Source organism: Callithrix jacchus, chromosome 2 (assembly GCF_049354715.1).
Source record: "Callithrix jacchus isolate 240 chromosome 2, calJac240_pri, whole genome shotgun sequence".
NCBI classification, from domain to species: domain Eukaryota; kingdom Metazoa; phylum Chordata; class Mammalia; order Primates; family Cebidae; genus Callithrix; species Callithrix jacchus.
This window is the reverse complement of record NC_133503.1, coordinates 69,011,878-69,540,035: the sequence shown is the minus strand read 5'-3', so window position 1 is coordinate 69,540,035 and position 528,158 is coordinate 69,011,878. Positions and strand designations below refer to the sequence as shown.

At 47.4% G+C, this 528,158-nt stretch overlaps 5 protein-coding genes, 2 long non-coding RNA genes and 4 pseudogenes across 43 annotated transcripts; 6 read left to right on the top strand and 5 right to left on the bottom strand.

Moving 5' to 3' along the window:
* Nucleotides 1-37,443: 37,443 nt before the first annotated feature.
* Nucleotides 37,444-41,409, top strand: LOC103790508 (uncharacterized). Its single transcript, XR_004735743.3, has 4 exons — nucleotides 37,444-37,759; nucleotides 38,614-38,679; nucleotides 39,568-39,660; nucleotides 40,921-41,409. It is a non-coding gene; the product is annotated as an uncharacterized LOC103790508 (long non-coding RNA).
* Nucleotides 41,410-77,583: 36,174 nt separating this feature from the next.
* Nucleotides 77,584-78,818, top strand: LOC100409684 (non-selective voltage-gated ion channel VDAC1 pseudogene; annotated as a pseudogene).
* A 47,245-nt stretch (nucleotides 78,819-126,063) lies between these two features.
* Nucleotides 126,064-137,692, bottom strand: LOC144581374 (uncharacterized). The gene is made up of 4 exons (XR_013532012.1): nucleotides 137,570-137,692; nucleotides 135,344-135,449; nucleotides 132,298-132,455; nucleotides 126,064-126,500 (listed from the first exon to the last, which is right to left on the bottom strand). It is a non-coding gene; the product is annotated as an uncharacterized LOC144581374 (long non-coding RNA).
* UNC5A (unc-5 netrin receptor A) lies at nucleotides 136,800-201,688 on the top strand. Of its 2 annotated transcripts, XM_003732287.5 has the most exons (16): nucleotides 136,800-137,157; nucleotides 185,283-185,504; nucleotides 191,508-191,651; nucleotides 191,938-192,041; nucleotides 192,161-192,341; nucleotides 192,977-193,144; nucleotides 193,712-193,876; nucleotides 194,870-195,058; nucleotides 195,166-195,468; nucleotides 198,016-198,103; nucleotides 198,362-198,530; nucleotides 198,723-198,956; nucleotides 199,070-199,219; nucleotides 199,299-199,463; nucleotides 200,089-200,267; nucleotides 200,494-201,688. In XM_003732287.5, the coding sequence occupies exons 1-16, from the start codon at nucleotides 137,088-137,090 to the stop codon at nucleotides 200,657-200,659; spliced, it is 2,697 nt and encodes an 898-aa protein (XP_003732335.1). In that variant the 5' UTR covers nucleotides 136,800-137,087; the 3' UTR covers nucleotides 200,660-201,688. The 2 variants fall into 2 exon arrangements, with proteins under 2 accessions (XP_003732335.1, XP_002744551.1); XM_002744505.5 differs by lacking the exon at nucleotides 192,977-193,144.
* HK3 (hexokinase 3) lies at nucleotides 201,655-219,946 on the bottom strand. Its single transcript, XM_008990300.5, has 19 exons — nucleotides 219,857-219,946; nucleotides 216,389-216,510; nucleotides 212,096-212,258; nucleotides 211,746-211,900; nucleotides 211,532-211,651; nucleotides 211,344-211,439; nucleotides 210,377-210,476; nucleotides 210,110-210,293; nucleotides 209,438-209,593; nucleotides 209,061-209,294; nucleotides 208,214-208,509; nucleotides 207,964-208,100; nucleotides 207,766-207,885; nucleotides 204,808-204,903; nucleotides 204,542-204,641; nucleotides 202,734-202,917; nucleotides 202,478-202,633; nucleotides 202,091-202,324; nucleotides 201,655-202,006 (listed from the first exon to the last, which is right to left on the bottom strand). The coding sequence occupies exons 2-19, from the start codon at nucleotides 216,482-216,484 to the stop codon at nucleotides 201,862-201,864; spliced, it is 2,772 nt and encodes a 923-aa protein (XP_008988548.4). The 5' UTR covers nucleotides 216,485-216,510; nucleotides 219,857-219,946; the 3' UTR covers nucleotides 201,655-201,861.
* Nucleotides 219,947-226,903: 6,957 nt separating this feature from the next.
* UIMC1 (ubiquitin interaction motif containing 1) lies at nucleotides 226,904-404,511 on the bottom strand. Of its 16 annotated transcripts, none has more exons than XM_078364667.1 (16): nucleotides 404,229-404,511; nucleotides 363,993-364,144; nucleotides 339,134-339,218; nucleotides 310,873-310,997; nucleotides 309,756-309,861; nucleotides 308,705-309,441; nucleotides 300,976-301,037; nucleotides 298,844-298,920; nucleotides 294,072-294,175; nucleotides 288,109-288,262; nucleotides 277,557-277,619; nucleotides 232,944-233,022; nucleotides 230,707-230,878; nucleotides 228,981-229,044; nucleotides 227,878-227,914; nucleotides 226,904-227,361 (listed from the first exon to the last, which is right to left on the bottom strand). In XM_078364667.1, the coding sequence occupies exons 2-16, from the start codon at nucleotides 364,134-364,136 to the stop codon at nucleotides 227,151-227,153; spliced, it is 2,220 nt and encodes a 739-aa protein (XP_078220793.1). In that variant the 5' UTR covers nucleotides 364,137-364,144; nucleotides 404,229-404,511; the 3' UTR covers nucleotides 226,904-227,150. The 16 variants fall into 16 exon arrangements, with proteins under 16 accessions (XP_078220793.1, XP_078220788.1, XP_078220787.1 ...); XM_078364662.1 differs by lacking the exon at nucleotides 404,229-404,511 and adding an exon at nucleotides 403,989-404,111; XM_078364661.1 differs by lacking the exon at nucleotides 404,229-404,511 and adding an exon at nucleotides 376,417-376,654.
* LOC100408965 (mitochondrial fission 1 protein pseudogene) lies at nucleotides 347,501-348,029 on the top strand (annotated as a pseudogene).
* LOC100414713 (RNA-binding motif protein, X chromosome-like) lies at nucleotides 378,277-379,569 on the bottom strand (annotated as a pseudogene).
* ZNF346 (zinc finger protein 346) lies at nucleotides 404,243-460,961 on the top strand. 18 transcript variants are annotated; one of them, XM_017969641.4, is made up of 9 exons: nucleotides 404,243-404,451; nucleotides 404,718-404,786; nucleotides 420,738-420,743; nucleotides 429,594-429,697; nucleotides 430,237-430,329; nucleotides 433,123-433,267; nucleotides 440,553-440,738; nucleotides 456,871-456,964; nucleotides 459,498-460,961. In XM_017969641.4, the coding sequence occupies exons 1-9, from the start codon at nucleotides 404,277-404,279 to the stop codon at nucleotides 459,583-459,585; spliced, it is 960 nt and encodes a 319-aa protein (XP_017825130.1). In that variant the 5' UTR covers nucleotides 404,243-404,276; the 3' UTR covers nucleotides 459,586-460,961. The 18 variants fall into 18 exon arrangements, 15 of the variants coding, with proteins under 15 accessions (XP_017825130.1, XP_008988518.1, XP_008988517.1 ...); XR_013532011.1 differs by lacking the exons at nucleotides 404,718-404,786; nucleotides 420,738-420,743 and adding an exon at nucleotides 449,357-449,504; XR_013532009.1 differs by lacking the exons at nucleotides 404,718-404,786; nucleotides 420,738-420,743 and adding an exon at nucleotides 449,357-449,504 and having other exon boundaries at nucleotides 440,505-440,738.
* Nucleotides 417,560-418,151, bottom strand: LOC108590534 (large ribosomal subunit protein uL23 pseudogene; annotated as a pseudogene).
* A 21,234-nt stretch (nucleotides 460,962-482,195) lies between the features above and the next one.
* Nucleotides 482,196-493,714, top strand: FGFR4 (fibroblast growth factor receptor 4). 4 transcript variants are annotated; one of them, XM_035290641.3, is made up of 19 exons: nucleotides 482,196-482,270; nucleotides 482,659-482,838; nucleotides 484,466-484,609; nucleotides 485,310-485,573; nucleotides 485,665-485,745; nucleotides 485,852-486,018; nucleotides 486,503-486,626; nucleotides 487,131-487,321; nucleotides 487,450-487,588; nucleotides 487,933-488,126; nucleotides 488,201-488,346; nucleotides 488,450-488,571; nucleotides 491,014-491,124; nucleotides 491,210-491,400; nucleotides 491,749-491,871; nucleotides 491,980-492,050; nucleotides 492,294-492,431; nucleotides 492,787-492,892; nucleotides 493,025-493,714. In XM_035290641.3, exons 3-19 carry the CDS (start codon nucleotides 484,519-484,521, stop codon nucleotides 493,169-493,171), a joined length of 2,406 nt encoding a protein of 801 aa, XP_035146532.1. In that variant the 5' UTR covers nucleotides 482,196-482,270; nucleotides 482,659-482,838; nucleotides 484,466-484,518; the 3' UTR covers nucleotides 493,172-493,714. The 4 variants fall into 4 exon arrangements, with proteins under 4 accessions (XP_035146532.1, XP_035146531.1, XP_035146533.1 ...); XM_035290640.3 differs by having other exon boundaries at nucleotides 482,659-482,876; XM_035290642.3 differs by lacking the exon at nucleotides 482,659-482,838 and having other exon boundaries at nucleotides 487,933-487,972; nucleotides 488,201-488,296.
* Nucleotides 493,715-528,158: the final 34,444 nt, after the last annotated feature.

Below are 528,158 nucleotides of genomic sequence, written 5' to 3'. Positions count from 1 at the left end.
GGTGCCAGCAGGGATGACATCGACCGATGACCCATCTGCCACCTCCCCTGATGTTTATGACGTCACCAATATTTGCTAGGATTCGGGGGGCCAAGAGGTGGGGGAGGGGGACCCTGAATCAACTGAGTTGAAGCTGACAGAGCTGAACTGAACTCATCAAGACTTTTCTGCTACTCAGCAGAAAATGGAGGTTGGAAAGGAAGAATGTAGATAGTGGGAAACTAAGGTGGGAGTTTGGGTACACCTGCGTGAGTGCCTGAATATTCACACTCACACTCCAGGGCTGAATGTGGGACAGTGAACGCAGCCTTTGGCGGGGTGGCTCTTCCTCCCATCCCTGGTCACAAAATAGGCACTGATGTGTACCTGAGCGTGCCCTCCTTACTCTCCCTTCTCAGGGCAGGTGTCAGGGGAACAGAGAGGTCTGGGTGAGTGGTGAGCACAGGCATCTATCTTCTTGCTCCCCGAGTCCCCCTTTGTTGAGGATGCTGCCAGGAGCAGGTGAAAGCTGGAAGGGCACGTGGTGATGACTAGGAAGGAAGGAGGCAGTCCCCGGTGCCAGGTGACATGGTGGCCAGAGGAGAGGGAGAGGTCTGGAAGAGTCTGGGATGGAGGAAGGCTCAGAGGAGGCACTGGATGGGGGTCAGCAGACTTTTTGGGAGCCAGAATCCACTTCCGGTTCCTGGGCATATTCCCTTAGCAAGCCGAGCCTTCGATCCTCACCCCAAACAAGGTTGGCTTCGCATGTCTGCCTGGCCCACATCTTTTTCATTCCTGGTTCTCACTTGGGAAACCTTCATCTCCCAGTAGTTTAGGAAGGGCTGATCCTGGCCTCTGGCTTTAGGCCTGGCCAATGAGATTGTATTCTTGCACCCTTGTTGGAACTGTTGGCAGAGGGAAGCTGGCTCTCTGCCAAGGTGGCTGAGCTGAACAGTGAACATATAGGACCGTGGGCCCCTCCTTGCTGATCTGGGCCCAGGCCCCTGCCAGGCCCTTTGCACCTGCTGTTCACTTCCCCCGAGTGCCTTCTCTGACCTTCACCTTCAGCTCCTCTCATCTGAGGCTCAGCCCAGTGGTCCTACTCAGAGGGGCCAACCCAGCTCCCTTAAAGCAGCCCCAAGTCTTGTCCCAGGGCCCTCCCAGTGTCTGCATTTCTTCCCAGCACTCACCACCATCTGAGATGAACTCCCGAGCTCCTTTTAACTTTTGTATTGACCATCTCCTCCTCTGATATCAGCCCCCAAGAGCAGGAACCCTGTGGCGCTCATTCCCGAGCTAAGACCCAGCACAGAGCAGACATTCCACACAGTCCCTGCCTGGACACCAGATGCTGTTGAGAACTCTGTGCCTGGTGCTGGGCAGAGCCCCCAAGGTCACAAACCCATCTCGGATGTGCAAAATCCCTGCTCAGGTTTTCTAAAGCAAAGCTTAATTTCTATCTTGAGTCCCCATTAAATTCAGGATAAATCTGGTCCATTTTGGGGTGCTCTTGTTCCATTTGTGGTTGTGCTCAGGTGGAGGAGGGACCCACGGAGGTCAAGGCTTTGAGTGGGGCCGAACTTCCCAGGCATCTATGTGACTTCTACACTGCACCCCCAGCCCAGGGGTCTCCGCCTTCCACATTGGCTCCACAGGGTCCTCGATCCTGCCTGGTACAGAATCCATCCCTGCCACATGCCCCTCTTGGACCACTGGGGTCCCCTGTCACCTCCCAGGACCAATCTGGTGACCCCACTGCTTTAAGACATGCATTCTTCGAATGGGGACTCTAAGCTTCCCCTAACCAGCCTATCCAGGCCCCTCCCACAGGAGTTAGGAGGGGCTGTCTTGATGACTGGGGACCTGATGGGTGAGTGTCTCTGTGGGCCGCACTGCTCCCCTCCGAAGATTTCCCTGCCTGAAACCCCCTGACTGCATATAGGGCCAGGCTAGCTCCTCTCCTTGTCACCCTGGGGCTCTCCCAGCTGCCAGGCAGAAGGCTGTCAGCACTAGGAGGGGGTCATATCCGAGGCATCCCGGACTCCACGTGAGTGGAGCAAGGCTAGTCCTGCAAGGGGTCTGGGGATGTGACCGAGTGTGCAGAGGAGGAGGGGCCAGGCTCGGGCTTCATCTTGTTTAAGCCGCGGAGGACCCGGCGGATCCCGGTTTGGACCCCCGCGGCCTGCAGTGCGGCTCTGCTCCGCCGCTTCCCCGAGGCTCAGAGGAAAGGACTGGGGTCCTGCTCCCTGCCCGCCCCGCACCCCGCAGCCTAGCCATCCGCCCGCCGCACTTCACTTCGCCGTCCCCTCTCAGGGTTCGGGTCGCAGCCTCCAGCCTTGCCCCGCACCTCCCGCCTCCCGCTCGTCGCTCAACTCTCGCCTCCGCTGCAATTTATTACTGGAGGCCGCAGAGCCCGCGGGGTGGAGCGCGCCTCCCAGGAGCCGCCGCGGTGGGAGAAAGGCACCCAGCCGCCAGGGCCGGCTCCCCGGCGCGGGGCGGAGTCCCAGGGAGGCGTCTCAGCCGAGCTGCAGGCCGAGGGGCGCGAGCCGGGTTCCAAGGGGGCAGGAATCGGGTCAGGGCCTCGCCCACCCACGGTGGTTCCAGAGCCACAGGGTCTGCGACTCACCCTTGGGAACCGCGAGGGTTGGCCACGGGGGACCCAGCAGCGGAGGGCGCTAGGCAGGACAGCTCCGTGTGGCCCCCAGGGAGGGTGGATTTAAAGAAAACCAGTCACATAAAAAAGCCAGGATTTACGGAAATACCTGGATTGCTGGCTTCTCCTGAAAAACAGTCTGTCGACACCAGGCGGCCTTCCACAAGGTAAACCTGGTGGGTAACACGGTTTAGAAGGCCCGGCCTGCCCTCTTCAGTCACCCAGGGCCCCGCTGGACCCCAGGAGACATTTTGGCTTGAGACTCCTGCTCTGCGTGGGCACATGGGAGACTGTGGCCCAGCTGTTCCACGGGCTTCTGGAGGGCAAGGACTTTCTCTTTTTGTTTTTATCTTGGTATATTACTCTGGTATATAAAGGCTGGCATATAAAGGTGTTGAATAAATAAGTTTTCAATAAACCTAGGAATGAATGAATGAATGTTGATGACTACCCAGAATTATGAGGCTGAATGAGATTCAGCCATTTGAAAAGGTGAAGTCCAGGCCGGGCACGGTGGCTCAAGCCAGTAATCCCAGCACTTTGGGAGGCCGAGGCAGGTGGATCACGAGGTCAAGAGATTGAGACCATCCTGGTCAACATGGTGAAACCCCGTCTCTACTAAAAATACAAAAAATTAGCTGGGTATGGTGGCGCGTGCCTGTAATCCCAGCTACTCAGGAGGCTAAGGCAGGAGAATTGCTTGAACCCAGGAGGCAGAGGTTGTGGTGAGCCAAGATCGCGCCATTGCACTCCAGCCTGGGTAACAAGAGCGAAACTCCATCTCAAAAAAAAAAAAAAAAAGAAAGAAAGAAAAGGTGAAGTCCACATAGCAAGTCAAGGAAGCAGAGGTGCAGAAGCTGGAGGCCCCTGAGGGAGTCCAGGGCACTTTAGGTGGGGTGGGGACCAGGGCAGGGTGGCTGCCCAGAGGAGGCAGGAAGGCCAGGCTGAGGAGCTGGGATTTGAGCCTCCTGGCTGCTTTACTATCCCATCACCTGAGTTTTAAACGCAGCAAGTCTGGGGACACCCTCCAGGCCCAGGGAATCACCCTTCATGAGTGGGTGGGACAATCTGCGCTTTAAAAATATCCTCCTAGGTGATTTTGGAGCCCCAAATGCTGCATGGTGGGGAAGTGATCGTCTGCCATGGGTCTGCTGCTGCATCCATCCCGATTCCTGCCCCACCTCCCAGGTGTCTTTCTAAAGCCATGGGTCACCTTTCTGAGGGGTGGTCAGGCCCTGGGGGTCCATCTTAGCCACTCGCCACATTTTAAGTAAGTTTAGAGGGAAGAAAAAGTGTGAAACGACTGTGTTTGTTTTGCCCAAGCAAATCCATTTATAAAGTGCAGCACTTGTTTAAGAAAAAAGCAACAGCTATTGACAAAATATAAGAAAATAAATTAAAGCAGCAGCTTCTTAAAAGGACCCTGTCCGATAATTTGATTTTTTTCCCCATTCTTCCCTCAAAGGCCAGAAAGACACAATCAATCTTGCTGTTCCACAGGCTGTCTCGTTACAACTTTTTCTTAAGTGGAAAAAAGAAGAAAAAAAGTGGAAAGAAACTGAGTGCCATCTATAGCACCATCACCTCCTGTCCCACAGTGGATCCCACAGGGACCCTCTGTTTCCCCTGCCCCAGCCTTCTAGTCCTGCTGCAGCCCTGCCCTGACCCCCACCCTACGCCAGCTGTGCCCTCCAGATGGGACAAATCAGCTGGTCTCAGATAAGACTGGTCAGCTCAGAGGTCTTCCCGCCAAATCTCATGACCCATAGACTCTGGGGATCCTATCTTAGATCATCAAGTGGGTGGGTGGTCAAATTTCTCATCCTGACAGCCTCATCCAAATAAGTGACATTTTTCATGAGAAAAACACATAGCAGAATGCAGGTGTGCTGAGGGCAGACACATTTTGCACACCCAGGTGAACCCCGTCTGCATGCAGCACTTGGCTCCCACATCCACCTCTTTACAAGAGCTTCTTCCCCAAATGTTGCCTTGTGTAGTTATCATCCATCCACACACACTGGGTGCCTGCCCAGCATTGGTGGCATTCTGTGAGGACAGGTAAGGTTTGCTGGGAATCAAACCAGTTTTAAAGGCAATCCCACCTGCATTTAGTTCCAAGGCCACAGTGTGTCCTTGGCCAGATCACGGCATCCCTTGTGAGTTTCTCCACCCACAGAGTGAGGTCAATAACACCCAGGGGTGGTTGTGAGGGTTGAATGAGCAGCCACATATAATAATCATCATCATATTTTATAATCGAGCACTTGCTCATTGCCTGATTCTGAGTTATCCTTCCTTTCTGACATTATCAGATTAAGTCTTCAGTTCATATTATTTGCCTTACTTTACAAGTTAAAAAACAGACATGCAGAGAGGTTAGGTTAATTGCCTTTTGTCTTGTAACTAGTAAGAGAGAAGGGTTTTTCTTATTGTGGGTTTTTTTTCCTAGAACCCATGCCCCCCTTGCTTGTTAGTCCCCATTTCCCTCTGGAAAGGTCCCCACAAAGTGTGGTCTTCGAGGAGGGCAGTGATGGTGCCACCTCCCACAGTGGACGCTCCAGGGTAGCTTGTCCCGTGTTGTGGGGCCAGACGTAAACTCAGCTGAGACCCTCAACCAGGCCTCAGTCCCTGGTGTTCTCAGACCTGGTCCCCCAGCCTCTGGGGATTCAGATTACCCCAACTATACCTTCCCTTTTTGCTTAATATGAGCAGAGTCTATCTCTGTAACTTGCAATGCCAGGACTCTGCTTGCAACAAAATGAGTAATAATAATAATAATATACGAAAAGTGGCTATTATTTCTTGAGCACTTATTATGTGCTGGGTCCTGAGATAAAGAGCTTTATAGATGTTACGGCGCCTCATCCTTGCCACCCCGTACAACTGTCTCTGTTTTACAGGCAAGGAAACTGAGGAGCATATACATTTGGATTCTTGCCTGGCATCACACAGCTAGACAGAGGGCCAGTGGGCTCAAACTCTAGCTTCCTGGGCATAAGTCTGTGAGCATAAAACCCTGTTGATGTGCCTGACATAAGAAGTGCATACTAAATGATGGCTTTAGCACCATGTATGCATGCATCAGATCTGTTAAAAATTAGTGGGGAGGTTCTAGCTGGAGGTAAGATGAAGTAGACTTGCCCCACTCTGTCTCTCCCACTGAATGCAGCTTCAAACCTGGACAAATTCCATGGATTAGCTCTTTTTTTAAAAAAATTATACTTTATGTTCTGGGGTACACGTGCAGAATGTGCAGGTTTGTTACACAGGTATACATGTGCCATGGTGGTTTGCTGCATCCCTCCCCCATCATCTACATTAGGTATTTCTCCTAATGCTATCCCTCCCCAATCCCTCTACCCCTGTTATCCCTCCTCAGATTAACTCTTTTAAGTCTCTGAAGAAAAACACCATGTATCAGAGTAACACCAAATTGGTGAAAGGTTAATATTTTTCCCCCATTCAATGTCTCCTGAATTGAAACTCCTGAATTTAATGCAGCCCCAAACCTGGAAGCAGATATCAGCATCTACAGAGTAAGCTCCAGGGAAAACCCTCTGATTCTGGCTTGAAGACCAAGAGAGGGGCCTCCCACTGCTCCGGGTGAGTGAAGAAGTTTCCTATTTTTCTTGTTTTCTTTTTCTCTTTTCTATTCTCTCATTAGCAACAGCAGCAGTAGCAGCAGCAGTGAAACCTGGCAGGAACCTAAAACTCTGAGGAAGGGGAATTTTCCTCTCCAACTGAAGGAGCCATGGTCCGTGGAGGTGGGGCAAACCCCTGCTGCTTTGCTATCTCTGGTGCTTGGGCTCAGTGCATGCAGTCACAGGAAATGTATGGCAGAGGAGAAATAGACCCCCAGCTTTCTGGACCGAGAACTGGACAAGTGTGAACCAGAAAGTACAGGACAGAACCTCAGTGAACCAGGAAGTACAAGGGAGCTCTCAGAGCGAGAAGAGCTGGGAAAAGTGATCCCTTCCCCAAATGTACATGATCTATACAGGATCTGACCTTAAACTGCATGCCTAGACTTGAGAACTGAACTACGGGATAGTCCACTGCCCAAATTCCAGATTAGCCATGGGTGGTACATATAGGGCAGGCCCAAATGGCAAAATAGCAAAACCTTAAATAAATCATAAAAATGAAATAATAATAAATGGAAAATAGCAAAAGCTTTGTAAAGTGAACTGACATTGGAACCACAGGCCGCAGGAGGCTGTTTGGGAACTTACAAGATGAACTCAACTGGATCATTTGCCTGCTAACAGAAAAGTACCAAAAATTACTCTATATAGAAAGAACTAGGAGTGGCCTGCACAGTGGCTCGCACCTGTAATCTCAGCACTTTGGGAGGCTGAGGCAGATGGATCACCTGAGGTCAGGGGTTCAAGACCAGCCCAGTCAATGTGGTGAAACCCAGTCTCTACTAAAATATACAAAAATCAGCCAGGTGTGGTGGCATGTGCCTGCAATCCCAGCTATTCCAGAAGCTGTGGCAGTAGAATCACTTGAATCCAAGAGGTGAAGGTTGCAGTGATCTGAGATTGTGCCACTGCACTCCAGCCTAGGTGACAGAGTGAGACTCTATCCCAAAAAGAAAAAAAAAAAAAAAAAACAGGAAATGCTCAACTCTCTTGGGAAAAGATGCCAATGCTGAGACTACCTTGCTGAGATATCAGACTTTATAGCAGCTATTATGAAAATGGTGCAATGTGTAAGGGCAAACACTCTTGAAATGAATGGAAAGACATAAAGTCTCAGCCAAGAAACAAGATATCAAGAAGAACCAAGTGGAAATTTAGAACTGAAAAAGACAATAACAAAAATCTCAGTGGATGGGCTCAATAGCAGAACGGAGATGGCAGAGGAAGAATCCAGTGAACTTGAAGGTAGACAAATAGAAGTCATCCAATCTGAATAACAGACAAAAAAGATTGCCTAAAAAAGGAACAGAACTTCAGGACCCACAGGGAAACACTAAAAGATCTTACATTCTTATCACTGGAATTCTGGAAGGAGAGAAGAGAAAAATAGGGTCTGGAAAAAATATGTGAAGAAATCATGGCAGAAATTTTCCAACTTTGGTGAAAAACATAAACCTACAGATGTAATAAGCCCAGTGAATCCTAAACAGAAGGAACCCAAAGAAATCTATGCCCAGACAAATCATAATCAAATTTCTGAAAATAAAAAATGACAAAATCTTGAAAGTAACCAGGAAAAGAAATGACACATTTCCTATAGGTGAAAAATGATTCAAACGATTCTGGATTCCTCATCAGAAACCACGAAGGCCAGCAAACATGGAAAGACAGTTTTAAGGTGCTGAAACAAAGCAAAAAAGTGCTGAAAGAAAAGAACTGTCAACTCGTAAGTCTTCAGAAGAAACACCTTCTGGATGAAGGTAAAACAAAGACATTTTCAGATGACGAAACGCTAGGAGGATTTGTTGCTGGGAGACTTGCACTAAAAGATTGCTACAAGAAGTTCCTTACACAGACAGAGATAATAGTAGAATAAATGAAGAGCCGCCGAAATGGTAAATATTTGGAAAACTATAATAGGCTATTTTTTTCTCATGTTGAGCTCTTTAAAATATGTCTGATGATTAAAAAAAAACATTCTAAGGTAGGACTTTTAGTGGATGTAGATGTAATATAGAAGACAAATATAACATAAAAGGGAGAGGATAAAGGGACCGACACAGTGGTAAGTTCTTTACACTTCAAATGAAGTAGACTGAGAAAAGTTAGGTATGTCTATTGTAATTTTTAGAACAACCTCTGTAAAAACTATTCAAAGAGATATAGTAAAAAGTTAAATAGATAAATGAAAATGGAATACATTGATAGGAAAATAAGTAACCTTGACTCAAGCCTTGCATTTTGCACAAAAATTAACTCTGTTTTTTCTTTTTTTGGGCAGGGTCTCTTCCTGTCACCTAGGCTGGAGTGCTGTGGTGCAATCACAGCTCACTGCCGCCTCGACCTCCTGGGCTCAGGTGATCCTCCTACCTCAGCCTCCTGAGTAGCTCAGACCACAGGTGCACACTACCATGACTGGCTAATTTTTTTTTTTTTGGTAGAGAATGTGTCTCAGTATGTTGTCCATGCTGGTTGGTCTCAAACGTCCTGGCTCAAGTGATCCTCCTGCCTTGGCCTCCTCAAGTGTTAGGATTACAGGCGTAAGCCACCATGCCAGGCCTCAAAAAATTGACTTTAAATCGATTGTAGATAAAACTTTTAAAACGAAACATAGGAAGGCATCTTTATGACCCACAACTAGAAAAAGAGTTTGTAAACACGATATTAAAAACGCAATCTATAAAAGGATAAATCGAGTTTCATCAAAATTAAAACTTTTGCTTTGAGAAAGAGACAGTTAAGAGAATAAAAAGACAAGCTATAGACTTGGAGAAAATATTTACAAACCATGTATCCAGAAAAAGATTTGTAATCAGAGCATATAAAGAACAGTCAGAACTTCATAGTACTGTCACAGGATCTTTGGGGTATCACTTTTCTGGCCTGAAACCTCTGGCAGAGGTGCCTTTGCCCAAGTTTTGCTCAGGCCCTCTGGGCTTGTTCTGCGCACTCAGCCTGGCAAGCTGCACTTGGCTCACACTACCAGCCTGGATCCCATGCCCGCCAAGGGTGAGTGGGGCGTGGAGTGAGTGTGGGGTCCGGCCACCGTGCAGTCAGAAACACCAGCTGCTGCAGTGGGATGAGCAGCACAGATGCGGGCTCTCTGTGTGGCTGCGGCTGGACTGGGTGCATTATAGGTAGCTTCCCTGGCTGGCACTGGGAAATGCAGTGGTGCCCAGAAGCTTGGAGATTCCAGGCACTGCAGGACCCCAGAGAGGGAGTCACAGCCCTAGCTTAGGGAGGGCTCCCAGGTCTGGGATCTCTGAGGGGGTGTAGCCCTTCTCTTTGCCTGCAACATGGTGAGCAAGGGGCATGTTTCAGCCCTGTTAGTGTTATACCTCTTTTAGGTCCACCATTAGGCAGTCCCGAGTTCTTGTCCGGCAGCCAGAAAGAATGAGGTATGCAAACAAGTGAAGGGTGAGCCTACCCTCCACTTGTTTGCAAGAAGTGCTTTATTGAGCAATAGAACAGTTCACAGGAGACCTACAGGGGTAGCTCCTTTCTGCAGCCAAGGTGTTCCAACGAGTGTTCAGTTTCTAGCAGACAGGAGACCCTGGAGGGGGAAGCTCTTCTCTGCTGCTGGTCATCACATCATCTGCTCAGCTCTGGCTGAGCCCAGGGCTTTTATGGGTCTCAGCGGAGAGGAAGTGTGTGCTGATTGGTCAATGGGTGGCCATGAGCAGGCCGGGAAAAGGCAATGGGGTCAGTGGGACTGGCAGCCTGGCCCCCAGCATTCAGGATCTCCCTGGCCTGAAGATGGGGCCTCACTGTGGCCCATCACCCCCTTCTGCAGAGGAGTTTGTCTGCCTCCTGCTGCAGTTCATGGCACTGGGCTCAGCCCTGACAGCAAGGAGAAGCCAGGCAAGGGGAACGGGCACTTCCAAGCCTGCAAGGGCTGGGGGAGGGGGGGCGCTTTAAGCCCCCATGGGTGCAGAGATACCTGAGTCTGCAGTAGCAGATTTGGGGGGCATGGGGGAAGGGCTCTTGCCTGCTCTTAGAGTGGGAGGCCCTGGTCTGCAGCTCAGTTTGGGCAGTTGCAGCTGCGTCCAGGAGGATAGGACTGGTGGTTGCAGCTGTCTGTTCCTGGCTCCCCAAGAGCACAGGAAGGCTCAGATCTGCAGCCAGGACTTGAGGGGCTGCAACATCACCTGGGGATCTCACATTCCAGCTTGGAAAGGGTGGGACTTCTGTTTGTCCTCACCCTCTGGGAGCTCTGCCTGTGCCTCCCTGCTGCAGCCAGCGTGATGGCAGTGGCAGGCTCTCTGGAGCCACCACATCAGTAAGAAAACAGAAAACCCAATTAAAAACTGGACAAAAGATCTGAACAGATACTTTACCAAAGAGGATATAAAGATGTCCAATAAGCATATGGAAAGGTGTTCAACATCATTAGCCATTAGGGCAGTAAGTTACCACTACACACCCACTAGAATGAATCAAATGAAAGTTCTGACAATACCAAGTGGAATGCTCACACATTGTTGCTGAGAACTCAAAATGGCACCACCAGTCTGGAAATCAGTTTATTGATTTTTCATAAAGTTAAATGTATGCTTACCATGTGACCCAGCAATTCCACTCCTGGGGATTTACTCCAGAGAAATGAAAACTTATGTTCCTATGAAAACTGGTCCACAGCCGGACACGGGAGCTCATGCCTGTAATCCCAGCACTTTGGGAGGATGAGGCAGGAGGATCACTTGAGTCCAGGAGTTTGAGACCAGCCTGGGCAACATAAGGAGACCCTGTCTCTACGAAAAAAAAAAAAAAAAAAATTAGCAGGGTATGGTGGTGCACTCCTGTAGTCCCAGTTATTTGGGAGGCCAAAGCAGGAGGGTTGCTGCAGCCCAGGAGTTCAAGGCTGCAGTGGGCGACGTTGGGACCACTGAACTCCAGCCTGGGAGACTAAGTGGGAACCTGTCTCAATAAATTAAATACATAAATATTACTGTGAGGAAAAACTTTACTGGGAACTTAGTCCCTGCTGGTCTCTGGTAAGTTGTGAGTGTATAAAGCTAAATCCAGTAAGGGGTCCACATTTGTGGGCATCTTGCAAACAAAGCCCGTAACAATGTGACATAAAGGGATAGGAGAAGGGTCAGGTTTCACCTTAATTGCCACCTTCTCAGAGAAGCCTTCCCTGACCCTCTCCACACAAAGTAGCATCCTGGTATTACTTTCCCATTGCTGCTGTAATAAATCACCCCAAGCGTAGATGCTTTAAACAATACACATTTATATCTTACAGTCCTAGAGGACACAAGTCCAAACTGGGTTAACCTCAAGGTGTGGACAGGGCTGTGCTCCTCCTGGAGGCTCTTGGGGGGAAGCTGTTTCCTTGCTTCTTCCAGCTGCCTGAGGCCGCCGGTCCTCCCCATCCTCATGCCCCTCTTTTCCACCTTCAAGGACAGCCATGTTGGGCTGAGTCCCTTCTGCATGGCTCACTCTCTGATTCTCTCCCCCTGCCTCCCTCTTCGATCTTTAAGGTCTCTTGTGATTCTACTGGGCCTATCAGATAATTCAGGACAATGTCCCCAACTCAAGGTCAGCTGATGAGCAACCTACAATGACTTCTGATGCTAACTGCCTGGAATTAGGCCAGACTCCACAGGCTAAGGGCACATTGCTCCACAAGACTGCCCTCACCTCATACACCGACCACAGGAGCAAGGCGCCCCAGGTCACCCCCACTTCTCACCAGCTGCCTACACTTTAAGGGGCTCTCACTGCACCCTCAGGTTTGATAGTTTGTTAGAATGACTCAGAACTCAGGAAAGGGTTATACTTACAATGATAAACAGATACAGTCAAAACCTGCCCAAGGGACAGACCCGTAGAGCAAGGTCTGAGAGGGTCCCAAACATGAAGTGTCCATCATCATCTCCCTGTGGAGTCAGGACACATCCCCCTCCTGGACATCACCTTGTGACAATACAGAGTATTGCTATCCAGGGATGCACACCTTAGCTTTGGTGTTGAGTTTTCACTGTCATTTCATTACATGGGCATGATTGCTTGAATGGGCTGCGTCACTGGCCATGAAGATGAACCCCATCTCCATCCCCATCTCCTCCATGGAGGTCGGGCTGATATCTTGTGTGGCTCACAGCTCCAACCCTCTCATCACAGGGCTGGTCTTTCTGGCATGTCCAGCCCTGATCCTGAGCCACTTCATTGGCAAAAGTTTCAGCTGTTGGCTAAGGGACTGCAAGTGACAAGACACCTATCTGTCACTCAGGAAATTCTAAGGACACAGAAGCTACCTCCCAGGAACTGGGTATGCAGACCAGCCACATTCATTATGATTCCCAACCTTAAGTCCACCTTCAACTTTAACTCCTTGGAGTGTGACCTGACATCATCACAGGTTCCAGGGATTAGGCTGAAGACATCTTTGGGGGGCTATTGTTCTGCCTGGCACAACCTCCCAATGTCTAACAGATCACCCTGTTTTGTTTTTATCACAAAATGATGCCTCTATAAAATGGTCTTATTTTATTGTTTATTTGCTTATTGTCTGTCTCTTCCTCTGCAGTGTCAGCTGTATAAGGGTACCTTGGAGCACCCTGAGCTGACCCAGGCATGCTGTGTGTGCCAATGACAGAGGGAGAAAGAGAAAGAGTTGGAGGCAACATTTGAGCTGGTCCTGGAAGGATGAGCGGAGTGCTGCAGGGTGAGCAGGAGCTCTGGCCAGAGCAACAGGTGCATCGAGCTGGAGGAGGGCTTAGGGACTGGGTGGGTCAGGGAGCCCTGGGAAGATTGTTGTGGCTGGAGCACTGGGGTGTGTTGTGGGAAGGAGGGGGATCATCAAGACAGGCAGCTTAGACACAACTGCACATGGCCAGGCAACAGACCTGAGGACACCTGTGCTATCTGCTCTAATGCCTTCTTGCTCTGACCCAGGTGCCAGGAGGGAAGCACCAGGGTATGACAAATAGGGCATGGACCCTGGAGTCAGCCAGTAGTTGTGGCCATGGGCAAGTCACCTCACTCCCCTGTGGCTGTCACTGAGGCTGGCCCAGTCTCCCGTCCCACTGTCTTCTCTTGCTTTCCTCTATGGCGGAGCCTGGAGAGCTAGCTCAGTTTCCCAATCTCCCTTGCAGCATGTGACCTTGATCTGGCCAATGAGCTAGAGGAAGAGACTTGGTGAAGGGTATTCTGGGAATGGAAGGGGCCTAGTAAAAAGAGGGGCAGACTCAGCTGGATCCGAATTTGGCCTTCTCCTCCGCTTCCATCTTAGAATGCAACATGATGTCAGAAGCAGCAGCAGTGACCTTGTGACCGTGAGGGGCAAGCTAAGAGGAATGCCCTAAGACTGGGCAGGAAGATGGGAAGTTCCCTGGCCTGGGATCAACTGGGCCAGTGCCAGCAATCACCCACCTCTGGGTATTATTAGTTGGGCATTCTATTACTCACACAGTCCTAATATACTCTCTGGGCCCCAGTTTCCTTTACTAACTGGAGCTAATCATGTTTCTCAATATTCATTCCACTCATGTTATACACTAGGAAGTCCTCTAGGTGCTGGTGGTAGAGCAGTGAACAACAGATAGTTTCCCATTCCTTGTTTTTTTCTTTTTTTTGAGACAGAGTCTCACTCTGTCACCCAGTCTGGAGTGCAATGGGGCAATCTCAGCTCACTGCAGTCTCTGCCTCCCAGGTTCAAGCAAACCTCCCACCTCAGCCTCCCAATTACAGGTGTGCACCCTCATGCCTGGCTAATTTTTTTCTTTTCTTTTTTTGTATATTTAGTAAATATGGGGGTTTCACCATGTTGGCCAGGCTGGTCTCAAACTCCTGACCTCAAGTCTGCCTGCCTCGGCCTCCCAAAGTGCTGGGATCACAGTCATTGAGCCATTGCGCCTGACCCTTGTCTTTTTCAGTTACATCTCGGTGGATAAGAGAGACACACAATGAGGCCACAAACAGGGAGCCATCTGAGAGTACACAAAACTTCCTAAAAGTCCTAGGAGGAGAACAAGGAAGGCAATGTGATAGAGACTGGTATGGACATGGCATAGGGGTCTCTGCGATGGGACGGTGAGGAGGTGAGGCTGGAGCTGAGGCCTGAGTGTGAGGAGGACAGGGAGAGTGGGGAACAGCATTCCAGGCAGAGGAAGTGGCATGTGTGCCAAGGCCCTAAGGCAAAGCCCAGCATGGCAAATGGGCAGGCCAGGAGGAAGACCAGGGGCCAGAGGGCAATGAGTGAGGGTGGAGGTGAGACCAGCGGGGTGGGCTGGGCCAGGTGATATGTCTTGGTAAGCATGGTGACATGTCTTGGTAAGCACTGTGACATGTTTTGCATTATTCTAAATGCAAAAGGGAAGCCACCGTGGGCTTTCAGAAGGGTAATGGGACAAAGATTTGAGTATTAGGCACACCCCAGGTGCTTAATAAATGTCTGCAGCCTGGGTAGGGCACCTCCAGCCTGCTCTTCTCAGGCTCAGCCAGTCCCTCTCTTGTCCTGCTTGCCTCACACCCCCATCTCCTGAGCAGGGTACCCCTCAGGCTGACTTTTCCGTCTTCTTGGCCCTGCTTCATCCTCCCCTGGGGCTGTTTGCTCCCTCCAGAGCAAGCGAGCATAATTGCTGCTTTCCACAATGACATAAAAATCTAAGAGGCACAATCAATACTGCACACACACATCATCGTCTTTCATTGCAAACGATAAAAGCGAAAACAGCAGGGGTGGCGGCAGCTCTGGAGGCTGCAACGGGGGCAGGGCGGGCTGCCACCACCTCCCTGCCTGTCACCCTTCTTCTGGAGCACAGGGCCCCTCCAGGTGAGAGCGGGGATGCCTTCCCCACTCTGGGGAGTAGCACCCCTCAGTAAAGCCCACTCGGAGAAGTGGATTTTCCTCTTTTTCCTTCTGGATGCAGCAACCCCGGTTTCTTTAACCCGACTTCAGAAATCCAATTTGTCCTCTGTATTTTAAAAGCTTTTCTCTTGCTTCCTCTGCATCTTTGATGTCTTCCAAAATACAGAGCTGGGGTGGCTTCTGGCAACAGAAAGACTTGTTGGGGTATTGCTTGTCACAAGCCCATGCAGTGACCCCAACCCCATTTTAACCCCAGCTCTTGACAGCCAACCTCCTTTGCTCCAGGTCCAGCCTGCCACCCACAGCTTGCCTTGGAACATGCACAAAGCCATTATAGCCCCAGCTCTCACACACGCCCGGCAACGACTTCCTCAAACTAGTTACTTAATGAACGTCATCCAATTCCGATTCCGTCTTGCTGTAGTCTCATTTGCGAAAGCCAATCTGCTTTACGATTCTAACCTCTGGCTAGAAACTGCTCCCAATTTCATGTCATCCATAAACTTGATGAACGATTAGCTTGCTTCTCTGCAGTCATTCATTTCTTTATTCAACCAGTATTTAGTGAGAGCCTACTGGATGCTGGGTGCTGGATACAGAGTTACAGGTCCTGTGGCCTGAAGAGATGCCTATGGGGAGGTGGAGCCCGTGTGAAAATAGTTCACATTTATGTGATCTGTGCTCAACTGGGGCAGGGGAGAGAGCCGGCTCCTTCAGGGGAGGGCAGTTTACATTTGCCTGAAGATGCTGGAGGGGATTTTGCCAGCTGGAGAAGGAATGCCATTCCAGTTAGAGACTAGAATGTACATAGCCAAATTGCTCTGGGTGCTGATGGGGGAAGAAATCTGTGGATATTTACATGTCCAGGGCTGATGAGCTTCAGCTTGGAGCCGCCTAGAACCACGAGGCCTCCTGTCTGTCTCTTTGCTCTGCTCGTTTCCACATTAGCTTCGTCCAGAGCAAAAGAGTTATACCCTCCCAGGTTCAAATCCAGGAACACAGAACGTCTCCTCCCTTCTCACTGGATCTCACTGGGTCAGATGTCCATCCCTGGCCAATCATGGCAGTTTGGGGAATTTAGGTTCTCCAGCCGGGCCTGAGCCACATGGCAGCCTTGGACCCTGGGGTGAGGTCTGCTGTGTCTGAAGCTCATGGACTGAAAGTGGGGATGGTGGGGATTCCCACAGAGAAACTGGGTGCTGTTAGCACTGAGAAGGGCAAATAGATGTGGGGCTGGAGACACAGATGATGTCCACTCTGTGGTCGCCAGCAGGCTCGTGCTCCCAGGTGGCGGCAGGGGAGCCATTGGTTCCTTTCTGTGCAATGGGTACAAGGACTGAGTCATGAGCCACTCCGAGGATGAGGATGGGACACCTGAGACCACCTTATCACCACATTCTTCTAACTGTGTGAGGATCCGTTGAGAATTTCCTCTTCTTTGCCAGAAGCTGGATTGACACTAGCCAGCAAGTAATTTCCACCCAGTGCCCTTGTCCTGAGCCTTCCCGTTCTTCAAGCTCTTTTTCTGTCCTCAAAAGCCAAAGCTCCAGCCTGTTCCAGAAACCCCGTGGGAGCCACCACCAGCTGAGCTGCATGGGGGGGCTCAGCCGAGCCACGGCCGCCTACCTTATTGGGCGGCTCATTGGCACATCCAGAGTGGTAGCCACCTCCAACCACTGTGGTCTTTCATAAGAACCCACAGAGCAGTGGGCTTATGGGCGGGCCTGGGCCCTGGGGACAGACAGATCTAGGTTCTAGTCTATAGCAACCAGGATTAGATTCAGCTACAAGTGATAGAAGCCACTTGAAAGAAAAAAGCAACACTGTACACAAGATAGAAGTTATTTCTCTCTCCAACAGTCAAGAGCCTGCAGGCAGGAGCTGGGACTAGAAGAGCCATCTCATGGTGACCTCCTCTCTGGAGACCTCCTCCACTTCACCAGCCAAGGTGGCTGCTTAGTTCCAGCCGCTGAGGAGAAAAGGACTGAGGAGGACATGTTCTCCCTTGGAGGACACTTCCCAGAGCTGCATGCTACACTTGTGCTTACAGCATTACAGTCCGGATTTAGTCACGTGCAGGGAGGCTGGAGAGAGTATCGATTCTGGCAGCTGTGAGCCAGAAGGGAGGGGAGAGCAGAGGGAGGGGTGAATAGACACTGGAAGTGGTGGGGGGATAACTAGCAGTCTATGCCCAGACCCCTAAGTGTGCTCACAGCCGTGATCACACCTGCTGCCCTGGGAGAAGGGAATTTTATTCCCCCATTTTACGGATGAGGAGGCTGAGGCAGAGAGATGGAAAGCTTAGTCTCACATGTCCTCTGTTCCCATTCTTGCCTTCCTCTGCTAGCCCTCTTCTTGCTCCTGCCCTGGACCCAGAACATAGTTCTCAGTGGTCCTTGAGTTGTTCTTTTGTGTTTTTAGACAAGGCCTTCCTCTGTTGCCCAGGCTGAAGTACAGTGGCATGATCTTAGCTCACTGCCGCCTCAACCTCCTGGGCTCAAGCAATCCTCCCGCCTTAGCCTCCCAAGTAGGCGGGACCACAGGTGTATGCCATCATGCCCAGCTAATTTTCGTATATTTTGTAGAGATAGGGAACTCTCTATATTGCCCAGGCTGGTCTTGAACTCCTGGGCTCAAGTGATCTTCCCACCTCGGCCTCCCTAAGTTCTGGGATTACAGACATGTGCCACCACACCCTGAGCCTTAAAGTTATACAATAAACCTCAGTATTGAAGCAGGATGGAGCCAGCCTGGTAGGCAACCTGGAGCTCCTTGAGAGAGCAAGAGCAAGCTCTCCCCTAGTCCCCAGGCAGGGATCAGCCGGTCTGTGGTGACTGTTCCCCAACAGAGCCAGGCAGCAAGGTCCCAAACCTGATTTCCATACAAGGCTTACAACTCCTCCCTAACTGTGCCCATTTGTGATTGATGCCGGTTTAGAATCCTGCAAACAGGGGCTCTGTTCCTCAGTGCTCCTGAAAAATGTGCAGACCTTTCTGTTTGCACAACCCATCTGTAAACTAGGGCTAAGCCATGTCCTTCAACTCTCTCAAGGGTTTCTTGATGGATATTGAGTGAAAAATAATGCAGTTAATGTGTTCTGAGAAACTCAGGGAAAGCAGCTGCGAGCCCATCGTGCCACTAAATGATCATTGCCCTGGCCCTGGGAGGGGCCGTTCTGGGGCCGGGATTGGGGAAGGTCAGGGTCAGGGTGGCGGTAGTTCTTCGATTTGGAATGACGCTTGCTGCTCCTGGAGCTGGCGAGAGCTGGGAGGCCCCTAGTGATGCCCAACCATGGGGAGCAAGGATGTTCCCTGGGCAGGTGGTGGGCAGGGACACTTGGCACTGGGGGGAAATCCAGAGGGAACAAGGACTCAGGCAGTGGCCTGGGGTTTGAAGGTCACCTCCAGCCTGGAGGGGCTGGGAAATGGCACCCAAAGGCCAGAGGGCAGGTTTTCAAATGGAAGGATCACCTGCAGAAAACGTGGAGTTGTTCTAATCACCAATGTCGCCCATTTAGATGGCTGGGGAGTCCCAGCTGCCTCTGTAATCCACTCCTGCCTTTGCTCCACCCAGTCTCCACGCAGTAGGCTGAGCGCTGCTCCGTGGTGCTGGGCAAACCTCCCCATCCCCTCTCAAGATTCCCAGTGGCTCTGAACCCACAGACTCTCTCACGCCCTGCAGCAGCCCACCAGCTCCAGCCTCAGCATTCCTTTCTACTTCATCTCCTCCCCCTTCTCCTGGCCCAGCTCCTTCCTACCACGATGCCTTCTATTTGTCCCTAAAACTGACCACACTCACTCCCACCACTCAGCCTTTGCACTGGAGGTTCCCTCTGCCTGGAATCTTCTTCCTGCAGCTCTTTGCACGGCTGACCCTCCCTTGGAGAGATCTGCTCTTCCCCATCTGCCCTCTCTTCCTCTAAAACAAACTTTCCTATCACTGCTGTCATCCAGTTGCATTGTCATCATTGTATTTAAGACCATCTAAGAGGATATGATTTGATTCCTTGTCCACTGCCCGTCCTCCCACATGGGCCGGCCCAGGGCAGAGCCTGCACACCTGTGTCCTTTTCTCTGCCGCCTGGAACACAGCAGGTGCTCAGTCAGGAATTGCAAGGAGGCAGCCTTCGTTTGCATCCGCCTGGAAGCAAACCCTGAGACCAGCTTTCCAGCACAAGTAGTAAGTTTGGGAGGTGGCAGGGGAATGGGAAAGGGAAAGGGGAAGCCAGGAGAGGGAGCGCTCTCAGCAAGTTCCCACTGTGGGCAACCAGAGCTCCATCCTGCAGGCTGGGTCCAGTGTGGACAGCATGCCTCATGGTACCCCACATGAAGCGGGAGGCTTATGTGCATCTAGTTACTGGCCAAAGGCTACTCTCGGGGGGCCTTATTTTCCAGCACTCTGGCCTGTGGCAACAAGGGCAGAGGGGCATCCAGATGCCAGAGAAAGGTCTCAGGCAAAGAAATGTGGATGCTGGTGCTGGCGGCTGGAGGTTGGGCTGGTGTACACTGCAGTGGGCACCTACATTGCCTGCTATAGTGGAAAGCACTAAAATGGGCAGAAGATGGGGCCATGCATCAGAGGAAACAGAGCGGGACTGATTGCACAACCCAAACCCAGCTACCTACATGGGGGTCCAAGATCAGGGCCTGACTCAGCAGCCTTTGCTTTCCCCAGGCTGAGATGCCTTAGGCTGCAGGTGATCAATACAACTCAAAGTGGGTAAAGGCCTTTATTATCTAACATTGTGGGAGGCCTAGAAAAGGGGTACCTCCAGGCACAGGAAACCAGAGGTCCAGGGACCTTGCTCTTCTTCTGCTTCTGCTCTGCCCTGAGCCTGGCACCCCTCATGGTCACAATGTGGCTGCTGCAGCTCCAGGAATTGACAGATGCCATCATAACCAGACATAGAAGCACCTTTCCCTGTGATTCTCTCAAAGAAGCAAAGAAACCTCTGACCTCCCCCAGGTGTGCCTGGACTTCATTCCCACTACCACTAAACAATCAGGGACATGGGAGATGGGACCACCAAGAGTCAACCTGAACAACATTAGGTTAGAAGGCAAGCAACCAAGAGTGTCTGCCAAACACATGTTCCATTCCCTAGCTCAGGAGAGGATGATGGAGAGGCCCAGGGCAGCAGCCTTGGGAGGGAGCTGTGGATTGGACAAGGCAGGGCCTGATAGAGGCAATCTTGAAAGGAGTGGCTTCGCTTTTGATCTGCAGAGACACCTGAGCCCTGGCAGATGGTTTTCTGGCCTCCTCAGGTTTCCACCTCTCCCAGCAGCCTCCGGAGGCAAGGCTGGGGCAGGAGGATTTTGGAGAAACTGGCTGGGGGGAGACCTCTGCTCTTAGGCTGCAGGTTTGCGTTCTCTTTGGCAGCTAATTACTTAGGATGGATGATTCTGACTCAGATGGAAGCCCCCTCCTCCAGCACCCCTCCCTCCAGCTAAGATAGAACAGGTGGTGGAGGGAGCGGAGGGCTCCAGCGTCACTGCCACTGCTGCTTGCAAGGCCATTCATCACTGGGGGTGTTTATACCCCACCTGGGGCCAGAGCCTGAGCAGAACAGGTGGTGCGTTGAGAGGAAGGGAGTAGGGAGGTGATGGGAATTAACTCTTCTGGCACCAGCTTCAAGGGGCCCTGGGACTTGCTGGAGGTGGCTGAAAAATTAGGAACCTCATGCATCAGAGGAAACAGAGCGGGACTGATTGCAGGAGCCATTTCAACTTTTCCCGAATTTGGAAGATTTTGCAGATGAGGGAGACTAACTCAGATTAAGAAGATTGGCTTTTGGTGTTTTGCTAGGGGTGGGGCTGGGTAGAAAAGAGCCCTGACTGGGAGCCTTTGCTGATGGCTGTGGTGTAAATACTCTCACCCTGGTGGATCTCAAGCTACCAACTGTTGAACAACCAAAGTCACGAATCTTGAATATTGAAAAGTTGGTTCCTAGGAGCTGGAAGCCAGCCCAGACCTGTGTGAGGCTGGTGAGATAGAGCCACTAACTTACTTATTCACTGGTTCCCTAAGACATCAGAGGGTACCCTCTGTGTATGAAGCCATGTTTTGGGGACACCAAGCAGACCCTGTCCCAAGCCCACAGAAGCAGGATGAGGTAATCTCAGGGTGGGATGGGGCTACTGTGGCAGTGGCTTTATGGGACAACGTGAGAGCGATGCAGACTTGCGGCCTCTGCACATGTGGACAGTGAGTTTATGGAGATGTGAAGCCGCCTCTGTCCTTATTGGACAGTGAGTTTATGGAGATGTGAAGCCTCCTCTGTCCTTATTGGACAGTGAGTTTATGGAGATGTGAAGCCGCCTATTGGACAGTGAGTTTATGGAGATGTGAAGCCGCCTCTGTCCTTATTGGACAGTGAGTTTATGGAGATGTGAAGCCGCCTCTGTCCTTATTGGGCAGTGAGTTTATGGAGATGTGAAGCCGCCTCCGTCCTTATTGGGCAGTGAGTTTATGGGGATGTGAAGCCGCCTCCGTCCTTATTGGGCAGTGAGTTTATGGAGATGTGAAGCCGCCTCTGTCCTTATTGGACAGTGAGTTTATGGAGATGTGAAGCCGCCTCTGTCCTTATTGGGCAGTGAGTTTATGGAGATGTGAAGCCGCCTCCGTCCTTATTGGGCAGTGAGTTTATGGGGATGTGAAGCCGCCTCCGTCCTTATTGGGCAGTGAGTTTATGGGGATGTGATGTCGCCTCTGTCCTTATTGGGCAGTGAGTTTATGGGGATGTGATGTCGCCTCTGTCCTTATTGGGCAGTGAGTTTATGGGGATGTGATGTCGCCTCTGTCCTTATTGGACAGTGAGTTTATGGAGATGTGAAGCCGCCTCTGTCCTTATTGGGCAGTGAGCTTATGGAGATGTGAAGCCGCCTCTGTCCTTATTGGGCAGTGAGTTTATGGAGATGTGAAGCCGCCTCTGTCCTTATTGGGCAGTGAGTTTATGGGGATGTGATGTCGCCTCTGTCCTTATTGGACAGTGAGTTTATGGAGAAGATGTGAAGCCGCCTCTGTCCCTATTGGGCAGTGAGTTTATGGAGAAGATGTGAAGCCGCCTCTGTCCCTATTGGGCAGTGATTTTATGGGGATGTGATGTCGCCTCTGTCCTTATTGGGCAGTGAGTTTATGGGGAAGATGTGAAGCCGCCTCTGTCCCTATTGGGCAGTGAGCTTATGGAGGAGATGTGAAGCCACCTCTGTCCTTATTGGGCAGTGAGTTTATGGGGATGTGATGTCGCCTCTGTCCTTATTGGGCAGTGAGTTTATGGGGATGTGATGTCGCCTCTGTCCTTATTGGACAGTGAGTTTATGGAGAAGATGTGAAGCCGCCTCTGTCCCTATTGGGCAGTGAGTTTATGGAGAAGATGTGAAGCCGCCTCTGTCCCTATTGGGCAGTGATTTTATGGGGATGTGATGTCGCCTCTGTCCTTATTGGGCAGTGAGTTTATGGGGAAGATGTGAAGCTGCCTCTGTCCTTATTGGGCAGTGAGTTTATGGGGAAGATGTGAAGCCGCCTCTGTCCTTATTGGGCAGTGAGTTTATGGGGAAGATGTGAAGCCACCTCTGTCCTTATTGGGCAGTGAGTTTATGGGGATGTGATGTCGCCTCTGTCCTTATTGGGCAGTGAGTTTATGGAGGAGATGTGAAGCCGCCTCTGTCCTTATTGGGCAGTGAGTTTATGGGGAAGATCTGAAGCCGCCTCTGTCCTTATTGGGCAGTGAGTTTATGGAGAAGATGTGAAGCCGCCTCTGTCCTTATTGGGCAGTGAGTTTATGGAGGAGATGTGATGCTGCCTCTGTCCTTATTGGGCAGTGAGTTTATGGATATGTGAAGCCGTCTCTGTCTTTATTGGGCAGTGAGTTTATGGAGATGTGAAGCCACCTCTGTCCATATTGGACAGTGAACTCATGGAGGAGATGTGAAGCCGCCTCTGTCCTTATTGGGCAGCGAGTTTATGGAGGAGAGGTGAAGCCGCCTCTGTCCTTATTGGGCATTGCGGCCACCCTGTATGCCCACAGTGAACACAGGAGGGTAAACACTTGGGTCTTTTCTGGCTCTGCCATTTTACTGGGTGTCACACATTCCTCATTTATTACTTTTCTGCTGTCCCCCAGCCACCTCAGCACTTGGCCTGGATACCCTGCATGGGCATTGCCAAGGCCCAGGGTCTCCCTGGAGACCTGTTCTGTCTGATTTCTGGAGGCCAGTGTGACAGTGGAGCAGAGCTCAGTGGGAACAAGCAGCTCACAGGCCACCTTTTTCCACAGGCAAAGCTTTCCCTCCTTCACCGTGCACCCGGGCAGTCCCGGGTCCCAGGAACCACCAGTGGTGGGGGAGGCTTCATGCCCAGGATGTAATCTTATCTGGGCCTCTTCCTGCCTGGGGATCAGAGCTCAAACTCCTATGCTTTCCAAACTCTGGGATTTAACTAAGAAAGCAGGGAGGTCCTCTGGGATCCAAAGAGGGCTCTGCGGGTATTTATTTATTTGTTTATTTGAGACAGAGTCTCGCTCTGTTGCCCAGGTTGGAGTGCAGTGGTGCAATCTCAGCTCACTGCAACCTCTGCCTTCTAGGTTCAAGCAATTCTAGTGCCTCAGCCTCTTGTGTATTCGGGATTGCAGGCACAGGCCACCATGCTCAGCTAATTTTTTTTTTTTTTTTTTTTTTTTTGAGATGGAGTCTCACTCTGTCGCAAGGCAGAGTGGCGCAATCTCAGCTCACTGCAACCTCAGCCTCCTAGGTTCAAGAGATTCTTCTGCTTCAGCTTCCCAAGTAGCTGGGACTACAAGCATGCACCATCACACCCAGCTAATTTTTGTGTTTTTTTTTTGTAGAGATGGGGTTTCACCATGTTGGCCAGGATGATCTCCATATCTTGACCTCGTGATCCACCCACCTCGGCCTCCCAAAGTGCTGAGATTACAGGCCCAGATTTACTGCACCCGGCCTTTTTTTTTTTTTTTTTTTTTTTAAGGTACGGGGTAGTCTGGAACTCCTGCCTTGGACTCTCAAAGTGCTGGGATTACCAAGCAGGCGTGAGCCACCATGACCGGTCTCTGCAGGTGTTTTAAACACCAGCGTTGACCTTATCCTGTTGGTCCAGCTGATCTATGCACTTCCCAAGTTTTTACCCAAGAAGGGGCCCGAGTGGCTCTTGTCGCCCCTGGGCAGAGTGGGCGTGGCACCGGCGCCAGCTGCACTCTACTATACAGACATGGCTTCACGCTATTTTCTCTTGCACATGAACCTTTAAATCATCCGCGTCTCTGGACGAGCTCGGGCTGTGGCGGAGGCTGTTAATAACAGGCACAGCGACTGTCTGGTTAGGAATTGTGGAGACAGTAATTAGCATTTTAATTTAGGCCTTTTCTTCACACTCACTTCTGGAGACCTGGGTTCGAATCTGAAATTGGGGTCACCAGTGGAGGTTTGCCTGTGTCCTCCTAATCCCCCCACGGGTGTTTGTCTTTGTCACACAAGCACCCACAGCCCAGGGCCGAGTGTGGCCTGATGGGGGCACTGTCCGTCCAGGCTGCGTTGCGAGGATTTGCAGGGGAGCGGGGAGTGGAGCCGCGCTGGAATGGGGATGGGCGGTGGGACGGGAGGAGGAAGGAGTGCGGAGCAGCTTTGGAGGGAGCAGAGAGCGGGCTTCACGGAGGGAGAGGAGGAGCCGGCAGACTGCGCGGCCCCTATCCAGGGCTGTCAATCTTTCCCTTTTTCACAAGCACTAATTTTCCTGATTTTTCTGCAAGCCCAGATTTACTGCTTACACCCCAGCAGCCCGTGATGTTTGGAGCATTAGGAATAAATGACTTTATGGATTTGCCTTTTTTCTTTTTTCTCTTTCACAACAAAGAAAGTTGTCTCTTATCTCAGTGTCTAAGGGATGGGAGTGAGGCTTTAGGGTCCAGAGAGTCAAGCTCATTCCTGCTTACAGTGTATATGTTGGGGGAATACACTCCATAGCCCCTTTACCAGATCCCCCACATGGTGGGGGGAGTGGGCAGATGTAGGCAGCCCCTTCTGAGACAAATAGCGATGGATCAAGCCCTGCCATCCCAGCCCCACTTCTGACATTCAGGGTTGCCCAAAGATAGCCACACGCATTGAAAAATGATCTACATTCTCCCCTGACACCCGTGCAAATGGGTCTTTGATCCATGAGGCAGGAGTTCTAGACCCTCTGGCCCTTGGGGCCAGCCAGAGACTCAAGGCTGCATCCAGTGGTGAACAGGTCTCCATGAAGTGGGTGCTTGTTTGGCTCTGAAAGCCCCTGGTGGTTGCTGCAAAGTGCGGGAGTCTGGCTGACTCTGAAGCCTCTTGGTGGAGCTCACCAAGACTCCCAGTGCTCTTGGGCCTGCGTTCAGGGCTGGTGCCGAGCTACTTAAGGAGGTGAAAACCAAGGAGGTGAAAACCGGGAAGCCTCCCTTCTCTCTTTTGTCTTCTCTCTGATGTCATTGCTATCACTCAGCAATCTTTGCAATGCAAATGATGGAGGATGAAACTCAAACTGTCCTAAACCAAATAGGGAATGTATTTGCTCCTGTAAGTGAAAAGTCAAGTAGTAGGCAGGTTTCAGGTGCAGCTTGATCCAGCTAAATCCCATCACCCCAGGATCTGAGTTTTCTCTGAATCTCTGCACTGTTTTCCACAGCTCCTTCCAGAGGCTGGTTCCCATCAGAGTCACAGGTTGGTTGCCAAAAGCTCCTTGGACTCTGTGCTTCTTTATTTCTGGTGAGGAAGGGAGGGGCTTTCTGGACCTTATTTTTGGGATGCAGTGTCCCTCGCTGACTTAGATCAAAGGCATCTCTTTGAGTCAATGACGGTGGCTATGGAAAAACAGGGTGTCAGACTGTCTTGAGCCCACTGAGGCCACCCTATTAGCTTGGAACGGGGTCAGTGGAGATGCGTCTGCTCCAAAGGTGGGAAGGTGAATCCCCCAAAGGCAAATGGACTTGAAGGCAGTGAGCAGCCGACACTCACTCCACCCTGTTTGTGAGCACTGCCTCCCTGTAATGGACTCACAGAGCTGCACCCTTTGCCAGGTGACTTTTGTTGTTGTTGTTGTTGTTATTATTTTGCTGTTTATTTAACGTAACGCCTTGTGACTTTGCAGTGACTTCCATTCAAATGGACTGAGGACACGTCCTCACCCCACTGACATTGGGCTCGGCCCCGTAACTCACTTTGACCAACGAATGTTAGCAGACATAATGTGAACAGAGACTTTCAATCTGGGTGTGGGTTTTATTTATTTATTTATTTTTGTTGTTGTCTCGTTTTGTTTCATTTTCCTGTTGTTTGAGATGGAGTCTCGCTCTGCCGCCCAGGCTGGAGTACAGTGGCATGATCTCAGCTGACTGTAACCTCCACCTCCCAGGTTCAGTGATTCTCGTGCCTCAGTCTTCTGAGTAGCTGGGATTACAGGTGCCTAGCTGGGTGTGGTACCCAGCTAATTTTTGTATGTTTAGAGATGGGGTTATTTTTGTAGAGATGGGGCTTCGACATGTGGTACAGGCTGGTCTTGAACTCACGACCTCAGGTGATCCACCTGCCTCAACCTCCCAAAGTGCTGGGATTATAGGCGTGAGCCACCTCACCCAGCCTGGGTGTGTGGTTTTGAGGGGCTTCTTGCATTCTTCCAGCCACCATGAGAAGAGCTCCCCTGGGTAGCTTCTGATTTTGGAATGTGACATGTGAAGCAGAGCTGAGCCTGACCTGTGGCCTGAAGGCTGTGGATGAGGAAAGCAAATGCTCGTGGGTTTCAGTCACTGAGATTCTTGGAGTAGTTTGTGACACAGCTTTATTGCAGTGACAGGTAACTAATGCAAACACAGAGAGGTGCTAGGTTATTTAGAGTTTTGACATTCTGGACATTGGTGGCAGGGTGGTTGGGGGGGCAGTATCAGAGAGAAAATTGGAGGATTTCCCAGAAAAGCCCTGTTTGCCCTCTGGAATGAAAAGAGACGTCTGGCCTCCCTCTGTCAGATGTCTCGTGCCTTTTCTTGCCAAGGACCTGGGAGAAAGAGGTTTCTTTTAGGGGAAAGATGCCAGAACATGGCCTGAAAAACAATAAGCACCCCCTCTCCACTATCTAATCCCATCTCACCCCACTCCCCCACTGGCCCAATACCTGTTCCCCGTGAGGGCTGAAGGCACAGCCAGGAGACAGGGACAGCAAGAGCCCAGGGTAGGCCTGGGGAGTGCGTCCTTGCAGCAAGCTGAGGGGCCACCTCCAGGCCGGCTGTGTTTGGCCCTCGCAGAGCTGCTCGGCTCTAAGCCACTACGTGCAGTTGGCAGATTCCTAGAAAACTGCATTTGAATTAAAGTTTTATAATTTAATCTCTATGTGAAATGCCTTGGAGAGGATCCGTTTGGAGGGTGAGGAAGAAAGGATACTTAGCAGTAAATACCAACTCTCATTCATCTGGTTCCTAGTGGTGGAGTCGCCTGTGCCCAGACATGTTCACATGAACCCTCAACACCCCTAGAGCAGCGAGAAGAGTCATTCCACAATTCCAGTGAGGAGAGCCAGGCTCAGAGAAGGGCCCTGCCCATGCAAACAGCTTGAGATGCTCTTCGACCCCGACCCTAGACAGAGGGTGCCATGCTCCCTCCAGGCTGAGGTCCAAGGGTGTCTTGCAGCCCACCAGGTACACTTGTTCTGGTCAGGTTGCTGGACATTCTCAGTGCCCTCACCAGGTCCTGGGCCTGGTGGGGTTTGGGGAAAGGAAGTGTTGCCTTTCCTTAAACCCTGAGATGGAAGCGTGACCAGGCTGGAGGGTCTCTGCCAGCCCTGCGTGTCCAGGGCCCAGGTGATGTTAGGGCACGAACTTGGACCCTGGGCAGGTGTGCAGATCCAAACTCTACCACTTGGGTGAATAACTGTATTCCTGACGCGCTTTGTTCCCCAGTGTGAAATAACAAAGGTACCTATGTAATGATGTGATTTGGCTGTGTCCCCACCCAATGTCAACTTGAATTTTATCTCCGAGAATTCCCACGTGTTGTGGGAGGGACCCAGGGGGAGGTAATTGAATCATGGGAGCTGGTCTTTCCCATGCTAGTCTTGTGATAGTGAATAAGTCTCATGAGATCCGATGGGTTCATCAAGGATTTCTGCTTTTGCTTCTTCCTCATTTTCTCTTGCTGCCACCATGTAAGAAGTATCTTTCACCTCCCGCCGCAATTCTGAGGCCTCCCCAGCCATTAGAAACTGTAAGTCCAATTAAACCTCGTTTTGTTCCCAGTTTGGGGTATGTCTTTATCAGCAGTGTGAAAATGGACTAATACAGGAAACAAAGTGCCTGCCCACAGTAACCATTCAATATGAAGGAATTACTAGGCTTGCTTGTGTTTAGAATTGCTGGAATGGCAACATGGTTAAGAGCTTGAATTCTGGATTTAGATTCCCTGGGTTCTAATACCGGAATTACCTCGTTAGGTAGGAATTTCCAAAAATTTCATGTAACCTCTCTGAGCCTGAGATTCGTCATCTGTAAAATGGGGCTGATACACCTCCCTTCTGGGGCCAGGTAAGGAGTGAGTTCAGCAATTGGTATAGGCATCAGTTCTGACACACTTTATGTCAGATCTCCATGTGCAAGCCTGGAGCCGGAGCCCAAAAGTCTGAAGTCCTGCTTGCCTCAGCTGATTGTCTCCTACTCCCACCTCCCCCCACCCACCTGCATTCCCCATTGTCCCTAATGGCCCAGCGGAGCTTCCCCGACCAGCCCCTCACCCCGCCCTGCCATCTTAACTGTTATAATGATAATACTCTTATCCCACCAGCCATTCTAACCAACTTATGGTAATGTGTACTCCTTGCCCCACCCCCACCACTGTAACTGATCTTACTCTGTAACTTTCCACGGCCCACCCCAAACCTTTAAAACCAACTCCTATCCCATTGCCCTTTGCTAATGCCCTTTTCGGCCTTAGCCCACCTGCACCCAGGTGAATAAACAGCCATGTTGCTCACACAAAGCCCGTTTGGGGGTCTCTTCATTCAAAGCGTGAGTTTTCAATACATACAGTAAGTGCTCAATACATGTTTGCTGTCGTGCTTCATCTACCACTTCTGCATTTCCTGTTGTACCTCTTCTATCACCCAACACCTGGATGGCAGATGCCTAGGTGACCTCAGCAGGACCTGTGGCCCCAGGTGGGTGTTCCTGGCCACGAAGATAGAAGCAGGCTGGGAAGGAGAGAAGGTATGAGTGAAGGGACAGAGAAGAGTTGTCAGCTAAAGCTGAGGGCAGGTCAGGGTGACCCGAGAGAGTCCTTCCCTGCCCACGGCTGAGACTCTGCAGCCATTGGTCAATACTTCATCGACTTGTGCAATCTCTTCATATCTCCACATCTCTAACTTTAAGGGGGGTCTTTGCTGACAGCCAGGCGTTCCCATGGCAACCTCCTGGCGACACAGAATAGCCATGCCTCCCAAGCAAGCAACCTCTCTCCTGTGTCTCCTAGAGAAGCCACCCAGTGGGGCCCACAGAAAAATCAGCCCCTCAGCACAGCCTAGGACAGTCGCCCCTTTCCAACATGCCTCGTCCTGGAGCCTGGCTGTGGAGGATGGTAGTTTATGTATTTAACATACATTTATGGAGTGCCCGTGAGGTCCAGTGACACAGCGAGTGCTGCCTGGGGACCCAGCAATGGAGAAGACAGACGGAGCCCTGCTCTCAGGGACTAGGCTACGAGTTGGCGTCTCTTCAAGTAAAGGGAAAAGGAACATTAGGCGATTTGGGCCAGCGTTAAGCACATGAAGGGCATGAAACAGCCAGGGGGCTGCAGGAGATGAGGAGGGGGCAAGGGAGCCCTCCCTGGAGCCCTGAGTCCTGAACATGGCAAGGAGCCCAGCCATGCGAGACCCTGGGGGATGAGTCTCCAGGCAGCAGGGGCAGTGAGTGCAAAGGTCTTGGGTGTTTGAAGGACAGGCAGAGGCAACAGGGGCTGGGGTGTGGCAGGCGAGACGGGCAGGGGCGCTGTGAAAGAGGACTTCAGAAGCTGGGGTCAGGAGCAGAGGTGTTACTTTAACTGTAGCGGGCACCATTTGAGGGGCACAGTTAACCAGGGCAGCCAGGGACTGGTACACATTTTTTGGAGATTCTTTGGATTGCCTTGGGGCAAGTTGGACTCATCATCCCTTGTCTGGGATGCCCCATAATTGTTGAGCCAACTGCTTGTTTGGCTGAGAACTAGAACCCCCGCTTCCTGGAGCTGGTCTTGCTTGTACCCCTGTAGGCCTAGGATTGTCTTCACAGGAATGTGGGGGTCTTCTCACCCAACGTCCCCACCCTCCTTGCCGTGACTTTGATATTTCTGGCTGCTGATAGCGAGGCCCCCTCTCCCTGACCCAGTCAATCATATTCTACCCCACCCCCAAAGCCAGTGCAATTTCTCCCTGATGAATGGGCAGCTCTGGACCCATGAATCCTTCAGCCAGCCCAGGCCCGAGTGCCCAATCTCTCATAACTCTGCGTTAAGGATGTGGAGTGACACCCAAGACAGCTGGATAAAGGATGAAATAAGAGGACTGATAAGTGGGATTGATGGCTGTCCTTGCCCAGGATGGGCTGGGGAAGGGCAGAAGACCCAGGGTGAGTTATTGCCTCCTCCAGGGTGTCTGGGGCTCTGAGATCACTCTAGCCCACATAGCAGACAAACTTCCATTGATCCCTGGCCCCTCCAGGAGTCTCAGTTCCAAGGCCCTAGAGCAGCTTCCTGCATTCTGGTGGCCTTAGAATTTGACAAAAACAAAATACTTTTCTAGAGGCTGCAAGGTCCAGACTAGGAGGATGGAGGATTGGTGCTGACATAGGCCACTGTGCGGTGGGATGTCAGGAAATTGGAGCCTCAACTTGAGTCTCATTTGAAGCAGACAGGATTCTTTTTTACACATGACAGAAAACTAAGCCAAACTTTCTAAGTCTAAAGAACTTTACTGGCTCATGTAGCTGAATAGTTTCAGGGTAGATCCTCCTTCAGGTGTGGTCTGATCCAGGACTCAACGATGTGGCCCAGTCCTTCCATTTACTGAATCTGCCCGAGTACAGGCTCCATTCTCAGCAGACTCTCTCCTCATGGTTGCAAGATGGATACCAGAAGCTTCCAAGGCCACTTTCTTATTTGTGTTTAAAGGGAAAGATTTCCAGGATTGAATTAAAGCCCCAGAATGGAGTCTTATCGGCTCTGATTATAACGATGTTATTTATGCACACCTATCACTGTGCAATGGGAGTGTATTAGTCCATTCCCACGCTGCTAATAAAGACATACCTGAGACTGGGTAATTTATAGGGGAAAGAAGTTTAATGGACTCACAGTTCAGCGTGGCTGGGGGCTTCAGGAAACTTACAATCATGGTGGACGGAGAAGCAAACACCTCCTTCCTCACATGGTGGCAGCAAGGAGAAATGCCAAGCAAAAAAGGGAAAAGCCTCTTATAAAAAACCATCAGATATCATGAGAACTCAGATACCAGGAGAACACACTGGGGAAACTGCCCCCATGATTCAGTTATCTCCATCTGGACATGGGGATGGAAAACGCTATCATCTAAGCTAAACTGGGCCCACCCCGAAGCTGCATGTGGGGTCAATTCTACCCAAAATGCATGGCTTGGAAATTTCAGATTCTATGAGGAAGGAGGAGGTGAGGAAATGGATGTTGGGGCAGCAACAAACACACATCCACACCAACGCTCAGTTTATTTCTTACAGTAATACACATTCTCGTCTCTCCCTAATCATCAATTCAGATCCTTCTTGGAAACTCAAGCTCTATCTCTCCTGATGAAATCCTCTGAATCAGTCAGGAATCTTCAGTCGCAAGTGACAGAAACCCAATTAAAATTGGCATGAGCCAAAAGAGAACTGTCTGGCATAACTTTAAAGTGTGGAGATGGTGCTGCCCGACTGGGCCTGGGTGGTTCTGGGGATTCCAAGAGCATCATAGGGGCTTGGTCTCTCTCCATCTCTGGGCTCTTCTGGCCTCTATGTGATGTCATTCTCAGAAGGCCCTCCCCAAGGAGGGGAGGGATGGCTTCAGTAGTTCAGGTGCCCACCCTGCAGTTTAGCAGCCCCTGTGGAAAGAGAAACCTTTGCCCAGGGTTCTGCAAAGGCCCCAGGGTGATGCTGGTCAGCCTACCCTGACCAATCACCATGGAGTAGCCAGGCCCATAGGGCTGAAAGGCCAGGCCTGGTGCTGAGTGTGTCCCTGACCCTGGTGGACGGGGAGCCCACCTGATCCACAGGAACTAAGGGAGGAGGGGAGACTTCCTGATGGATGGATTCTGTTTCAGGAAGAGAAGTCCCATAAGCTGGGCAGACAGAGACCACAGCCCACAGTGACCCTGTCCTCTCTGACTCTGCCAGCACCACGCATGCTCTGCCATGCTCTCCACAGGTGCCTCTTCCCCCATGTGCAGAGCTTGCGCACGGGAATCCTGTCCTCTACTGTTCCCGTGGTCAGGAGGCACATAATAAACCCTGCGGAACAACGCAAAGCATGGCTCTAAGTAGGGTACTGCAATCACAGCCACTGCAGATGGAGGAGCCACCTCCGCCAGCTACTTCAAAAATACTGTGTTCAGGAATTATACTTAACAAGATAGAGACCAGGTGAGGTGGCTCATGCCTGTAATCCCAGAAATTTGGGAGACTGAGGCAGGAGGATCACTTGAGCCCAGGAGTTTGAGACCAGCCTGGGCAACATAGCAAGACCCTGTCTCTACACAAAATACAAAAATTAGCTGGGGGCAGTGGTGCATGCCTGTGGTCCCAGCTACTCAAGAGGCTGAAGTGGGAGGATCGCTTGAGCCTGGCAGGCAAGGGTTGTAGTGAGCCACGATGGCACCACTGCACTCCAGCCTCGGGGACAGAGCAAGACTCTGTCTCAAAAAAAAACAACAAAAAAGCAAGATAGAGGTGAGGAAATGCAGGCCCAGAGATGGGAAGCAATTGCCTAGGCCACACAGCTGGTGAGCGACAGAGCGGGGACCCTCGCCGTGTCTGGCTGGTGTGTTCTGTAACCCCTAGGTTCACTTCTCTGCCGGTACTACCTCCCCTGCCCCCTAAATGTGAGCTCCACGGGCCTGCAAACAGAGTGAAAATGCCAGGCTGGTTCTATTTGATTTGATCTCTTTTCTGACTCTTCCTTGGCACCAGGAGAAACCTCATGCAGGTGAGTAGTTGGGCTTGTTCCAGGGAAGAAGAGACAGTGACTGTGTCACCTCTTCTGAGGCCTGGTTTCCTTGCAGGGGGTAATGGGCCCACTGCTGTCAGGGTCTTCCTACTCACTGTACCCTCTGCTCCTCTCAACATCCAAGTCTCAGGAAAAACATCAGGTCCTCCAGGGCTTTGCCTAGTAGCCCTCCACCCCCAGAAACATCACCCTACGGCCTGGCATCCTCACTGGCATTTTCCCATTTACTAGCCTCATGTTATTATCTCATCCCATTAGAACCGGAAGTTCCAGGGAAGCGGGGACCTGTCTTGTCTTACTCACAGATGGGAGATCCTCAGGGCCTAGAACAGTTCCCAGTGGATAATGGGTACTCAAGAAAGACTTTGAAAATGGGAAGACTGAAAGAGTGGCCTCACAGAGCTCACGACATGCTATTTCAGATTTTTCTTTTCTTTTCATTTTTCTTATTTTGAGACAGGTCTCGCTACATTGCCCAAGCTGGTTTCAGACTCCTGGGCTCAAGTGATCCTCCTGCCTTGGCCTCCCAAGTGCTGGGATTATAGATGTGAGCCACGGAGCCTGACCAGTTCCCAGTTTCTGAGGTCATTAAGCCCTCCTTGCATTTTGTGGCCTACCTTCTGGGCAGGGACCTCTGCTTGGCAGGCTGGCTTGTCTATGCCCCCAGCCGGAGCTGCTGGAATTACAAGCAGGGCAGGAGACTTCTGCAAGGTGGGGTTGACCTGCTCTCCAAGGCAGTGCCCATGGGGTGGGCTTATGAGCTGACTTGCAGAAGAGCTGTCCCAGTGGGGCCCCTGGGACTCATGTGTCTGTCCCCTGGGGCTGCACATCGCTTGAGTGGCCTGTGAGGTGGCTTGGGATGGATTTAGCAGTGGCCACACTGCACTGCTCTGCGCCTCACCATGGCAGCAGGATGGAGCGAGGAGGGAGTGACGAGGGCTCACAGCAGCCTCCAGCAGCCAGACAGCTTGACGGTGGTTCCAGGGCCAGCCCAGCTCTCCATGGGCACCGGGACAATGAGTCTCTCCTTACTTACTCCCAGGCTCCTGCCCCTCCCGCATCCCGACACCATGGCTTGTTTTTCCTGGGCTGGCCCAGCCTTTCCCTAGGGTCCTACCACCTTTGTCCCCTCCACACCCCTTTCTGTGTTTCTAGGAAAAGCGGAGCCTCTCCTACATCCTTCTCCTACTCTCCTAGGCAGGGGGAGAGAAGTGCAGTGAACCCAGCCAGGTACAGGATGGAATCTGAAAACTCTTGAGACGTGGGGCAGGAGTTACAGCTGATCCCTGCCCTCTCCTCAGAAAGAAGGCGAAGATGAGGTCTGAGGTTTCCATGCCACAGCAGGCCACGCCAGCAGGCAGGTGAGAGCAGCAACACCTCTGGAACAGCAACATCCAAATGTCTTTGCAAGGTCTGAGAAGCCCCAGCCAGCTGCCCCAGTGTCACCCACACTGCTCCGGGCTGCAGCTCACTGGGCCCATCGCTTGGCTCTCCCTTAGACGGGCCCCCTGCCTGGCACAGGACCATGCCCTGCTGTGCCCTCTGTCCAGAACACTCCCCTTGGGCTTGTCAAGGCTCACCACTCCCTATCATTCAGGTCCAGCTCCTGCACCATTAAAGTAGCCATCAGATTCCTCGGGAGGACTTGGGACATCCAGATGGCTGGGCAGCAGAACAGCTCTTCAGCTGGCAGGTCTGGGTGGGGCCTGGGAATCTGCATTTCTCACAAGTTCCTGGGCTTGCTTCGGGTTTTGTTTGTGTGCCATTTCCACCACAGCAGATGAAACTCCACCAGGGCCGACCCCGAACTGTTTCCGTTGAGTATTCACAGCCTGGCACACAGTAGGAGCTCAACAAATACTGATTGGATAAACGAACAATTAGACACATCCTCCCATAGATTTGGAGGAGCTTTCCCCATGCGGGGACCTCAAGGGCTCCCTCGTGCTTAGGAGAACTCAGCATGATGTGTGGAGCTGCTGCGTGATGGAAATTCCAGAGCTGAATAAATGCTGTCCCCCACCCCAGGGCACACACCCCACTAATGAGCCAAAGGAGGCTCTTTTAAAGCAGCCAAATGTTGCATTTTTCTGCATTCTGTAACTGTACTGCTGACACTTCCTTAGATAACCTGGGAGATGCAGGTAAAATTGTTATTGTCCTTGCTGTTGTTATCTAATATTTATTACACCCATTGTGTAGGATGAGCCGTTTCACGCCTGGTTTTTAATCACTTTCTGTTCCCGGAAGACAGTCTGGTGAGTAACTCGTTAGAAAACCACAGTGAGCTGGAGTCCTCCAACACACCTGTTGGGAGACCCAGTTCAGGACAGCTTCCAGGCCCTCGGCTGGACAGCGGGGACCCCTGAGGGCCTGGAGACCGAGGGCATCCACAGCCGTTTTGAAAGCTCACATCCAAACTTTGGAATGTGGAAAGACAGAACTCCTTAAGTAAGGGATGTCTGGTCTCTCACTGCTTTACAAGTGCCCCTGCCCTCATTGCCTTCCTTAAAACCCATCACACAGGCCTGTGTATGGATGCAGGACTAGAGAGGCAGGGCCCACAAGTGAGGGCGCTTGTGTGCCCTTTGAGCAGGGGTCTGGGGGCACCCAGGGATAAGGGCGCAGAGGAGGAGCCTGAAGCCACGGTGACTATCTGGCACCCCGGCAGGGCTCAGTGCTTCCTGCCAGTTAGGAGTGGCGCCTGCTCCACCCCCTGCTTCCAGCCAGTTTCCCACCCACCCCCATCCAGGGAGCACTGGGGGATGGCCCTGGGTCTGGGGGGAGCAGCCACGAGAAAGACATATTTCCTGCCTAATGGAGGTGGTTGGGTTGGTAATGAGTGTTCCTGCTAATTTGGAGGAATGATTTAACACCAGGAGGAGCCTGGGAAAACATCTTCTGAATAGAAAGAGTGGAACGACCCCCACCAGGTAGCAGCTCTGAGTGGCGTGTTACTATTTGGGCCTTTAGATCCGTCTACAGAGGGAGCGACTGAGAACTCCCAGAGCTGCACCCTTAGGAAGGAAGTGGGGAGGTAGGTGCCAGCTTAGCGCCTGGAGCTAAAGAAGGGAGGAAACCTTTACATACAGGTCCCCCCTCCCTGCAGTGAGGCGTTGGGGGCAGGGCCTGATACAGCAGCGGAGAGCTGCGTGTGGACTGTGGCCAAAGGGGACAGTGAGGGGTGAGGCAAGCATTGCACATGTTTGTCTGTCCATTCAGCATTGTTTCTGAAGGACTTACTATGTGCCAGGTTCGTTCCTCTGTGCCCCGGGGATCTGGTGGGTATGTCCTCGGAGGTTCCTGCTCATGTTCCAGTGGAGAAGGAAGACGACGATGGGCAGGCCAGCAGATAAATAAACGAGAAAGACAGCATGTGGTCAGCAGCCAGTGGAGCAGGGACCTGGGGCGGGAGAGGGAGGTGGGGAGCTGAGGCCTGAGCTGCTGAGGATACCTGGCCTAGCAGGCCAGCTAAGACACAGCAGTGGAAAAGGCCGGGAGTCAGGGGCAGCCTCGGAGGTTTGGAGGAAGTGACAGAAGCAGACGGAGCAAGCGAGTGGGGGAAATTGTGTGGCCCTGGAAAAGAGTCTGGATTTCCTTCCACTGTAGCCAGAAAGTCACTGGAATCTTCAGCCCAGGAGTTCTGTGATCTGACTTACATTAGAAAATACCACCCAGGATGCTCCTATGGAATGGAGAGACTGGGGAGGAGGTGACAGAAAACTTAGGAGGCTGAAGTGAGAGAGGAGGGGGTTTGGACCAGGGGTGCAGGTGAGGGGCAGCCTCTGGTAATGAGTGGCTGTGGGGGGTGGCTTAGAGAAGAGCAGGAGGAGGTCTGATCTGGAGCCTGAGCCATCCCTGAGCCAGGACTGACCAGCCCCAAAGAGGGGAAGGCCGTGGGAGGGAAAGCAGGAAGCTCTGCTGGACTGTGGATTCCGGGAGGGGCCTGGGAATCTGAATTTTTAATGAGCTGACCCTCCCCTCCCCCCACCCCAGAGATTCTGGTGAAGCCTCAGCTCTCAAATTTCAACTCTGGACTTGGAATTCTATGTGTGTAAAAAACATAGCCTGGGGTTCCATTGCCAAGTAAGGGGTAGAATATAAAAGTTTAAACATAGAAAACCCCTTGTCATTTCACTCATCGCAACTCTCTTTTCCCATGAAACAGGAAAGAGAAGACTCCGGAATCCCCTCCCTCAGCAAGGAAGTGGGTGCACTTTCCTGGGAGTCCGGCAAGGGCCTCTTCTCTTTCACACTCTGAGATTCCAAGGGTAGCAGCCCTCTTCGAGGTGCCTACAGCCTGTCTGTGCATGGAGGAACCGGCAGAAAAGAGGCTAACACCTGCAAACTACCAATGATTCCAAGGGTCTGATGCAAGACCTCAACCACCCTAGAGATGACTCAGTGGTCAAGCTGAGCTGAAGGGTGGCCTCTTCTCCAAAGGGTACCTCTTCTTACACACAAGCCTGGGAGGTTGGCTGTCTAGGGCTCATAGACCAGTGTGGGCAACATAGACCCAGGTTCCTTCTATTTTTCTGTTGCCCCTTCTTAGCAAGTGGCCTCTATCCTAAGGTCTCCTTGTGGCCCAGAAAGACGGCTGGGCTTCCATTCATGATGTCAGGCTGGAAGGGGAAAAGTGGAGGAGCAAAGAGGGTCTAGCTCCTGCTTCTCAAGGAGTCTGCCCAGAAGTCCCACACACATTTGCTTACATCCCAATGGCCAGAATTTAGTGCACTGACCACACCTAGCTGTAAGAGAGGCGAGAAATGTAGGGTGGTTTTTGTTTTGCTTTCTTTTTGTTTTCTTTAAGCTGAGCCCTTTGTCCAAGACTATAGTAAAACATAAAGGAGAAAGAAGTGTGGGAAGGCAATCAGGCACCTCGATCCCAGGACATTAATGGTGAAACCACGTAAATAAGATCAAGGCCTGCCTCTGCTTAACACTCTCCTGTCGCCTGCCACCCCAGCCCTTCACCATGGCCCCACAGCCCTAACTGATCCAGGCCCTGCCCCACCCCTTCCTGACTCATCTCATCCTCCCTCTCCACTCAACATGTGTTGAGCTCATTCCCCACAGCCCAGGGCCTTTGCACTTGCTGCCCCTCTGCCTCCAATACATTGCCCCAAGATATTTGCACAACTCACTTGTCTCATCATGTAGGCCCCAGCTTACATGCCCCTCCCTAGAGGGCCTGCCCCACACTCCCTACCACAGTCACTCTCAGCCCCATTACCTGTTTTCCAGAGCACCCAGAACACTCTGGAATTTGCTCCTGTGTCCTGTGTTTATGCTCTACAGGAGCAGGAAGACTGTCACTTTTGCCCGAAGCTCACTGGCACAGCTGGAGAGGCTGCCTATATGCAGGTGCAGATGGAAGAGAACCCTTCATTTGTGTTTCCTCCTGCACAGTGGTCTGTGGGGGCCGGTATGAGAAGGCTCTTGCCAGAGGCCTAGGTTCAGTGCAGCCATTCATGCTTTTTTGTTTGTTTGCTTGCTTTTAATTGAGTTAGAGTCTTGCTCTGTCATCCAGGCTGGAGTGCAGTGGTGTGATCTTGGCTCACTGCAACCTCTGCTGCCTGGGTGCAGGCTATTCTTGTGCCTCAGTAATCCCAAGTAGCTGGGATTACAAGTGCTCACCACCACGCCTGGCTAATTTTTGTATTTTTAGTAGAGGCAGGGTTTCACCATGTTGGTCAGGCTGGTTTCCAACTCCTGACCTCAGGTGATCCACCCACTTTGGCCTCCCAAAGTGCTGGATTACAGGCATGAGCCACCACGCCCGGCCTGGCCATTTGTGGTAGGAATGTGCAGTACTTTGTTTCTCCTCACTCAGCCTCACTGTGGGACTTGGCAGTAGAAGGGTGGCTCCTTCAACTTCCGCCACGCCTGTCTGTCCACTTCCGAGAGATGGTGTTTACAGATAGGGAGCCCTGCACTGGTGCTTGGCCACAAATGTTCACACCACCTCAAGTCGATGCCTGGGACTCGGTAGATGCCTGGATGGCTTGTCACCATCACCCAGATTCCTGCTCTCTCCCTGTGGTTGGGCTTCCGGTGTCCATGGTCATCTTTTTCTTGCTTTGCTCCCTTGTTATGGAGCACAGCCTCAAGGAGCTTTCTGCGAAGGAAGGGAAGAGGCCCAAGGAAGTCTTTCTTCCTTCTCATTTAAGAAATAGTTTATCTGGGTATAGAATTGAGTTTGGAGATAATTTTTTTTTCAGAATTTTGAAAGCATTACTTCTTGTCTTCTAGTTTCTCCAGAAACTTGCAGAAGCTTCTTTTTGTCGCTAGGCTTTTGAAGTTGGGCAGCAATGTACTTTCGTGTGGGTGTTTTCAACCACTGCGGTGAGTAACTGCAAATGTTTTTAATCCAAAAACTGGTGTCCTTCATGTCTGAGAAATGTTCTTGAGTTATTTCATTTATGAATCATTCCCTCTGCGTTCTCTTCCTTGCCTCCTCTTATTCCTATGTTGAATCTCTTTAACTGATCTTCGATGTTCTTACCTTTTATGTCCTCTTTTTCTTTGCTTTGTCTTTCTGCTCTGTTGTCTAGGAGGCTTCCTCCCTTTTGCCCTCTAATCCATCCTTTCATTTCTTCTTCTTTTTTGAAAATCATTCTTTTGTGCTTTTAATTTCCAAGAACTCTCCTTTAACTCTATCTCTGTTTCCTTTGTTGGCACTTCATGGATATAATATCTCTTCTCTCTCTGAGGTTGTTAATATACTTTGTAAAGGTTTTCTTCAGACATAACCTGATAACCTTGCACTGTCTCTTTTTAACACTGTTGTTCTCTCTCTCTCTCTCTCTCTCTCTCTCTCTCTCTCTTTTTGAGATGGAGTCTTGCTCTGTTGCCCAGGCTGGAGGGCAATGGCACAATCTCGGCTCACTGTAAGCATCCACTTCCTGGGTTCAAGCAATTCTCCTGCCTCAGCCTCCCAAGCAGCCAGGATTACAGATGCCCACCACCATGCCCGGCTAATATTTGTATTTTTGGTAGAGATGGGGTTTCACCATGTTGGCCAGGCTGGTCTCGAACTCCTGACCTCAAGTGATCCACCCACCTTGGCCTCCCAAAGTGTTCGGATTACAGGCTTGAATCACTGTGTGTGGCCTTTTTTTTTTCTTTTGTCTGCTTTGTTTCCTCTATTCCTCAGCTGTCTTCAGATCTGTGACTTATCAGATCATCATTAAGTACCAAAATGCAGATTAGAAGCTCCCAGATCTTGGTGGGTCACTTGACGAATCTAGCAGTGTTTGTAAGTTGAGGTCTTGCATTTGGGCTGGCCGGATCCCTAAGAAAGATTCCACCTCCTCCCTGGTGAAAAGCTCTGGCCAATTGGCTTCTGGAACTGATTAAGGGAAGGAAGCTGGGCGGGGGAGTCCCAGGACTCTGTAGTCCCCGTTTTTAGTACAGCAGCTCTTAGCTGTGGTTTGCCTCTCCCAGTCCAGTGCATAAACCTTGGACTTTTGCTAGGGATTGGGGAGAGGATGGGAGTAGTGATCTAACAGCTTGGAGGGAGGTAGGGGATCCAGAGTCTGCAAGTTTTCAAAAGCTTTTGCTCCACTCTTTCTTGTTTTAACTCCCATTCATCCCCATTTCCAGGTGTTCCTGCAGCTGCAAGTTCCTGAGGCTTTGAGGGCTCAGAGATGTGAATAGACTTGGATCTCTTATAGAGAATCAAATAGCCTAAGGTCCTATCTAACTGAGCCCTCTCTGTCAGGTATCACTCATCCCTCTGTCCCCAACTTCCAGTATTGTGTTGCTGTCATCTCTTCCCGATATCTTTCTTATCAAGTTGATGTCTTTTAAAAAATGATTTGCTGTCCAGATGCAGTGGTTCATGCCTGTAATCCCAACATTTTGGGAGGCTGAGGTGGGAGGATCCCTTGAGACCAAGAGTTTGAGATCAGTCTGGGTGACACAGTGAAATTCCATCTCCACAAAAATAAAACAAGCAGCGGGGCATGATGGTGCACTCCCGGAGTCCCAGCTACTTGGAAGGCTGAGGTGGGAGGATCAATGGAGCCCAGGAGGTGGAGACTGTGGAACTATGACTGCACCTCTAAACGCCAGCCTCAATTACGAAGCAAGGCCCTGTCACTAAAAAATAAAAATAAAATTTAAAAATGTATTCGCTGTAGTTTTAGTGAGTGCTGGGCTGCCATCATATCTCACCCTCCACAGCTTACAAAGGAGGTACTGGGGGTGGTAAGAGTTAGGGCTTCCAATAGAGATGAACAGGTGCAGAACATCTGACCCCCCTCCTGTGTAGGGGCAGTCCTCACTTTATGAGGCTGAGCCCACCACCCCTGTAGAAACTGACAATGCCACATACATACTTTCCTGTCATTACTAGCAGCTAGGCTGGGAGTCTATGCCCAGGCCCAGCTAGTAAGACGCTCCCACCCCGGCCAGGCGCGGCGGCTCATGCCTTTCATCCCAGCACTTTGAGAGGCTGAGGTGGGTGGATTACAAGGTCAGGAGTTCGAGACTAGCCTGGCCAAAATGGTGAAATCCCATCTCTACTAAAAATACAAAAATTAGCCTGGCATGGTGGTGGGCACCTGTAACAGTCCCAGCTACTCAGGAGGCTGAGGCAGGAGAATCGCTTGAACCTGGGAGACAGAGGTTACTGTGAGCTGAGATCACGCCATTGCACTCCAGCCTGGGCAACAAGAGCGAAACTCCATCTCAAAAAAAAAAAAAGACGCTCCCACCCCAGATCTGGTTAGGAGCTAGTGAGCAAAGAAGCAGGAGTCGGGGAGGACCTTTGGGGCAGGGTAGCTGCAGGGACCATGCTGCATGCAAGCTGAGAAGATGGGAACAGGCAGGGTGCTGGCAGCCTTGTTCCCACCAGCTGGGTTCTTCAAAGGCTTTGGACCATGGTCAACGAAGAGCCCTGAGTGATTCACACAACTGGCTAGTGGCAGGCTTGGGGTCAGGGCAGTGCATTTGGGAGCTGCTCAGCCCTTTGGAAGCTGCTCCTGGAACCTCCCCAAAGGAGGCCTCCCCACCTGCAAACTTCTCATGACCTCTGCCCTGCTCTGCCTCTCCAGACAGACCCTCTCCCGCCCTTCCCAATCCTGGGCCCTTAACCTTTTGTCCCTTAACCAGGCAAGCATCTTAGTCCATTTTTGTATCTATAACAAAGAAACCCAACTGGGTAATTGGTAAAGAACAGAAGTTTCTTTCTCACAGCTCTGGAGGTGGGGAAGCCCCCAGTCAAGTCTGCCGAGGGCCTAGTCTTTGCTTCCACCAGACTGCTTGGCTGCTGCATCCTCCACAGGGAATGAACACTGTGTCCTCACATGGCAGAAGAGCAGAAGGGCAAAAAGGGCCTCAGCTACTTCCCTAGAATCCATTCATGGGGTGGCGCCCTCATGACCTAATCCCTCCCCAAGGCACGCAACTCTTAATATCCCCGAAGTAGGGATTCTGTTTCCACATGCATTTTGGAGGGGGCACGCTTCAAGCTGTAGCCAAGGCCCACGCTGTGGATCACAGCATCAGCTTACCCAGTCCACTGGGTTCCAGTTCTCCATCTGCCTTGTCATCTCTGCTCCTCCTCTGTTTCAGCCAGCTCCACGCTCCAACACCTGTAGGATGCCTTTGGCCACCATGCTTATCTCCAGACGATATTTAAATATTTTATAAAACATTTCTTATTTCATACAAATGCCTGTTCTCCTTGCTAGAAGCTTAAGTGCCTCACCCCTTCACTGTGGAGTCCAGGACCAGGCAACTTGCAAACAGTACAGATATACTTTTTGCAAAATGTCCAATAAGTATTTCTTCACTTCCCTGCTCTGTCGAGAAAATAAAGTGTTTATGAACTTAACTATGATTTATAGACACGAATGTTGGTAGTGAAAGGTATTCACCCATATCTGACCTTAGTTTTCAACTAGTTTTATTGTAAAAACAATGTAACATGAAAACTTTTTGGAAAAAATGGGGAAACATCCATAATTCTACCTGGCACGACTATTTTTATTTTTATTTTTGCATGTATATTGCCTTCAAGCCCTTTTCCTAAAATGCCCATAGCTCCAATCCTGGTAGTTACTCCCCATAAAATCTAGCTCACGGGACATGTCCCAGCGCAGCTTTCCTGGACCGTGAGTCACTCCTAGTCTCTCTGCCCATCCTTGACCTTCTCACCCCACGGGTTGTTCCTTGTTTTCATGTCTCTCCAGCCCTGACTGCACCAGGAGCTTCCTGGGGGCAGGAGGGCTCCCACAAGTCTCTTGTATCCCAAGCAGAGCCGGGCGCGTGGTTTGTGCCTCTCGCAGTCACAGTTTGGGATTCTGTGCTGTCACTGTGTGTTAGAACAGACGCCTTTTCCCTTTTTGCTCTGTAGTTTTCATAACGATCATTTTTAACCACTCCAGAATATTTCATCAAGTGGATGTTTCATAATTTAGTTAACCAGTTCCCTACTGGGGAACATTTGGGTTGTTTCCAGTTTTGCTCTATTACAAATAATGCCGCAATGACTGTTCTTGAGCATGATCGTTTATTCTCCTTTTGAGTAAATTTGTGGAATCCTTGGGTCAGGCAGGTCCCTGGCCTTGGGCACAGCGCACAGGGAGGGACACAGTGCCCCCACAGCCCTCTCTTCCCTCAGCGTAAACACGTCCTGTGACAACACAGATCTGTCTCCCTGCTCTTCTGAGCCGTCAGAGATTGCGTTGTCCTCATTCGGCAAATGTTTGTTAAAGTTTTATCTATCTTGGATTCTCCAGAGCCTTGTCTTAGGCCCTCTGGCTGCCGTGGTAAAGCGCCATCAGCTAGGTGGCCTATAAACCATAACAGTTTGTTTCTCACGGTTATGGAGGCTGAGGCTGAGATCAGGGCACCAGCAGGGGTCCCGGTGAGGGCCACTCTTCTGGTTTTGGATGCCAACTTTTCATTGTGTCCTCATGGCAGAAAGAAGGCAAGAGAGAGCTCTCTGGGGTCCTTTTGATAAGGGCACTAATCCATTCATGAGGCTCCACCTTCGTGACCATGGGACTGAGGTTACTTTTTCTTTTTTAAAGAGAGTCTCACTCTGTCACCAAGGCTGGGGTGCAGTGGCGTGATTTTGGTTCATTGCAACCCTGCCTCCTGCGTTCAAGCAATTCTCTTGCCTCAGCCTCCTGGGTAGCTGGGATTAGAGGTGTGCCTCACCACACCTGGCTAATTTTTGTATTTTAGTAGAGAAAGGGTTTCACCATGTTGGTCAGGCTGGTCTTGAACTCCTGACCTCAAATGGTCCACATGCCTCAGTATCCCAAAGTGCTGGGATTATAGGCATGAGCCACCGCACCAGGCAGAGGTTACTTTTGACCATCTTCAAACCATCATGTTGGGGGTTAGGGCTTTGACATAGGAATTTGGGGGGATACAGACATAACCTGTTACAAAACCTGGTGTGTCTGAGACATTTGCGGCCTTGGCCAGATGTGCCTGCCCCACTTCTGTGTCCCATCCTCCAGCCACTGGCTCACTGATTTTCTCCTGAGAAGCCCCCATCCATGCCCATGTGCAGCTTCAGTGGGACTGAGATGACTTTCTATCCCAGAATGGACTTGGGGCATCAGGCCTGGCCAATTGGAGCACTGCATCTCTGCTTTACAGGGATTAGGTCAAGGAATGTCACGTGACTGAGTCAGAGCCAATGATTTGCAACCATGGACACTTAGCAATGCTCTTTCTTCCCCTTAAACTTGGAGCTGTGAGGACGTCCCAGGACTGAAGATGTAATCTCACTGATGTAATATTGACCAGGATGTAATATTGGCTGTGAACTTCGTAGCTGCCTGCAGCCAATTTGCCACTGTGTAGGGAGATGAAGATGGTGCCAACACAAAAAGAGAGCACCAAGGGAGGCAGAGAGAATCTTCCTTCATTTACCCCTCCTGCCTTTATTGATAAGCCCCATTCTGTGCCAAGCCCATTCCTGGCCCTAGGGAAACAGCCATGAACAAGACAAAGTCCCTATTTTCATGGTGCTGACATCTTAGCAGGGAGAATCAGGCCCTAAACCCAATAAGTACACATGTAAACAGGTGAGTAAGTAGGATTGCTCCAGAAAGTGGCAACTGCAATGAGGAAAAACACCTTATAGGGGTGAGATCGAGTAGCTGATGGAGGGTGGCTATTTTGGCCTGGCCTTCAGGGGGCCCCTGAAGAGTTGACATTTGAGCAACTTGAATGATGTAAGGAGATTGCATTCCAATTGGAGGCAGCCACCTAAGGCCTAAGGTGGGACATGGCATTGTGCACGTTTTTTGCTTTGTTTTGTTTTACATTTTTCTTTTCTTTTAAGAAGGAGTCTCATTCTGTCCCCCAGGCTGGAGAGCAGTGGCATGAGCATGCCTCACTGCAGCCTCAAATTCCCCAGGCTCAGATGATCCTCCCACCTCAGCCTCCCACATAGCTGGGATCACAGGCCTATGCCACCACACCCGGCTAATTTTTGTATTTTTTTGTAGAGACGGGCATCTTCCTGTGTTGCCCTGGCTGGTCTCGAACTCCTGGGTTCAAGTGATCTGCTTGCCTTTGCCTCCCAAAGTGCTAGGATTACAGGCTTGAGCCACTGTGTCTGGTCTTTAATTTTTCGATTGTGGTAAAATACACATAACATAAACTACCATTAACTATTTTTTCCTGCACAGTTTAGGATGTGCAGGTTCTGAAGATATTTTTGAACCCCTAGATCCAGCAGTTTCCAAAGCCATCTGCTTCGTGACTTTTCAGGTATGTAAGCCAACAGTTGCCCCAAGTTTGAGCTGGATTTTCTGCCACTGGCTCCTGGAGCCTGAGACAATCAGTATTGTTGGAAATCTCTAGAAACATGCTACTCCCAGCAATGCATCAGTTCCCTGTGTCTCTGCAGCCTCATCAGCTCCGGGTATTATCATCAACAAATGTTAAAGCCTAGAATATGAAATTCAGGTGGAGACAACTGATCCAGGGCGGGCGAGAACTGAAACCAGCCTTGCCTCTCCTGTGAGTTCTCCGCGCTCATCCACATACAACTGGGTTTGGGCTGCTTTGTTCTTTGCTCTGAGCTGTTGTCTTATGGCAGGTTGTGACATTTCCACCTGGAGGTGTCCCGCTCATTGCTCTGGGGACGTTTTTATTTTCATATTTAAAGAGAATTTTTGTGGCAGTCTGTGTCACCAAGGGCTGTCGGGAGCCCCTGGCAATATGATTCTGTCTGAAGAACAAAGAGGCAAATTTGCAGAAGATCAAATGCAGAGGCATCGTGAGGGAAGGAGGGCTGAGAGCTACAGATGAAAACTGTGATGGTTCCAGCCCAGATCTGTGCATTTTGCCGAGATCTGAGAGCCTTCAATAATGGGAGCTCCACACACAACCCAGGGTGTGCAGCAGCTGGGGGCGCGGAGGAGGTGGGATGCCCCCCACCTCGTTGAAGACATGGCTTCATTGTGAAGAAGCAGGGCTGGGCACAAGCCCTCCAGATAGGGCCAGCTCCAGTGAAAAGAGCAGCAAAGAGGAGGGACAGAATTGAGGGGCTCAGGCTGGGCCCGTGCACAGATGAGCATGGGAAGCCCAGATGAGGGAAAAACACCATCTACTCCTAGCTTCCCACAGTGGGGCCCGGTGTCCCTGGGCATTTAGTGGGATGCAGAGTCCACAATGAGCTCTCCTGCTGGACCCTGACTGCACAGGTGCCTTATCTGTCATAATCAGGAAGGAAGGTGCCTGTGCAGCCTTTGGGGGTGCGAGCTCATGTGCTACTTCTGGAAGTCCACCTGTGCCCCCACATCTTCAGCTTGTGTGCCCACTGCCCCTCCTGGGTTCAGGCCCAGGTCCAAGCCCACTCTCCAGGCACAGGCCTTTTCCACTCTTCCCCCAGGCTCCAATCCTGAGCCTCCACCCCTCTTCCAGCTCCTTCGAGCCTCCCCCTACTGCAGAACCAATCCTACCATCCCTGCCGGGTCCTCTTCCTCCCCTTCGGCCCTGGTTCTCCCTCCCTTCTCTTGAAGCTCTCAGGCCTCTGGTTGGCTGCCTCATATCTGTTGCCAGAATCTGACCACCCACTGAGTCCTCCTTCCTCGGTTCACAGACCAGACCATCTCTCTCTGCCCAGCTCTGAGACATCTGGTCCCCCTGCCTTGCCCCTGTGCAGCACTCTCTCTGGGAACATGTCCCTTCCTTCTGGGAATGAACTCTCAGCCTTCTTTCTGGCCACCCAGTACCAGAACCTTCTTCCTAAAAAGGAAGAGCCAGTATCCCTCTGTGTAAACAGAAATGCCAGACATACAATCTGAGCAAACACAATGGTCCGCTATCAGTAACACCTGCCCCAACTAACCAGAGTTACGGAGAGGCAGGAATTCCCAGAATCCATCTCTCTGTGGCAGGCAGTGGCAGCACCAGCTGCAGCATCAACCTCATCTGTCTTCCAGAAGCAGGAGAATGGGACACAGGGCTGGGCAGGTTGGGGTCTCAAAGCCAAGGGCAAGGGCAGCTGTCTCTGGAGCTCCTTCCCGGGTGCTCCGCCTCTCCACATGAGGCTCAGCTTCCCAGAGGGTTTCTGGGGTCCAAATATCCTTTTATAAATGCACTTTCTGTTTACCTGAGCCTGAAAAAAATCCCATCGTTCTGGATTGTATTCTATTCTATTACAGTGAAAGACCCTACCTTTACCTTTTTCATTTTTTTAAACCTTAATCTAGTATCTCTTGAATATAAATTTATTAAGTTTAAAACATAAATTCATGCAAAGAAAAACATTAAGTAAATTAAAAATTCAAATTATAAGTCAAAAATCCAGAAACCAGAAAAGATGTGACAATATCGAAATTGCAAATGCAAATGTGTGTCCTTTAAACCAACAATCCCACCTTTGAAAATGTATCCGACTCCTTTCCTATTCAGCCAGTAGAGCCTGGAGATTAGAGACCTTTCCAAATCAGGGCATAGAAGCCTTCCCCACCTGCCTTTCTCCTCTTCTATTTTTGTTCTTACAGCTACAGAGTATCCCATGGTCCTGATGGGTCCTAGATCATTGAGCCAGCCCCTCGTGGGTGGACACCTGAGTTGTTTTCAGTGTTTTGCCCTTGTAGTGCAGTAAATAGCCTTACACCTATGTCATCCAGTTAGTGCAAAGTGGAGCATGCATGCAATTAATATAGCAAGGGAGAAAACAAGATACAGAACAGTCTATAGGACATACTGGTTTTATACAAGAAAAAGAGAAAATAAGAATATGTTTTCATATTTGTTATACTTCATCAAAAATACTCTAGACTGACAGACAGAAAGCTGGTAAGTATACCTGCCTTTGTGGTAGGGGTGGGTGGGGCAGTGAGTTAGGGGAGAGACTCCCCAGTCACCTTTATTTATTTTTATTTTTTTGAGATGGAGCCTCCCTCTGTCCCCCAGGGTGGAGTGCAGTGGCGCGATCTCGGCTCACCACAACTTCCGCCTCCCAGGTTCAAGTGATTCTTCTGCCTCAGCCTCCTGAGTAGCAGACTACAGGCACAAGCCACCATGGCTGGCTAATTTTTTTGTATTTTTAGCGGAGAAGGGTTTTACATGTTGGTCAGGCTGATCTCAAACTCCTGACCTCAGGTAATCTTGCCTCGGTCTCCCGAAGCGCTGGGATTACAGGCGTCATCCACCGCTCCCAACTCCATTGACCTTTTAAGCTCCCTCTGCTTTTGGAACCATGTGATTGTATTACCTGTTTACAAAACAAAACCATAAATGAAAGTCGAGGTAGAACACAGATGTGACCAAAACCCTGACAGTGGCAGCTAACGGCTGACTGTGGGCAATGGCTCTGTCCTGTGGCCTTAGGTTATGTCTCGTACTCCACCTTCACCTCCAGGAGCCAACAGGGAGCTGGAGAGAGGGTGGGATAGCAGCCAACAGTGCAGGCCCCCCCCAGCTGTGTGCACATGCATGCAGCTGCCTGCAGCTCTAGAGCCACCACTGTCAAGTCCACTGTGTTCTGGAGTGGCGATGAGGGGTCTCTCCCTCAAACCGGACACCTTAAATCCTGCTTCCCTCCACCGAGGGAAGACTCCAGAGGGGCCTGCCTGGGCTGAGGAACTGCCCAGTGACAGCCATTTGGCTCCCTTCCCATACTCATATAGACACAGCCGGGCCCGGAGGTGAGGCTTCCTACCTGTACAGACACTACCTGACCCATGCACGGGAGACCAGCAGAGCAGCCCACACTCTTGTCCCCAGATCCTGGCACCCTGAAGAAGCTGAGCAGAGCACACACAATTAAAATCTTCCCTCTGCAGCCCGAGGAGGCACCTGGACTTTGGGGAGGGCACCAGGAGGGGGCTGGAGGTGGGGGCATGCTCCCTTTTCTTCTCTAGCTGCCTTTGTTAGAAGATAAACACACCTCGGCCTCCTCCCCCGACATGAAAGCCGCTTCTGCTAGTGAGAGAGAAATTGTACACAATCTCTGCTTTGGATGTACAAAAAGTCTGAAATTGCTTGGAGACCAGGCAGGAGGGAGCCGGGTGAGGCTGGGGGATCTGGGCGGGTAATTGTGGGTCATCCATCTGCCTTTGTCGGAGGCGCCGGCTCCGCAGTCTTTGCAGAAAGGACTCCGTGAATTTGCTTCCCCCCCCCACCATCTTGCATTACTTACTCTTTCCTCAGCAGCCATAAAACCTTTTCCTAAAACTGCCCCCAAGCTTAATAAACAGGAGACATTCGGCGCTAGTGAGAAAGACAACCCCAAAATGATGTACTTGGCCATTCTCAGGGTTCCTGAGCCAGACGCACAGCAGGTCCGAGTCTGCTTTGGGGAGCTGGGGGGTTTCCACCAGAACCCAGCGCTGCTGAGGACGCCAATGCTGCAGCATGGGGGCGGGTCTCAGTCTCTCCCTCCTTCAGCCTGCTCGGAGGAGTGGCCCTGGAAGGCCGCCTCTGAAAGGGCCTTGAGGCGTAGAAGCCACCAGAACCGGCTCAGCCCGCCTGGATTCCTCCAGGTAGCCCCCAGTGCCCCCTGAGTTTGGTTCCACCTGGTCTAGAGCCAGTTCTCTTCCTGTCTTGAAGCGAGGGGTGGAGAACAGGGGCCTGGAAAAATGGAATGACCTGCCCAGCTTCCAGGCAGGGTGTAGGACCAAAGCCCTCCTGGACCCGCAGCCCCACAGGGGACTAACAAGACCAGAGCTTCGTTCTCCTTGTGGGGAGGAGCAAGACCTGCTGAGAAGTGGGGAGCCCAGCTCTGGAGCCCTTTGCCTGGGAAACACGGGCCACCATGAGCCCTTAGTGCAGTCTCGTCACCTTACCAGGTCTTGGCTTCCCCATTGAACAGTCTGACCACACTGTGACAACAATCCCAGGGAGTATTTATTGCTCACATGGCATGTGCCACGCATGGCCCAAGCACTTTCTGTGGAGGCTGTCATCTCTCGGCCCAGGTTGGCTGCAGGGTCAGGCTATCCAGTGGTCCGGTGCAGTGGATGTCCTGTCTGTAAATGACAATCATTGCCAGAATATAAAGGCTCCATTAGAGCCAGAGGCTTTCAGAGTCAAAAGGGGCCCTAGAGGCCATGCAGGCCCACCTTCTCCCTAGAGGCCATGCAGGCCCACCTAAACTCAAGCTCGAGGAGGCCGAGGGACCCTCCTGGGGGCATACAGAGGTGGGGCAGACGGGGAGGAGTGTGTGGGTCTCCAGGCCAGCCGGCCAAGCCCTTCCTTTCTTCCCTGGCCCCTGAGGCTGGGAGTAGGGGTGCACAGGCCTCCACCCTTGGTCTATGAGGTGTCAGCAGTGGGAGGAAGCTCCTTTCCTGGGGCTGTCACTGCTCCTGCCCTGCCCTGGGCTTTGGTGAGCTTTGTCCTTGACTTCTCCTGGAGTGGAGGGCTGGGGCAGCCCCTGGAGACTCCCCATTCCCCTTAACGAGGGATTCCAGAACCACTGGTATGCCCGCCTACCCCCCTCACCCTTTCCAGCCTCCTCTGCCCAGGAGGGAGGTGGGAGTGAACCCCAGCCATGGACTTCTCCATGCTGTCCATCACCAGCGACCACAGAGGACGGAGCATCTGGGGGAGCTCACACCACCTGCTGCTGGGGGCGGTTCTGGTCTCAGCCTGCAGGGGTATGAGGGACCCCGGGCCTAGGGCCTGTGAGAGAAGGTGTGTCTATCAGTTCTGGGGGCAGCAGAGGGGCCAAGCCCCTGCCAACAGCCTCACCTTTTCAAGGGTTCTTGGAAACTCTGATTCCCATAGCCAAGTCAGCCAGGTGGGGACAGCCCAGGATGGGCCCTTGGGGCTCCAGCTGACAGAGCACTCGAAAGACAGACCAGTGTGGATGGCTGTGCTGCATTTTGAAGAGGAATTGGAAGTCTGGGCTTTTAAAATAGGGAAAGTCCTGAATTGTAGGCCCTGCTGGTCACACATGACCCATGAGCCTGTCTTGCAGGGGTGCTCCAGGGACCCGGGCACTCTTTGTGGCGGGGCTGTGCTGAGGCTGGTAAGGGAGGCACTTGACTCACTCACACACCAGAGGCTCCCAAGAGGAGGCCCCATGTCCCTAAGGTGGGAGCAGCGGTCTGGAGAGGTGGGGCCATTTGCTGGGACTGCAGGCTGAAGCGGTCCCATGCTCCTCAGAGCCTGTGCTTTCTGGTCCCTTCCCCTGAAGCCACTGCTGCCAGAGGGTGCTACGATGTGCCCTCCTTTGCCTCCTGCATGCTGGGTCCTTTGATGTACCCCCCTCTCTGCCAGTAGCCAGGATGGAGCCCCAGGTGTGGCCAGTCACTCCTGGCGGGCCAGCCTCAGTCCTGTCCAGGCAGGGTTCCTGGCCCATAGGTCTCTGTCGCTCCATCCCGGCTTGGGCACTGAGCCGTTTTGCCTTCTTACCTCTCTCTACCCGACGTCCCCAGGGGAGTACCTTGGGAGGATTCCTGAGGCAGGACACACTTGCCTTCAGGGCCCTGATGGGCCCTAGTTCCTTATCTGAGCCCCCATTTCCCAGCCTGTGAGCCGGGGCTGATAACCCAGCCATCAGAGTCCCAGGACTGCAGAGTGTGCTGTGGGGTCTGGCATCTTCCCTCACAGGGAGAAAAGGGGGCCCTTGCAGGCTGCTGTTTGGGGCCTCAGATTCGGACTGGAGACTCACAGAGATGCTCTGCCGGGAAGGAAGAAAGAATACTGGGCGTCACTCTGCGTAGCTGTGGCCAGGTAGCCTCTGCCTTCTCCTTTGCTCCCGGGGAATCTCTCGGCAACCCTGTGAGCTCCGTCCACAGGATCTGTCCAGAACCCAGCCCCATCTTCTGCCTCCCTTGGGCCCTGTGGGCTGAGGGCCATGTCTCAGCATCTCCTTCCCTGTCCCCAAGCTCCAGCCACCCGGACTCCTGCCAGCGGCTCCCACTGAGGACCTTTGCCTCTGCAGCTCTCTTGATCTGGAAGGTTCTCCCCATAGACAGCCGTGTGCCACTCTACTCTTTCTTGAGTCTCTGTTCATATCATCCTATCAGAGAGGCTTCTTGGAGCCACCCCACAGAAGAGGGAAGCCCCTCCTTCCCTGGCCTCCTGCACCCCAGGCCCTTGACCCAGCCTTGTGTTCTCAGCACTCACTCCCACCTGGCACATTGAATGGCTGCTTAGTGCTGCTTTTTGTTTTGTTTTGTTTTGTTTGAGATGAAGTCTTGCTCTGTTGCTCACGCTGGAGTGCAATGGTGCAATCTTGACTCACTGTAACCTCCACCTCCCAGGTTCAAGTGATTCTCCTGCCTCAGCCTCCTGAGTAGCTGGGATTACAGTTATGGGCTACCATGCCTGCCTAATTTTTGTATTTTTAGTAGAGACAGGGTTTCATCATCTTGGCAGGGCTGGCCCTGAACTCCTGACCTAGGGATCCACTTGCCTCGGCTTCCCAAAGTGCTAGGATTAGAGGCGTGAGCCACTGCACCCGGCCTTGCTTAGCGCGTCTCTATTTCACCTCAAAAGCAACTGGCTATAAAACCAAACCCATGTCTGTTTTGTTCCCTGATGTCTCCCCAGTGCCTGGCCCTTAAGTAGGAGCCCCGGAAACATGTGCTGAATGAATGAGTGAATGAATGAATTGTGAAATGTAAACATTTAAGTTATCTCATAGTTTCTGTAATGCTATGGGGAATTTCTGGCATTTTTACATATGAGGACTCAAAACATAGTGTTTACTGGAGGGTCTCCTTTCTCCAGAGGCTCCCAGCAGGAGCATGGCCATAGGTGGCTGAGTCCAGAGGTCCTGCCAACCCCAGGGAAAGAGGAAGACAGCACAGATGTGCTCAGTGCCAGGGGGCAGGAATGTCCCACCACAGAGAGGAGGCAGCTCAGTCTATGGCCCTGGGGCTCAGAGCAATGTCCTACAGAAGTTCTGGTGCCTAGGAATCCCAACACAAAGCTAACTCTTCACTGTGACACAGAACATGAGGAGAATCTTCAGAAAGGGGTTTTACAGGATGTGTGGGAGCTGTTAAGCTCACTTGAGGAAGGAAGAGCAAGGAAAAGAGAATGGTGCAGACACAAACACACGAGGGTGTGCTCGGTGAATGAGTTTCCTCCTCCTGGGACATCACAGGTTCTGTTGAAGAAAAGGGCAAAAGGAGCTGGGCGTATGGCTTACACCTGTAATCCCAGCTCTTTGGGAGGCTGAGGTGGGTGAATCACTTGAGGCCAAGAGTTCGGGACCCACCTGGCTGCCATGGCACAAAACCCCATCTCTACTAAAAATATAAAAATTAGCTGGGCATGGTGGTGGTATGCCTGTAATCCCAGCTACTTGGGAGGCTGAGGCAGAAGAATTCCTTGAATCAGGGAGGCAGAGGTTGCAGAGATCCAAGGATTGTACCACAGCACTCCAGCCTGGGTGGCAGAGGGAGACTCTGCCTGCAGAAAAATAAAAAGGGGGGCTGGGGGCAGAAGTTTGGCAAACACTGGATTAAACAAAGTCAGACTGAGTTTGTCACTGCAGGACTCGTCAGAGCCTTTAATGGGATATAGTGTGCCCCATTTCCCAAACGGATTTATTTCATGGAGGATGCAGAGGGCTAAGAGGACCATCTAGGTGGTCTAACCTTGGAAATTAGGAATTACTGACATCATAGGGGCACATGGCAGCCAGGGGTGGGGGTGGGAGACAGGAAGGATGCCACTGAAAAATGAAGCTGGGGCCCATTTACAAACTCTGAATGCTGCAAAGGAGTTCAGACTTTATCCTATATGAAGCTGATATTGATGAGGAATTTGCACTTAGTGATTCTAAGACAGAGGATGCAATTGGAATGCTATGGGGACTTCAGTGAAGAAGTCAGTCTGGCACTGAAGCAAACTGTACCCATCTCAGGAGGAAAGGCTGCTGTAAGCAAGCCCTGCACAACTGCAGGGAACACCAACCCCAGAAACTACAACCTGAATGGCGGCTCCTGGAGCTGTGCAGTGCACACTCTGAACATCTGTCCATGGCAGAATGACCAGAGGTGGGCAAGACTCATTTGGCTCCAATGAACTGCTGCCAAGGGGAAGATGTTATAGACTAGTGTCCACCAGTATTGAAACTGGTAAACCTAGTGGTCACAGAGGACTGTACTTCTGAGCCCCTGGGGTGTGAATGGGCCACATGACTGGTTCCAGTCAATGACAAGTGAGCAGAAGTCAGACATATGTCACATGCTGAAACTGTGCAATGTTCCTGCGCTCTTCTCCTGTTTCTTCTTCCCCAGAAGCAGCAACTGACAAGGCCATGTGTCTCAGATGCCACTAAAAGATGGTGGTGCCTCCATCAGCCTGGTTCCCCAAGTGACTGTGTGGAGTGAGCACCCTGGCTACCTGCACTGAAAATGCAGTACATGTAAGAAACAAAGACCTGTGTGGTAAGCTCCTGTGACTTGGAGGTGCTTGTTACCACAGCATAGCTCAGCCTATCCTGACATACACAGAAATAGTGCTAAATGTTGTCCTGACATGTGATTTTGAAAAGAAATCTTGTGGTGTTAAATGTTGGAGACAGGATAAAAATACTACCAATATAGCGCAGGCCAAGCAGAATCCCTCTGCAGGAGAGGCGTGGCCCATGGGCCACTGGTTTGCTGCCCACCCACTATCGCAGGCTCAGCTGTAGGGCCTCAGAGGACCGTACAAAGAACGTGAGCTAACTCATTTTTCTATACTTTCCCATGCAATCTCAGATCTACTTGTGGGCGTATCGGGACAGAATGAGACTCTCTGCTCTATGATTAACTGGAAGAGATTGCCTGGTTACAAACAGAGAAAAAGAAGGCAATTCTATGGCTCTTTTAGAAGCTGCTGAAAAGCAGTATTTGGGCATTTGAACGCCTGTGGACCAGCGGCTATGAGACGAGGGCTGAATCAAACTCCAGGATGCAGGAAGCAGTGATTAGCTACTCACGGTTCAAATTCCAGCTCTGCTATTTGGTCTGTGACCTTGGGCATGTCACTTCACCTCTCTGAGCCCGTTTCCTTGTTGGGAGGTTGGGGATCGTCACAGAAACCACTTCTCAGGGATATTGACAAGAGCAAGAGAGGTGTAAGGCCAGTCAGGTAGTTCCTTCTTCCTTGGGGTGTCCCTTCCTGCACGGAGGAGCTCACCCAAGGAAGGGGGCAGGATGGGCCAGAGACACAGGTTCCCTGGGGCCAGTCAGTTACAGCCTGACTATATTCGTTTCCTATGGCTGCTGTCACAAATTCCCACAAGTGCGGTGACTTTTTTTCCAATTTTAAATATTGTGGTTAAAAAAACCCCATGTAACATGAAATGTACCATGCCAGCCATTTGTAAGTGTGTGGTCTAGTGCTAAGTATCTTCATATTGTGCAACAGATCCCTAGAACTTTTTCATCTTGCAAAGCTGAAACTCTATATCTTGGTGACTTTTTAAACAACACAAATGTATTCTCTTATGGCTCTGGAAGCCAGAAGTCCAAAACCAGTGTCACTCGGCTAAAGTCAAGGTGTTGGTCAGCTGGCTCCTGCTGGTGTTGGAGGGACGATCTATTTCCTGGACTTCTGTGGCCTCCGGGGCTGCCTGCATTCCTTGGCAGAATTCCACCTCCTTACGTCACTCCAGCCTCTTGCTTCTGTTGCCACGGCTCCCACTTCTGGTGTCAAATATCCCTCTGCCTCCTGCTTCTAGGGACACTTGTGATTACATTTAGGGCCCACCCAGATAACCCAGGAAAACCTTCCCTTCTCAAGATCCTCAACTTAATTGCATGTGAGAAGGTCCCTTTGCCAGGCAAGGTAACATATTCATGGGTCCAGGAATTGGGACTTGCATGTCTTTGGGGACTGCTCTTCATCTAGCACCCTGGCTACAGTGGTCTGCTCTGGGCCCAAGGTGCCTTCCCCGGCAGCCAGGACGAAAGATCCCAAGGGCAAATGCCCAGTGGGGGCACATGGAGTGGGAGGACTTGGGGACAGGCTTGGTTCCATCCCCTGATCTGGCTCTCGTGCTCTGGAAGCATGCAGACCCCTTCCTGAGGTCCTTCCTCACCCCCTGCAAGGCAGGCCCCTTCCTTCCACCCCCAGCTTCCTCAGCTGACTGTATCCACCCAGGACCACTCATGAAACTGACAAAGTGCTGGACATACAGAGAAAAACTGCTTCTTTCCTGAAGCTCCCATTATAGTGAGGGAGAGTGAGCAAGCCAGGTACATGGTGAGGGAGGCAGTGAGGCGTGCTAAGGAGAGCAAGCAGGGACAGGGAGCGGAGGGCAGGGCAGGCCTGGGCTGTGAAGATTCAGACCACACACATTTATCAAGCACCTACCAGGCTCTAGGGCCTGGGACACAGCCAAGAATGAGGCCGACCCAGCCCCTGTCCCGGAGGACCGCCTATTTTAGCAGGGGGACGAAGCCAATGAGGAAATGAATGAGACAGGTGCAGAAGGCAGTGAGGCTAGGATGCCCTGGCCTCAGGAGTGATGGGGCTGCTTCCGATGGGGCAGTCAAGGAGGGCCTCTCGGAGGAGGTGATTGGGGACTGAGGGAGATGGTTTCAAGTTGAGGGGATAGAAACTGCAATGTGGGAGGTACAGCATCCCCACAATGTGACTGGGAGGCAGAGGCTCAGAAAAGCATGTTGGTGGCAGTAAGGATGGAGGGGGATTGTCCTGGGACAGGGGCTTCCCTTCCCACCTGCTGTGCTTGGGCTTCTAAGCCCAGCGGTGAAGGCACCCAAGACAAACCCAAGAGAAAGGCCTGCCCACACCTGATGGCCACTCCAGACCGAATGAGGACAGGGCCCAGCACAGGTGGAATGGCCCAGGCCTGGAGGAGCCCCTCTCAAGGAGGAACCCGCCTCGTCCCCCACTCCTGCACGGAGCCCTGTTCCCTCACGCGGGCTGGCTTCTTTAACGAGACCATCTGTCTGGTTTTCCTCACTCGGCTGAGCCTGATGGTGCCATCCATCTCCCCCAGCCCCATCTCCTGTCTGTCTGTCACCGCCCAGCCCCCACCATCCCCACCCAGCTCTGAGGGGGCTGCAGCAGGTCTGGCCTTGTGTTTACTCTTCTCATCTGGCCACATCTGGCCCCCGTGCTGAGTCACCCGCTCCATCTGCCCGTGCTCGCTGTTGGATGGTGGCCGTCTCCTTCCTGGCTCTCTTGGAGGCACGTGGCAGCCCACGCGTGGAGCGGGTGCCAGAGTTGGCACACGCGTGGGGATGTGACTGTGAGTGACTCGGTGCCAGCCTGCACTCCAGGAGGGGCCCCTCAAGGACAGTCCCCACTGGAGGCCTCCCTGTGGCCCTGGAGGGTCTGGTGGTCCATTTGCTGAGTCTCGAAGAGACCAGAGACTCAGAGACAAAGGCCACAGCCAGGCCGAGGCAGACACGGAGATGCCTGATATCGAGGCTGGGCATAAACCCAGTTCTGCTGGATGCCAGAGCCTTTGGATTCTACATCTGAGCATGGAGGTAGGAAGAGGGTGGGCATTTCAGAAGGGTGTGGGGGCAGGAGGCAGCCTGGAAGCAAAGAGCTGCAAGCCTGGGGTCTGAGGCCCAGGACTCAGAGCTCTGGATCTGGGTGGGTTACTTAGCCTTTCCCAGCCTGACTTCCTTTGCATGTTTTGAAACATAAACCAGTTGCACTGAGGTAGTACAATACCGTCACCTACCCCTCAGGCCAGCCTGGGATAGCACCCCTTCCTCTGACAATAGCACCCCAAATATTCCTTAAGCCCCTTCTCAATCCCTATGATTTGGGAAGGCCTGACAGAAGACACGTGACCAAGGATTAGACAATCCAAGCACTGCAAACTCAGCCCCACCCCCACTTCAGTGCTTGGCTTGGGGTCAGGTGGGTGCCAAGCTGGGCCAGTCAGGGCCAATATCTTTGCTGAACTTAGCTCCCCTCCCTTCCCCTCCCCTCCCCTCCCTTCTCTTCCCTCCCCTCCCCTCCCTTCTCTTCCCTTCCCTCCCCTCCCCTCTCCTCCCTTCCCTTCCCTTCTGCTCTTCTCCCTTCCCCTCCCCTCCCCTCTCTTTTCTTTGGAGACAGGGTCTCGCTCTGTTGCTCAGGCTGGAGTGCAGTGGTGTGATCACAGCTCCCTGCAGCCTCAAATTCCTGGGCTCAAGTGATCCTTCTGCCTCAGCCTCCCAAAGTGCGGGGATTACAGGCATTCTCTGCCGTGCCCAGCCTGCTGGAACTTTTCTAAGAAAGGGGTACTCCTTGCCCCTGGGTCTGTGAGTGAGCAGGCTGTGGGCTAGAGCTACTGGTGACTGCCAAGTGGTGAGAGCCTGTCTGTGAGGAAAATCAGAAGAGAGGAGAGCAGAGCCAAAGCACGGAGAATAAGAGCAGTCCTAACAAGCCCCTGGATCCAGCTGGGCCTGAAGCCAGCTCCACTTCTGGACTTTTCAGTAACCGATGCCAATACATTGCCTTTTATAACAGAGCCTGAGTTGGGTTCTGTCATCTGCAACCAAAGAGTTGTATGTGCTATATTCCTGAAAAGGACGAACATGTGCCTGATACACAATAGGTTGTCAGTACATGTTGAAGATAAGGCCTTTGTGAGAACAGCCAGTCTCAAATATTCTGTGATTTCATGGGTATAACACTCTGCAGAATTATAGAGATGGAAAGCAGGCTCGTGGCTGCCAGGAGCTAGGGCTGGTGGAGGGTGGAGGTGGGTGTGACATCTTCACGGGGATGGGACAGGTCTGGATCTTGAGTGCTGTGGTGGCTTCATGATCTCCACATGTGACAAAATGATGTAGAACCAGCCGTATGCATATGCTGTGCCAATGTCAGTTTCCTGGTCCAGTATTGTACTAGAGTTACGTAAGCTAGAACCATTGGGAGAAACCCAGTGAAGGGTACATGACACTTCTCTGTACTATTTTTGCAAGTTCCTGTGGATCTGTAATAATTTCAAAATAAAAAGTTATAAAGAACAAGTTCTTTGTAGGCATACCACACAGAAGCTCTTGGACCCCAAAATGCAAAGCATGGGCATTGAAATCAGATGGACCAGAACTCAAATCTCAGCATGGCTGTTCCCCTGCTAAGTGGTCTCGGGTCAGCCCTGTCCCCTTATCATTCTAATCCATGGAGTGGGGCTCACTGGGGCTCATGGGCCCACCCCGTGGGGTGGTGATGACAGGGCCTGGCTGTGGGAAGCGAAAAACTGCAGCAGCAGAAGCAGCAGGCCATCAAGGCCATGTGCTCGGAGCTAGCCTCCCTGGGCTTGAGTCCTGGCTCTGCTGCTCTCTGCCTGGGTGACCTGGGGCAGGCTACTTGACCTCTCTGGCCCTCACTGTTTCCATCTGTACAATGGAGATAATCATAGTACTTACCTTGTATGCTACTTTTGAGGATCATTTTTTGTAGAGGCAGGTTCTCCCTATTTTGCTCTATGTGGCTGATCTTGAACTCCTGGCCTCAAGTGAGCCTCCCACCTCGGCCTCCCAAAACGCTAGGATTCTGGGTGTGAGCCACGTAACTTGGTCTGCTTTTGAGGATTAAATGAGATAGTGTACCTGAGGACTCCAGGGGATACCCTGACACTTGGCAGGGACTGTAGCTGTCTGGGGTGTGGAGAATGACCACATGGGTGGGAGTGGGGGCAACCTGGCCGTGCAGTGAGGTCTGTTGCAGCATTGCCAGGAAAGCCCTCACTTCGAAGGGATCAGCGCCCCCAGGAGCTTCCCCTTCAAGGTCTGGCAGCCAATGATGGATCCCATTCCAGCCAAGCAGAAAATCTGATCCCAGGCACCTAAGGAGGCAGAGGGACCCCTGCCCAGAGAACTCAGGCTCCAGCCTTCCTTCTCCCGTCCTCCCTGAGGAGGGAGAGCACAAACCCGAAGTGGAATCCGTTCGGAATGGACTTCAAGTTACAGCCTCCGAGAAGAAAGGAAAGGATATAATGTTTGTGGTCGGTGAAAGAAATTCTGGGGACAATGGGGGCTCAGTGGGTTGCCTGAGGGAGGCTGGAGATGTTCATCTGTCTCCAAACATGCATGTTGTGGTTTTAGGATGCCTGAAATTCCATTCTCGCTGAGCTCATCCCTAGGTTAAACATTGCCCACTCCTGCGTTCTGTTCTTTTCAAACTAGAAGAGTAACATATTAAGCCACGAATGTGTGAACTAATTTATGACAGGGTCTGGGGTGAGGCAGGCTCAAAGCAGACTGAGGAAGGGCAGGAGAAGCACAGGAACGGGTGGGGGGTAGGGAATGATGCCTAAGGCAAACTTTGCCTGCTCTGGCTGGCTCTTGGTGATAATCTATTTAAAGGCCTCCCCTGGCTGTACTCGTTGATGTAGATCCATTTGAACAGTTTCAGGGCTGCAGTCTTTATTTAATGCAGCTCCGAGCCTGATGCGCAGGGCCCAGACCTCAGCGGAGGCTGGCTCATGGCAATGCTTAATAGCAAGGTGAGAACACGGAGCTCCTGAGTAGGGGAGGGGCGACGTCAGGCAGCAAGGGCTGGGCCGGCTGTGCTCCACAACCTGCTGCTTGCTGCTGCTGGGAGGATGGAGCAGGCTGGAGGTGGAAATTCCCTCCTTGGAGTCAGCACTTAGGAGAAGAGAATCTCAATGTCAAATGAGCTGGTGATTTGGTGGAATAGGAGAGGCTTTATTGAATAGTGGCTGAGGATAAGCCAGCATGGCTTCAGCAGACAAGCAATATTTTGGCTCGTGGAGCAGTCTAGCTTCAGGTACAGCTGAATCTAGGGCTCCCTGTGAGAACATCTAACAGTTCCTGAGACCACGTGCTTCCCGTTAAACACAGTTGGGAAGCATGTCTGGGGCCAGGCATTCCCTGCAAAAGTCTCAAGGTCCTTTCTGATTGGTCTGGCTTGAGTCCGTTCCCCTTCCCTCAACCAAACGCTGTGGGTGGGAGGATGGGATAGGCTGATTGTCTTGGCCCACTCCAAAGGACTAAGTGAAGTGGGGAGGGGGTTAGTTCCATCCAAGCTTCCCAGAAGGCAGGAGTCCTGGAGCAGAGCCGGCCTAGGAAGCAAGCAGATGTTGGCCCACAGCCACCCTGAGCCTGTGTCCATACACTTCATCCAATGTTCCTCTCTCAGCTGCCTCTGCACATACTTCTTCAGATGAGAGCACTGAAGTACAGGGACTTGCCCGATACCCAGAGGGGGATTCCAGCTAAAACAGAATCTAGATAAAAGATTCGAGTTTATTCTAAGTTCTTTCCAGCCCCTTCTGGTCCAGCTGACACTGATCCCCTGTTCCACGTTCCCTGTCCCTGATATTCCAGAGTACTTGGACTCCTAGGTTTTGCATCTGAAAAGGATCTTAGAGTTTGTTGCCTCCAGTCTCTTTGAGTGATGCACCCAGGGTCACACGGCCCACGAATAGCAGAGTGGGGACTAGAACCCACATCTAACAGGACAGCTTGTCTCTTACCTCGTGTCTGCCTCACTACTTAGGAGTCTGGGGAGTCTGGCCTTAACTGTGTGCCCTGGTCTCCTTGTGCTTCCCAGCCTTAGTGTCCTACCTCCCCACAATGAGAGCTTGAGGGTACCCCCGAGGCCCCCTAGAGCTCCCCAGGCTCGGCCCCTGACTGATGGTCTGCGCTCTCCTGGGTCTTCATGCACCACGGTTTGCATATGTCTTACTCCTCCTTGACATCATTTTCTTTCTAGATAATTGCTTTGTTCTAATTCTTTAGAGGTAATTTTCTTCTGTTACTTTATTTCTGCAGTTAACACCCTCCAATTAATTTCATAGCTCTTGAAAGTTCTCACATAAGTTGCCCTCACAAACCCTTCCAGTTTAACCATCAGGCGCAACAGCAGCGTCTCCGGCAACACAGCCATCTACTCACGCCTACCGCATCCGAGCACATCAGTCGCATAGATCTTCGCAATAACCTTAGGAGAGTAACCTCCTTTTACACAGAGGAGAAATTCAGACTCAAAGAGGTAAAGCAGTCTGCTCCAGAACTGTAGTACAGGCGGAGCTGGGATTTGAACCTCCACCTCCAGCTGCTGGCCTGAGTCAACAGCTGTTCCAGATTCAGGGGGGAGCACACGGTGGCTGGCAGCTCCCAGGTGCACATCTGTCCTACTGAGGTGGCCCCAGAGTGAACTTGGTAGCCCCGCTGGCTCCACCCCTGGCGATTCCCTACAACCTGCCCCTGGATCCTAAACGGAGAAGCTTTCCTGGCAGGCAGGAGGAAATGAAATCCAGGCAAAATACAGGTTCTCAGCATCCGTGCACAAATGGGAAAAAGACAGTAGTGGTTACAGCATCTCCAGGAGAGAGGAGAAAAAACCCAGCACCAACTACATTTACAGAGAAATAAAAAAATAATTCCAAATTCTATTTTCCTCCCTCTCTCAGCACATCTCCTGGTGCTATTTTATCTAGTAAATAGGAGGCCTAGTTGTTATTCTCAATTATGATATTAATTCTCCCAGTGACCCTGGGCAACTTACCTCCCTTCTCTGAGCTGGTTTCTCTATCTATCACCACCCGCTCAAGGACAAAAAGATGTTCTTCAGGAAGGAAGCTCCCTGTGTCTGTAACAGCCTGGGCCCTCATTACCCAGCAGGTGCTGCTGGTACGGGTGGGGGTGGCCTGCAAGGGGTGGACGGGCTTCAGCCCCCGGCGCCTGCCCTCAGCCTCTCTCTCCTTTTTCCTAACCATGGACCTGACCCTCCTGATGGTGTTTGCACTTGCTAGCTTCCCAGATCCTTCTGTCAACCTCCCTGTCCTGTTAGATTCCAGAATTTCCCCTCCTAGAGTTGGGGGAAGGGCTGCAGCAAACCCCAGCTGGGCAACAACTTCCACCACCACGTGCTTGGTTCAATATTGTTTTCCTATTTTCCAGCCATCTCCCTCCTTGGCGGGGAGGTTGCCACAGGCGATCGGCCCAGCCTGTGTTTACCTCCGCACTCCACGCCTCCTCTCCTGCCTCCCACCGGGACTCCCCAACCATCTGGAATGGGGCCCACAGCTCCCCTCTCCCCCACGTGCCAGCCGAGAAGGCCGGTTTGAGCACCACCTGGGAGGCCTGAGCTTCCCACCAACATGGGCAACTGAATTCAGAAAACAGCTCATCAGCAACAAAGAAGGAAAAAACAAAAATAAGAAACTGCAGAGACCCCGGGCTGGGGTTCGGCAAACACCGATGGAAACAAGTCCCCTACGAAAAAGTCTAATGATTTTTGCTCTTGTTCAGAACTGAAGACTAATTCTAAAATATTGGTCGTCAGGAAAGAAAGGTTCTGGGTGGGGCTGTGAGCTGAGTTCCAGCCTGCAGGAGACCCAGGGCTTTGCAGCCCAGGGGACATGTGCAAAGCGTACCTGGAGGACTCGGCACAAACAGTGCCGTGAGGCAGGCAGTATGCATGTACCTTGCTTGCTGCTTTTAACAGAGAAGGAAGCTCAGGCTCAGGGACACGATCCTTTCTGGGCAGATCTACGTCCTCATCTGTGATAGTTCAAGGCTCCCATTGTAGCTTAGGGAGGATTTCAGGTCATATTCATACCAAATCCTTTCCTGAAACCCAGGTCAACAGTTAAAATATTTAACAACTCGAGGTGCCAGGGCACCGAGCCAGTGGGGCTGTGGCCAGACCAGCCATTGGATAGGGCATGTCCCAGAGGCCCTGGAGGCTGGGAGTAGGGGCGGGGTGGCCGGGACAGAGAAGCAGAGGCCTCCGGGGCTAGAGGCAGCAGCTACTCACCACCTGGGATGGAAGGGATTTAATATTTTAGCAGCTGGCTTGCCCCACCACGTGCCCGGGTGGTTGTCAGCACTCTTCCAACCAGCACCTGGCTATGACCCAGCACGCATCTTCCATAGCAGTGAAGACAAACCTGCCTTGCTGTGCAGTTTCCGGGCCTTGTTTCCATAGGCCTGGGGGGCCTCAGGGAAGGTGGGATGCTAGGCTCTGGGGTCATCTCCTGGTGCTCTGTGTGGATAAGAGAGCCTTTGTCCAGTGCTTGGCCTAGAACCTGGCATGAGGCTACTGATAGGAAGGGTTCACTGCACTTACAATTTCCAAACCTGCACTTCTGCCTGCCCCCGCTCCTCTCTTGTGAGAAACATGACCATCAAGTAAACAGGAGAGCATGTGCACATCCAGGCAGAGCACGGTGGCCGTGGCCACAACTGCCATCCCCAGCCCAGGCCTCATTTCAGGAGCAGTCTTGCAGCCAGCTGGTGAAACCCTGCACACAGGACACAGTCCTTTCTTGGGACTACGTCTTATATGAAAAGGCAAAGATGCCTTCACAACCCGGCTCATTCACTTGCTGAGCTCCCCAGCTGGGCTTTGGGGTCCTGGTCACACCTCACACCCACCAAAGATGGGACAGGTGTGACAGAAGAAGGGATCAAGGCTTTTTGAAGGAAGCCCTTCCTTTGCAGAGCCCTGAGCGGCATTGGGGTCAGCACGGCGTCTCCTGAGGAGCCGCCTGCAAGAAGCCTTCTACTTTGAACTCGAGCCTTCTCCACCTGTGCTTTCAGAGATGGCTCTGTTCCTCTGCTGGAGGCTTGCTCCCCACCCCATCTTGGGTCACTGCTGTTGGGGGTTGCATCGCCCTCTGGGTGGTCCCAGCCAGGTACAGAGAAAACAGGGAAGACTTTACCAGATGTCTTTCCTTCCCCCCCCCCATCCCCACCCAGGAAGCTCTGCAGAGGACTTTCAGATTCCATGGACTGACAGCAACCAGGCCTCCCAGCACGGATGAGTCCTGAGGACAGGGAGGGAACTGGGTTGGAGACTGGGGGCAGAGGAAGGAATGGTGATCTTGAAGGGAACGTTACAGTGGTGTCTCCTCTGGTCTCTGGCGACAACCACCTCCTCTCCTGGCGGCAATCTAAGAGTGCGTGTCCCTGCAGTTCCTGCACTAGAGGCACCTGGGCATATGCTTGTTAAACACGCAGACTCCAGGCCCCACGTCTGTCCTGCCAACTGAGCATCGCTGGGGCAGGGCCATGAAAATGACCTTTTGAAAAATGACTGTAGCGATGCTCTTGCTTGGAAACATTTGAGAACCACTCCCTTAGACTGAGATGCCATGGAGGGAGCTGCAAGGTATTCTGGGACCAGAATGTCATGCTTCTTGGGCTGGAATTCCCCTTCACTTCCTCCCCCCACCCCAGACTGTCTGGGCTTGAGTCCTGTTCTGCCACTTAAAGCTCGGGGAGTTTGAGGGTTTCCCATCCATGCCTCAGCTGCCTCATCTGTGAAATGGGAGAGAAGTAGAACCCGCCTTCCCTGTTCAGGTTCCTTTGAGCCCTGCTTCCAAGGGAGCAGAAGGCACCTTGCCTTATGGCTCCCTGAGAGCAGCTCTGATAGAAGCTGTCACAGGTGGGAACCTGTCCCTGCCTCACCTGGTACATGGGGTCATCAGGCACCAGGCAGCGGCCTTGGTTGGGGCGAGAAGGGCTCTAGACCTGTCTTCACCCAATCACACCTGTACTATCCATTCTCAGTGCTGGGACACAGCTCTTCCAGACAAGCAAGGTCCCTGTTTCAAGATGTCAGAACACAGACAACAAACTCACAAACCAGTGAAACAAACTGTGACAGCTGCTGCGAAGGCAATTGAAAGACCCCAATGATGAGTTACCAGCATGGTGTAAATAGTGGCAGTGTCCTGGGCAGAGAGAACAGCAAGTGCAAAGGTCCTGGGGCAGGAATGAGTGCAGAGTGCTAAGGGGACAGAAAGAAGGCTGCTGTCCTGGAGCAGCCCCAGGGAGGAGCAGTGGGGGTGAGAGAGGGGACGAGTCCAGAGGCAGCCAGCCGATCTTGCAGGGCTTATGGAGCTTGTTCTAAGGGTGATGGGCAGCTCCTCCCAGCTGGAAGAATTAAATGGGGTAAACGAAGCACAGTGCTTGCACCGGGTTGGTGCTAGGTGACTGCTCTCTGTGCCCTTATCCCATAACAGATGCACCATGGCTGAGACCTTAGGGTCAGACCGTGACTTGAGCCTCAGGTCAGTAGGGAACTGCCCCGATACAACTTGAGATCGTTGGCTGGGATCGCATTCAAAGACGTCAGGAGGTGTTTATTCACATTACTGGCCTCTCTCTGCACCGCCACCCCCCAGCACAGGGCCACTGTAAAGCATTTCATCTGCTTCCTCAAACCTAAAACGCAGCCTGGGCTTTTCCGGGCTCTAAGGCCCCCGAATGTGATGGGTGTCCCGGAGAAGAGCAGGGCAGGGACGTTGGGGATCTGGCCCTCTCCCGCTTCCAGGTGGGGCTGGTGTGCAGGTTGGGGGCGCCTGCTCTCTACGCCTCGGGGGCGGGGGGGGGGAAGGACTGGCCGAGGGGTGCGGGTGCGCCGAGCCCTCGGGAGGCCTGGCTCTGGTGTGGGCTGCTGGGAGAAGGTGCGGGAAGGAAGGAAGGAGGCGAAGCGGTGCGGGAGGGAGGCGGCCGTTGCCATGGAAGGAGCTGCAAGGTATTCTGGGACCAGAATTCTCGCTGCAGAGGGCCGGGTGGGGGGCGGCCGGCTGGGGAAGGTGAGGGGAGAGCCAGTGCCATTCCTTTGTCCTTGGCGCTTCTCCGCCTCCCTGCAGATAGCCAGCGAGCGGAGCCCCCGCATCCCCGGGGCCTGGCCCCTGGCCTCCAACCCCAGCCCGGCCGGCGGCCCCGCCCCGCCCCGCTGTCCGCCTCGGGTACAGAGGCGGCGAGTGGCCCCTTTCCAGGAGGCCTGTTTACCAGCACGACAACAGCAAATTAGTGCGCTTAAGAGGCATTGAGCGTTTATCGCGGCAAACGTGCTCAGCGCGAAGGGGGCCTGAGAGGCCTGCTCCCCGGATTCTGCTGAAATGGGGTCTGCTGTGCATCTTAATCGACTTCCTTCCACCCACCACATTAAATGCATTTAATCTACTCTTGCAAATGGCTAATTTTGAAAATCCGCTTATCAGAATTAGGTCCTCAGCATCCATATTTATTTACTTTTCATTTTCATAATCTTTTTTCTTCTTCCATGTGTGTGACTGAATTCCGTTTACTATTGTCTGGCTCTATCTCACACGTACCAGGGGGGCCGGGGCAGGGGACAAGGGCCAGGTTAGGAGCAAACTGGAAATGGAAACCTGGCATGGATGAAAGGCATGGGCTGGGGATGGGAGGATTGGGAGGCCCTTCCCGGGTTGCAGCGTCTTCGAGAAATTACCCAGCGCTGAGGCTTGAGCAGAGCAGGTTTAAGGCGATGTGGACGTCTTGCTGAATCCCAGGTGCCCGAGGCCTGCCTGGCAGGAACCAGCAATCGTGTCAGAAATGTGCAAGAAAGTGGTTGGGATCAACTGTCTTCCCCAGCGCCCACAGTGCCAGGCTCTGTGCTAAGCGTTTCACTTGGACCAGCACTCAGGCTCATGCCAGCCCCGCTCAGTGAATGCCAGGCGCGTCTCGCAGACAAGAAGACTCCTGCTGTGGCTCAGACCCACATTCGCATCCAGACGCATGTCCTCCTCTGCAGCATGTTGTCAAGTGTGCAAGGCACGTTTCCCCATTTGAGTGTGTAAGAAGCACAAGTGTGTGTGCATAACTCAGGCCTGTGAGAAACGCAGACTCAAGGGAGAGATGGGCGTTCAGAATCTGGAAGATGGCTCTCCAGGTCACAGCTGTGCAGCCTCAAGCGTGGATTCCACATGTGGCCTTCCTCACCAGGTGTTGGCTCTGCAAGTTTCCTAGCAGTCACTATAGAGATAGGAAAAGCGGCCAGGCCCCTTGGCCTCTGAAGGACTTATTACTCAATGTTAATTTTGCTGTTGCCCGTCGCCTAATGAGCTTATTTGGCACCTATCTAGAGCAAAAACCTGAATTTCACTTCATTTAATTTACTTTCAACATTGGCTGGGCACCTCCTATTGGCCGAGTGATGTTCTGCAGAACACCTGGGTGAATGGATAAATCCCATCTGTTTCTAGCCATGGGATGCTCACATTTAATGGATTTTACAAGAAAGGCTCAGAACAATGAAGTGTTAATACATACATATCAAATAATTTTATTCTTTCAAAGAACTGCTGTTTTGTAACCATCTTAGATTTCCAGATTTAATGGAAATTTCTTTCTTTTTTTTTCTTTTCTGAGATGGAGTCTTGCCCAGGCTGGAGTACAGTGGCATGATCTTGGCTAACTGCAGCCTCCACCTCCCAGGTTCAAGCGTCCTCCTGCCTGAACCTCCCAAGTAGCTGGGATTACAGGTGTCCACGACAACACCTGGCTACTTTTTGTATTTTTAGTGCAGACAGGGTTTCACTATATTGGCCAGGCTTTGTCTTGAACTCCTGACCTTGTGATCCACCTGCCTCAGCTTCCCAAAGTGCTGGGATTACTAGCATGAGGCACCGCTCCCAGCCTAGGGAATTCCTTTTCTTTTCTTTTCTTTTTTTTTAGGGAGAAAGAGAAAGAAAAAGAGGAAAAAAAGAGGGAAAAAGAGAAAAAGAGGGAAAAAGAAATACTACTTCATCCCTAAAATGGGTTTCAATAATGGCCGATCAATACTTTCTGTGTGTTAAAGTGGATAATGTATATTTGTGTGTTTAAAATGGAGAGCTCTATTGAGTGTATTTGTTCTGGTTCTGAGTTCAAGTCCTGGATATCGTTATCAATTTCCTGTCTCGTTGAATCTAAATCTCATTATGGGTCTTATGTATCTGGGTGTTAAGATCTCTTATTATTACATTAATCCTTTTACCCTTGTATCCTTGTAGCTTTGAAATCTATTTTATTAATTGTGAGAATTGCAACTCCTGCTTTTTATTTATTTGTTTTTGCTCTCCATTTGGTTGGTAAGTTTTTTTCCAACCCTTTATTTTGAGTCTTTGTATATCTTTAGATATACCGTTAGATTTTGTCTGTATCTTTTGATTGGGGGATTTAGTCGATTTAGATTTAGGGTTACTGCCATTTGATATTAACTGGCTATTTTATCCTTTCGTTGATGTAAATTCTTCTTTATGTTAATGCTCTTTACTTTTTGGTATATTTTTAGAAAGGCTCATACTGGTTGTTCCTTTCTATGTATAATACTTCTTTTAGGGGAATTCCTAAAGCATAGGGCATTGATTACATCTTGGTCGTTGAGATGAGGGCTGAATTGTCTGCAGACCTGAGCTCAAAGCTGCAGTTCTGCCGCTTTCACTGTACGATCTTGGGCACATTGGACCCTCAGTATCCTCATCTGTGAAATGGGGGTTATATAAATATCTACCCACAGGGTTCTGAAGACTTAAATGAATGCTGTCGGTGGAGCTTTTAGTGAGGTATCTGACAAAGGCATATACCTAACAACTAAATAGGAAGCATTATGATGTGTAATCACTTACTCAATCAAACTCAGCAAATAGAATTCAAAGACAGAAATAAACATAGATCAAGTGTTTTCCAACGTTCTGAGTATGCTTGTGAGGCACTTGGAAAGCTAACAGAGCAGGCAGTGGGTCTTCAGGACCTGCCGCCAGGTGCTGGCTGAATGCCAAGGTGGACCGACCATTTACTGGGACCCCTCCCTCGTTTCTCTGGTCCCCACCTTTTCCCCTTTCGACTTCCTGCCTCTCTCTAGAATTATACACTATACCAAAGTAAATTCCTTCAGACTTGCAAATAGCCTATACTTAATCCCCCCACCCCGCCCACCTGAGGATAAAAACTCCTTGCAGAAGACAAAATTTCCTCCCCTCCCATGTTAGGGATGTGTGGGCGCATGTCTGCAGGAAGGGGAAGCCGTGGGAGTGTGTGTGTGTGTGTGTGTGTGTGTGTGTGTGTGTTGATGCAGGAAGGAAGCGGGCGGGTGTGCGCGCAGGGAGACACCTGTGGGTGTGGGCGTGGGGATTTGTGAATGAACGAACCCATGTGCGTGCAGGGACTGGGTGTGTGGAAGGGGCGGCGGCCCAGAGAAAACCCAGTTCCTCTAGCAGTCACTCTGGATCAGAACTCGTTCCATTTGAGTAACGCAGGTGGAGCGGGCTCCTGGGACAGCTCATGCTCTCTAAAGCAAGGTCAGAGAGAGAGACTGCAGGACCAGATGGGCAAGAGCGTGGAAGGTCGGCCACCAAGCCATATGGGGTGTTCTGGGTGGATTTGAGTGTGTGTTTCCCAGGTGGTGGATGTGGACTGACTTCGGAGATTGGCAAGTTGGCAGGTGAGGGGGCAGAGCTGAGACAATACCAGAGAGGATGACCCACTCAGGGCATTCTGCCAGCAGCGTCTGCGGCTGCAGGCACAGGGATTCCAACGGAGCAGCGCAGGTGGACAGAGGCCACAGAGGGAAGGGAAAACAGTCCCACAGAGAGAGTGGGCTCTGTTTTCAGACTGAGGAGGCGGGAAAGGGAAAGGCGGGGAGGGCCGGGGCGCTGCAGTGACAGAGCCGGCAGGAACACCAGGTCTTCACAGTATTGTTTGTTGATTTTGAAAGCTGAGTTGCATTTGAAAGATGAGGTTATGTGCCAATGGAAAGAAGCAGTTCCCGTATTAGTAGAAGACACCAAAAAGGAAGGTCTGCCAGTGACAGTGAGCAGCCAGAGCAGGAGGCTCTGCCTGAGACCCCCTGACTTTCACATCTCCCTTGAGCAAGTCTTCAGTTCCTGTCCCTACGACCACAGGAGTATCCCAAGATACAGCGTCTTGCTCCAGGCTCTGGCTCCAGCAGAATGAAAACCTCCTTCTCTAGGTTCCTTTAGCAGAGTAGGGCCAAATTTTTTTATTTTTATTTTATGTATTTGTTTATTTTTTTGAGAGAGTTTTGCTCTGTTGCCCAGGCTGGAGTGCAGTGGTGTGATCTTCGTGTGTGTGTGTGTGTGTGTGTGTGTGTGTGTGGTGTGGGGTGTGTGTGTGTGTGTGTGGGGTGTGTGTGTGTGTGTGTGGTGTGTGGTGTGTGTGTGTGTGTGTGTGGTGTGGGGTGTGTGTGTGTGTGTGTGTGTGTGTGGATGCAGGAAGGAAGATGGCTCACTGCAACCTCCGCCTCCCGGGTTCAAGCGATTCTCCTTCCTCAGCCTTCTGAGTAGCTGAGATTACAGGTGCGTGCCGCCACGCCCAACTAATTTTCATATTTTTAGTAGTGACAAGGTTTTACCATGTGGACCAGGCTGGTCTTGAACTCCTGACCTCAGGTGATCCACCCACCTCAGCCTCTCAAAGTGCTAGGATTACAGATATGAGCTACCACACCCAGCCCCCAATTTTTAAAAAATTGTTTTGTGCCTATGCATGTGCAGACACAGATACTCCTGCCTCTCGTTTGACCCTTCGCCTTTGGGAGCCCTAAAAGCTTCTTTCCTTCTTCCATTCCATCCCACTGTATTTCTTGGCCAAGTCATTTTTTGGTCACAAATGACAGAAAACTCAAAAGGCTTATGCAAAAAAGGAAATGTGTTGGCTTCTGTAATTAAAAAACCCCATGGTGGTCTTCAGGGATCGTGCAGGATCCAGGACTCAAATGGGGTCTTTAGGACCCAGTTTCTCCTTCTCTTTGGGGGTGTTGGGCCAGCTTCAGTCTCAGGCTCTGCATGGGGAACCTTAGAAGCTCTGCGCTCCCCACTGTGGCAGCAAGATGACTGCTGTACCTCACTCTCCCATTCTGCTGGGGCCAACTTTGAAGGGAAGACCAGAAGCTGATGGGGAATGTCTTGACGAGAACTGGACCAGGCACCCCTTTGCAGGCCTGTCACTCTGCCAGGGGTATGGAATGATGATCGTCTGGGGCCCCTGCCCACTCCCAGAGCCCAAAGTGGAATATGAGAGCGGGTGGACGATGGTGGATGGCCACACCCCAGATGCCACTGCAGCCACGGAGGACGCGCTTGGAATGCCAGGCATGGAGGGGGCCACCACCCAGGATGGCAGCCTCTCTCGTCACACTCCTCTTCTCTCCCAGGCAGCTGGTGAGGCAGTGGGGCCTCTGACCGGAAACCCACCTTGTTTGTTACAACTCACATGTGCTGAAGGGAAAAAGGAAAGACGAGAAGAAAATACAAGAGGCAGGAAAGTGCTCCTGTGGGTGATGGTGGCCATTGGTCATTTTCTGGCTGCTCAGAATCCACGCTTTTCATGGGTATCACCCCAAATATCCCTCTGGATCTCATAACCCAGTCACTCACCTCCCAGGACAGAAGCAAAGGCACCAGGCTCCCCCTCTGCACCCCAGATGCAGCCAGGGTGGAAGCGTGCAGCCTGAGCTCTCCCATCTGATGCCTGCTCCCAGGACACTGACTCTGGGGCGAGCATCTCAGGGCCCACAGGGACAGCAAGAGGGCCTGCCCCACCTCTCCCTGCTCTGGCCATTGCAATGCCCTGACAGGGATATTCTGGCTCCCGTTCCTCCCTGCCCATCTCCAGGCCTGTTTCTCAGCTTCCTCCTGATTTAGGGAGGCCCTGACAAGCACCCAAGGGTGCCCTTTTCTTTCACTCGCCTCACAGCCTCCTCTTGACACTCACAAAACTCAGCCAGGTTTCTGTCCGGCCAGGGCCAACTCACTGCCAGGGCACCAGCCCTGTCCACTCCAGGCCTGTCTAAGAGGAAGCTACACCCAGCCCCAGAGGTGAAAGCATTTCACCACCCCTTGCCCAAGGACTCACTTCTAGCCCTCCCAGGACCCCCATGGAGGTGGCCACTCTCAGACACAGTGACACCCTCACGGCCAAGGTCAGAGAGCCTCTTTCAAGGATCTTCCCCTCTCTGGACCTTCCCGACAGTCCTAGTTTCTAGTCCGAGTGACAGAATCATTCCTGACTCATGGTGGGACCCTGGCAAGTTGCTCAGCGAATGAGCTCACTCACGTTGACGTTTCAATCAGCGTGTTTATCTCCCACCCACCCACCCCGCACTAACCACATTTCTTCTCCTGCCCTGAGGGTGTCTTTCCTTTCCCAGCCTCCACACCACGCATGAGTCACTTGCTGCAGAATCAGGCATCCAGGCTGCAGAGGCTCAGCATCAAGGCTCAAAAGCCTCTGGAAGGAGATGCCAATGGATGTAGGGGGCGGAGGCTCGTGTTCTCAGACAACATGCTCATCAGGGGCTGGGGCAGACAGCAGGTGGAAGGGCTGGGAAAGTCGTGTGCCCCATTTCACCCCAGCACCCCCTTCCTCTTTTCTCCTCCAGGATCACCACCAGGTAGTCATCTGGAAGCGGAGTCTCTGAGTGGCCTCTGTAGTCACCAGTGGTCACAAGCAGCCAAGGGTCACTCATTTCCCATTCAGTGTCCTGAATCGTAGCCTCACCTGACTCAGGCCATTCTCGGGGGTGGGACGTGTAGAAGGTGACAGGGCATAAGGACAAGGAAAAAGCCTTGTCCTGCCCCAGGCCATGTGGGAACCACTGTGAAATTGCCCACAGGACATAGCACCTGGACACAAAGTCAGAGTCAGCCCTACTCATCTAGGGAAACAGTGGGCTCCCTTTGGGACCAACACCCCTTTCCTGACTCTGGGAGTTGCCCAGTAGAGGATCCCACAGGAGAGGGTGGTGAACTCACGGTGCACCAGATTCACACTCACCTTGCTCAAGGCCCCTGACCCTGGAGTGAGGCTGTGCCTGTTTATCAGTGGATGGGCGGGAGCTGCAGTGAGTGCCGGGGGCCAGGTTGCTCTCTAGAGGAAAGGAAGGTTCTGGAAAGGACAGCATGGACACTGAGCCACTGTGGTCCAGGAAGCTTTTCCTGGAAACTCCCAGGTCAGAGATGTTCAAGTCTGCCCTCTAAACACCTCGAAGATGTGCCAGAGTTTCCAAGAATCATACCAATTTGTCCACCAGATGTGAGCTCCCTGTGGGTGGTTTATCTCACCGCTGGCAGCCCAGGGCCCGGCAGAGAACTGCTACTCAGTAGGTCTTCGATGATATTTGCTGAACAAACAAGTCTGCCCCCAAACAGACAGGTGGCAAGTTAGTTACTATCTGGCTTGGAGATTATGTAAGAGTTGATTGGTCACATCAAAAGTCAGAATTAAATCGATCCAGATGCCCCAGTTATAAGGACCCAATGATGTATTGGTCTGGTGATTTCCTTTATGAAAACAGCTCTAAAGCACTATTTTTCTCTCAGAGCTCACTTTAAATGTGTTCCATTTTGGATATAATTTATTTTAGGGCTCCCACTGTATCTCTGCTCTCTGAGACTTGCGATGGCTCTGGGCTAAAAGCAATATCAACTTCAGAAGGGGAAGGAGAAAGGCGCAGTGCTGCAGACCGCAGCCTCCAAAAGGGGAAAGTTTTCCAGAGACCTCAGGTGGCAGCTGCGGCAAAGTTGCCTTCCTTCTGGGGGCCATCTCAGGCCACCTTTCATCCAAGGAAGAAAACATTTTTGCACAAAAACAACCACAACCACAAAGCCAGAAGTTGCTGAGTGCGTGGATCAGTCAGACTGCCCTGGCAATAATAAGTAACATTTGAATAATGCTTGAGGAAAGTTTCCCAGCGGCTGAGTGGAGGCCCTGGGTTCCCTGTGCATTTGCAGGCCATTGGTCCTGGCCCCAGGGCTGCTCATGGAAGATGGAGGAGCATGCAAATGGCCTTTAAGTGATCATTGCTGTTCGCTTGTGTTCCTCTGTATCAGAAAAAATATTCTAGCACAGTAAACCTGTGATTTCACCAACATTATTTTTCAGGATGAAGATAATGGAGAAACTGGCTATTTGAATGAGCTGAAACAAGTAAGTAAATAATAGTACCTGTGGTACCGGGGTATGGCGAAAATCCTGAGTGTATCATGTGAATGACTGAAGTTTGGGAGGTGTGGCTTTTTGTCACATTGCCCTGGTCCTCAGCATGAAGCACACACGCTCTGAGCTCCCCACTCCTGCCTTCTGTGATCAATGTTTCTGAAGCCGTGGGCAGCCAGAAATCAGAGTAAATAAATATTTAGGATGGAATGTGGAGGGAGGGTGTGGTGAGGATGGTTTTTGGTCTCAATAACACATTTTTCTTTGGTCTCATCTATAAAGTAGAAGGTCACTAATCCATGAATTACAGATCAAAAGGAAACTTTGACACCATGTGGTGAAATCAAGCCCTCTCACCCTATTTCACAGACGAGGAAACTGAGTCCCAAAGGAGAAAGGGACTTGCCTAAAATTATACACCAAGTGAGAACTGGCCCTAGAAAGCAATTTTCACGTCAAAGACAACAGCCTAAATTCCTGGACATGTAACACATGCCTACAAATCAGGAAAGACCCAGTCCAAAAACGGGCTAGGGATTTCAGAAAAAATACAAACATCATTTAAATATCAGAAAAGATGCTCAACTCCAGGCATAATAGACATGCACATTGAAACTATATTAACACATCTGCTTCTAACTATGATGGACTAGCCTGCATTAATCACCCTGCTGGGAACAATTTGGAAGGCTGGATGAAACACTACAAAAACAGCTGCTTGAAAATACTGGAGAGGTACCAAGGCTCCAGGATCCCAGAGAGGAGGGAAGCTCACAGAGGGGAGCCTACCGTTCAGCAGAGCTCTATCCCCTGCAGCATTTGCCACTTCTGAGCAGTGCCTGAGAGGCTGAGAAGCACTTTAGCCATCTCATGGGGCTGGGGAGACAAAATTGGAGTCCAGGGCCTCTTAAAAAAATAAGGACCCTATCTACATCCCAATGTTCAGAACAGTTAGCTTAATGGCAGAAGCAACCCAAGCGCCCATCAACAGATGAAAGGATAAAAAAAATGTGGCATGTGCACCCAGTGGAACATTACTCAGCTTTAAAAAGGAAGGAAATTCTGACACATGGTACAATGTGGATGCACCTAGACAACATTATGCTAAGTGAAGTAAGCCACTTGCATGAAGACAAATACGGTGTGATTCCACTTATGTGGGATACTCGGAGTAATCAACTTCATAGAGACAGAAAGTGGAATGGTGGTTGCCGGGGGCTTGGAGGAGGTGGAATTAGGAGTTGGTGTTGAATAGGTGGAGTTTCAACTGGGGACAATGGTAAGAGTTCTGGAGACGGATGGTGCTGATGGCTGTGTAATAATGGGAATATACTTAATGCACTGAGATGCACACTTAAACAGGGGTAAGACAGTAAATCTCATGTGAAGTGTATTTCAAAACCGTTTTTCAAAAAGCAAGAACATTGGTAAATAGCAAAGGGCTATACAGGGACTGAAGGCCTGTTTCAAATCATCTTAATTTCTGATTGGATGAATGCAATTTAAGATTGATGGTGCCCCTAGCTTAGCAGAAGTTAAAGTAAATCCTCCCTGGAGGAAGATGACAGCATCCAGAGCCTCAAATTACACATTCCATATTCATTTATTATGTCTGATAGTCAATGAAAAACGGAAATGCAGAAATACAAGAACGGGATGAAAATCAAGAGAAAAATAACACATTACAAAGATATCCACGTGGTTTCAGATATTCGAGGTACCAGAGCTGGCCTTTGAAATAACTGTAATTAATATATTCAAGAAGCTAGATGACAAGGAGAGGCCGGGCGTGGTGGCTGACACCTATAATCCCAGCACTTTGGGAGGCCAAGGCGGGTGGATCACCAGGTCAAGAGATCGAGACCATACTGATCAACATGGTGAAACCCCGTCTCTACTAAAAATACAAAAAATTAGCTGGGCATGGTGGCGTGCGCCTGTAATTCCAGCTACTTGGGAGGCTGAGGCACGAGAATTGCTCGAACCCAGGAGGCGGAGGTTGCGGTGAGCAGAGATCGCGCCATTGCACTCCAGCCTGGGTAACAAGAGCGAAACTCAGTCTCAGAAAACAAAAAAACAAAACAAAACCAAAAAAAGACAAGGAGAATTCCAGCAGAGAACTGGAAACTATTGAAAAAAAAAGAAAGAATCGGCTCCGCTCCCTGCCTCCGTGCCGCAGCCCCCGCCGCCGCCACCGAGCCCGGCGCCACCGCCTCGGAGCAGAAGATGGCTGTGCCACCCACGTATGCCCATCTCGGCAAATCTGCCAGGGATGTCTTCACCAGGGGCTATGGATTTGGCTTAATGAAGCTTGATTTGAAAACAAAATCTGAGAATGGATCGGAATTTATAAGCTCAGGCTCATCCAACACTGAGACCACCAAAGTGACAGGTAGCCTGGAAACCAAGTACAGATGGACTGAGTACGGCCTGACGTTTACAGAGAAATGGAACATCGACAATACACCAGGCACCAGGCACCAGGCACCGAGATTACCTTGGAAGATTAGCTTGCACGTGGACTGAAGCCTGACTTTCCATTCATCCTTCTCACCTAATACTGGGGGGAAAAAATGCTAAAATCAAGACAGGGTACAAGCAGGAGCACATTAACCTGGGCTGTGACATGGATTTCGACATTGCTGGGCTTTCCATCTGGGGTGCTCTGGTGCTGGGTTATGAGGGCTGCCTGGCTGGCTACCAGATGAATTTTGAGACTGCAAAGTCTGGAGTGACCCAGAGCAACTTTGCGGTTGGCTACAAGACTGATGAATTCCAGCTTCATACTAATGTGAATGACGGGACAGAGTTTGGCGACTCCATTTACCAGAAGGTGAGCAAGAAGTTGGAGACCACTGTCAGTCTCACCTGGACAGCAGGAATCAGTAACAGGTGCTTCGGAATAGCAAGCAAGTATCAGATTGACCCTGACGCCTGCCTCTCGGCTAAAGTGAACAACTCCAGCCTGACAGGTTTAGGATACACTCAGACTCTAAAGCCAGGTATCAAACTGACACTGTCAGCTCTTCTGGATGGCAAGAACGTCAATGCTGGTGGCCACAAGCTTGGTCCAGGACTGGAATTTCAAGCATAAATGAATACTGTGCAATTGTTTAATTTTAAACTATTTTGCAGCATAGCTACCTTCAGAATTTAGTGTATCTTTTAATGTTGTATGTCTGGGATGCAAGTATCGCTAAATATGTTAGACCTCCAGGTTAAAGATGATTCAGCTTTAAGATGTTACCCTTTCGGAGGTACAGAAGAAACCCATTTCCGAAAAAGTCCTTTCAGTGGTAGACTTGGGGGGAACTTGGGAGCCCCTTTGAGATGCCAGGTTTCTTTTTTATCTAGAAATGGCTGCAAGTGGAAGCTGATAATATGTAGGCACTTTGTAAATTCATATTGAGTAAATGAATGAAATTGTGATTTCCTGAGAATCGGACCTTGGTTTCCCAACCCCAGTGTATGAGAGGCTCGCTGCTTGGTGGTGTGTACAAACTCACTTGAATGGGACTTTTTAAGATAGCTCTTCATGACCTTCCCACCCCAGTTCAGCGTCACCTCTTTTACACCAAAAGGTCTGTAGGGTGTGGTCACTGTTTCTTTTGTGCCATTTTGGGGTGGAGAGGGTGGATGTGATGAAGCCAATAATTCAGGACTTATTCCTTCTTGTGTTGTTTTTTTGCCCTTGCACCAGAGTATGAAATAGCTTCCAGGAGCTCCAGCTATAAGCTCGGAAGAGTCTGTGTGATTGTAATCACATGGTGACAACACTCAGACTCTAAATTGGACTTCTGTTGTATTCTCACCACTCAATTTGATTTTTTTAGCAGTTCAATGGGTACATTTTAGAGTCTTCCATTTTGTGTGGAATTAGATCCTCCCCTTCAAATGCTGTAATGAACATCCCTTAAATGAAACTTGAAAAAAACATTGAAACCTCAAAAAAAAAAAAAAAAAAAAACAAATGGAAATTCTAAAAATAAAAAAGGGGGTGATAAATTTGACAGAAGATGTGTAAGATCTGCATAGGTAAAACTCAAAACATTGCTGAGAGAAATTAAAGGAAATATAAATAGAGAAATACATTGCATTCATGAATTGGAAGATTCAATGTGGTTAAGATGTTGATTCTCCCCAAACTGCTCTATAAATTCAAGGCAAGACTTTTTTTTGTCGGGGGTAGAGATTCACAAGCTCGTTCTAAACTCTCTATGGAACAATCTAGAATAGTCAAACATTTTGAAAAGAAAAGAATAAGGTGGAGAATTTACACTGCCTTATTTCAAGACATTAATAAAGCTGCAATAGTCAAGACAGTATGGCATTGGTATAAACATCTACATCAATAAACAGAAGAATGATTCAAGAAACTGACCACAGCTGTTGATTTTTGGAAAAGGTATCAAGGCAATGAATGAAGAAAGGATATTCTTTCAGCAACTGATGCCAGAACGCTTGGTTAAACACATGCAAAAATCAAAATAAAAATTAAAAGAAATATTGACCTTATCTCACACCATATACAAACTTAAATGGTCTACGATCCTTGAAGCTAGGATTTATGATCCTTATAAAATAGACCTAAGAAATTAGGTGTATGGTCCTTGAAATGCATCACAGACCAAAATGTAAAAGTAAAACTATAAAATTTCAAGAAGAAAATCTTAGCAATCTTGGGTTTGGTAAAGATTTCTTAAATACGACAAAAACAATGACCTATACAAGAAAAATAATAAATTGTACTTCACTAAGCTTAAAATATTTACCCTTTAAAAGACACTATTCTGTTCAGCAGTTTCTTAAATATATACTTGTTATATGACTTAGCAATTCTCCTAGAAGGAAAGATGTGTTCACACGAAGACTTATGTGTGATTGCCAGTGACAGCATTAATTATAATAGTCAAAAATGAAACAATTCAAGAGTCCATCAAATGGTAAATTCAGAAGCAAAATATGGTATATCCACACAATGGAATACTACTCAACAATGAATTGAGTTATTGATAGATGCGACAAGATATAGATGAATCTCAGAAACATTATGCAAAGTGAAAGAAGCCAGACACAAAAGGATATATATCTTTTTAGAGACAAGGTCTCACTCTGTTGCCCAGGCTGAAGTGCAATAGCTCACAATAACCTTGAACTCCTGGGCTTAAGTGATCCTCCCATCTCGGCTTCCCAAATAGCTAGGACTACAGGCATGCCCCACCATGCCCGGCTAATTTTTCAAATTTTTTGTAAAGACAAAAATCTCACTATGTTGCCCAGGCTGGTCTCAAACTCCTGCCTCAAGTGATCCTCTTGCTTTGGCCTCCTGAGTCCCTGAAATGACAGGTGTGAGCCACCACACTTGGCCTGTATGTTTATATATATATGAAGTTTCTAGAAAAGGCAAAACTATAGATCTAATAAGAGTATCAGTGAGTGCCTGGGGCCCATGTTGAGAGTGAGGAATGACTATAAACAGGCACAGAGGAACTTTTGGAGGTGGGGAAATTGTTCTAAAATGGGATTGTAGTAATAAGTGAACAACCAAATTATTTACTAAAAATCATTGACCTGCACACTTACAATGGGTGATTCGTATGATGTGTAAATTAGACTTCAGTAAAATAGTTAAAAGTGGGAGGAAAAGACAGTGTTAAAAAATTAAAAGGCAAACCACAAACGTTTTGCAAAATGTTTATCCAACAAAGAACTTGTGTCTAGAATGGATTAAAACTATTACAGCTCAATAAGAAGAAAACAACCCAATTTGTTAAATGGGCAAAATATTTGTTCAGACACTTCACCATAGAAGATAAATCGTCAGATAAATGCATGAAAGGGCATCCAACAACATTCATCATTAGAGAAATGCCAATTAAATAACCACAATGAGATTCTACCACCTATCCACTAGAATGACTAATACTAAAAACATTGATTATATCAAGTGTTGGTGAGGATGTGGAGCAACTAGAATTCTCACACAAAAGTCATCCATGAGAGTTCATAATAACGTCATTGTTAGAGCTGACATCTGTGAAAATCCAGAGGCTCAACATCATCAGGCAGTGATAAGATTGCAGCATGCCATGCAAGAGAATACAACTCAGCAACAAAAAGGAAGGAACTGTTGATATAACAGCATGGGTGATGCATACTGATGCAACATATGGGTGAATCTCAAAATGATTATGCTGAGCTAAAAACAAGCCAGACCAAAAATAAATACCTACTGTATGATTCCATTTATATAAAATTCTAGAGAATGCAAATGAATGTATAGTGATAAAAAGTAGATCAGTTGTTGTCTAGGGAGAGAGGACAGGGAGGGACAAATTAAGGACATGAAGAAACTTATTCATTATGGCAGTGGTTTCACAGGTGAATGCATATGTCAAATCTCATCAAAGTGCATACTTTAAATATGTGCAGTTTTTGTCCATCAATTATGATTTAATAAAGCTGTATAAAATGGAAAACATAACATTAAACACAATAACTAGGTGTTATTATGTTTAATAACATTAAAAGTTTTAATGTTTAATGTTTTAATACACTAAAGTTTTAACATTTAATGTTTTAATAATCTTAAAAGTAAGAACTAGGCTAGGTGCAGTGGCTCACTCCTGTAATCCTAGCACTTTGGGAGGCCAAGGCAGGTGGATCACGAGGTCAAGAGATTGAGACCATCCTGGCCAACATGGTGAAACCCCATCTCTACTAAAACTACAAAAATTAGCTGGGCATGGTAGCACATGCCTGTAGTCCCAGCTACTCAAGAGGCTGAGGTAGGAGAATTGCTTGAACCTGGGAGGTGGAGGTTGCACTGCACTCTAGCCTGGCGATAGATCGAGACTCCATCTCAAAAACACAGTAAGAACTAAATAATGGGTTTAGAAACCATGAAGTTCCCTTGTAGGACAGATCAGAAAGAAATATCTTAGATTGCATCAGAAAATACAGAATGGAAAATACATAAAATAATTAGAAATAGGCCAGGCATAGTGGTTCATGCCTGTAACCCCAGTGCTTTGGGAGGCCCAGGTGGGAGGATCACTTGAGGCAAGGAGTTCAAGACCAACCAGCATGAGCAACATAGTGAGACCTCATCTCTACAAAAAGTCAAAAACTTGGCCAGGTACATGGTGTTGTGTACCTACAATCCCAGCTACTAGGAGGCTGAGGTGGAAGGATCCCTCAAGCCCAGAAGTTCGAGGCTGCATTGAGCTCTAATTGTGACATTGCATTCCAGCCTAGGTGACAGAGTGACATCCTGCCCTCCTCCCCCAGAAAAAGAAGAAGAACAATGAGTCTGGTAAAAGGGCTAACATGATATGTAATTGGAATCCAGGAAGGGAAGGAAAGAGAAGACAGGAGAGGAAGAGAAGACATGATAAAAATATTAGAAAAGTCAGGGGCTAAGAATTTTCCTAAAAGCATATATAAGATAACATGTGTCAGGCACAGTGGCTCACACCTGTAATCCTAGCCCTTTGAGAGGCCAAGGTGAGCTGATTGCCTGAGCTCAGGAGTTCAAGACTAGCCTAGGCAACATGGCAGAACGTCGTCTCTACTAAAATAAAATACAAAAAATTAGCCAGGTGTGGTGGTGCACACCTGTAATCCCAGCTACTCTAGAGGCTGAGGCACGAGAATCACTTGAACCAGGGAGGTGAAGGTTGCAGTGAGCTAAGATTGTGCCACTGCACTCCAGCCTGAGCAAAAGAGCAAGACTCTTGTCTCAAAAAATAAGAAGATAACATGCCACAAATTCAAGCAGAGCTAGAAAACCACACCTAGACGTGTCAATTTAAAACTACTGAAAATCAAAGACAAAGGGAAAATCTAAAAGCAACCAGAGATAAAATGCCAATTGCTTCCAAAAGACAGCAATAAAACTGATAATTGATTTCTCAACAGAAGTAATGAGATCAAGAAAACATTGGACTAGATAGCTTGAAAACACTGGAAGAATAGAACTTCCAAACTTAAATTTTACTGAAAATATTCTTCAAATAATAAAAAGATACTTCCAGCAAGCAGAACCCGAGATCATTTATTACTAACAGATGCATACTGAAACCAATACAAGGAGGACTTTTTCAGGCAGAAAGAAAATAACCTCAGTTGGAAATATCAAGTTGCAAGAAGGAAAGAAAAAAAACAAAAATGTTAATATCAGGATAAATAAAATTATTATTGACTATATAAAAAAATAAAAATGTATTTTAGGGTTTAAAATGCAATGAAAATACAAAATGACAACAGCATAAAGAGTGGGAGATGAATAAATAAAATGAAGTGTTCTAAGGTTCTCATGACTCTGGGAAGTTATACAATTATTAATTTACACTCAACTTGAGTAAGTCAAATGAAATTTTAGACTGATTGCCAAAGCTAATAAGCTAACAGGCAAAGAAAACGGAATAAAATATGTATTTGATTGATACAAAAGAAGGCAAGGGATAGATGGGACAAATAGAAACCAGCCATAAGGTGGTAGATTTAGACACAAATATAGAGGGAATTACACTAAATGTAAATGAACTAGATATTCCAATTAAAGAACAGGTATTGTTAAATTTGATTTTTAAAATTCTATATGTTTTTTACAAGAAATAAACTTCAAATATAAAAAGGTGAACATAAAAAGGATTTACTGAGAAACTATTAAAAACAGCAAAAAGTTGAGGTAGTAACATTATGATCAGATAAAGTGGGCTTCAAAGCAAAATACTTAGATGTAATGAGAGACATCTCTTAATAATAAAGGTTAAGGCCAATAGGAAAATATAATAATGCTTTGTATATTTTATATTTCTAATAACAAAACCTCAACATATATAAATAACTGAATAGAAGTAAATGGAGAAATAGAGGAATATCTTCCCTGGATTTTAATGTAGCCCTCTCAATAAATGTTTAGAACAGACCAAAAAATCAGTGAGGATATACAATATTTGAACAATACATATAACAAATTTGACGTAACTGACATATACAATACACTGAGCCCCACAACTTCCAATATACATTTTTTGTATGTGTGCACATGGAACATTTATTAAAATGAATCATATCTTGGCCTTAAAGTAAGTTTCAACAAGTTTTGTGAGATTGAAATTCTTGACCATACAGGCATTAGGCTAAAAATCAATTTTTAAAAAACTTTAAAACCCAAATGTTTGGAAATGATAAAATATCCTTCTAAATAGCCTCAGCTCAATAATAATAATCATGGAAACTGTAAAGCATTCCTCAAGAGCTAAAAGCAGAACTACCATTCGACCCAGCGATCCTATTACTGGGTATACACATTGTAGCACTGTTCACAATAGCAAAGACATAGAATAAACCTAAATGCCCATTAATGACAGACTGGATAAAGAAAATGTGGTACATACACACCATGGAATATTATGCAGCTATAAAAAAGAACAAGATCATGTCTTTTGGAGGAACATGGATAGAGCTGGAGGCTATCATCCTTAGCAAACTATACAGGAACAGAAAACCAAATACCGCATGTTCTCACTTATAAGTGGGAGCTAAATGATAAGAACTTACCAACACAAAGAAGGAAGCAACAGACAACTGGGGTCTATTTGAGCAGGAAGGGTGGCAGGAGGAAGAGGAGGAGAAGAGATAACTATTGGGTACTAAGCTTAATACTGGGGTAATGTAATAGTGTGTACAGCAAACCCGTGGGACACATGTTTATCTATGTAACAAACCTTCAATGTAACCCAAACCTAAAATAAAAATTAAAAGGAAAGAAAAGAAAATTAGAAACCATTTTAAGCAGAATGATAATGAAAACACAAGATATTAAAACCTGTGTGGATATAGCTACAGTCATGCTTAGGGGAAAATAGGTAGCATTTAAAAAGGAAGAAGACTGAAAACAGTAAGATTTAAACAATATAGCATATTTATATTTTAAAGAAATTTAGAAGAACTACAGTCCTACATCATCCCATGCAGCTAATTTTAAAATTTTTTATAGAGATAAGGTCTTGCTATGTTGCCCAGGCTAGTGTCGAACTTCTGGCCTTAGGCAGTCCTCCTGCCTCAGTCTCCTAAAGTGTTAGGATTACAGATGTGAGCCACCACGCCTAGCAAGACTGATTTTTAAGAGACAACAAGATAAGGCACAAATAGCTAATATCAGAAATGAGAAGAAGAATATCATTACAGATCCTACATATTTAAAAATAAGAGAATATGAATAACTGTGTGCTGGAAAATTTGAAATTTTAGACAAAATAGAAGAATTGCTAAACACAACTTACCAAAACTGATAGAAGAACCAATAGAAAATCTGAAAATGCTTATATCCATTAAATAAATGATATTTGTAGCTAAAACCCTTCCCACAAAGACAGCTCCTGTACCGGTGTGGCTTCACTGAATAATGCTTCCAAACAGGTAAGGAAGAAATATCACCAATCTTGCATATAGTTCACCAGAGAATAGAAGAAACAATTTCCAATTATTTTATATAAAGCCAGCTTAGCCTTCATATCCAAACTTGCTTATGAAAAGTGTAAGAAAAGAAAATCTCTCTTATGAACACACCAATCTCTTTGATAGACATATACAGCTAAATAAATTATTAGTAAACTGAATCCAAAAACACAGAATAATACATCACCACCAACTTGGGTTTATTCAAGGAATGCAAGGCTGGCTTAAAAAAAAAATGGGTGTAATTTCCCACGCTAACAGAATAAAGGCTAAAATTGTGTAATTATCTCAACAAATACAGAAAAAGTGACTGATAAAAATCAACACCCATTTACTATTTTAAAAAGCTCTTGGCAAACTAGGGACATACAGAAACTTATTTAATATAATCAAGGTTATGTATGAGACATGTATAGCATATATCATGTTTGACAATGAATATTAAAAGTTTTCTGCCTGCAATTATTGATGAGTCAAGGATGTCTATTTTCTCCGCTTCTTTTAAATTCTTATCCACTGTACTGGAGGTCCTGGTCAGTGCAGTGAGGCAAGTAAACAAAATGGAAAGGAAAAAATAAATCTGTCATTATTCGTAGATAACATGATTGTATATGTAGAAAATCCACAGGAATGTATAAGAATAAAACTTCTATGCTGAAATCCACTAAACATTATTGAGAGAAATTAAAGAAGAACTAAGTAAATGGAGAGATACAATGTTTGTGGTCTGAAAGATTCATTATTATCAAGGTGTCAATTCCCCAGAATTGACCTGTAGATTCCATGAAATCCCAGTTAAAATCAGTAGTGTGTGTGTGTGTGTGTAAATTGACAGGCTAATTTTAAATTTATATAGAAACATAAAATGTGAAAAATAGCCAAGACAATCATGAAGACAAAACTACGTGGGAGGTCTTATACCATCAGACATCAAAACTTAGTATAAAGTTACAATCATTGAAAAGTATAATATTGGCACCAGGGTAAACAATGGGGCAGAATAAAGTTCAGAAACAGATACACACATACACCTGAGGATTTGAGTTTTTTACAAAGTTGCTATGAGAGTGGTGGGAAAGGATGAGCTCATCCTTTAATAAATAATAAAGATCTTCAATAAATGGCACAGTGTCGGCTGGATATTCATATGAACAAAATCAGTCTTAGCTCTTATATTACACTATATGAAAAGTAAAATAATAAACCTGGAAAATAACATTGGTGAATATTTTTGTGACATTGGGCAGGGCAAAGTCTTATATAGAATATAACGGCACTAGCTTCAAGAAGAGTATTGATAAATTAGACTGCATTAAAATCAAGTACTTCTAGCCATCGAAAGACACTGTTAATACATGGTCAGGCATGATGGCTCACACTTGTAATCCCAGCACTTTGGGAGGCCAGGGAGGGTGGATAACTCAAGGTCAGGAGCTGGAGACCAACCTGGCTAACATGGTGAAACTTAGTCTCTACTAAAATACAAAAGTTAGCCAAGTGTGGTAGTGTGAGACTCTGTCTCAAAAAAAAAAAAAAAAAAAAAAGACACTATTAATACAATGGGAAGTCAAGCCCCAGAAAGTGAAATATCTCTTCTGTATGTATTACTTGCCAAGCAAGACAGAAAGTCTTGCTCTGTAGCCCAGGCCAGAGTGCAATGGCACTATCTCAGCTCACTGCAACCTCCACCTCCCAGGTTCAAGCAAGTTTCCTGTCTCAGCCTCCCAAGTAGCTGGGATTACAGACAGGCACAGCTAATTTTTTACATTTTTAGTAGAGACAGGGTTTCACCATGCTGGTCAGCCTGGTCTTGAACTGCTTACCTCAAGTGATCCACCCTCCTGGGCCTCCCAAAGTGCTAGGATTACAGGCGTGAGGCACCACACCAAGTCACTTATAAAAGACTTTTATCTAGTATAGACAAAGAACTCCCACAGTGTAAGTAAAGGAAGACTCAACAGAGAACTGAGTAAAAGATTTGAACAGGCATTTCATTAGAAAGACTATCTGCACACATATGAAAGGACGCTAACCTTTAGTCATCTGGGAAACGCAAATTAAAACCACTTTGAGATAGCTACTCCAAAAGTTAAAAAGAATGGCATTTTCAAGTGTTTATGAGAATATAGATCTCATGGAATTCTTATTACAGCAAGATCGTAAATCAAAAAACTACTTTAGAAACCTGTGTATCGTTATCTACTAAAGCTGAACACATGCATGTCCTGTGATCCAGCAATTCTACTTCTAGAAGTTTATGCAACAGTCACGAGTACATATTGGAGCAGATGACAAGTACAAGAATGTTTACTGCATCACTATTTGCTCCAAAAAGGAAACAGCCCAAATGACCATCCATAGTAGGATGGATAAATTGTAGCATAGTCCTTTAGTGGAATACTCTGCACCAATGAAAATGAATGAACTGCAACTACACAAGAATGAATCTCATGGATGTTACATTGAATGAAAGATGCCTGGCACAGGGTATGGACTGTATGATTCCACTTATATAAAAGTCAAGTGAGGCAAAACTAATCTATGGTGTTAGAAGTCAGGTTAAATGTTACCTTGGGGAGGGAAGATAGTGACTAGAAGCAGGTGAGGAGGCTTCTGGACTCCCGGATAATGTTTTTTTTTTTTTTTTTTTTTTTTTTTTTTTACTGACAGGCAATCAAATGTGCTTCATTTTTTTTTATATCTAAAGAGCTATAATATATATCACCATAATCTTCCAATGACCTTACAAGAGGTTCTACTCAAGTCATTTTCAATTTTTCCATGTTTTCCTGTAAAGCCAAGCAAAACAGAAAATCTTTTATATCTTACTGGCATGATACATTTAGAATATGTATGCCCATGGATGTTTCAAAGGAAGATATATTCCTAAAGAAAAAAATTTTTTTTTTTAAAAAGAGAAAAAGAAGGGGAAAAAAAGAAAAAGAGGGAAAAAGGAATATTACTTGATTCCTAAAATGGGTTTCAATAATGGCTGATCAATATTTTGAGTGTTTAAAGTGGTTAATGCATATTTTATGTGTTTGAAATGGAGACCTCTATTGTGTTTATTTGTTCTGGCTCTGAGTTCAAGTCCTGGATATCATTATCAATTTGTTGTCTCGTTGAATCTAAATCTCATTATGTGTCTTATGTATCTGGGTGTTAATATCTCTTATTGTTACATTAATCCTTTTACCCTTGCATCCTTGTAGCTTTGAAATCTATTTTATTAGGTGTGAGAATTGCAACTCCTGCTTTTTATTTATTTATTTTTGCTCTCCATTTGGTTGGTGAGTTTTCCTCCATCCCCTTGTTTTGAGTCTTTGTATATCTTCAGATATATCGTTAGATTTTGTGGATAATGTATATTTTGTGTGTTTAAAATGGAGAGCTCTATTGAGTTTATTTGTTCTGGATCTTAGTTTCAGTCCTGGATATCGTTATCAATTTTCTGTCTCGTTGAATCTAAATCTCATTATGGGTCTTATGTATCTGGGTGTTAAGATCTCTTATTATTACATTAACCCTTTTACCCTTGTATCCTTGTAGCTTTGAAATCTATTTTGTCAAATGTGAAAATTGCAACTCCTGCTTTTTATTTATTTATTTTTGCTCTCCATTTGGTTGGTACTTTTTTTTTTTTCCAACCCTTTATTTTGAGTCTATGTATATCTTTGGATATACCGTTAGATTTTGTCTGTATCTTTTGATTGGGAGATTTGGTCGATTTAAATTTAGAGTTGCTACCATTTGATATTAACTGGCTATTTTGTCCTTTCGTTGATAAAAATTCTTCTTTATGTTAATGCTCTTTACTTTTTGGTGTATTTTTAGAAAGGGTCATACTGGTTGTTCCTTTCTGCATATAATGCTTCTTTTAGAAGTTCCTGTAAAGCAGGCCTGGTGGTAATAAAATCTCTGAGTACTTGCTTGTTCCTAAAAGATTTTATTTTTCCTTCAAATGTAAAGCTTAAATTGGCAGGATATGAAATTCTGGGCTGAAAGTTCTGTTGATTAAGTATATTGAATATTGGCCCCCACTCTCTTCTAGCTTGTAGGGTTTCCGTTGAGAGATCTGCTGTAAGCCTAATAGGCTTACCTTTATGGGTAACTTGATCTTTCTCTCTGGCTGCCCTTAATATTTTCTCCTTCGTTTCGATCTTGGTGAATCTAACGATTATGTGCCTTGGGGTTGGTCTTCTTGAGGAATATCTTTGTGGTGTTCTCTGTATTGCCTGGGGTTGAATAGTGTCCTGCTTTGCTAAATTAGGAAAATTTTCCTGGATAATGTCCTGGAGAGTATTTTCCAGCTTGAATTCATTCTCTCCGTCACATTCAGGTACACCAATCAAGCGTATATTAGGTCTTTTCACATAGTCCCATATTGCTTGGAGACTTTGCTCATTCCTTTTTATCCTTTTTTCTCTATTCTTGTCTTGTCGTTTTGTTTCATTAAGTTGGTCTTCGACCTCTGATACCCTTTCTTCTGCTTGATCCATTCGGCTGTTTAAGCTTGTACATATTTCACTAAGTTCTCGTGTTGTATTTTTCAACTCCATAAGTTCATTTGTATTCCTCTCTATATTGTCTATTCTTTTCAACATTTCATCTAACCTTTTTTCCAAGTTCTTAGTTTCTTTACATTGGGTTAGAACAAGTTCCTTTAACTCCCAGAAGTTTCTTATCATCCACCTTTTAAAGCCTACTTCAGATAATGGAACACAGTCCTTTTCCATCAGGGCTTGTTCCATTACTGATGATTCCTTTTCCATCAGGGCTTGTTCCATTGCTGATGGGTTCTGATTTTGAGTATACTCGGCCTTCTTAGGCTGTTTTTTTCCCTTCATTATAGATGAACCGCCTTTCTAATTAGGTTTCTGAGTCGACGTCCGACTTATTGATTCCCAGTGCTGGGATCCGAGCAACCCACTGTGGCAGCCTAAATAGCAGCGATAAGACTGATGGTGCTCTTCTGCCCGGGAATCTCTGGTCTGGCTTCCCTCTTGAGTCCGCAACAAGCGGCTCTGACTTCCCGGAGCTCCAAACTCCGGTCAGTAGGGGAAGCAGTCCCGTTGGCTCTGCATGAAGAGCTGCTGCGCCGAGACCCCGGCAAAACTGCTGCGGCGGCCACAAGAGTCGTGCTGGTGACCCATGGGGCTCCTCCACTGGGAATTGGGTAATCGGTGAGTGATGAAAATTCATCTAAAGATGTGGTGTTGTCTCGTTCTCTGAGCTTTCACTGGGAGCTACAATCCTGAGCTGTTAGTGGTCGGCCATCTTGGATTGATCTCTCCTCCCGGATAATGTTCTATATCTTGATCGTGGCTCTGTCTACCATATATGTTCACTTTATGAAAATTTATCAAACTGTACACTTAGTATTTGTGCTCTTTTCTGTAAGTATGTCAGACTTAGATGCAAACTTTGTTCATAAAAAGTTATGCCAAGACACCAAAAACTGGCAAAGAGCTGGATGGTGGGTGAACGGGCCCTGTCATGCATTGCAGGCACACAACCTCTGCAGAGGGAGATTTGAGAATCTACCCAGTTACAAATGCACATCCCTTTAAAAAAAAAAAAAAGTAATAGACTATTTTTTGAGAGCAGTTTTAGGTTCACGGCAAAAAGTGATCAAGTACAGAGGATCCCCACGCTTCCCCCAACACTACACATCCCTACCGTGCATCTATCTGTGAATCAGCACTGACGCATCACTATTAACTAAAGTCCATGGTTTACCTTAGGGCTCACTTTTTGAGTTGTAGATTCCATGTTTTTAAAATTAATAACCTTTTTTAGAGCAGGTTTATATTCACAACAAAATTGAGCAGAGGAGAGCTCCCATAGAGTGCCTTCTGCTCCTGCTTCATCCCCTTACCCACACAGCCTCCCCAGCTACCAACATCCTGCACAAGGGTGGTACATTTGCTACAATCGATGGACCTCCATGGATGCATCGTTATCACCCAAAGTCCATAGTTTCCGTGGGAGCTCAGTCTTGGTGTTCTCCAGTCTATGGGCTTGAACAAATATAGAAGGACGTATCTGCCACTATGGCACCATATACAACAGTCTCGCTGCCTAAAATCCCCTGTGCTCACCATCCTGGTCAACATGGTGAAACCCCATCTCTACTAAAAATACAAAAATTAGCTGGGCATGGTGGCGCTTGCCTGTAATCCCAGCTACTCGGGAGGCTGAGGCAGGAGAATTGCCTGAACCCAGGAGGCGGAGGTTGTGGTGAGCCGAGATCGCGCCATTGCACTCCAGCCTGGGTAACAAGACCGAAACTCCGTCTCAAAAAAAAAAAAAAAAAAAAAATCCCCTGTGCTCCACCAGTCCATACTCCCACTGTCTCAAATTCCTGGCAAACACTTATCTTTTTTTTTTTTTAATTGTGGTAAAACACACACAGAATTTACCTTCTTCATAGTTTTTAAGTGTATCACTCAGTGGCATTAAGGGCATTCACACTGACATGCAATCATCATCACTATCCATCTTCAGGACTCGTCATCTTGCAAGTCTGAAACTCTATACCCATTAAATAACAACTTCTGTTATGCCTTCCCCCAAGCGCCTGGCAACAACCATTCTACTTTCTGTTTCTGTGAGTTGGACTGCTCTAGATAACTCACGTAAGTGAAATCATACAGTATTCGTCCTTTTGTGCCTTATTTCACTTAGCAAAGTGTCCTCAAGATTCATTTATATTGTTGCACGTGTCCGAACTTTATGGCTGAGTATTATTCCATGCCTGTATAGACCACATTTTGCGTCTATTGATGGACACTTGGGTTGCTTCCACTCCTTGGCTATTGTGAATAATGCTGCTATGAACATGAGTATGCAGATATCTCAAGTACTTGCTTTCAATACTTTTGGGCAAATACCCAGAACTGAAAATTACTGGATCATGTGGAAATTCTACTAATTTTCTGAGGAACCACTGCACTGTACTTCATAGTAGCTGTGTCTTTTACATTCCCACCAACAGTGCACAAGAGTTCTAACGTCTCCACATCCTTACCAACACCTATTATTTTCTGAGTTTTTTTTTTAAAGCTTTATTTTCTAAAGACAAGTTTCTGGGTTACAACAAATTTGAAAGGACTGCCAACCACTGATGATTTTACTGTCTCCATAGTGTTGAGTTTTCCCAAAGTCATCTGGATGGGAGTCAGATTGGCTTCTTTCACTTAGCAGTGTACATTCCAAATTCCTTAATGTTTTATAGTGGCTTAATAGCTCATTTCTTTCAGTGCTGAATAATATTCCATTGTTTAGGTACTTTATACAATCATTTACTAAAGGACATCAATTCATGGATGCTGCTGAGTCTTCACAATTATGAATAAAACTGCTATACCCTAATGTTTGAAATGGTTATTGATATAGTTGGATTAATAGCTACCACATTTGCTAGTCTTCTATTCATTGCCCTTGTCCTCTGTTTCCATTCTTGTCTTCCACTATTTTTCTGGCTTTTGTGGTTTTAACAGAGCAGTTGATATGATTCTATAATCTCTCCTTTCTTAATACATCAATTATACTTACAAATTTTTTTTGGCAGTTACCTAGAATTTGTGATATACACCTACAAAAAATCCAAGTTCACTTTCAAATGACACTGTACTGATGAATGCATACTGCAGGTAACTTATAATAACAAAACATTCCTAATTCCTCCATCCTTCGCTCCTATCATTCAGCAATTTATTTTGCTTACCTACAGGCTATAGTCACCAAATACATTGTTGCTACTATTATCTTGTAATAATAATAAACTTTTATTTGTTAGATCAACAAACTTATTTGTTAGATCAATCAAGAATTAAAAATAAAAGTGTTTATTTACCTTAACTTCTTCCTTCTCTAACACTCTTTCTTTCTTTATGTAAATCTGAGTTTCTGACCCGTATCATTCTCCTTCTCTCTGAAGAGCTTCTTTTAACATTTCTTGCAAAGCAGGTTTAATAGTGGTAAATTCCCTCAATTTTTATTTGCCTGAGAAACCCTTTATTTCTCCTTCACTTCTGAAAGATAACTTTGCTGAATACATATTTGTAGGTTGGTAAGTGCTTTTCCTTGAACACTTTATATATTTCACTCCACTCTCTTCTTGCTTTCACAATTTCTGAAGACAAATCTGATGTAATTTTTGTCCTTATTCTCTATAGGTAAGAGATTTTCTCCTCTGACTTCTTTCAACATTTTTTTCTTTGTCTCTGAATTTCTACAAGTTGAATATGAAATGCCCAGATATAACTTTTTGGGTATTTATCCTGCTTGGTGTTCTCTGAGCTTCCTGGATGTGCAGTTTGGTATCTGAGGTTAACCTTGAGAAATTCTCAGTCATTATTATTGCTTCATATATTTCTTCTGTTCTCTCTCTTTCTTCTCTTTCTGGTATTCCCACTATGCATATGTTACATCTTTTGCAATTACCTTAAAAATTCTTGGATATTTTGTTCCATCTTTCTCCCTCAGTCTTATTTTCTCTTTGCATTTCAGTATGTCAGCTCCTACTGACATATCTTCAAGCTCACTGATCATTTTTTCAGCTGTGTCCAGTCTATTGATAAACCCATCAGAGACAGTCTTTGTTTCTGTTAGCGTGTTATTCATTTCTAACACTCCTATTTGATTCTTTCTCAGAATTTCCATTTCTCTACTTACATTACCCATCTGCTTTTGCATGTCTACTTTTTGCATTAGTGCCCTTAGCATATTAACCATGGTTATTTTAAATTTTTCATCTGATAATTCCAACATCCCTGTCACGTCTGAATCTAGTCTGATGTTTGTTTTGTCTGTCCAAAGTATGTTTCTGCCATTTAGGATGTCACGTAATTTTTTTGTTGAAAGCCAGACTTGGTGTACTAAGTAAAAGAAACTGATAAGGTCTTTAGTGAGTAGTGGTAAGGTGCGGAAGGTAGAGAAGGGTTCTGTAGTCCTATGATCCAGTCTCAGTCTTTTGCTGAGCCTGTGCCCCTGGGCTGTGATCCTCACAATGCCTCTCAGCTATTCCCACCTTTCCCCCTTGGGTGGGACTAGAAGGATAGATTTGGCTGCAGTTGAGAATGTCCTTCCCCCCACACCAAAAACTGGGGAAGGGGGCTAGAGTTGGGTATTTTCCTTCCCCCAGGTCAGTTCAGCTCTGGTAAAATAGATTCTCTTGAGTGCAGGCTTTGGTTAAGAACAGAATGTTCTGGCATATTTCAAAATGGCTACTTTTCTCCCCCATCTACCGGAAGCACAAGGGGATTTTTTCTTTGATCTTCACTTTGAAACTGGTAGCACTTCTGGAGGTAACACTCACATAAGTGGGGTGGGGTAGGGTGACCTCCCCTAGGACTGGACCCCTTGGAGTTTTTTAACTCTCAAACTTGTCTACAGGGAGCCTCCAGCAATCAATCAATTACAGTCTAGGCTTTCCTGTCACAGAATTGTTCTACCAGTGGTTCTGCTCTGGTAGGTTGTGATTCTCTGTATCCATCTGCCAATTTTGGGGCGGGAGTTTGCCCTGTGACCTCAGATCTCCAAGGAATCTAAGAAAAATTGTTGGTTTTCAGTTTGTTCAGCTTCTTTCTTGTATGGATGAAGGGGATGAGTTTCAAGCTCCTTACTGGAACATATAGGACAGGACATCCCATTTCTTTTCACAGTTTTTTTTAAAATTGTGGATATTTTCAAATATAAAGAGTAGAAAGAATTATATAATGAAGTCCCATGTAACCATCAGCATCAACTTTTACAAATATTCTATGGTTCTTCTTGTATCCATTTCCTCTTCCCTAGACACAGTTTTTATTTTTAACAAATGTGTTTTATTCTCTTTGATCAACACGTTCACCCTTAGGAATTTACCTTAGAGGGATATATGCATATGAAAAAAATACTTTGTCTAAGGTTATTTATTGCAGAACTGTTTGAAGCAACAAGAGATTGGAAACAATATGAATGTCCATTAGCAGGGGACTAGTTAGATATGCCATGAAACATCCATGCAATAGACAACTATCCAGGTGTGGAAATGGCTGAGGAACTAGGTTATGCACCAATACAAAATGTTTTCCAAAACATATTGCGGAAGAAAAAACAAGGGCCAAATGATGCATCTAGCACATTGCCATTTGTGAAACAAAAAGAGGAGGAGTGATGCAAACATATTTTTTCATAGATACATGAAATATGTCTGGAAGGATAAGCAAGACACAGATAATACTAGCTATCTTTGCACAGGGGAGCTGGTGCGGTGGGGCAGTGGCTCGAGTAAGATTTTTGCCGTAGGGCTTTTCTACCTTTTGATTCTTGAATCATGGGAATGCACTACCTAGTAAATGAATGAGTGAATACATTAATGAATGAATGAGTGAACAAATGAATATATTTTAAAAGAAAGGAAGGAAACTCCTTCTACAGCCTGGAGTGGGTGGATGGGTGGACTCAGGACTTTATTGAATACTGACGCCCCTGGACTAACCTCATTGTCATATAATCCCTCCAATCCTTGTAAAGTCCTGATTTATATCCATTTCACAGAAGAGGAAGCTGGGGCTCAGAGAGGGACGCAGGAGATGAAAACTGCCGCCAGTAAATGGCAGAACCAACTTGGAACCTGGGCTCACTCGGACCAATTCAGCTCATTTCCCAGGGGGATTAGACAAGGTAGCTTGATGTCCTGTGTTTCAGGGACAAGCACAGATTGGAATTGTTGGGTCCCTGGCATGGACTTAAGTTACTCCCTGGGGAGCCAAGTCCACTGTGACAGCCAGAGCAGCCAAACCTTCAAGTTCATCCACTCTCAGGACAGAATCACCACGTTCCCTCCCCAGGGATTTTTAGCTACTGGATTAATCTTAGTATTTAATTTCCTCCATTTCTGAAAACACAATCCAATTTTAATTTAGGTAGAAAAAACTACACAAAAGCCATAACACTCAGTTTATCCCTTGAAATGCAATCAGGCTGAAGGAAAGAATTAATTTTTAATTCCATCTTAATTACTCAGAGAAATAATCTATTGGCAGATACTGGCCCTGGGACGCCCCTGCCTGATCTCTACCTGCTGCCAACAGCACCTGAGGCTCACTCCAGGCGCTGGCCAGAGTCGGGGAGAGGCAGGAGGTGGGGGCCAGATATTCTTTGCTGAAGGGAAATGTGAACTGAAGAAATTAACACGTTATCTCACATGTTATTTTTCCTTCAGAATGGTCTCAGATTTCCTTAATAAAGCCATAAGCTGTACTGCCCAGAGATGCACAATGCAGGGTGTACAGGGCACACCACATCATTTGTGACCCTGGGCTGAGAGGACGGGCTAGTTCTTCTTTTTTTTTTTTTTGCATTTGTTAAACAGGTTGGACCAGGCATGGTGGTTCACACCTATAATCCTAGCACTTTGGGAGGCAGAGGAGGGCACATCACCTGAGGTCAGGAGTTCGAGACCAGCCTGACCTACGTGGTAAAGCCCCATCTCTACTAAAAAAAATGAATTAGCTGGAGTGGTGGTGGAAGCCTGTAATTCCAGCTACTTGGCAGGCTGAGGCAGGAGAATTTCTTGAACCCAGGAGGCAGAGGTTGCTGTGAGCTGAGATTGAGCCATTGCACTCCAGCCTGGGTGACAAGAACGAAACTTTGTCTCAAAGACAGAAAAAAAAGGTTTGTGCAAAAGTGATGGCTATTTCTTATTACTTTCAATGGCAATTACTTTTGCACCAACCTATATCAACTGAGCACCTGCTATGTGCCAGGCACTCTTCGGGGAGCCAGAGATCCAGCAGACCAGGTCCCTGCCCTCGTGCAGCTGATGTTCTGGTGGAGGGAGATAGACAGTAAACTAGTAGGCAAATAAGTACAGTAATTATGTAGTGAATAAAATAGGACAGTGGAGTGGAGAGTGATGGGCAAGTGTTTGTCAGCAGGAGACAGGGAGTCAGGGGCCATCTCTCCAGAAATGGGATATTTGGGGCTAAGGCCTGGGAAGAGCATGCCAAGAGGGGGCACAGCAAGTGAAAAGGCCCTGAGGCAGGGCCTAGGCAGTGCATTGAAGGAGCAGAAAGCTCAGCAGAGCTGGTATGGATGAGCCGGGGAGAGGGAGGGACCTGATCACTTTGCATTTCACTCTGGTATAAGAGGAAGTCACGGTATGCCCATGCATACACATTGAGCAGTAGGTGCTCAATGAGTGCTTGCCAAAGAAACAGCACCCTCTGAACTGATGCACTTGGGAATCTGTGTGTTGCCATTTTGTCCCTTCCTTGCTGCCAGGGACATTCAGACAACTGCTAATGTCCAGGAAGCCACCCTCTGCCAGCCCTCACCAACGTTGTTTTGATGTGCTAACAACGCTTAATGAGGATCCTAATGAGTCACTAAAAATGGCATCATTAGGTTGAGAACAGAGCAGTCTACACAAGCAAATGTCCAAAACAACCAGGCAACTAGCCAGGGAGCAGCCACTGTCCCCTCCAGCCAGCGCCGGACAGACCTCCCCACCTGTCCAATTGAGTGGAGAACCCATTTTTCTGTTTGTATCTCCTCCCCAGGCTCTGAATCCCCATCCCAGGACACTGCCTTGGCCACTTTGTTACTACCACATGAAGCTGTTAGTTTAAGAATTGAGAAAAATTGAGAAAATGAATAAATAAGGGTTTGCTTGGATATGAAAGCAGAGGTGAAGACACAGCTCAAGGCTGGCTCGCAACTTAAAGCACTAATGCATTAGGAAGCAGGTTTGAAAACGAGGCGAAATCTGACCAGAGTGCATTTTATTTGGCCTACACAGCAGTTCAAAATGATTTAAATCTGTTTCCTACACTAAATTATTGGAAGGGTTTACGTTAAAATTTGGATGTTAAGCTTCTCCTGAAAAACCAGAAGCTCTGGCATCCGTGGGCACATATTCCAGGGTGGACGTCCCTTAGACGGGGCATGTGCTGTCCTCTTTCTTTGTCACAGTCCCCACCACTCCTCAACCTCTCCCCACCCTGAGCCCAGTGTCAGGGTTTTCCAGATCCTTTCCTTTTGGTGATTTAAGAAGAAAGAAGTATATTTCTCCAAGCCCCCCTCTCTCAAAAGTGAACAAATAAAGCCCAGGTGAGAGAGAGAAAAGAGAGGAGAGAAACTGTTTCTTAAGGAAGCAGAGACAACTCCGACACATTGAATGTGCGAGCAAAAGGCTGTCTGTCCTCAAAGAACCCAGCCTGGGTTGCATGGGAAACAAGTCACAGCCCACTCTGCCCCCAATGGCTGGTGAGACACCTTTGGCCTCTGCCTGAGGGGTTGTTGTTTCTACATTGGAAGCTGTTTCTATCGCATGGACAGCACTAAAAAAGATGTTCTCATGATGCAGAATGTAAGTGTGTAACCTGCTTTGAGTACGCTGCAATATTGTGACTTTCTTGAGTCAAACACTTAGTGAATCAGAAAGTTACCACTTTTCATTTGAATATGGATTGAAACCCCCATAAGCATGTTCTTCTCTGAGTCCAGCTGCAAAACATGTTTAGGACCAGCCCCGCCCTAGGGAGCTGGACACTCCTATTAGGGACGCTCAGAAGGGCAGCCAGCTTGTAGTCAAATGATGTATATAGAAGGCCTTTTAAGGTGCTTGAAAAGTTGACCAGCTGCATTACTGCTGACTGTTTGAGGTTTGTGAAAACAGGTAATAGATGTTTATGGGAAGGAAGCGGAACACTGCAGAAAGGTTACCACGAAAAACAAGTTTCCTGCTCACCAGACCCTCTGGACTGTTGTCTTCCTTCCCGGAGGGCTCTTCACTCTCATGGAGCTGGGATCAGAAGATGAGACCATGTCCTAATCCCTGGAACCTGTGAATATTACCTTATTTGAAAAAAAGTCTTTGCAAATGTAACTACGTCAGAATCCTAAGATGACGAAATTATCCTTGCTTATCTGAGTGAGCCCTAAGTCCGCTGACTGTCATACCCTTATGAAATAGACACACAAAGAAGGGGAAGAGGCAATGTGGCCACAGAAGCAGAGCTTGGAGTGATGTGTCCACAAGCTGAGGGATGCCACCAGTCAATGGAAGCTGGAAGAGGCAGCGAACAGACTCTCCCTGCATTGATCAGAGTTCTCCAGAGAAACAGAGAACTCTACATTATAAACACATGCATATGAATTGGCTCATGGGATCACAGAGTTGAGTAAACTCCCCAAATCTGCAAGATGAATCAGCAGGCTGGAGACCCAGGAGAGCTGATGGTTTAGTTCCTGTTTAAGGGTCAGTAAACTCAGCACCCAGGAGTTTCAGGTCAAGTTTGAAGGCAGAAAAAAGTAAGCTGACGTTCCAGTTTGGAGTAGACAGAAATGGGGAATCCTCTCACTTACGGGGGAAAGGGTCTGCCTTTTAGTTCTGTGAGGCCTTCAACAAGCAGATGGGGCCTGCCCACGTTAGGGAGAGTCTGCTCTATCCAGTCAGCCAATTCCACTGTTTCTTTCCTCCCATCACCCCCACAGAAACACCCAGAAGAAAGTGTAACCAAGTGCCTGGGCACTCTGTGGCCCAGTCAAGTTGACACATGACACCTCTCCTTGGCTGGGTGTGGTGGGTCATGCCTGTAATTCCAGCATTTTGGGAGGCTGAGGTGGGTGGATGACCTAAGGTCAGAAGTTCAAAACCAGCCTGGCCAACATGGTGAAACCCCATCTCTACTAAAAATGCAAAAAAAAAAAAAAAAATAGCCTGGCATGGTGGTGAGTGCCTGTAATCCCAGCTACCCAGGAGGCTGAGACAGAAGAATCTCTTCAACTCAGGAGGTAGAAGTTGCAGTGAGCTGAGATCACGCCTTTGCACTCCAGCCTGGGCAACAGAGAAAGACTCTGTCTCAGAAAAGAAAGAAAGAAAGAAAGAAAGAAAGGGAAGGAAGGAAGGAAGGAAGGAACGAAGGAAGGAAGGAAGGAAGGAAGGAAGGAAGGAAGGAAGGAAGGAAGGAAGGAAGGAAGGAAGGAAGGAAGGAAGGGAGATCCTCCAGAGGGTACATGGCCCGGCTGACACTGATTTTAGAGTTCTGACCTCCAGAACCATGAGAGGACACATCTGTGTTGTCTGAAGCCACCAAGTGCATGGTCATTTGTTGTGGCAGCTGCAAGAAACACAGGCAGAGCTCCTGCCCATCTCTGGACAGCCGTCCTCCTGGCTTTCTGCATATATGGAGCAGGCTGTGCCCAAGAAAGGAGGCCTTCCTCTTGCATTTTTTGTGGAACAGTGTTGCTTGGAAATCTTTCCCACAGGCAGTGGCCATGGTCTTTTGGATGCTTGCATAGTATTCCAGCCTATGGGGTATCCTGTTCACTGGCCCCGAACGCCTCACTGGTGATGCTGGGGTCGCTTCTAGTCATCTGCTTCCACAGACAGTGCTGCAAAGGGCATCTTCCCCACACAGGTGTGTGTGGGCCTGTGCAAACATGCTGGCGAGGCCAATTCCTGCAAGTGGAATTGGCACATCAGAGTGTGCGCATTTCACAGTTTTAAAGGCATCGCCAAATTGCCCTCTGAGGAGGTTATACCACAGACTTGTCTTTAAAAGTACATTGTTTTCCTCATTATAAAAGTAATCTTTTAGTAGAATTCTGAAGTGTGACTTGATTACACCCAGTAACTGAAATCTTCTCTAGCAGAATGCAGTCAATGGGAAAATAACACCAATTACCTGGAATTTTCCTGCCAGCCTGGCTGGCTTGCCCCTCTCCTGTTAAAAAGGGATTCTTGTGTTAGGCGCCTGTTTTTCCTCTTGGTGGTCCGTCTCTGGGCTCTGAGGCAGGGTGCAAGGACAGGGCTCTCTGGGGCTGGCCGGCCCCCCTCTCATCAATGACTAATCCCAACCTCCCCCGTGTTCCCTCTGTGAGGAAAACAGGAAGGGAAACAGAAAGTCATTTCACCCATCTGGATAGTACTATATTTAATGTGGAATGTCCAATGTGTCCTTGTTCTTCCTTTTCCTGACCAGCCTTTGGCTTAGATGAACGTTCCCTGCTGCTCTAAGGTGGAAAGAAGGGTCATCTGGCCCCCTGAGGTGTCAACCCCCACCCCCGCCATGGGCAGAGGAGGCTTCTCTTCTCCACTCTGGGCCTGGATCAGCTGCCAGGACAGACAGCCTCCTGTGTAGCGTGCCCACTCCTGGTCAGGACCCCACAGTGGCTTTAGAGCTGCAGGGGCCCCTGAAGGCCAGCTTGTGCAGCCCCTGGTTTTATGGATTGACAAATCACGGCGAAGCAAATGAATTCATTTGTCCAAGGCCACATCCCCAAAGGCCCCCAATCACCTGCTGTGAAAGGGGCTGAGCTCTTTCCATGAGATAAAGGCCAGGATGTAGGCTCTGTCCTCCTCCCAGCCCATCTCCTGTTACTCCCTGCCTCACCTGAATGGCTGGGACAGCTCAAGGAAACTTGACCTTGGCTGGCAGCTGTTCCTGCCTTCCCATGCCTCAACTCCAGCAGACACTCACGCCAACCTCACTCCTTCTCAGTTTGAGGGTCAGCTCCTTCTCATTCATTATAACTCAGCGAAGACGCCCTGTCCTCCAAGAAGCCTGTCCTGGTTTCCTCGAGCCAGGTTTTGTGCCCCTTCTTGGTGCCTGAGCACATCTCTGTTACTCTTGCCACATTCCTCGTGGTTTGTTTGAGGCCCATCTTCCCACCAACACCACACAGAGCTTTTTAAGGGCTGATAATAAACCCAAGTCATCTATGTCTCTCCAGGAACACGTGTTTACTGAATGAATGAATGAATGAATGGATGAATGAACCAAAAGCTACATGACAGTCACTGCCATGGAGAAGAAAGAAAGAATCCTGGGTTAGGGATCAGGACACCTGGATCTCTGCTATTTATTATTTGTAAATCACAGGGCAAGGCTCTTGCCTTCTAAGGCCTCAGTTTCCTCATCTGTAAAATGGTGCAATTTGACTGTGTGTCAGTCAGCTGTTGCTATGTGGCAAACAACCACAAACCCTCAGTGGCAGACAGCAATAGACATTGTAGATCTGCCTGACATACAATGGAGTCACATCCTGATAAGCCCATAGTAAGTTAGAAATCTTGTACATGGAAGATGCACTTGATCCCCCTACCCTGGTGAACATCATAGCTTAGGCTGGTCTGACTTAAATGTGCTCAGAAGGTTTCTATCAGCCTAAGTTGGGCAACATTATCTAACAGAAAGCCGATTTAAAAATAATGTGTCAAATATTTCATGTGATTTATTGAACACTGTACCAAATGTGAAAACCAGGGGCTGGGTGCGGTGGCTCACGCCTGTAATCTCAGTGCAGATCACCTGAGGTCAGGAGTTCAAGACCAGTCTAACCAACATGGAGAAACCCCATCTCTACCAAAAATACAAAATTAGCCAGGTGTGGTAGCGCAGGCTTGTAATCCCAGCTACTCAGGAGGTTGAGGCAGGAGAATCCCTTGAACCCAGGAGGTGAAAGTTTCAGTGAGCCGAGATCATGCCATTGCACTCCAACCTGGGCAACAAGGGCAAAACTCCATCCCACCCCCCACACAAAAAAAAGAGAAAGAGGAAAAAGAAAACCAGAATGGTTGTATGGGTTGCCCAAGTCCAGTTTCTACTGAGCACGCATGGCTTTATACCATTGTAAAGCTGAAAACTCCTAAGTCAGGGACCAGGTGTATGTGGCTCCCACGTGTGCAGGCTGCCTGGGTGTTGGCAGCCTAGGCTGGGCTGCCCTGGGAGAGTGGTTTGGTCTGGCTCTGCTCCATGTGTTTCTCATTTTTCTTGGATCAGTGAGGTACCAGGTCGTGTCTTATGGTTACACCCAAAGTTAAAGGTCAGGGGGAACACTTAGCTTCTCGGGGAAGAAACTGCAAAGGGTATGTATGGATACAGAGAGGGGTAAAAAATTGAGACCAATAAATCAAGCTACCCCTGACTCTGTGTCACTGAGGTGGTCCAATCAGCGCCTCCCCCTCCTCTGTGGCTGCCCTGAGTCCTCCTGTCTGGGGAACTTCCCTAACCCCCATCTTCTTCCCAGTCAACCTGGGCCCAGGTCTCTCCCCATGGAAATTCTGGGAGCACAATTTTGTCTCTTCTCCCCCAGCTCAGTCTGCAGTTTCCACTCTGTACCAAACGTCCACTACAATGTGCTCGCTCCTTCAACAAAAGCACAACTGCAGCCAGGTGTGGTGGCTCACGCCTGTAATCCCAGCACTTTGGGAGGCCGAGGCAGGTGGATCACTTGAAGTCAGGAGTTCGAGACCAGCCTGGCCAACATGGTGAAACGCTGTCTCTACTAAAAATGCAAAAATTAGCTGTGCATGGTGGCAGGTGCCTGTAATCCCAGCTACTTGTGAGGCTGAGGCAGGAGAATCACTTAAACCCAGGAAGCAAAGGTTGCCGTGAGCCAAGATCTAGCCACTGCACTTCAGCCTGGGCAACAGAGTGAGACTCTGTCTCAAACAAACAAACAATTTTTTAAAAAAGCACAACTGCCCACCTGTTCTCTCAAGCCTGAGAGCTGGGCATTTGCCTTCCTCTCCCCATGTCCAAGATCGCACCAAGCCTGCGGCTCTTCTTGGTCCCTCCTGACCCTGAGGTTTCCTGTTACTGCTTGTCACAGGAAAAAAGCTATTCTTGTCAGGCACAGGCCCGTCAGATAAGTAGTTGCTGATCTTTTACAGGGCTTTGGGAAGAATGGACACCTAACTGCCCGGGGCCCCCCAGGACACCTAACCCCATGCTCCTGGGGCCAGACCCTGCCCCATCCACATATGTTCTCTGTGCTGTCACCTGCAAAATCTTTGTGACAGGCAGATCTGACTGTGCTGGGGACACTTGGCTGGGTCCTCACTGCTAATGGTGAGAGCCAGGCAGGAAATATAAGGCAGTGAAGGGACAGGGTGAGTGTGACAGGTTGACCTTGTCTCCTCCAAAAAGGTAAGCTAGAGTTCTAACCCCCAGAACCTCAGAATGTGACCTTATTGGGAGATAGGGTCCTTCCAGAGGTAATCGAGTTAAAGCGAGGTCATTAGAGTGGCCCCTGATACAACATGACTGGTATCTGTGAAAACAGGGAGTTTGGACAAGACAGACAAGCACAGGGGCAGACCGTGTCAGGCCCCAGGGAGAACACTATCTACAACAATGCCTGAGGCTCCCAGAATCAAGAGGAGAGGTGTGGAATAGACTCCCCCTCACAGCCTTCAGAAGGAAGCAGCCCTGCTGTCTTGATCTTGAACTTCACATTTGTCTCTTAGTCCCCTAGTTTGTGGTACATTGTTACTAGGCAGCCTTCGGAAATGAATGCCGTGAGGGGCGGGGAGGACACCAAGCGAAATATTAGCACAGCAGGGGGAATTGTATCTGAGAAGCAATAGGGAGTGGTGGGGACTCTGGCAAACTGAAGAGCCCATAGCCCAGTGAAAGCCGGCTCCAGCTGGTTGTTGCTGTGTGGGATTGCAAGCCTGAGCTTCAGATTCTCCAAGGAACCTGGAAATCTAGATTTGTATGTGAAATCATGAAATAACTTCATCTTTTCATGTTGGCTAAAAATACAAAAGAAAACAAAAATCTGTGGGACAAAATTGGCTGGAAGGCTGCCAGTTTGTGACTTTGGGCTTAGGATCAGCAAACTACGGCCCACAGCCCAAATCTGGCTTACCACCTGTTTTTACAAATAAAGTTTTATTGGAACACAGCCATGCTCACTTACTTACATACTGACTACACCTGCCCTCCACAATGGCAGTGAGAATGTGCAGTGAGACTGCAAAGCCTGAAATATTTACTATCCTGTCCTTTACAGAAGATGTTTGTCAGGCCGGGCATGGTGGCTCATGCCTGTAATCCTGGCACTTGGGGAGGCCGAGGTGGGTGGATCATCTGAGGTGGGAGTTCGAGACCAGCCTGACCAACATGGAGAAACCCTGTCTCTACTAAAAACACAAAATTAGCCAGGCATAGTGGCTCATGCCTGTAATCCCAGCTACTTGGGAGGCCGAGGCAGGAGAATCAGTCAAACCTTGGAGGCAGAGGTTGCAGTGGGCCGAGATCATGCCACTACACTCCAGCCTGGGCAGCAAAAGCGAAACTCCATCTCAAAAAAAAAAAAAAAGATGTTTAACAGCCCCTGACTTAGTTAAGATATCCAGACCCTTCATCTTGCAGGAAACAACCTTGGCGATAAGGCTTCCTTATCCATCACACACTCTCGCCACTACCTCCACTCTTCCCCAGACACACACACACACACACACACACACACACACACACACGTGTTACTCTCCAGCAGTACTGAACTACTTTAGTTCCCAGAGCAGTCCATGCACACATGGGCCGTGTGGTTGTCTATGCCATCTACACTGACCCCTGGAAGGTTCCCATCTCCATTTTTCTGCCTGGCAAACCCTGACTTATTCTTCAAGCCTCAGCTCCAATGCTGCTTCTTTCATGTAGTCCTCCTGGGTTGCTCCTCCCACACTCCTTTCATAGACTCTCCTAAAGGACCCATTTTGTTCTTGCTTGTGGAGCCTTGTGTCCTTGGGAGACCCATAAGCATCTTGACAGCATGGCAGGGTCTTCTCAACTCTGCCTCAGTGGCAGCCTGAAGTATTGTGGGCCCAGTTCCATAGTCAGGAAGTCAGGGAGCAGAGACTTCTGAAGGAGGGAGTGAAAGAGTGGAGGTAGCAGAGATGGTATTGGTGCCCATTCAACTGCAGGAGCTGCACCCTCCCAGGCACTCCGCAGCGCTCCAGATGCTCCCTAGAAGAGAGGCAAGCTCCTGGCCTGTTTTCCCTCAGAGCTGCGAGCTGTTTCCTGGTGTGCAGGAGGAGACACAGTGTCAGGGTATTCGTGTTCTGCCAGCTATAACCTCCAGTGGAGAACCAGAGCAACAGTGTGGAGCCCATTTCCACCACAGTAGGAGACACTCTGAGCCTGGCTGAGTATGTTCTACCAGTAAGAACTCATTCATTCATTCACTTATACATTTCCATGCACAACTCAGTAAAAAGCCATGTTTTGGTACAGCACTGAAAAAAAATACAATTAAGATGCGGCCCCTAGAGTGGACTGAATTGTGCCCCCCACTTGGCACTCCCTGCATTCATTCTTGCCACAACCTTGGGGAAGGTAGATTACACTTTGGACTTGGCCATGGAACTTGCTTTCAGTCAGTGGCAGATGAGGGGACGTGACAGCTCAGATGCAAACTTCAGGAGGTACCATTTCACAAAGGTGTATCCTCTCACCTTTGCTGTACACCTTTGTCGTTGCCTGGGAAGATCCCACCAGCTGGCCCACTGGTCCAAGGAAGATGAGAAACTCAAGACCCACAGTGAGACACACAGATGCCCAGCAGCCCAGCCCTAGTCAGCTAAGCACGAGCTGATCCACAGATGCTCGTGTGATGAGCAGTAAGTGTTGCTTCAAGCTGCTGAGACCTCGGGGTGCATCGTTACCCAGAAATAGGCCACCCAAACAGTTCCTGTCCTCAAGAAGCCTCCAGAGTAGGAGAACTAACCCAGATCCCAGCACATAAGGCAGGTGGGCCCACTGTTCTCTGTGTGGTACCTGTGACAGGTAGAATAACGCCCCTTCAAGTCCACATCCTAATTCCTGGAACCTGTGGATATGTTGGCTACATGGAAAGGGCGGATTCAGGTTGCAGATGGAATTAAGGTTGTTAATCAGTTTACCTTAAACTAAGATAACGCTGGATCATCTGGGTGGACCCAAAGTATCATAGAGTCCTTAGATGGGGAAGAGGGAGGCAGAGAAGAGTCAGCACCACAGAGTTGGTGTCGCAGGACTCAGCTGGCCATGGCTGGCTTTAAAGAGGGGAAGTAAGTGGCCACGAGCCAGGGAAAGCAGGCAGCCTTCAGAGGCAGGAAGAGGTAAGGAAACAGATCCTCTCTCAGAGCCTCTAGAAAGAGTGCAGGCCTGCTGACACCCTGGTGGTGGCCCAGTGAGATGCATTTTGGACTTCTGGTCCCCAAAACTGTAGGGTAATAAACGTGTGCTTTTCTAAGCCACCGAGTTTGTGGTATTACAGCAGCAAGTGGACACAAATACAGCACCCTCTCCACTCGGTGCCCCCCAGCCCTTCCCTGTCTGGCTCTGAGCCTGGAAGGTTGACCTTCCTTGTCTGCAAACCAGGCTCCCTGGTGCTGTGGCTTATAGTTTCGGCCAGCCAATGGGCGGCTCCCACGGAAACTGGAAGGTGGAACAGGGGCTGGGGCATTTCTTCCCTGCTCTGTCCCCACCTGGGTGTTAGTTCTAACAGTAGCTGTGTCGTCTGAGTGCTCTTCTTCTTCTAGCCAAGGTCACAGCAGCGTTTTGGGTGGCTTGTCCCTGGTGCTTCCACACTTCTGTGGTTTCTCTTATAATCCTGCCTGCACCTATGTAATTAGACCCTTCATTAAGTTCCCCTCAAATCCCAGCTGAGCAGCCTTCCATCTCCTGCCAGAAACCTGCCTGATACATGGGGTGTGATCATAAAAAAAGCTGCTCATCAGCTTCTATAGGGAGGCACAGGCATGCTTCAGGACAGAGGCCTCTGTGCGTGGCGTCCACAGTGTCTCCACGAGCAGGAAGGGGAACAGGGATCCTGGAGCTGGGAAGGGGTGTGGGCTTGGAGCCAGACACAGGGGTTTGGACTCTTGACCATCTTCCTATTATTATGTGACCTTGGGCGACTCGCCTGACCTCCCTGAGAGCTTGTTTGCCTGTTCCTAGAATAGGCAGGGATGGGCACATCTCCCAGGCGACACGAGGAGTGACATGGCCAGCACGTGTTAGGAGACAGATGAATGGTGGCTGTTGGCCACGGGGGCATTCCAGGGTACAGAGCAGCATGAGCTCGAGAGGCAATTGTCAGACGTGCTTAGGGAGCCGCGAGCAGCCGAGTGCCTGGAATAGTAAGGCCAGCTCCAGAAAACGATGCAGGGAGCATGGAGCCCAGAAAGCATTTCGATCTGGACAGAAATTCTGGATTCGGTTCACTTGGCACTGGGTTGCCATCGAGGGTCTTAGAGCCTAAGTGATGCAGGATGGAGAGAGAGAGAATGAAAGAATGAGCGAGGCGGGTGGGTGGGTGGGGGAAGCGGGGAATGTAGAAGGTTAAGGATCTTTGGCAATTTCCCTTGGAGAAATTTTCAAGCCATCTGTCTCTTGTTTCCTTTGTGTGGAAAGGGGAAATAGAAGGAAACAGAACTCTAGAATCAATTTATCCACAACTTGGGCCCCGGCAGTAATTCTTGTGTTGGGTAGCAGGTCTTCCAGCTGGAAGTCTTTGTTAACCTGGTGTTCTGGAGTGGGCTGGTAACAGGCAGGGTGCCGTGTTAAATGCTCGGTGGGAGGACCTTCCCATCATGGCATAAGGGATGGCGCTCCCTGGAGTGGAGTAGGATGCAGCCTGGGCGCTGTACCTGGAGACCTCAGGAGCAGGAACGATGGCTTGGGAGCCTGATGCATGGCCCCTGCTCTGCCGGAAGCCCCCACTGCCTTCTTCTCTGGGCATGGTGGTGGGATGGATGGCAGGTCAGCCTCCCAGATCCCACTAACTGAAGGTTCCCCCTGTTTTTCCCTCTGACAGGAAAGGGAGGGGAAACCTGAGCCAGTCAACAGAGTCAAACACAGCCACCTGCAAATGTGGCTGGAAGCCATCCCAGCACCTTAGCTACGACGTGTACCAAAGAGGCAAGGTGAGAACACCATCCTGTTTCCCAAGCTTCTCAGAGTCTGGCCTGCACAGAGGGGCCCATCTTCTCTCATAGTCTGTTACATCCTGTTTTTAAAATCTTGTGTACTCTAACAGTCATAAACGACTTTGGCATCCTGTAAAATGTCATCATTTTTTAAAAATGACTAATTTCAAATCCTTTCCTATATTAGTACTTTTTTGTTTGCAAGAGTCAAAAACCCAACTCAAATCGGCTCAAGAAAACAGGCAACTGGGAAATTTAAGGGTATGAACCGCAGCTTGGGGCACACTGGGGCTCTGCTCCATTTCCCATGCATGGACTTCATTATTTGACAGGCTCTTTCGCCATGGAGGTTCCCAGCTGCTCCAGGTTTACATCTTACAGGTCAAGCAACCCCACAGGGAAGATAGGGCCTCATCCTTCACAGATAGGATCAATGTCCAAGAATGGAGGGACGGGCGTTCCCACAGACACCACTGTGTCAGGGATGGCATGCTCTGGGTGGCCAAGCCTCAGCCAGGTGTCTGTCCCAGTCTGTGAACTTTTCCCAGAGAAAAAGTACCCCAGAGGAGGAGGGCAGATGCTGAGGCCACCACAGGGCAGGGACCACCATATACTCGTTCCTCATTTCCCTTTTCATTTCCTTTTTCTTTTTTTGAGACAAGATTTCACTCTGTTGCCCAGGCTGGAGTGCAGCGGTGCAAGCTCCTTGCCATCTTGAACTCCTGGGCTTAAGCCATTCTCCCACCTCAGCCTCTGAGTAGCTGAGACTACAGGCACATACCACTATACCCAACTAATTTTTTAATTTTTATTTTTATTTTTTTTAATTTTTTTATTTTTTTTTTTTGAGACGGAGTTTCGCTCTTGTTACCCAGGCTGGAGTGCAATGGCGCAATCTCGGCTCACCGCAACCTCCGCCCCCTGGGTTCAGGCAATTCTCCTGCCTCAGCCTCCTGAGTAGCTGGGATTATAGGCACGCGCCACCGTGCCCAGCTAACTTTTTGTAATTTTTTTTAGTAGAGACAGGGTCCCACCCTGTTGCCCAGGCTGGTCTCAAACTCCTGGGCTCAAGCCATCCTACTGTTGGGACTTCCAAATTGTTGGGACTACAGGTGCCCAGTTCTTTTCATTTTCAGTAGCCCGATGCGCCGTGTAATATTGGAATGTATGTGCAAACAACATTCACCACTGAAAACACAAAACTGTACACCTGACTCGATTGGCTCAATTCCTGCTCACTTTCTTGGGAGCCAGTGTCTGGGGAAAAGTCATGATATGGACCTTCAGAGGCCTGGCCTGGGTGATTTGGACCCTTCTGCTTAATGCAATATCCCCAGAGCAATAGACAGCAGTGTTTGAACACCGCAAAAAGATCCAGCCCTTTGCTTATAGAGGGAGTCAATTACGAGAGCCAAGAGACTCAGGCCCAGGCAAGTTCTGGGCCTCCTTAGAGGGAAGGAACTGGGGAGAGGCCATTACCCTGTGTGCTTGGTCCCTAAACAGGAGATCTGGCCACATTAGAACCTTTTCGTTGAGAGGGACAGAAACTAAACTCAGACTGGATGAGGCAAAATAGAAATACTGAAATAATTATTATAATCACAAAAATAATAGCACCAGGCACAGTGGCTCACACCTGTAATCCCAGCACTCTGGGAGGCCAAGGCAGGTAGAATGCTTGAGCTCAAGGAGTTTGGACCAGACTGGGCAACATAGCAAAACCCCATCTTTACCAAAAAAAATCCAAATATTAGCTGGACACGGTGGTGTCCATGTAAAGTCCCATCTACTAGGAAGGCTGAGGTGGGAGGATCCCCTGAGCCTGGGAAGCCAAGGCTACAGTGAGCTGAGATCAAACCACTGCACTCCAGCCTGGGAGACAGAGAGAGTCCCTACCTCAAAATAAATAAATAAATAAATATTCTTGGCCAATGACTTCAGGCATGGCTGGATCCAAGTGTCCAGCAAGTCATCCGGAAGCTGAAGGCCCATCTGAGGTCTGCCCTCCTCTGAGTCAACTGCATTTTCTAGTCTTTGGCAACATCAGGTTCACCGCCCCCAGCTTGGCAATACCAGCAGAAGGCTAGGGCCCTCTTCCTACAATACCAGGATTTGCCTTGATTTGACTTTGCCTGAACAGTTTCAAAGCACTCTTGGTAACCAGGGTGATTGATGGGATCCACGGATTGGCTAGGCATAGGGTATGTGCCCACCCATCTGAGTGAGCGAGCAGCTTCTTCCAAAGCTCAGGGACTGAGCAAGGCGGAGTGGGGGGGGGTCCCACTGAGCAGGACGATGCCTGCAGGAAAAAACAACAGCTGTCCCCCACTTGGGGAGGGGGTTGAGGGGGCTGGAAGCACAAAAGGCAGTGAGTGCCAAGCTGAGAGGAAGGCTGCTGCTGGGGGAGGAGTCCCAGGGAGGCGTCCCAGGGAGGTGTGGGGGATGGGGGTGGAGGAGACTGGCTGAGCTTGGGCCTGGGGAACAGGTTATGGGTTGCAGAGGGCAGGGGTCCTCCCCTGCAGAGCCAATGGGCAGCCCTGCAGGCAGGCAGAGGAAGAAGCTGGCGTACACGGACTGAAGCTCAGTTTGTTGCAGCTCAGAAGACAAAGCCCTGTCTGGGACCCCGAGCGACAGACCCCTCAACCTCGGTGCCCCTCCAGGCTCAGAGTCTGATACCTGCCCCTCTGGCAGATGCCATCTCCACTATGCTGAGAAGCTACTGCCGGCTTCTGTATCTTCCTGGGGTTTCCCCAGATGGCCAGGGGGTGAACAGGACACTCACTCTCTCATAGGGGATTCAGGGCTGCTGCTCCAAAGCCCCCTAAACTGGCTTCATGAGAGTCAATGATTGCCCAAGGGCCCACCTGTGAGTCTGGCCCTGCTCGGGGACCAAGACATAGCATGCAGGGGGCAGAGACTGTCCCAGCTCCCAGAGGCTCACCTCGAATGAGGCCAAGGCTAGGTGCTTTTTCTTCTCTCTTGGGCTCCACACTGGCTGACCCTCAGGAAATGTAGGTGGGGAGGGCAGCAATTCGGGAGGAAAATGGACCCCACTGCCCTGTGGGAGAGGTGCTGCTTTCAGTACAGTCCTGCCTCCATCTTGCCGGGTGACCTTCACTTAGTCACAAACCTTCTCTGGGCTGCCAGGTTCCTCCTCTGTCAAATGGAGGCTGGAGCAGCTGGGCCCCAAGGTGCCGTTGGTTCTAGCATCCTCTGTCTCCCTGACCAGGCATCCCCACCGAAGGTACCTGGGCTCTGGCAGCCAGACCTGGCTCCCATCCCTTCCCCCAAGGAGCCCTGGCTCCCACGTGTGGGTCCCCCTTGGTGCCCTGTGAGGAGCCAGGCTGGGCCAGGGCAGTGGGAAGAGGCATTCAAGGCGCTGTAATTATTGTAAAGAGGAGAGTTTAAGTGTTTAGTTTTATGAGGCAGCCGGCCCTCTCTGTCAGCAGAAAGCCGCGTGGCTCCCTGGGTGCGAGTTAATTTCCTCCGTGGCTCGTTTCCTCGGCCGCCGTCATTTTTCCTCAGCTGCTTTATGGCTTTCGGAGCAGTGTGTGGTGGCAGCAACTTTGCCCACTGGATCAGGAAGCCCCTCAGTCCTCCATGCCAGAGCCGGAAGGGCAGCTGGGCCTGCAGGGGGAAGTGGGGGCAGTGGGGCCACTGAATCCCGCAACAGAGTTGGCAGGCTGGGTGGGAGAAGCAATGAGGCTGGGCCGGGTGTCCCTGTGCAGGCCTCTGCCCCTGGCACCTCCCTAAGGAGTTACCAAGGAACAGGTCTAAATTAAATGACGGTCAGGCCGGTCAGGCCAGCCTTGCTGCTGCCCGGAGCGTCCCATCACACAGCCAGACGCTTTGCTCTCCGGCTCACGGTGAGCACAGTACAGGAAAATGTAACAGGTTTGGCCTTAGACAGACCTGGATTCAAATCTCAACCTCATCAATATACCGTGCCACTGGACCAAGTGACTTACCCTTGGGCTGCCATTTCCTCTTACCCAATGTCCGCAGCACCTGCTTGGTGGTGCTGAGGGGCTGGAGCATGGTAATATATGCAAAACGCCTGGCACACAGACTCCCCAAATGTCAGCTCGCTTTTCTGAGCCATGCTGTCACTCTAAATGATTCACCCATGTCCTCTGTGGGCTGTGAGGAAATCATCCCCAAGCTAAGAAGGAGTGGGGTTCCTTAGTGTGCAACCAGATGACCTCTAAGAGACACATGGTCCACATTTGGGGAGGAAAGTCTCCGTGCCAGGTGCTATGCATGATCATGCTCCAGCCCCACTGAGCAGGTGCTGTGGACACCCCCATTCTGCAGACAAGAAAATGGCAGCCCAGAGGGAAGTCACTTGGTCCAGGTGACACGGTCATGGTGAGGCTGGGATTTGAATCCAGGTGGCTAAACAGCCACCTCTCTCCTACATCAGACCTGACCATGCAGACCATGCCCGTTATGTTATCCAAACAAGGACCCATGGGAATCCTCAAATAGCTTTGCAAGATAAGGACTGTTGGTCCCCTTTAGGTGAGAGACCAGAAGCTCTGAGAGGTGAGACAGCAAACAGATCGTCAAACTGATCAGAAGCCAAGCCTGTCAGCCCTGGTTGGACATTTTTAGAGGCACAACAAAAATGGACTCCCTTTTAGAAACTGTTTTCTCATGCTCAGGCTGTGCTTTGAGAATGTTGAACAGTGTTTCCTGATTCCACATCATTGAGTGGCTCTAAGGAATAATGGAGATAAAACTGACAGAGACACCTGGATTTGAATCCACTATGCCTGTGAGCCTGAGCAAATCACAGATTCTCTTTAGTCTCAATTTTCCCATCTGCACATTGGAGATGGCAGCTCCTACATCACATGAAGAAGACTGAATTACACAAGATGAGGTTTTTGAGCACCCTGCACACAAGGAGAGCATTGGCGTTGATAGCCCCTGGACATACCGGGGCAGGGAGTTGGAGAATCCAAGCTGTCTTCTGGATTCTGCTAGCAGCTCTTTGTTCAACCTTGAGCAAGCACCTCTTGGTGAACCTTTTAGCTGGAGACCCCTTTGAGACTTCATTAAGTTGTTGGTCCTCTGCCCAGAAAAGTATATAGAGGACCCCACAAATTTGGCAAGTGATTTGGAAGGTTCCTGCACCTCCTGCAATCTACCCACCGTCCTTCTTAAGCTCCTGGCTGAGGATTGCTGGGTCCTTCCAGTCCTAACCTTCTCTGTCTCCATGGTGGGGAGCTGAGCTGAGGACACTTGGCTCACCCTTGTCCTTTTCAGACCCAGTAGCACCTGGATTCTCAGAGTGGTCCCAGGCTGTCATCCCACCTGACTGTACCCTGGGGAAAAAGACAAACTATTACAAAATTCTAGTCCCACAATAGCTAGCTTTCTTTACTCACCTGCGAAGCCACCGGGACATGTATGTTTGCCTCCAGCACCCATCCCCTCTTCCTTCTGGAACCATTCACCTGCATTCCCCTCAGGGCTCTTCTTCATTCTCACACCGTGATTGGTGAGTTTACTCCACACCCACCTTCAGGAGCAGGCCCTGATTGGCCGTTCAGCGTATTCCCTCCTCCTGGCTGTGGCTATTAGTTAAGAGATAGACAAGTAACCCAATCAGCACATAAGATGTGTTTCTGGGAGAGCAAGGTTTCTTCTGTCTTCCATGGAAGCTGTTGGGAGCGACCTTCATTGAAGGATGTGGTATAAAATTGGAATTTTACTACCAGGAAGGGATAGCCTGGAACTGCTCAAAGTGGGAGGAGGGAAGACTCTGCAAAGAGCCTGAGGATGAGAGTTACAACATAGAGGTCAGACAGGAGAGATGGGAAGGAATAAGGTCCTTGAGACATCTTTGGAGCCGCCTGCTGGACCAAGCCTCACCCGATGCTAACATTACCACTACACTATAAACTCCCCAGGATGTAACCAATTAGACTTGGGTTTCCTTGCCATTTGCAGCACAAAGCATTCTCATGGAAACTCCCTGAGGCCTAAACTAGAGAATGGGTCAGGCAGGAGAGCTCAGGAATTGGGAAGACAAAATTCTTTCAAAGGGTGTGGGAATTGAGAAATACCCATCTGTCCATCTGGTGCTGGGAAGACTTCAGAAAAAAAGTCACTAAGGCTGAGAGCATAGATGAATTTTTTGGTTATATTTGTCTGGACAGGAGGAAATGTTGGCTATGAAGAAGACTGAATTACACAAGATGAGGTGTTTGAGCACCTGCACACAAGGAGAGCATTAGCATTGATAGCCCCTGGACATACCGGGGCAGGGAGTTTGATTAATCATCAATTCCATTCATGTCCTTGAATGTTTCTTGAAAGCCTGTCACATGCAGGACACTCTGCTGCATGGTGGAAGACACACATATGAGCAAGACAGCCCCTGCAGCCAGAAGCTGCTTCCAGGTCAGGAAGACAGGCTCAGACAAAACTGACCAGAACTTGAGCAAGACTGGAGTAAGAGCTGAGGCTGAGACTTGGATCTGTAGGCCTTGAGAGCCTGGCAGGAAAGCAAGACCCTGGGGACAGAGCACCTTTCTCTGCCCACACAGGCACTGTCCGGTTGCCCAGCCCTGTTGCTTGGGGCCACCCCTCGACCCCCAGAAAGAGGTCTTTCTCCAATTTGCACAAAGGCACCTTAGGGGCTAGCAGTGCCAGGTGCATTTGTGGAGCAGTTCCTCCAGGTCTAGCCCCACAAATCTTTCCAGATTCCGTGTTCCCCAAAGCATAGGGTGAGACCCATGGTGCCGGGGATGATCTGTGGAGGTACTGGGGATGGAGTTAAGTCACATTGCCTCACTTGCATGCTGAGAAAGTGACTCCTTCAGCTCTAAGAGCCTCTATCAAGGTCGAAGTCTGGGTTTGGTGTGAGCCTGTCTTCAACAGCTCTCAGGACTCTTTGCCCTCCCTTGTTGAGCACAGAGGGAGAGCTGGCCCCAGCCTTCTTGCCTTCCACCGGCAACCAGCTCTTGCTCAGATTTCATCACATTGTTTTGTTTTTGTGGCATTTATTTTAACAGTTGTCTTCTATTTATGGCAAGTGATATTGGCTTTCCATTTATGGCAGTTATAAAAAAGCTTCCTCTTACATTTCATTTCTTTAAGTTTTTTAAAGGGGGTTGATGGAAAGAAAAATATTAAATAGCACAAGTGAGGCACTGTTAGGACCAAAATTGTGAAGGTGGGATGTGAATGATGGGTGATGGGGAAATAGTCACCGCACAAACATGGGGTGCCTGTGGTGTGGCAGCCACGGCACTGGGGGTGGGGGCAGCAGGGAACCCAGTGGGCAAAGTCCTGCCTTTATGGAGCTTACAGTCCAGCAGGGGCTGGGTAGGGGGAGATGTAACCAAAATAAATCAAATGCACGGTATGATCAATGGTGGCGAGTGATTTGAAGGATGGGGAGGCAGAGAAGGGAGGGCAGCGGCTGTCATGGGCACTGCTTCGCAAACACTGGCTCATGCTCTGAAAGCATGGCTGTGAGAACAGGCTGGGAGGAGGCGAGGCTGTGGCTTCACAGCTATCCTGGCACCATGCAAAAGGATCCAGTGGTGTCACCATCCCTCCTGGTTGAGGCTGGCTTTGGAGACTCCCGCTGGTCAAGATTACACGCTGCAGGAAACCCCACATCAAGGCACTAGCCTTCTTTCTTCCAGACAAAAAAGCAGAGGATGGTCTGCGGAGAGAAGCGCTGCAGCCTGGAAAGCAGCCCCCAGGGCGCAGCACGGGGTCACGCAGCTTTGTTGGCACCCCACACTGTGCTCAGGTGTGGCCCCGCTCCGTGAGATCCGGACTCAGCAGCAACAGTGCCCCTCGGGGCTCTGAAATCATCACCTTCTGAGTCATCAAAGTGGCATTGACTTACAGTCAACAGTGCATGGTGCTAAGTGCACTTTATTATTCCAATTCTTTGAAAATTGGTCATCTCTCTGTGGTCCATCTACGGCCTGGTGGGGTAGCAAAGCCAGGAATCTGAATCGTGGCTCCCTGCTTTCAAGCTGCCTCATTCTGGGCAGGTTCTTATTCTTTTGAGTTTTCATTTTCTTGTAACTAAAATGGGGGTAGCCCATTGAATGTGCTCCTGGCAGCCAGTCAATAAATGTTGTCCTGTTTATCTAGATACCTAACTATGAGTTACCCAGAACCCCATCTTTCTTCCACAAATGGGAGCTGTCAGGAGGAGATAAACAGGAAACTTGGAAAACGCATTCATTCATTCATTCATTCATTCAAGGAGAATGTATGACTCCACCCCAGGCACTATTCTAGTCACTGAGCGGTACAGCAGAGAGCAAAGACAGATAAGGTCTCCGATCTTATGGGAAGATGTCATGAAAGCAGGGCATGAGATTTTAGCCATCGACAGGGTCTAAAATGAATGTTTAGGGAAGCCAGCTCAGATTGGGGATCCAAGAAGGCCTTGCAGATTAGGTAGCATTAGAAGAGAAAGGGCAAGCTTTGTGAAGGTTTGAGGGTGGGGAGAACATTCCAGGCAGAGGGAAGAGCAAAGCAAAGTCCTCAAGGCATCTGAGAGCCAGAAAGAAAGCCAGCTCCCCTGGAGGACATGGGTGCTAGTGGGTGAGGAGTCAGACCCTGTGGGACTCAGGAAGGGGAGAGGCCTGGTTGGCTCTGTGGAGTGGGCTGTGTGGCCAGGCCTGCAGTTCTTGTTCTGTGCCGGGGGCCTTTCAACAGCATCTTTAGAAACCCTCGCATCCTCCAAACCCTTGCTTCCCACCCTCTAGGCCAGGCCCTCCCTGCTGGCCCACACTGCCTCCTGGGGCAGCCAGTTCTTCGATCAGGCCCATGGGGCACCCACTTGCTGGCTGAATTTCTTTCCCTGCATCCCAGTTCTCCTCCAAATTGGAAGACGTCTTTGTGGTTTGGATGAAGGAAGGGATGAGGAGGAGGGGGACAGAGCAAAGTGTGTTTGCTGGCACCAGAATCACAGCAGAAGCCAGTGCTGGAAACCTTCCCAAGTATTTAGAAATTAAAATAATAAAAGAAAACTGAGCATATGGAGTTTGTAAAGTGCTGTCCATCTTCAAGAAGGGATATAGCTTACTCAGAATGCATGGGAGAGCAGGTCTGGGTGAATGTGTCTGTGGGGTAGGGGGGAACACTCAGGCTCTCGGGTGGGATGAGGGGCCCCGGGCTAGGCTAGCCCAAGAGGCAGGAGGAGTGTGGGAATTCCCTTTAAGCTATAATTTTAAAGGAGAAGGAAGATATTCCCTATACCCCCTCCCTTACTTCATGGGAGTCCCCAGTCCTTCCCAGCCCAGGGAATGCCAATTCCCCAGCTCAACCCTGAACCAATCTTCAGTTCTCTTCATATCCAAATTCTCAGCCCAAATGCCACCTCTTCAGAGAAGCCCTCTCTGGCCACCCCATCTGGAAGTCCACCTCTCCAGGTACTTTTTCATCACTGTGTATTTCTGCACGTACCTATCACTATCTAAAATGACCACGGCCCGGTGCGGTGGCTCACGCCTGTAATCCCACCACTTTGGGAGGCTGAGGCGGAGGGATCACCTGAGGTCAGGAGTTCCAGACCAGCCTGGGCAACATGGTGAAACACTGTCTCTACTAAAATGCAAAAATAGGCTGGGCGTTGTGGCAAAAGCCTGTGATTCCAGTTACTCGGGAGGCTGAGGCAGGAGAATTGCTTGAACCCAGGAGGTTGCAGTGAGCCAAAATCATACCACTACATTCCAGCCTGGGCAACAGAGCAAGACTCCAACTCAAAATAAAATAAAATAAAAAAAAACATAAAATAACCTTGTCCCTCCACCATGTAAGCTTCATGAGCCTGGACCTTTCCTGTCCTCTTTCCTGTATGTCTTTTATAGCTGGAACAGGGCTTGGCCCAGGCTAGACCTTTCACAGACATCTACCAAGCTGGGACCAAGTGAATGCCAAAACCACACAGTTCATTTGGGTGTTCAGGTAGCACCATGCACAGGCTTGCGATTGCTGAGCGGCAAACAGCACCTCACTCATGGGCAGCATTCATGGGCTGTGGCAGATCTTATGACGTGGTCATGACTTGGGGCACTGCTGAGCAAAGCAGCCCCTAGCCAAGTCACCAGGCACCGCAGTGTGTGTCGGGGGCTGCCCATCCTGACAGAGCTGCCGGGCAAGAAACTTCAACCTGCTACTCCTGGATTGGGAGCCCACCTGGGAGCTCCAGGTGCTTCTTCCACCCCAGGTGTTCAAGTGTTCCCTATGCCAGGAAACTCACCTGGCACAAGCTGGAGAGAAGGCTGGCTAGATGGCAAGGGCAGCAGGGCAAAAGGGGAAGGCAGGTGGTCCCTGGGCCTTCCCAAGTAGGAGACCTGGCTGGCCCAAGGTCCCTGAGGGTCCTGGAGGTCTCTTGACCCCCCAGGTCAAGAGATGGCTCCGTGGGCATACAGTGACATGTGTTGGGGGAAGCCAGGAGGAGCTGCCCTGGGAATGGCCAAGCCTGGGGACAACAGGGTCCCCTCCCTGCAGCTCTTCCCCTCCTTTCCTTCTGTACCCCCCTCTGTCTGGCTGCTCCTCTCCCGCTCTGCTGTACACTGGCCTCCGCAAGATGGATTTTCCTGGCTGTGCCAATCTTGCTGCCACCTGTTCGTGCTGTGCTGGAGCCAGCAAAGTGGCTCAGCTTCAAACCCAGAGCAGCTGGGAGAACGGTGGCCAAGCCTGGTCGCCCCCCTCGCTCCCTTCCTTTGTTGCAGTGGCAGCAGCTAGGCAGAGCCATCCTGTCACATGCTGTCAGCTGGGCAGCCCCTGCTCTAGCCCACCATGCCTCCTGCAGACCCCTCAAGCCCTCAGCAGGCCTAGCCCCTCGTGGCCAGGCTGCAAGCAGTGGCTTCACGGGGCCCTCAGCACCCCACCCTCTGTCCCTGGCCCAGACTAAATCCTCTTCCCTCTTCCCTACTTCCCAAGGATTCCCCCACTTACTGGAGCCTTCCCCAGGAAATTTAGATGGAAAGTTGAGGAACCAGAGGGCTAAGAAAGCCAGGAGGTTACCAGCTCAGCCTGCTGGGTCTGCAACAGGGAAGGGTGATGTGGGACATCTCCAGGTAGTACAACCTCCAAATCTCCTGGATAGGGAAGGCTCTGGAAACTCCCTGCACCAGCAACCCAACCCATGCCCAAGGCTGGAGTTCAGCCCTGCCCCTCGGACACGTTGGCTCCACCTCAGTTTCCTCAGCTGCCAATGGGCTAAGTCTGTGCTTGTGTACCCCACAATGTCACTGTGAACAAACAGAGGGTTAGTGCCTTAAATTCCTCCAAGAACAAGGCAAGGATATAATTAAACACGTGCGTGGGATAGAGAAATGCAAACTGTAAAGTGCTGTACAGCTGAGGAGCTGTTTTTGCTTTTTCTCAGAGGCACCGAGGCCCCGGGGGCCAAAGGATGTTCATGCCCACCCTCAGGGAGAAAGATGCGGGTTTGTGCCTGTCTTCAGCAATACTGGCTCCAGCTGAGGGGGCATCTGACAGCGAAGAGACAGGCACATCAGAAGATAGAGCGAGACACAGGCAGACAGACAAATAAACAGATAAAATAGCCTGTGAGGCCGATGGCTCTCCTGATGGAAGTAGACAGGCGTCGAGGTGGCGGCAGGGTTCCCGTAGCCTGAGGCTTTTCTCTCCTCCACCAGGATCCTTCCCTTCCTCCTGCCCTCAGTCATCTGCTCCGGCTTGCAAGCCCTTGGGCACACAGGCACGGTGTCCACTCCCGCTCCCAGGCCGCCTCTTGCAGCCGAAGAGGGGGCTGGGGATTGGGGGTTGAACCCTCCAAATTCCAGAGGCACCAAGGAGGGACCTGATCCCTGGCATTAGGGGAAAAGATCTTCCCTGGGGCAATTCCCTTGGAATCTGAGGAATTATGCCTTTGTGGATGATAGTAATGGGAAATGGGAGGCCATTTCCATGGGGTGCTAATCCCCCGGCTGAATTTGTCAAGCTGCATCCTTCCCCAGGTGCCCAGAGCTGAACACAGGGGTCTGCAGATGAAAAGAGAGCTCCAGGCTCAACAGGGTCTGATTAGGAGGGCTGGAATGGGCTGGCACGCCCTGCTTCCTCTGTCCCCATCACGTATCCTCCCACAGCCACCAGACCACTCTTTCTTAATGGAGCATTGTAACTGTCCCTCCCCTGTTTACCAACCCCCACAGTCCCCGCCCCGCCCGAGGCTTCCCACTGCATGTATAATAAGGCCCAAATGTATAAATGTACCCAGGGCTGTCCCTGCTGACCCCTCCCTGCCTCCTGGCCCTCCTTCCCCACCAGCCTTGTTCCTCCAGCCCAGTCCCCCACAGGGCCTTTGCACGGCTGTGCTCTCTGCCTGGAAACTCAGTGGCCAGTTGTTGCCTTGGGCGCCTTCTCATCACTCAGGGCTCAGAAGAGAGGCCTTCAGTCATCTCACTTAGCACCCTCTCCCTCCTCTGGTCACGTTCACATCTCCTGAGTTTCGTCTGTTTGTTTTTATGCATAGTAGGTAACCCTGCCTGAAAATACCTCCTTCATGTGTTTTTCATCTGTCTCCACCCCCAGAATGCAAGTGCTGATCCCGTTCATTGCCGTGTCCCCATGTGCTGGAGCACAGCCGGCCACACAATAGGCACTTAATAGACAGGAGGGTCTGGCTTCCAAGAACGCCAGGCTGAAGGGATAGCAGCCAGGAAAAAGGAGCCAGACAGGCCTAGGCTTCAGTGGGCAAAGAGAGGGGCACAGAGGCCTGGCTTATGACTGAAGAGAAGTTCCCTGGGGGAGCTCCTGTGTTCGGTGACTGGTCTCCAGGAGGAGAATGACTGAAGGAAGGCTGGGGTCCCAGTCCTCGCCCTGCTTCTGACAACTCCATCTTCCAGCCTCACTGTCCTCCTCTGTGGAATGGGGAGGACATTTGCCTACTTCTGGCCGGGTGTGGTGGCTCATGCCTGTAATCCTAGCACTTTGGGAGGCCGAGGCAGGCTGATCACCTTAGGTCAGGAGTTTGAACCGAACCTGACCAATATGGAGAAACCCCGTCTCTACTAAAAATACAAAAGAAATAGCCAGCAGGGTGGTGCACGCCTGTAATTCCAGCTACTCAAGAGGCTGAGGCAGGAGAATTGGTTGAACTCAGGAGGCAGAGGTTGCAGTGAGCTGAGATGGAGCCACTGGGCTCCAGCCTAGGTGACAGAGTAAGACTCCATCTAAAAAAAAAAAAAAAAAAGTGTCTCCCAGAGTTGCTGTAAGAACTGAATCAAGCCCTGTGTGTGTCTCTTTATAAACCTTTAAGGGTTGTACAAACGTGTATTGGTAAGGATCCAATTGGGCTGCAAGGGTCAGAAATCCATCTCAAACTAGCACAAACTCAAAGGGGAATTAATGGGCTCTTGTCATTGAAAGGTCCCTAGGGTGACAGAAGTTTGACTTCAGGTATGGCCAGATCAGGGTGCTCCAACAGAATAAGTCTCTCTCTCCTTGTCTCCTTGTCAGCTCTCCTCCCTGCCTGGGGAGGCTTTTACCAGTTGGTGGCCATCAACCCTCTAGGCCCCTACCCTGCCATGTGGCCCATCCCACCTGAAAGGCTATGTAAGCCAGGCTTCGGCCTCAGAATTGGCTCTCATTGGTGCAAAGGGAGTACTCAACTTGAACCAACCTCTGTGGAAGCCAGGATGTTGGGAAACTGATTGGCCAACCCTAGAGTCAGGGCTAGAGTGGCTTCATCTGAGCCACAGAGACTGTGTGTGGAGGTGGAGGTGTTGGTTCAGGTTCTCTAGGGGAAAATGGGAGCACCACTACCCAGAGAGGGGCTCTGGGATCTGGCTGGCAGACAACGGATGTTCACCACCAGACAAATGGCATTATCAGCCTTCCGGCTGGCCCTGAAAACAGAGTACTCAAAGGCCCCAAGTCCGTGGAGGCTCCACTCTGGGGCTGCCCTGCAGGTGCTCAGAGGAGTCCACTTCCCTGGGAAAGTATTGAAAGAAGCCTCTGTGAGAATGAAACAGAATTGTTCACGAATGTGATTTGTAAACGTTGAAAACACCCTTCACATGTTAGAGATTATCCTCAGTGTTGTTGTGGAACAGGAAAGGGGCGAGGCACTACAGGATTTTGGAACTGAAATGGGCTTAGAAATCATTGGCTGCCACTCCAGCCCCGCCCCCCCGCCCCCCCACCACCACCACTTTTTACCCAGTCAACTACGTGGCAGCCAGAAGAATGTATTTTGGATGCAGATCACATCATGTCACTCCCTGCTGAACTCTCCGCCAGCTTCACTTTGCTCTTGGAATATTCTAGATTCTCCTTGCTCCAGGGCTCTGGGGATCGGGTCCCTGCCCACCTCTCGGACTCCATCCCCCACTTATGTTCTCCTGCCACACCCTGTCGCTCCAGCTGCACTGCCTGTCCTTGGGGTCTGCAAACACATCCAGCTCATTTTCCCCCAGGATGCTTTGCACTTGTTGATCCCTCTGTCCACAACACGTTTCTTCCAGGTCTTCCCCACGGCTGCTGCCACTGTCTTCAATCAGGTGTCTAGGGAAATGGCTCCTCCTCAGAGACCCTCCCTAGCCACACATCCATAGAGATGCCCCCCACTCCTCCTCTCTGCCCTTTTTCTCACTTTACCCATTTTATATTCTGCAGCCTCTGGAATGATCTTGTTGTTCGGTTTGTTTGCTTACTTATTGTCAGTCTTTCTCCCACCTGCTACCCCCACTGGAGTACTTAGCTCCAGAAACACAAGGTCTTCCACATAGCTCAAGGCCTGACATAGAGCAGGAGAGCAGGGGGGTCACTAAATACCTGTTGAATAAATGAATATCTGATGGACAGATGGGTGGGTGGGGTGAGCAGACGAAGCTCAGATGCAGATGTGACCTGCCCAAGGCCACATAGCTGGCACCAGCAGCCAGGTGGGCTGAGCCCTTGCCCAGTCCAGTCCTGCCTTCACTCTCTAATCTATTTCATGCCCCTTTAAAAAATAATAATAAACACATGTCCAGTTATTCCCTTTAGGCTGGGAACTGGCGTGGAGCTCTAGTGGCTAAAGACCCTCCAGACTCCACGTCCCACCAGCTCACACCCTGTGGCCTCGGGGCCACCTGCTCTAGCTGTTGGATACACCCAACTTCAAAGCCCATTAAGCGGATCATTACAAGGTTAATAAAATCTGTTCCCCTATACCCGCACACGTCTGCCCTAGCCTGCAGCCTGCTGCCCATCAGCTGGGTCTGCTCTCACTGCTGCCAGGAGCTGAGAGAGAGCAGGGCGGCGTGCAGGTGAGCAGCCTCCAGGGAGCAGCTGTCACTCAGACCCTGTCCCTCCAGACTGTTCTTTGAGGTGGGAAGTGGGAGGTGGCCTGTCTCTTTGAAGACCCTGCACCTGAGCCAGACCCTGTTGGGGGTCCTGTGAGGCTGGCAGGAGGCAGCCACTACAGCAGGTCTGAGCCAGCCTCGCACACATAGACCCATCCTCTGTGAACTGCAGTAGTCTCTGCGATGGAGGAGGGAAGGGGCCTGCTGTCACCCTGTCTCACTCCAGGCACAGGGGGAAATAGGGGCTGGGGGAGTGTTCAGCAGCTGGTGACAAGCCCTGGCTGGGGCAGGGTGGACCCCTGGGGCTGAGGGTCCACATTCAGAGGGTGCTCTGATACAGGTTCCAGGATGTTCCTAGCATGGGGTCCTGAGGGTAGGGGAGGCTCCTCTCCTCATTCAGAAAATTCCATCTCAATGAAATGTAACTGAAGAAAACATCAGCTCTTCGTGTCGTTAGTGAGGGGAAAGGGCACACGGCTGAAGGAAGCATACAGTAAGATACCATAAAGTAAAGCATCTAAATTGGAGCAAAAGTCGGTCTAGTGGGTGATGACAACATATAGACCTGCAGCCACAGAGAGAAAGCCCGGGAGACCGCGCAGCAGACGCCGCCAGCGGCTTTCTTCCTGGAAAATCCGAGGATGTGAGGCTGGGTGATGTACAATCTCTTTTTAAAACACAAAATAATGTATTCATGTTTTATATGTAAGATTAAAAATTAATTTTTAAAGATATTCACCAAGGATATAATTTAGAGTTCGAGGGTCAGAGCTCACCCTTGAAGGAAGTGGCATGGAGAGTTGGAAAAGACAGGAGAGGGTCCCGGCCATAAGGGAGACCCCGGGGGTGCTGAGCCAATGCCCTGGGCCTGGCGCCTGGTGAACAAACCCGTGGTGCCGCCAGTCACCGCGGCGTCTTCTCTGGGACTGGACACCCCCAGCTATCTCCCAGGCTTGACCTTCCTTGAAGCTTCCTCCAAGATCCCACCCTGAAGTGGCTGAGCTGCACCCAGGAATTGGATCCAGGACTGAGGGAGCGGCTCAGGGCAGGAGCCAGGCCCACAGGGAGCAGGGAGCGTTCTGCCTGGCTGATCCACGATGCCAGGGCTGTGGCATCTCCACTTCCACCCAGAGATTGACAGCGTCCGCAAGCTCATGTGAGGCGGGTTATTTTGTTAACCAAATAGATTAAGCATCTCTCCTTCTAATTACCGGTTTAATTAACCTTGGCACACAGTATGTACCAGCCCCAAGGGACTGAGTCAGAATGGCTGCTCTGGGTGAACATCACCCATCTGCTCTGTGCTAGCTCCAGTGGGCCCTCGAGCTAGCGGATTTTGAGGGCCAGGGGTCTGGTGGCACCAGGGAGAGCAGGGGAAAATGTGGGCAGGGGTTGTTGGGAACCTCACAAGGGAGTCTTGCCATGGGCGCCAGATTCCAACAAGGCTGCCTCTTCAGTAGCCCTCCTGCAACGACCTGAGCAAGGCTGACCCGACCTCAGAGAATGCAGCCTGGGCCACCCTGCTTGGGTCTCCCAAGTGTCCATAGGGTAGCCAGTGTGCCCTGTGCAAGCCTAGGAGGTAGAGGACGTGGATGGAGATGGTTCAGGTGCTGCTTCAAATTCTCCAAGCTTCAGTCTCCTCATCTGTAAAATGAGCAGGATGATATCTAAGTCACTGGCCAATTTATGAGGTATAATGAAGAGAACAGAAATTGAGGTGCTTTGTGAATTACATTCATTTGTTCAGTACATATTCCTGGAGCATGCATTGTGTTGGCAAAAGTAAAGAATACGATGATGAACAGGAAGAATTTAGAGATTGAGTGCTCTGGGAATTGATAGTGTCTACCTAAGGACCCCAGAGTCGTGGCACGTGTGCACACGCACATGAGCACACACACACAAGTACACAAATACACACAAGCACACACAGATACACATGACTGCACACACACGAATGCACACATACAAGCACACACACGAGCACATACAATGTACACACAAGCACACATACACACTAGAGCACACACACAAGCACACATACACGGCACACACAAGCACACACACAAGGACACATACATACACGTTAGCACACACAAACACATGAGCACACATACATGAGTGCACACACACAAGGATACACACAAGCACACACACGAGCACACACAAGTACGCATACACACATACACATGGCACACACACAAGTGCACACACACAGACACATACACACAAGCACACAAGCATACAGAGATACACGTGAGTGCACACACACATGAGTGCACATGCACAAGCACACATACACACACTAGAGCACAAACACACAGATGAGTGCGCATGCACACACACATGCATACACATTGCTTCCTGCTTCCTGACCTGTTGCCCATGACACTCACACTCAGCACACACTTAGAAGACCCTTGCACACACATGCCTGCAAGGAAACACGTGTCTCCTTCACAGCCATGAACAGCAAATACACTCATCTCAAAAACACCTCTACACTCACCCACATGCATGGGTGGCCATGTGTGAAGATGGCTGTGTGGCTCCTCTGTTCTCAAGAAGCGTTAATGCCAAGATGTCATAGTAATAAGAAACATGGTGTTCTGGTAAGGTATATTTATTTATTTAAGGGCTTATTAAAATCTTAACCTAGTCTCCTCTTCACTAATACAGTGTTACTGGAGTCTCCTGATGTCTGTGTGGGAGGGTGAAGAAGAGAGTCTGTGTGTTTGCATATGTGTGAGAGAGACTTTCTGTTCATTTGTGTGTGGGGTGTGCTAGTGTGTGGGTTGTGTCCAGATGTGGCCTGTGTGCTTGTGCGTGCCCAGGGAGCATGTGTATCCCTGGGTGGGTGGGTACACGTCCAGGTGTGTGTGTGTGTGTGTGTGTGTATGACCCGGGGTGTGTTTGTATGTGTGTGTGTGTGCCCAGATGTACATTGTGTGTGTGTATGACCCTGGGTGTGTTTGTACGTTGTGTGGGTGTGTGTGCCCAGATGTACATTGTGTGTGTGTGTATGACCCTGGGTGTGTTTGTATGTTGTGTGGGTGTGTGTGCCCAGATGTACATTGTGTGTGCATGTATGTATTCAGTCTCGTGTGGGGGTGTGTTTATATGTGTGTGTGCATGTCTAGGTGTGGGATGTGAGTGTGTGACTGTGTGAATGCTTGGGTGTAAGTTGTTTGTGCATGTGTGTGTTCAGTCTGGATGTGGGGTATGTATATATGTGTCTACATGTCCAAGTGTGGGCTGCATGTATGTGTGTGTATTGGCTGTGTTTCTGTGGGTGTGTGTTGGCTGTGTTTGTGTGTGTGTGTGCACGTCCAGGTGTGGAGTACTCGTGCTCTTGTGCTTCTTGGGCCTTTGAGTGGTGAGAGGTGTTTCTTAACCTGTTTTTCACCACTGGCCCCATAAGGAGCCTTTGAGGACTTTTCATCCCTAGTAGCCCCCCTGAAATGTTAAGACCACAGATACACTGTATATCCATTTAGGCACTGTATGTGTATATGTGTGTGTATATCTGTGCTTTATCTGCCCTCAAATAAACAGCTTCCACTCTGCTCCTGGAGCAAGGAGACTCTTCCACACAGACTGCTGAGGGTCCCTGCTGTGGAGCAAGGTTTCTTTAACTGGCTTCGGGGTGTGACCACTCTCCTGCCACTCCTGGCCCATGTTGTGTGCGGTGGTTCCCAGTCTCTAGAGCCCAGCTGGAAATCTCTTAAAACACAGCTGTCTGGGCCCCAGATCCTGTCAGTGGACCTGAAGAGGGGTCCAGCATTGGGGTTTCAGCAAGCTTCAAGGGGTTTCTGATGCCCTGCCTGAAGTGGGGGTCAGGGTTGAAGAGGGCTTCGAATCACCGAAAGACTGTCTAGTCTGAGGGAAGAGGGTCTGCCTGGGGCCCTGACCTGGTCCTAGAGAACTCGAGACCCAGCTAGCCAGGCCTCCCTATGCCAGCATTGCCCCAGGGCTGCCCAAAGGAGGCTTAGGGAAGGCTGGTGGCTGGACCGGAACCCCGCCCTCTGGCTTAGGGCTTGGAGGCTGCAGTATGAGGGTGTGTTCCCAGGACCACAATCATGCAGTGGGAGTCTGGAACAAACACTGCCCGGGATGTCTGGAGTCCCATTTTCCACTTGTTTGATAAAGCCACGGAGGCCCCCCCACTCAGACTTGGGTCTCCCTTCTGGGGATCCTAACCTCCCCAAATGGACTGGAGCTCCCATACCAATTCTGGAGTGGATCTGGTAGGCAAGGCAGAAGTAAGCTTCTGCCTCCTCTCCCAGTGCTCAGTTCACGAAGTCAAAGCTTACCTCTGTCCTGCCTACCCAGACCGACCCTGGGATTGGCATGGGAGCTCCAATCCCCACTGAAACCCCATCTGGAAGTTGCCAGAGACCTAGTGACAAAGTCAGTAAAAACCAGAGAACCCCTACCTGGCCCAGCTTTCTTTGGGTGCCAAAGAAAGCTGTATCTCTTTGGAGGGCTGGGCCAGTGCCAGGTCCCAGCGTTGGGTGTCTGAGTGATCAGAACGCAGGGGACAAATTGATGCGGTGTGGCTAGAGCTACAGCACGAGGCCGCAGGGCAGATGGGAGCCTGGAAGAGGGAGGGAAGGGCTGTGTGGTGGGGTGGGGGTAGAAGTAGCTGTAAGAGCATGAGGGCTCGAGAGAAGAACAGACAAGGGTGTATGAGCGATGGAGATGGGGACAGAGACAGAAGAGAGTGGGGATGGGGGATGTTGTGGTCTGGTGGAGAAACAAGAAAGGCAGCCTTCTCCTTCTCTTAAGCTTTTAAAGGCATCAGAGCATCTTGCTAATTGTTCATCTTCCAGAGATGCTAATGAAATTAACTGCAAAATACTCATCAGGTCATCTGCAAAGGGCATGGTGCCAGGCTTCCTCGGTCCAATCCAGTCCTCCTTCTCCTCTGCTCCTCCTGCCCCTGCCTGACAATTCTCCACCACTCTTTTCACATAGGCCCCTCAGCGGGGAACCGCTCACCTCCCAACCTGCTAGGTTGCCCAGCAGGAAAACTAGAAAGGGGGACTGTGTAGCCAGGGAGATCTCAGAAACTGAGATGTCACAGAGCTCACAGAGCTGGGAAAGGTTGTCTTTGAGTATGTGTACATGTGCGTGTGTGTATGTGTGCATGTGTCTGTGTGTGTGTGTGATAACACATGCATCATAGGAGCATGTGTCTCTAATAAAACCATTTAGACTGAGCATTCTTTCAATCACTCAGCAACCATTTCTGGAGCAGCTTCTAGGTTTAAATCCTTGTTCCATCTCTTACCAGCTGAGTGGCTTTTAGCAAGTTACATCCTCTCTCTGTGCCACAGTTTTTGTATCTACATAATGGGTACAATAATCACATCTACTTTATAGGGGTTGTGAGAATCAAAGGAGATAAACCAGGTAGGGAGCTTGATCCTTTTCTGGGCACATGGAAAGTTTTCAAGAAATGCTGGGAGCTGTCCTTGGTCCTGGAGGCTTCAAGGCAGTAACATCCCAGTTCTAGAGCCGAGGCACTGCCAAAAGCCAGCCTCAAGACCCAGGCGTGAAGTGCTCAGTAGAATGGGGCAGCATGGAGGGTGTGTGTGTGAACAGTTTGTGCTGGAATCGAGTGGGGAAATAGAAGTGTTTGTACATGGATGTAACTGTGCGGGGAACATGAGTACCTGTGCTGTTTGTCATCAGTTACCTGGTAGGCACATGTGTGAGCTGGGTGTGGGAAGTGCATTTGTGTTGTGTTCGTTGTGGAGATTGAGCAGGTGCTGGCTTGGTGTGTGTGTGTGTGTGTGTGTGTGTGTGTGTTGGATTCAGAGCACAGGTGAGTGTTGGGGTTTATGTGCAGAGGGAACAGGTCTAGATGTTGCTAGGGGTCCTTTGAAGGGGCTTATTTCTAGTTCTATCAGCTAGTTCTCTTATCCCTCACAAAGTACTCATTTCTTTTATGATGCAGCTCTCATTCCACCCTAACTTACAACTGGGAGGTCATCTGTGTCTTTCCCAACATGCTGCAGGTTCCCCTGGTGGGTAGCATGGAGCCTTACAAAAACAGTAGTCAGTCATACATGCTCACCCTGTAGATTTTTTACAGGGTAAATTCTGTATTATTTTTCTTTTTTCTTTCCTTCTTTTTCAGAGACAAGGGTCTTGTTCTGTCACCCAGGCTGGTGTGCCGTGGCCCTATCATAGCTCATTGCAGTCTCAAACTCTGTAGCTCAAGCAATCCTCCCCACTCAGACTTCCAGGTAGCTAGACAACAACCACATACCACCATGCCTAACTCATTTTTAAAATTGTTTTAATACACAGGGTCTTTCTATGTTGCCCAGGTTGGCCTCAAACTCAGGACTGTCATATATATATATATATATATATATATATATATATATATATATTTTTTTTTTTTTTTTTTTTTTTTTGAGATGGAGTTTCGCTCTTGTTGCCCAGTCTCGAGTGCAATGGCGCAATCTTGGCTCACCGCAACCTCTGCCTCCTGGGTTCAGGCAATTCTCCTACCTCAGCCTCCTGAGTAGCTGGGATTATAGGCATGCGCTACCATGCCCAGCCAATATTTTTTGCACTTTTAGTAGAGACGGGGTTTCACCATGTTGACCAGGATGGTCTCGATCTCTTGACCTCATGATCCACCCGCCTTGGCCTCCCAAAGCACTGGATTACAGGTGTGAGCCACCGCGCCCGGCGTATTATATTTTCAAATACAAATGACAGAAACCCTAAATGGGCTTCAACAGCTCAAAAGGGAATGCATTGGCCGATCTAAATGAAAAATCCAGGGGTTTCAGCAGCCTCAGAAGCAGTTGAATCCTAGGGTTTGAACAATGAACTAGGATTCTGCAACCCTCTCTTCCCCAGGCTCTGCTCCTCTCCACCCCAGCTTCAATCTCAGCCATGCACTTCTCTTGTGGCAGTGCTGCCAAGATCAGGTCATTTCTTTCCAGCTTCAAGTACAGTGAGAAAAGAAATTCTTTCTCTCAGTTTCAACAAAAGTCCCAGAAATCAACTTCAATGGCCTGGCTTGGGTCATATGCCCATCCCTGAACCAATCACTGTGTTTCTAGGAATAGTGGATGCCGATTGGCCAGGCCTGGGCATGTGCTGTCTTTTGGAACTGGAGTGGGATAGTCTGATCTGAATCTTGTGCACTGATGGTGGGAAGGGAAGATCCCTCCAAGGAAAGACAGGAAGCTGCTTCCAGAAGACAGAAGCTGGATGCTGAGCATTGGGTAGATATGAACACTTGGACCACAGCAGGGACCATAAAGAGTCAATGTCTTGGCCAGGCATGGTGGCTCATGCCTGTAATACCAACACTTTGGGAGGCCAAGGCAGGCAGATGGCTTGCGTTCAGGAATTTAAGACCAGCCTGGGCAACATGGCAAAACCCCATCTCTACCAAAAAAAGAAAAATTACCTGGGCATCATGACATATGTCTGTAGTTCCAGCTGCTTGGGAAACTGAGGTGGAGGATCGCTTGAGCCTGGGAGGCAGAGGTTGCTGGGAGGCAGAGGTTGCCATGAGCCGAGATAATGCCACTGCACTCCAGCCTGGGTGACAGAGCCAGACCCTGTCTCAAAAAATAAAGGAAGAAAGAAAGAAAAGAAAAGCCAGTGTCTTTCTCAAGGGTCTCCAAGAGCTGAACTAATTTCCTGTTCAATTGGGTTATTTGTCTGGTAGATTGAGGCAAAGCTGGAAGCTCGTGATTCTGGGGCTCTGCAAAATCTTCCCATTTTTTTTTTGTGGGTGCAGCAGTGAGATGTGAGCTAAATGATGGTGTGGTCAGAGGCTTCCTGATTGGATGAGGAAGCAGCTGGTTTATTGCCCTAGTGCAACATGCAAGTTGGTCCTGAATGGGGAGCCTCTATGCCCTGTCTTTGGTCCTGCCTGCAGCAACCTGTTTAGTAAGGACTTGGTTAAAAGTATATGTGACTTCCTAATGTCATCTGGGAATGACAGGAAGTGGAAGAAAATAGCTAGTACCTTGCCTGACAGCACCCACATCCTGAAAGGGCTCCATATGGGAAAGAGGGATTAGATGTAATATGACAGAATATAATTGGGATGAATTTAATTGCAGAAAACCAGAAACCCAAGGATAGGTGAGGAACACCCAGTTGTTGATAGCACCTATGGCAAAGACCTAGGACAATGTCCCTCAAAGACCTGCCAGTGGTTAGTCTTCAGACCATTGGCAGCAGCAGAAACATCTGGCAGGTATTATAGGGCTCAGTAAAAGCAGATTCCTAGACCCTTCCCCAGACATACTGGATCAAAATCAGGATAGGCAGAACATGAAAATTTACACTTTAGGCAACCTCCACAGGAGCTTCGGTGCACGTCCAAGTCAATGACGGCCTCAGCACAGGGTCTGCGCTCCCCAGGTCCAGGGGATATTAGCAGTGTGATGTCACTGACCAACAGCTGATGAGGACTCCTCTTGTGCATCAGGCCATTATGGCAGGACACCTGCCAACCCCTTCAGGAGATGCCCTTAGTGAGCAGCCTCACCACAGAGCACCTGCAGGGAGAAGGCACGGAGTGTCTGGGTGGCAAGGACAGGGGCCCTGAGCCCTGCTGCCATGCCAACATCTGAACAGAACTGTTTGGCCTGAAAATTCAGGATAGACCAAGACTTAGTCTTCTGAAGAAAAATTTGTCTGAATAACAGAAGTGAAGGAGGCTGGAGCTCTCAGGAGTCTTCTCGCATCTGGCCATCCTACCTTAGGGTCCCAGACAAACCCTTTCTTGGCAGCCCTTCGCCCTGGATTCTGAAGAAGAGTTCTGGTGAGACACCTACTCCCCTTCTCTGTAGGGGCACTCCTCCTCCTTCTCCTGACATGACTCTGAGCGCCACTTGGAAGGGAACAGTTCAGCTGAGGCCTGGGTGACTAAAAGGAACCAGCCACGTGAAGATATGGGGACAGAGTGTTCTAGGAAGAAAGGCAAATGGGGAGGCCTGGAAGTGGGATGAGCTTAGATGCTGAAGAAACAAAGTGAGAGGTTGCCGGGGGCGGGGCTTATGACCAGGGCCTAGGCAGAGTTGCAGAGGAAGGCAGGGGCCAGATCCTGCTGGGACTGTAGGCTGTGCAGGCACTCATGCTACTCTCCATCCATTTCAGCTCTGCCTTCCAGGCATGAGGTAGGATTACACTACCTAGCCCTCTTGGGTGGGACTGTGGGGCCAGTTCTGGCCAATGGATTGTGAGGGTGACCTGGAGTAGTAGACCCATGATGGACAAATGAGAAACAAACCTTTGTTGATTTCAGCCACTGAGATTTGAGCAGTATTTGTTATGACATCCCCTAATCTATCCTGACTCTTATACAGACCATTCCATTCCCGCTGAAGAGAGAGGGATAAGAAGAGAAGTGAACAAAGCAGTCAAAATGAGAAGAGAAGACCGTTCCTTTCATGTATCCCAAACCTCATTACCCAAATTCAAATCCCAGAGTAGAAACTGCAGCAGGAGGAAAGGTGAAGACATGGACATTGAAATCAAACCTCCCAAGGACCTATGTTAGCTACCCCTGTAGTCTACTGAGTAAGGTTGGCCCTGAGCAATCAGGCACTTCCTCTCCCTATGCCTCACTGTATAATGGGGGTAACAATGTTTCTTTAACAGGACTGCATGTGAGGATCAAGCCAAATTATAAATGTAAGCAAGGACATAGTGATGTTCAGCATACACTATATATATGTATATGTGTGTGTGTGTGTGTGTGTGTATATATATATATATATTTTTTTTTTTTTTTTTTTTGAGATGAAGTCTTGCTCTGTTACCCAGGTTGGAGTGCAGTGGCACTACAACCTTGGCCTCCTAGGTTCAAGGAATTCTCCCTGGCTCAGTCTCCTGAGTATCTGAGATTATAGGCACCCACCACCATCTCCTGCTTTTTTTTTTTTTTTTTTTTTTGTATTTTTAGTAGAGATGGATTTTTTGCCATCTTGGCCAGGCTGATCTCAAACCCCTGATCTCAAGTGATCCAGCCACCTCAGCCTCCCAAAGTACTGGGATTACAGGTGTGACCCACCGTGCCCAGCCATCCCTTTAGACAGAGCATACATACACTATTATTATGTCATCTTATACCCCAGCCCTCAATCCTGCTCCTTCATCCTCAGTCACCAGCCTCCAGTGCCCAATCCCCAGTTCCTAATCAACTCCCCTATACCACGGGCCCCAAGGGCAGATCCCGCTGCTGACTCACCTCTCCCACCCACCTCTTTCCTGCAGAGGCTGAAGAGGGGTGTTCTGGTGCCAACGGCAGCAGCCTGGGCACATACTGTTCCTACACACACACACACACACACACACACACACACACAGAGGCATGTGAGCAGATCAGGCCCCAACACCGTGCACATTCAAACAGGCCCCAAAGCAGAGTTCTCAAACCCGAAGGTGGTAGACATTTTCCCCTGGGCTCACATGAAGTTTAAAAAATTATTTCTTACTAGATAAAAATGTTAAATCAGAATATTTCACATATGACGGCTTCTGCTGAAAATGTGGAAGAGGCGGCTATACTGTGCCCCGGTCCCCTCCCCCGACAACCGGCACCTGGAGCAGAAGAGACAGCTGTCACTTGAGATGGGATCCTTGTGCCCTGTCTCCAGCGCTGCCCCTTGCCTCCCTGGCGATGGAGCCCAGCGTCTGTTTGGTCGCCTCTGGAGCTTTAGCAGGTGTTTTTTATAGTAGACTTAAGAGGAAAGCAAAACATTTTTCATAACCCTTCTCTATCAAAAGTGGGAAACAAAAGACAGACCGAGAGAGGGCCTCGTGTCTCAAGAAATATAGAAGAGCTCATATCTCTTTGTGGAAGCAAGACCATTCCTTATATCGCCTAGCCTGCAGCGCCAATTTATATTATCGACCAGCCCCGTAGGCATTTGAGTTGGCGACCCTGCCCTCACCCTTCTCATTCCCCTCCCGACCCAGACTAGGACCCTCTCTTTTTCTAATAACCCGCCCCAGGTACTCGGCGCGCGGCTGTCATTTCCTTTCTCCTTCAAGGCAGCCCTCTGTTTATTTTAACCCGATTAAGGAATGGGGGTGGGGCACAGGAGACTCCAGCAGCGGTCACTGCTGAAGGCTCCTGGAGACGACGTGACTTGCCCAAGGTCACAGAGCTAGAAGGTGAAGTCGCCTAGACCCTACCCCCGGTCTCCCTAGCAGCCAAAGCCCAGCTCGTTCCTTCACGCTCACGTCGCGGAGGCCGTGCGCTCTTGGGGCTTAAACACCGCGCGCCCAGTCGGGTATGCTGCGCCCGAAGGTTGTTTTCCTTCGGCGAAAGACGCCGAGGGGTTAGGGAAACCTTGGGTCACGGTGTGAGGCGCGCCCCTGGGGTCCACCAGGCTGCGAGATTGGAACTGCGTGTGTCCCCGAGTCTGGCCTGGCAGGCTCTGGTGGCCAGGGCATCTCTGCGCTCGGGCCAGGGACCCTGCGCTCTCCCGCAGTCCCCTAACCAAGCCGCGGGCTGGCAGCGTACCGCCGCGCCCGGACGGCCCCGGAGCGCGGCCGCGAGGCATGGGCACGGGAGAGGACTGCAGCGGAACCTGCTCGGGGCACCCCTGCCCTGGGCAGCTCTCCGCAGGCTGGCGCCGCGCCGGGGTCGCCGCAGCCCTGGGCCCCTCCCGGGCCACCTGTGCGCAGACTGGCGGGCCCGCGAGAGCCCGGATCCTGAGCACCGATCCACTCCGGGTTTCAGACTCCTGCCCCGTCCCCGGAGACCGCGCGGGGCGGTGGGAGGCCTCCACGCCCACCACCCCAAGCCCCTCCCTGAGGGAGCCTCAGGCATCGCCCGGAGGGATTCCCGGTGCTGGGGGTAGCCCGCGCGCGCGGCGCGGGGCGGCCCGGCCCCTCCTTCCCTCCCCCCCGCCCCGCCCCGCCGCCGCCCCACTCCGTGGCTCCAGTCCGGGTTTTGCTGCGCCCACCGGCCGGTTCTCCGGCTGCGGGCTCCGCGGCGCGGCTGGCTCGGTGCGCGGCGCGGCTGGCGCTGCGCTCCGCCCCGGCTGCAGTGCTGCGCTCCCGTGCCCAGGGGAGCCACGCGCCGCGTGCGCCCCGCAGCCGGCCGCCGGGAGGCAGCGCAGTCCGCTGGCATGGGCCGCGGGGGTGCCCCGAGCTGGGGCTCCGGGCTGAGGCGCTGAAAGCAGCCCTCCCGCCTGCGGGGCCCCGCGCCCGGCCCGCCCGCCCGCGGCCATGGCCGTCCGGCCCGGCCTGTGGCCAGCGCTCCTGGGCATAGTCCTCTCAGCCTGGCTCCGCGGCTCGGGTGAGTCACGCTGCGCGCGCTCTGGGGAAGCTTGCGGGGGACCGTGCGCGCGAACGCTCGCTGCTCTGGGGGGTCTTTGAACCGCGCTGCTAGACTCGGCTGGGAGCCCCCCGAGGCCAAACTTTGCGAGGCGGGACGCGGGGGCCTCTTCTGGTGCTGCGCAGCGTCCCCGCGCGCTCTCCCGGAAACCTGGGTTCTGCCAAGTCCGGGAGCAGCTGTCAGCGCGCGGGGCTGGCGAGTGTAGACACCCCACGCCTCCGGGTGGGGGAAGTTTGCTGGTTGCCTGGGCCCGGAGCAGGGCTGGGGGTTTGGATCAACCCGGGGGAGCCTGACTTTGAGGATTCGAAGATTAGAGGGTTTTGATCCTATCCCAGTGCCCAGGAAATGGGGGTGCGGGGAGCGATTAAGATACCTTTTCCCGGTAGCATCTGCCCTAAACAGCCACTCACAGTCTCCCAGCTTGGCACCTGGCCTCTGCCCACGTCCAGAACACAGTGTCCTCCTCTGTCCCCGCCACACACGCTCGCACACGCACACACTCAGGCGTGGAGGCGCATACACCAGCCCCCAGTCATTGCAGCCGGCACTGTCAAAGCGCCGCGGTTCCGGTGGCCGGGGCTGTGGCTCCTGGCCTCCCTTAAGCGGGAGGCCAGAGTTGTGTGCGGTTGGTCCGCCAGCTTCCCCTTCTTCCTTAAACTCCACAATCTTTCTTGGTCCCTGCATACCCCGTTGGTCACCCTAACCCGCTGCTAACTCAGCCCTCAGCCCACCTCATTCCCTTGGGAAGGGGCTTGAGGGGAGGAAGTTCCCCTCCATCCTTTGTCTGTTCTCCCTGAGCCTCCACCTAGGCTGAGCTGTGGGGGCCTTCTGGTCTCTGTCCCCCATGCACTTAGCTGAGCTGAGCTTATGTGTCTGTGGTGGTGGTGATATGTGTGTGGGGGATTGCCATTTGTGTGATCAAGGGGGCTTGAGGTTTACCCTGGCAATTCTCGATTCTTGCTGCCGCTAGAACCTGGTTGGTTACTCCCCAGCCTGGCCAGGCTGCTGCTTATAACAGGGGTATTGGAAGGGAGCATTGGGGTTTCTGAGCTGCCAAGCCAGACTGATTGGAGATCAATGAGTGAGAGGTCAGGGACCAGCCTGATGATTGAGGCTAATGGCTGTTTCTTTAAAGGGTGTCTCTGCCCAGCAAATCCTGCACCCACCACTGCTTGACTGCCCGCCCCACCCTGCCTCCTTAGTACCCCTCTCTACTCCATCCCACCCACTCTATGTCCCTTCTCCATCAGCACCCCCTTCTTCCCCAGGGCCTCTTCTTCTAATCCTGGCCAAGCTGACAGGCTGAACTGCTGTTGGGTGTGTGTCTGTGTCCCACACATGTGTGTGTTAGGGGCATGTGTGCAGCCCCCCCAGATGTGCACTCGGGGTACAGGTTGCAATGTCGTCCATGATGAGGTGAAGGTACTAGTGTCCCGCATACAGATGAGGTGTTGCCCGACACCCAGTAGGTGCCTAGGAAATATTTTCTGAGTTGATGCGTGTGAGGGCTGTGTGGTCATAGCTGCATGTCGCCCATTTGAGTACGTGTGAAGGCTGTGGGTTGACATGTGTGCCTGGGTGACAAGGGGCACACATTGGTGTGTGTGTGGCCTGATGGATGTGTGTGATGGCTGGCACACCACACGTGTGTGATTGCTGTGTGCAGTTGCACAGGTGAGCATGTACAGATAAGAGGGCACAGGTACTGGTGAATCAGGGTGCCGCAGCCTGGAGCGGAGGGTTGCCACATGGACTCCTCAGGAGGCTGTGGGGTGGGGGAACTGCATCCCTGGTTGGCAGGGCATCTGTTGAGGCCTGGCCCAAGATTGCCCAGAGAGTTGGCAGGTGGGCACAGGTGCTGCAGGGTCTGAAGCAGAGCCTGCCCCCAGGCATCAGCTCTGCCCCTGGGCCTGCGGAAGGAGTTGCTGAAGGCCATGGGGCGGGTACGGGCCCTACTTCTTTGGGACTCCCTTCCCCCTGTGCCCCACAGGCACTGGGTACATGTGGATGCCCAGGCAGGCTGGCCCTGCGGTGACCCCGGCTCCTCCCACGCTGCCTTTTGCCTCCGCAGCAACAGCCTACGGTGAAAAATGTGTCTGAGCCGCTGAGGGAGGGATGGCCAGCAAGCAGCAGGGGGCGCCGGGGGCCAGCGAGACCAACTGCAGCCGCCTGCTCCCCAGGCCACGCGCCCACCCTCTGTCTCTGGACATCACACAAAAGCTTGTCCCTTCAGCATGCGTGAACCTGCAGGCCCTCTCTGTACCCATGTACGCAAGTACCCATCTGTTTCACAGGATTTTCCTTCCCAAACCCTGTCATACGCAGCTGGCATGCACGCCCCCACCCTGCCCCTGTGGTCTCCCTGTCACCCACACCTCTGCAGTCCTGAGCAAGGATCTGGTTCCCTTGAAGATGGGGCTGAGGGGTGCCGTGCTCTGGCATTGTTGCACTGCCCAACCTGACCCCAATCATCTAGTCTTCCTCCTCCTTCTCAGACCCCTATCCCCATCCTTAGGGCTGACCTAGGACCCCTCTGTCCACCCCACCTGGGAGAATGCTGCTGGCTGAGGGGGTCTTAATCCTCCAGGCCTAGGAGATACACCCTGTTTCTGTTCACCCTGCCTTTTGGGTGGGGTGGCCTAGGCTTTGGGTCCTCTAGGTACCCCCAGGGGAGAGCAGGTCCTCTTGCTGCCTGCCTGCTCACTGCTTGCCTGTGTTGGGAGAACACAGGCCTGTGTTGCCTGTGTTGCCTCTCAGGAACCAGGGATAGGCATTGACCCAGGTACCAAGTCCCCAGCCAAAAGGCACAGCCCTGGTTCCCAGGAGCAGCCAATTTTGGCCTCCACCAGGGACCAGAAAGCCCCTGTCCTCACAACTCTTCTTCCTGCCTAGTGCTGCTCTGGGTCCAGACCTGCAGGCTGGAGCCTCAGAAGGCAGGAGACTGCCCTGAGTTTGGGGGGGGGGCCTGCTCTAGGTGAAGGCCCCAGTGCTAGGCCTAACTGCCACCTGGGACCTGTGTGTCCACTCACATGCATGCAGGGCCTCCTGTTCTAGGCCATCCCTCTCCCCATGCCCCCTCCTCCTATTCCCACAGCCTGGGGCCAGAAGCCTTAGTCTCCCTTGCTTCTCCCTTCTCCTTCTAATCTGTCACCAAGTCCTCCAGCTCAGGCCTACTTGTGACTTTGCTCATGTCCCTTGACTTCTTTGTCTCTCTCCATCCCCCACACTTTTCTCCCTAGCCTGGACCACCACTGCAGCAGCCACCACCGCCCACCCACTTCTGGCCTCCTCCACTCACACTAAGACATGCCACGGCTTCCAGGCTGGAAACCTGCTAGAAAGCTTTCAGTGACTCCCAGTGCCTGCGGGTCAGTCCAAATCTTGAGCCCCCTCAGGCCCTTAGGAAAACACCTGCCTCCCTCTTCATCACCCCACATCAACACTGGGCTGGTCTATCTGGAGGTTGGGTGCCCTACCTGGCTCTGACTGCTGTTGGGATGGGCACCCCCAGCCAAGCTCCGGCTTCCAGACTCCCTTGCCTTGCAAAACCTAGTGCCACTGACCCCGCCAGCATGCTCCCCACTCAACACCCCAACATTGGCTCTGTCCAGACCTGGGACACACCCCTTTGCTGCTGCCAATCCCTGCACTGTGACGCCTGTAACTTCAGTCCAGCCCCTCCCAAAGGCCTCCCACCTCCTCCCCTGCAGAGGGCCCTGGCATACTGATGTGCTTTGGGTAGGCTAAAGAAAGACTGAGGTCCTGAGTCCTCAGCCCTGGGGCAGCTGCCAGAAGCCTCTGGCCTGAGCCTCCTCCTCCTCTAGTGCCTCCCTCAGGTATTGCCACTGCCGATGGCACAGTTCTCCACCCTGTTCTCCACCCCAGCATGCTCCGAGTCACTGGCAGCCAGGTGCTGTTTCTCTTCATTTCCTTGTTTTGAGTTTGGGTTCTCTGTCCAGACAGGGAGGACTGTATTACTGGGGACAGGGAGAGATGTTTGCTCTGCTCCTGTCAGCAACGAGCCCATCCCTGTCCCTGAATACAGACTGCCATGCTCCAGGGAGGCTGAAAATGGCCTCCAGTCCAGGGTGGGGACCAGGGAAACTGGGCCCCTTCATGGGGTGGGGGGTGCCGTACCCCCACCACACGTATGGACAGCAAACCAGCTCATTGTACACGATACATTGGTGTGTGCTTGTGCACCACTCACGCAAGCTGTATATACCCACATCTGTTGAGTAGGAACCTCCATCCCCACCCTGGCATGGATTTTCCCAGAGTGAATATTTTCTCAAGCAAATAGTGTCATTCACAGAGTCACATCAAGATTTGGGCCCCTCTGCACAGCTCCTACGTGGGGTGGGACTTCTGCTTCCTGAGGCTGAGCCCCAGGGCCCAACCACGCTCAGACCGGAGCTCAGCTTCCTGCAGTCAGATCCACCAGCCCACCTCTTCGTTCCTCATCTGCTCCTGTGGGAGTGGCATTGAAGGGTCCTCCTGCCTTCTGGGGAGTCTCACTCTGTATTCCTGCCAGGTGGAGTAGAAAGGACGGGGGCTTAGGAGGCAGCCAGGGCCAACTTCCAACCTGAGCCTCATGTCCTTGGACAAGCAACTTTCAGTCCCCAGCCTGTTTCCACATTGATAGAACGGTCATGCTTGCTTTCTGGGGTTATAGTAACAGATTGATGGGCAATGTGGAGAGGGCACTCAGGGTGAACCCTGACACCCAGTATGTGCCATAGCTTGTCTGTCTCCTTCCTCTGTGTCCCCTGGCATTTGTGGGGGGTGGCATGCGTTAGGACAGAGGTGGGGACTTAATCCACATCAGGGCCCAAGCCCAGACATGGGAGAAAAATGTGTCTCAGCATCAGCTGCTTCATTTCCCACTGCCCCAGGCCCAGGCAGGGGCCTCTTCTGGTTAGAAGCAGCCCCCTTTCCAACTGCACGTCCACCACCCACTGCAGGAACTTGGGCCCGATTCAGACATCCGTTCTTTCAGTGTGCTAGGGGCAGTTGTTTGGGGGTTCTGAAGATGAAGATTTGAGTTCAGCTCATCATGCAACTGTGTGTTGATGATCGTCTCTGACTCACAGGACATGGCACAGAGTGGGGCAGAAGCCCTGGACAGAACGAAATTCTAGTCCTCGCTCTGCTTTTTGATAGCTGTGTAATCTTAGACAAATCATTTAACCTCTCTGGGTTGTTCACTTCTCTGTATACTAAAGGGTGTAGTATACCCAATGATGCCTCTATTGGAGCCTGGGTTGGACTCCACACTCAGCAGCAGGCTCCCCCAGGAACTGCTCACACCTTCCCAGCACCTGCCACAGACATCAGCTCTCCTGGCAGGGGCTGCCTGCATGGCTGGAGAGCCAGGTGGCTTCTGGGGCAGAGCCAAAAGTGGTTGTGAGGCAGAGCTGGGGACTGTGAGTCCCAACCCCTAGGCCAGGAAGTAAGGGCCTAGACAAATAGCTTCCACTGGCAAATACCTCCTATGTCAGAAACAGGCCTTCTCAGGGTGCCCAAAAGGTCAGGGTGCCAGGCTTGAGGGCCACCCCCTTCCTGGGCACTGATGTCAGGTGCCACAGGCACCTTCAGACCCCAGGGGCCCAGAACCCCAGGCACGTGGAGTAGTGGAATGGGTGAGTTGGCAAATCTGTGGCTGGGTTTGGACCAGGACTAGGGTTAGGCTGGGCAGGTGCACAAAGGTAGGGGCAGCCCCTGAGAGAGCCCCTCCTGGCCCGGCATCCAGCTCCTCCCTGCACACCTTCAGTTTTCTTGTCTGTACGATGGACTCATAAAAGAACCCACCTCCTAGTGTTTTGTGCAGATTTGGTGGGCTGATGCATATCAGTGCTGGCACATAGTGGGCACTCGATACATGTTAGCAATGGATGAGGACATGGCAGAGGGCATTGTTCAGTCCTCTCCTTCGGGAAGTGGGGGAGTCCTTGGCTGTCTTTGTGGAAGACATGGGGCTGGGGAACCAGGTGGGAGGGAAAAGGCCCCGGGGTGAGCTTCCCATTCTGGACTGGAGGACAGGCCTGGCTTCCTTTCTGTTCCTTCGAGGGCAGGGCATATAGAAGTTCCTGCCTCTCTCCAGGTCGTCCTTGACTGGCCCTCCCAGCCCCGTTTGAGGTGGAGAAGGGGAGCTGCATGAGCTCTGGGAGGCCTGAGTGGCAGCTTTTCAGCCCCAGAGTAACTAGGGAAGGGGAAGTTTTAGGTACCATTTTGATGGGGGAGGAGCCCTGAAGCCCCTGCTTCTGTTCTGTGATGGGAGCACCAAGGGCCAGCTGTCACCCTGACTGGTGGGGCCCCCGAGTCGGCCCTCCCACGCTGGGATATCAGAGCTGTGTCCGTCTGGAAGGCTCAGGGTCACCTTGAGCTCCAGGCAAATATGTAGCTGAGATGGGGAGGGGGTTGGAGGGAGGCCAGGGGAGTCTGTCTAGATTGACCGCACCAGAGGGGCTTTGGGGAGGGCGCTCCGGACCTGGCATCCCACCTCTCCCCTACGCGTCCCCAACCAGGGAGGCAGATGGAACTCCAGTGCCGCAGGCCAGCAGGTCCAGTGAAGAGGCTGCGGGGGGCGTGGGGGAGGAGACTGGGGAAGTACATTCTGAATTAGACTCTACCCCTCCTAATCGAGGCAGGGACCCAATAAAGCTGAGGGACCAGTGGTTTTTCCCAGGTCTGCATCTTTCCAGCACCGCCCACCATGCCCCCCCCAAAAAATGTGCCTGGCATTGGCAGATAACAGCACCCCCTCAGCGCGTGCCCTGGGCCTCAGCCCCCGCCCCGCTGTCTAGGTAGCATGGCGCGCGCGGGCCCTCAGGCCGGCGGATCTGCGGGGCACGTGAGCGGCCGTGGGGTGCTGGTACCTGAGCCCACGGCAGCCGGAGCCAAGGGGCTTCTCCATTTCGCCGCGGCTCCCGTCGGGCGGGGCTGCGGGAGGGGCGCGCCGGGGGGCGTCCAGGCCTAGGGTGGAGGCAGCGGGGCTACCAGGCGCGAGGTAATTAACGCGCAGCAAACTCGGGCGGCCAAGACGGGAAGGGGCGGGATCCCTCCGCCCGCCAGCCCGCCTGCGGCCGCCCGCCGGATTAGCGGCTCTTTGTTCGGGGCCTGTTAACAAGTTCCTGGCTGAGTGCTCGGCTGCCGCCCGGAGAGCAGGCGTCCAGCCTCCGGGCACTGCCGCCGCGCGGCCGCCTCCGCCCAGCCCCCGTGCTGCCGCCCAGCTGCAGCCCCCGCCCCTGCCCGCCCTTTCCAGGCTCCCTGAGAAGTGAGTGGGCGCGGGGCTCCTCGAGCGATCTTGTGCGTGCGGCTTGCAAAGACCCCGGGCTTATCTCGCTGTGTAAGGGAGGAGAACGTTCCCATAACCCGAGCACCTCCTGCAGGCCGGGGCTTCGGATGCACCTGTGTAGACATTGCCATTTTACAGATGAGGCCCAGCACCGACTTGCCCCGGGTCCCGGCTGTCCTCGGCAGGCTGGGGCTCCACTTTAACCCCTAATGCCTTCTCCTTCAGCTAAGAAGAGAGACTTTGTGGCGGAAAAAGGAGGAGCCCCTGGGGGCTGGAGACTGTTACGGTTTTTATTCTTGATTAACTTGGCGATGGTAGTAATCGTGCAGTGCTGGGCTCCACCTACCTCATCTGATCAAAACCTCAGGACAATCCACAGGTGGGTGAGGTTAGCCCCATGCCTCAAATGAGGACACTATCAGAGGAGGTCACACTGCAGGAAGTGGCAGAGCTGAGACCTTACTGGGCAGTTACTGCTGCGCCCCACCTCCCCCACCACACACTACACCCACCCTGCAGGCTCTCCCCATTTGGCTATTTACTGCCAGGGCCCTCTCTGTGCCTATGGACTTGATGGGAAAAAGTCTGGAGACCCTGATTCTCTGTGAACTCCCTCACAGCCCGGAGCCCATTCCTCATCCCCGTCCTGCCTCCTGACCCCACATAGTGTGTGCATCCAGGCCATCAGAGGCTTTCCTCACCCGTAGCCCCAAGCTTTAGGATGTGCCCGGGCCACACATCTTCAGGCAACTGGGACTGTTCAAAACCACTTTCTTATAATGAGGGGGACTCTTTCCCATTAAGCTTCCCAAATGGTTCTGGGTCCTTCCTTCTGGGGCCACACAGGATGGGTTAGCCCTTTAAGACAGTTATTTAAGACAGGGGTCCCACCTGGCCACATCTACCCCTTTCCTGGCCAGCCCTCCCCAGCCCTCTCATCTGCTCCTCATGAGAATGGTTCCCAGCCCGAATCCCAACCCCCACATCCTTGTTACCTGCCTCTGGATAGCGGCCCAATTGTCACACCTCCTCAGCCCTGGGAGCTCACCACACTGCACCACGATACCCCTGTACCACGATGCCCCAGCATGAAGTGGCGTAGGACACTAAGTATATCTGTTGCAAATATTGGAACCCAACTTACACTGGCTTAAGAAAAAATAAATTGAAAAGAGGGAGAATATTAGGGCACATGGAACTGAACTCTGGGGGTAGCTGTGGCTTCAGGCATAGTGGGATCCAGGGAGAACATCATGGCCAAGATCCTTCCCTCATCTCTGCTCTTCGGGATTTGGCGCCACTCTCCAACAGCTTCTTCCCTCTGTCCCAAGGTGACCGCCAGGAGCTCCGAGGGCTACATCCTTACAGGCCCAGGCCCGGCAGGGGGTGGGGGAGAAGAGCACATCTCTTCCCTCCACCATCCAACAGATGTCCAAGTCTTCCATCATTGGTCCACCCCCAATGCCCTGCCCACTGTATGAGCCAATCACCACAGCCAGGGGTTATGGTTGTGCAGATTAGGTTGGGCTGGAGCCACCGAGGCCATTGTCCTGTTGTTACCCAGGCTATTTGCTGCTCCTCTCAGCTTCTTGTCCATTAAGAAGGGTGGGCACAATCATCCTCAGATTTAACCAGTATGTCATCAACACATTTTGCCAGGTAATAAATAAGCATGCTGAATAACACCAAGCACACAGCCTGTGACTCAGAAGTAAAGCAGGGTCTGGATCAACGCTATTTTTTTTTTTTTTTGAGACAGAGTCTTGCTCTGTCACTAGGCTGGAGGGCAGTGGCATCATCTCAGCTCACTGCAACCTCTGCCTCCCAGGTTCAAGTGATTCTCCTGCTCAAACCTCCCAAGTAGCTGGGACTACAGGCAGATACCACCATGCCTGGCTAATGTTTTTTGTATTTTTAGTAGAGACAGGATTTCACCATGTTAGCCAGGATGGTCTCAGTCTCCTGACCTCAGGATCCACCCGCCTTAGCCTCCCAAAGTGCTAGGATTACAGGCATGGGCCACCACGCCCGGCTGAATCAAGGCTATTTTATCCACAGCATTAAAAAACAAGGCTGGCCATTCAACAGGTTTTGCCTTCCCTTCACTGTGCTGTCATCAGCTTATATGTCTGCATTTGGCCATCTAAGATATTTATTTTATCAGGCACCTGGCTGGAATCCAGACATGCTGTGTTTCCAGTCTGTCCTTCATCTACTGTGGGAAAGTAACCCCATAATAAGGGAAGCTGGTCTGGCGTGACTGGTGCATGGGGATCCCAGCAGGCCTCTCACAGTCCCTCCTTCCTTTGGTCATCTGCAGCGGATTGAGAAGCTCTTCTAGAACTGTGCCTGGAGTTGGCATAAGGCTCACTAGGGTATGGCTACTCCAGTGGATGTTTGTTAGGTTTTCTATCTGGTCCAGCTTCCATTTCCATCTTAATGGGGTGTTTGGGGGATCCCTTCATCCCAGCAGCAGGGCCCAGGTGAGCTAGGTAAGTATTTCTCTTGGCCTGGTTCTTTCCAGTGCAGAGCCTGCTCTTTAAGCCTCTGTTCCTTCTCTCAACAACCCAGTCTTCTGCCACTACTGTTCTTCCTAAGTTTGTGAGAATTGTTTTTTTCTTGCTTGCCTTCAAAGAACCCTACGTGATACATTCACCAAATCAAACTTTCTTCCTTATGATGACTAGACTACAGCTCCTGACCACAGCCACCCCCATGCCACTTTCTCAGAGGTCAGCAGTGGGGTTCAGCTCTTCTGGGCTCCCTCCTCCAAGCCCCACTACTGCCCTGTTTCTCTGGCATCGCCCAAAGCCTCATGCCGCCAACCCTGTGCTCTGCTTCTGAGCGTGCTTCCTCCATCCATGCCTTTTACCTGTGGCTTCTCCTTGGTTTCCGGCAATCTTTCCATCCTGGGCGTGTCTGCTCAGAGCCTGAGCCTACCTGGATTCCTGCAGTTGCGCTGACACTTTTCTAGGGACCTTCCTCCTCCAGTTCCTTCAGGATCACACAGTCAGAGGTCCATTTTTGAGAACGACCTGGTCTTCTCAAGACCTCTTTCCTTTCCTTTCAGACCCCTGGCTCCACTGGGCGCCTGTTTTTGGTGTGAATTCCTGAAGCCCACCACGCAAATGCCAGGATGCCTTCTAAGAGTGGTCAGCATTCTTCCTCCCCGCCCCAACAGCGTGGTGTCCAGGCGAATGGTTACAATTGGCTCTCTAGGCAGGCTGGAGGACTGATTTGTCAATTTCCATGGTGTAAATACTCCCACCATGGCCTATTTCAAGCTATCAATGTGATGTCAACTGGCTTGCAGAATTCTAGAAATTGTAGTGATTGGCCGTCCCAAGCCAGGATGAGCTGGCTCCATATATCACTGCTCCTGACCAAGGTCACTCCCAGCCCTCTTAAGTGACCACGGGCAGGGAGTGGACAAAGGCTTCTTAGGCCTTCCCCTGCAGGACGCATTGACTTCCCAGGCTGGGAAGGGCAGCTTCCCTCCTGGACACTAGTCTCTGGTGGGTCAAGAGGTAGAGCGTTGGCTAGGACCTGGGAGGACTGTGCTTAAGAGCCAGGGCTCTGGTGTGGATTAGAATCCTAAAGCAGGTGAACTTGGGTAGGTTATTTAAGCTCTCTGTGCCTCAGTCTCCTCACCTGGAAAATGCAGACAATGAAAGGTTCCTACCTCATAGGGCTGCAAGGATTAAACGAGTCATCCCATGTAGTGCATGCAGCCCGATGCCAGCTCACATCACAGTAAATGCTCTGCAGGTGTGAGCTGTGTGGCCCACAGGGTGAATGCTCACTTTGGGCCCCCCTCTGTAACACGACCTTGGAGTGTTTTGTGTTGGGGGTTAGGGAGCAGGATCTTCAGTTGATAAAACGGGCAGCAGCGGGCGTCAAGGGCAGGGCCTGCAGGTCTGGAATCTTGGGAGGGTGCTCGTTCTTGGGTAATGATCATTCACAATGGGGCCTGAGAAGGAAGGCTGGTGTAGTGAAGGGTGAGTCACCAGAGTGACTTGGCTGGGTAGGACTCCTGATAACTGAAAGCCAGAGTGGGTCCCTGGGACATGCAGAACAGAGAGGTGGCAGAGGCCACAGCAACATTAGAAAGCCCAGACAGACCCAGCAAGGATAGCCCACCTGCTGGCCTCTGGCCGACCTGTGACTTCAGAGCTGGTCCCTGGGCACCCCCTGTCTCTGCCCCAGAGTCCTGGGGGCACTGAGGCTAGAACAGGAGAGGGACTCAGGCGAGGACCTTGGCATGTGGTGGAATTTGGCCAGACAGCGAGGGGAGGAGGAGGAGTGGCTGGGCAATCCCAGTGACAGCATGTGTACAGGGCAGCCAGGAGGTGGGCAGCCCCAATGGAGCAGACAGTGTCTGTGGGGGGCCAGCAAGCAACAGGGCTGAGACCACATCTCTGAGCTGGGGAGTGACAGGCAGTGATCGGTGTTTAAGGAAGATTAATCTGGCAGCCCATGGAGGATGGATGGGAGCAGGGAGAGGCTGGAGGCAAGGAGACCAGCCCAGAGGCTGCAGCGGTCATCCAGGCAAGAAATGATGAGGCGTCCCTCCCTGGTGGTGGGCAAGCAGCAGGGATGGAGTAAAAGAGATGGATGTGGGAGACGCTGCAAAGGAGGAGATGTTGCATCTGGATGCTGCATGTGGGGGGCGAGGGAGGGGGAGGAGGCAAACATGATTCAGAGCTCTCGAGCCTGGGGAAGTGATGTCAGAAACAGAAAATAGATGGGGAGCTGGGTTGGGGGAGAAGCTGAAAGAGCAAGAGGCTCTGCCCAGGGAGCTCCACTCTGCTAGGCTGTGTCGAGAGTGTGGACAGGGTGCCTGGGTCACAAGCAGCAGAAACTGGCTCTGGCCACGTGAAGCCAAGGGATCGGAACAGCATTGTTGGGGTCAGGCAGGCACTGGGGGCAAAGGGCAGACTTAAAGCCAGTTGTGGCCCAGGAGAGATGTCCAGCAGGTCCTGGTGGCACTGGGCATCCTGTTTCCTTTAGGGCACTGAAAGCCGTCCAGGGAAATGTGGATTTACTCAGTTCTGTGAAGCCCTCCAGGGTAGGTTGGGACCAGCAGAGCGAGTCACAGGGAGGCCGAGGGACACCCTCCCAGCAAGCAGAGGCACGGAGGTCTGGGCGTGATGAGAGCCTCCGCAGGGGCTGCTGCTGGAAACAGGCTCTGTGGGATAATCAGGGAGTCTGTGTACAGGGGCAAGTGACCTCCGTGAGGCTCGGTGGGAAAGGAGAAAGGACGGTTTGGCGCTGACTTGGATTCCACTCAGCAGCACCCCACTTACTCTTGGGAATTTTCTTACCCTTTGGGAACTGGGCTTTCTGGAGGGATGGCTTCATCTCATGGGGTTTGGTAGTTTCTCCACTGCCCATTGTTTTGACTGCTGAAATACTTTCTCAGGGCACAGCACCTCCACCTTCCTTTGATGACCTCTGCCATGGAGCCCTGGTGGGACTGACAGTTATGGGGACCCAGCCTCCCCCTGGGGAAAGCACCTGTCCTAGCTGGCGAATGGTCCCAGAGATCCTGGGCACATGATTGGACCAGGCTGGCCACGTGGCCTGGGTTGAGCCAGTCAGGATCCTTCCCAGACCTTCTCCTGCCTGGAAGCAGAGGTGCGACCCTGCTGCCTGCCTGGTTGGCAACAGTGATGATGCAGGTTCCGAAGCTGGCCCAGGACCACTTCGCCCTTGTATGGAAATCGACCATGGGGCAGGCGCAGGTGAGGCCAGCGCACAGGGAGATCAGGGACAAGGGACAAATAGAAGGGGGAGGCTGTCCCGGTGGCTCCAAGGCCCGGAGGCTCTGGTCCCTGCTCCCTCCAGCTTTTCTCAGTCTATTGAGCTGACCCTGACAGCCTTCCTGGCCCTAGATCCAAGAACTTCCTGCTTTAACACACGTGTGAGTTGGGTTTCTGTGCCCTGCACCTGACAGGAGCCTAGCCCAGGACCTTAGCAGGAAAATGATCATGTGGATAAAACACCCACCCAGAGGTAGCCAGGTGGCGGCATGCAGGGCGTTGAGCCCCCACGAGGCAGATATAACATTCTTAAAAAAGAGAATTCACATACAAATCCAAAATGTCAGGCTTCTCTTGAAAAAACAAAAGATCTGGGCTGGGCCCAGCAGGCCCATTTTCCTGGGTGGGCTGGGGCTGGAGCCTGGATGCCACTTTGGCAGATGTGTACCCCCCTGCTAGGTGCCCCCATGCCCTTGCACCCCCAGTGCCTGTACACTCCCTGCCCTGTACACTCTACCACCTGTGTACTGCCTGCCCTGTGCACCCCACCATTTATACAGTTCAATGCCCATGCAGCCCCACCAACCATGCACCAACCTGCCCTACCCTGTGTACCCCTGCCTTGTGTACCCTCTGTCCTGGGCACTCTCACCACTCCGTGTCCCCTGTCCCATGCATCCCCACTACCCTGTGCACCCCCAGTGCCCCACGCTCCCACGTGCACCAAGGCCGCATCCCCCACCCTTGGTGAGTGCTGGGACTGAGGCCATGGGTGGGGCCGTTCCTCTCCTTCCCTGCCTTCCAGCCCTCGGAGCCCGAGTTTGGGGCCTGAGATTTCACCTGTTCAGTTTGAAGTGCAAGAGGATAATCAGGTGGAAACATCTAAAAGATAATTGGAAACTGGGACTGGCACTTTGAGATGCAGTCAGGGTGGGAAGTGGAGATGAGAGACCCTTTCATAAGGAACTGATCACAGACACGTGCGAGCTCAAATCCCATTCTAAGAGGATGATTAGGGAATGGCGAGACAGCTGGGATGGAAAGGAGGCTTCCGGGGACAATTTTGAGGAAGCCAAAAGGAGGCCAGGGAGAGAGCAGTGGGGGCCCAGGAGTGTGTGTGAGGTTTTGAGAAGGGGAGGCAGCCTTGAGGAAGGCTTTGGAGAAGGCCCCGCTGATGAAGCCTGGAGAACACACTGGGAGGAGGCAGGGAGAGCAGTTGGAGGAGGCTGTGCTCAAAAGCAGCAGGGGTGAGCTGGGACAGTGTGGACAGGCAGGACACAGAGGCCCTTTGGGATTTGCAGAGCATGGAAGGATACATGGTAGAAAAGGCACGGGATGCAGGGAGAAACTTGGGAAAGTGGGGTGAGGGCAGGACGAGCATACTTGCTGAGCACTGGCAGTGTACTTGCACGGCAGCTCTCGGTGGGTAGTTCAGAGGCTTGACTTGCCCACATCCCACGGCTGCCACAGCAGAGCCAGGTGCCAGCCCCAGCTCCATGGCAGGCAAAATGGGCAGAGGGCCCAGAGCTCAGCAGCAGGCTTTTAAGAGAAGCAGAGAGGATGGGCTAAGGGACAGAGCTAGGTGACGATGGCACGTGGACCATTAAATAAGCATTTACTGAGCACCTGCTGGGGCCAGACCCAGTGTCAGGTGAGCTTGAGGGTCATGTGACCACAAGGGAGCTGGAAGCAGGGGCATGCTGGGTAGCCAGTGAGACAGGACAGTCCCGGAAGCCCTCTCTGAAGAGGTGACACTTGAACTGAGACCTGAATGATGGAAGGAGCCAGCTGCGGGTACAGCAAAGGGCCTGCTCTGGTCTGCGCACCGGGAATGTAGAGCTAAGCGAGAAGTGTGATGACTTGTGTTTGTGTCCATTTACACATGCATAGAAGCCACCTCCACTTCCAGAGCCGCACAGTGGGAGGGGCCGAGGGTACATTTGCTAGGGTTAGCTGACCGGAGGACTTTAAAGGGCCTGAGTCCCACATCTACTCTGCTGCTACAGCATAAGCCCCAGGCCAGACACACTCCTCTGCCCCATCTATGAAATGGGAGGAATGACCAGGCCTGAGCTGTCATGGAGCTGATCCTGAGGCCTGGGTCAGGGGTTAGGATAGAGGCCGTGGGAGGGTTCAGCGAGGAGGCCAGGCCAGCCACTTCCGCCCTTTACAGGCCTCAGCATCCCCCAGGATCAAACAGTAACTGGTAAAATGAGCTTAGTCCAATGGAGTTAGACTTTGATGCATATATATTTTTTCTTTTTATTTTTTGAATTCTTCTTTGCCATGTAATATATTTTTTAATCAAGATGAAATTCACGTAACATAAAATTAACCATTTTAAGTTCACGATTCATTGACATTGAGTACATTCACATGTTATGCAACCATCATTTCTATCTAGTTTCAAAACAATTTCATCAGACCAAAGGAGACCTCATTAAGTAGTCACTCCCCATTCTCCCCTTTCCCCAGCCCCTGGCAAACACCAGCTTGCTTTCTGTCTCTACGGACTTGTCTATTACAATATTTCATGTAAATGGAATCATATAATTTGTGGTCCTCTGCGCCTGGCTTCTTTCACTTAGCATAAAATGCTCAAGGGTCATGCATGTTGCAGCATGCATCAGTGCTTCATTCTTTTTTTGTTTGTTTTTGAGATGGAGCCTCGCCCTGTCACCCAGGCTGGAGTGCAGTGGTGTGATCTCAGCTCACTGCAACCTCTGCTTCCCAGGTTCAAGTGATTCTCCTGCCTCAACCTCCCAAGTAGGTGGGATTACATGTACCACCACGCCTGGGTAATTTTTGTATTTTTAGTAGAGACGGGGTTTCACCCTTGCCAGGCTGGTCTCGAACTCCTGACCTCAAGAGATCCACCTGCCTCAGCCTCCCAAAGTGCTGGGATTGCAGGCATGAACCAACATGCCTGGGTTTCATTTTTTTTTTGTGGTTAAATAATATTTCATTGTATGGATGGACCACATTTGGTTTATCCATTCACCCAGATAGACTTTTGGGTCGTTTCTACCTTTTGGTGACTGAATAATGCTGTTTTGAACATTTGGGTACAAGTATCTGTTTAAAGACCTGTTTTCAGTTCTCTTGAGTGTAGACCTAGGAGTAAATTGCTGGGTCAGTAACTCTATGTTGAACTTCTTGAGGAACTGCCAAACTATTTTCCTTAACAACAACACCATTTTACGTTTTCACCAGCAATGATGAGGGTTCCAGTTTCTCCACATCCTGATTCTTATTTTTGCCATGTTAAATTTTTGCAAAAATTTTTCTCAACTCTAGATGCTCCTGCTTTGCTGGTACCTGAATCTGTGTGTGGCCACCAGGCCAGCCTGGTGCAGGTCTCAGGGTTCAAGATTGGCAACAGAGGGCCAGAGAGGGGACCAGGGAACTGGGAGCTTCCAGAGATATGGGAGCAGTAGGGTGAGAGTGGGCCTGGGCCCCTCTCAGCCCTCTTGGACCCCTGTTTCCCTCTGCAAACCGCCTTTTGTCCTCCTTCCCCCTCCTCCACATACACTCCCAGCCAGGAGCTGCCCTCTCCACCCCTCTGCGCTGCCGTTTTGTGTGTGTGTCTCGTCACTAGGATAAATGTAGCTACAAACAATGCGGCGGGCTGGGTGCTAATTTGTCAGACGCAGTGCGTGGCTGTGATTCCGAATACATTAACATTTTCACATGAAATCATTTCAATTTTTAGTGATTAAGAGGTATTTGTTTTAAAGCATCAGGGTGATTTGCTGCAGACCTGGAGGGCAGTGGGGGTGAGAGAGCCCCAGGTATGATGTCATTCGTGGCACCAGTGCAGGCAGTCACTACTCCACACCCACCTCTGCCCACCCTGTGTTTCCTGGGCATGGGGCTGGAGGTGGCAGGACCAGGGAGTGGGAATCATGGGACCCAAGAGTCCCTTGAAAGTACTGAGGCTCAGAAGCCTCAGCCCCCATCTTCCCCTGGCATCCCTGGGTTATTTGGCCTCACTCAAATATTACCTCCTCAGGGAGGTTCCCCCGGACCTCCAACCTCAAGTAGCAGCCTGTAACTCTCTGCTTTAGCTTCTTCATGGGATTTATTAACATTGGAGATGACTTTCTCGACTTGCTTACTTGTTTATATTCTGTGCCATCCCCAATTAAAACACAGGATTCTCGAGGGCAGGGACTATGGCCTGCTCATGCTCACTGCTCATGCATGCATGCATGCATGGATGGATGGGTGGGTATATGAAAGATGGATGGATGGATGAGTGTATGAAGGATGGATAGATGGATAGATGGGTAGATGGATGGGTGGTTGTATGAAGGATGGATGGATGGATGGATGGATGGGTAAGTGGGTGGATAGGTGGATGGATGAGTGGGTGGATGGGTGGGAGATAGATGGATGGGTGGGTGGATCCATGCCAGGGAAGGTGGATGATTGTTCAGGGTGCACAGAAGACTCCCTCACCATATCAGGCATCCTATCATCCCTGAGGTCCTTCCTGGGCAGGCCACCTTGGGTGCGCCAGGCTTCTCTATACCTGAGAAGTACAAGTTTATTACCATAGCACTGGTGCTCACCGGCCTCCTCCGTATCACCACTATGCTTTTTTTTTTTTTTTTTTTTTTGAAATAGAGTCTTGCTGTGTCTCACATGCTGGAGTGCAGTGGCACAGTCTCAGCTCACTGCAACCTCCACCTCTCAGGTTCAAGTGATTCTCCTGCCTCAGCCTCCTGAGTAGCTGGGATTACAAGTATGCACCACCACACCCAGCTAATTTTTGTATTTTTAGTAGAGATGGGGTTTCGCTGTGTTGGACAGGCTTGTCATGAAACCTTTACTCTTTAGAGCCTGTCTGTGTTACCTCCTTCTCTGGCTGTCATGAGAGCCTCTATAAGGGGCTCCCTAGGCCTTCAGACAGACCTGCTCCACCAGGTCTCAGCTGTTGCCAGTATTCTTGGCTGGGAACCCTCTACTCCCTTCATCGGGGCTCCCAAGGAGGGTGGCCCCCTCCAGAGCAGATCACAGTGCACTAAAGCCTGGGCTAGAAAACGTGCCTCCATGGTGCATGGGTGCGGAGTGTGCCTGCTTGTGTGCTGGGGTGTGTGTGTATGTGTGTGTGTGCATGTGTGTGTCAGGAGGTGATCAGACCTTTGCCCAGTAAGAGTCAGTTCCTGCATCCGCGCTCTCTGGTGACCACACAGAAACCCCTTCCTCATCCTTCTGCGCCTACCAAATTTCTGCTGCCCCGCACCCCATCTCCATGCCCCAGATCAGACCTCTCCCTCACCTACTCCAGTGAAAGGAAAATAACTAGAAGCTTTTATCGTTCAGCAGAAGTAACATCAGAAAACAATTATTGTTTTAATTACCTGCTGTCGCCATACAAGACAGGGAGGTTGTAAAGTGTGATAAAATCTTTCATGTTAATGGACTGCCAGCCTGGGCCAGGCTCGATTTATGGGGTTGCAGCTGGTAACTCCAGGCAGCTGTGTGGAGCCCCTAGGACCCTTCTCCCTGTCCCTGGGGCCAGGGCTCCAATGCCAAGGGCCTGGCACCCCTTTTGTTCATCACATTTTACCCAACATAGCAGAGTCGCTGGCCTTCTCTGTGCAGGAATGCTCAAGGCCAGCATGAATCCAGGTGTGACCTGGGGGCTCTATTCCTTGGCAGGGTGGTGAGGGACGAGGTTGGGCTGGCCTCTCTTCTGCTCCATGGAAGGGTGCTAGCCTTGAGCTGGACTGGCTTTTGCTAACAGGCCCATTGGCCACCACTCAGCTCTGCTGCACATCACCTTGGACCCTCCTGCACTGCCCAGAGCTGGACTTCCCCATAAGCCCAGTGGCTTCATACCTGTCTCCTCATCTCCTGCCCATCTCCACCTCCCAGAGCTGACCCCTGACCGCTGCTTCCTGGCTGAAGTCCTTGTCTGTCCTGCCTTCAACCCACTCAACTCCGCAGCTGTACCCACCATCTTCCCAAAGCCCACTCTGGCTGGTCCCTGCTCATTACCAACCTTGTTTTCTCCTAAGCACTTTCACAGATTTCTCTCTTTTTTTTTTCTTGAGATGGAGTCTCCCTCTGTCACCCAGGCTAGAGTACAGTGGTGCAATCTCAGCTTGCTGCAACCTCCACCTCCCTGGCTCAAGCGATTCTCCTGCCTCAGCCTCCTGAGTAGCTGGGATTACAGGCACCTGCCACCATGCCTGGCTACTTTTTGTATTTTTAGTAGAGATGGGGTTTTACCATGTTGGCCAGTCTGTTCTCAAACTCCTGATCTCAGGTCATCCACCTGCCTCAGCCTCCCAAAGGGCTGGAATTACAGGTGTGAGCCACCATTCCTGGCCTCATGCACTTTCTCACTGAAGCCTCGACGCAGAGTTTGGAAGAGGTGCCGTTATTTTATGCTCCCATTTTATAGAAGCAGTCAATGAGCTGTGGAGCAGTCAGGTGTTTGGCTGACAGTCTGATTTCAAAGGGCTGGCATGAGGACTCAATGGGGTGACAGTTGTGAAATGCTTAGGACAATGCCAGGAACAAAGTCCATGCCTGATCCAAGTTAGCTCTTGTAATAATTCTTTTTGCTTCTATTGCTGTTCACCCTGGAGCAAGTCACATCTGCTTGAATCATGCCTCGCTGTCCTCATCTGTTGGGGACAGCAGTCACCTAGCCTCTAGGATGAGAGGTTCAGATAAGGCCTGTGCGGTGTGTGGTGAGAACCCAGGACCCCTCAGCTGCTGCTGCTGCTGCTATGACCATGTAATGGTGGGGGAAGCTCAGGCTGGGAAGCTAAGTCGGGTCCGCCTTATATAAGACCCTTCCTGGCACGCTGAGGAGTGTTGAGCCATTCTGGGGATGGTGGGGAGCTGCTGAAGATTTTCAATCAGGAAAGCAGAGGACTCAGATCTGGGTTCTGGAAGGATGGCAGTGGCAAGCGGAAGCTGGTTGGGCAAGAGGGAGCCATGGGTACCGGAGTGATCAAGGTGAGGACTGACAAGACTGTGACAGGCAGAGGTGGAGGCAGGGACAGAGCTAGATGGCAGGGCTGGGCCACCCTTAGGCAGAGGAGGAACAACAGGAGGCTCGTGCCTTCTTAAATCCTAGTTCCCTACCCAGTGCCACACACAGGACTGGCACGTATGGTAGCCACTCTCAAACCCAGGATGCAGGTAGCTGGCCATGGCCAGGAAACAGCAAGGCCCTCTCAGGTGAGGCCAAGTTGGAGTCGAGAGGAACCCAACTCAGAATCTTTTTTTTCCTTCCAACTTTTACTTCAGGTTCAAGGTGGTACATGTGCAGGGTTGTTTCATGGGTGCATTGCATGCTGCTGGGGTTTGGTGTACAAGTGATTCAGTCGCCTAGGTAGTGAGCACAGTACCCAATGGGTAGTTTTTCCATCCTCACCATCCTCCCACCCTCCACCCAAGTGAGCCTGGTATCTGTTGTGCCCCTCTTTGTGTCCATGTATACTCAATATTTAGCTCCCACTTAAGTAAGAACTTGGTTTTCTCTTCTTGCATCAATTCACTTAGGATAATGGCCTCCAGCTGCACACATGTTGCTGCAAAGGACATGGTTTCATTATTTTTTATGGCTGTGTAGTATTCCGTGGTGTATATGTACCACATGTTCTTCATCCAGTCCACCCTAGCTCAGAATCTTTAGGCCATGGCCTGGGACTCAGGTGGAGCCTCCCCCGACACCCGCAGAGCCCTGGCTCCCTCTCCCTGACAGGCTCAAGCGTAGCCCGTGAGCCTGCCCTTCGTGGTTGCACTCATTAGTTCAGTCACATGGCCTCTTATTCTGTCATTCATCAACTCATGTCTTCAGCAAATGTTTGTGGAGCGCCATGTCTGTGCCCGGCTCTAAGCTGGCACTGGGGAGATAAAGCACCGTGGAGCTGTGTGTGTGCCCTTGTGCAGCTGATACTCTAGTGGAGGAGATTTGGCACACCAGCAAACAAATGAAGAAATTAAATAATTTACACACTTCCGGGAGTATGGAAGAGAACAAAGAAGGAGCTGAGACTGGGCCCCCCACCCATCCTTATCCTGTCTGCACAGGAGAAGTGGCTCCCAGCTCCCCAGCCCTGACGAGATGCATGGCTGGCATTAGCTGCCCAACCAACCCCATACGTCTCCCTGTCTTCCTGGGATTACTTCCCCCATTTTGGCTATCACTTCTGAACTCTAATTTATTCCGCAGGGCCCGGGAGGGGCCATTCATTTAAAGAGCTTTCTATGGAGTCTTCTCCTCTGAGGACCCTAAGGGGAAGAAAAGTGCCAGGAAAGGACAAAAAAGAGAACATGAGGGATCTGGTTTCAGAACTCCCAGGCAGCAGGACAGATGCGAAAGGAGCAGAGCCCTGTTTGCTGAGAGACGTATTTACCTAGCAGCACAAGTGCCCTCCCACCTCCCTCCGCTCTCTGCAGGCTCCCGTTTCTCTCTCTCTCTCTCTCTCTCTCTCTCTCTCTCTCTCTCTCTCTCTCTCTCTCTCTCTCTCTCTCTCTCTCTCTCTCTCCCCGTTGTGTCGCTGCAGGAGTACAGGAGTCTGAGCCTGCCCCACCCTCCCATGGAGAAGCTGTCTCCAGCTGGGAGATGGTGTCCCTGACTACAATTCAATCTGCTACTGTCCCTCTCCCTTCCCTCCTCGTTCTTAGAGGGGATGTTTGCACTGTCCGGGCTCCTGCAGGGATCAGCCTCACCCTTCTCATCCCCTGTAGCTGGGCCAGAGTAGCTGGCAGGCTGGGCTCACCCTGTGCCAGGTGGCTAGGGGAGACCCATGCCTGCGTGCAGCCACAAGCCCCATGAAAGTATGCAGAAATTCCTGGCACTGTGGGCAACCCCTGCACTCTGCAGGCAGCATAACCAGGAAGAGAGGTGGTCTCAGGGTGGCTTCTTGAGGTGCCAGGTGTTCTCATGCATCCCATGAGCCTGGGAATGGGGCCTCCACCAGGGACTGGCTTGTACACCTGGAGGTGAACATTGGCACTGCTGTGACTGAGGAAGTATGTGCCCATGGGTGAAGGTGACCTTGCTACAGACTCAGAAAGCAGGCCCTGGGGGTTCAGGGCCACCTGCCAGGCCTGCCTCTGTCTAAGTCTGAACAGAGGCCACCTGCCCAGTCCAATGTTTGTGTCTCCCAGGAATGCTCTGGGCGGGGGGTGGGGGGGTTCCTGCCTGTGGCTGGAAGAAGTCTCCATTCAGGATTCTGTAACCATCCTGTCCAAATTTCAGGAAATTCCCTGATTTCTTCCCAGCAGTTCCAGATGCTCTAGAGCCTCCGACTCATTGCTCCCTGTGCTGGCATTTCCCTGCCTGGCTCTGGCCCCTTCCCGCCTGTCAAACACATGAAGCCAATGGGCCCTTCAAAGGGCAGTTCCAAATTGCTCCCCAGCGTGCAGGTGTCCCAGTGAGGAAAGAGTGTGGGCATGGGTGTGAATTCTTCTGCACCTGAACATGAGTGTAGAGGTACCAGTGTCTGTGTAAATGGATACTTTTGATAAAGGGTGTGTGTGTGTGTGTCCTGCAATTGTGTGCATGTCCTAAGTGTTCTGGGGTGTGGGTCCCCTGTGTAAGTGTCTTAATGGATTCATCTGGAATCTGAAGCACTTGTTTTCTCATTGATAAGGAGCTGACAAAGAAAGGAAACAAAAGGTCTGGATGAATAAACAGTCTTCTGGATAAAGAAGTGGAAGATGTGAGCTCAAGCAAGAATTGGAGCTAATCTTTTTTTAACATTTAAATAAAAGATCTGGAAGAGGATGTGTATAGTGAAATCACCAAGTTTGCAGTTAAATCTAAACTCTCCTGGGTGGTAGTAAAATGCCAAACTGGTGAGGGATGAGCTTTAGGAAGATCTTATCTTGAAAGGCAATGAGCTGGACAGAGAATGGCCAGCAGGCTTTAGTGTGGGGAGAACAATGTGGATGGTGTCTGGGGGAAGGCAACTTTCCTAAGGCAGGGCCCAGGAGGGTAACAGCAGGCTGGGCATGATGGGGAGGGGAGGATGCACCAAGCCACAGATGTTCCCTTCTCCCAACATATGAGTGAGGGATACCTGCACCCAACAATCTGGAGCGCTTGTGGTCATGCCTTAGGCCGTGACCCAGCCCAAGATGGAGCAGAACCAGATTCTGCTACAGACTTACATGATCTCCATAATTCATTGCTCTCAATTTGCACATCTGTGAAATGGAAGTAGTGATCCTGGGGGCCTGCTCCACAGGGGAGCGGTGGCAGCTGAGATCTCACAGAGACGACAGTGTATAGGCACCTGTAAAGTTCAGAGCCACAGTGGGTGGTTATGGAGAGAGTTGTGATGAGAAGGGAGCTGCCTTAGAAACTCAGACTGGCCCACCTGGGACAGCCTCAATCAGCCAGAGGCCGAGAGGGAGTGTGGCAGAGATCTAGGAAATCAGAAAGGGCTCAGAGAAGGGAGCTTGGGTTCCTTCACTATGCTCCAGCCTGACAGAGTGAGGCCCTCTCCCACCCCCAGCAAAGCTCATAAGAGGGACGTTTAAAACCAATCACAGGAAATCCTGCTGCACTCAGCAGGGAATAAACTTTGAAAATCATTTCCTCTAGAGGTGATACAGGCTGGAAATATAAATTGCTTCCAGAAGGGTTTAGATAAGTTCATGGATGGCAGAGCCAAAGTAGTTCTTGGGCAAAATTAGAATGTTAGGAGGCCTCTGCCTCCTAGAACGTTAAGAGGCATCTTCCTCTCTGATGTCAGAGGAAGTCCCCACCAGAGCCAGCACCCAGGCCAGACAGAATAACCTGATATCCCTGTCTCTGTGTATGTCTGAGGCTGCATTTAGGAACAACTTGTCCCTGTCAGACGAGGATGCCTTCCCTCTCACCAGCCCCACTGTGCTGTGAAACTGCCTTTCCTCCCTCCCCAGTCTCTGACCCCCACTGCTGCTCCCATAGCCCCATAAACTCCATACCGTGGGGTTCCCCAGCGCCACTCCCAGACCTCAGTCTCACAGTGCCAACTTCTGTCTCCAGCTTGCCATCTAACCTGCCCCCCTCCCTCTGCGTACTGTCTTCTAGCACAGGCACCTTGCCTGGCAGTGCCCAGGAGCTGGTGAGGACAGGAGCCTCTTGCCAGGCTCTCCAGTGAATGCTGCTGGCTTGCAGCCTCTCTCTCCGGCTGACTGCCCAGAGCCCATCTCTGGCTGCTTCTCCCAGGGTCCCTAGCAGAGGCTGGTTGAATAGGGGCTGACGTACGAGCCCTTTAGGGACCCACACCCTGGAGAACTTGGGTGTCCAAGGCCAAACTGATATCCACACTAGAAACAGGGTCATCAACAGGAAACAGGCACGCTTGGGTGTGTGCCAGGTTATCTGACTCGTGCAGAAGGTCTTCAGGGAATGGGATTAGCAAGGGAGGCAAGGTTACAGAGTATGCTTTCCTGCTGCTGTTCCTAAGATGCCCTGGGCCCTTTCCAAGCTGCCACGGATGGGCTGTGTAGCTAGCTCGGAGCTCTGTTTTAGCACCACAGATAGCGGTCCTGGACGTGGCGCACTTTCAGCACCGTGGACAGCCCCACGCGCTCCACAGAGGCTGAGCCCCTCCCAGCTCTGCTTCCTAATCTCTGCTAGCTCCTGGTGGAGGTCCCCACCACCACCTCTGGAGACATCTAGAGAATTCATTTGTCCATCAGAGCACACTACTGAAGGAATAGTAAAAAACTTGCCCTTTGGAGCTTCCATTCTTTGTAGTGGGGTCTCCCACCCCATAGACTTCCGTTGAAATTCCCGGAACTCGTTCCAGGCAAAGAGGCTCTACAGGCCCATGAAGTGTGAACAACTTATTATTTCTTGCAAACCTGATTCTGCTGCTTAACTCTGGGGGGAAGGAGCTGGAGAGGTGGAAAGTAGGGATTGGTGAGGCCTAATACAGGTGGTATTTTAGGACTTTAGGAAGCCACTCCTCTGCTAAAAAGCCTGTAATGGTTCCCCAATGCCTATAGAAATAAATAGTGGTTCCCCAACCTGCCATTCAAGTCTCGCGGTAAGATGTTCCTGATCTATCTTGCCAGTCTTGTCTTCTTACCTCTCTCCTCATGTTTCCTTCACTCCAGCCAAACTGGATTCTCAGTTAAGAATCTTTTGGTTGCAGTATGAAAGAAAACTCCACTCACACAGACTTAAACACATTTACTAAGTGGATGTTATTGACTTGCAACTGAAAATCTCAAAGGTACAGCTGACTTCGGGCAAAGCCTGATGCGCTGGCTCAGACAACCCCACTCTGGAACTACCCTGCTTGTTGTTGTGCTCTGTCTTCCCTGATGCTGGCCGTGTCCTTGGCTTTCCCAGGGCATCCCCTGACATCTCCACACTCTCCCTGCCTTGGTACTGGGATGACTGCAGCAGCACAATCCTCATGTCCTCACCCCACACCTTTCAGAGGAAAGATGCCTCCTCTCTTGAAATTCCCTGGGGAATGTCTCCTGGGACCTCAATGGCTGCCCATCTCAAACCAATCCCCAGTGCCAGGGCAGGAGATAGCATTGGTTTAAGCCAATCAAGGTCCATCCCTGAAGGTGGTAGAGATCGTTTCCACCCAAACCACTTAGCTGAGTATGGAACAGGAGTGGATCCCCAAAGAAAACAGGGCTGTTACTTTGGGGAAAGGGGAGCTAGAGCTGGGAAGGCAGTTGGCAGGTGTCCAGTCATGAAGGGTGTTATTTGCTTTCTGCCTCTGTGCTTCTGTACCTGCAGGTCTCTGCCTGACATGCCCTCTCCTGTCATCCCACCTACTGATGCCCTGTGCCACTTTCAAAGGCAACTGCCTCCCTGACCCCACTCCTGTCACTCCCATCACATCCACCTTCTCTGACCCCTCACAGCACCTAGCACATGCTCTTTGTCCCAAGGAAATACTGAAGGGGATAAGTGGATGAGCTGGGGAGTAGGGGGGGGCGGGCAAGGCCACTTAGGCACGAGCACATTGGAAGAGGATGAACTGGAAGCCAGGAAACTCAGAGCTCTGTGGCAGCAAGGCCCCTGATCCGCAGGCAGTGAGGAGAGTGGACATGCCTCCCAGGGCCCATGTGCAGGAGCCTGGTGATGGATGGCTGCTGTCACGCTGGCTCAGTGGAGTGGGATAACAGCATTGCCAAGCCCAGGCCAGCCAGGAGGGCCGCTGTCTGGACAGTCCCAGGGCTGTCCCTGGTGCCCAGGTCACGTGGCCTAGGCTGTCTCCTGCCCTCACCCCTAGTAAAGGCTTGGATTTCCCTGGTTTGTGGGCAGCATCCTTGCCCCTGAAACTGCCTTGGCAGGGCCCAAGGAGTGGGTGACCTAGCCACTGTGGCTTCACCATCAACCTCCCTTTTTTCTTCTTTTTTTTGAGACAGAGTCTCATTCTCGCCAGGCTGGGGTGCAATGGCAAGATCTCAGCTCACTGCAGCCTCCACCTTTTGGGTTCAGCAATTCTCCTGCCTCAGCCTCCTGAGTAGCTGGGACTACAGGCGCGTGCCATCACACCCAGCTAATTTTTGTATTTTTAGTAGAGACGAGGTTTCACCATGTTGGCCAGGCTGGTCTTGAACTTCTGGACTCAAGTAGTCAGCACACGTGGCCTCTGAAAGTGCTGGGATTACAGGCATGAGCCACCCTGCCCAGCCTGTTCCTCCTTAAAGGGTGAACTTTCTTCAGGCCTCGCTGGTGTTGGCCCAGGTTGTGGGGACTGGGATGTGGTCGGGGGAGACCAGGGACTTACTAGGAACCCACTGGGCCTGAGGGAGAGGAGACTAGCGTGGAGTGTCAGAGAGAGGAGGGAAGGAACTTGGAGGCATGGGGGCTGCTGTGAGGGTACAGGGACAGGCTGGGCTGTGAGTCAGGGGAGGGGCTGGGTGCCAGAGCCATTATTCATTCCCACCAGCCCGCAGCTTCCTAAATGAGATAACATTTGCATCAGCACTTTTCTCTTTTGGGCTCCTGTTATAACAACAAGTTGGGCTCCGCAACGGGGTGACCACATCTCTTTATCTCTTTTTCCTTTTGAGGGAACCCTCACTGTGTCTAGGAGCCTTGGTCCAGAGTGGAGCTCAGGGTGGCAGAGGGCTCATATGAGGGCTAGGGACCCTCCATCGTGGATGCACTTCCCAGAGGGAGCAAGCAGGCAGGACAAAAGGGGGCCTCTCCCCAACCTGGCCCAGGCATCCCCAATGCCCATCTTCTTTTTTTTTTTTTGAGACAGAGTTTCGCTCTTGTTACCCAGGCTGGAGTACAATGGCACGATCTCGGCTCACCGCAACCTCCGCCTCCTGGGTTCAAGCAATTCTCCTGCCTCAGACTCCCGAGTAGCTGGGACTACAGGCACGCACCACCATGCCCAGCTAATTTTTGTATTTTTAGTAGAGACGGTGTTTCACCTTGTTGACCAGGATGGTCTCGATCTCTTGACCTCGTGATCCACCCGCCTTGGCCTCCCAAAGTGCTGGGATTATAGGCGTGAGCCACCGCCCCCGGCCCCCCCAATGCCCATCTTCTAACTCAACAACCAAGGGGGCTTACAAAGTCCAGGCCAGCTTCAGAGAAGCCTCATTCTGCAGTGGGACAAACGGGACCAGACCTGCCCCCATGAGTCCACGCTGACAGCCCTGGAAAGGGCTCTGTGCCACCCTGTTCTGCCTTTCTTATGGGTGCCCCACAACCCTTAAGCTGCTGGCAACCAGGTGGCCTGGCTGGGGCTTCCATCTGATCCCAAAACTCTGGGTGTCTGGGCAAGGGTTTCCCCATTTCCACCTCCTTCACCCAGGAAGGGGGATGAACCACTCAGTGCTGAATGGAAGCAGCATGACTTAGTCATGCATCAAAAGCTGTGGCAGGCAATGGGAGTGTCAGAAACTGTTCTCATCTCTTCAGCTAAACTTGTAAGGTCAGGGGGTCAGGACCACATGGTAATGATCAAGAGCTAAAGTTGCAGGGGGCACCAGATGTCTGTTCTGATTTATTTCCTTTGAGCCACAGAGCTGCTTGGTGACATGGGTGATTTCGGGTGCCATTTGCAGACAGAGCATGCCAGAGTGAACTGGCCAGAGGTGGAGCAGGGACTCAGACTCAGCTCCCAGCTTCCAGATCAGAGTTGTGCCCACCACCCCAGAGCCTCAACCAGGGCTGAGCCTATAGGAGCTGCCAGCGACAGCATAGCCGGGGGCTTGGGGCACAGACTCTGGAGCTGGGCTGTCTGGCTGTCCCATGTACAGCAGTGTGGCTGTGGGCATGTTATTGATTGAACCTCTCTGAGCCTCAGTTTGTCACCTGTAAAATGGGAATCTTGGTAGCACCTAATTCATAACGTTGCTGTGAGGCTGAAGTGAGAAGTTCTCTATAAACGTACATAGCACAAACCACAAAGACAAAAGTTCCCATCAAATTAAACATGTGCTTACTGTATGCCCAAGCCGTCCCTCTCTAGAGAAGGCCCACTCCTAAGAGAAGTAAAGATATGTGTCCACCAAAGACCTGTCTATGAAAGCTCTTAGCAGATTTACTGAAAATCATCAAAATCTCAGTTCTCAAAAGAAGACACACAAGTGGCCAACGAGCGTATGAAAAAATGCTCGACATCGCAAATGATCAGGGAACTGCAGATCAAAACCACGGTGTGATACGACCTCATTCCTGCAAAAATGGCCTTCATCAAGAAAATCAAGAAACAGTAGCTGTCGGGGTGGATGTGGTGATCAACACTTCTACACTTTTGGTGGGAATGTCAACTAGTGCAGCCACTATGGAAAACCGTGTGGGATTCCTTAAAGAACCACCCTTCAATCCAGCAATCCCACTACCGATTGTCTATGCAGAGGAAGTCATTATACAGAAAACATACTCACACACACATGTTTATAGCAGCACAATTCATAATTGCAAAGTCATGGAACCAATTCCAATGCCCATCAATCAATGAGCAGATAAAGAAACTATGATACGTGTATATATGATGGAATATGACTCAGCCATAAAAAAGAATGAATTAATAGCATTCACAGTTACCTGGATGAGATTGGAGACTATTATTCTAAGTGAAGTAACTCAAGAATGGAAAACCAAACATCATATGTTCTCACTGATATGTGGGAGCTAAGCTATGAGGAGGCAAAGGCATAAGAATGATACAGTGGATTTTGGGGACTTGGGGGGAAGACTGAGGGAGGATGAGGGATGGAAAACTACAAATAGGGTGCAGTGTATACTGCTTGGGTGATGGGTGCACCAAAATCTTACAAATCACCACTAAAGTACTTATCCATGTAGCCAAATGCCACCTGTACCCCAATAACTTAAGGAAAAATAAAAAAAATTTTAAAGGGCCGGGCACTGTGGCTCATGCCTGTAATCCTAGCACTTTGGGAGGCCAAGGCAGGTGGATCACCTGAGGTCAGGAGTTCAAGACCAGCCTGGCCAGCATGGCAAACCCCATTTCTACTAAAAGTATAAAAGTTAGCTGGGCATAGTGGTGGGCGCCTGTAATCCCAGCTACTCGGGAGGCTGAGGCAAGAGAATTGTTTGAACCCAGGAGGTGGAAGTTGCAGTGAGCCAAGATGACATCTTTGCACTCCAGCCTGGGCAACAAGAAAAACTACATCTCAAAAAGAAAGAAAGAAAGAAAAAGAAAATCATCAAAATTTAGCAACAGCCCAGGTGAGGGGATGGATGCTGTGGTGCGTCCACACAGTGGGATGCTGCCCAGCAAAGGAAGGACACAGCCTCGGGTTCAAGCCACACAGATGAACTCTAAAGCACTGTGCTCTATGAAAGAAGCCAGACATGAGAGACTCCATTCTGCATGATTCCATTGCAGTGACATTCTAGAAACTCTAGCGACAAAAAGCAGAGGAGGTTGCTAGGGGTTGGGAGAAGGGATTGATGCAAAGGGGCTGGCAGGAACTTTAGGGGATCAAGACACTCTTCTGTGTCTTGATGCTGGTGGTGGATACATTTGTCCAAATTCATCAGGCTGTAGATTTTTTTCTTCTTTCTTTTTTTTTTTTAGAGAAAAAGAAGGGGAAAAAAGAAAAAGAGGGAAAAAGGAATATTACTTCATTCCTAAAATGGGTTTCAATAACGGCCGATCAATATTTTGAGTGTTTAAAGTGGTTAATGCATATTCTATTGTGTTTATTTGTTCTGGCTCTGAGTTCAAGTCCTGGATATCGTTATCAATTTGTTGTCTCGTTGAATCTAAATCTCATTATGTGTCTTATGTATCTGGGTGTTACAGGCTGTAGATTTAATGGGGATCAATTTTATTTGATACTTTTTAAAAACCCATATTTTTGAAAACCGGAGCCCGGGTATAGTAAGTATGTAAGTGCTCGCTGCTCTTATTATTATCACTGTAACCGTTATTATTATTCGAGGAAGAGTCTCTGGACTTGTCGCTTATTGCTTGCATCCATGACCCACAGGGCTGTGCCCTAAAGCCCCCTCTGCTCAGGCTGGCCGAGGAGGGTGCCTCTCCGCCCACATGGCAGCTGGGTGCAGCCGTGCCTCGAGGCTCCCCAGTGTCCTGTCCTGACGGACATGCCACATGAGTGCCCAGGGAGGGCTCTCAGCTGCTTCCCGGAGTCTGGTTTCCTCCCGCTGATCCTGTGAGGTGCTCAGCGACACGTTAGCAAGAAAGATGCCACAAGAAATAAAGTTTGTTATGAATTATTCTACTTGGGGCTAGTTACAGGCACAGAGGAGAGGATTATTTACAGAGACAGGAGGCAGGGGAGGGGGAGTGGGAGTGGGAGGAGGAGGGGCCCTGAGACATGGAAGGGAGTGGAGGGCTGGAGAGAGTTCAGCAAATGGGGCTTTTTGAATAAAAGCTGTGACTAAACTCAGGTCCATGCTGATTGAAGCTTCTCAGGGGACAGATCAGAGGCCCCAGGCTTTGCGTGATCCTCAGAACAGAGCTGGAGAGGACGCTGGATCCTGGGATCCCATAGACCACCAGGGTTCTCTTGATGGGGTGTGGCACAGCCAGGGAGGCCCCTCTGATGGAGTCCCAGGGTGAGGTGGCCCAGACCTGTGCAGGGCCCAGCCTCGCTCTGTTCTCCTGGGCCCTCCTTGTGCCAGGGAATGAGAGGCCAGGGGAGGTTTATGTCCACCCATAGTGTCCCGGCTGGGTGAGAAGGGACACAGGATGATAGGAGCTGACTGTGGGCACCCACTGCGTACAGCAGGTTGGTGAGGGAAGGTCCGAACTGTGCCATACCCGAAATGCATAGTCCCCACCGTGGCTGGGGGGAGCCTGGGCTGATGTGACCCTGGCTTCCTATTCTTCAACAGGAGGTGAAAAACCAGTGTTTCTGTGCAACTTCCTAGCCTTTAAACACTGCCTTAAACCTCCTGCCTCACACTTAGGGGCCTGCAGACCACAGTTCACAGCCTCCAAAAGCCAGTCTGTCCTCTGATTGTTCCACTTGGAACAGAGGCCGAGCAGGGCTGTGGTCCAGCCACTCACCCCGAGACCCCTCTGCAACCCCAGCATTGCCGGCAATGGGTCGTGGCAGTCGGTCCTCGGTACCAGCCACAGACTCCCTGCCCAGTGCTCGAGACCAAGGGCAGCAGTTCCACACTTGGGTCTGCAGCAGGGTGGGTTGCTGGCGCTCAGCTTGCCGGGAGAGCCCCACCTTATCAGAGGTCAGTGGTCTTGCCCTCCCCTGAGAGTGAGCAGTAGGCCAAGGCTTCTCCAGTTATTTCTGCCCGACTGCACTGCCATCCACTCACGCAAGCAGGCAGGAAATGACAGAGGCATCTTCTGCTCCTGCCCCGCCTTCCTCCCCGCCAGGAGAGTCACCCTCCATGCCCTGCCCCAGGGGTGTTTTTCACGTCCATTCTCCCCACTCTCCAGCAGCTGGTTCCAGGTCAGGCAGCCCCTGTCCTCCTGTAACGATAGCCTCCCCCACCCTCGCAACAGCCCTCACCCCAGAGCTCTCTGATCCCCTCGGCCCTGCTCCAGTCTTCTGCCACCCCTGCTTCCCCACGCTCAGTGTCCTGGCGCAGATCCAAAGCCTGTCTAATCCAGCCCATGTTGCCACCAGATAGGTCCTGCCTCATATGCTTTGCTCATGCTGCTCGTCAGCCTGGAATGCCCTTCCCTACCATCTCCTCTCGGCCATTGCCTGTTCCCTGAGGCCCTGAGGCAGAGCGTGTGCACTGTACCTGTGCCTGCTGGCTTCCCCTGTTAGCCGGTGAGTGCCCCGCAGACCCTCTGCAGCCCAGGGTTTGGGGCCTGGCGCAGAGCAGGCCTTCCAGAAATGTTTGCATTCCCCAAATTCCAAAATCCTTACCTCAGAGAGCCAGGCCCTGGTCCAGGTGGAGAGACAGACAGGCCCTCTGCTCCTGGAGCTTCCCCTCCAGTTCCAGGCTGACGGACAATGAAGAGACAACTACAGCGGGAAGCCACCAGAGGGACTGGGCACTATTTAGATGGGGAGACAGAGAGGGCCTCCTCGGGAGGTGCCATGAGCTGAGATCCAGGCAATGAGGAGTGGGAGCAGCATTCTGGGCAGAGGGAACAGCAGATGCAAAGACCCTGAGGCAGGACTGAGCTTGGAGTGCTGGGAGAGCCAATGAAGGGCTAGGTGCTGCATTGTGAGTTAAAGGGACAGTGGCCTGTGACGTCTGAAGTGACAGGAGCAAAGGAGGACTGGCCACATTCAGCAGGCTTCTGGCCAGATTGGTGGCCATGCTGTCTGCACAGAGAGCTGGTCATTAGGAGTAGCCACACAGGATGGCCAAGGCAAAACGTTCTGTGGTGGTGAGCCTGGAGATCCTGATGAGGATGGGGGCACTTTCTGCCCTGAGGTCCTCACTGGAGCCTGGCACTCTCCAGTAGAGGGGGGAGAGCAGAACAGACACAGAGGAGGGACGAGCCCTGGAGGCTGGGCCAAAAGGAGCACTGGAACTGGAGACAGAGGGGCCTTTTGGCAAATGGCTAGGCGGAGGTGGGAGCCAGATGGTAGGAGGTGGAGCCAGGAATGGGATTAAGGTGGGCCGGGGGAGCTGAGCAGGGAGGGGAAAAGAGGAAAGGGACCCAGACCAGCAGGGACAAGAGAGCAAAGAATGATTTTCTTGTCCATGATGGGGGACAGGTGAGCATCCTTGGAGACCACAGGGCTGTTAGAGGCATCTTATACATCTCGGTAACATCTCCTCCAGGAAGCCCTCCTGGATGCTCCAGATCAAGACCTCCAGTTATGTGCTCATGCCACCAGTGCTACTCTGACTAGACTCTGATTTTGGGTGGTAACCGTGGACTTACCACTTGGATGTTCTCACCAGTGTCTGTCTCCTACAAGTGGGCAGGCTCCAGAGAGGGGCCAGGCCTGGTTTTGTGCTGCTTGGTGAATCTAAGCTGCTGCCCAGGACCTGGCCCACAGCAGGTGGTAGGAAAGGCTGAGGTCAGCAGGGAGAGCAGGCACAGTCCTAGCTCGGAGGCTCAGAGGGAGCCGGGGCTGCTGGGTGGTGAATTGGCCCAGAAGGAGGTCATGCTGACCTTGAAGCCAGCCAGCATGTGGGCTGCTCTGAGCGGCTGGAGCGCATCTCAGCAGGGGTGGACGTGCTTGGGAGCAGGATGGACGCAGAGCCACACACATGCTTTGCCCTCCCAGAACTTCCACAGGGAGTGCCCCCACCAAGCCTCGAAGGAGAGAACCGCACAGCCCCTTGCCACCCTCTCATTCTATTTGTGCCACTCAGATGGGTGCCCCACTCCAGTGTGGGGGCAGATGAAGGGCTGCCTCACCACCCCCACACCCCAGCCTCATTCATTGGAGTCAGGCTCTGGCTGTAGCTAGGCCCTGGTGGTCCTCGATGATGAAAGGATGCTTGGATGAAAATGCCCCATTCCCACCCAGCTCATGACTCAGGGATGGGCATTTGGGGAGAGAGACAGAGCTGGCCTCAGGGACTGATGGGACAGCCGGGCTTGGCATTGTGCACACGTGTTTGGCCTGGCTGGCTGACCCGTCCCTCTACCAGGTCCTCCCTTCTGTGGGGACCTCTCCTGGGAACAGGCTGTTGAGGTGGGGAGCCCTCAGCATCCTCTGGCTTCCCTCAATTCATTAAGACCTGTAAATTTTCTCATTAATATACTTAAAGTTCGTTTTAAGGGGAACAAGCACAGAGATAATTGATAATAAACCCTCAGTTAATGCCCTTGGTTTACTGTATGTAATTTATATCCGCTGATAGCGTCTCTCACTCCCAATTACCCATTTAGCTGCAGCGATAACAGCAGTTCAATCAGACCAATCCCAACTTTTATATATTCCACCCCAATAGCCATAAATACTCACACACAGAGACTTGCTGGGCCCACGGTATTTTTTTTATTAAGATTTAAATATTCATGCAATTATTAGTGATTTATTAAGAGCTAATGACCCCTTCAAGAGACTCTAAATCTTCACCCAAAGAGGCCCTAGCCATCCCCTCCCCCCTTACCCTCCCCCACCAAAACCAGAGAAATGGGCTGCCCTTCCACCACCCAGATGACATGGCAGCAGCACCTGCGTTTCCATGGTAACAGCAGGCAGGTGAGGCGGAGGCCCAGGATGGAGGTCAGGCCCAGGGAGAGGCTGGGCTTCTTGAGGGTGGAGGCTCCTGCTGTCTCCCCCCACCAGACCTGGGGGATAAGAGGAAGAGGAGTCACCCAGCAGCCCCGCCAGGCCCCTACTGACCAGCTAACCAGCAGCCTCCACGCTGCGGCCTCCTCCAGGCTGGTTTCCTAGAGCACCCCTCCCTGCCTCATTTTGGCATTAGCACTACCCCACCCCCACCCAGATCCCTCCGCCGCTCAGCTTGATCTGATATCCTTTAGGGGCTCTTGGGTACCCCAGCTTCTCTCTCTCCTGCTACCCGAAAACACAAGAGGTTGTGCAGGGATCTGAGGCACTGGGACTCGGGGCCCAGACAGGGCAGTGGCTCATCTGAGGCTATACAGGGATGCTGGGGCCACCCCTCTCTTGCCTCCATGTTCCTCCAAGACCTCGGAGCCCATTAAAGGGGCAGGAAAGATAATGAACAAATGAGGAAAACATGAAATCAATACCAGGAGAAAAAAGTATGACTGCCGTTAAGTGAAGTAAACAAGCTGGTAATTATTTGGACAGTGGGTAATTAAAAAGGGGTGAGGGCTCATTACTGTCTCATCAGGGGTGTGATGGGAGCGGCCAGACACCCTATTCCCAGACGGAAGGTCTCAGCGGGGCCCAGGTTCCTTCCCACCCAAATTTGGAGCAGAAAGGCGGGGGTCTCAGAGGTCTCCTCTCTGGAGTCCCCCACCTGGACCTGCCTGTGCTACTGGCTGCAGGAGGCTTCAGCTGGCTCCAGGGGCAGGAGCTGAGGCCCAGACCATGGGCACACAAGGCGGGCAGCTGCAGCCTGGGTCCCGCCCTTCTCGAATTGCAGCTGCTGCCTGCCTAGCCTCTGAAGGGACAGTGCCCTCAGGCCTCAGCTGAGAGGACACCTGGTGCTGACAGGTATATCCTGGCCACCCGAAGTGATGGACAGCTAACCGCTCTGCCTCTGCCCAGGCCCAGGGGCCTTCCTTCGGGGGCTGTGATGAGGAGGGTTCCCAGGAATGATGGGGTGCTGGCGAGGGCAGGAAGTTGGGGGCAGAGACTGGGAGGGCAGAGCAGGGACAGGACTGGAGTGTGGGGACAGAGGGGCTCCCCTTGCCCTGCTGTGATCCTGACTGGTAAAGTTGAAAGAGGCCTTGGGCACTGTCCAGTCTGGCTTTGCCCTGCTGACTTGTTTGGCCCACAGAGTGTTTAAATTAGTTGTCAACATTTTAAACTGGGAGGCTTCACATAAAAATGGATCTCCAGCTTCCCTTGAAAGAAAAAAAAAATCAGTGCAGGCTGGGCATGGTGGTTCACACCGGTAATCCCAGCACTTCAGGAGGCCAAGTCAGGTTGGTCACCTGTGGTCAGGAGTTCAAGACCAGCCTGGGCAACATGGTGAAACCCCATCTCTACTAAAAATATAAACAATAGCTGGGCGTAGTGGCATGTACCTGTAATCCCTGCTACTTTGGAGGCTGAGGCCAGAGAATCGCTTGAACCTGGGAGGTGGAGGTTGCAGTGAGCCAAGATTGCACAATTGCTCTCCAGCCTGGGCAATGAGCGAAAGTGTGTCTCAAAAACCAAAAAAAAAGAAACGGTATACCTCTTGTCTGGCCTGCCCCCTTGGATGGTCACCGTCACTGTCCACTTTTCCTGGCCCCACCCAGCCCCTGAAGGCACTGAGCTTGCCACTCTCACTCAGTCCCACATCTCCTGAGCAAGTACATGCCCTGGGCCAGTTGCCAGCAGGGACAGAGATGACACCCTACTGCCCACTCAGAGTTTGTGGCAAGTGGGGGAGACATTTCAACTCCGCCGCCATCACTGGCCCCTGTCTTGCCAGCCCTTGAGCTGGACACTGCTGAGAAGAGTTGGCTCCGACCTGCTGTGTGCGCTGGAGGGGGCACGGGCTTACAGCGAAGGCACGTGCCGGCACAGCCAGCCCTGCGTTAGCAGGATCATGGGAGGCTGAAGAGCTAGCCATGCAGCCCCATGTCCCCCAGTACACCGGCCCAGAGGAGGCGACATCTTTAATTTTGAATGAGCAGGGCTGAGTGCTTTCGTAGCAGGCAGGGTGCCTTGCAGATTTAGGAGGAAATGGGGGTGTGAACCCTAACTTCAGTATGTGCACCTGACTGAGCTGGCCGCAGGGTGTGGATTGGTGACCAGGGATGGGACTCCTGTGTCAGTTGTGTGGGGGCATCGGGAGGGCCACCTTTCCCTGCAGCCACTGTGAACTATTGCAGGGGTTTGAAGTGTGGGATCGGATTCTCTTTCTAGAAATAGTGAAGTTGAGGATGGCACTGAGCCAAGGGAAGGCACACTTCAAGTGGTGGGGCCAGGAGTGGGGGCTGGATGAGTTAGGTGGCCATGAGGCAGGAGAGGAGGGAGGCTCCCTGGGAGGCAGGGGACCTGCTGACTGCGACAGGCAGAGGAAGAGTCGGGATGGAGCAGGCAGTGAGGGTGGGTGGGGAGCCTAGCCGGGGAGCTCAGGGCAGGAGCTGGTGGGGGCCACAGAAGCGGGGCCTCAGGAGAGCCAAGCCTGAAGGACCGTTTACAACTCCAGGGAGCGGCTGCGCATACGGGCCTCTGCCATTGCCAGGTGCTGGCGGGACCCATGAGTGGGAGCTGGGTCTGTCCCTTGGTGAGTGGGTTTTCCTGTGGGCCCTTGTATGAGGAAGGGTCCAGGCAGGCTCATCTGCTGAGAATGGGAATAAAAGATAGGCTGGTGGCCTGTGGCCGCAGTCACTGTCCTGGTGTGGGCAGTGGTGTATGTGTCCATGAATGCTAACAGACCAGGCCACAACCGGTATGATTATGGAGGCTGTGCACCCAGGACTTCACAGCGGGGTTGGGGGTCCCTGGGCCTCCCATGGGGGCATATGGACATGGGTCCCTCTTGGGCTGCATTGGCCAGTGCCAGCACACATTGCCAGATGAATGCTCCTGGTTGAGAGGCCGGGGCACTGTAGCCAGCCTGCTGGACAGGAATCCATCGCTCTTGACTTACTGTGCCTCTCTGTGCCTCAGTTTGTTCATTGGTAGTTCAAACTAGTTCCTTGCCTCTTAGAATTGTTATGAGGATTCAATGAGAAGATCCTGTCAAATCCACCCTGTTTGTCATTGCCATGACTGTGCGGGTTCTATGACGCTGAGGTTGTGGGCAGTGTCTCCCACCAGCCAAGGGCAGGTAAGTGTGTGACCTCCCGAGTGCCCCTGGGCTCTGGTCCCCACCTTGCACAACCCAAGCTGCTGCCACTCCTGGACCACCCTGGCCCCAGCTCTGGCTGGGCACACATTAAACCAGTGAGATATGAAATGCCGCCATATCTGGGACAGGGTCTTTAATTAAATTAATTGCCGGCAACATTGTAAAAATGCTGATGGGGTCATAAACCGTGTAGGCAACGCTGTTCATCATCCCTGTGCCGGGGCCACACCTGGGCTGGGGGCGGGGCTGGCCATGGTGGGCTGCAGCCTCTGAAGGAGCTCTGTGCACCCCGCTCAGGTGGGCCCAGGAGAGGGGAGGGTAGCATGGGGGCAGGAGGCAGGGGAGATGTGCTCTCGGGAGGGGCTGCACAGTGGCACTCCTAGTTGGGCAGCTCCTGACTTTCTACTTGGCCTGTCTTGAGGGGCATCTGCAGAACGGGCGCCCTGTCCTAACTCAGCCTGCCTGTGTGCCTGGGGAAGGACCCGGGTGGAATGAGGAAAGTGGCTCCAGAGCTGGTGGGGGCGTCCTCCAGCCTCCTGGCCACTTAGAGTTACCTCCATCCATGGGCAGTCTGGCAATCTGACTCGGCTCTGCCACGGCCGCTGTGGTTCCTTGAGCAAGTCCTTCCCCTCTCTGAGCTCATTTCCTTGTTAGGAAGACAGGCAGACCCTACCCGCCTGCCTGCCTCTGTCACATTCCCAGCGCTCTGCCAGCCACCCTCCCTTGGCCTCTGGCCTTTTGGGAAGCTGTGACAGGAATTCCTAATGTCTCTCTCAGCCAGGGCTGCCACAGGCCTTGGCAGGGCTCATAGCCTGCCTGCAGCCCCTACTGTTTGTGAGGCAGCTGGGCCGGCCACCTGCCTCTGCCGGGTGAGAGGTCGGGGAGGCTCACACACACTTGTACACAACACACACAGAAACATTACACATAGAAACTCACACACACACCACACAGAAACACACACCACAGACACAGAAACACCACATACCACATACAGAAACACACCACACACAGAAATACACACCCCACACAGAAACACACACCTCACACACAGAAGCACACACACCACACACAGAAACACACACACAGAAATACACACACTCCACACACAGAAACACATACCACACACAGAAACACACACCCCACACACAGAAGCACACCCACAGAAACACACACCACACACAGAAACACACACACACACAGCAAAGCACAGGCATGGCCACAGATCCCAAGGCAGGGAAACGCCTTCCTTTCCCAGTTTTCCCTGGGCCGTGTGACCACATAATTATCCTGGATTCCATTCTATTTAATTGCAGCTTATTAAATTCTAACCAGCCAATTATCAGCCACAATTACAGCTTAATTTGGGGACACAATAGCTATTTTATCGTTTGTTAATCAAATGCTTATTTAGACCTCAGCTTTATTAACTATTTCTCTTGCCTGAGGCGAGGCCCCTCAGCAGGAAGGGGCCCCTCAGTGGGGCCCCAACAGCCCATTCCCCCATCACAGCACTCCCCCTGGGAGCTTCTGAGTCACCTTTGCTAGTGGGTTCAGGGACTTAGAGATGGCAACAGCGTCACACTAAGTGTTGGAAGGCCCAAGCTGATTGGCTGTGCTTTTGGGATGTCTTGGTTCAGCTCCTGCCCAGTGCTCTGCCCTGCGCCTGGTGCTGCGACTGGTGGCAAAACAGATGAGGTCTCTGCTGCCATGACATGTAACCAAGTACACAGACAAGATGACTTCAGATGGTGGCAGATGTGAGAGAAAACAGACTGGGAGAAGGGAGGGGGAGGAGGAGTTCCTTCGCGCTGTTCAGGTCCTCAGGGATGTTGATGCCGGAGCAGAGGCGGTAGGGGTTAGAGCAGCAGCTGTGGGAAGACTGGGGCAGTGTGGGCAGGCAGGGCAAGTGCAAAGGTCCTGCGGTGGGATCAGTGCAGAGGGCCTGAGATCAGATGCAGGAGCCCTGCCCCACTTCTTGCCCCGGCCATTTGGCTAAAGTCCTTGGTGGGTTGTATGACCTTAGGCAAGGCCTCACGTTCCTCATCTTTACAACCAGAGGCAGGAAGAAGGAGCCTGCGTGTGGCGGCCAGAGCGCAGGACAGGCCTGGTGTGCAGTAGCTGCTGGGCAATGGGCCAGCCATGCACCCTGCTCAACGCAGTCGTCCTCTGAGCTGGGAGCACAGCTGCCCCTGCCCTGCCCCACTTTGTTCTGTGCAGTTCAGCCTGCCTGCATGTCCTCCTTGTGATGCCTGTGTCTGTCCTTGTGACCAGGCCCCTGGAGCCCACTGGGAAAGAGGGTGACTTTCCTGCGATCTCGGGGAGGTGGCTGCCGCTTCAGTGACACCTTCATGCGCACGTTACTATGGAAACCAGAGTGCTGAGCATGCCTGTGTGTGAGCACAGGTCGGGGGAGCAGCTCTCCCTTCCAAGGAGCACTGAGAGGGGCTGTTACCCCCATCCAGTCACCTCCACATCTGCATGCTCCTAGACAGCAGATGCTGCCCTCTCCCCACCTTCATGCATTCACCACACACTGGGCGTGGGCTGGGAGCCAGGGCTCAGACCTGTCCCTGACCCCCAGGGAGTCCTGTGCTATTGGAGGTGACTGTCCGGGAGACAGAGGATGGACTGGATGGAGGGACAGACCAAGGGGACTGGAAGGGGAAGAAGAGAAGCAAGTCTGGGGCTGGACTGCGTTCCCGACCCACCTCATCCACTATTTGCCCATTTCACAAATGAGGCTGATGAGGCTGTAGAAATAGGCTGTTCGCACAAGGGGCCTCAGTGGGGTCAAATAAGGCTTGGGAAGCAGCTGACGGGCCATGCAGAGATTTTTTACGTTTTGCCTTTGAAAGAATTCTGGGGCGTGCACCCCAGCTTGCTGCTGGCTACGCGGCACCCCATCATTACCTCCAGGCAGGTTCATACTTGTGTTTCCGCCAGGACCCTCATGGCTCTTACTGTGCCACCCAGATCTGTAGTCTCCGGTAGGGACATGGGACCTCCTACTCCCCATCTTGTGCTCCTCACCACAGGTGCCGTCTCTCTCTCTCTCTCTCTCCCTCCTTTCTTAACAGCAAGTGTGAAATGTGTCTCTGTGTATCAGAGCCTCCTAGTGAAGCTCCCTCTTTACAGAATTGCGTATGTTTAAAAAATAATAACTCATGCCGCCATCTCAGGCCGTCAGGATGCAGGTGACAAGCAGTGCACCACCCGTTCCCTTGAGTGTCTGCAAGCCCTGCAGAGCCACATGGACCTCCTGTGCCCCTGCTGCTGTGCCAGTGGCTCCCTGACCCCTCTGCTTCCCAGGGTCCAGCACTAGCATTTGAAGAACTGGTTCCCTTCCCATTGAATTGGTGGAGTCATTGGTTGATTGGAAGGTGAGCAGAGCTGGCTCCCGGCCAGATTTGAGTTTGTCCTCCACGTCTAGCCCTTCATTCCTGGGCTCCTGTCCCATTGCTGGGATTGATGTTCAACATTCATGCCACAAAAACTCTCTGGTTGTGTGTCAGGCCCCGGCTAGGCTGTGAGGATGGGTGGTCCCAGCCCTCAAGGCCCTGACATTTTATATGGAAAGATACACACATAAATGGTGACAATATGATATTCGAGGCGCTGGGGTGACTTCAGTCAGGGACTGTGGGAGCGCAGACTGGGGTCAGGGCAGGCTTCCTGGAGGAGAGGGTATTTGAGCGGGCCTTGAAGGATGAGTAGTGCTCACCCAGGCAGATGGCAAATGGGCGGTGGACCAATGAGATGGAAAGGTCCTGACTCCAACTGGCTTCATCCGAAAAAGAATGTATTGGCTCATGCTCTGGGGATCCAGAGCTAACTCTGCCTGCAGGCCTATGGAACCCCAGGCCTCTGATGCCAGCAGGAGGAGTGGCCTCTCCCTTGCACTGGTTGTCTCCACTCTTCAAGCTCTTGCTTCAGACCCACGAACAGCCTCCCTTTGCACTCAGCCCCACCAAGTCCTACAATGCCTGCAGGACTGGCCCTTCCCCGCTCGGGCCCCTGGCAGCTCCAGGGCTCCATGTCCACAGCTCCAGGCTCAGCACAGGGAGAGGGTCTCCCTTCCCAACAGCCCAGCCAAGATGCTGGAATCTGGTCGGTTGGGATCGGGTGGCCTGCAGGTCCTTCTGGGAACCATTGGTGGGTATGGGGGAGGGAGAGGGTGCCCACCTCTGGGGCCAGAGATGGGGTCAGCCCCCTGGACCACATGGCCTGTGTGGTGGGAGGAGTTAAGGGGAAGGCATTCTTTAAAGAAACTCAGGCCCCATGAGCCAGAAAGTGGGAGGGAGGCAGAAGCTGGGACAGAGGTGCTGAGACCTGCATATGGTGAAGATGCTGCCGGGTGTGGAGGGGTCCCCAGAGGCGAGACCAGCAGGGCCTCAAATGCCAGCCAGAGGCATGAGTGGCATGTCACCCTGTAGCACTCCCCATGCCCGGACATTTGTGAGCCTGTAAAGTGGGGACTCCAGGCCCCGCTGGACCTACTGGGGGCAAACCTCTGTAGGGAGGCTGCCCAGGGGCTCCCCAAGGCTGGCTGGGTGCCAGCGCCCGGGGCTCAGGGTTGCAATGCCAGACTGCTGTGCCCCAGTCTCCTCCTCCACCCTGTTTCACATCCAGAGTAGCTCTCAGGGAAGCAGAGGAAGGGGACTGCCGCCCTGCCCCCTCGCTGTGCTCCTCAACCGCACCGTGTGGGCTACGGGGCAGACAGCACCCACCACCAGGCTGCTGGGAGGATGGAAGAAGTAACAGTGGCCGCCCTAGGGAAACAGCACCCACCTCTCCCAGCTGTGAGTGACGCCCTGCCCTGTCCCACCCTGCCACCAGGGGCAGAGGCCTTGTTCAGTATATATGCCTTCATTAATAGCTTGATTAATCACACCTCATATTTTCTGCTGCTTTTAAAAATAAAACATTTGAAAGCACTTTCACACCCACCTTGGGCCTCAGAGTTCCAGGCGAGTCTTATCTCCCAGACTGTGGGTGAGGAAAGGGGCTCAGCCTCCAAGAGCAGCGCATGCAAGGGGGTGGCTGGAGCAGCCTGGAGCGAGGGGCTTCTCCCTGCCCACCACTCTGCCTGTGGGCTGCTCTGCCCGTGGGCTGCTCTGCCCTCTCTCTGGGTCTCACCACAGACCAGGAGTGAAGGGGCCACACTGGGCAGATCTGAAATTCTAGGGGGGAAAACTGGTGGTCATTCAGTCACTCAACAAACACTCCATCAGCATCCTGGTCAGACCTGGTCTCCTGCCCCAAGGGAGTTTATGGTCTAACAAGGGAGGCCACAGACAGACTCACCTGGTCCTAAATGTGGATTAACCCAGATGGAGGCTCAGGGGATGGAGCGGGTATTTGGGTGAGTGACAAAGAGTGTGGATCCAGGAAGGTCTCTAGGAGGAGGCAACAACTTTGCTGACATTTCCTTGGTGGACCAGGTGAAGCAGATCCACCACAATCCAGCCACTGGATGCCCTCAGCAGCCTCCCCACCTCCCCTCTGCTCAGTGCCACCCCTCCCCCCATTCCTCATTCGGAGACCACACCCCTGCACACCACCCCAAAGGCTTCCTGTGGCCCTTGCAATACTCCTGGCTTGACCCTAAAGGGCCGTGGGGTCTGGCCCCTGCTTCCTCTCTGACCAAATGAGTCTCACCCTCACTCCCTCCGCCCAGGCCACACCGGCCTCCCTGCTGTCCTCAAGCCCAGGTGCCTCCTGCCTTAGGGCCTCCCCTGTTCTCTTTTCCAGGCACACGCTGCAGCCTGGCTTTGGCGTTCAGGGCGCTGCTCAGATGGCACCTACCTGAGCCCTGCCCCCTCTAGAGCCCTCTCATCGCCCCTTTCTGAGTCTGCCCCTTCTACCTGCTTCATAACCTCATCCACATCTGCAGCACTTGGGCTTTGTTTTGCTTTGTTTCCCCAACTTGAAGGCAAGCTTCAGAGAGGGTGCCTATGTTGCCTTGCTTGCTCTGGATCAAGGTTTCTGGAACAGTTCCTGGCACATGGCAGGCACTCAATAAGTATTTGTCAAATGAATGAATATGTTTCAGGTCATGGGAGAAGGTGGTTTCTACCCCAGGCTCGGCTCGGTCCAAGGCTCCTTGCCCAGGGATCTCTTGCATCCCGTTGCCACCGGCCCTGGGGCCTCATCTGCTTCCCTTCCTTTTTGTAGCTGCCACCCCTGTTGGCCCCCAGCTTCCCTACACACACACGCGTGCACGCACACACACGTGCGCACACAGTCATATGCATGCCTCGCCCCTCTTCCTGAGAAGATGCAGGGTGTGGGGGTTGCCTGGGTTGCTGCTCCCACCCTTGCTAAGCAGGGGCACCAGCTCCAGCTGACATTGGCAGCCAGTGCCCTCCTGAGAGAGGCAGGGCCAGCCGGTGGACCCTGGGGCTCACTGGAAATGGTCTTCCTACTTCAGGGCTTGAGCCATCCACCCAGCCCTGTCTGACCAAGTCCCATAGTTCCTGGTGACCAAGCACCCATCAGGAATCTGCTAGTCAGTGATGAGGTCTTCTAACTGAATTCCAAGCTGGCAGCCAGGCCAGGTCACATCCTGTGCCAGTGGGAAAGCTTTGGCATGGTGGAAGCAGCCTCTGGGAGACTAGGGGTGAGTGGGGTGAAGCTGATGTCCCCATACCTGCCTGCTTCCCTGCAGGCCCATGAGCCACTGCAACCAAGGCATGTCCGCCCTGGCAGTATTCTTGCACGCCCATCCCTCAGCTGCCCTGGAGGCAGCAGTGATAGACACCCCACCTGAGTTGCTAACACCCGAATTAAGCAGCCTTGTACTAAGGATGCACAGCCTGGGGGTGGGGACAAAGCCTGGGCCACATGCCTGCTTCTCCTGTGACAATAGCTCCAGCACCAGTGAGGACGGGCCCTAGAGAGGGTGAGCCAGCATGTGTGGTTTCCTAGGAGAGTTGAGGTCAGGGAGCCCTCTTTTCAGAGGAGGTGACACTGGAGCTGAGCCCTGGAGAGAAGGTAGGAAAGTGCTGGCCAAGGAGGAAGGAAGGGAGTTTCAGACAGAGACCTGGAGGTGGGAAGCTCCTGCCTTGGAGGGATTAGTGGGTGTCTCTGCAGAGCAGGGCTGGAGTGCTGGTTGGGGCCAGAACATAAGGCTCAGTGACATCAGCCAAAGGCACCTGGCCCCATTCTGAAACACCCATGGGAGCCAGATGGACAATGGAAATGGGAGAAACAGACCCAGGGTGAGGCAACAGGGAGTGGTAGAGACTGTGGCAAACTAGTCAGCTCTTGTGCCCTGTTGAAAGGATCCTAGGTCCTTTGGACTGAGCAAGCACTGCCTGGCGTCGTCTTTGATAGACAAGTACATCAAAAGGGAAAGAAAGCTCATGCTAGTAGCCCGGGATGTACAGTAGGGGAGGCCAGAGGCTCAGCTGTGCCTTCGTTCAGGTGAGAGGCCTGACTGGGACACCAAGCGGTGACTGACAGAGCTCAGATATTGATGGCAAAGATAGAGGTCACACGGTGGGCTTTGGGGCCAGAGGAAGGGAAAGCCAACCCTGACTGCCCAGACAGCACCAGAATTTACCCCACCCATGGCCTTAGAGTGTCCTTGCTAGAGGGCAGAGCTACAGCCTGGAGGGTGCCCCCGGATCCACCGGATAAGTGCCCCCGGGGCCAGTGTGGCATGGCGGAGGCCCTGGAGAAGTGAGCTATGTCCCTTATTGGTCACAGTACATTTATTTTTCATTAGCAGTTAAATGCAGACATGAGGGATTGTGCCGGGTTCACCGGGCAGCTGACTTGAGCAGTGCTTGGCGTGCTGATCGATAGGGAAGCTGGAGGGCTGTGCACCCCCTCCCTGCCCCAACACGCCCAGCCAGGGACCCCTGCCCACCCAGCTCTGCCACCAAGAGGCAGGCACAAGCCATCGAATTGTCGGCCTGTTAAGGGACATGGCGCAGGTGGGCCTGGAGCCTGCCACTGGGGGTCTTGGTAACACCTGCCCACCCCCCAACACCTGCAAGGCCTTGCTCTGGCATCAAGCATGGCCTGTCCTTTGCATATCCTGGGGTCCTCCCAAATGCTGTGGTTTGCCTGGGTGCATGTCTAGAGCAGCCCTCAGGCCGGCAGCACCCACCCCACATCCCCACTCCATGGCTCACACTCCCCAGCCTCCCAAGACCACCTCCTTCCATTCATTCTCCAGGCTGTGGGAGGCCCATGTGGGACCCCAACTCAGCCCTGCTCTCCCTGACCCCACCCCGGTCAGGGCTGGCCAGTGGCTACTGCATGACCATGGCAAGCCCGGGGTGACTGGACACTGGATGACCCCAGTGTCTGAGCTGGAGGCTCTGGGATGAGGGACCCCTCTTGGGCCTCAGGTTCCCCAACTATAAGATGTCTAGATCCCATCCCCCGGAACTTCTTGCATTCCCCCACTTCCCAAGCCTACAATAGACCCCAACAGAGGTGGTTTAGGGTGGGGTGGGTCTGGGTGATCTTAATTTTCACCAAGTGTGAACTGTCAAGTGTGAATTATGAATGAGGGCTTGTCGTCCACGATGGAGCTGTGGGAACATGCAGGGGCGGCGCCGGTGGGAGGGCACACAAGGAAGAAAGCCAAGCTGGGGAGAGGCTGGAGTCTGGCAGCAAGCAGGGAGGCCAGAGGGTGAGAGAAAAGGCAGGCGCCAGGGAGCACTGGTGACCCCAAAGCAAACTGCCCGGCTGTGTCCCAAATGCCCTCTGCACCCATTTGCCCTGAGCTCAGAAAGACACAGCTGTTGCGCCCCTCAGCTCAGCCAACCTCCCTCTGTCATCCCTAAGGCAAGGCACCTGCCTCAGTTTCCTATTGGCTCTCACCCCCGATGAGATTGCTGCGAAGTTGGCCGAGCGGAGTGGGTACAGCCCTTTGCTGTGGAACGAACAGAACCTCGGGCACTGACAGCAGCCAGTGTCCCCTGAGCCCTGTGCTGAGTACCTCGCCCTGTTTCATTCTATCCGAAAAACAACCTTAAGAACTGGGCGCTGTGCTCCATTTTGACGTAACAGGTTCAGGGCAGGGCGGACCTGCCTGAAGTCACAGAGGTCCCTCAGCGCCTCGGCCCGAGCCCCCCTCCAGGGCACCTACAGGAGGCAGTGCACACACCTCCACCCCGTGAAACCGGGGTCCTGGTGGAGGGCAGACTCCCACCATCGGGGGAGGCTCCCTTGCCAGCAGGAGTGAAAGGCGCCAGGTGTATGTGCCCCTCAGCAGGTAGAGTCTGAAGCCTTGGCGGGTTTTGGAACACCCGTGGGGAGGGTAGAGGAGCCCAGAGGCCAACCATGTGAGGGGCCTGCAGACTCCTCCACAGGCAGATGCCATCTCCATTTCACAGAGGCAAAGCCGCTGGCTCCCCAGGGTGACCACTTAGAGGGGCAGCATAGCTGGTCTGGAAACCCAGGGGTTCCCTCTTTATGCCCAGGGACTGCTATTGTGAGTGCGCATTGGTGGGGAATCACCACAGCCCCAGGGAGGCCAGGCTGGCCGAGGGCCTGTTGGAAGGGCAGCTGGGGGTGTGGGAGTTGAGGGTGAACCCCGCCCCACCCTCTCAGGGGCCTGCTGGTTGGGCAGGGGTGAGACTATTCTAGGGTTTTACCACTGCCAATGCCTCAGAGCCGATTACCTCTGTATTTAGCAACAAATGACTTATGGGATGCTTGTAGTTTTCAGTTAAAATTAGAAGGAAACCCATATTTAGGTCTCCTTGAAGGGGCAGGAGGTGGCCCAGGTATCTCAGACTCCCAGACACACTCCCGGGGCTCTCGCCCTGCCCATGCCCGCCCCGAATGTAATTTCTGAGCACAGGTCGGGGATGGGACCAGCCAGGAAGCAAGGCCCTGGAGGCGGCCACCAGCCAGGGCTCCTCCCTCCCACCTGCCTGGCCAGATCCCTGGACTTCTAGGAAGGCAGTAACCAGCCTCAGCAGCTTCCAGGCCTCCTCAGTGCTGGGACTCTGCCTGTGTCTCATTTCACCTCACCGTGGTCATCAGAAGGGCATGAGCTGCCCTTCCCCCATTTTACAGAGGAGAACATGGAGACCCGGGTTTGGGACATTCAGTGGCCTGAGATTGCCCAGCTGGGCCATAGCAGAACCTGGACTCACTCTCCTCCCATCCCCCACAACCCACAGCAGTGTCGTTTGATGAGGAACTGCCTCTGCCCTGCCCAGCCTGCCCTGTGGCTGGGCCCAGCTCACCTTCCCCCTCTGCCCTGCTGCAGGTGCCCAGCAGAGTGCCACTGTGGCCAATCCAGTGCCTGGTGCCAACCCAGACCTGCTTCCTCACTTCCTGGTGGAGCCCGAGGATGTGTACATCGTCAAGAACAAGCCGGTGCTGCTGGTGTGCAAAGCCGTGCCCGCCACACAGATCTTCTTCAAGTGCAACGGGGAGTGGGTGCGCCAGGTGGACCACGTGATCGAGCGCAGCACGGACGGGAGCAGCGGTGAGAGGCCGGGCACCAGGCAGGGCCAATCCAGGGGGAAGGGAGTCTTGGCTGGCCCAGAGGGGCCTGCAGCTGCCCCAGGATTCCCCACCTGGGACCCAGGAGGCCTTCCCTAGAGGCCACGCTCCTCAGCAGTCTGGGGAGACATAGGGTGAGAGAATAGGTCCCTGATGATCAAGGAGCTCCTAGACCTCACCTTCAGTGATTTTCTTTGTTCATTTGATCATTCATGCATTCACTCACACCTTCCATGAGCACCTCCTCCCATGGTGGGGACACAGCCCCCCACCCTTGGAGCCCAAACCCCTACAGAGAGGCAGACAGTGGGTAACCTCTCAGCAGGAGGAGAAGCCCCTCAGGGGAGGCCATGTGTAAACCGAGAGAGGCATTAGAACTGGTTAGGGAGAGGAGAGGGGTTACAGCGTCCCAGGCAGGGAACACAGCCCAGGGAAGCCTGGAGGCAGATGCTGGCATGCCAGTGGGGTTGGCAGTGAGGGTGTGCAGGGGACCACAGTGATGCTGCTGTCCTCTGGGATCTCAAGCTGCAGAGTGACATGGCCAGAGCTATATGTGACTCAGGGGCCAGGGTGGGGGCTGATGGGAGGGGCAGGCCCAGAGACACTGAGCAGAGGGAGCCAGCCTGACTCAGCTGGGGGTGCAGGGAGAGGGGTTCTAAGGGCAGCAAGCAGACCCAGGAAGTACCTCTTCCTTGAGTCACCACATTCCCCACCCCCAGCCCTGGCCTTAAGTGGGCACTGGGGACATGGGCAGACAGCCCTTGTCTCGGTTCCACCAGTCCCCTAGATAGGCCCAGCAGACAGAGAGGCAGGAGCTGACAACAGCTTCTCCTCCTCCTCCTCCTCCTCCCCCTCCTCCCCCCCCTCCCCCTCCCCCTCCCTCTCCTCCTCCCTCTCCTCCTCCCTCTCCTTCTCTCCCTTCTTTCCCTCCTCCTCCCTCTCCTTCCTCCTCTCCTCCTCTCTCTCCTCCTCCCCCTCCTCCTCACCCTCCTCCTCCCTCTCCTCCTACCCCTCCTCCTCTCCCTCCTCCTCCCTCTCCTCCTCTCTCCTCCTCCCCCTCCTCCTCCCCCTCCTCCTCCCCCTCCTCCTACCCCTCCTCCTCTCCCTCCTCCTTCCTCTCCTCCTCCCCCTCCTCCTCCCCGTCTCTCTCCTCCCTCTCCACCTCCCCTTTCCTCCTCCCTCTCCCTCCTCCTCCCTCTCCTCTCCCTCCGCCTCCCTCTCCTCTCCTTCCTCCTCCCTCTCCTCTCCCTCCTCCTCCCTCTCCTCCTCCCCCTCCTCCCTCTCCACCTCCCCTCTCCTCCTCCCTCTCCTCCTCCCCCTCCTCCCTCTCCACCTCCCCTCTCCTCCTCCCTCTCCTCCTACCCCTCCTCCTCTCCCTCCTCCTTCCTCTCCTCCTCCCCTCCTCCTCCCTCTCCTCCTCCCCGTCTCCCTCCTCCCTCTCCACCTCCCCTTTCCTCCTCCCTCTCCTCCTACCCCTCCTCCTCTCCCTCCTGCTCCCTTTCCTCCTCTCCCTCCTCCTCCCTCTCCTCCTCCCCTTCCTCCCTCTCCACCTCCCCTTTCCTCCTCCCTCTCCTCCTACCCCTCCTCTCCCTCCTCCCTCTCCTCCTCTCCCTCCTCCTCCCTCTCCCTCCTCCTCCCTCTCCCTCCTCCTCCCTCTCCTCCTCCACCTCTCTCCCTACTCCCTCTCCACCTCCCCTTTCCTCCTCCCTCTCCTTCTACCCCTCTTACCCTCCCTCCTCTTCCCTCTCCTCCTCTCCCTCCTCCTCTCTCTCATCCTCTCTCTCCTCCTCTCCCTCCTCCTCTCCCTCCTCCCCCCTCCTCCTCTCCCTTCTCCTCCCTCTCTTCTCCATCCTCCTCCCCCTACCCCCTCCTCCTCCCTCTCCTCCTCCCCCTCTCTCCCTCCTCCCCCTCCTCCTCCCTCTCCTCCTTCTCCTCCTCCTCCTCCTCATTAGAGCCCTGTTTCAGTTTCCTCTCCCTTGGGGCTTTGTAGACTACCCCATGCATAATGACACCTGGTGGGTGGTCCTGAGTCCCCTCCCACCAAGGCCTCAGCCATCCTGAGACACACAGCACACACACCCTGCTGGGGTACAGCCTGAGTGCGACACACAGGCCACTGCCCTGAGGCTCAAGCCACAGTGCAGCTGGGACAGGCAAGTGTCACCCAGGACTCACACTGATGCCAAAGGCAGGCCGGGGACCTTGGGCCTAGAGAGGTGGCCCAGGAAGGGCCTCCTCCCACAGGAGGAGGAACATCCAAGCTCGGGTCCCAAAACCGCCTGGAAAGAACATCTCCCAGGCCCATGGAATGGAAGGTTCGGAGGCACAGAACAGCCTTGGGTAGCTCGGGTATGGGGCAAGGCCAAGACCTGGGGCAGGCAGGGGTGGCCAGGAGACTGCGCTAAGGGGCCCCTGGAGGCTGAGACACCCGAGCGGCTGCAGTGGGACTTGCACTGTAGGAAGTCCGTGCTGGGCACAGGGAGACTGGAGGAGGGTGAGGCCCTGCCAGGGAGATCAGTTTAGAAGCTCTGTCAGTGATCTGATGTGAGCTGAAGAGCCCTGGATTTAGGCAGCTTCATTTAGCCCCAGAACCAGCTTGTCATTTTAGTTTCAACTGAGGTCTCGGCTCTTACTCGTCCAGAGCCACGCTGCGGCTCCAACCAGGCCTTTGTGTCTGCAGCAGTCACACCCCACCCTCCCTGTGAGGGTCGATGGGGGCTGCCCCTTCCCCTAAGTGTCATCTCCGTGCCCTGGCCTGACTGCAGCTTTTCACCTTCGGTCTCAGGTGTTCACTGAACACCTGCTGTGTGCCAGACCTTGGGCTTGACCCAGCTTTGCCTCCTACCCTCAGAAGGGAGATGGAGAGGGTTGCCAGCCAATGTAGCCCAACAGAACTCTGGACACCAGCACCTCCCAGGACCAGAGCCTCTCCCAGCCCAGCAGTAGGGCCCACCTTGTCTTGGTGGGAGGGTCTGCAGGAGAACCGCAGGCAAGTCCCTCCCCTCCCTGGGCTAAGTTTCCTCATCTGTAAAATGGGGATGAGGAGACCCCGCCCCCCTACCCCTTGCAGACTGGTTGGGGGAAGCCATGAGATCTCACATGCCCAGTCAGGACCCAGCACGGGGCCTTTCCTTTCTCCCCACCCGACACCAGGGCCCAGCGTCCCTTTCAGCATAAGTTCTCCCACTGCTGTGGCAGGTCCCCCAGGGAAGGCACAACCAGAGAGCTATTCTGATGAAGCCTGGGGGCTCCAATCCAGTGCCCACTGCTGCTCCCAGCACCCCCTTCTGCGCTCCCCAGCACATCCCTCTGTATGAAACGCCCCTGCCATCATGAGGGCTTGGGTCCTTGTTTTGGCAGGAACCTAGGCCCTTGCCTGAATGAGCAGTCATAGGCCCAGGCCAGCACCCACACCAGGAGTCCCCAACCCAGACTCCCCAGCAGGCTCCTGTGGCCCTGTTCTGTTCCTGCCGGGTAGAGAAGCAGAGCCTGGACATGTCCCACCCATAACAGCCAGTGTCCTCTTCTGCCCTGAGTGTCCAACCTCAGGCCCCCCCATGGCCGGAACATCTGAATGTTCATTGATCTCATCGATTTCTCAGCCCGAAGTCCTCGAGTGCTTTGAGGTAAAGAGAAAGACTTTCCTTACCCACAGACAGATACCACGATGGTGGCGACACAGACCAATGACCCCAAACCGGACAGGTATGGCAGGGGTCGGAGGTCCACCCAGATCTGCAGCCCACTGATTTGTGTATGGGGCTGGGTGTGGCCAGGAGGACACCCAGGAGAGCACAGACTTCCCTCTCATTTGCCCTCATTCCTCATCCAGAAGGCCGGGGGCAGGGACCAAGGCCTGAAGTGCTGACATTAGAAAAGCCTGTAATTTGCAAAACCAAGCATAGGAATCCGGTCTGGGAGTATAATTTATTTTGTGTTAAACAAACTGATTGGTTATTAGATTGCTTAGTAGCAGATTACTGAGAAGATGAGAACTGACATGCCAGCTTGGCTTCAGAGCCCCAGCCAGAAACCCGGGACAGCCCAGGTTCACATACACACCTGCCCAGGCCCACTGGCCCGGGGTCCCTCCCCGAGGCTGGCACCTGCTCACACTTACCAGGCAGGTGCAGACACAGCTGTACCCAGACACTGCTCCCAGAAACCAGGCTGTCTGGTGAGACTCAGGAGGGGAGCGCACAGGCACTGCAGCCCCTGCCTCAGGCACTGCCCTCCAGGAGCTTGTGAGGCTGAAGGGCACCCCTCACCAAGGCACTGCCTAGAGCTGGCACACAAGGACAACTTGGCCCTCACTCTTGCAAGCAAGAGGAAGGAAAGGAGGTGGCAGGATAGAAGGTGGGGGAAGACAGCGGAGGCAAGGGAGGGCTTCAGTGTAGTACTGTTCTTCCCAGCTGAGCCACCTGGGCCACCGGTGAGGCTTCTGCAGGAGGCCGGCCTCCCTGCAGCACCACAAGGGTTGGAGGGACCATTAACAGACTTGTCCACCCAGGGGAAAAAGCACCCAGTTCAGAATGTTCTGGAGGTCTCCCACCCCTAACCCCTGAGGCAGAGAGGAGGAAGGCGGTGGAGGACCTATCCCTAAATCTCCTTATCAGATGCCCTAAGTCATCTTGAAAGACAGCTGCTGCCCAAGGCCCCTCTCCTACATGAGGACCCTGTGAGCCACACCCTGGTTCTCAGCCTGCCCACCCCACCCCCTGAGAGTGTCTTAGAGAACGGGGCAGGCAGTGCCCAGAACAGAGGGAGGCGGCCCAGCTACCATGATCGCACCAGAGGTGACAGCCTGGCCATCTCCTGTGCTAGCTGGTGGGGACAGGAACAAGTGGTAGAAAAATCTGGACACCCAGTGTGAGAACCCAGAGCCTTATGAGAAGGGGTCTGGGAAGCGGTCAGAGGAAGACACGTTAGAGAAATTAAGAGGGAAACAGCCTCCCAGCCACGGCTCAGCTGGGCGGCCCCTCTTCCCGCAATGCAGCCCTAATTGAATTTCGCTGTTAACAATGGAAACACATTGGCTGCCGGCCTCTCTCTCCCTTTCTGATAAGCCAATGACCCAAGGGAAATTAGGGTCAGGAGGAGGAGAAATTGGAAAGAAACAGTTTTTTCTCACTGCTGGGGACTCTGCTTTTGGCTGCAGACAGGGCAGGAGGAGGGTTGCTGCCCCCGATCCTGAGTTGTCAAAGGGTCCCGCCTGCCTTAGGTCCAGGTATGGCAGAAGATGGGCAGGGCGGGGGGCTGAGTCCAGCCTGGAGAGGAGTCCCTCCAGCGCACCCTAGTTAGGCGGAGCAGGTTCTGGATCCCCAGCTCCCCTTCTGCTGGCTGCCCTCTCACCCTCTTCCAAAGTTTTTCCCTAGCGAATAGGCACCCCAGCTCACCCTTCAGATGAGGCCTGGATCCCCACGCCAAGTCACTTCCCTCTGTGCCTCTGTCCAAAGGAGTGGATGGAGACGACATTCCCATCCCAGCATGTGGGGAAACCCTAAGTCCCAGGCTCCAGCATCAAACTATATCATCACTGCAATTATATTGTTAATGACTGTTATTACAGTATCACATGTCAGGATCTATCTGCTAGCCCCTGAGGGAGGGGGCCAGATCCTTCCTCACCTCTTATGCACAGAGGCACAGAGCTCAGCCTGTCTGCCCCAGCGCTTCTGCATAGAGTCTTTGGAGGCCAGACCCTCTGGCCCAAAGCTCCCCTTTGGGGACATTTCTGTAAGTGACTCCAGGGAGTCAGGCCTCAGGTAATGAAGTATAATGAATGGGAGGTCTACCCAGCTTGCTCCTGGCCTTCAGGAGATAGCAAGCGGCCCTCAGGTCCCCCGGAGTGTCCTCCAGGCTGGGGGTTGCCTTCAAAGTCCACTCCCTTGCCGGGCAGTGAGAGTGGCTGAGGGTGGCGCAGGGACCCACATGTGGAGGCTTGGGGTGTCCCTGGGGCGTTGACTACCTGCCCTCCTGCCTCCAGGGCTGCCCACCATGGAGGTCCGAATTAACGTCTCAAGGCAGCAGGTGGAGAAGGTGTTCGGTCTGGAGGAATACTGGTGCCAGTGCGTGGCGTGGAGCTCCTCAGGCACCACCAAGAGTCAGAAGGCCTACATCCGCATAGCCTGTGAGTCTAGGGCTGGGTCCTGGGGGAGGGCCCATGGCTGGAGGGTGTCACCAGGAGAGGGGACAACAGGCTTTCTGGAAGAGGGGTCCAGTCAGAAAACCTCACAGCCCTGCCTGGATGGGTGGAGAAAGTGCCTGTGGACATGGCCCAGTCACCCCATGTTCCCCGGGCACCTGGCACTTCCTCTGCGATGCACCATGGCCCCTGCAGGACAAGGGACGCAGCCAGCCAGGCTGAGCCTGTGTGAGGCCCTTGGACAGGGAGACACTCTCAATTCCTCTTCCAGATTTGCGAAAGAACTTCGAGCAGGAACCGCTGGCCAAGGAGGTGTCCCTGGAGCAGGGCATTGTGCTGCCCTGCCGCCCACCAGAGGGTATCCCTCCAGCCGAGGTGAGGGGTCTTCGAGTGCCCACTTCTAGACCGTGGGTCCTGCCTGGTCACTCTGGCAGGGGCCACTCTGGGCAGGGCCAGCATGGGCTGGAAGTACATGGCAGGGCTCCCTCCCTCAGGTGGAGTGGCTCCGGAATGAGGACCTGGTGGACCCGTCCTTGGACCCCAATGTATACATCACACGGGAGCACAGCCTGGTGGTGCGACAGGCCCGCCTTGCTGACACCGCCAACTACACCTGTGTGGCCAAGAACATTGTGGCACGTCGCCGAAGCGCCTCTGCTGCTGTCATCGTCTACGGTGGGCCCCGGGGCTCCCCCGTCACAGGGAGAGGCACGGAGGTGCCCCTGGGCAGTGATATGTGGCTGGAGGGGTGAAGAGAGGCCAGGAGGCCAAGGCCAGGCAGACCAGATAGCAGCCTGACCAGGAAGGCTAAGCAAAGGGCTCGCTGTGGCTGCTGGGGAGCCCAGGGGCATGTCTGGGCAAAGGAGTGGGACCAGTTGGAGGTCCTCTGTGGGCAGCAGGCATTGTGCAGAAGGAGATGAGGGACAGGAAAGGTGGCAGGCCGTCCCTGCTCCTGAGTCTCCAGGGTGGGAATCAGAAGCCGCGCAGTCCGGGCACCCCCAGGAGCAGGCAGAGGGAGGGCTCGGGAGTCACCCCAGGAGAGGCTGGGGTCTGGGCTGCAGGAGTGTGTGAGCCACGGTTCAGCCTGGCTGCCCCGAGTGCCCACTGGGAGAAGGGAAGACTGAAGCGAGGGCTGCAGGGCCCAGGGACCAGCAGCACACACATGGGCTCCCCCAGACCTTCTCTCTCAGCTCAACCACAACCCACCCATGTCCAGCTCACAGCCCCTCTGCCCTCACACCCTGTCCCCTGGGCCAGTGTATCTGAGGACGCCCCCGCTCCCTGACCCCAGTCCTTCTCTGTCCGGCCAGTGAACGGTGGGTGGTCGACGTGGACCGAGTGGTCCGTCTGCAGTGCCAGCTGTGGGCGCGGCTGGCAGAAACGGAGCCGGAGCTGCACCAACCCGGCGCCTCTCAACGGGGGCGCTTTCTGTGAGGGACAGAATGTCCAGAAAACAGCCTGCGCCACCCTGTGCCCAGGTACCAGCGGCCACTGCCTCCCGCATCGTTTCTCACCACGCCATCTCTGTGCCCTGGCTCCATCGCGCCCACCAGCCTGCCCCCCCATGGCTCCATCCCACCCGCCCGCCATGCAGGGCCAGGCTCAGTCTGAGGCGGGGATTGGGGTGCAGTGACTGGTTGGAGTCAGGGCTCAACATAGGATGTAAGTCACAGGGTGTGAGGTACAGTCTGAGGACAGGGTAGGGCTCAGCCTGGGGCTGCAGAGTCCACCTGTGCCTGGGTTCAGAAGGCTCAGTGTATGACGAGAGCCCTCGCTGTCCCAGGGCCAGGACAGCCTCCCTGGTGTGGAGAGAGCCAAGCAGCCCCTGGCGTCATCTGCGCCTCCCTGTCATTAGCATGCGTCATCAAGGCCAGCTGGACACTAGGGGACGTGCGTCACGGGCCTGGCCCTGGCTTTGCACCCATATCCAGGCTGCCTTTCCCTGCCTGGTCTGGATGCCCAGAAGGGCCACACTGGCAGACTGCCTGGGTGGGCTCCCAGGCTGACCACAGCATCTCCTCTCTGCCTGTCTGTCTCTTGTCTAGTGGATGGCAGCTGGAGCCCGTGGAGCAAGTGGTCGGCCTGTGGGCTGGACTGCACCCACTGGCGGAGCCGTGAGTGCTCTGACCCAGCGCCCCGCAATGGAGGCGAGGAGTGCCAGGGCGCTGACCTGGACAGCCGCAACTGTACCAGCGACCTCTGCGTACACAGTGAGTCCTCTGCCCTGGGGTCCTCTTCTGTTTGTTTCTGGGGAGGTCGGGGATGAGGGAGCTAGTCTGCCAAAGGCTGCAGCCTCTCCAGGCTCAGGACCCTCTGGGATCTCCCACATCCCTAGTATACCTGCACACGCCCAGGCACGCCCCACACCTCACATGCCTCCTGAGACATGCACAGATTTGAACCTTGACTCATGCACACCCATCTGCCCACACTCACCCAAACAGCACAGCTTCACATCCGCCTCATCCCCCAAGTACACACACAGGTCCTGTGGGGACGCCGGGCTTGTGAGGGCTGTTAATTACAAGGCCATAACTAACAATTAAGGATCTCTGTTGGATTTTTGTCCTCTAGAACATACCCTCCCCCATTCTTTCAATTAAAAACCTAATTATCTGTGTCAATTCCTTTCTGATGGACATTTCTTCCATTTATGCAAAACCCTTCTAAAATCAATATAGCTTCCTCCAAGCAGTCAATCACCCCCTCCCCAGACCTGCCGCAGGCCGTGGGGAGGCAGACAGAGAGAAGGGCCCCCAAGCCCTGCTCCTGGTCTAGGCACTGACCTGGAACCATGCAGCAGGCAGATCCCCTGCTCTGGGGAGCCCAGGAGTTCACCCCCAGCCCAAGCTGCCCTTGTCCCAGAAGAGCAGGCAGCAGGTTCAGCCTAGCTGCCAGGCACCAGATCACCTGCCCCGGGAAAGTAGCTCTTCCCCTCCTCCATCCTCCGGGCGGCAGATTCAGCTGAGATCTCAAGCCCCTGAGGGATGTGATTTGCTCAGAGTGACATAGTCCAGTAATGGCAAATACAGAGCTGGGATGCACACACAGAGACTCCATGCTCCCTGTCTCAGGCATCTTCTGCCTAGTTAGTGCAGATGCCTCGGGGTGAAGACCTCATCCTCCTGGGGTGCAGAATGCTGACCTCTCCTCCCCAGCCTCCTATACCCCTGCCCCCACCAAGGCCGCGCTGTCTCCCACAGCTGCTTCTGGCCCTGAGGATGTGGCCCTCTATGTGGGCCTCATTGCTGTGGCCGTCTGCCTCGTCCTGCTGCTGCTGGTCCTCATCCTCGTGTATTGCCGGAAGAAGGAGGGGCTGGACTCGGATGTGGCTGACTCGTCCATTCTCACCTCAGGCTTCCAGCCCGTCAGCATCAAGCCCAGCAAAGCAGGTGAGAAATCCCCTGCCCCCAGCACTCCTGTCCCAGTTCCCACGCCAAGGGCTCCTGTGACAGGGATGCCCTCAGGACCACTGCCTGAGTCTGTCTTTATCCTGCAGACAACCCCCATCTGCTCACCATCCAGCCAGACCTCAGCACCACCACCACCACCTACCAGGGCAGTCTGTGTCCCCGGCAGGATGGTCCTAGCCCCAAGTTCCAGCTCACCAATGGGCACCTGCTCAGCCCTCTGGGTAGTGGCCGCCACACACTGCACCACAGCTCTCCCACCTCTGAGGCCGAAGAGTTCGTCTCCCGCCTCTCCACCCAGACCTACTTTCGCTCCCTACCCCGAGGCACCAGCAACATGACCTATGGTACCTTCAACTTCCTTGGGGGCCGGCTGATCATCCCTAATACAGGTAAGAAGCACCCTAGGGTGCCCTGAGAGCTCCACTTCCCTCCTGGAGGAGGACAGGACAGGTAGATGTTCCTCCTGTGCCCTTCAGGGTCCTGCAACAGATCAGCAATGAAAGCGGGTGGAGTTTTGGGGAGAACCCAGTCTTGGCTGGCACCGAGGCCAAAGCCAGAGCTGTCTTCCTCCTGTTGCCTGTGGCCACAAGAGAACTGTCCATTCACTTACACAGCCAGCCAGCCTACTTGAGCTGGTCTCCATGGGGGTCTGGAGCCCAGAGGTGGGGCAAGCCCCAGACCCAAGGAACTTGCAGCTGAGCAGGGAGACAACCAAGGGGAAACAGATCAGCACAGGCCTGGGCAGAGGGCATCTTGGAGTCCCCACTGCGTCCTGGCTTCCCTGAGCCCCCGAACAGAAACTTCCCTGATGAACCCTTTCCATGGCTGCCTTGCTGGAAGTAGCTACAGCCTCTGGCAGAGCTGGCCACTCCCACCTGAAACTCTCAAGTCCCTCAGCTTAGATGACCCCATGTGCTCCTGGTTTCCTTGTCCCACTCCCAGCTGCCTGTTCTCTAAATGTAGGTGTGCCTGAGCTCCCTCCCGGTGCCCACTCCATGGCTTTAATCGCCGAGTCTGTGTAGATAACTCCCACTCCTCCATCCCCAGCCCGCAGTTCTCCTGGGCGACAGAACTGTATACCCAGCTGCCTCCTGGGCAGCTCCATCTGGAAGTCTCACAGCACCTCAGACTCTTGGTGCCTGTCTCCCACCCTCCCCCAGTTCACAGATCTTCTAGTTGTTCAAGCCAAAAACTTGGGGTCACCTTGACCCCTGCTCTTCCTCACCCGCTCCCCACCAGCTTTAGTCCCTTGTCAGTCCCTCCTCAATAGCTCCTGCCTCCTCCTGCTCTCGTCCTCCCTTGCTGCCTCTCCTGACACAGGCCACCGAACCCCTTACCTGCTTCCTCACTCTAAACCTTCACCAAATGAAGCCAGAGTTGATCATGACCCTCTCATGCTCGAACCCCGTCTAGGCTCCCCTCTGCCCCCTGCAAAGCCCCCATGACATGGCAGAGAAATCCTGTCCCCTGCAGGCCAATTGCTTCAGCCTCTTCCCTCACACACATCTTTCCACACACAGCAGCCTCCATGGACTTTCAGCCTCCCGGATGCACGGTGCTGCCCTTTGCATGCACTGACCGCCTGCCCCTCCCAGCAGCTCAGCTGCGACTTCTCTTTTGGGTCCTGGCCTGACAGCTCTTGCCGTCTGTGCCTCACGTCCACACAGATGATAAACCCCTCGTGGGGCTGTTAGGATGACAAGGTGAGACGGCATCTGTCAGCTCTTACAGAGACGCAGGCAAACAGTGCGGCCCCACACCCCTTGCCCTTTGCTCCCCAGGCAGGGTGGGCGGGCCGATGCTTCTTCCTCATCCAGTGCTGTGGTTGACTTGTCCTTCTCCCTGCTGGGCTGAGAGCTTCATGAGAGAGGGGTCTGTCATTTTTCTTCACTGTCCTGAGGACCCAGCATTAGGATTTGATGAATGAGTATGCAAGTGTGTGTACCTTCCCCATGGAGAGCATTCCGGAGAGGATATCTGGGATTGTCACCAATACCACAACCAGTACTGAGGGGCAGTTGGGGGCAGTGAAGGGAGCAGTGGCTGTGAATCTGCGATTTCCCGTGAAACAGTTATATCCAGCCCAGTCCCACTCTGAGCTGCCCATGGGGGAGTGTGCATTAGCTTTTGGACTTGGTGGGTAAAGTTATGGAATTCCTCTCCCTCCCCCTGTCCTGAGCCGGGATGTAAGGGCTCCCTGCCTGGGGTAGTCCCTGCTTACCACCTCTGGAGTGACTCTCTGGTCCCTGTCTTTGCGAGATCCTGCCCCACCGCCTCCCGTTGAACCCCTGGCCTGTCGGCACACACTGATACTGCTCCTCCAAGATGCTGAAGCAGAGGCGAGTCAGCTGGGAGGGCATGCAGCCCAGGAGATAGGTTGTTCAAGACCCACCCCACCTGCCAGGACCATGGCGTGGCAGAGAGTAGCAGGGGCAGTGGAGAGGGGGAGCTAGAGGAGGACATGAGGGCAGTGGGGACTCAGGCAGTGGTTCCAGAACCACCAAGTATGTAGCACTGCCTGGGTTAGAGACGCAGTGGGGGCCAGAGGCAAAGGGCCTTAAATGCCAGGCCAGGGAGCTGGACTTTACCCCAGAGGCAGGGACGGTTTTAAGCAAGGAATATCCTGGTCCCACCCAGTGCCTTTCAGGTGACAAGGGAGGTGGGTACAACATACCTTCTGTCCCCGAGTTTTCTGTGCCTGAGCTAGTGAGCCATGCTTTCCCCACCCGTGTTCCCTCAGTTGCTCTTGGGGTGCCCCTGACTCAGTTTCATGCCTGTGGGGGTGGCTGGTCAGCATGGCAGTCTTGAGGCCCCTCTGTCTCCAGGCCAGGCTGGTACCAGTCAGTCCTCCCAGGGAGGCTCCTGGAGGGGCTGTGTGGTGGGGTGTTGGGTACTTTGGCAGTGGGTGAGCCCTGGCCCTCTTCCTGCCGTTCCAGGAATAAGCCTCCTCATCCCCCCAGATGCCATACCCCGAGGGAAGATCTATGAGATCTACCTCACGCTGCACAAGCCGGAAGACGTGAGGTGTGGCCGTGGGCCCTGTGGCTGGGGGTGGGAGGGACCTGCCTGCTGCCTTCAGTCCCCGGAAAGGCCCCTGCCCACCCACTGTTGTGCCTGGCCTGAAGGGAGGGGGAAGAGCTGCCTGTGGCGGGGAAGAGCTGTGCCTAAGCCCCATCTGGCTCTGCAGCCCAAGCCTCTGGCCCCTGGGATGCTCTGCCCTGCCCTTGGCCTGGTGTGGGTCACTGACACCTTTCCCTCCCCACCTGTATTTCCCCACTTGAGGTTGCCCCTAGCCGGCTGTCAGACCCTGCTGAGTCCCATCGTTAGCTGCGGACCCCCCGGCGTCCTGCTCACCCGGCCGGTCATCCTGGCTATGGACCACTGTGGGGAGCCCAGCCCTGACAGCTGGAGCCTGCGCCTCAAAAAGCAGTCATGCGAGGGCAGCTGGGAGGTGAGCGGGGAACCTACCCATGCTCCAGAAGGGAACATGGACTAACTGCATGCTCAGCCTGGCCCTCTGCCGCTCTGGGTTGCCTTGAGCTGTGCCCCCACCTGTGCCCAGTCTCCGGCCACTTCTTGCAGCCACGGCTGGCTCCAGGGCTCTGAGGCTGGGCAGAACTGACCCACTGACCCCTGCCCGCAGGATGTGCTGCACCTGGGCGAGGATGCGCCCTCCCACCTCTACTACTGCCAGCTGGAGGCCAGCGCTTGCTACGTCTTCACTGAACAGCTGGGCCGCTTTGCCCTGGTGGGAGAGGCCCTCAGCGTGGCTGCCGCCAAGCGCCTCAAGCTGCTTCTGTTTGCGCCAGTGGCCTGCACCTCCCTCGAGTACAACATCCGGGTCTACTGCCTGCATGACACCCATGACGCACTCAAGGTATTGCCCACCCCTCTCCCCTGCCCCTGGGAGGCCTAGCTGTGCCTAGCCCTGTGGCCTGACTGCCTGGGGGCAGTGGGGAGGGGCCTGAGCTGACCACCTGGGCACTGCAGGAGGTGGTGCAGCTGGAAAAGCAGCTGGGAGGACAGCTGATCCAGGAGCCTCGGGTCCTGCACTTCAAGGACAGTTACCACAACCTGCGCCTGTCCATCCACGATGTGCCCAGCTCCCTGTGGAAGAGCAAGCTTCTCGTCAGCTACCAGGTGAGGGCCAGGGCCATGGCCAGAGCACAAGGGGTCTGGAGTTTGGGCTCACCTGACACCTCCTCTGCACCCCTATCAGGAGATCCCCTTTTATCACATCTGGAACGGCACGCAGCAGTACCTGCACTGCACCTTCACCCTGGAGCGTGTCAGCCCCAGCACTAGCGACCTGGCCTGCAAGCTGTGGGTGTGGCAGGTGGAGGGCGATGGGCAGAGTTTCAACATCAACTTCAGCATCACCAAGGTGGATGGGAGGGGTTGCAGCCCTGCCGTGATGTGCTCCCACTACCAACTCCCCACCCGCCCCAAAACACTCCCGCCCTGCCCCTCACTATCCCTCCCACCTGTCCCCAAGCCCCATTCCTCCTAGAAACCCCTTGGCAGCTTCCAAGGCACAGGTGCAAATGGGACTTGGGGAGGGGAGTGAAGGGGACATGGGAGCAGCAGGAGGGGAAACCCTGCAGGTCTTCCCTGAAGAGGTGCTTTGTCCTGGGCCCCAAAGAATGAGCCAGTTTGGCTGCAGCATTAAGGGGAAGAGCATTTCTGGCAGTGGGAGCTGGGCAGGGCTGGGAGGAGAGCTGTGTGTGAGTATCAGCAGAGGCTGAGGAGGGTGACGTGGAGGGGAGAAGGGCGGAGAGGGAGGGGGGCCACAGAGGGCTCTTCTGCTCACTGACTATGTGGCTTTGGGCAGGTCACCACACCTCTGAGCCCCAGTAAGCAGAGCCTTGGCACATGAGAGGTCCCCAGGAAGTGCCAGTGCTCATGCTGCCCCATGCTCTGGGGGCCTTGGGAGCTCCACAGCAGGAGGTGGCAGTGGCCCCAGCCTTGGGGAAACTTCTAACAGGTACCTCTGTCCCTCCCACCCCCAGGACACAAGGTTTGCTGAGCTGCTAGCTCTGGAGAGTGAAGGGGGGGTCCCAGCCCTGGTGGGCCCCAGTGCCTTCAAGATCCCCTTCCTCATTCGGCAGAAGATCATTTCCAGCCTGGACCCACCCTGTAGCCGGGGTGCCGACTGGCGGACTCTGGCCCAGAAACTCCACCTGGACAGGTGGGCAGGAGGGGGGCAGAGAGGGCCTGCGCAGGCCACCGACAGTGCTGCCCAGGTTGGGGCTGGGTGGACAGGAGGCCCTGTGGGGCCTGTGCGGTATCTACTAGTGGCTGGGGCAGTCAGTGTGTTTGACTTGGGGGAGGCCCTGCCCTGGGGTGGGCCTGGGGGGCAGGAGGTATCAGCTGGGGCCAGGCCAGGCTGCTGACAGCCCCCTTCCTCTCCACAGCCATCTCAGCTTCTTTGCCTCCAAGCCCAGCCCCACAGCCATGATCCTCAACCTGTGGGAGGCGCGGCACTTCCCCAATGGCAACCTCAGCCAGCTGGCTGCAGCGGTGGCTGGACTGGGCCAGCCAGACGCTGGCCTTTTCACAGTGTCGGAGGCCGAGTGCTGAGGCCGGCCAGGCCCAACGCCTACACTCTCACCAGCTTTGGCACCCACCGGGGACAGGCAGAAGCCGGACAGGGGCCCTTCCTCACACCAGGGAGAGCTGCTTGGACAGGCCCCCTCCCGGCCAAAGTTGTCCCTTAACGCTGGTCCTTCAGACCCTGCCTGAATTCCCACCTCTCCATGGCCTGCCTGGCCAGGCTGGCACTGCCACCTGCTCACATTCAGCCTCCGGGCCCAGGGTGGGCAGTGCCTAGAGCCTGGGCCAGGCCCAGCCCATCTATGTGTGTGTGTGTGTGTGTATGTGCGTGTGATGCTACCTCTCCTCCCGTCCCTCTCCAGGGGCCCTGCATACACACAGCCATGTACGCACACACTGGGCCTGAGCCAGGGCCCCAGAGCTCCTGCCTAAGCCAGACCTTATGCAAACATTTCTGTGCCTGCTGGGCAGGGGCACATCTGAGGGGCCCGGCTCCAAGCCTCCAGGACCAAGGGCCACAGTTGGACAGGGGGTAGCCCCTGGATTCAGGCACACGACCACCACACGAGCACGTGCCACGCATGCCTCGTGTGCTCATCTCACACGCACCCCCTCCTGGGTCATGCAGACACCCCCCCACCACACACATCTCATGCTGTACACCTGAGGCTGCTCACATCTCACGCCCGGTGTCGGTGCACATTTGCCTCTCACGTGCTGCCCTCTCCACCCACCCAGGGACACCCCACGGCTCCTCCCTGCCCCTGCCCCTGCCCCTCCCCCAGCCTCAAGGTACCCTGCCCGGCGGGGCCTGTGAATATGCAATGGGAGTCCCGGGCTGTACAATGGCGAGTGTGTGTGGTGTGGCGTGCCCGTCCATAGGGCTGGCTGGTGCCCCACGTGGGCCCTGTCATGCGAAGCTCGTGTCCTGACTTTGTCTTAAGTGCATTCACGCACTTACACTTGGCCTTATGTACACAGCCTTGCCCGGCCGCCGGGGCGCATAGGGATTTTATCGGATGTGAATGTAAATAAATTATATATATATATTGCTAACCTGAGTGCTACTTCTCTCGGGGAAAGCCAGGGAGCAAGGCCAAATGGCCACAGAGGGGTCACACGTGGGATGTCCCAGGAGTCTGGGTGGCTGGGCCTGGCTGGGAGACAGGCGGATTCCAGCCCGGGTCCAGCAAGGCTGGAGCTGAGACCTCCTCAGCCTGGAGACTTCCTCAGATATGAGTCGACTGTGCTAGGCGGCAGGCAACAGCAGTGACCAAAGCCGCACCTTTGCCAGACCCATCCTCTGACTGCAGGAACGTGACTGCACAGCGAGGGGCCAGCTCCCGCACCGTGGCCGCAACCAGGCTGGAGAAGCTGTGAGGGAAGAGCTGAGGTGAGCCCAGGCCACCAGCCCCACCTGGTCACACCTCCCTCCCCAGCCCTCGCACCCAGACTCACTGTGGGTGCAGCTTGTAGAGTGTTCCATCCACCCCCACGGACACTGCCAGCTCTTCCAGGCCCCGGTTCTCCCGGATTTTCTCCACCACAGCAGCTACACCCGCCCCGCAGAGCTGGGCAGCCCGCTGGGACACGGCCTGGCAGACCTCTAGCACCATCAGGGCATCGTCTGAGGTCAGGGGCAGCCCCAGGTCCTCTAGGATGGCTCGGACCTGCCGCAGGGCCAGGCTGTCGCTGGGGACCAGGAAGAAAGAGAGCAGAGAGGCAGGTCATGACTCTTCCCACTTCATCCTCCAGAGCGGACCTCGACACCACCCAGGCCAGCAGTCCCCAACAGTGGACAGAAAGACTCCCTGGAGTAGGGGAGGCAACATAGGCCTCAGGCACCTTTCGATCTCAGAGAGGAACTTGGTCTTGAAGATGTCCCTGGTCTGAAGGCACTGGGTCTGCTGGCCCCGGAAAAGAACGCCAAGGCTGGTTAAATGTAAAAGGATATGGCGGACGATCTCCCCCAGGTACATGCCGCTGATCATCTTTTCAAACCTGCGTGAACATGTGTGTGCACACATGGCAAAAGGCCCCACTGGCCACTGACCCCAGCACTGGTCACAGCCAGCCACCACCATCTGGGCCCAGCCCACACCTCTGCTTGCCAGGGTTGATGGACGCCTGGTCCACACTTGTGTCAAAGCAGGTGCTGAGCGTGTCCAGAGAGCCATCATCCCCAAAGGCACCCCACTCCATGTTGATGCACATGTGGCCTGAGTCCCCAGGCACTCCTGCCACATTCCGGAGCTCCTCCATGTAGCAAGCATTGGTGCCAGTTCCTGCAGAGAGGCCAGACAACGCGGAAGCCATTTGTGGATGTGGACAAGGACCCTCTGAGTACTTCCCATACCAAGATGGAAAATCCGGGCTCATTCTCTACCTCTCCATCTCCTCATGCTCACAGCCTGTCCCTAGACCTGGTCCACCTTCCTTCCCCACATCCCTCGTGCAGACCCTGCTAGCTCCAAGCTCTGGGGACCTTCACTTCCTTTCCCACCAACGTCACCATCAGTGCAGCCACCATACCATCCCCAACTGCTCCTACAATGCCCAGCTGTCTTGTCATTCCCCTGGGAGACATGTGATGTCCCCTCCCCTTACCCCTATCTCTCTTCAGATGAGAGGTCAAAGCTCCCGGGCCAGTCCCTTAATCCAACTAAGAAGTGCTAGGCCAGGAGCGGGAGACACAGAAAAATCAAAGATAAGGAGCCCCGCTGTCTGGCCAGAGATCAGGCAATGAACAGCCAGCTCTGATGGAGCCTCTGTCCCCCCGTAGAAGCACCAAGGAGAGCATCATGGGAGCCCAGACCAATGGGCGAGTCTCCACTAACACGGTCAGGAAAGCTACAGAGAGGAAGTGACTGAAGCCAGGAAGCACAGAAAGGAAAAGGCATTCAGGCAGAGGGCACACCCCGGATAAGGGCATCTCCTTCTACCGACACAGCTTCAGCTCCAGGCAGGTGGGCTCCTTGCTGGCCACACCTGAAGTTCCTCTGTCCAGCTGTGTATGCACACAGCAACCTGGGCATACCTCTCCCAAGTGCCTAAAAGTGCCAGTCCTGGAGTTCAAAAAGCTCCCCACCAGGAGAGGCCGCCACATGGCTCGTGTTGAGAGACCAGTGCCCAAGGAGCTGTGGGATCCCTCCTCCCCCACAGAACCAAATCCTTTCTTTCAGGGTTTTCTTTTCAAATTCCACTCATCCTGGGACCCATTCCTTTCTGATCTTGGCCTTGCTGCTGCCCCCATATAAAATCAAGTCACTCTCTGACTGCCACGTGTTGTTCCGGGCTTAACCCTTACTGAATGGTCAGTTCTGAGAAGGCAGAGATTTCCTCTTGTTTAATGTGTCTGTGGCTACAGTGTAGGTGCTTGATAAGGACAGAATCTTGGACTGTCTGAAGGACCCTCATTGCTCATTGGTACCCTGCCCCCACCCAGCTCCAAACACCAGGTGTATACCGTGAACCAGGAACCATGCTAAACTTTGTCCCCTCCCATTTCATCTTCACAATGCCTTGAGACAGGCATTGCTATTCTTATCTCTAAGAGATGCAGAAACTGAGGCTCTGATGACTTGCCCAAGGTCATACAGGTAGAAACACACAAAGCTAGTATTTCCCCCAAATCTGTACAACTCAAGATGATCTGTACAAAGCTCAGATTCATTTATTAGATGGGAAAACTGAAGTCCAAAGAGCTTAAACAACCATGAGTTAGTCACTGAGCTAGACTCAACACCCAAGCTCCAGACTGCCAGCCCAAGAGATTGTTCTAGAGCCCCATTGGGTCAGACAGGAGCAATCCCACATCCCCAATGCCAAGGAAACATCTAACGAGAGGTATCAACAGAAGGCAGCAAATTGCCAAGCAGTAGGCGCATGAAAGGGCAGGGCCCTCCTCACCGACAATGAGGCCTATCTCGCAATGGGGGTCCTCATAGCCACAGGACATCATGGTCCCCACCGTGTCATTGACAATAGCAACCACATTCAGCTCCACTGCCTGCACACAAAAGGATGCTGCTAGTTGCTGGGCAACACGGTTGTCACAGCAACAAGAACTGGACCAAGAGGTCTCTACTGCAGAGGGCTCCCCCCTCAAAGTAGGAGACTCTGCTCCCCTCAAGGTCTGCCACACCCCACAAAGCACTCCTAGAACAGGCTTCTACCTGTCTGCGCATGATGGCTTCCCGCAACAGACTCACAACATCTTGGCCCTCACAGTCTGATGCGTTGAAACCCTTGGTCCAGTTCAGGAGGATGCCCTGGGGTGGGACAGAGAGGAAGTGGTAGGAAGCTGGAGGCCCTTTCAGGCTCACTCTGCCTCCCCAAACCCTGCATCCATCACAAGCATATGACTTCCACCCTCCCCAAGTACGATTCCTTGCCTACTTTGCTGTATGGTTGAAGGCCTTGCCCTCTGCCTGCTCCCTACTCCCCAGGAGCCTTTTGGTGTGAAAAAACCTATTAATAACCATCTAACCTACATTTTCCATTATTAGTTCCAGAATGCCCAGACGGTCAGAGAGTCTGGCCATTTTAAGACATTTGCCCAGAAGGAATAGCCCTTTGTAATTGTGTTAGGAATGAACAGAGCTGGTAAAGGGAGTGTTGTGTGTGAGACAGGGGAGGAGAGAGAAGGCTCAGAGGCCCAGATGGCAGCAGACCCCGCCTTTCAGAAAGAACGCCAAGTTACTCGAGAGGAAAGAATTCTCGGCTTCAGGGATAGAGCCCTGTCAATGGGTGAGTCACTCTTGTGTTCCAAATACAGGTGGAGGAGGAATGGAGAAGTCAGAACCCAGGCCCCTGGGCAGGACAGAGGTGGAGTGCCTGTATTGTGAGAAAATGGACATAGAACTTAGTGGCATAGGCTTGACCATACCTGGAAAGGAGTGCCCTGTTTTCAGTGTGTGTCCTGTGAGGGAGGGGGCAGGGGAGCAGGAATTTGTCTACAGCTGTTGGAAGAAAATTACTGCTCTGCTCAGAGGAGAAGCACAGACGGTAGGTCTGGAAATCTTTGGGACAGAAGATTTAGAAATAGTAAACAATGGCCAGATGCAGAGGCTCTCGCCTGTAATCCCAGCACTTTGGGACGCCGAGGCAGGAGAATCACAAGGTCAGAAATTCAAGACCAGCCTTGCCAACATGGTGAAACCCTGCCTCTACTAAAAATACAAAAATTAGCCAGGTGTGTTGGCGGGTGCTTGTAATCCCAGCTACTCAGGAAGCTGAGGCAGGAGAATTGCTTGAACCCATGAGGCAGAGGTTGCAGTGAGCCAAGATCATACTTCTGCACTCCACCCCGGGCGACAGTGTGAGACTCTGTCTCAAAAAAAAAAAGAAGAAATAGTAACCAACATTTCCCTCCAATAATAGGTCCTTTTATCGCCCCCCCCCTTTTTTTTCATTGTTCCAGGCTCATTGTCTCAAAAACAGAAAGCAGAGAAAGTGATAGAAAGAGAGAAAGAACCCATTTGAGAGAGACCGGATGATGAGTAATAGCCCCTGTGTGGGCTGTTCTTCCTAGTATGGGGAAGGGGAGGTGAAAGGGGAAGTCAGACCCAGGTTGTTGATGGCTTCCTGAGACAGGTGTCCTGTGCCCTCCCCTCTGGGCTAAATCCCTATTCAGAAGAGATCTGAGAACAGAGGAGGCCTCTGCCCTCCTTCCCCAGGTAATGCCCAGGAAGGTGTCAAGACTCAAAAGACAAAGTGGCAGAGGGAAGTACCCAGAGAGCAGGGGCTGGGGCATCTCCCTGAGTTCCCCACACATCTGCAAATTCTGCACAGCAAAGGCTGCTGCAGAGCCAAGGGGGCCCCTGGGGAAGGCAATCCCCACACTGGTTAAGTTTTCACCCCTGCAAAGAATGTGGACCTAACACAGATAATTAAGTTCAGTTACAGAAAAGTAATAAGACTATGTTTCTTGCCCCCTCTGGATTTGCACACCGAATCACACCTGCCTCTCACACCTTACAAGGAATAATCAAAAGGACTGAGCAGGCTTAGCCTGGAGCAGAGGAGGCCAGCAGCCAGAATGTGGTCCACTGCACCATCCAAAGGACCACCATGTAAGAGAGCAGAGAGAGTTGCATATCAGGCTGGGCACAGTGGCTCACACCTGTTATCCTAGCACTTTGGGAGGCTGAGGTGAGCAGATCACCTGGGGTCAGGATTTCAAGATCAGCCTGGCCAACATGGTGAAACCCCATCTCTACTAAAAATACAAAAACTAGCCAGGCATGGTGGCATGTGTCTGTATTCCCAGCTACTTGGGAGGCTGAGGCAGGAGGATTGCTTGAATCTGGGAGGTGGAGGCTGCAGTGAGTGAGCCAAGATCACACTGCTGCACTCCAGCATGGGCAACAGAGCAAGACTCCATCTCAAAAAGGAAAACCAAGAAGAAGAGTTGCATATCAGAGAGAGGTCAGAGCAGGAGTAGGGGGTGAAAATCACATGGATGCTGGCTGGAGTAGGTGAGATGAAGCTTTTCAGTGGCCACTGGTATCTAAGAATGCAACCGTTGCCTTCAGGGTCAGTGAGCTCTTCGGCAAGAGGCTTTCAAGCAGAAGTTGGGTATGTTGAGAGGGACATTCCTGAGGGTTTGGACAAGAGGCCTGGGAGGTATTGTTTCTGTGAGGTTTCAGGTGTGTGCATTGAGAAGTCCCTCATCCTTGTGTAAGGACAAGCTAAAGTGTGTGCTGAGTAGGGATGCGTGTCTTGGCCTGTGCCTGGCATTTTGCCACCCCAGTCAGGCACCCAACACCAAGCCAGGCACTGAGAAGGAAACAAACAAAGGAGGAGAGATGCCAAAAAACTCCCAAGCAACCTCAAGCCCCTGCTAGACAGGAACAAACGCTGTTCCCGCAGCACCCTGAGACCCATATACCAGTGCTACGGCTAAAATGGACAATCTGTCCTCTGATCAGCCCCAATCTAGGCCAGACCTGCTCACAAATGCCTCAGGCCCTAACACTGGCCATACCACGTCTGGGGAAACTGAGGCTGTGTGCAGGCCCAGCCCAACAGTACTGCCCCCAACCTGGCCTTTTCCCCTGCCTCCTGTCAACTCCATGAAGGGTATGTGGATAGGACACCCTTGGCGATCACTTCTCTTGGTCCGCCCTCACCTGATCCAGGCCAAGCTGCCTACATGGGAAGGAGAAGGTAAAACCCAGGGGTAGGCTCTGCCCACTGAGGCCCTGCTTCTGCTGGAAGTCCACGATGCAGTCCACAATGTGGTCAAAGAGCTGTGGAGAAGGACAAGTCAGGGGTAGGCACTGCTCAGCCCTCCCCACCTCTGACAACAAGGCTCAGGCTGTGGGTACCTGCTGCCCAGAGCCCTGGGCCACACTCTCAGGGATGGAGTAGATCTGACTGGTGATCTGCACACATGTGGTCACACGTACCAGGAGGACACGGAAGTTTGTGCCCCCGAGGTCCAGAGCCAGGAAATCCCCTCGTTCTGTGAAACAGACCCTCAGTGCTAGGACAGGCCTTGTGGCTCCAGCCCCAGCACACACTGTGACCCCCAGGAGCCCATGTTTCTGTCCCACACTATTCAGGCCAGGTCCTTACCGCTGCCATCAGGTGTGGCCCTGACGTAAGTGGGCAGCATGCGGAGGGAGGATGCCTCCCCTCGGAGCCCCTTGGCCATGGCCTCCCGCATCTGTGCCTGAACTGCCGCCAGTTGATCGTGGTTCAACCGGAATGGGGCCAGGGTCTCTTCCAGCAGGCGCCAGTGGGCGGCCAGTCGAGCAGCCACAGCAGTCACCATTGCTACTCCCCGGCCACCCCCATCCGCAGAGGGGATGAAGGAGACATCGCACTCTGGGGCCAGGAGCATCACTGTCCCCTGCAGAATGCTGCAAAACCTACAGATACACACAGGTGTACCTGGCTTGGCCCTAGACCCCCAGATACACACAGTTGCACCCAGCTTGGCCCGGGACCCATGGGGCCTGCTAAAGCCCAAGGCCCATCACTTTTTTTTTTTAAATCTTTTTAGATACCAGGTCTTGCTCCATCACCCAGGCTAGAGTGCCACAGTGTGAACATGGCTCACTGCAACCTCAAACTCCCAGGCTCAAATGATCCTCCCACCTCAGCCTCCCAAAATGTTGGAATTACAGGCATGTACCACCATGACCAGCCTCCCTGATCACTTCACTTCAATTCTAAATCTGTTCTGTGCACCAACCATATGCCCCAATGTCCCCTTGACCTCCACCCTTACACATACAAAGGGAAGCATCTTTTCTCTCCTTGAATATCTTCTGGCCTCCCATAGCTCAGCCTGGCCCTCTCTCTCCCTGAGTGCCCTTCATGTCCACTGGCTTACACACGTGATCCCAGAGTGCCCTCTGGGTGTGTATCACACATGTGTTCATGCCACCTGCTCATACAGACCATGTTTCCACAATACCTGGGGTGCCGCTCACACACTCGGCCTCCAGTGGCCACAGTGACCTGGAGTGTTTGTTGCTCACGGCTGTGCTGGAGGCGGGAAAGAACAGCGGCAAGGGCAGCAGCACAGAGCTGGGCAGCCCGCATGCACACAGCTGCACACACGCGCTGCACGAGCTCAACATCCGAAGCCTCAGGGCTCAGGCCCAAGTCCTGCAGGATAGCATGGACACGGGCTGCCCCAGCAGAGGGGCTGGAGAGGACAGGGAGCTGGTTTAGGGCTCAGCCCAGAAGCTCTCCATCCCACTAAAGCCCCATGGCTACCTTGGGGACAGAGAATACTCCTCTTCCCCCAAGCCAAGAATACACCACTAAGCCGTTGGCTCCCCCACTCACTCCTCCATCTCAGCCACGTGCTCCAGGAGGATGCTGCCTTGGCTCAGCAGGGCAGGGGAGGGGCAGCCACGGAAGAGGACCCCACGTCGGGTCAAGTGAGCCAGCACCAGCCGCACCAGCTCACCCAGGTACAGGCCCCCAATCATCTTCTCAAACCTGCAGGTGGGAAGGGCGGCTAAACGAAGCCTTTTCTAAGCACTCAGTCTAACTGGCTCTACCTCTAAGAGTTCCCAAAGGAGGATTATTTTCTTGGAAGCCCCCCAAACTAGAGACTCCAGAAGCAACAAATGGTCTCCCAGAGGACAGGTGGGTATAAGCCGGATGCCACTGCCCCCTCTGATGTAGGTTACATTCAGAAGCCTCCTGGAGAGGAAGCAGGACCCAAAGGAAGGCAGAGAGCACTTTGCTCAGCCACCTCCAACCCTCGACCCACAACCTGTCAGGGCAGGCCAAAGTCAGGAATGCAGAGGGCCAAGGGCTGACAATTCTGGGTTTTAGAATTTTGTGCCCTTCCTTCTTTGTATCTGGCCAGGGCCCCAAGGCTGCTCCCTGGAGACCCTCAGAGTAACAGGGAGGGGCCTAAGGGCCTGAGAACAGGGACAGAAGGGGTTGGGAGCAGAGCAGTCATAGACAGGGCCTGGAACCAAAGGTCAGGGCCCCCTGCCAGGGCACCTCTGAGCACCAGGATTCAGGGACTCATGGTCCAGGGTGTGGTCGAAGGTGGTTAGCACTGGCCCCAGTGCCCCATCATCGCTGAAGGAGCCCCATTCGACGCTGACGCAGACGCGGCCCCGGTCTTCATCCAGCACTGCCACGTGCCGCGCCTCCTCCATGTAACACACGTTGGTGCCTGTGTCTGGCAGGGACAACCCTGTCAGGGCCTGCCCAACAGGCAGCACACCCCCCTCCACCCATCATCACAAATGGTCTGTGGCTCACCTACAACAAGCCCAACCTCACACGGCCTGGCCCCCAGCTCACAGCCCATCATGGTACCCACTGTGTCGTTCACCACGGCAACCACGTCGATGTTGTAGGCCTGGATGATGGAGAGGGCAGAGGTCAAGGCTGGCCTGAGTAGCCAGAGCAGAGAGCCCGGGGGATGGGCAGGGCTGGGACCCTGGCTTTGAAGGAGACACATAGAGTCCATGAAACATATGTCTGAATGCCCCACACACTTGTGCCACAGATGCTCTGGGCTCCCACCTTATAGGAGCTTTTCCTTCAATCCCACCCTCAGTCTCTGTAACCCACACCTCGGGCCCCAGGTCACAGTGATGTCCACCTCAGCAGCTCCCAGGACCAGGATGAGTTTCCTGAGGCTGCACCTTGCCAGCCTCACCTCCTTGAAGGCTGCACCTTGCCAGCCTCAGCGTCATCCTGCCTGGCTCCCCAAGCCCATTCTTCCCAGCACTGGCTTCTCGCCACAGGGGCTTAGTTCAGACTGATCAGCCTTTCTCCAGCACTCAGACTCCTGTGTGTGGCCTTCTCTGAGACTAGATCTTCCGCCCCAGTCCCAGCCTAAGCACCAGGCAAACTCCTCCTTCAAGTCCCTGATCAAGCAGCCGGTGCTTCCTCCTTAGTGCTCCCAGAGCTGTCCATGCACACTTCCTCCACACGAACAATCTTTTATTAGAATGCTTCCCCCTCTAGACTGTGAAAACCTTGAGGAGAAGATCAGTCTATTCATGTTTGTTTGCCGAGGGTCCTGAGCATTTATTTGACCTTTCTTAGCCTCAGTGTTTTTTAACCTATATGGGAATGGGCGTGTCATGTATCAGGTTAAACTGGATGAAGGATGTGAAGAGGAAAGGAAACCAGCTCTCCCAGAAGCCCAGACCCAACACATGTGTGCCAGGCCCAGGCCAACATGGGCAGCCCTCCTGTCACCCCTCCCTTTACTCACCCCCTGCCTCTGAATGGCATCTCTCAGCAGCTGGACCACATCCTGGCCTTCCACACCACTGCACCTAAAACCTTTGGTCCAGGAAATGAGGGTGCTCTGGAGGCAGAGAAGCTGGGTTACTCCTCTGATGGCTTTCATGGGGCTACAGCCACCCTCCATCCATGGTCCCCATACCCACTTCACCTCACCCTGTCCAAGCCTGTCTGGTGACAAGGGAAAGAGAAGCTGAAGCCAAGCTGCAGACATTGTTTGCTCACAGGCTGAGCATCCAGGAACTCAGACAGGCAGTGGGCAGCAAAGTCAAAGAGCTGTAAGACAGGTGAGGGGCTCAGCCTTGTCCATGTGAGCCCCAGCCACCCAGCCAGGCCCCCAGACCGCAGAGGCTGGGCAGTGAGTGCTCACCTGCTGGCCGGCACCCAGCATCACGTCTTGGGGGATCACAAACTCCTGGCTCCTGGGCTCCACCCTATGCCCCTCAATGCCGGTTAGAGTCACCCATAAAACACGCAGTGAGGCCCCTGTGGCCCCCAACTCCAGCACCACGAAGTCTCCTTGCTCTGGAGAGCAAGCAGGTCACAGAAAGGCATGCAGCTGGCAAGACCAGAGCCCTCTGCCCACTCCCCAAATTCCTAAAGCCTGCAAAGTCTGGTCAAGGGGCCACAGAGATGGGGAACAGGGATAAGAAACATTTCCCTCTTTAGATCAGTACCCTCTTCCAGGCCTGGCCATGCATCTCAGTCTGTGCTACCCACCAGTGCCATGTGGGGTGGACCCCACATATGTAGGCAGCATCCGGACCACAGGGAAAGGGCTGGCCTGTCCCCTCAGTGCCTGCTCCATGGAACCCAAGAGGCTGGCTTGGATCTGCTGCAGCTGTGCCACTGTTACCTTGAACTGCTGCAGGCAGTCCTGCACCTGGGGAGAAACAGGCCAACATCTGGGAGGAGCACTGCTGGGCCAGCGCTGCTGGGCCAGACTCCCCAGCTCCAACCAAGGCAGAAGCCTGCCCTGCCCAGCCCACTCCTTAGCTCTTCATACACCCTGGCTGTCTTGCTGACAGCCTGCATCCAGCTCTGGCATCCTCAGAAGGCTCTGTCCTGGAAAGAAAACCCACATTCTTCCTCCTGCCCCATAAACTCATGGCTCCTTCTCAACTCCCTACATCCTCTACCCCACCCCTTTACTTTGAATTCAGGGTTCAGCAAGACCTTCTTCCTGCTGTACTATGAATGATTGCTCTCTGGTTCCCCAGGACCCACAGCAAGAGTCTCTCAATGACTTTTTGAGTCAACAAGAGAATAAACAAATGCACAAACAAACCTCAAGTGTTTCCCTCTCCTAACCCACTCTGCAGAGGATGGTCCTTTCTTCAGTTGATCATCCTTCCTGAAATACTGCTCAGGCCCTCACTCCACACTCAGCTCTATTCTAAGCACCGTACACACTTAACCAACCAAGTCCTGCTGAGATTCCAGGGTGGAAGACAGAAGTTAAGCACAGGAGCATACAATTTGGTTCCAGAAGTGATGGTGCTATTAAAGGGGGGGAATAGGTAGGAAATTAGAGAGTGACCAGGGTAGAAAGAGGTATTTTTAGACTCGAAGAGGGTTTCTCTGACGAGGTGACCTAAATGTAGAAAGGGAACAAGTCATTTGAAGATCCAAGGGAAGAGCAAGGGGATGGATTTGGGGAAGACAGATCTGGGAGTGGATTAGAGTCTGAAGTGGCAGGGGAGAAGGCATGGAAGACAGAGGCTGGGACACTCCAGGTTCTCCACCAGAAGCCCAGTAGCTTGAGAGCCCCAGGGACCTCACTCCTATGTGCCAAAAACCTCCCCTAGACGACCCTCTCGCCCATCCTTCAAAGAAGCCCCAACAGCCTCCCTGGATTCATTAGAGGGTCACAGCCCAGCAACTCCATCCTCCTCAGGCTCAGACTTTCCAAAGCCCCCATCTCCTATCACACAGGAGTTCCATTTCAATGACTTAATGGCTCCAACTGGACCTTTATCTGTGAAATAATAAGTCAGGCACCTGGATCATGAGGCCCCTCCAGGGAGGAGAGGCTGGGAGGAGAGTCTGCCAGTTGAGGGAGATAAGGACAACTCAGTCCCATCTCCTGCTTTAGGAAAAGAATGGGAAACAGATTCCTAAGGAGGCAAATAATCCTAACTGGGGTGTCAGATGTCCAGTTACATGTTCACCTTACAGCACACGCTTCCAGCAGCCATGCATGCTAGGAGTGCCCATGCCAACTCTACTCACCCTGAGACTACCTGGTGACAAGGGAAAGATAAGCTGAAGCCAAGCTTCAGACGTTTGCTCACAGCCTGCACATCCGGGGACTCAGGCAGTGGGCAGCAAAGACAAAGAGCCGCAGGACAGGCGGAGTCTCAGCCTTGCCCCTCTGAGCGCCAGCCACCCAAATGTTAGAAACGTGGAGATGGAGGCTCAGAGAGGGCAGGTCGTCTGCCTGGCCAAGCAGCTCTGAAGGGGTAGGGCAGAATTTGAACCCAGATCTGTCTGACTGCAGAGATGTTTCCACATCAGTGTGAAGCTTTATACAAACTAGCAAGTTCCCTTGAAGAGAACCCAAGACTGATGAAAGTTGCTGGAAAGAAACCCCAGACGATCTAGCTTACAAAAACTTGCACCTGAACCCTCACACTCCCGTTTTCTGGTTCTGCGGTCCCAGGAAAGTCATATCTCTCCCTGAGGCTCAGTCACCTCTTTGTGGAAAACTGAGAAAATAATAGTACTTGGAAGTCCCCCAGTGCCAGGGACTATGTCTTGCTCAAGGCTATATCTCAGGGCCAAGAGGAGCACTAGCTGGAAGCAGGATTTGTTGATTGGATGGTTGTGGTGGCATAAGAATTAAAGGCTATAATGTATATGAAAGTGTAAAGTGCCGTTAGGATGGGAGGGGCGTTTTAGTATTGCTTAATAAAAATAGTAGAGTCATGGACAAGTCAATGGCTTGGGTAAACTGTTTTTCTTCCTTTTCCTCTTGGGCACATTGAGATGTTCAGGAGGAGAGACTAGGAGATAGTAGAACTGCAGGAAAGATAGAAGGACCTCCCTGGCAGATCCTGGTGAGGCGCACATAAGCCAGGAGAAGCTATTGAAGCCGCTCCTGACATCCCAGGAAGAGCTGGGAGAGACCTCAGCCAGAAGAGCAACGAGAAAGGCGTTAGAGAGCGTGGGAAGTCCAATGTGGTTTCAACACTGGCTCTTGTCACCAACTTGCTGGCCTAGGCCCATCACCTCATCTCTCTGAGCAAGTGACCCCTCTATCTAGCAAGAACAATAGTACCCACATCTCAGAGATGACATGAGGGCTGAGAAGGCAGCAACCCTGAAATGGAGGAACAGTGTTACAAGTAGGAGATGCTCAGTGAAACACAGTTTCCCTTTCCTCAGAGCGCAAAGCACAACCAGCCTGAGGAGCCTGACTCCATACCCTCTCTGATGACAAAGAGAAACCTGGGGGAAGGCGTTGGGAAGGGCCTCTGAGATGGGGCTGGGAACAGACCACACATGGTTAACTAACCTTTTCTCAACCTAAGGCTGTGGTAAGGGGAGAACTGGGTAAGGCCTGTGGTGCTGAGTGGGGAGCCCAGGACTGAGAAAAGTTTGGTGTCCCTGTGAAGTCCCCCAAAGCCAAAGGGAATTCTTTCAACTGCATGTATATGTGACGGACCCAGCAGGGCAGATGTGGGCCTGCACAGGAGTGTCCTCAGGGAGGGGCAAGAAGTGAAGGAGGAGATGGCGGCAGGCCCTAGAGCAAGTACTCGCCACACAGGCACTATGGTGCCGTCACTGCTCACTTCTGAGGCTTGGCTGTGGCTGTCGGTTGGACATAGGATAACTGTCTGCAGCAGGGTCTGGGGTACAGGCTGGACTAGGGGGAAGGGGGAGCATGAAATGCAGCAAGGGGTAATGCCACCATAATCTGGGCAACAAGCCTAGTCAAGTGGATGACAGAACATGCCAGAAAACTAAAGAAACTGCAGAGAATGACTCAAAAACACTTCAGTGGGCACCTCCTCTATGCTAGTTCTTTTTTTTTTTTTTTTTTGAAATGGAGTTTCGGTCTTGTTGCCCAGGCTGGAGTACAGTGGCACAATCTCGGCTCACTGCAACTCCTGGGTTCAAGTGATTCTCCTGCCTCAGCCTCCTGAGCAGTTGAGATTACAGGCACCTGCCACCACATCTGGGTAATTTTTGTATTTTTAGTAGATACAGGGTTTCACCATGTTGGCCAGGCTGGTCTTGAACTCCTGACCTCAGGTGATGCATCTGCCTTGGCCTCCCAAAGTGCTGGGATTACAGGTGTGTGCCACTGCACCCAGCCACATGAAAAGTCCTTTATCTCCATTAGCCTTCGTGGGAGAGGAGTGTTAGACTTTATTTTCCTCCATTTTACTGATTAGGAAACAGAGACTAAGAGATATGAAATGGCTTACACAAGGGTTTCCTGCAAAAGGGTGTGGTATGTGACAGCTTCTAAATTTTGGTCAAGATGACAGGAAAAGGAGAAACTCACATCTGAGCAAGCCTTAGGCATGAGTTTGGCACTAAAATCATCTGTGTGCCTGACTGTAGTGGCTACATTGAGGAAGACATGCAGGAGGAACTGAAGTGGGAAAGAAAAGGTCTCAAGAACACAGGTTTTGACCAGATAACCCTGGGAAGGTCCACTCTAGACTGTGTCAACCCACTTGGGGCAGGAGTGGCACCTGTGTGTCAAGGTGGCAAAAGTGATATGTTTGGAGCTGAAACACCTCAGCTCAAGCTCCTGTCATGTCTTAAACCCAAGTCATATCACTTCTTTCTGCCCCTTTTCATCACTATTAGTAACATGATTATCTCAACCTTGCAGTTGTTTAGAGCCTGAAAGGAGACTATTACTATCTCAGATATGAAAAGTTTTGTAAAGTGGAAAGGGGCTGCATGGGCGAGAGCCCAGGGCCCTGTGGCAGCTGCAGTCACGCTGCTCTTGACAGCCTTGAACAAGCATGAAACAGGGACCAGTGCTGAACTTACCAGCTCTGAGCTGTCTGAGGGCCGGGGCAAGCCCTCCTCAGGGCAACTCAGGGCTTCTTCACCCTGCTGCAACCCTTCAGACCCAATGGAGTCCATGAACTTCCACAGTGGAGGCTGGCCACCTATGGGAGAAAAGGGACAACCTGGGTCAACCACTTACTCTATAGGTCCTAGGAGTCTGTAACCCAGACCAATTTCCCTTCTTCTGAAGGGGACCAGGGAGGAAGTTGGGGGCAGAATTCAGAACCTCCGACCATCAAAGATCCTGTAGCAGTCAACCAGAAGACCCTTGTTTTTCAGAAGCACGCATAACGAAAAAGCACCGGAAAGGCTGATTTCAGTCCAAATGCCATTCATTAATTCTCTCAATTCATTCACATTCACTAGTTTCTGATGCCTGCTATGCTGGATGTTGCGATACAGATGAAGCAGACCTAGGCCCAGCCCTCAGGGACCTCATAGTCTCATCAACAATCACAGTATGATTAGCACAGGCAGTGGGAGAGATGGCCACAGGCAATAGATGGACATGCTGCTGTGGTTGGGCAGGCAGGGACATGCTAGCGGCTTGGAACAAAGAAAGAACCAAAGATCTGACAGAGAAGCAGGCAGGCTGGATAGGAACAGCCATTATCCCAGTCTAAGGCACATGAATTTTCATCCTGAAGGCAACAGGAGTAATGGACAGGGGTGGGGTTTCCACTAGTGACATGACCTTGGGCAGGTGATTTATGACTTCTTTGAATTTCAGCTTCCATCTGTAAAACAGGCAGAAATAATATCTACCCTCACAAGGTTGTTGTGAGCACTAAATAGAGTAACACCTGGGGAAGTGCTTTATGAAATGTGATGTACAACATAAACATCAGGTGGGTGTTGATGGTGCAGTGATGCAGAGCAGAAAGAGGCTGGTGCTCAGAGGTGGGGACCCAGCTCTTCACAAGGCAGCTGGACCACAACTCTCAACCTCGAGGTTTAATCTTCATCTGCGAAATGGAACCAACATATATCAAAGGGCTTTGCGGTGCATATGAGATAATGAAAGCAAAAGAATTTGGCCGGGCACTGTGGCTCATGCCTGTAATTCCATTACTTTGGGAGGCAGAGACGGTGGATCACCTGAGGTCAGGAGTTCCAGACCAGCCTGGCCAACATGACAAAACCCCATCTCTACTAAAAATATAAAAATTAGTCAGGTGTGGTGGTGGGCACCTGTAATCCTAGCTCCTTAGGAGGCTGAGACAGGAGACTCACTTGAACCCAGGAGGCGGAGGTTGCAGTGAGTAGAGATAGGGAGCCACTACACTCCAGCCTGGGTGACAGAGCAAGACTCCATCTCAAAAAAAAAAAACTTGCTTAGATGTGCATTCAGATTTACATAGCTGAATGTGAACCGAAACTCTATGAGTCTCAATTTTCTCTTCTAATATGGCAAGCTAAGTTCTTGTGAGGATTAAAGGAGTTAATGGTCCTTTGCACACTGTAAAGAACTGTAGGAATGTCAGATATTTTGCTCATCTGAGCAGGAAGTGGTATTGCTGTTCAGTAGTCCCAAGGGAGCCCTCCGTGATTCAGGTGCTCTTTAGGGGTGGAGGAAAAGGGAAACACAGCGGAGGGCCCAATATGGGAAGAGACATCTGTCCACAGAATCGCTTCATCTCTCTTCCTTCCAACAGCAAAACTTCTGGAAATATAGTACCTTCCCACCCCAGCAATCCCCTCCTCGGCTTCTCCCATTACGCTCACTAATTTGCCCTCCACTAGACTCCTAACTGCCCAATCCCAAGCCTTTTCCTCAGTTCCCACCTTTACTACCCTCCCTCAGATATGCAAATCCACTAGTCATTCTCTTTGCTGCAAAATTCTCCCTGTCCTTAGCTTTCACAGCCAGTCTCTCCTAGGTCTCCTTCCTGAGTCTCTCATAGTCTTCATCAGTAACTTATCTTCCTTTAGGCAAAGGAGTTTCCAAGTTTCTGGTCATGCCCTCCCTCTATACTCCCTTTATCTCACCCATTCCCAAGGTTTCATTAATAGCTATGTTAGGGCTTCCAAATCTACCTTTGACTTGAGCCAAATCCTAAATCCCAATGGTCTGTTAGACATCACTAAATGGATGGTGGAGAAACTCCTCAAATTCAACAAAGCCACCTTCATTTTTTCCATCAGTTTTCCCCCACAAAGCTCTTTTGTTCTCCACCTTGACTGGAGGCATCACAGTGTGCTCACTCACATAGCCATTCAGGTTGCCTGTGCACATCCTGACCCTCAACTCCTCTATGCAATTGGATCTCAGGCTAAGAGTTCTCCTTCGTGTCCCCTCCTCCCCATTCCCACAGCCACTGAACCAGATCGTCCGGCTTGATTATTACAACAACTTCCTGATACCTCTGCTTCTAGTTTCTTCACCTCCTTACCCCACTTAAACTGATCACCTCTGCACTCATGGCCAGTACAGTCTGGCATATGTGCTAAGGTACCTTTCTAAAACTGGAAGCAAGGGGAGTGGGGAGTTTTCTCTTATTTAATAAAGCAACAAATCAGCTTCTGATAAATCTCCCCCAAACCACACATACCTATGCTCTTTCCAAATCCATCAGACAGGGATGGGAAATGCTTGTTCTATGCTACAGGTCTATTTCAAGGATAGAATGAGGTAACTGGGGCAATTACCTTTGAAAAGAAAGAAGGGCTACACACGTGGCCTTCTCCTTTCAAGGCCTAGGTAGCTCATTCATTCATTCCCTCATCCACTGGATATTTATTCAGCATTTTGACATGACAGAATCTGTGAAGTAACCCCCAAGTAGCCTTAATATGTATATGGTAGGTACATACATTCAGCTCTGTCTCTTCCAACTGGGATTCCTTGTGGGGAGGGATGTGTCTCCTTCACTGCAGTATCCCCAGAGCCCAACCTAGGGTCTGCACATGTTTGACTAAGGGACCTTTGGCTTTCCTTAGCTGATGGGCTACCTGAAGTGAGTTTTCCTTCTGAAAAGTACCCCCGGGGACCTCTGCTGATGTTGGGAGCTGACATCAAGAATCAGCTGGCAAGCTGGGTGCGGTGGTTCACACCTGTAATCCCAGCACTTTGGGAGGCTGAGGTAGGCAGATTACTTGAGCCCAGGAATTTGAGATTAGCCTGGGCAACATGACAAAACCCCATCTCTACAAAAAAAAAATAAAAAAATTAGCTGGGTGTGGTGGTGTATGCCTGTAGTCTCAGCTACTGGGAGACTGAGACAGGAGGATCACTTGAGCCCAGGAGGTTGAGGCTACAGTGAGCCCTGACTGTGCCACTGCACTCCAGTCTGGGTGACAGAGAGAGATTCCGTCTCAAAAACAAATTAAGAGAACCAGCTGGCTTAATCTTTCCAGTGTCCATTTCCCCTAGTGTGAGCCAAACAGGAGGGATGAGGACAAGACAGCTGCAGAAGGAGCAGGCAGTAATTAGACAGAGGCACTTACCTGGAACACACAGAAGCTGGTCACTCTCCTCAGGTCTGAGCTCTTCTCTGGCAATGTGAGGCACCCCAATGTACCCAAAAGTGACACTGTACCAAAAAGTGACACTCAGGTGACCCGAGTTATCCTCAAACCCCACCCTTTTCCTCCACCACTTACCAAACATCAGTTAATTCAGGAAGCTGTACTTCCTTCCAAGCCTGCCCTAAGAGTAGCCAGGCTAGGCAAGGCTGTGGTGAAAACTTGCAAGATGACCACAGCAAAGTCAAGCCTTGGTCTGAGTCTAAGATTGTGGGACGTTCCTTCTACAATGCTGAGGGCTCTCAGCATTTTGTAAATAAAATGAGTTTTGAGGTGGTGGCTCACCCCTGGAAGGAGCTGGAGGTGCCTAGCCCAGGAAAGTTATGGTAAGTATTTCTGAGCAAGAGGCAATGTGGAAGCAAAACAGAAAGCAGCTGACTCTGCCCAAGAGTGGACAGGGCTAGCTGAGGAAGCTGAGCCTTGAAGAAAGAATGGCAGTATGCTGACAGAAGTGGTCCTTGACAAAGTGGAGAGCACATATAAAACCATGAATCACACACACACAGGTGCCTTCATGGAATGAGGTGCAGCTCCAGGTGCCTGAAGAGGATACATGAAGGTGGGGATACTTGGTGGAAGAGGTGACAGATGAGGTGACAGACTGTGGAGTCTAGCCTTTCATCTGTAGGCCAAGCAGGGAGAGTAGGTTCACATGGCAGGTCTTCTCTACAGAAGGAGAAGGGGAATCTTAGGCTGTTATGGAGCTATTGGCCAAGCTCTTTTTCTGCAGAAATTTCTCCTCAAAGTCACAGAACCTTGGAGCACCAATATAGGATACCAGACAGCCTGCAACAATCTTTGCTGAAGGCAAATTGGTGGATACACACTTTAAAGCTTCAGGCTGCCTCATCAGCAGTAACCTTATCATTATCCCCAGATAGTACAAGGCCTCCACATCAGGATGGAGACAAGGGACAGTAGCTCCTCCATCAGTTGTGGCATGAGGAAACATGCCAAACATCGGTCCTGCTGTGCTGTTTACTGGGTACCAACCAGGCACACAGGCTGTGAAAGACAGGGAAGTGGGGGATGGGCGGTGGAGGGTAGAATGCCTGTCACCCACAACATAGCATCCTGCCTAGCCTGGGATCCCAGTCCCTCTCAACTTTGTTCAGTTGGGAGAGGAGAATTTGGAACTGAATATGAAAGGCCCAGCTGTGATTCATGCTGACAACCTGCAATTTCTTGAGCCAGGGTGAGGATATGCCCCTAACAAGCATTGCCAGGGCTCCAGAAATCTGTTTCTGGAAGGTCTGTATCCAGACCCCAGAAGCAGGGGTCCTGGTTCCTTAGTCATAATGCCAGGGAAAGTCTGGGTCAAGGTCAGTGGAGGGAGGACGGCTGAGCTTGAGTTCTGTGAGCAGCTGGGACAGCCTGGCTGTAGCAGAGACACTGCAGCTGCCAGTGGTTCTCTTCAGAAACCAGATGGCCACTGACCATCAAAGGGAAGGACAAGTACTGACAAAGTTCCCTCATAGCCCCTTAGTGCCAATCTTCAACTGTACAGATGGAGCTAAGGAATGAGGAAAGGCAGTTCACTGGGGGAGAGCTGGGCACAACCAGAGCACTGCCGATGGGCTGGGAGGTCAGGCCTTCCCTCTGAGCTTGCTCACAGGCTTGCTTCTCACCACCCACAGTGCCCACAGCCAGGCACACAGATCCTCAATAAGCTCCCCCACAATTTGCTCCACACCTTTTATACCATGGATGTGCCTTGCAGCTCTGCTACACACATCAAGCTACTTCTAACTATCGTGTCTTTGTGGTGATGTGTCTGGAATGGCCCTTGCTTTGGCCTCTCCCACCTTTTCACCTAATTTTTCCTCATCCCTTAAATTATAGTCAAGGGGGAGCCCTCCCTGAAAAGCTTCTCCTGGCCCTGACCCCATTTGAGTGTGGTCTGCTTATTGATTCTGTATTATCTTGGATGTTCTTGTATCACTGCATTTATATCTGTTTATTAAAGGCATCTGCTATGTGTCCATCTTCCCCATTGTACTGTGGGCTCCCAGAGAAGGTTTCTTATTCACCTGTGCAGCCTCAGAGCGCAGTTCTATATCTGGTAAGGAACAAATCTCAGTTAATTTTTGTTAAATTGAAGAGCCTTCCCAAAACTTCAACAGTCCAGGGCTGGCTGAGTGTGGTGGCTCAATCCTGTAATCTCAGCACTCTGGGAGGCCGAGGCAGGTGGATCACTTGAGGTCAGGAGTTCAAGACCAGCCTGGGCAACATGGTGAAACCCCATCTCTTCTAAAAATACAAAAATTAGCTAGGTGTGGTGGTGTGCACCTGTAATCCCAGCTACTTGGGAGGCTGAGGCAGGAGAATCGCTTGAATCTGAGAGGCAGGGGTGGCAGTGAGCCAAGATCACGCCACTGCACTCCAGCCTGGGTTACAAGAGCAAGACTCTCAAAAAAACACTCCAGGGCTTTTGAAATGGAGAGGAAATAAGTACTATCTTCCTGGTGCACATGGTTTCAGCAGTCTTTCACTCATCCATCTTTCCACTGACAACTACCAACCCTGTCATCCACTTACTACCTGCCTTCCCCTCCCCAAATTCCCATCTGTTAACAACTTTAGGCCACAGCTACCCTGCCTCACAGGCAAAACTGAGCTGATCCAAACCTGAAATTTCTCTTGAGTCATTAGTTTTGTGACCGAAATGGAAAGTAGGAAGTAGTGTGGTATAGTACAGAGAGCTTCAGCTGTGGGGCCGGGCAGACCTGGGTTCAAAATCTCATTCCATTACCAACTGAATGATCTTAGGAAAATCTCTTCACTTCTCTGAGCCTCGGTTTTCCTTGTATAAAACATGGAGACTAATTTCTTCATAGGATTTGCTTTACATTACATCCCCCCAGAAGCAGACCTAATTCGAATGCAAATAACTTTATTCAGGAAGTGATCCAAGACAGGGCCAGGATTAGGGCAATGCAAGTGACATGCCTAGGGTACAGAAAGTAAAGAGACCCTCTCAGGTTCACACAGGTGCCAGCCTTGCACTTAGATGAACCCAAGAAAAAGGCTCCTCACCCTAGTTCCCAGTCCTGATCCAGAAAACACGGAAGAGGAGCTGGAAGTCAGGTAGGAAGAGAAAGAAGTCAACAAAGTATAGGTAACGTTACTAGGAGCTTAAAGAGGTTCACTCCCACAGGGAACACTGACAGGTAGAATGTGCCTTAGAGTTGTCTCTCATTCAGTGAGGAAGCTGGGGTATTTATCTTACCACTTCCACTGGCTGAGAGCTGCCCCAGGGGCACTAATTCTCTGGCACTCCCAGCTTGTATCAACACAAACCAAGAGTCAGGCGAAGAGTCTCAGGTTCTTGCAACAGGATTCTGTGGGTATATAGCAGAATGGTGAGTGCTTGGGGAGAAATGGGCCAGGCGCAACCTCTGCTGGGGCTGCTATAAGGACTGAATAAAAAACACAACTATTCTGTTGGTTGCCAATTCACTCTAATGACTGTTTCTTTTGCCGTGCAGAAGCTGTGGAGTTTGATTAGGTCCCATTTGTCTATTTTGGCTTTTGTTGCCTATGCTTTTGGTGTTTGGTCATGAAGTCCTTGCCTATTTCTATGTCCTGAATGGTTTTGCCTAGATTTTCTTCTAGGGTTTTTATGGTGTTAGGTCTTACGTTTAAATCTTTTTCTTTTTTTGAGATGGAGTTTTGCTCTTGTTACCCAGGCTAGAGTGCAATGGCGCGATCTTGGCTCACTGCAACCTCTGCCTCCTGGGTTCAGGCAATTCTCCTGCCTCAGCCTCCTGAGTAGCTGGGATTACAGGCACGCGCCACCATGCCCAGCTAATTTTTTGTATTTTTAGTAGAGACGGGTTTCACCATGTTGACCAGGATGGTCTTAATCTCTTGACCTCGTGATCCACCCGCTAGGCTTTCCAAAGTGCTGGAATTACAGGTGTGAGCCACCGCGCCCGGCCATGTTTAAGTCTTTAATCCATCTGGAGTTAATTTTAGTGTAAGGTGTCAGGAAGGGGTCTAGTTTCTGCTTTCTGCACATAGCTAGCCAGTTTTCCCAACACCATTTATTAAACAGGGAATCCTTTCCCCATTCCAGAACGGGAAAAAATTTTTGCAGTTTACCCGACAAAGGGCTGATGATATCCAGAATTTACAAAGAACTAAAACAGATTTACAAGAAAAAAACAAGCCCATTTAAAAGTGGGCAAAGGATATAAACAGACACTTTACAAAAGAGGACATACGTGATGCCAACAAACATGAAAAAATGCTCATCATCACTGGTCATTAGAGAAATGCAAATCAAAACTACATTGAGATACCATCTCACGCCAGTTAGAATGGCGATCATTAAAAAATCTGGAGACAACAGATGCTGGAGAGGATGTGGAGAAATAGGAACACTTTTATACTGCTGATGGGAGTGTAAATTAGATCAACCATTGTGGAAGACAGTGTGGCGATTCCTCAAGGACCTAGAAATAGAAATTCCATTTGACCCAGCAATCCCATTACTGGGTATATATCCAAAGGACTATAAATCGTTCTACTATAAGGACACATGCACACGAATGTTCATTGCAGCACTATTTACAATAGCAAAGACCTGAACCCAAATGCCCATCGATGATAGACTGGACAGGGAAAATGTGGCACATACACACCATGGAATATTATGCAGCCATCAAAAACGATGAGTTCGTGTGTACCTATGCAACTATCTTGCATGTTCTTCACATGTACCCCAAAACCTAAAATGCAATGAAAAAAAAAAAGAAAAGAAAAACACAACTATAGTGCCTTACAAAGAGAAGTCCTCCTCTATCTCTTCTAATTTATGGCAATAGCTCGTGAAGTTCATGGAGCTTCCCAGCTCTCCATGAGTTGGCAGCACCAGCAGAACAGCTGTTTGTCAACTTTCAGAAGTAAAAGAAATCCAGGGGCCCTAGGAGAGCCTAGATGCCCAGGACCCAAGTTTCCTGTGGAAGCCTGAAGGTTGGTGGAGCCAGAGTAGTCCCTCCTGAGTACGCACTCCTCTGAAAACTATCTCCTCTTGCATCGGCACCCCCGCCCCCATTCTGTCACCCCTAGTGCAACATCATTTGTGACACAGACTAACATCACATTAATAACTGCTGCTGCCACTAATTCATTCTTCTAGGTGAAGACACTGTGCTAGAATCTTTATGCACATTATGGTAATCCTTAGAACCCTGTTAGTATGCTTTTACCAGATCTCAAAGAGGCTGACTTTTTATCAGAAGCAGGGTGCGGATGTAGGCTGATCTCCCACATTTTCCACTTTGTCTCTTCACTCTTTCACTAATGCTCCTCTCACAGGATCACAGCACGGGGAGAATAAAATTGTAGGCAAATAAGACTTATGGGGAGGTGACAGGGGCAGCGGGTGGCTGTTCTTCCCTTGACTCCCCATTAGCTAATAATTAAGCCTATGGTTCCTGGTCTGGCTGATCCATACCCTCCTGCCGTTGACTCATGTTTTAGGGACACTGCTCAATTTTAAGCTAAATAATTCACTTTTCAGAAGTAGCCCTTTCCCTTTTCTTATCTTCAGGCAAACAGAAACACACACTATCCCATTTACAGAGCTCTACCTCCAATAAATTGCCATTTAATGAGACAGAAAACAAGCGAGAGTTAAGCTTATGAGACATAACTGATCAACTACTTTTCACTAGAAGGAAAACAGGAAAATAATACTGGAGTCAAAATATAGCATTTTCTTTAGGAACGAAGAGTAGGGGCACTGTGGTCTTACTGCCGTGGACAAAAGGTGGCTTATTTGTTCCTCTAAGCCTTTGTTTCCACATCTGGAAACTGAGATAATACCTACCCCAGAGGGCTGCTATGAGGATTAAATGAAGGCCGTATACATTGCCTGGAGCATAGTAGTTGCTCAAAGAATAATAGCTATTTCATATGTGATGCTAGCCACAAGGTCAGTGCCATCCAACACAAAGACATTATCTATGAAAGGAAAAGACAGTGACACTGCCATCTTGCCTTCTTCTAACTCAAAAGCTTGTGCGCAAAGGGACCTCTAAACAGAAACAAGGCCTTAATGTTTGTGCTATCTTCCATCCCAGCCATGTGTAAACTCCCCAGTCTAATACAGACTTCATTTTCATGTTAAAAGAAAACTTTGGACATAATCAGAAGTTAGGAGAGCCTTTTTGAGTGTGCCTGTTTATCCTGTCCCAAGATGCTTTCCTGGTCAACAGCCACCTCCCCCGGTTTTTCATTAGATCTTCAAATCAGCTTTGGCCAAAGCTAGCGTTCTTCACATCCTTGTTTGGTCATCTCCCTCAGGTAGCTGCTTCTGCCAAATGACATCCTCTCATCCTTGGAGTCTGTGCATGCACTGAGAACAGACCACATCTCTGTTCTGCACTGGAAGCTCCTAGGCAACATAGTAAGCAATGTGTACCATGTTAGTAATGTTACCGAAATAGAAGCTATTTCCTGTTGCTGCTAACCTTTGGCATCAAGAGAACCAATCTTGATTTGAACAGATGAATATGCCTGGAATCCTCACTGGTTAATCTATTTAGAAAACATAATTGCATAGGGACCTAATAACCGAGTGTTCACTTACACATTCCTGGGAAGAATGGTAGGACACATCCCTCAAAGGTTCTATGCTTAGGCTGAGAATTCCACTGTGAGTACAAGATGAAGGGACAGGTTACTGAATGATAGGGATAGCAAAATAGATAGTGGGAGTCAATGCCCCTGGCACCTCCCAGAATTATATCAGAAACAGTCAAGGAAGTAACCGCACAGTGTTCAGAATTGTGCAGTACACATCAAGTAAATATATACATGGTATGTCAAGGATCAATAATGGAATTCATTCAGCATGTGATTTATGAGTCTAATAAACTACCTCTAAGATGAAAATATCCCCACCCCAAACCCTGAAATATGAAGGAAAAAAAATTAAAATTTCCATCTACTGAAATAAGATTTCATACAAACATAAATATATTTAAATTTTCTTTTAACTGTAAGTAAATTTAAACAAACTGTTATAAAACAGAACACTATACACAGTTATCTGCATAGATCATAAAAAACATAAAAACCAGAATGCTGAGTGGGTGCTGGTGGTGAAAACTGCAGGGCTAAAACTTGCTGAACAATGAACCAGAACACGGCCCACCCCTCCTACTAATTTCTAGGGTCCAAAGGTTAGACCTTTGGACCCTAGAATTCAGAATTTTCTCCTCCTTCCTCTGCCAGCTTTGGTCCGTGTCCGACTACCTGGCTGGATAGTAACTTGCTTTTTAAAGTCCACTAAGCAATCTGTGGCTTCTGAAATGGAAACAAAAGACTTGATTGGAGATTCATTTAAGTCATGATGTGTGAAGGAACTCTGCATCTCTCTGCTGCAGCCTGCCTCTTCCATCCCTGGTGAGGGCATCCTAGAGAGAAGGAAAAAATTCAGATTCAATATAAACCTATTCAGCATCAAGGATATGCTATACACTGTATCAGGAGATTTTACATATCAGGGGATTATTAGTAAAAATATTCTTTGTAATAATCCCACCACATATCATCACTGTTTTCAACTGGGTAAATCATATACTTAAAGTTGGTCATCGAGAGAATCAGAAGACAGATCCAAATTCCCAAACTGCTTGAGAATCCAGGCCAGAAAACTAGGGTTGGATTCTCAACCCTAGGGTATAGAGAGGTAGAGAAGAATAAGACGTAACTTTTGCTCTGCTTGTTTTAACATAATGCATGAATTGAGCTATCCAATCCTTAGCTCAAACAAATGCAAAGCACAGAGTCATACTGACAAGAGGTCATAATACTTCCACAGTGATTTCTACTGCAACAGTCTGAGTATCACACTATACACAAAACACAGGACCAGGTCTGCACTTCTCAGAACTGAGGACAGCCACAATTCAGTGCACAACCCAATTCACCTGAAGGCTCCTCTTTCTGAAGACTTGATCTCTCCATCTGTGATATGAAAGAAAAAATAGTAATGTTGGTAGTAGTGTTAGTAATCATATCACTTCTCACTGATCTTTTGCTTCCTGTGTTCTAGGCACTGCTACTCATCAGGCCTATCCAGGCAGCTCAGATACCCAATCCCCTAAACCCACAGATGTGAGCATTACTGTCTAACAGACTCAGCTGCAGGAGCACTCAGATGAACACTTTTGAATGAACAACCTCTGAATAAATCTACTTCAATTCTGGACTTGAGGAACAAGGAGTTGCCAAGTGAAATCTGCCACCTGCAGATTTCTAGATCACAAACTGGTGATCTAGAGACAGCAGAATATGAGGTTGGGAGAGGCTGCCTTTTTATTGTCATCAGAAGGCACAACAGATTTGCTCGGTGGGAATGACTATTAGAAGTAGATGGTAAGCAAATCTCACTAGGCTTAAGCAAAAGCTCCTCTTCCATCTGCATCTGGTGAATTTTAACAATAGCAACTAATAACAAAAGTAATAATAATAGTTAACATTTATCAAGAGCCTACTTATGCCAGCGAATATGTTTAGAGCTTTACCAGATATAATTCTCGCAATCTATGAGGTTTGGTATCACTAACTCCCTGCAATGGTCTTAACCAATACATTCTACCACTCCTTAAATACTAGGCACAAACCCTCAAGATCGCAGGTTGGGACACTAAGCTAAAGGTAACATATGAATGATGCACAAAACAATAGGAGGAAGCAATAATGTCTCCATATCTAGTTTTCTGTGCCTGTTCCTTTAGAAGGTATACTTGGGGCTTGTTGTATTCCCCTGTGTTTTGATAGTGTTTTTTTCCGAATTCAACAAGCAGTCCTGATCTAAGGCTTTGTAAAGCCTGAAATGAAACTAAGGATGAAAAAGATACCATATTGTCCCATCTTCCTTAGAGAGAGATGACCTAGATTGTGTCTCAAAGGCTGGCTGATTGGGTCACGTGTGTACCCAGATAACCCCAGCAAATAGGGGGTTGGGGATGGCTATCTTCACTGAAAGGCCTTAGGCAGAAGCCCCAAAAACTGGTCCTGGGGTCCTCACCTGAAGTCTTGCGCTCAGACTGTTCCAAGAAACTAAGAAGTCGGCCTTCACTGTGGCCTTTTTTCTGTAACAGAGAAAAACAGACAAAACTTCATGGCAGATAGTCTAAAATACAACTTCCATGGACCAGATCACATGTGTTTATAGAAGAGAAAAGATGTGGGGCCACAGCTCTAGGGAAGTCTTTTTTTTTTTTTTCTTTTTTTTTTTGAGATGAAGTCTTGCTCTGTCACCAGGCTGGAGTGCAGTGGCACAATCTCAGCTCACTGCAACCTCCACATCCCGGGTTCAAGTGATTCTCCTGCCTCAACATCCCGAGTACCTGGAACTACAGGCATGCACCACCACGCCCAGATAATTTTTTGTATTTTAGTAGAGATGGGGTTTCACCATGTTGGCCAGGATGGTCTCGATCTCCTGACCTCATGATCTGCCCACCTCGGCCTCCCAAAGTGCTGGGATTATAGGCGTAAGCCACTGTGCCCAGCCTTGTTTTCTAATAAATGAGGGTATACAAGTTTAAAAACAAACTGTAATGAAGAGAATACATTGCTATGGCAAGATTACCATGGATTTAAAAGAGAAAATAAATGTTAAGGTGGCGTTTATAGGCAGTGATGCCAGAAGAATAAACTGGCTGTATAAGTGTTTACCTAATAAACCATAACTCCAAATCTCCACCTCAAAATCACCCCATCAATAGAGTGGTCTCTTTCTTCTGGCATGACAGACAATAGCTTCCTCATTTTAGTATGTATAGTGATTCCTTTGTTGGTAACCCTAGAATATGGAGCTGCTGCTTTATCTTTCATATCTAAGCCAAAACTTGGTCTTCCTGAATTACAAGGCCCAGAAAATAAGTACATCCATCCTTCCCAGTGACCAGGGCCTAGACCTGGCAGCTTTCTAAGGCAGGGTACACAAGGAGTTCAACAGAGTTGATCTCTCATATATTCTTGGCAGTGGGATTATGAATTGGATATCCTTTCTGGAAAGCAATTTGGCAGGTTTCAACAAACTTTAAAATGTGTACATCCATTGACCTAATAGTTCCATGTCAGGAAATGTATTCTAAGGAAATAGTCAGTAGTACAAAGACTGATTAATATTTTAAATACAATCTTATAATACCGAAGAACTGAAATGTCCAATAATAGGTGAACGGTTAAATGACCATCTGTGTAATATATACATTAATTTTTAAAAATAAAACCCAAAATGATGTTTATGCTACACCTTAAGTTTTCATAAACAGAAAACTATATATCGAGTACTATATAGAATATAGTATACATATAATACTTGATATATAGTATGTAGTGTGTGTGTGTGTGTGTGTGTGTGTGCGCTTATTGTATACATATTGAGAGAGAAAAGGGGGGAGAGGGAGAATAGTGTCAATTACATTAACAATGCATAGAAAAAAAAGACCAGAAGAAAATAGGCCAATATATTAAAAGTTATCATCTTTGAGTAGCTAAATTATGGGTGATGATTTCCCCCAATTATTTATATTTTTTGAACTTTCCATATTTTCTACAATGAACATGTATTACTTTTTAAATTAAAACGAAAAATAATTTTAAAAAGCACAAATACTGTTTCAAGATAAATAGAGGGAAGAGGGGAAGGAGACAAGGGAAAAAGCCAGAACAGAACTGTGGCCTCTAACAACTGATAAGCAGGAGGGTTAGCTAGCCTTTTCCAAAACACTCTATGCATATACCTTTGGGTTCCTCAGCCGCTGCTGCCGCTTCCCCCCCAGAGTTGAACATGCTCTTTCACTCCCTTCAGGCTCATCTCCTTGGTCAGCCTTCGCAAGCTGGAGACAGGAGTCCACATGACACTGATACTCTCTAAATGGGACCAGGGATTTACAGAGATAACACTTCTCACTCCTAGCCAATAAGAAAAAAGGAAGAAAACACACTTTTAAGATGTGCTTTTGCATCTGGGCCCCTGGATATGTCTCAAATGGTGTTTTTGCGTCCCAAAGTTATTCTGTGAAGGAGACATATCAACCAATGCAGATTTACTCAGCAGGATCACCAATAAAACTAACCCAACGCCAATCAAAAGGACTGGGTGATTAGCAGTTTTCCCTGGCTGTTTCTCTGTACCCTGCTGTTGCAGCAGTGGGATGATAATGGAATCAGCTCTTCAAACTATCTCAAACAATGCTGATTGCTCTTCAGACATAAAATATTCTGTCAAACTCTTCTGAAATTAAGTGTAATAGTTTTTTCCAAAGGGAATTAAAATTTCAACAGATAAGGGAGCAACGAGAGCACTAAATTAAGTTGACATTTTTATCAGGGTGGATGAACTTGTCTGATTAGTAAATCAAGTCTGTCTATATGCTGACTTCCTTAATTCTACAATCTGCAACATCAACTAAGAAATTACTAAAAACCATGTGGTTCTGCCAGAGGCTTTAGCATAATTTTATATACATAACTATTTTTATCTTTTTAAAAGAGTACAGTTTGGGGAAAGAGAGGAAAAGTAGGTCCTTGAGGTAAAATTTACTGGGCATCAGTAAAAATGGAATCATTGGGGTAAAAGAAAAAAATGAATATTTATTAAGTATTTTCTCTGTGGTGAGAATCTGGGCAAGGCCTTTTAAACGCAATTCTCAATTAATTATTCAGCCCCATTAAGAAGGAGCTAGTCTCACTATGGTCTTATGGCTAATCATTTTCAGACACTAGATCTGCCTGACTCATAAGATCACCTTGGTTTTAAGAATTTAAAGAAAATTTTCCAAAGAATGCTACCTTGGACATCTCCTTCTGGCCATTTTTATTCAGTAACTACAGCAAGGGAGACTTCGATTAGCTATAAGGAAGACTTTTTCTAAAAATAGGAGAAATAAGTCTCTCAAATACTTAATTACCCAGAAGAATGCAAGCAAAATGCTGCCTTCTAAGAAAAGCTAGACTAGTATACCTTTCAAGTTGTATCAATTAATGCAAAAAGCATTTATTAATTTACTACTACATGAGAGATAGAAGCACCACCTAAGAGGCAGGAGTTTTAGAATCAGACAGACTTTGTCACTTCTAGCTGCAGTGAGCTTAACCAGTTACATATAATTTCTCACTGGCTTCCTTATTTAAAAAAAGAAGGAAAAACTACCTTAAGTCCACTACACTGAGAGTTACAAAGCACCTAGTACAATGTTTGGCACATAATATTAGGCACTAAACAAACAGTTCTTATTGTTATTGCTGTCTCAGACACATTTTATTAGAAGCTAGGGATATAAACATCAATGAAAGCAAGTATCTGTCTTCAAAAAACTTGGACTAGCCAGGAAAACAGAAATGTTCTTTAAAAAAAAAAAAAAAAATTACTACAATACAATGTGAGGAATTCCTAGAGGAATGTCTACATTACAGTAAGATTCCAAAGGATCAGCTCTGCTCAACTAAATTAGGGAAGACAGATCAGGGTCTAAGATCTGTGTTTCAAAGATAAAAGTTTCTGCTTAGAAACTGCTCTAATCTACTGTTGGTACCGACTTTACTTTCAGGAGGCAGCACCTACCCTGACCCCTTCCTCAGAATGAGCTTTCTTAGTCAAGCTGCAACATACAACCAAAAAGAGTCTTCTGTATCGCCCAACCTTCTGCAATTCAACTTCTGTACTATTACATAATAAAATGCTCAATGCTTCCCAAAGGGCACCAAACATCAATATGCAAATTTAAAAAAAACAGAAACCTAAGAGCAATGTGGAAGTGGAGTGGGTGGCAGGATTGTTTTTAGTGTATTAAAAAGGGATACAAAAGCCACCTACACTGACAGAGACTAGGAATAATAAAAATAAATTCAGGAATCCAAGCAATGAAGTGATTGGCAGGCCAAAGAAACACAGGGTAATATAGAAACTGATCTTTTTAGTCAGTCCAAACAATGGCATGTTATACAAGAGCTCTGTGAACAGACCATATCTACTTACTTGTCAATGTCTAGAGAAGTCTGGGCAGCTGTCCCACTGTCACTCTTGGTCTTGGCCTCTTTTTGCCTCCGAGTCAATACTTTTAATAAAAACACACACACACACACACACACACGTTAGTTGGCAGTAGACACTGAATATGAAAGGCAAAATGTATATGAAGAAGCAAAGTTTAAAACCTTATCCCACTGGGAGAAGTACACTGTTTGGGAAGTCTCAATCTTTCTAGCATTAAGAATAGCAATTGTAACATTTGCACCAAGACAAATGTTTTGACAACATTCTGTCTGCGCCAAGATATTCTGCTATTTGCTAAGCCATGAGATCTAAAGATCTACTCCACACCAACAAAGGTTTCTGTGTACTATCCCAGCTTGCAGCACTCAAGGGAGGGATTTATACTTTTCCAAGCAAAACTCTATCTGGTATAACACTCCAGTGAGGTCCTCTATGAAACACAGTAATGATAGGCACATCTGAGTGCCTACATAAGCTCCAATCTTCACAAAACTCTGCAAAGTTCTGCAGTGAGAAAACTGCGGCTCAGAACAGTTAATACAATCAGTCTTTTCTCACTACACTAGTACCACCTCCCAATTCTAGTGGGTAAACGACTTTAGCCCAAATGATATACAAATACACCGTCTCTCATACCAAAAGACATCTGTCTATAAAATCAGTCTCTTAAAGGATCTTGGAGGTTACTTAATCAAGTGTTTTCCAGTTCAATCCTTGCAATAACAAGAAAAACTATGACAATTTCACTTAAAACTCTGAGTTCTTTCCTCCTAACACCTGAAAACCCCACAACAGGTAATTTAGAAAGGTTACAAGTAACTTAGGTTGTGAAGCATTTATCTAGTCCAGGGGTCAGCAAACTTTATCTGTGGGAACAGAGAGTAAATATTTTAGGCTTGGCAGGCCATATAGTCTCTGTCACAACTACTCAACTTTGCACTGTAGCAGGAAAACAGTCACAAACTATACATAAACAAATGAGTACATTCCAATAAAATTTTATCTACAGTAACAGGTATCTGGCTAGATTTGGCCCATGGCTGGCCACCATTTGCCTAACCTTCTTAGATCAACCTCCTACTCATACAAAAATGCCTTCTATAAACATCTCTGACAAGTAATCGTATGGTCTTGACTGTATCTTTTTTTCTTTTTTTTTGAGATGGAGTCTCACTCTTGTTACTCAGACTAGAGTACAATGGTAGGTACAATCTCAGCTCACTGCAACCTCTGCCTCCCAAGTTCAAGAGATTCTCCTGTTTCAGCCTCCCAAGTAGCTGGGATTACAGGCACCTGCCACCACACCCAGCTAATTCTTTGTATTTTTAGTAGAGATTGGGTTTCACCATGTTGGCCAGGCTGGTTTCAAACTCCTGACCTCAGGTCCCACCCACCTTGGCCTCCCAAAGTGCTGGATTGCAGGCATGAGCAACCACGCCCAGCTAACTTGACTGTATCTTTTCAATGAGGGAAATTCACTTCCTCCTAGGGAAACCCATTCCATTTGCAATCTGGCTCAATCTGCATTTACTGGGGACCATATGAATACATTTACCCACCTTTCCAGAGGTCAGCTCTTTGAACACTTAACAAGCTGCATTATAAAATCCTGAATTTACTTTTCTGGCCACTAAAATGCAACCATCATCAAAGGAAGAACTGAACCTAGTTACTAAAGCTATTCTATTAAGATTTGGATTACCAAACCTTTGAGTGCCTAGTTTTCCTCTAATCCTTATGATGACCCTCCAGATTGGTATTACTTTTCCATTTTAATGGTACGGAAATAAACTGAGAGGAATGGACTGCATCTCGCTATCAAAACTACTAAATCGTAAAACCCAGGATGGAATCTAGATCTGATTCCTATATTTATGTTTTACCTTCCTAATTAACCTCTTTTAGATATTATACAATCCAATTTGTCAGTTTTCCTTAATATTCGTAGCACCCCAAACAGAACCCAATATTCAACAAACAATCCAACTAGTAAAGAAAACAGAAGAGCCACGGGCTACCCATGTAGACTCATATTCTACTGATTCAGTCAAGGCTGTATTTGCTTTATTGACAATCCTGGTATATTACTGGCTTAAACTGAACTTAAAGGAAATTAAGATCCATCCCCTACCTTGCCAAATTATCTTCAAATAAAATGTTATCACTGTGCGTAGTGGCTCATGCCTGTAATCCCAACACTTTAAGGAGGCTGAGGTGGGTGGATCACATGAGACCAGGAGTTCCAGACCAGCCTGGGAAATAGGGTAAAACCTCAAACTCTACACAAAAAATACAATAGCTTACATGGGGGTGCATGCCTGTAGTCCCAGCTACTCAGGAGGCTGAGGAGGGAGGATCGCTTGAGCCAGGGGGGAGGGTTGAGGCTGCCATGAGCTCTGATTGCACCACTGCACTCCAGCGTGGGTGACAGAGCTAGAGCATCTAAAAAAAAAAAAATCTACACTACACTATACTACACTACACTACAATACAATGTTAACCAAGACAAGTCTTCTAATTCTGTACTTGGATAACTAAGTTGCTGGGTATTTTTTTTCTCTCCTTAGAAACAGGATTTTGTATTTGTCCCTGATCTTTTCAGCTGAATATTCCTGTCTATTGAGATCATCTGCAGTCTTGACTCTGTCACCTGATGTTATTAACTATCTTTCTCAGCTGTGGGTCATCCACATATATGACAACCATGCTTTCTATATCTTCATCCAAGTCACTAGGGAAAAATGGTTACAAAGGATATGGTCAAGGACAAAACTGTGGCATGTTACCAAAGAAGCCTGTCTTCTCCCTGGTCCAACTTTCCCTTAAATAATTAATAAATAATTAATCAAGCAAACATTCATTGACAATCTTCAATGTGCAAGTAATGGGGAGATATGGGAAATTATGAGGCAATGTCCTTGCTCTTAAGGAGAGTACAGTTTACTAATGGAGACAGCATACACATTCAAATAACTACAATGCAACGTGTAAAGAGATACGTATAATAAAACAAGATCATACACACAAGCAATTAATAACAGTGTTTGCCTCTGGGGAGGATGACAAGGATACCTGAAGACTGGAAGAGGAAGAAGGCATACCTTCCGCTGTCTACTTTCCTGTAAGTCGAATTAAAAATTAGAAGGGGGGGAATCAGATTATATATAGTCAGGCACAGATTAAATGAACTAAGGTTTCTTCCAACCCAGATATTTTATAAGTAAAATTAAAGTACTCCAGTAGAAAAAACATCCAGGACAGAACCAGCTTCAAATCCACCTCCAATTCTATCAACCAGCCCATCCTTCTCTATCTTACATACAAGCACTTCATGAGAGATTTTATCAAGTGCCTTGCTGAAATCCTTAAAAGGCACCTCAAAGATTACAGAATCCTTTAGGAGTTGTATTTTTTATTTTTCTTTCTCTGTATGTCCCCCATCTTGACTATTATGTATTTTTCCAATAAAAATACTTAGAAACCACTCCACAGAGAGGGTTGGAAAAAGAATTGTTTCTAGCACAGTATATATACCACTATTGTATTTAGCATATTTCTGTTTCTATTCATTTATATGTCAGTCTCCCTTCCATATCATGCAACTTTCTGAATTCAGAGACTCTGGGTTTTATTTCGTTTCTTTTTTTCTCTTCAGCATCCTCAGCAGAGTCTAGTACAGATTAAATGCTGATAAATATTTGCTGAATCAAACTGTATCAAAAGATTCTAGAGGAAAAAAGAGCTCTTGTTTTATGAGGACCTACTTTGTGCCAGATACTTTATAAACAGAATTTCTATCTTTACAACAACCCTATGAAGAATATATCATTATTTCTATTTTATAGTAAATGAAATATTAAGTAACCTGATCAAGGTCACAAAGCCAAAAAAAAAAAACTGCACAAGAAATGCAATACAAATCTGACTTTACAGAAGCATATGTTCTACAAGAGCAGGCTGCCTCTCCTGGGAGATAAGAAGCTAAAGAATGGGAATAGAAGAGGTGGTTAAGTAGTAAATGACTGGGCAGGTAGAAGAGAATCTGAGGGGAGTAAGTTATAGTTAGGACTATATGGTAATTTTATTAAATGTTATGATCACAACAGACTGGACTGGGGCTTGCCACTGTTTTTCCTTTGAAACCTACTGCCCCTACAAAAGAGCAGAGAAGTGTAGGTTGCTCTGAAGGAGCACTTGTGGTTTCTGAGGGTTGAGATGGCTATTTAAACTAGCTGCAGGCAGAGAATTCACTGGGAAACATATATCCAAAAACCAAACTGCTGATGACAGCAGCCACAGATTTCAAAAGGGAACAATGGTGTCTGAGTACAACTATCAGGGAAAGGCAGAAGAGGACAGGTATCACTGAAAGCTGAAAGAGATGACAATAAACATATGACCACTACCTCAGCTGCTTATATTCCATTGTATGTGAAATGCTCTAAGGGGCTGCACTTAAAAATGTGGCTTGGCACTGTTAAGATACAAATAATCAGTACTGCCTTGTTGTGAAGGGCACTTGGCACTCGCTGGCTTTAGAGTTGGACAGGAAGTGTCTAAAAGTTGGGCCTCTATTAGCTGTGTGGCCTTAGACAATTTCCCTAAACTGAGTAACAATTTCCTTACCTGTTGAATGAGATAATTGGATTTAACTAATGAGTTTTGGTAATAATCATATCAAATACCGTAAGAGTATCCAGCCCACAGAAAACACTCAGTGAACATTAGTTTCATTTATTTACTAAGTGTCTATATAAATTTTCATTTTTCTTCTTCCAGATTTATTTCTTAGCCTTATCTAAAGACATAAACTCATCCATGGAACCAGTGACCACTAGCCAGCCTACAATTTGGGTTAGATCTTAGTCTTGAACAGTTTCTATACTAAATTTTACAAACAAAATGGACAAGTAAATAGCCTAGGCATTACAGAACAATTATCAATACTATACAAACATCAACACAATTGTTTCCAAAATTCAAAGAAGACAAGCTATAAAATATAAAAAACATATGACCTAGTACTGTAAATAGTAAAGACAATAGTTCCTTGAGGACAGTGGAAATTATATATACAAAGAAGGGAGTTTTGACAGAATAACAAGTGGTTAAAGTCTTCTGTTTGTTTCCCTCAGCCTCAAAACCACCTCAGAATAATATAATGGGAACTCAGAGTTGTGTCTCTTCCTGCTAAGACCACCCCTCTTTCAGCCTAGCACTTCTTCAGTGGGATATAAGAAAAACAAGGGAAGGTGAGCTCTACCTGCACACAGTGCGGCAGCCATGCTGTCTGCCTCCCTACAATCAATGACCTCAGAGTCTCAATCAAAGGTTATTATTAGAACAAATTATTGGCTAGGTGTGGTGGCTCATGCCTGTAATCCCAGCACTTTGGGAGGCCAGGGCAGGTGATCACTTGAGGTCAGGAGTTCAAGACAAGCCTGGCCAACACGACAAATCCCTGTCTCTACTGAAAGTAGAAAATTTAGCTGGGCATGGTGGCGAGGGCCTGTTAATCCCAGCTACTTGAGAGGCTGAGACAGGAGAACTGCTTGCACCTGGGAGGTGGAGATTGCAGTGAACAGAGACTGCACCACTGCACTCCAGCGTGGGCGACAGAGTGAGACTGTGTCAAAAAAAAAAAAAAATTATCTATGACTCTCTAACACATGTGGCTATTTAAATTTAAATCTTCATTAGAATTAAATATAATTTAAAATTGGGCCAGGCACAGTGGCTCACCCCTGTAATCTCAGCACTTTGGGAGGCTAAGGCAGGTGGATCAATTGAAGTCAGGAGTTCAAGGCCAGCATGGCCAACACGGTGAAATGTTGTCTCTTCTAAAAATACAAAATTAGCTGGGCATGGTGGCGCATGCCTGTAATCTCAGCTACTTGGGAGGCTGAGGCAGGAGAATCACTTGAACCTGAAAGGTGGAGGTTGTAGGTTGTAGCAAGCCGAGATCACGTCACTGCACTTCAGTCTGGGCAACAAGAGCAAAACTCCATCTCAAAAAATAATAATTAAAAAATTGAATTCCTTAGTCCTATGAGCCACATTTCAAACACTCAATAGCCACATGTGGCTACCACATTTGGTGGCACAAATATAGAACATTTCTGTCATTGCACAAGGTCCCACTGGATAGTGCTGTTCCTTCAAGAGCTAACCAGGACCAATCTTATTATGCCTTAATTCTCTTTATCTTGGGTACCAAAAGAAATCCAAGCCTACTCTGGCACACCTCTTCACCTGGATTCTCATCCACATATGACTCTGTCATCTGGGGGACTTTTCTAATCCAACTCAATCTCCCATTCCCACCCTTGAAATATTAGTAACTTTGCCCTCTAGAATTCGTGTCAGTGATCAGCAAAATCCCTGGTCTCAACCTCCTGTGAAAGTTCCCTCTTCTTGCTCTAACTGAAAGAAGGCTTTCATGAGGATACTGCTTCTCATTGTACTTTCTCAAGTATCAAATGTTTCTTCTTCTATAGACCACAATACTACCAGACCTGGGGCAAGTATCCTTCCATCGCTGCTTCCAGATTATTGGAAAAACCCAGTTTGAAGCACAAACTATTGCACCACTCCCTTACTTCAACCTAAGGTAGTTAATCTACTATCATCCTAGTCACCCCTTCCCCACAACAATGCCTGGGCACTGAGTGAAAGTTTTTGTTGTTGTTGTTCTTGTTTTTGAGACAGAATCTCGCTCTGCAACCCAGGCTGGAGTGCAATGGTGCAATCTTGGCTTACTGCAACCTCCGCCTCCTGGGTTCAAGCAATTCTCCTGCCTCAGCCTCTCAAGTAGCTAGGAATACAGGCACCTGCCACCATGCCCAGCTAATTTTTGTATCTTTAGCAGAGATGGGATTTCACCATGTTGGTCAGGCTGGTCTCAAACTCCTGACTTCATGATCTGCATGCCTCAGCCTCCCAAAGTGCTGGGATTACAGGGGTGAGCCACTTCGCCCCACCCGCTGAGTGAAAGTTTTATCACTTACTGTCTTTCTCTTCACCACTCTTGCCACCATTCTTGGTGATTTCAATATCTACATATTAGACTGAACCATATGAAGCTGCAGTTTTTATAAGTTCAACCCAAGATATGATCCATCTAGTACTCTGACCTCTCAGTTCCCTGACCTCTTGTTTATTAACTCCCATGGCTCCTATCATCTCAGCCTTTCTCCAGTGGGGTTCCAAGAGAGGATTAAGCCTAATGCCCTAAGATATACACCAGATGTTATGAATCAATTTCTGTCCCCTGCATCTAAAATGGTACCAGCTATGTATCATACTTACATAGGGAGAAGTATGCGGTCAATTCATCTTCTGACTTTTTTTTTTTGAGACAGAGTTTTGCTCTTGCTGCCCAGGCTGGAGTACAATGGCAAGCTCTTGGCTCACCGCAACCTTTGCCTTCCAGGTTCAAGTGTTTCCCCTGCCTCATCCTCCCAAGTAGTTGGGAGTATAGGCATGTGCCACCATGCCCAGCTAACTTTTTTTTTTTTTTTTTTGTATTTTTAGTAGAGATGGGGTTTCTCCATGTTGGTCAGGCTGGTCTCGAACTCTAGACCTCAGGTGACCCACCTGCCTCAGCCTCCCAAAGTGCTGGGATTATAGGTGTGAGCCACCATACCCTGCCTCATCTTCCTACTTCTATGGTTCCAATGAAGAACTCTAGCTGAGCCTATCATTAATGATGAGTTCAATTTCAGGTGTCCATTCTCTGATCACCATCACCTAACTTGTCCAACTCATCCTCTTTAATGTTCTTATGCCAATCACCCTTGAGCCCCACTAGGACATCTGATCCTATACTACTATCATCTTTTCACTGTCTATTACCCTGTCATATCCTTGCATTCCTTCTTACCTTAGTGTGCATAGGTATCATATAACAATTCCCTTGAATATTCTCTCAATTTCTTTCTATAGTACTTCCTTGCAAAATCCAACTTTGGTTAAATATAGCCCTCTACTTATTAAATATCCTATCTGCTGAATGTGACAGGAACAACAACACATATAACAGTGCTGACTGGGCTCACTGTTTATTTAAGATCAAAATCTTAAGTGGTCTCTTAGTACTTCCTAGCAATCCTAATATATTTTCCTAGTCGGTTCATTCTTCCAACCTCCCAGATACTACTTCATATCCACTCTGCTATTCTCAAACCTCTAATATCCATTCTGATTCCTATATTACCACTTTTTTATTTAAATATAATTTTATTGAGATACATTCATGTATCACATAATGCACCCATTTAAAGTCTATGATTCAATGATTTTTGGTATATTCACAAACTTGTACAACATCACCAGAATCAATTTTAGAACATTTTCATCACCCCAAAAGGAAACCTGTTCTGATTAGCAGTCGTTCTCCAGTTTCTCCCAAGCTCTCAGCCCTAGGCACCCACTAATTTGCTTTGTGTCTCCGCGGATTTGCCAGTTCTGGGCACGCCACAAATGGAATCAGACAGTATGCAGGCTTTCATGTCTGACTTCTTTCACTTAACATATATTTTCAAGGTGTATCCATGTTGCAGCATGGATGTACTTCATTCCTCTCTTTCCATAGTGGCCACACCATTTTATGTTCCTACCATTTTAGGGTTCCAGTTTCTCCACATTCTTATCAATGCATATTTTCCTTCTTTTTTTAATTTTTTTTAAACAGTGATCTTAGTGGTTATAAAGTGGTATCTCATTATGGTTTTGACTTGCATTTTCTGACGACTAATGATGTTGAATATCTTTTTATGTGCTTGTTGGCTATTTGTTATCTTCTTTGGACAAATGTCTATTCAAGTCCTCTGCCCATGTTTTAATTGGGCTGTTTGTCTTTTTGATGTTGAGTGGTAAGCTTTCTTTACAGAGTGGGCGTGGTGGCTCACACCTGTAATCCCAGCACCTTGGAAGGCCATGGCAGGTGGATCACTTGAGCCTAGGTGTTCGAGACCAGGGGGGAACATGGTGAAACCCCATGTCTACAAAAAATACAAAAATTAGCTGGGTGTGGTGACACGTGCCTGTAGTCCCAGCTACTTGGGAGGCTGAGGTGGGAGGATCGCTTGAGCTAGGGAGGCAGAGGTTGCATTGAGCAAAGATTGTACCACTGCACTCCAGCCCGGGCGACAGAGTTCTTTATATATTCTGGATACTAAACCCTTAACATACATATGATTTGCAAGTATTTCTCCTAGTGTAGGTTGTCTTTTCACTTTTTTCATAGTGTCCTTCAATGCACAGAAGTTTTAAATTTTGATAAAGTTCAATTTATCTTTTTCCTTTTGTTGCTTGTGCTTGTGGTATTACATCTAGGAATCCACTGCCAAACCTAAGGTTGTGAAGTTTTACCCCTAAGACACTTCCCCTGACTCGCTGAGACAAGGTCTCAACTATGTTGCCCAGGTTGGACTCAAACAATTCTCCTGACTTAGCCTCCCGAGTAGATGGGACTTAAACTTACCGGCGTGTACCACTATAGCTGCCTATAAAATCTTTACGACTTACATTTAGGTCTTTGATCTATTTTCATATGTAATATAAAGAAGTGGTCCAAATTCATTGTTTTGCATGTGGATATTCAGTTGTCCCAGTACTACATATTGAAAAGACTGGATTGTTTTCCCCACTAAATTGTCTTGACATCCTTCTCAAAAATCAATTGCCCGTAAATGTATGGTTTTACTTCTGGACCCTCAATTCTATTCCACTGAACTATAATGACTACCTTTATGCCAGAACAACATTGTCTTAATTAGTAAGTCATAAAATTGCAAAGTATAAACCCTTAACTTCATTCTTTTTCAAGACTGTTCTATTCTGTGTCCCTTATATTTTGGTATGAATTTTGGGACCAACTTGTCAATTTATATTAAAAAGTTAGCTGGCATTTTGAAAGGGATTTGAAATCTGTAGATCAACTTGGTGAATACTGACATCTTAACAAGATTAAGTATTCTAAACCATGAACATGAAATATCATTACATTTATTTAGGTCTTGTTTAATTTCTTTCAGCAATGTTTTATAGTTCTCAGAGAAGTTTTTTATTTCTTTTGTCAAATGTATTCCTAAATATTTTATTATTTTTGATACTATATTAAATGTAACTTTTCTTAAATTCATTTTCAGATTGTTCACTGATAATGTACAAAAATACAACTGATTTTCTATATTGACCTTGTATCCTGCAAACTTGCTGAATTCATTTATTAGTTCTAAAGGCTTGTTTTATTTCAATGAATTCTCTAGGATTTTCTAAATAAAAAATGTCATCTAATAGAGTAGTTTACTTCTTCCTTTCCAACCTGAATGGTTTTTATTTCATTTCGTTCCTAGCTGTCCTGGCTAGAACCTCCTTTACCATGTTGAATGGAAGTGGTAAGAATGAACACCCTTGTCTTGTTTTTGATTTGGGGGAAAGCTTTCAGTCTTTCACCATTAAGTGTGATATTAGCTATGAGTTTTTCACAGATGCCCCCTATCAGGCTAGGAAGTTCTTGTCTGCTTTTAGTTTGTTGAATATTTTATTGTCATGAAGGAGTATTGAATTTAGTCAAATGCTTTTTCTGTGTCCATGTAGGTATCGTGTGGTTTTGTCCTTTGTTCTATGATACAGTGCATTATATTAACTGATTTTCTAATGTTAAATCAACCTTCCAGACACTTTTTATGAGAAAAAAAAAACTAGTATTTGAGAGACCTTCTACACTGTTCCACCACCAAAAGTAATAGACTACCTGCAAATGTACCCATATCCTCTGCCTTCCCTCCTATTGCACAGAATGAATTGCCCACAGATATCTAAGGCTAACTTTTCCACTTGACCCTGAATCCAAACATCTCTTGCTTAATTAAGGTTTCCCCACCTGCCATCATCTCTCCTAAAACATCAATTTTCCCTCTTTTTTAGATCATTCCATCAGCATACGAACAGTAATATTTCCCATAGGTTATTTCTAGACTTGTATATCCTACTGTGTGCTCAACATTTTCATTTGACTATTCACCGGACATCTTAAAATTATTTACAAAACTAAATTCTTAGTTTCTTCCTTCAAACCTGCTCTTGCCCCAGTGTTCTTGTTCACAAAAAATGAAGTCATCATTAACCCAGTTGCCTGGGGCAAAACTTTGATTTCACTTTAGTCTTTCTCTTTCTCTCACGCTCCAACAAATCCTGTAGGTTCAACCTTCAAAATATTCCCAAATCTGACAACTTATTTACCTCACAGCTATATCTATGGTCAAAGCAAACAACAGATCTTGCCTGGAATAATGCAACAGCCAATCCCCTCCATTCCTGCTTAGTCTCAATTCCATTTTTGCTCCTGTCCCTCTATAGACTATTTCCCACATAGTAGCCAGAGTTAGATTACATCATTTCCTCATTCTCAATCCCACTATGGCTTTTCTTAATATTTAGAATGAAGTACAGAAACTTTACCTCACATGATCTGACCACTGTTTATTTCTTCTCTCCTTTCCCCCATCGCTCACTCTCAGTCATTATGTCTTTCCTGCAGCATTAAGAAACATGCCAAACACACTCTTGCTTTATATTTCCTGACCCAGAATGACTCTATTCAAGTATCACCTCAAGAAGTCTCCCTTGATCTTTCCCTTTAATAGAGCTCCCTTTTCCCTCTGTTCTAGTCATTCTCCGTCTCTTCTTCTTGTCTTGATTTTCTTAAATTGTATGCATTATCTGTTTCCCTCACAGAAAGGTAAGCTTTATGAGAATACTGACTCCTCTTGTGTAGTACTCTACCCTCAGCTTGCAGAGCAGTATGAGTTATAGCTGCTGCTAAGTAAATACCGGCTAGGTTGTCAGTAAAGAAGTACAAATAATACAGTTAAATACAACACAGTTATCTTCTAAATTACTCAGAAAGGCTTTCTAAGTTGAGTATCCTACAACTGGCTTACCCAGAAGCCTGAGATAAGGTTACCTTCTCTCATCTTTACCAGTCACAAGGTTTGTTTATCTCACCAAAAGATCTTCAAGTCTGTCTACTTCAACTAACACTGCTTTATTGTCTGTCTCTCTGCTTTTAGTCTCAATCCTCCAATCAATCTTCCACATTGCTCGATGAATAACCTGGGTCCAGCATTACCAACAGCCGTACTCAGGAAGCCTTCCCTGCCCCAAGAAGGCCCCAATCTCTATACTCACACAGGACCCTGTGTGTTTATTTATCATAGCATCTCTCACATGATATATTAATTATTGCTTTACCTGTTTATCTCTCCCCAGCAGACTGTCTCTTAATCACTTCAATATTTCACATTCTGGGCATAAAATTGATACTCAGTATAAATGTAATCAATCAATTTGGCAAAGTCATTTCTTATAAGTTGGATGGAATATTTTCTTGGTTTTAAGAGTGATAGAATATTTTTATAACTTAGATTAAAATGTTTTTAGAGCCCAATCTGAAATAACTCTTGAAACAGAAAGGCCCTATCTGACTCATTCCATTCAATAAATAAATTCTTGTTGTTCTTTCAGGTACTAGACTTGATAAACTTACTCTAACAGACATAGCTGCTAACTTAAACATCTTATGTGGTTATGCTGATAGTTCCTAAATAGAAATCTTTACAAGCCTAAAAAAATAAGCATTGCTGGGTCCATTTACAGATGAGCAAACAAAGGCTCAGGGGTTTCAAGCCTATAAATACCTGCTCGGAGATAGGATTCAAAGGCTATTAGACTCCAAAGATAGTACTGCAATGCCAAACTGCCTTCTTTGCTGCAAAAAAAGCCACAGAGGGACCCATCTCTACTCAAATTGCAGCGATTTTCTTTCAAGCTTAGAGATAAGCCTGCTTTCTTAAGAGGTGCACTTTCACTGATCTACTTCCTACCACTTGTCTATAATATTTATAACTTAATCTTTTTAACAGCTGAAATTTTTATTTAAGCAATTTGATAATATATATGTAGAACTTAAAAGTAATTCATATCTTCTGACCCATGAATTAAAATTTAAAAATCTACTCTAAAAAAATCTGAATTTAAATGAAATTATATAAACAAAGATAACTTAACCCAATGGTCAAAAACAAGATGAAGTACTACATAAGGATTCAAAATAAAGACTGAAAGAAAATAGAGTATACTGAAATATTAACCATAATTTGGAGGAGCAGAAATTGGGTGTTTTCTTCTTTATACTTATTTATATTGCTTGATTGTTTTCAATGAGCACGGACCACTATTATAATTTAAAACAACTGTTTAAATATCAAGAGACATCTCTAATAAAATAAGGAATGTAGGCAATGAGCATAGATGAACAGTAGGTAAATGCTGGTAGAAAACTTTCTAATGGATGGATCAAGCTGACCCCACAGAATAATCTTAAACTCATAAAAAAGAAAGATACTATCTACCTCCCAATCTGATGCAATATAAAGTATACCATGTACCTATGAAGCACCCTGCTCAAGCCTCTGGCTGATTTGAGAACCATTCACGCACTAGACGGATTCTAGTTAAAGATGAAAGAACCAAACTGAGAGATCCAAACTGCCTCCCCAAACAAAGGTTCACAGTTTGAATGCAACCCAGTTAACTGTCTGATAAAACCAGCAAGCAAACAAAAATACTCTTCAGAAGAATAAAACAGACTCTAGAATGCAATAGAACATTCACAATGTCCAGAATATAATCCAAAATAACATTCAAAGAGACTGGGAAATGTGACCTGTTTCCAAAGATTTCTTATCAGAAATTATGGAGGACAGATACGGGTGAAACAAAATCTTTAAAGTTAGGAAAAGAAAAAGGAAAATGGAAAGGAAGAAAAGAGAGAAGGAGGAGGAGGAGGGAGAAGGAAAGAGGAGAAGAGAGGGAGGAGGAGGGGAGAGAGAGGAAGAGAGAAGGGGGAGGAGAGGGAAGGAAGAAGAGGAAGAAGGAAGGGAGGGAGGGAGGCAACTCAAAATTCTACAGTGAAAATATCATTCAAGAATAAATCAAGACATTTTCAAATAATAAAAATCCTAAGGAAGTTTGTTACCAGTAAACCTATACTACAAGAAATGCTAAGGCAATTCTCCAAGCTGAAGGAAGAACACACTATATGGACACTCACATCATCATGAGAAAATGGTAAATACCTAGTAAATATGAAAGACTATTATCCTCCTGATTTCTTTGAAATACACAGGAATAACCAGGGATGGTGGCTTATGCCTGTAAACTCAGAACTTGAGGAGGCTGAGACAGGAGCATTGCTTGGGCCCAGGAGTTTGAGACCATCCTGAGCAACACAGCAAGTCCTTGTCTCTTCAAGAAATACAAAAATTAACCAGGCATGGTTAATTTTTAATTGTAGTGCCAGCTATTCAGGAGGCTGAGGTGTGAGGACAGCTTGAGCCCAGGAGTTTGAGGCTGCAGTGAACCATAATCATGCCACTGTGCTCCAGACTGAGAGAGAGAGAGAGTGAGACCCTGTCTCAAAAATAAATAAAATAAATACACAGACTGTTTAAAGCAAAATCTGTAACACTGTTTTCTGGTATTCATAATATATGTATGTGTGTGTGCACGTGTGTGTGTGTGTCATGACAACTATAGCATAAAAGAAAGATGGAAAGAGTAAATGGACCTTTACAGTTACAAGGCTGTTACACGTTTTGTGAAATAGTATTAATTCTAAGTAGACTGTGAAAATACTTTTCCTAGAGCAACCACTTAAAAAAAAGAGATATTGCTTAGAAAAATAAATTAAAATAAAATTATACAATATATTTAAATAACGATAACAACAAAAAGACAAAAAAGAAAAACTGGGGAAAAAAGAGACATACCTAAATCCAACCACTTCAATAATTATGTTAGATGTTAATTAAATTTTCCAATTAAAAATGAGAGATTGTCAGAATGGATAAAAATCGTGACCCAATGATAGTATGCTGTCTACAGGAAACACACTTTAAAAATAAAAACACAGATCGTTAAAGGTAAATAAATGGAAAAAGACATATCAGGGAAACCGTAGGAATAAGACTAAAATGACTAAACTATTTCTAGTTGTTCTATCAGACAAAATACCCTCCAAGAAATAATAAGCTGGGTGTGGTGGCAAATGCCTGTAATCCCAGCCACTCAGAAGGCTGAGGCACAAGAATCCCTTGAAACTGGGAGGTAGAGGTTGCAGTGAGCTGAGACAGCACCACTGCACTCCAGCCTGGGCAACACAGTGAGACTCTGTCTCAAAAACAACAACAAAAAAAAGAAGGTCAGGCACAGTGGCTCACACCTGTAATCCCAGCACTTTGGGAGGCCAAGGTGGGTGGATCGCTTTGAGGTCAGGAGTCTGAGACCAGCCTGGCTAACGTGGTGAAACCCCATCTATACTAAAATATGAAAATTAGCTGGGTGTGGTGGCAAGCACCTGTAATCCCAGCTACTCAGGGCTGAGGTAGAGGAATGGCTTGAAGCTGGGAGATGAAGATTGCAGTGAGCTGAGAGCGCACCATTGCATTCCAGCCTGGGCAACAGAGTAAGACTCCGTCATAAAAAAAAAAAAAAAGAAAGAAAAGAAAGAAAAAGTAAGAGAAGAGAGAAAAAAAAAGAATACTATCAGAGATAAAACTGGAAATTACATAGTATATTCACATATTGGCTCAATAATTTATATGAAAATGTGAAAGACTAGAATATCTACCACAATCTTGAAAAAGAACAAATTAGAACTGATGCTACTTGACTTTAAAATTCGCTATGAAGAGACCGGAGAAGATGGCGCAGTAGGACCAGCTCAGGATTGGAGCTCCCAGTGAAAGTGCAGAGGGTGAGTGGATGCCGCATCTCCAGACGGATCTTTATTGCCCAGAGACCAGGAGATTCCCAGGTGGAGGAGCCCCACAGGTTGCCACCGCAGCTGTTGTAGCCAGCGCGGCTATTTCGGCTGGTGTGGCTGTTTCGACTGGTGCTGTAGCACAGCGGCTTTCTGTACAAAATACACTGGTCTGGTTGCCCTGTTAAACTGGCAATTAGAGATCCGGGAAGGCAGATTAGCACATTCATCTGATTAAACAGGACAGAAACATAAAGCCAGGCCAGGAGATTCCCGGGCAGCGACGTTGTTTCAGCCGGCACAGTGGGTCACCGCACGGGAAATCACACAGATCCCGGCACCCTTTCAGCAGGTGACTGGAACCCCTGGGAGAGAGTCAACTGTTCAACTTATTAAAAAAAAGGGCTCTGAGGCAGGGAGCCAGGTGATCAGGCTTGGCAGGTCCCACCCCCACAAAAACAAACAAACAAACAAAAACTGCAATTGGAAACACTCCGGGTTGAGAGTTTCACAGCAAGCACAGCTGAACCCAGGACAGTGCAGCTCGGTGGGGGAGGGGTGTCCACCATTACCTACGGAAGTAGTCTGCCATTGCTGACGCAGCCTACCATTGCCGAGGCAACCCGCCATTACAGAGAGAGTCCGCCATTACACAGGTGGGCCACCATTGCCACTGCAGTTCTAATCACACCCACATAAACAGGACTGCAGGGAAATACACACAGCAGCAGAGCGGAGCTCATGGCAGCAGGGTGGAGCGCAAGGCAGCAGGGTGGACCCCAGAGCAGCTCAGCAAAGCCTCTGCAGGCAGGCAGTGACAAAGCTGCCTCCTTGCTGGGCAGGACAGTGCAACGGATACTCATAAATAAAGCCCTAACTCCCCCGGACAGAGCACCTGGGAGAAAAAGAGGGGTTTTAAGAGTTCCGCTGCAGCAGACTTAAATGTACCTAGCCTAGCAGCTCTGAATGAACAACGGAGCTCACAGCTCAACACTTGAGCTCCTATAAAGTACAGACTGTCTCCTCAAGCCGCTCCCTGAACCCCGTATATCCAAAGAGTCATCTCACAAAGGACTGATCAGAAAGGATATCAGAGGTCAAAGATCAACTTAATGAAATAAAATGAGAAGGCAAGATTAGAGAAAAAAGCGCAAAAAGGAATGAACAAAGTCTCCAAGAAATGTGGGACTATGTGAAGAGACCTAATCTACATTTGATAGGTGTACCTGAATGTGACGAAGAGAATGAATCCAAGCTTGAAAATACTCTTCAGGATATTATCCAGGAAAACTTCCTCAACATAGCAAGGCAGGCCAATATTCAAGTCCAGGAAATACAGAGAACACCATAAAGATATTCCTCAATAAGAGCAACCCCAAGGCACATAATCCTCAGATTCCCCAGGTTTGAAATGAAGGAGAAAATGCTAAGGGCAGCCAGAGAGAAAGGTTGGGTCACCCACAAAGGGAAGCCCATCAGACTCACAGCAGATCTCTCGGCAGAAACACTACAAGCCAGAAGAGAGTGGGGGCCAATATTCAACATCCTTAAAGAAAAGAACTTTCAACCCAGAATTTCATATTCAGCCAAACTGAGCTTCATAAGTGAAGGAAAAATAAAATCCTCTGCGAACAAGCAAGTACTCAGAGATTTTGTCACCACCAGGCCTGCTTTACAAGAGCTCCTGAAAGAGGCACTACACATAGAAAGGAACAACCAGTACCAGCCACTCCAAAAACATACCAAATGGTAAAGAGCATCAACAAAATGAAGAGTCTGCATCAACTGATGGGCAAAACAGCCAGCTAGCATCAAAATGGCAGTACCAAATTCACACATAACAATATTAACCCTAAATGTAAATGGGCTAAATGCACCAATCAAAAGACACAGACTGGAAAATTGAATAAAAAGCCAAAACCCATCAGTGTGCTGTATCCAGGAAACCCATCTCACATGCAAGGATACACAAAGGCTCAAAATAAAGGGATGGAGGAAGATTTACCAAGTAAATGGAGAGCAAAAAAAAAAAAAAAAAAAAAAACAGAAGTTGCAATTCTCGTCTCTGAAAAAATAGACTTTAAAGCAACAAAGAAGGACATTACATAATGGAAAAAGGATGGATACAACAAGAAGAGCTAATGATCCTAAATATATATGGACCCAATACAGGAGCACCCAGATATATAAGGCAAGTTCTTAATGACTTACAAAGAGAGTTAGACTCCGACACAATAATACTGGGAGACTTTAACACTCCACTGTCAATATTAGACAGATCAACCAGACAGAAAATTAACAAGGAATACTCGAGGTGAGAATTAAGTTTTAAATAAACTATAATATTTTATCTGAAAAAAAAAAAAAAAAAAAAAAGAAAATTAACAAGGATATACAGGACTTGAACTCAGACCTCGAACAAGCAAACCTGGTAGACATTTACAGAACTCCCTACACCAAATCCACAGAATATACATTCTTCTCAGAACCACATCACACCTACTCGAAAACTGACCACATAATTGGAAGTAAATCACTCCTTGGCAAATGCAAAAGAACGAAAATCATAACAAACAGTCTCTCAGACCATAGTGCAATCAAGTTAGAACTCAGAATTCAGAAACTAACTCAGTACCACACAGCTTCATGGAAACTGAACAACAGGATCTTGAATGTTGACTGGATAAACAATGAAATGAAGGCAGGAATAAAGAAGTTCTTTGAAACCAACGAGAACGAAGACACAACATACCAGAATCTCTGGGACACATTTAAAGCAGTCTCTAGAGGAAAATATATAGCAGTAAGTGCCCACATGAGAAGAGTGGAGAGATCCAAAATTGACACCCTATCGTCAAAATTGAAAGAGCTAGAGGAGCAACATCAAAAAAACTCAAAACCTAGCAGAAGACAAGAAATAACTAACATCAGAGCAGAACTGAAGGAGATTGAGACACAAAAAACCCTTCAAAAAAATCAATAAATCCAGGAGCTGGTTTTTTGAAAAGATCAACAAAATAGACAGCCCACTAGCCAGATTAATAAAAAAGAAAGAGAATAACCAAATAGATGCAATAAAAAATGATAAAGGGGAAATCACCACAGATTCCACAGAAATTCAAACCATCATCAGAGAATATGACAAACAACTCTATGCACATAAACTAGTAAACCTGGAAGAAATGGATAAATTCCTGGACACTTGTGTCCTCCCAAGCCTAAACCAGGAAGAAGTCGAAACCATGAATAGACCAATAACAAGGTCTGAAGTTGAGGCAGCAATTAAGAGCCTACCATACAACAAAAGCCCAGGTCCAGATGGGTTCACAGCTGAATTCTACCAGACACACAAAGAGGAACTGTTACCATTCCTTCTGAAACTATTCCAAATAAACCAAAAACAGGGAATCCTTCCCAAATCATTTTATGAGACCAACATCATCCTGATACCAAAACCCGGCAGAGACTCAAGAAGAATATCCATGATGAACATAGACGCAAAAAATCTTCAATAAAATACTGGCAAGCTGATTGCAACAGCACATCAAAAAGCTTATCCACCATGATCAAGTAGGATTTATCCTGAGGATGCAAGGCTGGTTCAACATACGCAAGTCTATAAATGTAATTCACCACATAAACAGAACCAAAAACAAAAACCACATGATTATCTCAATTGATGTAGAGAAGGCCTTTGACAAAATTCAACAGCCCTTTATGCTAAAAACCCTCAATAAACTCGGTATCGATGGAATGTATCTCAAAATAATAAAAGCTATTTACGACAAACCAACAGCCAGTATCATACTGAATGGGCAACAACTGGAAGCATTCCCTTTGAAATCCAGCACTAGACAAGGATGCCCTCTCTCACCACTCCTATTCAATATAGTACTGGAAGTTCTAGCCAGAGCAATCAGGCAAGAAAAAGAAATAAAGGGTATTCAAATAGGAAAGGAGGAAGTCAAATTGTCTCTATTTGCAGACGACATGATAGTATATCTAGAAGACCCCATCGTCTCAGCCCGAAAACTCCTGAAGCTGATAAGCAACTTCAGCAAAGTCTCAGGATACAAAATCAATGTGCAAAAATCACAAGCATTCCTATACACCAATAACAGACTTAAAGAGAGCCAAATCAAGAAAGAACTGCCATTCACAATTGCTACAAAGAGAATAAAATACCTAGGAATACAACTAACAAGGAACGTAAAGAACCTCTTCAAGGAGAACTACAAAACACTGCTCAATGAAATAAGAGAGGACACAAACAGTTGGCGAAACATTCCATGTTCATGGTTAAGAAGAATCATTATCGTGAAAATGGCCATATTGCCCAAACTAATTTACAGATTCAATGCTATCCCCATCAAGCTACCAATGACCTTCTTCACAGAACTGGAAAAAACCACCTTAAACTTCACATAGAACCAAAAGAGAGCCCGCATAGCCAAGTCAATTCTAAGTAAAAAGAACACAGCAGGAGTCATCACACTACCAGACTTCAAACTATACTACAAGGCTTCAGTAATCAAAACAGCATGGTACTGGTACCAAAACAGAGATATAGACCAACAGAACAGAACAGAGGCATCGCAGGCAGCACAACATATCTGCAACCATACAATCATGGATAAACCTGACAAAAACAAGCAATGGGAAAAGGATTCCCTGTTTAATCAATGGTGTTGGGAAAACTGGCTAGCCATGTGCAGAAAGCAGAAACTGGACCCCTTCCTGACACCTTACACTAAAATTAACTACAGATGGATTAAAGACTTAAACATAAGACCTAACACCATGAAAACCCTAGAAGAAAATCTAGGCAAAACCATTCAGGACATAGGAGGAGGCAAGGACTTCATGACCAAAACACCAAAGGCATTGGCAACAAAAGCCAAAATAGACAAATGGGACCTAATCAAACTCCACAGCTTCTGCATGGCAAAAGAAACAGTCACTAGAGTGAATCGGCAACCAACAGAATGGGAAAAAATTTTTGCAGTTTACCCATCTGACAAAGGGCTGATATCCAGAATTTACAAAGAGCTAAAACAGATTTACAAGAAAAAACAAACAAGCCCATTCAAAAATGGGCAAAGGGGAGGAGGACTCAAGATGGCGCTGTGAGAACAACCCAGGATTGGAGCTCGCATTGAATCCGCAAACGGTGAGTCTGAGCTGCATTTCCAGACTGATTTTTGTTGCCCACAGAACGGGGAAACTCCCAAGTATAAAAAAGACACGGGACGCCAGGCAGTAGGTCTGCCTGGCGAAGCCGGCAGCTGGGGCGGCAGCGGCCGGCCCTACCCAGCAATCCCCACAGGGCGCGCTTCTCCGGGTGCCTTGTTGAACTGGCAACCTGAGACTTGAGAGGGCTGGACTTGAGACTGAACGAGACTTGGACAGTAGCCCAGCCCAGGGGATTGTAGGGACAGATCGTTTGGGATACCCAGTGGGACGAACAAAACCGCGATTTCAAACTATCCCGAGCAGACAGCCGGAGACGCTCTGTGGGGGAGGGGCGTCCACCACTACCGAGGCAACCTGCCCCAACTGAGATACACGCCCACTGCTGACGCAGCCAGCCGTTGCCGAGGCAACCCGCCCCAACTGAGATACACGCCCACTGCTGACGCAGCCAGCCGTTGCCGAGGCAACCCGCCCCAACTGAGATACACACCCACTGCTGACGCAGCCAGCCGTTGCCGAGGCAACCCGTCCCTACTGAGATACACGCCCACTGCTGACGCAGCCTGCCGTTGCTGAGGCAACACGCTGCAACAAAGAGACTCCGCCGCAGGGCGTGGCGGAGACCACAGCAGAGCCTGCAGGAACAGGGCGAATCACACAACAGCAGGGCGGAGCCTCGGCAGCCAAACAGTGGCTAGTCTGTCTCCTAGCTGGGCAGGACACCTCATCGAACATCCAAAAATAAAGCCCAAACCCCTCAACACAGAGCATTTGAGGAAAAAAAAAAAAAGGGTTTTTCAATGAGCTCTGTTGCAGCAGAATCAAACATAGCAGCCTAACAGCCCTGAAGGAACAACAGAGCGCACAGCTCAGCAATTAAACCCCTATAAAGTACAAACTGTCTCCTCAAGCAGCTCCCTGACCCCTCTATATCCAAAAGACTGACATTAGGCAGGCATCATCCTGGGACAAAGATAGCAGAAAAAGAAACTGGTAGCATCCCTCGCTGTGCCACAGCTGCTAGAGGTGCACCCCAGACAAGCAGGGTCTGGAGCGGACCTCAGCAGTCGTACAGCAAAGGGGCTAGACTGGTAGAAGGAAAATCAAGCAACAGAAATACTTCATCATCAACATTCTGGGTGTCCACTCAGAGACCCAATCGAAAAGTCAGCAACTACGCAGACGACCAGCGGAAAAATCCACAAAGATGGGAAGAAACCAGCGCAAAAAGGAGGAAAACACCCGAAACCAGAACACCTCGCCTCCTAGAAAGGACCAAAACTCCTCACCAGCAAGGGAACAAAGCTGGACGGAGAATGACTGTGATGAAATGACGGAATTAGACTTCAGAAGATGGATAATGAGAAACTTTTGTGAGCTAAAAGATCATGTATTAAATCAATGCAAAGAAAATAAGAACCTTGAAAAAATATTTGAAAAAAGATTCGAGGAAATGATAACAAGAATGGATAACTTAGAGAGGAATATGAATGAATTAAAGGAGCTGAAAAACACAATACGAGAACTTCGCGAAGCAAACACAAGTTTCAATAGCCGAATTGACCAAGCAGAAGAAAGAATATCTGAAGTCGAAGACCAACTCAATGAAATAAAACGAGAAACCAAGATCAGAGAAAAAAGCGCAAAAAGGAATGAACAAAGTCTCCAAGAAATGTGGGACTATGTGAAAAGACCTAACCTGCGTTTGATAGGTGTACCAGAAGGGGACAAAGAGAATGAATCCAAGCTGGAAAATACTCTTCAGGACATCATCCAGGAAAATTTCCCCCACCTAGCAAGACAGGCCAACACTCAATTGCAGGAAATACAGAGAACACCACAAACATATTCCGCAAGAAGAGCAACCTCAAGGCACATAATCGTCAGATTCAACAGGGTTGAAATAAAGGAGAGAATACTAAGGGCAGCCAGAGAGAAAGGTCGGGTCACCCACAAAGGGAAGCCCATCAGACTCACAGCAGATCTCTCGGCAGAAACACTACAAGCCAGAAGAGAGTGGGGGCCAATATTCAACAACCTTAAAGAAAAGAACTTTCAACCCAGAATTTCATATCCAGCCAAACTGAGCTTCAGAAGTGAAGGAAAAATAAAATCCTTTGCGAACAAGCAAGTACTCAGAGATTTTGTCACCACCAGGCCTGCTTTACAAGAGCTCCTAAAAGAGGCACTACACATAGAAAGGATCAACCAGTACCAGCCATTCCAAAATCACACTGAATGCTAAAGAGCTTCAACATAATGAAGAATCTACAACAACTAACAGGCAAAACAGCCACTTAGCATCAAAATGGCAGTATCAAATTCACACATAACAATATTAACCCTAAATGTAAATGGACTAAATGCACCAATCAAAAGACACAGACTGGCAAATTGGATAAAAATCCAAAACCCATCAGTGTGCTGTATCCAGGAAACCCATCTCACGTGCAAGGATACACAAAGGCTCAAAATAAAGGGATGGAGGAATATTTACCAAGCTAATGGAGAGCAAAAAAAAGCAGGAGTTGCAATTCTCATCTCTGATAAAATAGACTTTAAAGCAACAAAGATCAAAAGAGACAAAGAAGGCCATTACATAATGGTAAAAGGATCAATACAACAAGAAGAGTTAACGATCCTAAACATATATGGACCCAATGCAGGAGCACCCAGATACATAAGGCAAGTTCTTAATGACTTACAAAGAGACTTAGACTCCCACACAATAATAGTGGGAGACTTTAACACTCCACTGTCAATACTAGACAGATCAACCAGACAGAAAATCAACAAGGATATCCAGGGCTTGAACTCAGACCTGGAGCAAGCAAACCTGATAGACATTTACAGAACTCTCCACCCCAAATCCACAGAATACACATTCTTCTCAGCACCACATCACACCTACTCTAAAACTGACCACATAATTGGAAGTAAAGCACTGCTCAACAAATGCAAAACAACTGAAATCATAACAAACAGCCTCTCAGACCATAGTGCAATCAAGTTAGAACTCAGAATTCAGAAACCGACCCAGAACCGCACAGCTTCATGGAAACTGAACAACTGGCTCTTGAATGTTGACTGGGTAAACAACGAAATGAAGGCAGAAATAAAGAAGTTCTTCGAAACCAATGAGAATGAAGACACAACGTGCCAGAACCTCTGGGACACATTTAAAGCAGTCTCTAGAGGAAAGTATATAGCAATAAGAGCCCATATGAGGAGAATGGAGAGATCCAAAATTGACACCCTATCATCAAAATTGAAAGAGCTAGAGGAGCAAGATCAAAAAAACTCAAAACCCAGCAGAAGACAAGAAATAACTAAGATCAGAGCTGAGCTGAAGGAGATTGAGACATGAAAAACCCTTCAAAAAATCAATAAATCCAAGAGCTGGTTTTTTGAAAAGATTAACAAAATAGACAGACCACTAGCCAGATTGATTAAAAATAAAAGAGAGAACAACCAAATAGATGCAATAAAAAATGATAAAGGGGAAATCACCACAGATTCCACAGAAATTCAAACCATCATCAGAGAATATTACAAACAACTCTATGCACATAAACTAGTAAACCTGGAAGAAATGGATAAATTCCTGGACTCCTGTGTCCTCCCAAGCCTAAACCAGGAGGAAGCTGAAACTATGAATAGACCAATAACAAGGTCTGAAGTCGAGGCAGCAATTAAGAGCCAGCACTAGACAAGGATGCCCTCTCTCACCACTCCTATTCAATATAGTACTGGAAGTTCTAGCCAGAGCAATCAGGCAAGAAAAAGAAATAAAGGGTATTCAAATAGGAAAGGAGGAAGTCAAATTGTCTCTATTTGCAGACGACATGATAGTATATCTAGAAGACCCCATCGTCTCAGCCCGAAAACTCCTGAAGCTGATAAGCAACTTCAGCAAAGTCTCAGGATACAAAATCAATGTGCAAAAATCACAAGCATTCCTATACACCAATAACAGACTTAAAGAGAGCCAAATCAAGAAAGAACTGCCATTCACAATTGCTACAAAGAGAATAAAATACCTAGGAATACAACTAACAAGGAACGTAAAGAACCTCTTCAAGGAGAACTACAAAACACTGCTCAATGAAATAAGAGAGGACACAAACAGTTGGCGAAACATTCCATGTTCATGGTTAGGAAGAATTAATATCGTGAAAATGGCTATACTGCCCAAAGTAATTTACAGAATCAACGCTATCCCCATCAAGCTACCATTGTCTTTCTTCACAGAACTGGAAAAAACCACCATGAACTTCATATGGAACCAAAAGAGAGCCCGCATAGCCAAGTCAATTCTAAGCAAAAAGAACACAGCGGGGGGCATCACACTACCGGATTTCAAACTATACTACAAGGCTACAGTAATCAAAACAGCATGGTACTGGTACCAAAACAGAGATATAGACCAATGGAACAAAACAGAGGCACTGGAGGCAACACAACATACATACAACTATACAATCTTTGATAAACCTGACAAAAACAAGCAATGGGGAAAGGATTCCATGTTTAACAAATGGTGTTGGGAAAACTGGCTAGCCATGTGCAGAAAGCAGAAACTGGACCCCTTCCTGACACCTTACACTAAAATTAACTCCAGATGGATTAAAGACTTAAACATAAGACCTGGCACCATAAAAACCCTAGAAGGAAATCTAGGCAAAACCATCCAGGACATAGGAGTAGGCAAGGACTTCATGAACAAAACACCAAAAGCATTGGCAACAAAAGACAAAATAGACAAATGGGACCTAATGAAACTCCACAGCTTCTGCACGGCAAAAGAAACAGTCACTAGAGTGGATCGGCAACCAACAGAATGGGAAAAAATTTTCGCAGTCTACCCATCTGACAAAGGGCTGATATCCAGAATTTACAAAGAACTCAAACAGATTTATAGGAAAAAAACAAACAAGCCCATTCAAAAGTGGGCAAAGGATATGAACAGATACTTTACGAAAGAAGACATATATGAGGCCAACAATCATATGAAAAAATGCTCATCGTCACTGGTCATCAGAGAGATGCAAATCAAAACCACATTGAGATATCATCTCACGCCAGTTAGAATGGCGATCATTAAAAAATCTGGAGACAACAGATGCTGGAGAGGATGTGGAGAAAAAGGAACACTTTTACACTGTTGGTGGGAGTGTAAATTAGTTCAACCATTGTGGAAGACAGTGTGGCGATTCCTCAAGGCCTTAGAAATAGAAATTCCATTTGACCCAGCAATCCCATTACTGGGTATATATCCAAAAGACTATAAATCGTTCTACTATAAGGACACATGTACACGAATGTTCATTGCAGCACTGTTTACAATAGCAAAGACCTGGAATCAACCCAAATGCCCAATGATAATAGACTGGATTGGAAAAATGTGGCACATATACACCATGGAATATTATGCAGCAATCAGAAATGATGAGTTTGTGTCATTTGTAGGGACATGGATGAATCTGGAGAACGTTATCCTCAGCAAACTGACACAAGAACAGAAAATGAAACACCGCATATTCTCACTCATAGGTGGGTGATGAAAAATGAGAACACATGGATACAGAAAGGGGAGTACTAAACACTGGGGTCTATTGGGGGGAAAAGGGGAGGGCCAGTGGGGGGGGTGGGGAGGGATAGCCTGGGGAGAAATGCCAAATGTGGGTGAAGGGGAGAAGAAAAGCAAAGCACACTGCCATGTGTGTACCTACGCAACTGTCTTGCATGCTCTGCTCATGTACCCCAAAACCTAAAATCCAATAAAAAATTAAAAAAAAAAAATGGGCAAAGGATATGAACAGACACTTTACAAAAGAAGACATACATGAGGCCAACAAACATATGAAAAAATGTTCATCATCACTGGTCATCAGATAAATGTAAATCAAAACTACATTGAGATACCATCTCAGGCCAGTTAGAATGGTGATTATTAAAAAATCTGGAGACAAAAGATGCTGGAGAGGATGTGGAGAAATAGAAACACTTTTACACTGCTGGTGGGAGTGTAAATTAGTTCAACCATTGTGGCAGACAGTGTGGCGATTCCTGAAGGACCTAGAAATAGAAATTCCATTTGACCCAGCAATCCCATTACTGGGTATATATTCAAAGGACTATAAATTGTTCTAGTATAAGGACATATGCACACTAATGTTCACTGCAGCACTGTTTACAATAGCAAAGACCTGGAACCAACCCAAATGCCCATCGATGATAGAATGGACTAGGAAAATGTGGCACATATACACCATGGAATATTATGCAGCCATCAAAAACGATGAGTTTGTGTCCTTTGTAGGGACATGGATGAACCTGGAGAACATCATTCTCAGCAAACTGACACAAGAACAGAAAATCAAATACCATATGTTCTCACTCATAGGAGGGTGATGAACAATGAGAACACATGGACACAGGGAGGGGAACATCACACACTGGGTTCTGTGGGGGGAATAGGGGAGGGACAGCAGAGGGTGGGGTAGTTGGGGAGAGATAGCATGGGGAGAAATGCCAGATATAGGTGAAGGGGAGGAAGGCAGCAAATCACACTGCCACATATGTACCTATGCAACTATCTTGCATGTTCTTCACATGTACCCCAAAACCTAAAATGCAATTAAAAAAAAAAAGTTCTCTATGAAGTTACTATAATCAAGATACTTATACTGGCATAATGACAACAGATCAATTAAATAAAAAAGAGAACCCAGACATAAATTCTCACTTATACAGTCAGTTGATTTTCAAAGGCACCAAAGCAATCCATTGAGAAAAGGTCTTTTCAATGAATTGAGCTAGAATAACTAGATATCCATTTAGAAGAAATAAACCTCATTCCCTAACTCACACCATACACAAAAATCAATTCAAGATGTACCATAAACCTAAACAGAAAATAAGAGCCATAAAGGAAAAAACTGAAAATTAGAGCATCTTAAATCTTCTACACATCAAGACACCATTAAGAAAATGAACAGGCAAGTACACACTAGAAGAAAATATTTGTATAACACATATTTGACAAACAATTGGTATTCAGGACATATAAAGGAATCCTGTCTCAATAATAAAAAGCCACACAATCCAATTTTAAAATGGTTAAAACATTTGAACACTTTACAGAAGATACAAAATTAGACAACAATCATGTGAAAAACATCATTAGCCATCAGGGAATGCAATTAGAATCATTACATGATTACCAGAATGACTAAATTAAGGGGGTAAAACAGAATATGAAATGGTAGCAAAAATGTAAAACAACTAGAATGCTCATAAACTGCTAGTGAGAATTAAAATACTACACCTACTTTGAAAAACGGTTTGGCAGTTTCTTTATAACCTAGCAATTCCATTCTTAGCTATTTATTCAAAAGATGTGAAATTCTGTGTTCACTATACAACCTGTACAAGAATGTTCACAGCAGCTTTCTTTACGATAGTGAAAAATTCACCAAGAAGAATTCTGTGAAGAAACTGGTATATTGATATGCTAGAATACTACTCTGTAATAAAAAGGAATACAATATAGATCAATCTCAAAAACATTATGCTGAGTGAAAGATTACACAAAAGCATACTGGAATGATTCTACTATCAAATTCTAGAACATCATATTAGAATTTCACAGAAATAAACAGTGGTTGCCTTTAGTGGGAGGGGTCAAGAAGAGATATGAGGGAATCTTCTGGGGTGATATTAATGCTCCATGTGTTAATAGGTATATGCATTTGCCCAAAATTCAGAAAATCTACACTTAATATCTGTGCATTTCACACAAATATTGGAACTTAGTTCATTATTTGAATGCTTAAGTATTTCAGGGGAAATGAACCAATATTTGCAACTTACTTTGCAAAGCATCAAAAAAATAACATGGATTAAAGGACGACTAGAGATATAAATAGACAGATTTGTAATAAAACATAGTAAGATATTAATGGAATCTGAGTAGTAAGATTCTTCTAACTTTGCTGTATATTCATAATTTTCATAATAAAATACCAGAGGGGAAAAGACTGGGGGAATCCCCTAAAATAAAAATTAATAAAAAGATTAATTAAATGCAATGTATGATACTTAATTGGATCCCTGACCCAAAAAAGAAATACAAAGGATACTATTGGGACAACTGAGGAAATATGAATGCGAACTGTATACGAAATAATAGTATTGGCATTAATGTTAAATTTCTTGAGTTTAATAATGGTGTTACAATTTTCTAGGAATATGATCTTGTTTTTAAGAGACACACATTGATCGCGCTCAGTGGCTCAATTCCAACACTTGAGGAGGCCAAGAGAGGAGGATTTCTTCAGGCCAAGAGTTTGAGACCAGCTTGGGCAACACAGCGAGACCCCATCACTACAAAATTTAAATTTAAATTAGCTGGGTGTGGTGATGAGTGCCTGTAGTCCTTCCTAGCTACTTGGGAGCCTGAGATGGGAGGACTGCTGGAGCCCAAGAGTTCAAGGTTATAGTGAGCTATGATCATGCCACTGCACTTTAGCCTGGGTGACAAAGCAAAACTGTCTTAAAAAAAAAAAAAGATGCAGGCCGGGAGCAGTGGCTCAAGCCTGTAATCCCAGCACTTTGGAAGGCCGAGGCAGGTGGATCACGAGGTCAAGAGATCGAGACCATCCTGGTCAACATGGTGAAACCCTGTCTCTACTAAAAACACAAAACATTAGCTGGGCACGGTAGCGCGTGCCTGTAATCCCAACTACTCAGGAGGCTGAGGCAGGAGAATTGCCTGAACCCAGGAGGCGGAGGTTGCGGTGAGCCGAGATCGCGCCATTGCACTCCAGCCTGGATAACAAGAGCGAAACTCCGTCTCCAAAAAAAAAAAAAACAGTAGTGTGTCACAGACCCATGAATTTCTTTTTTCTTTTCTTTCTTTCTTTCTTTTTCTTTCTTTCTTTCTTTCTTTCTTTCTTTTTTTTTTTTTTTTTTTTTAAGGAGATGGAGTCTCACTCTGTTGGCCAGGCTGGAGTGCAGTGACGCAATCTCAGCTAACTACAACCTCCGTCTCCCGGGTTCAAGCAATTCTTCTGCCTCAGCCTCCCAAGTAGCTGAGATTACAGGCGTGTGCTACCATGCCCAGCTAATTTTTGTATTTTTAGTAGAAACAGGGTTTCACCATGTTGGCCAGGCTTGTCTTGAACTCCTGACCTCAAGTGATTCACCCACCTCAATCTCCCAAAGTGCTGGGATTACAGGTCTGAGCCACCATGCCCAGCCAAATTTCAATTTTAAAAAATAAGAATCCTGTTTTTAAATAAAATTTTATATGAAACCCAGTATATAAAATAAATAAATGTAGAGATCTTGAGGTGGGTAGTAGGGTGTTACCAGTACTCATTCTGCCCTTCCCAAACCTTTACAGAACCCTAGCAAACTACAGAAGACATTCTGAAAAATTGGTTCTCAGCTGGGTGTGGCCTATTTAAAAAAAAAAAAAAAGAAAGAAAAAGAAAAACCAGTTCTCTAGAACAGGGATGAGCAAATTTTTTTTTTTTTTTTTTTTTTTAAGACAGAGTTTTGCTCCTGTCGCCCAGGCTGGAGTGCAATGGTGGGATCTTGCTCGGCTCACTGCAACCTCTTCCTCCCAGGTTCACACGATTCTGTCTCAGCCTCCTAGTAGCTGGGATTACAGGCAGGCACCACTATACCTGGCTAATTTGTGTATTTTTAGTAGAGACGGGGTTCCATGTTGGCCATGGTCTTCAACTCTTGACCTCAAGTGATAAGCCTGCCTTGGTCTCCCAAAGTGCTAGGATTACAGGCCTGAGTCACTGTGCCCAGTCCAGCTTTTTTATAAACTTTTATTGGAACACAGCCACCTGACTCATTTACAAATTGTCTATGGCTGCTTTAGTGCTTTAACAACAGAGTTGAGTAGCAGTAATAAAGACTTGGGTAGTTGTGACAGAGACCATATGGCCTGCAAAGCCTAAAATATTTACTACCTCTTCCTTTCAGAAAAAGTTTGCTAGACTTTGCTTTTAAGAGTACATTTTCTGAGGGCCTACCTGCACAGTACTATCTTAGATACTACGGAGGGAATAAAAAGGCCTATGACACAGTTACTGTTAACAATATTAAGCTTGGCTGGGCGCAGTGACTCACGCCTGTAATCACAGCGCTTTGGGAGGCCAAGGTAGATGAATCACCTGAGGTTGGAAGTTCAAGACCAGCTTGACCAACATGGAGAAACCCGGTCTCTACTAAAAATAAAAAATTAGCCAGGCATGGTGACATTCCTGGCAGGAGGCTGAGGCAGAAAAAGTGCTTGAACCCAGGAGGCAGAGGATGCAGTTAGCCAAGATCTCCAGCCTGGGCAACAAGAGTGAAAACTCCATCTCAAAAAAAAAAAAAAGAAAAAAAACAGTATTAAGCTTATGTGTAATTCATGAATGATTAAGTCTTTAAAAAGAATTTCTTGGGGTTTGATTCTTCTGTAAATTAAGAGAGCCTAAAATATTAGCAACAAAAACTTTTTGCAATATGTAAAACTTGTTTGGATCCTGTTTTCAACAAACCAACTGTAAAAAAAAAAAAAATTATGGGACTTAAGGAGTGTTGAACAGACCAGATATTTGGTGGTATTAAAAATTATAATTCTTTAGGTATAGTGACAGCATCATGGTTAGGATTTTTTACTAACAAAAAGAGATCCTTTAGCAATTCACAGTAAAATTATGAAATGACATCTGGGATATAATGTAAAATAATCCAGGAGGGGGTTTACAGATAGCATACATATGAAACAACAGTGGCCATGAGTTGATAAATGACTCAGTAGAATATGGGGGTTCAGTGTACTACTACCCTCTCAATTTTTATGTTTGAAATTTTTGGCAATTAAAACACACACACACACACACAGTCCTTTTGCAAAACAAATATCAAAAATAAACTAGCCACTGTCTTCTGAAGAAACTAGTATGAAAATCAGGTAACAAAGATAAGGATCTAGGAAAATACTCCAAGAGCCCTCCATTTAAAGAATCATCAATGGCAGTCAAATCACACTGGATACTGTCATCAGAGCCTAAATAAAGATAAGTTTCTTATAGAGAAAAGACTCTGAATTTATCTGAATTTTACTAATAAATGTTTACCAAGGGTCCTCTGAAAACATAATGGATGACAGTGGTGCATAACAGAAACATACAATTCTTTAAAAGGTTTTATAATGTAGCATGTATAACAGAATATATATGTGAACCCATTCCCCAACTTACGAACTAGAATATTGCCAAAATGAATTAGCCAACTGTATGTTTCTTCCAGATTCCATCTCTCTGCCTCCACACCATCCACCACCCCAGAGGTGTGGCCTTTATCCTCAAAATTATATTACCTTTACTTTCTTTTTATCATACAGTTTTACTACAAATTCTTTTTTTTTTTTTTTTTTTTAAGATGGAGTCTCACTCTGTTGCCCAGGCTGGAGTGCAGTTGTGTGATCTCAACTTACTGCAGCTTCTGCCTCCTGGTTTGAACAATTCTCCTGCCTCAGCCTCCCCAGTAGCTAGGATTACAGGCACATGCCACCACACCTGGCTTTTTGTATGTTTAGTAGAGATGGAGTTTGGCTAGGTTGGTTGGTCTCAAACTCATGACTAGGTGATCTATCTACCCCAGCCTCCCAAAGTGCTAGAATGACAGGCGTGAGCCACCACACCTGGCCCCACAAATTCTTAAACAATATATTGACCATCATATTGGATTTAGTACTCTGAAACTTACTTTAAAAAAAAATATCTGAACATTCATGGAAGATTCTATGGAGCACAGACTACTAGCTTTTGAGTTAAACTTGGTGTATCCCAGTTCTTGCCACTTTCTAGGTATATGATCTTGGGGAAATTATTTCCCCGTTTTAGTTTCCTCTTTTATAAGTGAAATAATACCTGCCTCAAAAGACTTATGAGGATTAAAACTATATACAAAAAGCACATATATTCCTGGTATATAGCAGGTGCTCATAAATGGTAGCTAAAGTTGGTTACTGTTAAGCATGGCTTATAAAGAGTTGGCAAATTAAATCCTTTTACTTAACAGAAAACATTATATTGTTATCAAGCATTTCCTTTCTATTAGGCCATTAGAAAACTCCTTAGTAACAGATCAGTCTGTGCATGGTCAATCTCCACAGCTAACACCAGAAAGAAGCAATCAATGTTCATCTGAGACTGTGATTTCCATGGTTTTGCAGAGGTAACTATGTCACATGGATTCTGTTCACCAGGAAAAGAGTCTAATCCATCAAACCATTTATTCTAGGTAATTGAAAAGCTGACAAGGTCAATTCTGATGAAATGAGAATTCATGTTTGCACTCAGAGTCAGAAAGGAGGCCTCCAATTCTTAGCCTTGTACACTCCTGATGGAAGGGAGGGAAGAGAGAGAAAATACCAAGAAGTTGAAATCAGCGGTCAGGCAACTTGCAGACACCACTGACCAGGCCATAATAAGGTCTAGGAACTGGGAAGATAACTCCCTTTTTGGTTCCCAGTGTCTATGCTATCTAGAAACCTATGAAGTGTTGCGAAATGTTATCTCTACTGGCCAAAGCCTGGTGCTGGGTCACGTCCTTCACGTTTACATGATCCAGATCCCCTCCTGGAAATACCTCTGCCAACTAATGATTCACTGCCTTTGTCTTGTCTCTGTAAGCCCCATCCTCTGACCATTCCTGCGCATGCCGCATATGAACTAGCAAAGCAATGAAGCCAAAGAATGTGAGGTCAATTGTCCAGCCACTGGAAAATAACACAGTTTCTCCTTTAGAGTTGTAAGCCTATAAAAAGGGAAGAAGCTGCTTTTCGGGAAGCTCGGTACTTGGGAGATAAGCCCACCGAGACTCCACGGCCGATTAAAAGTCTCTTCCTTCCTCACTCGGGTGTCTAAGTGGCTTTGTTCACGGGTTGCTACATTTCCGGTTCCCTCACCGGGAAGTGAAAACTGCTTTGGCAGACAACCGGAAGCCTATAAGGAGGTATTGGCATGCCCTGCGGAGCATCCCTGAGGTGGGCTCTGGTTAGCTCAGTAGATACGGGTCCTAAAGGCGTCTCTGAGAGAGCATTTTTCGCTTTCTCAGTGGACTGCCTTGCTGAGGTGAGACCTGGCCGACCCCGCAGCAATCGGCACAGTGGCTAAACACCGGGAAGGAACTGACACTAGGACAACTGAAACACGTAGGGTCAACCCTGAAAGCTTGCCTGAAACTTTGCCCACTCCCTCTGAGTGGAAGTGTGGCCTGATCACCCCTGGCATGCTGATTTTGATACTTTGGTTCTTTTTCGATTTTCTTTCTTTGTAAGCCAGTTCTGGCAACTTAAGTTTGTTTCTGTTTTTAATTTGGTTGGTGGGAAGAGTGTGCAAGTGCGAGATTGAGACAGGCATCGAGTGGGGAGCTCCAACTCCCCCTCACAGTCCGAAGCCAGAGTGCACCTTGAGCCACGGTTCCATAGGACGCCTCATACGACTAAGTGGCAGACTGTGTTGGCACTTTGTACCAACCTGCCTTAAGCCAAGAGGGTCCAACTCTCCAGCGAGGGGGATGGCTGGCAACAGGCAGAGCAAGTGTGTAACCTCATTCCCTTTTCCCTTCTTGTGACATGAGTGGTGTTTTGTCGAGGGAGGGAGATGAGAAACGTGCAAGGGAAACCAACCCCGTTGGGAACCACGTTGAAAAATTTCAAGAAAGGGTATAATAGAGATTATGGGGTCTTTATGACACCAGGGAAATTGTCTACTCTGTGCGAAATAGATTGGCTAGCCTTAGAAGTAGGATGGCCAGCAGAGGGCAGCGTAGACAAATCTTTGGTTTCCAAAGTATGGCATCAGGTTACAGGCGAGCAGGGACACCCAGACCACTTTCCCTATATACATAGCTAGCTTCAACTAGTGCTGAACTCCCTGCAGTGATTAAGAGGACAGGCTACAGCAGTGCTTCTAGCAAAGGGACAGTTAGGGAAAGGAGAGTCATGCTCCACTTGCCAAAAGCAGCAGAAGCCCAAGGTTTTAGTAGACCCAGAATTAGAGAATAATTGGCTGGAAGGAGCAACACATGTCCCTAGGGTGCCTCCAGCCCCCCTTCCCGCTGCCCTAGAACCTCCCTCTTATAAGGAAGAGGGGCTAGAGATCACAGCACCAGAACAACCGCTGAGTCTCAGAACCCCTAGGCAGCCCAAAAGGGAGGAGAAAGGTAGTTCCCCAACAGAAGAAACCCTTCCAATGGTGGCCCACCTACGGCCAAAACGTGAAGTAAAGATGCCCTTGAGAGAGCAGCGTTACAGGAGTGGACAAGGAGGGGCACATGAGGGAGAGAGAGTCGTACGTGTACCAGCTCTTTACCACTACTGATCTGTTTAATTGGAAACAGAACACTCCCACATATACAGAGAGGCCACAAGCCATACTCGATTTAATGCAAACTATTATCCAAACACATAATCCCACTTGGGCTGATTGTCATCAACTGCTTATGAACCTCTTCAACACAGATGACAGGCACAGGCTGCTCGAGGCAGCCACCAAGTGGCTGGAGAATGCCCCAAGCGATTTTCGGAATCCTCAGGAATATGCTAAGATACCTTTGCCCGCCACAGACCCCCATTGGGACCCCAATGAGTGTGAGGGTATGGAGAACATACTCCAACATGGGAAGGTCCTCATGGAGGGACCAAAGAGAGGGGCTCAAAAGACAACCAACCTTTACAAAGTGTCAGAAGCCAAGCAGGAAAAGGATGAGAGCCCTGGGCGATTGTATGAAAGGCTATATGAAGCTTTTTGGATGTACACCCCATTTGACCCAGAGAGCCCTGAACACCAGACAATGGTCAGTATGACCCTAGTTATGCAAAGTGCTGAGGATATTAGGAAAAACCTCCAGAAACAGGTTGGGTTGGCAACTGTAAGTACTGCTCAGATGCTGGAATTAGCACATCAGGTTTTAACTAACCAAGATGTAATAAACCACAGAGAGGCTCACAGAGGATGACTGGCAGGCCAAGCGGAATGCTAACCTGCTAGCAGCAGCAAATGCTGATGTAATAGCTGCAGGCATAGGGAAAACCCCCTCAAAGGGTGGGGAAAGGGGGTCCAAATAAACAGAAGACCCAGTCTGGAAGTCAGCCCCTACTGAGGAACCAATGTGCCTACTGAAAGGAAATGGGGCACTGGAAAAACAAATGCCCCACAGTTAAAGATGAGACTGGAAAGTGAGGGGTCAGAATGAACCCTATTCAACCTAGCCAAAGGGATACTGGACTGTAGTGGGGGTACTGTGCTTGTCCACCCCCAGAGAGCCTATGGTCAGGATGACGGTGAGGGGCAGAAACATTAATTTCCTAGTCAACACCAGGGCAGAACACTCAGTGGTGACCCAACCCATAGCCCCTTTGTCCAGTAAAACAACAGACATAACTGGAGCAACTGGAGTTTTGGAGAAACAGGCTTTTTGCCTACCATGGACCTGTTTGGTGGAAGGCCATGAGATTATAATCAGTTCTTGTACATGCTGGACTGCCTCCTACCCCTCTTGGGGAAAGATTTGTTAAGCAAACTAAGAGCTACTATCACATTCACTAATAAGGGCTCTCTACAGTTCAAATTGTCTCAAGCAGGGATTATCATGGCTCTCACGGTCCCAAAGGAGAAGGAGTGGAGACTCTTCCTAACTAAGCCAAGCCAAGAATGGCCATCAGCCATAGCCAAGTGATGGCCATCAGTCTTGGCAGAGGACAACCCCCGCAGGGATGGCAATAAACCAGGCTCCAGTGGTTACTGAAGTAAAGCCAGGGGCACCATCAGTCAGACAAAGACAATACCCAATCCTGACAAAGGTGTTGGAGGGAATCCAAATCCACCTAAAATGGCTGAAGGCCTTTAAATCATAGTCCCCTGCCAGTCTCCTTGGAACACGCCTCTCCTGCCTGTCCCCAAGCCAGGAGCTAAGGACTACTGACCAGTGCAGGACTTGCACTTAGTCAATCAAGCAACTGTGGCTTTGCACCCCATGGTGCCCAATCCTTGTATGTTGTTAGGTCTACTACCAGCTGAGGTCAGCTGTTCACCTACTTAGACTTAAAAGATGCTTTCTTCAGTATCTGGTTAGCCCCTGAGGGCCAGATACTGTTTGCCTTCCAGTAGGAAAACCTAGAGTCAGGCATAACAACACAATACACCTGGATTTGGCTTCCACAGGGGTTTAAGAACTCCCCAACCATCTTTGGAGAGGCACTGGCCCAGGACCTCCAGAGGTTTCCCACCAAGGACCTAGGTTGTGTGCTGCTTTAGTACATGGATAATATTTTGCTGGGACACCTGCTAGCGGCTGGATGTGCCCTGGGAACTGACTCGGTACCCAGACACTTGGAGACCTGTGAATACAAGGTCTCTAAGAAAAAGGCCCAGATTTGCCAATGACAGGTGCACTATCTGCGATTTACTACCTAGCAGGGCAGCAAAGCCTAGGAATAGAGAGGAAACAGGTTATCAGTAACCTGCCAGTGCTGAAAACTCAGAGGCAAGTACGAGAGTTCTTAGGGGCTGTGGGATTCTGCAGGCTGTGGATTCCTAAGTTTGCGGTCCTGGCTAAACCTCTGTATGAAGCCACGAAGGGGGCAGATGGAGAACCGTTCTAATGGGACTCAAAGCGCAGGGGGCCTTCTCACAGCTGAAAGAAAAACTGATGTCTGCCCCCGGCTCTGGGGTTGCCAGACTTGACAAGACTCTTTACACTCTATGTGACTAAGAGAGAAAATGGCAGTGGGGGTCCTAACTCAAACTGTGGGCCCATGGCCTCAATCTGTGGCGTATTTGTCCAAACAGTTGGACGGATGGCCCCCATGTCTATGAGCCTTAGCAGCCACTGCCCTACTGGTACAAGAGGCAGACAAGCTAACTTTGGGACAGAATCTAAAGATAAAAGCCCTTCACGTGTGGTTACCTTAATGAATATGAAGGGCCATCTCTGGCTCACCAAAGCCCGCTTAACTAAGTACCAGAGCTTGCTGTGTGAGAATCTGCACATAACCATAGAAGTCTGCAACACCCTAAAGTCAGCCAACTTACTCCCATTGTCAGAGGACCTGGTGACAGATGATTGCCTGGAGGTACTGGACTCAGTTTACTCCAGTCAGCTGAATCTGCAGGACCAGTCATGGTCTCAGGCTGACTGGAAACTGTACATGGATGGAAGCAGCTTTGTCAACACTCTAGGGAAGAGGTGCACTGGGTATGCGGTGGTTACTCTGGACTCAACCCTAGAAGCCAAAGCACTACCTCAAGTCACTTCAGCACAGAGAGCCAAGTTAATAGCCCTAACTAGTGCCTTAGAATTAAGTGAGGGAAAAACTGTTAACATCTTTACTGACTCTTGGTATGCATTCCTCATTCTCAAAGTACATGGGGCACTGCACAGGAAGAAGGGCCTACTTAACTCTGGGGGCAAGAAAATAAAGTACCAATAGGAAATTTTGCAGCTACTGGAAGCAGTATGGAAGCCCCAAAAGGTGGCAGTTGTGTACTGCTGAGGACATCAGCGAACCTCCACCACAGTAGCCCAGGGAAATGCCTGTGCAGATGCGGAGGCCCGGAGGGCCACATCCATCCCATATCAGGCATTGGTCATGGTCCCCCTACTGCCCCAGGTTTCGGATATGGTACCGGTTTAATCAGAGGAAGAAAGAGGCTTCCTCCAAACTAGAGGCAGAAAGGAGGTGGAGGGAGGATGGATACGCCTGCCAGATGGATGGGTAGCAGTGCCACAACTGCTAGGACCTGCAGCAGTATTGGCTGTCCACAAGACTTCCCACCTTGGTCAAGAATCCCTTGAAAAATTGTTGGGCCAATATTTTTACACCTCTCATTTATCTGCACTAGCCAAAACAGTGATGCAGCAGTAAACATGCAAACAGCACAATGACAGACAAGGACCTATACTCCCACCAGGAATCCAGGCTTATGGAAGTGCTCCCTTTGAAAACTTGCAAGTGGACTTCACTGAGATGCCCAAATGCGAAGGTAATTGGTATCTACTGGTTCTGGTACGTACTTACTCCGGGTGGGTAGAAGCCTACCTGACACGGACTAAAAAGGCCCAGTGACTTGTGTTATCTTAAGGGACATCATCCCTAGATTTGGACTACCTCTGCGAGTGGGCTCAGACAATGGGCCTGCATTTGTAGCTGACTTGGTACAAAGCACAGTGAGTGCTAGGAATCAGCTGGAAGTTACATGCTGTATACCAGCCTCAGAGTTCAGGCAAAGTGGAGCGAATGAACCAGACTATTAACAACAGTTTAGGAAAAGTATGTCAGGAGATAGGGTTAAAATGGGTACAGGCCCTTCCTATGGTTTTAAGATTAAATGTACACCTTCTAAGAAAACTGAGTATTCCCCATATGAAATCCTGTATCACAGGCCTCCCCCCATTCTTTGGGGACTCCCAGGAATTCCCCGGGAATTAGGGGAGACTGAACTGTACCAACAGTTACAAGCTTTGGAAAAGGTGGCAAAGAAGGTGTCTGTAGTATGGGTTAATAAAAGGTGCCCTGTTAGCTTATTCTCCCCAGTTCACCCATTTTCACCAGGTAACCAAGTCTGGATTAAGGACTGGAATGTGGCTCCCCTATGACCGAGGTGGAAAGGATCACAGACTGTCTGTCATCTTGACCACTCCAACCACCATGAAGGTTGTGGGAGTTCCCATGTGAATCCATCACAGCCATGTAAAACCTGCAGCACCAGACACCTGGGAAGTAAAAACAGACCCCCATAACCCTTCCAAGATCACCTTAAGGAAAGCTAAAACAACAAGCCCTGCTCCAGCACACCCCGGAAGCTAACTAGTCTACACACAGCTAAAGCATGAGAGCTGCCCCCATGGGACAGTTAATCCTTTTCTTTGGACTATGGATTTGCATCCTAATTGCCCTAACAAATGTAAATCCACAGCTTAAGGGCTGTTACCAGTGTGTACATCAAGTCACCAGGGCAGAGCAAAAAATTACTACAGTCTTGCTATTTTATAGTTACTATGAGTGTAAAAAAAACCCTTAAGGGAACATGTATATATAATGCTACCCAGTATAAGGTATGCAGCCCAAAAAACGGGTAACCTGATGTTTGTTATAATCCCTCTAAACCTCCTAAGTTCACTATAAAGGCAGGAAAGCACCTGGGAGGATTTAATAATAACTGGGACTGGGAGAAAGGACACCTGCTGGCTAGTGTAAAGACCTATAAAAAGCCCCACGAAATCTCCCTCAGCTTTAATGCATGCACAGCCATTAAGGCCAAAACTGGGAGAGGAGGTCCCCGCAGTGAATGTGATTGACTTGAATGGTAAAGAGCCTACTGACAAAAAGTATCTCTGTACCTTTAGTTACCATTGTGAAGATTCACTTGACCTCTAAACATGTGTCAAGTGGGCTACCTGGTCTCCAGCATGCCGACCAGGGACCTCAAAGCCTAAGGTATGCTTAGTCAAGGGAACCGGGCCAGCAAACTGTTCCTTTGGCAACTGTAATCCCATAACCCTCCTCATAAGAAACCCAGGAGATCCTATGTGGAATCAGGAAATAACTATGTCACTGGGAATCAACAGAAAAGACATGGGCCCCTGGGGCATCACAGTAATAACCATAGGAGTAACGGGAAAATTAGTACTCCACTTAGCCCAGCCACTGTACCAAACCTTCTACGATGAGCTCGAACAATCCATTCCCTCAATTTCCAAAAGTACTAAGAACCTGTTCTTCCAGTTCGCTGAACATGTAGCTAAGTCCCTAAATGTGACCTCTTGCTATGTATGTGGGGGAACTACTATCGGGGATCACTGGCTTTGGGAAGCACAAAAACTCATGCCCACCAATCCCATCCCCAAGATAACCTTTGGGCAAAGAGCTCAAAGTGGCAACTTTTGGGCCCTAAAAACTTCAATTATCGGACAGTTCTGCTTCGCCAGGATAGGAAAGGGCATAACGGTCCTGGTGGGCAAACCAGACTGCTTGGGACAGAAACTGTACAATGGAACTAGTGAAACAACCACTTGGTAGAGTCTGAACTGGACCGAGATCAACCCTTTCCAAAGATTTCCTAACTTATGGGCCGCTCAGTCTCATCCAGAGCTCCACTGGGACTGGGTGGCACCTCCTGGCTTATACTGGATATGTGGGCACAGAGCCTATACCAAATAACCAAGTCAGTTGACAAATAGCTGTGTCATTGGTACTGTTAAGCTTGTTTCTTCCTGCTGCCCATAAAAACTGGGGAATTACTGGGATTTCCTATTTATACTTCTTAGAATAAGCATGACCTGGTCATAGGCAACTGGAAGGATGATGAATGGCCCCCCCAAGAGAATAATCCATTATTATGGACCTGCCACATGGGCAAAGAATGTCTCATGGTGATATCTACCCTTATCTATACACTTAATTGGATTATCTGGTTACAAGCTGTCTTGGAAATACTAACTAATAAGACTGGCCAGGCACTAACTTTCCTAGCCCAACAGGAAACTCAAATAAGAAATGCCATCTATCAGAATAGACTGGCTTTAAATTACTTATTGGCAGCTAAAAGAGGTGTATGTGGAAAATTCAACTTAACCAACTGCTGCCTACAAATAAATAACCAGGGTCAGGTGGTTAAGAACATTGTAAGGGATATGACAAAACTAGCACATGTACCCATGCAGGTCTGGCATGCGTTCTCCCTGGGTCAATATTCCTGCGATAGGGGAACTCAAAACCATTGTCATAGGTGTACTATTAATAATAGGGGCCTGCATACTGCTTCCTTGTTTGATGCCCTTGTTTCTTCAGGTGGTAAGAGGGTTTCTTATCACCATGGTTCAGGAACTTTCCGAAGAACCACTACCAATCAGTCTCACCAGAAAACCCCAACAGTGAGGCTGAAGGTGAGAGTAAGAACTCTCACTAAGAATCGTGAGAGTCTCAAAGAGGTGGGGTGAGAAAGAAGGCCCCATTTCTCAGCCTTGCACCCTCCTGGTGGAAGGGAGGGAAGAGAGATGAAATACCAAGAAGTTGGAATCAGCAGTCAGGCAACTTGCTGACACCACTGACCAGGCCATAGTAAGGCCCAGGAACTGGGAAGATAACTTCCTTTTTGGTTCCCAGCATCTATGCTATCTAGAAACCTTGAAAGTGCTGCAGAAAATGTTACCTCTACTGGCCACAGCCCGGTGGTTGGTCACGTCCTCCATGTTTACTACTGGAAATACCTCTGCCAACTAATAATTTACTGCCTTTGTCTTGTCTCTGTAAGCCCCATCCCCTGACCATTCCCGTGCACGCTGAATATGAACTAGCAAATCAATGAAGCCAAAGAGGTCAATTGTCCAGCCAATGGACAATAACACAGTTTCACCTCAGTTTCTCCTTAGAGTTGTATGCCTATAAAAAAGGGAAAGAAGTTACTTTCGGGGGATTCAGTACTTGCAATGTAAGCCCACCGAGACTCCACAGCCGATTAAAGGTCTTTTCCTTCCTCACTCCAGTGTCTAAGTGGCTTTGTTCACGAGTTGTCCTGCTACAAGAGGTAAAAGACTATAGCATTCTGCTTTCCTGAAACTAACTGAGGCTTCCATGATCTCCTCAAACATTCCCCTGTGTGTCCCAGCTCTACACATGGAAGGCAGAAAGAACAAAGTAATGAAGAATGCTAGCTCTGGGGCCTGGCTCTGCTGCTTACTTATGCCGGACAATGCAAGTACTAAAGCTCTCTAATATTAGTTTCATCATCAGTAAAATGGAGATAACAAAAACTTATCCTTATATTAATAGATAATTATAGGCCTGACTGTGGCTCTAAGACAGTTGTAATGGAGATCAATGACCTAATACTAATTCTTTGAATTTTTATCTTTCTCAAAATGCTCTAGATGCCTGAAATTAAAAGTGTGACTAGGGCATGAAGTGAAGAACTTCTCTAAAATGGCTTTTGCTGTTGATATTCCTTTAACACATAATGCTTTGGGTATTAATTCAGGTGTTAAAAAGAGTTATTTTATTTTTCAAGGAAGGAATAAGCACATCTGGCAGAAGAAAACTGCTAAGAGAACTCCTAAGGCGGGGCTCTTTAACATCAAGGTACAACGAATAGGGATAACAAAGTGAAGGCAAAGTCAATGTTAAGAGAGACACAAGATGGGAAGAGTAAAGGCACTGTGAATTCACGCAGACCTACACTGCAGTCAGGCTGCCATTTCATATGCCACATCATACAGCAACTTTATTAATGTAGCACAGTGAGGCTGATATGAGGAAACGTTCCACAGAAAAGTTGAACAGAAGTTGTTAGAAGACAACTGAGACCATGGGGGTTGTGGGGAGGAGCTCTATGTTATTAATCCAAGAGGAGTAACATGCAGTGTAACATAAATCTGGGGTGTAAATACTGGTCTACAAGTTCATCCAGTGGCTAAGAGTACATATATGTCAGTACTGTGGGCATTCAAATAAGATGGCCCCTCCAAAACACACTGAACAGGTCTAGAGTGAAGCCCATTAAAGAAGAATCTACTTTAAAGCTAATAAGATCTAGTGGCCAGGCTCTGTTCCAAAACATCCTTTTCTTAAATGTCTTTGCATTTTGTTTTATAAGCTGCTCATGTCACTTTGGTTTCCTCTGTCAAAAAATATTTCCACAACAAGGGAAAAATAATTAAGTACATTTTGTATTATTTGTGAAAGTCAAAAACTATAAGCAATGTCATGAATATAAATAATTTTTAACAGCATGTCAGATAATGCTTATAATACTGGGTGGGTGGACAAATATAAAAACAGGAGACAGGGACAGAGAGAGAGAGAGAGAGAGAGAGAGAGAGAGAGAGAGAGAGACAGGTAGAGATAGATAGAGATAGACAGATAGATAGATAGCAGCAGAATCCCAATATTAGGAGGGAAAGTGTTTGCTCCTGCAACCTACCACAAAGAATAAATATAGCAAAATATATGTATTTCACTAGTTGGTTTTATTTCTATTACTTTTATATTCAGTGGAAGAAGGTATGTTTTAAAATTCCCAGTTGTTCTAGCAATACATCCCAGTTCCTTTAAATGTAACACTTTGGGCATCCAACCCTGCTGAACCCTGGAGACCAGAGAGGCCCCACCTCCTCTTCCTTCTACCTCTTTAGCTTCTTCATCCAGTTAGCAATAGCAATGAATTCTTTTTTCTTTTTTAACAGAAACGGAACAGCATGAAGGCAATGAATTCTTTATCCTTTCTTCTTGCTGCCCACCCACTCTCTTAATTCTACATGGATTTGAATACTCTTTTCCCTACATCAGTGCCACTTCTGTTCACACTGATTAGATCTTTCTGCAGAATCAGCACTGCTTCTACTTCAAGAAATAAAAGCTTTGGCAGTGTTCACACAAGAAGGGGGCTGCTGTCCCAAGCTGCATACATCTGGAAATTTTGTGAGAACTGATGGGTGAGTGAAACAAACCCTGGAAAGCACCTTTGAGGCAAAAAGTAAATCATTTATAAAGAACTTACATAAACTGGTAAGAACCACACTGAGATCCCAAGAGATGCTGAGGCAAACTTCAGAGAATAATTCTTCAAAAAAGAAATACAAATTGACTTTTTAAAAAACAAAAAAGTCAACTTCACTACTAATCAAAGAAATACAAAGTACAATGAAATGCCATTGGTTACTATTACTATATATTTTTAAAATATTTTTTTAAAGAATATCCATATTTTTTTAAAGTATTTGGAGGCAAAAGGAATGCTCTCATAAGCTACTGATAACTTTATACACATAATCTAGTAATTCCACTTTAAGTAATCCAGATTAAAGAACTACATTACAAGTCTTGTTGCTAGTTTATATATGTATTATATATATTTTTTTCTTTTTTGAGACAGGGTCTTGCTCAGTCACTCAAGCTGGAGTGCAGTGGTGCCATCGTAGTTCACTGCAGCCTCCAACTCCTGGGCTTAAGCGGTCCTCCCACCTCAGCCTCCCAAGTAGCTGGGTCTACAGGCATGTACCACCACCACACAAAGCCATCTTTTTATTTTTTACAGACATGGTGTCTCCCTATGTTGCTTAGGCTGGTCTTGAACTCCTGGCTTTTACTGATCCTCCCAGCTTGGCATCCCAATATGCTTGGATTACAGGCATGAGCTACCATGACTGGCCCTAGATGCTTATCTTTAATAGAAAAAAAATAGGTTAAAAAAAAGCCATGTCCAATATTAGGGGAACAATTAAGTAAGAAGCCCTCCCTTATTCCACCAATCATAATTCATACCTTCCTTTGTGGGTGGTTAGTGCCTCTATTTTATCACTTCGACTGAGTTGTATTATACATAGTCATACCCAAGTCTGTTTCCCTTGCTGGACTATAAACTCTCTGAGTACAGATCTGATGTCCTATTCAGCTCTATATCATATCCCTTACCATCTTTTGGGTCTTTTGGGCCCCTCCTCCTTACCCTCAGCATCTAACACATTATTTCACTAACAGCAGGATATGAAAAAATCTTAAGCTGAACCACTATAAAAAGCAATTAATCAGTGACTTCAGAGATAAAATAATTTTATACACCAAAAGACATAAACACATAAAAGTATGAACAAACACTAAATTTAGAACTGCCTTAATTCAACCATAATTTAAAGTAAGCTCAAATTCCATGAGAATGCAGGAATGAGTATTAGATCAAGGGAGTCAGAATCAGCAGTCATGTCCCTTTACCCTTATCTCCATCTTCCTGCCTCAAACATACATGTGAAGCCTAGACATGTAATGGTAATCTTGAAATGGTGAATCAAGCCACAAGTTTATGACTGTAGTATCAAAGGCAAAAGCCTGATCCTCAATTATATCAATGAGCCACTGCCTCACCGTAGATCTGTGATGTGAGAAAAAAAGAAATACCACATGTTAAACCCGCTATTAATGATGTTTTGCTGTTGTGACTGACAGAATTTTCTGACAGATACTAATAGAATTTCTCATAGTTAGTAAAAGAGTTCTCATTTACTTGTTCTGACTTGTAAATAATATATACCCATCACCCAGGCATGATGAGTCATGCCTGTAATCCCAGCACTTTGGGAGGCCAAGGCAGACGGATCACGAGGTCAAAAGATCGAGACCATCCTGGCCAACACGGCAAAACACTATCTCTACTAAAAATACAAAAATTAGCTGGGCATGGTGGCACACACCTGTGATCTCAGCTACTTGGAACGTGGAGGCAGGAGAATCGCTTGAACCCGGGAGGCAGAGGTTGCAGTGAGCCAAGATCACACCACTGCACTCCAACCTGGCAACAGAGTGAGACTCAGTCTCAAAATAATACTAATAATAATAATAATAATAATAATACATATATACTCATCTACATGGTTATAGTGACCACATCGTAAGTGGACACCTGAATCTTCCTCTAGAGTAACCTATGGTCTTCAGGAAAAAAAAAATACTTTCTTTCCATTAAAAGCTATAGCTGCTGTCAGCCATTTTGCTTGTCCCTTATAAAGAGCCCATCTGTTGAATGGAGACCACTGGATTCAAAAATGGAGAGACACACTATCTGAGCTACCAGATCCAGCTTAGCCTAACCCCTAACCAGACTTACCAATTATTATACAAATTAACTTGCTTTTTTTGCTTAAGGTTACTGAAATTATATTTCTAATGCCTGCATTCAAAAGAGTCCTATATACTACAATGGGGGTAAACACACAAATAATTATTTTAGTAACACCAATAATTATTTTAGAGTTGAAAAAAATGCTGCTACATGTTAACCCACATAATTCATATAAATGTTAACCCACATAATTCAAGTTACATTTGTCATTCTCCAATTGCCTATCATTTCCTTTCATAATACCCATACTATAATCACATTGAATTGTTTGTTCTTTCCTATACACTCTTCATATTTTTCTATTTATGTGATTTTAGCCTACTGTTCTCTGACATTAATACCCTTCCCTCTCAATGTCTAACTGTATTTCTTCTGAAACACTACAGTTTTTTAATGTGTATGTCCCTTAGTTCTGACCTTGCATTACAGTTATGCAATGTGCATGTCTTATCTATCTAACTGAATTGTAATGTCAGTAAGATCAGGGCCCATATTTGATTTGTATATATCCCCACAGGTCAGTCTGTTCCCAAAATCCATATTACTTCTATAAAACCCAGGCTATTTCACAATTGTCAATACCTCAGTAGCTAGGTGCCAGTGGCAATATAGCAATATACTTAATCTAATCATCCTGGGTACCACAAAGGACACATTAATATAACTGAGAAGACTGGACAGGGTACAAATTACATTTAGGTAGGCATATAGAGAACAGAAAAAGTCCAACTTTGTCTAATTTAAGAAATAATTTTTACTTAGAGATACTGAGGTCTTACACATTTTTGCTAGTCACCTAAGTCAAGCCTATTTTAGGCCTTGGTCCTTCTCTGTTAGCTTTCAGGCATATCTATAATAAGAATTCCTACCTCCTCCTACCTACCCGGCCATCCAGGGTACATTATTTTTCCAGGAGACATCCCTGAAAAGAAAGTCCACTTCTTGAAGTTTCCTGACTCTAAGCCGCACTCTCTATCTAGGCCCAAAGTGTACATAGTTAATGCTTTCAGCTTCCCTAACTCTCCTACAATCTATTTCTCCTTAACTTATCCTCACCCCTTTGACTCTTATGCCTTACCTGTCTTCTTTCCCTTTGTTCTATCCAACTAGTGGCTTATCCTTCGTCTCGTCAGCACACACAAACACAGACCTCAGAAATACTACAGAGACAGGACAGCACAGTCAATAGTAATAGCAGCCACCATTTATTACATACCTATTACATGCTAGTCACAATGCCTGGTACTTTACAAAGTGTCTATGATTCTCATGACAATCCTGATACTCATTTTACAAATGAGGACTCTGATCCTGAAAGAGATAACTTGTCAAATAATAGCCAATTAGGAAATATTAAAGCTGAGCTCCTAGTTCTAAAACCTACATTTCTTCTACTTTATCACAGTGCCAAAAATGAAATGCTGACTATTCCCAGGTGGAAGGTGGGAAAATAGAGCCTAATATCCCACAGCCCAATAATCTACTATCCACATAGTAGCAGCCAGAGTGGAGTGATCTTTTGCTTAAATATTGATTAATTCTTTGCTCAAGGTCCTCCAACAGTTCCTCCCTTGCTCAGGGAAAAGCTTAAGTCCTTATTATGGCCTAAGAACCCTATGATCTGTCCATCTGTACCCCTCCCCCATTACCTCTCTGGTTTCACTGTTTATCTCTCCCTCACTTACTCTAATCCAGCCACACTCAACCTGTTCACACCTCAGCGTTTTTGCATTAATTGTTCCTTCTGTCTACCTAAATGTAATGCCTAACGTTTTTGCATTTATTGTTCCTTCTGTCTATCTAAATGTAATGCCTATCTCTAGCACTCTCCCCACCTCACAATCTTCTTAGTTTATTTCCTCACTCTAGGTCCCTGTTCAAATGTCATCATCTCAAGGAGACCTTCCCTGACCACCTATTTTGTATTGCTACCTTCTGACCTCAATCTTCCCTATTTCCCTCTCCCTCTGCTTTACTTTGTTCTCTAAAATACTTATCACCACTTGAAATGTTGTATATTTATTGTTTTCTTGTTTGCCTCCCACTACTAGAATATAAGCTCCATGAGAACAGGGACTTATATTCTGTTAACTGTATATTCTGCTCACTGTATCTGTTGTATAGTAGATACATAATAAATATGTATTAAATGAGTAAATGGGGGGTTTTATTCTCCCTAGCTGTTTAAAACAATAACGGCCTCAGATACATTTTCCAGAAGCAATGTGCATTTGATCTAGTCCAGATCAACTTAGTCAATCTCCCCTCAGACAGTGCCTTAGAGAGCATTCCCTCTAATTTTTCATAGTTCTGAACAGACAACAATGTTATTGAGCAAAAAACTGAGTAGATTAAGCCAACTTAAACAGTGTGTAATATTATAAGCAAACAAAACTTACAGCAAAGTTAGTCAGACATATATTTAATGATATGCATAAGTGTTATTGTGCCACAAGGTAAGTAGGCATAAATAGTAGACACTTTATATAAATGACTTTAATTGCTATTTCATTTACACAGCCAAACCAAGCCCATCTAGGATACCCTTCAGGGGGAGACAGGAAGGAGTGAAAAGCTAGATACTTAATACTGGGAGGGTAAATCCTCTCTTATTCTGCCCGTAGGCATTGGGCCAATGATCTCCCAGCCTGGTTTATGTGTCTTCAAGAAAAGTAACCTGCCAGGCACGGTGGCTCAGGCCTATAATCCCAGCACTTTGGGAAGCCAATGCAGGAGGATCACTTGAACCCAGGAGTTCAAGACCAGCCTAGACAGCACAGAAAGACTCCATCTCTACAAAAAAAAAAAAATCAGCCAGGCATGGTGGCATGCACCTGTGTTTCCAGCTACTTGGGAAGCTGAGGCAGAAGGATCACTTGAACCTGGGAGGTCGAGGGTGCAGCGAGCCATGATTGCACCACTGCACTCCAGCCTAGGCTACAGAGTAAGACCCTGTCTCAAAAAAAAAAAAAGGTAGGGGAGAAGATTTACTCCTTTCCTTTCACAGTTAAAAAAAAAAAAAAAAAGCCTTCCTTTGACAAAAGATTTAAAAACCAGATTGGAAGCCTGGTCTCTGTCTCCAGCCATATAAAGCTAAGAGGAACCAGAACAATCACTAACTTCTGTCTCTGGTAAGAAAGACAGGGCAGGCAAGCTGATGTGGGGAAACCAAGTAAAGAGACCAAACATACTGAGTACCTATTGTACACCAAGTATGCTAGCAGGTACTTTGCATAATTCCTCTAATTCCCCAACCCACCTACACCCCAAACTGTTCATAGGAAGGTAGAGGAATATGCAGAGAGTGGAAAGGTTCCAGTGAGGGCTCCCTGCTCCCTCTCATAGGGCCTGAAAAATCAACATTTAGGAACATTAAGAGGAAGCTATTGTTTAGTAGCCCTTTCCCTTGCTTCTTATCTTATCTAAACCCATGGGAGAGGAAAGGGCCCTCTACTTTGCTATGGGTTTATCCAGACCTAACTAACCAGCCTGCAAAGGCACGGCTAAGCCTACTCTTTCTGGGATCTCATCCTTATTCACTGCAGCTCTCCTCTCTCCCACTGGCAGGGACATTTACTTGGATACACAATTATTCACTTGTGCCATCTTATAATTAATTTCTTGGGGAAATGCTTATTTCACCACTGATAATGCAAGCTCCTTGATGGCAGAAATCTTAAAACTTCTTTAGTAAGCTTCAAAAGACCTAGCACCACAAAAAAAGAGAAAAGAAAAGTCCAAGGCCAGGCAAGGTGGCTCATGCCTGTAATCCCAGCACTTTAGGAAGCCAATGCAGGATGCCTGTTTGAGCCCAGGAGTTCAAGATCACCCAGGGCAACATGGTGAGACCCCATCTCTACAAAAAAAGACACAAAAAACTAACCAGGCTGGTGGTGTGCACCTGTAGTCTCAGCTACTAATGAGGCTGAGGTGGGAGAATCACTGGAGCCCAGGAGGCAGAGGTTGCAGTGAGCCGTAATTGTACCACTATAATCCAGCCTGGGTGACAGAGTGAGACCCTGTCTCCAAAAAAAAAAAAAAAAGCCCCATAATCTCTAGATGAATTAAAGATAAATATGAAGTAATAGGTGATAGAAAAGAATCAAACTTCTGGCTCTAGGTAGACACACTGGCATTGAAAAGAAGGATGTAGTTCAGTCATGCACCACAAAAAGACATTTCAGCCAACCTATAGGATGGTGGTGCCATAAAATTATATCATATTTTTACTGTACCATTTCTGCGTTTAGATGTTTAGATAAACAAATACCATTGTGTTACAAGTGACTATAGTGTTCAGTACAGTCACATACTGTACAGGTTTGTAGCCCAAGAGCAAATAGGCTATGCCTTATAGCCTAGGTATATAGTAGGCTATACCACTGAGGTTTGTGTAAGTACACTCATTCTGTGGTATTTGCACAACAAAAATCACTAATGACATATTTCTCAGAACACATCCCTATCACTGAGCCTGACTATATTCTAGATGTGTCTTCCAAATTAGTTTTTATAAAAAATTTCCCTATGAAAAAGAAAGTGTGACTGTCATTCAGGATATAGCAGACATCTTCAAATGGAGGTCTGGGATGTTTGTGTGAAAGCTATAAAGACATATTATGCCAAAAATATAGGGACTTTCTATTATGTCAAAAAACACATTTACATCTATCATGTCTGAAAGTCTGTGAGACCAGAGTGTAAATCCAATTGAACAGCATTAGACAGGGTCACTGATCTTGTATACAACAGGACAAGAAGAACCTGAAATGTCCTCCCTGAATGGATTGATGATGATAATAAGACTCAGTCTACTTTGTCCACCTAAATGGCCTGGTTCTAGTGGCATAAATCTGAAAATTGGTTTGAGAAAATTCAAGAGCAAGCCTGAATCAATTTCAACCAAAAAAATTTGGGGATGTGAGTCTGAGTTCTCTTACCACACTCCAGTAAGGAAGAACAGGCTTAACAACAAATATGTAGTTAAAAGATATCTGACAGTTATGAATGCCAAAGCTTCCTGTTTTAGCACAAACTAGTGGAATTCAGTATGGGAGATGTCAGTAGAAGCTATCCTATACCACCCCTTACCTGATCATTCTGACCTGAAGGAGGTCATTTATTCCTAGAGCTCCAAGGGACATTTAGTTTCTCAAACTCATTTATTTCTGGACCTTGATGTTGTGTTGAATAAGTCATTGACTCAGATACCCAATACCAGCTGTGTAAGTGTATTTGCTAAGTAAGACAGACGAGATAGTCTCTTCCCTTCCAAATGCTCAGCCCCAGAATTCTTCTAGTCACTGGAACACTCAGCTAAAAAAAATCAGACTAAAGAGCTTTGTCGAATTAAAACTGCATCTAAATTCCAGTCCTTCAGTGCTCTCCCACTAAAAGTGGTTGATGAGGACCTAAATCTGGCCATCAATCACACTTTCATTGTTTTTAAAAAACTACAATGCTATGCATACAGACCTTTAAAAAAAAACATCTCTGACACAGTAATTTCACTACTGGGAACACATTAACAACAGCTAATAGTCCTATGTACTTAATATGTGCTAGGTACTATGTTAAGCACTTTCCTTAAAATATCTCATTTAACCTCACAAAAACTGAACAGGGTTATTACTATTATTTCACAGTTGCATAAAGGGAAGCTTGAAAATTAGCACAAGGTCACACACTAGAAAGTGAGTAACAGAGGTGGGACTCAAGCTCAAACTGACTGGCCCTCCAGGGCCTATCTTTTCTTACTACCACCCTATATCGGAACATATTCTTGGGAAATAATTCCAAAATTCAGTGACAACTTTAGGCTAAGAGGCTCAGTACTGTGTGATTATAACACAGTAACTTGAAGCATTTCAAATATGTAATAATTAAGCAAATGAAAGCAATCCAGGTTACCAAATATTATGTAAGCATTAAAAATATTTTTATAAGTAACTTTGTAACATGTGAAATATTTATGCTATAAATAGAAAAAGCAGAATATAAAATTTTATAAACAGTCAAACCTCAACTATGCCAAAAATTTATCTGTACATGGAAAGATCTAAATTTATTGCTAAATAAAAAGGACAAGTTGCAGAATAATATATACAGAGAGAGCTATATATAGCACGGCCCCAGTTGTGTAAATAATGTCTAATTTTAAGTACTCAATAAATGTAAGCCACTGTTATTACAATGAACATGTACCACTTTTCAATCAGAAAAATCAACAAATTTATTAAACTGCTTATGTACTTCCTTATTTAAGAACTAAAAAGTATATTACTTTAAGAAGAGTAAACAACAGCCGGGCACAGTGGCTCATGCCTGTAATCCCAGCACTTTGGGAGGCCAAGGCAGGTGGATCATGAGGTCAGGAGTTCAAGACCAGCCTGGCCATCATGGTGAAACCCCATCTTACTAAAAATACAAAAATTAGCCGGGCATGGTGGCAGGCACGTGTAATCCCAGCTACTCGAGAAGCTAAGGCAGGAGAATTGCTTGGACCCAGGAGGTGGAGGTTGCAGTGAGCTGAGACTGTGCCACTGCACTCCAACCTGGGTGACAAGAACAAGACTCTGTCTCAAAAAAAAATAAATAAAAGTAAACAACATGTGCCTTGCCTCTCTGGCAATCTTAATTTAAAAAACACTTCATAATTATACAATGTCATATTTAAATACACCTAAGTTACAGGAATCAAGTAGCACTGAGAAGAACACTGTAACACTTCTAATTACCTAGGTTTACATTCAGCATCTTAGACTATAGAAAGCTGTGCTGACATGATCATATTTAGAGTTTAAAATCATAAACAGAAAGGCCAAATCAGAGGTGGTATTTCAAGGGCTATGATTAAGATTTTCTTAATCAATGTCTCCTCATCCTGTCCAAAAACTAGAGACGTTGATATACTCTTTTTTTTTTACAATGAAGTTTCACTCTTGTTGCCCAGGCTGGAGTACAACGGAGAGATCTTGGCTCATTGCAACCTCCACCTCCCGGGTTCAAGACATTCTCCTGCCTCAGCCTCCTGAGTAGCTGGGATTACAGGAGCCCGCCACCACACCCGGCTAATTTTTTGTATTTTTAGTAGAAACAGGGTTTCAGCATGTTGGCAAGGCTGGTCTCAAACTCCTGACCTTGTGATCCACCCATCTCAGCCTCCCAAAGTGCTGGGATTACAGGCATAAGCCACCGCACCTGGCCTTTGGTATATTCTTAAAGAGATAAATCAACAGCTCCTGGGTAACTCAACAGAGATATGTAGAACACGAATGTAAATTAGGGATATTTTTCAGCTGCTATAGAATTTCTTTCTTTTTTTTTTTTTTTGTGATGGAGTTTCGCTCTTGTTACCCAGGCTGGAGTGCAATGGCGCGATCTCGGCTCACTGCAACCTCCGCCTCCTGGGTTCAGGCAATTCTCCTGCCTCAGCCTCCTGAGTAGCTGGGATTACAGGCACACGCCACCATTCCCAGCTAATTTTTTGTATTTTTTAGTAGAGACGGGGTTTCACCATGTTGACCAGGACGGTCTCGATCTCTGGATCTCATGATCCACCCGCCTCGGCCTCCCAAAGTGCTGGGATTACAAGCTTGACCCACTACGCCCGGCCCAGAATTTCTATTAAAACAAACTACAGAAAGAGAACAAAAGCCTACAAGGGATTTATTTTGAATGAAAAATGGGCAACTCTAGAACATAGTTCCTCAAGTTCCACAGGAATCTCAATATTTGAATACATAAGATGAAATCCAAGGTCCATAGTAATACACTGATTTTTAGCCTATCTCTGTAAAACAGTAAGTTAAAACATTAAAAGATAGGCCGGGTGCAGTGGCTCACACCTGTAATCACAGTACTTTGAAAGGCCAAGGCAGGAGGATCACGGATTACTTGAGATCACAAATTCGAGACTAGGCTGGCCAATATGGCGAAACCCCATCTCTACTGGAAAAAAAATACAAAAAAAAATTAGCCAGGTGTGGTGGCACACGCATGTAATCCCAGCTACTTCGGAAGCTGAAGCAGGAGAATCACTTGAACCCAGGAGGCGGAGGTTTCAGAGAGCCAAGATCACGCCACTGTACTCCAGTCTGGGCAACAGAGAAACTCCGTTTAAAAACAAAACAAAACAAAAAAAACATTCTCAGGTGATAGACAGAAAAAAGAAAAACAAACAAACAAACCAAAAAATGAAAAGATGAAAGACTTTTCCCTTCCCCTTCTCCTGAGGTATGTGTAACAAGACAATATACCTCCTAAAAGTAAAGATGAACATAAAACTACTAGAAAAATAATAAGATAGAAAAAAACCAAAACCAACAACTTTAACTTTGAAGAATAGCTGTCTGTTTTTTCCCTGCAATGCACTGTATAGGATTATAAAACCACCACACAAAAAAGTAAGAGTCTGGCTGTCCTTATGGGTCTTTACCTGTATCTTCCCCCATCAGACCACTGCAGTACATGGCATGTCGTTCAATCTTTGTGGGTGTAAAGCTTTGGTCACATAGTGGGCAGGATACCTGAGTACTGGATGACAAGGTAGAAATAGCTATTTCCTTCTTAGCATCTTCCTTGTTACCAACCTGAAGAACATGACAAACAGCAATTATAATAGTTTTAGTTAATATCCTTCCCCCCAGAGAACTGCAAGAGACTCCACCCTATATTTCACTAACTTTCAAGGAGACAACAACAGCTTATCAAATTCAGGAGTAAAGATTGAGAGACACTACTGATAGAGTTAATACTTACTCAGTGCTTGCCAACTATGTATTAAACATTCTATATGTATTACTTGTTTAATCCTTATAATCTTAGGAAAGTATTAGCATACTCTTTTATTGTTACACATGAGAAAAGGACTCATATAAAACAGTAAAGCAACTTGCAGAGTCACAGAACAAGTAAGTGCAAGAGTTGAAATTCAAACCAAGGACTACTATCTGGCTCTGAAACTTGAGGGCACTGATCTCTACCATATTGTAAGGTACAATCCTCACTGCATCAGTGTGCTGTGTGTGCTGGGTTTCACATTTTGTATATGAACAGCACCTTAAGGACACATTTTCAATCTTACCAAAGGACCATTATTATTGTAAGTGACTTTAAGATATGAGGAGTTAGAAAACAAAAGAGCTCTAAGCCAAAAATAGCACAACTAGGATTTAAGTTAAGAACATAAGTCTGTGCCTAGACCTATAAGACCTAAGACCTAAGACCTGTGTTTGTGACTTTTGGGAAAAAAGAAACTAAGATCCATATACTTAAGAAGCACCAAAGAAGTCATTAGTTAAAACAATCAATTCTGCCAAAGCCACTCTTAAACCTTATCTCTCTTATTCCTCTCTGTTTTGTAGTCAACATTTCTCCTACAGTTGCTGGTGTCTCTTAGAGGCAGTTTTATTTTACCTGTGCAGGTTGATCAGAGCCAAGAACTCTGCAGTGATTAATTCAACAGTGTGCGTGAGCACTGCACCACTACTGCCTAACACTTGCTTCAAAGGACAGTATGTCCTATCCAATCAATGTGAAAATGTCCTGCATAGCTACTGCTTACATTTAAAGCAAGGAATACCTGGGCTGTCATTACACTTTACTACGTGGGGAAGACAAATAAAATACCTTCTGATACAATAACAAAACATGACCAAACTTCAATGCATAGATAATTTGACCTCTGAGTCAGTCAAGTCTTTTGAGGTCAGAGGTTGGGGCTATCTCTAAAACCTATTGCTTGCAATGTGATACAGCAGAGAGGAAAACAAGCCATCTAAATACCCAGTCAAACTGCCAGCAAATGTCCTGTTTTCAACACACCTGCCTTTTATTAAAAGACATACTCTAAAGGGGTAAAACTTAAAAGATGAGAAAGGAACTAACACTGGTTGAGTTCTTATACTACACAGGCTTCACCAGTCATTTTTCCATATCCATCCCTCCCAACAACCAACTGGACAGAGGTTATCACTAGCTCTGGTATTACAGAAGGGAAAACTGAGCCTTGGAAAAGCCAAGTAGCCTACTGGTCACAAAGTTGGTAAGTGGACAATCCAGGCTCAAACCCAGGACCATCTGGCATCAAAACCTTCAGTAATTCTACTCTATCATGTGATGGCAGAAACAAAAAGCCTCCCTCCCATTCCACCTTGTTTCTCAAAGTGGATCCTGCCAGGTATTAAGAAACTATCAGGTTCTATTTACTATTCTTCTCTAGAAGATGGGGAAAGTCAAGTGGGTCTAGAAGTTCTAGGTACTATGTTTTCCAAATTTCATCACTAATCTTCTCACAAATCCAGGTTCCTCTATTCATAAATCTTAAAATCAAAAGTTGTAAAGCTTGAAAAACTGAACTGGCCAGATATGGTGGCTCGCACCTTTAATCCCAGCACTTTGGAGGCCAAGGTGGGCGGATCACATGAGGCCAGGAGTTCAAGACCAGCATGGCCAACATGGTAAAACCCTATCTCTACTGAAAATATAAAAATTAGCCAGGCATGGTGGTGCATGCTGGTGGCCCAGCTACTTGGGAAGCTGAGGCAGAAGAATCGCTTGAACCTGGGAGGCAGAGACTGCAGTGAGCCGAGACTGCGCCACTGCACTCCAGCCCAGGTAACAGAGCAAAAGTCTGTCTCAATAAAAGAAAAAAGAAAATCACCAGGCGTGGTGGGTGACGCTTGTAATCCCAGCACTTTGGAAGGCCAAGATGAGTGAATCACTTGAGATCAAGAGTTCAAGACCAGTCTGGCCAACATGGTGAACCCTGTCTCTACTAAAAACACAAGAATTAGCCAGGGATGGATGGGCATGCCTGTAGTCCCAGTTACTTGGGTGGCTGAGGCAGGAGAATCACTTGTACCCAGGAGGCAGAGGTTACAGTGAGCCGAGATCATATCACTGCACTCCAGTCTGGGTGACAGAGGGAGACTCTGTCTCAAAAAAAAAGAAAAGAAAAGAAAAGAAAAGAAAAGAAAAATAGCAAAGCTACTTGAGCAGAAGGATGGTGGCGGGGGGAGGGGGAATCAATGTACCCTAAAATTTGCAAGTAGTCTTGAATTACTGAAAGTTAGTGGTAAATGAGCAGTTACTTGGCATTCTAAAGTTCACTAAGCACAGAAGTGCTATATGACACAAACATGTCACTGGTGCTCACATTCAGCACTATACTCCTTTGTATTCATCACAGCTCTATACAACGCAGAGAATGTACCTTTAACTATTAATGTATTCAAGAAGGAGTAGTCTGTCCTTTATCTTATTGTGAATATGAGACCACTTCAAACTACCGTTCATAGGCAACTCTGAAGATTTCTCAACATTTTGATGTTAAAATAAATTATTTTTCCCAGCATCATTTAAAAAATCTATTTAACTATTAACTACTATGGACGAACCTCAAGTGGGAAAAAGGCAAGCAAAGTAGCTTTTATTAGGACCACGCAGTCAGGGATTTTGTCTTTGCAGAGTTGCTTCTATTTCTTTTAAAATATTATACAACTATTTTTCAAAAGAGGTACTTGGATACTGAGTCTTGCCATCTTACAGGTTGTTGGTCCCTAACTTAAGACTTCAAAATATATATATATCTCACTTCAAGAAATGAACTCAATGAAAACAAAAGCATGTCCTGCAAATCACCAAACTCTCCATCCCTTCCCAACCTAATTATGTGTAGCTTAGAAACCTCCTTATTTTGGATCTTCCCCTTCTTACCACATGACTCTTAACACAGTTTACTTAAAAACTTACTGACTCAACTAGCTCTGGAGGACTCTGAATAACTTCTATTAGCTCTTCTGAGAATAGAATATTTATCTGAGACTCCAACTAAGGGAAACTCTCAGGCAAGATATTCAGAAAATACTATTTCTGAAGAAAGCTGACTACTGTCAGAAATCAAGAGAAGACTACATACAGTTCTGCCATGGGTATTTCCAAATACCTCAAATACTATTGAGCGATTCTCTGTCATTAGTAAACTAATATAACTAAACAGCCACAATATATTACGAAGCAGTAAAATAATATGACTTTCCACATGACACTTCTACTTGTGACAAATCTCTGCTATGTGTTTTATATTCTTTTTCTAATTTCATCTGCAGAGCAACCGAGTCAAACAGATATTTCTGCCTCCATTTTACATATGAAGAACTGAAATTCAGAAAAGCCTTTCTCTTCTGTGCTTCCCTAATGACCTGGGAATCTATCATTACCTTTGTCAGACCATTATAATTACAATTATCTGTTTATATGTCTGTCTCCTCCCTTACGAGAACCATCTGAGTGCAGGAACTGTTTTTCTTATTTATCTTTGTATCCCAAGAGTCTAAAAGAACCACTGGCACAAAGTATACAAACTATAAATAGCTGCCTAGTGAATGAATAAAACGATTAATTTGCCCAACATTCAAAACATAGTAGAGCTGGAATTTAAAGCCATGTCTTCTAATTTCAATGCTCAAGCTCCTTGTAATACACCATACCACCTTCCAGTAAAGAAGAGATTTTAGGACAGATGACCTATATAGATTCCAATGGCAAGAGTCCACACCCTTTATACTATCTTTGTGCAGGTAAAATGTTCCATTCTGTCTAATAAGTGACTTGTAACTAGTAAGTGATTATTCAATGATTTGAAAACTACAGTACCTCTAACTTCTTTTAATGGAAACTTCTAAGACTATTTAGAGACATGTACAGATATCAGTAAACAGCAACACCAAAAAGAGAACATTCAATGTGAGAAAGGCTGTATGAGTCCATCTATTTGATGTGTAGTAGCATAGACATGTACACTATAAATTCTAAACCGGGTTCACGCTCTTTGGCCCAAACAAAGAATGGTCTCTTTTGCAGTTGTGGATGGGTATGAAATCACTTAACGAAGGGCTTCTTCTGTATGTTAGGATGACTATGGTAATAATACTCTGTTCCCTATTCCCATTTAGAAAATTCTGTTTCCTTCTGGGAAAACAATACAGAGGCCATTATGACATTATGGAGCAGAATCTGTTCTCAGTCGTTCTGCAGCAGGGAGTGTCATCGTCTTTCCTACCACCACTAGCATCAGGGAATCTCAGTCTGTCAGTTGTGACAGATCAGGTTCCAGAGAACCAGGCAGTGTGCATGATTCATGAAGGCAGAATTTTTACCCAAGTTACCTGCAGTGCAAAGACCAGGGAGAGAATCTAACTTCAATTGTAAAAACTGTTTTTTAAAAATCTCAGGCCTGGCACAGTGGCTCATGCCTATAATCCCAGCACTTTGTGAGGCGCCAAGGCAGGCAGATCATGAGGTCAGGAGTTTGAAACCAGCCTAACCGACATGGTGAAACCCTGTCTCTACTAAAATACAAAAACTAGCCAGGCATGGTGGTGGATGCCTGTAATCCTAGCTACTCAAGAGGTGGAGGCACGACAATCACTTGAACCTGGAGGTGGAGGCTGCAGTGAGCTAAGATCGTGCCACTGCACTCTAGCCTGGGAGACAGAGCAAGACTTTGTCTCCAAAAAAAAAAAAAAAAAAATCCCAGAGTATGAAAAGGCACCTTTCTTTTTTTTTGAGACAAAGTCTGGCTCTGGTTCCAACTTTCAGGAGTTCAATGTCAGCCTGGCTAAGATAGTGAAACTCTGTCTCTACTAAAAATACAAAAATTAGCCAGGTGTGGTGGTGCATGCCTGTAATCCCAGCTACTCAGGAGGCTGAGGCAGAAGAACCACTTGAACCTGGGAGGCAGAGGCTACAGTGAGCCGAGATCGTGCCACTGTACTACAGCCTGGGCAACAGAGTGAAACTCCAACCCCACCCAAGAAAAAGAAAAATATATACACTGAGAATCTTAATCAGAAGTATGAACATGCAATCAGCTTTATGTTTACTGCCAGATATATAAAGTTAGGGAAGGTAATGATGCAAACAGAGATTTGTTTTATCATGCAGCTATCTTAACTTTGCATTTCTGATCACATACAGAAATTAGGGCTGAAAGTTATATATACATCATAACATAAATATGGTATTTTTTTCCAAGACTGTCTCTGTTACTTATTGGTACATAATAAAAAATGCCCTAGAACTTCAGATTCAAACCCATGTTCTATTTCTACCATTATTAGCAGCATGGCTTAGAGCAAATTAAACATCCTAAGCCTCTGTTTCCCCATCTGTAATAGAAATAATGCATACAAAAGTACTCCAGAAATGGTAACTATTGCTATTTTTAGAAACAGTGCTGAACCAATCTTAACTATAAAAATCTCTCCCTGACATAAGTGCCCCCAAAACTAAAACCCCCCTGCCACCTAAATCTTTCAGGCCAATGTCAATGTTGCATCAGAGAGGACTGCCAGCAGAAAGAAACCACTGAGAAAAAATATAAAGGAAAATATTCACCTCCTTATCTGCCACTATTATTCTTACTCCATCCGAGATATCTCTGCTACCTGGAGAGACTTCTCTTTCAAGGTCAAAAGTTTCAGAAGAACTTAGCTGTGTCTCTGTAATTTAAAAAAATTAAAATCCCATTAATTTTCATTTTGTGTTTTCACAGTTAAAAAAACAAACATGCCGATTCTCCCTAAAGTTTAGGATATTATAATATGATGGTGGTAATATATTAATAGATCTAATTTGTTTCTTCTTAAAGCTTTACTGAGGCATAAGTTACAAATAACAGAATTCACAAATTTTCAGCATACAGTTTAATGTGTTTTGACAAATATAAACCATTTATACACTGTAGCATTTATGCCATGTAACCACTACCATAATCAAGATATAAAACATTTCCAACACCCCCAAAAAGTTCTTTGTACCCTTCTGCAGTCAATCTTCTACCACTTTGGTCACTCCAATGGACTCTTTACAATGACCAGTTTACTTTATGGTCCTTTAATTCTGTCTTTTCTAGAATGTTATATAAATAGAACCACATGTCTTTCATGTCCAGCTTCTTCCACTTAGTATAATGTGTCTAAGATGGACCATGTTGTCATATAATATCAACAGTTCATACTTTTTATTGCTGAGTAGCATTCCATTGTACAGACACATCACAATTTGTATATTCATTGACCAACTGGCTTATTGCCACTGTAATTCTAGTTTTAAAGTATATTGATTTGACAGAAAACAAGAACCTGTCAATGTTAGTGCTGAGGTAAAAGAGAGGATTAGCAAAAACAGAAATTGGGACCAGAAACAGAATATACATTCTAGACAAATATATGCCTTTCTTTAATATATTCTTAAGCAGCATCTATTAATTTAACAAATATTAATTGAACATCAAGTCCCCAAGCATTGTACTAGCAGCCAGTAATATGAAAACGTAAGCTGGGGTCCAGCTGCCTATTTTTCTAAGTAAGGTTTTATTGGAACACAGCCATGCTCATTCATCTAAGTACTGTCTATGGCTGTTTTTGCACTAAAATGGCAGAACCAAATAGTCTCAACAGACTATATGGCCCACAGGTCCTAAAATATTTATTACATAGTCTTTTCTTTTTAAAAAGTTTTGTTGGGCACAGTGGCTTATGCCTGCAATTCCAATGCTTTGGAAAGATGAAGCAGGAGAATCACTTGAGACCAGGAGTTCAAGGCTGCAATAAGCTATGATCACACTACTGCACTCCAGCCTGAGTTATAGAGTAAGACCTGGTCTCAAAAAAAAAAAAAAAAAAAAACAGTTTGCCAACCTCTGCTGTAGACACATATCACTTAATATAACAACCAAAAAAAAAATAGTGATTATCTTTAAAAACCACCAATATATCTGGAAAAGAAACATTACAGACTGAACGTTTGTGTACTTCCCAAACTTCGTATGTTGAGATCCCAACCCTAATGTGATAATATTAGGAAATGGGACCTTTGGAAGGTAATTAGGTCATCAGCATAGAGTCCTCCCTCAAAAGACTGGGATTAGTGCTCTTTTATAAGGGACCCCAGAGAGCTCTCTCACCCTCTTTTCATGTAAGGACACAGTGGGAAGTGCCATCTATGGCTCTCACCAGACACCAAATCTGCCAACCTATTAATCTTGGACTCTCCAGCCCCCAGAATTGTGGGAAATAAATTTATATTGCTTATAAGCCACTCAGTCTAGAGTATTTTGTTATAGGAACCCAAACTAAGATGCAGAATGCAAATCCAGTAAGTTATCTGTTATCTGACACTACACCTACTGTACCTTTAACTGGCACTTTTGTGCTTCACAAATACAATAAATGGCCAATGTTAGGCAAATAGAGCATCTTGCAAGTTTATAATGTGTCTTCTGAATTGTTAAGGAAGAATTAAATACATTTCCAGAATTAACTGTATTTTAATAAATCCAAAATTTTTTGAAAACTGGACATACACACACATACCACCTTGTTGGAAAAAGGCTTACAGTACATAAACTTAAAAATCCTCTCTGTTAACTTACCCTGAAAGGTATATTCAAAAAGACCTTCAGTAAATAAAAATAAGAACCATTCACTGCTTAGATGACTGCAATAATAAAAAGTCTTCAACTAAGCTTTCCGTGAATAGCTAAAATGTCCAAATAAGAGGGCATTAGCTTCTCAGAAATAAGCAATGCTAGAAGCATGCAAAATGTGGGCATAGGCTATAATTTTGTGTCTTCAACTAAGTAACACTAAAAAGATACTGGAATCTTAAATATTAGACCCCTGAACTGTCAGAAATATGAAACAAAAGGAAATAGGTAACAGACTACACTAAATGTGTGTTTCATCCATTTGGAACAAATTTTTTCAGACAATTTATATATATAATTTCTAAATTATATACTTAAAAAGAAACCCAGGAGTTTGGCTTCATGGTGAAATAGTTATACTTTCTTAGCAAAAGGAACATTAATGTAGCGAATACCTTTTACAATCTCATTTGGAAGTGGTTTATGTCAGCAAACAGTTGTACTTAATTAGTAGGCTAAGGACAACAAGTCATGATCATATAAGCTATCTAACCTCAGTATGAAGGGCTTGCTTTTCCCTCTCATTAACTAGCCCTTTCAAGATCAATATATTTGCAGGTTCCTCCTGCAAGATCCCATGATATCACACACCATCATCCTAAACAGACTGAGTGATTTCCTTTGAGGAAGTCAGTAGTCCTAGACAGAGAGGGGGAAAAGCTTTCTTTCACAAAGGTAGCACAGCATTCTTGAGTGCTCCTGCCAAAATCTGAGTACTTGGTAGTGTATGTAGTCTCTTAGCGGGGATTGTTAGGCAGTAATCCAAATACATTTCAAATAAATTAAGGTGCCACTTTCAATAAAAACCAACATAGGCTGAGCATAATGGTTCATGCCTATAATCCCCAGCACTTTAGGAAGCTAAAGTGGGAGGATCACTTGAGCCCAGGCATTTAAGGCCAGCCTAGGAAACACAGCAAGACCTTGTCTTTACTTAAAAAAATAAAGAAAAAAGTCTTAGTTTTAAAAATTAGGTGCGGTGGCACATGCCTGTAGTCCTAGCTACTCAGGCTGAGGTGGGAGGATCATTTAAGACAAGGAGTTTGAGGTTACAGTCAGTGAGCTATTGCAATCCAGCCTGGGCAAGACTGCCAAATCAAAAAAAAAAAAAAAACCTGTCAACATAGTTCAATTTTTAAAATAAATGAAGACCTTTATGATAGACTACCAGATGTTTAAAAATATTTATAAAACTTTCCTAGATTACATGCAAACTAAGTTTGAGTGTCTGTGGAAAAACACTGAAGAAACCAAAATAAGAAAACTGTGAGTATCTCTAACCCTTACAGGCTATATGAGACTTGAGGGAAAACCAGATGTGACTTATGGTAACATCTGTATACTTGCTGTTCAAAGTTAAACATCAGCAGGAAGTCCCTCAATCTCACATGAATGAGGCTAATGATAACTACAGTGGGCTATACTTACTTTTCAGAAGTCAGAAAGGAAAAAAAAGTCTAAAATTCTGATAAATACAGTGGGTTATACTTTTCAGAAGTCAGAAAGGAAAAAAAAGTCTAAAATTCCTTACAAAGTAGTAGTTCATACCACAAAATAATGCTTCATATTACACAATGATTCAGGAGTTTCCTTAGATGGTATGTACCTTAGTTCATTTTAAATTATTTTGTATATCTAAATCTATCCATGTGCAACACTGAATGAGCATCTCTTCTGCCTAAAGTACGTATCTTTTAATTTTTATAATTAACAAAAAGCAAACTAAAGTACTTAACCAGGTTAAGCATCTTGTCTAAGATGAAAAATAACAGTGATGGCTGGGTGCGGTGGATCACACCTGTAATCCCAGCACTTCAGGAGGCCGAAGTGGGCGTATCATGAGGTCAGGAGTTTGAGACCAGCCTGGCCAACATAGTGAAACCCTGTCTCTACTAAAAATACAAAAAATTAGCTGGGCATGGTGATGGGCACCTGTAATCCCAGCTACTCGGGAGGCTGAGGCAGGAGAATCACTTGAACCCAGGAAGCGGAGTTTACAGTGAGCCAAGATTGTGCCATTGCACTCCCGCCTGAGCAACAAGAGTGAAACTCTCTCCAAAAAAAAAAAAAAAAAAAACAATGACAGACATGCGCAAAACTCAAACTCTGGACCTCCTATGCAATAAGACCCCAACAAATGGCAATATAAAAACTAACTACTAAAAGGCTCTTAAGTCCAGGCACAATGGCTTGGCTCACATCTATAATCCTAGCACTTCTGGAGGCCAAGGAGGGAGAATCACTTAAGCCCAGAAGTTCAAGGCTGCAGTGAGCTATGATCACAGTAACACCAGGCTGGGTGACAAAGTGAGACCCTGTCACTAAAGTAATTTAAACAAATTAAATAACAAAAGGCTCTGAATGTACAGTTAAGTAAGTGCTATTTCTGATGCTTTGCTGCCATCTCTGACGAGGCTGGTAAACAATCAAGGAGACAAAAAAGTAATGTTAATTTCAAAACTAAATTACCCCTAAGGAGAGAAAAGATTGAGAATAAAAGCCAATGTCCATTAAAAACATCTATATGTGTATATGTATATGTGTGTGGAGATATGTACAAACATGTATCGATTACATATAAACCTCCGGAGAGTGGGTTTGAAGAGTTAGTGGAAACTTAATAAGCATGAAAAGGTAGACAGGTATCAGAAATTCAGTAAAATCACAGTGGGGTACTTACCAGGACAAACAATGATTTCTTCTGCAGAACTCTCTGGCAGAAGGACTGAGCTTCTCTTATTGGTCAAAGCAGCAACACTAAAAGAACCAAATCCCAAATGAATTCCCAGCAAAATAAATCAAAACATAGGGCCAAAAGCAATGGTGAGTCACTCACAAAGCCACAGGTAATCTGATACTTGCTGCCTAATACCACAAAAGCACAACAGGAAAGCAAGGAATCAGTACTGAAAACTCTAGGCCAGAAATATGGAAAATAAACACACTTACAACTTCAGTTCCAGTGAAATCACTGAATGAAAACAAATTCCCTTTTGGAGTTCTTACAAAAGAAGGTCAAAGGGTAAGAACTGTCTGTCTGTGAATATCACAGAAGGCAAAAACTCCACTCCAATTTAAGGATGTCAGAGGTGATAACCTCCATCTCAGTCTTCTGAAGGCTGGAGATGTGTAAACTAACAAGAGAAGACACAGAGATTTTTCTGACAACAAACTAACTTTCTCCTCATTTTGCAGTTAAATTCCCTCTTTATCTCAAGATGTAGCTTTCCAAGCAACAAAAATAAAATACAGTTCCAAACTGCCCTGCAGCAAAAATCTGCCCACATAAATTGAATCTCTCTTCTAAGAAAAACTTAATTATGAATAGCTTCCCTCATCCAGCCTTCTGGTTTTCCCTGCCTGCTCATGCAGTACAATCTCTTCCTGACATAGGAACACATGACTGAAGATCTGAGTATTTGAGCTAGCCCCCTCATGCTTCACAGAACTTTACGATTGGTTTGATCAAGTATGCAAGAGGATGCTTAAAAACAGAAATCCTCACATCAACCAAGAACCACAGAGAAGAGAGAATAGCTACGACTGAACTCATGATAAATAACTAAATCCTGAAAGAAAACCACAAGTGATTTCTCTCTCTAAATAAAACATCCCATACCATTTGTTATAAACCCAAGCCAGACATAGTTTACTCTGCATGTAATATTAGTGCTCTATTCAAAGGGTCCATCACAAAACAATTTTCTGACATTTATAAAATGGGCTAATCAATTTGAAGTCAAACCACATTGCCTGCGATTCCAACTCTCTCCTGGTGACAAAGCGTATAATCATTTATTGAAGGCTACATCTGCTCTGCACAAGGCTCACCACAATAAAGCAGAGGCCTACAGGGAGTAGAAGCCTTCTCTGTTAAAACCATTTCCAAAACTGTCTTAACAGCAGGCAAATCAAACCAAAGCCATATTCTTTAGCCCAGGAAGGAATACCAAGTACTATCAGAAGTAACCAGAAGCCTAAGAAAGACTATCACCCTGACTACAGCAAATGGCAACTGGGCTTCAACTCCCACATGGGAGAACACAGTCATGCAGTTCAAAATTAAGTTCTTGAGAAGTTCTCAAAATTCAACTACCAGATAAAAAGGGCAAGTGAAAGTAACTGGAAGCATGATCCAGTTAGTAGTGCAGTTTATAATCAATCAACTGCTATCTATTATTAAAGAAAGAAGACTTAGAAGATAAGCCCATCAATCAATCAGCAACAACAGTGGAGGAGGCAATGCAAAAACAACCCTTTACAGGACAGAGGAGGCACAAACAGATTAAAAGTAGCACAGGACAGACAGTGAGAGTGACATAGGTCCTGTGTAGCCTGAGTAATATGAAGACTTTAAAGAGGATGTAAGTCTCAAGAGTAAATTTAAAAGATGTATAAAGTTTAGATATACAGACAAAATAAGCATAAGTAGAGTTTGGGAAAGGGGTAAGAATAGAAGGACTATAAGAAATCAGTCTAGAGCCTTCGAATTGGCATAGAAAACTGGGGTAATTAGTTAAGAGAACAGTAGGGTGTGACCACTTTTCAGGAATAATGTAAATGAGATTTATGCCAAGATAGCTGGCCTGGACAAGATGATCTCTAGGATCTCTTCCAGCTCTAATATTCTGGGCTTTTATGAGATACACATCTGAGAGCTTGCAGATAATAATAAAATTTCTCCTAGTCTTCACTTACAAAAGAGCTTAAAGTTCTCTGGCCAGCTGTTCATGTACAGTCTCATTCACGTGGTTCATCTCCCTTACACTAGCACCATCAGAGGAGAATTCATAGCAACACATAATCTCTCACCTTTGTGAAGCAGGTACAGAGTTTCCCTTTTCAGAAGTTTCTTCAACAATCCCTTGGGAGGACTGCAAAGAAATACATAATATCTTAAATATACAGGCACAGGTGAACTGCCTTCTCTTCCTTAAAAAAAAAAATTTAATCGTTCCACGTTATCTCTCAACAATTAGCAATAAGAAGAAAATATTTTCCAAAAGCCAGTAAGTTTCAGTAAAACAAGCACATCCTCTAAAGTCAGAAGACTGGCATTTAAAGCAGAACTAAATCACCTACTAACTTTGTGATTGGGTAAACGGCATCTGAATCTCTTTCCTCATTTTAAAATGGGTATTAACAATTGCCTCACAGAGTGTTATTATGAAAATCAAACAAGATAATGTATGCAATGCACTTAATAAAATACAAGACCTATATCAACATTAATTGGTAAGTTAAATGAATTTGGATTTCAGAAAAACAATCATGAAGTTTATGTAGGGGGAAAGGAAAACAGAGAGAAAATTCCAATTTTCAAAGGAAACACTGAGTTGAGATGAACACTGCAATCTATGATCTCTCTGAGAAACACCAGGCCATAGCGTAGGACATCCAAAAGGAAGGTCATAAAGATCCTCTTAGCTACAAATCTGCCACTGTGATTTTTATATCTGGCTACAGAATTATCTTTTCAGAAATGAATAAGGACTACGTAAGGAAATATTATTTTCATTGATTCAAAAATTATTTTCATTGATTAATGGCAGAGTTGGTACAAATACCAACTCATTAAACATACACACACAGAAGATCACAGAAAAAGCAGCTATGAAAAGGTAGCTACTGCTGCCTTAGGCAGACTTCTGAGGAAATGCCTGGGTTGTGAGGCTTCTTCCACTAGATGTAAAGCTACTAGCTGAAGTTTTCAAGGTTTCCTAATGGGATATAAATAACCTAAACAAGTTAGGCATCTGTCTAGGAATCTCGCCACCATTCAGTTAAATGATGAAATACACTTAAAAATTAGGAATAGCTGAGTTTTCAGTCAAAAGGAAAGCTGTGCAATAATAGGGAATGTAGTCATTATGAAAAATAAGACTTAACGAAACTACCAGAGGACTAAAGTACAACAGCAATAAATACTTAACCTGTCTCTTCTTTTGAACTCAGGGGTGACAAGGTTTTTATTGAAATCTCAAAAAAGAAGAGAGAGAGATGAAAGAGGAGAGAGAGAGAGAGAAAGGAAAAAGAGAGAGAATGAAAGAGAGAGACAGAGACAGAGACAGAGACAGAGACAGAGAATGAGAATGAATGCTGACACCTAGTGTCCATTTAACAGAATTTTATCTTATAATAAACTAGCCTTGGTCTTAAGACGTAATCAAGGCACTAGTAAAGTTAGTTATAAGGCACCTCCATCTCTGCCTTAGGCTAAAGCATATCTCAAACCTTCTCAGTGTAATTGTTTAAAAAAATTATTGTGCTTCTATTCAATGCCAGGCCTGTGCTAATCACTTTACATTCACTATCTCCTTTAATTCTCACAAGAAACTTAAGAAACAAAAACCACTAAATTATTTTTAAAATAAGTGAAACTTCAAGAGGTTAAATAATTTGCCCCAAGTCATACAGTTGGTCAAAATCGTAGAACGGAGACTTGCCTGACTCTAAAATCCATGCACTAAAAATTACTATTATATTGTTTACTCAAATGATCCTCTTCCTTATCATTTCAATGTAGAATCCCAAGAATGTCTTCATTTCAATATATTATTTTCATTTCTAAATTTACACCTCAAAGGCAGTAATCTGAACATAAAGTGAGGTTCTTCCAGATTATGAACATAGGATAGCAAAATCAGCAAATAAAATTTAGAGTACCAAATCTAATCAAGGTGAACAGAACGACATGGCAGAAACAAAAATTTAAGGAAGCTATAGCCTAATCAAAACATTCTTCTTCCTGAAGAAATAATATGTTAATAAGGAAGGAATGGTTTACAATGAATCTTTAAAAAAATTTGAAGATCCATTATCAAAGGATATTTTAACACTTAAAAGTGAAAATGGGGCCAGGCACAGTGGCCATGTCTGTAATCCCAGAATTTTGGGAGGCCAAGGTGGGCAGATGACTTTAGGCCAGGAGTTCGAGACCAACCTGGCTAACATAGTGAAACCCTGTCTCTACAAACAATACAAAAATTAGCCGGGTATGGTGGTGTGTGCCTGTGATTCCCAGCTACTTGGGAGGCTGAGGCAGGAGAATCGCTTGAACCCAGGAGGTGGAGGATTCAGTGAGCCAAGATCATGTCACTTGTACTTCAAACTGGGTGACAGAATGAAACTCCATCTTTAGGAAAAAAAAAAGTAAAAATGAATAGACGCATCATCTGGTCATCACAGAAATGTCCTCTATTGTGTGACAGTGGTAGTTTATTAGGTTTTTCCATAGACGAATTGAACCATCCCTTAAAATTTCCATTTTTTTATTATATTTCAACCCTCCAGATAACTTCATTCTAGAATACAGAAGATAGCAGATCTGAATATTCTGGTCATTGAAAATGTCTCTATTCCATAATAAATTAATAAACTGTCATTTTGTATACATACATCAGCTTGAAGTTTGGCAAATCAAAGTCATTTCTCACAACCCCACACAATCTGGTCATTTCTGAGAAAAAAAATCCAATATCCAGACTGAAAAATTAAGAATCAGATTCTGAAAAGCAGTATATCACATACTGCTTTTATACCACATCAATGTACTACCACTTCCAACTCCTTGAAATGATGCTTTCAAGGTGATCTGTAGGCCTTCATTAGCAACTTTATCTTGTATCAGTGATGACAAAAACCAGTTATCATCTGATTCTAAAGCTTTAATAACCTTAATATAAACTAAGTCATGTGCCCCAAAGTGAAAGTTCTTCTGAGTCCCTATTTCTGAAACTCTTGCTATCTCTATCAACCAAGAGGTCTCAAACACAGGCAGCTCCAGCAAAGCTGTGTTCCATAGAGTATGTTTAACAAATTCTTTCTTACCTACATTTCCTGAAAGTAAAAGATCAAGAGGTAAAATTACAATCATAAGGCTTTCAATATTTGCCTGTAAAATTAGTAAGTTTATTTTTTAAAGATACAATTCTTTGTTGGCAAGGCTGCAGTGAACTAGATATTCTCATATTGCCAAATGGAGAGAATACCAATGTTAACAGCCTTTCTGACAAGCAACTTGGCAATAAATACCAAGTCTCTATGTTCATAACCCTTTAACCCATCATTTTTATGGCTCTTATGCTTAAGTGCACTGATCAGGAATAATGAAAACTTTCATGTAGAAAGATATCACAAGTGAAATATCCAGCAATAGAAAAATGTTTAAAATATTATGGTAAATTCATAAGCTAGAATATAATACAGCCATTAAAAGTGAAATATGGCTGGGCACAGTGGCTCACACCTATAATCCCAGCACTTTGGGAAGCCAAGGTGGGCAGATCACCTGAGGTCGGGAGTTTGAGAGCAGCCTGACCAACATGGAGAAACCTCGTCTCTACAAAAAATATTTTAAAAATTAGCCTACTTAGGAGGCTGAGGCAGGAGAAGAGCTTGAACGTAGGAGGCGGAGGTTGTGTTGAGCTGAAATCATGCCATTGCACTCCGGCCAGGACAAAAAGAACAAAACTCCATCACTAAATAAAGTAAAAGATATAGATAATTTTAACATCATGAGAAAATGTTTACATAATGTTAAGATAAAGATACAAAAAATATATTATCTGAACCATACAAAAAATAGGTAAAGATAAAAAGATGAAGGAATACATCACTGGATGGTATATGCTTTTAATTTGACTCTAAACTTTTCAGCATTTTTTAACATCTCCAAGTGATTTCTAAAATTAAAGTTAATGCCTATGCTGGATACTTACTAGGTTGTCTGCCTTGTCTCCTTTTACTGAGGACTATCCCTCACCCCTCCCATCCCATTAGCAGTGGGCTCACAGCCAATCTGACAAGTAACCTCCTTCAGGCCACAGTTGACTGGGCTACTGATACCAAATGGGCCATAAATCCTTTCCTGAAAATTTAAAATTGGAATTGGGAGAGAGTAAGTCTCCTGTAACCTGTAATAAGTTTGAGGGCTATAAGATCAGTGTCTTCAAGCTATACCTGAAAAACAAAAGCAAAGAATGCAAGTCTGCAGGGAGATAAATTAAGGAGACACAACATAACCATAAGATACAGAAAAATTACAGATGCCAAGTACCTTCTTTGGGCCTGGTTGTAGTCTTATTTTATTTTATTTTTTGAGACAAAATTTCCCTCTTGCTGCCCAGGCTAAAGTGCAATGGCATGATCTCAGCTCACCACAACCTCTGCCTCCTGGGTTCAAGTGATTCTCCTGTCTCAGCCTCCCAAGTAGCTGGGATTATAGGCTTGCAGGGTTTCTGTGTGTTGGTCAGGCTGATCTTGCACTCCCAACCTCAGGTGATTTGCCCACCTCGGCTCCCAAAGTGCTGGGATTACAGACATGAGCCACTGTGCCTGGCCATTATAGTGCTATTTTAAAATTTGAGACACCTGGTTTCCTTATGAAAAAGTCCTCTTTTTACTTTATTTATTTATTCATTTTAGTAGAGATGAGGTCTCACTATATTGCCGAGGTTGGTCTCAAACTCCCAGGCTCAAATGAATTTCCTGCCTCGGTCTCCCAAAGTGCTGGGACTATAGGCATTAGCCATCATGCCCAGCCAATTCCTCTTTTTAATTAAGCTAACTTAATTTAGTTTACTGTAGCAAACAGGATCAACTGATAGTATTTGGCGGCCAGCTCCTGAAGTTAAGAGTCAAAGAACTTCAATCTAATTAAGACCAACCACTAGATTTTGACTACTTCCAGGCTACTGCAAAGGCGCTGCTTTCAAACTTAACACTAGTCTATGATCTAGAGCTCTGGCCCCTGGATCTTTCAAGCTAACAACCTGAATTACAATAAATCATTAAGTGTCGATCTTTGGGCTTAATTTATTACTTTAAGCAGCAGCATCTCTGAATTGGAAAGAACAAACAGAATATTTATCATAAGCATTATCTAACTTTCCTTTGGAAAAGAAGCCAGTCACTATAAGAACTGTTTCTTAAAAACGTCTCTTTGCTGATAAACCTTCAGAAAAAAAAAAATTTTTTTTAATTAAAATGTCTTCGCTTTCTTTCCAGAATGTGAACAAAGATGGTTACTAGGAAATAATGATTCCTAGAGGCATGCCCCCAACAGATAACCTTTGATCCCTTAGAGAAAACTACCAGTTGTTCAGTTCCTATAAACTCCTAAGTATTATAGTAGACATTTTACACAAATTCACTTTAATCACTAAAGTAACTGTAGAAAGATAGGAATTGTCATTCCAATTTTATAAATGTAAACTGAGATTCAAAGAGGTTAAGTGACTTGGTCAAAAAAACACACAATTATTAAAACACAAAAGTCAAAATTCATGTTCTCTATTCTATGAAGTTCCTCAAAGCTAACATTTCTTGAACCTTTATCATAACATAAGACCGACAGTATAAAATGAATAAAGTAACAGTAAAACAAAACCAAAAATCAAAGCCTGGTAACAGAAATAGCAAGAAAAAACAGTATAGTCATGAAACAGAATGGTCTTTAAAATTGTAATCTATATATAGTTTATAATTATATTATTGCTTTTATAATGTTCGGAGGGAAAAAATAAGATATAAGCTTTCATATACAATATAATCTAGCTATGTCAGAAAAATCAAACTAAATTATCAAAAAGATGGTTTCAATAAATTATACAAAACCACTACAAGTAAAGTAAGAAATATACACCATTATGTAGTGGGAAAAAATAACTGGGAAACTATCCATACTTTATATCACAAAGGACTACTTTCTCTATTATATAAAAGGTATCCACAAACCACTAATAAAACAGATTATCAAAAATTGATCATAAGATCTAACAGACAGAAAAGGAAATACAAATGAGTCTTAGACGTGAGAAAAAAGTTCAGCCTCAGAAATAGTAAGAGATATGCAAAAAAGACTACACTGAGACGCCATTTTTCATCTCTCAGATTGGCAAAGATCAAGAAGTCTGACAGTACTACACTACTGTGGGCCTGCAGAAACTAGTATTCATACACTGCCAGTGGGAATGTAAATGTATATGACCTCTATGGAGGGCAATGTGGCAACAGCTAATGAAATAATAAATACATGTATCTTTTGGTCCATCAATTACAGCTACACAAAATTATCATATAATACAAATATATTCCATTTGGATGAAATGTCCTCTGGACATTTTAACTATTTGTAATAGTAAATATTGGAAACAACCTAAATGTGCAACATATGGTACTGGATAAAATAAACTGACTAATCCACACACGGTATTTTTCATATCCAAAAAAAAAAAAATTAAGATATTCTATACATTGTTATGTAATAATTTCGTTAGGATATTAAATGAAAAAAAGTAGAGAATAATGTGTAAATCATTTCTGCAAAAGAACGTAGGGAAAAGAATATGTACACTGCTTGTATCAGATAAAAGTACCTTGGAAAGATACACTAGAACTAGTAATACAAATTGAGTCCAGAGAGGGGAACTGGTTGACTGGGTGATAGGGAGAGAAGTTAGACTTTTTACTTACATATTTTTGAATTTTGAGCTGTGTGAATATTATTACTATTCAAAAATTTAATTTTAGAAATAATAAAAAATTTTAGGCCAGGTGTGTTGGCTCATGCCTATAATGCCGGCATGGAAGACCAAGGCAGGTGAATGGCTTGAGTTCAGGAGTTCAAGACCAGCCTGAGCAACAAGGTGAAACCCCATCTCTACAAAAAATATAAAAATTGGCTCAGCATGGTAGTGTGCACCAGTGGTCCCAGCTATTGCGGGGGGCTAGGATGGGGTATCGCTTGAGCCCAGAGGTATAGGCTACAGGGAGCCAACATGGCATCACTGCACACTAGCCTGGGTGACAGAGCGAGACCCTGTCTCGGAAAAAAAAAAAAAAAAGATTTTAAACAAAAATAAATTATGGTATACCTGTGGTGGAATATATCATATATTTACTGTTCTCAGGTATACTTAATACATAAGAAATGATGTCAGATAAACTATAAAGTAGGGGAAAGAACAAAACTTACACTGAAGAGTAGTCATTTTGTTCCAAAAAATTTTTAATGTATTTTTGTATGCATAGAAATGATGATGATTGGCCAGACAGAGTGGCTCACAACTGCAATCCTAGCGCTTTGGGAGGTCAACGTGGGCAGATTACCTGAGGTCAAGAGTTCAAGACCAGCCTGGCCAACACAGTGAAACCCCCGTCTCTACCAAAAAATACAACAATTAGCCAGGCATATGGTGGGTGCCTATAAGCCCAGCTACTTAGGAGGCTGAGACAGGAGAATCGCTTGAACCCAGGAGATGGTGGTTGTAGTGAGCCGAGATGGCGCCACTGCACTCCAGGCTGGGTGGCTGAGTGAGACTCCATCTCAAGAAAGAAACAATGATGATTACTTCTTGGTGCTGGGCTTATAGGTAGTCTTTTTCTTCTTTATATTCTCCTGTACTTTCCTAATTTTTTATAGTGAACATGTATTACTTTAATAATCAAGGTGGGGGAGACCACAAAAATAACAGCTAAAATAATCCTTATTTTAATCTGTGAATAAATCATCCTTAATTACAGCATCACTGACCCTTACCTGACCATGACTGGCTGTTGGTTCTTCCTCCAACAAAAGTTTCTCTTTCAAGCTTTTAATAGGGCTTTCTTGGAAATCCTTGGTTTTTGAGTGCCAGTCAGATGCCCTAGACTCCTGCCTCTCCTCTTTGTCTTCATCTCCCATATCTTCTGAGATGCCTTCATTTTTTTCACTAGCCTGCTCTCCTTGGCCACATTCATTCTGGATCAGAGAAGGAGGTCTAGGTAACACTGGTTCCCCAAAACCTTTTTTTTTCAAGAGCTGCCTCTGAGCCATTTTCAGGCTCTTTTGATAAACCTCCAACTGGCAGAGAATGACCTTGGTATACTGGTTAGGGTCTAATCCATTAGGGCAGAATGGAATACCCCAGAAGTAGTGCACAGTGCCCCCAATGTCCTGGAGGCCTTTGGCATCTGCTAGGGTAGGCAGACAGTGCCTAGATGTGTCCCCCCTACCCTGGGCAGCTTTGAGAAAAGTACAACCCGTCCCAGTACTTTCCTGTGGCTTCCCACACTGTGTGTGCTCAGCCAAATGGCCAGTACATCTGTCAAAAGATTTAATGTTCACATTCTCAAACACTGGCTGGCTTGACTGGTCCCAACTTCCTGAGCTGCCAGAGACCGGCTCCTCTTCAGTTTTTTCAGTGTGGTCCCAAGGCTCCTCTCTTTCCTCAGCCTCGTTTCCCTGACTGATATGTGAGCCTTTAAACAGTGGTGGAGGTACCAGCTGCCATATGCCTGTAGGTATTTGAGAAAAAGTAGGGCTAAGGACAAACTTTTCTTTAAAAGAGCTTTATAAGCTATCACTTACCAAGAATTACATAATATGGGTTAAAAAAAAAAAGGCTTTTCTTTGGGCTTAACCAAATGTTGCTTTTTCCTTGGAGATAAAAGTATGCTGGATATTCTTATGATCTCAACTACTTCCTGATTTAACTTCTTTATTATCACCAAAAAAATCTGGGGTATTTCCATATATCTACTCTCAGCATGAGATCCCTGTGGTACAGTTATACTTGATGAATGGAAGGAGTCAGAACAGGGAGACATGCCTTCAGTGATCCCAGAGTCTGCGGTTTCCTCTTGGTGTGACTGGGAAGACGGTCCAGTGGTCAGAGGTCGAGATCTGGTAGCAGAAGCATCAGAAGGCCGGCAACTCTGAAACAAGTGATCCCACACCAGCCTAGGTTTATTATTTAAAGAACTATACATGAAGGGTCACAGGAAGGACAAAATGGGAGGTCACTGTTCCTAAGAGTTTCTATTCTCCAAAATGCAGATGTTCAATTTAATTTCACAGCATATACTGAATACACATTCAGCATATTCAAAGTGCAGTGCAAAGTGTTGTACTAGATCACTATACTGAACACTTTATTAAAATAGTGAGGCAAATGGCATAAAGATGGTTCAGGATCTGCCACTGGCAAGTATCCTTCACATTTCAAATATTTCAGGCCAGGTGCGGTGGCTAATGCTTATAATCCCAACACTTTGGGAGGCCAAGGCAGGCAGATCACCTGAGGTCGGGAGTTCCAGACCAGCCTCGCCAACATGGTGAAACTCTCTACTGAAAATACAAAAATTAGCTGGGCATGGTAGCACATGCCTATAATCCCAGCTACTTGGGAGGCTGAGGCAGGAGAATTGCTCGAACCTGGGAGGCGGAGGTTGCAGTGAGCCAAGATTGCATTCCAGCCTGGGCAACAGAGTAAGACTCTGTCTCAAAAAAAAAAAAAACACATTTCAGTTGTGCATATTCAAATGACAATTTAACATTATTTGATTATTTTTAAAAACTGCCTCTTTCTTCCCATTACCCACCTCTAGTTCTCATTCCCTTTGCTCTCAAATACAAGAAATTAGCATCTTATCTTGCTGCCTTTTGGGTTCTTGGTATTCAGTAAGTCTTTTCAGAAGCTATCAACTTATAATTCTCTTCAACCATGAACTGAAAAATCCATGGGGTAGAAGAAAACTTTCATAGAGAATTAACAAAACACTTCAAATTGGATTAACCAACAATTCAACACAGACTTTAAAAAAATTATTATGGAAATTTTTGTTTGGTGAAAACCCTATAAATGAATACATCTAGTTACTAACGTAACTACAACACCACAGAAGTCAAAAATATTGTTGACAACTCTCCATAAACTTTTGCATTACATTCAGGCTTTCAGCAATGGCTTTCCTCAAGAGCTCCTCTTCTTCCTCCTCCTGGCTGTTCACCTCCCTAGCTTCCTGCTCACTCATTTTGAGAGCTAGAGCAAACTGTTCTTCTTCTGTCATCTCTGTGAGAGGATAGGGAAAAGAGAGGGAGGGAAACCACAAACAATGAATAAGCATAGAGGCAAGAAAGAGAATTATTAAACTTTTCAACTGAAACACTACAAGACGACATAATACAATTTTACAATCTTATAAATGAGGAAAGCCCCCAAGGTAAGCTGTTGACCAAGATAATTAGCAGCAGTTAACAACAAGAATCCTAGGTTAACTAGACTATAAGCTCCCAAGAAAGCAGAGTTTTTACCTATACAGTTCACTGTTATATCTCCAGCACATAAAGTATCGGGCACATGGTATGTAATAAATATTTGATAAATGAATAGAAAAATTAATTCCCATTCTAGAGCTTTTTGCTAAATACCACAATGCTTTATGCTCAACATTTAACCAGAATAATTTTACTCTTCAGAATTCTCTGATTTACCCAGTAGAAAAGAACATCCCTAATAACAAGAATGTGGTCTTCAAACACCATTCTCCATTAGAAGGAACTGTGGTACATTGAAGAAATGGCTGGTCCCAAGTCCAGAGCATGAAATGAACAAGATATGCTAGAGTATTTGTCACAGATGTAAGCAAGAAATCTATTAGATACTACTAGAGTCATATCAAAAGAACTTAGGAGCCAATTAAATAAAGTCCTCACTGGCCAAAAATGGAACTGGAGCATCAATAAGGATAATAAATGCAGTGAATTAAACCACATAAAATATATTTAAATCTGTAAGTTCAGGCCAGGCGTGGTGGCTCATGCCTGTAATCCCAGCACTTTGGGAGGCCAAGGTGGGCAGATCATATGAGGTCAGGAGTTCAAGACCATCTTGGACAACATGGTGAAACCTCATCTCTACTAAAAATATAAAAATCAGCCAGGTGTGGTGGTGGGCGCCTGTGGTCCCAGCTACTTGGGAGGATGAGGCAGGAGAATCGTTTGAACCCAGCAGGCAGAGGTTGCAGTAAGCTGAGATCAAACCACTGCACTCCAGCCTGGTGACAGAACAAGATTCTGTCTTGAAAAAAAAGAAGTTAGCCAGACATGGTGGTGTTCACTTGTAGTTCCAGCTACTCTGGAGACTGAGGCAGGATAATCCCTTGAACCCAGGAGGCAAGGCAAGATCACGCTACTGCACTCCAACCTGAGTGACAGAGAAAGACTCTGGTCTCACCAGAAAAAAAAAAAGGGAAAAAGAAAGATAAACCAGAGCCAGGCATGGTGGCACATGCCTGTAGTCCCAGCTACTCGGGAGGCTGAGGTGGGAGGATCGCTTGAGCCCAGGAGTTCTGGGCTGTAGTGAGCTATGCCAATCGGGTGTCCTCACTAAGTTCGGCATCAATATGGTGACCTCCCGGTAGCGTGGAGCCACCAGGTTGCCTAAGGAGGGGTGAACCAGCTCAGGTCAGAAATAGAGCAGGTCAAACTCTCATGCTGATCAGTAATGGGATCGCACCTGTGAACAGCAACTGCACTCCAGCCTGGGCAACATAGTGAGACCCTATCTCTAAATAAATAAATAAATAAATAAGGAAAAAGAGAAAGATAAACCAGGAACTAATGCAAATGATTACCTACAGGTGGTTGAGAACACAGTGAAAAGGACACGGGAGGAAAATGACACTTCTTTGACTATAGCTTTTTGTATAACTTTGACTTTCGGAATGATGTAAATTTAAAACATTTTTTAATAATATGAAATCAGTAAGTACGAAGGATACCTAAAATTGAATCCAAACATAAAAAAATGCACCCAGATGGACTCAAGATGGCGCGGTGAGAACAACTCAGGATTGAAGCTCTCGGTGAACGCACGGAGGGTGAGTCAGGGCCGCATTTCCAGACAGATCTTTGTTGCCCACAGAACGGGGAAATTCCCAGGTATAAAAGAGACACGGGGCACCAGCGCTGCAGGCAGCAGCTGGCGCTGCAGTGCAGCTGCGCTCCACAGCGCTCCGCACAAAGCAAACGGGTCCGGGTGCCCTGTTGAACCGGCAATCTGAGACTTGAGAGGGCAGATTGGCATATCCATCTGATTGAACAGGACTTGGACAGTGAGCCAGGCCAGGAGATTCCAGGGAAATGGCGTTTCGGCCAGCGCAGTGGGACAAACAAAACGGCGATTCCAAACGCTCCAGGTGGAGAGTTTCACTGCGGGCAAAGCTGAACCCAGGACGGTACACCTCGGTGGGGGAGGGGCGTCTGCCATTACCGAGGCAATACGACCCTACTGAGGTAAACTCCCATTGCTGACGCAGCCTGCTGTTGCCGAGGCAACCCACCACAACAGAGAGACTCCGCCGCAGGGCGTAGCCCGTGGCAGCAGGGTGGAGACCACAGCAGCAGGGCAGAGCCTGCAGCAACAGGGTGGACCTCACACCAGCAGGGCGGAGCCTCGGCAGGCAAATAGTGACTGGACTGCCTCCTAGCTGGGCAGGACAGCGCAACGGACACTGATAATGAAAGCCCCAACCCCCCCGAGACAGAGCATCTGAGGAAAAAAAGGAATTTTTTTTTAATGAGTTCTGCTGCAGCAGAATTAAACGTAGCAGCCTAACAGTCCTGAATGAACAACAGAGCTCACAGCTCAGCACTTGAGCTCCTATAAAGTACAGACTGTCTCCTCAAGCAGCTCCCTGACCCCTCTATATCCAGAAGACTGACATTTGGCAGGCATCATTCTGGGACAAAGATAGCAGTAAAAGAAACTGGTAGCATCCCTCACTATTCCGCAGCTGCTATAGGTGCACCCCAGACTAGCAGGGCCTGGAATGGACCTCAGCAGTCGTACAGTGGAGGGGCTAGACTGGTAGAAGGAAAACCAAGTAACAGAAATACTTCATCATCAACAATCTGGGCGTCCACTCAGAGACCCAATCAAAAAATCAGCAACTACTCAGACGACAGGTGGATAAATCCACAAAGATGGGAAGAAACCAGCACAAATAGGAGGAAAACACCCAAAACCAGAACACCGAGACTCCTACAAAAGACCAAAACTCCTCACCAGCAAGGGAACAAAGCTGGACGAAGAATGCCTGTGATGAAATGACGGAATTAGACTTGAGAAGGTGGATAATGAGAAACTTTTGTGAGCTAAAAGAACACGTTTTAAATCAATGCAAAGAAACTCAGAACCTTGAAAAATGATTTGAAAAAAGATTCGAGGAAATGATAACAAGAATGGATAACTTAGAGAGGAAAATGAATGAATTGAAGGAGATGAAAAACACAATACGAGAACTTCGCGAAGCATGCACAAGTTTCAACAGCCAAATTGACCAAGCAGAAAAAAGAATATCAGAAGTCGAAGATCAACTCAATGAAATAAAATGAGAAACCAAGAATAGAGAAAAAAGCACAAAAAGGAATGAACAAAGTCTCCAAGAAATGTGGGACTATGTGAAGAGACCTAACCTACGTTTGATAGGTGTACCAGAATGTGACGAAGAGAATGAATCCTAGCTGGAAAATACTCTTCAGGACATTATCCAGGAAAATTGCCCCCACCTAGCAAGACAGGCCAACACTCAAATGCAGGAAATACAGAGAACACCACAAAGATATTTCGCAAGAAGAGCAACCCCAAGGCACATAATCGTCAGATTCACCAGGGTTGAAATAAAAGAGAAAATACTAAGGGCAGCCAGAGAGAAAGGTCGGGTCACCCACAAAGGGAAGCCCATCAGACTCACAGCAGATCTCTCGGCAGAAACTCTGCAAGCCAGAAGAGAGTGGGGGCCAATATTCAACATCCTTAAAGAAAAGAACTTTCAACCCAGAATTTCATATCCAGCCAAACTGAGCTTCATAGGTGAAGGAAAAATAAAATCCTTTGCGAACAAGCAAGTACTCAGAGATTTTCTCACCACCAGGCCTGCTTTACAAGAGCTCCAGAAACAGGCACTACACATAGAAAGGAACAACCAGTACCAGCCATTCCAAAATCACACTAAATGCTAAAGAGCATCAACATAATGAAGACTCTACATCAACTAACAAGCAAAACAACCAGCTAGCATCAAAATGGCAGTATCAAATTGACACATAACAATATTGACCCTAAATGTAAATGGACTAAATGCACCAATCAAAAGACACAGACTGGCAAATTGGATAAAAAGCCAAAACCCATTAGTGTGCTGTATCCAGGAAACCCATCTCACATGCAAGGATACACGAAGGCTCAAAATAAAGGGATGAAGGAAGATTTACCAAGCAAATGGAGAGCAAAAAAAAGCAAGAGTTGCAATTCTCATCTCTGATAAAATAGACTTTAAAGCAACAAAGATCAAAAGAGACAAAGAAGGCCATTATATAATAGTAGAAGGATCGATACAACAAGAAGAGCTAATGATTCTAAACATATACGGACCCAATACAGGAGCACCCAGATACATAAGGCAAGTTCTTAATGACTTACAAAGAGACTTAGACTCCCACACAATAATAGTAAGAGACTTTAACACTCCACTGTCAATATTAGACAGATCAAGCAGACAAAAAATTAACAAGGATATCCAGCGCTTGAACTCAGACCTGGAACTAGCAAACCTGATAGACATCTACAGAACTCTCCACCCCAAATCCACAGAATATACATTCTTCTCAGCACCACATCACACCTACTCTAAAATTGACCACATAATTGGAAGTAAAGCACTCCTCAGCAAATGCAAAACAACTGAAAACATAACAAACAGTCTCTCAGACCGTAGTGCAATCAAGTTAGAACTCACAATTCAGAAACAAACCCAGAACCGCAGAGCTTCATGGAAACTGAACACCTGGCTCTTGAATGCTGACTGGGTAAACAATGAAATGAAGGGAGAAATAAAGAGTTCTTCGAAACCAATGAGAACAAAGACACAACATGCCAGAATCTCTGGGACACATTTAAAGCAGTCTCTAGAGGAAAACATATAGCAATAAGTGCCCATATGAGAAGAATGGGTAGATCCAAAATTGACACCCTATCGTCAAAATTGAAAGAGCTAGAGGAGCAACATCAAAAAAACTCAAAACCTAGCAGAAGACAAGAAATAACTAAGATCAGAGCAGAACTGAAGGAGATAGAGACACAAAAAAACCCTTCAAAAAATCAATAAATCCAAGAGGTGGTTTTTTGAAAAGATCAACAAAATAGACAAACCACTAGCTAGATTGATAAAAAAGAAAAGAGAGAACAACCAAATAGATGCAATAAAAAATGATAAAGGGGAAATCACCACAGATTTCACAGAAATTCAAACCATCATCAGAGAATATTACGAACAACTCTATGCACATAAACAAGTAAACCTGGAAGAAATGGATAAATTCCTGGACTCCTGTGTCCTCCCAAGCCTAAACCAGGAGGAAGCTGAAACTATGAATAGACCAATAACAAGGTCTGAAGTCGAGGCAGCAATTAAGAGCCTACCACACAAAAAAAGCCCAGGTCCAGAAGGGTTCACCGCCGAATTCTACCAGACACACAAAGAGGAGCTGGTACCATTCCTTCTGAAACTATTCCAAATAAACCAAAAACAGGGAATCCTTCCCAAATCATTTTATGAGACCAACATCATCCTGATACCAAAACCCAGCAGAGACCCAACAAGAAAAGAAAACTTCAGGCCAATAACCATGATGAACATAGATGCAAAAATCTTCAATAAAATATTGGCAAGCCGATTGCAACAGCAAATCAAAAAACTTATCCACCATGATCAAGTAGGATTCATCCCACGAATGCAAGGCTGGTTCAACATACGCAAGTCTATAAACGTAATTCACCACATAAACAGAACCAAAAACAAAAACCACATGATTATCTCAATTGATGCAGAGAAGGCCTTTGACAAAATTCAACAGCCCTTTATGCTAAAAACCCTCAATAAACTCGGTATCGATGGAACGTATCTCAAAATAATAAAAGCTATTTATGACAAACCAACAGCCAGTATCATACTGAATGGGCAACAACTGGAAGCATTCCCTTTGAAATCCGGCACTAGACAAGGATGCCCTCTCTCACCACTCCTATTCAATATATTACTGGAAGTTCTAGCCAGAGCAATCAGGCAAGAAAAAGAAATAAAGGGTATTCAAATAGGAAAGGAGGAAGCCAAATTGTCTCTATTTGCAGACGACATGATAGTATACCTAGAAGACCCCATCGTCTCAGCCCAAAAACTCCTGAAGCTGATAAGCAACTTCGGCAAAGTCTCAGGATACAAAATCAATGTGCAAAAATCACAAGCATTCCTATACACCAATAACAGACTTAAAGAGAGCCAAATCAAGAACGAACTGCCATTCACAATTGCTACAAAGAGAATAAAATACCTAGGAATACAACTCACAAGGAACGTAAGGGACCTCTTCAAGGAAAACTACAAACCACTGCTCAACAAAATCAGAGAGGACACAAACAGATGGAGAAACATTCCATGTTCGTGGTTAGAAAGAATTAATATCGTGAAAATGGCTATACTGCCCAAAGTAATTTACAGAATCAACGCTATCCCCATCAAGCTACCATTGACTTTCTTCACAGAACTGGAAAAAACCACCATGAACTTCATATGGAACCAAAAGAGAGCCCGCATAGCCAAGTCAATTCTAAGCAAAAAGAACACAGTGGGGGGCATCACACTACCAGATTTCAAACTATACTACAAGGCTACAGTAATCAAAACAGCATGGTACTGGTACCAAAACAGAGATATAGACCAATGGAACAAAATAGAGTCATCGGAGGCAAACACAACATATCTACAACCATACAATCTTTGATAAACCTGACAAAAACAAGCAATGGGGAAAGGACTCTCTGTTTAATAAATGGTGTTGGGAAAACTGGCTAGCCATGTGCAGAAAGCAGAAACTGGACCCCTTCCTGACACCTTACACTAAAATTAACTCCAGATGGATTAAAGACTTAAACATAAGACCTGGCACCATAAAAACTCTAGAAGAAAATCTAGGCAAAACCATCCAGGACATAGGAGTAGGCAAGGACTTCATGAACGAAACACCAAAAGCATTGGCAACAAAAGCCAAAATAGACAAATGGGACCTAATCAAACTCCACAGCTTCTGCACAGCAAAAGAAACAGTCACTAGAGTGAATCAGCAACCAACAGAATGGGAAAAGATTTTTGCAGTTTACCCATCTGACAAAGGACTGATATCCAGAATTTACAAAGAACTAAAACAGATTTACAGGAAAAAAACAAACAAGCCCATTCAAAAATGGGCAAAGGATACGAACAGACACTTTACAAAAGAAGACATGTATGAGGCCAACAATCATATGAAAAAATGCTCATCGTCACTGGTCATTAGAGAGATGCAAATCAAAACCACATTGAGATACCATCTCATGCCAGTTAGAATGGCTATCATTAAAAAATCTGGAGACAACAGATGCTGGAGAGGATGTGGAGAAATAGGACACTTTTACACTGTTGGTGGGAGCGTAAATAAGTTCAAACATTGTGGAAGACAGTGTGGCGATTCCTCAAGGCCTTAGAAATAGAAATTCCATTTGACCCAGCAATCCCATTACTGGGTATATATCCAAAGGACTATAAATCATTCTACTATAAGGACACATGCACACGAATGTTCACTGCAGCACTGTTTACAATAGCAAAGACCTGGAACCAACCCAAATTCCCACTGACGATAGACTGGATTGGGAAAATGTGGCACATATACACCATGGAATATTATGCAGCAATCAGAAATGATGAGTTCGTGTCGTTTGTAGGGACATGGATGAATCTGGAGAACATCATTCTCAGCAAACTGACACAAGAACAGAAAATGAAATACCGCATATTCTCACTCATAGGCCGGTGATGAAAAATGAGAACACATGGACACAGGGAGGGGAGTACTAAACACTGGGGTCTACTGGGGGGGGAAAGGGGAGGGCCAGTGGGGGGTGGGGGAGCTGGAGAGGGATAGCCCGGGGAGAAATGCCAAATGTGGGTGAAGGGGAGAAAGGAAGCAAAACACACTGCCATGTGTGTACCTATGCAACTGTCTTGCATGTTCTGCACATGTATCCCAAAACCTAAAATGCAATAAAAAATATTTTTTAAAAATGTACCCAATTGAATTTGAAATAACCTTAATGAAAATGTAACATATCAGAATTTCTAGGATGCAACTAAAGCCACATTTACAGGGAAATTTATAGTTTTACATGCTCATATGAGAAAAGCAAAAGTTTAAAATCAGTAATCCAAGTTTCTCACCTTAAGAAGCTAGAATATAAAGAGTAAAATTAACCCAAGTAAGTAGAAACAAAAAAATATAAAGACCAGAAATAAATGAATAAAGTAAAAGATGGGCATACAACAGAGAAAAAATTAAACAAAAAATTAGTTCCATGAAAAGGTCAATAAAATGCATAAACCTCGGCCAGGGATGGTGGCTCACACCTATAATCCCAGCACTTTGGGAGGCCGAGCTGGGCAGATCACCTGAGGTCAGGAGTTTGAAACTGGCCTGGCCAACATGGTGAAACATCATCTCTACTAAAAATACAAAAATTAGCCGGGCATGGTGGCAGGCGCCTACAATCCCAGCTACTCAGGAGGCTAAGGCAGGAGAATCACTTGAACTCGGGAGTTGGAGGTTGCAGTAAGCCAAGACTGTGCCACTGCACTCCAGCCTGGACGACAGAGCGAGACTCCATCTCAAAAAATTTAAAGAGTTGGCTGGCACGGTGGCTCACACCTGTAATCCTAGCACTTTGTGAGGCCAAGATGGGCAGATCATGAGGTCAGGAGCTTGAGACCAGCCTGGCCAACATGGCAAAACCCCGTCTCTACTAAAAATACAAAACCACAGGAGAATAACTGAAAAGCGGGGCTGGGTGCAGTGGATCATGCCTACAACAGCTTGAGTCCAGGTGGTTGAGGCTGCAGTGAGCCAAGATCACACCAATGCATTCCAGCTTGGGTGACAGAGCAAGACCCTGTCAAAAAAAAAAAGAAAAGAAAAGAAGAAAAGAAATTTAAAAAAAATAGCTGGGTATGGTGGTGCACACCTATAGTCCCAGCTACTCAGGAGGCAGAGGTGGGAGGATCACTTGAGCCCAGGAGTTCAGGACCAGCCTGGGCAACATAGTGAGATCTTGTCTCTACAAATAATAAAAAACTAGCTGGGCATGGTGGTGCACACCTGTGGTCCCAGCTACTTGGGAGGCTGAGGGCGGATGATCGCTTGAGCCCAGGAGGCAGAGGTTGTAATGAGCCACTGCATTCCAGCCTGGGCAATGGAGGGAGACCCTGTCTCAAACAAAAAAAAGGAAAAAAAATTAGCTAGGTATGGTGATACACATCTGTAGTCTCAGCTACTCAGGAGGCTTAGGCTGGAGGATCACTTGAGCCTAGGAGGTTGAGGCTACAGTATGTTGGGCTCACACCACTATATTCCAGCCCGGGCAACAGAGTGAGACCCTGCCTCGAAAAATAATAATAATAATAAATAAATAATAAAATAAAATTTATATAGGAATGCAAAGGACCCAGACTAGTCAAAAACAATTTTAAAAATAAAGTTGGAAGAATTATACTGCCTAATTTCAAGACATTTATGCAGCCAACAAACATATGAAAAAATGCTCTTCATCACTGGTCATTAGAGAAATGCAAATCAAAACCACATTGAGATACCATCTCATGCCAGTTAGAATGGCGATCATTAAAAAATCTGGAGACAACAGATGCTGGAGAGGATGTGGAGAAATAGGAATGCTTTTACACTGTTAGTGGGAGTGTTGAACCATTAGTTCAACCATTGTGAAAGACAGTGTGGTGATCCCTCAAGGATCTAGAAATAGAAATACCATTTGACCCAGCAATCCCATTACTGGGTATATACCCAAAGGATTATAAATTGTTCTGTTATAAAGACACATGCACATGTATGTTCATTGCAGCATGTTTACAATAGCAAAGACTTGGAACCAACCAAAATGCCCATCAGTGATAGACTGGATAAAGAAAATGTGGGCTGGGCATGGTGGCTCATGCCTGTAATCCCAGTACTTTGGGAGGCCAATGCAGGCAATCACCTGAGGTCAGGAGTTCAAAACCAGCCTGACCAACATGGAGAAACCCTGTCTCTACTAAAAATATAAAATTAGCCAGGCATGGTGGCACATGCCTATAATCCCAGCTACTCAGGAGGCTGAGGCAGGAGAATCACTTGAACCAGGGAGGCAGAGGCTGCAGTGAGCCGAGATGGCAGCATTCCACTCCAGCCTGGGCAACAAGAGCAAAACTCCACCTCAAAAAAAAAAAAAAGAAAGAAAACGAGGCACATATACACCATGGAATACTATGCAGACATAAAAAAAGGATGAGTTCATGTCCTTTGCAGGGACATGGATGAATCTAGAAACCATCATTCTCAGCAAACTGACACAAGAACAGAAAACCAAACACTGCATGTTCTCACTCATAAGTGGGTGTTGAACGATGAGAACACATGGATGCAGAAAGGGGAATATCACACACTGGAGTCTGTTGCAGGGGTGGAAGGCTAAGGGAGGGATAGCAGCGGGTGGGGAGATTAGGGAGGGATGACATTAGGAGAAATATCTAATGTAGGTGACAGGGGAATAGAAACAGCAAACCACCACGGCATGTGTGTACTTATGTAACAATCCTGCAAGATCAGCACATGTACTCCAGACCTTAAAGTAAAATAGAAAATAAAAAAATACAGGAAACTGAAAAAAGTTCTTGTTCCAATCCTTACAACAGCAGCAACAAAAACTGATAAACTCACAATTTTTCCTGAATCTATCAGATAGCTAAGAATGCAAGATAATCAACTAGCCCAAAATGTAAGAAAAGATAGGGTTCTTCAAGAAGAGACATGACATGAGCACTTGCTTAGGTGAAGCAGACATCAGGCCTCATATAAGCCAGTAAGAAAAAAAAAGTGAACTAAAACTGTTAACAAACGGCTACAGGCTACACCTGAGCTACTGAGACTATAGAACACGTGGAAGTCACCAACACAAGGAGAATTTGTACCTACTCACCAGCATTTCTCCCAAATTTTACCACATGCTCATAAGAAATACTGAGGGGAGGGTGGGAGACCTGAGAAAGCCTCCCTCATAGTACAGACCTACAGAAGCCAGTGGAAGAGTCGTGAAAACCTCCAATAAACCTCATCTCCTTTATTGAAGAAAAACCTTCAAATGCTAGAATGAAGAGCAGTAAAACCCGTTATCCTCAGGCCACAGGTAGAGTGCTGCAGCTAGGGAATGAAAACAGAAAAATAATTCTGTAACTCTGGGAATGGGACAGGAAAATATGGTGGGCTTAAGCCATTAGAGATCCCCTACCAATGGAGAAGAGAAAAAAAAAAATCAATGTGAAGTCCCTGACCCCTAACTCAATGAAGGCTGAATCAGAACCACAAATAAGTCCTGTCCCTCCACCACCCCCAAAATAGACTAGCAAGTTTCAAATAAAAAATAATAGCAGGTTGGTCCAAGTATATTGACGTTTACAACTAACTGATCAACACTAGTTACAGATTTCTTTGTTCCCTCTCCACTCCCACTGCTTCACTTGTCTAGCCTTATAAAAATTAAAATTAAAAATAAAAAACGTTAATAGCAATCTACTGCTGAGGAACAGGCAAAGCACCTAATGAGATCACTCCCTGAAGTGTGGGTCCAAAGGAAAGACCTAAAGTTGAGGGGAATAGACACAAAAAAACCAAAGGAATAGGAAGCCTGTAAAGCACTCGGGTAACTTCAGAAAAATACAAAATCTAAACACATTAACTGTTAACTAGACTCAACCCCCTGCCCCACAAAACACACCTGCACACAAACATTAAAGCCTAGCAAAGGAAAAGGTATATCCATTTCCACACATAAATACTATTTACCTCAATCTCTACTGTTCTACTCAAAATGTTCACTTCTGGGTAATATATATTTTTATTAAATATACACTGAAAGAAGAAGAAAAAAAAGGGTCAAGAGACAAAGCAATCAATAGAACCAGACTCAGATTTGACTCAGATTTTGGACAATTAGCCAAAGAATTTAAAACAACTATAATATGTTAACAGCTCTGCGAAAAAGGTGAATTATATGCATGAACAAATGAAAACTTTCAACAAAAAGATGAAAACCATAAAAAATAAAATGGAAATGCTAAAAATGAAAAATATGATAATAAAGATAATTACTTAAATGAACTCAGAAGTAGATTCAACACAGAACAAAGCATCTAACAGCTATAAGCTACAGCAAAATAGTCTATATATAATTGAAACTCCAGGTGAAGAAGAAAGAAAATAGGGCAAAAAAAGAAATCTAAAAATAAAGTGGTCGAGAATTTTCTAGTTAATAGAAGACCCTATATCACAGATCCAAAAAGAGTATCAAGAAAAATTTATTCCATTAACCTTATAAAAAAATTCACAAGTAGGCACATCATATTCAAACTGATAAAGATATAGACAACATTGAAGGAAGCCAGAAGAAAAAAGACATGTTACATAAACAAAGATAAAAATTAAAACAGACTTACCATCAGAAACTCTGCAGGGAGGAAATAATGAAGTGATATCTTCAAAATGATAAAAGAAAACACTGTCCTACTCAGGAGGCTGAGGTGGGAGAATTACTTGAGCCAAAGTAAGCTGAGGCTGCAGTGAGTCATAATTGTGCCACTGCACTCCAGCCTGAGGCAACAGAGCGAGACTCTGTCTCAAAACTATATAAAATAACTGAAAAAACTGTCAACTCATAATTCTTTCTTTCTTTCTTTCTTTCTTTCTTTCTTTCTTTCTTTTTTTTTTTTTTTTTTTGAGACAGGGTCTCACCTAGACTGGAGTGCAGTGGGCACGATCATGGCTCACTACAACCCCCACTTCCCAGGCTCAAGTGATTCTCCTACCTCAGCCTCCCGAGTAGCTGGAACTACTGTATACACCACCATGCCCAGCTAATCTTTGTTAGAGATGGTGTTTCGCCATGTCACCCAGACTGGTCTCAAACTCCTGGGCTCAAGTGATCCACTAGCCTCCCAACTCAGAATTCTATAACCAAAAATAATCTTTCAAAGATGAAGAAGAGTCCATACACCACTTTCAAAAATAAGGAGAGTTAGGCTGGGCACAGTGGCTCATGCCTGTAATCCCAACACTTTGGGAGGCCAACGTGGGCAGATCACCTGAGGTCAGGAGTTCGAGACTAGCCTGTCCAACATGGTGAAACCTCATCTCTACTGAAAATACAAAAATTAGCCGGGTATGGTGGTACATGTCTGTAGTCCCAGCTATTTGGGAGGCTGAGGCAGAAGAATCACTTGAACCCAGAAGGCAGAGGTAATTCGTGCCATGTAGGGAGCAGTGGCCATCTTGAGCGTCATGATAGCCGTCTTGTGATCTTGTTGCTCAAGCTTCTGCTTCCCTTATCTAAGTTTCACGTTCTTCTTAGTCACGAGGCCAGCCTGCAGCCTCATCTCCATGATTACTTTCTGACGTCAGAACTCAGAGCTTCCCGCCTTTGCTTGCTTATAAGCAGCTGCTTTGTACCTAATAAACGAGACTTGATCAGATCTTTGACTTGTCTCCATTCTTCGCGTCTCCTGTCTCTCTCTTAATCCCCACTCCCTCCCTAGGGTCTGCGTTGCTCGTCCCGCGGGTCGGGACAAACTGGCGCCCAACGTGGGGCTCGAGTACGAGGGGTACAGTGAGGGACGCCGTCGAGGTCGGCCGGCACAGAAGGATTAAGAAACCCGGAGGAAAGAGCGTCGTGGTAACCTGCCAGGGACTCGCGCTCCGGTAAGCGGATGGTGAATATGGGACAGGAAATCAGCCAGCAGGAGTTGTTTATAGAGAGTTTAAGTAAGGCTTTAAAGGCGCGAGGAGTAAAGGTGAAAATAAAACAATTGTGTAAATATTTTAACTATATCCAGGATGTCTGCCCTTGGTTTCCCCAGGAAGGAACCATAGACCAAAAACGGTGGAAAAGGGTAGGAGATGCTTTGAAAGATTATTACAGTACTTTCGGACCCGAAAAGGTCCCAGTCACAGCTTTTTCTTATTGGAACTTGATAGATGAAATTTTAACTCAGAGACGCCACGATCCCCTCATTGCCAATGTAATCTCCCAGGGAGAGTCTCTCCTAAAAGGGGAACTCGATAAGAGCAACTTCGGCAGTGCTAAGAGTCCAGATGACTCCAAGCAATTGTCTGTAAATGAAGAGGCGCAGTCACCACAGGTTAATAAGGATGAGGATCTGATGTCTTTTGATACTGACTCCGAGAAGGGAGTGCCCAGAGGGTCACAGAAACCCTCCGAGAGCCAAAGTCTGCCTTTAGAAAAAACCAAAAGAGGATCTAAAGGGCATACCCAAGGATCCGACAGACCTAAAGTTAAATCTTTAAACCAGAAAAAGAGATCCACTTGGTTAACGAAAAGGGCAAAAAATTCAGAAGACGAGGGCATAGATGAAGGAATAGACCAGGGTGACCTGGAGGATGAGGCAGCCCGGTATAAAAACCAGGACTGGTCCGCCTATGGACCGCGACCTCCGCCTTACAGAGCGGGACCCTCGGCACCCCCAATAGCATGTCCCATTGTTGATCCCCAAAAAGAATTACAAGAGAAAATCAATTCCCTAAAAGAACAGATAAGGCTTGAGGTAGAACACCAAGAGCTCATTAAACAGCTTGAAAAAATAAAGATAGGTAAAGCCAGAAATGAGGCTAAGACCCAAAACACCCAAAACATTATTCCTCCCCGACGAGGAGCAGCACTAAAGCAACCTTCCCAGACCAACCCTCTGCTGGACCTTAATGAACCAAGTGCATTTCCCGTATCAGAAACCACTGATCAACAAGGAACCGCTTGGAGACATCATACCGGTTTCTATTTTAAATCATTAAAGAATTAAAGACTGCGGTGGCACAATACGGGGCCACTGCTCCGTACACCACTGCAATTTTAGAATCTGTGGCCGAAAATTGGCTCACCCCAGGGGATTGGCAGACATTAGCCCGAGCCACCCTTTCAGCGGGTGATTATTTGTTGTGGAAATCTGAGTTTTATGAATGCTGTAAGGAAACTGCCCGCCGCAACGCACAGGCTAATAATAATTGGAATTTCGACATGCTAGCTGGTGAAGGCAATTATGCTACCAGTGACGCACAAATGCGATATGATGCGGGTTTATATGCCCAAATTCAAACTGCGGGTACGAAAGCCTGGCGGAAGCTGCCCACAAAAGGGAATGTTAGTACCTCCCTTACCAGCATAAAGCAAGGGACAGATGAACCTTTTTCAGAGTTTGTACATCGCCTTATTACAGCGGCGGGCAGAATTTTTGGCAATGCAGATGCGGGCACAGATTTTGTTAAACAACTAGCATTTGAGAATGCCAATGCTGCCTGCCAAGCGGCTATCCGCCCTTATAAGAAGAAAACAGACCTCTCAGGGTATACAGGTCTGTGTTCAGACATAGGTTCAGCTTATCAACAAGGACTAGCTATGGCTGCAGCCCTACAGGGCTATACTGTGAGACAGTTCTTATCTAATCAGTCAAAAAATAGGTGCTTTCAATGTGGCGCCAGTGGCACTATGCTAAGGATTGTAATGTTGATAAGAAACTCTCCCTTAATACTAAAGTCCCTGGCTTGTGTCCCTGATGCAAGAGAGGGAAACATTGGACCAATGAATGTAAGTCGAAAAGAGATGCCCAAGGGCAACCACTTTCCCCACATCAGGGAAACGGGATGAGCGGCCAGCCCCAGGCCCCCAAGCAAAAACAAATCTATGGGGCAGTCAGCTTTGTTCCTCCAACCAACAATCCGTTTCAAGCCTCTGCCGAGCCACAACAGGAAGTGCAGCATTGGACCTCTGTTCCACCTCCCACACAGTACTAACACCTGAAATGGGGGTTCAGGCATTGCCTACAGGCATCTTTGGGCCCCTGCCTGAAGGTTCTTTTGGACTTATTCTAGGGCGAAGTGGCCTCACTCTACAAGGCCTGCAAGTCCTCCCCGGAGTAATAGATAATGATTACACAGGAGAGATCAAAGTTATGGCAACCTCTCCTAAGGTCATAAGTACTGTCTCCCCTGGACAGAGATTTGCACAGCTCTTGCTTTTACCTCTTTGTAAAACCAGTAATAGAATTGTAAAAAGGGGCAGAGGTAACTTAGGCTTTGGTTCCTCTGACATCTATTGGGCAGAAGCGATATCTCCTAACAAGCCCATGATGACATTATGGCTAGATGGAAAGGAGTTTACTGGGCTAGTGGATACCGGAGCAGATGTGACTATAATTAGCAAAACCCAGTGGCCTGTCACATGGCCAATAAGTGCTACTATTACTCATCTCACTGGTATTGGGCAGAGTAAGAATCCCGAGAAAAGTACAAAAATGCTAAAATGGGAAGATAAGAAAGGAAGTCAAGGCCAAATCCAACCCTATATTGTTGCAGGCCTACCCTTCAACCTTTGGGGAAGGGATTTGCTAGCTCAGATAGGTATGGTCATAGGTAGCCCTAATGAGATCATTGCCACCCAGATGCTTAAACACGGATATGTGCCCGGTACTGGGTTAGGAAAGAACCAAACTGGAATCTTAAGCCCTATAGAAACTAAATCAAAAACAGATAGGACAGGAATAGGACATTTTCAATAGGGGCCGCGGTCTGTCCTGTAGCCCATGCAGACAAAATTACTTGGTTGTCAGACAACCCCATGTGGGTTGACCAATGGCCCCTCTCCTTAGAAAAATTAGCTGCCGCACAACAACTGGTACAGGAACAGTTGCAAGCGGGGCATATAGAACCTAGCAATTCTCCTTGGAACACACCAATTTTCATTATAAGGAAAAAGTCAGGAAAATGGCGATTGCTACAAGATCTCAGAGAAGTTAATAAATCCATGGTCCTCATGGGGGCCCTACAACCCGGGCTCCCTTCTCCCATCGCCATACCCTTAAATTACTATAAGATTGTTATTGATTTAAAAGACTGTTTCTTTACCATTCCATTACATCCAGATGATCAAAAACGTTTTGCTTTCAGTGTGCCCTCTACCAATTTTAAGGAACCTATGAAAAGATATCACTGGAAAGTGTTACCTCAAGGCATGGCCAATAGTCCAACCTTGTGCCAATCCTTTATTGCCTTAGCCATTCAACCTGTTAGAGACACCTGGAAAGAGATCTATATTATCCATTATATGGATGATATTCTTTTAGCAGGAAAAGTTGGACAGGATGTTTTGTCTTGTTTTAAAGCTTTGCAAACATCTCTTACTCAACATGGTCTGTTAATAGCTCCTGAAAAGGTGCAACTCACAGATCCCTATACATATTTAGGCTTCCAGCTAAAAGGAAGCCAAATTACTACGCGAAAGGTACAACTCAGGCTAGATAAACTGAAGACACTCAATGACTTTCAGAAGTTATTGGGAGATATTAATTGGCTGCTACCTCATTTGAAACTATGCAAAGCAGATCTCAAACTGCTTTATGATATTCTAAATGGGGACCCAAACCCCACATCACCTCGCGAGTTAACCTCTGAAGGCATACAGGCTATTCAAACTGTAGAACATGCCATTAATCATCAAACCATCACCTTCGTAGATTATAGCAAGCCACTCTAATGTATTATTTGCCAAACCTCATTATCCCCTACCGCTGTATTTTGGCAAACCGCTCCACTCATGTGGGTACACCTCCCTAACACGCCAAAAAAAGGTCCTTGAACCATACTACCTTATGGTAGCTAATCGAATTATCCAAGGCCGAATAATGGGCAAGGAATATTTTAGTTATGAACCTTCCTTAATTATCCAGCCATACAGTAAAGAACAAGTTCAGTGGCTCATGCAAACTACCGAAGCTTGGCCTATAGCATTGGCTTCCTTTTCAAGACAATTGGACAATCATTATCCCCCTCATAAGTTGATTGCTTTTGCCAATAGACATGAATTTATCTTTCCAAAAGTCACAAAATCTGAGCCCATTTCCAATGGACTCATAGTGTTCACTGATGGTTCATCTACAGGTATAGCTGCCTATGTTAGTCAAGGCCATACCGTGCAGTTTCAAACTCAATCATCCTCAGCTCAACTTACTGAGTTACAAGCAGTTATAGCAGTATTCTCTGCTTTCCCTAATCAACCCTTAAACGTTTACACTGACAGGGCATACATTGCTCAATCCATACCTAATTTAGAGACAGCTCCCATCATCAAACATACCTCTTCAGCTGCAAAATTATTCAAACAATTACAACAGTTCATCATCAGCAGAACCCATCCTTTTTTTATTGGACACTTGCAGGCCCACTCAGGATTGCCTGGACCACTGTCACAAGGCAATCAACAAGCCGACCTAGCCACCCGCATTTTTCACGCATATGCCATAGGAATTAAAAATCCATTATCTCAAGCTCAACATACACACAACCTACACCACCTTAATGCTCACTCCCTTAGATTATTACATCATATTACCAGGGAACAAGCTAGACAAATAGTTAAGGAATGCACATGATGTGCCACCCATTTACCTGTGCCCCATCTAGGGGTCAACCCTAGGGGCCTAGTCCCTAATGCACTCTGGCAGATGGATGTAACTCATGTTTCAGAATTTGGCAATCTTAAATATGTTCATGTGTGCATTGATACCTGTAGTGGATATGTGTTTGCCACACTCCAAACAGGAGAAGCCACTAAACATGTCATTGGACACCTGCTGTCTGCTTTTGCCACCCTTGGCTGTCCACGAAAAATTAAGACCGATAACGGACCAGGGTATACCAGCACAGCCTTTGCCCAATTCTGCTCTCAATTAAACATACAGCATATAACTGGCATTCCCCTATAATCCTCAAGGCCAAGGAATAGTTGAGAGAACTCCTCACCTTAAAACTTACCCTTCAGAAAATAATAAAGGGGGAATGGTACCCCATCAAGGGGTCCCCCAGAAACCTCATAGCACATTCACCATTTATACTCAATTTTTTAACTTTAGACAAAAATGGACACTCCGCTGCAGAATGCCATTGGCAATCAGAAACTCAAACGAAATTTGCATCCGTGATGTGGAAGGATCCTATGACAGGCTCCTGGCACAGTCCTGACACCGTATTGATTTGGGGTAGAGGATCAGTCTGTGTATATGCAAAGGAAGCAGACTCTGCCAGATGGTTGCCAGAAAGATTAGTAAACAAATAGACAGTAAGGGAACATCAGGGTGTGAGGATAATAACCCCTCCCAGGGAATATCTTAAGCCCTGAGGATTATACCCTGTTCCCCTTCCCAGTTTTGATGTTATAGCAGGTAGAAACAAGAGGGCGATCCAGTTCATTCCTCTACTAGCTACCCTCGGAGTCACTGCTGCCTTTATCACAGGAACTGCAGGTTTAGGTTATTCCTTACACTCTTACCATCAACTTTCCCTTCAACTAATTCATGATGTTGATTTACTCTCATCCACCATACAAATCATTCAAGACCAGCTTGATTCCCTAGCTGAAGTGGTCCTGCAAAACCGCCAAGGCCTAGATCTGCTTACCGCCGAAAAAGGAGGGCTGTGCCTTGCATTAGACGAAAAATGCTGCTTCTACGCCAACCGTTCTGGTGTTGTCAGAGATAAAATAAAAACCCTGCAAGAAGACTTGGCTGAAAGAAGAAAGGCACTCTACGATAATCCGCTGTTGGGGGGGGGGGTTGAATGGGTTCCTCCCCTATCTCCTCCCCCTCCTCGGCCCTTTTGTCGGGTTCCTCCTACTCCTCACTGTTGGACCTCTTATCTTAAACAAGGTCATGGCTTTTGTTAAACAACAAATTGACGCCATAAAAATGCAACCTCTACAGGTCCATTACCATAAGTTGGAAATGGCCGACCGGGAAAATAGAGATGAATCAAGGTTATGGTAGAAGCTCAATGAGCACTGCCAACCATCTCTGACATTGCCTGGTAAGATGGACCAGTTAGCCAATGACGGGCAACCTGAGAGCCTGGCAGTAAGATGCTCCCGCCTAAGACAGGAGACCGGGATACAAATCCCGCTCGCCCTATGACGGGTAAGGGGAAAAGCATCACTGCAGGTGTGTCTCCTGACCTAAGACAGGCATGGTCCCCACAGGCAGCCAGCCAAATGAAATAAAACAAAAAAGGGGGACCTGTAGGGAGCAGTGGCCATCTTGAGCATCATGATAGCCGTCTTGTGATCTTATTGCTCAAGCTTCTGCTTCCCTTATCTAAGTTTCACGTTCTTCTTAGTCATGAGGCCAGCCTGCAGCCTCGTCTCCATGATTACTTTCTGACGTCAGAACTCAGAGCTTCCCGCCTTTGCTTGCTTATAAGCAGCTGCTTTGTACCTAATAAACGAGACTTGATCAGATCTTTGACTTGTCTCCATTCTTCGCATCTCCTGTCTCTCTCTTAATCCCCACTCCCTCCCTAGGGTCTGCGTTGCTCGTCCCGGACAGTGCCGCTGCACTCCCACCTGGGCAACAGAGTGAGATTCTGTCTCAACAGTAATAACAGGGAAAAGGAAACCTAAGACAGGACAAGGAAATACAAGACTTATACAACACTATAAACCAACTAGGTAAGACAGACACTCTCCTCAAGTGCACACAATATTCTCCAGTATAGACCATTTGATGGCAATAAACAAAATGATAATCATCATACAAAGTAGGTTTTTCAACCATGTAAAATTAGAAATAAATAACAAAAAGAAATTGGGAAATACAAAAATAAAGGCACACCTTCACTTTATTGTGCTTCACAGATAATGCATTTTTTACAAAGTAAAGGTCTGCGGCAACCCTGCACTAAATAAATCTATTGGCCCCATTTTTCTAACAACATGTTCATTTCATATCTCTGTGTCACATTTTGTTAAGTTTTGCAGTATTTCAAATGTTTTCATTATTACTGTATCTGTTAACTTGTAATCAGTAACCTTTGACTTATTAATAGTTTTGAAGTGTCAGAAACTGCCCACTCTGCCTGGGCTCTATAAATGGAACAACAAAGCCTAGATCATAGCAAATCTATTTATAGCATGGTTAAGTGAATATTTTAAGCCCACTGTTGAGACCTATTGCTCAAAAGGTCTTTAAAAAGATTCTTTTCAAAATATTACTGCTCACCATACAATGTACCTAATCATCAAAAGTGCTAATGAAAATGTACAAGGAGATTACAGTTGTTTTCATGCCTATTATCACAATTCTATTCTGCAGCCCATGGACCAAGGAATCATTTTGACTTTCAAGTCTTATTTAAGAAATACATTTCATAAGACTATAGCTGCCATGGAGAGTGATTTCTCTGATAGTTATGGATAAAGTACACTGAAAACCTTCTGAAAATAATTGACCATTCTAGAAGTCCTTAAAAACATACATGGGCCGGGCACAGTGGCTCAGAAGATCGAGACTATCCTGGCTAACATGGTGAAACCCCCCCTAAAAACACAAAAAATTAAAAAATTAGCCAGGTATGGTGGCATGCGCCTGTAGTCCCAGCTACTCGGGAGGCTGAGGCAGGACAATCGCTTGAACCCAAGAGATGGAGGTTACAGTGAGCCACACCATTGCACTCCTGCCTGGATGACAGAGAGCCACCCTCTGTTTTGAAAAAAAATAAAAAAAATACATGTATACAGGGAAAAAAAATACATGATTCATGGAAGAAGGTCAAAATAGCAACATTCATACAAGTCTGGCAGAAATTTATTCCAACTCTTATGGATAACTTTTGGAGGTTTAAGAATTCACTGGAGGAAGTAACTGCAGATGTGGTGAAAACAGTAAGAAAACTAGAACTGAAAGTGAGGCCTGAAGATATGACTGAATTGCTACAATCTCATGATCAAACCTGAATGGATGAGTTCTTTCTTATGGAAGAGCAAAGTAAGTGGTTTCTTGAGATGAGATCTCTTCCTGGTGAAGATGCTGTGAACATTGTTGTAATGACAACAAAGGATTTAGAATACTGCATAAACTTAGTTGATAAAGCAATGACAAGGTTTGAAAGGATTGACTCTGTTCTGTTGTAGGTAAAATGCTATCAAACAGCATCCCACGCTACAGAGAAATATTTCATGAAAGGTTAATCAATGTAGCAAACGTCATTGTGGTTTTATTTTAAGAAGCTACCACAGCCACCCCAACCTTTAGCAACCACCACCCTGATGAGTCAGTCAACAGCCATCAACATCATGGCAAGATTCTCCACAAGCAAAAAACATTACCACTCACTAATGGCTCAAATGATTATTAGCATATTTTAGCAATAAAGTATTTTGTAATTAATTACACTGATTTTTTTTAAACATAATGCTATTGCACATTTAACAGACTACAGTATAGTGTAAACATAACTTTTATATGCACTGGGAAACCAAAAAATCCTTGACTCACTTTACTGCAATATTCACTTTACCACCGTGGTTTTGAACTGAGCCCACAGTACCTCTGAGGTATACCTGCACATGGAAATTAAATAAAACCTTCCTAAATAACCATGAGTCAAAGAAATCACAAAGAAAATTAGAAAATACTCTGAGATTAATGAAAATGAAGAGAGTTATCTTCAAAATGTGTGGGATAACACTAAAAGAGTAATTACAAGAAAATTTAAAGGTGTATAATGTCTATATTTTAAAAAAGGCCAGGCATGGTGGCTCATGCCTGTAACCCCAGTACTTTGGAAGGCCAAGGCAGGTGGATCACTTGAGCCCAGAAGTTCCAGACCAGCCTAAGCAACACAGTGAAACTCGATCTCTGTGATGGAAGCAGCAAACCACCATGGCACATGTATACCTATGTAACAAACCTGCATGTTCTGCACATGTACCCCAGAACTTAAAGTATAAAATAGATAGATAGATAGATAGATATAGACAGATAGATAGATACACATTAAAAAAAAAAAAAAAAAACTTAACAAATGAAAAAAAAAAAAACTTCCAGGCACGGTAGCTCACATCTGTAATCCCAGCACTTTGGGAGGCTGAGGTGAGGTCAGGAGTTCGAGACCATCATGGTCAATATGGTGAAACCCCATCCCTACTAAAAAATACAAAAATTAGCCAGGCGCAGTGGCACACAGCTATTGTCCCAGCTACTTGGGAGGCTGAGGGAGGAGAATCACTGAAACATGGGAGGCGGAGGTTACAGTGAGCTGAGATCGCACCACTGCACTCCACCAACAAAGCAAGACTCCATCTCAAAAAAAAAAAAAAATTAGCCAGGCCTGGTGGCATGTATCTGTACTCCCTACCATTTGGGAGGCTGACGCAGGAGGATCACCTGAGCCAGGGGAGCTTAAGGTTGCAGTGAGCTGTGATCATGCCACTGCACTCCACACTCCAGCCTGCGCAACAGGGTGAGACCCTGTTTGGAAAAAGGAAGAAAAATCTCAAATCAATAATCTAACCATCCACCTTAAAACACAGGAAAAAAAAAAAAAAAACAAGTTAAACCTAAAGAAAGAAGAAAGGAAAAAATAAAGATTGCAGGGGAAATTGATAGAGAATAGAAAAATAAAAGAAAAAATTCTTTCAAAATTTCAAAAAATTGACAGACATTAATTGAGGGCTCAGTAGGGCATGTCTGTAGTCTTAGCTACTTGAAAGGCTAAGTCCAGAAGATTGCTGGAGCCCAGGAATTCAAGGTCAGCCTGGGCTACACAGTGAGACCCCATCTTAAAAGAAAAAAAAAAATGTTAGATTGAACAGGAAAAGAGAGAAGATGCAAGGAACAAAATCAGAAATGAAAGTGGACCTGTTACCACCAAGCTTACAGAAATAAGGTTGTACATAAGGAACACTATGAACAATTATATGCCAACAAGTTAGATAACTTAGATGAAGTAGAAAAATCCTAGAAAGACACAAACTATCAAAACTGACTCAAGAAAAAAATAGAAAATCTGAAAAGAACTATAGCAAGTAAGAGATCAAATTAGTTATCAAAAACCTACCCATAAAGAAAGGGACCAGGACCAGATGGATTCCCTAGCAAATTCTGCCAGAGTTAAAGAAAAATTAATACTAATTCTTCAAAAACTCTTCCAAAAAATACAAGAGTACACTGCCCAACTCATTCTATAAGGCTGATACCAAAACCAAACAAAGACATCTCAAGAGAACTACAGTATCTCTCATACATATACTAAAATCTGCAACATATTAGCAAGCCAAATCCAGCAACATATAAAAAGTATTAAACACTATAACAAAGCAAGATTTACCCCAGGAATGCAAGGTTGATTTAACTTATATACCAAATAAACCAGGGGTCCCCAACCCCTAGGCCATGGGCCTAGGGTCTGTGGCCTGTTAGGAGGTTAAGTGGTAGGCTAGCAACTGAAGCTTCATCTGTATTTATAAGCCACTCACCATCACTCACATTACTGCCTGAACTGTGCCTCCTGTTTGATCAGCAGTGACATTAGATTCTCATAGAAGTGTGAACTCCATTGTGAACTGCACATGTTGAAGGATCTAGGTTGCATGATCCTTACGAAAATCTAACGCTTAATGATCTGTCACTTTCTCCCATCACCCCCAGATGGGACTGACTAGTTGAAGGAAAACAAGGTTAGGGCTCCCAGTGATTCTACATTATGGTGAGTTGTATAATTATTTCATTATATATTATAATGTAATAACAATCAAAATAAAATACACCTCCTCTTATCCAGTCCATGGAAACACTGGCAAGGGTCCCTGGTGCCAAAAATGTTGGGGACCATTGAAATAAACAATATACAGGACAAAACCCAGATAATCATCAACACAGAAAATGCATTTGACAAAATTCAACACTTTCTCATAAAAACATTTTCAAATGTTAAAATGATGCATTTTATGTTATGGGTATTTTATCACCTTTTTTAAAAACTTCTTTGTAAGGGGCAAAGGAAGTGAACAAATATTTCTGCAAAGAAGATATACAAATGGCTAATAAACACATGAAAAGATGCTCAACATTATTAGCCATTAGAGAAAAAAATGCAAATCAAAACCACAGTAAGAGACCACTTTATACTCACTAGGATAACTCTAATTTTTAAAAATGAAAGTAAGGAGTTGGTGAGGATATGGAGAAATGGGAACCCTCAAACACTGCTGGTAGAAATGCCTGGTAATTCCACAAATGATTAAGTATAATTACCATATGATCCAGAAATTCTACTCCTAGTTATAGATCCTACAGAAAACATGTCCACACAAAAATTTATACATGCATGTTTACAGCAACATCAGTCATAATAGCGAAAAAGTAGAAACACAAATGTCTACCAAATGATAAATACTATGGTATATCAATATAATGAAATATTGTTTAGCAGTAAAGGAATGAAGTACTGATGCATACTAAATCATGGATTAACCTGGATTAACATGGATTAACAAGAGCAAAACTCTGCCTCAAAAATAAAATAAAATGGAATCATAAAATAATACTTAACAAATAATACTTAACAAATACTTAGCAAAAAAAATAGACAAAAAAAGAAACAGGCAGGGCACGGTGGCTCACACCTGTAATCCTAGCACTTTGGTAGGCTGAGGCAGGTGCATCACCTGAGGTCAGGAGTTCAAGACCAGCCTGGCCAACGTGGAAACACTCCATCTCTACTAAAAATACAAAAATTAGCTGGGTGTGGTGACGTGCACCTGTAATCCCAACTACTCGGGAGGCTGACACAGGAGAACTGAATCCAGTTCTCCTTGAATCCAAGAGGCGGAGGTTGCAGTGAACTGAGATCACGCCACTGTACTCTAGCCCGGGCAATAGAGCAAGACCCTGTCTTGAAAACAAACAAAAAAAAGAAACAAAAAACAACTGACACAAATAAACATCTTCCAAAATGGTAAATTTTAATCCAACTATATCAGTAATTGTGTTATATGTAAATGGACTAAAAACACCAATTAAAAGTCAGATTGTCACACTGGATTTTAAAAAAAAGCATGATCCAACTTAAAAAAGGCTGGATGCAGTGGCTCGTGCCTATAATCCAAGAACTTTGGGAGGCCAAGGCAGGAGGATTACTTGAGGCCAGCAGTTCAAGACCAGCCTAGCCAATATGACAAAACCCTGTCTCTACTAAAAATACAAAAATTAGCCGGGAGTGTTAGTGCACACTTATAAATCCAGCTACTCAGGAGCCTGAGGCATAAGAATCACTTGAACTGAGAGACAGAGGCTGCAGTGAGGCAAGATTACACCACTGCACTCCACACTCTAGCCTGGGTGGAGTGAGACTCTGTCTCAAAAAAACAAAAAAAAGTAAAGCTCTGACTATAAAGAGCCACAATGATCGAGTAGACAATTATTAACAGTCTACCAATAGTGACAAAAGCTTAACCATTAAGATTATTGCATTTCAAATAGATTGCATTTCAAAAAGATTACTGCATTTCAAATCTACTACCCATAATTCTCAAGACTGATAATAACTTGAGTACATTAAATAGATCTAACCATAGAGACACGTATTTAGACATAATGCAATCATTTAATAACAAAGAGTTGTTTATGGTTAATTATACAAGTCTGAGAATTTTATCTTAAAGTTACTACGATTTAAGTTTACACTGAAAAAAGCCTTGTTTATCTTGACTAAATCATTATTTGCTTTTTTTTTTGAGACGGAGTTTCACTCGTTACCCAGGCTGGAGTGCAATGGCGCAATCTTGGCTCACTGCAACCTCCGCCTCCTGGGTTCAGGCAATTCTCCTGCCTCAGCCTCCTGAGTAGCTGAGATTACAGGCATGCACCACCATGCCCAGCTAATTTTGTGTACTTTTAGTAGAGACAGGGTTTCACCATGTTGACCAGGATGGCCTCGATCTCTTGACCTCGTGATCCACCCACCTCGGCCTCCCAAAGTGCTGGGATTACAGGCATGAGCCACCGTGCCCAGCCTTGATTAAATTATTATAATTTCAACTAGTAAAACTGAAAAGTTAACTGAAATAACATTTCATTTCTCATTAAAATGCAAAAGTATAGGCCAGGCACAGTGGCTCACACCTGTAATCCCAGCACTTTGGGGGGCTGAAGTGGGAGGATCACCAGAGGTCAGGAGTTCAAGACTAGCCTGGCCATGATGGTGAAACTCCATCTCTACTAAAAATACAAAAATTAGGCATGGTAGCGTGCACCTGTAATCCCAGCTACTCAGAAGGCTGAGGCAGGAGAATTGCTCGAACCGGGGAGGCAGAGGTTGCAGTGAGCCAGTATCGTGCCACTGCACTCTAGCCTGGGCAACAGAGTGAGACTCTGTCTCAAAAAAGAGCAAAAGTATGGTAACAATTATTACCTTCAAAATTTAGTAATGAAGACAGAAGAGAATGCAAAACCTCAAACAAAAAATTCTAATGGCAAAAATAGTAATAGGTATGATTATTTGAGCCTCTATTAAATGACTTTCTAAGTAACTGTTATTATCTGCATTTTATTGATGAGGAAACAGAGGTAAGCTAAAAGCAGTGACTTGCCTAAGATCCACACAGTAAGGGGTTAAAGCAAGAACTCAAACCCAAGTGTACCTAACTCTGAAAGCCACATCTTTTATTTCAACACTCTGCCTCTAATAAGTCAACTGTATAAGCTATGGGTAACTGTATAGGCAATTCCTGAAAAAAATAAATTTTTGGGGGTGGGGGGACAGAGCCTCACTCTGTCTTCCAGGCTAGAGTGCAGTGGCACGATCTCAGCTCACTGCAACCTTCTCCTCCCAGAGAATAAAGCAATTCTGATGCCTCAGCCTCCTGAGTAGCTGGGACTACAGATGTGCACCACCACACCCAGCTATTTTGTATTTTTAGTAGAGACAGGGTTTCACCATGTTGACCAGGTTGGTCTTGAACTCCTGACCTCAAGTGATCCACCCACTTCAGCCTCCCAAAGTGCTGGGATTACAGGCGTGCATGACCGTGCCTGCTAACTCCTAAAAATTTTAATGACATCCAGTATAAACAGAAAACACATACAGTCTCATTCAAAGAATTCTTCTTTTCCTAAGGAAGAAACTAGTATCAGTTCTGTGACCGTTACAATTCCCAAACCATTCTAAACAAAAATGAAAACATACGCGCAATTTTTCTTTTGGCCAAATACTTTGTTCTATTTGACTGTTTTGTCTTCATTTTCTGCAATTCATTCTCCTCCTTTGGTTCCTGTTGCAAAACAAGAAATATGATCAGTGTGGCTGCCATTAAAAGCAGTAATTTCTCTCTCTTCTACCTCCTTTATGGCTAAATAAAGGTCTCTGAGGAATCGGTGACTGTTATAAATATGCACATAAAACATTAGAAGATCATTTTCAATATAAAAAGGAAAACATAAGATCTAGAACCAATAAAAGCCATAAAAACAAAAATGTGTCATATATTGGCATTAATATCTGTCATATAAACAGTCACAGAAAAACTAGTCTATCTCTGAAATACCAGTAAGCATCACCTAAGATCAGAGGAGCTTGACTGAAGATGTTAAAAATAATAATGTTTAAACTTAGTGTGTATTCATTTATTTTAAATCACTCTTTGGACACTCGTTAGTAAAGAAAAAGAAAAAGAGGAAAAATGAAAAAATCTTATAGAAACAAAAAACAACCAAATACGCCAACCCTACACCCCACCTTAAAATTTAATAAGAAACACAAAATAATCAAGAAAACAAAACATAAAATAGAGAAAGAAATAAAAGGCCAGTTACGGTGGCTCATGCCTGTAATCCCAGCACTTTCGAAGGCTAAAGTGGGAGAATTGCTTGAGGCCAGTTCAAAACCAGCCTGGGCAATGTAGAGAGACCCTGTCCTTACCAAAAACAATAACTTTTTTTAATTAAAAAAATATTTTTTTAAATTAGCCAGGCATGGTCCTAGCAACTCAGGAGGCTGGAGCAGGATCACTTGAGCCCAGGACTTCAAGGCTGCAGTAAGCTATGATCACACCACTGTACTCCAGCCTGGGAGACAAAGCAACATCCCATCTCTAAAAATAAATAAATAAAATTAAAATTAAAATAAGCAGAGGATTTGAACAGAATTTCTCTGAAGAAGAACATGATACAGAAATGTCCAAGAAGTATATGAAAAGACACCCAACATCATTAGTTAGCAGGGAAATACAAGTCAAAACCACAATAAGGTATCACTTCACACCCACTAGGAGAATTAACATAATTTTTGTTGGAGGAAGATCCAAGATGGCCCTTTAGGAGCAACTCAGGATTGCAGCTCCCAGTGAAAGCACAGAGGGTGAGTGGACACCGCATTTCCAGATGGATCCTTATTGCCCACAGACCAGGAGATCCCCAGGCGGAGGAGCCCCATGGGTCGGCAGCAGCTGTTTTGGCCGGCGTGGCTGTTTTGCCAGCGCCCCAGTGCAGCGCCTCTCCGTACAAAATACACTGGTCTGGTTGCTCTTTTAAGCTGGCAATTGGAGCTCTGAGAAGGCAGATTCGCCCATTCATCTGATTAAACAGGGGTCTGAAACAGGGAGCCAGGCCAGGAGATTCCCGGGCAGCACCGTTCTTTCAGCTGGTGCAGTGGGTTGCCGCACGGGAAATCACACAGATCCCAGCGCCCTTTCAGCAGGCGACTGGAACACCTGGGAAAGAGTCAACCGTTCAACTTAAAAAAAAAAAAGGCTCTGAGGCAGGAAGCCAGGTGATCAGGCTCAGCGGGTCCCACCCCCACAAAAACAAACAAACAAAAAAACAGCAATTGGAAACACTCGGGATTGAGAGTTTAACGGCAAGCATAGCTGAACCCGGGAAGGTCCAGCTCTGTGGGGGAGGGACATCCGCCATTACCAAGGCACTCCACCCCTATGGAGGTAGTCCACCATTCCTGAGGCAGCCTGCCATTGCCGAGGCAACCCACCATAGCAGAGAGAGTCCGCCATTAAAAGGTGGGCCACCGTTGCCCAGGCAGTTCTAACCACACCCATATAAACAGGACTGCAGGGAAGTTCACATAGCAGCAGGGCAGAGCCCATAGCAGCTCAGCAAGCCTGTGCAGGCAGACAATGACTAGGCTGCCTCCTTGCTGGGCAGGGCAGCCCTGAAAAAAAAAGGCAGCAGCACAACAGATACTCACAAATAAAGCCCTTATTCCCCGGGACAGAGCACCTGAAAAAAAAGGGGGGTTTATGAGTTCTGCTGCAGCAGACTTAAATGTACCTGACTAGCAGCTCTGAATGAACAACAGAGCTCACAGCTCAGCACTTGAGCTCCTATAAAGAACAGACTGTCTCCTCAAGGAGCTCCCCGACCCCCATATATCCAAAGAGTCACCTCAAAAAGGACTAATCAGACTGACATTTGGCGGGCATCATTCTGGGACAAAGATAGCAGAAGAAGAAACTAGTAGCAACCCTTACTATTCTGCAGCTGCTACAGGTGATCCCCAGGCAAGCAGAGCTTGGAGTGGACCTCAGCAGTCCTACAGCAGAGGGGCCTGACTGGTAGAAGAAAAACTAAAAAACAGAAATAACTTCATCATCAACAATCTGGACGTCCACTCAGAGACCCAATCGAATAATCAGTAACTACACAGATGACAGGTGGATAAATCCACAAAGATGGGAAGAAACCAGTGCGAAAAGGAGGAAAATACCCGAAACCAGAACACCTCTCCTCCTACAAGAGATCACAACTCCTCACCAGCAAGGGAACAAAGCTGGATGGAGAATGAGTGTGATGAAATGACGGAATCAGACTTCAGAAGGTAGGTAATGAGAAACTTCTGTGGGCTAAAAGAACATGTTCTAACTCAATGCAAAGAAACTAAGAACCTTGAAAAAAGATTTGACGAAATGATAACAAGAATGGACAACTTAGAGAGGAATATGAGTGAATTGATGGAGCTGAAAAACACAACAGGAGAACTTCCCAAAACATGCACAAGTTTCAACAGCCAAATTGACCAAGCAGAAGAAAGGATATCAGAGATCAAAGATCAACTCAATGAAATAAAACGAGAAGGCAAGATTAGATAAAAAAGCGCAACAAGGAATGAACAAAGTCTCCAAGAAATGTGGGACTATGTGAAGAGACCTAATCTACATTTGATAGGTGTACCAGAATGTGACGAAGAGAATGAATCCAAGCTGGAAAATACTCTTCAGGATATTATCCAGGAAAACGTCCCCAACATAGCAAGGCAGGCCAATATTCAAGTCCAGCAAATACAGAGAACACCACAAAGATAGTCCTCAAGAAGAGCAACCCCAAAACACATTATCGTCAGATTCACCAGGGTTGAAATGAAGTCCAGAAAATGCTAAAGACAGCCAGAGAGAAAGGTTGGGTCACCCACAAAGGGAAGCCCAACAGACTCACAGCAGATCTCTCGGCAGAAACCCTACAAGCCAGAAGAGAGTGGGGGCCAATATTCAACAACCTTAAAGAAAAGAACTTCCACCCCAGAATTTCATATCCAGCCAAACTAAGCTTCATAAGTGAAGGAAAAATAAAATCCTTTGTGAACAAGCAAGTACTCAGAGATTTTGTCACCACCAGGCCTGCTTTACAAGAGCTCTTGAAAGAGGCACTACACATAGAAATTTTGGAGTGGCAGTACCAGCCACTCCAAAAACATACCAAATAGTAAAGAGCATCAACAAAATGAAGAATCTGCATCAACTAACGGGCAAAACAGCCAGCTAGCATCAAAATGACAGGATCAAATTCACACATAACAATATTAACCCTAAATGTAAATGGGGCTAAATGCACCAATCAAAAGATGCAGGCTGGCAAATTCGATAAAAAGCCAAAACCCATTGGTGTGCTGTATCCAGGAAACCCATCTCACATGCAAGGATACATGAAGCCTCAAAATAAAGGGATGGAGTAAGACTTACCAAGCAAATGGAGAGAAAAAAAAAAAAACAGGAGTTGCAATTCTTGTCTCTGATAAAATAGACTTTAAAGCAACAAAGATCAAAAGAGAAAAAGAAGGACATTACATAGTAGTAAAAAAATCAATACAACAAGAAGAGCTAACGATCCTAAATATAAACAAACCCAATACAGGAGCAGCCAGATACATAAAGCAAGTTCTTAATGACTTACAAAGAGACTTAGACTCCCACACAATAATAGTGGGAGACACACTCCACTGTCAATATTAGACAGATCAACCAGACAGAAAATTAACAAGAATATCCAGGACTTGAACTCAGACCTGGAACAAGCAAACCCGACAGACATTTACAGAACTCTCCACCCCAAATCCACAGAATATACATTCTTCTCAGCACATCACACCTACTCAAAAATTGATGACATAATTGGAAGTAAATCACTCCTCAGCAAATGCAAAAGAATGGAAATCATAACAGTCTCTCAGACCACAGTGCAATCAAGTTAGAACTCAGAATTCAGAAACTAACTCAGAACCGCACAGCTTCATGGAAACTGAACAACAGGATCTTGAATGTTGACTGGATAAACAATGAAATGAAGACAGAAATAAAGAAGTTCTTCGAAACCAACGAGAACGAAGACACAATATACCAGAATCTCTGGGACATATTTAAAGCAGTGTCTAGAGGAAAATATGTAGCAATAAATGCCCACATGAGAAGACAGGAGAGATCCAAAATTGACACCCTATCGTCAAAATTGAAAGAGCTAGAGGAGCAACATCAAAAAAACTCAAAACCTAACAGAAGACAAGAAATAACTAAGATCAGAGCTGAACTGAAGGAGATAGAGACACGAAAAACCCTTCAAAAAATCAATAAATCCGGGAGCTGGTTTTTCAAAAAGATCAACAAAATAGACAGCCCACTAGCCAGATTAATAAAAAAGAAAAGAGAGTACAACCAAATAGATGCAATAAAAAACAATAAAGGGGAAATCACCACAGATTCCACAGAAATTCAAACCATCATCAGAGAATATTACAAACAACTCTATGCACAAAAACTAGTAAACCTGGAAGAAATGGATAAATTCCTGGACACTTGCGTCCTCCCAAGCCTAAACCAGGAAGAAGTTGAAACCATGAATAGACTAATAACAAGATCTGAAGTTGAGGCAGCAATTAAGAGCCTACCACACACAAAAAAGTCCAGGTCCAGAAGGGTTCACAGCCGAATTCTACCAGACACACACAGAGGAACTGTTACCATTCCTTCTGAAACTATTCCAAATAAACCAAAAACAGGGAATCCTTCCCAAATCATTTTATGAGACCAACATCATCCTGATACCAAAACCTGGCAGAGACTCAACTAGAAAAGAAAACTTCAGGCCAATATCCATGATGAACATAGATGCAAAAATCTTCAATAAAATACTGGCAAGCTGATTGCAACAGCACATCAAAAAGCTTTTCCACCATGATCAAGTAGGATTCATCCCGGGAATGCAAAGCTGGTTCAACATACGCAAGTCTATAAATGTAATTCACCATATAAACAGAACCAAAAACAAAAACCACATGATTATCTCAATTGATCCAAAGAAGGCCTTTGACAAAATTCAACAGCCCTTTATGCTAAAAACTCTCAATAAACTCGGTATCAATGGAACGTATCTCAAAATAATAAAAGCTATTTACGACAAACCAACAGCCAGTATCATACTGAATGGGCAACAACTGGAAGCACTCCCTTTGAAATCCGGCACTAGACAAGGATGCCCTCTCTCACCACTCCCATTCAATATAGTACTGGAAGTTCTAGCCAGAGCAATCAGGCAAGAAAAAGAAATAAAGGGTATTCAAACAGGAAAGGAGGAAGTCAAACTGTCTCTATTTGCAGACGACATGATAGTAAATCTAGAAGACCCCATCGTCTCAGCCCAAAAACTCCTGAAGCTGATAAGCAACTTCAGCAAAGTCTCAGGGTACAAAATCAATGTGCAAAAATCACAAGCATTCCTATACACCAATAACAGACTTAAAGAGAGCCAAATCAAGAACGAACTGCCATTCACAATTGCTACAAAGAGAATAAAATACCTAGGAATACAACTCACAAGGAACGTAAAGAACCTCTTCAAGGAGAACTACAAACCACTGCTCAATGAAATAAGAGAGGACACAAACAGATGGAGAAACATTCCATGTTCATGGTTAGGAAGAATCAATATCGTGAAAATGGCCATATTGCCCAAACTAATTTACAGATTCAATGCTATCCCCATCAAGCTACCAATGACCTTCTTCACAGAACTGGAAAAAACCACCTTAAACTTCATATGGAACCAAAAGAGAGCCTGCAAAGCCACGTCAATTCTAAGTAAAAAGAACACAGCAGGAGGCATCACACTACCAGGCTTCAAACTATACTACAAGGCTACAGTAGTCAAAACAGCAATGGTACTGATAACAAAACAGAGATAGAGACCAATGGAACAGAACAGAGGCAGCGGAGGCAACACAACATATCTACAACCATATGATCTTTGATAAACCTGACAAAAACAAGCAATGGGGAAAGGATTCCCCATTGGTGTTGGGAAAACTGGCTAGCTATGTGCAGAAAGCAGAAACTGGACCCCTTCCTGACACCTTACACTAAAATTAACTCCAGAGGGATTAACGACTTAAACATAAGACCTAACACCATAAAAACCCTAGAAGAAAATCTAGGCAAAACCATTCAGGACATAGGAGTAGGCAAGGACTGCATGACCAAAACACCAAAAGCATTGGCAACAAAAGCCAAAATAGACAAATGGGACCTAATCAAACTCCACAGCTTCTGCACGGCAAAAGAAACAGTTACTAGAGTGAATCAGCAACCAACAGAATGGGAAAAATTTTTTGCAGTTTACCCACCTGACAAAGAACTGATATCCAGAATTTACAAAGAACTAAAACAGATTTACAAGAAAAAAACAAACAAGCCCATTCAAAAGTGGGCAAAGGATATGAATAGACACTTTACAAAAGAAGACATACATGAGGCCAACAAACATATGAAAAAATGCTCATCATCACTGGTCATAAGAGAAATGCAAATCAAAACTACATTGAGATACCATCTCACGCCAGTTAGAATGGCGATCATTAAAAAATCTGGAGACAACAGATGCTGGAGAGGATGTGGAGAAATAGGAACACTTTTACACTGCTGGTGGGAGTGTAAATTAGTTCAACCATTGTGGAAGACAGTGTGGCGATTCCTCAAGGACCTAGAAATAGAAAATCCATTTGACCCAGCAATCCCATTGCTGGGTATATATCAAAGGACTATAAATCGTTCTACTATAAGGACACATGCACACAAATGTTCATTGCAGCACTATTTACAATAGCAAAGACCTGGAATCAATCCAAATGCCCATCGATGATAGACTGAACAGGGAAAATGCGGCACATATACACCATGGAATATTATGCAGCAATCAAAAACGATGAGTTCATGTCCTTTGGAGGGACAGAGATGAACCTGGAGAACATCATTCTCAGCAAACTGACACAAGAACAGAAAATGGCCAGGCGCAGTGGCTCACGCCTGTAATTCCAGCACTTTGGGAGGCCAAGGCGGGTGGATCACAAGGTCAAGAGATCAAGACCATCCTGGTCAACATAGTGAAACCCCGTCTCTAATAAAAATACAAAAAATTAGTTGGGCATGGTGGTGCGTGCCTATAATCCCAGCTACTCAGGAGGCTGAGGCAGGAGAATTGCCTGAACCCAGGAGGCGGAGGTTGCGGTCAGCCAATATCGCACCATTGCACTCCAGCCTGGATAATAAGAATGAAACTCTGTCTCAAAAAAGAAAAAAAAAAAAAAGAACAGAAAATGAAATACCGCATATTCTCACTCATAGGTGGGTGTTGAACAATGAGAACACATGGACACAGGGAGGGGAGTACTACACACTGGGGTCTGTTAGGGGGAATGGGGAGGGACAGCGGCGGGGTGGGGAGTTGGGGAGAGACAGCATGGGGAGAAATGCCAGATATAGGTGAAGGGGAGGAAGGCAGCAAATCCCACTGCCACGTGTGTACCTATGCAACTATCTTGCATGTTCTTCACATGTACCTCAAAACCTAAAACGCAATAAAAATATATATACATATATTTATATATATAAATAAAACCAGATTTATTCCCTCCCCCCTAAAAATAATAATTTTTGTTTCAAATCAGAAAATAAGCACTGGCACAGATTAGAAAAAATAGAAACCTAGTACACTGTTGGTGGGAATATAAAACAGTGCCGCCACTGTGGAAAAAAAAAGATGAGGTACTGATACACACTACAAAATGAATGCACCTTGAAAATATATAATTGAAAAAACCCAGGCAAAAGGCCACATATACTATATGATTACATTTATAAGACATGCCCAAAATGGGCACATCCATACAGAAAGTAGATTAGTGGTTGTCAAGGGCTAGAGGTTTGGGGGGAAATGGAGAGAAACTGCTAATGTAAATGGGTTTCTTCTGAGGGTAATGAAAATGTTCTAGACCCCTGCTACTGGGCCATGGAGACTGTAGCACAGTATAGTGTGGGGTGAGGCTCTCAGGAGCAGTGGCCATGGACGTTGTGCTGAACAAGTTGGTATCTGTGGATGACCTACTAAAGTCTGAAACGAAATTTCAGTCTGAGAAGGCAGCAGGCTCGGTGTCCAAGAGCACGCAGTCTGAGTACACCTGATGCTGACCAACTATAATGACGACATCTGTAAAGGCATCAAGCTGCTTGAGGAGCTGCTGCCCAAAGGGAACAAAGAAGAGAAGCAGGATTATGTCTTCTACCTGACTGTGGGGAACTACCAACTCAAGAAATATGAAAAGGCCCTAAAGTATATTCAAGAACTGCTACAGACAGAGCCCCAGAACACCAAGGCCAAGGAACTAGAACCGTTTCACAGGCAAGGTCATGAAGAAAGATAAACTAGTGGGCATGGCCATCATTAGAGGCATGGCCATCATTGGAGGCATGGCCCTGGGCGTGGCAGGACTGGCTGGATTAATCAGACTCGCAGTTTCCAAATCCAAATCATGAAAGAGATACAGGAGCCCATGAAGGATATTCCAAGAGGGGCCTAACCATCCTCACTGTTCCTTCCCTATTCTCCCCATACCCTTGTCACTGTCCTCTGTGGCCTTCAACTGCCACTCTCTTAAGACCTGTCCTTCAGCACCAAATCATGTACTCTGAGATGAGTGTAAATAAAACCGGGCTGTGGCTTGGGGATGGGGGATGGAAAATGTTCTAAAATTAACTGTGGGTCGGGCATGGTGGCTCACTCCTGTAATCCCAGCACTTTGGGAGGCCCAGGCAGGTGGATCACCTGAGGTCAGGAGTTCAAGACCAGCCTGGCCAACATGGTGAAACCCCAACTCTACTAAAAATACAAAAATTACCCAGGTATGGTGGCTCATGCCTGTAATCCCAGCTACTTGGGAGGTTGAAGCATAAGAATCACTTGAACCCAGGAGGCAGAGGTTGCAGTAAGCCAAGATCGTGTCACTGTACCATAACCTGGGCAACAGAGCAAGACTGTGTCTCTCTCAAAAAAAAAAAAGAAATGCAGACAAATCTACAACTATGGTCAAAGACTTCAATAACCTCCTCAATCAACTATTTGCAGAATAGACAGAAAATCAATAAATATAAAGTAGATTTGGGCCAGGAACGGTGGCTCATGCCTGTAATTCCAGCACTTTGGGAGGCTGACGTGGGCAGATCACAAGGTCAGGAGATCAAGACCATCCTGGCCAACATGGTGAAACCTCGTCTCTACTAAAAATACAAACAACTTAGCTGGGCGTGGTGGCAAATGCCTATAGTTCCAGCTACTCGGGAGGCAGAGGCAGGAGAATCGCTTGAACCCAGCAAGGTGGAGATTGCAGTAAGCCGAGATTGAGCCACTGACCTACAGTGAAAGACTTAGTCTCAAAATATATATATACATAGATAGATAGATACAATACTATCATCAAACTTCATCAGATTGACATTTACAGAAATCAGTATCCAAAATGTACATTCTTCTCAAGTACACATAGAATATTCTGGGCCATAAAACAAGTTTCACTCAATTTAAAAATGATTCAAATCATATAAAATACATATGATTAATGGAATTACATTAGAAATCAGTAATAATTGATGGGTGCAGTGGCTCATGCCTATAATCCTAGCATTCTGGGAGCCCGAGACGGGCGGATCACCTGAGGTCAGGAGCTCGAGACCAGCCTGGTTAACATGGTAAATCCCTGTTTCTGTTTTTTTTTTTGAGACGGAGTTTCACTCTTGTTGCCCAGGCTGGAGTGCAATGGCGCGATCTTGGTTCACCGCAACCTCCGCCTCCTGGGTTCAGGCAATTCTCCTGCCTCAGCCTTCTGAGTAGCTGGGATTACAGGCATGCACCACCATGCCCAGCTAATTTTTTGTATTTTTAGTAGAGACGGGGTTTCACCACGTTGACCAGGATGGTCTCGATCTCTTGACCTAGTGATCCACCCACCTTGGCCTCCCAAAGTGCTGGGATTACAGGCTTGAGCCACCGTGCCCGGCCGTAAATCCCTATTTCTACTAAAAATACAATAAATTAGCCAGACACGGTGGCTCATGCCTGTAATCCCAGCTACTCAGGGGGCTGAGGCAGGAGAATCACTTGAACCCAGGAGGTGGAGGTTGCAGTGAGCCGAGATCACACCATTGCCCTCCAGCTTGGATAAGAGAAAGGAAGGAAGGTAGGAAGGGAGGGAGGGAGGGAGGGGGGAAAGACAGAAAGAGAGAAAGAGAGAGAGAGAGAGAGATGAAAGGAAAGGAAAGGAAAGGAAAGGAAAGGAAAGGAAAGGAAAGGAAAGGAAAGGAAAGGAAAGGAAAGGAAAACGGAAAAAGGAAGAAAGAAATCAGGAATAATTGAATTAAAATGAAAACAATATATAAGAATTTGTCCAGCCTGGGCAACATGGCACAACCCTGTCTCTAAAAATACAAAAATCAGCCAGGCATAGTGGCACAGACCTGTAATCCCAACTACTCAAGAGGCTAAGGCACAACAATCACTTGAAATTGGGAGGCAAAGTTTGCAGTGGGCCGAGATTGTTCCACTGCACTCCAGCCTGGGCAACAGAGTGAGACTGTCTCAAAAAAAATTTTTTTTATTTTATTTTAAAAAGAAAATGCTAAAGGAGGTTCTTCAAGCTAAAAGAAAACCAAAAGTTGGGTCTGTATAAAGATCCATAAAATTGATAAACCTCTAGCCATAATGACAACAGAAAAGAGTAATACCAGGAATGAAACAAAATAATAACAACAGACTCTCAGATAATAAGGAAATACCTCAAAAACTCTATGTACATAAATTTTTTTTTTAAGGCAGAGTCTCGCTCTGTTGCCCAGGCTGCAGTGCAGTGGTGCAATCTCAGCTCACTATAACCTCCACTTCCTGGGTTCAAGGGATTCTACTGCCTCAGCCTTCTGAATAGCTGGGATTACAGGCATGTACCACCACACCTGGCTAATTTTTGTATATTTGGTAGAGATGGGGTTTCATGTGTTGGCCAGGATGGTCTCTAACTCCTGAACTCAGGCAATCCACCAGCCTGGGCCTCCCGAAGTGCTAGGATTACAGGTGTGAGCCACCATGACCAGCCTCTATATACATAAATTTAAGACCTGAGAAATGAGAAAATTTCTTGAAAGACAAACTACTAGCATTACTTACGGAGAAATAGATAATCAGAATAGTCCCTGTATCTGTTAAAGACATTTCATCCGTGCTTTAAAACCTCCAAAACCATGAGTTACACACTCCAGAGTTTAACTGTAATGCTATCTCTAACATAATAACAAGAACTTTGTAGGAAAAGTCATCATTTTAAAAAATCACACCTACTTTCTAGTCTCAGTAGATACCAAATACACAAACACTGTTATAGAACACAGGTGACAATGTCTTCTAAAAACAAGTCAATTCGCTGGGTGTGGTGGTACATGCCTGCCATTCCTAGCTACTAGGGAGGCTGAGGCAAGAGGACTGTTGGAGCCCTGGAGTTTGAGGCTGCAGTGAGCTATAAGTGCACTACTGCACTCCAGCCTAGGTAACAGAGTGAGAGCCGCATCAATCAATCAATCAAACAAATCGAGACATAGTCTAACACAAAAGACTTCTGTATGCTATTAGAGAACAAAAGTCTTGGAATAGTTTAAATGATGAAATAGTAAAACTTCTAGATTATTTCTATGGTTACAGAGACCAAGAGATAGAACAATTAGAGTTGAGGTTGTTCAACAATTCTAGAACAATTTGTTTAACCAGTTGAAGCAAGTTTAAAAAAAAAAAATCTTGGCCAGGGATAATGGTTCATGCTTGTAATCCCAGAACTTTGGGAGGATCACTTGAAGCCAGGAATTCAAGACAGCCTGGGCAACATGGTGAGACCCTGTTGAAAGAAAAAAGAGAGAAAAAGAGGGAGGAAGGGGAGGAAGGGAAGTGACAGAGGGGAGGGAAGGGAGGAGAGAAGGGGAGGAGAGGGGAAGCGAGGAGAGGGGAGGGGAGGGGCGGGAGGGGCAGGAGGGCAGGAGGGGAGGGGCAGGAGGGCAGGAGGGGAGGAGGGGAGAAAGGAAAGAGGGGAGTAAAGGGAAGGAGGGGAAAAAGGGAGGGAGGGAGAGATGAGGAGGGGAGGTAGTAAGAGGGGAGGGAGAGAAAGGGAAGGAGGGGAAGAGTGGAGGGAAAGAGGGCAGGCAGGTGGGCAGGCAGACGGGCTGTGCCTAAGCAAAAACTGAGGGAAAATATGCTTCTAGGTCTATAGGTGATTTTAATTTTAAGAGCAAATAGTGATATCTAAGCTATCTTTCATAAAGGGGTGGGCAGATAATGAAAACAAAACAAATATTGGGAGGTTCAGGAAACGATTCTCTAGAAAACAGAGATAAAATGGCAGAAAACAATAATTCTAGCCAGAAAAGTAATGACTTTTACTCCACCAAAATACTTCAAAGTAACAACTGAGAATCCTGAAAAGGAAAAAATAAAGACTGAAAAAGACAAGAATAAATAAATCCAATTAACAAATTGGTCCCACGGACTGTTTTAGTACTGACTGAACTCAACTGGTTGCTGACCCTTGCAGGCATTTTCTTTCAGGAAATGAGACAGCTGTCCCAACTATTTTGTTGATATGGCATACTTAAATGTAGTGGCTACCAGCTTTTGAGATGAATGGTTTGAAAGAGTGAATTTCTATTTTTTACTAATACGCTATTACTGGAAACACTGTATAAATTTTAAAAGATTAGCTTGAATTTATAGCCGACTACATTTTTATCATAAAGAAGCTTTCTAAAATAAGAGTAATAACAGTTATCATACATTGCATACTATGTTCCAGGCACGTTATATACATTCCCTAATTCCTTTCAAAAACCTTATGAGAATTAATATCAATAACCCCATTTCTTTTTTTTATTGTTTGGAGACAGGGTCTGACTCTGTAGCCCAGGATGGAGGACAGTGGTATAATCACAACACACCGCATCCTCCACCTCTCCTACTCAAGCAATCCTCCCATCTAGCCTCACCAGTAGCTGGGACTACAGGCATGTACCACCATCTTTTTTATTTTTTGTACAGACAGGGTCTTGTTATGTTACCCAGGTTTATCTCAAACTCTTGGGCTCAAGCAATCTTCCTGCCTTGACTTCCCAAAGGGCTGGGATTACAGGTGTGAGCCACTAGCACCCAGCCAACCTCACTTGATAGATGAGAAAAGTGAGGCCCAAGTAGTATAAGGTCAGAAACAAAACCAGCTCTGACCAACTATAAGCTCCAGAGGTTCCTTTCTTTCCCTCTGGATTTTCTATTGTTGTTGTTTTATTTTGTTTGTTGTAACATGGAAAAATGTCAGAGAAGACAAGAGTTATTACCCACTGTTGGGAAAAGCAGCAAAGGGGAAAGGACTTACAGAGTACCTACATAAATTGGTTACGAGTAACATATAAACTGGGAACAACAAACCACGGCAAACTGCAGGAGGCCTCGGAGGGAGGCAAACTTCTCCATACCTCATGTTCCGGTACAGGGTGACCTAGGCTCTATTACCATAAATATTGTGCTCAAGCATGTAACACCCCTTTGTAGCACTATGACGTAGCCAGATTTGTAAGCTCCTTGTAAGGCCCAAGTTCCATCAGCTGCACATAGATAACAGGCTAAAGATAACCACATATTCTTGCTTTGTGAAATTCCCAAACCGCCACTGTTATCAATCTTTAATGACACACCAGTTCCAGCTTACTGATTCAGTTCTAGCTCACTGATTCACTCCACCATCACATCACCCTCTCCCCACCATCACTCCACCCTTACCCTATAGATCAAAGTGATTATAACCAATAAATAGTGTGGAGGATCAGAGCTTGGGGCCTTCTTTTCACTGTCTGCCTTCAAAGTAATAAGTGATGGCCCCCGGTCCCACTTTATCTCTTAATCTATCTTTTTCTCATTCCTTTGTTACCACCGAACTCAGGGTACCCACAAATGTGATGTGGGGCTGGTTGCCCACAATCCACATAGATCAGTTGGCTTTATTGCTTCCCAGACTCAAGACTATATTCTGAACATGTAGAATGACATCAGTTATCACATATTGAAGTAGCACTCTAAGAAATTTTACTTATATTATTCTAGGCCAGGCACAGTGGCTCATGCCTATAACCAGAGCACTTTGGGAGGCCTAGGTGGGTGGATCACTTAAAGTCAGAAGTTTGAGACCAGCCTGGCCAACATGACAAAACCCTGTCTCTACTAAAAATACAAAATTAGCCAGACATAGGGGTGCATGCCTGTAGTCCCAGCTACTTGGGAGGCTGAGACAGGAGAATCACTTGAACCTGGGAGGCAAAGGTTGTAGTGAACCAAGATAGTGACACTGTACTCCAGCCTGGGTGGCAGAGCAAAACTCTGTCTCAAAAAAGAAAGAAATTGTACTTATATTACTCTTAAGCCTTACAATAGTCCTCCAGAGTAAGCATTAGTGTTATCAATTAGAATGAAAAGTTCATAAAGGTCACAAGTAAACAGCAATTCCAATACAACAGCAGGGTTTACAAAAGCTCATGTTTGCTCTCCTAGGGACAAGGTGAGAATAAAAGAATGGGAGGATGAATCAACCCAAGTAACATTACTCAGCAGAAAAAAGTTAGGACGAATGAAGCCTTAACAATGTCAGGTTCATGCCATTACCTTTAGATTTTAAAAAAAGAAATAAAAAACAAAAACATGTTTTCCTGTCTGTAATGCTGGGCTGATGTGGGGAAAAAAAAGACATTTCCTGGCTTCTCCTACACCAGAAAACTAGAACATTTTCTTTAACAAATATTCAAATAAAATAATACCAAAGAGAAAAACCTAATGTGGGTTTTTTTTTTTTAAGATAGGATCTCATTATGTTGCCCAGGGTGGCCTTGAACTCCTGAGCTCAAGCAATCACCTGCCTCCAGGGTAAATGGGAATATAGGTGTGCCCAGCAAATGCAGATATTTTGAGAGTGCCCACTAGTACAGGCCAAGCATTATTGTTAGGTGTTCAAGATATAAAATTCCTGCCATCCAGGAAATAATGGTCCAATGATGAAAGCAGAAAAAAATATAGTGGCAATTGCAAAACAGTGTGACAACTAATACTACAGAAGAAAGAATGGGTTCTATGAAAGCACAAGAAATGGCCAAGTGGCCTAGTCTTAGAAGATCTACAAGGATACCCAGAGGAACTGACATCTAAGCTGAAGAATAAATTGGAAAACATTATAAGCAGTGCAAGGATCAGAAGACATATCAAATAATTCATTTGTTTTTCAACTCAGAAGGCCAAAAACAATGTATTCATGGCTAGGCACAGTGGCTCATGCCTATAATCCCAGCACTTTGGGAGGCTGAGGTGGTAGGATCACTTGAGGCCAAGAATTTGTGACCAGCCTGGGCAACATATCAAAACCTGTCTTTACAAAAAAAAAAAAAAAAATTGACTGGGCATGGTGGTGCACACCTATAGTCTCAGTTACTTGGGAGGCTGAGGCAGGAGGATCCAGGAGTTTGAGGCTGCAGTAAGCTATAAGCATACCACAACATTCCAGCCTGGGAAGGAGCAAAACCTGCACGATCTGCACATGTACCCCAGAATTTAGTGTATTATTAAAAAATAAAACTAAATAAAAAATTAAAAGAGAAAAACTCTGTCTCTAAAAAACAAAACAAAGGCCAGGCACGATGGCTCACACCTGTAATCCCAGTACTTTGGGAGGCCAAGGTGGGCAGATCACCGGAGGTCAGGAATTCAAGACCACCCTGGCCAACATGGCGAAAAACCCCTCCCTACTAAAAATACAAAAATTAGCCAGGAATGGTGGCAGGCACCTGTAATCTCAGCTACTCTGGAGGCTGAGGCAGGAAGAATCACTTGAACCCAGGAGGCGGAGGTTGCAGTGAGCTAAGAACACGCCATTACATTACAGTTTGGGCAACAAAGCGAGACTCCATCTCAAAAAAATAAAATAATAATAAATAACAAAACAAAAAACAAACAAATATGTTCCTAAGATGATCCAACTACTTTTTTCTATTCTAAAGCAAAAAAAAAGTCTTTTTAAAAAATATACGAAAGTACCAAGATACTACAAGAATATGAAATACATATTAAAAATCAATTGGTAGCCCAGTTTTATGGGAGATTTTTAGCAAACCTTATAAAACAAGTAACTCCTATGTTATTTAAATTGTGGTAGGACATAGCAAAAACTGGTGAGCTTTCCTTTTCTTTTATACCATAACCCCAATACCAATATCTGATCAAGGCCATAATACCCCCAAAAAAACTTTATAAAACCAATGGCACTAGGGGTACAGATGCAAAACTCCTAAATGATATATTAAGAAAATAAATTCAGTATTATTTTAATGTAACACATCATGACCAAGTATGATTTATTCCAGCAATGCAAAGATGTTCCAAGATTAGAAAATACTAACACAATATATTAGTTGATTAAAGGAAAAAAACTACTCCATCATCTTGTTAAAGGGCACTTGATTAAACATACTTCCTAAAACTACTACTAGTAAATAAGCAATTAAAAGATAGTTCCTTAACATAAAAACAGAAGTATGAAACAAATAGCAAAACACCAGAAGTAAAAGATGTGCTCTATCACTAGTATCAACCAACATTATTCTGGAAGCTACAGCCAACGCAATGAAAATGAAACAAAAAAAGGTGTAAGTGCTAGAAAGAGAAAAACATGACTGTTATTAGCAAAGATAAATGTCTACTCAAAATACCCAAGACCATCAACCGAACAATTATAAAAATGTGATAGATTAATGGAAGAAAAAATCCAGAAACACACCCATTTAAAAAAATTTTTTTATTATACTTTAAGTTCTGGGGTACATGTGCAGATCATGCAAGATTCTTACAAAGGTAAACACGTACCACGGCAGTTTGCTACATCCACCCCCCTCCATCATCTACATTAGGTATTTCTTCTAACATTATCCCTCCCCAATTCCTCCTGCTATCCCTCCCCTAGCTCCCCCACCCCGCAACAGGCCCTGGTGTGTGATGTTCCCCTCCCTGTGTCTATGTGTTCTCATTGTTCAACACCCACTTATGAGTGAGAACACGCAGTGTTTGGTTTTCTGTTCTTGGAAACACCCATTTATAAACAAGATTTTAATTTATGATGAAGGTAAAATTTCAAATATCTGGAGAATGAAGAGATTACTAAAAAATGTCGGTAGACATGTCTAATCGGCAATACTTAGTTTTTCAAAATATATGGACACTGTTTAGGGATACATGTTCATGTGGTAAAACTGTAAGGTGAAACATGGGAAGCCAAAATAAATAGTGGTTACCTTTAGAAAGGTGGAAAAGAGCTGGGCGCAGTGGCTTACACATGTAATCCCAGAACTTTGAAAGGCTGAGGCAGGCAGATTATCTGAGGTCAGGAGTTTGAGACCAGCGTGGACAACATAGTGAAACCCCATCTCTACTAAAAATACAAAAATTAGCTGGGCATGGTGGCGGGTGCCGGTAATCCCAGTTACTCGGGAAACTGAGGCAGAAGAATCACTTGAACCTGGGAGGAGGGGGCTGTAGTGAGATGAGATCGCACCGTTGCACTCCAGCCTGGGCAACAGAGCAAGACTGCATCTCAAAAAAAAAAAAAAAGAAAGAAAAGAATGCAAATTGGGGAGGGACACATTAAGAGAAAAGGGATTCTCAGGTCATAAGTGCAAGTGTTCACACTAATTTTTAAAACTATGCATTTATATTTTAGGCACATTCCTGCATGTATAACATATATGACATATGATAGATGTGCTGCTATAGAAAGGTCTCCATGAAATACTTTAATGGTTAATTTTAGGTATCGGTTTGACTGGAGTAAGAAATACCCAGAGAACTAGTAAGTATTATTTTCTGGTGTGTCTGTGCGGGTGTTTGCAGAAGACACTGGAGTGTAAGTCTGAGTGACTAAGTGGGGAAGATCAGCTCTCAATCTGGGTGAACACCATCCAATTAACTGGGGGGCTAGATAGAATAAAAACATAGGAGGCAAATTTGTCTCTCTCCTGGAGCTGGGACACATTATTCTTCTCCTACCCTTGGACATCAGAAATCCAGGTTCTCCAGGCCTTGGATTTCAGGTCTTACACTCAGCACCCCTATCCCCTTGTTCTCAGGCCTTTAGACTTGCACTGAGCCATACTACTGGCATCTCAGGGTATCCAGCTTGCAAACAGCCTATTGCGGGACTTCTCAACCTCCAAAATTACATGAGCCAATACACCTAATAAATCCCATCTGTCCAGTTCATCCTTCCATCCATCCATCCATCCATCCATCCATCCATCCATCCATCCTTCCATCCATCCTTCCATCCATCTGACCATCCATCCACCCACCCACACACCCACCTATCCTATTGGTTCTATGTCTCTGGAGGACCTAACAGACATTAAGTGAAAAAAAACAGAACAGTTTGCACAGCATGATTCCTTTCCATAAAAATTTCTACTGATGATGTATGCATAAAAATTTTTTTCCTAGGATACAGAAAAAATTACTGCCTTCAGATGACATTAAGAAATTACTTTAAAAATGAAAAAAATTATTGCTTATGGTTAAATGTCTGCAGTGTACATTTTCATTTCATACCTTTCTAAACTGTTTTGTCTTGATTTAGGGTTTTGGGGGTTTTTGTTTGTTTTTCTGTTTTTTGAGACAGAGTTTCACTCTTGTTGCCCAGGCTGGAGTGCAATGGCTCGATCTGGCTCACCACAACCTTCGCCTCCTGAGTTCAAGTGATTCTCCTACCTCAGCCTCCTGAGTAGCTGGGATTACAGGCATGGGCCACCTGTAATCCATTTTGTATTTTAAGTAGAGACAGAATTTCTCTGTGTTGGTAAGGCTGGTCTCAAACTTCCGACCTCAGGTGATCCACCTGCCTCGGCCTCCCAAAATGCTGGGATTACAGCTGTGAGCCACCACACCTGGCTGGTTTGGGTTTTTTTTTTTTTTTTTTTAACATATATGTATACAACTTTTTTTTTAACATATCCATATGTATTTGTGTATTTAATATTTTTATTCTTGTTAATATTAAGATGATATCCAAGTAGTACAATTGTTTTCTTTCCTTTTTTTTAAAGAGCGAGGGTCTCACTCTATTGCCCAGGATCAAGTGCAATGGTAAGATCATAGCTCACTGCAGCCTCAAATTCCTGGAACTCCTAGGCTCAAGCAATTCTCCCACCTGCCTCAGCCTCCCAAGTATCTGAGACTATAGGTGCACACCACCATGACCAGCTAAGTTTTATATTTTTTATAGAGACAGGGTCTTCTTATATTGCTCAGACTGTTTGTTCTCAAACTCCTGGCCACAAGCAATCCTCCTGTCTCAGCTTCCCAAAGCATTGGGTTATAGGCGTGAGTCACCAGGGATGTGCCTAGTCCTTATTTTCTTCTCCATATTTTTATGCCTTTAAAATGAACTATGTAGACAAAAATCCTAATTAGAAACTGAACTATAAAGAAACTGAACTTTATTTAAAACTGAACTATAAAGTAACTGAACTTTATTTAAAAACCAATAAAGATGTAAAGAAATGCTCAATCTCGCTAACCAAAAATATAATATGTAATTTTTTGCCCAGGTACAGTGGCTCCCTTCAGAAGGCCGAGGCAGGACTGCTTGAGGCTGGGAGTTCAATACCATCCTGGGCAACATGGTGAAACCCTGTCTCTACAAAAAAAAAAAATACAAAAATTAGCCAACTGTAGTGGCTTGCACCTGCAGTCCTGGCTACTTGGTAGGCCAAGGTGGGACCAGGAGACAGAAGTTACAATGAGCTAACATTCCTACACTCCAGCCTAGGTCACAGAGGGAGACCCTGACTCTAGAAGAAGAAAAAAAAAAGAAAGTATAAAAGAAAGAAAAAAATCTGAAGGAAAAAACAAAGACTTAATTCACAGCCTATGAGATGAGACCTACAAGCAGGTAAAAAACTCCAATAAACAAATGGAAATACAAGACAAAGGAGAAAGGTTATGATCTTTATTCTGGAGAATAAAGCTTTCTATAATGATAAAAATGTCATTTTTATCATGATCCGCCCGCCTCAGCCTCCCAAAGTGCTGGGATTATAGGAGTGAGCCACTGCACCAGGCTCATATATATAAATACAAGTGTTTATCTCTTTATAGCTACAGATAGTTCACTTGTTATTTTAATTGCTACTTTAATACTTTAGTATCAATATCATGACAACAATTATCAAGTACAACTAATTAGAATAACAGGCATTTCCGATTCTTCTGCCTTAGCCTCCCTCCTGGGTGGTTTTTGAGGTGAAAGGTTTTTTGTTCTTTGGGGATTTTTTTAGGCAAGACCTAAAAATAATCTCTGAATTCTGAGTGTTTTCAAAGGCCCCTTCTCCCTTGTATAAATACTTCCATGGACAGTTTTTTATTATTTAAAATTAACTTTATTTAAGTATAGTTTTGTATAATAAAATGCACTCGTTTTAAATGTATAGGTTTTTTTGAGACAGGGTCTCACTTTATACTGTCTGATGAGGCTTAGCAAATGGAATTATCTCAGTACCCACTCCCACTATCAAGATATAGAACTTTCTGCTGGGTACACTGGCTCATGCCCAACTTTGAGAGGTTGATGGGAAAATTGCTTGAGGCCAGGAGTTCCAGGTCAGCATGGGCAACATAAGAGATACCTGGCTACAAATTTTTTAAAAAATTAGTCAGACATGATAGCATGCACTTGTAGTCCCTCCCAGCTTCTCAGGAGGCTGACACAGGAGGATCACTTGAGCCAGGAGTTGGAGGCAGCAGTGGGCTATAACCGCAATACTGCACTCCAGCCTGGGCGACAGATTAAGACGCTGTCAAAAAAACTAATAATAAAAATTAAAAATAAAAATGAAGAGCAGATGGGATGGCTCACACCTGTACTCCCAACACTTTGAAAAGCCAAGGTGGGAGCACTGCTTGACCCCAGGAGTTCCAGACCAGCCTGGGCAATACAGTGATACATCATCTCTAAAAAGAATATTTAAAAATTTAGCCAAGCATGTTGGCAAAGGCCTGTAGTCCCAGCAACCTGGGAGGCTGAGATAGAAGGATCACTTAGGCCCACATCAGGAAGGCTGTAGTGACTTGAGGCAGCACCACTGCACTCAAGCCTGAGTAACACAATGAGACCCTGTCTCAAAACAAAAACAAAGGCTGGACACAGTGGCTCATGCCTGTAATCCCAGCACTTTGGGACGCCAAGGCCAGCGGATCATCTGACGTCAGGAGTTCGAGACTAGCCTGATAAACATGGAGGAACCCCACGTCTACTAAAAATATAAAATTAGCCAGGCATGGTGGCGCATGCCTGTAATCCCAGTTATTTGGGAGGTTGAGGTAGGAGTATTGCTTGAACCTGGGAGGCAGAAGTTGCAGTGAGCCAAGATTGTGCCACTACACTCCAGCATGGGCACATGCTGATTGAAGTACTCATGAAACTTGTTCTGTATTCTGTTACTAAAAACTGTCCTTGGGATCAAGATACTGAAACATGTAGGAAATGGATGAATCTCAAAAACATGCTGTGTAGAAGAAGCCAGACACAAAGGAGAATCCCCTATAATTCTGTCGATGTGAAATTCTGGAAACACCAAATCTAATCCATAGTGACAGTGAGCAGATCAGTGGTTGCCCGGATCAGGGGTAGAAGACGGATTGACTGGGAGGGGTCAGAGGGACTCCCTGGAGTAATGAGAAAGTGTTTTTTTTTTTTTGAGGCAGGGTCTCGCTTTGTTGCCAGGCACCAGGCACCAGGCTGGAGTGCATTGGCATTTTAGTAGAGACAGGGTTTCACCATGTTGGCCAGGATGGTCTCGATTTCTTGACCTTGTGATCCACCCGCCTCGGCCTCTCAAAGTGCTGGGATTACAGGCGTGAGCCACTGTGCCTGGCCTTTTTTCTTTCTTTTTGAGATGAAGTTTCACTTTTGTTGTCCAGGCTAGAGGGCAATGGTGCAATCTCTACTCACTGTAACCCCCACATCCTGGGTTCAAGTGATTCTCCTGCTTCAGACTCCTGATTAACTGGGATTGCAGGCATGCACCACCATCCCCGGCTAATTTTTGTATTTTTAGTAGAGACGGGATTTCACCATGTTGGCTGGGCTGGTCTCAAACTCCTGACCTCAGGTGATCCACTCACCTCGGCCTCCCAAAGTGCTGGGATTACAGGTGTGAGCCACAGTGCCCGGGCTCTATTCCTTGTCTCCCAGAAATTCCCTTTCTCCCGCTACATTCTTAAGCTCAGTATCAGGTTTCCATAAGCTAAAAAAAAAAAAAAAGGCAGGCCAAGGAGCTCAAAACCTAACATATGAAAAGGGAAATTTTAAACAGGATGAACGAGGGACACATAATGTATCTGGATATAAATTTGTATCTATAGCCTGGGCAGCATAGCAAGATCCTATCTCTACAAAAAAATACAAAAACTAGCCAGGAGTCCTGGTGCACACCTATGGTCCCAGCTACTTAAGAGACTGAGATACAAGAATCTTGAGCCCAGACAGGCTGCAGTGAGCCGAGGTCACACCACTGTACTCCAGCCGGGGTAACAGAGTGAGACCTTATCTCTAAATAAGTATATTATCATGTGTTCCACTAACCTTCTCACATCTCCCTGATCAATCTTTGAAATTCAGTATAATCTGAAATTACCACTGAGCAGGTATGGTGACTCACACCTATAATCCCAGCACTTTGGGAGGCTGAGGTGGGCAGATCACCTGAGCTCAGGAATTCGAGACCAGCCTGGGCAACACGGTGAAATCCCGTTTCGCCTAAAAAAAAGATATAAAAAATTAGCAGGGTGTGGCAGCATGTATCTGTAGTCCCAGCTACTTGGGAGGCTGAAGCAGGAGAATCACTTGAACCCAGGAGGTGGAGGTTGCAGTGAGCTTGGATCGTGCCACTGGACTCCAGCCCAGGTGACAGAGCAAGACTCCTGCTCAAAAAAAAACAAAAAGGCCAGGGATGGTGGCTCATGCCTGTAATCCTAGCACTTTGGGAGGCCCTGCCTTTCCTGACAGTGTCTCACTCTGTCACCCAGGCTGGAGTGCAACGGTGCAATCTCAGCTCACTGCGACCTCTGCCTTCCAGGTCCAAGCAATTCCCGGGCCTCAGCCTCCCAAGTAGTTGGGAATGTAGGCGTGCGCTACCACACCCAGCTAATTTTTATATTTTTAGTAGAGACGGGGTTTTGCCATGTTGGCCAAGCTGGTCTCAAACTCCTGACCTCAGGTGATCCACCCACCTTGGCCTCCCAAAGTGCTGGGACTGCAGGCATCAGCCACTGTGCCTGGCCCTAGAAATAAAAAAAGAAAAGAAAAAAAGTTCAAAACTTCCCAATTTCCTGAATTGTGATTTTTTTTGTCCTCTTTTTTTATTTTGTTTCCTCTGAAGTGAACTCTTAAAGGTTAAAAAGCCTCTGGGCTTTTTTTGGGCTATGCAGTGGCTCATGCTTATAATCCTAGCACTTTGGGAGGCTGAGGAGGGAGGATCACCTGAGGTCGGGAGTTTGATACCAGCCTGATCAACACAGAGAAACTGTCTCTACTAAAAAAAAAAAAAATTAGCCAGGCATGGTGGCACATGCCTGTAATCCCAGCTACTAGGGAGGCTGAGGCAGGAGAATTGCTGGAATCCAGGAGGCAGAGGTTACGGTGAGCCGAGATGGAGCCACTGCACTCTAGCCTGGGCAACGAAAGCGAAACTCCATCTCAAAACAAAAAAAAGTTCACATTTTCCAGACACATGAAAACTAAGATTTACAATTGAATTCGATTATTTAAATAGTTCTAAAATACCACTTTGGATTACTATATTACAAAACTGAAGAACTATGATCCATCCTCCACTAAGCAACAGGATTACTTCCTTAAGTAATTCTTAATTCCACTTACAAATTAAAACAAAGCTGAGTAAAAACTTCATGGTTGGCCGGGCGCAGTGGCTCATGCCTGTAATCCCAGCACTTTGGGAGGCTGAGGTGGGTGGATCACGAGGTCAAGAGATCGAGACCATCCTGGTCAACATGGTGAAACCACGTCTCTACTAAAAATACAAAAAATTGGCTGGGCATGGTGGCGCATGCCTGTAATCCCAGCTTCTCAGGAGGCTGAGGCAGGAGAATTGCCTGAACCCAGGAGGAGGAGGTTGCGGTGAGCCGAGATCGCGCCATTGCACTCCAGCCTGGGTAACAAGAGTGAGACTCCATCTCAAAAAAAAAAAAAAACCAAACACACAAAACTTCGTGGTCTTGGTGAGCTGACATTGAGGTTAAGTCCATCACGAAACAACCTCCCTATAGGTAAAGAAGCATAGTTTGAGAGCTACAGCTCTACTTTTCAGCTCTACTTTACTAACCTCTCCATCACTATCGGATATCACGATGAATACATCCTCAAGTCTACGCTTCCTCTTCACACTGACAGAACTGGTAGTTTCCACATCCTTCTCCGGGTTCCGAGATTCAGAAACTTCTTTAACTTTTTTCTTTCTCCGTACCATTCTTTTGTCTAGAATAAACAGAAAATAATTTTGTTTAGAATAAAAAGATAATAATTTACTTAAAGTATAAGTTTTCTAGAAGCTATTCAATTTAGGCTTTTTTCTTTTCTTTTTTTTTTTTTTTTTTGAGATGGAGCTTCACTCGTTGCCCAGGCTGGAGTACAATGGTGCAATTTTGGCTCACCACAAACTGCCTCCCAGATTCAGGAGATTCTCCTGCCTCAGCCTCCTGAATAGCTGGGATTACAGGCATATACCACCACCACACCTCAGAAATTTTTTGTATTTTTAGTAAAGACGGGGTTTCTCCATGTTAGTCAGGCTGTCTCAAACCCCAGATCTCAGGTGATCTGCCTGCTTTGGCTTCTTCCCAAAGTGCTGGGATTACAGGTGTAAGCCACCAGCCTAAGGAGGTGGAGGCTACATTGAGCCATGATGGCACCACTGCACTCTAGCCCAGGCAACAGAGTGAGACCTCATCTCAGAGAGGATCCAAGATGGCCAATCGATAACAGCTCGGGATTGCAACTCTCAGTCAAAGCACAGAGAACTAGAGGACGCCACACTTTCAGACAAATTCTGGTCACTCACGGAGCAGAAGATCCCCAGTGGAGGAACCACACGGGTCGCCGTGCAACTCTTGTGGCCGGCGCAGCGGCTTTACCAGCACCTCGGCGCAGCAGCTCTTGGAGCAGAGTAAACAGGGCCGGCTCCCATTCTGACCGAGGTTTGGAGGACCCACACGGGTCCCCAGCACGATTCCTAAGACCGGCGCAGCGGCTGTGACGGCACCTCAGCGCGGCAGCTCTAGGCGCAGAGTAAACGAGACTGGTTCCCCTTCTGACCGAGGTTTGGAGCCCGGGGAAGGAAGAGTCGTCCACTACAGACACAAGAAGGAAGCCAGACAGGAGAATCCTGGGCAGAAAAGCACCATCAGTCTTAACGCCGCAGTTCTGGCCCTGGGAACTAACAACTTAGATGTCCAATCAAGAGACCTAATCTGAAAGGTGGTAATTTCAAAGACGACAGGATTTACAATTTACAATGATGGGAAGAAACCAGCGTAAAAAGGCTGAGAATACTCAAAATCAGAACGCCTCTCCCTCTAAAGATGATCACAGTTCCACATCCACAATGGAACAAGGCTTGACGGAGAACCAGCGCATCCCAATGACAGAATCACTCTTCAAGGAATGGATAATAAGAAACTTCTGTGAGTTAAAAGAACATGTTGCAGCCCAACGTAAAGAAACTAGGAATTTTGAAAAAAGGTTTGACGAAATCCTATTGAGAATAGACAACTTAGAGAGGAATATAAGTGAATTAATGGAACTGAAGAATACAATACAGGTTTAAACACTCGAATTGTTCAAGCAGAAGGATAACAGAGGTCAAAGTCCAACTTAATGAAAGAAAACAAGAAGACAAGATTAGAGATAAAAGGATAAAAAGGAATGAGCAAAGTCTCCAAGAAATGTGGGACTATGTGAAAAGACCAAATTTACGTTTGATAGGTGTACCTGAATGCGATGGAGAGAATGAATCCAAGATGGAAAATACCCTTCAGGATATTACTCAGGAAAATTTTCCTAAACTAGCAAAGCAGATCAATATTCAACCCCAGGTAATACAGAGAACACCACAAAGATATTCCTCAAGAAGAGCAACCCCAAAGAACATAATCGTTAGATTCACCAGGGTTGAAACGAAGGAGAAAATACTAAGGGCAGCCAGAGAGAAAGGTCAGGTTACCCACAAAGGCAAGCCTATCAAACTTACAGCAGATCTCTCAGCAGAAACTCTACAAGCCAGAAGAGAGTGGGGGCCAATATTCAACATCCTCAAAGAACAGAACCTTCAGCCCAGAATTTCATATCCAGCCAAACTAAGCTTCACAACTGAAGGAAAAATAAAATCTTTTATGAACCAGCAAGTACTCAGAGATTTTATTACCACCAGGCCTGCTTTACAAGAGCTTCTGAAAGAGGCATTACACACAGAAAGAAACAACCAGTATTAGCCTTACTAAAAATATACCAAAAAGTAAAGAGCACCAACATAAAGAAGAATTTTCATCAACAAATGGATCAAACAGCCAGTTAACATCAAATGGCAGTAACCCTAAATTTAAATCGACTAAATCCCCCAATCAAAAGACACAGCCAAAACCCAACGACATGTTACATCCAGACCTGATACACAAAGACTCAAAACAAAGGGTTGGAGAAAGATTTACCAACCAAATGGACAGCAAAAATAAATAAATAAATAAATAAAAAGCAGGAGTTGTAATTCTCGTAGCGGATAAAATAGATTTTAAAGCAACAAAGATATAGTGGTAAAAGGATCAATGCAACAACAAGAGCTAACGATCCTAACACCCAGATACATAGAGACTTAGACACAATGAGACAGAAAATTAATAAGGATATCAAGGACTCTAACTCAGATCCGGAACAAGTAAACTTAATAAATATTTATAGAGCTCTCCGCTTCAAATACACAAAATAAACATTCCAGTCAATATCACATCACACGTACTCATAGGTTTAAATGAAACATTGATTGGCCATTATTAATACCCATTTTTTTTAAGAATAAAGCAATATTTCCACTTACTCTCCCTCTTTCTCTTCCTCTTTCTTCCTCTCCTTTACTCATTTTTTTTTTTTCTTTCCTTCTCTCAAAAAAAGAAATCAACTTGTAAACCTCTAGATCCAGGTCGGCAATGTCTCTCTCATTGCTTGAATTTCTTCCTTCCCTTCCCTCCCTCCCTCCCTCCACCCCCTTCCCCCCTTCCTTCCTTCATCCCTTCCTTCCTGCCTCCCTTCCTCCTTCCCTCCCTTCCTGCCTTCCCTCCCTAAAAAAAAAAAAAAAAAATGATAAAGGGGAAATCACCACTGATCCCACAGAAATACAAACTACCTTCAGAGATTACTACTAACACCTCTATGCAAATAAACCAGCAAATCCAGCAGAAATGGATAAATTCCTGGACACTTACACACTCCCAAGACTAAACCAGGAAGAAACTGAATGCCTGAATAGACCAATAACAAGGTCTGAAATAGAGACAGCTATTAATAGCCTACCAACCAAAAAAAGTCTGGGACCAGATGGGTCCACAGCCAAATTCTATCAGAGGTATAAAGAGGAGCTGGTCCCATTCCTTCTGAAACTATTCCAAACAAAACAAAGTACAAAGAGAGCTGGTACCATTCCTTTTGAAACTATTCCAAACAATACAAAAAGAGGGAATCCTCCCTAACTCATTTTATGAGACCAACATCATCCTGATACCAAAACCTTGCAGAAACACAACTAAAAAGAAAATTTCAGGTCAATATCCATGATGAATATTGATGTGAAAATCCTCAATAAAATACTGGCAAACCAAATCCAACAGCACATCAAAAAGCTTATCCATCACGATGAAGTTGGCTTCATCCCTGGGATACAAGGCTGGTTTAACATACATAAATCTATAAACAGAACCAAAGACAAAAACCACATGATTATCTCAATAGATGCAGAGGCCTTCGACAAAATTCAACAGCCTTTTATGCTAAAAACTCTCAATAAACTAGGTTATCAATGGAACATATCTCAAAATAATGAGAGCTATTTATGACAAACCCACAGCCAGTATCATACTGAATGGGCAACAACTGGAAGCATCCCTTTTAAAGCAGGCACAAGACAAGGATGCCCTCTGTCACCACTCCTATTCAACATAATACTGGAAGTTGTGGCCAGGGCAATCAGGCAAGAAAAAGAAATAAAGGGTATTCAAATAGGAAAAGAGAAAGTCAAACTGTCTCTATTTGCAGACTACATGATTGTATTAGAAGACCGCATCGTCTCAGCCCAAAATCTCCTTAAGCCGACAAGCTTCAGCAAATCAATGTGCAAAAATCACAAGTATTGCTAAACACCAATAACAGAGAGCCAAAATCATGAGTGAACTCCCATTCACAATTGCTACAAAGAGAATAAAATACCTAGGAATATAACTAATAAGGAATGTAAAGGACCTCATCAAGGAGAACTACAAACCACTGCTCAAGGAAATAAGAGAGGACACAAACAGTTGGAAAAACATTCCATGCTCATGGTTAGGAAGAATCAAGATTGTGAAAATGGCCATACTGCCCAAAGTAATTTATAGATTCAATGCTATCTGCCCCCCGCATCGAGCTACCACTGACTTTCTTCACAGAATTGGAAAAAAACACCTTAAACTTCCTATAGAACCAAAACAAACAAACAAACAAACAAACAAAAAACCCACATAACCAAGACAGCCTAAGCAAAAAAAAAGAAAAACAAAGTTGGAAGGATCACACTACCTGACTTCAAACTATACTACAAAGCTACAGTAATGAAAATAGCATGGTACTGGTACCAAAACAGAGATATGGACCAATGCAACAGAACAGAGGCCTCAGAAATAATGCCACACATCTACAACCATCTGATTTTTTACAAACCTGACAAAAATAAGCAATGGAGAAAGGATTCCCTATTTAATAAATGGTGTTGGGAAAACTGGCTAGCCATATGCAGAAAGCTGAAACTGGATTCTTTCCTTACACCTTATACAAAAATTAACTCCAGATGGATTAAAGATTTAAACATAAGACCTAACACCATAAAAACCCTAGAAGAAAACCTAGGCAATACCATTCAGGACACATGGGCAAGGACTTCATGACTAAAACACCAAAAGCAATGGCAACAAAAGCCAAAATAGACAATGGTATCTAATTAAACTTAAAAGCTTCTGCACAGCAAAAAAAAAAAGCTATTAGAGTGAACCAACAACCAACAGAATGTGAAAAAATTTTTGCAATCTACCCATCTGACAAAGAGCTAATATCCAGAATCTACAAAGAACTTAAACAAATTTACAAGAAAAAAACAACCACATCAAAAAGTGGATGAAGGATATGAACAGACATTTCTCAAAAGAAGACATTTATGCAGCCAACAAACATGAAAAAAAGCTCATCAACACTGGTCATTAGAGAAATGCAAATCAAAACCAAATTGTGATACCATCTTGAGGGACTGTGTTCACTTCTCTTCTCAAGCCCACAAGGGGTGTGGTTTCAAAGGCAGAAATTTCCCAGCAACATGCCCCACTTGCCTTCATTCATGTCCCCATATACAGCTCAGGTGAGTTTCCTTTGTTTAGAAAGCCCGCCAAAAGCCTTGGAAGGAGGAGCTCTATTGCAAGCCAGGCAGCCAATCCAGCATCAGAGTCAAAGTTCAATCACTACAGAGGAAGTTTGGAAAAACTCCTTTAATTGGACGAGAACTTGAAGGGGGCAGGAGTAACTCCAGGGTTAAATTCCCCCTACTCCCTTACCTATGCGGATTTCCCTCTCTGGGATCCCCTACCATGGCAGCGTGGGAACTCTCAAACTCTCTCTCCCTCCCTCTTGCTCTTGCTCTCTCTCTCTCTCTCTTTCTCTCTCTCTCTCTCTCTCTCTCCCCTCCCCCACCTCCATCCCCATGCAGACTCCATCTCTGGATCCCCTCCCACAACAGCATGGGAGCTCTCTTGAGCAAGCTCACTGTGCCACCAGGATTCTCTCCCCATTCTTGGGTGAGTGAGGCTCAATGACCTGGGAAAACACATCCAATCAGGGAACAGTGAGCATCTTTGGAATGCCCCTGTAACCTGCTCCTGCCCCCCGTTACAATCTCACACCAGTTAGAATGGTGATCATTAAAAAATCAGAAGACAACAGATGTTGGAGAGGATGTGGCAAATAGGAACGCTTTTACACTGTTGGTGGGAGTGTAAACAGTTCAACCATTGTGGATGTCACCGTGGCAATTCCTCAAGAGTCTAGAAATAGAAATGCCATTTGACCCAGCAATCCCGTTACTGGGTATATACCCAAAGGATTATAACTCATTCTATTATAAAGATACATGCACACATTATGTTTATTGTGGCATTTTTCACAATAGCAAAGACTTGGAACCAACCCAAATGCCCATCAATGATAGAATGTATAAAGAAAATGTGGCACATAATACACCATGGAATGCTATACAGCCATAGAAAAGGATGAGCTCACGTTCTTTGCAGGGACATGGGCAAAACTGGAAATCATCATTCTCAGCAAACTGACACAAGAACAGAAAAACCAAACACTGCATGTTCTCACCCATAAGTGGATGCTGAACAATGAGAACACATGGACATAGGGAGGGGAACATAACACACCAGGGCCTGTTGCTAGGTGGGGGGCTAGGGAGGAATAGCAGAGGGGCAGGTAGAGGGATAAAGGAGGGATAGCCTTAGGAGAAATAGCTAATATAGATGACAGGATGATGGCTACAGCAAACCACCACAGCACGTGTAAACCTATGAAATAAACCTGCACGTTCTGCACATGTACCCCAGAACTTAGAATATAATGAATAAATAAATGAAAAGTGGTCCTTGTGGTATTAGAACTATTTGCTACTCAATTTCTTGACTGACGTGTGTACATGAACTTATAGAAGTAATAAAACTGTATAGAAATTAATACACACACAAAAATGAGTACAAGTAAAACAGGGGAAATCTAAACACAACCAGTGGATTATATCAATGTCAGTATTCTGATTGTGAGACAATGACTCCATCTTAATCACAAACTTAGATTACACTTCCAAAGAACTCCAAGGTAGGGAATTGAAGACCAGCCTGACCAACATGAAGAAACTCTGTCTCTACTAAAAATAGAACAACAACAAGCCCAACTAATTGCCAACAAGCCCAGCTAATTTTGTTTTGTTTTGTTTTGTTTTGTTTTTTGTAGAGATGGGGTTTCACCATATTCCCAAGCTGGTCTTGAACTCCTGGGCGCAAGCAATTACCCACCTCAGGCTCCCAAAGTGCTGGGATTAGATGTATCAAGTAACCCATATGCTCAAATTTGATAGCAAATAAAGCTATACCACAAAATGTATGTAATTTCTAAAAGGGATGTAAATAAATAAAAACCCAGCATAGAACCACTGCAGGCTCAAGTGGGTTTTCAAAGAATCACAGCAGATGAAAGATCAATAAGAAGCATTAAGCAGAGGCTCCCCACAGACACCAATTCCAAAATTCCAGTGCTTCATGAGATTTAGCCACACTAAATTACTGTTTTCCACAATAATTCTAAAAACATAAATAAGAAAGGTCGCTGATTAGTCCATTTAAGCAAGCCAGCCAGCACATAGTTCAACTACTTTTTAGATTACTACCCTTCGAGATGAAGAACTCACTAAAATAATGGCCTATCTTCACTTATAGAACTGAGGCTAAAATAAATTACCACTAACTGCCTATGAAGGAATAAGTCTGGATGCCAACAGCAGCTTCTTTTTTTCTTTTTCTTTTTGAAAGCGGGGGGGATGGAGTTTCACTCTTGTTGCCCAGGCTGGAGTGCAACAGCACCATCTCAGCTCACCGCAACCTCTGCCTCCTGGGTTCAATCCATTCTCCTGTCTCAGCCTCCCAAGTAGCTGGGATTACAGGCATGTGCCATCATGCCCAGCTAATTTTGTATTTTTAGTAGAGACAGGTTTCTCCATGTTGGTCAGGCTGGTCTCAAACTCCCGACCTCAGGTGATTGCCGGCCTCGGCCTCCGAAAGTGCTGGGATTACAGGTGTGAGCCACTGTGCCTGGCCTAGCAGCTTCTTAATTATGACAATTAAGGAACGAAATGTCTCTAGAAAGATGCAGGAGCAGGACAGGTGCCCCAATAATGAGACTTGTTTTATTTCACAGGTAGCATTTTGGGCACTGTCCTTGAAAATGCTCAATTTCAGGTATTATTTGTCATTTTCTTTCAGCACATCCATCGTCTTTATCTATTCGAAGAAAAATCACTCACAAGGTAATTTTAAATCTTGACAGTCTACGCACCAAACTTGTCAAAATTGCTTTGAAAGCTTGGGGGCATAGGGACGTTAAGAACAATCCTTTATAAATGATTGACTCTTACTCCTGAATAGGTACCTAGCATTTTCTTTTTTTGAAGACAAGGTCCACTCTGTCACTCAGGCTGTAGTACAGTAGAGAAATGAGCCTCGACCTCCAAAGGTTAAGCAATTCTCCCACCTCAGTTTCCCGAGTAGCTAGGAACCACAGGCACGCACCACCACTCCCAGCTAATTTTTATTTTGAGGGTTTTAAGAGACAGGGTCTCACTCTCCTGCCCATGCTGGAGGGCTGTAGCATGATCATAGCTCACCGCACCCTCCACCTCTGGGCTCAAGGGATCCTCCTGCCTCAGCCACCCAAGTAGCTAGGACTATAGGCAGGTGCCACCATACTCTGACAATTTTTTTATTTTATTTTATTTTTTTTGAGGAAGGGAGGGATGAAGGAAGGGAGGAAGGGGGGAGGGAGGGAGGGAGGGAGGGAGGGAGGGAGGGAGGGAGGGAAGAGAAGGAAGGAATTCAAGCAACGAGAGAGACATTACTGACCTGGATCTAGAGGTTTACAAGTTGATTTCTTTTTTTTTTTTTTGAGTGAAGGAAAGAAGAAAAAAATGAGTAAAGGAGAGGAAGAAAGAGGAAGAGAAAGAGGGAGAGTAAGTGGAAATATTGCTTTATTCTTAAAAAAAAATGGGTATTAATAATGGCCAATCAATGTTTCATTTAAACCTATGAGTACGTGTGATGTGGTATTGCCTGGAATGTTTATTTTGTGTATTTGAAGCGGAGAGCTCTATAAATATTTATTAAGTTTACTTGTTCCGGATCTGAGTTAGAGTCCTTGATATCCTTATTAATTTTCTGTCTCATTGTGTCTAAGTCTCTATGTATCTGGGTGTTAGGATCCTTAGCTCTTGTTGTTGCATTGATCCTTTTACCACTATATCTTTGTTGCTTTAAAATCTATTTTATCCGCTACGAGAATTGCAACTCCTGCTTTTTATTTATTTATTTATTTATTTTTGCTGTCCATTTGGTTGGTAAATCTTTCTCCAACCCTTTGTTTTGAGTCTTTGTGTATCCTTGCCTGTGAAACAGGTCTGGATGTAACATGCCATTGGGTTTTGGCTGTGTCTTTTGACTGAGGGATTTAGTCGATTTAAATTTAGGGTTACTGCCATTTGATGTTAACTGGCTGTTGGATCCATTCGTTGGTGTAAATTCTTTTTTATGTTGGTGCTCTTTACTTTTTGGTATATTTTTAGAAGGGCTGATACTGGTTGTTTCTTTCTGTGATGTTAACTGGCTGTTTGATCCATTCGTTGGTGTAAATTCTTTTTTATGTTGGTGCTCTTTACTTTTTGGTATATTTTTAGAAGGGCTGATACTGGTTGTTTCTTTCTGTGTGTAATGCTTCTTTCAGAAGCTCTTGTAAAGCAGGCCTGGTGGTAATAAAATCTCTGAGTACTTGCTGGTTCATAAAAGATTTTATTTTTCCTTCAGTTGTGAAGCTTAGTTTGGCTGGATATGAAATTCTGGGCTGAAGGTTCTGTTCTTTGAGGATGTTGAATATTGGCCCCTACTCTCTTCTGGCTTGTAGAGTTTCTGCTGAGAGATCTGCTGTAAGTTTGATAGGCTTGCCTTTGTGGGTAACCTGACCTTTCTCTCTGGCTGCCCTTAGTATTTTCTCCTTCGTTTCAGCCCTAGTGAATCTAACGATTATGTGCCTCGGGGTTGCTCTTCTTGAGGAATATCTTTGTGGTGTTCTCTGTATTACCTGGGGTGGAATATTGACCTGCTTTGCTAGTTTAGGAAAATTTTCCTGAAGGGTATTTTCCATCTTGGATTCATTCTCTCCATCGCATTCAGGTACACCTATCAAACGTAGATTTGGTCTTTTCACATAGTCCCACATTTCTTGGAGACTTTGCTCATTCCTTTTTATCCTTTTTTCTCTAATATTTTCTTCGTGTTTTATTTCATTAAGTTGGACTTTGACCTCTGATATCCTTTCTTCTGCTTGAACAATTCGAGTGTTTAAACCTGTGCAAACTTCTCAGAGTTCCTGTATTGTATTCTTCAGTTCCATTATTTCACTCATACTCCTATCTAAGTTGCCTATTCTCAATAGGATTTCATCAAACCTTTTTTCAAAGTTCGTAGTTTCTTTACGTTGGGCTACAACATGTTCTTTTAACTCACCGAAGTTTGTTATTATACATTCCCTGAAGTGATATTCTAGCATTGGGATGCGCTCCTTCTCCGTCAAGCCTTGTTCCATTGTTGATGTGGAACTGTGATCATCTTTAGAGGGAGAGGCGTTCTGACTTTGAGTATTCTCAGCTTTTTCACGTATTCTCAGCTTTTTCACGCTGGTTTCTTCCTGTCATTGTAAGTTTATCCTCCTGCGGTCTTTGAATTTACCAACTTTCAGATTAGGTCTCTTGAGTGGGCGTCCAGGTTGTTAGTTCCCAGGGCCAGAGCAGCGGCGTTAAAACTGATGGTGCTTTTCTGCCCAGGATTCTCCTGTCTGGCTTCCTTCTTGTGTCTGTAGTGGGCCACTCTGCCTTCCCGGGGCTCCAAACCTTGGTCAGAAGGGGAGCCAGTCCCGTTTACTCTGCGCCGAGCGCTGCTGCGCCATCACAGCCGCTGCACCGGGCTCTGGTGTTGTGCTGGGGGCTCTTGTGGGTCCTCCGAACCTGTTTACTCTGCTCTGAGAGCTGCCGCGCCCCGAGGCGCCGGCGGAACTGCTGCGCCAGCCACGAAAGTCACGCTGGCGACCCCTCTGATTCCTCCACTGGGGATCTTCTGCTCCGTGAGCAGGATTTGTCTGAAAGTGTGGCGTCGTCTAGTTCTCCGCGCCTTCACTGAGAGCTGCAGTCCCGAGATGTTAGCGATCGGCCATCTTGGATCGGTCCAATTTTTTTTTTTTTTTTTTAGACAGGGTCTTGATACTCCTGGTCTCAAGTGATCCTATCACTTGAAAAGGATGAGCTCATGTTCTTTGCAGCGACATGGATAAAGCTGGAAATCATCATTCTCAGCCTCTCAAAGTGCTGGGATTATAGGAGTGAGCCACGGACCAAGCACTTTAATAACTGAATACAATGAGCTTACTTCTGTAATTTTTTTTAAAAAAATGTAAATGCATACCTACACAGTCATACATCCCTGATACTTTATTTTCCATTTCCCACTTTATACTTGGCCTCAGTTTAGGACAAGTGTGTAACAATAGAATCCAAACACAACTTTAGTATCTAGTATCCTAACAACTCTATGTAGTAGGTATTCACATCACGATTTTCCACGAGAGGAAATCTACTCAAACAGCTGATAAGCTGGTAAAGGGCTATGAGAATTGAAGCTCAATGTATCTGATATCAAAAACATACTTTCTTTTCATTCAACTACAAGGCACTGCCTCCCTTGACAGGAAACAATAAAGACAGAACCAGAAACTTCACTTTTTCCGGGTGTCACTTCTATATCTCAATGCGTTGCAGTGATTAAATGAAAGAACACCGGAGTTCGGCTGCCAGGATTCAAATCCAGCTTCACTACTGACAGGGACGTGCGTCCCCTGCAAACTGAGCGGCAGGGCACCAGCCCGCCGACTGTGGCGCTGGTGAAGTCTGCGGAGCTGCCTGAGAGCACCGGGAAACCCGCTGGCCCTGCGGGGACGAAAGCGTTAGAACGAGAAGGATCTCCAAGAAGAGCGTTGGGGGGTTTTTTTCGGGGCAAAGAACTAGAGAAAACGAGGATCACACAACAAAATACTAACTCGGCTCAGGAAGGAGCGCAGCCCCGGCGCCCCGAGGCGCGAGGCTGCGCGGACCACGACATAGGGAGCTCGGCGCTAGCCCGACGCCAGGGAGGATGAGGGCCGCCCCACAGGTGTGAAAGCAACCTGCTCGGCAACCGAGGATGCAAAGCCCAACCCGCCGTTCCAACGGGCCCTGCGTGGCGTCAGGAAGGACCCAACCTGCGTCCCGAACCCACCTCAACCTCGGGAAGGACCCACCCCGCGACCCGAGCCCACCTCAACGTCAGGAGGGACCCACCCGGCGACCCGAGCCCACCTCAACGTCAGGAGGGACCCAGCCCCGGCATCTGAAGAAGCCCGAAGCCCAGCCCGGCACCAGGAACGGCCAGTCCCGGCGTCCGGAGGTCGCCGGGGAATCGGGAGGGTTCAAACTCTACACCCCAAGCCCACTCCTGCGTAGGTAAAGAACCACCCCCGATTTCTGCAAGACCCGCCCCGGCGTCCAGAGCCCACCCCCGCGTCGCGAGGGACCCACCCCGGCATCAAGAAGGACCGCCCCGGCGTCGGGAGAGGCCTACCTCGGCGTCGGGAGGCGCCCCTCCGGGAGAGGAACGGGGTGGGGACCCGCTGAGGAAGAGGAGGCGGCGGGGAGGGGCGAGCGGAGCTGTGCGGAGACTGTAGGTACTCAGTAGCCGGCCCGGGCCGCTCTGCCGACCTTCTCCGGGATGCCGGGGGTCCAGAGCAGCTGCAAGTTAGAAGCGCGGGAGCGGGGAGGGGGGCGCGCGCCCTGCGGTGTCAGAGACGCGCTCTCGGGGCGGACGCAGGCGCGGCGCGTGGAGACGGAACCAACCCCCGCCGCGGGGGAGCCACCCGGGACGTACCAACTGCGCGGGAGGCACTGGCCGCCCGGGACCACGCTTTCGCCTTGCGCTGTCTCAGTTGCTTGCGCTTTGAGGGAAAGCAAGGAGTAACAGACTCAGAGATGGCTGTAGGGTAAAATGTACAGAACGGCCACTTTTGAGGACAAATTCGGTGTGGTGAAATTTAAAATGTGCATTTATGACCCAGCAATTTCATGTCTAGAAAAATACGGAAATGCCAGGCGCGATGGCTCACGACTGTAATCCCAGCACTTTAAAGAGGCTGAGGCGGGCGGATCACCTGAGGTCAAGAGTTCGAAAGCAGCCTGGTCAACACAGTGAACCCTAGTCTGTAGTAAAATACAAAAATTACCCGGGCGTGGTGGCGCGTGCCTGTACAGCCACTCCGGAGGCTGAAGCAGGAGAAACGCTTTAATCCGGGAGGCAGAGGTTGCAGTGAGCCCAGATCAGGCCACTGCACTCGGGCCTGGGCCACCGAGCAAGACTGTCTCAAAAAAAAAAAAAAAACAACGAAAAAACGTGTAGGGCTGAGGGCCCCACGGGGTCGTGGGGTGAGCCTTATGCTGTGCTGAGGCTCAGGATCCGAGAAATAAAGAGACAGGACACAGAAGTACAAGAAAAACGCAGCTGGGCTCGGGGGGACCACGCCACCTATAAGCGGAGTCAGGCGAGGCCCCGAATGTCCAGAAGCATGAGTATTTATTGTGTATAGTTTAGGGGGCAGGGCAGTGAGTGAAATCATCTTTAAGGATAGTGATAGGGTCGTGAGCAATAAAACATGGGGTCAACTGCCATTAGGTCACCTAGGCCAGGAGGTGGACAGTGCGCAGCAAGGGGCCCATTCCCATGAAGGCAAGGGCCGTGTACAGTAAGGGGTCTACCCCCATTAGGTCACCGAGGCTTGAAGATGGGCCGTGCACAGTGAAGAGGGTGCAGTGTGCAATACTACTATGGGCAAACTACTTCTAAGAAGATTTTTTGTTGTTGTTGTTGTTGTTGTTGTTGTTTTGGCCAAACTTTTTATATAGTATTCTAGTATAGTAGTTGTTTAACACACACTTAAATGGTCTTATTGGGGGAAGCGAAAGGGGAGGTTCTTGCAGATTCCCAAGGAAATGTCAGAAAGGCAAAATGGCCAGCATTATCCATTTGCATTTTTGTGTTTACTGGGTGATTATTTCCTTACATAGGCATCTGATTTCATGTTTTTCATACTGAGATCATGGAGGTTTTAGTTGGAAGACACCCTGAAATCTTATGAGTAGCATACCCCAACCACCCTCTAACAGCTAGTTTGTTTGTATAGGCAGAATGATTCATCTCTCCATTTTAGATAGCTAGATGTTTTGTGGAAGATCTTAGAACTGCTTGCCTCACTTACTGGGAAAAATCATATAGGAAGTGGCCTTTAGGGACACTTTAACTTGTAAAGTTACAACACTAGTACAAGTCTTAACACATTTAACATTTGCTCGTTGAAAAGCAATGTCATAAAGTCAAATACTATTAAACATGTTTTAACTTTTTTCCTCACAAAAATATAAAAATTATGAAGGGGAACTTACCAGGGAATTTTAAAAAGGTAACACAATTTTTCTTTTTAGTAGTTCTTGGGTAGTTATGACAGAATAGTTTCCACTTTTTGTTTCTTTGAACTGGGATTTTGGTCCAAAGTTTTGTTTGTCTCTAGTATCTGCTTCTGCCTCCCCCCATCAGATCGGCTTCCTCCACAGCCACCACCTCTTGGTGCTCTGCGGCTTGAACTGCTGTAGGAATCACGTGGAGGAGGGTACCCACTTTCCATAGAAGGGGGAAGCCCTCTTTCCTGTCTACCAACCCAATCACGACCATGTGAGTAGAGATCACTTCGGCTGCTTGAGTAACTGTCTCGACTTCCACCATATCCATCACGTGAGCTGCTGTAATCATCATAGCAACTGCTTCCACCATAAGATGGCAGGGGTCCTCGTGTAGGTGGAGTATTACGTGAGTTACCATAACTCTCATATGAATCTCTGTAGGAACCTCCACTTGGATGATCTGAATAGTGACGATCACAACCATATCCCTCTCCATCACTATAGCCTCTTGGTGGATAGTCATCACGTGAACTGGAGTGACCATAGTCATGGTAAGTATAATCTCGTGGTGGTGGTGCATAATCTCTTGTATCACGAGAACTTGGGTAATCTCTGCTGGAATAGCTGTCTTTAGTAGAATACCCATCATCTCTTGGGGACAAATAAACATCTCTATGAGAAGGCAGCGGATCTCTTAGAGGTGGACCTCCGTAACTATCTCTTCCACGTGATACAGGAGCTCTTCCTCCCATTCCACTGCTGTTGGGAAGGTGCTGAAGGTGCAGATATCTTAGGAGGAGGACCCCCACTTCTTGGTGGTCCTGTTTTTACTGGGAGTGGTCCCCTGGAAGAACTCATGTTAAAATTCATGGAATATCCACCATCATCCATGTGTCCTCCCCATGAGGGAGGTCCCCTGGTTCCTCCACTTCCTCCTCTTTCACCTCTAAGACCTCTTGGAGGGCCTCTACTTCTTGGAGGTGGAGGTGGCCCACATCTACCACTTTCAAATGATGGTTTGGTGGCTTGTTCCACTTTGATGGCTTTTCCATCTAATGACTTTCTATTCATGTCTCTGGCTGTATCCTTAGCATCTGCTGGGCTTTCAAAGGCGACAAAAGTAAATCCTCTTGATTTGTTGGTTTTATGGTCTTTCATCAAGAGAACTTCCACTATTCGTCCAGTCCATATTTGCCAAATACTGCTTTAAGAGCTTTCTCATTTGTTTCTGTATTAAGCCCACCAATGAAGAGCTTTCCTGGGCGATCTGCCTTTTTTTTTTTTTTTTTTTTTTTGCTGGTGAGTCAGAGGGGTGACAATGGGTTCAAGCTCCAACGAGCTGGCCAAGAGGGGCTTCCTAGCAGCTTAGCAGCAAAAGCGACTGCCAGGTCCGAGGACCAAAACAGCGAAACCGCTAGCACTACTGCTCAATGAGGATGAACAAAGGAGACAGCAAACTTTATACTGCCCGGGAACGAGGCTGAAGGACCCTAAGAAGATTTATAGGAGGATGCTTTAAGTCACATAGCAGTGACAGAGCTGTCAAGGTTACTGCCACCTTCTGGCAGCTTCCAATGGGTTCTATGGGAAGATGCTTTTCAAGCAGCACAGTAGCAAGAGCTGATAAAGTTCACAGTCACCAAGGTGGATCACCATTCTGAGGGCAGCCTTCCACAAGAACTGGAGCAAGGTCCTGCAACTCCTTTATCAGGAGGAGTGGCTCTTGCCCCAAGCCTGCCATACAGCGGGTATCATGCCACTGCACATACCACCTGGCAGCATGAGACTCCATCTCAAAAAAAAAAAAAAAAAGAATAAACTATAAGCTGGGCACAGTGATACATACCAGTAATCCCAGCTACTCAGGAGACCGAGGTGAGAGGATTACTTGAGCTCAGGAGTTCAAGGATGTAGTGCACTATAATCATGCCTATGAATAGTCACTGTACTCCCGCCCAGGCAACATAGTAAGACTCCATCTCTACAAAAACATTTAAAAATTAGCTGGGTATGGTGGTGTGTACCCATAATCCCAGCTCCTCAGGAGGTTAAAATGGGAGGATTCCTTGAGCCCAGGAGTTCGTTTTTTAAAGACAGGGTCTTTCTGTGTTTCCTAGAGCAAGGCCTTGTCTTTAAAAAGTAATAATAGTTTAAAAAAATAAAACTTTGGCCGGGCACGGTGGCTCAAGCCTGTAATCCCAGCACTTTGGGAGGCCGAGGCGGGTGGATCACAAGGTCAAGTGATCGAGACCATCCTGGTCAACATGGTGAAACCCCGTCTCTACTCAAAATATAAAAAATTAGCTGGGCATGGTGGCGCGTGCCTGTAGTCCCAGCTACTCCAGAGGCTGAGGCAGGAGAATTGCCTGAACTCAGGAGGCGGAGGTTGCAGTGAGCCGAGATCACGCCATTGCACTCCAGCCTGGGTAACAAGAGCGAAACTCCGTCTCTAAATAAATAAATAAATAAATAAAACTTTTAGAAGAAAACAAAATGGAAAATCTTCATGACCTTAGATCTGGCAATAATATCTTGAATATGACATCAAAAGCACAGGCAACATGATGAAAAGGGTTCTGGAGATGAATGGTGGTGATAACTACACAACATTATGAATGTATTTAATACTATTGAACTGGGCACTTAAAATGGTTACAGTGACAGTAAGTTTTATGTTATATGTATTTTGCCATAACAAAAAAAAAAACAGGGAAAAAAACATAGGCAACAAAAGAAAAAATAAATGGACTCCATCAAAATTAAAAACATTCACACGTCAAAGGACATCATCAAGAGAGTAAAAAATAACCCACAGAAGGGGATAAAATATTTGCAAATCATATATTTATTAATATCTAGAAAATATTGCTTAAAACTCCTTCATCTCAACAACAAAAAAGAAAACAACCCAATTCAAAAATGAGCAAGTCTTTTTCTTTTTTGGAGACATGGTTTTGCTGTCACTCAAGCTGGAGTACAGTGGCACAATCATAGCTCACTACAGCCTCAAACTCCCTTGCTCAAAGAATCCTCCCACCTTAGCCTCCCAAGTAGCTGAGACTATAGGTACACACCACCATGCCTAGCTAATGTTTTTCATTTTTTGTAGAGATAGGGGGTCTTACTATATTGCCCAAGCTGGTCTTGAACCCCTGGGCTCAAGTGATCCTCTTGCCTCAACCTCTTAAAGTTCTGGGATTACAAGCGAGAGCCACCACACCTCGCCACAAAGGTCTTAAATGGACATCTCTCCAATTAACGTATACAGCTCACACCTGTAATTCCAGCACGTTGGGAGGCCAAGGTGGGCAAATCATGAGGTCAGGAGTTTGAGACCAGTCTGGCCAACATGGTGAAATTCTATCTCTACTAAAAATACAAAAAATTAGCTGGGTGTGGTGGCAGGGGCCTGTAATCTCAGTTACTTGGGAGGCTGAGGCAGGAGAATCACTTGAACCTGGGAGGCAGAGGTTACAGTGAACCAAGATTGTGCCACTGCACTCCAACCTGGGAGGCAATGCGAGACTCCGCCTCAAAAAAAAAAAAAAGACTGGGCGCGATGGCTCACGCCTGTAATCCCAGCACTTTGGGAGGCCAAGGCAGGTGGATCACGAGGTCAAGAGATAGAGACCATCCTGGTCAATATGGTGAAACCCCGTCTCTACTAAAAATACAAAAAATTAGCTGGGCATGGTGGCGCGTGCCTGTAATCCCAACTACTCAGGAGGCTGAGGCAGGAGAATTGCCTGAACCCAGGAGGCGGAGGTTGCGGTGAGCCGAGATTGCACCATTGCACTCCAGCCTGGATAACAAGAGCAAAACTCTGTCTCAAGAAAAAAAAAAAAAAAAGAAAGAACATATACAAATGTCCAATAACTACATAAAAAGATGCTCAATATCATTAGTCATATCAAAACTACAATGAGCTCTTTCTCCCTTTCTCCTCCATCATGGTGTATGAGGTTGATTCTAAACCTTGCTATTCTTTTCACAAGATTTTCAGGATCAAGCAATTCCTGGCCAATAAACAAAAGCAAAATTTGTGCATTCCCCAGTGGATTCAGATGAAAACTGGTAATAAAATCATTTACAACTCCAAGAAGAGACACTGGAGAAGAACCAAGCTAGATCTATGAGGAAATGCACATGAGATGTCACATTTATGATGCTACATCAGGGTCACTAGCTTCTTACTATATCAAGCTGAAAATGTCACCACTATCTGGACAGTGGGACATGTTTTGTTGGGAAAATGATTTTTCTCTTTGTTTATATGCCTTGCACAAGGAAGTCGATTCAGTAATAAATATCTGAGACCTTGTGTTTGAACAAAACACATACAATGAGATACTACTTCACACTCATAATGGTTATCAAAAAAAAGGAAAATACAAGTGTTGATAAGGATATGGAGAAATTGGAACCTTTGTGCATTGCTAGTGGGAATATGAAATGATGCAACCACTGGGGAAAACAGTTTAGTGGTTCCTTAAAAAAATTAACATAGAATTACCATATGATGTAGTTTGGCTAGATCAAACTAGATCATATTGCCTAGATCTCTGTTGCCCAGGCTGGACTGCAGTGGCACAGCCAGGGCTCACTGCAATCTCGACTTCCCAGGCACAAGTGATCCTTCCACCTCAGCCTCCCTAGTAGCTGGGATTACAGGTGCGTGCCACCACACCCAGCTAATTTTTGTTTCTGTAGACAGAATTTTGCCAGGTTTCCCAGGCTGGTCTTGAACTCCTGGGCTCAAGTGATATGTCCACCTTGACCTCCCAAAATGCTAGATTACGATTATGAGCCACCATGTGCAGCCTCACAGATTTATTTTTTTCTGAATGTTAGAAGTTCGAAATCAATTTCACCAGACTGAAGTCAAGGTAAGATAAGGATATGGATTTTCCCCGGAGAGCCTCCAGAGCTGCTACTTTCTGGAGGCTCTCCGGGGAAAATCCATTACCTTATCTTTTTCATCTTCTGATGGGTACCTTCATTCCCTGCTTTATAGCCCCTTCCTCCATCTTGAAAGTACAATAATCCAATTTTTGTTTCCATCATTACACCCCTTTTCTTTCTAACTGACTCCTCCTGCATCCCTCTTACAAGGACTGTCACGATTACATCTGGCCTACACAGGTAATAAAGGATAATCTCCCCATCTCAAGATCCTTAACTTAATTACATCTACAGAGTGCCTTCTGCCAAAGTAATATCCAGGTTCTGGGGATTAGGACTCGGACATCTTGGGGAGCCATTATTCCAGCTACTCTTATTCTTCCTATGGTTGAGTTACATGAGCCAGTAAATTTTCTTTTTCCTTTTTTTTTTTTTTTTTTTTTTTTTTTTTTGCTTAAGCTAGTTCAAGTTAGGTTTCTGTCATTTGTGACTGAGACTATTAAGTTTAAAATAGATCTTCTCTTGGTTAGGCACTGCCAAGCCAAGTGAAGTGCTCACCACTGTAATCCCAGCACTTTGGGGGAGAGAGGCAGGAGGATCACTTAAGCCCAGGAGTTTGAGATTAGTCTGGGCAATATAATGAGACCCTTCTCAAAAAAGAAAAGAAAAAAGAAGTTTGTGTAATTGAAGCAGGAGTGGCAAGGAACAAACCTCTTGAACACCACACTGAGGAAGGGAGTGGCTTTTTATTCAGCCGGAGCTGTATGGGGCTACAGGTTCATTCACCGAGCTCCCTAAGCTGCAGCTTCTCTCCCCTTTTATAGGCTTACAGTGCTACAGGGGAAACTGAGATGGAACTACGTCATTGTCCATTTACTGGACATTCACCTTACAAACTTTGGGCTTCGTTGATTTGCTAATTCACATGCATTTTGAGCAGGGACCAGCAGGGGAGGGGGCTTACAGAGATAAGACAAAAGCAACAAGCTGTTTATTGGCAGAGGTGTTTCCAGGAGGGAGCCTGGTCCATGGAGATGTGGGGGCATGAACCAGTGCTGGGCTCCAGCCGGTAGGGATAACATTTATTTGCAGCTCTTTCAAAGTTAACAGATAGGAGAGATCCAAGATGGCTGATTAGGAACAGCTCAGGATTGCAGCTCCCAGTGAAAGCAGGGAGAGTGAGTGGATGCCGCATTTCCAGATGGATTTTTATTGCCCACAGACCAGGAGATTCCCGGGCGGAGGAGCCCCATGGGTCGTGAGCACAGCTGTTTCAGCCGGTGCAGCTGTTTTGGCCGGCGCCCCGGCGTGGCAGTTCTCCATACAAAATACATGGGTCTGGGCACCGTTTTAGCTGGCAATTGGAGCTTGGGGAAGACAGAGTCGCCCATTCAACTGATAGAAAAGGGGACTGAAACAGAGAGCCAGGCCAGGAGATTCCCAGGCAAAAAAGCTCCACAAATCTCAGCACAGCTGTTTCAGCCAGAGCAGTGGGTCGCCACACAGGAAATCACACAGATCCCAGTGCCTTTTCAACAGGCGAATGGAACACCTGGGAGACAAAAAAAAAAAAAAAGGCTCTGAGGCAAGGAGCCAGGTGATCAGGCTCGGCTGGTCCCACCACCACAAAAAAAAACAGCAATCTGAAACACTCTGGATTCAGAGCTTCACAGCAAGCACAGCTGAACCCGGGACAGTCCAGCTCTGTAGGGGAGGTGTGCCCACCATTACCAAGGCAGTCCACCACTACAGAGGTAGTCCACCATTGCTGAGGCAGCCCGCCATTACAGAGAGTGTCCACCATTACAGAGATGGGCCGCCATTGCCGCGGCAGTTCTTTTTTTTTTTTGAGACGGAGTTTCACTGTTATTAACCCAGGCTGGAGTGAAATGGCACAATCTCGGCTCACTGCAACCTCCGCCTCTTGGGTTCAGGCAATTCTCCTGCCTCAGCCTCCTGAGTAGCTGGGATTACAGGCATGCACCACCGTGCCCAGCTAATTTTTTGTATTTTTAGTAGAGACGGGATTTCACCATGTTGACCAGGATGGTGTCGATCTCTTGACCTTGTGATCCACCTGCCTTGGCCTCCCAAAGTGCTGGGATTACAGGCGTGAGCCACCGCGCCCAGCTGCCAAGGCAGTTCTAACTACACCTATATAAACAGGACTGCAGGGAAGTTCACACGGCAGCTAGGCAGAGCCCACAGCAGCTCAGCAAAGCCTCTGCAGGCAGATACTGACTACGCTGCCTCCTTGCTGGACAGGGCAACCCTGAAAAAAGCCAGCAGCACAACAGAAACTCATAAATAAAGCCCTAACTCCCCGGGACAAAGCACCTGGGGAAAAAAGGGGGGGGGGTGTTATGAGTTCAGCTGCAGCAAACTTAAACATACCTGCCCAGCAACTCTGAATGAAGAATGGAGCTAACAGCTCAGCACTTGAGCTCCTGTAAAGGACAGACTGTCTCCTCAAGCAGCTCCCTGACCCCCGTATATCCAAAGAGTCACCTCATAAAGGAGAGCTTAGACTGACATCAGGCAGGTATCCTTCAGGGACAAAGATAGCAGAAGAAACTGGCACCTGCTGTTTCTTCTGCAGAACCTTACTGTTCTGCAGCTGCTGCAGGTGATCCCCAGGCAAGCAGGGCCTGGAGTGGACCTCAGCAGTCCTAAAGCAGAGGGGCCTGACTGGTAGAAGGAAAACTATGAAAGAGAAAGAAATAACTTCATCATCAACAAACTGGACGTCAACTCAGAGACCCAATCTGAAAGTCAACAACTACAAAGATGACAGGTGGATAAATACACAAAGATGGGAAGAAACCAGCGCAAAAAGGATGAAAACACCCGAAATCAGAACACCTCTCCTCCTACAAGAGATCACAACTCCTCACCAGCAAGGGAACAAGGCTGGATGGAGAATGAGTGTGATGAATTGACAGAATCAGGCTTCAGAAGGTAGGTAATAAGAAACTTCTGTGAGCTAAAAGAACATGTTCTAACCCAATGCAAAGAAACTAAGAACCTTGAAAAAAGATTTGATGAAATGCTAACAAGAATAAACACCTTAGAGAGGAATATAAGTGAACAGATGGAGCTGAAAAACACAACATGAGAACTTCACAAAGCATACACAAGTTTCAACAGCCAAATTGACCAAACAGAAGAAAGGATATCAGAGGTCGAAGATCAACTCAATGAAATAAAACGAGAAGGCAAGATTACAGAAAAAAGGGTAAAAAGGAATGAACAAAGTCTCCAAGAAATATGGGACTATATGAAAAGACCTAATCTACATTTGATAGGTGTACCTGAATGTGACAGAGAGAATCAATCCAACCTGGAAAATACTCTTCAGGACATTATCCAGGAAAACTTCCCCAACATAGCAAGGCAGGCCAATGTTCAAGTCCAGGAAATACAGAGAACACCGCCACAATATTCCTCAAGAAGAGCAACCCCAAGGCACATAATCCTCAGAGTCACCAGGGTTGAAATGAAGGAGAAAATTCTAAGGGCAACCAGAGAGAAAGGTCAGATTACCCACAAAGGGAAGCCTATCAGACTCACAGCAGAGCTCTCAGCAGAAACTCTACAAGCCAGAAGAGAGTGGGGGCCAATATTCAACATCCTTAAAGAAAAGAACTTTCAACCCAGAATTTCATATCCAGTCAAACTAAGCTTCATGAGTGAAGGAAAAATAAAATCCTTTATGAACAAGCAAGTACTCAGAGATTTCATCACCACTAGGCCTGCTTTACAAGAGTTCCTAAAAGAGGCACTAAACATAGAAAGGAACAACCAGTACCAGCCACTCCAAAAACATACCAAATGGTAAAGGGCATCAATACAATGAAGAAACTGCATCAACTAATGGGCAAAAGAGCCAGCTAGCTTCAAAATGGCAGGATCAAATTCACACATAATATTAACCCTAAATGTAAATGGGCTAAATGCCCCAATCAAAAGACACAGACTGGAAAATTGGATAAAAAGACAAAACCAATCAGTGTGCTGTATCCAGGAAACCCATCTCACAAACAAGGATACACAAAGGCTCAAAATAAAGGGATGGAGGAAGACTTACCAAGCAAATGGAGAGCAAAAAAAAGCAGGAGTTGCAATTCTCATCTCAGATAAAATAGACTTTAAAGCAACAAAGATCAAAAGAGACAAAGAAGGACATTACATAATGGTAAAAGGATCAATGCAACAAGAAGAGCTAACAATCCTAAATATATACACACTCAATACAGGAGCACCCAGATACATAAAGCAAGTTCTTAATGACTTACAAAGAGACTTAGACTCCCATACAATAATAGTGGGAGACTTTAACATCCCATTGTCCATATTAGACAGATCAACCAGACAGAAAATTAACAAGGATATACGGGACTTGAACTCAGACCTAGACCAAGCAACCCTAACAGACATTTATAGAACTCTCCACCCCAAATCCACAGAATATACATTCTTCTCAGAACCACATCACATCTACTCTAAAACTGACCACAATAGTAGGAAGTAAATCACTCCTCAGCAAATGCAAAAGAACGGAAATCATAACAAACAGTCTCTCAGACCACAGTGCAATCAAGTTAGAACTCAGAATTCAGAAACTAACTCAGAACCACACAGTTTCATGGAAACTGAACAACAGGATCTTGAATGTTGACTGGATAAACAATGAAATGAAGACAGAAATAAAGATGTTCTTCGAAACCAACAAGAATGAAGACACAACATACCAGAATCTCTGGGACACATTTAAAGCAGTGTCTAGAGGAAAATATATAGCAATAAATGCCCACATGAGAAGAAAGGAAAGATCTAAAATCGCCACCCTATCATCAAAATTGAAAGAGCTAGAGGAGCAAGATAAAAAAAACTCAAAACCTAGCAGAAGACAAGAAATAACTAAGATCAAAGCAGAACTGAAGGAGACAGAGACACAAAAAAACCCTCAAAAAATCAATAAATCCAGGAGCTGGTTTTTCAAAAAGATCAACAAAATAGACCACTAGCCAGATTAATAAGAAAGAAAAAAGAGAATAATCAAATAGATGCAATAAAAAACAATAAAGGGGATATCACCACAGATTCCACAGAAATACAAACCATCATCAGAGATTACTACAAACATCTCTATGCACATAAACCAGTAAACCTGGAAGAAATGGATAAATTCCTGGAAACTTGCATCCTCCCAAGCCTAAACCAGGAAGAAGTCGAAACCCTGAATAGGCCAATAACAAAGTCTGAAGTTGAGGCAGCAATTAAGAGCCTACCACACACAAAAAAAACCCAGGTCCAGATGGGTTCACAGCCGAATTCTATCAGACATACAAAGAGGAGCTGGTACCATTCCTTCTGAAACTATTCCAAACAATCAAAAAAGAGGGAATCCTTCCCAAATCATTTTATGAGACCAACATCCTGATACCAAAACCTGGCAGAGACTCAACAAGAAAACAAAACTTCAGGCCAATAACCATGATGAACATAGATGCAAAAATCTTCAATAAAATACTGGCAAATCGATTGCAACAGCACATCAAAAAACTTATCCATGGTGGCATGATCAAGTAGGCTTCATCACGGGATGCAAGGCTGGTTCAACATACGCAAGTCTATAAACGTAATTCACCACATAAACAGATCCAAAGACAAAAACCACGTGATTATCTCAATTGATGCAGAGAAGGCCTTTGACAAAATTCAACAGCGCTTTATGCTAAAAACCCTCAATAAACTCGGTATCGATGGAACATATCTCAAAATAATAAAAGCTATTTACGACAAACCAACATCCAATATCATACTGAATGGGGAAAAACTGGAAGCATTCCCTTTGAAATCCAGCACTAGATAAGGATGCCCTCTTTCACCACTCCTATTCAATATAGTACTGGAAGTTCTAGCCAGAGCAATCAGGCAAGAAAAAGAAATAAAGGGTATTCAAATAGGAAAGGAGGAAGTCAAATTGTCTCTATTTGAAGACAACATGATTGTATATCTAGAAGACCTCATTGTCTCAGCCCAAAATCTCCTGAAACTGATAAGCAACTTCGGCCTCGGGATACAAAATCAATGTGCAAAAATCACAAGCATTCCTATACACCAATAACAGACTTAAAGAGAGCCAAATCAAGAAAGAACTGCCATTCACAATTGCTACAAAGAGAATAAAATACCTAGGAATACAACTAACAAGGAACATAAAGAACCTCTTCAAGGAGAACTACAAACCACTGCTCAACGAAATAAGAGAGGACACAAACAGATGGAGAAACATTCCATGTTCACGGTTAGGAAGAATCAATATCGTGAAAATGGCCATAATGCCCAAACTAATTTACAGATTCAATGCTATCCCCATCAAGCTACCAATGACCTTCTTCACAGAACTGGAAAAAACCACCTTGAACTTCACATGGAACCAAAAGAGCACCTGCGTAGCCAAGTCAATTCTAAGCAAAAAGAACACAGCAGGAGGCATCACACTACCGGGCTTCAAACTATACTACAAGGCTACAGTAATCAAAACAGCAATGGTACTGGTAACAAAACAGAGATAGAGACCAATGGAACAGAACAGAGGCAGCGGAGGCAACACAACATATCTACAACCATATGATCTTTGATAAACCTGACAAAAACAAGCAATGGGGAAAGGATTCCCCATTGGTGTTGGAAAAACTGGCTAGCTATGTGCAGAAAGCAGAAACTGGACCCCTTCCTGACACCTTACACTAAAATTAACTCCAGAGGGATTAACGACTTAAACATAAGACCTAACACCATAAAAACCCTAGAAGAAAATCTAGGCAAAACCATTCAGGACATAGGAGTAGGCAAGGACCTCATGACCAAAACACCAAAAGCATTGGCAACAAAAGCCAAAATAGACAAATGGGACCTAATCAAACTCCACAGCTTCTGCACAGTCATTAGAGTGAATTGGCAACCACCTTAAACTTCATATGGAACCAAAAGAGCACCAAAATGGGAAAAAAATTTTGCAGTTTACCCATCTGACAAAGGGTTGATATCCAGAATCTACAAAGAACTAAAACAGATTTACAAGAAAAAAACAAACAAGCCCATTCAAAAGTGGGCAAAGGATATGAATAGACACCTTACAAAAGAAGACATACATGAGGCCAACAAACATATGAAAAAATGCTCATCACTGGTCATAAGAGAAATGCAAATCAAAACTACATTGAGATACCATCTCACGCCAGTTAGAATGGCGATCATTAAAAAATCTGGAGACAACAGATGCTGGAGAGGATGTGGAGAAATAGGAACACTTTTACACTGCTGGTGGGAGTGTAAATTAGTTCAACCATTGTGGAAGACAGTGTGGCGATTCCTCAAGGACCTAGAAATAGAAATTCCATCTGACCCAGCAATCCCATTACTGGTATATATCCAAAGGACTATAAATCGTTCTACTATAAGGACACATGCACATGAATGTTCATTGCAGCACTGTTTACAATAGCAAAGACCTGGAACCAACCCAAATACCCATCAATGATAAACTGGACAGGGAAAATGTGGCACATATACACCATGGAATACTATACAGCCATCAAAAATGATGAGTTCGTGTCCTTTGTAGGGACATGGATGAAGCTGGAAACACATCATTCTCAGCAAACTGACACAAGAACAGAAAATCAAACACTGCATGGTCTCACTCATAGGTGGGTGTTGAACAATGAGAACACATGGACACAGGGAGGGGAGCATTATACACTGGGGTCTGTAGGGGGGAAATGGGGAGGGACAGCAGGGGGTGGGGAGTTGGGGAGAGATAGCATGAGGAGAAATGCCAGATATAAGTGATGGGGAGGAAGGCAGCAGATCACACTGCCATGTGTGTACCTATGCAACAATCTTGCACATTCTTCACATGTACCCCCAAACCTAAAATGCAATAAAAAAAATAGAGATGGTCGGGCACAGTGGCTCAAGCCTGTAATCCCAGCACTTTGGGAGGCCGAGGCTGGTGGATCACGAGGTCAAGTGATCAAGACCATCTTGGTCAATATGGTGAAACCCCGTCTCTACTAAAAATACAAAAAAATTAGCTGGGCATGGTGGTGTGTGCCTGTAATCCCAGCTACTCAGGAGGCTGAGGCAGGAGAATTGTCTGAACCCAGGAGGCGGAGGTTGCGGTGAGCCAAGATCGCGCCATTGCACTCCAGCCTGAGTAACAAGAGCAAAACTCCGTCTCAAAAAAAAAAAAAAAAATAGAGAAAAAAATGTTAACAGATAGCAGAGATGCTGGGAATTAAAAAGGGAGTCATTTCCCAGCTCTTTGGTGTTTTATTTCATTTTTTTTCCTTCTTCACCCTCCTTCCCATCTGGAAGTGGGGGAGGAAAGAGGTGAAACTGAAGGAGGCAAGGGGGGTCTCCCCTCTCTTAATAAACAAAGCATTCTTTGGAACTAAGCGTTCACATCACATGTTCTCTAAATTTATCCATATCCTATCTTTTTTTTTTTTTTTTTTTTTTTTTGCATAGGGCAACCCAAAAGCCCAAGAGACAAAAGCAGCAGACAACTGTCACTTCACTCATGTCCTCCAACCTCCTGAAGCTAATCACACTTATTTTCCAAAACATCAGGAAATGACTGAGGGTTCAAACTAGCTGGTCACAGTGATTTCAGGCCAATAACTGCAGGTCTGGGATTCCCAGTGCCCCATTTAGGGATATTTTCTATATCCTGGTGACTGGCATCCAAATCTGTTTTTCCTATCCTGATTCCTAGCATCATATCTTAATTGCCTACCTGACTTTTCTACCCATATGTCCCAAACGGAGTTAAAACTCAGAACATTCACAACCAAATTTATTATCTTTCCCTCGAAATCTGTATATTTAGCACAGTATTTGTTTCTCTAATGGCATTACTATCCACTCTTTCCCTCAAGCCTCCTAGACTACCACCACAAAGCCCCTCTCCCCCACAGATTCAGTGGGTCATGGAGTCTTACTGACTTCAAAACTGACTTCAGGGCCAGGTGCAGTGACATACACCTATAATCCCAGCACTTTGGGAGGCTGGGTGGATCACTTGAGGCCAGGAGTTTGTGATCAGCCAGGCCAACATGAAGAAACGTCATCTCTATCGAAAATACGAAAATTAGCCAGGCATGATGGCGGGCACCTGTAATCCCAGCTACTCGGGAGGCTGAGGCAGGAGAATCGCTTGAACTCCAGAGTCAGAGGTTGCAGTGAGCCAAGATCATGCCACTGCACTCCAGCCTGGGCAATAGCTAGACCCTGTATATGAAAAAAAAAATCCCAAAAAACAAAAAGAAACCACGCGGAATCAATTTTTAAAAATCAATTATTCCGTAACGCTATTTGAAAAAGTAAAAACTCATTTGTGCCCAAAGTAGATGTTTAAATAAGCTCTTACCTTAAAAAGTGGTAAGGCAGGGCCAGGCACAGTGGCTCATGCCCGTAATCCCAGCAAACTCCAGCCCAACCTGACCAACATGGAGAAGCCCCATCTCTACTGAAAATACAAAATTAGTTGGACATGGTGGCACATGCCTATAATCATAGCTACTTAGGAGGCTGAGGGAGGAGAACTGCTTGAACCTAGGAGGTGGAGGTTGCAGTAAGCTGTAATGAGATTGCATCATTACACTCCAGCCTGGGCAACAAGAGCAAAACTCCATCTCAAAATAAATAAATAAATAAATAAATAAATAAATTGTAAGGCAGGAGGATTACTTGTGGCCAGGAGTTCCAGACCAGTATGGGCAACATAGTGAGACCCTCATCTCTACAAAAAATTAATAATAAAGTTAGCCAGGCTTAGTAGTATGTGCCTATAGTCCTAGCTACTCGGGAGGCTCAGGCAGAAGGATTGCTTGAGCCCTGGAGTTTAAGGGTGCAGTGAGCTATGATCTTACTACTGCACTCCAGCCTGGGTGACAGAGGGAGACTTTGTAGAGGAAATAAGAATAAATAAAAGATTCCTCTTCAAAGCTTTCCTCTTAGTTCATTATGAATAAATAATAGTTTCTTCAAAGGTTAATTTATTTTAAAGCTTTTGCTAATAACCTTAAAGTAGCTGTTAGTCATAATGAAGAAATAAGTGTATCGAGTTCTTAGTTCTTACACTTTAACCTAGATATTTGCCCTGACATGCCTGGACAAGCCCAGGCAAGTTTTAGATTATACCTTATTCCTCTTCCTTATTTGGAAGTAGTTTTGCCTCTCTAAGCATTCCTCAAGTTACTTCCTCTTTTCCTTTGGTCTCCTCTGCCTTTACCTCTTTAGGAAGTTTTAAGTTGTTAGCCAACTGGGTACAGCCTAGACTGTGAAGTCCAGTTCCAGCAGATGGAACCAGGATACAGCAGTAGGGCAGATGCATTAGATATAAATGGCCCTGCCTCCTTTGTTCAGTGTCCTCTCGTGGCAAGATGGCTAACAGGAGCACCCTTTCTGCAGAAAGTAAAATTGTCTTGCTGAGAAAAATTAAATTTATATTCCAGTGCTACTTCTTTTGCAGCACCATAAATTTACATATAACACCTTATATCAGAAAAAAAAAAAAAGGCTGGGCACAGTGGCTCATGCCTGTAATCCCAGCACTTTGGGAGGGTTGGTGGATCAGCTGAGGTCGAAAGTTTGAGACCAGCCTGGCCAAAATGACTCTACTAAAAATACAAAAATTAGCCAGGCTTGGTGGTGCATGCCTGTAATCCCAGCTACTTGGGAGGCTGAGGCAGGAGAATCACTTGAACCCCAGAAGGCAGAGGTTGCAGTGAGCTGTGATCACACCACAGCACTCCAACCTGGGCGACACAGTGAGACTGCACTCTAGCGTGGGCAACAGAGTGGGACTCCATCTCAAAAAATAAAAATAAAGCACAAAGATACCTTCTAATCAAAAGAGAGGAAACTTATTTACATAATGGAAGGTTTAAACTACTGTTATCCTAATCCAGTGGTCAATTTAGCTTCACTTGGGGAATTAATTATATATGAAGTTATTATGCTTTTCAGAAGCTACGCAACATGAATCACCCAACATCTCCAAAGATGTATTCTTAAATAAACATCTTAAAGATGTTTAACTTAAAGATGTTTAACCAAGTGTTTAGATATAACTTCCAGTTAAAGGAAATACAGCCAATAGAGATTCAAGCTAAAAACCACAAGGAAAAAAAACCAACCAATGCTTCTCAAACTACAGCACTTACACTATGATTTATTACAGCCAAAGGATACAAAGCAAAATCAGCACATGGGATGAAGCCCAAAGGGAAATGGGCACAAGTTTCAGAGTACCTTCCCAGTGGAGTCACTTAATTCCTCCAGCATCTAACTGTGACACTTGTGAGGTGGTTATCTACCAGGGAGGCTTGCCTGAGCCTAGGAATCCAGGACTTTATCAGGGGTCAGTTACCCCGACCCCTGCCTAGTGCATACCAAATTTCACACTCCCAGAAGGAAAGTACATGTTCAGCACAAACTATGTTGTTTGCATCAACAATTTACACTTAGTGAGTCACTTTTACAGGGATTTGGAAACACTTCTGAAATCCAAGTTTCCAGCCAAAGGCCAAACTTGAGAGCAGAACTTTCAAAGGTCTAATATAGCCTTAGACTGGCTATATTAACTCTTTTTTTTTTTTTTTTTTTTGATACAGAGTCTTGCTCTGTCATCAGGCTGGAGTGCAGTGGCATGATCTTGGCTCACTGCAACCTCCACTTCCCAGGTTCAAGCTAGTCTCCTGCCTCAGTCTCCCAAGTAGCTGGGATTACAGGTGTGCACCACCAAGCCCGGCTAATTTTTGTATTTTTAGTAGAGAAGAGGTTTCACCGTGTTGGTTAGGATAGTCTCAATCTCTTGACCTTGTGATCTGCTCACCTCGGCCTCCTAAAGTACAGGGATTACAGGCATGAGTCACCGTGCCCAGCCTATGTTAAATCTTTTCTGCACAATTAATGCTGTAGCTGAAACTTGGGGTGAAAGTTGAACGAGTTTGTCAAATGGACAGCAGAAGATGGTAGAAGGACATTAAAGGCAATGTCAGGAGGCTGAGGCAGGAGAATGGCTTGAACCTGGGTCGGGGGGAGGAGGCGGCGGGGGAAGGTTACAGTGAGCCGAAATGGCACCACTTCACTCCAGCCTGGGTGAAAGAACAAAATGCCATCTCAATAAATAAATAAGTAAATAAAGACAATGGGAATAGAATGAATAAAGACGAAGTGGTGTGAAAGGATGCCCCAGTCAGAGAAGCAACCACAGTGCTAAAGTTCATTCACTGGGGCTTGGTGCTTGAGAGAGTATTGGAAGTGGGTGAAAAAGAAAGTAGTCAGGATATTTCTGGCCTCTTACACCAGGTGACATTTGAACTTTGTCCTATAAGCAACAGGAAGCCACTGAAGTACTGCAGGCAAGAAAGGAGTATAGGACAGGTGCAGTGGCTCATGCCTGTAAGCCCAGCACTTTGGGAGGCCAAGGAGGGCAGATCACCTGAGGTCAGGAGTTTGAGACCAGACTGACAAACATGGTGAAACCTCGTCTCTACTAAAAATACAAAAAATTAGCTGGGCATGGTGGCACGTGCCTGTAATCCCAGCTACTCAGGAGGCTGAGGCAGGAGAATTGCCTGAACCCAGGAGGCGGAGGTTGCAGTGAGCCGAGATCGCGCCATTGCACTCCAGCCTGGGTGACAAGAGCGAAACTCCATCTCAAAAAAAAAAAACAAAAATTAGCCAGGTATAGTTGTGCATGCCTATAATCCCAGCTACTTGGGAGGCTAAGGCAGGAGAATCTCTTGAAACTGGGAGGCAGAGGTTGCAGGGAGGCAGAGGTTGCAGCAAGCCAAGATTGCAGCATTGCACTCCAGCCCAGGTGACAAGAGTGAAATTACTTCTCAAAAGAAAAAGAAAAAGAAAGTAGTACAATTGAGTGCCTGGCACATTGTAGGCCTTAAATAAAACCTGTTGATTTGATGTGACTCAAACTATTTACAAGTTCAAGGTCTATGCAGGTTGCCTGGCAATACTCTATAGGTGTCAGAGTGTGGTTGGATCATCTTCGGCCAGTCTACATCTTCTTGGATGCATTAAACTGAACTGAATTCCCCTGATCTGTAATCAAATGCACAAACTATTGATTGAAACTGGTTCCAGAAATTATGGAGAAGAATGGGACTTATTTATTTAAAGAGACAGGTTCTTGCTCTGGTCACCCAGGTTGGACTGCAGTCGCACAATCATGGCTCACTGCAGCCTCAACCTCCCAGGCTCAAGTGATCTTCACTGCTCAACCTCCCAAGTAGCTGGGACTACAGACGTGCACCACTATGCCCAGCTAATTTTTTTATTTTTTGTAGAGATGGGGTTTTTGTCATGTTACCCAGGCTGGTCTCGAACTCCTGGGCTCAAGCAATCCTCCCATCTCAACCTCTCAAAGTGCTGGGATTATACGTGTGAGCCACTGTGTCCAGCCAAAGAGTGGGATTTAGCTGATAGTATTCACCAAGATGGGAACTAGAACTTAACATCAGTATGTTAAATTATCAGAAAAATATAGCTTTTGGAATAAACTACATAGTAAGCTACCATTTACTATGTGCTAAGCAATGTGCTAAGTAGTTTATGAAGATTATATTAGATAATTCCCAACAACCATTTGAGGTGGTTATCATCTCCTCATTTTAGAGTTGGAGAAGCAGCCTCACAAATGTTAAGGAATTTACCTAAGATCACATAAGTCACGCGTGCAGAATGGAGCAATAGATGTCAAGCTAAGTACCACACAGCCTTAACTGCTCAGTTTTCAGAGATTTGTGGTTAATCCTCAGTCAGGGTTCAAGATATAATGGCTATCTGTTGCACATGGACTCTCTTCCTGACATGGCTCTGGACATACATCCCTTGAGCTCCAAGCATGGCCAATGGAACACAGAGTGGCTGGAATCCCCAAACTGTCACTGCAGTGATGAGGAGCAACCTTACCTGTTTAGTCTAACATGCTATACATATATGCTCATTTTCTATGTAGACGATAATGGAGAAAAGGCTGGAAAGCATTACTTGACTCTAACCCAATACTTCTCCTTCCCCTCCTTCTCAAAATCCTCTGTAAATCCCAGTCTATGATCAACTAACTCCCTTATGCCCTCAATCTGTCCTTAGAAAATCTCTAAATTAAAATCTGGCATCCCCTGAAGACACTGCTTCCCTATAGCCCTAAAGATACTATAAAATTGGGCCAGGCGCAGAGGCTCATGCTTGTAATCCCAGCACTTTGGGAGGCTAAGACAGGCAGATCACTTGAGATCAGGAGTTCGAGACCAGCTTGGCCAACATAGTAAAACGCTGTCTCTACCCAAAATACAAAAATTAGCCAGACAAGGTGATGCACATCTGTAATCCCCCTACTCAGGTGGTTGAGACAGAATCACTTGAACCTAGGAGGCGGAGGTTGCGGTAAGCCGAGATTGCACTACTGCACTCCAGCCTGGGCTACAAAGCAAGACTCCCATCTCAAAAAAAAAAAAAGAGGCTGGATGTGGTGGCTCACATCTGTAATCTCAGTACTTTGGGAGGCCAAGGTGGGTGGATCACTTGAGGTCAGGAATTCAAGACCAGCCTGACCAACATGGTGAAATCCATCTCTACTAAAAATAATGAAAATTAGCCAGATGTGGTGGCTGGTGCCTGTAATCGCAGCTACTCAGGTGGCTGAGACAGGGGAATCACTTGAACCCAGGAGGTGGGGGTTGCAGTAAACCGAGATTGAGCCATTGCACTCCAGCCTGTGTGACAGAGCGAGACTCCATCTCAAAAAAACAAAACTAAACTAAACAAAATAAAGATACTATAAAATTATCCAGGCTGGGCGCAGTGGCTCACACCTACAATCCAACACTTTGGGAGTCTGAGATGGGCAGACCACAAGGTCAAGAGATCGAGACCCTCCTGGCCAACATGGTGAAACCCCATCTCTAAAAATACAAAAAAATTAGCTGGGCATGGTGGCATGCCCAGTAGTCCCAGTTACTTAGGAGGCTGAGGCAGGAGAATCGCTTGAACTCAGGAGGCAAAGGTTGCAGTGAGCCAAGATTGTGCCACCGCACTCCAGCCTGAAGACAGAGCAAGACTTAATCTCAAAAAAAAAAAAAAAATCCAGCAGTCTGGGCGAGGGAGCTCACACCTGTAATCTCGGTGAGAGGGGAGACCCCCTTATGTCCTTCTATTTCACCTCCTCCCTCCCCTGATTCCAGATGGGAAGGAGGGTGAAGAAGGAAAAAAAATAAAATAAAATAAGATACCAAAGAGCTGGGAAAATGACTCCCTTTTTAGTTCCCAGCGTCTCTGCTATCTGTTAACTTTGAAAGAGCTGCAAGTGAATGTTATCCCTGCCAGCTGGAGCCTGGCACTGGTTCACGCCCCCAGGCCTCCATGGACCAGGTTCCCTCCTGGAAACACCCCTGTCAACAAACAGCTTGTTGGTTTTGTCTTGTCTCTGTAAGCCCCCTTCCCTGCTGGTCCCCACTCACGCTGCATATGAATTAGCAAATCAATGCAGCCCAAAGATTGTAAGGTTGGATGTCCAGCAAATGGACAATGACATAGTTCTGCCTCAGTTTCCCCTTTAGTGTTATAAGCCTATAGAAGGGGAGAGAAGCTGCAGCCTGGGGAGCTTGGTAAATGAGGCTGTAGCCTCCCCACCCCGAAGCTCCTGGCCAAATAAAAAGCCACTTCCTTCCTCAGTTCAGTGTTCCAGAGGTTTGTTCCTCACCGCTCCTGCTTCACCGGTACTTTGGGAGGCCGAGGCAGGTGGATCACCTGAGGTCAGGGGTTCAAGGCCTTGTTTTAACCAATGTGAAGAAAAAAATCAAAACAAAAAAAAAAGGAGTTCAAGACCATCCTGGCCAACATGGTGAAACGCTGTCTCTACTAAAAATATAAAAAATAGCCAGGCATGGTGGTGGGTGCCTGAAATCCCAGCTACTCAGGAGGCTGAGGCAGGAGAATCACTGAACCCAGGAAGCAGTGCAGTGAGATTGCACCATTTCACTCCAGCCTGGACAAGAAGAGTGAAACTCTGTCTCAAAAAATTAACTAATTAATTAGAATAAAATTATCCAGACTGAGAAGTAGACTAGAACTGCATCAAAGATGTGACCCTGGGCCCCTCCTGGGCTTGATTTTCCACAGTTCTCCTCAAGAGCACCCCTGCTTTTCTGGACCAATCTCAGGTTCTGATTCAAACAATACTTCTTTACATCCTCTAAGTAAAAACTAATCTGTGGCCACCTCTAACAGTTTGAGATATGTTCTTAGAGATGAGAACTAAAAAGACTTTTAGGAAGTAACCCAGATACCATTCTGATCCCCACATGGTGGATTCATTGTCCCACGCCATCCACACTAGCCCACTTGGCTGTCATCTCTCTATTTTTTTTTTTTTTTGAGACAGAGTCTTGCTCTTGTTGCCCAGGCTGGAGTACAGTGGTGCGATCTCGGTTCACTGCAACCTCCGTCTCCCAGCTTCAAACAATTCTCCTGCCTCAGCCTCCTGAGTAGCTGGGATTATAGGTGTCCCTGCCACCATGCCTGGCTAATTTTTGTATTTTTTTTTAGTACAGATGGGGTTTTGCCATGTTGGCCAGACTGGTCTTGAACTCCAGTCTTCAGGTGATCCACCCACCTCAGCCTCTCAGAGTGCTGGGATTACAGGCGTGAGCTACTGTGCCTGCCTTTTTTTTTTTTTTTTTTTTTTTTTTTGAGACAGGGTCTTGCTGTGTCACCCAGGCAGTGGTCCAGTGGTGAAACAGCTCACTGCAGTCTCAAGTGATCCTCTCACCTCAGCCTCCTGAGTAGTTGGGACCAAAGTCACACACCACCGTGCCCAGCTAATTTTTAAAATTTTGTAGAGATAGGATCTTGCCATGTTGCCCAGGCTGGTCTTGAACTCCTGGGGTCAAGCAATCCTCCTGCCTCAGCCTCCCAAAGTGCTGGGATTACAGGCATGAGTCACTGTGCCCAACCTGGTCATCATCTCCGTAATAGCAGTTAAAACATACGCTCTGATATTACATACTCAGTAGATACTTTTATGTCTATCACTAGATTAGACATACTAGAGTCGGAACAACTAGAGTTTGAGGCCAGGTGCTGTGGCTCACACCAGTAATCCTAGCACTTTGGGAAGCCAAAGTGGGCAGATAACACGAGGTGAGGAGTTCGAGATCAGCCTGGCCAACATGGTAAAACCCTGTCTCTAATAAAAATTTAAAAATTAGCTGGGCTTGGTGGTGCATGCCTGTAGTCCCAGCTACTTGGGAGGCTGAGGCAGGAGAATCACTTGAACCTGGGAAGCAGAGGTTGCAGTGAGCTGAGATCACACCATTGCACTCCAGCCTGGGTGACAGAGTGAGACTCTATCTCAAAAAAAAAAAAAAAGAAAGAAAGAAAGAAAAACTAGAGTTTAATCTCCCTGAGAGCAAGAACTATATCTCAAGCACTGTAGTTTAGTTTTAGTTTGCACACGTGCATGCATACACACACACACACACACAGAGTCAGTATTTAAGCAACTGAAATGTATGCTGAACTGTAGCCAGTTCCTGTCCCTTAGCAAAGCCATTTCCCTGGGATCCTTCATCACCCATGGCAACAATACACAGTAGGATATGTTAGAAAACGGTTCTCATTTTCCACAAGGAGGAAATAAAAATTAGCTGGGTTTGGTGGTGCAAAGCACTGCCCTGGGCTGGGTGTACTGGCTCACATCAGGAATCTCAGCACTTTGGGAGGCTGAGGCAGGAGGACTGCTTGAGCTCAGGAGTTTGAGACAGCCCAGGACAATATAGGGAAACCCTGACACTATAAAACAAAACAAAACAAAACAAAACAAAATTTATTAGCTGGGCATGCTGGTGTGCACCTGTAGTCCTAACTACTCAAGAGGCTGAGGCAGGAGGATCACTTGAGTGCAAGAATTCGAAGTTACAGTGAGCTATGATCATACCACTGCACTAGTGAGACCCTGTCTTAAAAAAAAAAAAAACACTGTAGGCTGGGCACCGTGGCTCATGCCTGTAATCCCAGCACTTTGGGAGGCCCAGGTGGGTGGATCACCTGAGGCCAGGAGTTCAAGACCAGCCTGGCCATCAAGGTGAAACCCCATCTCTACTAAAAATACAAAAAACAACCAGGTGTGGTAGTGGGTGCCCATAATCCCAGCTACTCAGGAAGCTAAGGCAGGAGAATTGCTTGAAACAGGGAGGTGGAGGTTGCAATGAGCAGAGATTGAGCCACTGCACTCCAGCCTGTGTGACAGAGACTTCATCTCAAAAAAAAAAAAAAAGATTAAAAAAATTGTAGGCCAGGCACAGTGGTTCAGGCCTGTAATCCCAACACTTTGGGAGGCCAAGGCAGGTGGATCCACAAGGTCAGGAGTTCAAGACCAGCCTGACCAACATGGTGAAACCCCCGTCTCTACTAAAAATACAAAAATTACCCAGATGTGGTGGCGCTCACCTGTAATCCCAGCTACTCAGGAGGCTGAGGCAGGAGAATCACTTGAACCCAGAAGGCGGAGGTTGCAGTGAGCTGAGATTGGGCCACTGCACTCCAGTCTGGGCAACAGAGTGACACCGTCTCAAAAAAAAAAATTGTAAAGCACTGCCCAAACATCAGTCACCTACTGTATTGGAAGCTCTGGGGCCTGAGACCTGACAGAGAGCTGGTGCTCAATATTTGTAGTTTAAATAGGGAAATACTTGTAGTATAAATGAATGATGAGCTGTGGTGATCTCAAGCAAGAATAATTATTGCCTATTTCTCTTTGGCCTCCTCTGATACTACTTTCCTTCCTTATTCACTGGGCTCCAGCCATGCTGTACTTTTTCCTGTTCCTCTAACACATCAAGCTCTCTTCTTCCTAAGGGCCTTTGCACCTGCTGTTCTCTCTTCCTGGAACACTCTTGCCCAGCTCTTTGCATGGCTATCCCTTCTCATTAATCAGGTCTTAGTTCAAATGTCATTTTTTTCAGAGGCTTCCCCTGATACTACCCTGACTAATGTTCCTAACTTCCTTTTTTTTGAGACGAAGTTTTGCTCTTGTTGCCCAGGCTGGAGTGTAATGGCAGGAGCTTGGCTCACCGAAACCTCCACCTCCCAAGTTCAAGTCATTCTCCTGCCTCAGCCTCCCAAGTAACTAGGTTACAGGCGCACGCCACCACACCCAGCTAATTTTTTATATTTTAGAAGAGACAGGGTTTCTCCATGTTGTTCAGGCTGGTCTTGAACTCCCGACTTCAAGTGATCGGCCCACCTCAGCCTCCCAAAGTGCTGGGATCACAGGTGTGAATCACCATGCCTGGCCTACTGTTAACTTTATTATTGTACTCCCCTCCACTACAATAAAAAATACTCTACTAGAGCTTCCCTGTCTTGGTCACCAGTATATCTCCATGCTCAAAATATCTAGTTCATAGTAAATCCTCCATAAGTATTTGAACAAATGAAGTTGAAATAAGCTAGTAATATTAAAAGCTTCATTCATTAAACAAATATTGTATATGTACCTAGGAGGGTCCAGGTTCTATTTCAAGGTGCTGGAGATTCAGGTGCGATGAAAATAGACAAAAGGCCGGGTGCGGTGGCTCATGCCTGTAATCCCAGCCCTTTGGGAGGCTGAGGCAGGCAGATCATGAGGTGTTTGAGACCAGCCTGGCTAACATAGTGAAATGCCATCTTTACCAAAAATACAAAAATTAGCTGGGCGTGGTGGCATGTGCCCGTCATCCCACCTACTCAGGAGGCTGAGGCAGGAGAATCGCTTGAATCTGGGAGGCAGAGGTTGCAGTGAGCCGAGATCACACCACTGCACTCCAGCCTGAGCGACAGAGGGAGACTCCATCGAAAATAAAAGAAAATAGACAAAAATCCCTGCTTTCCTGGGGCTTGTCTTCTAGTAGGGAGACAATAAACAAAATAAAATATATACAAAATAAAGCAGGAAAGAAGGACATGAGTGTGTGTGGAGGAGTAAAATTTTAGATGGGATAGCCAGAGAAGATAATTTAGATAGAGTAGCCAGAGAAGAAAATGGGAGACCAAGCCATAAAGATATATAGAAGAAATGCACACAAGGAGGCCTGTGTAACTGGGACAGGAATTAAGGAGTTGGAGACTGAGTAACACACGAGGAAATGAGGTCAAGGAGATTAAGGGAATTCAGAATGTACAGGACCTTGTTGGTCAATGTAAGAACTTTGGCTTTTACTAAGTGTGAGATGGGAAGCTGCTGGAGGATTTGAGAACCAAAGCGTCGTGATCTGATTTGTCATGAGAGGATCCCTGGGGCTGCTGTGCGGGGAATACCAGTGAGAATGTTACGACCGTAACCTAGGCAAGAGATAGTGGCTCCCAAAGACACGAGAAGGTGCAGCTCGGGGGTTGGAAGATAAAATATGGGGTCTGACAGTTACATTGGAAAGCCTATTAGCCATTCTAGTGGAACTGTGAAATAGGCAACTGGATGTATGTAACAGGTCCGGAGTCGCGGGGAAAATCAGAGCTGGGCTGGCATTTAGAAGTCAACAAATAGTACCCATTATTAGCAGTAATACGGAACCTCAGCTGTACTACCACTTACTAGCAGCGAACTCTTGAGTTAACCATTTCTAGGCTCTGGGTGTTTCCCTGTAAATGAAACGGCGAAAACACTCCCACTTAAAGGGACCTTGAGAACGAAATGAAGTGTTAAAGACTGACCGTGAGCAAAGTGAGAGCCCTGAGTCAAAACCGCACGAGTCCCTCCGGGAGGGAAGTCACTGCTGTGGAATCAGCGACGGGTTTCCGAATCTACAGCACACGCTCCGGAGTCCCAGAGGTAGCAAAGAAAAATAAGCGCCAGGTCCCGCACGGCGGCGCTGGTGCAGCGCCCAAACCTCGCGAGATTTGTTAGCCGAGCCAAGTTTCCACCCCCTCCACCCCGCCCCCATCTCGCGATACCTAGGCGCCTGAGCGGCTTTTGGCCAACGGTTAGGGCTCGCGAGGAAGATGGAGTATCCCGCACCGGGCACCGTGGAGGCCGCAGACGGCGGAGGGGCCGGGCCTTATAACAGCTCCAAGGAGCTGGAGCGCCAGGAGCCGGATGGGGTGCGCTTCGACCGCGAGAGGGCGCGCCGCCTGTGGGAAGCAGTGTCCGTTGCCCAGCCAGTGGGGAGGGAGGAAGGTGAGTCGGAGGCAGGAAGCCCCTCACGCGCCCACGCGGCTCGCCGGGAGCGGCGGAAGCGCGGGTGGCACCGTGAGCCGGCCTCCGGGTGTGCGGTCACACCCCCTGGCCCGCCTCCTTCCGTGCTGCGCCCCGGGACTCCCAGACTTGTGCTCCCCATCCGGGCGCTGGCACCCCAAGAATCGGGCCCCCAGCGCGTTGAGGATGAAGGACCGCTCACGCTCAGGCCCTGGATTTTTCCCCTCCTCAGTCATCATTCATCACAGCGCAGTTTTTCCCAAACTCGAGGACTGTCATCCCTATACTTGACCTTTCGGAGACCCACAGCCTTTGCTGTGGCACTCCCCGTAAGCCGAGCCAAGTGTCCCTCACCACTCTTTGACTCCTCATCGTCCCAATCTCCAGATTTCCCCCCGAGGGTCTCTTGCCTCCCTCCTCTCAAGCCCCACACTTCGAGGGCTCTGGAAGGCCTTCTCCTTACCCCCTGAGTTCCTCCTGTTCTTGGTGACTGAACCCTGACTTACTCCTGTTTCTAGCTCTCTGGCCTCTACTTGCTGGGTCCCTTATTCTAAGGTGGGGACCAGGAGCCCGAGAAACTGGTCTGGGTGTGCTTTGGCTCCAGCTTCTTTATGTCCTACACTTGACCCAGAGTTGCTGAGAACAGCGTAAGCAACGCCACGGCAGGGGTCACTTCTGGGCCGAAGCGTCCCAACTTGGTCTGCACTTGACCTAAGACTGGGTAAGATGGGAGATAGAAAGAGAAGGATGGAAAAGAGCTGTCCTGACCTGCTTTTGTGACCCCTTTCACCGTCCTTTGTAGAGCCGGCTGCTTAATGCTAACCCAAATGTACAAGAACTTTATCTGAGCTTCTATGCTAACCCTGTCAGGTATATGCAGGGAAATCAGATTTCTCCAGTGATTTGTTTGCTTGCTGAGCAGACTGTCTTGGAAAGTTTAATATGCTGTTTGTGAACTAACTGCCCTGGATAAAATTGAATTTTTGGCCATATCTAAGGAAGATATGTTTAAATTAGGGGTGGTACACAGACCTATACCTTGGTATATACTTCACCAATTTAAAAACAAGTCTAGCCTGTCTCCTAAGTTAATGTATTTTATATATATACACACACATATATATCTGAAAGAGACAGGGCCCCAGAAATGGTGTGTGTATATATATGTTTTATACACACACACCCCATCACCCCATTTCTGGGGCCCTCTCTCCTTTTATATATACAAAAAATAAGGCCCTCTCTCTTTTTTTTTTTTTTGTGAGTGGGTCTCATTCTGTCACCCAGGCTGAAGTGCAGTGGCACAATCTCACTGCAACCTCCGCTCCTGGGTTCAAACAATTCTACTGCCTCAGCCTCCCCAATTAATTGGGATTACAAGCAGCCACTATCATGCCCGGCTAATTTTTGTGTTTTTAGTAGAGATGGAGTTTCACTATGTCGTCCAGGCTGTTCTCAAACTCCTGATCTTAAGTTATCCGCCTGCCTCGACCTGCCAAAGTGCTGGGATTACAGGCGTGAGCCACTGCGCCCAGCTCTACTTTCAAACTTGTTTGGTAATTTCCTCCCCCAACCCCAATTTTCCTTTCATTAATTTGATAAACATTCACTGATGCCTGCTCTGGACCCAGAACTGGTTGGGCTTCAGAGCTACAGCTTATCGGAGGAAGATACTGCCCTTGCCCTGGGGAGGTTTGCAATCTAGTCCAGGAAGCAAACACCAAAACAGTTCCAGTGTAATGTAAGGGATGCAGTGATGAATGTTTTAAGAGTTGGGGGTGAACAAAAAGAAAGTGATGTTTGCCCTGGATCTTGAAGCAGAAAACACAGAGACTGTGCTTTGAAAAGTGAACTGTCTGCTTATGTGTGTATGAGTACAGTGGCACTGTTATGATCCAGTTCATTTCCCTGTTCTCCTCACTTCTTCCACATACATGAAATCTAGGTAGATACCTGCAACACTAAGTTCTACTTACCCTTTTTTTTCTTCTAGCCCTTTCATTGAGTTATAATTTATATACCACACAACTCACCCATTATATCTCCAATGATTGTTAGCAAATGTACAGAGTTGTATAGCCATTACCACAATCCAGTTTTAGAACATTTCCATCAACCCGGTTAGTTCCTTTGAGCTCATTTATATTAAATCCCCACTCCCACCTCCTGCCCTAGGCAACCGGTGATCTGTTTTCTGTCTAGGGTAGTCTTTGGAGTTTGGCTTCTCAGCATGTTTTTGAAGTTCAGCCAAGTTATGGTGTGTATTAGTACTTCATTACTTTTTGTTGATAAATAGAATTCCACTGTATGACTATAACACATTCTATTAATCCATTCATTAGTTCTAGACATTTGGATTGTTTCCTGTTTGGAGTTTTTGTGAATAATGCTGCTATGAACATTCATGCATAAGTTTTTGTGTGAACATACGTTTCTTTTCTTGAGTATATCCCTAAGAATGGAATTGCTGGCAGAGCACGGTGGCTCACGCCTGTAATCCCAGCACTTTGCAAGGCAGAGGTGGGCAGATCACCTGAGGTCAGGAGTTTGAGACCAGCCTGGCCAACATGGTGAAACTCCATCTCTTAAAAAAAAAAAAAAGAATGGAATTGCTGGGTCATATCATAACTCTAAAATATCTTTTTAATTTTTATTTTTTATATTTTTATCAAAATGATCTTGTCGCAGTAACTCTAATATTTTGAAGAACTACCAAACTGTTTTCCAAAATGGTTTCACCTTTTATATTTCTGCCATCAGTGTGTGAGGGTTTCAATTTTTCTATAACCTTGACAGCACTTGTGTTTTTTCATTATAGTCATTCTAGTGGGTATGTGGTGATACCTCATTGTGGTTTCCCACAGACTGATGATAGTGAGCACTTTTCATGGGCTTACTACCCATTTGTAGATCTTTGGTGAAATAATCTAGTCACATCATTTGCCTATTTTGTAATTGGGCTGTTTGTCTTCTACTGAGTTGTAGGAGTTGTCTTCGTATTCTAGGTATAAATCTTTTATAATAGATATGATTTCCAAATATTTCCCCCTGACTGTGATTTGTCTTTTCATTTTCTAAACAGTGCCTTTTGAAGCACAAAAGTTTTAAGTTTTGATGAAATTAAATTTTTCAATTTTTTTCTACTGTGTATTGTGCTTTTAGTGTCATGTCTAAGAACTCTTTATCCTAACCCAAGATTTCAGAAATTTTCTCTTACAGATTTTCCTTTTCTTACAGTTTTAGCTCTTTACCTTTAGGTCTATGAATTATTACTATTGCAGAAAATTAAATAAAAGGTTCCTCTTCAAAGCTTTTCTTTTAGTTCATTACAAATAATAGTTTCTTCAAAGGTTAATTTACTTTAAAGCTTCTGCTAATTATCTTAAAGTAGCTGTTAGTCATAAAAAAGAAATAAGTGCATCCCATGTTTTTAGTTCTTATACTTTAACCTAGATATTTGCCTTGACATATCTGGACAAGCCCAGGCAAGTCTTAGGTCAAAGCTTATTCCCCTTCCTTATTTGAAAATGTTATCGCTTCTCTAAGCATTCCTCAAGTTACTTCCTCTTTTCCTTTGTTCTCCTCTGCCTTTGTTTCTTTAGAAAATTTTCAAGTTTTTAACCAATCAGGTCAGGCATAGAATGTGAGGTCCCATTCTGGCCAATGGAAACCGGACACAGCAGTAGGACGATTGCGTTAGGTTATGAAAGTTATAAATGTCCCCGTCTCCTTGTTCAGGTGTGCTCTCATGGCAAGACTGCCAGCGAGGTGCACCCTTCCTGCAGGAAGTAAACAAGCCTTGCTGACTGATCCATTGTCTCGCTGTGGATTTTTCCTGACGTTATAAACCCGTTTCAAACAACTATTATTATTTTTCAGACAGGGTCTCACTCTGTTGCCCAGGCTGTAGTGCAGTGGCATGATCATGGCTCGCTGCAGCCTTGACCTCCTGGGTTCAGGTGATTCTAGCACCTCAACCTCCTGAGTAACTGGGACTATAGGTGTGTGCCACCACCACACCCAGTTAATTTTTTTTTTTTTGTAGAGACAGGCTTTCACCATGTTGCTTAGGAGGTCTATAAATTATTTTGAGTTAATTTTTTAAGTATAGTATGAGGTAAGAGTCAACATTTTTCTTTTTGCATTGTGTTATATGATTATCCTAGCACTACTGGTTACAAAGACTATCCTTTCACTGTTGAATTGTTTTGACACTTGTGTTGGAAACCATTGGACAATAGGCCTAACGGTTTATTTCTGGACTCTCAATTCTGTTCCACTGATCTATATGCCTATTCTTGAGCTAGTACCACACTGTCCTGATTATTGTGACTTTAGATCAAGTTTTAAAATCTGGCAGTGTAAGTCCTCCAATTATGTTATTTTTCCAAATTGTTTTAGCCATCCTCTTATGTCCTTTGCATTTTCACATAAATTTTATTTTTATCCTATTTTTTTTTTTTTTTTTTGAGATGCAGTCTCACCCCATCACCCAGGCTGGAGTGCAGTGGCGTGATCTCAGCTCACTGCAACCTCCGCCTCTTTGGTTCAAGCGATTCTTCTGCCTCAGCCTCCCAAGTAGCTAGAATTACGAGCACATACCACCTCAGCCTCCCAAAGTGCTGGCATTACAGGCATCAGCTACCACGCCCAGCCCCTTCCTCATCTTGTTTCTGAAAGAGTTTGTGAATTTGTGAAGGATGGATTGGTAATTTTTTTTTTTTTGAGACAGAATCCCACTCTGTTGCCCAGGCTAGAGTGCAGTGGGGTGATCTCTGCTCACTGCAGCCTCCCTGTCCCAGGTTCAAGCGATTCTCTCGCTTCAGCCTCCTGAGAAGCTGGGATTACAGGTGCACACCACCACCCCTAGGAGGCCCCCATGCCCAGCTTCCCTATCTAGGTGTCTTTTCTCCAGCAAGGAGTCAGCATGCCCCACTCAGGGTCTCAAGCTCCCTCACTGCCACTGGAGGCTGTGTGGCCCCCGAATCTTCCCATCTACCTCTACCCTTAACCTGGTTCTGAGCCACAGAGGAGACAGAGAGGAAGGAGCACAACAGTGCTACCTGTTGGGCCTCATACATGCACCTGCAGCCCACAGGGGAGGGGATGAGGAAGTGGAGCCACCCTCCCTCATCAGGGCAAGTGGGACTTGGGACCATCTCGCACCACCAGCATGGAGAAGCGGACACTAAAGCATTCACCAGGCTGCAGCCTCAGACACTGGCAGGGGCTGGCGCGGCCCCGCTCCCCTCCCACTCCCCCATTTCTGCCTACCCTGTTTTGACCAACCCCGTTTTAAACATGTTTCAACAGAAAAAAAAAAAAAAAAGACAGATTTTCACCATGTTGGCCAGGCTGGTTTTGACCTCCTGATCTCAGGTGATCCACCTGCCTCGGCCTCCCAAAGTGCTGGGATTACAGGCATGAGCCACCACACCCAGCAGGCAATATTTCTTTTCACAGTATTTTATAGAAGTGTCAACCTACAAGGAAGAGGCTAACACACAAAATACGATTTAAAGAATTGATTTTTAAAGGCAAAGAAATGTGGACAACCATTCTATGTAGTCAGGGATGTTAATTCAAAAAATAAAAAATGTGAACAGAGAGTTGGACTGATAAAAAGTTGTTTGTTAAGAATTCTCATTGATTTACAGAAATAACATTGATTAGTGATTGGCTATACATTGTTATGCTATAGGATGCAGGATATATCAGGTGGGGCATTATTAGGTTAATTCTTAACTACCTGTGGCGATAGCAAGCAGGGGTGTTTTTTTTGTTTTTTTTTTTAAGACAGAGTTTCACTCTTGTTTACTGGGCTGGAGTGCAATGAATAGCACAATCTCAGCTCACTGCAACCTCCATCTCCCGGGTTTAAGCGATTCTCCTACCTCAGCCCCCCAAGTAGGTGGCATCACAGGCGTGCGCCACCATGCCCAGCTAATTTTTGTATTTTCAGTAGAGACCATGTTGGCGAGACTGGTCTCCAACTCCTGACCTCAGGTGATCCAACTGCCTCAGCCTCCCAGAGTGCTGGGATTACAGGAGTGTGCCACCATGCCTGGCCTAGCAAACAGTTTTGATTGATGAATCATAGCTCAAAAAGGGGGAGTAGGAAGTGATTGCTGTCTCATTTTACTATCTCTCTGGGCCTGATTATTTAACAGGACTTGTATTCTTTAGATGAAAGTTATTTTCTTTGCTTTTAGCTGTTACTGGACATTTAAAAAAAAAAAAAAGAAAGAAAGAGAAAACAAAAAAACAACAATGAAAAAAGAAAGTTATTTTCTGACCAGCCTGGGCAACATGGAGAAATCCGGTCTCTACTAAAAATACAAAAATTAGCCGGGTGTGATGGCACACACCTGTAATCCCAGCTACTCAGGTGGCTGAGGCACGAGAATCGCTTGAACCCAGGAGGTCAAGGTTGCAGCGAGCTAAGATTGTGCCACTTCACTCCAGTCTGGACAACACAGTTGAGACTCTGTCTCAAAAAAGAAAAACAAACTTATTACCAGTGAAGCTACTTGGGTCTAGGCTTTTCTTTTCTTTTTTTAAAAAAGATTCTCTATTTATTTATTTATTTATTTATAGACAGGGTTTCTGTCACCCAGGCTAGAGTGCAGTGGCACAGTCATAGCTCACTGCAGCCTCAAATTCCCTCAAACTCAAAGCTAGGACTACAAGGGCATACCACCATGCTCAGCTAATTTTGTGTGTTTCTTAATAGAGTCTCTTGCTCTATTAAAGACCCAGGCTGGTCTGGAACTCCTGGCCTCAAGTGCCTCCTGCGTCAGCCTCTCAAATGGTTGGGATTATATGCATAAGCCATGGTACCCAGCTGGTTTGGGCTTTTGTTTGTGGAAAGATTTAATTATTCAATTTATTTACTTTTTTCTTTTCCTCAGTCTCGCTCTGTTGCCCAGGCTGGAGTGCAATGGCTTGATCTCAGCTCATTTTAGCCTCCAACTCCCAGGTTCAAGCAATTTTCTGACTTGCCTCCCTAGTAGCTGGTATTACAGGCACATACCACCACACCTGGCTAATTTTTGTATTTTTAGTAGAGATGGGGTTTCACCATCTTGGCCCAACTGGTCTTGAACTCCTGACCTCATGATCTACCCGCCTTGGCCTCCCAGAGTGCTGGGATTACAGGCATGAGTCACTGCACTTGCCTCGACCTCCCAGAGTGCTAGGATTACAGGCATGAGCCACTTGACCTGGTCTCTTTACCTAAGTGTACTCAGATTTTTTTTGTTTCTCCTTATGTCAGGTTTTTTTTTTTTTTGAGACAGGGTCTTGCCAGGCTGGAGTGCAGTGATGCTCACTGCAGCCTCTGCCTCCCAGGTTTGAGCAATTCTTCTGCCTAGCCTCCAGAGTAGCTGGAATTACAGGCATGTGCCACCATGCCTAGCTAATTTTTTTCTATTTTTTAGTAGAGATGAGATTTCGCTGTGTTGGCCAGCCTGGTCTCCTGGCCTTAAGTCATCCATCCACCTCTGCTTCCCCAAGTACTGGGATTACAGGCATGAGGCCCCTGATTATTTCCTTGGTTAGTCTAGCTAAATATTTGTCAGTTTTCTTGATCTTTTCTAGTTTCTAAGGTGAGATCTTATGTTGCCGATTTGAGACCATTCTTTTCTGATATAGATGTTTAAAATTATAAATTTATCTCTCAAGCACTTGTGACATTATAAGATATATATATATATGTATATATTCCTCCACGGTTCCTGGCTCATCACATCTTCTATAACGCTTGTAATTTCCTCAGTGACTAGAGTGGTTAAGATTGTCTTCTGTTAAAACATTTGACCTTTTTGTCCTTAGTTCCTGAGACACCTCTGGAACTGCTCCAGAGCAAGAACGGTGAAAGACAGGCTTTTGTTATTTATAACAAGCTCCTTTCAACCACACCTGGGTACATTTTAATAGGGTGATTTTTGGAAAGTCTCTGAATTACCACATTCTGGTTGTCTGGTTGCCATGGGAACCAACCTTGTGCTCAGAGGGTTGAAAGTTACAGCCCCCCATGGGGGAGAAAGAAGTGGAAGGTCGAGTTGATCATGGACACACAATGATTCAATCAACCATCCCTACATAATGAAGTAGGAAAAAAAAAAGTTATTACCAGTGAAGCTCTAGATTACCACAATCTGGTTGGCTGGTTGCCGTGGGAACCAACCATGTGCTCAAAGGGTTGGAAGTTACAGCTCCCTCCCTGATAGGGGAGAAAGAAGCTGAAGGTTGAGTTGATATGGATAGCTGATGATTTAATCAACCATCCCTACGTAATGAAGCCTTCATAAAAACCCAAAGGACTGAGTTTGGGGGCTTCCAGGAATGTGAACAAGAACACATTCAGGTGCTGGAAGCGTGGCATACCCCAGTTCCATGGGATGGAAGCTCCTACACATGAGACCCTTATAGAGCTGGCCCTATATATCTCTTTATTTGTATCTTTTAACATATCTATGAGGTTGGTCTGACACAGTGGCTCCTGCCAGTAATTCCAAAACCTTTGGAGGCCGAGGTGGGAGTGTTAGTGGCCGTTAATCTCAATTTCTGCCTCCTCAGAAGAAAGAATTTGACCAAAGGGGTACAAGGCAGAGTGAGAAACCAAGGCAACTCTTAGAGCAGGAGTGAAAGTTTATTAAAAAGTTTTAGGGGCCAGGTGTGGCGGCTCACGTTCATAATCCCAGCACTTTGGGAGACCGAGGCAGGTGGATCACGAGGTCAGGAGTTCAAGACAAGCCTGACCAACATGGTGAAACTCCGCCTCTACTGAAAATACAAAAATTAGCTGGGTGCGGTGGTGTGCGCCTGTAGTCCCAGCTACTCAGGAGGCTGAGGCAGGAGAATGGAGTGAGCTGAGATCGTGCCACAGCACTCCAGCCTGGGCAACAGAAAAGACTCCTTCTCAAAAATAAAAAATAAAAATTTTTAAAGAGACCAGGTACGGTGGCTCACGCCTGTAATCCCAGCACTTTGGGAGGCTGAGGCGGGCAGATCACAAGGTCAGGAGGTCGAGACCATCCTGGCTAACACAGTGAAACTCTGTCTCTACTAAAAATACAAAAAATTAGCCGGACATGGTGGCACGCGCCGTAGTCCCAGCTATTCGGGAGGCTGCAGTGAGCTGAGATCGGGCCACTGCACTCCAGCCTGGGCGACAGAGTGCTTCTCAAAAAAAAAAAAAAGTGAAAAAAATCAATTAAAAAATATTTTTAAAACTTTAGGGCAGGAATGAAAAGAAGTAAAGTGTACCTGGAATGGGGCCAAGAGGGCGACTTGAAAGAGAGGAGTGCATTGTTTGACTTTTGACTTACAAGCTGGCATGCTTCCGGGGTCCTGCGTGTTACTTCTGCCCTGGTTTTTCCCTTGGGCGTGCGCTGTCTGCATTCACAGCGGCCTGCCAGTACTTGGGAGGGGCTGGAGGCGCAGTGTGTTTACTGACGTTGTGCACATGCTTATTTGAAGTGTTTTTCCCTTTCCAATAGAGTGTTACCAGTTCAATGCTGCCGTTTTACTTTTTATTGCGCATGCTTGAGCCCTCTCGCCTAACTCCTGAGATCTTATCCGGAAGCTGCTGATCACCAGTTTGAGGTGCTTTTTTGTTTTGAGACGGTCTCACTCTTTCGCGCAGGCTGGAGTGCAGTGGCACGAGCTCAGCTAACTGCAAGCAATTTTCCTGCTTCAGCCTCCCGAGTAGCGGGGATTACAGGCATGCCCCACGATGCCAGGCTACTTTCTTTTTTTTTTTTTTTTTTTTTTTGAGATCGAGTCTCGCTCTGTCGCCCAGTCTGGAGTGCAGTGGTGCCATCTCAGCTCACTGCAACCTCCGCCTCCCGGGTTCTTGCAGTTCTCTTGCCTTAGCCTCTAGAGGAGCTGGGACTATAGGCACAAACCGCCACGCCCGGCTAAGTTTTGTATTTTAGTAGAAACGGGATTTCACCGTGTTGCCCAGGCTGGTCTCGAACTCCTGAGCTCAGGCAGTCCGCTCACCTCGGCCTCCCAAAGTGCTGGGATTACAGGCATGAGCCTCCGCTCTCGGCCGATTTTGTATTTTTAGTAGAGACGGAGTTTCTCCGTGTTGCTCAGGCTGGTCTCAAATTCCTGAGCTCAGGTGTTCCACCCGCCTCAGCCTCCCAGAGTGCTGGGATTATAGTTGTGAGCCAGTGCACCTGGCCTCAGGTGTTTCTATCCATGAGGAGACTGCCTTTCCCTGACGTCTCCTGTGACTAATCATTATTTTAGAGACAGTTTAATAATTGCCTGACCATCACCTGATGGTTGCCTGATATTCGTGGTTGTAGGGGACCCTTTTTCCTTCTCTGTTCATGTCTGCCTAGCTAGCTACTGTAACAGGAAGATCGCTTGAACTCAGGAATTAGAGACCAGCCTGGGCAACATAGGAAGACACCATCTGTACCAAAAAAAAAATTGAAAAGCTGGGTGTGGTGGTACGTGCCTGTCTTCCCAGCTAGTCAGGAAGTTGAGACAGGAGGATCACTAGAGTCCAGGAAGTCAGTGAGCTGTGACCACCCTACTGCGCTCCAACCTGGGAAACAGAGTGAGATCCTGTCCCAAAATATATTAAATAAATGTATAGTTTAGATTAATAACTGTATGTATTTTCTTGAGTTCTAAGCTGCTCTAGCAAATTAGATGAAAACATGGAACCTGCAATTGTCATCAGAAGTAGGGCTCAGTCTTGTAGGAATAAGCCCTCAACCTGTAGGATCTGAAGCTATCTTCAGGTAGATAGTGTCAGAATTGATTTGAACTAGACACCTGACTGGTGTCTACTGCAGAATTCGGTGCCTGGTTTCTGGGAGGAAAAAACCCACACATATGGTCACAGAAGCATTCTGTGTTGTAAAAGTAAAGTAGGATAAACTGAGTTTTTTTTCTCCAGAGCACTTGTTTAGTTGTAATTCACACATTTTTTAATGCTTTATTTTCATTTAAGTCAGTTCAAAATAATTTCTAATTTCCCTTGTAATTTTTTTCTTTGATCCATGTTATTCAATTTCCAAATATTTGAGAATTTCCCAGATTTCTTCCTATTGTTGACTTCTGATTAAATTCCATTGGATTCAAAGAATATATTTATTAGTTCAGTCCTTTTAAATGGAGTGAAACTGGGCTGGGCGCAGTGGCTCATGCCAGTAATCCCAGCACTGGGAGGCCAAGGCTGGCGGATCATTTGACGTCAGGAGTTCAAGACCAGTCTGGCCAACATTGTGGAACCCCATCTCTACTAAAATACAGAAATTAGCCTGGCATGGTGGCAGGCACCTGTAATCACAGCTACTTGGGAGGCTGAGGCAGGAGAATCGCTTGAACCTGGGAGGCACAGGTTGCAATGAGCCAAGATCGTGCCACACTACACTTCAGCCTGGACGACAGAGTAAGCCTCCCTCTCAAAAAGAAAAAAGGGCCGGGCATGGTGGCTCACACCCATAATACCATCACTTTGGGAGGACGAGGTGGGTGGATCATGAGGTCAGGAGATTGAGACCAGCCTGGCCAATATGGTGAAACCCCGTCTCTGCCAAAAATACAAAAATTAGCCAGGCATGGTGGCGTGTGCCTGTAGTTCCAGCTACTCAGGAGGCTGAAGCAGAAGAATCACTTGAACCCGGGAGGCAGAGGTTGCAGTTAGCCAAGATTGCACCAGGGCACTATAGCCTAGGCAACAGAACAAGACTCTGTCTCAAAAAAAAAAAAAAACTCCAAGGCCAGGCGTGGTGGCTCACGCCTGTAATCCCAGCACTTTTGGAGGCAAGGCGGGTGGATCACAAGGTCAAGGGATCGAGACCATCATGGTCAACATGGTGAAACCCCATCTCTACTAAAAATACAAAAATTAGCTGGGCATGGTGGCGCATGCCTGTAATCCCAGCTACTCAGGAGGCTGAGGCAGGAGAATTGCCTGAACCCAGGAGGCAGAGGTTGCGGTGAGCCGAGATCATGCCATTGCACTCCAGCCTGGGTAACAAGAGCGAAACTCTCAAAAAAACAACAACAACAACAGCATCAAAAAAAAAACCTCCAAAAGAAAGTTTGATTAATGAGGCATGTCTAGCCTGTTGTCCTGTCATGGCCAGGAACACAGTTTTTTAGGTTTCTTTGGAGTTGCCTTGGTCAAGAGGGGTTCTGTGCAGTTGGTGGGGGAACTTAGGATTTTTTTAGTTTACGTATTGAAATTTCCAATTATTACTAGTTTCTGTTTTTAAAATTGTCGATTTTTTCTTGATGCATTTTGAGGCTCTGTTGTCAGGTTCATATATACGTATAATTTTTATATTGTCTTGATGTATTGACCCTTTATTATGTCAAGTCCTTTTTTACCTCATATTTTTTATACTAAAGTCTCTTGTCAGATAGTAACAGAACCATTCTAGCTCTTTTATGATTATTTTTGCATAATATATTTTTTCTATTCTTTTATCTCAACCTCTTTGTATCTTTGAACCTAAGGTATATCGCTCATAGATAGCATATAGTGGGAGCTTGCTTTTTATCCAGTCTGATAGTCTCTGCCTTTTGAGTGTACTGTTTAATCATATTTTATTGATATGAAAATTACATTTTCCATTTTGCTGTATTTTCTTTCTATTTTATGCTTCTCTTCCTCCTTTACTGTCTTTTTTTGTGTTAAGTATTTTTAGTGTACCATTTTAATTCCTCTTGATTTTTTTTTTTTCCCTCTGAAGTCCTTGTCCTTTATTGGGCAATGGGTGAGGGAAGCAGACAGACCGGTTGGACATAGTAGATGGGTGTGTGAGGACAAAATGCTACTCGAAAACCAGCCACCCCACACTCCCCTGAAACGGATGCTAACGTGCTTCAAACTCTGGGCACTGGTTTCACACACAGCCTCTTTGAGGGATGAAAGGGGTTCTTGTAAAGCTTTTTGTTACCCTCAACCATGAAGGCAAGCTCTGAGTTCTGGTTTTCCTAGGACAGTAATGCTAGTCACAAAGATCTCTGGAATGATCAAGGATGGAGGAGTGAGTGGCAGGGTGAGTTTCAAAAGGTTAAGCAAAACAGGAGTCTTGCCCAAGCAGTGGGCAAGTTACAACAACAGTTCCTGTGTATGGCCTCCCACCCAACCAGAAATTGCCAGAGAGGCATGTATATGGTGAAAAGATATACATATATATAGAATTAGCCAGCTGGACTCAGTTTAGATGATCCCAATTTTGTTGGCAACATCCAAAGCATCGTAATCGGGAGCCAGTCAAACAAATGCCTTCTTCTCTCCATGAGGCCGAATCAGGGTGTTGACCTTGGCCACATCAATGTCATAGAACTTCTTCACAGCCTGTTTGATCTGGTGCTTGTTGGCTTTAACATCCACAATGAACACAAGTGTGTTGTTGTCTTCTGTCTTCTTCATGGCAGACTCAGTGGTCAGTGGAAACTTGATGATAGCATAGTGGTCAAGTTTGTTTCTCCTGGGGGCGCTCTTCCGAGGATATTTGGGCTGCCTCCGGAGTCACAGTGTTTTGGGCCACCGGAAGGTGGGTGATGTTTGGATCTTCTTTTTTTTGTGGCTGTGGACACCTTTCAACACTGCCTTCTTGGCCTTTAAAGCCTTCACTTTGGCTTCGGCTTTAAGAGGGGCAGGAGCTTCCTTCTTCGCTTTCAGCGCCATCTTGTGAAAAGGCCCTCTTGATTTTTTTTTTTTTTTAAGTTTCTTATTGGTGCTCTAGGGTTTACAGTATGCATGGTAACTCATCATAGTCTATTTCAAATTAATACTAACTTAATTCTGGTAAAATATAAAAATATTTAATATAGCTCTATGCCCCCTTCTTTGTCCTATTTTTGTCATGTATATTACATCTATATATGTTATAAACCTAATGACTCAGTGTCATAATTATTGCTTTATATAGTATTATGTCCTCTAAAGAAGTTAAGAGAATAAATGAAAAAATATATATTTATAGAGTATTTCATATCAACCCACATATTTACCATTTCTGGTGTTCTTTATTTCTTCTTCTGGATTCAAACTACCATCTGGTGTCACTTCCTTTCAGTCTGAAGGGCTTCTTTTAGTATTTCTTACAAAACAGACCAGTCAGCCGTGAATTTTCTTAATCTTTTTCTGAAAATGTCTATGTTTTGCCTTCATTCTTGAATAACAGTTGTGTTGTATTATTTTATTTTTGAATAACAGCTGTATTGACATAAATTTCACATTCCATAAAATTCAGCTGTCTAAAATGTACAATTCTGTGTTTTTTAGTATATTCACAAAGTTGTCCAACCATCACCACTGTCTAATTTCAGAACATTTCATCACCCAGTAAAGAAACCCTGTGCCCAGGAGCAATCATCCCTAGCAATGACTTCTCTCCTCTCTTTATAGATTGATGCCCATTCTGGACATTTTGTGTAAATAGAATTGTATAAATATGTGGCCTTTTTGTGACTGGCTTCTTTCACTGAGTGTAGTGTTCAAAGGATCATTTGGCTGGATATAGAATGCTTAGTTGACATTTTTATTCTTTTCAACACTTTGAATATGTCATTCCACTGCCAAATAAGAAGTTGTCATTAATTGAATTATTCCACTGTACCTGATGAGTCATTTTTCTCTCTCACTGCTTTCAGAATTTTCTGTCTTTGCCTCTCAACAGTTTGACTGTGATGTCTCTAGGTGCAGCTCTCTTCATATTTTTCCTTCTTTGGGTTCCTTGATATTTTAGAATGTATAGATTAATGTTTTTCATCAAATATGGGAGGTTTGGGGACATTTTTTTCAAATATTCTTTTTTTTTTTTAAGCTGGAGTCTCACTCTGTTGCCCAGGCTGGAGTGCAGTGACACTATCTCGGCTTACTGTACCCTCTGCTTCCAGGGTTCAAGCAATTCTCCTGCCTCAGCCTCCCAAGCAGCTGAGACTACAGGTACATGCCACCATGCCCAGCTAATTTTTTGTATTTTTAGTAGAGACAGGGCTTCACCATATTGGCCAGGCTGGTCTCTAACTCCCGACCTTGTGATCCACCCGCCTCGGCTCCCAAAGTGCTGAGATTACAGGCATGAGCCACTGCGTCCAACTCAAATATTTTTTTCTATTCTTTCTTTCTCTTCTCTCTTCTTCTGAGGTTCTCCTTATACATATATTGTATGCTTAAAGTTATTCCGTAATCTGTGAAGCTTTGTTTGTTATTTTTCAATGTTATTTCTCTTTGTTCTTCAGATCAGCTGTATCTTTAAGTTCACTGATTCCTCTACAATTTTGAACTTGCTATTAAGCTCCTCCAACAAATTTATTTTATTTTATTGAGATGGAGTCTCACTCTGTCACCCAGGCTGGAGTACAGTGGTGGCAATCTCGGCTCTCTGCAACCTCCGCCTCCTGGGTTCAAGTGATTCTCCTGCCTCAGTCTCCTGAGTAGATGCGTGCCACCACCCCCAGATAGTTTTTTGTATTTTAATAGAGACAGGGTTTCACCATATTGGTCAGCCTGGTCTCGAACTCCTGACCTCGTAATCTGCCTGCCTTGGCCTCCCAAAGTGCTGGGTTTACAGGCATGAGCCCACCACGCCTGGCCTTATTTTATTTATTATAATTTCAACTCCAGAATTTCCATTTGTTTCTGTTTATTAGCAGCACGTCATCAGTACCCTTACATTTACTTTATTGCTTTCTTTCTTTATGCCTCCCGAGCGGCTGGGATTATAGGTGCGCACCACCATGCCCAGCTAATTTTTGTGTTTTTTAGTAGAGATGGGGTTTCACCATGTTGGCCAGGCTGGTCTCAAACTCCTGACCTCAGGTGACCCACCTGCCTTGGCCTCCCAAAGTGCTGGGATTACAGGAGGGAGCCACCATGCCCAGCCTCTTCATGCCCTTTTCATTGGATAAAAATTTGAGCTTTTTTTTTTTTGAGATGGAGTTCCGCTCTTGTTACCCAGGCTGGAGTGCAATGGCGCGATCTCGGCTCACTGAAACCTCCGCCTCCTGGGTTCAGGCAATTCTCCTGCCTCAGCCTCCTGAGTAGCTGGGATTACAGGCATGTGCCACCATGCTGAGCTAATTTTTGTATTTTTAGTAGAGACGGGGTTTCACCATGTTGACCAGGATGGTCTCGATCCCTTGACCTCGTGATCCACCCGCCTTGGCCTCCCAAAGTGCTGGGATTACAGGTGTGAGCCACCGCACCCAGCCCAGAATTTGAGCTTCTTTAGACTATCAGCAGTATGGATTTGGCTAGGCATGGTGGCCCACGCCTATAGTCCCAGGTGCTTGAGAGGCTGATGCAGAAGGATCGCTTGAGGCCAGGAGTTCGAATTCAGCCTAGGCAACATAATAAGACTCGGACTCTAAAAAACTAAATTTAAAACAAAAACAGGCCGAGTGCAGTGGCTCTTGCCTGTAATCCCAGCACTTTGGGAGGCCAAGGCAGGTGGATCACAAGGTCAGGAGATCGAGACCATCCTGACCAACATGATGAAACCCCGTCTCTACTAAAAATACAAAAATTAGCTGGGCATGGTGATGCGTGCCTATAGTCCCAGCTACTTGGGAGGCTGAGGCAGGAGAATTGCTTGAACCGGGATCCGGGAGGCGGAGGTTTCAGTGAGCCAAGATTGTGCCGTTGCACTCCAGCCTGGTGACAGAGCAACACTCCGTCTCAAAAAAAAAAAGCAAAAAAATAGTATGGACTGCTAAGTAGACTTAATAGGACCATCTTATTCATTCTTGTAGGTCAAACTGCCCATTAAAATACTTCATTGCCAGCCGGGCACGGTGGCTCATGCCTGTAATCCCAGCACTTTGGGAGGCCGAGGCTGGCAGATCACAAGGTCAAGAGATCTGGACCATCCTGGCCAACATGGGGAAACCCCGCTTTACTAAAAAAAATTAGCTGGGCATGGTGGCTCGCGCCTGTGATCCCAGCTCGCGCCTCGGGAGGCTGAGGCGAAGAATCGCTTGAACCCAGGAGGTGGAGGTTGCAGTGAGCCGAGGTTGCGCCACTACACACCAGTCTGGTAACACAGCAAGACTCTGTCTCAAAAAAAAAAAAAAAAAACTACATTGCCTAACCATTCTTACCCATGGGTAGATTATACCCAACCTCCCTTTCCTACAATCGTTTGAGGGTTTTTTTTTTTTTTTTTGCTTTTGAGACAGGGAGTCTTTCTGTGTCACCCAGCAGAAGTGCAGTGGCAAAATTATGGCTCACTGTAGCCTAGAACTGCTAGACTCAGGTGATCCCCCCATGTCAGCTTCCCCAGGAATCAGGAGCAGAAGCGTGTGCCACCACACCTGGATACTTTTTAAAAGTTTTTTGTAAAGATGAGGTCTTACTTTGCTGCCTAGGTTGGTCTCAAACTCCTGGCCTCAAGCAGTCCTCTAGCCCCAGCCTCCCACAGTGTCGGGATTATAGGCATGGGCCACTGACCCAGCCCTAGGATCTTTTATTTTCTGCTTCCTAACTATAGCTGTACCTAAAAACTCTCTACCTCCTAATAAGCTGGGCAGTAAAAAGGTTTCATCTTTCTAAGGACCATCTTCAGTCAGTTGATGAATTTATATAGAATTCAATTGTAGATTCTAAAGTCACATGTAGGCCTCAGGAATAGCAAGTCATTTTTGAGATGTGTTCTCACTCCATACCAAGGCTGGAGTGCAGCAGTGCAATCCTAGCTCACTGCAGCCTCGACCTCCCAAACTCAGGTGATCCTCCCACCTCAGCCATCTGAGTAGCTAAGATAACAAGGTTGCACCACCACACCCAGCTAATTTTTTGTAGTTTTTTATAGAGATGGGGTTTCACCATGTTGCCCAGGCTGGTCTTGAACTCCTGGGTTCAAACGATCCTCCCACCTCAGTCTCCTGAATAGCTGGGACTATCGGTGCATGCATGCTACCACACCTGGCTTAAATTTACTTTGTTTCCTTTTTTTTTTTTTTTTTTTTTTAAATTTTGGGACAGGGTCCTGCTCTGTTACCCAAGATGGAGACTGGAGTGCAGTGGTATGATCACAGCTCACTTCACTGCAGCCTTGACCTCCTGGGCTCAAGTTCAAATGATCCTCCCATCTCAGCCTACCAAGTAGCTGGGACTACAGATGTGCACCACTACACTGAGCTAATCTTTTTTATTTTTTTTAAAGACAGGGTCCCACTATGTTGCCCAGTCTGGTTCTTGAATTCCTGGGCTCAAGTGATCCTCCCATCTCAGCCTCCCAAAGTGCTGGAATTATAGACATGAACCATCACACCCAACCCTTAAATGTGTTAAGTTTATTAATTATCTTGCTGTCCCACAGAAATTCTCTGTGTCCCTACTTCATCAACCCTGTGAAAAGCAGCCCTGTGCTTCATACTCTAGATTGCATCTCTCAACCTCTGCCCCATACATCTTCTACTTGGCTATCATGTGGATATAAATTAAATCCTGCGAATATTTAACACCTTATAAGATGTAGAATGCAGAAATGTAGTAAAGACCATATTTCTGTGCCACTTGGCTATGGTTGCTGCTAAGAAAGGGCATGGAACTGTGAGATCTTCCTACATCAGTTTTCCTTCATCCATTGTCCAGCTTCATAAGTTGAGAGAGAAGTTGTTACAGTCAAAGTATCTTGCTTCCAGCAAAGCTGTGAAGGAAGCATCAGAGACTGTATGTCACCTATTGGAACATATATGTATTATTCCTGAAGATGTTTCTGGATGCCCAACCTGGTACCATATTTTCAGCCTCTTCAGTGATTTTCTTTTCTTTTTTTTTTTTTTTTTTTGAGATGGAATCTCACTCTGTTGCCCAGGCTGAAATGTAGTGGCACAATCTTGGCTCACTGCAACCTCTACCTCCTGAGTTCAAGTGATCCTCATGCCTCAGCCTCCCAAGTAGCTGGCATTACAGGTGCACACCACCATGCCTTCCTAAATTTTTGTATTTTTGGTAGAGACAGGGTTTTGCCATGTTGGCAAGGCTGGTCGTGAACTCCTGGCCTCAAGCAATTCACCTGCCTTGGTCTCCCCAAGTATTAGGATTACAGACTGAGCCACCACACCCAGCATCTCCAGTGAATGAATGAAAAGTACCTCATTTTCCATATCAAATCTTTCAAATATTTTGCATCCTGGAGAAATAGTTGGCAGTTAAAGTTGTGTGCAAATATCATGGCAAAAAGGATGTGTAGTCATGCTGCCATCTCAGAATTTTGATCTTTTTTTTTTTTTTTTGAGATGGAGTTTCACTGTTGTTAACCAGACTGGAGTGCAATGGCGTGATCTCAGCTCACCGCAACCTCCGCCTTCTGGGTTCAAGCAATTCTCCTGCCTCAGCCTCCCGAGTAGCTGGGACTACAGGCGCGCACCACCATGCCCAGCTAATTTTTGTATTTTTAGTAGAGACGGGGTTTCACCTCGTTGACCAGGATGGTCCCGATCTCTTGACCTCGTGATCCACCCACCTCGGCCTCCCAAAGTGCTGGGATTATAGGCATGAGCCACCGCACCCGACCTATTTTTAGTTTTTGAGACGGAGTTTCATTCTTGTTACCCAGGCTGGAGTATAATGGCGCAATCCTGGTCACTGCAACCTCTGCCTACTGGGTTCAAGTGATTGTACTGTCTCAGCTCCTGAGTAACTGGGATTACAGGCACCTGCACCACACTCGGCTAATTGAGGTTTCTTTTTTTTTTTTTTTTTTTTGAGACAGTCTTGCTGTGTCTCCCAGGCTGGAGTGCAGTGGCACAATCTCGGCTCACTGCAACCTCCACCTCCTGGGTTCAGGTGATTCTTCTGCCTCAGCCTCCCAACTAGCTGAGACTACAGCCACTTGCTACTACGCCCAGCTATTTTTTGTATTTTTAGTAGAGACAGGGTTTCACTATGTTGGACAGGCTGGTCTTGAACTTCTGACCTTGTGATCTGCCCACCTAGGCCTTCCAAAGTGCTCATATTACAGGCATGAGCCACCACGCCTAGGCTAATTGACAATTTTACCTAAGGTTTTTTTTTCCCCTCTGTGGACCTTAGCTTTCTCCAGCCGTATAAACCCCTCAGTTTTTGTGGATCGGGAATTTGGGAAAGGCTTGGTTAGATTGTTCTGATTCAGGATCTCTTACGCAGTTGCAGTCAGATGGTGGCTCAAGTTGAAATAGCAGGGGAATGGAGCTTCTGGGGGCTAGAGCTGAAACCACAGCAGGGTGGAGCTTCTGGAGGCTGGCAAGACATCTGTCTCTTTTCATGTAGTGTCAGGAACTCTCCCTGTGGTCTTGATGCCTGAAATAGTCTGGGCTTCCTCACAGCTTGGTGGCCGCAGAGCAGACTGCTTACATGGTGGCCAAAGACTTTAAAAGCCAACATTCCCAATTTGGTTCCTTTTTACGATTTATATCGGCCGGACACAGTGGCTCAAGCCTGTAATCCCAGCACTTTGGGAGGCCGAGGCAGGCGGATCACCAGGTCAAGAGATCAAGACCATCTTGGCCAACATGGTGAAACCCCATCTCTACTAAAAATACAAAAATTAGCTGGGCATGGTGATGCGTGCCTATAGTCCCAGCTGCTTGGGAGGCTGAGGCAGGAGAATTGCTTGAAGCCGGGAGGCGGAGGTTACAGTGAGCCGAGATTGTGCCACTGCACTCCAGCCTGGCGCCTGACAACAGAGCCAGACTCTGTCTCAAAAAAAAAAAAAAAAAATTATTTCTTAGTGTGTTTATGTTGCTTAGCGGTCAGATCAACTAGTGATTCAACAGGATCTTGTTCCTAAACACCTGGAGCCTATAAGGCCTTGGTCTTATACTCTTGGATCTGTGTGTTGCTAGGGAAGCATATTCAAAATTCAAGTCATTTTGAGATCTACCCTGGCTTTTACTTCCCACGAGGTCCTTTTGCATCTCTTACATGTGTGTATGCAGTCTCAAGGTGGGCCATGAATATGTGGCTAACTTGGGCCCTCTCAGGTCTACACTGTCACACAGTGGCAGCCAGGAACACACCTCCAGCCTTTGGCTCTTCCTGCTTACTGCCTTGGAGATCATCACTTCTATCAACAATATTGCTGCATACAAAGGAAGTTAAGTGATTTCCTTCCTTCTGTGTGGAAGCTATTTGTTTTCACAGCCAACACCTTCTTGCCAGAGTTTCTACACCAACTGTGTGTGGGAGGGGCTGAGAGCAGCCTCACCTGAGCCTGGAAAGTTGAGGCTACAGTGAGCTAACATTATGTCACTGCATTCCAGTGTGGGCACTGTAGCCTGGGCAACCCTACGTTTTTTGTTTTTTTTTTCCCCATCTGGAAAAAAAGAAGCTACTGATTCTACTGTTTTTTCCACGGAGGGGGAAAAAACCTGAAGTCCAGCAGTTTTACAAGCATAAAAGTTGCTCAGATTGTTAAGTCCCATTGGTTAACTTCCAGAGTGCTAAAGTGGCTGGTTTTGTCAGTTTTGTCCTCTTTTATTGTTGCTTTTGCAGGAGAGGATCTCCTCACTCTTCCTTGGCGAGAAGTTCCACCCTGTACTCACCTCATTTTATATTCAACTCGCTTCCTCTACCTGACTTCAAAATTGGGAAGGTCCCAAGGCTCAGTCTCTGAACCTCTTTCCTTCTTCATCTACACTAGGCATTTTCTTCCAGCCCCACAGCGTTAAATATGACTGATATACCAGTGATTCCTCATTTATATTTCCAGCTCTTACCTTCCCCCTTGAGCTTCAAGTGACTGACAGATCTGAATCTCCAACTCATCTCCACCTATGTATCTGATAGACCACTCACACAAACATAACAAAAAGTCTTTAATTTTTCCTCCAAGGCTATCTTCCCCCAATTCTAGTCTATTCACTTGTTCAAGTTCAAAACCTAGGAGTTATCCTTGACTTCTTTCCTTCCTTCACTCCTACCCCCACATCCAGTCTAAGAAATCAGATGTCAAATCTACTGCCGGAACATAATTCCAAATTTCATTGATTTTTCTCCGTCTCCACTGACAACCTGCCTAGTTGAAGCTTCCATCATCTATTCTCTGAAGATTACAACAGCCTCCTTTGTTCTTTCTGCTTCCATTCTTGTCCCCATATAGTCTGTTGACACAATTGTCAGAGTAATCTTTTCAAGGGCAGACCAGATCTCGTCACCTGCCATTACACCAACAATAAAATCCGTAGTTCATACTGTGGCTTATGGAGCCTTGTATTCATTCAACGTGATCTACTAGGCCTCATGCTGACTCTCCAACTTAATTTCCTACCATTCTTCTCTCATTCGCCATATTCCAGGTATACTGGCCTTCTCTCTATTCCTTGAACATGGGATATGCCAAACTCATTCCTGCCTCATAGACGTAATACTATTTCAGGCTGGAAAATGCCTTTCCTGTAAGCCTTCTTGTGGCTGACACTTCTCCATGATGATCTTTTTTTTTTTTTTTTTTTTTTTAGTTTTCAGAGTCAAGGTCTTTCTCTGTTGCCTAGGTGCACTAGCACAATCATGGCTTACTGCAGCTTCAAATTTCTAGGTTCAAGGGATTCTCCCACCTCAGCCTCCTGAGTAGTTAGGACTACAAGCATGCACCACCATGCCCAACTACATTTTTTTAAATCTTTATAGAGATGTGGGTCTCCCTGTGTGTCCCAGGCTAGTCTCAAACTTGTGGGATAAAGCAATCCTCTTGCCTCAGCCTCTCAAGTTGCTAGGATTATAGGTGTGAGTCACCACAACCAGCCCTGTGATGGGCTTTACTAACTCTCCTGCCCCATCATTCTCTATCACGTACTTTGCTTGTTTTCATAGCATGTCTAATTCTCTGTCATTATCTTACTTATTTTTTACTTTATACCCCATCTTATTTGTTGGTATGGCCCCCAGTACTAAGTGCAGTGTTGCCACAAAGCAGGTACTATAAATACATGTTTGTGGACTATGTGAGTGCACTCTCTGAGGCCAAAGAGTGTGTTCCAGCAGAGAGATAGATTTATTTAACAGGTACTTACCTCCTCCTGCTGTGGGTACAGTAATATACTAGATAATGGGATACAAAGTCGCAAATGACTTAGTCCTTGCCCTGTTTAGTCTTTGGGAGTCTGATTCTGAATATGCTTGAAACCCCATCTCTTGAAAAGAACAAAATCCACAATCTCCATGTGTGGAAGTGATGATTGAACACTGATACCTGGGTATTACCTTCCCCATGTGGGTTTCTCATTCTGAGAAGCCTCTGACCCTCTTTTCTTTGTGAGGTGGGGGGAGACAGAGTTTCACTCTTGTTGCCCAGGCTGGAGTGCAATGGCACAATCTCAGCTCACTGCAACCTCCACTGCCTCCCAAATTCAAGTGATTCTCCTGCCTCAGCCTTCCAAGTAGCTGGGATTACAGGCATGCACGACCACACCTGGCTAATTTTGTATTTTCAGTAGAGATGAGGTTTTACCATGTTGGCCAGGCTGGTCTTGAACTCTTGACCTCAGGTGATCCACCCACCTTGGCCTCCCAGAGTGCTGGGATTACAGGTATAAGCCACTGCATTTGGTTGCCTCTGACACTCTTTTATAAGCTCTAGGCCAACTCTGTTTATAGAGTCACTTCTCTTGGTTTTTTTGAGCATAGATAAGGCAGGCAAAGTCTGTCACAAAAGCTTACCATTGTATGAGAAAAATGCAGAAATAAAAAGAGATCTTTAGGGACAGAAATACAGCCCTTCTGCCTAAAAGGGCTGACATAGGTAAATTTTAGATTTTGTGGATTAGGGAGAGGCATCTTAAAAGCTCCCCACCAAGAACCTCCTTCCAGGGCATTGACCTTATTTTTTTTTTGAGATGGGGGCTTGCTCTGTTACCCAGGCTGGAGTACAATGACACTAACATGGCTCACCATAGCCTCGGCCTCCTGGACTCAAGCAATCCTTTTGTCTCTGTCTCAGCCTCCCATGAAGCTGGGATCACAGACATGTGCCACTGCCCCCAGCTAGTTTTTGGTTTGTTGGTTTCTATATAGAGACAGAGCCTCAACATCTTTCCCAGGCTGGTCTCAAACTCCTGGACTCAATCCGTCCTCCCACCTCAGCTTCCCAAAATGCTGGGATTACAGGCGTGAGCCATCATGCCTGGCCTTGATCAATTTTTGGACAAGACCAGGAGATTAAAATATGGGCTTGCCCTGCTCTCCCTCCCAATTTTAGACTCCGCCTCTGCCACATATTGCCAGTGGCATGATAGAACTAATGCCTTGGGAGAGATTTTTACCTCTCCTCAAAAAGGTAAAACTGTTCTCCAGGTCCAATAATTAGCGCAGGTTAATACCATGTTTCCTACAGTGTGGCACTTATGTAATATGTCGTGTGATTTTATTTTATTTATTTATTTTGAGATGGAGTCTAGCTCTGTCACCCAAGTTGGAGTTAGTGGCATGACCTCAGCTCACTGCAGCCTCCGCTTCCCAGGTTCAAACACTTCTCCTGCCTCAGTCTCCCAAGTAGCACTGGATTACAGGTGTGCATCACCACACCTGGCTAATTTTTGTGTTTTTAGTAGAGGCGTGTTGGCCTGGATGGTCTCGAACTCCTGACCTCGAGTGATCTGCCCACCTCAGCCTTCCAAAGTGCTGGCATTACAGGCTTGAGCCACCACACCCAGCCCTGTTATGTAATTTTAAATGTTTCAAAGTCAGATCAAGAACGATGAGAAAGCATTCCCTTTTCGAGTCTTTCAGTCCTCCTGATTCTATCTGGGAAGAAGTTTCAGTTGGGTACTACCATGTCTTAAAACTTCTCAGCACAGTTTCTGAGACAGTTCTGAAACTTAAGACAGTTTCATTCCCTGGGGAATGCTCCAAGCCTCGTTTTTATAATATTTATTTTTATTGGTATCTACTTAAGTTTATGATCTAAAGATTCCTTTTTAAAAGAAGTTCCTAAGTAAAGAAAGTTGGCATACATAAAATTATAATATAAGTAATAGTGTAGGTGGTGTGAGAACATAGCATGAGTCATGGCAGCAGTCGGAGAGGGTGGCTGAGGTCTGCCAGTGTCCTAGTATGGCATCCATTATTCATTGCCTGTGTTTGAGATAGAGTTCAAACACAGTGCTGTTGAGGTAGTGTTTGTCAACTCACTGATTTCTTATTTTCCCCTTTGTAGTGGAACACATGATTGAGAAGAACCAGTGTCTCTTCACCAACACCCAGTGTAAGGTTTGCTGCGCCTTGCTTATTTCTGAGTCCCAGAAGCTGGCACATTACCAGGTATGTCATCATACTTTTAGAACCGCGTTTCTTTTCAGATCCAGTGCTAAGCCCCTCATTCTCCCTGGCTTGCATGGTGAAGTGTAATTGCTTAACCACCCAGATGTTGCCTTCATGCATGTTGGCTTGTGCCTTGAAGATTGACTTAATTTCTCTGAGTCTTATCTCTCCTATCCAAATCAGGATCATTATATGTATATCTTCCCTTGCAGCTTGGCATAGCGTAAAATATGAGCTTTGGCTTTAAATAGATCTGAGTTTGAATCAAAACTCTGCTACTCATCTTGGGCAAGAAACTTCATCATTTTTAGACTTAGCTTCCTCATTAGATGGTCATAATTTTCTCATAGATTGTTTGTGAAGATTAAATTTGATAGCTGTAAATTGCCTTACACAGAGTAGGAACTCAAACTTCCCTCACCTCCTTCTCAAAACTTTTTGTGAGGATGAGTCAGATGAAAATCTAGTAAGTGTTTTTGAGTGCCTTCAGTATGAAGTGGCATTTGGCTATCTTTGATCTTTTTCCTGGGTTCTTGCAGAGCAAAAAACATGCCAACAAAGTGAAGAGATACCTAGCAGTCCATGGAATGGAGACATTAAAGGGGGAAACGAAGAAGCTAGACTCAGATCAGGTAATGCAGCTGCCATATTGAGCCTGCTTGTTTCCTGATGAAGCTAGCCAGCAGGTTGGTGCGATGAACAAGTCAGACTGTCTCGGCTTCAGATCCCAGCCCTGTTGTGTGACTTGGGCAAATCTGTTACTTCATCAAGTCTCAATTTCTTCCTCTATAAAAATGAGGATGGTAACATCAACTACCTTTCAAGATTTTTCCAAATTAAAATGAGGGCAGGTTTATAAAAAGCACCTAATTCAGAGCCTGGCACATAGTAGGGACTAAGTAATGGAGCTGATGTTACATATTACCACCTAGTGGTTTACTGGAGCAAGACAAGAGAAAGTGGAAAGAAGCCAGGCTGCTTACTTTCTTGAGAGCCAGGGAAAAGACCTAAGTTCAGCACTTGGATGTTTTGAATAAATTAGCAGAAGGAACACCTTTCCAAATGCCTGCTCTGATTGAGGGGTGATCACGTGTGCTTTTTGGCTCAGAAATACTATGAGCATTATGCTGAAGCAACCCCCAATCCCTCGGGAGTATCATCTCATTGTGGGAAGGGAAGTTGAGCAGACTAGGGCTCCAAGCTGGCTCTGTGTCTTACTGGTCGGGTAACTTTGACCAAGTCACTTAACCTCTGTGAACTTCACTCATAAAGTAGAGATAATTCCTACTTTGTAAGAGTATTGTGAGGTAAAGTTTCAATTCCTAGTAGATGCTCAATAAATAAGGGTTTACTCTGTAAACTGCTACCTCCTATTATGGTGGCCACAAGTTGGGAAGGGACTTTTTTATCTCTTCTCAAAATTCACTGGACCGCTCCCCTGGTTTCCCTTATTATTATTTATTTTATTTATTTATCCCTGGTTTCCCTCCTTTCTATCTATTTCTCTTAACTGTCTATTCGTTTTTGAGACAGGATCTGCCTCTGTCACCCAGGCTAGAGTGCAGTGGTGCAATCATGGCTCACTGCAGCTTCAACCTCCCAAGCTTAAGTGAATCCTCCCACTTCAGCCTCCCAGGTAGCTAGGACTACAGGCACACATCACCACATCTGGCTAACTGGAGTGCAATGACACAATCTCAGCTCACTACAACCTCCGCCTTCTGGATTCAAGCAATTCCTATGCCTCAGCCTCCCAAGTAGCTGTGACTACAGGCGTGCGTCACCACGCCCAGCTGATTTTTGGATTTTTAGGAGAGATAGGGTTTCACCATGTTAGCCAGGCTGGTCTCAAATCCCTGACCTCAAGTGATTTGCCTGCCTCAGCCTCCCAAAGTCTTAGGATTACAAGTGTGAGCCACTTTGCCCAGCCACCTGGCTAATTTTTAAAACATTTTTTTATAGAGATAGGGTCATGCTTTGTCTTGAATTCTTGGGCCCAAGCAATCCTCCCACCTCAGCCTCCCAAAGTACGAGGATTACAGGTGTGAGCCAATGCATCTGGCCCTATTATAATTTATAATTCAGAAAGGCAAGATCAACTTTATGACCCTGGGCAAGTCATTTTACATCTTTGCACCTTGGTTCCTTTAACTTCAGGATGGGTGGCTTGATGGTTCAAATGAAACTGCAGCATCTGGGTTGGGCGCGGTGGTTCATGCCTGTAATCCCAGCACTTTGGGAGGCTGAGGCGGGTGGATCACCTGAGGTCAGGAGTTTAAGACCAGCCTGACCAACATGAAGAAATCCCGTCTCTATAAAAAAGAAAAAAACAAACAACAACAAAAAAAAGTTGCAGCATCTGCCCACCTCCTACCCCCTACACCACCAGCAGAGAATTACCAAGCCCAAAATATCAGTAGTGCCAAGGTTGACAAATACCTAGTAAATACCCTATTCAGATATCAGGCTTTCTCAGAGAGATGTTAATGCAGTCTTGAAATACATGGTTTTCTAGCCTAATCATGATCAACAAGTAGAACCCAGTGGGAGGCCAGATGCAGTGGCTCATGCCTGTAATCCTAGCACTTTAGGTGGCTGAGGTGGATAGATTGCTTGAGCTGGGCAACGTGGTGAAATCCCATCTTTACAAAAATTAGCCGGGTGTGGTGGCATGCACCTGTAATTCAGCTACTTGCAGGGGTGAGGTGGGAGAATTACTTGAGCCCCAGAGGTGAAGATTGCAGCGAGCCGAGATCACACCACTGCACTCTAGCCTGGTTGACAGAGTGAGACCCTGTCTCAAAAAAATACCACAAAACCCAGTGGTCCATTTGTTCAGCAAACCCTGAGCATCTACTGTGTGCCAGACTCCAGCTGGGTGTGAAGGATAGGAAACAAAGATGAGTCAAATAGTCCCTGTCCCAGTGTCACACTTGAGTTCACAGAAAAGTCTCCTATGCTAAGGCACTGTCAGTTTATGGTGGCAAGTGTATGACAGAGGTCTATTTAATGTACTCTGGGAGTACAGAAGAGGAGCAGGGTTAATTCTTTCTGGAATACACAGACAAAAGGACTTGATAGTTGTTTATTGAATTACTTTTTTTTTTTTTTGGAGTGAAAGTTCCCCAGAAGAAGAGCTGATATTTAAATTGGGTTTTGAAGTCTAAGCAGACACACTGCTAGGCAGGAAAGGAAGAAAAAGCATTTTAGACAGTAGGAATGGCCCAAGCAAAGCAAGGAAGCTTCAGAGAATAAAGAGGGGGACGATGAATAGAGGCTGGGATGAAGTAGCTGGAGAAGAATCTAGAAAATAGGTTGGGGTTAATGTGTGTTAATCCCTATTCTCTTAGGGGCAGTGGGAAACCATTGAAGGTTTTCTGGTGGGGCAAGGGTGTGATCAGACCTCTGTTCTTTCCTCCAACCAGAAGAGCAGCAGAAGCAAAGACAAGAACCAGTGCTGCCCCATCTGTAACATGACCTTTTCCTCCCCTGTCGTGGCCCAGTCGCACTACCTGGGGAAGACCCATGCAAAGAACTTAAAGCTGAAGCAGCAATCCACTAAGATGGAAGGTACTGGTTTTCCTGAGTAGTGCTATATTCCTCCTGTTCTCAGGGTACCATCACCAGGGGCTCACAGAAATGCTCACTGGGGCCACAGACTTGAAGAGGTTAAATTGCTTTTGAGAGCCCTTAAAAATCTCCAGGTTGGCCAGGCGCAGTGGCTCACACCTGTAATCCTAGCACTTTGGGAGGCCGAGGTGGGCAGATCACCTGAGGTCAGGAGTTCAAGACCATCCTGACCAACATGGTGAAACCTGGTCTCTACTAAAAATACAAAAAATTAGCTGGGCATGGTAGTGTGCGCCTGTAATCCTAGCTACTCAGGAGGCTGAGGCAGGAGGATCACTTGAACCCAGGAGGTGGGAGTTGTAGTGAGCTGAGATTGTGCCATTGCATTCCAGCTTGGGCAACAAGAGCGAAACTTTGTCTCAAAAACAAAACAAAACAAAACTCCAAGTAGACCCAGCTTCATTGGAATGCAGCCTCAGAATTGTGCTCACCTAGCCTCCCTTTCTTTGGTTACATGTTTTTCTCTATAGCCTGAGCTTTCGTCCTAATAATTATAACTCAGGATTGCCAGAGTCCTCCAGGCCACACATACCATGAGAGGATTCTATCTCCTACCTCTCCCACTTAGATTTTTCCATCCCAGTATCCACCTGCCCTTATTACTACATGTTCCAAGTTGAAAGCTAAATTCTTGTCTTTTTCACATGCTCAGGTTATGGCCTACTCACTTTAATCCTCAAAAGCTGCCTGTTCTCAAAACGGGGACTTGCCTTTCAAAGCTGAATACTTCACTGCCGCTACTACTGCCCAGCAATCTGTAGCTGCCATGAATTCATTCCTAGTACAGGGACTTCTGAAATAGCCCTCTTTAACTTGGTACTACTAGGGCTCAGCCCTTACTTTCATCTCATTAACTTCTGACTTTCTGGGGTTTCAACCTCTGCTAACTGCAATTAATTAGTCAAGAGTAAAAGTTCTTTGATGTTCATTTCATTGTTTTCTTGGTAATTTTTGCTTCTCTATTTTGGACCAAGAAGTAGACTACACTATTAGTAATACTATTATCCTTTTTTTGTTTACTGACAACAGTGTTTTGGAAGACTTTGAAGGTAGAGTGGAAAAAAATCATAATTTTTTTTTTTAATAGAGATGTCTTCTCACTATGTTGCTCAGGCTGGTCTTGAACTCCTGGCCTTAAGTGATCCTCCCATCTTGGCCTCCCATAGTGCTGGGATTACAGACATGAGCCACACCTGACCACTCATAATTATACATCTGTATCACACCTACATCTAGTTATCAATGGTATGAAACAGCAGAATGCAGACTCTGAAGTCACAGAGTCCCAGGTTTAAAGCCTGGCACTGTTACTTATTATTTGTATATGACTTTTTTTCTGTCTGAATTGCCTAACCTATAAAATGATAATAATACCATCTACTTCATTGGTTTTGAGGATATGATAATATGTATTAAAAACATAGGACATCCCTGGTAGTCTAGTGGTTAGGAAAAAAGAAAAAATAGGACATAGGCTGGACATGGTGGCTCATGCCTGTAATCTCAGAACTTTGAGAGGCCAAGGTGGGTGGATCACTTGAGGTCAGAAGTTCAAGACCAGCCTGGCCAACACAGTGAAACCTCGTCTCTACTAAAAATATGAAAATTAGCTGAGTGTGGTGGCTCGAGCCTGTAGTCTCAGCTACTCGGGAGGCTGAGACAGATCGCGACACTGCACTCCAGCTTGGGTGACACAGCAAGAGTGTGTCTCAAAAAAAAAAAAATTTATAAGGTCACAGACTAATCTTTCCACAAATGGGAAAATTGTCTGCATTATGCCTCGTCCCTAAAACTTCATACTCAGGAGATTATTTTCCATATTCACTTTCAGCTTTTGCCACATACTGATTTGTTTTTATATAGTTGTGATCATAATTTCATGTACCGTTTATATCCTACTTTTAGTTTTCATTTAATTTTACAATGTAAGCACATTTCCATCTTATTACACGAGTTTATAACTATGTTTCTGAAATTAAACAATTTTTAATGTAAAAGTAATGCAAGCATATGGTAGGAGATCTAGAAAATATAGGTAAATGGAAAGAAAAGTTACCCATAATTTTACCATTCACAGATAATCACTGTTAACATTTGGAGTACTGTTTCTCCTATAATCTTTTGTTATGTGTGTGTATATATTTGCTTTATGCATAGGTTAACTCCATGTATATGTGCATACAAACATAAACTACTTTAAATAACCTTAATGTTTTTATAAAAACAATGCATATTCATTATGAATAATTCCAGTTTAAACAATTACAGGCTGGGCATGGTGGCTCACACCTGTAATCCCAGTACTTTGGGAGGCTGAGGTGGGCAGATCACAAGGTTAGGGTTCAAGACCAGCCTGGCCAATACAGTGAAACCCCGTCTCTACTAAAAATACAAAAATTAGCTGGGCATGCTGGCACGAGGCTACTCAGGAGGCTGAGGCAAGAGAATAGCTTGAACCTGGGAGGTGGAGGTTGCCGTGAGTTGAGATCGTGCCATTGCACTCCAGCCTGGGTAACAGAGTGAGACTTTGTCCCCCACCCAAAAAAAGAAAAAAACAGTTGCAAAAGTAAAACATCACCCAAATCCTACCACCAAGAGAGAAACACTATTAATATGTTGGCGATGTTTCAAAATACCCATATGGAGTACACATGTGGGTTTTTTTGTTTTGTTTTTGTTTTTTTAAAACGAAGTCTCAAGGCCGGGCACGGTGGCTCACACCTATAATCCCAGCACTTTGGGAGGCCGAGGCGGGTGGATCACGAGGTCAAGAGATCGAAACCATCCTGGTCAACGAGGTGAAACCCCATCTCTACTAAAAATACAAAAATTAGCTGGGCATGGTGGTGCATGCCTGTAGTCCCAGCTACTCGGGAGGCTGGGGCAGGAGAATTGCTTGAACCCAGAAGGCAGAGGTTGCGGTGAGCCGAGATTGTGCCATTGCCCTCCAGTCTGGGTAACAGCAGTGAAACTCCGTCTCAAAAAAAAAAAAAAAAAAAGTCTCACTCTGTCACCCAGGCTGTAATGCAGTGGCACTATCTGGGCTTACTGCAACCTCTGCCTCCCGGCTTTAAGCAATTCTTCTGCCTCAGCCTCCCAAATAGCTGGGATTATAGGCACATGCCACCATACCCGGCTAATTTTGATATTCTTTAGTGAAGTCAGGGTTTCACTATTTTAGCCAGGCTGGTCTTGAACTCCTGGCCTCAAACAATGATCTTACCATGTGGGGTGTGTACAGTTGCCTTTTTTTTTTTTTTTTTTGAGACGGAGTCTCCCTGTTTTGCCCAGGCTTGAGTGAATTGGTGTGATCTTGGCTCACTGCAACCTCTGCCCCTAGATTCAAGCAATTCTGTCTCAGCCTCCCGAGTAGCTGGGATTATAGGCACACACCACCACACCCGGCTAGTTTCGTATTTTTAGTAGAGATGAGGTTTCACCATGTTGGTCAGGCTGGTCTCAAACTCCTGACCTCAGGTAATCCACCCGCCTCGGCCTCCCAAATTGCTGGGATTACATGCATGCGACACCCTGCTTGGACTAATCTTTGTATTTTTAGTAGAGATGGGGTTTCATCATGTTGCCCAGGCTGGTCTCTAACTCCTGATCTCAGGTGATTCACCTGCCTCTGCCTCCCAAAGTGGTAGGATTACAGGCGTGAGCCACCACGCCTGACCATACAATTGCCTTCTATACATTTTATATTTAATATGACATTTTTATTTCCCTATATTGCTAAAAACTTCTTTATAAGCATTTTTGGTGACTGCATCATACCACATTTAACATTCCTCTAATGCTGAATATTTAATCTCCCCACTTTTTTGGTGTTAAAAATAATGCTACAGTGAACATCTCTGTAGAACACTTTATCATATTTCAGGTTATTTTCTGAGAAAGAACTCTATTGCTCTCATTTTATTGAATGTGCATTAAATAGTTCTTCCAGACTTTCTTAACCCTTTCACCTCTGATGCTTCTCTTCAGTATCTTAAAGAATGACCTTTTTCTCTTAACTCTTTTCTGATGTTAAAAATCTACATTCAACCTGAATCTTTCTTCTCCCATCCTGAAAAAAAAAAAGAAAAAAAAAATCTACATTCATTTTAGAAGAGTTGGAAAATAGTAGGCTGGGTTTGGTGGCTCATGCCTGTAATCCCAGAACTTTGGGAGGCCAAGGGGGTGGATCACCTGAGGTCAGGAGTTCATGACCAGCCTGACCAACATGGTGAAACCCCATCTCTACTAAAAATACAGAATTAGCCAGGCGTGGTGGTGCATGCCTGTAATCCCAGCTACTTGGGAGGCTGAGGCAGGAAAGTCATTGAACCCGGGAGGCAGAGGTTGCAGGGAGGCAAGGGTTATAGTGAGCTGAGATCACACCATTGCACTCCAGTCTGGGCAACAAGAGTAAAACACCATCTCAAAAAAAAAAAGGAAAAGTTGGAAAATAGTGAAACACACTCTACTCTCTATGCTTTTGATCTTTTTTTCCATGCAATCACCTATGTGTTTTTTTGTTGTTGTTCTATAAAATTGAGGACATAGGCTGGGCACGGTGTCTCATGCCTGTAATCCCAGCACTTTGGGAGGCCAGGGCAGTTAATCAGACCAGGCTCTGCTTAATTGAATTCATTGACCAGAATCAGGGATATTTTCTTAAGGTGAAAATATCACTTGAGGCCAGGAGTTCCAGACCAGCCTGGCCAACATGGTGAAACCTGGTCTCTACTAAAAAATATAAAAATTAGCTGGGTGTAGTGGTGCGCACCTATAGTCCTAGGTACTTGGGAGGCTGAGGCAGGAGAATCACTTGAACCCGGGAGGCGGAGGTTGCAGTGAGCCAAGATTGCACCACTGTACTCCAGCCTGGCAACAGAGTGAGACTGTCTCAAACAAAAAAAAAATTGAGTATATAAGAAGTAGATTGATATGTAACTTGAGTTTTTTTTGTTGTTTTTGAGATGGAGTCTTGTTCTTTTTGCCCAGGCTTGAGTGTAATGGCACAATCTCAGCTCACTGCAACCTCTGCCTCCCGGGTTCAAGTGATTCTCCTGCCTCAGCTTCCTGAGAAGCTGGGATTACAGGAATTCGCCATCACACCCCACTAATTTTGTATTTTTTTAGTAGAGACCAGGTTTTACCATGTTGGCCAGGCTGGTCTCAAACTCCTGACCTCAGATGATCTGCCCTCCTCAATTTTCCAAAGTGCTGGGATTCTAGGCACGAGCCACCACACCTGGTCTATAATATGCTTTTTTCACACTTAACACCACAAACAGAATATTTTCTCATGTTATAAAATATTCTACAACATGTACATTACTTTTTTAATGACTTACTGAAACAAAATCAACAGGCAGAGAAATTAAGATTTCCTATACTGAAAAACCATTGTGGGAAAGGCCAGCAAATTTCTTCTGTCTTGCCCAAAATCCTCAAAACTTCCCCAGTTGAAGTGGTATGGATATGGAAGAGCATCTGAGCTATTTCATCTGAGAGTCCTGCTGAGTCCCATCCCTCCTCCACCACTGGTGGGGGCTTCTGGTCCCCACACTTTTTTTTTTTTTTGAGATTGAGTCTCGTCTGTCACCAGGCTGGAGTGCAGTGGTGTGATCTCAGCTCACTGCAACCTCCTCCTCTTAGGTTCAAGTGATTCTTCTGCCTTGGCTTCCCAAGTAGCTGGGACTAAAGGTGCATGCCATGTATTTTTAGTAGAGATAGGATTTCACTATATTGGCCAGGCTGGTCTCAAAGTCCTGACCTCATGATCTGCCTGCCTCAGCCTCCCAAAGTGCTGGGATTACAGGCATGAGCCACTGCGCCTAGCCTGGGCCCCACATTTTTAAAGCAATAATTGCTAGGTTGACACTATTCCAGCCACATGGACTTATTAGTGAGTCGTGGCATCCACTTTATGAGGCAGCAGTGCAGCCCACAGTCAGCATCAAGACGTACAAGATTGATGCACAAGAGGCTTACATGTATGCCCACACCAGGGTCTGATTAACTGAATTCATTGACCAGAATCAGGGATATTTTCTGAAGGTGAAAATATGAGAAGACCTCCTTTAGGTCTTCTTGCCACACTCTGGCAGCCTAGCATAGCAAAGAGAGCATAGGCTTTAGGCTCACAGACCTGGCTTCACTCGCTAACTAGGTCACCTTGGGCAAATCACTTCACTCATCTGAGTCTTGGTTTTTCTGAATAATGTGGCAAAGTGATACCTATCTCACTGGGGTAGTTCTGAGAACCAAAGGAGAAAATGTATGTGCAAAACACATAACTAAATGTTAACAGTCCTTCTCTCCCTACTCAGCCTATAGTGCAATGTAGCCTAAAAGGCATCCCTAGTATGGTTACCTTTTCTTTTCTTTTTTTTTATTTGAAACAGAGTCTCACTCTGTTGGCCAGGCTAGAGTGCAGTGGGACCATCTTGGCTCACTGTAACCTCCGCCTCTCGGGTTCAAGCAATTCTCCTGCCTCAGCCTCCCAAGTAACTGGGATTACAAGTGTGTGCCACCACACCCAGCTACTTTTTTTATATTTTTTTAGTAGAGATGGGGTTTTACCATGTTGGCCAGGCTGATTTCAAACTCCTGACCTCAGGAGATCCTCCCGCTTCAGCCTCCCAGTGTGCTGGGATTACAGGCGTAAGCTACCATGCCTGGCCACATGGTTACCTTTTCTAAATGACCCTGTATGAGCTCCAGGAACTCAAACCTCAATTTCTTTATGTATGCATTGGTTCCCATTTCTGCAACTGTGTTACTTAGAGGATGAGAATTAAACTCCCAAACTTGTTGTCCCACTTGTTATGAAGTTCTGAGAAATGCTGAAGTATCCCTGCAAGAGTACAAGTAGCATCTAGTCTACTGTAATTTGGCAACTTGACAGGAGAAGTTCAGAGTCTCCTAAGAATATGAGAAAATCAGGATTTGTGTGCTTATTAAAGTAGTTAAAGTTGCTGAATGAAGCAGCCAGTCTTTGGATTCCCTCAAATCTTCCCAGTTTTCCCAATTAGAGAATTCATTCACTGTGCCATTCACATAGACAGCGCCACATCTGCAAGTGGGATTAACAGGTGACACAGCCTCTTCTTTCTGTTCAGCATACTCAAAAGTCTGGTGCCTTCTGGGTTTTTTCATTGTTTCTGTTTGAACTCTCTCACCGCAGCTCTGTCGAAACGCCTTACAAATCCTTTCCTTATGGCCTCCACCTTAGCCTTGCACCAGAATAGAGAGCTGATAGACCCAGACAAGTTCTGCAGCCTCTGCCATGCGACTTTCAACAACCCTGTCATGGCTCAACAACATTATGTGGGCAAGAAACACAGAAAACAGGAGACCAAGCTCAAACTAATGGCGCGCTATGGGCGGATGGCGGACCCTGCTGTCACTGACTTTCCAGGTGAGGGGGCCTAACTCACATCCAGAGCTGGACCAGGGCTTGGCCACTGGGACTCTCTGGACCAGCTGACGTTGTAGTTTTCCTCCCTAGGTCTTGTAAGTAGGGTTTGCAAATTCAGATGCTGACAGAAGCCAGACAAGAAATTTAAATGAGTGAGAGCCAGGAAGGGGATATGGACAGCTGAAGAGTGCTTGCCACTCCTAGTCAGTTGTAGATGGTTGTTGCCATATCTTTCAGGTTTTCAAAAGACTCTGGAAAGCCAGATTTATATAGAAATCCCTCTGATTTTTAAATGTGTAACTAAAAATTTTTAAGCCCAGGCAGGCGTGGTGGCTTATGCTGTAATCCAAACACTTTGAGAGGCCAAGGTAGGAGGATCACTTGACCCCAGGAGTTCGAGACCAACCTGGGCAACATAGCGAGACCCCATCTCTATTAAAACTTTTAAAAAATTAGCTGGGTGTAGTGTCACATGTCTGTAGTTCCAGCACCTTGGGAAGGCTGAGGTGGGAGGATAACTTGAGCCTGGGAGGTCAAGGTTGAAGTGAGCTATGTTTGTGCCACTGCATTTCAGCCTGAGCAAGAGCCAGACCGTGTTTCAAAAAAAAATTTTTTTTTTTTTGAGATAGAGTCTCACTCTGTCTCCCAGGCTGGGTGCAGTGGTGCAATCTTACTTCACTGCAACCTCTGCCTCCTGGGTTCAAGCGATTCTCGTGCCTCAGCCTCCTGAGTAGCTAGGATTACAGGCATGTGCCACCCTGCCTGGTTAATTTCTGGCTAATTGTTTTTGTATTTTTAGTAGAGACAGGGTTTCCACCATGTTGACCAAGTTGGTCTTTTTTTTTTTTTTTTTTTTTTTTTTTTTTTTTTTTTTTTCCCCGAGACGGAGTTTCGCTCTTGTTACACAGGCTGGAGTGCAATGGTGCGATCTCGGCTCACTGCAACCTCCGCCTCCTGGGTTCAGACAATTCTCCTGCCTCGGCCTCCTGAGAGCTGGGATTACAGGCATGCGCCACCATGCCCAGCTAATTTTTTGTATTTTTAATAGAGACGGGGTTTCACCATGTTGACCAGGATGGTCTCAATCTCTTGACCTCGTGATCCACCCGCCTTGGCCTTCCAAAGTGCTGGGATTACAGGCGTGAGCCACTGCGCCTGGCCTGACCAAGTTGGTCTTGAACTCCTGACCTCAAGCGATCCACCCACCTTGGCCTCCCAAAGTTCTGAGATTTACAGGTGTGAAGTTCTGATCTAATCCTCCTGTAATTCCAGCTACTTGGGAGGCTGAGGCAGGAGAATCACTTAAACCCAGGAGGCAGAGATTGCAGTGAGCTGAGATCATGCCACTGCACTCCAGCATGGGAGACAAAGCGAGACTCTGTCTAAGCCACCTACGCCCGGCCAAAGAAAAAAAATATATTTTTATTTATTTATTTGTTTGTTTGTTTGTTTGTTTTTTAAAAAGTCAGGGTTTCACCATGTTGGTCAGGCTGGTCTTGAACTCCCAACCTCAGGTGATCCGCCCGCCTTGGTCTCCTTAAGTGCTTGGATTAGAGGCGTGAGCCACCACGCCCAGCCAAAAAAATTATTTTTAAACCTTATGTAAGTCAAACCTGTCTACAAGCCAGATTTGGGCCAAGGACCCTCAGCGGATTGGATCAGAACCTCATGTTCTGATAGTTCTTTCTTTATACCTCTGCATAGGTGAAACCCTGAGAGAGAAAAGGTTGCTTCCTATCAGCAGAATTTAGACCCCTACATTAAAACTTTGCCTCCCCCATTCTCTGGTTGTGGTTATATTAAAGAGATACTGGTATCAAGAAAAACTACTAAAACTGTGCATACACATGGTCCCCAACTTCCTATGGTCCAACTTCATGATTTCCAACTTTATGAAGGTATGAAAGCTATAGATGTTCAGTAGAAACTGTACTTCTCTTGCACTGCTAGGCAACAATTTGTAATAGATTTATCCCGATGTAACCCCATTGTAAGTCAAGGAACATTTGTAGAGAAAGAGAGAAAGCATGGAAATCTCTTGACTTGCAGGATCCATTCACCATTCATTGGTAAAGGATGAATTCCCTGCTTTTATCTTTTTTTTTAAGAGACAGGGTCTCTCTATGTTGCTTAAGCTGGTCATGAACTCTTGGGCTCAAGTGATCCTCCTACCTTGGCCTCCTAAAATGCTGTGATTACAGGCATGAGCCACTACACCTAGCCTACTTTTATTAAGCATGCATTTAAGTCTTGCTCAACGTATTTTTATATTTTGGTACTTTTAATGCTGTTTTAAAATGAACATTCCTGGGCCAGGCGTGGTGGCTCATGCCTGTAGTCCCAGCACTTTGGGAGGCCAAGGCAGGTAAGGTAGATCACAAGGTCAGGAGTTTAAGACCAGCCTGCCCAAGATGGTAAAACCCCATCTCTACTAAAAATACAAAAATTAGCTGGGCATGGTGGCGGGCGCCTGTAACTACTTGGCTGGCTGAGGCAGGGAATAGCTTGAACCTGGGAGGCAGAGGTTATAATGAGCCAAGATCACGCCATGCACTCCAGCCTGGGCGACAGATAGAGCAAGACTCTGTCTCAAAATCTAAATAAAATAAACATTCCTTAAAGTTGACTGGAAAGGTGGTCTTCCTTATTTTGAGACTGAGTCTCACTCTGTCACCCAAGATGGAGTGCAGTGGCGTGATATTGGCTGACTGCAACATCCGCCTCCCAGATTCAAATGATTCTCCTGCCTCAGCCTCCCGAGTAGCTGAGACTACAGGCATGTGCCACCCCACCTGGCTAATTTTTGTATTTTTTAATAGAGATGGGGTTTCACCATGTTCACCAGGCTGGTCTCAAACTCCTGACCTTGGGTGATCCGCTCACCTCGGCCTCCCAGAGTGCTGGGATTACAGGCGTGAGCCACCATGCCCCACCGGTCTTCCTAATTTTTTAACATTTAACTTTAAATATATTGTAACTCATCAGGATTTTTTTTATAAAATCACCAACATAACATTTAGGGGAAAAATTAAAATGTAGGGACCATTTCTAATACATTAAGGGTAGTTTTAAAAGACCTGGAAGAAATTCGGTCTTCATGAATATTACACTGTTAAGAGAGGAAAAACAATGGGGCATGGTGGCTCACACCTGTAATTCCAGCACTTTGGGAGGCCAAGGTGGGTGGATCACATGGTCAGGAGTTCAAGACCAGCATGACCAATATGGTGAAACCTTGTCCCTATTAAAAATACAAAAATTAGCCGGGCGTGGTGGCACATGCCTGTAATCCCAGCTACTTCGGAGGCTGAGGCAGGAGAATCGCTTGAACCCAGGAGGCGGAGGTTACAGTGAGCTAAGATCATGCCACTGCACTCCAGCTGGGAGACAAAGTGAGACTCTGTCTTAAAAAAAAAAAAATTCACCTTGATGATAGTTTTGCTTACATGTGTTCTTTTTTACTGTGAATTCATTGGGAGAAAATACTGCCTTTTTACTGTACATTCCAATTGTATTTATAAAACATTTCAAAATCTATGTGTATTTTAACATTTTGTGACACACTAACACATTTTTAGAATATACTAGTCCCCACCTAATCCATAGAAGATATGTTCCAAAACCCCCCGTGGATGCCTGAAATGGCAGATAATACAAAACCGTCTATATATACTATGTTTTCCTATCTGAGAACGAAGTTGGCTAAGGGACTAATGAGAAGATAGCATATACAGTGTGGTGAACAAAGGGATGATTCGCATCCTGAACAGGGTAGAATGGGCTAGCCTGAGATTTCATCACTCTACTCAGAATGGCCAGCACTTTAAAAAACTTGTGAATTGTGGCCTGGAGCAGTGGCTCACGCCTGTAATCCCAGCACTTTGGGAGGCTGAGGCGAGTGAATCACCAGAGGTTGGAAGTTTGAGACCAGCCTGATGAAGATGGAGAAACCCCATCTCTACTAAAAATACATGATGGTGCATGCCTGTAATCCCAGCTACTCAGGAGGCTGAGGCAGGAGAATTGCTTGAACCCGGGAGGCAGAGGTTGTGGTGAGCCGAGACCATGCCATGGTACTTCAGCCTGGGCAACAGGAGCAAAACTGTCTCAAAAAACAAACAAAACGAAACTTGTGAATTGTTTATTTCTGGAATTTTTAATTTTTTTTTTTTAATTTATTTTTGAGTTAGGGTCTTGTTCTGTCACCTAGGCTGGAGTACAGTGGCTGGCACAGCTATGGCTCACTGAAGTCTCAGCCTCTTAGGCTCAAGCATCCCTTCTACCTCAGCCTCCCAAATTGCTTAACTACAGGTGTGCGCCACCACATCTGGCTACTTCTTTATTTTTTGTAGAGCCAGTGTCTTGCCATGTTGCCCAGGCTGGTCTCAAACTCCTGGGCTCAAGCGATCCATCCATGTTGGCCTCCCAAAGTGCTGGGATTACAGACATGAGACACCATGCCCAGCCTTGCTTTTTTTTCTTCTCTCTCTCTCGAGATGGAGTCTTGCTCTGTCGCCCAGGCTATAGTGCAGTGGTATAATCTAGGCTTACTGCAACCTCTGCCTCCCGGGTTTAAGCAATTCTCCTGTCTCAGCCTCCCAAGTAGCTGGAACTACAGGCTTGTGCAACCATGCCCGGCTAATTATTTTATATTTTTAGTAGAGACGGGGTTTCACCGTGTTAGCCAGGATGGTCTCAATCTCTTGACTTCATGATTCATCCGCATCGGACTCCCAAAGTGCTGGGATTACAGGCGTGAACCACTATGCTCGGCCACAATTTTTTTTGAGACATGGTTTTGCTCTTGTTGCCTGGGCTGGAGTGCAGTGGTGTGATCTTGGCTCACTGCAACCTCTGTCTTCTGGTTTCAAGTGATTCTTCTACCTCAACCTCCCAAGTAGCTGGGATTATAGGTGCCCACTACCATACCCAGCTAATTTTTGTATTTTTAGTAGAGTTGGGGTTTCACCATGTTGGCCAGGCTGGTCTCAAACTTTTGACCTCATGATCTGCCTACCTTGGCCTCCCAAAGCGCTGGGATTACAGGCATGAGCCACTGTGCCTGGCAGCATTATTTCATATTTTTGGACTGCAGTTGACCACAGATAACTGAAACCCTAGAAGGCAAATCTGCAGATGGTGAGTGGTGTGTGCTGGCAGTGCTACTGTAATAATTGCATAGTATAATCTATTACTCCAGAACAGAAAGACCTCAAGTGAAGTTAACTAATTCATTTTACTTAGATTTCTGAGTAAAAACTGGTTCTATAAATTAAGAAATAGAGTAACTTCTTAATGGTAAAGATACCTTTCTGAAAAGTAAACAGTTGTATTGAAATTATACTAATATGTAGATTTTGCTACATATTACTATTACATATAATGTTTACTAATACATAAATTTTTTTTTTTTTTTTTGAGACTGAGTCTCGTTCTGTTGCCCAGGCTGGAGTACAGTGGTACCATCTTGATTCACTGCAACCTCCACCTTCTGGGTTCAAGTGATTCTCCTGTTGAAGCCTTTGAGTATCTGGGATTACAGATGCCCGCTACCACGCCTGGCTACTTTTTGTATTTTTAGTAGAGATGGGGTTTCATCGTGTTGGCCAGACTGTTCTCGAACACCTGACCTTGGGTGATCCACCCACCTCATTCTCACAAACTGCTGGGATTACAGGCATGAGCAATTGTACCCAGCGCTAATACATAGATTTTTGTGGGACTTCATATAGCTATCCCTGAAATTTGGGGCACTAAGAGAACTTGAGAAAGTTACTTCATAAATGTGTGGAAACTGGAAATTGATTGTATATATTTGGTAATAAAAAGGTAATGTCAGTGTTTTCAACAGAAAATATTGACCCTGAGTCACAAAATAAAGAATCTGGTCCCAAAGTCCCATACCGTAATAATAATTATAAACATCCTGGTGTCCGGTCTAGAAAGACTTGGTAGGGTAAAAATATTACCTTGCTTTTCCAAAGGTTCTGTTTTTGTTTTCTTGACATAAATTTGGCCCTGTTGAGTCCTTTTTAATTTGAACAAGCAACGTATCTCCCCCTGCCTCAGGAATAACTTACTGATTAAAATAAAAAACTAGGGCCGGGCGCAGTTGCTCATGCCTGTAATCCCAGCATTTTTTGATGCCAAGGTAGGCAGATCACTTGAGGTCAGGAGTTCAAGCCCAGCCTGAACTGGTGAAACCCCGTCTCCATTAAAAAAAAAAAAAAAAAAAAAAACACCTGGGCGCGGCGGCTCAAGCCTGTAATCCCAGCACTTTGGGAGGCTGAGGCGGGTGGATCACGAGGTCAAGAGATCGAGACCATCCTGGTCAACATGGTGAAACCCCGCCTCTACTAAAAATACAAAAAATGAGCTGGGCGTGGTGGCGCCTGCCTGTAATCCCAGCTACTCAGGAGGCTGAGGCAGGAGAATTGCCTGAACCCAGGAGGTGGAGGTTGTGGTGAGCCGAGATCGCACCATTGCACTCCAGCCTGGATAACAAGAGCGAAACTCCATCTCAAAAAAAAAAAAACAACAACAACAACAGAAATTTGGCTGGTTGCAGTGGTTCACACCTGTAATCCCAGCACTCTGGGAGGCTGAGGCAGGTGGATCACTGAGACCAGCCTCACCAACATCGTGAAATCCTGTCTCTACTAAAAATACAAAAATTAGCCAGGTGTGGTGGCACACACCATTACTCAGCTACTCCAGAAGCTGAGGCACAAGAATTACTTGGATAGGAGGTTGCAGTGAGCTGAGATCTCACCACTGCAGTCCTGCCTGGGCAAAAAAGCTAGACTCTGTCTCAAAAACAAATTAGCTGGATGTGGTGGCATGCACTTGTAGTCCCAGCTACTCTAGAGGCTAAGTCAGGAGAATCACTTGAACCTGGTTGCAGTGAGCCAAGATCACACCACTACACTCTAACCTGGGTGACAGAGCAAGACTTAGTCTCAAAAAAATAAAAAATTAGTACTGAATGGAATGTTCATTTTATGCTAAGTATTTCAAGTTTTTAAATACATAGAGGAAAGTATTATAGAAAGACCTCTGTCTCTGGTTGGGCGTGGTGACTCCCGCCTGTAATCTCAGCACTTTGGGAGGCTGAGGCGGGTAGATCACCTGAGATCAGGAGTTCGAGATCAGCCTGGCCAACCTGGTTAAACCCTGTCTCTACTAAAAATACAAAAAATTAGCTGGGCATGGTGACAGATGCCTGTAACCTCAGTTACTCTGGAGGTTGAGGCAGGAAAATCACTCGAACCCAAGAGGCAGAGGCTGCAGTGAGCCAAGATTGCGCCATTGTACCCAGCCTGGGCAACAAGAGTGAAACTCTGTCTCAAAAAAAAAAATAAAAAAAAGAAAAAGAAAGAAAGACCTCCATCTCTTTCTCTTTTAAGTTTCATTTTTTTTTCTCTTTTTTTGGTTCTTACGTAGAACAAATAAAGACTCTAAAACTAATTTGTATATTATCAACTTGAAATGCAGTTAGCAATCAAGCCAAATAACATGACTTTAAAATCGGGTGTTCTTGGCCAGGTGCAGTGGTTCACACCTGTAATCCCAGCAGTTTGGGAGGCTGAAGTAACTGCATCATTTGAGGTCAGGAATTCACGACCAGCCTGGCCAACATGCTGAAACCCTGTCTGTACTAAAAGTACAAAAAAATAAGCCAGGCATGTTGGTGTGCACCTGTAATCTCAGCTACTCAGTAGGCTGAGGCAGGAGAATCAGTTGAGCTTGGGAGATCACACCACTGCATTCCAGTCTGGGCAACAGGGTAAGACCCTGTCTGGAAAAAAAAAAAAGAAAGAAAGAAAAATCAGGTGTTCTACGCCTTCCCTTTGGGGTCATAGATTTTCAAGAGGACTTGGTTTTGAAGAAAATCAAAAAAACTAGGCTGAGGGGCAGGGGTATTATATACCCTTTTGATCTCCACACATCCCTATAAATAGATATGATTTCTAATCACTGCACAAAGAAAGAGGTTGTGACTCAGAGTGACTGATTCAAGTTCATACAGCTGATAAGACCTGGATGTTGATAAATGTTGACATCAGTATGGGTCTTTAGCTCTGTGTGGCTCCAAACCTTACACTCCTTCCTCCTGCCTCCAGCTCTGAGCATACTTGGCAGGAGGCTTTCCAAGTATAGGATGTCTAACAGATGCACTGAGCCTCGCCCTGTTCCCCTTTTTACTCACAGAGGTGGGCTGTTGACCTAGAATATGCAGGCAGTGACTTCAGCTGACAAGGATTCTATCTTAGCAAAGAATTTAGGTGTTCTTGTTTTACTTTTAGTAGAGACAGGGTTTTACTGTGTTGGCCAGTCTTGTCTGGAACTCCTGGCCTCAAGTGATCTACCTGCCTCAGCCTCCCAAAGTGCTGGGATTACAGGCAGGAGCCACCGAGCCCAGCCTATTTACATTTGTTAACAGCTTGACTTCTCCCTGCTGGCTTTGTTCAAAGCCATTCATTCATTTAGTCAAGTCATCTAACACTTACTGATAAGTATTATAGTCCAGGGCTTAGGCTAGGTGCTCTCCCATTTAATTACTTGATTTAATCCTGACATTAACTCTGTTGAGCAACTTTGATTACCCCATTTTACAGATGAGGATTTTAAAACCAGAAAAATGAAGTGATTTTCCCAGGATCACACACTGAAGAGTGGCAGAGCCAGAACCCACATTGAAACCTGGTCTAGTTCTGTGTTGGATCCAGAGAATAGTTCCAGAGAGTCCCTGACAAGTGTCTCATGGCAAGTATGGATCCATTATAAGATTACCCAGGGTGTCCAAATGCCACTAGGGGCAAATGCATCATCTACCAAGCAAATCAAATAAGCTTTAGAGTGGTTTTATACTCCAGGCTTGCATTTCTCTCATATTTACCCAAGAAGGCCAGAACTAAAACCTACATATCATTCAGGCAAATCCTTCTTGCCCCCAGAGTGTTGAATGTCCCCTCCAGGTTACTGAACTCCTTCTCTGTTTCACCCCATCACTTTCTATCCCTAATTAGGGTCTTATCTCCCACTCAGTAGAGCTGCTTTCTGAGCCCCATGCTGATCTCCCGGCTTCTTCAGCCCTTATATACAGGGCAAGTGTTCAACTCTTACTAAATTCATATATAGTCAGTAAGTATTTGTTGGACTTTTACCTAACATGTGCCAGACACTGTGGTTTATATGTAGCAAACAAGACAGGTATTGTCTATGTTCTTATGGAGCTTATAGTCTAGCACAAAACACAGGCATTGAGCAAATAGTTACAACTGTGATAGGCTTTAGAAAGAGTCAAATGCAAGACTATGGGCACATAAAATGAGGGGAGATAACTTAGATGGGGGAGCAGGGATCAAGAAAGACCCTCCCGAGGGCAAGGCGGTTAGTGTGGATACATAGTGATGCAGAGGAGATGAGCAGGCATCCACTTGGGACTTTGTGGATCATGTTAGGGAGGTGGGCTTTTACCCTAAGAGCACTGGGAAGCTGTTGCCAGTTTGAGCGTTATGGGCAGACCATTCTGGTTCCAAGGTGAAGAGGTTTGGAGCCTGGGCAACACGGCAAAACCCCATCTCTACAGAAAAATTATCCGGGTGTGGTGGTGCACGCCTGTGGTTCCAGCTACTCTGGAATCTGAGGTGAGGGGATTGCTTGAGCCTGGGAGGTTAAGGCTGCAGTGAGCTATATTCACACCACTGCACTCTGACCTGGCAACAGAGCGATACCCTGTCTCCAAAAAAAAAAAAAAAAAAAGTTTGGAACGGTTTGGAATAGGGTGAAAGGATAGTGGAGGAAGACCAGCTATGAGGCTATAGGAGTAGTTCATAGTAGAAAAGTTTGGACTAATGTGACAGTAGAGAGGATAGACAGACATAAAGGGATTCAAGAAGTATGCAGGAAGTAGAATTGTCAGGACTTGGCCATCAAAGGTGGAAGATGGCCGGGCCCGGTGGCTCAAGCCTGTAATCCCAGCACTTTGGGAGGCAGAGGCGGGTGGATCATGAGGTCCAGAGATTGAGACCATCCAGGTCAACATGGTGAAACCCCGTCTCTACTAAAAATATAAAAAATTAGCTGGGCATGGTGGCGCGTGCCTGTAATCCCAGCTACTCAGGAGGCTGAGGCAGGAGAATTGCCTGAACCCAGGAGGCGGAGGTTGCGGTCAGCCGAGGTCGCGCCATTGCACTCCAGCCTGGGTAACTCCGTCTCAAAAAAAAAAAAAGGTGGAAGATGAAAGAAAGGAAGAAGTCAGGGATGATGCCCAGATTTAATCTTAAGCAAATAGGTTTCATTAGCTAGAGTTATAAGGTGCCCGTGAAACATCAAGAGATGTTAAAGAGGCAGTTGGATATACAGGTCTAGAGCTCAAAGGAGAGATCTGGAGTAGAGAAATTTATGTTTTTATTATATTAGGTGGATCCATATGAAATTAGCATTTTTATAGGTTAGAAACTTTGACTTGGCTGTGCACCATGTGATCCCAGCACTTTGGGAAGCCAAGGCAGGCAGATCACAAGGTCAGGAGTTCAAGACCAGCCTAGCCAACATGGCAAAACCCCATCTCTACTAAAAATACAAAACTGAGCCGGGCATGGTGGTACAAGCCTGTAATCCCAGCTGCTCAGGAGGCTGAGGCAGGAGAATTGCTTGAACCTGGGAGGTGGAGATTTCAGTGACCCAAGATCACACCACTGCACTCCAGCCTGGGTGACAGAGCAAGACTCCGTCTTGAAAGAAAAAAGAAAATAAAAGTGTTGACTATTGATAATTTTATTTGTTTTAACCTAATAGGTGGTAATTAAGTCATTTGCAGTGAGCCAAATGAATGCGATACCTTGGACAGTTTAGAAAGAAAAGAACAGAGGGTCTAAGATAGAACCCTGTAGACATTCTGCCACATGCTGCAACATGGATGGACCTTGAGGACATTGTGCTAAGTGAAATAAGCCAGTTACAGAAGGACAAATATCGCATGACTTCACATAAATGAAGTACCTAGAGTAGTCAAACTCAGAAAGTAGAATGGTGCTTGCCAGCGGCAGTGGGAAATGGGGAGTTGTTTAATGGATACAGAGTTTCAGTTTTGCAAGATGAAAAAGCTCTAGAGATTGCTTATACAACAGTGTGAATATACTTAACACTAATGACCTATACGTTTAAAAATGGCTTAAGTAATAAATTGTGTATTTTACCACAATTTAAAATAACCCGCTGGGTGCGGTGGCTCACATCTGTAATCCCAGCACTTTGGGCGGCTTAGGTAGTCGGATCACTTGAAGTCAGGAGTTCAGTCAGCCTAGCCGACATGGTGAAACCCCATTTCTACTAAAAATACAAAAAAATTAGCTGGGCATGCTGATGCACGCCTGTAATCCCAGCTACTCGGGAGGCTGAGGGAGGCTTGATAATTGCTTCAACCAGAGAGACAAAGGTTGCAGTGAGCCAAGATCATTCTACTGCACTCTAGCCTGGGTGACAGAGCAAGACTCCGCCTCAGAAAAAAAAAAATAATCATAATAAAACAAAACTAAAAAGTGAAAGAATGTAGCATGCTGAAAGCCAAGGGCTGGGAGAGTTTGAAGAAGGCAGGAGGCACCAGTTCTGTCATATATTCTTTGAGAGGTCAAATATGAGGAGGCCTAATGAACATCCATTTTGTCCATTAAATTTATTTTATTTTATTTTATTTTTTTGAGACTGAGTCTCACTGTATTGCCCAGACTGGAGTACAGTGGTACAATCTCATCTTGCTGCATTCTCAGCCTCCCGAGTAGCTGGGATTACAGGCATACACCACCACACCCAGCTAATTTTTGTGTTTTTAGTAGACAGGATTTTGCCATGTTGGTCAGGCTGGTCTTGAACTCCTGACCTCAAGCAGTCTGCCCACCTCAGCCTCCGAAAGCTCTGGGATTACAGGCATGAGCTATCACGCCTGGCCTGTCCATTAAATTTAAATGCATGAAAGCCACCATTGGCCTGGGAAAGTGTGTGTGCCTGTGTAATGGGGTAGGTTACAAAGGGATTGAGAAGCAGGGAAATGCAGAAGAAAGTGTAGATAGCTCTTTCAAGAGGTGAGGCAGCAAAAGGGAGGAGAGAAGAAAGGCAGTACCTAGAAAGGGAAATGGGATGAAAGACCAGACAGCTTGAGACAAGTGGCATTCTTCTGCTATTGGTGCTTTTCTAAATAAGCCACTTTTAAAAAGCAGCAGAAGTGACTTCATAAAATCACATAGGCAAAACAGAATACCAGACATCTAAAAACAAGCAGATGGAAATTTATTACTCTGTAAACAGGACAAATCTATTTTTTTAGAAGCACCAATATTTCTCCAGTTGCCCCCCAAGTAATTATTTGAATCCATCTTACAGATAAGCAAATAGTGTGCTGAGATCTTGTACCTCGAAGGGGGCATAGCAGCATCCGGAGACCTGCAGTGTAGAAGGAGAAACAGGGGCTTCACAATCAGATCAGAGGGCAAGTCCCAGTTCTGATGCCAGGAAAAACCACTGTATCTCTCTCAGCCTGATTCTTGCTCTGAAAAATGGTGATATCTACCTCACTGGCAGGGTGGTTGTAAAAATCCTACGACATACAGAGTTCTGGCATGGTGTCTAGTGCTTAATAGATAGTGAGTGAGCTTGGTAATCTGGGCATCAGTGACTCTTTTTTTTTTTTTTTTGAGACGGAGTTTCAGTATTGTTACCCAGACTAGAGTGCAATGGCACGATCTCAGCTCACTGCAACCTCGGCCTCCTGGGTTCAAGCAATTCTCCTACCTCAGCCCCCAAGTAGCTGGGACTACAGGCGTGCACCACCATGCCAGCTAATTTTTGTATTTTTAGTAGAGACGGGGTCTCACCTTGTTGACCAGGATGGTCTCAATCTCTTGACCTCGTGATCCACCTGCCTCAGCCTCCCAAAGTGCTGAGATTATAGGCGTGAGCCACCGCGCCCGGCCTATCAGTGACTTTTAACCATTAGTGGTTGTCATGCCCATACCAGCCCCAAGTACCACTCCTGACCTTGGGAGGAGAGTGGTTCTACTAGTTCATTATATTTTTTCCCTGGTAGTGTTAAAACATGATACTGACCTTTGATGTCTATAAAGGACCTTGCAGCTGAGCGTGGTGGTGCATGCCTGTAGTCCCAGCTACTTGACTTCGGAGGCAAAGGTGGGAGGATCCCTTGAGCCCAGGAATTTGAGGCCCGCTGGAACAACATAGTGAGACCTGGTCTCAAATTTATAAAAGTAACATTTCTTTAAAAAGGGTTTAAAGCCGGGCACGGCGGCTCAAGCCTGTAATCCCAGCACTCTGGGAGGTCGAGGCGGGTGGATCACGAGGTCAAGAGATCGAGACCATCCTGGTCAACGTGGTGAAACCCCATCTCTACTAAAAATACAAAAAATTAGCTGGGCATGGTGGCACGTGCCTGTAATCCCAGCTACTCAGGAGGCTGAGGCAGGAGAATTGCCTGAACCCAGGAGGTGGAGGTTGCGGTGAGTCGAGATCGCACCATTGCACTCCAGCCTGGGTAACAAGAGTGAAACTCCGTCTCAAAAAAAAAAAAAAGGGTTTAAAGAATTTACTGAATTGTGATTGCAGTAATTTCCCCTTAAATGTTTTAAAGGGATGTGCCTTCCAGGAAATACCTGAAGACACAAAGGAAATAAACATAACTAGGAACATAGGTAACTTGAGTAGAGGGTTTGTTGGTGTTCTCAATAGCAGCTGCCGTGGAAGGTGGTTTAAAAGATACCCTAGGCTGGGCACAGTGGCTCATGCCTGTAATCCCCAGCACTTTGGGAGGCCGACACGGGTGGATCACGACGTCAGGAGTTCAAGACCAGCCTGGCCAACATGGTGAAACCCCATCTCTACTAAAAATACAAAAAATTAGCTGAGCGTGATGGTGCACACCTGTAATCCCAGCTGCTCAGGAGGCTGAGGCAGGAGAATCACTTGAACCTGTGAGACAGAGGTTACAATGAGCTGAGACTGTGCCACTGCATACCAGCCTGGGCAACAGAGCAAGACTTTGACTCAAAAAACAAAAAAGATACCCTACACTGCTCCCTCTTTGCCAACATGACTATGGAGCCCATAAGAGTGAAACCATGATAGTGATACAAGTGCACATTTTCAGGCTCTTACTGTATGCCAGGTTTTTTTGAGATGGAATCTCTCTTTGTCACCCAGGCTGTGGTACAGTGGTGCGATCTCAGCTCACTGCAGCCTCTGCCTCCTGGGTTCAAGCAGTCCTCTGCCTCACCCTCCGGAATGGATGGGATTACAGGCGCCTGTCACCACACCCAGCTAACTTTTGTATTTTTAGTAGAGACAGGGTTTCACCATTTTGGCCAGGCTGGTCTTGAACTCCTGACCTCATGATCCACCCGCCTCGGCCTCCCAAAGTGCTGGGATTACAGGCATGAGCCACTGCACCCGACTGCTTTTGTTTAAATCATTACAATAACCTTATGAGGTTGATGCTAATATCAACCACATTTTATAGGTGAGGAACCTGAGTCTCAAAGAAGCCCACTTTTACAAATGAGGAAGCCAAACCTCAGAAACATTAAGTATCTGGCCTGTGGTTCCACAGTTAAGAAATGGTAGGACTGAGATTTGAACCTAGGTGATCTCATTCAAAAGCTGTGAGACTTTAGGGTGGCAAATGGTTCAAAAAAAGTGTCAGAGCCAGAAGGGCCCTTGAAATCACGTGTGCAGCTCCTTGTCTTGCACAGCTAGCATCTGGCATATTAGGAGTACAGCATTTGTAGTCAGCCAAACTGAAGTTTGCCACTTACTAGCTCTGTGTTCTTGGACATCTGATTGTCTTTTATTTTCCTCATCTATAAAATGATTTTCACAGGATCATTATGAGGCACAAACAAAATTATATGAAGTACATGATTTTTTTTTTACTATCTCCAGTAATGGGTATAAGCAAGAAGTACATGATTTATCAGGCATTTGGTAAATAGCAGCTGTGTTTGTAATAAGTACTATGATTATAAGTTGTGGTGCCAGGCGCGGTGGCTCACACCTGTAATCCCAGCACTTCATGAGGAGACCGAGGTGGGCAGATCACCTGAGATCAGGAGTTCAAGACCAGCCTGGCCAACACAGTGAAACCCCATCTGTACTAAAAATACAAAAATTAACTGGGCACGGTGGCACGCACCTGTAGTCCCAGCTACTCGGGAGGCTGAGACAGGAGAATTGCTTAAACCCGGGAGGTGGAGGTTATGGTGAGCCAAGATCACGCCATTGCACTCCAGCCTGGGCAACAAGAGCAAAACTCCATCTCAAAAAAATAAATAAATTATGGTATAATTGGTTTGAGGTTAAGAAAAACTTAGGATAAGAGGCCAGGCGTGGTGGCTCACACCTGCAATCCTAGCACTTTGGGAGGCCGAGGTGGGTGGATCACCTGAGGTCAGGAGTTCAAAACCAGCCTGGCCATCATGGTGAATCCCCATCTTTTAAAAAAAATAAAAATGAAAATGAAATAAAATAAGAAAAACTTAGGATAAGAAAGGAAGGGATCTAGCCATGGTCACACGAAAGCAGAAGGAGGAGTTTAGTTCCCTATCCTGGCTCTTCACTGACTACTAGTCCATGTGGGAAAAGCCACTTTGTCATTGGAGTAGAGTGAGAGAGTGTTCTGTGAATTCCAAGGTAGAAAGACAGATTGATTTTCATAACCAGCGTTCTCATTAATTACTGTTATTGCAAGCCCTAGGAGAGTGGCACCTTCCCAGAGATCACTCAGTGAAGGGCATCCTTAATGAGGCCACTTAGCACGGTCAAGGTAGAAAAGACAGTTACACCAAATGTCACCTCTTTGTTCTGTCATTCTTTTATCACTCAGCAGATAGCTAGTCTGGGCTAGGCTCTATGCTGGGACTCGGAACACAGGAATTAGGATGTTCCCAACCCCAGGAAGCGCATAGGCACACAGTCTGTGCCTCCTGAGCCCTCTGACCTCTGGGTTCTCATCAGGGCCAGCAACCTCACCTCGCCTCACCTGTCAGTCCTCAGAAGGGCAATTGTACAGTCTTCAGGTTCCTTCTTACTGGATAACTAAGATCTTGATTTTGATGTGTTTCAGCTGGAAAGGGCTACCCCTGCAAAACGTGTAAGATAGTGCTGAACTCCATAGAACAGTACCAAGCTCATGTCAGTGGCTTCAAACACAAGAACCAGTAAGTAACCATTTTTTGAAATTCTAGGATCTATAGTAGGAGCTCAGGACTTCTGTGTCAGAACAAAGCCAGGTAGTTCTTGGCTGAAACGGAATCCTAGCAGCCTTTTCTCAGTGAACAGAAGATGAATCATCTAACAGGAACAAGTTTCTCCTCTATACATATTTCTCCACCAGCTTCTGCCCAGCCTTTGGACCTGCTGGGCTCAAGGTTTTAATAGAGAAGCATACATGATTTCTTTGATAGAACCTTAAGAACATCTGGCTTTCCTGGTCTGTAGCACTCTGACTGAGGAAGTGTTTTTCCACTAGCCTGGAGAGCCTACCCTTTGCTGGCAAGAGTTCCCTCTATAGGTCATTATCAGATATGATCAGGCCCTCTCATTCATTAATCACGTATTTGTTGAGCATCTTCTGAATGGTGGTCTAGACAGACCCAGACTGCTCTCATAACCTTACAACCTGATGGGAGGCTATACAAGTAAACAACCAGTAACTGCAGCTTGTGATAAGGGTTTTGAAGGAACCAGGTAAACAGGTTCATGGTAATCTTGAAAATGACTAACAGTCATTGTGCCCCTCTTCTATTGCAGGCTGTACATCCAGCAGATTTTCTCAGGTAATCCTTCCAACCCTGAGAGGAACAGATAATTATTCCAATTTTATACATAGAAACAACCAGCATTGTAAGTGGTGATGTGAAGCAGGGTCATGATTCAAATTGAAGCCTGTCTGGCTCACAGCATGCTCCTCCCAAGGTGTCAGGCTCAGAAGTAGGTTATGGCACCATTGATATGAAGAGGATAGGACCTGGCCTGGAGGGTCTACATGGTTCTGTCCCTTCCTCTCTGAAGGGAAATATGTGTTATGAGCAATGTGCCACAACATAACCTTGGTTTTTGTTTTTGTTTTTTTTATAGGGAAGGGGTTTCACCATCTTGGCCAGGCTGGTCTCAAACTTGACCTCAAGTGATCTGCCTGCCTCAGCCTCCCAAAGTGCTGGGATTACAGGTGTGAGCCACTGCAGCTGGCCCCAGCATAACCTTCTAAGATGGGTAGCAGAATCCCCATTTTACAAACAAGGAAACTGAGTTTCAGGCGGGCAGGTCTGCTGAAATAATTGCTTTGACTTTGGTCATTTGTTTTGCTTTGCTCATTGAGCTGAATGATTTTAAAGGTGATGGAAATGCAGGGTGTTGGTATAAGAAAATGTCCTTAGTTCTCTCTACTCTGCCTGGAGTCTCCTTTCTCACACTGTAGATCATCCTCTTTACCTGTGGATATTTTTTTTACTTTGGGGAACTCTTGAAGGATAGCCTTGAGACAAGCCCCAGCAACTCAGCCTGGAGCTCACGCAGTGTTTCAGCATGCATACCTCCCTTGCAGTTTGGTTGATAGCAGTTACAATAGACAAACTGGAGCCAACCCAGAGCCCTGCCCTGGGGCTATCCATACCTGAAAGTGCTAGTGTTGTTCACTCTTCTCTTGCTAAACTTTCCAGCTCTATGACCTTGGGCAAGTCAATAAGCCTCTAATTCTCCCAGCATGGGCAATGTAGTGACACCCTGTCTACAAAAAATAAAGTTAGCCAGGTGTGGCAACATACACCTGTAGTCCTGACTACTTGAAAGGGTGAAGTGGGAGAAGAGCTTGAGCCCAGAAATTTGAGGCGATAGTGAGCTACAATGGCACCACTGTACTCCAGCCTGGGTGACTGAGTGAGATCCTGTCTCAAAATTTTTAAAAGTCTCTAATTCTTCTGTAAAGATAAAGCTATGGTTTGTTGAACACCTGAGTCAGTCTCATGAAATTCTCACCAAGAGGTCTGAAATTAGGATACCCCCTCCCAACCCCACCTTTTACAACCAAAGAAACCCTAAGTATCAGATAGGTTAATTAACTTGCCCAAGGTCACTTAGTTACTTGGAGTTAGACCTAGGATTCAAGCCTGTTTTACTCTGAAGCCCATTCATTTTATTCTGCCACTACCAAATGGAATGAGTTTATACAAACTCATTCACTCATACACCCTGTAGGCAGTGGTTTGGTATAGTGAAAAGGCATGGGCTACAGTCCTAAATCTACCGCTTAAAAACATACTTTGGGCCGGGTGTGGTGGCTCATGCCCGTAATCCCAGCTACTCAGGAGACTGAGGCAGGAGAATCACTTGAACCTGGGAGGCAGAGGTTGTGGTGAGCCAAGATCATGCCATTGCACTCCAGCCTGGGCAACGAGTGAAATCCATCTAAAACAAAACAAAACAAATCATACTTTGGGCTAGCCACTTCAACTTTCTGAACTTTAATTTCCTTGTATGTAAGATGAAGGTGTTGTTCTCACCTTGCAGAATTGCCATGAGGATGGAATGACTGAAGCTAAGCATCCGGCATTCTGCCAGCCCACAGTGGACCTCAGTGAAGGAAAGCTGCCTTGTCTATTACTCCAAGACCCTAGAAAGGCACTGCTATCATTGCAATAAGCCAGTACAGCTGCCACACACTGACCCTGTTCCTTTGTTCTTTCTCAAATACAGGTTACCAAAAACAGTGGCATCATCCCTGGGCCAGATTCCAATGCAAAGGCAACCCATTCAGAAAGACTCAACCACCTTGGAAGACTAGAGGTGTTTCTGCCCAGTGTCCCATGTTGGGCCAGCCATGAGCCAGCTTCCTGTGACTACTCAGCCCTTGGCTCCCTCTCACTCCTTGTTCTCACCAGGAAAATACACAGGCCTGAGGCAGGATTGGGCCACAAACAACCTCTGATTGGTCCAGGCTAATTCACTCCTGTTGCTCCCCTTTGGCAGGGGTCCTGTAGGTCATGATAGGGGAGTCAGGGGTATTGAGAAACTTGTGGTCTCACCGGGTGGTAGTTTGGAGGATGGCTTTCCCTCTTCCCCAACCCCTCTGGGCCATAGGTGCTGAGGCCCTAGCCACCTGTCTTTCCTCTGAAGGTCAGTTTTGGGCCAGTTCCTGCAACTAAAGAACAGAGATCTCCCTGGGCCCTAGACATTTCCAGTGAAACCTGGAACTTTTATACCAAACCTGGGCCAGGGCAGGAAACAGAGGAAATCACTTCTACATGGGAGCTTGGAGCTAATACAACACTCCGCCTTCCCCCACAAAGTGAAGGCTTTCCTGAGCCTTAGACAAGATATGGCCAGTTGTGCAGGTTTCTGCCAACTGTAAAGTGTCCTCCTGGAGCAATGACACAGTCTTGGTGGAGCATTGCTACTCCTCCTGCCCTGCTCCACAGTTCCTGAATGGTGCTAAGGATCTATAGCACCTGGCAACAAGCTGGGGCTGGGGGAGGCCTCTATGTCCACTGGGATCATGGGACACTCCAATGGGGATGGGACCTTTCCCCTCCTCCATCAGAGGTGCTCTGACCCAACATCACATGGGAAAGCGACCCACATGCAAGTCTCCCTGAGGGTTCTGCTCCTAAAGGCAAACTGCCTCATGCCAGCCAGCCATGAGGTTCATTGCTACCCTTGGCCCTATTAACCCTTTGTTTCCCCTTGTGCAGCAGACCACCTTGCCCAGGTTGCTGTGGTGCTAGCCTTCCCCATCATCCACCAGGTGATTTTTGGTTTCCAGAGAAAGAAATGGAGAGCTGATGCAGGTTTCTACAGTGAGGAACAGATAGATGTTCCCCAGGCCCCACACCCAGATTTATCTATCTTTGCTGTGTTTTATGGCCTGGGACTGACTCCACAGAGATAGATTTTTCCTTGTAGCTTTGAAGCAAGAATTCTGAGGAGTGTCACCATCAGAGGCTTCTCTTCACTGTGTCAAAGAAGCCCCTAGCTGCTCTCGTGGCCTCCTTCCCCCACTCCCTATCCCTTTACCTGTGAAATGCCTTTGCTTTGCATATTGTGTGTGGATGTGTGTGTGTGTGGATGTGTGTGGATGTGTGTGCTTAATGCTCTGTCTCTTGATCACTGAAGCGTCCAAATAAAGAATTACTCCCATGAGTCAGACTGCAACTTAACAAATCTAGGGTTTTGAGCTGTATTACTGTTAGATCTAGTATGTCTGTCTTGACCCCTAACCCCTACCCGACTCAGACCCCCAGGTCCTCAGTAGTCATTTTAGGAGTTGGGACAGAGTCAGGCACCCTGTGAAAGTCTCCAAGGTGCCCTGAACTCAATATAGCCTCATCTCATCCACCTTTTCCTGCCTCTCCTGTCACATAGGGCCTCACGAGAAGGTCTTTAACAGGTTTAAGCTGGGGATCTGCTTTGTGTTTGAGCGAATTATTCTGACTGTTATGTAAGAGAATACAGTGGGGTCAGGAAAGGAGACCGGGAGGCCAGTATGGAAACTGTGTCCAGTATGGCTTTCCAGGCTCATCACTCAGGGCAGAGACCCAGCCTTATTTATCTCTACTTTCTGATGTCCATAGTGGTGTGTCATGAAGTTTTATTGAATGAATGAGTTGTATGAGGAGAGATGTTTTTTTCCCCGCTCAGATCTTACGCAGTGATAGGTTTGTTTCATGGGACTTATCATAGGCCTGGTGATTCTTGAAAGAGCATTTTCCACGACCCAAAAATGAGCTGAGAAGGAATGTTATGGCCAGTTGTGGTGGCATGCACCTATAGTCCCAACTGCTCAGGAGGCTAAGGCAGAAAGACCATTCAAATCCAAGAGTTCCAGCCTGTAGTATGCTAGGATCATGCCTGTGAATAACCACCTCACTCCAGCCAGGGCAACATAACAAGAGTCCATCTCAAAAAAAAAAAAAGTGGCCAGGCATGGTGGCTCACGCCTGTAATCCAAGCATTTTGGAGGCCAAGGCAGGTGGATCACCTGAGGTCAAGAGTTTAAGACCAGCCTGACCAACATGGTGAAACCCCGTCTTAAAAAAAAAAAAAGTATAGCTGGGCGCGTGACTCACACCTGTAATCCCAGCACTTTGGGAGGCCGAGGTGGGTGGATCATGAGGTCAGTAGTTTGAGACCAGCATGACCAACATGGTGAAATCCCATCTCTACTAAACATACAAAAATTAGCTGGGCATGGTGGCATACACCTGTAATCCCAGCTACTCAGGAGGCTGAGGGAGAATCACTTTAATCTGGGAGGCAGAGGTTACAGTAAGCCAAGATCACACCACTAAACTGTAGCCTGGGTGACAAAGGGAGACTCTGTCTCAAAAAAAAAAAAGTATAAAAATAAATTTTAAAAGAAGATAGCTGGGTGTGGTGGTGCATTCCCGTAGTCCTAGCTACCTAAAAGGGTGAGGCAGGAGGATTGCTTGAACCCAGGAATTCAAGGCTGCAGTGAACTATGATTATGCCAGTGTACTCTAATCTGGGCAACAGAGCAAGACTCCATCTCTAAAAATAATAATTTTTAAAATTTAAAAAGAAGAATGTTATGGCCTCAGGAGCTCTTTGTCCCATCCTTTGCAGCCAAGTTTGAGGAAAGGGCCCAGGCAGCCTCAGCTCCCATTCAGCACCACTCAGCCCCTGCTTCTGGTCAGTTGTGAAAGTCTCTACCCAGCTCCAGGGGAGGTTCGCAGCATTCAGCTTCCCAAGATCAGACTGCCTCAGCAATTTCCCCCAGAGTTCTTCTAAGCCACCCAGTATGCCAAATTCAGCCCCATCTACTAAGCAAGGGAATGAAGGATAGGGGGGTGAGTCCCTACCAGTTGTGTGGCCAGCCTTGTTGGTAAGGGGTCCTAGAGATGAAAATTTTCTTGCCCTCGGGGGTTCACACATGGTTAAAGATCATTATGACAATGATAATGCCCAGGATGCACGAGCTGATTCAGCCAAGGGTGTAAAAAAGCTGGAGAGATTGGGAAACTAGTATTTGATCTGTATAACAACCTTTGAGCTAAGAGTTGATACTCCATATATAGGAGGCCAGGTGGGGTAGCTCACACCTGTAATCCCAGGACTGGGAGGCCGAGGCAGGTGGATCACAAGACGCTAGGAGTTCAAGACCATCCTGGTCAACATGGTGAAATCCCATCTCTACAAATAAATAAAAGTCATAGAAGGAACAAGGCTAAAAGAGGTGTCATGATTTGCCCAAGGTCCTGCCTCTAAGAAGTGACAGAATGGAGAATAGAATCTGGTTCTCTAGACTTGCTCTTAGAACCCTTTACAAGTGAGGACCAGAGTCAAGGCCCCTGCAGCCTGCCTCACCAGTCTCCTGCTAGTGCCGTGGTCTTACAGGGTGAGCAGCCACAAAACAGATGGATCAAGGCTCAGTGTTCATATTCCAAGTCCCTCCTTTTTTCTCATAATTTTGTCTCATTCCCAGTGTATTAGACTCTCATCATTAAACTGTTGGAAACCCAAATCCAAGCAGTTAGCTAAAAAAGTGAATATATTGATTCACTTAATGAAAAATTCAAATACAGTGATAGCTGGACCCAGACTCAGAGATGGGTTCATCAGGAAGAATTTTCTGTCCCTCTGCTTTCCTCCTCAGGCAGGTTCTCTAATAGGTGGCAAAGTGGCCACTGGCAGCCCCAGTCTTCTCTCCTGATACATTAGTAATAACAGTGGAAAGAACACCTTTTTCCATTAGTTCCAGCAAAAATTCTGGGATTGCCTCAGCCAGTTTAGTCCTGTTCTCATCCCTGAAGTAATCATTGTGGCTAGGGAAATGGCACTCTGATTTGGGGCCTGGGTCATGTGCCTACAGCCGAGTCAGCTCCACCTAAAACACTGAGAAAGGGAGTAGGGGCCAGGTGCAGTGGTTCATGCCTGTAATCCCAGCACTTTGGGAGGCCAAGGCGGGCAGATCACGAGGTCAGGAGTTTGAGACCAGCCTGACCAACATGGTGAAAGCCCATCTCTACTAAAAATACAAAAAAATTAGCTGGTAGTGGTGGCATGTGCCTGATATCCCAGCTACTCAGGAGGCTGAGGCAGAAGAATCGCTTGAACCTGGGAGGTAGAGGTTGCAGTGAGCCGAGATCACACCACTGCACTTCAGCCTGGGCAACAGAGTGAGACTCTGTCTCAAAAAAAAAAAGGAGTGATGCAACCCCAAAAGAAAGTTGGAGGGCTTTCTGGATTAAGGGGGAATGGATGCATGGGGAGGCAGGAACAGAAACAATGTCTACCGTACCTAGAAATTGTTTAACTATTTCCTTTTTTTCCCTAACTTTTTAAATCATCATTCAGTAATGTGCGTCAATTTTAGACTTCAATTTGTTGAATCCTCAACATGTATACATTGGGGCTGTTACCCTGCAGATCTAGATACAGAACATTGCCAGGTCCCCAGAATGTTCCCTCATTTCCCCTCCTAGTCAGTATCCCCTAGAAGTAACCACTACTTTTTTTTTTTGAGACGGAGTTTTGCTCTTGTTACCAGGGCTGGAGTGCGATGGCGCGATCTCAGCTCACCACAACCTCCGCCTCCTGGGTTCAAGCAATTCTCCTGCCTCAGCCTCCTGAGTAGCTGGGATTACAGGCATGCGCCACCATGCCCAGCTAATTTTTTGTATTTTTAGTAGAGACGGGGTTTCACCATGTTGACCAGGATGATCTCTTGACCTCGTGATCCACCCGCCTTGGCCTCCCAAAGTGCTGGGATTACAGGCTTGAGCCACCGCGCCCGGCCATCCACTGTTTTGACCACTACAGATTAGTTTGGCTTGCTCTTGAGTTTTATAAAAAGGGAAGTATACATACATTTTGTACAATATTATGTTTGTGGAATTCATCCATGTTACTGTATGTCTCAGAAGTTCAATTTTTCAACCAGGTGCAGTGGCTCATGCCTGTAATCCTAGTACTTTGGGAGGCCAAGGCGGGTGGATCAGTTGAGGTCAGGAGTTCAAGACCAGCCTAGCCAACATGGTGAAACCCTGTCTCTACTAAAAATACAAAAATTAGCCTGTCATGGTGGCAGATGCCTATAATCCCAGTTAGGAGGCTGAGGCAGGAGAATTGCTTGGACCTGGGAGGTGGAGGTTACAAGTGAGCTGAGATTACATCACTGCACTCCAGCCTGGGTGATGTGAGACTCCGTCTCAAAAAGAAAAAAAAAACAAAACAGTTTTTTCGTGCTGTGTAGTGGTCCTTTATTTGAATATAGCACGATTTGGCCATCCTTCTTTTTTGTTTTGTTGTTTTTGTTCTTGAGGCGTTTTCACCCTGTCACCCAGGCTGGAGTGCAGTGATGTAATCTCGGCTCACTTGTAACCTCCACCTCAAGGCTTACTGCAGCCTTGACCTCCTTGGGTCAAGTGATCCTACCACCTCAACCTCCCAGGTAACTGGGACCACAGGCATATGCCACCATGCCAGCTAATTTTTTTGTAGAAATGGGGTCTCTGTTGCCCAGGCCGGTCTTGAACTCCTGGGCTCAAGGGATCCACCCACCTCAGCCTCCCAAAGTGCTGGGATTACAAGCATGAGCCACTGCACCTGGCCCAGTCATCCTATTGAGGGACAATTGGGTTGTTTCTAGTTTGGGGTATTATAAATAAAAGTGCTGTGAAGAATTTTGTGCATGTTGCTTGGTACACATGTTCACTCACATACTCAGGCATGGAATCATAGAGTAGGCATATGTTTAGCTTGTCTAGACACTGCCAAACAGTTTTCCAAAGTGGCTCTACTGAATCCATCCTCACTGGCTGTGTGTGGGGGCTCCAGCAGCTCCACATCTTGGTCAGCACTTGGCGGTGTCAGTTTTCTTTAATAACTGGCCATTCTGGTGGAACCCAGGAATTTGAAATCCATAGTTCCTGACTTGAAATCAAGGCCCCTCTTACTCTTAACATCCTCAAGACAGGTTTAAATTTTGTAGCCTGTAGTCTCAGAAGTCAGTGCCCAGGACCTGTAATACAGCAGGCAAGCATGAGAGGGAGCCCCTGCTCATGGCTCCAGTGCCTTGGGAGGGTCTCAGGGAGGCATCAGCTCTGGAGAGGCAGTCTAGTGTAGTGCCAAAAACTCAGGTTCTGGGAAGCAAGCAGCCAAGTTTCACTTCCCAGTTCTGCCATCGCAGAACTGCCTCAGGGTGGAACATTAGTACCTATCTCATAGGGTTACTGTGAAAATTAAAAGAATAGATAGATATGAAATAAATAGTGTCTTACACATGTTAAATGCTGTATAAATTATAGCTGCTGCTCTTTCTATGTTGGCCTGAAGTAAGCCCTGAGTCCCCCTGGAGCAGGGGTAAGGCCATAGGCAGATGGCATCTGGCGTAGCCCCATGTAATAAGATTCAGTGATTTATGAAATGCCAGAATCCTGATTGGATCTGACTGAGGAGGGGGGAAAGCATAGTGGCTATAAGTGATTCTTTCCTAGGGTCCAGCAAAAAGACCTTCCACTGCTGGAGAGCCCCTGCTCTTTGGCCAGTGACACTCCTCAGGTGTCACTACCTGAGGGGAAGAAATGGAATCATGCATGAAATGGAATCAAGAGGAAGTGGAATCATGCTCTTAGCCCAGAGCTAGATCCAAAACAACTGTTTGAATATGACAGCCCACCAGTGCAGACACAGATCTATACATGTACTCATAAAGCAGCTAATGAGGGGTGGCATGAGGGACACTGGCCTGGAATTCAGGGTCCTTGAATGTTGATCTGAGCACTCCCACCAGCTATGTGTGGCCTGAGGCCTTGATACTGTCTTGTGAAGTGAAAGCTGGAAGAAACCACAGTTCCCAGCTCAAATCCTAAAGAAGTAGCAATAAGCAGGTAGAGGTTCCTCCCAAAGCCCTAAGCCAGGTGTGGTGGCACGAGCCTGTAATCCCAGCTACTATCCTGGGATCCTACTCGGAGGCTGAAGCAGGAGGATCACTTGAGCTCAGGAGTTCAAGTCCATCTTGGGTAATATAGAGGAACTTCAAAAAAAAAAAAAAAAAAAGAAGAAGAAGAAGAAACCTCTTTCCTCACAGCAGTCCCTGACAGATGAGCTGTCCCTACCCCAAAACCAGACACTCTGATGAGCTGTCACTAGTGTAAAATACAATAGGAAGAACACTCCTGACCATCCACCTAATCTCACCTCTCTTCCCTGTGAAAAGCCCACATTACAGAGACAGGGCAGACCCATCCCTGGCCTGGCTCTCCCAAGCTTACTGTTCATATATGCTGCTTCATCTGTCTAGGGATGTCAAAACTCAGAAGAAACCTTGACGTTCTGTAAACTGTCAATTCTACAGTGCAATGACCCCAATAGCCACTAGGTGGAGTCCACTCCTTTTTTGCTGGCAAGGTAGACCAGACCCGAGACCTTAGAACAGAAGGACTTCACGAGCCCCTGTATTTGCTATTTCAGTTAACCCTCAAGACAATGGAAAAGACTTGATTTCACAGGAGAAAGTCAGGGACAAAGTTTTGCAGAGCTTACACAACCAAGAAGCATCCTTGGAGAGAGATTTGATCTTAGCATTATCTGCTCATTCCTGAGGCCGATTTGCCCTTCCCTTAGGACATTTCCCTCAGGAGGCCCTCTCTATTCGAGGGCTGTAACTTAGTCACCTGCCTAGGAGTACCCCTGATATCAGGCCTGCTCCACACCCCTTTTCCTTTTCTCCTTTGGGTTACAAACCTGCTCCATTCTCAGACCCTGTGGTTCAGAGGGACTGACCCTGCTCCCTGATTCCGGGAGGGAGCCTGTGACCCCAGTGAGTAGTCAGTCATAGTCTTCAGCTGTTAGTGTCCAGCACATAAGGACAGCCTGCTTCAGAACTAAGTCTACACAGAGGAGGCTGGGCTCAGTGGCTTACACCTGTAATCCCAGCACTTTGGGAGGCCAAGGGGGCAGATCACTTGAAGCCAGGAATCCAAGACCAGCCTGGCCAACATGGTGAAACCCCATCTCTACTAAAAATACAAAAATTAGGCATGGTGGTGCATGTCTGTAATCCCAGCTACTCAGGAGGCTGAGGCAGGAGAATCGCTTGAAACCAGGAGGAGGAGATTGCAGTGAGCTGAGATGGTGCCACTGCACTCCAGATGAGGAGAGACTGATTTCTGATGAGAACCTGGATCTAACTCTGTCTGAAGCAAATATCCCCCGGGACTTTTTTTTTTTTGAGGCAGAGACTGGCTCTGTCGCCCAGGCTGGAGTGTAGTGGTGTGCATGTTAGCATAGCCCTTAATATGCTGTGTTATGATCTAGTTCCCTGTCTCTTCTTTTAGACTAGAAGCTGTTTGAGGGCAGGAATTGGGTCTTATGACACTGTGTCCCTGGTCCCTAGCATAGATAGGACTGTGATTGTTTTAATAACTATTTGGTGATTGAATATGTTAATTAATAAATGAATAAAAATGGGTGTGGTCTGATAGGGACCATTGCTGGGATTTCACAGAAAGACATTTGTGTTGTTTGTTTTTTGAAACAGAGTCTCACTGTGTTGCAGAAGCTGGAGTGCAGTGGTACAAACACAGCTCATTACAACCTCAACTTCCCTGGCTCAAGCAGTCCTCCCACCTCAGCCTCCCGAGTAGCTGGGACTACAGGTGCGCACCACCATCCCCAGCTAATTATTTTTTGTAGACAGAGGGTCCAACTGTGTTGCCCAGGCTGGTCTTTGAACCCCAGAGCTCAAATGATTCTCCCACCTGAGCCTCCCAGAGTGACGGGATTACAGACGTGAGCCACCGCACCTGGCCTGAAAGACTTACTGAGGGAGATGATCCTCTAGTGGACATGAAGTTCAAAGGAGCCAGGTTACTGGGGTGGGAAGAGGTTGGTGAAAGGAACTAGAAGTAGGTGAGTGTGGAGCACAGTTGATTACTTCAACAATGGCCTCCCATGAATAATCTTTGCCTCCCTGTGCCTGTATCCTTTTGCAATGTGACTTTATCATTGCTCCCATCAAGATGTGGGAGCCTGCCAAACGCAGTAGCTCACACCTGTAATCCCAGCACTTTAGGAGGCTAAGGCAGGTGGATCACGAGGTCAGGAGTTCAAGACCAGCTTGTCCAAGATGGTGAAACCCCATCTCTACTAAAAATACAAAAATTAGCCAGGCATGGTGGCGGGCACCTGTAATCCCAGATACTCAGGAGGCTGAGGCAGGGAATTGCTTGAACCCAGGAGGCGGAGGTTGCAGTGAGCTGAGATCGTGCTACTATACTCTAGCCTGGGCCACAGAGTAAGACTCTGTCTCAAAAAAAAAAATGGGGGGTGGTCCATTTCCAGTCTCTTGAATCTGAACTGGCCTTGTGAGTTGCTTTGATCAGAGAATTCGGTGATGTGACTCCATGACTTCCAAGGTTAGGACTTAAGTGCCCATGTAGCTTCCGTTCCTGACACTGTGAAAGGAATTTTGGGCTAAATCGTGTGTCGACCACAGACCAGGTGGAGAGAGAGGCCAACAGCCAGCTCCATACATGTGAGGGAGGACATCCTAGACCCTCTAGCATAGTCAAGCCACAGTATAAGCAGAACTGCCAAGCTGAGCCCAGCTAATCACAGAATTGTGAGAAATAATACACTGTTTTAAATCATTAAATTTGGGAACAGTTTATGCAGTGAAGACTCAAGGAATCACTAGGTGTAATAATCACAAGCCTCCTAGTGTCTATTTACCCTTCCTATAATAAGTTTTTCTTTGAAGAACCCCACCCTCAGTTTACGTAGTCCAGGTGGGGAAGATCTCTACCCTCCTGGCTTTCACCAGAACAACTGAGAAGTGCTAAGTGGGAATGTCTTGACGCCAGAGCTGTTAGCAACCTTCTTTGTCACTTTTTGGGGAGCACCTGCCATAGAGAAGAAGACAAAAGAAAGAATGAGTTTTGACCATACTATTGGGAATCAGAATCAAGCTGTTCCCAAAGTCTGATTCACACCAGGACTTATGCTCCTATAGTCCCAGCTACTCAGGAGACTGAGGCAGAAAGATCTCTTAGGCCCAAGAGTTCGAATCCAGCCTGGACAACACAATAAGACCTCATCTCTTTAAAAAAAAAAAAAAAGTGCATGAGCCAGTACATTCACTATTTTGTGTAAGATTTGATTTTGAGTATCTGTTTCTTGCAACTGAATGAAAATGTTCCCTGAGAGTCAGAAAAATTTATAGGGGCTGAGCATCTCCAGGGCAGAGGGCAGTTAGGGTCAGACAGAGGAGGGGTCCCTGGAGAGTGTGGGAAAGATAATTGATTTTTCCTCAGCCCCAAGTATATGCCAGGACCCTGGAATGAGACCGAGAGGACTCCAGAGTAAGAATGACCTGTGGCAGTTGTAATAAATTGCTGCGAAGGAAAATACCAGTTCAGCCAGGGTGTATAGCAGGAGGCCAAAGCCCAGGCTGGGGGTGGCCAAGGAAGGTCTCCCTGAGGATGTGACATTTAAACTGAGCAATCTGCCTGTGTGTGGGTGGTGGGTGGGAAGGTGGGGGATGAGGAATGTTCCAGGCAGAGGGAACAGCAAGTGCCAGAGCTCTGGGGAGGAAGATACCTGTCACCTCGAAGGAAGGAGAATGTGCTACAAAATGAGAGAGACTGGCAGGGCCAGGGTCCTCAAGACGTATCAGCCAATTTTCAGCAGTAAGCAACAGAAACAAGCTAGCTAGTCAAGTTCATGGAACTACCAGAAGCATTAAAGGAGCTGGCTTAATACTTACAGATGGTTTTTTGATACTTAATTCTTATAGATGGGCTAGGCGCAGTGGCTCACACCTGTAATCCCAGCACTTTGGGAGGCTGAAGACGGTGGATCATCTGAGGTCCGGAGTTTGAGACTAGTCTGGTGGACATGGTGTAACTCTATCTCTACTAAAAATACAAAAATTAGCTGGGCATGGTGGCACAAACCTATAATCCCAGCTACTCAGGAGGCTGAGGCAGGAGAATTGCTTGAATCCAGGAGGTAGAGAATGAAGTGAGCTGAGATCGTGCCATTGCACTCCAACCTGGGCAACAGAGCAAGACTCCGTCTATTAAAAAAAAAACTTGTTGCCAGGTGTGGTGGCTCACGCCTGTAATCCCAGCACTTTGGGAGGCCAAGGCAGGCAGATCACGAGGTGAAGAGTTCGAGACCAGCCAGGCCAGCTTCGTGAAACCCCGTCTCTACTAAAAAATAGAAAAATTAGGTGTGGTGGTGCACACTTTTAGTCCCAGCTACTTGGGAGGCTGAGGCAGGAGAATTGCTTGAGCCGAGGTTGCAGTTAGCCAAGATCACACCACTGCACTGCAACCTGAGCGACACAGGGAGACTCTGCTTAAAAAAAAAAAAAAAAAAAAACTTATCTGTGGAGGTGGAGCCCAGTGGCTCATGCCTATAATCTTAGCACTTTGGGAGGCTGAGGTGGGCGGATCACCTGAGATCAGGGGTTCGAAACCAGCCTGGTCAACATGGCGAAACCCCGTCTCTACTAAAAATACAAAAATGAGCCAGGCGTGCTGGCACAGGCCTGTAATCCCAGCTACTCAGGAGGCTGAGGCAGGAGAATCGCTTGAACCCAGGAGGCAGAGGTTGTAATGAGCCGAGATCACGCCACTGCACTACAGCCTGGGCAACAGAGCAAGAGTCCATCTCAAAAAAAAAAAAAAAAAACTTATAGAGGGAAAAAAAAATTTAAAGATTTTTAAGAAGCAAAAAGTATATATATAAGTGAGCTCAGGCGACAAGATCAGGATCCTGCTCACATCACACCACAACGTAAAGTGTAAGGACACCATTGTCTCCACCAACGCTAAGCTGGACACTGCTGCCTGTGCCCTTAGCCCGGTCAGCGCAGACATGGCATGAAGGTACCCAGTACCACTGCCCTGTGCCCCAGGAGCTCATTCTTTTCTTTTTTTTTTTTTTTGAGATAGAGTCTCACTCTGTTGCCCCAGCTGAAGTGCAGTGGCATGATCTCGGCTCGCTACAACCTCCACTTCCCAGGTTCAAGCAATCCTCCTGGCTCAGCTCCCCTAGTAGCTAGGATTACAGGCACACCATGCCCAGCTAATTTGTGTATTTTTATTTTTATTTTTAATTTTTTTTTCTTTTGAGATGGAGTCTTGCTCTGTTGCCCAGGCTGGAGTGCAGTGGTACAATCTCAGCTCACTGCAACCTCTGCCTCCCGGGTTCAAGTGACTCTCCAGCTTCAGCTTCCCGAGTAGCTGGAACTACAGGTGCCTGCTACCATGCCGGCTAATTTTTGTATTTTTAGTAGAGGTGGGGTGTCACCATGTTGGCCAGGCTGGTCTTGAACTCCTGACCTCAGGTGATCCCCCTGCCTCGGCCTCCCAAAGTGCTGAGATTACAGGCATGAGCCACTGTGCCCGGCCCCAGGAGCTCATTCTTGCTACTGCAGCCCCCACCAGGGAACATTTCTCCTAGGCCTCAAAGGCCCACTCCTGGGCATCACTGGCTTTCTGGAGTGGATGCTGTGAATTAGCAGAACCTAGGCTTTAGCTGCAAGAAAACCACTGTAGTAGTTAGCATTTTCAGTTTCTGCCATGAGAAATGAGCTCTGCCACACAGAGTACTCCTCAAAACTAGAAACTAAAGGTTCAGATGATAAACATCCTCTCTACAGGATGTTATATGTCTTATGGCAGTTCTAAAAGATGTCAACAAAAACTGGGCACAGTGGTGTGCACCCTACTTACGAGGCAGAAGCAGGGAGATCACTTAGACCCAGGAGTTCAAGTCTAACCTGGGCACATAGCAAGACCCTGTCTCTTAAAAAATAAAAATAAGACCCAGTACAATGGCTTATACCTGTAACCCCAGCACTTTGGGGTGGCCAAGATGGGAGAATCGCTTGAGGCCACAAGTTCAAGACCAGCCCAGGCAATATTGTGAAACCTCCATCTCTACTAAAAATTTTTTTAAAAATTGGTCAGGCAAAGGCCAGGCACAGTGGCTCACTCGTGTAATCCCAGCACTTCGGGAGGCCAAGGCGGGCAGATCCCGTGAGGTTGGGAGTTCGAGACTAGCCTGACCAACATGGAGAAACCCAGTCTCTACTTAAAACACAAGATTAGCTGGATGTGGTGTTGCATGCCTGTAATCTCAGCTACTCGGGAGGCTGAGGCAGGATAATCACTTGAACCCAGGAGGTGGAGGTTGCCATGAGCCTGAGATCATGCCATTGCACTCCAGCGTGGGCAACAAGAACAAAATTCTGTCTCAAAAAAAAAAAACAGTTGGGCATGCTGATGCATGCTTAGGTGGTCCTAGCTACCTGGAAGTCAAGAAGATTGCTTAAGCCCAGAAGTCAAGGCTGCAGGAAGCTATGGCTGTGCCACTGCACTCCAGCTTGGGCAACAGAGTAACACACTGTCTCAAATAATTTTTTTAAATAAAAATAAAATATATCTACATTTAAAAATATTCCTCCCTTCAAGAGGTCAAGTTTAATTTCTACCCTACATCCCTTAGTATGGGCTGTAAGTAGCAACTCACTTTATTTGCTTACTGATTGATTGATTCAAGGTCTTGCTCTGTCGCCCAGGCTGGAGTGCATGTCACAATCCTAGGTCACTGCAGCCTCGATCTCCTGGGCTCAAGTGCCTGTGAATAGCCACTGCACTCCAGCCTGGGCAACATAGCGAGACCCCGTCTCTATATATTAAAAAAAAATTTTTTTAAGAAAAGGAAAAGAAATGATATTGGAGCTTCAGTATTTCTCTTGTGGATCACCAGCTCTGAGGGAAACCAGCTAATGTGTTGTGGGAACACTGAAGCAGCCCTATCAAGAGGCTCTTGTTGAGAGAAGCATAGGTCTTCTACCAATGACAAAGATTCTTTGGTTGGCCGAATTTTAGTCAGGCTTCTGAGCCTTCTACTAGGTCCCTCTGTGCACTTCCTTGTAAAATCCAGTTTTAGCAAAGAAACTGCTAAGTCCAGTTTAGCAAGAATTGCTGCCCATTCTTGATATCTGATTGGGTTCCTCCTCCACCATCCCCCAGGTGATGGCTGATGGACCTGTCAGCAAGAATCCTGTCTGGGTCAGTTTAGCCAGAATCCCCTTACCCCTCGATGTTTCCTCTTAGTCATTTTCCATTCACTGCTCTCCATCCTGCTCCTTGGCTCAGAATTCCCACTCGCCCATGCTGTATTCAGAATGAAGCCCAATCTCCCTCCGCCTCTGCAAGATCCCATTGCAGTGGTTCCTGTGACTATCTCAATGGTCCTAAATAAAGTCTTTACTGTGCTTTAACAAGTGTCGTTGAGCCGAATATGGTGGCTCACTCCTGTAATCCCAGCACTTTGGGAGGCTGAGGCAGATGGATCATTTGAGGTCAGGAGTTCGAGATCAGCCCAGCCAACATGGTGAAACCCCATCTCTACTAAAAATAAAAAACTTAGCTGGGCATGGTGGCAGGCACTTGTAATCCCAGCTACTTGGGAGGCTGAGGCTGGAGAATTGCTTGAACCCAGGAGGTAGAGGTTGCGGTGAGCTGAGATCACGCTACTGCACTCCAGCTTCGGCGACAGAGCGGGACTCCATCTCAAGAAAAATACATAAATAAAAATAAAAACAAGTATCTTTGAATAATTTTTTTCTTTAACACCAATAGTCAGCCAAATATTTGTTACATAAAGCCATTAAGTTTCAAAGTAATGTGTTATGCAGCAATGGATAACTAATACGCATCTTTTTCCTAAAAGCTGTGGGAATTTATTAAAAGGTTTTAAACAATTAGCAGTGAAAACAGGATGAATTTGCCACCATGTAAACAGATAAGTACTACGGCCAAAGATGGTACACTGTTTCATTTAAGCCCTGGTCATTTAGGTTTTCTGTTATTCACACCCCAAAAAAACCCTACATGGTCCAGGAGGGCACTGGGCAAAGTGGAGAAGGGCACGAGTTTGTTTCCTGCTTCCCTTGAGACCACGAACTCTCACCCTTCCAGCCCAGCCTCTGCCACTTCCAGCTGACGGCCCTCCTCCTAACAAATGTGCATGCCAGCACCCAATGGGTGGGAGGCTTGTAAGCCCAAGTCTAGAGAGAGCTGAGTCCAGCAAACCCCGAAAGCCCCTGTCCTAGCAAGCCAGGCCACAGGTCTATAGTATCTGGGATCAGTGGATAAGGGGCTGGGGGTGCTGCTGAGACTCTGGGAAGCCCCAGGACTAGCCCAGGTTAGTTAGATCCGAGGGAGGTTAGCCAGGACTATAGCCAGGACTAACCTCACTCAGATCCCTCCTCTCTGGTTCCCCTCCATCCACCTTGGTCTGGAGGCCTCCCCAGAGCTCTCCCAGGCTGTCATCAGCTCTAAACTCTTTGCCTCCACAAAAATGCCCCAGGCAACCTGCAGCTCACAGCCTTGCTGTTTTCAGAATATAAATTGGATGGCTTCTCGGACTTTTGGCTAAGATCAAGTGCAGAATATAAATTGGAGACAGATGTGTCCAGAATTGAGGACAGGTGGGAAATGAGAACTGAGGGCTGAAGAGGGGTTATTCTCACAGTTCCTCCCTCTCGGTCACAAGAGTGTGTTGTCCATGCTTTCGGGTGGGTCCCAGGCCCATAGCTGCAAATATTCATGTTGGCTATTGTTCAGGGAGCATGGGTTATGAGCCAGGCATTGCCATTGTTCTTGACATGCATTATCACGCTGAGTCCTCGTGGAAGAAGGATTGTTCCCATTTCACAGAAAATGAAACTGAGGCTTGAGGTTAAGTGATTTGTCCATGACCACAAAGACAGTTTTCGGGACTCAAATCCAGATCTGTCAAGGTGGCTCACGACTGTAATCCCAGAACTTTGGGAGACTGAGGTCAGCAGATCTCTTGTGGCCAGGAGTTCAAGACAACTCTGGCCAACACGGCAAAACCCTTTCTCTACTAAAAATACAAAAATTAGCTGGGCATGGTGGCACATGCCTGTAGTCCCAGCTACTTGGGTGGCTGAGCCAGGAGAATTGCTAGAATCCAGGAAGTGGAGGTTGCAGTGAGCCTAGATCGTGCCACCGCATTCCAGCCTGAGCAACAGAGCGAGACTCTGTCTCTAAAGAAGCCCAGCTCTGTCTGACTCTGACACCCAACCTTTAATCACTCTCTTGCTATCAATGTCACCTCCGTTTTGACCAGCCAAGCTAGACCTCCCTGGAGCCTGTAGAGAAGCCAAGGTAGAAAAGTGTTGGAAAAGAATGGTAATGTGGGCTGGGCGCAGTGGCTCACGCCTGTAATCCCAGCACTTTAGGAGGCCAAGCTGGGCAAATCACGAGGTCAGGAGTTCAAGACCAGCCTGGCCAATATAGTGAAACCACATCTCTTCTAAAAATACAAAAAGTTAGCCGGGTGTGGTAGTGGGTGCCTGTCGTCCTAGTTACTCAGGAGGCTGAAGCAGGAGAATTGCTTGAACCTGGGAGGCGGAGGTTGCAGTGAGCTGAGATCGTGCCACTGTACTCCAGCCTGGGTGACAGAGAGAAACTCTGAATGGTAAAGTGGGTTGGGCACAGTGGCTCACGCCTATAATCCCAACACTTTGGAGGCTGAGACAAGCAGATTGCTTGAGCCCAGGAGTTCAACACCAGCCTGGGCAACATACTGAGACCCTGTCTCAATTTTTTTAAAAAATGGTAATGAGCAATTGTCAATTCTGAGCAGCCTGGTATGGTATGACCCTGTGTACTTTTTCTATATTTTAAAATGTTCTCAAAATAAAAATTGTTTAAAAAAGAAGAAGACGAAGAAGACGAGGAGGAAAGGGAAGAGGAAGGAAGAGGGAGGAAGGAAGAAGAAAAGGAGTGGGGGGCAAGAAAAAGAGGAAGGAGAATAAATGGAGAAAGAAGCTGGGCATGGTGGCTCATGCCTGTAATCCCAGCACTTTGGGAGGCCGAGGCAGGTAGATCACCGGAGGTCAGGAGACCAGCCCGGCTAACATGGTAAAACCCCGTCTCTAGTGAAAATACAAAAAGTATCAAGGTATGGCGGTGCACACCTATAATCCCAGCTACTCAGGAGGCTGAGGCAGGAGAATTGCTTGAACCCAGGAGGTGGAGGTTGCAGTGAGCCAAGATTGTGCCACGGCACTCCAACCTGGGCAACAGGGTGAGACTCCGCCTCAACAACAACAAAAAATTCAATTAAATTGAAGAAAGAAAGAACAAGACTGGGCTGGGTGTGGTGGCTCTCCCCTGTAATCCCAGTACTTTGGGAGGCCAAGGTGGGTGGATCACCTGAGGTCAGGAGTTCGAGACCAGCCTGGCCAAGATGGTGAAGCCCCGTCTCTACTAAAAATACAAAGATCATCTGGGCATCGTGGCGCATGCCTGTCTTCCCAGCTACTTGAGAGGCTGAGGCAGGAGAATAGCTTGAACCCGGGAGGTGGAGGTTGCAGTGAACCAAGATTGCGCTACTGCACTCCAGCCTGGGCGACAGAGCAAGACTCCGTCTTGGGGAAAAAAAAAAAAAAAAAGAACAAGACTGGGTCAAGAGTTAGGGCCAGGCCCAGGCTTGAGTGGGGCCTGAGCAGGGACTGGGCTGGCTTTACCAGCAGCCCTTCTGCACAAGAGCCCCAGTGTTCCCTGGGCCCGGCTGCCATCCAAGAGCAATATCATTGGCACCAGACAAAATCTGCCCTCTCCACCCCCCAACGACTCTGCCCCCAGGCAGGTGGGGGGTGAGACCTGGCCTCAGGAGACCCTCTTGGCCCAACCTGGCATTCTAGAGGCACAAAATCTGCAAACCCCTACCTGGGGCCTGGTACTTCATGGGTGTCCCTTCAAGGCTGCTGGCTAAAAGAGCAAGGAGTGCAGTGCCGAGTCCCAACCCCCGTACCTCCCTCCCCGACACACTCACCTTCCGGTGAATCTCCACCTTCCTAGGCCACAGTTAAGGATGGAGACAGAAACCATCTGATGCAGTAGCATCAATGATCCCACTCTGTGGAGAGTTAGCCCGAGCTCTCCATCTTTGCCCCAAAAGATAGGGGTTCGAGTTCTGCAATTCACTTGTTAGATGACCTCAAATAAGTAATCCCATCTCCCTGAGCTTGTTTCTTCACCTGCAAATCAGAGCTAAGGATTCCTATGCCATCTGGCTTGGTGGAAGAATGAAAGGATATAATCCATGTACAACAGCCAGCATGGTACCTGGCACATAACAAGAGCTCAAGAGTAAGGAGCTCAGGAACAGAAACACATTCCTTTCTCTCAACACTCCTAGAAGAAAGAAGCTGGAGCATGAGCGTTTTCTGGGTGGAGAAACTGAGGCAGGGGCAAGCTAAGAGTAGGATCTTAGGATGACAGGCTCTTGCCTCTGCTAAGCAAGAGTGTGTGTGTGTGTGTGTGTGTGTGTGTGTGTGTGTGTGTGTCTGTCTGTCTGAATGTCTTTTTATTTTTATTTTTTTGGGACAGGGTCTTGCTGTGTTGCCCAGGCTGGGGTGCAATGTGTGATCTCAGCTCAATGCAACCTCCGCCTCCCAGGTTTAATCAATTCTCCTGCCTCAAAGCCTCCCCAGTAGCTAGGATTACAGGCACATGCCACCACACCAGCTAATTTTTGTATTTGTAGTAGAGATGGGGTTTCACCATGTTGGCCAGGCTGGTCTCGAACTCCTGACCTCAAGTGATCGGCCCGCCTCAGCCTTCCAAAGTGCTAGGATTACAGGCGTGAGCCACTGCACCTGGCCATGTCTGAATGTCTTTGAGAAAGAGACTGCAAATGTAACTGGTGAAAGATTGATGTCAGCAAGAGAGTGAGACAGTGTGAAAGGCTTAGGTGCTCTCCCTGACTCACTCAGCATGTCTCCTGGGCTGTAACTGATTACTTATCTCTCTGTCCCCACTACAATGTCAGCAGCTCCTTGAAGGATAGAAGTAGGGTCCAAGCCGGGCAAAGTGGCTCATATCTGTAATCCCCAGCATTTTGGGATGCTAACATGGACAGATGACTAGAGGTCAGGAGTTTGAGACTAGCCTGGCCAACATGATGAAATACCATCTCTACTAAAAATACAAAAATTAGCCAGGTGTGGTAGTACACGTTTGTAATCCCAGCTACTTAGGAGGCTGAGGCAGGAGAATCACTTGAACCCAGAAGGCAGAGGTTGCAGTGAGCCAAGATTGCACCACTGCCCTCCAGCCTGGGTGACAGACCAAGACTCTGTCTCAAAAAAAAAAAAAAAAAAAAAAGGCCGGGCGCGGTGGCTCACGCCTATAATCCCAGCACTTTGGGAGGCCGAGGTGGGTGGATCACGAGGCCAAGAGATCGAGACCATCCTGGGCAACAAGGTGAAACCCCGTCTCTACTAAAAATACAAAAGTTAGCTGGGCATGGTGGTATGCGCCTGTAGTCCCAGCCACTCGGGAGGCTGAGGCAGGAGAATGGCTTGAACCCAGAAGGCGGAGGTTGCAGTGAGCTGAGATCGTGCCATTGCACTCCAGTCTGGGTAACAACAGCAAAACTCCGTCTCAAAAAAAAATTTTTTTTATAGGGCCAGGCATGGTGGCTCACGCCTGTAATCTCAGCACTTTGGGAGGCTGAGACGGGTGGATCACGAAGTCAGGAGATCGAGATCATCCTGGCCAACATGGTGAAACCCTGTCTCTACTAAAAACATCAAAATTAGCTGGGCATGGTTGTGCATGCCTGTAATCCCAGCTACTTGGGAGCCTGAGGCAGGAGAATCGCTTGAACCAGGGAGTTGGAGGTTGCAGTGAGCTGAGATCACGCCACTGCACTCCAGCCTGGGAGTAAGCCTGACAGTAAGACTCCGTCTCAAAAAATAAAAAAAGAAAAAGAAAAAAATTTTCATAATATACGGGTGTGTGTGTGTGTGTGTGTGTGTGTGTATTTTTTTTCCGAGATGGAGTTTTGCTGTTGTTGCCCAGGCTGTCATACAATGGTGTGATCTCAACTCACTACAATCTCTGCCTCCTTGGTTCAAGCAATTCTCCTGCCTCAGCCTCCCAAGTAGCTGGAATTAGAGGCATGCGCCACCATGCCTGGCTAATTTTTTTGTTTGTTTGTTTTTGTTTTTGAGACATAGTCTCACTTTGTTGCCCAAGCTGGAGTGCAGTGGTGCGATCTTTGGCTCACTGCAACCTCCACCTCCCGGGTTCAAGTGATTCTCCTGCCTCGGCCTCCGGAGTAACTGGGACTAGAGGCACGTGCTACCATGCCCGGCTAATTTTTTTGTATTTTTAGTAGAGACAGTTTCTCCATGTTGGTCAGGCTGGTCTCAAACTCCCGACCTCAGGTGATCTGCCGGCCTTGGCCTCCCAAAGTGTTGGGATTACAGGCGTGAGCCACCTCGCCGGGCCAATACGCATTATGTTTTTTTTTTTTTTTTTTTGAGATGGAGTTTCACTGTTGTTACCCAGGCTGGAGTGCAATGGCGCGATCTCGGCTCACTGCAACCTCCGCCTCCTGAGTTCAGGCAATTCTCCTGCCTCAGCCTCCTGAGTAGCTGGGATTACAGGCACGCACCACCATGCCCAGCTAATTTTTTGTATTTTTAGTGGAGACGGAGTTTCACCATGATGACCAGGATGGTCTCGATCTCTTGACCTCGTGATCCACCCGCCTTGGCCTCCCAAAGTGCTGGGATTACAGGCGTGAGCCACCGCGCCCGGCCTGCATTATGTTTTTAATAGAGATGAGAGCTCACTATGTGGCCCAGGCTGGCCTCGAACTCCTGAGTTCAAGCAATCCTCCCACCTCAGCCTTCCACGATGCTGGAATTATAGGCATGAGTCACCACGCCTGGTCCCAATTACTTTCTGATTTATTTTCAGTAGGAGACCATTCTTTTGCTTAAAATATTTTTTTGAAGTTGCCGTAATGGGCCTTGTAGTTATGCAAAGATATGCCACTATCTCTTTGAGAGTGAGGGCGGAAAGAACTAGACTTCTCTGCATAACAATGAGAAAGGAAGTAGCTTCTTAAGGCAGGGTCTTCACTAGCTAGAGCCTCAGATAGGGTCTTGCTCTGTAACCTGTCACCCAGGCTGAAGTGCAGTGGTGCGATCGAGGCTCACTACTGCCTCAACCTCCAGGGCTCAAGCAATCCTCCAGCCTCAGCCTCCCGCGTAGCGGGGACCACAGGTGCCCCTATCCCACTTCCTTCCTTCTCAAGATGCCTTAAGAGAAGCATAGGGCTTGAGATTCAGGTGAGAAATGGGCAGAGATCAGAGGCTGCCTGGCTCCAAATTTAGTCCCAGTCTAGATGCTCAGGAGAGAAGTCAGCCGGGTAGGCATGGAACTAACTGGGAGCACCTACTGTATGCCAGACACTGGAACTATACTGGTGAGGTCTGCAGGCACAGTTCCTCTATTGAAAAATAGAGACAGGGCAACTATGTCACCAGGGCTGGTCTCAAACTCCTGAATTCAAGGGATCCTCCTACCTGAGCCTCCTAGTAGCTAGCACTACAGGCACCCGTCATGTGCCCAACCATTCCACAGCTATTTACATAATTCACTGTTCAGTTACAATTCTTGCAAGTGATGAAGAAATAACAGGTCCTAAATAATTACAGCTAATATTACAAAGCAAGCAGAGCATGCCAGGCTTACACATACTGCTGACATGTCACTTTTTTCAATAACCTCTTGAAGGTGATCCTATCGTTTGCCTGTTTTACTGAAAAGACAGTGAAGACCAAGGCCTTGTGTGATGGTGCTGAGATTTGAGCCTATGATGTCCAGCCCTGCAATCTGTGCTGTGAACCACTTCACTCTGTTTTCTTTCTCCATCCTCACAGTGGAGAAGTCATCTCAGGGGAGCCTGCAAGTTCAGAGGGCTTCCTGGAGGAAGTGAACTGAGAATAATATGAAATTAACCATACCAGGAAGAGGAAATGGTACGTGAAACTGCACAGGGGTTGTAAAGTAGGAGCCAGGAGACTTGGGTCATGGCAATAATCTATGTATAAAGAGCTATGGGAAGCTATAGGAAAAGTTAAGGGAGTGGTTGACACAAATCAGATTTGTGTTCTAAGTATCACACCGAAGGTTGCGCAGAAGACGGGGAAGCCTGGCATTCCCTGAGGGATGAAGAGCAAGGAGCAGAGCTGGGTAGTGGACTAGAATTTGGAAGCCTGGCCTGGGGCCTGGGTAGGGCAAAAGAGGCGGAGCCTGAATGGAGCGTTTGTAGGGGGTGTGCATAGGCTGGGGCGGGGTCCCGGGAGTGGGCTGACCGGGTCGGGGGCGGGGCTCTGGGCCACCCCTGGCGGCGCCTCGCTCCGGCTCGAGCTGATCCAGGCGGGACGGGCCCGATGGGGGCGTGGCAGGAGGTGGGCGGGGAACCAGGGGCGGGCCCGAGGGGCGGGGCAGGAGGTGGGCCGCCCGCGGCCACGCCGCCGTCGCGGGTACATTCCTGGATCCTGGCGGAGGAGCGCTCAGGCTGTCTGCGGACCCTGCCGGGTGCAGGGGTCGCGGCGGGCTGAAGCTAGGAGTGAGGCGGCGGAGGAGCCAGGTAAGCTGGACCCTTTGCCGGGCGTGGAGTCACGCTGCCTCGAGGTGAGCCGGAACCCTTGCGAGCCCGGGCTGCGCTCCCAGCCGCCAGGGGGCGAGCGGCGGCAGGGCTGCGGGGACTGCCCCTCCCGGCGCTGGGGACCTGGGAGTCCGCCGGGCGGCAGGAGGTGGAGGGGGCGGTAAATCAGTAACCCGCAGCGCACACAGGGCCTTTTGTCCCGTTCTGTCCAAAGAGCACCGAGGCCGCGGAGCTGGTTACTCATTGCCCACCGAGGCGGGGGCGGGCAGGCCCTGTGCAGCTACCCTCGGGATCCGCTGATTTGCACCTCCCCCAAGGCTGACCCGGCAGGGGTAGGGGAAGACGAGCGCGCTTGTCCCTCGGCCGCTAGGTGTCTTCGAGCCCGCGCAGAGATGAGGGAGCCAAGGCCCCGAAAGCTTCAGTTACTTACTGCCCGGGAGCCTCCAGCGCATGTGCAGGAGGCTGGATGAGAAGCCAGAACTGTCTGATGCCTAAGGCTGGCCCTCCGTTCCCACGTGCCGGGTGTTCGGTCAGCGGTCAGCAGCCACGGGTGACTCGACTAAGAACTCGGACGTCAGGGCAGCCTGGGTGGGAATACAACTCCTGGGCCTCACCACCCACTCCCAACCCAAGCTGTGTACCCAAAGAGCTGCCCTCCCTGCCAAGCCAAGCTTTGTAGGGAGTTTTACCAAGGAGCTGATTGGATGGATTTGGGAGTTGAGGTGGGCTCAGAGACAGAAGTATCTTGAGGCAGGTAGAGAAGAGGAATGAGGGGCACAGAGGGATGGGCAAGAGAGCACATGTGCCCAGTTTGGAAAGCCAGTGGTTTCAGGGCTCCTGAAGGGGCAGACCATGTGACTAAAGAGATAGGCAGTGGTAGAGAGGGAAGCTTAGGATGTTGAGCTGGATCCTGCTGGGAACAGGTAGCCATTAAGGGCTTGCAATCTGGGGGCACAACATGGCAGACTTGAAGTTTTTTAAAACCCTGCTGGAAGATGAAGGTTGAAGAGCCCCGGGAGAGGATGTTTCCAAAGGCCCATGCAAGAGATGACCATGACCTGCCCTGAGTAGGGGCAGGGGAAGCCAGATGGACTGGATGTGGGGTGGCAGTGACCAAGGAGAAGGAGGTGTAATGGGCTTCCCACACAGGGTAAATCCAGAGAGGCTGGTGCCACCTGTAGCCCCCTAGGACTACAGTGGTCACCATATTCCTTTGTCTCAGCTGAGACTCAGTTCTGAGCATTCCATTTTGGGGAACAAAAGTGTCCTTCGTAGCATCTGGAAAAGGATAGCCGGCTGGGGTATGTGTACATCACAGCCTGACAGGAACAGCGCCCGAACCAGAGGCGACTGGCTGAGGGCAGAGCCAGGGCAATAGGTGAACAGTTCTAGAGCCAGGCATAGGGAGGAGAACATTCCAACACTCTGTGTGCCCAGTTCCAACACACATTATCTTATGTCTTTTATCCTCAAAGCATTCCTATGAGGATAGTAGCCCAGAGAGGGATGGAGGCAAGGAGTTACAAGTTGGTAAGAGTCAGGATTTGAACTTGGCTCCAGTGGATGGATAATTAGGGTCTATATTCTTTACAAAACCATGCATGCCTCAGATGGAGTTGGGGCATAACAAGCAGGGGTATCCAGGGATGTGGTCCTGCTTGCCACAGAAGGCACTGCCTTGTGAGCACCCAGCCCTGGAAATGTCAGTAATGCTGTAAGGAGCAGGGATCAGATCAGATAACATCCAGATGCTGAAGTTTGGCATTGTATTATTTTTCACTTTCTTTTTTGGCTCTTTGGCCATCAGTTCATTTATTCAGCAAGAAATAAAGTATGTGTGCCAAGAGCATGCAGAAGATAAGTCTCCATTCTCTACTTCCCTCTGAGAAAAGAATCCCAAAACTGCTTTCTGTGAACATGTGCCAGGGTCCCAGCAGGACTCAAGGAGAGCAGGAAGCCCAGCCCAGCCCGCTTGCACAACCTACTGTGGGGAGGCCTTGGGCTCTGGCCACAGCAGAGCTGGTTCCAGTCTGCACTGCCACAGCCTGGCCCGGGACTTGGACACATCTGCTGACCACTTCCTGTCTTGGTTTCCTCGTCTGCAAAATAAAGGAAAAGCACCCGCAAAGGTGCACGTGTAGCAGCAGCTCTTTTCCCTCCCTCCCTCCCTGTTTTAGGAAGGCAGTTGTTGGGAAGTCCAGCCTGGGTCCCTGAGAGCTGTGGGAAGGAGATGCAGCTGCTGTTGGCCCTGTTGGGATTCCTGCTGAGTGTGCCTGTGCCTCCAGCCTTGTCCCTGGAGGCCTCTGAGGAAGTGGAGCTGGGTATGGCTTCTGAGGTGGGAGAGGGTGGCAGGGGTGGGAAGAGTGGGCACCAGGAGGGGGCTGCTGGGCTGAGTAAAGCTGGAAAGGATCCTTGCCCAGGCCCTGAGAAGGTGGCAGCAGGGCAGGGCCCAATCACTGAGACTCAGTCAGTGCCTGGCTTCCAGCAAGCATCCATCTATCTCTGTGTCTGCGAGAGAGGACTGGCCTTGCAGGGCGCAGGGCTCTGAGCTGGGATGCAGAGCAGTTGGTGAGCTCCTTGCCTGGGTGTGTGTGTGTGTGTGTGCGTGTGTGTGTGTGTCTGTGTGTGTGTGTGTGTGTGTGCTGTGCACTGGATGTGTGGCCTAGAAGGCCCAGGCAGCATGTGGTATATGCATTATGAGTGTGATATGCCCAGAGGTGTAGCATGAGCCCTGTATGTGGCACCAATGGCATGTGCCATGTGTGCGTGTGTGTATGTGTGTATGTGTGTCTTGGGCAGTGGCATGTGCACTAAATGCTGTGTGTGTGACATGCCCCAAGAGTGTGGCATTTGCCCTGGGTGTGGCATCCGCAGCATGTGGTAATGTGAGTTTCAAGGATGCTGGCCCCTCTAGCATGCATTGTGAGGTGCTTGTGCCCTGCATGTGCGGCATGTTCTCTATGCAGGAGGCTGCCTCGGATGGGGCTGCAGGGTCTGCTGACCTCTGCCCTCTGCCCACAGAGCCCTGCCTGGCTCCCAGCCTGGAGCAGCAAGAGCAGGAGTTGACAGTAGCCCTTGGGCAGCCTGTCCAGCTGTGCTGTGGGCAAGCTGAGCATGGTGGCCTCTGGTACAAGGAGGGCAGTCGCCTGGCACCTGCTGGCCGTGTACGGGGCTGGAGAGGCCGCCTAGAGATTGCCAGCTTCCTACCTGAGGATGCTGGCCGCTACCTCTGCCTGGCACGAGGCTCCATGATCGTCCTGCAGAATCTCACCTTGGTTATAGATGGTAAGAGACTCTAGCAGTGAGTTAAGGGATGCCTAGGAAGAGAGACCTGCCCTTCTTGGACCTCAGACACCTCCCTCTCTCCCTGATATAGACTCCTTGACCTCCAGCAATGATGATGAGGACCCCAAATCCCTTAGGGACTCCTCGAATGGGCATATTTACCCCCAGCAAGGTCAGTATAAGTCTTCAAGGACTTGCATCCGCACTGCTCATCTGGTCACTGAGAAGAGGCCTGTGTAGGAACACAGTCATTCTAAGGGCCTTCCCCCCGACCCCAGCACCCTACTGGACACACCCCCAGCGCATGGAGAAGAAACTGCATGCGGTACCTGCTGGGAACACCGTCAAGTTCCGCTGTCCAGCTGCAGGCAACCCCACACCCACCATCCGCTGGCTTAAGGATGGACAGGCCTTTCATGGGGAGAATCGCATTGGAGGCATTCGGGTGAGTGTGGGACCCCAGAAGGAGCCCTAGACTGTGGACTTGGCGAGCTCTGGTTCAAGTTCCTCTTCTGCCACTCTCTGACAAGTGACTTAACCTCTCAGCCTCAGCAACTCCATTTATAAAGTAAGAAGAATCACTGACTGGTATGGTATCAATAAGCCTTAGCATCTCATCATCTTGATGAGACCCTACTGAGTCAGCTCCATGCTATCATGAGGCAACTGAGTCTCAGAGAAGGCAAGGGCTGGCTTAGAGTGGCACAGATAGGGAGAGGGAGAGCTAAAACTCAAAAGACCCAAGGCTCAGGACTTTGGGGAGCCTTCTCCTTTGTCCCATAGTCCTTGGCCTGGGCCTGATGTCCTCGGGGCCTAGAGAGCTTGAGAAAAGCCCTATGGGCAGGATGAGGATCTAGGCTCCTGGTCCCCTGGCCCCCCTTGGTGGATGTGGTCTGGTGGTCCCATGGGCACACTCCCTCTGTCTGCAGCTGCGCCATCAGCACTGGAGCCTTGTGATGGAGAGTGTGGTGCCCTCGGACCGCGGCACATACACCTGCCTGGTGGAGAACTCTGTGGGCAGCATCCAATACAGCTACCTGCTAGATGTGCTGGGTGAGCATGGGGCAGGGAATTGGGGAGGCCTGACTGTCTTGGGCTCAGTTGTGCCCTCTGGTGGGGCCTAGCTTGGCAGGCAGGATGGACTCAGATGAGTCAAGCAGCTCAGCGACCAGGTGGGTCAGGGAAAAGCACAGGAGTTAGTGTGGCACTGGATGAGCAGGGGTCTGCTAAGAGGAAAAGCAAGAAGGACATCCAGGCTGAGGGCGCAGCCTGAGCTGAGGGCCTAAGTATAACGAACGCCCTGCACTTGCAGTCCAGCATATACCTAGGGCGTGGCATTTATGTGGAAAGCCAGGTGGTGGAGGGTTTTGAATGCTAGGCTGAGATGTCATCCTTGACCCGAAGCAATGGGGAGCCAGGGAAGGTTTAAGCAGGGTAATCAGGACAATAAGCTGCAGAAAGGTCCTTCCCTTGAACTTGAGGAAGGCTGGAGGGAGACAAACAGGGTGCTTCTATGGGTGCTGGTAATCAGGGCTGACCACCTCGCCTGGTCCCCAGAGCGGTCCCCACACCGGCCCATCCTGCAGGCTGGGCTCCCGGCTAACACCACAGCCGTGGTAGGCAGTGATGTGGAGCTGCTGTGCAAGGTATACAGTGATGCCCAGCCCCACATCCAGTGGCTGAAGCACATTGTCATCAATGGCAGCAGCTTTGGGGCCGACGGCTTCCCCTATGTGCAAGTTCTAAAGGTACAGTCCCTGCTACAGCCTGGGTCCCACTCTTCTCCCACCTGGGGTTGGGGGGTCCCCAGCTTCCATCTTGGCCTCTGTGTGGCCCCAGGCCCTGCTGTGACCCCAGAATATGTCCCCCTCCCCAGACTGCAGACATCAATAGCTCAGAGGTGGAGGTCCTGTACCTGCGGAACGTGTCAGCCGAGGACGCAGGCGAGTACACCTGCCTCGCAGGCAATTCCATCGGCCTCTCCTACCAGTCGGCCTGGCTCACGGTGCTGCCAGGTGAGCACCTGAGGGACCAGGAGATGCTGCAAGGTGCCCCTCTGGTCCAGCCATGGGGGACGTGGCCTGTCCGGTGGTCAGTCTCTATTGGTCTGTGGGGTCTGGCCTGTGAGGCAGTGTGTGGATTTGTGTTTTTGAGCTGTATGACACCCCCTCTCTACATGTGGCTGTCCATGTGACCCTCTGCTGAGGTATGGGAACCTGGGACTGGGCATAACTACACCTTCCTCCGTTTGTGTCCCCATGCATGTTGGGAGCTGGGAAGGCCTGAGTGGGGCGCATGGGACGGCCAGTCTCGCCACTGACCCGTTTGTCTGTCTGTGTGTATTCATGTGCGAGGGCAGAGGAGGACCTCACGTGGACTGCAGCAGTGCCTGAGGCCAGGTATACGGACATCATCCTGTACGTGTCGGGCTCCCTGGCCTTGGCTGTACTCCTGCTGCTAGCTGGGCTGTATCGAGGGCAGGCACTCCACGGCCGGCACCCCCGCCAGCCTGCCACTGTGCAGAAGTTGTCCCGCTTCCCTCTGGCCCGACAGGTATTGGGCGCATCCCCCACCTTGTGTGTTGCAGCCTGACTCTAGCAGGCAGAACCAAGTCTCCCACTTTGCAGTTCTCCCTGGAGTCAGGCTCCTCCGGCAAGTCAAGCTTATCCCTGGTGCGAGGTGTACGTCTCTCCTCCAACGGCCCTGCCTTGCTCGCCGGCCCCGTGAGTCTAGACCTACCTCTCGACCCACTATGGGAGTTCCCCCGGGACAGGTGCGCTGAGCTGTGTGGGGGCGGGGACACGGGCGCTGGGTTGCAACCCACCCTTATCAGGAGTGATTCGGAGGTCTGAGGCATGCACTCTCTCCATCTCCAGGCTGGTGCTTGGGAAGCCCCTGGGCGAGGGCTGCTTTGGGCAGGTAATATGTGCAGAGGCCTTTGGCATGGACCCTGCCCAACCTGACCAAGCCAGCACTGTGGCCGTCAAGATGCTCAAAGGTGAGTGTGGCTGGGTGCAGTGACTCACACCTGTAATGTCAGCCCTTTGGGAGGCCAAGGTAGGAGGAGGATTGCTTGAATCCAGGAGTTTGAGGTAGCCTGGGCAATATGGTGAGACTCCATCTCTACAAAAAGAGTAAGAAAATTAGCTGAGTGTAGCGGTATGTACCTTTAGTCCCAGCTGCTAGGAAGGCTGAGGCAGGAGGATCCTTTGAATCCAGGAGTTGGAGGTTGCAATGAGCCATGATCAAGTCACAGTATTCCACCCTGGGCAACAGAGTGAGACCCTTTCTAAAAATAAATAAATAAAAATAGGCCAGACGCAATGGCTCATGTCTTTGTAATTCCAGCATTTTTGGAGGCTGAGGCGGGCGGATCACGAAGTCAGGAGTTTGAGACCAGCACATCTCTACTAGAAACAGAAAAATTTTAGGCCAGGCACAGTGGCTCACGCCTGTAATCCCAGCACTTTGGGAGGCTGAGGCAGATGGATCATGAGGTCAAGAGATCAAGACCATCCTGGCCAACATGATGAAATCCTGTCTCTACTAAATATACAAAAATTAGCTGGGCATGGTGGCACACACCTGTAGTTTCAGCTACTCGGGAGGTTGATGCAGTAGAATCATTTGAGCCTGGAAGGCAGAAGTTGTAGAGACCCAAGATCACGCCACTGCACTCCAACCTGGTGACAGAGCGAGACTGTCTCAAAAAAACAAAAAAATTAGCCAGGCGTGGTGGTGGTCACCTGTAATCCCAGCTACTCTGGAGGCTGAGGCAGGAGAATCACTTAAACCCAGGAGGCAGAGGTTGCAGTGAGCTGAGACCATGCCATTGCACTCCAGCCCGGGCAACAGAGGGAGACTCCGTCTCAAAAAAAAAAAAAAAAAAAGAGAGAGAAAAGAAAAATAAAAGGTGAATGTGACAGCCTGGAGGCGGTGCTATGGCACTGGGGCTCACGGTGCTACCAGGTGAACCTTGGAGCTGGGAGAGGCTGCAGGATCCCACCCTTAAGCCTGCAATTCAACTCCACTCCTGACCCTGGCAAGTGACTTCTGACCCTCAGTTTCCCCTCGTGTCATGTAGAGTAAATAATGGTCCCTATCTCCCAGCTCAAGAATTGGGGAAAATGCCTGGCTTACAGTCAAGGCCCAATAAATCACCACTGGGGTGGCGATGATGATAAGAATTTGGTGTGACAGGCTTGATATCCCCTGTCAGCATTGGTCTGTGTCAGCCTTGACTTCACATCTCCTTGTCAGCCTCACAGGCCCTCTACCTCCTTCTCCATGGTTCCCCCCAGACACACGCTTAGCTTCCCTTAGATCCTCTCTAGGTGTATCCCCTGCGTCCACTGCTGTAGGAGGACAGCCCTTCTGCTTGCACCCAGTCCAGCCCCAGGGTGCTCTTGCAGAGCAGTCTTGCATGCTGCCCATCAGGGCCTCTTGTTCCAGTTCCCCAGCCCCCTCTGCAAGAATGCCCTCAACTCCTCTTCTGCTCCTCCCCTCCTCTCTACACAGCTGGGGCCACCTGGTGTTCCCTGGGAGGCAGGGATTGAGAAATGTGCATGGTGAGATTGGCGTGTGTGGGTGGGGGGTGTTATGTCATTGGCCCAGGGCCACAGTTCAGCCCCAAGGGTCTAGCCAGAGAAGCCAGAGCAGCCTTCTTCCCAAGCTCCCCTGGCTACACCCTGCCTGCCAATAGCTTCCTGAATTCCAGGCCAGTTGGATGCCAGGCCCTGGTCAAACAGACCCCAGGGCGCCAACCTGCTTTCCACATGCAGGAACTTTGACCCCATGCAGAGACTACTGCCAGCCCCTCCAGAGGCAGCTTGCTTCCTGCTCCAAGCTCTTCCCTCTCTCCTGTTTCCTGGACCTGCCCACTGGAGGACCTGCCTTTTTTTTTTTGAGATGGAATCTCTCTCTGTCCCCCAGGCTGGAGTGCAGCGGTATGATCTCAGCTCACTGCAACCTCTGCCTCCTGGGTTCAAGCAATTCTCCTGCCTCAGCCTCCTGAGTAGCTACAGGCATGCACCACCATGCCCAGCTAATTTTTCTATTTTTAGTAGGGTCAGGGTTTCACCATGTTGGTCAGGCTGGTCTCGAACTCCTGACCTCGTGATCCACCTGCCTCAGCCTCCCAAAGTGCTGAGATTACAGGTGTGAGCCACTGCACCCGGCCCTAGGCCTGCCTCTTATATCCTTGATAAAATGGCATCCTTGAAACTGCTGTGACAGGTAGGGTGTGAACCACTGCTCCATTTCCCACAAGACGACCCTGAAATTCAGAGATGCTAGGAGACTTTTTCAAGGCCACACAGCCTAGCAAGGATTGTGGCCTAGGTGACCCCTAGGTCCAGTGCTCCTTGTCCTGGCCCTGCCTCTGCAGTCTCCCTCATGTAGTTGGAGGGCAGCTTCTTCACCCCGTCTGCTGCCTTTGCAGGCAATGCTTCTGACAAGGACTTGGCAGACCTGGTCTCAGAGATGGAGGTGATGAAGCTGATTGGCCGACACAAGAACATCATCAACCTGCTGGGTGTCTGCACCCAGGAAGGTGGGGCAGAGGCGGGGCTGGTGGCATGGGCCATTAGGGCTCAGAGCCACAGCTTTGGCAGCCTCTCCGTGCACTCCCTCCGTAGGGCCCCTGTATGTGATCGTAGAGTGCGCCGCCAAGGGAAACCTGCGGGAGTTCCTGCGGGCCCGGCGCCCCCCAGGCCCCGACCTCAGCCCTGACGGTCCTCGAAGCAGTGAGGGGCCACTGTCCTTCCCAGTCCTGGTCTCCTGCGCCTACCAGGTGGCCCGAGGCATGCAGTATCTGGAGTCTCGGAAGGTATAGGCGGTGGGGCTCTGGGCCTCTGTCAATCTCTCCATCTCCACTCTTAGGCCTGTGGCATTAAATGTCCCCAGCTTCTCCCTCTCTGCTCTTTTTCATTACCCCACCTCAATGTCCCCAAGCTTTCACACCTTCCCAAATTCCCCACTTGTTCCTCACACTTGCCTCGCCCATAGGCTCGGAGAGGGGAGAAGGGATGCAGGAGTGGGTGCTCCCCCTTTCTAAACCTCAACCTCTATCTGTAAAGTGGGTGGAGGGCCCCTTCCCCCAGGCCTGCTGGTGGGTGGTGTGTGCTCAGCTCCCATCCAGGAGTCCTGTTGCACGCAAACTCTTCCTCCCCCGCAGTGTATCCACCGGGACCTGGCTGCCCGCAATGTGCTGGTGACCGAGGACAATGTGATGAAGATTGCTGACTTTGGGCTGGCCCGGGGTGTCCACCACATTGACTACTATAAGAAAACCAGCAATGTGAGGGAGATGGGCAGAACTGGATGGGGGTAGAGATAGGGCTGGGCCTGGGGCTGGCAGGCTTGGGGACCTGTGGGACTCTGTACTGAGGCCTCCGCTCCTCTCCAGGGCCGCCTGCCTGTTAAGTGGATGGCGCCCGAGGCCTTGTTTGACCGAGTGTACACACACCAGAGTGACGTGTGAGTCCTGCCAGCCGTTACTGTCCTACCCCAGAAAAAGGGCAAAACACTGCCCAGTCACATGGCCCCAGGAGTCAGGTGCTCAAGGGCTCCTTCAGATTTGGCCTGGGACCCGAGTGGGACCAGCCTCGGGGGAGTCCATTCCTCACCAGCTGTGGTGGGTTGTACCTGTGGGGTTCCTCCATCCTAACCTTGGTTGTAGGGAGGACGCTGAGCCCCACTGAGCCCTGGCCCTGTCTCCAGGTGGTCTTTTGGGATCCTGCTGTGGGAGATCTTCACCCTCGGGGGCTCCCCATACCCTGGCATCCCAGTGGAGGAGCTGTTCTCACTGCTGCGTGAGGGACATCGGATGGACCGGCCCCCACATTGCCCCCCAGAACTGTGAGGCCTTATCCTGCCCCTGCCGCCAACTTTCCAATCCTCCTCCTTCGCCCTGACCATGGCCTCAGGGTTTGCCCCAGCCAGGAGGACAGCACTACTCTTCCTCCTCTTTCTCCTCCTTCTCCTCCGCGCTTCCCTCCTCCCCCCTCCTTCCCCCTCCTCCTTCCTCTCTCTTCCCCCTTCTCTTCCTCCTCCCCTCCCTCCACCCCCTCCTCCTAGTGGAGCATCTTGGCCTGGCTTCCACTGATGACCCTGCCTATCCCTCATCAAACTCCCCACTCAGACAACTCCCCAGTCCTCCCCTTCTCCCACAAAGCCTGAGGCTCCCTGTGACCCTCCACCCCACCTCTCCTAGGTACGGGCTGATGCGTGAGTGCTGGCACGCTGCACCCTCCCAGAGGCCCACCTTCAAGCAGCTGGTGGAGGCACTGGACAAGGTCTTGCTGGCCGTCTCTGAGGAGGTACATTCCCCTCCCACCCACCACCTCCCTCTGCCTGCTCCCCTCCAGGCCTCAAGGCCTGGCCTGACTGTGTGGACATGCGCCCTGCCCATCCTGGGTGCTGCAGAGGCTGACCAGCTATATTCCCCACAGTACCTTGACCTCCGCCTGACCTTTGGACCCTACTCCCCCTCGGGTGGGGATGCCAGCAGCACCTGCTCCTCCAGCGATTCTGTCTTCAGCCATGACCCCCTGCCATTGGGATCCAGCTCCTTCCCCTTCCCTGAAGTGCAGACATGAGCTCAAGGCTGTGTGGGCACATAGGCTAGTGGCCTTGGGCCTTGGGGCTCAGCCACAGCCTGGTGCAGTGCTTGACCTTGGCAGCACGGGGCTCCTGACCCCAGGGTGCTGTCACAGGTTTCTGGTTCTGCTTTGGGTAGATCCCTCCTTGGTGGTGGGGTTCGTAAAGGCTTCCTGCTCTGGCCTTGGGTTTCCAACCTACAGCTCAACTCAAGTCTCAAGGCCTTGCCCTTGCCCTTGCCCTTGGAGTGGCAGTGCCTGTGTCCTGATGGCCTGAATGTCAGGGTTCTTCTCAGCCTCTTGGACCTTGGCGCTCGGTCCCCATCTCGGGTTTGGCTAAGCCTGGCTGGAAGCTGCTATGCTAAACCTCCTGCCTCCCAACACCAGCAGGAGGTTCTGGGCCTCTGACCCCCTTTCCCCACACCTCCCCTTGCTGCTGCTTGCCCCAGCATCTTGACGGAACATTGGCCCCTGAACCGAGAAGCTGGAAGCCTGCCAAAAACAGAAGCAAATGGCCTTTTATAAATTATTTTTTTGAAATAAGTTCTGTGTGCCTGGGTCTTCTCTGAGCAACATGGAGGGGAGGGATCCCCCCAGCAGAAAGTTCTGCCTGTGGGATGAGGACTGAGGGCCCTGGGCCAGGCTATCAGCTCTGCCACCTCCAGCTGCCCCAGGAGCCAGTGTGGGCCTGCCTGGGTCCGTCTGTCCCACCAGCAACATCTTGTGTCTGTGACAAGAGAGAATGAGTGTTAATGGGCTGAGTGCATTGCACCATCCATAGTGCAACTCCTGTACCCTCTGCATATGCGTGTGCATGCATGTGTGCCCTGCAGCTGTCCCCAAGGGAGCTGGCAGCCCCCCTCCCCCATCTGCTCAGCATTAACCAAGCTGACCATTAACACAGCGTGAAAACCTGAAACCCAGCCTCAGGCCATGGCCTGCTCCCACGCTCTGCAGGCTCAGGCTGGGGGCTCGTGGGGGCGGTGCCTGCCCCGCTCTGGCCAGTCTCCCAGGCAGCAGCTGGTTGCCGCCCGCCTGGGCTGCAGCTGTCCCTGCCTGCCTGGTCCTCCACTGGTGAGCTGTCACAGCCCTGTTCTCAGAGCTCCTCAGAGGGAGCAGCTTCTCAGGGCTCTGAGCCTAGAACTTTCCCTGGCCCCATCCTGGCATGTACTGCTACTCCCCAGCCCCTGAACCTTGAGTGGGCCATGGGGGGGCCCAGGCATGGTGTCTGACCCAGTGCTTGGCACTCTCCTGAACTTTTCCTACAGGCCTCAGGCTGGGACAGGACTACCCAACCAGGACAGCCTTTATGAAGGCCACCTGGATTGCCCCCATGGGCTCACAGGGAGTGGTGGCTGAAAACAGATATGTGGTCAGAGGAGTTACATATAGGAATTTGAGGCTGGGTCCTCAACCTAGGGCCTCCTCGAAAGACTGAGCAGCAGCTCATGATTGTGTGTCCCCACTCTGGGCTCCCCATACCTCTCACTGTAGGCTGACAGCATCCCAAACAGAACTACTCATCTTACCCCCAAAACTGCACTTTCTGCAAGGCAGGAACCAGGGAGTCACCTGACCACTTCCTTTTACTCAAGAACCCTGTTTCAGGCTGGGCGTGGTGGCTCAAGTCTGTACTCGCAGCGCTTTTGGAGGCTGAGGCGAACAGATCACCTGAGGTCAGGAGTTCCAGACCAGCCTGGCCAATGTGGTGAAACCCCGTCTCTACTAGAAATATAAAAATTAGCGGGGGCATGGTGGTGTGTGCCTGTAGTCCCAGCTACTCAGGAGGCTGAGGCAGGAGATTCATTTGAACCCGGGAGCCAGAGGTTGCAGTGAGCCGAGATTGTGTCACTGCACCCTAGTCTGGGTGACAGAACAAGGCTCAGTTTCAAAAAAAAAAAAGAATCCTATTCCCTAATGCACTTCCAGGGTCTAGCCGTGACTCCTGAGGCCAGCACTGCCACCTCTCTGATGATCACTGTCTTTGCCCATGAGTAGGGTGCGCCTGTCCCGCCTGCAACCTGGGGCGTAGTGTTTAGGATGAAGCACAGTGTAGATGCACATAGGCTTAGGGGAGGGTGTGATGCAGATGCCCATGGGTTGGGCTGCAGTGCTTTCCTGGGAGCTGGTGCTGGGGCCTTTGTGTCCCTGAGTGCCCACTCCCAGCTCTAGATCTCCAGCCTCCCTTTTGCTCCCTCCCCTGCCAGTGGCTCCAGAGGCAGCTTCCAAAAGCAGCCTGGGCTTATGCTCCCTCCTGCACTCAAAGACCCCCACTAACTCCCGAAAGCCCCCAGACTCCCTCCCTCCCTTTCTTCCTCCCTTCTTTCCTTCCTTTCTTCCTTCCTTCCCTCCCCTCTCTCTTACTTTCTCTCTTTGTCTCTCTTTTGTCTCTCTGTCTTTCTTTTCTTTTCCAAATGAAGGAACATGAGTCTTTCTTCTCTCTCTCCCTGTCCTTCCTTCCTTCTTTCCTTCTCTCCCTTTCCTTCTTTCTTTCTTTCCTTTCTCTCTCTCTCTCTCTTACTCAATCTCTCTCTCTTTTTTTTTTCAATCTCTCTTTTTCTCTTTCTTTCTTTTGATTGCCCAGACTGGAATGCAATGACGCCGTGATCACGGCTCCCTGCTGCCTCAAACTCCTGGACTCAAGCAATCCTCCCACCTCAGCCTGCCGAGTGCCTAGGACTACAGGTGCATGCCACCACACATGGGTAATTGTTTTTTATTTTTTGTCAAGATAGGGTTTTGCTATGTTGTCCAAGCTGATCTCAAACTCCAGGCCTCCAGCCATCCTCTTTGGTCTCCCAAAGTTCCCAAGCCCCAAACATTCTGACTGAGCCCCACTCTTCAATGTAGAGTCTCCCATTAGGAGACTATATATATAGGGTCTATACATGTAGGGTCACTGTTCATTGACTGTGTCTACCTGTCCAGCCAATCACAGGAGAAGCAGATCCCTTGGACCTGACCTTGGGAAGGCGAGGATTGGGACATTAGAATAGTGTGTGAGGATGCTATTCTAAGGGAATGTGGAACAACAGCCCCATTTTCCATGTTTCCACCGTGCCCCTGCTGCAGTGCCAGGCTCAACCAGAACACTCTCCCCTGCCACAGCCTCGCTGGATAAAGAGTATGCTTTCTTTTTAATGGTGGAAAAACTGAGGTCCAGGGTCACAAGAATGGGGCTCCAGGAAGGAGCTAGGCTGAACCCCAGGTTTCCAGAAGGCCATATGCACATTGGAGACCAGACCCGGGTCACTCAGAGTGACAGGGCCAGCTGCTGCCTGGTTGGTCCTGAGGGCCTGAAGGGGCCCAGCTGTCCACCCTGCACCCCCTCCCTGCCAGCGTCCTTGGCAGGCACATGCTTACTAGGGGACATTCCACATTCCTGATGTCCCATGTCAGAATGTCACAGATACTGCTAATTCCCCAATGCAAGCTCTAATGCTCCAGCTCGCCTCTTGCATGGCAGCAGCTGGGGCCTGGCCTCCCTGGTCTGCCTGAATTCTAGCCAGTGACAGGGGCCCATAGAAAAAGCACTGAGGCTGGGCACAGTGGCTCACCCCTGCAATCCCAGCACTTTGGGAGGCCGAGGCAGGAGGATCACCTGAGGTCAGGAGTTCAAGACAGCCTGGCCAAACATGGTGAAACCCCGACTCTACTGAATATACAAAAATTAGCCGGGCACAGTGGTGGTCGCCTGTAGTCCTAGCTACTCGGGTGGCTGAGGCAGGAGAATTACTTGAACCTGGGAGGAAGAGGTTGCAGTGGGCCAAGATCATGCCATTACACTCCAGCCTGGGCAACAGAGTGAGACTCTGTCTCAAAAAAAAAAAAGAAAGGCACCGAGCCCACCTCCAGACTCTGCCTCTTGCTGGCTGTGAACATAAGGCAGGGCTCTGGTGGCAGCAAGATGGTGACTCTGACTTGGGAAGCCCTAGCCAAGGGACGGGAGGCTGCCGGCTGGGAAATGAGCACCTGGGAGGGATGGGGAGGCACACGGCATGGGAGGGGAGGTGCTGCAAGTCTGAGTATCCTCCATTTGAAGTGCTTGGGACCAGAAGTTTCAGATTTCAGATTTTTTCATGGTTTGTCATATTTGCGTGTACATAACGAGATGTCTTAGAGACAGGACCTAAATCTAAATGCAAAATTCGTGTTTCACATACTAAATGTTTCTAATTCAAAATTTCACATTTCAAATTCAAAATTTATGTTTCACACACTTTGTATACATAGACTAAATGTAATTTTATACAATATTTTAAATAATTTTGAGCAGAAAAAAACTCTGTGTACCTTGAACCATCAGAAAGCAAAGTAGGGGGCCTAACATGGCGACTCACACCTGTAATCCCAGCACTTTGGGAGGCCAAAGTGGATGAATCACCTGGGCTCAGGAGTTCGAGACCAGCCTGGGAAAATTGGTGAAACCCTATATCTACAAAAAATACAAAAATTAGCCAGGGGCAGTGGCTTACGCCTGTAATCCCAGCACTTTGGGAGGCCAAGGCGGGTGGATCAGTTGAGGTCAGGAGTTAGACCAGCCTGGCCAACATGGTGAAACCCTGTCTCTTCTAAAAGTACAAAACTTAGCCAGGCATGGTGGTGTGCCCCTGTAATCCCAGCTACTCAGGAGGCTGAGGTGAGAGAATTGCTTGAACCCGGGAAGTGGAGGCTGCAGTGAGCAGAGATCATGCCGTTGCACTCAAGCCTGGGTGACAGAAAGAGACTTGGTCTTAAAAAAAAAAAAGTATAAAAATTAGCCGGGCACAGTGGTGTGCACCTGTAATCCCAGCTACTCAGGAGGCTGAGGCAGGAAAGTTGCTTAAACCCAGGGGGTTGCAGTGAGTCAAGATCACTCCACTACACTCAGCCTGAGCAACAGAGTGAGACCTTGCCTGAAAAAAAAAAAAAACAAAGTAGATCAAGTGCAGTGGCTCATGCCTATGATCCTAGCACTTTGGGAGGCTGAGACAGGATCGCTTGAGCCCAGGAGTTCCAGACCAGCCTGGGCAACATGGCAAAACCTCATCTCCATGCACACACAAAAAAAGTAGCTGGGTGTGGTGGTGCACATTTGTAGTCTCAGCTACTTGCATGACTGAGGCAAGAGGAACACTTGAGCCCAGGAGTTCAAGGCTGCAGTGAGCTATGGTTGCTCCACTGTACTCCAGCCTGGGTGACAGAGTAAGACTCAAAAAAAAAAAAAAAAAGAGAAAAAGAAAAAAAAGCAAGTATGTCAGATGTAGAATTTTCCACTGTGGCATCATATCAGTGCTCAAAAGTTTCCGATTTTGGACCATTTCAAGTTTCAGATTTTTGAATTAGGGATGCTCAACCTGTATGACCAAAGTTACCCTCTCTGAGCCTCCTTTTCCCAACCAGTCACACAGGAATGATGACATCCACCTCAGGGCATGGTTTCTAAGTGCTCGGTAAACAACAGCTGTCCCTGCATGGAGATTAGGAAGGAATGGTTTCTAGGGGTGGGTTACTGTGCAGGTGGCATGATCTCACATCCTTCTCCTGGCAGCCCTTCCACAAAGGCATTCTTGTCCCCATTTTCCAGATGTGGACACTGAGGCTCCGAAGGTAGAAGTGACTGGCCCAAGGTCACACGGGGAAAGTAAATTGGTGCTCAGGGGAAGGCGCCCTGCCTGTCCTACTGCAGAGCCCATTCCCACACCCTCATCAGCCTGGCAGTTCTGAGGATCAGGAGAGACTCTGAGTATCCATGAAGCGGGGGACGTTTGTGACTGAGATGTCCACACACAGGGGTGAATGGATAGTCACCACACCCAAGCACAGATGTGCCTGTCAAATCCTTACCCAAGGTCAATGCCCAGAAATGGGGTGAGGCCTCCAGCCCCGCGACACTCGGTCCCTGCCCCTTCAGGGCCCTCCTACGGACCACTTCTTCCTGGGGACACTCTTCCTACCACCTCCCACATGGCCGAGACCCCCTTGCCCTTCAGATATCACTCAAGCCTCAATTCTTGGGCAGCCTCCTCAGGTCCTTCATTCCAGGTCAGCTTCCAGGCAGAGCCTCATGCAGAGGCTCTCACCACTGTCGGTGTAGTAGAGGGATGGTCTGAACAGTCTCCTTCCCCCAGACCGTGAGCACCAGGATGCAAGCTCTGCTTTGGTTATATTGTTTAAATCAGTAGCTGTGAAGCTGTAGTGTATATCAGAGTTACCTAGTGGGCTTGCATGCTGGACAACCTGCCCCCCAGAATTTTGTATTTAGTGGATCTGGGGTGGAATCTGGGAATTTGCATTGCTACCCAGATGTTGCTGGTCTGGGGAAGGAGTGAGGGTCACACTTTAAGAACAATAGTTTAGTTTTGTTTTGTTTTTTGAGATAGAGTCTCAGATTCTCTTGCCTCAGCCTCCCGAGTAGCTGGGATAACAGGCGTGCACCACCACGCCCAGCTAGTTTTTGTATTTTTAGTACAGACAGGGTTTCACCATGTTGGCCAGGCTGGCCTCGAACTCCTGACCTTAAGTGATCTGCCTGCTTTGGCTTAGTTTTGTTTTGTTTTGAGACAAGAGTCTCACTCCATCACCCAGGCTGGAGTGCAGTGGTACAATCTTGGCTCACTGCAACATCCCCCTCCTGGGTTCAAGCAATTCTCCTGCCTCAGCCTCCCCAGTAGCTGGGATTACAGGCATGTACTACTACACCTGGTTAAATTTTGTAGTTTTAGTAGAGACAGGGTTTCACCATGTTGGCCAGGCTCGTCTTGAACTCCTGACCTCAGGTGATCCACCTCCCTTGGCCTCCCAAAGTGCTGGGATTATAGGCATGAGCCACTGAGCCCAGCCAAGAACTGTAGCTTTGTTTTTTTGTTTGTTTGTTTGTTTGGAGACAGATGTCTCACTCTGTCTCCAGGCTGGAGTCAGTGGTATGATCTTAGCTCACTGCAACCTCTGCCTATCCAGTTCAAACAATTCTGCCAGCCTCCCGAGTAGCTGGGACTACAGGCCCATGCCACCATGCCCAGCTAGTTTTTGTGTTTTTAGTAGAGACGGGGTTTCACTATGTTGTCCAGGATGGTCTCAATCTATTGACCTAATGATCCGCCCACCTCTGCCTCCCAAAGTGCTGGGATTACAGGCAAGCGCCACCGCGACGGCAAGAACCATAGTTGTTTTTTTTTTTTTTTTTGAGACGGAGTTTTCGCTCTTGTTACCCAGGCTGGAGTGCAATGGCGCAATGTTGGCTCACCGCAACCTCTGCCTCCTGGGTTCCGGCAATTCTCCTGCCTCAGCCTCCTGAGTAGCTGGAATTACAGGCACGCACCACCATGTCCAGCTAATTTTTTGTATTTTTAGTAGAGACAGGGTTTCACCTTGTTGGCCAGGATGGTCTTGATCTCTTGACCTCGTGATCCACCCACCTTGGCCTCCCAAAGTGCTGGGATTACAGGCGTGAGCCACCGCGCCCGGCCCAAGAACCATAGTTTTAAAGAGTCAATAGCCAGGCACGGTGGCTTACGCCTGTAATCCCAGCACTTTGGGAGCCTGAGGGAGGTGGATCACCTGAAGTCAGGAGTTTGAGATCAGCCTGATCAATATGGTGAACACTTGTCTTTAAAAAAAAAAAAATAGTCAATATATGTACGTGGTTTCAACAATTAAAAAACCATTCCAATGGTACAAAAGGGTTTTCAGTGAAAAGCAACACTCCCCGAAGCCCTGCTCCCACTATCTCCCTCCCCAGCAGACGCTGCCATCATTTTCTGAGGCTCCTTGCATGGCCCCCATCACATGCTGTGTAGCCCTCGATCCAGTTCAGCTGTTACCCGTCTTGCTCCTCCCCACCAAATCCCCACCCAGGTCAATGCCTGGCAGAAATGGGGTGCAGAAAAGTGTTTGTTGAATGAAGGGAAGAGGGAGACCCATTCTCAGGTACGGCACAGTCAGGTGTTCACGCTCGGCCCCACACTGCCCACCCCTTCCCCCACTCCCCGCACCCTAACTGGGCCCTCCCCCCGACCCCTCCACCTGCTGTAGGATTTGCCTTAATCCTGGAGTATTCGTGTGGGGCAGCTGCAGCTCCCTCTGTGGGGAGAGGGCTCCCCTCTGGAGGAAATCTTTTTACTCTCTTGCTATCGAAATTTGACCTTCATCAGCACCTGGGTCCCACGGCTGGGCCTATCCCTGAGAAGTGGCTGAGGAGGGGCGTGAAATCGCCAACAGCTGAACTCACCCAGCTTTCTCCACATCCTCTCCAGCCAGCCCTACTCACATTCCACAGCGCCAGCCCTTTCCAGGGGCCCCCATTGCCACCCTCACGTTTTCCTGCTCGTACTACGGGGTGCAGCCTGACATGGCCCTACTGACCTCACCACCTGGCCCAAGGCATATGGCTACGGGCTCCTCCAGGCCCCCCTTAAACCTTTCAGGACTCTTAAGTGGACTCATAGGGAACTGTCTCTGCCTTACACTACTGAGTGGAAAATTCGAGGCAGGGACAATGTGTGGTGTGCGCCTGCATCGGTGTGAACTGTGAGCCTGAGTTCACAGGAACGCAATGGCTTGGGGATGGCAGGCAGGCAGGCACGATAGCTGGCTGGGGCAAGGGAGGAGAGGACCTTACACTGGGTATGCCTTTGTTTCCTTTGATTTTTGTACCCGGTACATGTATTACCTATCATAAAGATGAAAAATGTTTCCAAAAAGAGAAATGAAAAGAAAAAAACATTAAGGAAGAAAAGTATTCCCTCTGGGTACACAGCAACTGCCAGAGCTGCCTGGCCCAAAGCTTCGGCCACCGCAGAGCCAGTTCAGAAACTCCAGGGCCCAGTACCCTCCTTGGCAGCCACATTCAGGCCAAACCACCCTCTTGCCCACATCACACAGGAGCCCAGGGCAGAGTCAAAAACCACCCGATGCAGCCTGAATGGGCCCCTGACCACTCCCAAGCTGCTCACTCTCCCCTCCCCTGTCTAGCCTCCAGCCCCACAACATTTCTGTGTCTCCCTCATTCCAAGCCCACTAGCACCCCAGGGCCTTTGCACATGCCACTCTCTTCACCTGGCTCTTCTGGCTCTCAGAACAAATGTCAGCTCCTAAGAATGGCCTCTCCTGATCACCCTGGCTAAAGTCCTCTCTCTATTATTTCATAGTTTAGCCTCTTGTTTCTTTGCAATGATCTTATTTGTTCACTGTTTACTGAGCTCTGAGAAAGCTGAGGGCTGTGCCGCCAATGTCCACAATGGCGTCTGCCTAATAGTCTGTGTCCCATAGATATTCATGGGAAAAATACATGTTGAATGAATTTCCCTAATTCAGAATCCAAATCCCAAGCTGGTGAGATGATCTCAGAGAGGCTCCAAAAACCTTTCAGGACCCAGGACAATGCTCCTGAAATATCCATGTTGCCTCCTGAGAGAACTGCAGCCATGAGCCCCAGAGTATCTGCTGGGGGACCGGCAACCTCTTCTCATCCTCTGACCTGGGGGCCCAGCCCTGATGTTGGGGTGGGAATCCAGGGACGGCTCAGGACTGTCACTGCCCTTGAGGGACCTCCAGGCTGGGGTGTCTGCTTATAAATCAGGATTCCCCAACACTGTGTAGAGGACAGCATGGGAGACAGGGACCAATATCTAAGGAATGCCTAAAAATCCAAAAGAACACAGTTACCTTGAAACACAGATAAGGACAGGGTATGACTGGGTAATTGACTGAGGAGGAGACCCAGAGGCTAACAAGTATAGGAGGAGATCCAAAACTCAAGAATAATCCTAAGTATGTTCTCACTTTCTACCTACCAGACTGGCAAGTGAGAAAGCTGGAGAATGAGCTGGGCGGGGTGACTCACACCTGTAATCCCAGCACTTTGGGAGGCGGAGGCAGGTGGATCACCTGAGGTCAAGAGTTCGATATCAGTCTGGGCAACATGGTGAAACCCCGTCTCCATTGAAAATACAAAAATTAGCTGGGTGTGGTGGTGCGTGCCTATAATCCCAGCTACTCGGGAGGCTGAGGCAGGAGAATCACTTGAGCCTGGAAGGGGGAGGTAGCAGTGAGCCGAGGTCATGTCACTGCACTCCAGCCTGACAGAGTGAGATTCAGTCTCAAAAAAAAAGGGCCAAAGAACGCCAGGTGCTGGGAAGGAGATGAGAGGCTCTCCTGGATTGGGGGCTGAAGCTGTCCCAGCTCAGTCTAGGAGCATTCAGCTAAGTATATACCTATAACCTGGAAATGTTGCTGTGAACATATAACTGCCTCCACCACCACACACACACAGATCCTCCCATGTGACCATGTAGGGAAGGCAGGAGGAGCGGTTGGATGCAACCTGGGGTTCCTCATTGGAAGGTGGATCAACAAAATGTGTGGTGGACCCGGTGGACATGAAGCCATGGGGGGAGCTGAGAAACCTCGTGCTGAGTGGCAAGGGTAAGAAATGGAATGAGACCTAAAGCACAAAGCCATTTGCACAAAATGATGACACAGAAAACACGTTTTCCAAGAATGGACACACAAAACTATTAGCGTGACTCTCTGGGGTGGGTGCAGGATGATAAGAATGGAGAATGAGGCCGGGCATGGTGGCTCAGGCCTGTAATCCCAGCACTTCAGGAGGCCCAGGTGGGCAGATCGTGAGATCAGGAGACAGAGACCATCCTGGCTAACATGGTGAAACCCTGTCTCTACTAAAAATACAAAAAATTAGCTGGGTGTGGTGGCAGGCAGGAGAATCGCTTGAGCCCAGGAGGCGGAGGTTGCAGTGAGCTGAGATCACACCACTACACTCCAGCCTGTGCAACAGAGTGAGCTTCCATCTCAAAAATAAAAAGAATGAAACACTGAGCACTGACCAGATGCAGGAAGGTGTGCAGGGGTGTGGAGTTGTGGAGTGTTGGGAACTGGAAGGCTCAGTAAATCAAGAAATGTTTACTGAGCACCTACTATAGGCCAGGTACTCTTCTAGTTACTGAGTACACCCAGGGAAGAGAGATCTGGCCCCTGCCCTGAGGAGTTTCATATCTATGAGTGGAGACAGTTATTCAACAAACACCCAGGAAAATGCTGACTGTAATGAAACACAGAGCTCTGAAGGTCAACAGCCTGCAGCTGTGAATGCTGACAGTGAGGACTGATCCTGGCCGGCTCTGGGAAGGGCTCCCTGAGGGAGCAATGTTTGAGTTGAAGGAGGACAGCCTTGGCCTTATGAGGAGTGGGAGGAAAAGCTTTCCAAGCAGAGAGAACGCTCTCTGCAAAGATCTGGAGGCACGCAGGTGCAGGGAGAAGGTGAGGACATCCAAACCGGCTGCATGGACAAAGTGCACAGAATGACGGGGAGCATGGTGCCAGATGAGGCCAAACCTAGAGGCCTCGGAGGCTATAGATTTCATCCTAAGGCAAGTGACAAGACTGGAAAGCAAGGGACTGGTGCAGGCGGGCAGGCAGTGGAGGGGATTGTTGCGGTGCCCAGCTAGACACAGAGCTGGGAAGTGGAACAGCACCCCCAAAGGACATGTGTGGCCTCCCAAAAAGACAGAAGTAAGAGCCCCAGAGCATCCACAGAGTGACCATCCATGCCATCTCCCACCTTCTGGCCTGGGGCCAGCAGCCCCCCTGCACAGACACATTCTGAGGCTCCCAGCTTGGCCAAGGGGATAGAGAAAAGTGGAAGGTCAGATGCAGAATAAGAGGATTTGCTAGGTGGGGCATGCTGTTTCGCGCCTGAAATCCCAGCATTTTGGGAGGCTGAGGCAGGAGAATGACTTGAGGTCAGGAGTTCAGGACCAGCCTGGGCAACACAGTGAGACTCTGTCTCTACAAAAAAAAAAAACAATTAGCAGCTGGATATGGCAACATGGGCCTGTCCGAGCTACTTGGGAGGCTGAGATGGGAGGATCACCTTTGCAGAGAGAACAGTCTCTGCTTGGAATAGTTCAAGGTCCTTAACACACATAGGACTTCAGGGTCTGGCCCAGTAGGCTGCAGTGAGCTATGATATTATCACTGCCCTGCAGCCTGGGACACAGAGCAAGCCACTGTCTGAAATAAATAAATAAAAGGGAGGCTGTGCACAGTGGTTCACACATGTAATCCCAGCACTTTGGGAGGCCGAGACTGGCAGATCACCTGAGATCAGGAGTTTGAGACCAGCCTGGCCAACACAGTGAAACCCTGTCTCTACTAAAACTATAAAAATTAGCTGGGCATGGTGGCGGGAGCCTGTAATTGCAGCTACTAGGGAGGCTGAGTAGAAAAATCTCTTGAGTCCAGGAGGTGGAGGCTGCAGTGAGCCGAGATCACGTCACTGCATTTCAGCCTGGGTGACGGAGCTAGACTCCCTCTCAAAAACAAAATAAAATTTAAAAAAAGGAGGGGGGACTAGCTGATGGAGCAGGAGGGTGAAGGAGGTGATCGAGAACCTGGAGATGGGCAAGGTCAGAGAGCTGAGAGAACAGGTGGAGTCAGTGTGTTTCGGGGGCCTGAGGAGGGACCACAGTTGGGTGGTCAGGGCAGATGATGAAAATGTGGTCAGACCAACACACTGTGCCTGACCCTGGAAAAAAAACAACAGGAAGCCAGCAGCATCCCAATTTCATCGTCCTTGTGCCTTTCACCTCAACTCTTCCCAGCTCCTTCCCCATCCATCCCTTGGCCTCCTCCTCTCCTTTCCTCCTCCTCTGACTCTTTTTCTCTCTAGTCTCTGCCCTGTGAGAGGTCTCCAGGCACAAGAGTTGGAGGGTACATGGTGGGGTGTTGGTGTCACCTCCTGGCAGCCATAGGAAGTGCACGCTCCGCTTCTTCCTGTGTGTGTGGCTCAGGTCTGAGCTTGGGGATCCTATGCTAGTGGTGATCAGGTGATTCCTGAAGGATCCTGTGGCTCTGGGCACTGTGCTTTTCAGAACGATGCTGATAAGCCACTCTCCACCTTACTCAGGGGAATCATTGATGGACAAAACTATAATTGCAAACTCTTCCCCACTCGCAGGTATTAGTCCATGCTCCTTAACATGTATACAAGGATCTGGCCTTGGGCTCAGACACAGCACGTCATTCTCATTAGTTTTAGTGTCTTTTTCCCCAGTGCATGGGCCCTTTGCACCTGCCCTGTCTTCCTATAATAGCCTCCCCCTTTCTGGTTTTCCAAATTCCTCCTCCTCTTCTAGGCCTCCAATTCCTCACCTCCCTGGAAGAGAGCTTCCAGCACCTCCACATGAAGCAGGGAGGAGGAGCACCTCAAGCCATGGGAACAGCATGTGTGAAGGCCCACGGTGCTTCAAGGGGATGGAACAGAGCCAAAGGCCTGAGAGGGTGACAGAATTGGCAGGCCTGTGGCAACAGGTACCATGGTGATGGGTTGAGTCCTGGTGGACAGTGGAAGGTCAAGGTTTTCAGCAGCAGCAGACATGATCAGATACATATTTGGAAAGGCCCACGTCAGGCTGCACTGATAAAGCAAAAGTGGGTTTGGGGAGAACAGATGGGAGCTGCATAGCAGAGAGATGATGGGGGCTTGGATCATTCAGCCCCCACTTGCTGGTGGTTGGGTCCTGAGCGGGGGTTCCTAGTCCTGTCTCCAGTCTTTCTGGACTAGACAGGGGCAGTCCTGCAAGGTGCCAGCCTAATTTCTCTGCCTGACCTCCCCGAGGGGGGTCCTGGCTTACCCTGGCATGCTCCACACCGGCTCTGGCTGCCTCCTCTGATACCCCCACCACACAAGCATACTTCTCAGACCTTTGTGTTAGACACCCACATGCTGCCTGCCTCTCTGAGCCAGCCCCTATGGCCTGTGGGAGCTGCCCTCCCATTCTATGGAGGAAGAAGGTTAGCCTCACAGTTGGGAAGTGAGCTGGGAGTGGTAGGGAGGGGATCTGAACCCAGGTCTGTCTGCCCTCCCCACCATACCAGGTGGCCTAACAGTTACAGACAGGGCTCTGTCACATCCCGTGATGACTTTGGATAGAGAGCTTTACCTTTCTCTGCCTCAGTGTACTCTTCCACAAAACGGGGCAATCATAGTCATCGGCCAGTGAGGTTTGTGAAAAGTAGGTAATATGAATGCCCACAGGCCCCAGCCCAGCACTGGGCACACAGCAGGCACTCAATAAATTGTTGCTTTTTACGTGAATAATATCTAGGAACTTAACACACTCACTGGGGAAGTGTGCTTCATGCTCCTGAGTCAGGGAGAAAACTAAAGGAGCTCCAGGAGGATGGAGAAGGGAGGATGAAGCAGACAGAGTGGCTTGGGGCAAATCTGGACTAAGTCACTCTGAGTTCCAAGCACAGAGCAGGTGTCCAGGGCACCAGCTGTGAAGAGCCTTGAATGCCACACTGAGAGGTCACCATACATTCTAGAGCCAGAGAAGGCACCACCAGTACCCTAAGCCCAGCAGTAGGCTGCTCGCTCCCCAAAAGATGACAGCCTGGTCTTGGAGGCCCAAGGCAGCCCAGGCAGTGGAAGAGGGTGCTGGCAGCAGGGGGCCCATCTCAGTCTTTGGAGAACTCCATACCCAGGTGCCTGTGGTCCGAGCTACTCGGGAGGCTGAGGCACAAGAATCATTTGAAGCTGGGAGGCAGAGGTTGCAGTGGAGCTGAGATCACACCACGCTACCGCACTCCAGTCTGGGCAACAGAGCAAGACCTTGTCTCAAAAAAACAAAAAAGTGGCTCATGCTAGTAATCCCAGCACTTTGGGAGGCCGAGGCGGGTGGATCACCTGAGGTCAGGAGTTCCAAAGCATCCCGGCCAACATGGTGAAACCCTGTCTCTACTAAAAATACAAAAAATTAGCTGGGTGTGGTGGCACATGCCCGTAATCCCAGCTACTCAGGAGGGTGAGGCAGGACGACTGATTGAACCTGGTAGGCGGAGTTTGCAATGAGCTGAGATCGCGCATCTGCACTCCAGCCTGCGCAACAAGAGTGAAACTCCATCTCAGGAAAAAACAAACTCAACAGTCCAGATAGGCTTTCCTGGGCCTGAGAACCCTCCCTATGTAATACCGCAGATAGTCACACGGTGGCGATAGTGCACCATGAGAGCTCTGCTTCTCCCTCCCTTTTAGCCAAAGCAAAAGCCAAATATCCATGTTCTAGATTCCTCTAAGAGATGGAGGGAGATCTAGGGAGAGATATAGGGAGTCTCCTTTACAACATCCCTAAGAGGTAGAGTCCATTCGTATCTCCTGCCTACAGAAGGAAATGATGGTTCATGAAAGTCAATTCATACCCCCAAGATCACTCAACCAGGTTTTTGTTTTTGTGTGTGAGATAACAGTCTCTTTCTGTTGCCCAGGCTGGTGTACGGTGGTGCAATCTTGGCTCACTGCCGCCTCTGCCTCCGGGGTTCAATCGATTCTCCTGCCTCAGTCTACTAAGCAGTAGCTGGGATTACAGGCGCGCACCACCATACCCTGCTAATTTTTAGTAGAGATGGGGTTTCACCATTTTGGCCAGGCTGGTCTTGAACTCCTGGCCTCGAAAGATTCGCCAGCCTCGGCCTCCTGAAGTGCTGTGATTATAGGTGTGAGCCACTGCACCCAACCTCCAACCAAGTTTTGAACCCTGGTCTGTGCATCTCCCAGTATGGCTGCAGCAGCTGCCTGTCCTAAGCTATCAGTCCTGATTCAGCCTCTTGCCCCCATCACTGGGCAGTGCTGCCTTTGCTGAGCTGACAGATTAGAGGTGGACAAGGGCAAAGACTCACTTTTGCTTTCCGTCTCTGAAGTTTAGGTCACTTACGTAGCTTTTGCACTGGGGGTGAGGTCTGCGAATACTTCCTATCACTGGGGAAGAGCTGATCTGAGGGATAAGGCTTTGGTGTTCCCAGTTTCCCTCCCCCATTCCAGGCAAGGCTGCCAAGACTGAATTCCCAGGCCCTCCTAGCTTCTAAAGAGGAAGAGAGCTAACTTTGATGGAGCACTTCCTCTGTGCCACATACTATGCCGGACATCCTTTCCATATGCATTCAGTACATAGTAACGAAACACATACTGTGTGCCTGTCACAATAGACGGTACTACAAGATCTTGCATGCAGCAATAAATAAATATTTATTAATGGTAACTTGTACGCTGGGCACAGTTGCTCACGCCTGTAATCCCAGCACTTTGAGAGACCAAGGTGGGTGGATCACATGAGGTCAGGAGTTCCAGACCGCCTGGCCAACATGGTGAAACCCCATCTCTACTAAAAATATAAAAGAATTAGCTGGGCGTGGTGGCACACACCTATAATCCCAGCTACCAGGGAGGCTGAGGCAGGAGAATCGCTTGAACTCAGGAGGCGGAGATTGCAGTGAGCCAAGATGGTGCCACTCCATTCCAGGCTGGGTGACGAAGTGAGACTGTCTCCAAAAAAAAAGTAATATTAAAAAAAAAAAAAAAAAAAAAAAAAAGCCAGGCGTGGTGGCTCACGCTTGTAATCCCAGAGCTTTGGGAGGCCAAGGCGGGTGGATCACGTGGTCAGGAGTTCAAGACCAGCCTAGCCAACACAGTGAAACCCTGTCTCTACTAAAATATATATATATATGTGTGTGTGTACAAAAATTAGCTGGGTGTGGTGGCAGGTGCCTATAATCCCAGCTACTTGGGACGCTGAGGCAGGAGAATCATTTGAACCTGGTAGGTGGAAATTGCAGTGAGCCGAGATCCCCCACTGCACTCTAGCCTGGGTGACAGAGCCAGACTTCGCCTCAAAAACAAACAAACAAAAAATAATAAAATAAAAAAATAAAAGATGGCCAGGCACAGTGGTTCAGGCCTGTAACCCCAGCACTATTGGGAAGCCAAGGCAGATGGATCACCTGAGGTTGGCAGTTCAGGACCAGCCTGGACAACATGGAGAAACCCCGTCTCTACTAAAAATACAAAAAAATAGGCCGGGCACGGTGGCTCAAGCCTGTAATCCCAGCACTTTGGGAGGCCGAGGCGGGCGGATCATGAGGTCAAGAGATAGACACCATCCTGGTCAACATGGTGAAACCCCATCTCTACTAAAAATACAAAAAATTAGCTGGGCATGGTGGCGCGTGCCTGTAATCTCAGCTACTCAGGAGGCTGAGGCAGGAGAATTGCCTGAACCCAGGAGGCGGAGGTTGCGGTGAGCTGAGATCGTGTCATTGCACTCCAGCCTGGGTAACAAGAGCGAAACTCCGTCTCAAAAAAAATAAAAAAATAAATAATAAATAAAAATAAAAATACAAAAAATTAGGCGGGCATGGTGGTGCATGCCTGTAATCCAAGCTACTCGGAAGGCTGAGGCAGGAGGATCGCTTGAACCCGGTCGGCAGAGGTTGCCGTAAGCAGAGAATGCGCCATTGCACTCCAGTCTGGGCAACAAGAGCAAAACTCCATCTCAAAAAAAAAAAAAAATACAAAAATTAGTCGGGTGCGGTGGTGGGCACCTGTAATCCCAGGTACTGGGGAGGCTGAGGCAGGAGAATCGCTTGAACCCGGTAGGCAGAGGTTGCAGTGAGCTAAGATTGCACCACTGTACTCCAGCCTGGGCGACAGCGAGACTCCACCTCAAAATATATGTATACATATATATATTATATATTTACTATAAATAAGCACACAACTTAATACATATTTATTGAATGAATTTATGTTGAACCTGAGTTATCTGTGAGGTTCCCTGAGACATCTGTGACTTTAGGCGGTGGTACAAATCTAGGTTAGATAGGGGCTCCAGCATTGCTGTCATCTAGGGAATGCACGTGCTGAGTGGATGAGATCCCTTGCAGAAGGTGAGTGAATGATAATCAAAGTGGGCCTGGGATGGGGCACTGGGACACCACTGTTTGCCAGGCAGGGAAAAGAGAAGGCATGCCCATGACAGAGAGGCACAGAGAAGGGCTTGTGAGAATTAGGAGCGATCAGGCAGGAGTGGCACGGCCTGGAAACCTGGCTGATTCAAGTGGGGTAAAAAGTCAAATGCTGCTCAAAGTAAAGCAGCAAAGATCACGAAACGTCACCAGATTTGGTTACAGTGGCACTGCTGGTGGTCTGAAGCCAGACTACAGTGAGATGAGGAGGAAGATGAGGAAGAGGGGGCAGGACAGTGGAGGGGAGGAGAGGCAGAGCCTGGTTGCAGGGGAGTTGAGACTTTTCTCTGCCGTTTGTGGGGGGCCAGGAAGGAGCAAGAAGACAGGAAAGGGTTGGCGCTCCAGAGGCGCAAGAGGAGAAGGAGACAAGAAACCCAAGTTAGCAAATAAGGCAGGACTGAAAGCCAAGGAGCATGGCCGGCCCAGTCGTCCTGTCTCGTTCTCCAAGCGCTGCCGCAGGGCTGGTGGTGAATTCAGATAAACAGGCACAAAGGACCAGTGGGGTCGCTCGCAAGATCTGGGACACGTTGAACGTTATTAAGAATTGGCCGCCCTTTCCCGGCGTAACCCAGCACACAAAGATGATCTTTTCCGAAACTCCACCGCCGCAGAGTCTTTCGCGGGGCCCACGGCACCAGCCGCCGCTGATTGGTCCGTGGCAGCCACCTGACCGAACGAACCAATCGGAGGCGTTCTCCCAGGAATGAGGCCCGCGTGTGGCCGGGAGGGGAACCGGAACTGAGTGCTTCAGGGCTCAGCTGCTGTGCGGGCCACGTGCGGGGTTCTGCTGGCACCGAACTGTGAGGCTGGGGTCGGGTCTCCCACTACCCTGTTCTGCCGGCCGAAGGTGTCGGGGAGTCCGCCTGCCCCAGACGTCAGGACCCTGTGTCCTTTTGCTAAATTCCCACTTTTTCGCTCGCTGGCTTCTGGGGCTATGTCCTTTTTCCCTTTCGTCCAAAGTAATAGATTTGGAGGCAAGCAGACCAAGTTGAAATTACTTCCTCCGCCGGGCGCGGTGGCTCACGCCTGCAATCTCAGCACTTTGGAAGGCCTAGGCGGGCGGATAGCTTTAGCTCAGGAGTTTGAGACCAGCCTGGGCAACATGGTGACACCGCGTCTCTATTTAAAAATACAAAAATTAGCCGGGGGGCGGGCGCGGTGGCTCACGCCTATAATCGCAGCACTTTGGGATGCCAAGGCGGGTGGATCACGAGGTCAAGAGATCGAGACCATCCTGGTCAACATGGTGAAACTGCGTCTCTACTAAAAATACAAAAATTAGCTGGGCATGGTGACGGGCGCCTGTAGTCACAGCCACTCGGGAGGCTGAGGCAGGAGAATTGCTTGAACCCAGGAGGCGGAGGTTGCAGTGAGCCGAGTTCGCGCCATTGCACTCCAGCCTGGGTAACAAGAGCGAAACTCCGTCTCAAAAAAATAAATAAATAAAAATTAGCCGGGCATGGTGACGCGTACGTCTAGTCCCAGCTACCCTAGAGGCCCAGTGGGAGAATCACTTGAGCCCAGGTGTTTGAGGGTGCATTGAGCCATGATGGCACCACTGCACTCCGGCCTGAGCGACAGATTCCGTCTATTAAAAAAAAAAAAAAAAATTAGCCGGGCATGGCAGTGCATGCCTGTGGTCCCAGCTATGCTGGAGGCCAAGGTGGGAGGATCATTCTTGAGCAAGAGGAGGCGGGGTGCAGTGAGCTGAGATCACGCCACAGCACTCCAGCCTGGGCGAAAGAGTGAGACCTTGCCTCAAAAATAAATAAATGGATAAATTAATAAATGCCGAGCACGCTGGCTCACACCTGTAATCCCAGCACTGTGGGAGGCCAAGGTGGGCAGATTGCTTGAGCTCAGGAGTTTGAGGCCAGCCTGGGTAACATGGCAAAACCCGTCTCTACCAAAAAATAGAAAAATTAGCAGAATGTGGCGGTGTGTGCCTGTGGTCCCAGCTACTCGTGAGGCTGAGGTGGGAGGATCACTTGAGCCCAGAAGGCGGAGACTGCAGTGAGCCGAGATTACACCACTACACTCCAGCCTGGGTGACAGAGCAAGACCCTGTTTAAAAAGAAGAAAAAAAGAAAAGAAAAATTACTTGCTTATCATATGACCTAGGACAAGTGTTTCATTTCATTGAATCTCTGATACCTCTTCTAGAAAATGGGACGACTCATACCTACTTTAATATCTTTGTGAAGATTGTAAAGTCTCGTGCCTGGCACACTGTGAGCTCCCAAAACACATTGGTAACAATTTTTATGATTGTGGATAATCCTACCCTCGAGGAACTCACAATCCAATCACACACGGCCTTGTACTAAGGCTTTTTTCCCCCTATTCTCCTTTACTAGAATCTATACTGCTTGTTAACAAGGGCATAACCCCAAGGTGGGTGGATCACCCGAGGTCAGGAGTTCAAGACCAGCCTGGCCATCATGGTGAAACCCCATCTTAAAAAAAATAATAATTAAAAAAAAAAAAACAGGGCATAACCATATGCCTTTTTAGTCTTCCAATCCCACAATCCTTCACTTGGTCTAACAAGGATAAACATAAGCTATACAGAAACAGTAGTAGGACAGTACATGAAACCATAGGATTTATATCAGGAAAAACACCAGCAATAAGGTGGCGATATTTGTAACACAACAGGGATGTACTGAAACACATCTTGCTAGAAGGCTGGCATGCACCAACTCTGTGTGAACCTTGCTAGAATAATGATCATGACTACAACCATGGGAGGACTTGACAGGTGCTAGACACTGTGGTAAGCTTACATATTACCTCTCAACAATCCCACTTCAGGCCAGGTGTGGTGGCTCACACCTGTAATCCCAGCACTTTGGGAAGCTGAGGTGGGTGGATCACTGGAGGTCAGGAGTTTGAGACCAACCTAGCCAACATGGCTAAACCCCGTCTCTACTGAAAATACAAAAATTAGCTAGGTATTTTGCGTATCTGTAGTCCCTGCTACTTGGGAGGCTGAAGCAGGAGAATCTTTTGAACCTGGGAGGTGGGTTTGCAGTGAGATCGCACCACTGCCCTCCAGCCTGGGTGACAGACTCCATCTCAAAAAAGAAGAATCCCACTTTACAGAGCAATCACCGAGGCACAGAGAAGTTCTACAACTTGCCCAAGGTCACTATTAAGTGGCAGAGCTGGGGGTTGAAATCATGCCTTCTGGGCCAGTGTCGTGCTCATAACCTCACAGAGTGCTGCCTCTCCAAACACCAGCTCAGGCAATGGGCACTCTAAAGACCAGGCCAGGCTCGGTGGCTCATGCCTGTAATCCCAGCACTTTGGGAGGCCGAGGTGGTCTGATCACCTGAGGTCAGGAGTTGGAGACCAGCCTGGCCAATATGGCGAAACCCCATCTCTACTAAAAATACGAAAAACATTGCTAGAATAATGATCATGACTACAACCATGGGAGGACTTGACAGGTGCTAGACACTGTGGTAAGCTTACATATTACCTCTCAACAATCCCACTTCAGGCCAGGTGTGGTGGCTCACACCTGTAATCCCAGCACTTTGGGAAGCTGAGGTGGGTGGATCACTGGAGGTCAGGAGTTTGAGACCAACCTAGCCAACATGGCTAAACCCCGTCTCTACTGAAAATAGAGTGCTATGGCTCATGCTTGTAATCCCAGTACTTTGGGAGGCTGAGGCAGGTGGATCACAAGGTCAGGAGATCAAGACCATCCTGGCCAACGTGGTGAAACCCCATCTCTACAAATAAAAAATAATAAAATTAAATAAAAATAAAAGGACAAAAAATAATAAAAATACAAAAATTAGCCCAGCATGGTGGTGCATGCCCGTAGTCCCAGCTACTTGGGAGGCTGAAGCAGAGAATTGCTTGAACATGGGAGGCAGAGGTTGCAATGAGCCAAGATTGTGCCACTGCACTCCAGCCTGGGTAAAAGACAGAGACTCCATCTCAAAAAAAAAAAAAAAAAAGGCCCACCAAACAAAATTATAGAGAGTGCCAGGCTAACAGGGCAAGGGCTTCTGCATCCAGGAACTGCAGGAAGCCAGTGTGGCCAAGGGGTGGAGAGTGAGGGGAACCCAGTAGGGGATGAGCCCGGATTTGCAGGTAGGAACAGAGTTTACAGGTCTCCTAGGTGGGGTCAGCACATGGCAAGCATGTGGCTGGGTGTTCAAGGGGTGTTTCTGACCTCTCATTGCCACAGGCTGGGGATGCAGGAGGCAGGTCTGTCTCTCTTACTACAGCTTAGTTTCAGTTCTGACTGTACTCAGCCCAGAGGCCCAGGGTCCATCTTAAACCTAAATTCCCCAGCTGCCCCCTGAGCTTTCTCCCTGGGAATGCCAGCACCCAGACTGGAGATGCCACCACCATGAGGACCATCCCTCAACTCCTCATTAATACGTGGCTTATTAATACAGCTAATTAGACAGGCCTTTTGCCACCAGCTGCATCTGTCCTTGAACTATCCAATCCCTGTACTTCCAGTTTTGATTTTGGAACTGCCATATCACTTAAGGCCTCTGCAATTTTCCTCCAAAGTACTTGGTATCAACTCTAGATCTACCATCTGACTCTCCAGGGGAGAAGCCTGGGATTGCAGTCTGGGAGAGGGGAAGAGCAGGTCTGTTGCTGACTGTCAAGCTTCAGGTGGCCCTCCTATTGTTTCTGTCTTACACTCACTCCACTGGAAATGCCCATCTGGCTGGGACACTCATTCTCAGATGTAGCTGAGTTTCAGGTCTCACTCCAATGCATGACAAAGTGAGACTCACTCCAGTGCATGACAAAGTGAGACTCTGTCTCAAAAACAAAACAAAAAAAACCCATGAGGTGGGGGATATTCTAGATTATAACGGATTTAAGAGATAAAAGGACCAGTGTATGATCCATCTACCAAAGACATTTTAGGGAAATTTCAATATGGAAAGGCATTAGATCATAGCAAATTATTATTAGGTGGTATCACGGTTATGTAGAAGACTGTCTTCCTTTTTGGAGAAGTTTACTAAGTGTTGTAGGTGAGAATTATCTGGATTTCTGTAACTCAATTTGAAATGGCTTAGAAAAAAATCTACCAAGCAAATTTGCAAAATGTTAACACATATTGAGTTCAGGTGGTATTGGCCATAGTTTTCTTTTTTACTTTTCTGCTTTTTTTTTTTTTTGAGATGAAGTGTCACTCTGTCGCCCAGGCTGGAGTGTAGTGGCACGATCTCGGCTCACTGCAAACTCCACCTCCCTGGGTTCAAATGATTCTCCTGCCTCAGCTTTCTAAGTAGCTGGGATTACAGGCGCCTGCCACCACGCCTGGCTAATTTCTGTTTGTTTGCTTTTTGGGATGGAGTTTTGCTCTGTCACCCAGGCTAGACTGCAGTGGTGCAATCTCAGCTCACTGCAGCCTACACCTCCAAGGTTCAAGTGATCATCCTGCCTCAGCCCCCCAGTAGTTCAGATTATAGGCACAGGCCACCCCGACTAAATTCTGTATTTTCAGTAGAAACAAGATTTCACCATGTCAGCCAGGCTGATCTTGAACTCCCGACCTCAGGCAATCCACCCACCTTGCCCTCCCAAAGTGCTGGGATTACAGGTGTGAGCCAAAATGACTGGCCAATTTTTGCATTTTTATTAGCAATGGGGTTTCAGTCATGTTACCCAGGCTGGGCTCGAACTCACGGCATTAACTGATCCACTCTCCTGGGCCTCCCATAGTGCTGGGATTACAGGCATGAGCCACGCACCTGGACTTTTCCATATGTTTTTATTTATTTATTTAATTTTATTTTTTTGAGATAGCATTTCCCTCTTGTTGCCCAGGCTGGAGTGCAATGGCATGGCATTGGCTCACTGGCTCACCTGTAATCCCAAAGCACTGGGATTACAGGCATAAAGCACTGTGCCTGGCCTATTTATTTATTTATTTTGAGACGGTATGTTGCTCTGTCACCAGGCTGGAGTGCAGTGGCACAATCTTGGCTCACTGCCACCTCCTCAACCCAGGTTCAAGTGATTCTCCTGCCCCAGCCTCCTGAGTAGCTGGAACTACAGGTGCGCACTAATTTTTGTATTTTTAGTAGAGATGGAGTTTCAACATGGGGGCCAGGATGATCTCCATCTCTTGACCTCATGACCCCCCGTGTCGGCCTCCCGAAGTACTGGGATTACAGGCGTGAGCCAACATGCCTTGCCCTCTGTATGTTTTTAAAATATTGCCAGGTGTGGTGGCTCACACCTGTACTCCCAGCACTTTAGGAGGCCCAGGCGGGGAAATCACCTGAGATCAGGAGTTGGAGACCAGCCTGGCTAACATGGTGAAACCTGGTCTCTACTAAAAATACAAAAAATTAGCCAGGCGTGGTGGTGGGTGCCTGTAATCCCAACTATTCAGGAGGCTGAGGCAGGAGAATTGCTTGAACCCGGGAGACGGAGGTTGCAGTGAGCCAAGACTGATCTACTGCACTCCAGCATGAGCAACAAGAGCGAAACTCCATCTCAAAAATAATAATAATGATAACAATAAGAAGCATATCCATGGCCGGACACAGTGGCTCACGCCTGTAAGGAGGGAAGATCACTTGAGATCTGGAGTTCAAGACCAGACTCACCAACATGGTGAAACCTTGCCTCTACTAAAAATACAAAAATTAGCTGGGTGTGGTGGCATGCACCTGTAATCCCAGCTACCTGGGAGGCTGAGGCACAAGAATCGCTTGAACCTGGGAGGTGGAGGTTGCAATGAGCCAAGATTGTGCCACTGCACTCCAGCCTGGGTGACAGATTGAGACTCTGTCTCAAAAAAAAAGGTATCTGTAAAAACACCTGAACAATTAGCTGGGCATGTGGCATGTGCCTGTAATCCCAGCTACTTTGGAAGCTGAGGCAGGAGAATCACTTGAACCCGAGAGGCAAAGATCTCAGTGAGCTGAGATCAAGCCATTGCACTCCAGCCTAGGAAACAGAGAGAGACTCTGGCTCAAAAAAGAATAAAAAAACAAAAAATTGAACATATTTTGTACCCTTGCCACAGCTGTATTCTTCATCTGGTACCCCTCCTCCCAGATCCTCCCTTGACTCCTCCTCTGGTACGACCCCCAACTTCAGCCCATGGTTGGGCCTAACCAGTGGATACCTTCCACCCATGACTGGAGGGATCTGGGCTGGAGCCCCAAGGTCATTCAATTGTCTTCAGCTTCCCTGAGCCTGCAGCCCCTCTCTTCTACCTCAGCTAATGATCCCTCTTCTCACCTCTCCAAGAAAACTGGCTGGGACCTCGTACCATTTCCTTCCTTTGCCATATAAAACTGAGCTGAGGCTCCAGTTTGCCTTTCCCTCCAGTGTCAGAGGTTGAGGTGTTCCTCCTCTGGTCCATGGGCCATGCTTTCACCTGTGACCCCATCCACACATCCTGCATCTTCTTGGCCTCAGTGATCTCTTGGTCTTGTAGCTTCAACCTTCCCCTCTCAATTGGCCTCTTCCCAACAGCACCGTACTCGTTCAATAATTTGTTCATTCAATTCAAAAATATTTATTGAGCACCTTTTCTGTACCAGGTCTTGTTCTAAGCATTGGGAACAGAGCAGTGAAGAAGATCTCACCTGGCCAGGCTCACGCCTGTAATTCCAGCACTTTGGGAGGCCGAGGCAGATGGATCATAAGGTCATGAGTTTGAGACCAGCCTGGCCAATATGGTGAAACCTCATCTCTACTAAAAATACAAAAATTAGCCCGACATGGTGGCAGGTGCCTGTAGTCCCAGCTACTCAGGAGGCTGACGCATGAGAATAGCCTGAATCCGGGAGGCAGAGGTTGCAGTGAGCTGAGATCACGCCCCTGCACTCCAGCCTTGGCGACAGAACAAGACTACACAAGACTACATCTCAAAAAAAAAAAAAAGTCCTCACCTCTTAGTGTTTCCATTGTAGACAGCAAGAAAGACACAGATATGAATAATAACAACAACAAAAATCAAGCAATCAAGGCTGTGTGTTATTGGCATAAAAATGGGTATATAGGCCGGGCGCAGTGGCTCACGCCTACAATCCCAGCACTTTGGGAGGCCGAGGCGAGTGGATCACGAGGTCAACAGATCGAGACCATCCTGGTCAACGAGGTGAAACTCCGTCTCTACTAAAAATACGAAAATTAGCTGGACATGGTGGTGCGCGCCTGCAGTCCCAGCTACTCGGGAGGCTGAGGCAGGAGAATTGCCTGAACCCAGGAGGCGGATGTTGCGGTGAGCCGAGATGGTGCCATTGCACTCCAGCCTGGGTAACAAGAGCGAAACTCTGCCTCAAAAAAAAAAAGGGTATATAAATAAATGGAATAGGATTAAGAATCAAAAAATAAACCTGTGCTTTGGTGGTCATGGGTGCCAAGACCATTTAAGTGGAGAAAGAATAGTCCTTTGAACAAATGGTGTTAGGACATGCAAAAGAATGAAGTTGAACCCCTCCCTCATATAAGTTAATTCAAAGTGGAGCAAAGTCTTAAATGTAAGAATTAAAACTAGGGGCCAGGCGCGGTGGCTCAAGCCTGTAATCCCAGCACTTTGGGAGGCCAAGGCGGGTGGATCACGAGGTCAACAGATCGAGACCATCCTGGCCAACATGGTGAAACCCCGTCTCTACTAAAAATACAAAAAAAAAAATTAGCTGGGCATGGTGGTGCGTGCCTGTAATCCCAGCTACTCAGGAGGCTGAGGCAGGAGAATTGCCTGAACCCAGGAGGCGGAGGTTGTGGTGAGCCGAGATCACGCCATTGCACTCCAGCCTGGGTAACAAGAGCGAAACTCCATCTCAAAAAAAAAAAAAAAAAAAAAAGAATTAAAACTATAAAACTCTTGGCGAAAAACATAAGGGTAAATCTTCATGATTGGGTATTGGTCAGTAGTTTCTTAGATATGATACCAAAAGCACAAGTAAAAAGAAAAAAATCAGTGACTCATACCTATCATCCTAGCCTTTTGGGAGGCTAAGGCAGGTGGATTGCTTGAGCCTAGGAGTTTGAGACTAGCCTGAGCAACACGGTAAAACTCTGTCTCTACAAAAAAATATAAAGGCCAGGCATGGTGGTTCATGCCTGTAATCCCAGCACTTTGGGAGGCTGAGGCGGATGGATCACGAGGTCAGGAGTTTGAGACCAGCCTGGCCAACATAGTGAAACCCCATCTGTTTTTTGTTTGTTTTGTTTCAATTTTATTTTATTTTATTTTTAAGACGGGGTTTCACCATGTTGGTCAGGCTGGTCTTGAACTCCTGACCTCAGGTGATCTGCCCATCTTGGCCTCCAAAGTGCTTGGATTACAGGCGTGAGCCACCGTGCCAGGCCTGAAACCTCATCTCTACTAAAAATACAAAAAAATTAGCTGGGTGTGGTGGTGGCACCTGTAATTCCCGCAACCCAGGAGGCTGAGGCAAGGGGAATTGCTTGAACCTGGGAAGTAGAGGTTGCAGTGAGCCGAGATCCCACCACTGTACTCCAGCCTAGGTGATAATATGAGACTCCATCTCAAAAAAAAAATTATATGTATGTATAAAACAGCCAGGCATGGTGGTGCGACTCTGTAATTCAACTACTAGGGGGGCTAAGGTGGGAGGATCACTTGAGCCTTGGAGACTGGGCAAACAGTGAGCTGAGATCACATCACTGCACTCCAGTCTGGGTGACAGAACAAAGTAAGAATCTATCTCAAAAAAAAAGAAAAAAAAATAGTAAAGAAAAACTAGACCTGATCAGAATTTAAAATTTTTGTATTTTGGGAGCCACGGTGGCTCAGGCCAGTTGTCCTGGAGTATGAGGAGGCAAGGGTACGTGTCTGAGGCCAGCCTGGACAACATAAAAACCTCACATCCATTAACAAAAAAATGTTAAGTTAAAATTTTTATTTTATTTTATTTTTGAGACAGTCTTACTCTATCACCCAGGCTGGAGTGCAGTGGTGCAGTCTTGGCTCACTGCAACCTCTGCCTCCTAGGTTCAAGTGATTCTCCTGCCTCAGCCTCTTGAGTAGCTGGGATTACAGGCACCAGCCACCACACCCGGCTAATTTTTGTATTTTTAGTAAAGACAGGGTTTCACCATATTGGCCAGGCTGGTCTTGAACTCCTCACCTCAAGTAATCCACCCGCCTTAGCCTCCCAAAGTGCTGGGATTATAAGTGTGAGCCACCACGCCCAGCCCAAAATTTTTGTATTTCCTTTTTTTGTTTGTTTGAGACAGAGTCTTGCTCTGTTGCCCAGGCTGGAGTGCAGTGGCACGATCTCAGCTCACTGCAATATGCGCTTCCTGGGTTTAAGTGATTCTTCCTCTTCAGCCTCCGGAATAGCTGGGACTACAGGCACACGCCACTACACCCAGCTAATTTTTGTATTTTTAATAGAGACGGTGTTTCACCATGTTGGTAAGGCTGGTCTTCAACTCCTGACCTCTTGTGATCTACCCACCTAGGCCTCCCAAAGTGCTAGGATTATAGGCGTGAACCACCTTGCCCAGCCTCGATGAGGGATTTAATAATGATGGGGCTTGGCTTTGCCATTTCAAACATATTTTCTATTAATCAAATCAAGCTAGCAGAATCTATAGCTCTATGGTGTTTTGTTGTTGTTCTTGTTGTTGTTTTCTGAAAGGGAGTCTCGCCCCCCTCCCCGCCCCATCACCCATGCTGGAGTGCAATGGCGCAATCTCGGCTCACTGCAACCTCCACCTCCTGGGTTCAAGCAATTCTCCTGCCTCAGCCTGCTGAATAGCTGGGATTACAGGCGCACACCACTATGCCTGGCTAATTTTTTTGTATCTTTAGTAGAGTTGGGGTTTCACCATACTGGCCAGGTTGGTCTCAAACTTCTGACCTCATGATCCGCCCACCTCAGCCTCCTAAAGTGTTGGGATTACAGGTGTGAGCCACCGCGCCTGGCTGTTTTTGTTGTTGTTTTGAGACTGAGTCTTGCTCTGTCACCCAGGCTGGAGTGCAGTGATACAGTCTTGGCTCACTACAGCGTCCACCTCCCGGGTTCAGGCTGTTCTCCTGCCTCAAACTCCCAAGTAGCTGGGACTACAGGCACATGCTACCCCGCCCAGCTAATTTTCGCATTTTTAATAGAGGCAGGGTTTCACCATGTTGGCCACCTCGCTCTTCCTAAGTGCTGGGATTACAGGCATGTGCCACTGTTCCTGGCTTCCTTTTTTGTTGTTTTTTGAGATAGAGTTTTGCTTTGTCACCCAGGCTAAAGTACAGTGGGTTGATCTCAGCCCACTATAACTTTTGTCTCCTGGGTTCCAGCAATTCTTCTGCCTCTGCCTCCCAAGTAGCTGGGACTACAGGTGCACATCACCATGCCCAGCTAATTTTTTTATTTTTAGTCTAGATAGGGTTTCACCATATTGGCCAGACTGAACTTCAACTCCTGACCTCATGATCTGTCCACGTCGGCCTTCCAAAGTGCTGGAATTATAGGTGTGAGCCACCGCACCTGGCCCATACTTCTTACTTCTTTACTTTTTATTCACTCTTCAATCCACTACACACCTGAAACATTTCCTGCCAGTTGACCAAAACTTTACCTAGAGTCTTTTCTTTTTAATTAAAAAAAAATAAATTAAAATAGAAACAGGGGCCTTGCTAAATTGTCTAGGCTGGTCTCAAACTCCTAGGTTCAAGTAATCCACCCACCTCATCCTCCCAAAGTGCTGGGATTAGAGGCATGCGCCATCACGTCCTGCCTACCCAGAGTTTTATCAGGCTTTTATTCACCTGCTCTCCTTTTATAATTTATTTATTTATTTGAGGTGGAGTCTCGCTCTGTCGCCAGGGTGGAGTGCAGTGGTGTGATCTTGGCTCACTGCAATATCTGCCTTCTGGATTCAAGCGATTCCCCTGCATCAGCCTCCCGAGTAGCTGGGAGGCATGCCACCATGCCTGGCTAATCTTTTATATTTTAGTAGAGATGGCAGTTTCACTATGTTAGCCAGGATGGTCTCAATCTCCTGTCCTTATGATCTGCCTGCCTTGGCCTCCCAAAGTGCTGGGATTATAGGCATGAGCCACTGTGCTTGGCTTATTTATGTATTTTTTGAGCTAGGGTGTCCTCTGTTGCCCAGGCTGTCATTCACAACACTGAATGACAGCCTGGGCAACAGAGGACACCCTAGCTCAAAAAATACATAAATTAGCTCACTGCAAGCTCCATCACCTGGGCTCAAGTGACTCTCCCATGTCAGCCTCTGGAATAGCTGGACTATAGGCACACACCACCACACCCACCTAATTTTTTGTAGAGAGGAGGTTTTGTTGCCCAGTCTGGTCTTGAACTCCTGGTCTCAAGATCCATCTGCTTCAGCCTCCAAAAGTCCAGGGATTACAGGCTTGAGCCACCATGCCCAGCCCTCTTAGTACTTACTGAGCTACTTCTGGGTACATACTCTTCATTGGCAGGCATGGTGGCTCACGCCTGTAATCCCAGCACTTTGGTGGATCACTACCTCAGGAGTTTGAGACCAGCCTGACCAATATGGTGAAACCTCGTCTGTACTAAAAATACAAAAATTAGCTGGGCGTGGTAGCATGCATCTGTAATCCCAGTTACGAGGGTGAGGCAGGAGAATTGCTGGAACCCAGGAGGCGGAGGTAGCGATGAGCCAAGATTGTGCCACTGTACTCCAGCCTGGGCGACAGAGGAAGACTCTATCTTCAAAAAACACCACCAACAAAAACCTCTTTGTCATTCCTCCACTAGCAAGAGCAGGGCTTTCACAGACTGCTTTTCAGCCTTTGTTTTCATCTGTAAAATAAGATAATATCTTCTCTTTGAGAGGAGACAAGGAGGTAGATGTGGGTAGGTGAGCTATAAACTGTAATCCTCACCCAGGAGGAGGTGCAGCCACCTTTTTGGTCAAGGGCTGCAGACCTCCCTCTTTCCCCATACTCCTCCTCCCACCCCCTACTCCAAGCACTGCCAGAACCCAGCATTCTCTTGGTTTCTCTTCCTCTCTTTTGAATCAGTATATTCAGAAGTGCTTGGCTTGATGTTGAGGGCGCATCCAACAAAATCATATGTCTGGAGAAGTAGCAAAATTGGGGTGGGAGAGAGCAGACAGATAATTGGGTGGAGAAACCTAGGGGCATCCTGAAGGAGGTGCCCAGTGGGCAGTTGCTTTGTGCTGGGCCCAAGGCCAGGTTATGCCTACTTTGAATATTTAAACTTCATAACTATCCCATTTGTGAGGCTCAAAGAGCAAAAAGGACATGTCTGGTAAGTGACCCAGCTGCAGTCTGAATTTGTATCCATCTGACTTCAGGTCACATAAGCTCTCTTTTTTTTTTTTTTTTTTTGAGACGGAGTCTCACCCTGTCACCCAGGCTGGAGTGCAATGGCACGATCTTGGCTCACTGTAACTTCTGCCTCCCGGGTTCAATCAAGCGATTCTCCTGCCTCAGCCTCCTGAGTAGCTGAGATCACAGGTGTGTGCCACTACTCCCAGCTAATTTTTTGTATTTTTAGTAGAGACAGGGTTTTATCATGGCTGGTCTCGAACTCCTGACCTCATGTGATCCATCTGCCTTGGCTGCCCAAAGTTCTGGGTTTACAGATGTGAGCCACCGTGCCCAGCCTAATTTTTGTATTTTTTGTGGAGCTAGGTTTTAGCCATATTGCCCAGGCTGGTCTTGAACTCCTGGGCTCGAGTGATCTGCCTGCTTCGGCCTCCCAAAATGCTGGGACTAAAGTCATGCACCACCGTACCTTTTATGCTTTTTTTTTTGAGACCGAGTTTCCCTCCTGTTGCCCAGGCTGGAGAGCAATGCAGTGATCTTGGCTCACCAAAACCTCTGCCTCCCAGGTTAAAGCAATTCTCCTGCCTCAGCCTCCCACCTTTCATGGTATTTATTTATTTAGAGACGGAGTCTCACTCTGTTGCCAGGCTGGAGTGCAGTGGTGCAATCTCAGCTCACTGCAACCTCTGCCTCCTGGGTTCAAGTAATTCTCCTGCCTCAGCCTCCCAAGTAGCTGGGACTACAGGCATGTGCCACCACACCGAGCTAATTTTTGTATTTTTAGTAGAGACAGGTTTTCTCCATGTTGGCCAGGATGGTCTTGATCTCTTGACCTTGTGAACCACCTTCTTGGCCTCCCAAAGTGCTGGGATTACAGGTGTGAGCCACCACTGCGCCAGGCCCTCTCATGCTTTTTAAAGCATTGTTTGGCACCAAAGGCTGTTTGTTCCTCAAACATCTTGAATCCTTTTTGGAAGAATTTAAGCTTCATACAACTCATTTGGTTGGTAATTTAAACCACAATTCTGTCTGATGGAGACACAGGCTTGGAAAGGAGAGAAAGGGATAGATCAGACATCAGGAAATGTTTCTGGAGCACTCACTGAGCCTCACAGTCCTGGGCTTAGTTAGTGGAGGTCAGAGAGTATATGCTCTTAGCCTTGTTGGAAGTGGCTGTCTAACTGGCTGAGACCAGTTTTAGAAGGCATTAGTTAATACCGGGACTCATTCAGGGGAAAATGGCTGCCTGTAGGGGTGAAGACTTCTGGGAGGAGGAGTCTTCTAAACTGGATGAATGGAGTTTGCCTGATAGTAGAAAAGGCAGAATGACTGGCATGATCATAGGCTGGAAAGGATGTGGCCTGTCCTGGCACTGGGCAGTTGGGGGGAAATGAGAGCAGGAGGACAGGGATTAGTGGTTACCGTACCAAGCTTCAGAAGGAGGTTTAAGAAAAGAAAACTTGAAGGTGGATACTTGAGTCCTTCGGGCTGGGGCTGGGGGTACAGACGCAGGTCAGTGACAGAACCTGGCATTTGGGGCAGGAAGGCTGCCGGAGGGCTGCCTGGCCTCAGATGTGGCCAGACCTTTCTTGATCTTAAATTGAAGACTGATTCAATTCTGGGGAAATCCCTGGGTGGGGAGAGGAAGCAAGCAGCTCCTGGGCCCATCAGAAGGCATGGTCATGGTATTCATCAGCTACGTTCAGGATTAATTGCCAAAGGCCTCCATGCCTTCCCCAAGACCTAGCTGTTTAGTCAGAAGGCAAATGCTGCTCCTGTTCAGTGGGAACAAGGAGCTGGAACTAAGATGGGAGTTGTCTCTGGGCAAGTCATGCTGCCTTTCTAGAAGATGGGGATAACAATAATGCCCATCTTAGAGGAGTAGATGACAGTGTCCTGCAGCATAGCTGGAACAGAGGAGGATAAGCTACAACTGTTACTGAAACAACAGGCAGGGCCCTTGCTGGAGTTGGGTTTCCAGGGGAGGAACCAGTGTCTTCGGGACACTGCTAGAAGAGTGAGCTTTCTACTGCTCAGATGCAATCATGCCATTATACTGCTCCCTCACATTCCATGGCTGCTTATTGCCTTCCAGATAAAGCTTAAATTCTTATACTTGACCAGCCAAGCCCTACATGGTGAGGCCCCCGTGTCTGCGCCATCCTTGATCGAGCCTTTTTCTGCACTCACCACCCTCCCTGCCCCCCGCACATGCACTGGCCATGCTTGGCCATGGTCAGTTCCTCCAAAGACTGGTGGTGTTTCTCTGGGCTCTGCTGGAATCTCTGCTTCTTCTCCTTTTTTCCTGGCTATTCTTGCATATCCTCCAGGACTCCCTCTGCGTGTTGATTCCTCAAGGACACTGCTGAGTTGGCTTCAAGGGCCTTCTCAGCTCCTCTAGCACCCTTGGCTTCTCTCTCAATACTCAGTTCTCTGCCTTATTACCTGTCTGCTTTTTCCACAAGGTGACAGGGAGCCCCCAAAATATCTATGGAATTAATGAAAAGGGGCAGTTCTAAGAGAAAACAGGTCATGGTACATTGGCCAGATGTCCCAGCAGGTATCTATTATAGTCACCAGGGTAGGAATTGTCAATAACCATGATTTATAGATGAAGAAACTCAGCCTGAGAGTCCCTCTGCTTGTCATTCAAATTCCTGGGCACCAGTGGGTGAGCATCATGCTGGGCTTTTCACAGTATTTATAGACACAGTCCTTTCCCTTCTGTCCCCACTTCAGGAGTCAGTGTCCTTGTGAGAATTTATGACGCTGTGGATCTTCTTGACCTAGGGCAGGCACACGAGAGATGCTTGGCCAGGGCCTGCTGGATGGGGAGGCTGGCAATGGGTCTGCTGTGGTTAGACCTCTGTGGCCAAGTTTTACTCTAAGAGTCAGAGAGGGCCCTCAGGGATTACCCCAGAGAAGTCTGAGAGGTTTTCCCTGGGGTCCTGGTCTCTCCCCAGACCTGTCAGCAAGCAGTTCATCCCCAGCTGCCAATCTCTTTTTGGCCCTCACTCTTCCAGAGGAGCTGGAAGGTGAGATAGAGGGATTCTGTAGGGCAGTGATGTTCAGAGGTAAGCTTTGGAAGAAAGAGTTGTCTCAACCCTACTTTCACACCTTAGCATCTTTATTTTATTGTCGTTTCCTGGAGGCCAGGATCTCATCTTTTGTTTCCCCAGCACTCAGCACACTGCTCGGAATGCAGGAAATGGTTGCTGAAAGAAGCGATGAATTACATTTCAGTACTCATCAAGTACTCAGTCTATAAGGCTAAGTTAGGCTGCTAACACTTAGACCTTTACCTTAAAGGATCTTCGCAGCTAGTGCTGTGCATTGAAAGTTGCAGATGGGGAAACTGAGGCTCAGGGCGGTTAAGTGACTTGTTCAAGGCCTTATAATGGCAGCTCTCGGGCCCTCAGGATGGTTAGTGGCAAAGTAAAGGACTGGGAGGAGCACTGATGAATTGCGGCAATTGGCAGACGAGTAACTGTCAGTCAAAATGATTGGCTCGAATTATTAGGTGTGAAGAAGGAATCTGTCAGAGCTTCCCTGTTGAGTCGAATTGCCCAGATGGGATTAGCAGGGTAAGTGACCCTAGCAGAACAAAGGACTGGTCCTTGTAGGGAAGGCCCCTGGGGTGTAGACCCAACTTTTCTCTGGTTGTCTCTGGTTGGTCCCAGTACATAGACAACTGCCAACCTGACATTGCACCTGGAAATCTTCAGGGTACTTCATACTCTTCAACAGAAGGAGCCTCCCTGAGGTGACAGCCCTCTCATCATTCCCGTTTCAGTGGTCGCTTTCCGTCTAACAAAGCCCACTTGCTGTCTTGGCAGGGTCTGCATCTGGCACTTGTAGACATATGCTAACGGCCTGTTGACTTGGGAGCCTCCATCACTGGACTGTGGGCCTTGGAAAGAA

Bases quoted from the DNA above. Each gene is read 5' to 3' on its own strand.
- UIMC1 (XM_078364667.1), bottom strand. From the start codon at position 364,136: ATGGTACGGAGAAAGAAAAAAGTTAAAGAAGTTTCTGAATCTCGGAAC. The intron at 309,862-310,872 runs GTAATGCAAAAG...CACTTGTTTCAG, and splicing joins CCATTGCTGAAAGCCTGAAT to AGTTGCCGGCCTTCTGATGC. The intron at 294,176-298,843 runs GTAAGTACCCCA...TTTAAATTACAG, and splicing joins AGAAATCATTGTTTGTCCTG to AGACACAGCTAAGTTCTTCT.
- UNC5A (XM_003732287.5), top strand. From the start codon at position 137,088: ATGGCCGTCCGGCCCGGCCTGTGGCCAGCGCTCCTGGGCATAGTCCTC. The intron at 191,652-191,937 runs GTGAGTCTAGGG...TTCCTCTTCCAG, and splicing joins GGCCTACATCCGCATAGCCT to ATTTGCGAAAGAACTTCGAG. The intron at 198,104-198,361 runs GTGTGGCCGTGG...TCCCCACTTGAG, and splicing joins CACAAGCCGGAAGACGTGAG to GTTGCCCCTAGCCGGCTGTC.
- HK3 (XM_008990300.5), bottom strand. From the start codon at position 216,484: ATGGACTCCATTGGGTCTGAAGGGTTGCAGCAGGGTGAAGAAGCCCTG. The intron at 208,510-209,060 runs GTATTGTGGAAA...GTGTATCTGTAG, and splicing joins GTGTGTGAGCGGCACCCCAG to GTTTTGCAGCATTCTGCAGG. The intron at 204,904-207,765 runs GTGAGGGCGGAC...GTCCCACCCCAG, and splicing joins GGCAGCTTGGCCTGGATCAG to GGCATCCTCCTGAACTGGAC.
- FGFR4 (XM_002806606.5), top strand. From the start codon at position 484,519: ATGCAGCTGCTGTTGGCCCTGTTGGGATTCCTGCTGAGTGTGCCTGTG. The intron at 487,589-487,932 runs GTGAGCACCTGA...GTGCGAGGGCAG, and splicing joins CTGGCTCACGGTGCTGCCAG to AGGAGGACCTCACGTGGACT. The intron at 488,572-491,013 runs GTGAGTGTGGCT...CTGCCTTTGCAG, and splicing joins GGCCGTCAAGATGCTCAAAG to GCAATGCTTCTGACAAGGAC.
- ZNF346 (XM_008990269.5), top strand. From the start codon at position 404,277: ATGGAGTATCCCGCACCGGGCACCGTGGAGGCCGCAGACGGCGGAGGG. The intron at 429,698-430,236 runs GTATGTCATCAT...GGGTTCTTGCAG, and splicing joins AGAAGCTGGCACATTACCAG to AGCAAAAAACATGCCAACAA. The intron at 457,583-459,497 runs GTAATCCTTCCA...TCTCAAATACAG, and splicing joins CATCCAGCAGATTTTCTCAG to GTTACCAAAAACAGTGGCAT.